Source organism: Oryctolagus cuniculus, chromosome 13 (genome assembly GCF_964237555.1).
Source record: "Oryctolagus cuniculus chromosome 13, mOryCun1.1, whole genome shotgun sequence".
NCBI lineage: Eukaryota > Metazoa > Chordata > Mammalia > Lagomorpha > Leporidae > Oryctolagus > Oryctolagus cuniculus.
In genome coordinates, this window is record NC_091444.1 from 62,173,723 (window position 1) to 62,750,438 (window position 576,716).

Here is a 576,716-nt window from a genome sequence, read left to right on the forward strand (position 1 = left end):
GGCATGGAAAGCCAAGACAATGTGGCAAAAAATGGCCTACAGGAAAGATCTCTGTGAGTGAGATCCCAGTGGAAAGAAGGGGCCATCAAAGAAGAAAGTACCTTTCTCTGAAGGGAGGAGAGAACTTCCACTTTGACTATGACCTTGTCTAAATAAGGTCAGAGTTTGTGAACTCAAGAGGCTTCCATAGCTTGGCAGCTCATGACAAGAGCCTGGGGTGATTACTGACATCATAAATAAGAGTGTCAATTGTTAAATCAACAACAGGAGTCACTGTGTACTTGCTCCTCATGTAGGACCTCTGTCCTTAATGTGTTATACTATGAGAATTAACGGTATAACTAGTACTCAAACAGTACTTTATACTTTGTGTTTCTGTGGGTGAAAACCATTGAAATATTTTCTTAGTATAGAGTTGATCTTCTGTATATAAAGATAATTAAAAATGAATCTTATTGAAGAATAGGATGGGAAAGGGAGTAGGAGATGGGATGGTTTGCGGGTGGGAGGATGGTTATGGGGGAAAGAACTGCTATTATCCAAAAGTTGTACTTTTGAAATTTATATTTATTAAATAAAAGTTTTCTATTAAATAAAAGTTTTCTATTAAAAAAAAGAAAATACTCCTCTGAAGCCACTCAGTGTGCATTTAGTCAGAAAGTGATTCTCCTGTAAAAGTCATTGTTTTTCCCTTGGAAAGCTTTATTTATTTAATAAAAATAATTTTCATAGGTACAGCTTTAGGAATATAGTGGTTCTTTTCCCCATATCCACCCTCCCACCCTTACTCCTGTCTGACATCTGCAGCTGGGACGAGAACCAGTGCCCATATGGGATGCCAGTGCTTCAGGCCAGGGAGTTAACCTGCTGTGCCACAGTACCACCCCCTACTTATCTTTATATACAGAAGACCAACTCTATACTAAGTAAAGATTTCAACAGTTTGTATCCAAATAGAGACACAAAGTATAAAGTACTATTTGAAGACTAGTTTTACCATTAATTCTCCTAGTACAATTCACTAAGGATAGAGGGTCCTATATGGGGAGTAAGTGCACTGTGACTCCTGTTGTTGATTTAACAATTGATACTCTTATTTATGATATCAGTGATCACTTGATGCTCTTGTCATGAGCAGCCAAGGCTATTGATGCCTTCTGAGTTCACAAATTCCATCAATATTTAGACAGGGCCATATGTAAAGTGGAAGTTCTCTCCTCCCTTCAGAGAAAAGCACCTCCTTATTTGATGGCCCCTTATTTCCACTGGGATCTCACTCACAGAGATCCTTTGTGGAGATCTTTTTTGCCACAGTGTCTTGGCTTTCCATGGCTGAAATGCTCTCATGGGATTTTCAGCCAGATTCAAATGTCTTAAAGGCTGATTCTGAGGTCAGAGCACTGTTTAGAGGGTTTTTCATTCTATGAGTCTGCTGTGTGGCCAGTTTCCCAGGTGGATCATTCTCTCCTTTTTAACTCTATCTGTTGTTATTACCAGACACTTGGTCTTATTTATGTGATCCCTTTGTCATTTATTCCTATATATATATGATCAGTTACACACTTAAAATGATTACTTTACCATGTAAGATGGCATTAGTACCACCCAGCTTAATGGTGTTTGGAGTCCCAAGGCCAGATTTTAGCTTTACTCTTAGGGGCTAGTCAGTGGGAATGTGTGCAAATTTGTACATGTCCTCTCTCTCTTATTCCCACTATTAGTTTTTATGGGATCTATTTTTAATTAGATTTAAATACCTATGAATAATTCTGTGTTAAGTAAAGAATTCAACCAATGGTATTAGTAAAAAAAGAAAATACTAAAAAAATAAAATAATGAATTGTTCCTCAACAGTCAAGATAAAGGTTGATCAAGTCATTGCTTTCCATTAGTGTCAATTTCACTTCTGCAGGTTTCCTTTTAGATGCTTTGTTGGTTGTCATAGATCAGGGAGAACATAAGATATTTGTCCCTTTGGGACTGGCTTATTTCACTAAACATTATGTTTTCCAGATTCATCCATTTTGTTGCAAATGACCAGATTTCATTTTTTGACTGCTGTGTAATATTCCATAGAGTACATATCCCATAATTTCTTTATCCAGTCTTCTGTTGATGGCATTTAGGTTGATTCCATGTCTTAGCTATTATGAATTGAGCTGTAATAAACATATGAGTATAGATCATTATTTATTGATTTCATTTCCCTTGGGTAAATTCCGAGGAGTGAGATGGCTGGGTCATATGATAGGTCTATATTCAGATTGTGAGGTTTCTCCATACTGTCTTCCAGAGTTGCTTTACCAGTTTACATTACCACCAATAGTGGATTAGTGTACCTTTTTCCCCACATCCTTGCTAGCATTTGTTGTTTGTTGAATTCTGTATGAAAGCCACTTTAACTGTGGATAGTTTGACTTCCTACTTCCCAGTTTGTATCCCTTTGATTTCTTTTTCTTAACAAATAGCTTTGGCTAAAACTTCCAGGACTATATTGAATAGCAGTGGTGAGAGTGGATATTCTTGTCTGGACCAGATATTTTATAGTATTCTGTAGATTCCTAACAGCATTTTTTAGTTTTCTAGTTTCCTCTTCTTGCTTTGGTTTGACTGTATAGTTTCCATTGCTTTGTCTTTTATTATTATTATTATTATTTATTTGACAGATAGAGTTAGACAGTGAGAGAGAGAGGTCTTCCTTCCATTGGTTCACCCCCCAAATTGCCGCAGCTATGCCAATCCGAACCCAGAAGCCAGGTGCTTCTTCCTGGTCTCCCATGTGGGTGCAGGGGCCCAAGCACTTGGGCCATCCTCCACTGCCTTCCTGGGCTACAGCAGAGAGCTTGACTGAAAGAAAAGCAGCCAGGATGAGAACCCGGTGCCCATATATGCTAGCGCCACAGGCAGAGAATTAACCAAGTGAGCCATGTTGCGAACCCCATGTCTTCTAAGTACGATATTCTTTCTTCTGCTTCACCGATTCTGTTGTTAAGGATTTCTACCGCATTTTGTATTTGTTCTATTGAGTTCATAATTTCATTTGATTTCTCTTTAAGGTCTCAATTTCATGTTCTATTGAATTCTTCATTTCATTTTGATTTCTCTTTAAGATCTTAATTTCACTGGAGAAATTTTCTTTCATGTCCTGTACAGATTTCAGTAGTCCGTATATTTGCTTCTGATTACTTCAATGTAATATTAATATAAATTTTTTGAATTCCATTTCTTGCATTTCTTTTTTTCTTTTTTTTATTAAACATTTATTTATTTACTTGAAAGTCAGAGTTACGCAGAGGCAGAAACAGAGTCAGAGGGAGGGGGAGGGGGAGGAGGGGGGGAGGGGGAGGGAGGGAGAGTTTTCCATTCACTGGTTCACTCCCCCAATTGGCTACCATGGCCAGAACTGAGCCAATCCAAAGCCAGGAGCCAGGAGCCACTAGCTTCCCCCAGGTCTCCCACCTGAGTGTAGGGGCCCAAGGACTTGGGCCATTTTCCACTGCTTTCCCAGTCCATAGCAGAGAGCTGGATTGGAAGTAGAGCAGCCAGGTCTCAAACCAGTGCTCATATGGGATGCTGGCGCTTAAGGCCAGGGCGTTAACCCACTGCGCTACATGCCAGGCCCCTTGCATTTCTTTTGTCTTATCATCTTCACAATCTTGTATTGAAGTCTCATGTATAATATTCGTCTACTCTGTCCCAAGGACCACACAAAGGATCTGTTCAGTCCTCAATGTAAGATCAGTTTCCCCAGCAATGTCTCTCGCCAGATAACCAGGAAACCCTGAGCATGTGGAGTCTCCCATTGTGACTGCTCAAATCCCAGCCACACGGTGAATCCTCCCACTCACCCTCAGGTTTTTTTCCCAGTCCGTGTTCAGAAGCCTCAGATAGACACAAGCTCCTATTCCCATGTTAGTTCTCCCCATTAGAGTTAGCAGTCTCCTCTCGGCTTCTTTTCTTTTCTTCTTTTTTTTTTTTTTTTTTTTTTTTGGACAGGCAGAGTGGGCAATGAGAGAGAGAGAGAGAGACAGAGAGAAAGGTCTTCCTTTTGCCGTTGGTTCACCCTCCAATGGCCGCCGTACCGGCGCACCATGCTGATCCGATGGCAGGAGCCAGGTACTTCTCCTGGTCTCCCATGCGGGTGCAGGGCCCAAGCACTTGGGCCATCCTCCACTGCACTCCCTGGCCACAGCAGAGAGCTGGCCTGGAAGAGGGGCAACCGGGACAGAATCCGGCACCCTGACCGGGACTAGAACCCGGTGTGCCAGCGCCACAAGGCGGAGGATTAGCCTATTGAGCCGTGGCGCCGGCCTCCTCTCAGCTTCTTGATAGGCATAGATACAGTTAACAGCTGCACCAGCTCGTCTTGTATGTCCAAAATGGCGCCCACTCTAACGGCTTTTCACAAGATGCCATTATAAAGTGATCAGGGCGAGAAATGTCCCATTCCGCCACCCCGCCCTTTTTTTCCTTCTCTAGTTTGGCTGGTATTTTATCCTCATGGGGCTCCAGTTTGGGTTCTGTGGGAAATCCCACAGGAGTCTCACAAAGAGTCATGGATCACCACTTACCTGGATAGGAGATGAACTGTGGAAACTCCACAGTAAAACATTGAGTTAGAAAGTTACCACTAGCCACAAAATAAATGTAAAGTGGAGTTATTCATAATAAGTCAGGAGCTGAGGCAATTCCTAACATCTTTTAGGGAGATGCTCCTAATCATACCAAGCAGACATCTCTGGTCCATCAGATAACAGTGTGCTAGGGGCAATACCTTCCTACCTACACTAACTGGACCATTCAAACACAAGTCAGGAACAGTATTGACTGGACTGTTCAAGCAAGGAGGAAACAGCATTGATTGGACAATAAGTCAGAGGATGGCAAACTGGATGGAGGACTGTCGGAAAATGAGGATAAAAAGGGGAGCCCTTGCACCGCTTTCCATCCTCTTGGGGATCATGGCCCGGTGTGTGTGAACCTCTGGATCTCCACACACCTGGAGCTGAAGAGGCAGCCCGTTACTCTGCACAGAGCAGGTAGCGGCACAAGCCAACAACGGACAAAGGGCCCAGTGCGTGTGAACCTCTGGATCTCTTCGCACTTGGAGCTGAAGAGTCAGCTTGCCAGCCCCCTTGCTAAGCGACACAAGGCAACTACTGGATCAAAAGCCGAGATGCCACCTCACCACCTTGCCTGGAGTCCTTGTCAGCCTGCTGCCAGAGTTGACCACAGAGCCGGACCAGGCCTCTCAGCAGGGGACCTCTCCAACTTCTCGCCTTGCCGTCTACCTGGGAACTGTGAGCCTACCGCCCAGAGTGACAGCCTTCCCATGACTTCCTGCCTGTAAGTGACTGATGCGAGATCCGTCTCTGCCGAGACATGGAGCGCTGGACCTTGAACACTGACACTCTTTTTCATGACCATGAGATGAAAAATCAGACACATGAAAAAATGCTCAGGATCCCTAGCCATCAGGGAAATTCAGATCAAAACCACAATGAGGTTTCACCTCACTCCGGTTAGATTGGCTTACATACAGAAATCAACCAACAACAGATGCTGGCGAGGATGTGGGGAAAAAGGGACACTAATCCACTGTTGGTGGGAATGCAAACTGGTAAAGCCACTATGGAAGACAGTTTGGAGAATCCTCAGAAACCTGAATGTAGCACTACCACAGGACCCAGCCATCCCACTCCTGGGAATTTACCCAAATGGAATTAAAGGGGAGAAAAAAAGAGCCATTTGCACCTCAATATTTGTTGCAGCTCAATTCACAATAGCTAAGACATGGAATCAACCTAATGTCCATCAACGGATGACTGGATAAAGAAACTATGGGATATGTACTCTATGGAACACTACACAGCAGTAAAAAACAATGAAATCCGGGCATTTACAACAAAATGGAGGAAGCTGGAAAACATCATGCTGAGTGAAATAAGCCAATCCAAAAGGGACAAATATCATATGTTCTCCCTGATCGATGGCAACTAAACAAACATCTAAAATGATTCCCATTGAAGTGAAATGGACACTATGAGAGACAATGACATGATCAGTCCTTGTCTAGACTGTTGAGGAACAACTTACTATTTTATTCCTTTTAGTATTGTTGTTGTTGTTGTTACTCTGTTTGTTCTACATAAGACCACTGGTTGAACTCTGTAATCAATGCACAATCATTCTTAGGCATTTAAAATTAACAGAAAAGTGATCTCTGTTAAACATAGGAGTGGGAATAAGAGAGGGAGGAGATATATAGGTTGGCACATGCTCACTCGGACTTACCTCCAATGGTAGAACTAGAAATGTGCCAGGGGATTTCAACTCAATCTTACCAAGGAGGCAGGTACCAATGCCAACGCACTTGGTAAAGTGATAAGTATAAATACACAACTGATCAAAAAGATAGGGTAAGTGTCAATGAGATTTCACAAATAAGACCAGTGTAAGCAACTAAAGAAGGATAGAATTAAAAGGGAGAGAATGATCCTGCGGGGAAAACAGGACACACAGCAGACTCATAGAATGGCAGCACTCCTGCCTCAGAATCAACCCTTGGGACATTCGGATCTGGCTAAAAGGTCCATGAGGGTCTCACAGGCATGGAAAGCCATTACACGGTGGCAAAAACCAATCTAAATGAAAGATTCTGGTGAACAAGACCCCAGCAGAAGGAACAGGCCATCAAGGAGAGAGGCGCCTTTCTCTGAAGGGAGGAAGGAACCTCCACTGTGATACGGCCTTGACTAAACAAATTCAGAGTCGGTGAACTCAAGGGGCTTCCATAGCCTAGACAGCTCATAGCAAGAGTCTCGGGTGATTGCTGACATCATAAATAAGAGTGCCAATTGTTAAATCAACAACGGGAGTCACTGGGTACATGCTCCCCACGTAGGATCTCTGTCCTTAATGTGTTTTACTATGAAACTTAAAGACAACACTACTAGTCGAACAGTACCCTATACCTTGTGCAGTTGTGTGAGTACAGCCTGTTGAAATCCTTGCTTAGTATATACTAAGTTGATCTTCAATATATGAAGGTAATTGAAAATGAAACTCGATGAAGGGCGGGATGGGAGAGGGAGTGGGAGAGGGGAGGGCCACGGGAGGGAGGGAGGTTGGTGGGGGGGAGCCACAACAATACAAAAGTTGCACTTTGTAAATTCACATTTATTAAATAAAAAATAACTATATAACAAACAAAAAAAAGAAAAAAAATAATGTTAGTAATATGTTATATAATATAACAATGCTTTGACCCTATGTTATGATGCCATGCAAGGTATCTGCAAATAATGCTGGAGACCTTGATGTACATATACTATTATAATTGTATAGCCCTCAAAATTACTTTAACACTGTATACTGTGATCTGTGGATTAATGAATTAGTTTAAGTAGTATTATTGACATTGATATTAATGGTAGTGATTCCAGTAGTCCTCTAGTCATTAAGGAAATAGTGTTACTCTGATAGTTAAGTGTTATTATAGTAAGTTAAGTAGAAGATAAGTAGTTATGTTAAGCTAAGTAGTTAAGCTAAGCTAAGTAGCTAAGTTAAGTAATTAAGTCATGATTAAGTAGTGGTGTTAAGTTTATTGTTAAGTGTATTAAATAGTATAGATTGATAAGTATATTGATACTGACAAATGTATTGACCTCAGTGAGCATGCTGATGAGTAGTGTGATAAAAAACCCCTGGTGTGTAAGCAATAAAATCTCTCATTGGAAAGATAGTCTTGTGTCCTGGTGTTCCTTTCTTCCTTGTGACTGACAAGTTGTACGTTGCACTTGCTACTGTCAAACTGCGTGACAGTAGGCGCTCGCAATAGCTTTTTGGGCTTTTTTTTTTTTTTTTTTTTTTTTGGCTCTTCCTGCAGCTTTTTTACCAGTGGCTTGGCCTGCTGCGGTGTAGTCTTGCCTCACTTTCCAATGCTGGTTTGTAGGTTCTCAGCTGCTGGAATCCCAAGCTGTAGGTGCCCACAACCTCCATGTAGGTCCACCATGTCCCTCTAATTTCAGTAGAGTTTCCTTTACCATTTTCTACTTAACTCTTCTCGGAGTCTACACTCACTCCACTTTTTAAAAACTATCTTCTCCTGGGCTAAAGCAGTAAGCTTCCTCCCTACTCCACCATCTTGGAAACAACCTTTCTTCCTTTCATAAATGAATGAATGAATGAATGAATATTTAAGAGGCAGGCAGAGAGAGAGGGAGGGATGGAACAGAGAGAGACAGAACACAAGAAAGAGCTAGCTAGCTCCCATCTGTTGTTTCATTCCCCAAATGTTTCCAGTGGCCAGAGCTGAGCCAATGCCTGGATCCAGGAACTCAATTCAGGTCCCCTACTTGGGTGATAAGCATGCAACTACTTCTTGTTTCACCTGCTGCCTCCTGGGGTATGTATTAGTAGGTTGGAATCAGAAGTAGAGCTGGCACTCAATCCCAGGCACTCTATATGGGATGCAGGTATCCCAACTGGTGTCCTCATTGCTAGCTCAAACACCCACCTCTCCCTGTAAAAGTCTTAGGAACGAAATGCTGACACTTAAGATTTACCTTCAAGAATCATGGGACATTTCACTACTCTTTCTTTGTTTTCAAGAGTGTCAAGTCAAGTTTATGCTTTTTAGGCATGATCTTGTCCATTTAAATGTCACTGTATAACTTCACAGTTCAGGCATTTTAACTGTTGATCAGGAAAGGGACTAATTCTTAGGATGGAAATAATATTCAAACCCATTGTCTGCTTTGTAGGCTGTGGATTGTTTCAAAAGAAAAATGAGTTATTTAGACATAGTATATTTTGTATTTAAGGACAAGCATAGCTAAATACTCGTTTATAACCAAATGAAAGAAACAGGACCTCAGATCCAGCTCAGCCATCCTTACATTCATTTATTTAACACAATCTTCTGCAACATGGGTGGCCCTCACTTATTTCCTTTTCCAAAATGCTCATGATCCATTTCTTGCATTTGAGTCTCTCATGTGCTCTATACAGTTTTGAAGTGTTAATTTTTTTTCAGGCTTAAATCCTCATCTTAGTTTTATGGTTAAGATTAGTATACTGGGCCAGCGCCACGGCTCACTAGGCTAATCCTCCGCCTTGCGGCACTGGCACACCGGGTTCTAGTCCCGGTTGGGGCGCCGGATTCTGTCCCGGTTGCCCCTCTTCCAGGCCAGCTCTCTGCTGTGGCCCGGGAGTGCAGTGGAGGATGGCCCAAGTACTTGGGCCCTGCACCCCATGGGAGACCAGAAGAAGCATCTGGCTCCTGCCTTTGGATCAGCGTGGTGTGGCGGCCATTGGAGGGTGAACCAATGGCAAAGGAAGACCTTTCTCTCTCTCTCTCTCTCACTGTCCACTCTGCCTGTCAAAAAAAAAAAAAAAAAAAGATTAGTATACTGTGGATTCTGTGTTTTCTAGGGTCCCCATGTACTGGGTAAACATTAAAGATATGCCTTTCAGAAACTCAAAAAAAATTAAGAATATGCTTCAGTGTTTATTTTCAATTTCTGTGTCCTTAAATTTAAGGCAAATAGAAATTGACATTTTGAGGGGTCAGTGCTGTAGCGCAGTGGCTTAAATCCCCCAAATTGCATCATTGGTATCCTATATGGGTGCCGGTTTGAGTCCCAGCTACTCTACTTCTGATCCAGTCCCCTGCTAGTGTGCCTGGGATAGCAGCAGAGGATTGCCCAAATCCTTGGGCCCCTATACCCACATGGGGGACCCAGAAGAAGCTCCTGGCTCCTGGATTCAGATCAGCTCAGCTCTGGCTGTTGTGGCCATTTGGGGAGTGAACCAGCAAATGGAGGACCACTCTCTCTGTGTACTCTCTCTGTGTCTCTAGTTCTCCCTGTAACTGTCTTTAAAATAAATCTTAAAAGAAAAAATTGACATCTTGAGATCTGATTATTATTTATAACCCTGTCTTTACTCTTGAGGAACAGTGGTTTTTTTAAATACAACTTGTTGAATTCTTTATTTTGTGGAGGTGATTGTGAAGTAAATTGGAAGTATGTCATTGTGAAAATTAAAAGAAAAATAAGAAGAGAAGAAATCAGGTGGGAGTGAGAGGATATAGGGTGGGAAGTATCATGTTCTTCAAACTGTATATATGAAATACATGAAATATACTCCCTTTATATAAATTTAAAAAAGAATAGCATACAACTGGATTTTGAAAAATCCAATAAGAAAATTTTATCTCTTCAATAGAGTAGATATTTGTTTAGTCTAGGATTAGGTTTAAGTAGAAAATTGTTTTGTCTATGAATTAATTCATCATCTTAACTACTGTTTTCTATTTGGCCTGTTCTGTGTTCCTTTCTCCCTCTATTCTTGCCTCCTAGAGAATTATTTTAAACTCATCCCTCATCCATTTTTTTAAATTATTGGATATATATATAATTTTATTATTCATCAACCCTTGAAATTATAATATTCATTCTTGACTTATTAAAATCTAAGCTAAATAAATACTTTTGTTCTGAACAAGATATAATGACCTGAAAGCAATTCAACTCCATTTACTTCTCACCTCCTCTTGTCGACCAATTTCCTCCCTCCCTTTCTCTCTCTCTCTCTAGATTTGTAGTTAAATAGCCATAGTAAATCAACGTTTATTCAATGATTTATTTGGCAGTGCCACCGTATTAACCTTTTGTGGTGATTTTCATTCATTCTTAAATCTGTGAGCTTGCATCTGGACTCATTTGCACCCTTAATGTTCTTGTTGGTATATGACAAAATCCTCAACTTTATTGGCCTGAAAATAATTTTTTGTCACCATCTCTTAGAGGAAACATTTTTCTGAGTAAGCAATTCAAAACTGGCAGTTATTTCTTTTAGCACCTTGACGTTATTATGCATTTATTGTCTTCTGTTCTGTTGTTTCTGTTGACAACTTAGCCGTCATTTTTGTTGTTGCTTCTTTGAGGGTAACGTGTGCTTTTTCCTCTGCTTTGATTTTGTCGTCTTTGGTAGTTAGATGTTGTCCTATGATGTACCCAGAAGCTGATTTCTTTACATTATCTTTTTTTTTTTTTTTTTTTTTTTTTTGACAGGCAGAGTGGACAAGTGAGAGAGAGAGACAGAAAGGTTTTCCTTTGCCGTTGGTTCATCCTCCAATGGCCACCGCGGCCGGCGCACTGCGGCCGGCGCACTGCGATGATCCAATAGCAGGGGCCAGGTACTTCTCCTGGTCTCCCATGGGGTGCAGGGCCCAAGCACTTGGGCCATCCTCCACTGCCTTCCCGGGCCACAGCAGAGAGCTGGCCTGGAAGAGGGGCAACCGGGACAGAATCCGGCACCCCGACTGGGACTAGAACCCGGTGTGCCAGCACCGCAAGGCGGAGGATTAGCCTAGTGAGCCTCTGCGCCAGCCTGCATTATCTTATTTGTGATTCATAAAAGTTCTTGGATTTATGAGTTCATATCTCACTAGTTTTTAAATAGATTTATTTATTTATTTGAAAGAGTTACAGAAAGAGGGAGAAACTGAGAGAGTCCTCTTTCATGCACTGGTTTATTATCCAGATTGCCACAATGGTAGGGGTTGGGCCAGGGCTGAAGTGAGAAGCCAGGAGCCTGGGACTTTATCTGGGTCTCCCACATTGGTGACAGGGACCCAGGTTCTTGGACCACCCTCCAAAGCTTTTCCCAAGCCATTAAGGAACTGGATTAGAAGTGGAGCAGTTGGGACTCAAATTGGCAGCCATGTGGGATGCTGTTGTCATAGATAGCGGTTTTACCTGCTATGCCACAACACCTGCCCCTTCAATAGTTTTTGAAAAATTTCAACCTTTGTATTTTCAAATGTGTAACTTCCCCATTCTTTCTCTCCTTATCTTCTTTGACTGAAATTATTTAAATGTTATCTTTTAATTAGAGCATGTATGTCTCTTTGTTCTGATATTTTCCCTATGTCTTTCCACTTACTCAGTATGAATATTTTTCTGACTTGATTTGCAGTTATTAGCTTTTCCTTCTCTGTTGTTAAACTTATCAATTGAGTTAATACATTCAGTTTCCATATTTTAAAGATTTATTTATTTATTTGAAAGGCACAATTACAGAGATGCAGAGGCACAGAGAGAGAGAGAGAGAGACAGACAGACAGACAGACAGACACTCCCCAGATGGCTACAATGGCTGGAGCTAGGCTGATCTGAAGCCAGGAGCTTATTCTGGGTCTCCCATGTAGGTTCAGGGCCCCAAACACTTGGGCCATCTTTGATTGCTTTCCCAGGCCATAGCAGAGAGCAGGATCGGAAGAAGAGCAGTTGGGACTTGAACCAGTGCCCATATGGGATGCTGGCACTGCAGGCAACGGCTTTACCTGTTACTCCACACTGCCAGCCCCTCAGTTTCCATTTTTAAAAAGATTTATTTATTTAATTTGAAAGAGAGAGAGAGAGAGAAAGAGAGAAAGAAAATAAATATGTCTCTTGCATCAGCTGGTTCACTTTCCAAATGGCCACAATGGCCAAGGCTGGGCAAGACCAAAGCCAGAAGCCGAGACCTTCTTCCAGGTCTCTCACATGGGTGTCAAGGGCCCAACATCTTCTCCTGCTTTCCCAAGCTGTTAGCTGGGAACTGGATCAGAAATGGGGCAGCCAAAAAATGAACTGGTGCCCAAATGGGGATGCCAGCACTGCAGATGGCAGCTTAATCTGTTATGCCAGCCCGAGTTTCCATTTTTTTTTAAATTCTAGAATTCAATTTGATTTTTTTTTACCCAGTTGTTTATGTTTTCTGCCAAAATTATCAATGTTGTATTTTAATTTATTCAACACATTAAGTGGATTTAAAGATTGTGAATGAGTTCTTCTTTGTCTGGATTACCTATAGGACTTCTATTTTTTTTTGTTTCTCTTATTTTGTGGGAACATTATTTTTCCCCTTGATATGCTTGGTAACTTTTTATTTTTCACAGGCAGAGTGGACAGTGAGAGAGAGAGAGAGAGAAAGGTCTTCCTTTACTGTTGGTTTACCCTCTAAAGGCTGCTGCGGCTCGCGCACTGCACTGATCCGAAGCCAGGAGCCAGGTGCCTCTCCTGGTCTCCCATGCGGGTGCAGGGCCCAAGCACTTGGGCCATCCTCCAATGCACTCCCGGGCCACAGCAGAGAGCTGGCCTGGAAGAGGGGCAACCAGGACAGAATCCGGTGCCCCGACTGGGACTAGAACCCTGTGTGCCAGCGCTGCAAGGTGGAGGATTAGCCTATTGAGCTGCGGTGCTGGCTGCTTGGTAACTTTTCATTGAATATAAAACATATTTAAAAATGAGAAAAATATGAGGCTCTGAATTTTATGTACGTCCAGAGAGAATATCTGTTTGCTTTTTGCAGGTGGCTAAGATGAGAACAATAGCAACTCCAACTCATTTTCATTCAATCAGGGATGCAGATGATGTTAAACTCTCTGGCTAGGCTTGTCTACTCCCAGTTCATCCTTACTCCTTGTGTATTATCTTTTCTCCTTCTCCAAATCCTGGAGGCTGATAATAACCTATCCTTTGTGGATATGGTTTCTAATATTATATTTTCAACCCTCGAATGTGTTAAAAGCTCTGCTCAGCAGCTGTGCTTCTGAAGCTAGCAGATGGCTGTGAGGAACAGTGGCTGCAAATTCTTGACTTCCCTCTTTAGGTTTTTCTCTATTATCTGTGGACCATGTAATTTTCCTTTTTGCCTTGGTATAGCTTTTATGTATTTAAACAAATGTGGTACTAAAATTTTCTCCCAGCTTTCTGGGTTGTTTACTGCAAATAGATTGATCAACATTACCTACTCCATCATCGCAGGAAAGAAAACACTCTTTAAGTCTTTAACACGATATTTTGCTTTATTTCTTTTCTCCTTAAACTCTATGTCTTGAGAAGGAAAACTATCATTCATTTTGGTATGCCCAGCACTCAGCAGAGAAGGAATATAATGCATGATTACTAAACATTTGTTGGCTAAATTAATAAGTGCATCTTTCTACTGGAATTTGTGATATTGAATATTAATTTTTTCATCATCTTCCAGTGTCACTCCTGCACAGTAGAAAATCAAGGGCATGGCAATGGGAATTGTCTGTTCTGGCTGTAGTCAAAGGGTTAGAACTTAGACCAACACACAAAAAATGTTTTCCTCAGAGAATGAGTATTTTATAAATGAGATGGTTTAGAACTGCATAGTGATGGTAAAATGTAGGTGAGTTTTAGTTTATTCTTAAATTCTCAACGTAAAAGATGCCCTCATTTTCTGCAGTATATGGTGGGCTGCTCTCACCTCCAACCCTAATCCTTGACCTATCACCTCTCATGACAATGGAGTCAGTGAGGACAGTCCCACTGAGTTTATGCAGAAGTATGTGCCCCTGTTGTGAGTGAGCCAGCTGGGTTTTGGCACATTTCTTTCTTCCTGCTTATCTTAAACCCTACACTGGAACCCTGTGGATACATATATCTGGACTGCATTATTTTTCTAATGTAACTTCTTTTAATACAGTGAAAAATTTAAAATCGTCTCCTGACTTTCAAATTTCTTCATCCAACTATCATAGATATAATCACTGTTATCATTTTGGTCTTTCACTGATGTCAGTTCTAGTATTTTCTCTTTGTACTTAAACAACAGAGATTTATCATTCATGGATTGGATTATTTTTAACCATACTCCTGCAGGACACCAGGGCAGGCAAATATTTGAAAACTATTGATTAGAAAATGGATCTAGACTCCATGTTTGAGTTTGCTTTTCATCTCAGATTTTAAGTTTTCTGGTGGGCAAGGACAAATATAATTCATTATCAGTAATAAATCTAGTATTAAAGAGAACTAGAACTCAAAATATATTCATTACATGAAGAGACTCTTCCCCAAGTGTTATTTAACATATAAAATAGAGTATAATTTGTTGTATTTTTATACTTTAAGACCAACGTGCATAGAAAAGAAAAATAAGTATTTTAGAGAACATATGACATCTTGTTGAAAGGTCTCCTTTCTGGGATAAAATTTTAAGAGAAACTGTTAAGATACAAGTAAAGATTATACTGCTTGTTCAAAGGGGAGGATAAAATCATAAAGAAATGAAAGGTTTTTATCTCATGAAGAAAACGATTAGTGAGAGTGAATCTCTGTAGTAAGAGGAAATACCACACATCAAGAGATGAGGTTATGAACTCAAACAGGCTCCTTATGTAGGAAGGCTTTTGACTTAGCTCAGTTGAGAACCCTCCTTTCTTTGGTTATGCTCTTATTTATCTGTTTTTTTTTTTTTTTTTTTTTTTTGAATGTGGGCAGAAACTGAAGTCTACCTAAACAGATATCTGGAACTCAGGACCACATTCAAGAAAGCTATTTGAATTTCTTACATTCGTGATTATTTTTTCCTTGCCTAAATATTAAGTCTGCTGGTTGGCATCCTTGAGTAAATTTTTAGAATATGTCTTTTTAAAATGATATTGACACCAAAAGTTAGGGTGGCCTGGCCTAGTTTCATTCATCCTTCTTCAGTCATCAGATCTTGGACTTATATTGCTAAAGCACGCCTTACTTTTTTGTCTGCATGGAATTCTTCCCACTGTATATGAACTCACCGATACATTTGTATTTTTGTAGTTAACTGTGTCAATCATTAATACCATCCCTACATATTTTGGATTTTCCATCATCCCAGAAATTCCAGTAGGATTATATTTCTTAGTATTAGACTGCGTGCGATCATGCTATCTTCAGGTCATTGTGGGTAGAAGTGACTTGTAGCTTCTTGATTAGAAAAGGAAAATTCAAGTGCTGATGTGAGGCTCTCCAGCAATCTCTTTCCCTGTGACCAGCAACATTTGCTCTGTCAGCTTAGGTTCCTCAGGGCCACAGCGAGCAGAACATTCCTGCTGATCCATGGGTCACTAAAATTTTGGGATTGCTAATTACTGTCTGTACTAGGGTTCCACTGCAGAAATAGAATGAACACACACACACACACACACACACACATCCTCAGTGATCAAAAGGAATTGATTTGTGATTATGGGGCTTCTAAGCAAATCTGAAGTCCATAGGGCAGCCCACCAGGAAAGGCAGGCTGCAACTCAGGCAGGAGCTGACGCTGTAGTCCATAGGTGGGATTTTGCTTTCACAGAAGCCTCTGCTCTGCTCGTTGGGCCTTTCAATGGAATGATTGAGGCCCACCCTGATTATCAAAGGGTAATCTTCCCTACATTACAAATAAACTGATTATAGACTTTGATTAGACATCCATATAATGTGTTCATAGCAGCCCTGAGTTTGGTGTATTGCTAATGGGACAATCCCTTAGCCAAATTGACACATACTGACCTTTACACTGTCATTTATTAATTAGGTTACCTCAATTACATGTATGTGCAACAACTCAGCAATATATCACTGTCAGCAGATTTTGACTCCTTTAATCTTCTATTTCATGCAACTTTTTATAAATATCTACAAGACTGGCTTAGTGACAAACTCCAAAATACAGAATTTTGTCTTCCACCCATAAATTAAATGGTATTTCATGGACTGTTTTCACTTTTGAATGAATGCCCATACTGGGCTACATGTGAAATAGAATAAAGCACTATTTACCTCTTGATATTACTGATACTACCCAAGTTAAGTTGAAAATGAAGCCAGGCTAAATGTATTCTGACTCCACCACCACTTCTTCCAATCTGTCCTGTGGCATCTTGTTCCTTTTCAGACCCCCAGGAATATTACTTCTGTCCTCTATAAATCTCTGTAAACAGCCACCTTAACCAAATATTCAGCAACATATCAGTACCTTTGCATTTATCAAATCAATCATTAGAATACTTCAAAACATTATACAAGCTTAGAATTCATCTGCTTTACTTCACTCAGTGTGTGTTCTATGTCTCATTTTCTCACATAGAAACATAATGCGCCGGGCCTTCAGAAGTTGTAATTTCTCTTCCAGCTCTAAAATCTGTATCTTTATCAGATAATCATATTCTACATTATTTTTATTTTCCACCTTCAGTGCTAGTAATTAATCTTTATGACTCCAGGATATTTGGTTACTATTGATTTGATAGTTAATATCTATGGAGTAGATCCACATTATTTAACATGGAGATATCCATGCCCATATGAGACTGTCTAACTCAAATGGCATATACTATGTTTCATTTCTTTCCTGTTTTACTTTGAAGTCACTTACAAATTCCAAGCCACTTGCTTTCAGTGTTAGTTAGGCCTTGACAAATTGCAAAAAACCAGCCACATTGTCAGGATATTTCAATTATTGTGATTTTTATTGATGTCAATACATAAGAAAGTATGGAAGATAGGAAAGCAACCCAGTAGCTACAAAGTCCAGACTCATTGTTCAGGAATCATTCATGTCTCCAGTAACCTAAAAGAAATGGTTAATCTCAGGGACTTTAATTATCTTGACTCAAAAAATTATTTTGCTGCTGTGACTGTTTCCATCTTGGCTGCTCTGTTATTCATTTACTTTTTGTTTCTCACTCCTTAAGGGAGGGCTTTGATGGGTGGGGTCAGCTAGCATGAAACAGGAAGACCACTTAACCTTTCCTGAGGCCCTTGTTTGGCCTGTAAATGAATTGCCTTTGTGCAATTGTGAGTGACTTACGTATTAACAGACATGATTTTGCTTGTGTAGGCCTGGTCTTTCCAGGAAAACTATGGAGCCACCCATGAAATATTGATAACATATGTATAGCTTTATTGCTAGGGACAAACTATTTCTCAATGACACTTTCCCAGTAAGGATTTTCAAAGTGCTCCTTTCTTATTAGCATGCAGTTTCTAAAGAAGCAGATAATCTCCATTAAAAGCAAGCATAACTAAAGAGTAAGCTCTGATTCGTGAGTGGTGTTGGATTTTCCGAGTTCTCTTTAAAAGAGCTTAATTTCCCACATATATTGGAAAGTCACATATAATTTCAACATTTTCAATCCTGGAAATTGAGGTCAGTTGTCCCAAGATCAGTTGTCTACCCAGGTGGGAACTCTATAAACTAGAAACCAAGTTTGTCTGTTTCTGTATCTTATAATGAGCTAAGAATGTCTCAGGTATTCCTTGGAATTTTCCATCCATGGGGAACAGTAGAATCCAGACAGGAATTCCAAGGCCAAAAGGAATGAGTTTGACAGCTAGATCTTCCAAGGGGACAGTTTTTTCCCTAAGTTTTCCCACATAATAAATAAATAAAATTAAAAAAAAAAGGAGGTACCTTTCTTTGAAGGGGAGGAGAGTTCTTCCACTTTGACCATGGCCTTGTCTAAATATGATCAGAGTCAGTGAACTCAGGGGGCTTCCATAGCCTTGGCAGCTCATGACAAGAGCCTAGGGTGATTACTGAGGCCATAAACAAGAGTGTCAATTTGTTAAGTCAACAACAGGAGTCACTGTGCACTCACTCCTCATGTAGGATCTCTGTCCTTAGTGTGCTGTACATTGTGATTTAATGCTATAACTTGTACTCAAACAGTATTTTTCACTTTATGTTTCTGTGTGGGAGCAAACTGTTGAAATCTTTACTTAAGGTATGCTAAACTGATCTTCTGTATATAAAGAGAATCGAAAATGAATCTTGATGTGAATGGAAGGGGAGAGGGAGTGGGAAAGGGGAGGGTTGTGGGTGGGAGGGACGTAATGGGGGGGGAAGCCATTGTAATCCATAAGCTGCACTTTGGAAATTTATATTCATTAAATAAAAGTTTAAAAAAAAGAGAAATAAATGACAATCTTCACTCTTACTGTCTCTCATCAAATTATTAGCCCAACAAAAACACAGAATCGTAGGATTTAGAAGCTGCTGATAAAATCAAGTTATGGATTATATTGACTACTGCAGATTCAGAAAGTCTACAAAGACTTTGCTAAGCTCTCAAATGATCATTTTTTAAAAAGTAAATTATACCTCTTACTCACCTTAAGCATGCACTATGCATATTCTTTCAAGGTATAACTTTGCCTCAAATCCAACTTTCCTAGAAAATTAGTAAAATTTTACCCTCGGTGGGTCTTCTGAAAGGCACTGTACTAAGCATTCCAAACTGTTTACCTTGAGTAAGTCCCCACTTTCGAGTGGCCAGATGGGAAGGGAATTTGTGCATTTGGATAAGTTGGTTAAGATGGCTGCCAAGGTGAGCTCCAAACCTGAGATTCAGTGTGGAGGTGTTGAAGACATCATGTGTATTTGATTATGGATTTAGGCAGAGAAAGAATAGCATTGTGGGCAAACAGAGGTAGCTGAACTCTGGTTCACAAATGTGTTTTCTATCCCAGGACCCACAGTGCAGTGTGGTTTCTACCACTGTTTCTTTTTTCACTAAACACAAGTACTTATTCACTCAATCAATATATATTAGGAGTAATTTTTAAATAGAGATAAGAATACTGTCACAAAGATGCGTCCTTTTGTGAATATACAAAATAATTGGCCTGGAGCTCACAGGGACTACTGCATTTTCCTTATTCTTTGTCAGAATATGGCTTGGTTATCAATGAGAGACTGGTTTGTATCTGAGATCAAGCTAAGGAGAAAAAGGAATGCCTCATTTCACAGTAGGAAAAAGCCATATAATACTTACTTCTGGAAAAACTGAGAACTTGGTTATACAAAAGTTTTGACAGTTTTAATAATCCCCCCAAATTCAGCCTGTGATCACATGCATTTTTTATAGCTATTTCCAGGAACAAGTTTATCCTATTTACATGAAGGAATATTAAAAATTCAAGATACCCTTTGTAACAGCATTAGAAGTTTAGTAAAAGAAAATGTATCCTTTCCTATTAAATCCCACCCTACTTTTTGTCAAAAAATACCAACAGAAGCATAAGAGATCAGCGAACTTTTAGAATTTTGTAAGGACAAGACTGATAATGGGTCAAAAATAAGAAAATTCAGTTTTTACAGTTTCAAGAAATTTCTAAAGAAACCTATTTAGTCTCCATTAAAACAAACAACTTCATAATTCAGCTAAAGATGGGAATTCTTTTGAGTGGGAAAGGTAGCTGTGAGCTGAAGTTGACTTCAGCACCATTAAAAAGCCTCCACAAAGTTTAGTCAATAAAGTAAAATTGGTAAATTGCTATTTGGTTAATAACATATAAAAAGAAAAGCAAAGGTGCTTGTTTATAGCAAATGACAAAATATTAAATATGAATAGATTTATCTAATCTACCATAGGCCATATGGCAGATACATTAATTTCTCCTTTAAACCATTTATAACAAAAGGCAGAAGGTCATTGGGAACAAGTATAGGAAAAAAAGAATTCATATTTTTCCATTATTTATAGGGATGAGTTTGAATAAGCAATTAGAAAGTACTTTCCATTGCAGGAGATGACTCTGCTCTAGTGCAAGTACAGGCAGTTTGAGACATTCGTAAATATTAAACACGATGGACTGAATTTTAGACATAGGAATGCACACAAATGGTCATACATGAGAAAACAAAAGGGGGAATTCTAGAGTAGAATTCGTGACACAGATGGGCCCTGGTTCTGATCTTATCAAGAAACTGTTAGTCTCTATATTTGTTTTCTCCTGGAATTTAGTTCAATAAAATTTTCTGAAATGGAACAATAACTTAGATTCAATAGAAGTCACTTGAGAATAGCTATAGGCTTGTGGGAAATGAGCTTTTGTCAGTTCCAAGTTTGTTGGGGCACTGTTAACAAACCAGGAATTGCATTAGCAAAACAAATTTTGCAAAGAGTAAGATCAACCATAAATGAGGTCTGACTCATCTCACTAAAATCCAAATCAGATGTGTGACAAACAATAGCACAGACTCAGCCCAAATGGGAAAAGTGGTGCCCAGAGCTATACAGCCTGGAAGTTTTTCTACCAACCTTTTGTTTCTTTGTTGAAGACATTAGTTTTCTTTCTGTATCCCACGGGATCTTGGAAGTTCACGAAACATCACTTTACAAGGCTCTTTAAAGACAGTGTACCTCACTTGTATAATTTTTCATGCATTAAAAGCATGGCATTTGCAGAACAGAGATATAATATCAGTATGTCATGTCCCACTTCTCTCCAATGGTTTGATAAGCTATGATTCAATTATTTGATATAGTAGTGGCTAGTGACAAGGCCATGAAGAACAAGAGTACTGATATTTGACAGTGCATATCAATGATTTGATTTAAGGGTGAAAAAAGCTATGTGGCTTGGGAAGAGAGAAGGCTGCATAAAAATGGTTGCTCGTATGTTTGCAACTGCCAGGCCTATCAGAAGTATTCCCATATAGTACATCACTGTTTAAAATCAACATGAGAATAAATAAGGCACTAGATAAAGTGTTAGCAACACAGAAATCCAAAATAGTTTCAAATTTTGTTTCCCTTTATTCCCTTGGGAAATAGTTCACGGCATGTTTATGGGGGAAAATAGAGGTTAGGAGCCACCTTCCTGCTGATAATTTTCGGTATGATCATTCCTCACAGGGCCTTAAAGGGGTTTTGTTTTATGTTCTTTTCCTCTTTAGAATTCCTGGGATATTTGGGAGTGGGAGGAATGGAACTTGGTCATCTATTTGCACAGTCTGAAAGAGAGGAAGGCCACCAGTAGGTGGTTAGATAAATCATCCAGATGGAAGAGAAAGTTCTATGGCATGAAATGTTCTTTTGCCAGACAAATACCCATTGATGACTCTGTCCAGCAGTCATTTCCTTGATCAGTACTGCCCCCATGGAGCAGTGACCTCGCACCTGCTGCCACCCAGGGTGCCCTGATGAGCTGGTTGGTTCTGTCAACAGGGCTCTGCCTCTGCTGGTGCATGCTAGAAACATGGTTCCTGGACCATGACAATGGTCATTTTGTGAAGGATGGCAAGCACTTTTCCCTACCACATGTGAAAGACAGTGCTAATGAATGGGCCCCTTAATACCAAGCGTATTACTTGTTCTATTACTATGGACAAATACATCAGACAAAACAAAGGATCAACTGCTTTTTCTCCCTTAAGGTGACCTTTTCAAATTCCACACAGATTGCTTTTGTTTGTCCATGGGTGAACTTGGTTTGTCTCCACTCTCTTTTCTTTCTTTTTAAAATCATCACCAAAGCCACCATTACTTTGCTGGGATGACTGGCAGGATAACAGCTCAAATAAGGATTGAGTTTATGGTAAATATTTATAGATTTCTAGGGGCTGGCAGTTATTGATGAAGAATTTCATTGAGAATTCCCCAGTCATAAAATCAGGCTATCTTTAAAAATAGCTTTGTTTCAGCTCTGTTGACTGACTAAATATCCAGTGAAACAATATTTGGAAACAAGAAAGTTACATGATCGCTGGATGACCAACCACAGGTCATCCAACATTAAGTGAACCAGCTGGTAAGATTCCTAGGCTCCTTCTTCACTGTTTAGGCATATTCACAACCAACTCTCTAGAAAGGAAAAAGAATGATTGAGATAGATTATCTTTTTTCTGAAAAATACATGTACAAGCTGTTTCTGAAAGAATGATTCCCTAACACAATGACTAATTTTGTGTTATTTATGCCAAAGTAACCCAGTAAAATGTCCCATTGAAATTATAACAATCCAGATTGCCACTAGGGTTTTTGTGTTGCTGTCTGTCTTCTGTCCACATTCATAATTAGAAGCTGTGGATCTGTTTTCCCTTCTGGGTTCTTGGACCTAGTGTTAAGTCTCTCAGTATACCACAAAGATTATTTCAAGAAAAAGAGTATACATTATAATGCTTAGCATTTATATAGGTTCTTTTGATTTCAAAACAAAGTTATAAATATTTCCTACCATGACAAATCCTTGCGAGGTAGGTATTACTGTCTCTACATTACCAATAAAAACCGGAGACCAAAGAGTGAGGGACTTGGAGCCAGTCAGGAGCCTCAGGGACAGGGCATCCTGGCCACCTGTTTTGGGCTCTGAACAGGACATACCTTTCTCTTGTCTCCCACAGTCTCTATTTATGTAGGTTATATATTGTATAGATATAAAACAACAACACACAATGACATTATAGAACAATAATCTAATATTTCTGTTTCTTAGTAAAATATGTTAAGCACAGTATTTAAATTGCATTTCTCTGAAAAGCATTTGGTATATTAAATAGCAGAAGGTATATTAAATAGCTCTATAAACATTTGCTGGCATACTCTTAACAGCATAATGATTCTAAAGAGATTAAAATCCACTGATACATACAGACCTTCCCTTTATAAATACCATAAACTAATCAAAAACATGAAAAACTACTTTATTCTCAAAATGCAGACTAATAGCTTGCTGGATATTAGCAGGTAACTACATAATTTTTCTGAACTTGAGAGAAAGGATACATATTGCTGGCTGTGGTTTGAAAAGACCTATTCGGTAGGGGGGAAATGCAGTTGAAAGTTGAAAAGACTGCTATTTCCACTTTGTATCCATTCTGAAGAATTCAGACATTATCAAAAGACGTTATCTCACTTGGAACTAATGGTGAGGTGAATATAGGGATGCTATGTTATAAGAACATTTTTTGAAAAGAGAAAATGATGTGAAAAAAACCCTCATGATATTGGAAGAAAATGAAAAAGGAAGTGAAAAGGGTATTGTTCAAGAGTGTTGAAGGCTGGCATGAGATGTAGGCTGGTCATGCTTAGCTGATTGTACAGGCCTTGGAGAAGGCTAACAAGGACACACTTGGTGTTATCAGCCTCTTCTCCAAGGCAAAATCCTCACCTTCCTTCGAAAACCAGTAGTTCTCAGCATGGTGTTAAAGCAAGCACTCACTTCATGCTAGGCTTCCTAAGAACTGACCAGGAAGGTCAGCAGAAAGGTCCTGAGACCAGCGAGGGCTAAGAAACATGAATCAAAGTTTTAAAATCTGTATGCATACATAAAAACTAACTTCTAAGCCAGGATGACATTCTCAGTCTAAAGTAACAAGTACAAAAGTCTTAAACGTAGTGCATACAGAGCTAAGATATTGTTAGATAGATATGACATGTTCAGAGAACATTTTTCATAAGTGTGCTTTTTCCCTAAAAAAAAGACATATTAAATTGTTTTTCGCTCCTCAAGTCCTGTAGGTATAAATATGAAATTCAGAGCTGTTAGGTCAGTTTGTTCACTCTCATTGTATGCTCAAGGGCTCCTTCCCACTTGTGTTGTAGCTGGCAGTTTTGTTGGAGGGGGGTTTGAGTTTGAACAAGCTTGAGCAGTTTGGCTGCTTAGTTGGCTGTAAGGTTTTGGCATAAGGGGAGTACCAGTCCCTTTCAAACACATCTTTAAGTTGCTTAATGATGCTTCTGTTGTTCCTCACATCTGCCTGGTTGATAACAAGGCCGGTGCCAGCATTCTGGGTAAAATCATTCCCAACCCAGTCAAAATTTCCTGCAAACAAAGAGACAACAGTGAGGAATTAGGCTCCACTGGGAATAATTTCAGTGTAATGAAATGCAGAGAAGATTCTATTTTAACAAAATCAAAACACCCAGGACTAATGACAGAGAGAGGCTGAATTGTGTTGACAGCTCTAGAAAAAAAATTCAAGAAGCCTTACATATGGCATATTAATATTTGCATAGTATTTTGGCATTTTCTTCAGCTTTGCTATAGTTGAAACTCAAAACAAGGAATCTGCTGTTCTTTTTTGTAAATGTTATTTCTTATTGACATTCACAAGACACACTAAATACAGCAACATTTAAAATATATAGGAATACACTTTAAAATCCTGTGAATAATTACTACCATCTGAAAGAGACAACATCTAATTCATATATACAAATGAGGGATTCTAATTATAAGCCCAAGAAGCTTTCACATCGAGGAAAAACTGAAGCTAGGGAAGAACACACCTTAACTCAGGACACAAACACTAAGAATCATTTCCCAGGCACAGGAGCAGGCCTCTTGACCCAAGAATCAGGGCAGCAGCTGTGAGCACAGGCTTTCCTGACTGATGTCTTGGTGTTGGCGGGTTTACTCAATTTCTAGGACTGCTATCACAAAGTAATCACAAATTGGGAGACTTAACTTATTCACAGTTCTGGAAACAAAGTTACACAGTGTGAGTGGGATGGGTTCCTTCTCATGACTATCTTTTTCCTCTCTTCCAATGTCTTCCCTCTGTGTATCTCAGTGTCCAATTTTTTCTTTTTCATAAGAGTATCAGGCCCATCCTAATAACTTCACATTAACTTTGTCTTTATCAAGACCCTATCTACAAATCAGGCCACATAATGACATACTCCAGATTAGGACCTCAACGTATAAGTTAGTTATTCATTCATTCATTCTCCAAATAAATTGTTTATTTAATGACTAAATTTCAGGCATTTAATAAGCAAAACTTTAGGAATACAGTGATTTTCCCTACCACACCCACCTTCCCAGGCATCCTCCTCTTCCCTCTTCCATTAGATCCATTTTCAATTTACTTTATAAACAGAAGGCTAACTCTATACTGAGTAAAGAGTTCAACAATTTGCATGAAATACAAACCAAAAAGAAGTAAAAAAAACCTGCTACTCAACTGTCCAGACAAGGGTTGTTCAAAGTCATTGCATCTCAAAGTTAATTTGACTTCTTTTTTTAGAAACTTAATTAACTTTAAAGAAACACCCAAGAATGATACCTCTTTTGCAAGCACTTAGACATAACTATAACTAATGAGACATAAAAATATCCTCCACTTAATACATTAAAAGAAAGTAAGTCCTTCAACAAGTTTTATCATTAATTAAGGCAGCACCTAAGTAAACAAGCAATGGAGTTGGCATAACTAAAACTTAGGAGGCATAAGAATATCCTGCACTTAATAAACTACACTGAAATAAATCTTTGAGAACAAGTTTTAATGTTAACTCTCATAATATAACTCTTTGAGGACAGAGGTCCTGCATGGGAAGTTAGTGCACAGTAACTCCTGTTAATTTAACAATTAACACTCTAATGTATGATGTCAGTGATCACCCAAGGCCCTTGACATGAGCTGCCAAGGCTATGGAAGCCTTCTGAATCCACTGACTCCTTCAGTATTTAGAGAAAAGTACATCCTTCTTTATGACCACTTCTTTACACTGAGGTCTCATGCAGAGAGATCCTTCATGTAGAACATTTTTTGCCACAGTGTCCTAGCTATCCAGGCCTGAAATGTTCTAAAAGGCTTTTCAATCAGACCAGAATGTCTTAAGGGCTGATTCTGAGGTAAGAGTGCTACTTAAAGTGATTGCCATTCTATGAGTAGGCTGTATGGACTCCTTTTTAATTCTATCTATTATTATCACCAGACACTTAATCCTATATATATGATCACTTTAATACTTAATCCTATACACATGATCACTTTAATACTTAATCCTATGCATACAATCACTTTAACACCTAAATTGGTATTTTTACCACCCAGCTTAAGGGAATTTGGGGTCCCATGGCAAATTTTTAAACTGTATCCTTAGAAATAAGTCTTCAGGAATGTATGCAGAACTATACAATTTACAGTTACAAACTTCATACACTTCATACAACTTAGGAACATGGTGATTATTCCCATGGTGCCCACCCTCCCACCTATACTCCCAACCTTTTCTTCCTCTCTTATTCCCACTTTTTTTTTTTACTAAGATCTACTTTCAATTAACTTCAGATTAACTATGTTAAGAGTTCAACAAATAGTATAAAAAATGTTCCTCAACAGTCAAGACAAGGGTTTTTCAAGTCATTTCTTGTCAAAGTGTCAATTTCACTTCTACAGATTGCCTTTTTAGGGGCTCTATTATCATAGATCAAGGAGACCATCTACTAATAAGATTCATCCATTTTGTTGCAAATGACCAGATTTTTTTTTTACTGATGTGTAGTATTCCATGATGTATATATCCTGTAAATTTCTTTATCCAGTCTGAAGTTGATGGGCATTTAGGTTGATTCCATGTCTTAGCCATAGTGAACTGAGTTGCAGTAAACATGCGGGTGCCTTGTGGTATGTCTTGAAATCTGATATTGTGATGCCTCTGGCTTTGTTATTGTTGTATAAGGTTGCTTTAGCAGGGTCAGTGCCATAGTGTAATCCGTTAATCCTCTGCCTGTGGTGCTAGCATCCCATATAGGCACCAGTTCTAGTCCCGGCTGCCCTTTTTTTTTTTTTTTTTTTTTGGACAGGCAGAGTGGGCAGTGAGAGAGAGAGAAAGGTCTTCCTTTGCTGTTGGTTCACCCTCCAATGGCTGCCGTGGCTGGTGCACTGCGCTGATCCGAAGGCAGGAGCCAGGTGCTTCTCCTGGTCTCCCATGGGGTGCAGGGCCCAAGCACTTGGGCCATCCTCCACTGCACTCCCGGGCCACAGCAGAGAGCTGGCCTGGAAGAGGGGCAACTGGGACAGAATCCGGCGCCCCGACTGGGACTAGAACCCAGTGTGCCGGCACCGCAAGGCGGAGGATTAGCCTAGTGAGCTGCGGCGCCAGCCTCCGGCTACCCTTCTTCCAGTCCAGCTCTCTGATATGGCCTGGTAAAGCAATAGAAGATGGCCCAAGACCTTGTGCCCCTGCACTCATGTGGGAGACCAGGAAGAAGTGCCTAGCTCCTGATCGGTACAGCTCTGGCAACTGCAGCCATTTGGGGAGTGAGCCAATGAAAGGAAGACCTTTCTCTCTGTCTCTCCCTCTGTCTGTAACTAACTCTCAAAATAAAGTCATAAAAAAGTTTGCTTTAGCTATTCGAGTTTTCCTGTGTTTCCATATGAATTTCAGCATCATCATCTATATGAGAAGAGTGTCCTTGGTATTTTGATTGGCATTACATTGAATCTGTAAATTGCTTTTGGAAGTATGGGCATTTTGATGATCTTGATTCTTACAATCCAGGAATATGGAAGATTTTTCCTTTTTTTGTATCTTTTTTTTAATGTTTTATGATTCTCAATGTAGAAATCTTTGCCATCCTTGGTTAAATTTATTCCAAGCATTTGACTTTTTTGTTAGCTATTGTGAATGGGACTTATCTTCAAAGTTCTTTCTAAGCTATGGCTTTGTCTGTGTATTCAAAGGTTGTTGATTGTTGTGTATTGACTTTATATCCTGCTACTTTACCAAACTCTTTCATGAGTTCCATTAGTTTCCTATTGGAGTCTTTTGAATCCCCTATATATAGAATCATGTCATCTGCAAATAGTGTGTTGTCAATTTTTACTTCTCAAAAAACCAGTTCTTTTTTGCTGCTCTTTTGTATTTTTTTCAATTATGCTTATTTATTCTCTAATTTTAATTATTTCTTCTCTTCTAGTCTTGGGTTTGGTTTGCTGTTTTTCTAGGTCCTTGAGATGCACTGATAGCTCACTTGGTATGTTTCCAATTTCTTGAAGTAACAATTGCTACAAACTTTCCTGTTAACATTGCTTTTTGCTGTATAAGTTTTGATGTTGTACTGCCATTTTATTCATTTCCAGAAATTCTATGATTTCTCCAATTACCCACTGTTCATTCAGAAGCATATTTTTCAGTCTCCATGTGTTTGTAGAGATTCCTGAATTGCTGATGCCCAGCTTCATTGCATTGTGGTATGAGAAGCTGCATGGTATGACTTCTAATTTTTTGAATTTGCTTAGACTTATTTTATGGCTTAGCATGTAGTCTATCCTATAGAAGTTCCATGCACTGATGAGAAGAATGTGTATTCTGCAGCTATATGATGGAAAGTTCTGTATATACCTGTTAGGTCTATAGTGTTGATTAACTCTGCTGTTTCCCTGTTGATTTTCTGTCTGGTTGATCTGTCCATTGCTCAAAGTGGGGTATTAAAATCCTATATTACTACTGTATTTGAGTCAATTCTCTCTTTAGATCCTGTAACATTTCTTTTAAATAGCCATGTGTCATGTAATTAGGTACATACATGTTTATAATAGTTACATCTTCCTGTTGATCCCTTAATCATTATTAACAGTTTTTTTGTGTTAAAGTCTTTTTTGTCTGATATTAGGATGGCTACTCCAGCTCTTTTTTGTTTTTTGTTGGCATGGAACATTTCCCTATTTTTTGACTTTCAGTCTGCATGCATCTTTGTTGGTGAGATGTATTTCTTGTAGGCAGCAAATAGATAGGTTTTGTTTTTTTAATTCATTCAGCCAGTCTGTGTCTTTTACCTGGAGAGTTGATGCTATTTGCATACAAGGTGACTACTGATAAGTAGCAACTTTGCTCTGCCATTTTCCCATAAATATTCCTATTTTTTAACCTTGGATTTCCTTTGTACTTTTATTGGGAGATTTTTTGCCTTCACCTTCCTTCATAGTGATATCCATGTTTCTGTGTTTGAGTGTAGCACATCCTTAAGAATCTTTTGCAAGACTGGCTGGGTAATGATAAATTATTTCAATTTCTGTTTATTATGGAAGGTCTTTATTTCACCTTTGTTCATAAATGAAGACTTTGCAGGCTACAGTATTCTGGATTACAGAAAAAAAGAGGCGCAGCAGGTTAAAGTCCTGGCTTGAAGCACTGGCATCTCATATAGGCTCCAGTTCTAGTCCCAGCTGCTCCACTTCCGATCCAGCTCTCCACTATTGCCTGGAAAGCAGAAGATGGCCCAAGTCCTTGGGCCCCTGCACCCACGTGGGAGACCTAGAGGAAGCTCCTAGCTCCTGCCTTCGGATCAGCTCAGCTCTGGCCGTTGCAGCCATTTGGGAAGTGAACCAGCGGATAGAAGACCTTTCTCTCTGTCTCTACCTCTCTGTGTAACTATTTCAAATAAATAAATCTTTTATAAAAAAAAAGACTTGGATATATCTCACCATTCTCTCCTATCCTGTAGAGTTTCTGATGAGAAATCTGCTGTGAGTCTAACTGCAGATCCTCTGTAAGTAATTTGGCATTTCTCTCATGCATATTTTAGAATCTTCTATTTATGTTTTACTGTGGTTTGATTACAAAGTTTCATGGCAAGGATCTTTTCTGGTCATGTCTATTAGGAGTTCTTTGTGCTTCCTGTACTTAGATGTCCCTTTCTTTCTCCAAACCAGGGAAGTTTTCTGCTATTATTTCACTAAACAGGCCTTCTAACCTTTCTCTCTGTCCATGCCTTCAGGAACTCCTAGGACCCATATGTTGGGTCATTTGATAGTAGCCTGTAGATCCCCAACAGAGCTTTTTATTTTTCTATTTTCTTTTTCTTGTGTTTGGTCTGATTGTATAATTTCCTGCACTTTGTCTTCTAATCTTCTAAGTCAGATAGCCTTTCTTCTGCTTTACTGATTCTGTTAGGGCTTTCCACTGCATTTTTATTTACTCTACTGAAATTTTCATTTCTCGTATTTCATTGATTTCCCTTTAAGATCTAAATTTCATAGGAGAAATCTTTCACGTGATGTATAGATTTCATTTGCTTCTGATTCTAATAATCCTATCATCAATATTTTTGAATTCTATTTATGGCATTTCTTCAATCTCTTCATCATCACAGTCTAGTATTGAAATATTGTGTTATGTGGGAGCGTCACATTGTCTTCCTTATTTTTATTTCTTGAATTGGTGTGTTTATTATTTGGTGTTTGTAGAGATTGTCATTGGTTTCTTCTATGTTTTTTCACTGTAGAAGCTTTTGTCTTTGGAGTATGCTTCTATGGATTAGTGAAGTATCTAATTTTTCAGTGCATACTGAGAGGCATGTGGTAGGTGTGGCCAGAGAGCTGTTCAGCGCTCCAGGGTGAAGGGAGTGTCCAAGGTGACACCTCCACTGGGTGTGGTAAATCTTTTTTTTTTCTTTTTTAAATCAGAGGCCAGGTTTCTTCTGCTCTGTTGGCATAGTTGGCTCACCTCCTCTCCTCAACAAGACCAATGCCTGGGTGCTAGCCCCAGTGGGTATAATCTTCATCAGCATTGCCACAGAACCACACAAAGGATCTTTGAAGTTCTCAGTGTAAACACAGATTCTGTAGCAATGTCTTGCACCAGGGAATCAAGGAGCCCTGAGTGTGTGTAGTCTCCTACAATGACAGCCCGAAGTCCCAGCACACAAGCCTCCCAAAGTCATGAGCGCCCAGCTCCCTGCCAGTTCTCCCCACCAGACTCTGGTGTCTCCACTTGGTCACTGGGCATGGATACGAACTGGCACAGCTCTTACGTATGTCCAAAATGGTGCCCACTCTATCGGCTTGTTACAGGATGCCATTGCAGGGTGATTGGGGAGAGAGAAATGTGCCCCCTTCCATTTTTTCTCAATTAGTTTGGCAGGTAAACTATCCCCACAGAGCTCTAAGCCTGATTCTCTCCAGGCTCTTCCTGCAGCTTATCACTGGTGGCTTGGGCTCTTGCAGACTGATCTTACCTCACTTTCCAAAGCTGGTGCAGAGGCTCCTGGTTGCTGGGGTCCTGTATTGTGCATCTGTGTGCACACATTGTTGTGCACACATAGTTCTACATATCCCTCTAATTTTCATATAGTTTCCTCTGCCATTTTCTCCCTAACTCTTCCCTGAGACTGCACTCTACTTTTTAAACTATCTTCTGCTAGGCTGTAACAGTAAGCTCCATCCCTACTCCACCATCTTAATCCCTCAAGTTGTTCCTCAACATATGGGTTTTAAGGGGACATGATTCAGCTATGTCAGGTATTCATTCTTGGACTTGCCCCAGAACAGGCTGATAATGTCTACTGCTATGCACATGTAGTCCATCTTCAAGATGGCAGCTAAGAAAGGACTGGACTACCCATAACTCTTACATGCGTCTCTGGTCTCTGGTATCCAACAAAGAGTGTTCCTGAGAGAGAGAACAATGGTTTCTCCCCTGAGGCCACACAACCATTTATTTCTATAATTTTTATTGTCATTTAATGTATACTTATTTACTGAGTGCTTAAAGTCTACAGGTACAATGTTAGGGGTTTTGAATATGAAATAAAATGACTGTCCCTGCCTTCAAGGAGTCCAGGAAGGAAATAAAACATACATGATAGTGTAAGAGATGGATTTACACAATGCCATGAGGGAAGGAGAGAAGGAATTTCTCTCTGGTTCAAAATGTAAGGAAAGGAGCATTCTACTGAGTAATCAGAGATACATAGAAATTTGATAGGAAAATGGAGAGCCACACCCTCAAGGGGAGGGTTACTTCCTGAGGACACACAATGTGGCTGGGATATTGAAACATGAAGGGGAGGAGTGAGGGATGAAGTTGGAATATATGAGACTTTGAGAGTAGAGAAAGTATCATTTGTTAAGTTCCTGCTATGAGCAAACCACTGTAGTTTGCGTTTGTGTCATTATTTCATATGGTTGGTAGGATTTACCTCCACCTTACAGATTAGGATTAGGAGGTCAAAGAGGTGAACACTAATCATGGAGGACTCAGATCTCAGACTCTATGAAGTAAATACAATACTATAAACCAAGATGTATTCTCACTGAACAATTCTGAGCAAGGTCAAGACTGAAAAAGTTATTTTATAAAGTACCACCAGCCCAAGTCTGTTCTAAGCTCCAAGTTTTGTTCTCTTTCAATAAGAGCTGGTTCCATAAAGGGAACTGAAGACTTTCTAAGTGTGTACCCTCTTGGCATATTGGAAAATGATTCCTTTGTCTCTCGTTCTATTCTTAAATTTATTTCTCACAGTTTAAGAATACCAAGTTATTAAGTCAGATTTGTCAGCACACAGAATGATCTCCCCCTATCACCTTCCTCTGCTAATAAACATCACAATGGTGTTGTCAGCAGCTTCACGAAAGGCATACATTTGGATGGATTTTTTTTTGCTATAAATTAGTGAATCATCTACCAAATAACACATAATATTTTCAGGTCTCTACACACTGTTTTTTTCCTTCAATGCATTGGATAGAGCCAAGGTCCAGCATCTTGTGATGCTTTCACATGCAAACACAGTAATTTCTACACCAGTGTGATCCAGTTTTTCCATATTTCACTTCCCAATGGTTTGGGCAAACATCAAAATCACATATATGCTTCAAAAACTTTTAATTGGGATGCAGCATCAGCATCCCCTTTCCCCCCAAAATGCATGTTGAGGCCCTAGTTGCCAGAGCTGTAGTATGTTTCAAAGGAACATTCCAGTGAGTGTGCAAGACCTTGTTGGGAAGCTATATGAGACTGCTGAGTGTGTTCATTCCCTACCATAGCCTCACCTCCCATCAGCCAAGTTTGAGGCACTTGACTCAAATATATTCTGGAGAATTCAAAAAGTCAGAGAGATAACACTTTTTGCAGATCCTTCTGTAAGTGTTGTGAAAATTTAATGGAGCCGTAATTCCATGACATGTCCAGTGTAAATTTTCTTAATTTTGTATTCCCAGCAAGTGTATGAGTGACAACTTGGGATTTCCAGAACATGCTGATAATTATTTAAAATATCACTGAATTTTCTCTTAGTAGTCTGAATTTATGTAAATGGAATTATAGTTTAGGTGGTTGATGTTGTGGGATTTGTTTTGCTAAAATGTTATGTGAAACATATACTCAGTTAAAGAAGTATTATGTACGGAAGATGAAGGAAAGGAGCAAGCAATCTTTACAATGAAACTAGATAGGGACAGTGGTTAGGAGCCTTTCAGATATTTTGTTTAACCATTGTTTATTTATCTGTAAAAGGAAAATAATAGCAATAACTCTTTGATAGTGGTATGGGGGTTAAAGAGATTAAATAACTTCCTACCATCCTCCAGCTTTTAACTCTCAATGCTGGAATTCACAGATGGTTTAAAGTGTGAGTGTAATCTAACAAAAAGCTAGAACTGCGTCTTTAAACTCTTCTGTTTCTGAAACCTGATCCATCTCTGCATTTCTCAATAACTGAATCGAAAGCTTTCCCTTTTTATTAAATGATTGAGGGTTTTGACACTCAGTTTAATAAAAGCTGATTTCATTCGATTAACTCCGACCTGTTAAACATGAGAAAATCCAAATAATCACATTTTGAGATACTGAGACAAACAACAGTAAATAATATTCTCAGATTCCAGAGAAACTAGAATGCCATTTTAAAATCACTTCTGTACTCAATGTTAATGTGATACTATAGCCATTAAAGATGAGAAAAGATGGAACATCTTCACATTGGGCTGGCAGGTAGTAACTCTCCAAATGGCTAACAGCAGTGGCTAGGTTCCCTGTATTCTAGTGCTAGCCTCTTCCCCCTAATGTCCGCATGGCCTGATCATTTCATATCTGTGGCTTCAACTTTAAACTGCAGATAACAGAAGCTGCCCTCCCTATTGACAATGCTGCTAAAATAATAAAAAGATAAATCAAGTACTGTACAAAGTTAAAAGGGTAAAGTTCTTATTCACTGAATTCGAGATTGAGAAATTAAGAAATTCCATATATCAGCATTTCAGAAGCATATATTTTCTGCTTTTTAGGGTGCCATTTCATGTGTGCTACACAGTAACCATACTGCTAATTTTGGATGGCATGTGCCTTCTTTTTATAGATAATTTAAACTCTTCCTATGAGCTATGACAAGTTAAGGCGTTGCCCTGAATTCACAGACATCATGGAATATTGGAACAGATTTGATACAAAAGTAAATAATTCCACCAATACATAATGGTTTCTGCTTCTGGAGCTGTATTACCTATAGAGTGGTAGCTGGCAATCATCAGGTGTTATCTATGTTCCAGGTACTTTGCATATATTATCACATTTAAATTTCATCCAATGAAGTAGAAATTATAAATTCCATTATGCAGATGAGGAAACTGAAATTTTAGAGTGCTCAAGTAAATTGTCCCAAAGTAAGACATTCAGGAAACTGCAGGGGTGGGCTCATTGCCTGGGTAATGTTATGTTACTGAAGGTCTCCAATGCTTGCCTCCCAGGACTCATAAAAGACTGGCATGGTTCTGTGGGCAAGGGAGTGAGCACCATGCTGGTTCCAGCACCAGGACTTTGTGAATCACTGACCTCCTCACCTATAAATGAGGACAGTAGCCCAAAGAATTTCTACAAAACATTGCTGAGAATGCATCTCCTATGGTTTCCTAGAATGAGTTAGGTCATAGAGGAGATGATGTTTGGCTAAAGAGCTCCTTTCCCTACTCCTCCTGTTGACTGACCTCCAGGTCTTCCCATCAGCCAAGGGTCTCAAGGCTCTGCTTTGACACTTACCAATATAAGCTGCTCCATCTGTCACCATGTATTTGTTGCGATTTAATTTAGGAAAGGTGTGATTCTTTTGTTCCTTTGCAGCACAAGCATTTTCTCTTTCCAGATCAAAAAATTTCTGTAAGAAAAAAAAAAGCAGGTGAATAAAGCATGTTTCTGGTCTTGTTCAAGAGTACAAAAGAGTGTATTATCCAAATATCAACAATAGACCTCCTACTGGGTTATTAAAAACCATAATCTTGTTGCTTTGTATAAAGGAAGCTACTTTTTTGTTCTTAAATGTATATAGGAACAAAAGAGAAAATTAGCATGCTCAACTAAGTCTCTAATCAACAGTTTTAAGCTACAAAATGGACAAAAAATTCAGTCTTTCAACAAGATGAGAGTCAGAAGCTTGTTTAATTCTCATTGTCCTATTCATTAGGGTGCACTGGCATTTACTGCGTGCCTCAGGGTGCTTTCTGCCAAGCATGCCAGTGAACTGAACGGATATTTTTACATGTTGCATAGTTTATATCAATGAATAGCTAAATAAATTGGGGATTTGCAAAGATCGAAAGAGATTTTGCCACCAGAACAAATCTTTTCTATCTAAACACTTAAGGGTACAAGCTCTTTTAATAGAACACTCAGCAAAAACCACAACTTCTATTAATCCTAACTTCAACTTTATAACCTCCAAAGTAGCATTTCAGTTCACCCAAGGCTAGGGATGGGGGATTCAAGAGTTGGATTGCTGAGAGCAAGAGTGGTCAGGCTGCGCTTCTAAACCTGCTAAGTGCTTAGATGAAGCTTCCAAAGTGAAGCTCATGGGTCTCCAATTACTGATTTCATGGGAAGCAACCAGTCAGTGGTGGAGGTCTCAGGTCTCCTCCATGTTGGAAAATGTTGAGCATTTTCAGAACTGCCTGGCATCTTTCCAGAATGAGTTGTGGCATCATACGTGTTCAAAGGAACAAAAAGAAGATATAATTTATATTTTTAAAAGTACAAAGTGTTCCAATTTGATTTCAGAAAGTACTGAGAGTTGGTCTTTACCTTCTTTCCAGGTTAGAGGAGGGACAATAAACTAGATGATCAGTAAGGAAACTGCTTGTCCCTAAATTCTGAATTTTAGTAAAACTTTTGAGATCCATGGTGCACAGACCAAAATCTACTACTGAAGACCTATCTATTCCTCAGCCAGAGGACCATTCTTTGAAGGCCACATTACCATGCTTATGGGGGAATGCTAGTTGATCCACCTTTATATCCTTACTTCTTGCCTTCTGAAAAACTGCATTGGTTTGTGGGCTCTTTAAATTGACTTACCCAGTAAATGCTTTTAAAATAGAGTTAAAACTTCATGAGGTTACAGGGCTAGTGAGGGTGTCATCACTCAAAAACAGCAGTCACATTATTTGGACATTCTCCTGTAACACATGTCCACATATTTGACTGTTTCCTTTACAAAAAGGTACTCCCTTATAGGGATGGGTATTTAGCTTAGCTGTTAGGATTCTGTTTAGAATGTCCACATCCCATGTTGGAATGCCTGGTTCAAATCCGGGGTTTGAGTCTTGGCTGGTCTACTCCTGATTCCAGTTTCCTACTAACCCACATTTGGGAAGCAGCAGGTGATGGCTCAAGTAGCTGAGTTCCTAGATTGAGGTCCTGGTTCCCAACTTTGGCCTGGCTCAGTGCCTGCCATTATGGGCATTTGAGGAGTGAATGAGCAGATAGGAGCTCTCTGTCTGCCTCTCAAATAAATAGATAGTAAATTTTTGAAAGAGGATTATAGAACTAATGTGGACTGGAAAAATAATAAAGTATACACCCTATATTAAGTCAAGGATGAAGTCACAGCCTGAGGCTGTTATGAGAATTCATTTGTTGAAGGAAGTCAAAAATGGTCCCAAAGAGGAAAAGCTGTTTTATCTGCGAGGTTAAAATGATAGCAAAAATTAGATCTTATTTATTGAGATTTTAGATATATGTTATGGATGACAACAAACACATTTCAAATGTGATTTGCTAATTTATGAAAAAATTAAAACTTGGTCAACTGGGATAATCTTGTGAGTTGCAGCCTCATTCTAGGACCCCCTAATGGATGCAAACCCACATCAATGCCAGAGAAAGTGTGTCCACTCCTCTAAGGACCAAGCTTCCCTGCCTGGTTCCCAAGCCATCTGCTTGTTCAGAGCCCAAGGCTCCTGAAGACTGGCCATATGCAATATTCCAACACCCACTTATCTTGGAAGAGCTCAACACCTATCTGTGTTCTAGATATTGGGACCGTAGCTTTCTTTTCCACCTTGCCTCTCCTAAAAAGAGATGGCCTGTGTTTTACAAAATGGGTAGCAGTGAGCTAACAATGCTTGATTTATTCAAAGAACATGACTCAAAGAGCTGAAGTTGATGAAGTACTATAGAGCTTAAAACAATGTATTCTGCTTTCCTTGCACTCTCTTGCAAATCTCCAATGAAGCCCTTTACATTTCATACTCTGGAGAGTTGTCAACTGTAGGGGCCTTAGTAGCAGGAGTACTGTGGTGTCAGGAAGCAGCGGGGGGGGGGGGGCAGTAGTAGGAACCCATTGACAGGATCTAAGGGAAACTGAGAAAGGAGATGGAGCAAGTACACCAGATTCAGTGCCCAAGGCCCAGACACTCTCCTCTTTACTGTCTCTAGACCTTGCAAGTCTGTTAGCAGTGCTCCTCTGACCTTACACATACTGACTTCTGGAGTGCATGACTTCACTGGGCTACACACTGGCAGAAAATGGCTAACTAGGCCTGGGACTCAGGCCTTGGTCTGGTATTTGCTCCCTGCTTCACTGGCTCATAGAATCTTTCTTCCCACTCTGCCTTTGGTTAGCTCCCTTTAACTTCATTTATTCATGCATTCACTCATTCAATTTGTTTCACACATTTCATGACAAACATCATGCTAGGCAGTGAGAATATGATAGTGAACTAGACACCTGGTTCCTTGTCTCATTTGAGTTTCCATGGAGCTTAGTAAACACTGTAATTATCTGAAAAACATGTTGTCCTTGAGCTGAAATAATCCTAGGCATTCTCTTGTCCACAGAAAGATACTGAAAACCCAGGATCAGTTCTCCTGTATCTCTGCCTGGCTTTCTGAGGCTGTACCAACTTCTCCTTTGATCCCCCAAATCTGCTGCAAATCAAAGCTGGGGCCTGGATCCAATAAATAAGCTAAGGGAAGGATTGGTTGATTTTTCAAGCAGAAATAAGAGACTAGATAGATCAGATGTTCACTATTCCAAAGAGCTGGGAAACTTGATTGTGCCTGGACAACTTTGAAAAATTCTTTTTGTAACCAAGGCTGATTAAGACTCAGTCCTGTAGCAAATCACAAATAATTGGTGTCATTATGCTTGGTATAATCTTCCCATTCAGGTCTGAGGGTACCACTGAGGTACCATGGGGGAGAGAGGAAGAGAGGGAGGGAGAATATGAATGAATATGGGTGAGAAAAGTTTGGGAATGACAAAGTATCTTCAAATAGTTTGTGGAAAATGTGTTGTGAAAAAACTGTGCATGATACCCCCCCCACTAAGATAAACTTTTAATTCCATTTTTCTATGAATGTTTTGAAGTACTCCATGTGTACATCAGAAACACTTGGACATGGCTATTACAACATGGAAATAGCTATAGGCAAGTAGATCAGAAGCCTACTAAGTTTCTCAGACAATTTTGTTGCAAAGATACTGTGAACTAGGATCAACTCCTTTAACTGTTCATGGCTTACCACTAGGGGACCCCCAATCTTTCCTTCTTTGAATGGCAGTGTTTTTTTGTTTTGTTTTGTTTTTGTTTTTGACAGAGTGGACAGTGAGAGAGAGAGACAGAGAGGAAGGTCTTCCTTTGCTGTTGGTTCACCCTCCAATGGCCGCCGCAGCCAGCACACTGCGCTGATCCGATGGCAGGAGCCAGGTGCTTCTCCTGGTCTCCCATGGGGTGCAGGACCCAAGCACTTGGGCCATCCTCCACTGCACTCCCTGGCCACAGCAGAGAGCTGGCCTGGAAGAGGGGCAACCGGGACAGAATCTGGCGCCCCGACCGGGACTAGAACCCTGTGTGCCAGCGCCGCAAGGCGGAGGATTAGCCTAGTGAGCCGCGGTGCCGGCCTGAATGGCAGTTTTAATTGTGTTCCCTGTTGTTTGAAAATGAGGTCCCCTTAACCAAGGTAGTGATATTTTGTGGGCATTGAGAGTTCCCTGCGTGGAAAGAACATAGAAATGCCACAAGAAGCAGAGCCCCATCACCTAGAGGGCTTACACATTTCTCAGGGCTCATTTCTTGAATGATAGCACAGAGAATTAGGAAAGACTGAGACTCAAAGGATTAATGGTTCTGAGTCCAGTGCAGAGGAGCAGAGGAAAGTCAAAGATGATCTACAGAGTTAACACATTTCCAGCAATACCAGGTCTCCTTTTCTGTATATGATTGTTGAAAAATTAAACTACCTTTTGAAGTATTTTTCATTCCCAAAGATTATTATCCTAGCTTGTACTAGAAGTTTACATGTCTGTGTATGCTTACAGTTTTCGTAGACATGCAAGGAGTATGAACTCTTTTATTCAATAGTACTTACAACATAATACTTACAACTTTCAAACTGCAGTTGGCTATTTCAGTGCAAATAGCTTTAAGAGAGGAAATAAAGTTAAATGTGAGGGGATCAGTTTTCTTCCAGAAGCTTATAAGGAGTCGAACTTTAACGCTTCGTAAAACTAATGCTTCTCTTATTTTTCCATCCAAGTCGGGCCAGTATGTCCTGAAGAAATAATATCCATGTAGATAAAAATAAAGAAAATATTTTATCTTTAGGAAAGAGATTCACAAGATGACAGATAACATTTTGTTACTCTGATCATTATTTTATTCTGTAATAGACAAGGGGATTTCAAAAGTTCATGCTACAAAAATTTTTTGGGTACAAAAATCTTGACATTTATGCAGTTTTTTTTACAATATGAATTTTCCATGAACTTTTAGAAGACCCCTTAAATAAGTAAACTTGCAAGGAAGGTTGAAAAACCATGTGTCTCTTGAGTTAGACATCAGAGATAATGCTTTACTGGCACTTGCCACAGCCTAAAATGAGATCTTCCATCACTAGAGTCTTGCATTGTGTGGGCTCCGTCTGTGTGGACAGACGGGCGACTACCATGAGTCACTCTCATCACATCTCCAACCTTACTCAGGAATCACTCCATATGAATCATCTTTCCAAAGGAACTCAGGACCCTTTCTCCTTCAGTCTCCAATGCCACTTAAGCCTCTCATCTTTAGTAACTGCCTCCCTCCCCAGCCCCTGCAATGAACTTGGTTCTGGTTATCTGAGCTTTTTCAGACTGTTCTCGGTGTTGTCTGTCCTGATCATGCCTCACATGACTCCACTGTCTCCCGCCTTTCCCACTGGACACTTGGAGTCCTCCGCCAGGCACACAGCTTCTCCTGTGGGCTCAGCCTCCTCCCAGAATCCTTAGCACTCTGCAGTAATCATAGCCTAAGGCCACAATTCTTTTTTTTTTTTTTTTTTTTAAACTTTTATTTAATGAATATAAATTTCCAAAGTACGACTTATGGATTACAATGGCTTTCCCCCCATACCGTCCCTCCCACCCACAACCCTCCCCTTTCCCACTCCCCTTCCCCTTCCATTCACATCAAGATTCATTTTCGATTATCTTAATATACAGAAGATCAGCTTAGTATACATTAAGTATGGATTTCAACAGTTTGCTCCCACACAGAAACATAAAGTGAAAAATAATAGATGATTTTTTAAAATGATGATGAAATCAGAGCAGACCTATTGTCATGTTTAATCCCAGTGAGAGTCAAGTTGGGAATTGATAATTTCTTTCTTTCTTTTTTTTTTTTTTTTTTTTTACAGAGGATCAGGTTAGTATGCATTAAGTAAGGATTTCAACAGTTTGCACCCCCATAGAAACACAAAGTGAAATATATTGTTTGAGTACTCCTTATAGCATTAAATCTCAATGTACAGCACATTAAGGATAGAGATCCTACATGAGGAGTAAGTGCACAGTGACTCCTGTTGTTGACTTTACCAATTGACACTCCTGTCTATGGCATCAGTAATCTCCCTATGCTCCAGTCATGAGTTTCCAAGGCTATGGAAGCCCTCTGAGTTCTCTGACTCTTATCTTGTTTAGACAAGGTCATAGTCAAAGTGGAGGTTCTCTCCTCCCTTCAGAGAAAGGTACCTCCTTCTTTGATGGCCTGTTCTTTCCACTGGGATCTCACTCGCAGAGATCTTTTGCCAGAGTGTCTTGGCTTTCCATGCCTGAAATACTCTCATGAACTTTTCAGCCAGCTCCGAATGCCTTTAGGGCTGATTCTGAGGCCAGAGTGCTATTTAGGACATCTGCCATTCTATGAGTCTGCTGAGATTCTCACTTCCCATGTTGGATCACTCTCCCCTTTATTTACTCCATCAGTTAGCGTTAGCAGGTACTAGACTTGTCTATGTGCTCCCTTTGACTCCCAGTCCCTTCACCATGACCAACTGTGAACTGAAACTGATCACCTGGAACAGTGAGATGGCATTGGTACATGCCACCTCGATGGGATTGAATTGGAATCCCCTGGTATGCTTCCAACTCCACCACTTGGGGCAAGTCAGCCTGAGCATGTCCCAAATTATACATCTCTTCCCTCTCCCATTCCCACCACCATGTTCAACAGGCATCACATTTCAGTTAATTTTCAACACTTAAGAATAACTGTGCATCAATTACAGATCTAAACCAGTCATATTAAGTAGAACAGACAAAAAAAACTACTAAGAGGGATAATGTATTTAGTTGTTCATTAACAGTCAGGGCTATGCTGATCAAGCCACCATTTCCCATAGTGTCCACCTCACTCCAACAGGTTTCCCTCTTGGTGTTCAGTCAGTCGTCACCGATCAGGGAGAACATATGGAATTTGTCCCTTTGGGACTGGCTTATTTCACTCAGCATGATGTGTTCCAGATTCCTCCATTTTGTTGCAAATGACTGGATTTCGTTGTTTCTTACTGCGGTATAGTATTCTAAAGAGTACATATCCCATAATTTCTTTATCCAGTCTATCGTTGATGGGCATTTAGGTTGGTTCCAGGTCTTAGCTATTGTGAATTGAGCTGCAATAAACATTAGGGTGCAGACTGCTTTTTTGTTTGCCAATTTAAATTCCTTTGGGTAAATTCCAAGGAGTGGGATGGCTGGGTCGAACGGTAGGGTTATCTTCAGGTTTCTGAGGAATCTCCAGACTGACTTCCATAGTGGCTTGACCAGTTTGCATTCCCACCAACAGTGGGTTAGTGTCCCTTTTTCCCCACATCCTCGCCAGCATCTGTTGTTGGTAGATTTCTGCATGTGAGCCATTCTAACCGGGGTGAGGTGAAACCTCATTGTGGTTTTGATTTGCATTTCCCTGATTGCTAATGACCTTGAACATTTTTTCATGTGCCTGTTGGCCATTTGGATTTGCTCTTTTGAAAAATGTCTATTGAGGTCCTTGGCCCATCTCTTAAGTGGGTTGTTGGTTTTGTTTTTGTGGAGTTTCTTGATCTCTTTGTAGATTCTGGTTATTAACCCTTTGTCTGTTGCATAGTTTGCAAATATTTTTTCCCATTCTGTCGGTTGTCTTTTCACTCTCCTGACTGTTTCTTTTGCAGTACAGAAACTTCTCAATTTGATGCAATCCCAATAGTTGATTTTGGCTTTGACTGCCTGTGCCTCCCGGGTCTTTTCCAGAAATTCTTTGCCTGTGCCAATATCTTGAAGGGTTTCTCCAATGTTCTCTAGTAACTTGATGGTGTCAGGTCGTAGATTTAGGTCTTTAATCCATGTGGAGTGGATTTTTGTGTAAGGTGTAAGGTAGGGGTCTTGCTTCATGATTCTGCATGTGGAAATCCAATTTTCCCAGCACCATTTATTGAATAGACTGTCCTTGCTCCAGGAATTAGTTTTAGATCCTTGATCAAATATAAGTTGGCTGTAGATGTTTGGGTTGATTTCTGGTATTTCAATTCTGTTCCATTGGTCTATCCATCTGTTTCTGTACCAGTACCATGCTGTTTTAATTACAACTGCCCTGTAGTATGTCCTGAAATCTGGTATTGTGATGCCTCCGGCTTTGTTTTTGTTGTACAAGATTGCTTTAGCTATTCGAGGTCTCTTGTGCCTCCATATAAATTTCAGCACCATTTTTTCCAGATCTGAGAAGAAGGTCTTCGGTATCTTGATTGGTATTGCATTGAATCTGTAAATTGCTTTTGGGAGAATGGACATTTTGATGATGTTGATTCTTCCAATCCATGAGCATGGAAGATTTTTCCATTTCTTGGTATCCTCTTCTATTTCTTTCTTTAAGGTTTTGTAATTTTCATCGTAGAGATCTTTAACATCCTTGGTTAAGTTTATTCCAAGGTATTTGATTGTTTTTGTAGCTATTGTGAATGGGATTGATCTTAGAAGTTCTTCCTCAGCCATGGCATTGTCTGTGTATACAAAGGCTGTTGATTTTTGTGCATTGATTTTATACCCTGCTACTTTGCCAAACTCTTCTATGAGTTCCAATAGTCTCTTAGTAGAGTTCTTTGGGTCCCCTAAATACAGAATCATGTCATCTGCAAAGAGGGATAGTTTGAGCTCTTCCTTCCCAATTTGTATCCCTTTAATTTCTTTTTCTTGCCTAATAGCTCTGGCTAGAACCTCCAGAACTATATTGAATAGCAGTGGTGAGAGTGGGCATCCCTGTCTGGTTCCAGATCTCAGTGGAAATGCTTCCAACTTTTCCCCATTCAATAGGATGTTGGCTGTGGGTTTTTCATAGATTGCTTTGATTGTATTGAGGAATGTTCCTTCCAAACCCAGTTTGCTTAGAGTTTTCATCATGAACGGGTGTTGTATTTTATCAAATGCTTTCTCGGCATCTATTGAGATAATCATATGGTTTTTCTTCTGCAGTCTATTAATGTGGTGTATCACATTGATTGTCTTGCGCACATTAAACCATCCCTGCATACCAGGGATGAATCCCACTTGGTCTGGGTGGATGATCTTTCTGATGTGTTGTTGCATTCTATTGGCGAGAATTTTATTGAGGATTTTTGCATCTATGTTCATCAGGGATATTGGTCTGTAATTCTCTTTCAGTGCTGTATCTTTTTCTGGCTTAGGAATTAAGGTGATGCTGGCTTCATAGAAAGAATTTGGGATGACTCCCTCTTCTTCGATTGTTCTGAATAGTTTGAGAAGAATTGGAGTTAGTTCTTCTTTAAACGTCTGGTAGAATTCAGCAGTGAATCCATCTGGTCCTGGGCTTTTCTTTGTTGGGAGGGCCTTTATTACTGTTTCAATTTCTGTCTCAGTTATGGGTCTGTTTAGGTTTTCGATGTCTTCCTGGTTCAATTTAGGCAGGTTGCATGTGTCCAGGAATCTATCCATTTCTGATAGGTTTCCCTGTTTGCTGGCATACAAGTCCTTGTAGTAATTTCTGATGATTCTTTTTATTTCTGTGGTGTCTGTTGTTACATTTCCTTTTTCATCTCTGATTTTATTGATTTGGGTCTTTTCTCTTCTTTTTTTAGTTAGTTGGGCCAATGGGGTGTCAATTTTGTTTATTTTTTCAAAAAACCAGCTCTTCGTTTGGCTGATTTTTTGTAATGTTTTTCTTGATTCAATCCTGTTGATTTCTTCTCTGATTTTAATTATTTCTCTTCTCCTACTAGATTTGGGTCTGATTTGCTGTAGGTTTTCTAGATCCTTGAGGTGAATGGAAAGCTCATCTATTTGGTGTCTTTCCAATTTCTTGATGTAGGCACCTATTGATATAAACTTTCCTCTTAACACTGCTTTTGCTGTGTCCCATAAGTTTTGGTATGTTGTGCTGTTATCCTCATTTACTTCCAGAAAGTTTTTGATTTCTCTTTTGATTTCTTCTATGACCCATTGTTGATTCAGGAGCATGTTGTTCAATCTCCATGTGTTTGTGTATGCTCTAGGGATTCCTGAGTTGGTAATTTCCAACTTCATTCCTTTATGGTCTGAGAAGCTGCATGGTATGATTCTAATTCTTTTGAATTTGCTGAGACTCGCTTTATGGCCTAGTATGTGGTCAATCCTAGAGAAGCTTCCATGTACTGCTGAGAAGAATGTAAAATCTTTAGCTGTAGGATTGAGAGTTCTGTATATATCTGTTAGATCCATTTGGGCTATAGTGTCGTTTAAATCTACTGTATCCTTGTTGATCTTCTGACCGGATGATCTGTCTATTTCTGAGAGTGGAGTATTGAAGTCCCCCAGTACTACTGTATTGGGGTCTAAGTCTCCCTTTAAGTCCGTTAATAAATCTTTTAGATAAACTGGTGCCCTGTAGTTAGGTGCATATACATTGATAATTGTTATATCTTCCTGTTGAATTGATCCCTTAATCATGATATAGTGTCCCTCTTTGTCTCTCTTAACAGTTTTTGTGGTAAAGTTTATGTTGTCCGATATTAAGATGGCTACGCCCGCTCTTTTTTCATTTCTGTTGGCATGGTATATCTTTTTCCAGCCTTTCACTTTCAGTCTGTATGGATCTTTGTTGGAAAGATGTGTTTCTTGTAAGCAGCAAATAGATGGGTTTTGTTCCTTAACCCAATCAGCCAATCTGTGTCTTTTAACTGGACAGTTCAGGCCATTCACGTTCAATGTGACTAATGATAAGTGGTAACTTTGCCCTGCCATTTGCCAAAGATAAGTTCTAATATATGCTTTGAATTCCCTGTGATCTTTTGCTGTGAGGTTTCCTTCCTTGGTTTCCTTCCTTTACCTTCTTTCATATTGATGACCGTGTTTCTGTGTTTCTGTGTGTAACACATCTTTAAGCATCTTTTGCAGGGCTGGACGAGTGGCAACAAATTCTTTCAATTTCTGTTTGCAATGAAAAGTCTTTATTTCACCTTCATTCACAAATGATAGCTTTGCAGGATATAATATTCTGGGCTGGCAGTTGTTCTCTCTTAGTACCTGGGCTATATCTCGCCATTCCCTCCTAGCTTGTAGAGTTTCTGATGAGAAGTCAGCTGTGAGTCTGATTGGAGATCCTCTGAGAGTAATCTGACGTTTCTCTCTTGCACATTTTAGGATCTTTTCTTTATGTTTCACTGTGGAGAGTTTAATTACAACGTGTCGTGGTGAGGATCTCTTTTGGTCGTGTTTATTAGGGGTTCTGTGGGCTTCCTGTACTAGGATTTCTCTGTCCTTCTCCAAACCTGGGAAATTTTCTGCTAATATCTCACTAAAAAGGCCTTCTAATCCTTTTTCCCTCTCCATGCCTTCAGGAACTCCTAGAACCCGAATGTTGGGTTTTTTAATAGCATCCTGAAGATTCCCGACAATATGTTTCAGATTTCTAATTTCCTCTTCTTTTCTTTGGTCTGACTGTATCCTTTCCTGTTCTCTGTCTTCTAAGTCCGATATTCTCTCTTCTGCTTCACCCATTCTGTTTGTAAGGCTCTCTATTGTGTTTTTCATTTGATCTATTGAATTCTTTACTTCAGTCACTATCACAGTTTCCTGTTGTACTAGTTGTTTCGTTTCATTTTGATTCCTCCTTAATATTTCATTTTCACGAGAGAGATTTTCTATCTTGTCCATTAAGGATTTGTGTAGTTCAAGAATTTGTTTTTGAGAACTTCTTAATGTTCTTATCAATTTTTTGAGATCTGCTTCTTGCATTTCTTCTATGTCATCATCTTCATAATCTTGAATTGGGGTGTCTTTTTCATTTGAGGGCGTCATGGTGACTTCCTTGTTTTTATTACCTCGGTTTTTGCGTTTGTTATTTGGCATATTGGAGATATTTGGTTTCTTCACTGTGGTGCTTTTTCTTGTTATACTATGACTCTAGATTAAGTGGACTATCTGTTTTTGATGGAGCCTTAGGGCTTGAGATGGGTGTGGCCTGAGAGCTCTGTTTGGTGTGCCAAAGGTGACACTCCCAGGTTAGGCGTGGTAAATCTCTCTCTCTCTCTCTTTTTTTTTTTTTTTTGATTCAAAAGGGAAGTAATTCCGCACAGCTGAACGAAGTTGGAGGTAGTTAGCAGGCAAATGATATACCCACAGGAGCCAGAGATTGGAAGCTCTTTCCCAAGATCCCCACAGGGAATCTGTTCGGCCCTCAGAGTGGGCTCAAATTCTCCTTCAGCCTCCCACTGGGTTGCCAAAGTTACGGAATTGTAGCGTCTCTGGAGAGTGCTCACGTGAATTCCGTGAGTTCTCTCCCCCACAGTCTCTTTTTTCACAGTCTCAGTTCAGTAGCACCACAAATTTACTAGCTCCTAATCTCCTGTTAATTCGCCCCGCCCAGAGTCAGGTTTTTCTGCTAGGCTCAGGGCCGGTGCAGACCTGAGGTCGCTCTGCTTATGACGTATGTCCAAGATGGCGCCTGCTCTTTGTCTTGCTCGCCCTTGAGAGGTGAGCGGAGAGAGAGAAACCCGTGTCCGTACTAGTCACCCTTTTTTCTCTCTCTCTCTCTCTTCCAGTTAGCCTTGTGAACTTCCCCCCCCCGGGGGTCGTTCCCTCTAGTCTCCTCTCTCCGCTTGCCTGCCGGTGTCTCGGGCTATTGAGGTTCGGCTCACCTCACGTTCCAGCGCTGGTGTGTTGAGTCTGCCGCTGATGTCCCGAACTGTGGGCTCCCACGCTCTCCACGCAGGTCCGCTGTGAGTCACGCGTTCCGGAAGAGTTTCTTGTGCTGTTTCCTCCCCTACTCTTCCTTGAACCTGCAGTATCTCCACTTTTATTAAACTATCTCTCCCCAGACTATCAGTGTGCTCCCTTCCTATTCCGCCATCTTCCGTTTCTTCCAGGCCACAATTCTTCTCAACTCCTGGCATATATCTTCCACCACAGTGTAGCCACTCGATTTACAATTGGGGGGACACCCTACGCTTCCCTTTCCCTAACAAAACAATCCCATTTCTAGAACTGTCACTTAATTTCTCACTATAAAAGAAAACAAGAAACCCTTTCCTGTCATAAGGTCTATGCCTTAAGTGACTCAACCTGCCCTCAGTCTCATTTGTCCCATTTGTCCACTTCCTGTTCCCTCATTGAAATCTTACCCCAATCCTGGGCCAATCCAATGCTTAGACTGATGATCTATTATTCTATTGACTATTCAAAACCTTACTCTGTCATAATCATTGCACTCCAAAGGTCTCCCCTTTGTATATGACCCTGGCTCCTACCCTCCATGTCCTCAATCTCTCAGTCACACTAAATCTGCTCTTTCATCTCTTGCAAGCTGCCAGCTCACCATCCCTCACCATGTGCCTGCTCCTTCTACTGATCACTTGAAGAATACTTGCCCCTCTACTTTCCTCTCACTTGTGGAAAAGCCTAAACCCTGGATCAGTGCTGTAATCCTCTTTGTCTATTTCTGTAAAGCTGAGGACTTCTGCGAAAAATCATCTCAAGCTTGTGCTCGAAATTGGTCTTTCTGCCTCCAGTCTTACAATGTCAAGTACATCCTCCAAGACCATGAAAGCACCCCATCTAAAAGCCAATATGGTCATCTTACTACCTTTGATTAAAAATGATGGAGGCTCTACAAAGTCGTAAGACCCCCTGGAGGTTAGGCCCCCAGGTCCTGTTCTGTGCCCCCTTTCCAATTTGATCCACCTTACCTTAGGCTCTATGATCAAGCTCGGAACCTGCCAGACTGCTTTTCTCCATTTTAACTTTGTTCATGCTGTTCTTTCTACATGGAGAGTCACCTTTCTCACCCTTTGCTAATTGATTCCTGAGTATTTTGAAGCATCATTCAGGTGGCATCTCCAATACGCTTCTTCTAATCCTGAAACTGTCAGAGATGCCCTTTCACTGAGCATCTGTAACATCCTGCACATACACATATTTCCATTCATAGCGCTATGTTCTAATAACCTATTCTGTGTCTGTCCATTCCTGTTCGATGGAGCTCTTGAAACATATACTTTAATATGTAATGCACAGTGCTCAATAAATATCTGTTGATTGAATACATAAGTCAATAATACCAATACAGTAGTTCTTATCCTTAAGGGATATGTTCCAAAGTCCCTAATATATGTCTGAAGCCAATGACAGCACCTAACTCTATATTACTACATTTGTTCCTTTACATACATATCTGTGATAATGTCTTATAATGCCTAATTTATAAACCAAACTTTAATGACAAAGGCTAATAAGATAAAGTAATTATAAGAATATGTTGTATTAAAGTTATTAAAGCATGAATTATTTGTTCCTGGAATTTTCCACTTCAGATTTTTGGAGCACAGTTGATGAATGGTCATTGCAACTGCAGAAGGGAAATTTGTAAGTGGTGATGGCAGGGGACCACTACGACTCAAAGACTAATCAGGCTGTAGTTTTATTAATTCTTCAGATATTTCTGGGTTTCCTTCTGAAATATATGTTTCATGTGACTGAAGAAATAAATAATGAACAACCCCAAACTGAGACCTAAATAATTAAGTGAATGGCTCAAAGAAAGAGAGCTTGATTGCTACTTCAGAAAAAAGTGAAATAGGGCTGATTTTTTTTTTAATGCAGGATTTGTTTAGTTATACACCATTGTTCCATTCATGTCCTACTACCTTGGAAAGCAGAAGTTAATTCTAAAACTCTTGCTGTACGCATAATAGTGTATTTTTACATGCTGTCAATCATTTCTAATTTTGGAGTGTGTGGACTTTTTCATTTGGCTATCTACAGTGTGTAGACTAAAAGTTAAATCTGTAAGATATTAATTAATTCCAGTAATACAATGAAATTTGGTAGTAGTTACATGTCTATTAAAGTTGAACTCACTCCTGAAAAGCTTTTCCAGGACTATTAGATAAGTCATCAGTTTGGTTTAAAAAATGTTCCATTCATAGAATTGAGAATTTAATTGTAACCTGGATGTTTGAACCATTAATATGTTCTGTTGATGACTTTTCATTTAGAAAACTAAATAAATTTACAGGTTTGAAATTTAAAGAATACAATAAAAGAGAGTCTCTTTGAGTGCATCTTAATGATAGACTAATAACCAAAATACAAAAAATAAAAATCCCCAGGTTGAGTTGTCACCAGTATTTAACATTATTTATCTTTTTTTTTCTTTTTTGACAGGCAGAGTGGACAGTGAGAGAGAGAGAGGACAGAGAGAAAGGTCTTCCTTTGCCATTGGTTCACCCTCCAATGGCCGCCGCGGCCGACGAACCGCGCTGATCCGAAGGCAGGAGCCAGGTGCTTCTCCTGGTCTCCCATGGGGTGCAGGGCCCAAGCACTTGGGCCATCCTCCATGCACTCCCGGGCCACAGCAGAGAGCTGGCCTGGAAGAGGAGCAACCAGGACAGAATCCGGCGCCCCGACCGGGACTAGAACCCCGTGTGCCGGCGCTGCAGGCGGAGGGTTAGCCTATTGAGCCACGGCACCAGCCTCATTTATCTTTAAATTTTAATTTCTAAGATATTTTAGATTCTTCATGATAACCCTTTTTTCCTTGACCATAAAAAAATATCAACTTTGTTCATGGAACTCCACGGAATAAGAGTTTTGCCAATCCTGAGGAATCATTGTCCCAGCCTTTATTCTTTTGAATATGAGAAAGACTCAGCAAAACCTCTTTTGTTTCAAAAGCTTCCTAACCTGAAGCTGAAGCCCAACACTAAACCTAATACCAAGCAAACAGCAAAATGAGAAAAATAAAAAAGGAGGGATAGAAAAACATAACTGTGTGGAGGAAAAATCCAGAAGTGCTCAAAGGATGCACAATATTTAGAGTGGAAAGCATGTTAACAGTGTGTATCTTGCAGCTTAAAAATGCTTTTCTACTGACTGTCATCAGAGGCAATCACTTTCTGGGAAAAACACTTTCTTTGCAATCCTACAGTCATTTGCATATAGAACTTGCATGTTATGCATATTTGGGGTTAGCAATATGGAAAATATTCAAGTAATATAGGGCACATTTAATTTTAAGCTCAGGAAATGGATCATTTTAAAATTGTGATTTTTTTTCCCAATTACAAAGTTCTCAAGTTTCACTCCCAGAAATATGCACTTTGAAAACTTTTCCTAGAATAAACTAATTATGCAAAACTTTGACAAGCACCCAATTCTTTGCATTCCCAGCAAGAAAGCAAAAGTGGGAATGCCTGGGCATGGCGATGATTTATGCATGTGATAATTTTGCAAGGAGTTTGTCATAGACTTTGCCTCTAAATTTATTCCATGTTGTCTGTATGCTTGAACAGTGATAAATTATTGGAAAAACATTTTTGGGATGATATCTTCATCACACAGAGGAATAGCTTGCCTGAGAACATATATTTTAAGTTACCTTCTCCTTGACATTGAGAAGACATTATGAGAATTTTGCATTTCATGAAGACTTTCAGGAATACAAGGAAGTGAGACCTGCTTCAGGGAAACTCCTTCAAAATGTCCTATTATAATATGCTCTTCAGGTCTACCTGTGTTAATAATTTTCAAATAATATTTAAAATAATTTTCAAATTTAGAGCCACCTTATTTTAAAAGTTACTCTCATGCTTTTGACTAAACTACTTAGATATTTTTCTGTAGGCTGAGACTGAAAGCAGACTTGCACAAGGGGAGACACATCAGGGGTAAGCTGCGAATGCACCCTAGGCAGATTTGAATGGTGTACTCAGTGTAGCCTGATTGCATCTTGATGTCTAGGCTGCTTTCATCTGCAGTCCTCAGTGTAGTGCCCAGCCCTGGAGAGGATGGGTGCTCACTGACCTCTTGGTGCTTGTACTGGAGATCGGCAGGTAGTCCATGACAGCAATGTACACGTATTGCTTGGCATCGTCTATCACACTGTAGATGGCATCTATGTCAAAGCTTCTGTTTTTAGGGCAAAAGAGTTTGGGAGAATTCTGTGAAGACACAAAAACCAAACTTTTAGAGTGTTAATTTTTTGCAGCTAGGATTTTCTTTGTTTCCTTAATGAGTTTTTGGCTTTTAACTAAATATTTTCAAATCTACCTTCCGATTCTCCATTGGAGTAGTCAAAGATATTTTCAGTCTTATCAAAGTTGAGGCATATAGAGATCAAGGTATGGTGGGATGGGCTTGAGTCTGTTTCTCTCTCTGGGTTTTTTTTTTTTAGAGATTCATTTATTTATTGGAAAGGTAGGTGAGAGATCTTCCATCTGCTGGGTCATCTCCACCAATGCCTGCAACACCCAAGGCTGAGCCAGGTTGAAGCCAGGAGCCAGGAACTTCATCTGGGTTTTCCTAGTGGGTGGCAGGAACCCAAGTATTTGGGTCATCATCCACTGCCTCCCAAGAGCATCAGAAGGAAGCTGGGTTAGGAGTACAGAGTAGCTGGGACCTGAACTGGGCATTCAAACATGGAATTGAAGTGGACTAAGCTGCCCCTCAAATTTTTTTTATAGAAAGACCACTGCTCCAGAGGAATATACACAAGGGCTATAATCAAGTCTCAAGATGGCAATTTCACTCACATATATTGCATTTTTTGTACTCTCTAAATTAGCTACAAATCAAACATATTTGTGTTGGATCCAGTTTATTTTGCCAAGCATAATGGTCTCCAGTTGCATCTACTTTGTAGCAAAAAAGACAGGATTTCATTACTTGTATGGATGAATAATATTTCATGATGTACCTACAACACATTTTTCTTTATTCTTCAGTTGATGGACATCTGAGTTGATTCCATATCATAGCTTTTATGAACTGAGCTGTGATAAATGTGGGGGTGCAGATTCCTCCTTTATGTGCTGATTTCATTTCCTTTGGATAAATTCCTAGGATTGGGATGGCTGGGTCATTTGGTAGATAAATATTAAGATTTTTGAGGAAATCTCCATACTGTTGTCTTTCTTTTATACAGGCATTTTCCAAAGAATGATACAAAGGCCAATGGACACATGAAAAAATGCTCAGGATCACTAACCAGCTGGGAAATGCAAATAAAAACACAATGTGGTTTCACCTCACCCAATTAGAATGGCTATCATCCAAAAATTAAAAAAAAAAAATAACCAAATGTTGGCCAGAATGTGGAGAAAAGGATGCACGAATACTTTGCTGGTGGGAATTTTGTTCTTCAAGTCTGTTTTAGGAGAGAAATCTTGGTTTCAATGCATACTTGTGATTCACTGAGGAGAACTTTAGTCTCAACATTCAATTCTGGTACACAAGTATACCCTGTGAGACATACCTGTTAATTTTCTCAGGTGTTAACATCTATACACTCATCTGTACACACCAAAGCCCAGAAGTCATTTCATTTGAAATGTGATATTGCCAAGAATGTCCTAGATGTAGAACTGTTATGGGCCAAAGAAATCAAACAGCAGTCAAAGCTTTGTGGGGAAGGGCACACAGTTTATTTATGCATGCCAGTTTGACTAGACTCCTGTCTCAGGAGTCAAGCCTCATCCTCTGACTTTCTCTACTTTCATACCCTAAATTTAGCAAGGCAGTACGAAGGCAGTTTCAGGGAGCACATTGTTATCTTAGGCTCTCGAGTCTAACAAATCACAACTGCAAGGTAAGATAGTTTGAGGATACAGGAACCAGGAAGAGTCAATGAAAACTTAAAGACAATTTGGGAGGCACACAACTATCTTATCTTATGTATCTGACTAGGCCTTTATGGCAGGTGGGGAACCAGTTTTTAAAGTCAGACCTGGTTGGCTTAGATCCATCTGGCCCTTTGATAACAAGTGGGAGGGAATGTGTAACATTCCCTCAAACTGGCTCCTTAATGGCAAGCAGGAAGGGGGCTGTAACAGAAGCTACAAAGTTTAGATTTCTTCCCTGAAATCTTTCACTGAGTCAAGAACATTTGAGAAAGAGTCATCAATAATCTACAGCAAAAACTGAGTTAAGATGCCCAAATTCATCAGCAGAGCCAGAGAAGAAGGATGTTCTGAAAGATGTAAGCCATGGCCGGCACCATGGCTCAATAGGCTAATCCTCTGCCTGTGGTGCCAGCACACTGGGTTCTAGTCCCAGTCGGGGTGCTGGATTCTGTGCTGGTTGCCCCTCTTCCAGGCCAGCTCTCTGCTGTGGCCCGGGAGTGCAGTGGAGGATGGCCCAAGTGCTTGGGCCCTGCACCCGCATAGGAGACCAGGAGAAGCACCTGGCTCCTGGTTTCGGATCGGCGCAGCACAGCGGCCATTGGGGGGTGAACCAATGGAAAAGGAAGACCTTTCTCTCTCTCTCTCTCTCTCTCTCTCTCACTGTCCACTCTGCCTGTCAAAAAAAAAAAAAAAATACATAAAAAAAGACGTAAGCCAAATGAAAGAGAAAAGAAGAAAATTATTCTTATGGTATTTTCATCATGTTGCTTGAGGTTTCCATCTTATAAAATACAGTATTTTTAGAAGTAGTTGTCATAGAAAGGAAAAGATGTAGTTCCAGTCCTAATTTGATAAAGCATACACTACATCAAGTGGAAGAGCATAAATAATGCTAGGGTGCTTAATATCACAAGGCTGAATAAGCAGGTTCTGGAACTGCCAGAAGTGAATGACATATGGGATAGGCAGAGCCATGTTCTGGAACAACTGCCCACACTGCACTGGTGGGAATTCCCATCCCAGCTTAGAGGTGAAGCTCCTGGCATGAATGCCCCCCCTAGTAAGAGCATTTTAGAGGATGCATACCCTCAGATGTCTTTATCCAGAAAGTTCTCTTGGAAAGTCATAAGCAACATACACTTCTGATCATTTAAATTATTTTTCTTTCAGAATGAGAACAAGTTTCTAAGTCTTAAAAAAAATCAAGGATAGTCCTACACTCTGTCCCCAGAACTCCACTTGTCACCGAGACAGCATGTGCTTGTTTGGCGTTTTCTTTGTTCTACCATCTTACTCCTTTCTATGACTTGGATATTAATTTGGATGTTAAATATCCCCCAAAGGCGGGAAGCCATTGTAACCCATGAGTCGTACTTTGGAAATTTATATTCATTAAATAAAAGATAAAAAAAAAAAAAATATCCCCCAAAGGCCCATGCGTTACTGACTTGGTCCTCAGCATCTTATGTTAGTGGTACTAGTAGGGTGGAAACTTGATTCAACTATGGTGTTCAGAGGTGGGGCCTCTGGAAGGTGATTGGATTAGATTGGGTTGTTAGGATAGAGTCCACAGGATTACAGCCTGGTGTATTTATAAGAGACTGCATAGACCTAGACAGGTATATTCCCTTTCTTTTGTCCAGGATGCTCTGCACCACCTCAGGACTCTCCAAGCAAGAATACCATACTAGAGGTAAAGCAACAGGGCCAGCCTAGTCTTGAACTGTGAACCTTCATGACTGAGCTAAATGACCCTTTTCTCTTTAATGAAGTATCTGAGGCAACCAGCTTTATAAAGTATAGTGATACTGATTAATATATTCCTGAATACTGTTTGCTTCATGCTGTATGCAGGCGCTTTATAATACCTTCCTAACTAATCCTAACTAATGCTTTCTCTCCACAGTATTTAACAAACACATGTCACTTTGATGAAATGACTCCTGGTCTCCTGAAATCCAGAGGGAAATATCCATGGCCTTGTAGCTTTGCTTCCCTTGTGAGCTGGCTAGCATACCACTTGCACCCTAAAACAGAAGCAATCACCATTCCATGGCTGTGCCCTTATTTTGTCTGCCACTGAACACATCTTCATGCTTGGCTCCCGGTTGATGTATTTCCCTATCTTTGACTGTCCAAGTCCTGTTCATTCTGTTCTCTAAGTTCCAGCTCCAGCCTTATCTCTACCATGAACCCTTTTATAACTAACCAGCTCCCACCTCTGTGTTTCCACACTGTTTCTTTTTCACCATGTTAATCATCTGTGGGTACACATGTCAATGGCACTGAGTACCTGCACACTGTTATGCAACCATTACCACCATCCGTCTCTGGGATTTATTTATGATTTTGAAGAACATATTCAACCACAATTATTTGCACTAGCCTCACAATCTCAGCTAGATTTTTAGTTTGTTGGGGGTTGAGTTTTATTCATTTTCCTGTATCTATTAAAAAACAAAATATTCAAATGATCTAACTTCCTGTACCTGTTAAGTTTGCTTCAAACAAGCTGCATGTTAATATAGAGAAGCTGAGGATCTGAGTTCTGTGCACAGCTCCTTATGCCAACTCTGAAATGTATCCCAACACCTACATAATTTTTTTTCAGTTAATTTCATCACATATTCCAAAACTGGATTTTGACATTGGGGAGGAATAAATTTAGGCAAAAGATGAGGCAGGTGTTGCAGTACAGTGGGTTAGGCCAATGCCTGCATATCAGAATGCCAGCTGTAGTCCTGACTACTCCACTTCAGATTCAGTTTTCTGCTAGTGCATGCTGGGAAGCAGCAGATGATGGCTCAATTGCTTGGACCCCTGCAACCCATGTAGAACACCCAGATGGAGTCTCTAGCTTCAGCCTGGCCAGCTCCTAACTATGTCAGGCATTTGGGGAGTGAACCAGTGGATAGAAGGTTGATCTCTCCCTGTTCTCCAACCCTCACTCTCCCTCTGGCTCTGCCTTTCAAGTATATGGGGAAAAAAATCAAATTTAGGCAAAAAGTTGATGGTGGCCTCTTTATATCAGCTATTCTATTCTGCTTGGCTACTGAGGCTATAATCTAGAAGTAAGAGCTTGGACTTTACAATTGGAGACATCGTAGCATGTCCCTTTCACTTTTTAAAGACTGTTTCCTAGTGAGGTTAATAACAGCACACTTTTCGCACTGCTTTGCCATGAGGCTCAAATGAAAGCATGGCCTGTTCTATAACTGTGCCCTCTTTATTTGCTTTCGCCCAGTCAGCAAATATTCCATGTGCCTGTCGTATTCCAGGTTGTGTTTCAGGCATGTGCTGTATATCAGGGATTAGGCAAAACCTTGGTTTTTGTGGACTTTCATTCAAGCTCATGTCATATGGCATTGCATTCATTGTCTGCATTTACAGCACTAGCTTGTGAGCTGTTTGCTATTCACATATTATGTGCTTAATAATATTTTGTGGATGAATGTAAAAGTGTTTTTCTAAAATTAGTTGATTAATGTTGAAGCTTCACTTGACCCTCAACATTTACTCCTATTTGGAGTTGGCTAATTGTAGGTATTTCCAAACATTTCCTTGCCTTATTGTTTTCCTATGCTCCCTTTTGACTAACACAATGCCTAGTATTTGGTAGGTGTTCCACGTGTTTATTAAGGAAATGCATGGTTACCTGTATCAGTCCCCTTGATACTTCCCTGTGTGTCCCACAGTCCTCTACCTAGATAGGCTAGGGTCTGAAAAATATCTGTTCAAGGTCAGATGAATAAAAGAAGACATAAACAACAATGTACAGCTCTGGCAGAGGAAGTTAACTAGTTCCAATTGTTTTTATAAAAGGTTGTTAAGTTTCCCTCTTAGCACTCCTCAGAAGATTTTCTGAACCTTGCATGGTGCAGTGGAAGGGATGGGAAAACATAGACCCTTTTGTATATTTTTAGCTTTGTCATAATCTTTTATGAATCAAAAGCTCTTGAGACGTCTCATGTCTAGGTTAATCTATGATTCTTAGATTAACAGGTGCCTTATACATGTGTATAACTTATTTGAAATACTTGATTTGTAAAGACTAAACCTGTTAAGATAGGTCTCTCATTCATTTCATAATAGCTTTCTGGCTTTGAGAAGTCCATATTGCAGTTCTAGAATATATATATATATATATATATATATATATATATATATGTGTGTGTGTGTGTGTGTGTGTGTGTGTGTGTGTGTTAAAATGTAGCTAAATATGAAAAGACAATCCCTAGAGTCAGAGAAAATATTTGCAAGTCCCTGATAAGGGACTTGTATCTCAATATGGAAATAACCCTTGCAACTCAACTTCTTGAAAATCCCTAATTTAAAAAGAGTTTGGTAGATAATTCTCTAAATAAGATACATAAATGGCTAATATGCATATGAAAACCACAGTAAAATTCCATTTCACATCCACTAAGAGATCTAAAATAAGACAGATATAATAAGTGTTGACAAAGATGTGGAGAAATAGGTACATTCATATATTACTGGTGAGATTATAAAACAGTGCAATTTGGTAAACAGTTCAGCAGTTTCTCAAAATGTTCAACGTATAGTAACAACACTAGCCAGTAATTCTACCCCTAAATAACTGAAGCCAGGTATTCAAATAAAAAGTTATACATGAATGCTCATAGTAGCACCATGCATAATAGCCCCAAAGAAATAACCAAATGTTCATCAACTAAATGCTGTTGCTATTCAATATAATCCTAAAAATATTAGCCAGAGCAATTAGACAAGAAAAAGAAATTGAAGGGATACAAATTGGAAAAGCAGGAAGCAAAATTATTCCTGACTGCAGATGACATGATTCTATATATAGGGGACCCAAAAGACTCCACTGAGAGACCGCTGGAATCATAAGATAGTTTGGTAAGATTGCAAAAATAGAAAAATGAAATTACATAAAGCCAAAAAGCTTCTTCACTGCAATAGAAACACTTAACAAAGTGAGGCAGCAACTGATTAAGGATTACTATCCAGAATCTGAAAAGAAGTTAGGAAACTCAAGAACAATAAAGTTAACATTTCAGTTAAGACATGGGCAAAGGATAGAACAGAAATTTTTCAAAAGAAGAAATTCAAATGGCCAACAGACATATGAAAAAATGCTCAGGATCACTAGCCATCAGGGAAATGCAAATAAATATTACAATGAGATTTCACCTCATCCCAATTAGAATGGCTCTCGTACAGAAATAAAAAAAAAAACTATAAATGTTGGCAAGGATGTGGAGAAAAAGGTTACTGAATCCACTGTTGGTTGGGATGTAAACTAGTACAGCCACTGGAGAAGACAGTATGGAAATCTGAAAACAGATCTACCAATGTCCCAGCCATCCCACTCCTGGGAATTTACCTAAATGAAATGAAATCTGCATTTGAATGAGTTAACTTATCTCCATGTTTATTGCTGCTTAATTCACAATAGCTAAGATATGGAATCTACCCAGAGGCCCATCAACCAATGACTGGATAAAGAACATGTGGTATGGAACACTATGGAATACTATCCACCTACGAAAAAGAGTGATCCTGTCTTTTGCAACAAAATGGATGCATCTGGAAACCACTGTACTTAGTGAAATAAGCTAGTTCCCAAAAGACAAATACCATATGTTTTTCCTGATCTGTGGTTACTAATATAGTATAAAAGATATAATGTATATTAGTGGAATTGACATTTTGAGAATTGATTTTTGTTTATAGCCCTTGTTCTCTACTGCTGTGGAACAGTGGTTTTTTTTTTCTTACATTTTGCTGAATTCATTACTTATTGGAGGGTTAATCTTAAGATTATAAAATAAACTTAATCTATGTCATTGTAAAAATTAAAAGAATAAGGAAGGAAGGAAGAGGGCAAGTGGGAGCATGCTCAGGGGAGAGGGTAATGTGGGAAGAATCACTATGCTCCGAAATCTGCTTATATGAAATAAGAAATTGTAAAAGAAATTAAAAATTTTATGGTATGTAAGGTGCTGAAGGAGTATAACATAACATTTTTCCATGGTAGCACTACATTCTATTGAAAGCCTGCTCCACTCAAGAAGTACATCCCAATATACTGATGAGTGAATGAGTGTAACAATAAACAACATGAAATTATAGTCTGTCAAGCACTTAGATCTATAAAAATAGACCTTTAACTCACCAGTCTTATCTTTGCAAGCAAATATGTTATCTTAAGAGTGCTACAAAAAGCCTGTAAGAGAAAAACTCAGCAAACTATCATTTCCAACTTCTGATCCCAATGGGCAATGTAAGACAATTAGAATTATTTGTCCTTATGTTACAGGAAATCACACAGTTAAATCCAACCAAATACCTATTTATGTTCCACAGGAAAATTATGACAATCTATAGGGGCTGGCGCTATGGCGTAGTGGTAAAGCAGCTGCCTGCAGTGCTGGCATCCCATATGGGTGCTGGTTCGAGTCCCGGCTGCTCCACTTCCTATCCAGCTCTCTGCTAATGGTCTGGGAAAGCAGTGGAAGATGGCCCAAGTTCTTGGGCCCCTGCACCCATGTGGGAGACCCAAAGAAGCTCCTGGCTTCAGATCAGCGCAGCTCCGGCCGTTGCGGGTATCTGGGGAGGGAACCTGTGGATGAAAGACCTCTCTTTCTGTCTCTACCTCTCTCTCTGTGTAATTCTGACTTTCAAGTAAACAAATAAATCTCCAAAAAAATATATATATACTAACTTAAGATTTATATTTAACTATGTTTAATTATCAATGATCTAACATCTAATTTGGGAGAGGCTTTTTCTTAAGGACTTTAAATATTCTTATCCACTTTAAATTTATTCTTGTGACTGTCAGCTTATGAACATACTCTATTTTACAATATTTTGTGACAAATTTATTGAATTTAAATGAATTTGCCTTGGTATTTGTTTGGTCATGCATTACTAAAGAAACTATATGCATTGTGAAACTTTCTATCAATATTACTTGTAATAAAAGCAACCCAATATTTATGGATGATTTCAGAGAGTACCAAGTATTGTTCTGGGAATAACAACAATGAAGAGTATTGTATATGATCCTCAAAGTCCTATAAAACAGTGGAAAGGGAGACCATAAACAAGTAGTTATGAAAATTGTGGGGAGCAACTCGGACTATACTGTTACTGGAATTAAGACTTATTCTATGCATCTGCTCTCCCACAATATGGCGCTGGGAGAGAAGAAAACAGATTCTGCACAGCTGCCTCCAGTTCAGCCAATAAACTGTAGGACTTGCTCTTGATTGGAGGAGAGCAGCGTACTCGGCGTGTGGGCAGCCGAGTTAGGATTGGCAGAGGAGGACTATAAAGGAGGAGAGAGACGGCATGCACCAGGAACATCTAAGGGGAACATCTAAGGGGAACACCTGTGCAGCCCCCGAGAGAGCCGGCCGGCAGTGTGCCGCTCCCCTGCGGAAGTGGGGAATGTGGCCAGGGGGAACCGCCCTTCCACGGAGGTGGAAGGGACAGTAGCCAACCCGGGAAGAACCAGCAGCAAACCCGGGGAGGGCCGAGCAGACGAAAGAACAATGCAGGGTCCTGTGTCGTTCCTCCATGAAGAGGGGGAGCGACATAATGGTGCCGTGACTCGGATAGGAAACCTAGGAGGGAAGAAACGGGAAGAAGTGGAAAATACTGGAGAGAGAGACTAGCAAACAGCCTAGGGAAAAGCCGGACGAAAAAGGTGCCGGAAGAAGCTATTGAAAGCCTAGGCATAGACTCAGATACGGACTACGGGGGGAAGTTGGGAGAAATCTCTAAGGTTGAAAGCGAAAGTGAAAGCTAGAACAAACAGACTCGGATGCGTACTGTGGGGAGAGGCCAGGAGAAATGAGGGAGGAGTATTGTTGGAGGAAAGCTTGGGGAAACATACCGGGTAGAGAAAAATGTTAGGGAAATTGAAGCCGCGGGGGGCAGGCCGAGGCGGAAACGAAAGCCACTTTGGGATTCTCAAGTTAGCCTGGGAATAGGGGGCAAAAAGTTAAAACCAGAAGCGGAAACGTAAGCCCGGTTGGGATCCGTCTGATTAGCCCGGGGAGCAAAGGACGGGAAGCCAAATCGTGGGGCGGAGACGTGAGCTGGGTTGAATTCGCCAGGTTAGCCCGGGGAACTTGGATTGAATACTAGTGGCGGAGACGCAAGCTACGCTGTGTGACTCGCAGAGGCTGCCGCGCGCAGACAGAGCGTGCGGGGCTCAAGTAGATAGGGAACGCGGGGCTAGTGAGAGACCGCGGAGTGTGCGCGCGAAGCCGAGCCGCGCAGAGCCGCGAAGCCGCGCAGATGAGAGAGGCGCGGGCTGAAGCGGCTCAGAGCCAGAAAGCCGCCGAGAAGCGGCCTCGGGGCGGGCGCCGGGAAGCCGCGGGGATAAGAGAAACAGAAGTTTAGAAGTAAAATGAGAAAAATAGGAATGCTGGAAGATAGAAGTAAAATGGGAGAAATAGGAATGCCCGGAGATAAAGAAATAGAGAAATAGAAAGGCCTCCCCACAATATGGCAATGAGAAAGCTTGGATTCGGTCTGCCTGATTAAGGCGGTAAGCACCAGCAGGCGGCTCGACCAGAGTATGAGCCACAGGTCACCGAAGACAGGCACGCATCAGCGCCTAAAAACCTCCTCACAACATGGCGAAGAGAGGACCCGGATTCGGTTTGCCTGATTGATAGGACTTGTAAGAACCTGTGGCAACTCTAGCAAGTAGAGCAGAGTGTGTGCCATGGGACACCAAAGACAGGCGCGTATCAACGCCAAAAAATAAAAAGAAAGGGGGATCTGTGGGGAGCAACTCGGACTATACTGTTACTGGAATTAAGACTTATTCTATGCATCTGCTCTCCCACAATATGGCGCTGGGAGAGGAGAAAACAGCTTCTGCACAGCTGCCTCCAGTTCAGCCAATAAACTGTAGGACTTGCTCCTGATTGGAGGAGAGCAGCGTACTCGGCGTGTGGGCAGCCGAGTTAGGATTGGCAGAGGAGGACTATAAAGGAGGAGAGAGACGGCATGCACCAGGAACATCTAAGGGGAACATCTAAGGGGAACACCTGTGCAGCCCCCGAGAGAGCCGGCCGGCGGTGTGCCGCTCCCCTGCGGAAGTGGGGAATGTGGCCAGGGGGAACCGCCCTTCCACGGAGGTGGAAGGGACAGTAGCCAACCCGGGAAGAACCAGCAGCAAACCCGGGGAGGGCCGAGCAGACGAAAGAACAGCGCAGGGTCCTGTGTCGTTCCTCCATGAAGAGGGGGAGCGACAAAAATGTGATAAAGTCTATTGCAGAGTTAAAAGCAAAAACTGTGACTGAATGATACTAGTTCTAATGGCAGAGGTTCTCTGACTTTCTAAAATGTCTGAACTAACTTCTACCTCTTCAAAAATGATGCCAAATCAATATATATATATATATCAAATCTAAAATCAGACAGGTTTGATATTACTAATAGTAAATAGAAAATAATAAAAAAGAAAAAGTGTTTCACCTTGATTCAAAGGCTCTGAAAAAAAATGCTTCAGACTCATTTTGTGGCAAACATTTACCAAAAGGCAGTTTCTGAATTTACCCTAGGGTATATCAAAGGCCTTGCATTTTAGTATGTTTTACTAAAGGCCCAAGGTACCTCTCTGTGGTAGATATGTTAACTTCAGAATCAACAAAAGAAAACTTTTTATAGGCAAGAATTTACTATATACAGTAGTCACATTCATTTATCCATCGATTGCCCACTTGTTCCTGCTGCATCTGGCTGAACAAGTGCCCTTGCTTGGGATGTCATGTTACCCAATAATCATCTGTATTAAAGGTTCCTTGGTAAATGTTCTATTATTGCTCATCCCAAAACTGGGAATACTACCTGGCATTTTTTTCTATTAGAGAGTTGTCTTGAGAAGCCATGAAGATTTATATTTGGAATAATTTTGTTAGTACAACATCCTATGCAATGTTACTTGTTACTATTCTTGACCTTCATCCACAGAAAATAAGAAAAACATTTTTTTTTGGCTCTATTTGATGAAATTCATTCATAGTCTATTTTCTGCTATTCACACTTCTGTGAATTTGATATTTAACACAACTTCAACTTCTTTTTTCCTCTAATGTTATTTTTCTAAAATTTCAGATTGTACTTTCATTTGAGAAGACAAAATCGATCCAATTCATCTTTGATAAAAATGCTCTTAAGTGACTAAGGGTTTTTGACATAAAAAGTACTAATATCAGTCAATGGATAAAACAGCAATGTTAAATTAGGAGCATGGTTTACAGAAGTTTCTCTGAGCATCAGGATCAGTTCAGAAGCTTGATTCAAATTTGACTCCAGAAGTCTCACCTTGGATGTAGTAGATGAGCTTGCATTGTCAATCTAAATTTTTTTTTTTTTTTGACAGGCAGAGTGGATAGTGAGAGAGACAGAGAGAAAGGTCTTCCTTTGCCGTTGGTTCACCCTCCAATGGCCGCCACAGCTGGCGCGCTACGGCCGGTGCACCATGCTGATCCCAAGGCAGGAGCCAGGTGCTTCTCCTGGTCTCCCATGGGGTGCAGGGCCCAAGCACCTGGGCCATCCTCCACTGCCTACCCAGGCCACAGCAGAGAGCTGGACTGGAAGAGGGGCAACCAGGACAGAATCCGGTGCCCCGATCAATCTAAATTTAAACAGACTGCCAAGCTGATTCTTAAATTCAAGGATTCAGGGCTATAGGCCCAGATATTCACATTGCTGCGACGTGTGGGCAGTGACATGGTGGCCTGGGGAGGTGAGGGATGTGGAATGGATATGAGCTAGAGGTTTTCAGTCTTTCCCTCCAGCCCCAGTCAAGCAAAGCTGCTCTGTTGCAGTGTATGCTTGGATTCTCTCATATGTGTCTCAGTGGGTTCTACTGCTAAAAACAAGTCTGAATATCATTGCTGTAAAACACCAAAAAGAGGCTACTAGATTCTGATGTCAGGACACCCGAGAGCTGATGTCTCTCTTGACACTTCCCATCTGATGGACTTCAAGCTGGTTGCAATGTCTTCATTTGTAACACAGTCACAGTCCTTTGCCTACCCTCCAGGATGATGGTAGGGGTCTAATGAGATAAAGTATCTGAAATTAAGAATGATTCTAAAAATTTCTTATTGTTATTATTAGGGACAGCAAATGATTAGCTTAAGAGCAAGGAACATTTTAACTCTTGGAAGTATGGGACACAGCCAATTTATCTGATTTGCTTTTGCCCAATACAACACCATACTGAAACATTCCAGCTTAAAACAAAGCCTTTGGAGGAAGAAGAGGAGAGAGAGGTCAAGCAACTCACCGACACAAATGCTTGGGATTTGGTCTCATTCAACTGAAGCTGCAATTTCTTTTCATTGTCGTAGACTCCATAGAGTCTCTTGGACCAGGTCTGAGGTACTCTGCTCTTGAATTTTAATGAACTATATAAAGCAAATATCCTTTGTAAATCTAGGACCAGACAGCTGCAGTTGTAGAAGATGACACCGAGTTCTTTCATCTGTGAAATTAAAATGGAAGGCATCAATGCTGCGTACTAGGTATTATATTCAGAGAAAAAAAGGACACCTAAGAACGTAGTAGCGGCCTCTTTTCTCCTTGCATTTGCCGTCACCCAGTAATACGCAGATATAGTCACATCATGGTACATAGAAGTAATCAGTTATAAAAACTTTTAGCTATTTCAAGAACTTTTGCTTGTCTTTTGCATTTGTACTCTTACAGATAATTCTCCATATCTACCTATAGTTTTCTCATTAACTCTTCGGATTTGTTTTCTTAGAACTAATCTCTGTATGAGTTGTTAGAACATGCAGCAAGAGAAAGGCTGAGTCTTAATTGCAGCATAGCAGAACCATTACAGTCATGGATTCAGGAATTGGGCTCCAGCTCCATGACTTTCCAGTTGTGTGACCTTGAACAACATACTGAAACTCTGGACCACAATGTCTTCCTCCATAAAACAGAAGTAATAATATTCCTTTCATATAGTGGATGCTTAGAACAGTGCCTATCAAATGACAGTTACTAAAAATACACTGGCAATCTTTATTCTTGAGGTTGATATAATAATAAGAATAAACGACACATAAATTCTTGCAACTTTTCTCAATGCATGGATGAGGAGAGCAAAGCTCTCACAGGTAAGAATATTTTCCCAAAGTTGGAAATTCAATTGGTAGTAAATGAAGAATTTGAACACAGGTTTTCTGATCCCTCATCAAATATACTTGGAAACATGGTTATACTGGCTTCATCTGAGTCCAGTATCATTTTGTAAAAATTCAGTCAGAAAAGAACATATAAATATGCATGCTTTATTGAGCTAAACATATGGTGAGGGGTTTGTCATGAAACCTTGGCTCTCTAAAGAACTGGAGTCCACTGATAATAAATTTCCCTCCTTTCCCTCCTTCCAGGGTTGCAGGACGGGTCACCCATGTCACCCCCAGGGTACCCAGTACCATGTGCTATGGAGATCTTTCCACAGCCATCTATACATATCTGTCACCATTTTATGAGCTGCTCAGCACACAGAATGAAGGGACCCAAGTTACCTACCATGGATAGATGTATTTCTATTTCTCTAAAGCAAAAAGCAAAGGCATTAGCATTCTTATACAAACAACTATCCTTCTGTACAACTGTGTCCTCACACGTATATTTGGCCCTCCATATCTGAATGTTGCATGTTGTAGAATCAACCAACAGAGGTCAAAATTATTTGGAGAAAAGTTATGCCTGTACTGAAAATTTGAAGACATTTTTCTTGTCATTATTTCCTATATAACATAGTAGACAACTGCCTACACAGCATTTACTATGTGTTAAGAATCAGAAGTAATCTAGAGGGGCTGGCGCTGTGGCATAGGGGGTAAAGCCACGGCCTGCAGTGCCACTATCCCATATGGGCGCCGGTTCAAGTTCCGGCTGCTCCACTTCTGATCCAGCTCTCTGCTATGGCCTGGGAAAGCAGTGGAAGATGGCCCGAGTCCTTGAGCCCCTGCACCCACGTGGGAGACCCAGAAGAAACTACTGGCTCCTAGCTTTGGATAGGCGCAGCTCCAGCCATTGCGGCCAATTGGGGAGTGAACCAGCAGATGGAAGACCTCCCTCTCTCTCTGACTCTCCTCTCTCTGTGTAACTCTGACTTTTAAATAAATAAATAAATCTTTTAAAGTAATCTAGAGATGATTTAGCTATGAGGGAGGTTATGTGTAGGTTCTGTATAAGTGCAATGCTGTTTTTTTTTTTTTTAAGATTTATTTATTTATTTGGAAGTCAGAGTTACACAGAGAGAGGAGAGGCAGAGAGAGAGAGAGGTCTTCCATCTGATAGTTCACTCCCCAACTGGTCACAACGGCCAGAGCTGTGCCGATCCAAAGTCAGAAGCCAGGAGCTTCCTCCAGTTCTCCCACGTGGGTGCAGGGGCTCAAGGACTTGGGCTATCTTGTACTGCTTTCCCAGGCCATAGCAGAGAGCTGGATTGGAAGTGGAGCAGCTGGGCCTTGAACCAGCGCCCTTATGGGATGCTGGCACTTCAGGCCAGGGCGTTAACCTGCTGTGCCACAGTTCTGGCCCCGCAATGCTGTTTTATGTAAAGGATTTGAGCATTTGTGGATTCGGGATCCTGGAACTAATCTCCAGGGATACTAACGAATGACTATGTATCTTTTTGACCTATGCATGTAGATTCCTAGACTTAGATGGACAAGCACCTTAGTGACAATTAAACTTAAAATACAAAAGGAAACAGATAGGAGGGTACATCATTTATGTGCAAAGGCACCAAGGTGAGGAGGGATATAGTCAGATCTGTGAGATCGAAAGTGAGCCAGAAAGAGGAAAGTGTGAATGTGTGTACATGCATGATTTGTTTGCTTGATGGTAGGACATAGACCTGAAGGGACAGGGACATCAGATCCCAGGGACATTTGTGCATAGATAAGAATTCTGACATTTATAATGAAGGTCATGGGGGAAGGGGGTGGGCAGGCATCAAAGGGAGGGCCACAATAAGGTTATGAATTGAAAGGGTTTTTTTGGCTATGGTGTAGATGAGGGCAGACAGGGCAGGACATTCAGCCTCCAAGCCTTGGCAGTGGCACAAGAGGAAACATGTTTTTATGTGCTTTTGAATCACAGTTATTCTAGAAACTGTCCAGAGTAACTGATAATGATGACCAATCTTATTCCAGGTTGAATATAGTACTGCCCACTGTCTACATAGCTCCTCCTGACAGGGTCTCATGTGTATCAAACTTGGCACCTAGACTTTATGCTTATGCACCTTTCTCCAGATTGAATCCATGCTGCCACCCTCTTCTCCAAGGAAACCTCTACCACTTCATTTCTTATCAAATTTCCTATCAGGTTAGCAATTATGTTTGGGATGTGAGTTCTGGTCTTTGGTTGTGGGTAAGTAGCTGTCCAACAGGACAAGGACCTATTGAATATATCTCAATGCCTGCTAAACGCAGGCAAGATACAGGTGCATGTCTGGGAGCTAATGATCTTCCATCCTTTCCTGGGGCCACTACCAGGAAGAAATATACAAATAAATAAAAGTGCTGAACCTGAGGCCAAGGATGTGAACTGAAGCCTAGGATCTTTCATCAGCCAGATGTCAGGCAAGGGGAAGCCATTCAGTTTCTCTGCACCTTCTTCTGAATCTGAGGTGATTGGCTATAAGGGTCTTCCAACTTGGCCATCCAAGAAAATATGCAAAGAGGCAGCTCCAGGACACAATTGCTTGCCTACTTTGCAACCCTTTCCACCTACAGACCTCCTTCCCCAACACTGTCCAGAGAACTTCTGGTGAGGCCAAAGTAACTTCGGCTGGCTGACAAGGTCATAGCAGAAGATCTATCTCAGCAAGGTGTGAGAAGGACAGCTATGGTCCTCTTGGTGGTTTTAGGTTTGTTGGGAACTACAGTTTGCATAAGAAAGCCGGAGCTTCCTAGTGGTCCCACTAATGACTGCTGTATTCCTAATTTTAGGGAAGAACACTTAGTCTCATAACCCACAAAATGTCCATTGCTTTGTAGAATTTTAATCAAGCAAAATGTTATTGTAGGAGAACGACTTAATGCTTTATGCAAGGTTGAGCTGTTTGTGAAAAAGAATTAAAAGATAACAGGCTCTCTGGTATATACTTCCCACTAGAATAAAGATAAATGTTAATAAAGCTTTAATTCACTATATGCTACAAATACTACAATGCTTAGGATGTCAAAACTATAGAACAGATCTAAGTGAACCTTAAATTTCTTTATTGTACTTATTTAAAGAATTAAAAAAAGAACTTCAAAGAGGGGATACATTTTTAAAAAGGGTCTGCTTTGAACTTGGGCTTCTAATAAAGAGTAGTTTAGGAAGGTACAATTCTAGCTTGTGTAGCCAGTTTCTACATAGTTCAGCAGCACTCGAGGTCTTAGCTTGTGTGGGCAGCCCGTTATCTCACACCTATGATTGTAACCCGTGTCTAAATATGCCCTTGAAAATCAAAGAAATTGTAATTTAAAAAAAATGGACAACAGACTTTTCATTGTAAGAAGAAAAAATTCATCGTGTGACATGATATAAAAATAAAGTCTGGTGCTCGAAAGCCAGAGCCATGCCATCATCCTTGCTGTATCTCTCATTTCTTCGAGCACCGACACCTCTCACACCTTGGGGTCCCAGGACTGGCTGGAGTGGTCTCTGGCAAACTTGTTCGTCAGAACCAGCTCCTTTCAGCTCTTAGGAGATTGCCAATGATTTGCCTAGATGTTAAAGTCAGATCAGGGAGGTTTACATCGTGACTCAGTTCCTTGCTTGCCCTTTGGGTAAATTAAATCTTAAATTTCAGTTATTCAAGGAGAAGAATATCTTTCTAAGGGTTGCTGTTAGGATTCAATAATCACAATTTTGTTAGCTAGCGTTGGTTTCTTACTTGGTATGTGTACTGGTTTGAGTACTGTCTCCCCCAAACTCACGTCCACTCAAGTTGTGAGCATAACCTTATTTCGAAGTGCGGTCTTTCCTGATGCAAGCAAGTTGAGATGAAGTCATTAGGGAAGGTCTTGAATCTGATATGATGTAAATCCATAGAAGAGGGAAATTTGGACACAGAGACACAGAGGAGATGATCACATGAAGTCAGAGGTTGGAATGACTCATCTACAAGCCAACAATGCCAAGGATTGCTGACAACTACATGAAACTAGGAAGAGGCAAAGAAAGGATCTCCCCCAGAGTCTTCAGAGAGCACAGTTCTGCCAATGCATCAATTTCAAATCTTAGCCTCCTACACTGGGAGAGAAATTTTTTTCCTTTGACGATCAAGTTCATGGCCATTTAATATGGCAGTCCTAGGAAACTGATCCAATATGTCTCCCCTAGTTTAATTTAAAAAAATTTATGTATCTATTTGAGAGGTAGAGTTACAAAGAGAATGAGACACAGAAAGAGTGGTCTTCTATCTGCTGGTTCATTTCCAAAATGGCTGCAATTCCCAAAGCTGAGCTGACTAGGAGCCAGGAGTTAGGCCACCTTCTACTGCTTTCCCAGGCCATAATCAGAAAGCTGGATCAGAAGAGGAGCAGCTGGGACACAAACCGGCAACCATATGGGATGCTGGTGGTGCAGGCAGAGGTTTAGCCTACTATACCACAGTGCCATCCCCAACCCTACTTTAATCTTGATACTAAATCAGGTAGAAACAATTTTTATCCTATTTCACATAGGAAGAGGTTGAAACTTTTTTTTTTTTTTTTTTTTGGGACAGGCAGAGTTAGACAGTGAGAGAGAGAGAGACAGAGAGAAAGGTCTTCCTTTTTCCGTTGGTTTACCCTCCAAATGACCGCTACAGCCAGCGTGCTGCACCGATCCAAAGCCAGGAGCCAGGTGCTTCTCCTGGTCTCCCATGCGGATGCAGGGCCCAAGCACTTGAGCCATCCTCCACTGCACTCTCGGGCCACAGCAGAGAGCTGGACTGGAAGAGGTGAAACAGACAGAATCCGGCACCCCAACTGGGACTAGAACCCGGGGTGTCGGTGCTGCAAATGGAGGATTAGCCAAGTGAGCCGCAGTGCCAGCCAGAAATTGAAACTTTTGACAGTCGTTTGCCCCGTGGTAAATGACATAGCTGGGATTTGAATTTTGGTATAACTCTGAAGCTTGTGTGTTTAATCACTATTCTATACTGTATTTAGCAAAGGCTAGTATACTATATATATATATCTTCAGAGACTTCAGAGATCTTCAGTATATATATATATAGTATATATATACTATACTATATATATATATATATATATATACTATTGTGTCTATTATTGATTCTGTGAAGCCTTTTATTTTTTAGCAAATCATTTCTTGCTTTGTCTACTACTTCACTTGGTACATCTCTCTGATCTAACATGTTTCATACTGTATAATTTTAAAAATTATCTGTCTTGGGGCCGGCGCCGTGGCTCAATAGGCTAATCCTCCACCTTGCGGCACCAGCACACTGAGTTTTAGTCCCAGTTGGGGCTCTGGATTCTGTCCCAGTTGCCCCTCTTCCAGGCCAGCTCTCTGCTGTGGCCCGGGAGTGCAGTGGAGGATGGCCCAAGTGCTTGGGTCCTGCACCCCTTGGGAGACCAGGAGAAACACCTGGCTCCTGCCATCGGATCAGCACGGTGCGCCGGCCGCAGCACCGCGGTGGCCATTGGAGGGTGAACCAATGGCAAAAAGGAAGACCTTTCTGTCTCTCTCTCTCTCTCTGTCTACTCTGCCTGTCAAAAAAAATTATCTGTTTTGGAACAGGCATTTACTTTATCAGTTATGATACCTACATCTCACATTGAACTACCTGAGTTCCATTCTCAGCTCTGGCTTTCTGCTAATGCAGAATCTGGGAGACAAGGTTTTAACTCAAGTAACTGGGTTCCTACCACTCTCATGGGAGATCTGGATTACATTCCTGGATGTTTGGGGAGTAAATCAGTGAATAGGGGCTCTTTGAAGGTTTGTAGCTCTCTCTGCTGAATGAATGAATGGAGTGAGTAAGTAAATAAATAAATAAAGTGTTCCAATAGTTAAGATGTCACTTGGGTTGCCCACATCCCATATTTGAGTATATCAATTTGATTCCTTCCTCCATTTGCAATCCAACTTCCTCTAATTTGCACCTTGGGAGGCTGAAGTAATATCTCAAATACCTGAGTCCCTTTCAGCCATGTTGGACCTGGACTGAGTTCCTGGCTCTTGCCTTTGGCCTGTTCCAACCATGGCTATTGCAGGCACCTGGGGAGTGAACCAGCAGATATAAGATCTTTTTCTGTCTAGCTCTCTCTACTTTTCAGATAAAATGAAAATAAATAAATATTTAAAAATGTTTCTGTTTCCTTTAAGTGACTCTATAGTCTCTGAAGATAGCAGCTATGTCAGGTTCATATTTCCAGGGCTGGGTCCACAGTAGTTTTTCTAAAACTTTCTATTGAATGGAAGTCTGGGTTTTGAAATGAATAATTGGTGGCTAGAGATAAAAATGAGCTCCCTTCTCAACCCAAGATGCCTAGTACCAGGCCAGCCTGATGCCTTCTGATCCTGAGCACCTGAATCTAACAACCCCTCTTTTGTGCCAGGGCCCTGGACCAGGAAAACTGGAGATGGCCACTAGAAGTCCATTGGGCCATGTCAGCCTTAGCAATGCACCTGAGAGACTTTCACAAGCATCGCCCTCAGTGACCAGTGTCAGTGACAGGTCTTGGATTGGCCAATGAGCTGACTGTTCTCTAAATATGCTTCCTGCTCCTACCAAATATGGGTGCAGGGCCTGACACAGGGCTGTCATTTGAATAGGAGACTGCCTTTAATAAGGCAACATTAGCCAGTGATCAGATGATTCCGAATAGAGCCAGAGCCATGAAAGTAGACATCTGGAAGGCAAACTCCTTGACAGTGATTCACTTTTATTAACTCAGGTCTTTGGGGGATCTTTTGCTTTCCACATCAGGTCTTTGGTGGTTCCAGGTTATTTTGCTCACACAAGGCAAGTGTGTATGTTTGGAAACCTCCTTTGAAAGCCTGGATAGGATTACAATGTTTCCCTAACCACAGCGTTCCTCAGGAATACTTGCTCCCTAACCGTCACGTGGAGGTTCTGCCTTCTGTGCTGTGGCTGGGGATAGATAAAGACAACAGCAGTGGTTATGGAGCAGAGCCTTTCCTGCTGCCACTCTGCTTACTCTCTCCTGCTTGCAGAATGATATTGCATAAAGAAGGCCCAGCACTGCTGCTAGATCCCCATATCTGAAGAACACAACTGCTCTTCAACAGGATAACAGGGCATATCAGGATTACTCTGGATAACTGCTGTTTTGAAATTGACAGCTGGCTCTCTCTGCCTCTCCTTCTCTCTCTGTAACTCTTTCAAAAATGTAAGTAAATCTTTAAAAGGGGTGGGGTGGCACTGTGGCATAGCGGGTAAAGCTGCCGCCTGCAGTGCCGGCATCCCATATGGGCGCGGGTTCGAGTCCAAGCTGCTCCACTTCCAATCTAGCTCTCCGCTATGGCCTGGGAAAACAGCAGAAGATGGCCCAAGTCCTTGGACCCCTACACCTACGTTGGAGACCCGAAAGACACTCCTGGCTTTGGATCAGCATAGTTTTGGCCATTGTAGCCAATTGGGGAGTGAACCAGCAGACGGAAGACCTCTTTCTCTCTCTACCTCTCTTTCTCTCTGTGGAACTCTGACTTTCAAATAAATAAATCAATCATAAAAAAATTTGACAGCTGGAAGGGTATTAAAGTGACAACTCTGAGAATTCCTCCCTGCAAAGGAGGGATAAGAAGCAAGAGAGAGACAGGACATAGCAAGTCATCTCCTGGAGCAGGCTCTGAGGATAAACTAACTCCACAATGGGCAAAGCACTTAACCTCCTCACTTCCTTCACTTGGAAATGGGTTTACATTACAAGATTGCCATAAAGAATTAGTGAAGGGGCTGGCATTGTGGCACAGTGAGTAAAGGTACCACCTACGACACTGACATCCAAATGGGCACCAATTCATGTCCTGGCTGCTCCACTTTGGATCCAGCTCCCTGCTGATGACCTGAGAAAATCAGCAGGAATGACCCAAGTGTTGGGGCTCCTGCTACCCACGTGGGAGACCTGGAAGAAGCTCTTGGCTTCAGCCTAGCCCTGCCCCAGTTTCAATGTATAAGGATCTTTACCCCAAATTCTCAGGGAGCGCAGGAATTAAGCAACGGCTGTCTGGCTCCTTACTCTGTGCTTTGCAATAGATACCTACTTTCTTACCATCTGATGTCAGTGATTGGCTTTCTGCAGGTTGGGCTAGCAGACCCAGTTTGGAGGGCCTAGAGCAACTCCTACAACTAGCTTGGGGTGTTCGGCAACATGGCTCTCCAGAAGTGTTAGCCCAAATAAACTGCCCGAAAAGTTAGGCTCCTTCAATTCATTATAGTAATTTAATGCTTTCTAGTGTGACATCTACATCTGAAATTGTATCCAGACTCACGTCATTTTCAAAGGTCTCCCAGAGGACTGTGCTCACTCTCTGCCCATCCTTAGTGCCTGCAATGGGGAAGATGGAGTTGATCCAGAAGGCCAAGCTGGCTGAGCTCCACAACACGGCCACCTGTATGAAGGCGGTGACTGAGCAAGGCACTGAGCTGGCCACTGAGGTGGAAAACCTGCTCTTGGTGGCCTGTAGGAACATGCTCAGGGGCCACGGGCCCATCTGGAGAGTCATCTCAAATATGGAACAGAAGACTGACATCTCCGACAAGAAGCTGCAGCTGATTAAAGACTACTGGGAGAAGGTAGAGTGGGAGCTGTGGTCCATGTGCACCATGGTCTTGGAATTGCTGGATAAATACTTGATAGCCAATGCAACTAATCTACAGAGTAAGGTCTTCTATCTGAGAATGAAGGGAGATTATATCCAGTACCTGGCTGAAGTTGCATGTGGTGATGATCGAAAACAAAGGATAGATAACTCCCAAAGAATCATTTGATATATGGAAGAAAGAGATGCAGCCCACACACCCAATCCACCGGCGGCTGGCTCTGAACTTCTCTGTATTTTACTATGAGATCTTTAATAATCCAGAGCTTGCCTGCACACTGGCTAAAATGGCTTTTGATGAAGCCATTGCAGAACTGGATACACTGAATGAAGACTCCTATAAAGACAGGACCCTCCTCATGCAGTTGCTTAGAGACAATTTAACATTATGGACATCAGATAGTGCAGGAGAAGCTTGTGATGCAGCAGTAGGGAAGGAAAACTAAATGGATACAGGTTGTCATTCTTCTTCCCACCAAGAAACCATTATATGTATCTTCATTCCTTACTCACTTTGGTTTCCTATAGCAAAGAACCCCATTCCTGCATATGGAATCTACTATTTATAGTCTCTTTTCCACACTGCAGCTTTGGGAAAACTCCATTCCTTGATTTGTGCTTGTCTTGGCCTTCCTGGTCTGCAGTGACTGGTGTATAAAAGTATTAATAGCTTAATTATATGTAAATATAAGTAATTTCCAAACATGTATATAGAGAACTAAAGATGTATCTGGTATTTAAGTAATCTGAATCAGTTGTAAGTGACTGTGTTTTGTATTACTGTGAAGATAGGAAAATATAGTTAATTACAATTTAGAGAATGTTCTACATAACTTCTTAATTTGCTTTACTCTTCTTCAGGGATTTTCTTTCAGCAAGAAACTTCTCCATGTTCTTAATGTATTCTTTTAAGTAGGAATCTCGAAGTATTACATTGTACAGAAAAGCATTTGACAGTTCTGGGCTTGGGAGAGGTCACAAATTGGAATGCCTCCCATATCTTGTATTACAGAGGTCACATATTGTTGACACTAGGAGTTTCCTTATTTACTCTTTGCTGATGTTTAACTTGACAGTTTCCCTCCCCTCAATAATTCACTTGTAGCTCCAAAAAGTCATATTCAGGTGCACATCAAATCCAGAGCTACACCAACAACCACATCTATAGACATATCTAGACCCATATCTACATCTGTAGCTATCTCCACAGCTATGTCTATATCCATATCCAAACGTATATCTACATCTATAGCTTTATCTATATCCATATCTACAGGCAGTTCTACATCTATATCCATATCTACTATCCAGAACAAAATCTACATCTATATCCATATCTAGAACTAAATTTTTCATCCATATTTATATCTACATCGAGATCCATACCTACATCTGCATTTGTATCTATATTCTTTTTTTTTTTTTGACAGGCAGAGTGGACAGAGAGAGAGAGAGACAGAGAGAAAGGTCTTCCTTTTGCCGTGGGTTCACCCTCCAATGGCCTCTGCGGCCGGCGCATCATGCTGATCTGAAGCCAGGAGCCAGGTGCTTCTCCTGATCTCCCATGGGGTGCAGGGCCCAAGTACTTGAGCCATCCTCCACTGCCCTTCCGGGCCACAGCAGAGTGCTGGACTGGAAGAGGGGCAACTGGGACTAGAACCTGATGTGCCGGCGCCGCAGGTGGAGGATTAGCCTACTGAGCCGTGGCGCCGGCTCTGTATCTATCTTCTTCCATGAATTAGGTACCAGGCCACGTTCTGAGGCTATAACAGAGAATATTCAAACCTCATGCCTTAAAGCACAGAATATAAAAGGAGTACAAACAAAAGTTATGGATTTATAACATAAGGTGATTTATGATCAAAAAGTGTGTTTTGAGGAAGAGAGTCTAGCTGTCATTTCATAGAGAAGGGTACCAAAGCTACAGTCACTGATCTTTTCCAAGGTATCTTTGCTAATTGATAGCAGAGTTCATATCTGAACCCAGGATGTTTTGACTCTCTAATCAGTTTCTTTTCACTGTTTCACCTGCCTTAGGCTATATGCACCCTAACTTCCTTGGAGAAGTTTCCCTTGCACTTTCTACTGCATCTGAGAAATACTTTGAAGAGGAGTTCACTTGCCTTCCCTGGAATACTTGTGCTATCAAACTGGGTGGCTGGAGCTAAAGGCTGGAGATAATTCACTAGAGGTGTTCCCAAGCATAAATGTGATGACTTGAACAGAATATTATCTTCAACAAAGGCATGAAAAGGCAGAAGAAAAAGCTGGAATTGAAACAGACTATGTCTAGGTTATCGTAGGCTTGGATTCTCATTGAAGTCAATGGCAATTTTCTTTTAAGACTCAGTACAAATCTCTCCACAGGATATGCCACAAATCTTGAGCAGATTCTCCTAGGAAATCCATGAGGATGTTTCGTGAAAGCCAAGTGAGACTTAACCATTGCTAAGGGACTAGGCTTGGAGACCAGAGTTTTATTATTATCATGGCTCTCCATCTCAATAGTGGTGTGGCTCTCAACAAGCACTGACACTTGCTTTTGTCACTGAGAAAAAGAAAAGCAGTTCCTGACATCTGAGACTGCCATGTGATTCTCACTTGGCCTTGATTTTCTAGGAACTGTCCTGGCACAGTTACGGACTCAGGTCCTGCTGTGTGAATCACAAACCATTTCACACAGCACTAACAGACAAGATATCACCCCTCGGTGATGATCTATGGTAGATCAAAATAAAAACAAGACCACTCTGTAATCATGACTGAACAGAGACAAAAATATGAATAGTGTTTAAGTCACATATTTGACCAAATATCTCCCCGTCTAATATGGGTGTCTGCTGCTCTTCTATAAACTAAACCTTGGTTTTTGCTTCATTCTTAAACCCCAATAGACAAGATTTATTAAGAAAGCCAATCCTTTGTCTCGACTGTTGAGGAAGATTTTTTCATACTATATGTTGAACTCTTTATACACATATGAGTAACTTTGTTAAGTAAAGTTAATTTGAAAATAGGGAGCTTCTAAGATGGCAAAGTAGGGAGGGAGCTTACTGCTCTAGTCTAGGAGAAGACAGTTTGAAAAAAGTGGAGAGAGTGCAGTCTCAGGGAAGAGTTGCAGAGGAAACTCCATGCAAATTAGAGGGACACAGTGGACCTACATAGAGAGTGTGGACACTCACTACTCAGGACTCCAGAAGCTGAGAGCCTACACATCAGCATTGGAGAGTAAGGTAAGACCAAACTGCAGCAGCCCAAGCCACTGTTGATAAAGCTGCAGGAAGAGCCTTGTGGGAAACTGGCTTGGAGCCCCATGGAGGATAGTGTACCTGCCAAACTAGAGGAGGAAAAGAAGAGGAGGGACACATTTCTGTCTTCCTGATCATCTTACAATGGCATTCTGTAACAAGCCAATAAAGCATGTGCCATTTTGGACGTATGTAACAGCTGTGCCACCTCTTGTCTGCGCAGAGCAACCGCTGTGCCAGCTCTTGTCTGAGCACAGCAACCACCTGAGTGGAAACTCCTGACTCTGGTAGGGAGAACTAACAGGGGGCTGAGTGCTTGTGACTGTGGTAGGCTTGTGTGCCGGGACTGTGAAAAAAAATTAAAAACAGGGTGTGTGGGAGGACTAATGGTGTGGCTAGGACTTTGGGCAGTCATTGTGGGAGACTCCACATGCTCAGGGCTTCCTGATTACCTAAAGGACATTGCTGGGGAATCTGAGCTTACACTGTGGTCTGCACAGATCCTTTGTGTGATCCTTGGGGCAGAGCAGATGAATATTATACCCACTGGGGCTAGCACTCAGATACTGGACTTCTTTGAGGAGAGGAGCTCAGCTGAGCAGAATAAACTTCTCTTCTGATTAAAAAAAAAAACTAAAAGATTTTATTGAACCAAACCTGAGTGTGTCAACTTAGACACACCTTTCACCCTGGAGAACTGAGCAGAGCTCTCTGGCCACACCCACGACACTTGCCTCTAGATAATCAGACACTCCACTTACCTACAAAGGCATAGAACAAGCAAAAAAAAAACAAAAAAAAAAAAACCATTGAAACCAATGAGTATCTCGACAAATGCCAAATAACAAATGTACCAATTCAAGAAACAAGAGTAAGGAAGACAACACGGTGCCCCCAAAAGAACACAACACTTCAGTAATGGATTGTGAAGATGATGAGATTGAAGAAATGCCAGATGGAATTCACAAAATTGATAAGATTACATACAAGTAATCAGAAGCAATTGCAGGAACTACTGAAATCCATACATGACATGAAAGAAAATTTCTGCCACAAAATTGAGAACTTGAAGAGAAATCAAAATGAAAATTTCAATAGAGCAAATAAAAAATGCAATGCAAAGCATTAACAACAGAATCAGTGAAGCTGATGAAAGAATATCTGACTTAGGCTGGCGCCGCGGCTCAACAGGCTAATCCTCCACCTGCGACACAGGACACCAGGTTCTAGTCCCAGTCGGGGTGCCGGTTTCTGTCCCACTTCCTCCTCTTCCAGTCTAGCTCTTTGTTATGGCCCGAGATTGCAGTGGAGGATGGCTCAAGTCCTTGGGCCCTGCACCCGCATGGGAGACCAGGAGAAGCACCTGGCTCCTGGCTTCGGATCAGCACAGTGCGCCAGCCGTGGCGCGCCGGCCACAGAGGCCATTGGAGGGTGAACCAACGGCAAAAGGAAGACCTTTCTCTCTGTCTCTCTCTCTCACTGTCCACTCTGCCTGTCAAAAAAAAAATAACATAAAAATAAGAATATCTGACTTCGAAGAAAAAGGAAAAGCACAGGAAATTATATAATCTGGCCAAAAATAAGAGGAGGAAATTAGAAAACTAAAATACACTGTTGGGAATCTACAAGATACTATCAAATGACCCAACATACAGGTTCTAGGGGTTTTTGAAGGCATGGAATGAAAGAAAGGACTGGAAGGCCTTCTTGGTGAAATAAAAACAGAAAGAAAGGGAAATCCAAGTACAGGAAGCACATAGAACTCCTAATAGACATGACCAGAAATGATCTTTACAATGACACATTGTAATAAAACCACAATAAAACATAAAGCAAAGATTTTTTTTAAAGATTTACTTATTTATTTGAAAGTCAGAGTTACACAGATAGAGAAGGAGAGGCAGAGAGAGAGAGAGAGAGAGAGAGAGAGAAAGAAGTCTTCCATCTGCTGGTTCACTCCCCAGATGGCCGCAATGACTGGAACTGTGCCAATCTGAAGCCAGGAGCCAGGAGCTTCTTCCAGGTCTCCCACGCGGGTGCAGGGGCCTAAAGACTTGGGCCATCTTCTACTGCTTTCCTAGGCCATAGCAGAGAGCTAGATCGGAAGTGAAGCAGCCAGGTCTCGAACCGGCGCCCATATGGGATGCCGGTGCTTCAGGCCAGGGCTTTAACCTGCTGCACCACAGCGCTGGCCCCAAAGGAAAGATTTTAAAATGTTCACTAGAGAAACACCAGATTACTTTCAGACGATCTCCAATTAGATTCAGCAAATTTTTCACCAGAAACCCTACAGGCTAGGCGAAAATGGTGAGAGGGAAAAAAATGTCAACCCAAAATATGGTACCTTGCAAAGCTCTCATTTAAGAAGGAAAGTGAAATAAAGACCTTCCATAACAAACAGAAATTGAAAGAACGTCACCACCCATTCAGCCCTGCAAAATCTGCTTAGGGATGTGCTGTACACAGAAATGCAGTCATCACTACAAAAGATAAAGGAAGAAAATCTAACAGTAAAAGTTCAAATGAAATTCAAAGTAAATATAGGGATATTTTTGGAAAAATGGCAGGGCAAAGCTGTTAGTTATCAATGGTCATCTTGAATGTAAATGGGCTCAACTCTTGTAACTCTCAGTTATATCACACAGGCTGGCTGAATGGATTAAAAAACAAAACCTATCTATTTGCTGCCTACAAGAAACACATCTAACCAACAAAGATGCACACAGACTGAAAGTCAAAATATAGAGATATTATACACCAACAGAAACTAAAAAAGAGCTGGAGTAACCGTCCTAATATGAGACAAAATAGGCTTTAACACAAAAACTATTAAAAGAGACAAAGACAGGCACTATATAATAATTAAGGGATCAATCCAACAGGAAGAAGGAACTATTCTAAACGTATATGCACCTAATTACAGGGTACCTGACTCTTTAAAAGAAATGTTAAGGGATCTAAATAGAGACATAGACTTCAATACAATAGTCATGGGGGACTTCAATACTCCACTTTGAGCAATGGACAGATCAAACAGACAGAAAACCAGCAAGGAAACAGCAGATTTAATCAACACTATAGACCAAATGACCCTAATAGATAGCTTGAGAACTTTTCATCCTACAGCTGCAGAATACAAATTCTTATCACCAGTTCATGGAACTTTTTCTAGGATTGACCACATACAATGCCATAAAGTAAGTCTCAGCAAATTCAAAATAATCAAAATCATACCATGCATCTTCTCGGAACACAATGGAATGAAGCTGGAAATCAGCAATTCAGGAATCTTTAGAAAAATGCAAGGAACAGTTTTGTTATTTTTGTTTTTCATTTTTTTCTCTTCATACTATTTGTTGAATTCTTACTTAACATAGAGTTGATCGTGTGTGTAGGAAGTCAATTGAGGATAGATCTTAGTAAAAAATAAGCATGGAGGGGCGGAGCCAAGATGGCGGAATAGTGAGGGCGCGCACCGATAGTCCGGGAAAATTTAGTTTAATAAAAGGGGAGTTACGGTAGCCTCAGAAAAAAGAACCAGGAAAATATTGCAGACAAAACTCTTCTGGATCCAGTGGGCGTGAATCGGAGGACCTACTGGGAGAACAAGGTTGCCCACCGCACGCGAAAGCGGAACCGCAGGACCGAGCCGCGGGACTGAGCCGCGGAAGCCGAGCCGAGGGACGGAGCTGCGCAAGCTGCAGGGTCTGCGCGCAAGTGCTCGAAGGGGAGTGCAACAGCGGGGAGACTTGGGAAGTCCAGGGCTCCGAGTCCACACATCGGCGCTGGAAGGGGAGCAGACCTGCGTGGAGAGCGTGGGAGCCCACAGTTCGGGACATCAGCGGCAGACTCAACACACCAGCGCTGGAACGCGAGGTGAGCCGAACCTCAATAACCCGAGACACCGGCAGGCAAGCGGAGAGAGGAGACTAGAGGGAACGACCCCCGGGGCGGGGGGGACTTCACCAAGCTAACTGGAAGAGAGAGAGAGGGAAAAAAAAAAAAGGTGACTGGTATGGACACGGGTTTCTCTCTCTCCGCTCACCTCTCAAGGGCGAGCAAGACAAAGAGCAGGCGCCATCTTGGACATACGTCATAAGCAGAGCGACCTCAGGTCTGCACCGGCCCTGAGCCTAGCAGTAAAACCTGACTCTGGGTGGGGCGAATTAACAGGAGATTAGGACTTAGTAAATTTATGGTGCTACTGAACTGAGACTGTGAAAAAAGAGACGGGGGGGGGGGGAGAGAACTCACGGAATTCACGTGAGCACTCTCCAGAGACGCTACAATTCCGTAACTTTGGCAACCCAGTGGGAGACTGAAGGAGAATTTGAGCCCACTCTAAGGGCCGAACAGATTCCCTGTGTAGTCCTTGGGAAAGAGCTTCTGATCTCTGGCTCCTGTGGGTATATCATTTGCCTGCTAACTACCTCCAACTTTGTTCAGCTGTGCAGAATAACTTCCCTGTTGAATCAAAAAAAAAAGAGAGAGAGAGAGAGAGGTTTACCACGCCTAACCTGGGAGTGTCACCTTTGGCACACCAAACAGAGCTCTCAGGCCACACCCATCTCAAGCCCTAAGGCTCCATCAAAAACAGATAGTCCACTTAATCTAGAGTCATAGTATAACAAGAAAAAGCACCACAGTGAAGAAACCAAATATCTCCAATATGACAAATAACAAACGCAAAAACCAAGGTAATAAAAACAAGGAAGTCACCATGAAGCCCTCAAATGAAAAAGACACCCCAATTCAAGATTATGAGGATGATGACATAGAAGAAATGCAAGAAGCAGATCTCAAAAAATTGATAAGAACATTAAGAAGTTCTCAAAAACAAATTCTTGAACTACAGAAATCCTTAATGGACAAGATAGAAAATCTCTCTCGTGAAAATGAAATATTAAGGAGGAATCAAAATGAAACGAAACAACTAGTACAACAGGAAACTGGGATAGTGACTGAAGTGAAGAATTCAATAGATCAAATGAAAAACACAATAGAGAGCCTTACAAACAGAATGGGAGAAGCAGAAGAGAGAATATCGGACTTAGAAGACAGAGAACAGGAAAGGATACAGTCAGACCAAAGAAAAGAAGAGGAAATTAGAAATCTGAAACATATTGTCGGGAATCTTCAGGATACTATTAAAAAACCCAACATTCGGGTTCTAGGAGTTCCTGAAGGCATGGAGAGGGAGAAAGGATTAGAAGGCCTTTTTAGTGAGATATTAGCAGAAAATTTCCCAGGTTTGGAGAAGGACAGAGAAATCCTAGTACAGGAAGCTCACAGAACCCCTAATAAACACGACCAAAAGAGACCCTCACCACGGCACGTTGTAATTAAACTCTCCACAGTGAAACATAAAGAAAAGATCCTAAAATGTGCAAGAGAGAAACGTCAGATTACTCTCAGAGGATCTCCAATCAGACTCACAGCTGACTTCTCATCAGAAACTCTACAAGCTAGGAGGGAATGGCAAGATACAGCCCAGGTACTAAGAGAGAACAACTGCCAGCCCAGAATATTATACCCTGCAAAGCTATCATTTGTGAATGAAGGTGAAATAAAGACTTTTCATAACAAACAGAAATTGAAAGAATTTGTTGCCACTCGTCCAGCCCTACAAAAGATGCTTAAAGATGTGTTACACACAGAAACAAAGAAACACAGTCATCAATATGAAAGAAGGTAAAGGAAGGAAACCAAGGAAGGAAAGCTCACAGCAAAAGATCACAGGGAATTCAAAGCATATATTAGAACTTATCTTTGGCAAATGGCAGGGCAAAGTTACCACTTATCATTAGTCACATTGAACGTGAATGGCCTGAACTGTCCAGTTAAAAGACACCGTTTGGCTGATTGGGTTAAAAAACAAAACCCATCTATTTGCTGCTTACAAGAAACACATCTTTCCAACAAAGATCCATACAGACTGAAAGTGAAAGGCTGGAAAAAGATATACCATGCCAACAGAAATGAAAAAAGAGCAGGCGTAGCCATCTTAATATCAGACACCATAAACTTTACCACAAAAACCATTAAGAGAGACAAAGAGGGACACTACATAATGATTAAGGGATCAATTCAACAGGAAGATATAACAATTATCAATGTATATGCACCTAACTACAGGGCACCGGTTTATCTAAAAGATTTGTTAACGGACTTAAAGGGAGACTTAGACCCCAATACAATAGTACTGGGGGACTTCAATACTCCACTCTCAGAAATAGACAGATCAATAGGACAGAAGATCAACAAGGATACAGTAGATTTAAACGACACTATAGCCCAAATGGATCTAACAGATATATACAGAACTTTCAATCCTACAGCTAAAGATTATACATTCTTCTCAGCGGTACATGGAACCTTCTCTAGGATTGACCACATACTAGGCCATAAAGCAAGTCTCAGCAAATTCAAAAGAATTAGAATCATACCATGCAGCTTCTCAGACCATAAAGGAATGAAGTTGGAAATGAACAACTCAGGAATCCCTAGAGCATACGCAAACACATGGAGATTGAACAACATGCTCCTGAATGAACAATGGGTCATAGAAGAAATCAAAAGAGAAATCAAAAACTTTCTGGAAGTAAATGAGGATAACAGCACAACATACCAAAACTTATGGGACGCAGCAAAAGCAGTGTTAAGAGGAAAGTTTATATCAATAGGTGCCTACATCAAGAAATTGGAAAGGCACCAAATAGATGAGCTTTCTATTCACCTCAAGGATCTAGAAAACCTACAGCAAACCAGACCCAAATCTAGTAGGAGAAGAGAAATAATTAAAATCAGAGAAGAAATCAACAGGATTGAATCAAGAAAAACATTACAAAAAATCAGCCAAACGAGGAGCTGGTTTTTTGAAAAAATAAACAAAATTGACACCCCATTGGCCCAACTAACTAAAAAAAGAAGAGAAAAGACCCAAATCAATAAAATCAGAGATGAAAAAGGAAATGTAACAACAGACACCACAGAAATAAAAAGAATCATCAGAAATTACTACAAGGACTTGTATGCCAGCAAACAGGGAAACCTACCAGAAATGGATAGATTCCTGGACACATGCAACCTACCTAAATTGAACCAGGAAGACATCGAAAACCTAAACAGACCCATAACTGAGACAGAAATTGAAACAGTAATAAAGGCCCTCCCAACAAAGAAAAGCCCAGGACCAGATGGATTCACTGCTGAATTCTACCAGACATTTAAAGAAGAACTAACTCCAATTCTTCTCAAACTATTCAGAACAATTGAAGAAGAGGGAATCCTCCCAAATTCTTTCTATGAAGCCAGCATCACCTTAATTCCTAAGCCGGGAAAAGATGCAGCACTGAAAGAGAATTACAGACCAATATCCCTGATGAACATAGATGCAAAAATCCTCAATAAAATTCTCGCCAATAGAATGCAACAACACATCAGAAAGATCATCCACCCAGACCAAGTGGGATTTATCCCTGGTATGCAGGGATGGTTTAATGTGCGCAAGACAATCAATGTGATACACCACATTAACAGACTGCAGAAGAAAAACCATATGATTCTCTCAATAGATGCCGAGAAAGCATTTGATAAAATACAACACCCGTTCATGATGAAAACTCTAAGCAAACTGGGTTTGGAAGGAACATTCCTCAATACAATCAAAGCAATCTATGAAAAACCCACAGCCAACATCCTATTGAATGGGGAAAAGTTGGAAGCATTTCCACTGAGATCTGGGACCAGACAGGGATGTCCACTCTCACCACTGCTATTCAATATAGTTCTGGAGGTTCTAGCCAGAGCTATTAGGCAAGAAAAAGAAATTAAAGGGATACAAATTGGGAAGGAAGAACTCAAACTATCCCTCTTTGCAGATGACATGATTCTTTATTTAGGGGACCCAAAGAACTCTACCAAGAGACTATTGGAACTCATAGAAGAGTTTGGCAAAGTAGCAGGGTATAAAATCAATGCACAAAAATCAACAGCCTTTGTATACACAGACAATGCCATGGCTGAGGAAGAAATTCTAAGATCAATCCCATTCACAATAGCTACAAAAACAATCAAATACCTTGGAATAAACTTAACCAAGGATGTTAAAGATCTCTACGATGAAAATTACAAAACCTTAAAGAAAGAAATAGAAGAGGATACCAAGAAATGGAAAAATCTGCCATGCTCATGGATTGGAAGAATCAATATCATCAAAATGTCCATTCTCCCAAAAGCAATTTATAGATTCAATGCAATACCAATCAAGATACCGAAGACCTTCTTCTCAGATCTGGAAAAATTGGTGCTGAAATTTATATGGAGGCACAAGAGACCTCGAATAGCTAAAGCAATCTTGTACAACAAAAACAAAGCCGGAGGCATCACAATACCAGATTTCAGGACATACTACAGGGCAGTTGTAATCAAAACAGCATGGTCCTGGTACAGAAACAGAAGGATAGACCAATGGAACAGAATTGAAATACCAGAAATCAACCCAAACATCTACAGCCAACTTATATTTGATCAAGGATCTAAAACTAATTCCTGGAGCAAGGACAGTCTATTCAATAAATGGTGCTGGGAAAATTGGATTTCCACGTGCAGAATCATGAAGCAAGACCCCTACCTTACACCTTACACAAAAATCCACTCAACATGGATTAAAGACCTAAATCTACGACCTGACACCATCAAGTTACTAGAGAACATTGGAGAAACCCTTCAAGATATTGGCACAGGCAAAGAGTTTCTGGAAAAGACCCGGGAGGCACAGGCAGTCAAAGCCAAAATTAACTATTGGGATTGCATCAAATTGAGAAGTTTCTGTACTGCAAAAGAAACAGTCAGGAGAGTGAAGAGACAACCGTCAGAATGGGAAAAAATATTTGCAAACTATGCAACAGATAAAGGGTTAATAACCAGAATCTACAAAGAGATCAAGAAACTCCACAAAAACAAAACCAACAACCCACTTAAGAGATGGGCCAAGGACCTCAATAGACATTTTTTTTTTTTTTTTTGACAGGCAGAGTGGACAGTGAGAGAGAGAGACAGAGAGAAAGGTCTTCCTTTGCCGTTGGTTCACCCTCCAATGGCCGCCGCGGCCGGCGCGCTGCGGCCGGCGCACCGCGCTGATCCGATGGCAGGAGCCAGGAGCCAGGTGCTTTTCCTGGTCTCCCATAGGGTGCAGGGCCCAAGCACCTGGGCCATCCTCCACTGCACTCCCTGGCCACAGCAGAGGGCTGGCCTGGAAGAGGGGCACCGGGACAGAATCCGGCGCCCCGACCGGGACTAGAACCCGGTGTGCCGGCGCCGCTAGGCGGAGGATTAGCCTAGTGAGCCGCGGCGCCGGCCAGACATTTTTCAAAAGAGGAAATCCAAATGGCCAACAGGCACATGAAAAAATGTTCAAGGTCATTAGCAATCAGAGAAATGCAAATCAAAACCACAATGAGGTTCCACCTCACCCCGGTTAGAATGGCTCACATACAGAAATCTACCAACAACAGATGCTGGCGAGGATGTGGGGAAAAAGGGACACTAACCCACTGTTGGTGGGAATGCAAACTGGTTAAGCCACTATGGAAATCAGTCTGGAGATTCCTCAGAAACCTGAAGATAACCCTACTGTTCGACCCAGCCATCCCACTCCTTGGAATTTACCCAAAGGAATTTAAATTGGCAAACAAAAAAGCAGTCTGCAGCCTAATGTTTATTGCAGCACAATTCACAATAGCTAAGACCTGGAACCAACCTAAATGCCCATCAACGGTAGACTGGATAAAGAAATTATGGGATATGTACTCTTTAGAATACTATACTGCAGTAAGAAACAACGAAATCCAGTCATTTGCAACAAAATGGAGGAATCTGGAACACATCATGCTGAGTGAAATAAGCCAGTCCCAAAGGGACAAATACCATATGTTCTCCCTGATCGGTGACAACTGACTGAACACCAAAATGGAAACTTGTTGAAGTGAAAGGGACACTATGAGAAACGGTGACTTGATCAGCATAGCCCTGACTGTTAATGAACAACTTAATACATTATCCCTCTTAGTAGTTTTTTTGTCTGTTCTACTTAATATGACTGATTCAATTCTGTAATTAATACACAGTTATTCTTAAGTGTTGAAAAGTAACTGAAATGTGATCCCTGTTAAACATAAGAGTAGGAATAAGAGAGGGAAGAGATATATAATTTGGGACATGCTCAAGCTGACTTGCCCCAAATGGTAGAGTTAGAAACATACCAGGGGACTCCAATTTAATCCCATCAAGGTGGCATGTACCAATGCCATCTCACTAGTCCAAGTGATCAATTTCAGTTCGCAATTGATCATAATGAAAGGACTAAGAGTCAAAGGGAGCACATAAGCAAGTCTAGTACCTGCTAACACTAACCGATAGAATAAATAAAGGGGAGAGTGATCCAACATGGGAAGTGAGATACTCAGCAGACTCATAGAATGGCAGATGCCCTAAATAGCACTCTGGCCTCAGAATCAGCCCTAAAGGCATTCGGATCTGGCTGAAAAGCCCATGAGAGTATTTCAGGCATGGAAAGCCAAGACACTCTGGCAAAAGATCTCTGTGAGTGAGATCTCAGTGGAAAGAACAGGTCTTCAAAGAAGGAGGTACCTTTCTCTGAAGGGAGGAGAGAACCTCCACTTTGACTATGACCTTGTCTAAACAAGATAAGAGTCGGAGAACTCAAGGGGCTTCCATAGCCTTGGAAACTCATGACTGGAGCATAGGGAGATTACTGATGCCATAGACAGGAGTGTCAATTGGTAAAGTCAACAACAGGAGTCACTGTGCACTTACTCCTCATGTAGGATCTCTGTCCTTAATGTGCTGTGCATTGAGATTTAATGCTATAATGAGTACTCAAATAATATATTTCACTTTGTGTTTCTATGGGGGTGCAAACTGTTGAAATCTTTACTTAATGCATACTAAACTGATCCTCTGTAAAAAAAAAAAAAAAAAAAAAAAAGAAAAGAAAAGAAAAGAAACTATCAACTCCCAACTTGACTCTCACTGGGATTAAACATGACAATAGGTCTGATCTGATTTCATCATCATTAAAAAAAATCATCTATTATTTTTCACTTTATGTTTCTGTGTGGGAGCAAACTGTTGAAATCCTTACTTAATGTATACTAAACTGATCTTCTGTATATTAAGATAATCGAAAATGAATCTTGATGTGAATGGAAGGGGAGAGGGAGTGGGAAAGGGGAGGGATGTGGGTGGGACGGTATGGGGGGGAAGCCATAGTAATCCATTATTCGTACTTTGGAAACGTATATTCATTAAATAAAAGTTAAAAAAAAATAAAAAAATAAAAAAATAAAAAAAAATAAGCATGGAGATAACAGAGGGAGGAGGAGATTTGTAACTGTAAAGCTGTATAGTTCTACATATATTCCTATGGATTTACTTCTAAGGGTACAGTTTAAAAAACTTGCCATGGGACCTTAAATCCTCTTAAGCTGGGTGGTAAAAATACCATTTTAAGTGCTAAAGTGATTTATTGATAGGGTTAAGTTTTAAAGTGATCATATAGATAGGAATGTTTGGTAATAATAATAGATAGAATTAAAAAGGAGAGAATGTTCCAACATTGCAGTCCACACAGCAGACTCATAGAATGACAATCACTTTAAGTAACACTCTGACCTCAGAATCAGCCCTTAAGGCTTCCTGGTCTGGCTGAAAAGCCTGAGAGAGCATTTCAGGCATGGAAAGCCAAGACACTGTGGCAAAAATGTTCTACATGAAAGATCTCTTGAGTAAACCCAGCAGAACGAAATGGCCATCAAAGAAGGATGTACTTTGCTCAAAAGGGAGGAAAGAACTTCCACTTTGCTTATGGCCTTGTCTAAGTACTGACAGAATCTGTGGACTCAAAAGGCTTCCATAGCCTAGGCAGCTCACATCAAGAGCCTGAGGTGGTCACTGACATTATACATAAGAGTGTTAATTGTTAAATTAACAACAGGAGTCATTGTGCACTAACTTCCCATGCAGGACCTCTGTCTTCAAAGAGTTATATTATAAGAGTTAACAGCAAAACTTCTTCTCAAAGATTTACTTTGTTTTAGTGTATTAAGTGGAGGATATTCCTATGTCTCATAAGTTATAGTTATGTCTAAGTGCTCACCAAAGATGTATCATTCTTGGGTTCTTCTTTAAATGTTAATTAAGTTTCTCAACATATATGCTTAAAAAAGTGAAATTAACTTGAAATGCAATGATTTTGAATATACCTGGTCTTGACTGTTGAGAAAGTTATTTTTCATACAATTTGTTAAACTCTTTACTTAATATAGTTAATCTTCTATGTATAAAGTTAATTGAAAATAGAAGTTAGTAAAAAAAAATAAGACTGGGAATAGGAGAGAGAAGAGGAAGAGCTTGGGAGTGTGGGTGGGAAGGCGGGTATGGTGGAAAGAATCACTATGTTCCTAAGTTGTATTTATGAAATGCATAATGTTTGTATTCCTTAAATAAAATGTTTCTTCAGAAAAAAAAATTTTTAAAAACTATAAAAAGATAGAAAAAAATCACAGCCTTGCCCGTGCTACCTACTGGTATCCAACCCTGAGCAAAGCCCTGCTTCCTTAGGCCTATCCCTAAATCACCTAACACAAGCCTGAATCCCATCCTGAAACCTGCTTACCGACATGCCTCACAGTTTGCATGGTGTGCATTCTTCTGCATCATAACAAGAAATCTTTTTAGCGTACAGATTCCTGATGGTCTCCAGCTGGAGGCTGACATCACCTTATCCCTAATGGCTACGTCATAGATTTGTGAGGACAGACAGGTCAGGGTGGCAGCACTGACACTTGATGTATGTTCACCATTAATTATTATTATATCGTAAGTCACATTTTAAATGGAAGTACGAAGTATTCAATATTTCAAAGTTAGCCAGGCAGCAGAGCAGGACATTTAGAGGAAATGAACACAGGCAATCATGGCCTCTGTGGACAGGAACAAAGAAGGACTGCGCTTAGGGAAGAGATTTCACCTTTTAGAATCTAAGTCCAAATAATTCTACAGAGGACTTTTCACTGATTTCTTATCTTTCAGCCCCTGTATCTGTGTTATATCTCATTCTAGAATGTATCCCATCATAAACTTTAATCTCAGTATCTGATGGGTCAAATCTTCAAAATCTAATGGGAAAAAAAGGAAACATAAAATGCTTACTTAATGGCACCACAATTATGAGGGATGTTGCCTCCTTTAGGTGTGGTAGGAAGAGCACTGATGAACATTCTCAGCATGGATTATGCCCCAGACACTCCTCCAGTTCCATTTACTACCATCAAGGTACAGGTGGGAACTGTCTCTTTGTGCACCCTGTCTTAATCGTATTCAACTAATGATATTCTTAATTACTCCAAACAGACTTCATGTTCCTTTTTCCCTGTTGTGAACTTTATTCTGCTGTCTCTGGCCTCCTGTTGTTTGGCTACCTTACAGCTTTAGAAGCTGAAGGCAATTGCAGAAGGCAAGCCTTGCCCTCTAGAGATGTAAAGAGAATTAAACTTCCTCTGAGTATCATCTTCTGAATCTCAGAGTGACTGAAGCCCATTTCTAGCTACAAATATTTGGTTCTGGCTATTATTGAAGGTGGAAAAAATGAAGCTGGCCTTTGTTTTGCAGATTTATCACTGAAGCAAAAATTCAGGACAGATTTAGGAACAAACCTTGCTAAAATGTTGGCAGTGGGGAAATAAAAACAGAGAGGTGGGCTTCTGACCTGTTTCCACATCTAGATTATCAAAGGAAAAGTCGATTATCAGATACACCTATTGTCATCTGAGCAATGAGACAAACCTTGCCTGCCAGAGATCAGGCACAGGCCCTGCCCAGCCCCATCCAGCCTCCATGGCAGGCCATATAGTCACTGAACATCCTGATGTGCTGCCCTGGCATTTCAGTTCAACCTTACAGTTGATTGCTGCAGTCTGAAATAAGTTAAACTAATTGACTGAATATCCCAGATGCTTGAATAAAATCATCTTGAAAAACCTGGAGGTTTATCAGCTAACGATTATTTGGAAGAAAATGTAGAAAAAAGAATCTCTTCCTAAGTAGGCATAGTGTTACAGATGAATTCATAGAGTCAAGAGAGGCTTGAGGCCTCAACCAACTGCAATATCCTGCCAAGAAGCTGTAAAATTACTTAAGACTTGATTTATATCAGTGACTCCATTCTGTTCCCTGCATTAGGACATGAAATGTGACAGACTCTTAAGATTGCTTGGGCTTCATGTGATCTTAGAGATGCTATCAACCTAGTGCATGGGGAAAAATAACAATAAAAGGACTACTCATTTATTATACTGCACTCTGTGTGCCACGTACTGTTCTAAATGCTTTACATGTCTGCATTTTAAACCCCACAATAACCCGTAGTACAGTTACGGAAACTGTGGTCCAGAGAGATGAGGAGTCTTGTGCAAATGCAGAACCAGCAAGCAAGGAAGCTGGGTTTCCTGATGCTCAGAGACAAATTTAATATTTAGTTTTCATGTAGAATTATTTATAACATTGAAGCTCATGGAAGATTAGATGTTCCCTAGTGAGAAGCATATATCCTACTGTTTATGTGTGTGTGCTGTTTTTTCTATGCAGGTGTTAGGTTTCAAAACAAAGGAAGAATTAGGGGCACTAGAAGAGAATGAAGATTCCAACACATAGGCCTAGTAATATTTGAAAAGAAAGAGAAGATAATTACCCTAATTTTATCATTATACATTGTATACATGTAAATTACATTATACCCCATAAATATGTACAAATATTACATGTCAATTAAAACAGATTTTAAAAGAGAACTAGGGAAAACGTAACAGAAAATTTTTCCCATTATTTTATGAAAATCAGTGTAAGGTGGTTATCAAAGGGAATGGGCTGAGTAAATTAACAGGAGATCTTTTTTAGCTAGGGCATAGAGGCAGAGTAAAAGGGAGACAGGTTTGGTTTTGTGGGATTTATTGGTGACGCAGAAGCCAGAGCAGGCGTGTGATGGATGCTCTTGTCAGGAGAATGGTGGGAGGAGAGGCATTACCATCATTCTTTGTTGTAATTCAGAATAATTAATACAAGTTAGCCTAACCACAGCTCAATTCATCATTTACAGATGTCTAGTTTGTGGTTTTCATGATTTTTATAGAAATGTGAACAAGTATTTCTTTAATTTTCCTGACAAAGACAAAAGAACCTGTAACTGTGAGCAACTAACATGCATACAGTTAGCTGCTGATTTATATTCTGAGTTACTGCTGGAAATTTAATTACTAGGAGCTCTAACTTGATTTGGTTTCTGCCCTCAAGGTGAAATTTTTATTCCTGGGAATAAAAAAATAAAAAAATTGAATATCAGAAGCTGAAAGACAGTCTCTTGTTCAGAAATGTACTTACTCTCCTGCCCCTTCACTACCACAGTGGGTGGCTGATACAACTTAACTTACTGATGTCTTATTTTTCACGTCTACCAAGTGGGAATAATAATGCTTGCTTGAAGGAACAATCGGCTTGAAGGGCAGATTGAAGAAACAGGAGAGAATGTAACTCTTGGAAGACAGCTAGCTCAACCTCATCAAAATTATGGACACTGAGGACCCCAATGGGAAAGTGACTTACAAGATCACAGAAGTCCTGGGTTCCATCACCCAATAAGTATATGCAAATAACATACATGGTTTATTTGTAGGATAGATGAAGAGCGTTGCTTTCTCTCTCTTGATCTTTATATATATATATATATATATATATATATATATATATATATATCTTTCAGAGAGAGACAGAGAGACAGAGAGAGAGACAGACAGGGAGGGAGGGAGGGAGAGAGAGGGAGGAAAGGAGGGAGGGAGGGAGAGGGCGAGAGGGAGGGAGGGAGGGAGAGAAAGCCATTCACTGGTGTAATCCCCAGTGCAATGATTCCATCAGGACCTAAACACAGGATCCAGGAACTCAACTCAGGCTTTACATGTTGGTAGCAGTAACCTAATTCCTTGAGCCATCACCCCTGCCTCCTAGGGTCTGCATTAGCAGGAATCTGGAGTCAAGAGACGGAGACTCCCTTCCTTTTCTTATTTTTACTGTAATCAATACTTCATTTTTACAAGAACCTAAAAACTCTCCAAAATATTCACTTGGCATCCCTGACTTCTGGTTATAAGGAATTCACAAAGCTATACCTTGGATTTATCTAGGATAAGGGAAAGCAATAGATAAAATCTTACAGAGTAACTGAAAATGTTAGTGGGAAGAATCTTAAATGAATGGGGCCCAAAAGTGGAATGGGATATAACAAATTGGAAACAGATTTCAGTTATTTTGGGGAGTGTTTTATCTGGCCTCTTTAGAAACTGAAATTTAAAAATTGAAAGTGGTCCCAAAATGTCACCATGACTCCTCCTGTCATTCCTGCCTTCTGTCTTCCTGTCTTCTTAGAGAACAATGAAGTTGAGATCATTTCAGTTGATTGTTTTTTGATCCCCTTATCGAACTCTTGCAAGGCTCCACTCTCTTTAGACAAAACATTGAACCAAATCTAAGTGACTATCTTCCTTTCAGGTTCATAAACTAAACATCTTACCCAACTTATGCACCAGGATGTTCACAGTAATGTGAATATTATCCATTTAGTTTCTTCTGATCCATGCAAAGAAAAAAGATTAAGAAAATTGGAATAGAGAAAATATTTTCCAAAAGAGAATTTAAAATGTGTAAATACTGTGCCACTTTTCTTTGCAACCCAGTCATCAAATACTGGGAGGAACAGGAAAGTAGATAGAAGCTAGCAAGTTTCCATTTGTAGTTTATGACTCAGAACATTTAGTCTTCAAAATCTACCTTGAGAGAGACCTTGAAATACAGAAATAAGCTGAAAATTTTCAGGGAAAAGGGAACACCTCTAGCACCAGAAACAATACATAAAAAATCCAGACCTGACCTGAAGAAGTTCCCTCTGCACTTCCTAGCTCATGTGCTTGGATCCCTGGGCACAAACCCCAGTAACGCCCTTGTATGGTTGTGAGAACTGAAAGTTTCATTTGTGCCTTGCAGACCCAGGACTGTTGATGTTGGTATTATAATCTTTGGAGTATCTCACACTCACTCATGGTATCTAAAGTGCTCTATCTCTATTGCTGTGCTTCATACAGGTGGCTCCAACACTGGGAGATCTGAGTGATGACCCCACTATATCCTGCAACACCAGGACTCCAACAATCATTACTAATTTCATCAAACACCCTGGAATCTACACAGTGGGACCTAGGGAAGAACTTGCTGGCTTTTCACCTCTCCAGAACCATATCTGCCAGTGAAAATCTCCTGTGCACCTTGTATTCACTTTGTAGGATTTTAGCATGGTTGATATCATATCGCTCAGTCCTGGCACTAGGACTGTTGGTGTTATAAGCCCTAGCACCAGTTGCACCTCCTGGCAGGACCCAAGGAAAGGCCCATCCATATCATACAATCCTAGAGCCACACCAGTGGTGCCATAGTCTCCAGAATCACTCAGTCTTGTCAGTGGGACAAAGGTGGAAATCCTTCTTTGTTTCCCTTAGCACCAAGAACAAGACCCTGACCGTAACAATCCCCAGTCTAACTGAAACAGAACTCTCTGGGCACTGAAGATACATACCCTAAGAAGCTCACATTCTTGTCATATTTACACTTCTAACCTTATGCACTGCAGCAGACTAGACCACTGTGTCACTTAGAGAAACAGTTGACACTGAAGCAAAAGGAATCATTTAGAGGCTCACCTACAACCAAAGTCAAAGAAACAAACCAGGTAATACCCTGCATTGCAGCTAGACCATAAATGCTTTCCCAATAATACATACTCCACAAAGAAGAAGGAACTATTACACCATATGCACAGACATCAGCACAGGGACACAGGAAACATGTGTAGCATGCCACCTCCAAAAGAGTGCAATAATTCTCCAGAATTAGATCCTGACTTGAAGGAAATCTATGAATTGTCAGAAATAGAATTCAAAATAATGACTGTAAGAAAACTCAATGTTATGCCAGAGAATACAGATGGGCAGCTTAAAGAAGTAAGGAAATCAATGAGTTACATGAACAGAAAATTCACCAAGGATATAGAAATCATAAAGAAGAACCAAACCCAATTTTAGAAATGAAATCTTCAATTAGTGAAATAAAAAATAAGATTGAGATGCTTAACAGAATAGATCGAGTGTAGGAAATAATTTCTGACATGGAAGACAAGATATCTGAAATTATCTCCCCCTACAAAAATATAAGGAGAAAATAACTTAAAATGAGTAAATTGTACATGATATATGGGGTACCATTAAACAATAAAATATTAATATTATAGGAATTCCTTAAGAAGAAAAGGAAAAGGACATTGAGAAACTGCTAAGTAAAATAATAGTTGAAAATTTCTTGTCTTGAAAGAGACATGGACATCCAGATACAGGAAGCTCAAAGAGCCCCAAGAAGACTCAACCAACAACAATCTTCTTTGAGGCATTTTGTAGTTAAATTGTTCAAAGATAAGGGCAAAGAGAAAATTCTAAAGACAGTAAGAGGAGAACATCAAATTACAAATAAAGGGAAAAAAAGCCGACTAGAAGCAGTCTGCTCAGTAGAAACTCTAGGCCACAAGAGAAAGGGGTGATATATTTAAGGTCTTTTGAAGAAATTTCAAACTAAGAATATTATACCCAGAAAAACTGACCTCTAGGAGTAAAGGAGAAATAAGGTATTTCCCAAATAAGCAAAAACTGAGAGAATTCAGTACTATCAAACCAGCCTTACAAAAAAAATTCTGAGGAGAGTCCTGCATTAGAAGTAAACATCATGAAAACACATGATACTGCCAAATTCACTAACAGAACAAGTGTTGAATCAACAAAATGACAGGTGTTTGTTCTGTCAATAATAACCTTGAATATAAATGGATTAAATTTCCCATCCAAAAGATTTAGGTTGGCAGAATGGATAAAAACCAAGACCCAACTATATGCAAACTACAAGACACTCACTTCATGAAGATACATTTAGACTGAAAGCCAAAGGCTCTGAAAAGATATACCAGGCACATGGAAACCGAAATGATGAGTAGCTAGCCTCATATCATATAAAGCACACTTTAAATAAACTGTAAAAAGACAAAGAACATTATATTTTGATAAAGGGATTGATTCAGCAAGAAGACATAGCAATCATAAATATATATGCATCCAACACAAAACCACCAAGGTATATACAACAAGTCCTAATAGACCGAAAGGGAAAGATGGACTCAAATACAATAATAGTGGAGGACTTCAACACTCCACTGTCAACGGACAGATCATCCAGATAGAAAATCAATGAAGATATGTCACAGTTAAACCATAATGGACCTAATAGATATCTGTAGCTATTCAACCAATAGCTACAAAATATACATTCTTATCAGCAGCACTTAGAACATTTTCTAGGAGAGACCACATAATAGGTCACAACTCAAGTCTTACTAAATTTAAAAAGATTGAAACCATACCATGTATGTTTTCATACTGCAAAGGAATAAAACTAGAAATTAACAACAACAACAATAGAACATTCACAAATACATGTGATTAAACAACATGCTAATGAATAATCAATGGGTCATTGAAAAAAAGAAAATAAAAAACTTTCTTGAAGTAAATGAAAATACAAAATGTCAAAACCGGTGGGATACACCAAACACAGTATTAAGAGGAAAGTATATAGATAGCATCAAGTGCTTACGTTAAAAAAAGAGAAATGTCTCAAATAATGACATAATGGTACATCTCAAAGACTTAGAAAAACAAGAAGGAACCAATCCCAATATCAGCAGGAGGCAAGAAAAAAAATAAGGATTAGAGTGGAAATAAATGCAATTGAAACTAAAATATACAAAAGATCAACAAAACAAAAAGTTGGTTGAGAAGATAAACAAAATACATAAACCTCTAGCCAGGCTAACAAAGAAACAGAGAAAAAACTCAAATATATAATATTAGAGGTGAAAAGGACACATTACAACCAAAACCATTGAAATACAAAGGATCATAAGAAACCACCATGATGATCTAGGCACTAATATACTGGAAAACCTTGAAGAAACAGATAAATTCCTGGGTACAAATAATCTCCCAAGATTAAACCAAGAAGATATAAAGAATCTAAACAGACCCACAAACAACAATGAGACTGAAGGAGTAATCAAAATTCTTAAATTAAGGAAATTCTGGAACCTTATGACTTTACTACTGAGTTCTACAAAACTTCCAAAGAGGAAGTAACTCCAATACTTTTCAAACTATTTCAAGATACTCTACAGAATGGATTTCTGTCAAAGTTTTTTATGATACACTCTGATACCAAAACTGAACAAAGACACACATGGAAAGAAAACTACAGACCTAAATGCTTAATGAACATAGATGCAAAAATTCTCAATAAAATACTAGCAAAACAAATCCAAGGCCACACCAAAAAATATCATACATCATGATCATGTGGGAACTATCCCAGGATACAATGGTGGTTCAACATCTGCAAATCAATGAATGTCATGACTCACATCAAAAGAATGAACAACAAAAATGAAATAGTCATCTCAGGAGATTTGTAGAAAGCATTTCATAAGATTCAACATCCCTTCATGATAAAAACTCTCCACACATTTGGTATAGAAGGAACATACCTCAAAATTATAAAGGCTATATATGACAAACAGCCAATATCATACTGAATATGAAAAAGCTGAAAGCATTTCCCCTCAGATTTGGATAAGACAAGGATGTTTACTTTCACCACTATTACTCAACATAGCTCTGGAAGTTTCAAAAAGAGCAGTTAGGGAGGAGAAAGAAATAATGGGCACCATAATTGAAAAGGAAAACCCCAAAATATCCATGTTTGCAGAGACATGATATTGTACATGGAGAAACAAATGCTCCACCAAAATGCTGTTAGAACTGATAAACCTGGGTGTAGCTTTATGGTGTAGGGGTAAAGCTGCTGTCTGCAATGCCAGCATTGCATATGGGCACCAGTTCATTCCCAGCTGCTCTACTTTAGATCCAGCTTCTTGCTAATGACCTTGGAAAAGCAGTGGAAGATGTCCCAAGTACCTGAGCCCCTGCCACCCACGTAGAAGACCAGATGAACTCCTCCCTAGCATTAGCCTGGCCTAGCCGTGAATGTTTGCAGCCATCTGGGGAGTGAACCAGTAGTTAGAAGATTGCTCTATGTCTCTCCTTCTCTGTAACTTTATCAAATAAATAAATAAATCTTTTTTTTTTAATGACAGGTAAACCCATTCAGTAAACTTGAATTTTGCAAAAATATAAACTTGGAAGATAGAAAGCATGTTTAAAAGCTATGATAAACTCATTGAAAGTGAAATCAAGAAGGAAATACCACTTATAATAGTCACAAAAATAACATATTTAGGAATAAATTTAAACAAAGATGTGCTCTACAATGAAATTATGCCATTGATGAAAGAAATCAGCAAGATCACAAAAGAAATGGAAAACTATTTATTGCTCAAAGATTGGAAGAATCAACACCATTAAAATGTCTTTAATTTCTAAAGCAACAGATTCAATGCAGTCCATATCAAAATACCAATGAAATTCTTTAAAGAATCAGAAAAAAACTATCCTAAAATTTATATGTAATCACAAAAGACCCAGAATATCCAAAGCTATCCTGGGGAAAAAAAACAAGCTGGAGGCATCACAATACCTAATTTCAAAGCATATAAACAGAAACATAGATAAATGGAACAGAAAAGAACACCCAGAAATTATTCCACTGATTTTTTTTTGTTTACTTAAGGTAAACACATTTCATGTATACAGATTTAGGAAAATAATGGTATTTTCAACCCTATCCTCCTTCCCATCCTTCCTCCTCCTTCCTCTTTTATTCCTTCTCTTAATTTTTATAGTTACCTATTTTCAGTCTACTGTTGCTGTGGATTCGTTCTGAGAGAAGTGCGGTGGGGGCAAGAGGTGCAGAGTCACCAAACAGACACCAGGAGTTGTGTGAAGTGGGCCAGAGGCGAGCAGCCCACAGACTTGTTTATTTCAGTTGGTACAGCAGCTTATATAGCCGAGGCAGCCAATCCGACTAAGGGGCAGTTTATGCCCTAACCAATCACAGCCTGTTGCCAGGCAGGCTCCTTTGCCAGGTGGGTTTTGAAGCCATTCCTGAGTAACTGATGCTCGCTTGCCAGCAGCCATCCTGGCATGGCCTTCTCATTCAACAACAGTCTACTTTATACTCAAAAGATAAACCCTGCACTAACTGAAAAGTTCAACAAATAGTAAGAAAAAATAAAACACTGTTCCTCAACAATAGAGAAAAGGGCTGTAAAGTTTCATCAGATTTCAAAATGTGAATTTCACTCCTATAATTACATTTTTTGTACTCTATAGTTACCACAGATCAAGGAAAATATATGGTATCTGTCTTTTGGGGACTGCCTTATTTCACTAAATATAATGGTTTCCCGTTGCCCAAAGGAAATTAAATCAGCATATGAGTTATGTGTACCTCATGTTTATTTCAACTCAATTCACAATAGCTAAGATATAGAATCCACACAGATGTCCATCAATTGATGACTGGATAAAGAAATTGTGGGGGGACAGTGCTGTGGCATAGCAGGTAAAGCTGCCACCTGCAGTGCCAGCATCTCAAATGGGGGCCAGTTCAAGTCCCGGCTGCTCCACTTCTGATACAGCTCTCTGCTATGGTCTGGAAAAGCAGAAGATGGCCTAAATCCTTGGGTCCCTGCACCCACGTGGGAGACACAGAGGTTCATGGCTCCTGGCTTTGGATCAGCACAGCTCTGGCTGTTGTGGCAGATTGGGGAGTGAACCCATGGATGGAAGACCTCTCTCTCTTTTTCTGCCTCTTCTACACTGTGTAACTCTTTCAAATAAATAAATATTTTAACAAATAGAGACTAGATTTGCTATATGATCCAGAAATCCCACTGCTGGATATACACCCAAAAGACACGAACACATTTTAACATAAAGATACCTGCACCATCATGCTAAAATATGAAATCAAGGTGACCATCATCAGATGAATGGATAAAGAAATGTGGTATGTGTAGATATACAATGGAATATTATCCAGGTATAAAAATGATGAAATTCTACCATTTGCATCAAAATGGATGCAACTGGAGGACATCATGTTGAATGAAATAAGCCAGACCTAGAAAGACAAATACCGTAAGTTCTTCCTTATATATGGGAGTTAAAATCAAAAAACAATTTAAAAAAATGCCTATGTGTATCAGTATTTCTATAAATATTGCTTTGTCAAGCTTTGTTTTATATGTTCATCTAACCAACTGTTAAGAATAATATACTACTATGGTTTTAATGATATGTGACTATTTTAAAATTTACTGCATGTGAGTGAAATTATTTTTTTCATTTGATGATGTTTTTATAGCCCTTGTCTGCTTAGACAGGGTCTTTTTGCTTTTTACTTGTTGCACTCTTTATTCAATAGACATATGAATATAATGTAAATTAAACATATGTTACCTAAAAATTAAGGAAGGAAGGAGAAGGGAAGGGAGTATTATACTCTTATAATTTTATTGAATCATACGATTATATTGAACCACTGAATCTGTTTTGTTTGTATATCACATTAGCATGAGAATTGTGTTGCAGTGATAATCATGCATTTGCTATGACCCTGAGAATCTAATATATTAATAAATCCCTTTTTAAAAAACTCTGGAAAATGCATATTATGAAAAAGCTATGCATGGATTTCAAAATTTGGGGCACCAAGAGAAAAATGAAAGAAAAGGGAATCCCAGAGCAATGTTTCACTTCTGCATGTCTCTCCTCACTTCTTCCTTCTTGAACATGGGCTTACAGGATGCCTTGTCAACAATTCCCTCAGAGCAGCTCCGCCTCCCCTCACTTATACTTCAGCCCTGGGGTAACAGGGCTTGGACTAACCTCCCCAAATGAAATGTTACATTCAGACTTCCAGCCCCATTTTTTCTCATCTCCTCACTGTCCCAGTAGCAATTATGAACATTTCTGTATGACTAAAGGCAACTGTACTTCTCCTCTGGTCTGGCGCACCACTGAGTGAGCCTACAACCCTGAGTGCAATTGCTGGCCAGTCAAGTTTATCTGCCTTAGTGGGAAGATCAAAAACTCAGGTTTGAATTGCAGCTTTACTGCTTTCTTGATTTTGTGCAAATTAATCTTTTGTGACTATACATGACAAATTCCTCAACCTTTTTATAAAGCGAGATGGTTATAATACTCATATGATTATTGTGATAATGAAACACACATGTATGTGTATATAAACATATATGTATATGTCTATACATGTATGTATATAATATTGGGACACTGCCTACCACATACCAGTTAAGAAGTGTTGGGTCTCATCATTGCCATTATCACAAACAACCACACATCAGAAGGAATTATGCTCAGATATAACAGCTGACTGTACACTTCTATCACAATACACTTACATCTCAGGAAAAGGCTCATGGAGAGGCAGTGACCTGCTACAACTTGCATATGAAAATTACAAATGCACTCGCCATGCTCTGCTGCTCCCTGACTCAACAGATTTCCCTTCCTGCCCTTCCTAATTTCAAGTAGGAAACTTGCCTGCCTACCTATTTTTCATTTTTCAGCTTATCACTATCGCATGCTAGTAAAATAGGAAACTCAGGAAGACTTTAATGCAGTTACAGGAAGAAAGATCCTGGAGGAGCAAAGTTATCCTTCTTTGTATTAGGAAGAGCTTCTGACATAAAAATAGATTGTAACTGTCAGAATCCAAGTCATACTTCATACTTGAACCTTAGTCCACAGGCTCCACAATGTAACTTTCTCCTCCTTGTCTCTATCATGACTTTGAGAACCAACTTCTCCATCTCCCAGGTTTCTTTCCTTGTCCAAAGGTAAGGGCTTCCACCTTTGTGGAAGTACTGAAAGCACAAATTCTATCTTCTACTTTTCTCCTGGCAGAAAGAGTGACTTCCAAGTGAGCCTGGAATGAATGCAGCATGCACAGCACAGCTTCCTCCTCTTATCAGAGCAGGCTGGTCTCCTGGCATTTCCCCCTGCCCTCTCTGAGGCATGTTTAAGAACAACACACAGACTTGCATTTGCTATGCCTGTAACTCCTGTAACTTGGGCAAGTTCAATTCTGGGGAAACTAGTAGGATGCCCAGCTGGACCACACATCTTAACATTTCCTGTTTTGCTTTCGTCAGTAATATGCTGATAGTTTGTGTTCAACATCTAAATGATTCCCACAGGTATTTCTAAAAAAAGGCCTGGAGCTCATCAGGATAAGAGAGGAGTGATATTTATAGGCTTCCCAGAATGAACTCCCACTTCTCACACTCTCAACCTCATTCTCCTATGACCATTCCCATGTATTGGAATCAGATATAAGAACTCCAAGCAATTTCCATTTTGCTTTCCATAAGTGACACATTCAGCTAGAATTTTAAAAAGGTGACATGGCTTTGTGTTATGTTATAACATAATATTAATTTACTGCTGTTTCTCATACATCTGTTGCATTATTCATTGTAGAGTTCACCGCTCCCACCCCCATTATTCTGCTTTGAACAGAGCAGTCACTTAAGGTGTTCTAACATTGTTGAAAACAACAATATCCCAAACTCAAAGAGAAAGCATGAGAAGGAGCCTGAAAATACAATTGGGAAAAACCAATTCCTTGTCGGATCCTTCAGTTAGTTCCTGTGGTTAACACACAAAGCACCCAGAGCACTACAGTGCTGAGGCTTTGATATCCTGTCTGTGTCCCTATGGTACACCTGATTCCTTTCGATACACTTCTAGACAACATCTCATTCAAGCTTGATCTGGGAATGCTAGAATAAATGTCAATAGCCAGAAATGGGAAAATTTGAAATCTGGGAAACACATCAAACAATTACCCACTGAAGGCATTAATGTATTCGCCAAGTGTTTGTAATCGATTTTTCAGCTCAGGCGGAAAAAGTCATCATGTTAAGCAGCATGGTTGAGGAGACTTTCCTGAAGGAGAGGGGAGGCAGCCCCACAGCTGCTTGGTAGTGTGCTGGTCAAAGGCTAACAGGGAACATGTCATTGAACTTGAACACGGTTAGGTGTGAAGGACTGTAAAAACCTACTGCCAATAATCTAATATTGCTTTTTCATCCTTATAACCAGCAAGAGAGCTACTCGAATTGTCAATATTCTTATATATAACATTTCTTTGCAATTTTCTGTTTTTTTTTTTTTAATATCTTGGTTCTAGCAGTTTGAATATGTTATGGCCAGTTTTTACTTGTTTAGTTTTTGCATTTATGATGCTTGATGTTCTTTCTCTAGGATTCTTAGATTTATAGTTTATGTCTATCATTAATTTCTCGAACATTCTTGGCTATTCAAAGGTATCTTCTGTCCTACTGTATCTCTTATCTCCTTCTGGTAATTCAAATACATTAGATGTTCAATTTTTTGAGCCTATTATTCTGTTTTTTAGGTCCTTTGAGTAATTTCTGTTTACCTATCTTCAAATACAATGATTTTTTTCTACAACTATGTCCAGTCTCTTAATAAGCCTGCTGATGGCATTCTTTATTCTCTAATTTCTAGCATTTCCATTTAATTCTCATTTCTCTTTCTTATTCTATTCTGCCTCTCTAATGAAATTAACAGCTGTTTTAGCATGTTGCCCAACTCTTCCACTAAAATCTTTATTATATTAATGATAATTTTTAAAGTTCCTTATCTGATTGTTTCAGTATTTTCTTTAATAACAGATCAGAGTGATTGCTTTCTCTGTTTTTCTCTTAATGTATGTGCCATAATTTTATTTTATTTTTTGTGAAGAAAGAAAGATATCTTGAGTAAGAGTACAGATTGTGGCAAATCATCTTTATGCTGATAGGTGACAGGCACATCTTTCTTTCTCCAAGGTGCTGGACATAGAATGGTTAAATCAATCTAGTGAGGATTTCACCTATTTTGGGATTTGTGGCTGCTATAATTACCATCAATAAACCAAGGGATTCAAACTCCACAAATATTTACCTTGTATATGGGGTGTATATGGGGACATGATTTTCTAGGAAGGTATTGTCAACGTCTACTCCACCCTTGGTTTAGGTCTCTAATTTTTTACTGTATCTCTGTGGTGGTTTCTCCATGTGTTTGTCCTTCTCCTAGCAAGAAAAATATTGACTTCTTGTAGGAAAGTCTTTGCTTTTGTAATTCAGTTTTAATATTAGACAGTAGTGACTGATATATAGTGACTGTGTGTGATTCTCTGAGGTGAGGCTTTTAAGTGATTCCCTTCCTACATCCAGTTGTAGGCCTATGCTCAGGAGGTATACTTTTCCTTACCACCCAGGGACAAAGGACTTTTTCAGTTCCCTTCCTCCAGTTTCAATGGGCTTTTACCAGTACCTTAAAGCCTTGACCTGGTAGTTCATTTTTTTTGTTTTTTGTTTTTTTTTTTTGTTGTTTTTTTTTGTTTCGTTTTTTTCCCCCTATGAAATAAATGGGAAACAAGGATCCTGATGAGGTTTCATGCCTTTTCTGCAGAAGCTATTGTTTTTTCAACCACAAGCTTATGGCAACAGAGAGGCTTTCTCAGAGATCTTGTCAATCATGGTGCTATTTCTCCTTGTGTTTGCATTCCACAGGGACTCTATTCTCTTGGAAGACAGTGTCTTTTTTTTTTTTTTTCAAAGTAATTCATCAAAAATTTCACCTCAATTCTCTTCCTCAGATGAGTAAGTGATTATGTCCTATCTTTTTGTCTGAATTTTTGGATAATTTTGTAGCTCTGCAACATTAACTCTATGATGTATTCAAGGAAAGTTATAAATTTATAAATTATCTGGTTTTCCTTTTTTTAAGGGCAGTGTTTTTTCTTGTGTATTCCATCCTAAGCAGAAGCTCCATGGGGTTTTAAAATCAGAAGTTTCCTTAGAAATAACTATTTGAAGGCTTTCTTTTTGAAGATCACACTCCCTACTCAGTGGTTACTGAGTTGTTCAGCATAGCATTCTTGAGCTAATAGGTACATGTTAGAAGAATGGAAGCAACCCATGGGTACTGAGATGCAGTTCAATAACTGGCAATGTGTCCATATAAGTGAATATACAATTAAGGCCTTCATAGTACCATAAATATGTGTTCACTGATACTACAAAATATTTTTTTCACTGTTAAAGTGCAAATAGCTAATTATAAAATACCAGATATAGCATGATTGCTTTTTATTGTAAGAAAAATGTAAACAATGGAAGTGCATGGGATTTATGGTATCTATTTTTAAAAAATGGTACAATATTTGTCATGTTTTAAATAAGAAAACACTTGAATATTTAATTTTGTACATTTTAGGTATATTTCTATTTACTGTTATTTAGAAGCAAGTGTGTCTTCCTGTGGACAATGATTGATAGGAACAGAAAAAAGAAAATGTTATTGAAGTGGTAGAATATGAGATGTCTTTTTTTTTTCAGTTTCCTACATTATAAAAATGAATGTAACTTTTGGAGGGGATAGTCACTGTGAGTAATTAAGATTCCTTCCTTAGAGTATATCCAAAGGTCCTGCATTGGATATGTAGGATGAGACCATCATGAACAATGCAGACAGAATTGTGCATGCTCAATCAGAACAGTTGATTCTTAGGAAGATCTCACCCTCCTTGTCTTCCTTTGCTCTCCTTGCTCATTTTCATGGTAAAGACCTCTTTGAGATATAATTTACATCAAGAAAGAAGAGACTATAGTTTTGGAGGAAGAGCAATTGGAGACATGTTTGGAGTCCATGATGATCTCTCAATCAAGACAAAGTACACTGAGGTACAACACATGGAAATGATGTATGCAGGCAGATAGGACAAAATCAATTAGATTTGTGAACTGGAAGACGATGTTCCCTGCATGGCCTCATGCCCCTTTCAGGCCCCACCTGCCAATCTGAATATGTAACCACTCCCCTTTGGAAGTGGATAAAAGGCTTGGACTACAGCAGGCCTGGCCCCTTGTTGCCCTCGTTGCCCCCGCACCTTCGGGTTGCATGGCCTGTTGGCCTGCTCTCTGCCTTTGCTCTGCTGCTGTGCTAAGCTACCTGTGGCTGCTCAAAACGATATGCTTGCTCCTAGCCTGTTCTCTACTTGGGATGGACCCAACTTAGCTTCTGGACCTCTCTCCTAAATAATGCCCTCATTTCCCCATGCATTCCTCTCATGGAATAAAATCCTTAAAAACTTACCATGTTGTCTGGTCTACTTGAACCAGTATTTGGAATTCTTCTCTGAATACATGGAAAGAATCCACAAGATATTAATATTGAAAACTATTAATAAGATGGCTGATGTCAGAGAGTTGGAGCTGCCATGACAAAGGAAAAGGAAATATTCTTGTTACAGTTTAGGCCATAAATCCTTGCAAACTGTACCTCTCAGGATAATATGCACAGCTGTTCAACCTTGGCAGCAAAACAAACATTGCCATGTTCTGCGTGTTTCAAGGGCCAGTTATTGCCTCCTTTGTTGGCAAAAATAAATATTTGCCATGGTTTTAAAAAATATATACAATGCACTGAATCAAGAATATGAGGACATTTATTCAACTAACAACTTGAGACTGAAAGTTAAATTCTCCTTTGAGTGGTACATAAAATTAAATTTCCTATTAAAATTTCTAAAGATTGACATCAGCGAATGAAAGAACTAGGAACGCTGGAAGCAGGAACCTTTGTGTTGTACTCAATAGGAAGGAGCATTTCTTTCTCCTCAGAAAACACTGGGTCCTTTTTTGCTGAGCCTTGTCACTACTGAAGTGCTTTTTCATTGCTGCACTTCATCAATCCTCTTCCCTTCCAAGGTACTAATTTGTCATCTGAAAAGCCACTAGGCAATGACTATAACCATTACCTAGGAAGCAGGTCAATATGGTTGTTGTCACTTGGTAACTGAGAAGCCTAACACACAAAGAAAACTGCCTAGCCCCAAATCCTCAGGAAGCCAGTGTCCTGTACTTATTTCTCAGGAATAGCTTGTTTGCTTTTCTGGGTTCTCTGTACAATTTGAATTTATTAAGAATTGTCCAGGGATAAGACTCTGGTGCTATGTTATCCAGAATGTTATTGCACTGCACATTTGTTTGAATATTTCTAGCACACATTTAGTTCTAGCTTGTCTTTTGGGATCAAGGTTGCAGTATTGAACAGCTACAAGGAGCTTTGTTCTGGCTCACTTAAAATAATAAGGCTTGAAAAATAGGTTTCTGCTAAATTATAAAGAGTAAACAGCTTAAGTCACATTGGAATCATGAAGCATGTACATTATTCTTAGGATAGAAATATTTGGTATGGAAGGGAGATGTGGCAGCATGGCCACAAAATACCTTCTAACCTAGCAAGATGAAGAAGGGGCATCTGCGGCCCCCATGCATGTTCTGAATGAAGAAAAAAGGTTTGTAGATTCAAAAGCTACACATTAGCAATAATTAATGTGACCCATCCCCAAAATAATAGAGACCCTGCAACTTTCTAACTCAGTCACTCCTAGTCCTGGTATCCAGTGATATTCATCAGATGTATTCGGGTTCTGGATGCCATAAACATTTTAGGATTATGCAAACAACAAAGAAATCCATAGGAATCCAAGCAAACAAAAGCAAAGGGGGAAGCACTTTTTTCAAGTCTTAGTTGTCACTAAGAAGACAGAAATCCTATGTGGACTTTATTTTAACTCAAAGAAAAGGGGAGGGGTTTGGAGGAGGGAGGGAAGAAGAACACCCAACGAACCTGTGAGAGAACTCCTTTCTTATAATTTTGAACCTGCACAATTTCATCAGTTACTCTCAGTGTGTACATAATGTGGAACCCATTCATTCTTTCTCCTAGCATTTTCCAGATCATTTTGATTCTCAAAAACTAGTGCTGGCTTGATTCTGCATTCTCCACACTCAGCAAAGGAGGGAGAAGAGAAAGTGAAAGAAGATGAAAGTAAGGAGGTGGAACAGAAGATGGCCAAAGAGCTGGAACAAAAGGGAGAGAACAGCATCAATTGTCTTCATTTGAAAACAAAATATCTTTTGCTCCATTACCTTTGGGAACACTAGTTGTAAACAAATTTCTTGCTATTTATATCAGTGATTTCATCCTTCAATTCCTTATGTTGCCAAAGTCTGAGGTTTCTTCAGGAGCTAATTTGAAAAACTATGTATCTACAGGGGATAAGTGTCTATTAATGGCATCATTATTTTTTAAAGAGGCATCTGGGTAATGTAAACCATGACCGTCTGAAAATAGAAAAGAAGAAATGCACAGTTACACGCAATTATGGAGACTACAGAAAAGCCATGTGTTTTTGGAAACCCCATTGGATATTGGAAACACAAGGGCATACATGTGGCACAGTGCTTAATTTGCTACTTGGGATGCCCACATTCCACTTCAGATTGCCTGGTGTGGGTCCTACTTGCTCTGCTTCTGATTCAGCTTCTTGCTACTGGACATCCTGGCTGACAGCATATGATGGCTCAAATACTTCAGTTCCTGCCACCCATGTGGGTGACCTGGATTGACTTCAGTCTCCTGGCCTTGGTCTGGCCCAGTCCTGGCTGTTGCAGGAACCTGGGAGTGAATTACCAGATGTCTGCCACTCTGTCTCTTTCTCTGTATCTCTGCCTTTAATATATAATTAAATGAAAAGAAACAAAACCCAAGTGAATATGGAGGAGGAAGTGAGCACTGACTAATGTGGCACATAAAAAATACCTGCATTCTTCAAGCAAAACTGTGAATGCCTCAAAGATGCTATTAAATTTTTCCATTGAGTTGTGAAATATTTTAAAATTTAAAAACTCTCTCCAGCATCATTCTTGAGGCATGAACACTCTCTAAATTAATTGATATCTTGCAAAATTGAGCAATGTTTGGATATTTCATTTGCAATGGAATTCAGGGCAGAAGAAACACACCAGCAGCAAAGAAAGGAAGTTTTAGAAATGTCTTTTTGGGGGCCTGTGTGGTGGTGCAGTAGGTTAATCCTCTGCCTGCAACACCGGCATCCCATATGGGTGCCGGTTCTAGTCCTGGCTGCTCCTCTTCCCATCCAGCTCTCTGCTACTGCCTGGGATAGCAGTGGAGGATGGCCCAAGTTCCCGGGCCCCTGCACCTGCATGGGAGACCAGGAAGAAGTTCCTGGCTCCTGGCTTTGGATTGGCGCAGCTCCGGCCATTGCGGCCATTTGGGGAATGAACCAATGGAAGGAAGACCTTTCTCTCTGTTTCACTTTCTCACTGTCTGTAAATCTACCTGTCAAATAAATAAATAAAATCTTTTAAAAAAATAAAAGAAATGTCTTTTTGGAAAACCCAAATTCAAATTCATTTGTTTTTAAATGTAAAAGTGGGGGCCATCATTGTGTGGCAGTAATTGCCTTCAATGCCAGCATTCCATATGGGTGCCAATTGGGAGTCCTGGTTGCTCAACTTCCCACCCAGCTCCCTGCTATTGAGATTGGGAAGGCAGTGGAAGATGACCCAAGTACTAGGGCCTCTGCCACTCATGTGGGAGACCTGAATGGAGTTCCAGGCTCCTGGGTTTGGCCTGGTCCCACTCAGGATATTGTGGCTATTTGGGGAGTGGACCTGTAGATGGAAGATAGATCTAACTCTGCCTTTCAAATAAATAAAACAAATATTTTTTTTAAAATGTAAAAGTGAATTAAGTACTCAGCGACTTATAAACTTATGTGACAGTTTTTCCTGGACTATCCATGCATGACCTCACTATTCCATCTGGAATCAACCTAAATACCCATCAACAGTAGACTGGATAAAGAAATTATGGGATATGCACCCTTTAGAATACTATAGAGGAGTCAAAAACAATGAAATCTGGTCATTTGCAACAAAATGGAGGAATCTGGAAAACATCATGCTGAGTGAAATAAGCCAGTCCCAAAGGCACAAATATCATATGTCCCTGATTGGTGACAACTAACCAAGCACCAAAAAGGAAACCTGTTGAAGTTAAATGGACACTATGAGAAATGGTGACTTGATCAGCTCTTGCCCTGACTGCTGATGAACAACTTAATATGTTATCCCTCTTAGTATTTTTTGTTCTACTTAATACTATTGGTTGAACTCTATAATTAATGCACAATTATCTTAAGTGTTGAACCTTAACTGAACAGTGATCCCTGTTAAATATAAGAGTGGGAATAAGAGAGGCAAGAGATGTACAATTTGGGACATGCTCAATCAGACTTGCCCCAAATAGTAGAGTTATAAACATGCCAGGGGATTCCAATTCAATCCCATCAAGGTGGCATGTACCAATGCCATCTCACTAGTCCAAGTGATCAATTTCTGTTCACAATTGATCACACTGATAGGTCAAAGAGTCAAAGGGATCACACAAACAAGAATAGTGTCTGTAAATACTAACTGATAGAATAAAAAAGGGAGAGATGGATCCAACATGGGAAGCGAGATACTCAGCAGACTCATAGAATGGCAGATGTCCTAAACAGCACTCTGGCCTCAGAATCAGCTCTTAAGGCATTTGGATCTGGCTGAAAACCCCATGAGACTATTTCAGGCATGGAAAGACAAGACACTCTGGTAAAAAAAAATGACCTAAATGAAAGATCTCTGTGAGTGAGATCCCAGTGGAAAGAACGGGCCATCAAAGAAGGAGGTACCTTTTTCTGAAGGGAGGAGAGAACTTCCACTTTGCCTATGACCTTGTCAAAATAAGATCAGAGTCGGTGAACTAAAAGGCCTCCATAGCCTTGGCAGCTCATGACAAGAGCCTAGGGTGATTTCTGACACCATAAATAAGAGTGTCAAGTGTTTTTTTTTTTTTTTTTTTTTTTTTTTTTTTTTTTTTTTTTTTGACAGGCAGAGTGGACAGTGAGAGAGAGACAGAGACAGAGAGTAAGGTCTTCCTTTGCCAGTGGTTCACCCTCCAATGGCCGTTGCGGCCTGCGCGCTGCGGCCGGCGCACCACGCTGATCCGAAGGCAGGAGCCAGGTGCTTCTCCTGGTCTCCCATGGGGTGCAGGGCCCAAGGAATTGGGCCATCCTCCACTGCCCTCCCTGGCCACAGCAGATAGCTGGCCTGGAAGAGGGGCAACCGGGACAGAATCCGGCGCCCTGACTGGGGCTAGAACCCAGTGTGCCGGCACCGCAAGGCGGAGGATTAGCTTAATGAGCCGCGGCGCCGGCCAAAGAGTCTCAATTGTTAAATCAACAACAGGAGTCACTGTGCACTTACTCCTCATGTAGGATCTCTGTCCTTAATGTGCTGTACAGTGTGATTTAATGTTATAACTAGTACTCAAACAGTATTTTACACTTTATGTTTCTGTGTGGGTGCAAACTGTTGAAAGCTTTACTTAATATATGCTAAATTGATCTTCTGTATACAAAGAGAATTGAAAATGAGTCTTGATGTCAATGGAAGGGGAGCGGGAGAGGGGAGAGTTGCAGGTGGGAGGAAAGTTATGTGGGGGGAAGCCACTGTAATCTATAAGCTGTACTTTGGAAATTTATATTCATTAAATAAAAGTTAAAAAAAAGCAAGTAAATGAGGAAAATGAAAAAAAAAACTTACGCAACAGATATGAATGTTTGACAGATGTGGACTTAAATGTTCCTCTCACTTGTACATTGGTTCAGAACTGTTTTCACTTTCAAAACCTTCATTGCACTGCTTATGGAAAGCTTTATCTGAGGTATGTGTCACTTGAACTTCCAATTATTTCTGCAACTTAGAATATAGCTGCTTAGCACCCCTATGGTTGACTTATACATGATTAATTTTCAGGTATTTAGATGTTACTTGTAAATATTTAAAGGTCCTTTTATTTTATGCATTCCCTGCTGTTCTAACTAAATGCAAATTCTATGTATATCCTTCCATGGACCACATGTCTGTTTCCCCACCTGCAGAACCAACCCAGCCTTCAGAGAAAATTTATCATCCTACAAAGGGCTCTTCCATTAGGAGGAGGAAAACTTTGAGAGGGGAGCTTTTACCAGGAGAGAAAGGTGTTTTCCAGTTGAAATAGCTTCTCACCTCTCTTTCCACTCTTCTCTTGCCTTACATTCCTTTCTCACAAGCAAAATACTCCGAGAGAGCACAGACCAGGGATCAATCTTTCACTTAAACAAGAACGCCCAATGAACATGGTCTGAACTGTGGCAGCCAAAGCTCTATAACAAACTATTTTCAGTCTTTCGAGGTTTCAACAATCTTTTGCAAGAGCACATCTTCTCCTGTATAAGTTTTAACTATTATTTATGGAAAATTAAGAAAAGCCTTTTCATTCCCTCAGTCTGACAAACAGGTTGTGTGTGCCTTAAAGCAAATAAGTGTCTGCCAGCTACTAGCTGGAAATTGGTGAACAATTTTTAGATCCTTACCTGACTAATGCATGCAATGAAGGAAAAGACAAAAGCTAATGTCTCTCTGAAACACACTTACCTATGTTCACTCTTGTGTCTGTACATATGTGCACATACTCAGACACTCAGACCCTAATGGGCTGTTGAATAGCACTAGTCTTTTTTTATTTTTATTTTTATTTTTTATTTTTTGACATGCAGAGTTAGATAGTGAGAGAGAGAGAGACAGAGAGAAAGGTCTTCCTTTGCCACTGGTTCACCCCCCAGAACGGCAGCTACGGCTGGTGCGCTACGTTGATCCGAAGCCAGGAGCCAGGTGCTTCCTCCTGGTCTCCCGTGCGGGTATAGGGCCCAAGCACTTGGGCCATCCTCCACTGCCTTCCCGGGCCACAGCAGAGAGCTGGACTGGAAGAGGGGCAACCGGGACAGAATCCGGCACCGCAACCGGGACTAGAACCTGGGGTGCCGGCACCACAGGCAGAGGATTAGCCTAGTGAGCTGCAGTGCCGGCCAGCACTAGTCTTTTCTCTTTAGCACAGAAGCAGCATTAAATTCTCATCCCCACACCATTTCCAAGATTCATAAAAGTAAGCATGTCAGGGAAAAAATGATTTTATTCAGTAAGTGATTTTGTGCATCTTTAGGTGCTAATGGGTTTTTGAAATTATTTTCAAATAGAGAAAATTAGCAAGGACTACTTAAGCAATTGAGTATACCTTACAAGAAGTTATTGACTAAATAAGTATTGACTAGTAAGAGTTATTTAGAGAGGGATCCAACGATGGGAATTCAGAAGAGTTCAACCTTCTTTAAAATCCATAGACTACTGATATATTTTTTGAGTTACTATTGCCAGGTAGGCCATGCTTACACGTCTCATTGAGTTTTGAATTGTACGTGTGACTATTATCAACAACATGGAAAGACCAAAGACTAAAATGTACTTTGGCTTTATGAATTAGAGTGAACTTTGATTACCCCTACTATAAAATGAAAGTCACTCTCTTGCTTTGTGGTAACCTTTTGAGAATAAGGGGCAAAATAGTAGACGTGTAGCTCATTGGTTACAGCAGGGTTCAGTAAGAGTGGCATTCACAATGACTAATACTAATTACTAATATTTATTCAACTTTTAATAACCGTTTGATCTCAGTAAATTAAAAAAAAACTGAAATCATACCATGTATCTTTCCTGACAACAATTGAATGAAGCTGAAAATTCACAAGAATCTCTAGGAAATATGCAAATACATGGATACTACATAATATGCTCCTGAATGAACAGTGAATCATAGAAGAAATGAAAAGGGAAGTAAAAAATTCCTGGAAATGAATGAATATGACAGTACAACTAATCAAAGCTATGGGATACAGCAAAAGCAGTGTTAAGAGGGAAGTATATAGCATTTAGTGTCTGCATCAAGATATTGGAAAGGCATCAACAAAATGAGCTATTATTGCATCTCAAGGACCTAGAAAAACAACAATAAACCAAATCCAAAATTAGTAGGAAGAAATAATTAAAATTAGAGAAGAAAATTGAAAGAACAAAACAACAAATACAAAAGATCAGTGAAACAAAGTGCTGCTTTTTTTTTTTTGAAAAAATAAAACTGAATCAGCATTGGCTGAAGTCAAAAACAAGAGGGAGAAGACCACAATCAATAAAATCAGAGCTGTAACAACAGATACCACAGATAAAAAAGAATAATCGGGAATTACTACAAATAGCTACATTCCAACAAACTGGAAAATCCAGAAGAAACAAATAGATTCCCAAACACAACAATCTTCTAAAATTGAGTAAAGATGGCATTGAAAACCTAAAAAGACCAATAATCAAGACACAGATTCAATCAGTAATAAAGACCCTCCCAAAAAAGAAGATCCCAGGATGGGTGCAATGGGATGGACCCACTGGATGGGTCTAGTGTTGAATTGTACCAGACCTTTAAAAAGAACTAATTCTAATTCTTCTCAAACTACTCAAAACAATTGAAAGGGAGGGAATCTCTGAAACTCCTTTTATGAGGCCACCATTACATTACATTTTCAGATTTTCAGAAATCTGAAAATAGATCCACCATATGACCCAGCCATCCCACTCCTGGGAATTTATCTAAATGAAATGAAATCAGCATGTCAAAGAGTGATCTGTACTACCAGGTTTATTGCAGCCAAATTCACAATAGCAAAGTTATGGAATCAACTCAGATGCCCATCAACCAATGACTGGATTAAAAAAAATTGATACACACACACTCACACATACATACACAGAGACACACACACATTATGGAATGCCCCTCAGCCATAAAAAAGAATGAAATTCTGTCTTTTGCAACAAAATGTATGCAAGTGGACATCATATATACTTAGTGAAATAAGCCAGTCTCAAAAAGACAAATACCACGTTTTCCCTGATCTGTGGTAACTAATAAAGTATAAAATAATGTAATGTATATAAGTAAAATTGACATTTTGAGAACTGATTATTGCTATAGCCTTTGCGTCTATTGATGAGGAACAGTGATTTTACCTTCTACTAGTTGAATTCTTTACTTAGTGGAGGGGTTAGTCTTATAAAATACACTGGAAGTATGTCATTGTAAAAATTAAAAGAATAGGGGCCGGCACTATGGCATAGTGGGTTAAAGCCCTGGCCTGAAGTATCGGCATCCCATCTGGATGCCTGTTCTAGTCTGGCTGCTCCTCTTCCGATCCAGCTTTCTGCTCTGGCCTGGGAAAGCAGTGGAAGATGGCTCAAGTCCTTGGGCCCCTGCACCCAACTGGGAGACCTGGAAGAAGCTCCTGGGTCCTGGCTTCGGCTCGGCTCAGCTCTAGCCATTGTGGCCATCTGGGGAGTGAACCAGCGGATGGATAACTCTCTCTCTGTCTCCACCTCTCTCTGTAACTCTTTCAAATAAATAAACTAAAACTTTAAAAAAATTAAAAGAATAATAAAGGAAGAAGGGGGCAGGGTGGGAGGGAGGGTAGGGTGAAATATCACTTCTCTCCTAATTATTTATCTTTATTATACATGGAATTCATTCACTTTATATAAATTAAAAAGAAAAAAAAAACTACTTGGATGTCTGCACCCCTATTAGAGTACTTGAGTTTGAGTCTCCATTCCATTCCTGATTCCAGTTTCCTGCTAAAGTACTTTCTGCTAATGTTTATGCTGGGAGGCAGCAGATGACGGCTCAAGTAGTTGGGTTCCTGCCACCCACATGGGAGTCCTAGGTTGGGGTCTTAACTCTGGCATTTGGCAAGTGAACCAGTTGATGGGGTTCTTCTTCTCTCTCCTCCCTTCCTTCCCCCACTTCCTTTTCTTTCTCCCTCTCTCTCAAATAAAATAATGTAAAGCATAAAAATTGCATTAAGCAAAGTATGGTTAACTTTTAGTTCACCAGTATTTCTGATATTGAATTGTAGGTTATGTATGTATAAATATTGATTGTGCACTTATGTATTGTTTTGTAAGTTGCATATTTCACATATATCTTGGAGATTTTTCCTTATTTATACAATTGTCTATAGTTAATCATTTTTGACAATTGAACAATAGTACATTCTGTACAATGGAACTTAGTTTCTGTAACATCTTACTTATATAGTAGTTTATAGTAGTTGTTTATGTAACAAGTTTTTTGTTTTATACTACTTTGAAGGGTATTGTACTGAATATCTATATCTTTGCATATGTATTTATTTTGTTAGAACAGACTCCTTAGGCTGAAACTGCTGGGTTAAAAACAAATGCATTAAGACCTTTTGATTTTGAAAGTATCTTCTGGAATGGTAACTCTTTCAACTCTTGTGAACACAGTATGAAAACATTTCTTTCCCCTACAACCTCTAATCATTAGAATCTTTGTGGGGTAGGTGCTGTGGCATAGCAGGTAAAGCCGCCGCCTGCACTGCTAGCATCTCCTATGGGCACTGGTTCGAGTCTTGGTTGCTCCACTTCCAATCTAGCCCTCTGCTATGGCCTGGGAGAGCAGCAGAAGATGGACCAAGTCCTTGAGCCCCTGCAACCATGTGGGAGACCCAGAAGTTTCAGGCTACTGGCTTCAGATTGGCCCAGCTCTGGCCATTGAGGCCATCTGGGGAGTGAATCAGCAGTTAGAAGACCTCTCTGTCTCTGCCTCTGTCTCTCTGTAACTCTGCCTTTCAAATAAATAAATAAATAAAATATAAAAAACCACAATAGAATCTTTGCTGATTTTGTAGGTGAAAATGGTACTGTTTTTCTGCTCTGAAATTTTAGGAACAAATGTCTTTCCCATGCAGAAAAAAATATGGCCCAATAAGTTCTAAGTAATTGACATACGTGATCTGTTCAGATCATCACAAGAATACTAAGAATCAGGTACTGGTTTTTCATCCCCATTTCACAGATGAGGCAACTAAAACACAGGGCAGTGCAGAAGCTTCCCCCAAATCACATATCCAGCAAATACATCCATGGACATGGATTTCCTGTGTGAGAGCAATCTTGCCTTGGAAACATTCAGTAAGTATTTATCCAATCACTGTTGAGGATCAAGAGGGAAAATCCACAGTTTATGTTGCTACACATAAATGGTGACTGTTTGCTTGAGGAAGGGTTGGTTGTTCTCTAGGCTGCACAACAAAACACACTGGGCAAGCATTTTTAAAATTTAGCATGCTAAGGCACAACCCCAAATCCACGGGGCCAGAACATTCAGCATTTACAGAAACAAACACCCAGTAACAATGATGTGATTCTTAATTAAACAGCTAGCCTTTTAATAATTGTATAGATGCTTCTTTATCCATGTTATTATCATGGATAAATGAAACACCCTTTAAAGAAAGCCTTTGGTTGAACTCAAAGAATATATGAATATTAATTGGATCAACAAATCAACTATGAACGTCTTTATAATACCAGGGAAATAGGAACATGTTACTGATGAAAATAAATTTCAAGTTTTCGTTTTTCACTTAATGAAGTTTTTTGCTGCATGTATAGTGCAGTAACTATGCCCTTATTTTAAAAGATGGGAAGAAAAGTGCTTCAAAGTTGCAATAACTCTACTGTCTATACAGAGGCAAGATGACAGAAATGATCAGCCAAAATGAGAAATGAGAGCTTGTGTCAAGTCCAAGGTTATAACAAGTAGACTATATAGAGTAGTAAGCTCTTATTAATTTTAAAACCCACAAATTTAAGATTATGACAGCTTATAGTATACTTTTGCCCTATTTATGACAGGAGAGGATTTCAAAGGTTTTGGGGGTAAATCTTTAACCTAGTTAAATACACCATTGTATTACTACTACTGGTGGTATACAAACCACACTGGTTAAAAATGAGTTATTAGCTAATTAAAGCAGCAATCTACTGCTGAACATCTGCTTGAAAGTTGCATCTAAAACTGGTTTAATGTGGTATATGCTATGTGCCCTTAAAATAATCAAGTAGCATTTCATTAAGCGTACTCTATACTTCATATTTCATTCATTCATGCAGAAGTTATCCATAATAGTTTTGAGTTAGTGAAGCGTTACAATGAACTTCTGGACCTCTACTACTTATGAAGCCAACGAAAGGGGACAAAGGAAGAGAGCCTAATGAATTTGAACACAACCTGAGAAATAAAAGACCTCAAACCATTCCAGTTTCCTCATTAACAATGTAGACAAAAATTGGAAGGACGTTCTTAACATAAACCAAGGCTCCCTGTCTTTTTCAACCATTAAATCCTCCAAAAACACAGAAAATAATTCCAACTAGATGATTTTAAGTTGGAGCAGTTCAGCCAAATTAGTTTCTTCTTTTCAGTTTAGGGACTCTTGAGAATTTCACAATTTTCCATAAAATCTATGAAAAAATATTCTTTTTAAAAGACAGAGCCTTCTCCTATGGGATCCATATTCTGGTGGCTAAATAGGCCTTCAGAGAACTCCAAAGCCCATTGGAGGGATTTCTATTGATCCCTTTTAATGACTGACCCCCAAAATGCTTGGGCAGCAAGTTACCATGCAACCTTCAAGACACCTACAAATCCGTCCAGAAGACTCTCCAGGGACCAGCGGGGAGAGTAGTTCTTAAGATTCATTCTCTGACACAGAGACTTAGACAGGATCTAAATGGCTACCAGCCATTTACCACTGAGCTGGTGCCCACCTCTATAAATAGGTGTTAATCAAATGTTTGCATGTAGATAAAATGGATTAGTAGAGGACAAGTGAATCTCCTTAGCATTTTGGGTGCTAATTAATGCTTTGAACAACAACTGTGGGCTAAATCTTATCCAGCATGTACAACTGTCTTCATCTAGTCTCTACACACTGACATGATTTTGTGACTCCTCATTTCATAGACCTGTCATATATGTTCATTATAAATCATAATTAACTCCACTCTTGTATAGTATTAGTGCCCTAGCTAGCCCACAGTCCAACTTCCAATAGCCACCTGGAGGCTGAGCACAAATGCTCCTATTTATCACAACTCCATAAGTCCTAACACCACTCTCAATTTTTTTTAAAGAAAGCAAGAGAGAGAGAGAGAGAGAGAGAGAGGGAGGGAGGGAGGGAGGGAGGGAAGGAGAGGGGGAGGAAGGGAGGGAGGAAGAGAGAGAGGGAGAGGGAGAGTTAGAGGGAGGGAGACAGGGAAGCAGGATCTCCTGTTTTCTGGTTCACTCCACAAATGCCTGCAATAGCTAAGGCTTGGCCAGGCCAAAGCCAGGAACTCAGAACTCAATCCGACTCTCCCAAGTGAATAGCAAGGTTCCAACTTCTTGAGCCTTCCCCTACTGTTTCCCAGGGTGCATACTGGTAGGAAGCTGAAATTTGGAGAGGAGTCAGGATATACACCCAGGTACTCAGAAGTGGGATGCCAGCATCCCAAGTAGCATCTTAACCTGTGCCACCTATGTTGCTTTTATCTATGAGACCCATCGTTGTGTCTTAGAGAGAGATGGAAGGGCATTCTAGGGCCATCTTTTTCTTCCTACACACTTTCTAATTACTACTTTGGTATTAAATTTCTCAATATTTTCAAGCATAGTTTTTTTCCAAGGAAGACAAGATGGTGTCATTTCAATGATTCTCTGTTTAGAGTAGGATATTTAAATTGTGCTGTCAGCTACAAATGCATTAGTTAGCACTCAATAACAACATTTTTACAGAAGCACAGACTGTTGCCAAAATTCTGAATCTGTTATTATAGAATGAAACAAAAATGATGACTTACTTTAGAAAAGAACTAAATCAGTTGCCACTAACTTCTTATGTGTAGAAAGGACATATTCTATAAAAGAAAAAAAAAATGGCTTCCTTGGAGTCTTCACTCCAGTGAGTCAAATATTCTGCTATGGGACGTTAAAGATCTTTACAATGAGAATTACAAAATCTTAAAGAAAGAAATAGAAGAGGATACCAAAATATGGAAAAATCTTCCATGCTCATGGATTGGAAGAATCAATATCATCAAAATGTCCATTCTCCCAAAAGCAATTTATAAATTCAATGTGATACCAATCAAAATACCAAAGACATTCTTCACAGATCTAGAAAAAATGATGCTGAAATTCATATGGAGATGCAAGAGACCTCGAATAGCTAAAGCAATCTTGCCCAACAAAAACAAAGCTGGATGCATCACAATACCAGATTTCAGGACATACTACAGGGCAGTTGTTATCAGAACAGCATGGTACTGGTACAGAAACAAATGGATAGACCAATGGAACACAATAGGAACACCAGAAATCAATCAACCCAAACATCTACAGCCAACTTATATTTGATTAAGGATCCAAAACCAATCCCTGGAGCAAGGACAGTCTATTCAATAAATGGTGCTGGGAAAATTGGATTTCCACGTGCAGAAGCATGAAGCAAGACGCCTACCTTACACCTTACACAAAAATCCACTCAACATGGATTAAAGACCTAAATCTATGACCTGACACCATCAAATTATTGGAGAGCATTGTAGAAACCCTGCAAGATATTGGCACCAGCAAAGACTTCTTGGAAAAGACCCTGGAGGCACAGGCAGTCAAAGCTAAAATTAACTATTGGGATTGTATCAAATTGAGAGGTTTCTGTACTACAAAAGTGACAGTCAGGAAAGTGAAGAGGCAACCGACAAAATGGGAAAAAATATTTGCAAACTATTCTACAGATAAAGGATTAATAACCAGAATCTACAAAGAGATCAAGAAACTCCACAACATCAAAACAAAAAACCCACTTGAGAGATGGGCCAAGGACCTCAATAGACATTTTTCATTAGAGGAAATCCAAATGGCCAACAGACACATGAAAAAAATGTTCAAGATAACTAGCAATCAAGGAAATGAAAATCAAAACCACAATGAGATTTCACCTCACCCCAGTTAGAATGGCTCACATACAGAAATCTATCAAAAACAGATGCTGGCAAGGATGTGGGAAAAAGGGACACTAACCCACTGTTGGTGGGAATGCAAACTGGTTAAGCCTCTATGGAAGTCAGTCTGGAGATTCCTCAGAAACCTGAATATAACCCTACCATACAACCCAGCCATCCCACTCCTTGGAATTTACCCAAAGGAAATTAAATTCGCAAAGAAAAGAGCTGTCTGAACCTTAATGTTTATTGCAGCTCAATTCACAATAGCTAAGACCTGGAACCAACCCAAATGCCCATCAACGGTAGACTGGATAAAGAAATTATGGGACATGTACTCTATAGAATACTATACAGCAGTCAAAAACAATGAAATCTGGTCATTTGCAACAAGATGGAGGAATCTGGAACACATCATGCTGAGTGAATTAAGCCAGTCCCAAAGGGACAAATATCATATGTTCTCCCTGATCAGTGACAACTAACTGAGCACCAAAGGGGAAACCTGTTGAAGTGAAAGGGACAGTATGAAAAAGTGACTTGATCAGCCCCTGCCCTGACTGCTGATGAACAACTTAATACTTTATCCCTTTTAGTATTTTCTTTTGTTCTACTTAATACTATTGGCTGAACTCTGTAATTAACACACATTTATTCTTAGGTGTTGAAATTTAACTGAAAAGTGATCCCTGTTAAATATAAGAGTGGGAATAAGAGAGGGAGGAGATGTACAATTTGGAACATGCTCAATCAGACTTGCCCCAAATAGTGGAGATAGAAATGTGCCAGGGGATTACAATACAAGCCCATCAAAGTTACATGTACCAGTGTCATCTCTCTAGTTCAAGTGATGAATTTCTGTTCACAATTGATCACAGTGATAGGTCTAAGAGTCAAAGGGATCACGTAAACAAGACTATTGTCTGCTATTACTAACTGATAGAATAAAAAAGGGAGAGAACAATCCAACATGGGAATTGGGATACACAGCAGACTCATAGAATGGCAGATGTCCTAAAGCACTCTGGCCTCAGAATCAGCCCTTAAGGCATTCGTATCTGCCTGAAGAGCCCATGAGAGTATTTTAGGCATAGAAAAAAAAAGAGGACCTAAATGAAAGATCTCTGTGAGTGAGATCCCAGTGGAAAGAACAGGGCCATCAAAGAAGGAGGTACCTTTCTCTGAAGGGAGGAGAGAATTTCCACTTTGACTATGACCTTGTCTAAATAAGATTGAAGTCAGCGAACTCAAGAGGCTTCCATAGCCTTGGCAACTCATGACTGGAGCCTAGGGAGATTTCTGACGCCACAAACAAGGGTGTCAAATTGTTAAGTCAACAACAGGAGTCACTGTGTACTTACTCCAGGAGTCACTGTGTACTTACTCCTCATGTGGGATCTCTGTCCTTAATGTGTTGTCCAATGTGAATTAATGCTATAACTAGTACTCAAACAGTATTTTACACTTTATGTTCTGTGTGGGTGCAAACTGATGAAATCTTTACTTAATATATACTAAATTGATCTTCTATATATAAAGATTATTGAAAATGAAAAAAGTAGAATTTTTACAATAACTTATGTTGTTCTCATTATATGTCTACTAGTAGCACTGCTGTAGAGACCATTATTTTATCCTCTGCCTCCAGAGTCCAAGATTGTTCTTGAAGCAGTGCCAATGAAAGCCTCTAAAGTACCAATGACCACTTTCTGAGTGTCTCCTTCAGGCTGTTTTTCACTTCATCTCTCAGCATACTTTTTTAAAATAAGTCAAGGTCAAATCTTCAATGGCACCACACTGTTTAGCAGATAAACCTCAAAATTTTAAGTTTGGCCTTTGAGGCCATCCATTGTATATCCAATCTGCTTTTCCAAAGCAGATTATGTATAATTATGTATAATTGCTTTCTTAAAGACAAAACTCAAAAACATTTGCTGTTTGATTAGTGACAATTCTGAAAAGTATTGGGAAGGTGGATTTCTAAACAGCCTTGTCTAAATTCTGCCTTTTCAGGCTAAATTATCAGACAGGGTTAATGTGAGGATTTAGTGACATTATATACAAAAATGTCTAGTGAGTTTTCATTCTCCTGCCTGTGGTTTAAGAAGATAAACGCAGGCCCAGTTTTGACATGTAAGAGGGCCTGGAAGCAGTAGCTCATCTCTGCAGCCTCTTCCATGGTTGCTCCCTGTAGGTCAGGAAGCCGTATACTTCTGGGAGTTAATGCAGTGGCCCCGGTGGCATGTAACTTGCAGCTACTTCATTATACAGGTTATACTCAACAAGTTGAACTCTTTGATGCTGTGTCATAGGTATCTGTAATGCATTCAATTTCAAAAATGGGTGCAATTTTAAATATTTTGAAAAACTGTTGTCTTTTTAAAAAATGCTCAGATTGTTATCATCTATATCTATATGGTCTCTAAGGCTCATTCTTATGTGTATCCTTATATTACATGCCATTTCTATTTTTGATCATCTTTGATTCCAAACTCAGAAAAAGTAAAGGGCTAGGGGCCGGTGCTGTGGCATAGTGTGTAAAGCCAACGCCTGCAGGGCCAGCATCCCATATGAGCACTGGTTCAAATCCCGACTGCTCCACTTTCTGATCCAGCTCTCTGCTGTGGCCTGGGCAAGCAGTAGAAGATGGCCCAAGTCCTTGGGCCCATGCTCCCATGTGGGAGACCTGAAGAAGCTCCTGGCTCTAGGCTCCGAATTGGCGCAGCTCCAGCCATTGCAGCCAATTGTGGAGTGAAACAGTGGATTCAAGACCTCTCTCTCTCTCTCTCTCTCTGCCTCTCCTTCTCTCTGTAACTCTGAATTTCAAATAAGTAAATCTTAAAAAAAAAAATCAAGGGCTAAATGAATGCACACCATAGTACCACCTAAAGGGAAGAGGTGGTAGACATTTTATTGTATTTTACTTTCACTGGGATAAGAAACAGTAAAAGGAAATATGAATATTAATATAATACCAAGTAGCTTTATCTTTAACTCAAGTATTCACTTCTTAGACATATGGATGTGTGCTACATAATAATGTTTCAGCAACAAACTGCGTATGTGGCAGTGGTTCCACAAAATTATAATGGAGCTGAAAAATTTAGATCACTTGGTGTTATCATGGCCACCATAAAATCAGGGCACAATGAATTAGTAACATGTTAGTGGTGATGCTGGTGCAAACAAACCTGCTGTGCTGACAGTGGTATAGAAATACAACAATTATGCACATTGTCTAATACTTCATAATAATCATAATGGTGATGTTGGTTTTTATATTTACCATACTATATCTTTTATCATTATTTTGGAGTATACTTAATTATAAAAAAAATTGCTATAAGACAATGTGCTGTATTGTTGCCAGCAGCAGCCTCATAAATCTCGTCATCTTGAGTCCATTGAGAGGCTATGTGAAGAGACTGTCCTATACCATCGAGGTTTGCATTAAGTACGTTCCATGATATTTACACAGTGAAACTGCCAGACGTTGCATTCCTTACCACATATTCCAATTGGTAAGCAATGCATGAATGCAATTTTTAATCTTCCCCTAATGAGGACAGTTCACGAAAAACTATAATATGCTTTGCTTTACAGTTTAAGGATTTTATTAACACATCATTCCTCATTAAATATTTTTAATATGATCAAATGGCTATTTAGTTGGACTAAATTCTAGGCAGAGGTTCCTGAACTTTCTTGTATCATAGCACCCTTAGTGTCTCAATAGTTACATGGCACCCCTAACCAAAAGAAACACCTAAAATTTGATTTCTTAAGTAGTTGGGTCCAAATGACTCCATATTTATTTATATCCTAACAACTCAATACCTGTTTGAAAAAGTTGTACACATAAGTTAAAAAAATTTTTTTTCATTCCTAATTAATCACAATTTCACACTAATTGGAGGTATGCTTCTGTTGTGTACTTCACAACTTCTCAAATTCTGGCATCAGATTATACTGTCTTTGTCTCCACAAGTATCTTTGCCCAGCATCTGTGTTTTATCATAATGACCACCAATAGCCTATCTTCACAAAGAACATTAAAATTATGAACTACCTCAAGACAGGAGCCTTTGGGGTGAGCAGGGCAACAGATTTCACTGTGTTTGCTTTTCACATTTAAAGTATTCTGCATCCAGCCCTCTGGGCAGAGCAGGATAGTCTTTCTAAGGCCACTGTCATGCACCATAGGATAGATAGCAAGAGGAAATACTCATATCCATCTTGACGCCCATATGTCAGCTTTGAAGTAGCTACAGAAGACAGAACTCCATCCATGTATCCTAAAAAGAATTATGGGTATTTCTCTCTTGAGGAGAGAATGTTAGGTAGGAAGTCAGAAATGAGCTTATGTGTGTGTGACAAAGGCCTAAGGAATTGACATTTAGGTCCAGCATCTGCACCTCAAAGTCATCCCGATAACCTTCCAGGTGCAGCCCAGTATCTGCACTTCAAACATCCTTCCCCTAAGGCAGGGCGATGCCAGCCAGGCTTCCTCTGTCTGATAACTCAGGGGGAAAAACTCAGAAAGGAATTTTTCATATTTATATCCAAAAAGTCCTTTGTTCCAGGAGGAGAAGAGGCTGGAAGGCAAGACCGATCCCCTTAAAAACCCTGGCCTCAGTCAGACTGCGTGCTTAGCCCTCTGCTTCTCTGCCGAGCTGCCCACTTGGCCTGCCCAGGTGTATTCTCCACTCAACCATGTAACCTCACTCTCCCCCAGCCTGAGAGACTGGGCACTCTCTCTGAAGTTCTGTCTGGAGAGGTGCCCATCCGTTCTTATGGATGTCCCTACCCTAATAAACCTTGCTATTTTGCTTTCCACTTAAAAAATAAATAAAATATCCTGCATTCCCTCTATGAATCTTCAGCAGTGTCTCAGAATATCTCAGTGCAGAGTTTGGGAACCACAGCTCTGAGTTTTCTTCTGACCCTGAGATATTAAGATTCAAAAGATTTTTAAATTTGAAGCTTGAAACTCTGTATAGTTTACTGTTGAGATTCAAGACCCACGGCATTGTTAGAGAAAGTCAAGAGCATCAGAAAAGGGAGAGACTTGCATCATAGGGCAGGAAGTATGGGAGACTTTGCTATTCTTCCTCTGGTCAGGAGAAGTGACAATCAGGAGAGGCCTTCTAAGTGTCCAAACTATGCGGTGGACCTCCAGAGCTCCCTCAGTGAGCTCAAGTACACTCTCCCCAGTTCCCAGTTTTTCTTCTGCAGCTTGTAGCAAGCTTGCTAAGCAAAGTAGCCTGAATGACTCACTTAGAATTACACTGCATGCAACAATGATTGAAGACTTGGGCAATGGTGACTTATTAAGACAGCTGGCTGCCTATGTTTATGTCATTTGGAGTCCACCTGAGAACACAAACATTTGTCCCAGTGTGTTCCTGAAATGAATGAGGCTATATCCCAACTGGCCTCATGTCATCAAAGCAGCCCAGCCCCATATTGCTCATAATAAATTTGCTTCATTTTCCAAAAGCAATGGGATCCTACAACAGGCTGGGGTGCTTCCAAAGCTAAGGAACTGGAGAGAGCAAGGAAGAAAGTGCCTGGGTAGAAGCAACTATCAACACATCTGACTAGAAAATTCTAAAATGGAATGACAGATGCATGTATTATTTGAGAAAATTATGAATATTAATAAAATTGTGTCTTACTATAATAATTTTGATTTAGGGAAGGAGGACCAAAAATAACTATAGCAATTTTCTAGATGGCCACAAACAAAATTATATTTTATTTTCAGATAGGAGAAGGGCAAGGATAAGACAGTACCACAGAGCTTGTCTAGGGCATAGGAGATTATAGAAGAGAAACTTTGTCAGGAAAGCATATCCATGATTTCCTTAAGGATCTCTTCAATCCCTCCATTGGAACTTTAAGGCGTCTTTGGGTCTTCCTTTTCATTTCTTAATGTAATTTATACTGGCTCTGTTATTGAAATAAAATAAAGAGTGAGGTTCTCTGTTTATTTTTTTTGGTCAGGTCGGCATTTTATATTTAACTTGAGAGTTTACAGTGTATCTTGGAAAGAATGAAAACGACTCACAGCATGGGTGCTGACATTCTTCCAGAAGACCCCAGACCCCTGTGGCTTCCTGTGGCCTACTGTGGAGCCAGCATCTGTCAACACAACTCAGAATGATTCCCATTAAAAAGGGGCATGGCTGCCATCCCAGTTCATTACCCACCTTATAACCAGAGCGTGGGGAAGCAGCAATGTGATCAGTCTTTTTGGCAGTTATCCTGAGACAGATAATTCAGATTAAAAAAATAAAATGGCAATTCACTTTTAATATATTGATGGGTCACAAACTATAGGAATTATTCTGTATTATTTTTAAAATAAAAAGCTGAGAAATAAAAAAAAAAAAACAGGGACAGCTGAAATAGAAGGCAAAAGAGAGGTAGCATGAAAAAGATGCAACATTTAATGAATTTTCAGAAGCAGAAGGGAAACCAGGTATTGAAATCTATTAAAGTCCTTTCTGTATTTTCTTATCTAATTTCACATAATCTTAACAAAAATAATGAAGTTTAGTCACAGACACACAAGAAATTTGAACTCATGGTTTTCCAACTCTAAAATTGAAATATTTTCTACATACTACTTCAAGTAAGCAAACAAGGAAATGAACAAACATCACTCACGTATTTTAAAAAAAGGTTTTACAGAGGAAGTGTCTTTGATGATGAAATATGAGGGAGAGATTGATACTTATACTCAATTTTTCATTAATATAAAAGTAACATGTGTATATTATTTTAGTGTCAAGGGTAATTAAAAATCAATCCTTAAGTTAATTCTTCAAGCACATTTACAATATGCTTGGTTGACTGGTTTCCCAGTGTTCAGGTACAACCCTTTCTTCCCAGCTAGGGACAGGGGGTTCCATGAGATGTAAGAGTACTAGGGGAACTCTCTTACCCAATAGAGTTGAACTTTCTGGTGAAATGGCTTTTCCCCTGCCTTTTCTGCCAGTGTTCTTACTGATGCTTGCTTCCTGGAACACAGATGCAAGAACTAAGGGGTTCTCGGTTACCTTTTGGCTATCACACAACAAACCTGAGGACTAAGGCAGAAAGACCCAAGGACCTCAACAGTACCATTGAGCCATGATGTCAGTCCTGCATGGTTTACTCATGGATTTCTGGTTGTATCAAACAACAAACTCTGACCTTTTTAAGTCAGTGATAGTTTTTGTTGTTGTCATTTTTAGGCAAACATATTCACAGCTGATGTTATACACTATTAATATTATACACAAAGATCCTTTGCATATAGAATTTTGAAACTTGCTCTCCTCTCTCCTTCCTTCTCCTCCTCTCTCCCCCTCTCCCCCATTCTCTCTCTCTCACTCTGACTTATTTCCAGAATAACACAGAGGGATCTTCAATTTCTTTTCCAAATGGCCACAAGGCAAAAAGCTTGGCCAGGAAGAAGCCAGGAGCCCAGAACTGCACTTGAGTCTCCAGTGGATGGTAGAGGCCCAAAGCAATTGGGCCATCCTCTGCTGCTTTCTGAGATGCATTAGCAGGGAACTGAATCAGAAGTGGAGGAAGTAGGACTTAAACTGACACTCTGATATGGGATGCCTGTCACAAGTAGTGGCCTAATTTCTATTCCACATACCAGCCCTTCATTAACTATTTCTAAAAGACATACTATTTAATGCTTAACACTGTATTTCACTAAATGCACATATCATAATTTATTGCACCACTCTCCTATTATATTCATAGGTTGCTCCTCTTTCTTTCCTTTTTAGTCATTCTAAATAAACCTTTGAACATATTTTACTGTTCATCTTTGAGTACATGAGTAAAAACGTTACCAGGTAGTATGAGAGAAGACAGCAGTGCATGTAAAGAGAGGAGTATGTGTAAAGACAGAGACACAGAGATGAGAAAAGCAAACCTTGCATTGGGAAGAGTCAGTAATGTGTTTGGCTGGTATAGGGGACTGTAAAAGTTACAGTTAGAAAGACAGGTAGGAGTGAAACCAAGGAGAGTTCTGAATATCAGGCTGAGGGGAGTCACTGGAAATTTCTGCACTGTGGAAGGGTCTGAGGGATTTAGGAACACAAATCTGTGTGTTCAGATCAGGATTAATGACAACAGGGAAAAACCAGAACAGGAAGATGTTAGTTCCAGGGTGGACTACTCAAGGCACTCTCTGACATACACTTTTTTTTTTTTGACAGGCAGAGTGGACAGAGAGAGAGAGAGAGAGAGAGAGAGAGAGAGAGAGAGAGAAAGGTCTTCTTTGCCGTTGGTTTACCCTCCAATGGCCGCCGCGGCTGGCACGCTGTGGCCAGCACACCACGCTAATCCGATGGCAGGAGCCTGGTGCTTCTCCTGGTCTCCCATGAGGTACAGGGCCCAAGCACTTGGGCCATCCTCCACTGCACTCCTGGGCCACAGCAGAGAGCTGGACTGGAAGAGGGGCAACTGGGACAGAATCCAGCGCCCTGACCGAGACTAGAACCTGGTGTGCTGGTGCTGCTAGGCAGAGGATTAGCCTGTTGAGCCATGGCGCCGGCCTGAAATACACTTTTTTTGTGAAAAGAGTTTGTGCAAAATGGAATGAAAAGATAAGTTTAAACTAAAAACAAAATTAAATGCAGTAGGTGTTTTTTATTATTTAAGATTTATTTTATTTGAAAGGTAGAGTTACAGAAAGAGGGAGAGACAGTAAGAGATCTTCAATCCATTGGTCTACTCCCCAAATGGCTTCAAAGGTTGGGACCAATCCAGGCCAGGAGCTTCAACTGGGTCTCCCATGTTGGGGCAGGGGCACAAGTACTTGGGCCATCCTCTGTTGCCTTCACAGGCTGTTAGCAAGAAGCTAGATCTGAAGTGGAGCAGCCATAACTCGAACTGGTGCCCATATGGGATGCCAGAGTTGCAGCTGGTGGCTTAACTCACTATACCACAATGCCAGCCCCCTTAAAGGGTATTTAAACTAGACATTAAGGTATCCATGGTTCATAGCAGAGTGCCTGCATTCATTTCCCAGCTCTGGCTCCTGACTCCAGCTTTCTGCTAATGAAGAACCTGAGAGACAGCAATGATGGCTCAAAGAATGGGATTCCTCTCATTAACGTGGGAGACCTGGATTGCTTTCCCAGATCCAGGCTTTGGTCCCAGCCTCAACCATCGCTATTTTGGGCATCTAGGGAATGAAAGAGCAGATGTGAAGTCTCTCACTCTCTGCCTCTCAAACAAATAAATAAATAAAAAGATAAGTTTATTTTGGTGTAAACATTTTTGAAATTGATGTATAGTTTTATTCTAATACACATTGTCCATGAACTTTTTGAAAAGGCTCAATGCATGGACCTTCATCAGTTCAATCCATGCATCTACAAGCAATTTATCTTTGATAAAGGAGCTCAAATCAATCCCTGGAGCAAGGACAGTCTCTTTAACAAAAGGTGCGAGGGAAACTTGATCTCTACATGCAGAAGGTTGAAACTAGATCTAAACCTTAAACCTTACACAAAAATCCACTCAAGGCCAGCGCCGCGGCTCACTAGGCTAATCCTCCGCCTTGCGGCGCCAGCACACGGGGTTCTAGTCCCGGTCGGGGCTCCGGATTCTGTCCCGGTTGCCCCTCTTCCAGGCCAGCTCTCTGCTGTGGCCAGGGAGTGCAGTGGAGGATGGCCCAAGGCCTTGGGCCCTGCACCCCATGGGAGACCAGGATAAATACCTGGCTCCTGCCATCGGATCAGCGTGGTGCGCCGGCCGCAGCACGCCAACCGTGGCGGCCATTGGAGGGTGAACCAATGGCAAAGGAAGACCTTTCTCTCTATCTCTCTCTCTCTCACTGTCCACTCTGCCTGTCAAAAAAATAAATTAAAAAAATAAAAAAAGAGAAAAAAATCCACTCAAAATGGATCAAAGACCTAAATCTATCACCTGATTCCATCAAATTACCAGAGAACATGAGAAGAAAGGGAAACTCTGCAAGACATTGACATAGGCAAAGACTTCTTGGAAAAAACCCCAGAACCACAGGCAGTCAAAGCCAAAATTGATAAATAGGATTATATCAAGCTGAGAAGCTTCTGCACTGTAAAAGAAACATAGCAAAGTGAAGAGGCAACTGACAGAATGGGAGAAAATATTTGCAAACCATGCAACTGTTAAAAGATTAACATCCAGAATCTACAAAGAGCTCAAGAAATTCAACATTAACAAAACAGTTAATAAAACAGTTAATAAAAGGGAAAGGGACTTCAACAAGCTTTTTTTTTTCAAGAGAGAGGAAATTTAAATGGCCAATAAATACTTAAGAAAATGCTCAGGATCACTAGCCATCAGGGAAATGCAAATCAAAACCATGATGAGGTTTCACTTCACTCCATTTAGAATGGCTCACATACAGAAATCAACAAATGACAAATGCTCATGAGGATGTGGCAAAAAAGGCACCCTGGTTCACTGTTGGTGGGAATGTAAACTGGTACAAGCACTGTGGAAGACATTATGGAGATACCTAGAATATGAAATATAGACCTACCATATGATCCTGCCATCCCACTTCTGAGAATTTACCAAACCCAAAGAAATCAGTATATAAAAGAGTTATCTCTATACCCCTGCCTTGTTCATTGCAGCAGAATTCACTATAGCTAAGCTATAAAATCAACCCAGATGTCCATTAACTGTTGACTAGTTAAAGAAATTATGGTATATATACACTATAGAGTACTACTCAGCTGTAAAAAAAAAAAAAAAAACCCAAATAAACAAACAAAAAAAACCCAAAAACCTGAAATCCTGTCTTTTGCACTAACATGGACACAACGGGAAACCATTATATTTAGTGAGATAAGCCAGTCCCCAAAAGACAGATACCATGTTTTCCCTGATCCAAAGTAACTAATAGAGCACCTGAAATGTAATGTATTGGAGTGAAATACACATTTTGAGATTCAATGATTATCTATAGCCCTTGTCTCTTCTATAGAAGAGCAGTGTTTTTTTCTTTTTCTCTCTTCATACTATTTATTAAAATCTTTTACTTAGTGTAAGGGTTAACTATACAATGATTAAGTAAACTGAAAATAGAGGTTTGTAAAAATGAAGAGTGGGAATGTGAGAGGGAGGAGGAAGGGTTGAAATATGGGCAGGAGGGAGGGTGTGTGTGTGTGTTGGGGGGAAGTGTCACTATGTTCCTAAATCTGTATATATGAAATACATGAAACTTATATAACTTAAATAATTTTTTTAAAAAAAGGAAATCAGTGGCTGGTTCTGTGGCATAGTAGGTTAATCCTCTGCCAGTGGTGCTGGCACCCTATATGGTAGCTGGTTCTAGTTCTGGCTGCTCCTCTTCTGATCTAGCTCTCTGCTATGGCCTGGGAAAGCAGTGGAAGATGCCCCAACTGTTAGGCAGGAAGTCAGAAATTTAGCTTCTGTGTGTGTGAGAAAGGCCTGAAGACTAGCACCTACTGGGGAAGCTCCAGAAGCCCAGCATTTTGCACTTCAAAGTCCTGCTCAGAGCCTGATAGCCTTCCAGGTGGCCCTAGCTCTTCCCCCAAGGAAAGCTCCCAAGAGAATTCTCATTCAGGACAAAAAGGGTTACCTGACCTGATATCATAGGGCACTAAAACCTTCACAAATACCCTAAAGGAAGCCCCTCTACTCTGCCCAGTGCCAGCAAAATTTTCACCCAACAAACCCTTCAGGTAGGACTCTCCATCCTTTGTCCTGGAGGAGAGGGGGATGTGAGTAAACAGACTCCCTTAAAAGCCTAGGGAGTCCAGACTGTGCTCTCGGCCCTCTGCTCCGCTGAGTTGCCCCCCTGACCTGCCCAGAAGTACTCTCTCCATTCAACCATGTAACCTCGCTCTCCCCCAGTCTGAGTGACTGCGCTCTATCTGTCCCTTCCATTCTGACAGATGTCCTTTCCCCAATAAAGCCTTATTGCTTCACTCTCTCACGTCTGAATTCCTTCTTGTGTGAAGACAAGAACCGCCCCATCACCAGCTTCCATGGCCTTTACTCTGGAGACACAACCACTTGGGCCCCTGCACTCACATGGGAGATCTGGAAGAAACTCCTGGCTCTTGGCTTCGGATCGGCTCAGCTCTGGCTATTGTGGCCATTTTGTTAGGCAGGAAGTCAGGTATGTGCTTATGTGCGTGTGACAAAGGCCTAAAGAGAAGAAGTCTATGTCCAGCATATGCATCTCAAAGTCATCCCAATAATGTTTTAGAGGCAGCCCAGTGTTCACATCCTGCTCTGCCCCCTCCTACCCCATAACCTGCCAAGTGGGGGTCCCCGCCCCTTTTGCCTGATAACCTTCCAGGTGCAGCCCAGCAACTCCCTGCCCTCCCTGCCCTTCCTCTAACGGCAGGGGTGGGGGAAGGGGGGAGATGGCGCCAGCCAGACTTCCCTCTGTCTGATAAACTCCTATCTGAGTTTTCTCCCTGAAGTTTTCTATTTACATCCATAAAGTCTTTTGTTGCAGGAGGAGATGTGTGAAGACAAAGACCCATCTCCTTAAAAACCCCTGGCCTCAACCGGATGGCGCATTCAGTCCTCTGCCTCTCTTCTGAGCTGCCCACCTGGCCTGGTCAGGTGTAATCTCTCCACTCTACCATGTAACCTCGCTTCCCCCCACCCCCACCCCAGTCCAAACGACTGGGTACTCTCTTTCAGGTTCTGTCTGGAGAGGTGCCCATCCGTTCCTATGGATGTCCCTTCCCTAATAAACATCGCTATTTTACTTGCCTCTACTCTCTCACGCCTGAATTCTTTCTTGCGCGAAGACATCTTGCCCTTCTCCGGTAACAATTTGAGAAGTGAACTAACAGGTGGGAGACCTTTCTCTCTGTCTCTCCCTCTCATTGTCTGTAACTCTACTTGTCAAATAAATAAATAAAATCTTTTTTAAAAAAAGTCAATGAACCTCTGTAAACTCCAGTTTCTTTAAAAAACAAAAAGAAATCAGTTGGATTCATGGGATGGGAAAAAGGAGGAAGGGAGGCACACAGCTCAAGAAGGGGATTGCAGTTTTGCGATGAAGTGGTTAAAGAACAAAGAGTCAATACACAGACAGTGAAGACAATTGGGTCAGGAGCTGTTAGGATAGAGAGGAAAGAAATTGCAGCAATGTTTAAGACAGAGATAAGGCTTTAACAGTAGAGGATGCAGAGGGTAGAAGTTTGTCTTCACAAATTGAATCTGGAGTTGGGAAAGAATTTGAACACAGAGATACTTATTTAAGACATCACTGATGTAGATTAGTTTTGAGGCAACATTGAAGGGAGAGAGAAGGCTCAAGACATAACCTGGGGAGCAGTGACAGGAGGACTGCTGGGCACTGCTGTCCACAGCTGGATGGTTCTGAAGCCTGGGGCCTGACAGAAGCCTTCAGAAGGCAATGTCTTGGCACCTACTGTGAATTGCTGTGTCAACTGTATCTGACTATTCTGATGTGGAGTTGTAGAAACAAATTTCAGCAGACTGAAGGTGCCAGTTTGAATTAGGAGAAGTTGTGAAGCGAGTACTGCTTTGCATATCTCAAGTGCATACAGATTCTGAAACTGGTTGTAGAGTATTTCCAAATGGAGATCTTGGTTAGACTGTTAAATTAAAAAAGAATGTACTTTAAAATAAAAAAAAAATCACTTGTGAAAATAATATTCTGTGCTGGGAAAGCAGCAAAAAAAATTAGATGTGACTATAGAAATTTAGAATTCTGTCTAGATTAGGGTAGAATGTTCATCAATCAATCAGAGTACTTATTGAGCACCTTCTGTATGCCACTGTTCTAGGTACTGGAGGCTATGCTTTTGGACAAGAGAAAGTCATTTAAGGAGTTTAATTCTAGAGGAGGAAGAATTAAACTGTAGCTGTTTGCTAGATGGCCATACACAAATCTTGTTGTATTTTCAGATAAGACAAGAATAATAGGAAGATAGCATCCCAAGGCTAGCCTGAGGCATAGAGAGATTATAGAGGCAAATGCATCCTCAAATAATCTAATCACACTCATGAACCCTCTAGGGTCTCTTAACTGCCCTAATTAGAGCCTTAATGGGCCTCTCTCTTCATTTTCTCCTGTACACTGCAAGGGCTGTATCACTGAAATAAAAGGAAATGGATAAGCCTTTTCCTATAGATGAGGAACACAGCAGTAAATGACTGCACAAGACAATTCAGGCACAGACACATATCGAGAAGATAAAATGAGGGAACATTACAGGGAATGACGGACTGAGCAACTGGGGAATCCAGAAGGCTGCTCTCAAGGGGAGGCACTAAGCACGGGACATAGGATGGACCCTACAGCTAGGAGAACAACATTAGCAGTAGCAAGGACAAATACTGGGCCCTGGCAAGTAGGGAGAGCTCGGGGGCACCACCCATCAGGAAGAAAGCCCATGTGGCAGGATCACAGTAAATGGGAAAGTTGTCAGGGAGGAGACTGAAGTCAAAGAGATCACAGTGGCCAGAAGCTGCAGGGACATGGTGTGCTGAAGTTCAACTCCAGACACAAATGCTGCCCCACTGTGAAGGCCTCTGTGACCTCCCTGGCATTTCATTCTTCACTGGGCTCTCTGGGACCTCATCTTCACTGCTGTTACTACACACACAGGTGCCCCACAGGCAGGCACCATGCTCCACTGAGGTGTGGGCTGGCAGCAAGCCACGTACCTCATAGCACAAACATTAACTCCACCTGCACCGAGGGAGACATTTCCAATTATTTAAAATTTAAAAGGCAAAAGATGGCCATTTCTGCTTGTGGTTCCAGAAGCCAGAGAAGGCTTTACTACAGGGAAGTCACATATCAACCGTGTTAATAGCTTAGGAATAAGACACCGTGGAACATTTTTCTCTGTTGGGTTTTCTCAGAGTGTACTCAGAGGCAGATCTGAAATGGCTTGGACGGATCTGGCTTAACCTGAAATTTGTAAACTCCCGAAGGAAGTGAAAAGGGGACAAGTGACAAAGCAAGGGGGAAATCCATGGGACAACAGATTTGAACACTGTGGACTAGCAACAGTGTAAGCAACACCCAATGATGCTGGCTAAGGGCTCTTCCCAATCAGCAGTCAGGGACCACTGTGCTAACTTTTCCCTTTAACTCACTCGCTCTTTCCAGTTAACACTAGGGAAATAAAACACCATTTGCCTAAATATTCTAGAAAGTCAAGGAGGGGTTTTGTTTTAGTTTATTCCTTTGTTTTTAAGGAGGAAAAAGGAGACACAGCTGTTGGAAAATGAACAAACTCTCAATGGGAGCGAGAAGGTTCAAGACAGATTAGGAAAGAGAAGAGAGAAAAAGGGTGATGGATTTAATGAGGAGAGAATGACAGCTTTAGGGGAAGAAGGTAGAGGGAGAAAGTGAGGTGTGAAAGCAAAGAGCCCTAGGGGAAATGAGACAGACTTCACAGAAACTACTGGAACGTCATGGTACCTTCCAGGAGGCAGACAGTGAAGGAACAATCAGCAAGGCTGTGTTCCTGGGAACCAGCTGCCCACCAGCCCGCTGAGGTGTGGATTTCATCTTAACACAAAGCTCACCTTGGAGCTCTAAATCTGTGTATTTGTCTGCCTGACATTTCCTCTTGGATTCTTATTTAAAAAATTTTTTTTTGACAGGCAGAGTTAGACAGTGAGAGAGATAGAGAGAAAGGTCTTTCTTTTCCATTGGTTCACCTCCCAAATGGCCACCACAGCCAGCAGGCTGCGTCGATCCGAAGCCAGGTGCTTCCTCCTGGACTCCCATGTGGGTGCAGGGCCCAAGCACTTGGGCCATCCTCCACTGCTCTCCCAGGCCACAGCAGAGAGCTGGACTGGAAGAAGAGCAAACAGGACACAATCCAGTGCCCCAACTGGGACTAGAACCCGGTGTGCCGGCGCCGCAGGAGGATTAGCCTAGTGAGCCGCGGTGCCAGTCTCCTCTTGGATTCTTTATGTGTATCCTAAAGTTAACAAGTCAAAACCTGTCTTATACCCAGCTTGTTCATCTGGGGATAACGTCTCCATCATGCGTGGTGGCTGCCTCTGCCAAGGCATGCAGGTTCAGCAGGTGCGGGGTAGGCTGCAAACCCATTCTCCTGCCCCATTCCCTGCGGGGAGGGTCTCCTCACTCCTCATACCTCATCCTCACTTGTGTCCCCTTCTCCACGCAGAGGCCAGAGTTAGCTCCTGGAAATGTGATTCAGATACTTCTTTACTCTGACATAAACTCTTCATTGTACTTCCAGTAAAAGCTCCAAGGCTGTCTTCAAGAGAGGAAACAAAATGAATACAGCCCTGCTGTGTCTGATCATAGCATGTTGAGCAGGAAAGTTCCTCTACAAGGTAGGCAAAGTTTCATCAGAAACTAGGCAAGTGAAGAAGGATGGCAGTTTCAACTCGAGGCTTTGGGACACAGTCAGAAATGGTTAGTGAAACATACAAGGGCAGCTGGGTGGGCTGCCTTTAGTCCTGAAGATGTTCAAGCCCTTCAGCAGGAAGGTGGGGCTAAGAGAAGAGCCCAAGACTCAAAAGGCGGTGGGATTCAGAAGATGAGGTGCTGGAGGTCTCGCAATGACTCTTCAGCATATCATGTTCGCTTATCACATGGGTCCTTTTTTTTTTAAACCTAGAAGCCTTTTATTTAAGGTATACAAATTTCATGTATTACATATATACAAATTTAGAAACATGGTGATTCTTCCCAACCTACCCTCCCTCCTGCCTGCATGTCCACCATTCTCCCTCCCCTCCCTCCTCCTCTCATTCCTATTTTATACAAAGATCTATTTACAATTAAATTTACACTCATAAGATTAACCCTACATTAAGTAAAGAGTTCAACAAATAGTATGAAAAAAACAAACACACCTGTTCCTCAACAGTCAAGACAAGGACTGTTCAAAATCATTGTATCTAAAAATGTAAATTTTACTCCTATAGATTATGTTAGGTACTCTATTATCACAGATCAGGCAAACATATGACATTTGTCTTTTGGGGACTGGCTTATTTCACTGAGTATGATGGTTTCCAGTTGCATACTTTTTGATGCAAACAGTAAGATTTCATTTTTTTACCACTATATAGTATTCTATGGTGTACATATAATTTCTTTATCCAGTCTTCAGTTGATGGACATCTGAGTTGATTCCATATCTTAGCTACTGTGAATTGAGCTGCAATAAACACGCAGGTACAGATCACTCTTTCAAATGCTGATTTTATTTCCTTTGGATAAATTCTCGAGAGTGGGATGGCTGGGTCATATGGTAGATCTGTATTCAGATTTCTGAGGTATCTCCATACTATCTTCCGCCATGTCTGTACCAGCTCACATGGGCCTTTTCTCAGCTCCAGCATATACCAACTTACAAAAATTCTCTGGGGTAAGCCTTTGGCCTAGTGGTTAAAGTACAGATTAAGGCACCAGTGTCTTGCCTTGGAAGTATCTGGATTTTATGCTTCGCTCCAGCTTCCTGTCAATGCAGACAGGAAGGCATCAGTGATGTCACAAATACTTGGGTGCCTGCCACCCATGTGGGATATCTGGATTGAATTCCTGGCCGCTGGCTTTGGCCTCAGCCCAGCCCCAGCTGCTCAGGCATTTAGGGAGTAGATCAACAGATGGAAGATCTTTCTGTGACTCTCAAACAAATCACAAGAAGAAATGTACTCTGGGTCTTCCACAGCCATTTATTCTTCCTGAAATCCTCTGTCCTCCACCCCTCCTCTTTCCTGATGCTTCTCATCGTTTAGGTCTCAGGGCCACATCCAGAGAAATCTTCAACTACCACAGCTATAAAATCAACCCCGATTCCTTGTTCCTCCCATTGCCATTTATCAATAATGCATTTTTTATTCCTCTCTTTATTCCTATCATTGGACTTGTCTGTGTGTGTGTTGTAGTCTGACTTCCCTCCAATCTATAAAATCACTGAAGGCAGGAGCTATTTTTTATTAGTTTAATTTTAGCTCCAATGTCTGGCATGGTCTAGATTAAGGGAGTACATTAACAGAAAGATAGAAATTATTTTTTACTGCTTCTCCCTTCTTGAAAATTTCCTAAAATATCCCATTGTTTGGGAAAAGATGGAACTCCAAAATAGGTGCTGGGGAATGAGACAAAGTCCCAGGGAAGAGGGTGACACAGCCAGGTCAATCTCCTTACTGACAGGCTCACTTTGCAAATATCACCCAGCCTGGTGCTGCTGCTGCATAGATTGACTGCTTTTGGGATTGGGACCAAATGAAGCATTTGCCTCATTGTTGATTCCTTGTAGATTACATGTCTGATGAACACATTAAGTCGTCAATCTAAGGATTCTTCTTTAGGGTGTCAGCTGTGTGAGCAATGCCATGGTCATCTTCCATCGAGAAGGTTGGAGCTGTCACCTAGGTTTAGACACTTCTTAGTACCACATATTTCAGCTGGCCATTTAGTTATTTCTAGATCTCAGCCCCATGTCTGTGATGCCAAGAGGACAATAAATACTGTGTTTTCTTTCACAAACCGTGGGAGGATCAGATAAATTCATGTGAAGGAAAAGTGTTTTATAAACTAAGTACAGGCAACTGACAGGAAAGATTATGCTTCCAAAGTCTTCATTGGCAGGATATTTGCTGTAAAAGCATTTTGCCCATAATTTGTCTTCAGAGATGCTAACAAGCTGTGGAACTACTTAGAGAAAAACAACACAAATCTCTTGAATATTTAACCAAGAAACAGCTCCTGTACTCATCTGCAGTGGGTTCTGCCCTCAGGGATACAAGCCATGCTCCATGGGCAATCTAGAGTATGGCACCACTAGACTGCCTCATGTTCCTGGCCTGGGGGCATTGCCCTGGGAAAGCAAGGCCCCAAGGACCCAGGGTGCTCACATTTCTGTTCTCTGAAAGCATGATGAGCACCTGATGCTCACACGTTTGTCAGAGCCTATGAGCATCATTTCTACAGAGCCTGTAAGGATGCATGTTCTACAACTTGGATCAATGGATGGGTGATTTGGAAGGCAGATTTGGGATTAACATGGAAGACGACAAATTCAGGAATAAGCTGCTTGGGCAGAGGTGAGACTCCTGCAGACACTCAGCCCTGCTGGGGGATGCTACATTTTCTTCCCCTTACCACTTCTGAGAGTTCAATGTGGGGTTCCTGGTCTAGAAGGCAAAGAGAGCTGAGCTCACCAGGGTGAATTTCTCTCTTCAGAAAATGTTCCAAGGCTTGAATCCCCTGTGCTGTTTCTCTGCTGGGTTTTAACCCATGAAACATGTCTTCCCTTTAGCAATCTCACGTTTTCCTTGGTGCTGGATATAAACGCAAGTGACACCAAGAAACTGACAATGCCAACTAAAAATAACTTGAAAATAAAAACATTCAAGCCTGCCATAAGTCTGGTGTTTCCCATCTGTTGTAGATGCAGTCTCCAAGACTGTCTGGCACCCAGTTTCAGAATGAGAGAAGGGTCCAGGGCCAGCTTCTCATTCCTTCCACGTCTGTTGCCTGAATCTCATGGAAGAGTCCATCTGGAGACCTCTGCCAGGAGGGGGACCTCAGGGACTCAGAGGAATCTGCTTTTCCCAGTCCCAAAAATGCCTCTGAGAAGATCATGTCATCTCATGATAAATTCTATCCTTTGCTCCAAGATTTAAGTTTAGAAATGGATAAATAAGGATCCAAAGGTAAGAGTTCAGCCATGGAACAAGGGATGCCAGGGCCTGAGAGAGGAGGAGCAGTAGAAATGTGTCTTATGTGAGGCAAGTGGACAGAAGTCAATTAAATGAGGGCCGGTCTTTGAGGTGCAGGATAATATGCCAGAGATTGTTGAAATGATCTGAGATATTTTTGCTGTTGTTTGGTGTGGGGTGATGGTAGGCAAAAGGCAAAAATGTCACCCAGACAGAACCAAGTCAATTCAAATTAATTTGACCCCCACACTAAAAAAAAATAGTTGAGGTGAATAAAACTGTTACATTTTTATTAGTAACTAAATCGAAATATTTCATGTTCATTTGAATACATGATGAAAACATGGCAAGGATTCGTATGAGATCTTGTCCTGTCAATAAATTACAGAGGGTCAGGAGCAGTGTCACAAGGAGTAGGAGGTTGGTCCCAAGTTGGATAACCAGTAGTGGGCTCTGGCAAGGGGTAGCATTATAGGAGCACCTATTACTTAGGAGGTCAGAAGATTACAAAGGTCTTTTTTTTTTAAATTACTTTTCCTTTTTAGTTTAAGAGCTTTTAATGAGGCTGGAAAATCCCAGGCTGGGTTTTTCATGAAGTCATTGGTCCATCTCTGGTAGAGCAAGAATTTACCCCTCCTCAGAGCACAGGTAGAGACTCAGACTCTCCTATAGCCAGATCTTTAGAGTGGAGAGGGGCTTCTTATAGGGTAGTGCCATGAGTCCCAACCCAGAGAGGACAACAAAGAGGGGAGCTCGGATCCAGCCCCATGCGCCAGGCCTGTGCGAGGAACTGTCAAGTGTTATCCTAGTTATTCCTCACAGCAAGCACATGAGGTAAGCATTCCCATTTTATAGACGAGGATCCAGTCTTAGAGAGGTCAATCAATTTGCCCATCATAAAGTCCACGTCTCAAAGCTAGGATGAAAATCCAAGTCTTCTGGCTTTCTCATTCTGCCACATTGTATTCTCCCTCTGATCCAGCCTCAGTCTCCCACAGAAAGTTCACTCTTAGCATCATGTGCTATGTTTTGTCCCTTCTCTCTGACTGTAGACACTCCAATCTTAACACCAGTTACTTGGGGTGCTCTTGGGTAGGGGTCAGCATAGGTTCCCCAATGCCCAGCCAGTCTCAGGCCATGTTCACTTTCCTAAAGGGAACCCCAGACTTAGTCGTCCCAAAAGACCCCAGGTTCATGCCCAGAAGAGCCTTCCTTGGGGTCTTGGCAGTATTAAGCTACGTAGTTACAGTGTGACTCCTGAAGAGCCAAAGTGACTCCATTTAAAGAAAATAAAATAAAAAGAAGCCTCTGTTTCCTGTAGCAGACCTGAGTCCTTGTAAAAGCAGGCATTCAGGCATTCTGGAGATCTCAAAGCTTACCAAGGACAGCTCAGCAGACCAAGGGCAGCTCAGTAGAGATTACCAAATGAGGTAACTCCCTGAACCCAAGCCAAACGGAGACATTCACCCCCCGCCCCGCCTCCCCGTTCAACTAAGAGCAACCCAGAACAGCCCCTTCCAATCACCAAAAGCCCTGTACTGTAAGCCCCCGCTGATGTAACCCTGTGGTTTTTTCCTTTGAAAATGCTCCCAAACAAAGGCCTGGGCTTTTCCTCTGACCTCCACTGCGTCGGCTGGTCAGACGAGGTCCCTGCTGCGGCTTGTACTTTTAAAATAAACCTTGCTTTTGTATTTCGGTGTGATTGGGTCACTGATAGCTTCTTGAGGATCTACTTATCTGGGCATAACAACTCCACATGTCCTCCTCTGGATTGTAGATGATACCTATGGGATCTGAAAACTGTAGTTGGCTCAACTTAGCACTGAGCTGAAGCTCCTCCTCCAGACACCCTTAGCCAAGCTTCCAGGGAAGGGCTGAGGTTCATCAGGGCACCTAGGGGTTCATGGAGAGATCCCAGCAGGAAAGCCTGGAGCAAGTCATGTTGCTGTTACCTGTTCTAGCTCCCCATCCTGTTTGCTCCAGTACTTTTTTGAGAGCGAGCGAGCACATGTGCTCCCATCTGCTGGTTCACTTCCCAGTGCCCCCAATAGCTGAGCTGGGTCTGGTTGAAGCCAAGAGGTATGAACTCAATTCAAGTCTTCCACTCAAGTGGTAGGAACTCAATTACTTGAGCCATCACTGTTGCCTCCCAGAGTCTGCATTAGCACAACGCTGGATTCAGGAGCCAGAACAGAAACCCAGGCATTTTAAGGTGACACACAAGTGTTGTAATTGTTAGGATAAATGCCTACCCCAACAAAAGTCTTTGATGAGCAGGATCAAAGTTCTAAATATTTCTTCTTGGGCAAATATCATAGTGTGACATACATATAAAACACACACATTGCACAACCCCTCAGATACCAAATGTTCTTTCATATATATTGAATTAAAATTGAATAAATGTCCAGTTATAGCTATGTTTCAACATATCTGCTTACTATAGGGGAATATTTTCAAACAATGTTTGGTATCTCCAAAGTAGGAAGAGAAAGCTCTGTGCTTCCTGTCTCTGCGCCTTGCTCCACAAATGATCACTGTGCAGTTTCCAGACTCATCTATGTGCATCTGTATGCATGCACAAACATGTGCTCCTAGGTATTGGGGGTTTTGTTTTCAGAAATGAGATGATATTGCACTCCTCCAAGGAGGCACGGGGGCTGATCTGACTCACAACACCCCAACTCAGAGTCTCGGGCTTCTTTTAGGAGATGTGGGACAAGAAGGAATAATGCTAAGACCAGGTAATGATCCATCCACCAACCTAGCTCAGGAGCTCAACTATACCCACCCCATTGTTGCAAAAGCTTCCCCATCATTTCCCCAACTCCAGTTTCAGTCTTTCCAATCCTTTTCCCCAAGGCTGTCTTTTTTTTTTTTTTTTTTTGCCTAAAATCTTTCAAGTTCATCCATGACCTTTAGACTAATTCCATGCTTCTTTGTATGACACCCAAGGCCCCAATTCTGTCTTCTCTCTCCACGCCTGCTGGCATCGCCTGTTCAGCTGCACAGGTGATGCCCTTTGCTCTGAACCAGCCTTGCCTCCTGACTTTGTGCAAAGCAAAACCTTTCTCACTTTTGTTCAGTCAGATCCTCTGCACAATTCTTTAAGCTCAGCTCAAGTATCTTCTTGAAGAACCCATGCCTGACTTTACCCTGGGTCTTTTGAATTACACTCTCTTCAAACTGTGTTATAATCATGTGCATGTTTGCCTGTTTTCTCAGTATAACTTGAGCTCTTTAAGGAAGAAAAACCAAGCTTCTGCATTATCATACCCCCAGGACTTTTTTGTGCCTAGAGCCTGGCACAAAGTAGATGCTAAACAAATCCTCGCTGAACAAGTAAATGGATGAACTGATTAAAGTAATAGGAAATTGACACTGGTTTACAGCAGGTCCAGTATGTTTTGGAGATATTTCCTGCTGAAATCTCTTAGCAGAAAAATACTGTACTGGACTTCTGAGAACTACATCGAAAATCATTTTAGAAGTGGCCAAGTCTAGCCCACAAATCTGAGTACAAATAAGCAGTTTATATCAGTGCCACGTGTTGAATTGCATGCAATGTTTTTGCAGCTTTCAAAGTCCTGAAACTCTTACAGAATTTTGGATAACCTGACTTCTGCAGTGAAAGTAATGCCCCAGGAAGCAGATCTTCCAACTGCAATTGATTTGTTTGCCTGATATTAAAAATTAGGTTTTCTGAGTAAAACCACAGCAACAACGACAAGAAAAGCCAAACAAAAGCCCTTGTCTGCTATTTGTGTGTTGAATCAGTAAAGAGAATATACTGCTTCCCAATAAGAAAAAGAAACTGACTTGAGATATCTGCTAATAAGACTGTCTCTAGTCACCTGTGAAAGGTGGCTAGTCTGAACTGAGATGTGCTGTGTGAAACACTCATGGGATTCAGAAAACTCATTATGAAAAAAAAAAAAGTAAAATGTCTCATTAGGTATTTTATATGGATGATGTTTTGAAATAATACTTAGGATACATTACATAAAATATCATTAAAATTATTTCACTTCTTTTTTGCATTTTTTGCATGGCTATGGAGAAATGTAAACTACATCATAGCTCACATTCATGGCTTGGAGCATATTTCTATTGGATGGAGGTGCTTCAGCATTGCAAATCACCCAGAGCTGACAGTAAACAGCTTTGCACACTAGACTTTCATGCCCTTTTGTGAACTACTCTCTATAATGTTTAAACCCATTCCTTATGTACTGAATGGGAAGTAGCAAGTGGGTGTAGACTTTTTCTTTGACCTAAAGGGTCAGTCACTGTCATTCTGAAGGCCTGGAGCACTTGGAGCGTGCTGTGAGGCATGAGGGGCTAGCAGATACTTACTTAAAGGTTCACCAATTCTGGAGTTCGAGAATTAGTGTGTTGGTTTCAGAAGTCAGAGTGGTTATACTTGCCCCGGGGACAGCTCTCATTTTTCTGGACTGTCACTGTTTTCTTCCTCTTTTACTGGTCATGAGCTTTGGTAAACCTATGAATAATCAGGCCTTGAATAGGGTCTGAGAGGGGCTTCAATAAGTACAAATAGTAGCTTTGAGGAGTCCTGGTCATGTGGGGTCTTTTTGGATCTTTTCAGTTTGGTTCTTTGTTGAATTCTAGTTTAAAAACACTGCTCCAATGTCTAGGTTCTGAAATTTCTGGATATTACTGTACATGGGATGTTACTTTATATGTGAATCACTGATTCAGCCAGTTAGAGAAACTACATGCTATAAGAAAATAAATGTTGCATAAACTAGAAGTTTCCATTCAATTCATAACTGTGTAGTTAACTTATTGAATATTCCAGCATGTTCTTCATCTAGCATCTAAGAGACTATCTCCTGATCTGTCCAATGATGGTTCTAAAGCTTGTCATGTGTATCTCAGAGCCTGTTGTGAAGTTTAAATGAAACAGTGTTCTTCAGAAATTTCTAAAAAGTATAAAATCCTTACTCAAAACCATGACCCTATTAACATGTGTTGGCTTCTCTTAATCTTGCTTTATCATGAAGCGAGATTTCTCCCACAAGTGTCTGAGAATGAAATCCAGACCCATCACTTCTAGAACAAACGTATCTAGCATTGCAGGCAACTCAGAAATGGAAGAGTATTTTTAGGTAGTTCTTAAGGTCCAAATATGGTACATTCAACTTTGATGAAAACAACACAGGCATAATTTAGCAATTTGTGGGTGGGGGTTAAGAAGGTCATATTAAAGTGGTGCAAAGCAACAGAGCTAATTTTCTACACACAGTTTGCTGAAGGAATTAAAGCTTCAGAAAGGCTTTTAAAAATATGACAGAATTGGTGTTGGTGAATTCAACAATAAAGGACTGAAGTGACAGCTAATTATAATAATAGATGCTTGAGCTGTAACACTTGAAGTATGCCGAATGATTTATGGGTCTAAGAGTAGTGTTCTTGCAAGTCATTGTATCAAGATAATGCACTCTAATTTTTTCCAATTAAACTATGAAAGCCATGAAGTAAGAAAAATGGGGCAATAAAATTCACCTAAGTGAATCTTTGTTAATATAGTTGTTAAAATAAATGCATTTCCTAGATCCCACTGAGCCCTCAAAGAAATCCAATGAAACATTTTTAATAAACATTTGTTGAAGGAAACAAAATTTGTGTGTAGGAATTCAACCAACTTTGCCATTAGAATTTTAGCTCATTTTTTAAAAACTTCGTTTAAAGTGGCATTTTTCTGCATTATCGTCATAATGAATAGCATATTCTTAGCCAGTTTGAGGACAATGTCAGGAGTATCAGTAAATTGGTGTGGACCAGCTTTTGGGGAAAGTCATTGCTCTGTCACCAAGCCCCACTTAAAGAATGAGTATCTGTGGCCAGGTTCTTGAGTGTGATGCATCTGTACTGCAAGTCAAGGTACAGTCAAGGTCAGTCAAGATCAGTGAAGGTCAGGAAGCAGAGGCGTCCTGATGCCTGCTGACTGTGCTGGCAGACTGTAAAAAATTGATGATGATGATGTTGCTGTTAGCTCAGATTTGGTAAGCTTACAACGTGTAAGCTTTAAGGAATACACCACACTGCCTTAATTCTTGCCATCTTTTCCTGCCCAGTAATATGGAAACATTTTTAGTACCCAGAAGAGTTACTGCGCTGAATCCCAGCCCATGCCTGTGATAGGGAACTAGCTTGCTAACAAATTCATGCTTACCTTGACACAACTCCTTTTTTTCACAATTTCTGATCTTTAATTCCAGTTTGCATAGGATACAGGAGAACAATGGGGTTATTGAACACACGCTTGTCAATTCATGCAATCATGCAATAAAATTGTCTGAGCATCTAATATGTGCCAGGCCTGGATTAGCTGCTGAGATTTCAGGTCATTAACCCATAGTTGGGTGACACTCCATTCTGGTTCCCCATAAGAGCTCCCAGAGACCTAGCAGGGATTCTAAAGTCAACCTGTGGGGAGGCAAACAGTGGGGATGTTCAAGAGAAGGGATTTTCTAACCCCTGAAAATTACAGGCAGAGAATAGTCAGACTGTATATATAAACAGAACTGTGGTTCACAACCTTCAACAACCAGCCCAGAAAGCCAACCTACTATCTTCAATAGTCATTCCAGGGAGTCAGACCATAGCCCTTATAGCAAACCAAACCATCCCAAATGGCCAGGACATAGTTAACAATTTCCAGTTTACAGCATTCTTCCCTCTGCTTCCAACAGAGGACCAGCCAGGGGAAAAATTTTCTTTTTTTTTTTCCCCACCACAAAGCATTCCCACACTTCTGCTTGCCTTTGAGTCTCTCCCAAGCTCAAATGACACTGGCTGACACCCATACTAATGTGAGCATGTTTGTTCTCATTTGAGTGGTCTTCATTTATTTCCACATCCCTGTTCAATTTCTTCTCTTTTATAAAAGATTTATTTATTTATCAGAGAGAGAGAATTATAGACAAAGAGAGGGAGAGACAGAGAGAGAGGTCTTCCATATGCTGGCTCACTTCCCCAAGTGGCTGCAACGGCTAGAGGTAGGCCGATCCGAAGCCAGGAGCTTCTTCCGAGTCCCCAACGTGGGTACAGGTGCCCAAGAACCTGGGCCATCTTCCACCACCTTCTCAGGCCATTAGCAGACAGCTAGATCAGAAGAGGAGCAGCTGAGACATGAACTGGCACCCATATGGGATGCCAGTGCTGCAGGCAGAAGCTTATCCTACTGCACCACAGTGCTGGTCCTCATTTTTTCTCTTTACCACTGGTCTGATGAATACTCAGAAATCTCCTTAAGTTGGGTTTCTAAACTCCAAGATTCTACTTGTATCCCTTAGATTTGTGCAATGTATACAGTCGGCCAATGTCTTCTGGGTATTACCCAGAACAGCAAGGTTTAGATACAGAATGGATGTAATATCTATAGAATGTAGAATGAAGCTCTATGGCAAGAAATTAAAGACCTCTTCAGAAATGCACACAGCACACCCTTGGATGCTGCTGTCTGCCTCACTGTACTGTTAACCAGATCATGTATTTGTGGGCAAACATGACATTTGCAAAATCTTTGCCAAAGACAATACATGCAAATCAGTATCTCTGATCTATTGACCTAGAGAACTCTTATCAAAGAAGGAAATAAATTTCCCTATCACATACTCTAATGGCTACAATGGACTGGGCAGTACCATGCTGTAATATATGGTGCTAGGTGCATTTTAGTATCTCATTTGGTGTCCTGAATAGTTGCTGGAGGAGAGCATTATTAACTCAATTGTAGAGACAAATAAATGGAAACTTAGAGAGGTGAAAGAACTTGCTCAGAGTTATACCACTTTAAGATGTAGGAAAAAAATCAATTTTAATCCTGACTCCACTTACCTCAGCGTTACATTGGCAAATACGCTTAGAAGCAGGCAATGAAAATAGTAAGACTGGCAAAACAGCAAACGTAGATTCAGCCTCTGCTTTCAGAAGTATGGAGTCAATAGAACTAGAAGCAAAAGCCCACAAATAGGCTACTTTAAAAATACTACTTAATTTTATTTATTTCAAAGGCAGAGAGTGACAGAGAAGGAGAGAGTTAGAAGAGAAATCTCCCATCCATTGGTTTACTCCTCAAATGCCCACAATAGCCAGGGCTGCACCAGGCCAAAGCCAGAAGCCAGGAACTCCATCCAGCTCTCTTCTGTGGGTGGCAAGGACCCCAAGTACTTGAGCCATCACCTCCCGAGGATGCTACTTTTGAAGTATCATATTTGATTTCTACGCATCATATTTTAAGACAGACTTAAAATAAATGGACTAGAAAGCTAGAAAAAAGTGACCAAGATCGAGATCTCAAGACATGCCATGCAAGGATATCTCAGACTACCACACGTTTTAGAACATATTCAGGAAGTAGTAGCTGAAGGGACGTATGAAGAAAAATTTTGAAAATAGATGTTTTACTTGGGAATGACCTACTTACTAAATCTCCTGTTAGGAAAGGCAAGTACAAGAGACCAAATGCGGCTCTTATTTTGTCATGTAATTACATAAATTGAGACTACAGCAAACAACAAGCTAAGTTTGCAAGAACGTCATGCCTGAGAGACTAGCAAAAAGGTTTCCCTATTTGTGTTTCTTATGAACAACATCGTTTGTCAAACTGTAATCTTAAAAATTGTACAAAATGTACAAGACTTAGTTATTAAAATGCAGTCTGCTAATACATATTTTATTAAAAATAGAGGCTTTCACCTCATTTATTTTTAAATGCATATGCAAACAAGAATGACCTTTCTGAGAAGCCTAAAGTAATCTTTTAAATCAATATGGGGAGAATTAATCATTTGTTTTCCCTCATTACACATTCCCTAAGGAATATTAATGATTCTCTGTTGTACTGGCAGCTGAATTGCCTTTACTTTGCTTCATTTTCATTTTTGGTTCTGGTATCTAGTTACCTGTGTTATCAATGCACCACTTCCCTAAGAGCTAAAACATGTCTTTCAAAACTAATCAGCTCTGAGGAAAACATCAGCCCAGATACAGCAAGAAACCAGATGACAGGATGGGCAATAACACAGTGAACTCCTCTTGCCCACAGACATGTACGCTGGGTCTTCAAAACTCTGTCTCAGCACTCTGATCTTTTAATTGAAAGAAAAAAGGACAAGGAGAGGGAATCGAAGACACTTTAAGCCTTGATGCTTTTTCCCATTGTTAACAACAGGCTACAACCTCAACCCACAGGAAGATTTGAAAGAAGTCACAGAGCTCTGTGAGGCATAGGGGGTGTGAATTGTGTTCATGTCCCTCTAAATGGTTACTGCAGATACAGCAGTTATGATCAGCAGCTTTAGGTTCAGTAAAGAACTATCATGATGAGGTGCTGAACTATTACATGACATGCCGCCATATTGGTCAATCTTTTTGCTGCTTCTCCATCTGCCTATTGGACACCAGGACTGCCCCTTTGTCCTGACAGTCTGCATTTCTGTTGACAGAATGGTCCTTCTCCAAGTGTGCCTAGCTCCAGATGCTGGAAACAATGTCCAGTCTGTGTTCCCTTTGGCTCACTCCTCACATCCCATCAGTCACAGTGACACAGCACTGCTGGTCTCCACGCCTCATCAACCTCCCAGTTCTCATAGCTACTATCCTCAGTACTACGGCTTCTCCAGAAAAGTAGACATAACACTGTCCCTTGCTCTACACAGGGGATTGGTTCCAGGAACTTCCCCCCACACCAAATCTAAGGATGCTCAATTCCCTTATATTAAGTGGTGTAGACTCACATATTATATATTCATTACATACATATATTTTATATTCATATACATACACATCCTCTGGTATAATTTATATCTCTAAATTGCTTATAATACCTAACACAATGTCTATGCAATATGAATAGCTATTGTGCTGTATTGTTCACAGAATAAGCAAGAATAAAGTTTGTATATGTTCAGAACAAACAATTTTTTCCCAAATTTTCTCTGTGGTTGGTTGAATTTGTAGATGGAGAACCCACAGAAACAGAGGGAACTGACCACACATACACACTCACACACGTACACACACAGGGTATATATGAGGGTTCTTCAAAAATTTTGTGAAAAAAGGAGTAAAAAGTACATTTATCTTGGTGCAAAAGTTTTTGAAATTCATGTGTAGTTTTTTCATAAAATATATTTTCCACAAACTTTTTGAAGTACTGTGTGTGGGGGTATACAGAGAGAGAAAGAGAAAGGTATTTATTTTAAGGAATTTTCTCACACACAACTGGGGCATTGGCAAGTCTGAAATCTATAGGACAGGCAGGAAGACTGCAAAGTCTGGCAGCGTTTCTATGCTGCAGTCCTTCATCTTTAGGACCCCTTCCCCCACTTTTTGTTCTTATGGCCTTCAACCTACTGGATGAAGCCATTAACACTCTAGAGAAAGATCTGCATCACATCTGGAAAACAGCTCCCTAGCAACCCCCAGCCCTATGTTTGATTAAACAACTGGGCCCCACTGTCTCACATGTTGACACACAGAACCTACCTTTACATGGCCATCATTCACTCCTTTAATAGTGGTCTGCTTCCTCTAGTCCCTGCTCCCTGTGCATTTTCTCTGGAATGGATCCAGTAGAGGCATGCACTGATCATAGATCTTCAGTGGTTACCTCTGGGCCTGCAGGACTGAACCACATCCTACCCTGGGCACCTGCATCTTTCCATTGCTTATCCTTGCCTTTCCCAGTTTTAGGTTCCAAGGCCTTCCATCTGGGACACTTCGTTCCTGCAAGAAGCTGCTCCTGGATCTTCTAACACCCCATACTTGCTCCCAATTTTGTGTCCTTGCTCACTCTGTTCCACGTATAAGATCTTTCTTCTTCACCTCATTCACACAGGTGTGCTCACCAGCTGAAATCCCCTTCTCACTGTGGCCTTTGCTCTTTAGTCTGCAGGAATTTTCCTCTTCCCAAGCCCTATGGGGTTGTCTGTGTATTTATTGTGATCTTCCCTAATTACATACCAAGGCTGCCTTCAAGGGCAGGGCTGCAAGTTCAGAAGGCTCTGTGTTTGGCTTCATGCTTTCCTGTTACCATGTTTAAATATTTTATAAATTTTTAAAAAGAGGCTTCATTTTTCATTTTTGCCTGGGTCCCCAAATTATTTCTCTAATGCTGTAGGGCACATGTCTTGCCTGGTCATGTTCACTTTAAATAATGATTGAAAATTGTGTTTGCAAACAGGACTACATAATTTTTATGGGTTTATGCCTTTTTTTTTTTTTCAGTTCTCTGAGTATAGTAAATGTGCAATAAGTAGCTGTTAATTATCTTTACCACATGAGACTAAGCCTTGATTTGCCAGTTGTCCAGTTTGTCGCTAAGGAAACAGAGCCCTACTATTACCAGCTATGGACTCGCATGCTGAGGCACACCAAGAGCTGGCTTATTTTAATATTTAACTTTCAGCTCTTTTCACAATATAGGTAGGCTAAGATTAAAATACACATTAACAGGATTTAAATAGGCCTGTTCTTATTCATTCTAATTACATTGAAGTACACTATTTAAAAATCTCCTCACCCTAGAGATGTCGGATTCTTGTGACCAATGAACATATGGAACCTGACCTTCAACTCCAGCCCAATGGTTCACTTGAGTGAGTTTGTTCAAAACATTATAAATGTAACTTTTTTGAAAAACATGTTTTTCACCTTTTCTTTCCCAAGCTTCTCTTTATTGTGTCACACCTCCAGAGCCCTATGGTTGGAAGACTGCTGTGCCTTTTGCTTTCAGCTTCATACACTGCTTAGTCTTTTGTTTGCTTTGTTAAGAGCTGTGTTGTTCATTCCCCCATGCTGTTTTTAGGAGCTATTGAGAGTCAAAAATCCAAGCCCATGTAGAAGGCCTGTGGTGGTTCACTTTCTTCCTGCAGGACTCCCTGTGGCCAAGAATTCCAGGGGGAGCACCTTATGGATTGGAGGATGCAAGGGGTATGAAGGCAATACACATTGATTTCCTAGTCTTTGAGTCACTTAGAGATCAAGTGTGTTTGCAGAAATCAAGTATTAAGCAACAGTGGGTGTCATTCCACTGCCACCATATCATCCCGGGTTTGCAACTGGAAAGGTATAAACATTAGTTGTTCTTAAAGTTAAAAAGGAGAGAGAGGAAACCTGTAAGTTATCAAAAAAGCCAATGATTCTTCCTATATAATTCATTTCAAAAATTACTGGAAGTGGGTTTAGCCTGGGATTAGGATACCCATGTCCCACATCAGAATGTTGGATTCAGTCCCTGGCTCCTGACTCCATTTTCATGCTACTTCAGACCTTGGGAAGCAGCAGTGATGGCTCAAGTAGCGGGGCCCCTGCCACTCACGTGGGAGACCTGGACTGAGGTCCCAGCTCCTAATTTCAGCTCCCAGCTGTCACAGGTATTAGTTGAGGGAACTAGCAGATGGAAGATCTTTCTCTCTACCCCTCTATTTCTGTTTGCCTTTCTTATAAATAAATAGAAACTCGCATTGTGGCACAGCAGGTTGAGCTGTGCCTACACTGCTAGTCTCCCATGAGGGCACCTGTTTGGGTCCATGCTGCTCTGCTTTCAATACAGCTCCCTGTTGGTGTGCCTGAGAAGGAAGCAGAGGATGGTCCAGGTGCTTGAGCCCAATAGCCATGTAGGAAAACCAGATGCATTTGCAGGCTCCTTGCTTTAGCCTGTGGCCATTTGGGGAGCAAACCAGCAAAAGAGCAGAAGAAAGTTTTAACACTACCTTTTAAATAAACAAATAACTCTTAAAAGCAAAACAGATAAATAAAAATTTAAAATAGTGACAGTGAAATAAGAGTGAGGGATTGCGAACTAGATGGCCTGGGCTTGAATTCTAGCATCACTACTTCCTGGAAGGTGACCTTGGATACATAACTGAGCTGTGTCTATTTAGCATATTTCTTTGTTAAATAAAGTGACAGTACTGTTTACAAGAAAGGTTGTTGTGAGTTTTGAATAATTTATAGTTCAGGCTCTTTACATGCTTAGAGGAATGACCAGTATAAAGACCTCGTTCACTGGAGCTGTTATTATTACCAGTTTTATCTTTTTTCCTACTTACCATAGATTTGAGACAACAATTGACAGCAAGGATTGTGGATTTCACTGGAAAATCTTACAAAATATAAACCTGATGACACTGGCTCAATCTGTCACTTGGAAAATATAATTCTTCGTGTAATTGTTAGCTTTGCATACAACTTTGCACAAAGTCACACCAAGTCTCACGTAATCGAGTACACTTGAAAGGCACATTAATTTAAGGTGGGTGACTAATAACACGATCCCAAATACTCAGGGCTGTGGCAAAGGGGCTCCCGATAGCAGATAGTATTAGTGCACAAGAGTGTTGAGGCAGAGAAGGGGGGGGTGCTGCCCCCAGAGAGGTCCTGAGGAGGCCAGCAGCTGACATACAGAGGCAGGGAAGCCGATAGGGTGCTAAATGTACACAAACAAGAGTTTTCAATCCTGCCTACTCCCTAGCTTATTTCTCCCTCCACCTCTATCAAAGATCTCTCTTTCGAGAGGAAAGCTGAGAAGCATGGTAAGAGAACAAGAATGAGGCTGGTTTCAGTTTTTAAGAGTTTGGTTTAGCAGCAGAAACATGAGATACTGGTGACTTTGGAATGATTTACATCTAAATCTTGGATTGCTGGAATTATATCTGAGTCCCAAATCACTAGTCTAAAACATCTAGACTCCACCTACTTAACTGTCAATCTAAGGAATATGAGAACCACCTCTAAATGCTTGAGTCTTACACAGATTAAAGAGTTTTTTTTTTCCCCAGTAGCAATGAGATCTGTTTTGTTTTTACTCCTACCTTATTAGGAAAGTAGAGAAATAACATCTATCTTTAGATTGTTATGACAAATGAAAAAAATCTATACAAAGCCATTAGCATCACACCTGACACACAAATTGCACATAAAGGAACAGCCTTTCAGCAGGTACAGAGTTCTTCTACTACATGTCCCAGTTTCCTGACCCCAGGGAATTTAACCCGCTATTAAATTCACAACAGACAGTAGAATGCAGATTTCCACAAAAGAAGCCCAAAAGGCTAAAATCATTGAAACCCTAGAGTCCCACCAACTTACCCGTTTTATTTAAGCCTGATGCTTTTCTCTAAGCAGCCCAGATCTCTCTTCCTCCAGGGCAAAGGGTGAGCAGGATTCTCCATCTGCCTTCACTTCAAGAAGATGATCAGAGTATGCAGCGCTTTTTCATGTTTTCTTATGTGAATTTACATTGGATCATGAATTAAGTTTATTTTGAATCCCTGCATTACATGTGCTACAGACCTAAGAAATAGCATGTTCATCCATCTAGGTTTTTAAAGCATGACCTTGTAAGTATATTGGGGCTAAAGGAGGGAAACCTAAAATATACACCGTGTTTATTCTTTCTCACTGTGTGGCTTAGCACCTGAGAACAAACAAGCAGGAGACCAGATCAGCTCCTAGACAGATGAGATGCCCCTTCAGCGTCATAATGAAGAGGTTATAACTCTTCAGTTCCTACTGAGAGAGACATTAAAGGAATCACAAGGGGCTGACTGGTTTTAGGAAAGGAGCCTTAGTGTTGTGAAATCCAGGAAGGGTTCCCAGTGTTTTCCCACTTCACTGATTGTTGTACACCTCTGGGATTTTTATATGAAGGGAAGCTAGGCACATCATCTTTGGATGTCATCCTGAAAATTTAACTTTGAGGAGTGTGAATTACATATCAACTTGCTCTAAAGAATGTGGGAGCAGCATTTGAATTACAAAAGCATGGAAGCAAAGGCAGGTTTTTTTAGTTCTGTTTTGTCCTTTCCCTTTTGTTAAAAGGACAAGGAAAAGTTTATCATTTTAACATTAAACAAAAGGGAGTCACTTAAACCTACACACTTAAAATTAATAAATGTTGAAGATTTTCTTTCCCTCAACTGTAGCACAGGTGGCTGAGCCCCAGTTTTGATGCTAACCGAACTTGGAATTTAGACAACGTGGAAAGATTACCTGTCCCAGAGACTGCCAGTCCAAACCGGCACTGCCGATATAAACGTGCTGTTTGTCCACAATCCAGAAGGAGGACTGCAGCCGGCCCTTGTTGTATGCGGTCATGTTCATGTATGTCACCTCGGCCCCTAGGAGTTCAAGGAGAGCCCGTCAGCCTATGCTTCAAGTTCCTGCACTGACAACCAGTCATCCAGCAGCAGCAAAACTCATTGCTTGTTATCAACCCACAATCAGGACAGCCAAATACTTAATTTAGGTTGATGCAAGGAGTAGCCTCAAGGCACTGATCTGTTCCCCAAAAGAAAAAATACAAAGGAGACAAGAAGAGATTTTCTCTAGTTGTGGAAGGGATTGTGTACACAGTGACAAGACCAGGACTTCTCAAGTCACTCAGATCTACATTACAGCCCTGGCTGTCATTTATCACATAGATGGTGAGGCAGGGGCACCATACTCTTTTTCTTTTGGAATCATCTTAAAATAATTTTGCCATCAATGAAAAGGTCAACTTTGTTTTGCATTTTAACTTTCTGAAAAAATTAGACCCATGCTTTTTCAACTTTTATTAATAAATATAAATTTCCAAAGTACAACTTTCAGATTCTAGTGGCTTTGTTCCCCCATAACCTTCCTCCCACCCCCAACCATCCCATCTCCCACTCCCTCTCCCACCCCATTCTTCATCAAGATTCATTTTTAATTATCTTTATATACAGAAGATGAACTTAGTATATACTAAGTAAAGATTTCAACAGATTGCACCCACACAGGAACACAAAGTATATAGTACTGTCTGAATAGTTTTGCCATTAATTCACATAGTACAACACCTTAAGGACAGAGATCCTACATGTGGAGTAGGTGCACAGTGAATCCCATTGTTGATTTGACAATTGATACTCTTATTTATGGTGTCAGAAATCACACAAGGCTCTTGTCATGAGTTGCCAAGGCTACGGAAGCCTCTTGAGTTCACAAACTCTGATCTTCTTTAGACAAGGCCATAGTAAAAGTGGAAGTTGTCTCCTCCCTTCAGAGAAAGGTACCTCCTTCTTTGATGGCCTGTTCTTTCCACTGGGATCTCACTTGCAGAGATCTTTCATTTAGGTCCTCTTTTTTTTTTGCCAGAGTGTGTTGGTTTTCCATGCCTAAAATATTCTCATGGGCTCTTCAGCCAGATCCAAATGCCTTAAGGCTGATTCTGAGACCAGAGTGCTATTTAGGGCATTTGCCATTCTATGAGTCTGCTGTGTATCCTGCTTCCCATGTCAGATCATTCTCTTCTTTTTAATTCTATCAATTATTATTTGCAGACATTGGACTTATTTATGTAATCACTTTGACACTTAATCCTATCTTTTTGATCAATTATGAACTCAAAACTGATCACTTTAACGAGTAAGATGGCATTGGTACATGTCATCTTGATGGGATTGAATTGGAATTCCCTGGTATGTTTCTAGCTCTACCATTAGGGGTAAGTCCGAGTCAGCATGTGCCGAATTGTACATCTCCTCCCTTTCTTATTCCCACTCTTATATTTAACAGGGATCACTGTTCAGTTAATTTTAAATGCCTAAGAATAAATGTGTACTAATTAAAGAGTTCTATCAGTGGTATTAAGTAGAACAAAAAAATACTAAAAGGAATAAAATAGTAAGTTGTTCCTCAACAGTCAGGACAAGGGCTGATCAAGTCATTGTTTCTCATATTGTCCATTTCACTTCAACCAATATCCTTTTAGGTGCTCAGTTAGTTGGCACTGATCAGGGAGAACATGTGATATTTGCCCCTGTGGGACTGGCTTAATTCACTCAGTATGATGTTTTCCAGATTCCTCCATTGTGTTGCAAATGACCAGATTTCATTTTTTACTGCTGTATAGTATTCTATAGAGTACATATCCTATAATTTCTTTATCCAGTCTACTGTTGAAGGGCATTTGCGTTGGTTCTAGGTCTTAGCTATTGTGAATTGAGCTGCAATAAATATTGAGGTGCAGACAGCTCTTTTATTTCCCACTTTATTTTCCTTTGGGTAAATTCCAAGGAGTGGGATGTCTGGGTCATGTGGTAGGGCTATATTCAGGTTTCTGAGCAACCTCCATCTGTCTTCCATAGTGGCTTTACCAGTTTGCATTCCCACCAACAGTGGATCAGTGTCACATTTTCCCCACATCCTCACCAGCATCTGTTGTTAGTTGATTTTTGTATGTAAGCCATTCTAACCAGGGTGAGCTGAAACCTCATTGTGGTTTTGACTTGCATTTCCCTGATGGCTAGTAATTCTGAACATTTTTTCATATATCTGTTGGCCATTTGGATTTCCTCTTTTGAAAAATGTCTATTTAGGGCTGGCGCCACGGCTCACTAGGTTAATCTTCCACCTGCAGCGCCAGCACCCCAGGTTCTAGTCCCAGCTGGGGCACTGGATTCTGTCCCGGTTGCTCCTCTTCCAGTCCAGCTCTCTGCTGCGACCTGGGAGTGCAGTGGAGGATAGCCCAGGTCCTTGGGCCCTACACCCGCATGGGCGACCAGGAGGAAGCAACTGGCTCCTGGCTTCGGATCGCCACAGCACACCGGCTATAGCGGCCACTTGGGGGGTGAACCAACGGAAAAAGGAAGACCTTTCTCTCTGTCTCTAATTCTGCCTGTCAAAAAAAGAAAAAAAAATAAAAAGAAAAAATGTCTATTTAGGTCCTTGGCCCATCTCTTAAGTGGGTTATTTGTATTGTTGTTGTGGAGTTTCTTGAGCTCTTTGTAGATTCTGGTTATCAAACCTTTATCGGTTGCATAATTTGCAAATATTTTTTTCCCATTCTGTCGGTTGCCTCTTTACTTTCCTATTTCTTTTGTAGCATAGAAACTTCTCAATTTGATGTAATCCCAATTGTTAATTCTGGCTTTGATTGCTTGTGCCTTTGGTGACCCATGCTTTCTATTCATTCCTTCCCCCCTTTACAGGCCTTTACTTCTTCAATCCCTCCTTCATTACTTAATAAGGATTTAATATTTTCTTGGCTTTGCAAAATCAGATAGTTCTTTATTCAAGAAATGATTATTCTGGCTTTACTGAAATGCAACCTTGAGTGGTTAACTGTGTCCCTCAGACCAATGCTAACTCTAAAAACACATTTGAAGAGCTGAATTTGACCAATTGTTTTCAGCATAATGTAGCAGAATCCTCTGTGAAGCCTTCATTATTGCTGCCTCAAATGCATTTACAAACCATCAAAAGCAGCATATAGTCCATTCACTGCAAGGTTATTTGAATAAATTTCTGTCCAAAGTCCATTCTCTTTAAAATGACAGACTTATATGCACATATTTAATGAACTAAACTGTTCTGTCTTCAGATATTTAATGTTAATGATGAGACTATATTCCAGTGGCACACTTCCTTCTCAGAACCTATATTCCCAGAGGAACATATAACACTGTATGCATAAGCATTCCCTTCAGGATATTAGGAAAGAGGGGAAGTGATTTATACCACGGACTTAACCTCTAAGTCTTATGACAATGAAGCTATGCATCCGGGCTCCTTGCGGCTATGGATGGGGGAAGATCCGAGGGGACAGGAGATTCAGGCAGATTTTCTGAGAGTAGAGCAGTTTCTTTCTCCTAGAAGTGACACATATAAGTTCCTCAGCCTCCAGCCTTTCCAGCAAAGTCACATCCAGGGAAGAGTTACAGATCCCAGAAGAGGAATTCTTAGCTATAGCAGAATCTGAATGCCTTAAGTGGCTGCTTACCATGGCCAATACGGAGACTGCAATCTGCATGGAAGCTGCAGTAGGTCCAAGGGACACAGCCAGATCTCCCACATGCAGGAGCAGAGCCCTTCTCTTTAACACACCAAAGTCACTTTCTAGGGTTTCCACAACAAAGCATCAATAACTGGTGTTTGAATGCAACAGAAACTCATTCTCTCCCAGTTCTGGAGATCTGAAGTCCAACTCAGGGTCTGGCAGGACCATACTTGCTCTGAAAGCTTATAGCAGACGCTCTCCCCCGCCCCCTCTGATGGTGGTCATCAACCTTTGGCATTCCTTGGCTTATGTAGCAACACTCCAAGATCTGCCTTTCTTGTCACTTGGGATCTTCTTCCTATGTCTCTGTTTTCTCTTAGGAAGATACTAATCCTGTTGGGTGGTGTCTACCTCACTGCAGTATGGCCACATCTTAACTACATCTGCATCAACTCTATTTTCAGGGAAGATCACACTCTGTGGTCCTAGGGGTCAGGTCTCACATGTCTTTCTGGGGAACACAATTCAACTGATACTGAGACTCAGGTCACATAACTAACTGGCCATGATTTCTACAGCAGGAAGCATGTTCTCTTCTTCTCTTCAAGGAAGAGAAGGAAGGTGATCTTGGTGTTTGCCTCAGGAACCACATTAAGCATGCACCTCCAGCCAAGCCTTCTTTTGCTTTACTTTTCTGCCTAGAAATAAAGTGAACCCTACGTGAAGCCACCAGACCCTCATCTTCTGGCCTGGGACACTGCTGAGACTTGGCTCCCTGACTGGTTGCTGCATTGCAAGAGATGGCTTATTAGTTCTGAGAGTGCCCATCTATTCTCATTCATGTCACTTGCAGTCCCAACCCTCTGCCCCCCTGAAGCACAGCTGAGACTATCTGAAGGACCCACTGTGGACCCTTATGGGACCCCTCTATCACACAATGCATATACATCACTCCAAAAGTACCAAGTTATTTCACTGCAATTTAGCCTACAGAGTTTTATTTCACAGGCCAAAGGTTTCATGTTGAGCTCCACTCAAATTCTGCAGCTATGTACTGAGGCCTGCTTAACAAAGGAAATGATTTGCCTTTGGCAAACCTTTACTTAGTCTCTAATATATACCAAAATGCCATGCTATGTGAAATCAGGGATAAGAGGCCTAACATGCTTGATTACAATTTAGGCACACTGAAGTGTTGTTTTAACCCATTCAGGCTGCTGTACCAGCATACCACAAACTGAGTAGCTCATCAACAATGTGTATTTATTTCTCACAGTTCCAAAGCTTGAGAAGTCTAAGATCAAGGCACTGGCAGAATCAGTGCCTGCTAAGTGACTACTTTCTGTTTCATAGATGGTAACTTCTTGTTGCATCATCACACAGCGGAATGGACAAGAGGTCTCTCTGGGGCTTCTTTTATAAAGGCACTGATGCCATTCATCAGGGCTCCGTCCCATCCCCCAGCACCATCACCTTAGGGGTCAGGATTTCAATCAATGAATTTTGGAGGGACACAAACATTCACGCTCCAGAAGGGTAATCTTTAAAATAATCAGAATCTGCTCCATTCCTGCTGTTTGGCCAGCAAGGAGGGCACTGGATATCAGAGAGATCAGGAGGAAGAGTTTCCATTGCTGCATCAGGGAACCCAAAGTGAAAGCTAAGAATACAAAGGACAGTGAATGTCATCACAGTTCCCTCTAGGGCCAGAGGTAACTGTAGAGAGGCCAGCAGCACTGAGTGCATAAATCTAGCAATACGTAGGAACCGTAACTCCCAGTACTATAGTAACTCTGCGGTACTCTGTGTGTCTAGCACCAAGAAAAGTATGTTACAACAGTACCATGTGGTATGCCTAATTTTCTCTGTTTTACAATAAACTATTGTACTTGGCATAAGCAAATCCACTAAACACATTTGATGATACATTTGAAAAAATATATTTCTGTATATGGTTTGTATAATATCATTTCCCCATTAAAATTTTTTTCTATCCTCCCTATATCCCTGAAGGAATATACTCTTATACTCTTATCTTAATTTATACTTGGGTAGAAATAGTTAATAACCTATAAACTATCCCTCAGTTTACTACTAGCATATTAATTAGTATTTTACTTAAGAAAACGCATAGCTACATGTACTTTCAGAACTGCTTTGCTGGTTGGTTTTAGAAATTATCCTCTTCTTGCTAGTTTTTAAATATATATGGATATTGGAGATGTTTAAAATCCAATCTTTTCTTACTATAAAATATATTTAAATATGAATGTCTTTAAGATACAACTTACTGCATGCATAATCTAAACTGGAGTATATTTCAAAGTGTTGTGTTGTAATTTCAATCTGTAAAGATGATTACACGCATTTATATGAAGTTGTTCCTTTAAATAGTATAGACTTAAAATATTATAAAATATATTTAAATCTGGTTTGATTCAAATAAATACATTCTTTTAAACAGTTTTGAAAAGTAAGTTATGTTGATAGTTGATGAACCTATTTTCATGTTAATGGATTTCATTGTACCAGGAGAAATATGTCAGCTTTTCCATGTGCAGCTCTGTGACCCACTGGGCAGAGTCCCCAGGATGTCAAGTGAGAGATGACAGCAGAGCGACATGACACTAGTGGATCGCTGGCTTATGGCTGTGTGCAACCACCACTGGTGGTGAGTCCACATCTTTGTAAATCTCATTTTCAGCCTGACACTCATTTTTTTTTAAACTAATGTTTAATGGGAGTTATTAGCAACTCCAAGCAATAATTTTAAATTCAAACATGATAAAGCAAGAGTATGTACTTGTTTCTATAATTGCTTTATAAAATACTTAAATCTTTAACAAAAAATCATGTATCTTAATCGGAAATGCTAATCTACAAATGTGCTGACTTGATGGTGTAACAGTCAGTCCTAACCAGTCATACTAACTGAGGTAAAGTGTAGATAACTCCAAGTTTTAGGATGTCAAGTGTTAAAAATCAGGAAATTCCAAATTACCCAATACAACTCCTTTGAGCTTTAACAGAAATGTTCCTTTGAAATTTAAGAGACTGCTCCTGTGTTTGGAGGGACTCTACTTTTTGTACTAAGATATTTTTATGGTAGTAGTCAAAATATTGTACTTTATGTAATGCTTTGTAAAGTCGATGGAAATAATGCACTGTTGTAATACAGGAAATGGAAACATTAAGAGATTTTATTAAAAATTTAAAGAAATGGGCAAAGAATTTGAACAGGCATTTTTCAAAAGAGGAAATTCAAATAGTCAATATACACATGAAAAAGATGCACAGAGGATTGCAAGATAGAGGAACAGGGAGGGAGCTTACTGCTCTAGTCTAGGGGAAGATAGTTTTTTAAAAAAAGTGAAGAGAGTGCAATCTCAGGGAAGAGTTAGGGAGAAAACAGCAGAGGAAACTCCATGCAAATTACAGGGGCACTGTGGATCTATGTGGAAGGTTTGGGCACACACCATTCAGGACCCTGGCAGCTGAGAGCCTCAACAGCAGCTTTGGAGAGTGAGGTTGAGACAGGACTGCAGCAGCCCAAGGCACTGGTGATAAAGCTGTGGAAGAGCCTGGTGTGAGTCCCGCCTGCAGTTGCATGGGTGACAGTGTACTTGCCAACCTGGAGGAAAACAAAGGGGGCACATTCCTCTCTCCCTGACCAGCCAGCACCAGCATCCTATAACCAGTGGAGAGGGGGCAGGCACCATTTTGGATATACACAATAGCTATGCCAGCTTGTGTCAATGCACCCAACAACCAGCTGAGAGGAGATGCCCGATTGCTGGAAGAATTGGTAGGGGCTGGGTGCTCTTGACTACGGGTGCCTTGTGTGCCAGGACTGTGAGACAGTGTCGCTGGATGGGAGGGTGCAGTTTTCTGGATTATTGGGCAGTCACTATGGGCAGCTCCACATGCTTGGGGCCGACCGATTCCCTAGTGAGTGTCATTGCTACAGGATCCATGCTCACACAGAGAACTGCGCAGATCCTTTGTATGGTTCTTATGGTAGTGCCAATGGATAATGTTCCTAGTAGGGCTAGCATGCAAGCATTGGTCTCCTTGGAGGAGAGGAGGTGAGAGTAAGACTATGCCAACAGAGCTGATTAAACCTCCACTCTGATTTAAAAAAAAAAGACTCAGAGCTCCTTGACCATACCCAGAACAGGCCTCTAGATAGTCAAGGAAAGAGCAGACAATCCACTAAGACACAGAGGTGTAGTTCAAAGATAGAAGCTATCAAAGAAAAAAAAAAAAAAACAAAACAAGTATCTCCACAAATACCTAAAAATAAACACAGCAATTCAAGAATAAGAATAAAGAAGACAACATGATGACCCCAAAAGAAAACAAAAACACTTTACACTAGAATGTGAAGATGGAGAGATTGAAGAAATGCCAGACGTGGAATTCAAAAAACTGATCATGGGATTACTTAGAGGTTTAGAGGTCATCAGAAGCAAATCCATGAATTAAAGAATTCCATTCATGACATGAATGAAAACTTTCCCCAAGAAACTGAGATTTTTAAAGAGAAATCAAAGTGAAATATTAGAAATAAAAATTCAATAGATTAAATAAAAATTGCAGTGGAAAGCCTTAACAACAGACTTGGTGAGGCAGAAGAGAGAATATCCAAGTTAGAAGACAAATCTCTGAAAATTTTACAGTCAGACCAAAAAAAAAAAAAAAGAAGAAGAAGAAATTAGAAAACTATAAAACAGAGCTGGATATGTATGGGATACTATCAAACAACCTAACAAACATATGGATCGTAGGAGTTCCTGAAGGTATGGAAGGAGAAAATGGATTAGAAGGCCTTTTCAGTGAAGTAATTACAGAAAACTTCCCTAATGTGGAGAAGGAAATGGATGACCAAGTACAGGGAGCACATAGAACTCAGTCTCTTCAGCAAATGGTGATGGAAAAACTGGATCTCCACATGCATAAATATGAAGCAAGACCCCTACCTTACACCTTACACAAAAATTCACTCAAAATGGATTAAAGAACTAAGTCTCTAACCCAGTACCACCAAACTGTTAGAGAACATTGCAGAAACCCTGCACAACGTTGGCACAGGCAAAGAGTTCTTTGAAAAGACCCTAGAGGCACAGACAATCAAAGCAAAAATTGATAAACGGGAGAAGTTTCTGCACTGCAAAAGAAACACTCAGGAAAACGAAGAAGCACTATTAGCAAACAATGCAACAAATAAAGGATTAATAAATAGAATACATAAAGAGCTCAAGAAACTCAACAGCAGCAAAACAACGCAGTTAAGAGATAGGCCAAGGACTTAAACAGACATTTTTCAAAAGAGGAAATTCAAGTGGTCATCAGACACATGAAAAAATGTTCAGCATCATTAACCGTCAGGGAAATATAAATCAAAGCCATAATGAAGTTTCACCTCACCCCGGTTAGAATGGCTTTGATTCGGAAATCAACAAACAACAAATGCTGGAGAGGATGTGGGGAAAAAGGTATCCTAATCTACTGGTGGTGGGAATGTAAACTAGTACAACTACTGTAGAAGAAAGTATGTAGGTGCCTCAGAAATCTGAATATAGATCTACCATATGACCCAGCCATCTCCCTCCTGGGAATTTACCAAAGGGAAATGAAATCAGCATATGGAAGAGTTATCTGAACCCCCATGTATATTGTAGCTCAATTCACAATAGCTAAGATATGGAATCAACCTATAAGTTCGTCAGCTGAAGACTGGATATAGAAATTATGGGATATGTATACCACGCAATACTACACAGCAATAAAAAACAATGAAACATGGTCATTTGCAACCAATTGGATGTAACAGGAAATCATCATACTTAGTGAAATAAGCCAGTCCCAGGAGGACAAATACCATACGTTCTCCTTGATGTGTGATAACTAATATAGCACCTAAAAGGTAATCTATGAAAGTGAAAGTGAAATTTATACTTCGAGATGTGATGACTTTGAATAGCCCTTGTCTTGAATATTGAAGAACAGTTTTTATTTAATACAATTTGTTGAACCCTTTACTTAGTTCTAATCTTATGTGTATGAAGTTAATTGAAAATAAATTTTAGTAAAAATAAGAATGGGAATAGGAAAGGAAGGAGGAAGAGTGTGAAAGTTCATGTCGGGGGGGCAGGTACAGTGGGAAGAGTCACTATGTTTCTAAAGTTGTATTTGTGAAACGCATTACGTTTGTATACCTTAAATAAAAGGATTCTGGGGAAAAAGAGAAAAGATGCTCAGGATCACTAGCTATCAGGGAAGTGCAAATAAAAATCACAATGAGGTTTCAACTCACCACAGTTATAATAGGTCTCATACAAAAATCAAAAGACAATAAATGCTGGCAAGTATGTGGGGGATAAGGTACCCTAATGCATTGTTGGTGGGAATGCAAAGTAGTACAGAAATTGTGCAAGACAGTATGGATCTTCCTGAGAAATCTGAAAATAGGTCTACCATATGACTCTGTAATCTCACTCCTGGTAATTTACTCAAATTAAATATAATCAACATATGAAAGAGTTATCTATACCACCACCATGTTTTTTGCAACTCAATTCACAATAGCGAAGACATGGAAGCAACCTAGATGTCTAACAACCTATGAGTGGATAAGAAAATGTGGTGTGTGTGTGTGGGTGTATGTATATGTATGTATACACACACACACAATGGAATACTATTCAGCCATAAAAATGAATGAAAGACTGTCTTTTGCAACAAAATGAATACAACTGGAAATCATTATACTTGGTGAAATAAAGCAGTCCCCAAAAAAGACAAATATCATATTTTCTCTGACTTATGGTAGCTGATAGACTATAAAAATGTAATGTATATGACTGAAATTGACATTTTGAGAACTGATTATTGTTTATCACCCTTCTGTCTACTGTTGAGGAATAGTGTATTTTCTTACTATTTGTTGAATTCTTTACTTAATCAAGGGTTAACCTTATTATTACAAAATAAACTGAAAGTATATCATTTTAAAAATTAAAGGAACAAATAAGAAAGGAAGGTGGAGGGAGGGAGGGAGCATTGGTGAGAGGGATGTTAGGGTGGGAAGTATCACTACACTCCTAAATTTGTATATATGACATAGATGAAATTTGTTCACCTTATATAAATTTATCTCTTCTACAATTCAGCAAAAAAAAGGTAGAGTACACGTGTCCCAGCCCACAAGTGCAATGAAGATTTATGATTTGTGCATATTTCTCCATACACATTCATATAAATTATGATATTCATAAAATTGTGTTTCAAATCCTTGCGTGTGATGTTTAATAACAGCTAATTTTAAAAGTTAAAATTTTAAATAAAAAAGTATAATGCCACAATGAATTGGAAAGTAATGTTCCTATATTGTAGAACTGAGTTAACTAGAGAGACACATGTTCTAAACTGGGTGCATTCTTAGGAGCTCTCTGCTAATTTACATTTCCATCAACAGTGTACAAAAGCTCTCTTTTCTCCACATCCTTACCATCTCCTATCTTTTGTCTTTTTTATAATAGCCAATCATTTTTAAAAAAAAAATATTTGGACTGGCGCTGTGGCTCACTTGGTTAATCCTCCGCCTGCGACACCAGCATCTCATATAGGGGCTGGGTTCTAGTCCCGACTGCCCCTCTTCCAGTCCAGCTCTCTGCTGTGGCCCGGGAGGGCAGTGGAGGATGGCCCAAGTGTTTGGGCTCCTGCACCCACATGGAAGAGCAGGAAGAAGCACCTGGCTCCTGGCTTTGGATCAGCACAGCACTGGCCGTGGCGGCCATTTGGGGAGTGAACCAATGGAAGGAAGACCTTTCTGTCTCTAACTCTGTCAAATAAATTAAAAAAAATATTTGAAATGTATAGTGAGACACACACACACACACACACAGATCTTCCATCCAATGGCTCATTCCCCAAGTGACTGGTACCGAGCCAACAGCCTGGAACTCCATCTGGGTCACCCACATGGGTGGCTGGGCCCCAAACACTCGGTCCATCTTTGGGTGATCTCCTGCATACATTAGCAGGTAGTTGGATTATTAGCAAGGCAGCAGAGACTATAACTGACAACCCAACATGGGATGACGATGCCAAAAGCGACAGTCCAATCCACTGCACTAGCCTCATAGTAACAGCAAATCTTACTGGAGTGAGGTGTCATCTCATTGTTAATTTCATTTGCATTTCCCTGGTGAGTAGTATTTTTGAGCATTTTCTCATGTACCTGTTGTCCATTTGCATGCCTTCCTTTGAGAAATATCTGTTTAAATCTATTACCCATGTATTCAATTGGATTGGGTTTTTTTTTTTTTTGGTTGTTGTTGCTATTTAGTTGTTTGAGTTCTTTATATATTTTGGTTATTCATCCCTTGTCAGATGTACAGCTGTCAAATATTTTCTCCCATTCCATAGGATGACTCTTCAGTCTGCTGATTTGTTGCCCACCTCAATGTCTTGAAATGTTTTCCCTATATTTTAATAAGTGTTGGTGTTAATTCTTCTTCAAATGTTTGGTAGAACTCAGCAGTGAAGCCGTGTGGTCTTAAGCTTTTCTTTCATGTGACTTTTCTTTAAATTACTGATTCAGTCTTGCTACTTATTACCTGTCTGTATATTCTATTTTTTTCACGTTCAACTTGCATAAGTTACATATATATATAAATCTATTGGATCTATTGTGCTACTGATGTCTTTCTGCATTATTTTCACTTGGTGTCTTTTTGAAGGATTTCTACATAATTTTGCATAACTTCTATCCTTTATCAAATCTTTTGAATATTGAATCATGGGGCCAGCATCATGGCATAGCAAGTAAAGCTGCTTTCTGCAATCCAGCATCCCATATGGGCACTGGTTTGTGTCCCTGTTGCTCCACTTCTGACCCAGCTCCCTGCTAATGTGCTTGATAAAGCAGTGGAAGATGGCCCAAATACTTGGACCCCTACACCTCAGGGAGTCCTAAAATTCCTGGCTCCTGGCTTTGGCCTGGCACAGCCCTGGCTGTTGTGGGCACTTGAAGAGTGAACCAGTAGACAGAAAATCAGTCAATCAATCAATCAATCTCTCTCTCTCTCTCTCCTATTTCTCCCTCTCTAACTCTGATTTGAAAATAAATAAAAGTCTTTAAAAAAAAAAACAATGATTTCTTTATTTCCTCATGGTCTCTTGAATTTTTATGTTCCTTTTGTTGCTGTTGTTTTTAAAGTCAGAGTTACAGAGAGATCTTCCTTCTGCTGGTACACTCCCCACATGGCAAAAATGGCAGGGAACTGGATCTGAAGTGGAGCAGCTGGGATCTGAACACCTACATGGGATGCCATGTAAGGTGGTAGCTTAACCCTCTACACCATGCTGCCAGACCCCTGCTGAATTTCTTTAAAACAGATATTTTGAAATCCTCATCTGAGCATTTGGAAATTTCCATTAATATATGGTCCATTTCTGGTACCTTATTTTGCTCTTTGATTGGGGTCATGATTCCCTGATGCTTTGTGCAGTATGATACCCTCTGCACATTAAAGGATTAGTTTTAGTAATCTGGCTTCTTTTATGTCTGTCCTAGAAATTCCTAGCAGTCTGTTTGGCTGCTGAAGTGGGCTGTGGTCTCTCTGCTGCTGAGGCTCACCTCCTGATGCTGCGCGATCAGCCACTGGTGACTCTGGCTGATGCATAAAATGGCTTAAGTAGGACCGAAGAACTTCACTGGGTACTGACATGGGTTCAGAGGCTCTGTCTGCAGGCAGCGGTGTGGATGAAGGGACCATTAGAATCTGCTCAATGCTGAGGGTTTTATCAGCTTGGTACCGAGTTCCAAAACAGTCCTATGATTCCTTGCTGTCTGTTCAGAATTTCAGGGTGACAGATACAGCCCCTCAGCTACTTATGCAGGTCAAGTGGGGTCACACCTGAGTCTCACATCCCTAGACCCGTACAGTGTTCAGAATGCATGCCAGGCCTGCAAAAGGCTGGTAGTGTTGTACACCAATACAATTCTCTCTCACCAGGGTGCACGTCTCCACCTGATATTGGGGCAAACCTAAAGGCTCTGTCCACAGGCACTGGCCTAGGGACAGAAACAGCGAGGATCTGCCCAGAATTGGGCTTTATCAACCTCCCACTGATTCCTAAGAGCCAGCCTTTTGGCCCCTTGCTTTCTGCTCAAGATTGGAGGAAGGTGATAAAGCAGACCCTGGGCCTCCCAAATTGACCCCAGGCTGATCACACCTGGTTTCTACTGTCCATGGGCCTAATAAAGTCCTAACCCAGCCATGGCTGGCGGTGACACATGCCAAAATGAATGTGACCCACGGAAGTGCAAGTGTGTACCTGACACCAGGCAAAGTCTACAAGTCCAATATGTCAGAACCAGCTGGGTAGCAGAGGCCTTTGGGCTTTTTTTGCGTGTTGGGTTTCAGTGTAGCAGGTCCATCTGTGACCTACAAGGTATGGTCCTAAGCTCCATCTCCAGCCTCTTCACATGGCTGGTGTTTTGCTTTCTGCCAGCCATTGGAAGAGGGGTAGAGGCCAGCTAGCCATGGAGGCTTCAAATATTCATTCCACAGGTAAGGATGTGGGGGCAGAGGCTGGCAGCCTCATTCCAACCAGATTTTGCAGTGAGCTTGGCACTGGAATTCATTTCACCCTCCCTCTCTCAGAATGTGTCTCTCCACACCACTGAGAGATTACTGAAGAATGGATAAAGAAATTCTGGTATATATACACTGTAGAATACTATGCAGCAGTGAAAAAAATGAAATCCTCTTGTTTGCAACAAAATATATGCAACTGGAAACCATTATACTTAGTGAAATAAGCCAGTCCCAGAAAGACAAAAACCATATATTCTGCCTGATCTGTGGTAACTAATAGAGCACTTAAATTGTCATCTATAGAAGTGTAATTGACTCTTTGAGATGTAATGATTTTGAACAGCCCTTGACTTGACTGCTGAAGAACAGTGTTGTTTTCTTCATCATACTATTTGTTAAATTCTTTACTTAGTGTAGGGTTAATCTTATGAATATAAAGTTAACTGAAAATTGATCTTTGTAAAAAGAATGGGAACAGGAAAGGAAGGAGGAAGAAGGGTGGTGTTGCTGGTGAGAGGGAGGGAAGAATGGGAAGAATCACTGTGTTCCTAAATTTGTATATATGAAATGCATGATGTTTGTATACCTTAAATAAAAGATTTCTAGGTAAAACACGTTATTTATTTCAAAAGAAGAATGACAGAAATATAAGGAGAGACACATAAAGAGAGGTATCTTCCAACCCCTGGTTCATTCTCCGAATGCCTAGAACAGCCAGGGTTGGGACAGGCTGACACTCCATCTGGGTCTCCCACACAGGTGGCAGAGACCCAAGTACATGAGTCATCATCTGCTTTACAGGCACATTAGCTGGAAGCTGGATCAGAAGTGGAGCAGCTGGGACTGGAATTCTAACATGGATGCCACTGAGCCATAATACGCACCCCTCCAGGGAACTTCTTTGAAAACAACTTTGCATGCATAGATTTCAGTTTTTTTCCCACCAAAATAAACTTATCTTTAACTTCTGGAGTACCCTTACATAAGCAACTCTAATAAGACAATGTCCTCATAAGAGAGAGAAATGGAGCAGTGGGGAGATCACGGCTTTCCCATCTTTTCTGACCAGTTCTTAAAATTTTGATTTCCTCTAAATGTTCAGAATAAATTACTTATTACTGAAGCTGGATTCAATAACATTTTCTTTCTTTATTAAGTCACTTTGATGGTATTAACCATATAATACTGTAGTTTATTTTGTGCACACATAATTTTAAAATTCCCACAATATTTAGATCTTTTTAAAATTTGACTAAAAAATTAGTTCTGGCCTAAAAATTTACCCAATTTTAGCAAAGAGACAGTTGCACAAGTTTTATCATTAAATGATTCAAATTCACAACATTTAAAATACACACCACAATGAAACAAAAGGAATAGGCTAGTGCATTGTGGTTAAAAGTGAAAAGTTACAACGTTCCACATTCTCAGTGGAACCACATGATGAAAATGAAAGTTTCTATCTCCAAGTTTATTTCCAGAATTTCACTTGTTCAAAGTTTATTATCAGCAGCTTTGGTAAGTTTTATGACATTTGTACATTCAAAAGTACATAGGTAATTTATAAATGAACTATAAAGCACCATATAAAATGGATACTGGTGAAATTCCCACCTTAACAACAACAGTCTTGCTAATATTATAAAGCTGTTGGGGTGTTTTAGTTTCACCCATCTCACCCCAAGAGGCACACAGCAATGTCTGGAGACATTTTTAGTTGCCACAGCTGTTGGTGAGGAGGAAGTGGAGTTAAGGGAGAAGCTGTTAACATTCAGTGGATAGAGGCTATGGATCCTGCTAGACAACCCACAAGGCACAGGATAACCACCCCCAATGCCCACCAACAAAGAACTATTCAACCCAAATGCTGATAATCCCAAAGGTAGAAACCCTACATTGTAGCTATTTGTATGTTTATGGCTCTTCTCATATCCCTTTCCTAGGAGTTCACATACCCCACTGTTTTGGTTCTAACATATTTTATATGCTTATATATATATGTATATAATCTATATCTCTTTTTAGAAAATGTATTCACTTATTTGAGGGGAAGAGAGACAGGAAGGCAGAGACAGTCAGAAAGAGAGAGGCTCCCATCTGCAGATTCACTCCACAAATGCCCTCAATGGCTGTGGCTGGGCGGGGCAGAGCCAGGGGCGGTGAGTTCAATTCAGAGTTCCCACTTGGGTGGCAGGGACCTACTACCTGAGCAATCACTGCTATCTTGCAAGGTGCACATTAGCAGGATGCTGGGATTGGGAGAGGAGCAGGACACAAACCTAAGAACTCTGATATGAAAGGTGAGCATCCCAACCGGTGTCTTAACCACTAGGCCAAACACCCACCCCTAAAACACATTTTATCATATGTGTATGTATCCTGAATTGTATGATATGAAGTGAGTTGATCACTAGCTTTTAAACTGATTACTAATGAACCTCAAGTATGCCGCAAAGGCAAACAAATCAGTATTAATGTAGACTTCTGGAAAAACTATCAGATTTCTCCTGAAAACAAGGTTTGCAGCAGAAATCCATCTTAATAATCAAACTCTTCTTCTGGATATATTAATATGTGCAAATGAGGAAAAAGTTCACGGCTAGTCTGTTCTTAGGAGCTTCAGTTTTTATTAACAAGTACATTTTAATCACGTTAATATTTTGGAATTCCTTGAAGACTAAAGAATACAAAAGTGTTAAACATCATCTGTCATGACTTATCTGTGCTTTAGAATCACTCAATAAATGAGAGGAAGAAAAATTTTAAGATCTTCAATTATGTGTTCCAGTTATGGAAAAAATTAATCTTAAGAGCACACTGCAGTTTTAGCTTTAACACATCTGTTCAGATACTGCTAAAACTATGTTGTGGAATTTGCGTGGGCTATGTTTGATACACTGTCTTTAATTTACAGATTTGGAGCCACAAGGGTAGTTTCTAGGAGCTGTCTCTTCCCTTCTGCCTTACTCATATTTTTCTTACAACTAAAATTTTCAGTTTCTAGGGAGATAGTGTGCTTTGATTACTATCTCCCGGTCTAACAGTTAGGCTATCTGTAGGAATGGCTGATTTCAGGAACCATCAGCATTAAAAATAATGTTATCCTTATAAAAAATAAACTTGCTTAAAAATAAGATTTGCCTAAATAACACTTCCTCAATTATGCTGAAAAAAAAATTCTACATTCAAAATGAATCAGGAAAAATGTTGTCTTCAGTGGCTCATTAGTTATGCTAAAACTGTTGGGGAGGTTGGCAGCCAGAGCACAAGCTTAAGACCAGGCTTCTCCCCCACCCCCCCACCAATCTGTTGAGGCCATGCCCCCTGGATAGGGAGTGGGACCAGGGGCACTTGCAAGGCTGCTGTGTTGGTGCCAGTGTGCATGGAAAGAAGGCAGCCTTTTAGACTCCAGGGCTGTGGCCAGGCCAGGGAGGATGGGGACGCAGCTTCATTCTTAGAAATTTTAAAAATCCCAGATAAAAATACAATTGAGGTAATTGACACAGGCTTGGTAGCACCAAAAACTGCAATAAGATCTAGCAACTCAAGTGAAGTGGTTTATTTATAACACAGTGAATATAAAGAGGAGGAAATGATGTTTAAAAGCTGATGCCTGAAAGAGTCTGGGGGAGCTAATGTCTCAAGTAAAGTCTCCAGAGGAGAAAAAAGGATCTCTCCAAAAGGAGAAAGAAAAAGGGGAAAATGACTACTGTAAACAAAACAAAACAAGAAATTAGGCATGAGGAAGACAGTCAAAATCCAAATCGCTAGAGGGAACCAAAAACAGAGAAGAAATTATAAGATCAATAATATAGCAACATTTCCAAGAACTAAGAAACAAGTTTCTAAATGAGAAAGCCCACCAACCCCTGGCAATAAATTTTAAAAAGGCACACACACATACCATGAGACATTTTTATAATAGCAGTAGAAAAACAAAAGAGATTCGAGAAGCTTTCAGAGAGAAAAGTGAACAAAAATGATAACCTAAAGGCTAATTGGAACTATACCTTATTTTAACAGCAATGAACACTAGAAAATACTGAGTAGAAATAAATTCATAAACTCAAAAAAATTTTTTCTCAAAGTAAAAATTGCTCCAGGAAATAGTCAAATTTTTAAATATATTTACAAATGGATAGGGGGTTATATTCATGTATAATTTAGGCATGGTATATATCTTATTACTGGGGCAAAGGTTACTCTAGATTTTATAAAGTATTTATCATTAACCTTTCCTCTCCTTGAATATATATAATTAAAAGGGAAAAATCATAAGTTCTTAATATTTTAAGGAGTTATATTCAAATTCCTTCAAACTAAAATTACTAAAACATACTAAAATTATTAAAAACAATACTTCCTTATATTTACATAGTACTATATAAATTATAAAGAGTGACAAAGATTCACAGGGAATTAGCTAGTTCTGTGGTTTGATGGCCTTGTCTCAGGGGAAAGGAGGGACCCTCCTGAGGCCCACAGTATCAAGTAGCTGAGATCCAAGGTCTTTATTCAAATTCAGGATTCTTCACACTTCTTGCTCAGGAACACACAGCAATCTGAATTATTCTGACACTCTATAGGGGTGCTACTCATATAAATGGAGATGCTTGAAATAGAAGAGACTGGTTTCCAATAAGGCCCCTATTCAACATTCTTCTTTAACACAGGGTAAAAGAAAATTATGAGGAAGGAAGGAAGGGAGGGGGAGGGGGAAGGAGAAAGGAAACAAGAGAGAGAGAGAGAAGGAGGGAGGGAAGGGAGATGAAAGGGAGTAGGAAGAAGAGGTGGAGAAGGAGGGAGGCAGGCAGAGAGGGAGCAACCTCCATGAAAGGGTGAGCTTTGTTAACTCCAACAAGTAGCACAGGGCTGGTACGTTTGGAGGAATAAATGAGTGAGTAAAAGTTTGTAATCACCTGTGTTTCTTATTATCCATGTGTAGGTCTCTCCTACAGCAAGAATCATTGGTCTGTGTGGGTCAGGGAGCCAAGTCCAGTAACGGGGGAAGCAGACAGGGGGGCTATAGTAAGAAGGTCTCAAGGGTCCAACCTAAGACCTCAAGATGTAGCTTTCTAGGAATTTTCTGGCACACACGGGTCTTCCCGCTCAGCTCCTGAAATGTACTTGCATCTGATGCATCCTGATTCGCCCTCACGTTTGTTCCTTTCTTAGCTGTCAATTCCATCCATAAATTTAAAGATAGGAAGGGAGAAAGTGCAGTACATGGAGAGGGGTGAGAGGAAGATTCCAGAAGAAAAATCTACAGAAGATGTTTCTAGTTAATCTCTAGTGTAGATTGGAGGGACCGAAAGCCAGATTTCCAGGTCTAAATCCTGTTTGTGCCACTTAGGGAGCTGAGTGGTTCTCGGTAGGTCAATTAGCTTCCCTTGACTCAGTTTTCTCCTCCAGGAAATGCAGATGATGTGAGAGGATATGTCATTCAGAGTTGTTGTGAACTATAACTGAGTTAATACATTGAAACACCTGTGTGAGAGAGTGCTCAGAAAAGTGAATCTCCTTGCAGGGTTCTTTGGTAGCTACTCTTCTCAGGTGTCATTTCCTGGTTAGCATTTGTCTTCCTTGCCAGCTTATAAGCCTCATGAGCTTGACAACAGGGGTTGATTAAGCCATACCCAGAGGCATTCAAAAACTCATGTCTGCTGAATGAATCTACAGGCCTCCATTAAACATGGCTTTCCTTCAAAATCACCAAGAAATCAAACTCACTTCACAACAACATGGCAAGTCAATCATGTCATTAAGAAAAAAATTCAAGTTTTAAAATTACATTTTTCATGATTAATGTTGCTGTACTCAGCAAAAAAAAAAAAAAAAAAAGAGTGAACAAATGAGAGAATTTGAAATGGGGAATGCCACCAGCTACAGACAGGAAGTGAAGGGAAAGGATATGAGAGCATTAGGGTTTTGGGAGAGGAAAACATGTGTATGTGTCTGTGTGTGTGTGTTATTAAGGAAAGTGGAGACACCATAGAAGAAGCAGGTTCCCCAGTGAATGAAAGAAAATTCTTCAGGTAGAGGATTGCTTGGGAAGCTAGAGCAGGAACCTGTCATCCTCCTCACTATTCCTGAAGCCACTGGTGTCAAACTTCCCTTTCATGAAGGGCTGTGGGGACCCAGACATCAATGCCCACACCTCCCAGGCAGGCAGGCTGTTCACAACACATCCTCCTGAAACATTTTAGGCCAGTTCCCTTTGTGGCTACCAGTGGTGAGAGTGGGAACAAATTCTTCAGGAAAGCCTAGGGCATCCCTGTTAAGGCTTGCATGGGATGCTACAGTTATACCAAGCTTCAGCTCTGCATCACTTTGACTTCCAACACACATTTCTCAAGCCCATGTACAAAGGGTTGTGGTAGAGATTCTGTTCTGTGTGCCTTTGTGGGTTGGGAGGCAGAGACCTCATGACTGCGATCCATGCCCTTATTTATATATATTTTTTTATTTTTTTGACAGGCAGAGTGGACAGTGAGAGAGAGAGACAGAGAGAAAGGTCTTCCTTTTGCCGTTGGTTCACCCTCCAATGGCCGCCGCGGCTGGCGCGCTGCAGCCGGCACACCGTGCTGATCCTTTTTGAAGGCAGGAGCCAGGTACTTCTCCTGGTCTCCCATGGGGTGCAGGGCCCAAGCACTTGGGCCATCCTCCACTGCACTCCTTGCACAAGCAGAGAGCTGGCCTGGAAGAGGGGCAACCGGGACAGAATCCGGCGCCCCAACTGGGACTAGAACCCGGTGTGCCAGCACTGCTAGGTGGAGGATTAGCCTAGTGAGCCGCGGCACCGGCCGATCCATGCCCTTATAAAAGAAGCCTGGGAGAAATCCCTAATCCTTTCTACCAAGCCAGGACTCAGCAAGAAGACAGCTGTCTATGAAGCTGGAAGTGAGTTTTCATCAGACAACTAACCTGCTGATGCCTTGATTTTGAACTTGCCCATTTCCAGAAAGGTGAGAAATGAACTTCTGTTATACATAAGCCACTCAATTTACAGTATATTGTTACAGAAGTCCAAAGGGACTCAGACAATATGTCAAAAGAAATGCTTCTGATGGCTTCCAATCTAAGCTTAAAACTCCCAGAAACTACAATCTATTCTGAAAATCTGAATAAATTCTATATTTTCACGTATTTCTTACTGGCTTAAAGTTTTATAAAACTTTTTCAAAGTCTAATTTGTCATTCTAAAATTTATATGTGTATCTGAAAGACAGACATACACCTTGTGCCTGTTGTTTCACTCCTCAAATGCCCACAACAGCTCAGCTGTGCCATGCAGAAGCCAGAAGCCAGAGAACTTTACCCAGTCTTCCCAGATAGGTGGCAGGGATCCAACTATTTGAGCCATATCCCGCTGCCTCCCAGGATCTGCATGGGTACCAAGCTGGAAGCTGGAGCAGAGCTGGGAGGAATCCAAGCACTCTGACATGGGATATGGGCTTCACAACCAGCATCGTAACTGTTGGGCCAAATGCCCAATGACAGGAATAGTCTCTCCCCAGTCCACAGCATGGATTACTTTTGCTTTTATGGGGGAAAAAAAGACATAGCTTAAAGGCTTTATACTTAGAAGTTAATAAAATTTAAATACTATTCAGAGATTCAAAGGGAGGTTTGCATCAAAGGAAATCCTTTGTTCTACAACAAAACAGTTTTTGAACAGAACTTTCATGTGCTATATTATCACAAAGGTATACTACCCTGGGAAAATAAAACATCACCTGTTTATACCAATGTGGGTTTACCACGAGTAGATGGAGAGGGAAGGTTTGTCTGACCTAAGCTACACATAGGTCCTAGAATTCCTCTTTTTTTTTTTTTTTTAAAGATTTGCTTATTTGAAAGGAAGAATTATATATGGAGAGGAAGAGGCAGAGGGAGAGAATCGTGCATTTGCTGGTTCACTCCCCAAATGGCCATAATAGCCAGAGCTGGGCCACGCCCAAGCCAGGAGCTTCTTCCAGGTCTCCCACATGGGTGCAGGGGCCCATGCACTTGGGCCATCTTCCACTGCTTTCCCAGGTACTTTAGCAGGGAGCTGGATCGGAAGCGGAGCAGCCGAGATAGGAACAGATGCCCAGATGGGTTGCCGGTGTCACAAGCAGTGGCTTTATAAGCTAAACCATAATGCCAGCCCCAGAATTCCTCTATTTTAAACTCTCATTTGAAAACTGTAATCATAGCTGTGAAATATATGAAGAAAGAATTTGGATCACAACTAGCTGAACCTTAAATTTTATAGCTTTAATACCTCACTTTACAAATGGAGACAGGCATTTGGCGTAGTGGTTAAGATCCTGGTTAAGGTGCCCATGTCTCATACTGTCGTGCTGGGATTCGAGTCCCTGCTCCTGACTCAGCTTCCTGCAAAGGCAGATCAATCAGCTGGAAGGGGGTGGAAATGTGTGTTTTTGTTGGAATCAAGTTTCTTTTATATCATGCAAATAAAAAAAGTTGTTCTGTGGTTTCTATCTCCTGGTTGGACACAGACTGGTGCACTTCATATTCAGAAGCTAAAGGAAACCCAGACAGTGAGGCTTCCATGAAGTAATCCATTAGTAAGGAAATGCTAGCCATGTCCAGGGAAAAATCACAAAAGAAACATCAGGTCCTAACAAGGAAGAATCCTGAAAATAATAAAGCATCTAATGCCAGAAGCCTCTCAGAATCAAGGCTATAGGATTTGTGTCATGAAATAGTTCCCATACTCCCTTCCTGTATTTCATGGATTCTCTGCCTCCTATTGTCCCTTCAGCCTGCTTAACTGTAGGCTATGGTGGCATCTTGCAGATGGACTGAGGGCCAAGAATATGTCCCTTGTTTGAAGGGAAGTGGTGGTCCTTTCTGAAGAGTGACAGACCTCCAAGGTACTATGGTGAGGTGTTCAAGACATGCTACCACTGAATCAAGGAATTTTATGATTCAGCAAAAGAATGAGAAGGCTTTAAACAAAGATGTGAATGTTGGAGAATTAACTGTTGGGAACATTTTGTTTAAGAAACCAACATCTGAGGAATCCACCTTGTGATTTCCCTGGAGAAATAACATTTTTTTTTAAGTCACAGAAGCCTCCTATTAAAAATAAATCCTTGTGACATGATAAAGTGCACAAGCTGAATGACAAAGCTATATCTGAGTCAGCAGCACCTTTGGATGCATGGGGGACCAGGCGGGGACCTGAGAGACAGAGAGAGAGGTGTTGTAGCAAGCTCTTGTCAACACTGATGGAAGGGTACTTTGAGGGTTCTGCTCCGACCATGAGCTTAACTCACTAGGGGGAGGCTTGCAGCAATGCCAGCTCAGGTGGTCATGTGCAGCTGCCTCAGGGCAGAGATCTGCTTACGCTGCAGTCATGTCAGCTACTGGATTCCGTACTATGTCACAAAGCAGATTTTAATGGTTCAAAGCCCAAAAAAGTCTGAGAAACAATTATTCTATCCTTCTTTGTGTGACAGTTATTCTTGTGTCTTATATTTATCCCACTCTATCATAAACTTGAAAATACTGATTTGCGCTTTGTTTACCTGAAATCCTCTTGGGTCTGGCACCACACACAGAACCTTTGTGGGCTAGGGAATACTGTTTGAGAAATAACAAAACAGCAACTGTATCACTTCTTCTGTGTCTGCCATTCACTGTGGGTCCTCAGGAAGAAATGCAGTCCCTGTTGTGGACTGAATTACGGGGATGACTGGACAGCTGTGACTCAGAAGAGTCTCTGAAAACTTCAGTCTTCAATTAGTTGTTAAGTTTTTTTCTTGTATTTACCTGTATTTTGCTACTTTGTCTCCTCACAAAATGCAAGTTTCTAAAGAATCTGTTAATATAACACATTTCATTTTGTCACCATCAGCATTATCAAAGACAATTCTTAGAAGATCTTTTCCTTGTCTGTGTGGCTAAGGAAATGTGCTGTATTTACTTCTGGCCATTCTGACTGACTTACAAGCGACTACATAAGTCCAAATATCAAGTGAGTAAAGAAACCCCTCTTCATGTCTCTCTCAGAACCTCCACATACAACATACAAGATCAACTAATTGATTTGAGTTTCAGATTCTGATAAAATGGAGAAAGTTTTAGTCATCCAATCTATAAAACTATACTCACTAACCTATCCTCTTGGGCAAGTCATATACTCTCTAAGAGCCTCATCTGCAAAAAGCAAACAATAATAGAACAGTCTTCTTAAAGCTCTTGAGAAAATGAAAGGGGGTAATAATGAGTACCTAATACTCTACAAATATTAGCTACTATTATTGCTATTAGTATCATAGTTGGGGAATTATAAAGTGTGGTTGGGCAAAATTTGTCTGATGAGGGACTGCCAGCAGGGAGCTGCCTGTCTTGTTCATGGCCATATAAAGGGATGGGAATAAGAAAGTTTCCTCTGCTTGGCTCTTAGATTTCTCTACCTGGAACCAACATTCACTCCACTATTTGCAGCTGTCAGCATCTTCAGGATTTCAGTTGTTAGTTGTCAAGCCCGTATCTCATGCTGCACATGGCAAGTAGCCAGAACTCTTCTATCTTTGGAAATGTTTCTTCCCCATCTCTCAGATCTCTGCACTGGCTTAGTGTTGTTTCGGCAGCTTCATCTATTCCCTAGACAGACCAAGGAATAGCTATCTTCCTCCTGGCATGGAGCCAGCTGAACCTCAAGGTTTCACCTGCTCAGCACCTCTACTATTTGGTTTAATTTTCCATCCAAACTAACCCCCACCCCCCAAACATTTTTTCCTCCGAATATTATTAATGATTTATAGTATTTAGTTCTTTCAACAGCTGTGCTTGAAAGACACAGTCTGGGTGGCTAATGCTTGTGAATCATTTAAAGTAAATGTAATGACCTTAGAATGGAGTTGACATTTTTAAAGCAATTTTGATGCTCTTCTTTTTAGGTTTGGTAAGGTAGGCTTATGAATTTCTCTCCACCTCCCTCCCCTCAAAAGATACAGGGCTCTTTTACTGAAGGTAAAAATGTGAGGAAGGTCTGCTCAGGGAGTCTGAAGTCCTAAGACACAGGAAATGGAAAATCTCTAGCCCAAGGATAAAACGTAACCCAGAAAAACAAAAGAATGTTCAAGGTTACAGTGGAGACAGCAGGACATAAAGGGCTGGCTGATGAAGACAGAAGGCAGGAAATTAATTAAAACAACTTTGCCTTCTTTTCTCATCCTAGATGCTGACTCTTCATCTGAGGCACCTGGCTGCCTTTGTTAGGTTCTATTTCAGCTTAATAAAAGACAGAATAAGAATCAATCTAGGAGGAAAACTGAGATAGTTATAAAAGGTGTAATTAGAGTACGGTAAATGGTAAATGGAATATAAATTCAGAGAAATATGATTGACAGTGGTACTACTTTAATGACTAATTTGCATTTGATCTCATTAAAAGGGAAAAGAAAAAAAGGATTTGAAGGCTAGTACTTTAGAATGACCCAGGATTGGCCAGTGCCGCAGCTCACTTGGCTAATCCCCCGCCTATGGCTCCTGCACCTCGGGTTCTAGTCCTGGTTGGGGCGCCGGATTCTGTCCCAGTTGCTCCTCTTCCAGTCCAGCTCTCTGCTGTGGCCCGAGAAGGCAGTGGAGGATGGCCCAAGTGCTTGGGCCCTGCACCCGCATGGGAGACCAGGAGGAAGCACCTGGCTCCTGCCTTCGGATTGGCGCAGCACACCAGCCGTAGTGGCCATTTGGGGAATGAACCAAGGGAGGGAAGACCTTTCTCTCTGTCTTTCTCACTAACTCTGCCTGTCAAAAAAAAAAAAAAAAAAAAAGACCCAGGATTTACAGCCCCACAAAATGTTAAATTTCACTAAACTGTTCTACAAAAATGTTTAGTTTCCTTTTGAAGCTGCTGGTCAGACCCAACCACACTGTTTGAAGCACTTAATCTTGGCATCAGTAAAGCATTCCCACAGATGTCTTAACCTCTAGACCTACCTCTGATGGGTAGAAAATCCCTAAGAGTTACAAATCTTCAAAAAGTCCTGACTATGTATTCAATTCAAACACCTAAAAATTAAGGAGCACAAATAAAACATCTGAACACAATGTTCTTTTCTTACACCAACTGTCATTTCCAGCTGATGAATGACCTTTATCAAGTCTTACCAGAAGGAAACTTTTAGGTAACTTTCTAGACTTGACAACATGATTATATGGGCATGCACAAATGACAAATATGGCGAATTGCTAAAATCTGTGTTGATTATGGTAAGCAAATTGTCTGGAGTTAAATGGAAACTCTGAAGCTTAAAAACACACAACACTACTATTTCAAATTTCACAGAAAGGTTTCTTTTGGTATTATGCACAACAAAAGGAAATTAGTAAATTTTTAGTCTGCAGACCATATCCACAGAGGAATATTAGAGAAAAATTCAATTATTACATAACAATACTTCTTGAAAAACAAAATTCTAGCTGAATTTCTAATCAGACTGAGTATCACATGCAACTTAAGACCTTAATTAACCTCATATTACTCCCAAAATGTTATTGAGTTATTCTATAACCATAAATTAAATTATATGAAACTCCATTCAGCTTATGAACAAGTTCTGTCAATGCTGATTATGTTAGGAGCCTCAAAATTATTACAAGTATAGCACCATGCTGTTGCTTTTCTAACAACATATATGGCACTCCTGTTTTTCAAACTTGAACCACTATAATTTAACTGGTATAGATTAGGAAAAGAAAAAAGAAATATTTTAGAGAAGGTTAATGAAAAAGATAAGCTCAAATTACACTCCAGGAAAATAAAACCAGAATAAAGGTGTTACTGAAGCTTTGTCAATACTGCCCTTCCCAAAGTGAAGTTATGAACAACTTTGACTCAGTCGTAATTACAGGAAATTCACTCCAGGGACAGAGCAGCATAGACTTCGTTTGCACTAGTTGGCATTTGCCTTCTCATCAGCTTTGCTTTGTGAGCAATTAGATTCATTCATCAGTCTCTTTGTTGAGTATAACAGCCTCAAATCAAGCTGGGGACTTGGTGGTGCAAGCTCCTCGGGGAGAGCCAAAGTCTGGCTCGCTGGGAAAGCACAGACCCATTCCCAAGCCTGTCAGGATGAGTTAGAGCCCATCTCTGCACACCTCCTCCTCAGAACCACATGAAAGATTTAGTCTCTGTTGGTAGTTTTAACTCATTCTCATCCAATATTTATGTGTTGGCATTTTCAGCTGAGAAGTCCTCAGGAGACGAGGAAATCTCTCTGAGACAGAAGGGAGTGGGGACGTGGAGTTGTCTTTACGCCACACACCCCCTAGTGCAGACACGGCAGGACTCAGCACCGCAGCCCCTGAACATACAGACTGTGTTTGTGGAGCAAACAGGACTTCCCTCCTTCCTGTCTTGTCTTCACAGCATTTCCCCTTTCATAAGATATGCCCCCCACTTTTTGAAAAATGTTTTATTACAGTACCTGTCATGTGTCAGGTGCTGTGTTAAACACTTTCTATGAATTATTTCATTGGCCTTCAGAACACCCCGATGCAACAGCTACTGTTATTAGGCCAATGCAGAAGACAGAAGACTGAAGTTTTCAGAGATTAAATAACTCGCAGTGGTCACACAAGTGGTACAGCGAGGGACATATTCCCACTTTCCAGTCTGAACTTTTGTCTTACACCTCAGGCTTGTATGGAAAAGACACCACACACACACACACACACACACAGGAAGCAGAACCAAATCACTCATATTCTCATTGTTCAAAGGGAACCTCTACTAACACTTGGGTAGATCTTTCACATATACAAAAGTAGATTATCCTTAAACAAAAATGAAACAAAACTAGATTCTGCTTTATAGACTATTGCTTTCTACTTAGCAACAGAATCTGAACATTTCCCCACAACGTGATTTTTGGAGGCTGGTGGGAATATTCCACCATGCAAAATGTTCACACTGTTTAATTTTAGGAACTATGCATTCAGTGTACATCTTTGTGCATAATATATGTGAACCTAGCACTGAGCAGCTGCCGTAGCAACCTGAGGGCAATGGGCCTGGAGAATGAGGGGCTGGCTGCAGTGGGTTCTCAGCCCAGTTGAGTCCACCCTCTGCTGAGGTCATGACCATCCAAGGTACGAACCTCAGTATGACTCATAGCAAGCAACTCTGGTCTGGTTGTTTTTATCATGGTGCTAAAGCTATTATTAAAGCTCATATTGAACTATTTTTATCTTTGGTTTTATATTTTTCAAATTAATTTATTTGAATGTCAGAGTTATATATAGAGGAGGAGATATGGAGAGAGAACTTTCATTTGTTGGTTTACTTCCCAGATGACTGCAACAGCCAGGCCAGGGCTGAGCCAGAAGCCAGGACTTCATCCAGGTCTCCCACATGGGTGACAGGGACCCGAACACTTGGGCCATCTTCTGCTGCTTTTTTCAAGCCATTAGCAGGGAGCTGGATGGGAAGCGGAGCAGCCAGGACATGAATTGGTGCCCATATGGGATGCTGACATAGCTTTACTCACTATGCCACAATGCTGGCCTCTGGTTCAATCTAGTTATTATGCAGTTACTTTACATTTATTAGTTATTTTACATTTTGTTCCACTTTTACTTTGAATGTACCCTTTCCTCAGGAGGAACTATGTCTGATTTATTAGTTTAATAATTCTACAATATAAGGTTATCTTCACACTCCCTTGAATATGATGATTTGAATGTGTTCCCTCCAAATATGGTATTGAAACTCAAAGGTCAACCTGATAGTAGTAACAGGTTGTGCCTTTAAGAGGTGATCAGGCCATGAGGGCCCCTCCCTCATGAATGGGGTTAAGTACTTTGATCAGGGACTTGAAGGAAGAAGTAGGTCCTCTCTTTCCTCCTCTACCTTCTCCCATGGGATAACAGGGTTTAAAAGTCCCCCACCCCCAGGTACCAGCACCTTGATGTTTCACATCCCAGCTTCAAAAATGGTTAGAAATGGATTTCCTCTTCTGCATAAATGATCTCCTTTCACATAGTCTGTTATAGAAGTACAAAATGGACTAACACACCTTCAAACCCTCTTTCAAAGAGAGCTGGGAGAAAGTCAGCAGAAAACTACAGGGAGGCCAGTCAACCATTAATCTTCTTCAAGTTTTGCTGAGAAGGAAATCACGTGATGCCTCTGCCTGCGTCTGGGTTAATTAGCCAGAGGGATGAATGGAGAACTTGGAACCTCAACAAAGCAAGGACACATGCTCTTCTACGAATGACTCCCTACCCCATGCTCCAGCTGAGCAAAAGACCATGTGGAAAAGCACATTCAATTAACTCCCCTTATTAACAGGAACTTATTAAAAGAACAGAAACACATACCAAAGTAGTTTGAATACAGAAACTCTTAAAATGACATTTTCAATGCCATTTTCAAATGGCATTTTTTGTAATCTCCTCTTAAAATGGTATTTTTTATTAGGAGAAAGAAACTATGAAAAAATAAGAATTATATAGGATTTTATACTTTAAAATGATAGTTCTATTATTTAATTCACATAGTATTTGAGAATCATCTCACATTTTAAGTATAGGAAATGCCTTCTTAGTACAGCTCTCTTAGTACAAAAATATTGTCCCTTCACTAGCCTTTAGGTGTTTATTAAGTCAGATAAAATTGTTCAACTCAAATATTTCTTGATTTTAGACTTAACAATATTCTAGGTTACCTAATTTATAAATATCAAGACTCTGATATCTGGGAAATCTGAAAGGTGGCCTATGGGATGCCCCCCACTCACAGCTTGAGCTGTTCACCTAACAAACATTTATTTATTACCCACATGAGCCAGACGTCAAGTCCTAATGCTTCCTTCTTTGCGAGTAAAGCCTAGAAGTACAAACGAGTATTACAGTGTGGGGAATACTCAGAGAGAGGAAGCCCTGGGTAAGTGCACACTGACTGACTAGGAGCCCAGGGCTCAGCCTGAAGAATGTCAGAGGCTTTTTAGGGAGACCCTGATGATGGGACTGGAAGATCTCTGGGCTGCTCTTTGAAGGGTGTCTTTTTTATGATGACCAATCCTATCTCACACTTAGGCTATTATTTACTTAATTATATTTAAATGAACTTAATTTTTATTTAAAGATTATTTGTATGTGTGTATATATGAAAGAGAGAGAGCGCAAGCGAGTGCTATCTGCTGGTTCACTCCACAAACATCTACAATAGCCTGGCTGAAGCCAAGAGCCAGGGATACAATCCAGGTGTCTGACATGGGTGACAGGAACCCAATTATTTAACACATCACCACTGCCCCCGACAGTCTTCATTTGCAGGAAGCTGGAAGTAGGAGCTAGAGCTGGCAATGGGACCCAAGATACTCCGCTGTGGGATGCAGGTGTTTTAACCACTAAGTTAAATGCTTACTCTCTGATTCATTATTTTATTTAGTTTTATACTAACTATTAATATTCATAAACCAATGTCTGCTGTACCAGTGCTTTTTATTCTAAAACATATAAAATAATGCATTCAAATGAAAAATTCAGCAATACCTAAACTCAGTTTATGCATACCCAATGGCATAGGTGCTCTACATTAGAATGTTATTTCTAAAGGTCACAGCAAGGAAAAGATGAGGCAGTTTCCTCGGTTTTAGGAATATCATTCTTTTTTTTTTTTTTTTTGCCCAAAACAGAATACAACTTTTATATTACTGAACTTTATGTACAAAATCATTTGATTTCAAATAAACATTTAATGTAAAAACAAACGTTAAGAGATCTATCATTCCTGAGAACAGAGTGTTAAGTTGGACTGGTGTCAGGAAGAATTGTTAGGATACAATTTGCAATCATTCATGAGAGAAACAATAAAGGCCTCAGTCAAAGTGACTGGGAGGGAGAATTACCTCCAGAGATTTAACAATTGTACAATTATGAGAACTGCAGACTTGATTTTACAGGTTAGAGAAAAATAGGAGCCAAGGAAAATTCTAGGTTTCATATGAGACATGTGTAAGGACTGTCATGTCATAGAACTTGAAGAAGTGCTTTGAGGGCAGTGTGGTATAAGAATCCTGGATAGGCCAGCCCTCTGCTGTGGCCAGGGAGTGCAGTGGAGGATGGCCCAGGTGCTTGGGCCCTGCACCCCATGGGAGACCAGGAAAAGCACCTGGCTCCTGCCATCGGATCAGCGCGGTGCGCTGGCCGCAGCGCGCTGGCCGCGGCAGCCATTGGAGGGTGAACCAACGGCAAAGGAAGACCTTTCTCTCTGTCTCTCTCTCTCTCTCACTGTCCACTCTGCCTGTAAAAAAAAAAAAAAAAAAAAAAAAAAGAATCCTGGATAAATTTGAGTCTAGGGTTCAGACCAAACAATGTGTGGTATTACAGGTGATGAATGACACCATAGAAAGGAGAGTAGGAAAGTGAATAGAAGAGAAGGAGAGGGAAGAAGAAAAGAGAATAAACCATTGATTAGGGAAAAGATAGAGTACTCTAAATCAGCAGACTGAGAAAGCGGGGCCAGAGACACAGAAAAGAAATCGAGAGCGGACATTGTCAAAGGAAATCGCAGAACAAACAGCTCCAAGGAAAAGAGCAGTGCATGGTATTCAATGCTGCCAAATGGTCATGCGATTCAAGGTCTGAAATAGCCCCATGGAGCCTCACACACACAAGTCTCCGGCGACTTTGACAAGGTAGACTCAGGGGAGTTAGGGAAGAAGCCAGCAAAATGGCAAGACAGGAGGGGCAGCAGCCTGAGGGATGTTGCTAATTTCATCTTCCCTTTGCCCTAGTTGACTTGAGTATGTCCGCATGTTGGAGGGAGACAGCTATTTACAAAGCAGAGTGTAGCTCTCTTAATGAGAGGGGACTATTGAATGAAATCCTTGAGAAAAGGGGCAGATTGGCTTAGCAGTTAAGCTGCCACTTGGGACACTGCATATCAGAGTACGTGGGTTCTAGTCCCAGCTCTGCTCTCCATTCCAAAAAGACTTAGCAGAGCTCCGAGGACTGGAATACTAGTTGATGAAAAGGGGAAGTTGGAATCATCAGGTATAAGAGAGGGACAGGAGAAAGTTCAAAAAGTAAAAGAAAAAAAAAAAACACAATGTGGAAAGGAGAAAGACATAGAAATAAAGGGGTATTGTGAAGGTTCCTGCTGAGCAATCTGCTGGAAACAGAAATGGAGATGTGCATCTTAACCCACACTAATATACAGCACTGACTGAAAAATAAAAAAGAAGTGCGATTAGGATATCCATCTGCAAGACAGGGGCACAGGGTCACAGAAGCGATCTCACTCACTCATGCATATGGTGAATATTGTCTCCAAGCAGGACAGGAACTACTCAAAGAGTAGAAACCAGAGAGGAAAATCTCTGAACTCCTTCAGATCACAGATGTCAGAAGGTCCCACAAAGGGACCTGAGCAGTAAGCCAGTTGGTAAGGCTGAGGATCACCAGGCAGGAGGGCTTTCAGGGAGGTTATCACTTATTCCTTTATTTCTATCTGTGCCTTTGATTCTGTGCACCTATTATTAAAAAAGAACTTCCTCCCCAGATTCCAGCAATCCCAGAATAGAGATGCATAATAGCCATTGCTGCACTAAACAGACATAATTCTATAATGTATATAAATTCCTTGAAGATGTCATGCATGTCAAGGTTTCTAGACATTAGGATAAAAATAAGGGGTGGGAGTTGCGGCACAGTGGGTTAAGCTACCACTGGCTGCCTACATATAATAATTCATTGCCTGGGAATGAGTCCCACCTCTGCTTCAGGGGCAACTCCCTGTTAATGCACTTGAGAGGCAGTAGGTAATATGTCAAGTACTAGGATCCCTGCCACCCACAGGGGAGACACAGATGGAATTCCAGGCTCTGAAGTTTGGCATGGTCCAGCCCCAGTTGTTGTGGCCACTTGGAGAGTGAATCAGCAGATGGAAGATCAATATCTCGCTCGCTCGCTCCCACTCTGCCTTTCAAATAAATAAACATGAGTAAATAGAAAATTTTAAGAGTATCAAAATAAAGCATCTAGCTCAATTTCTATGTTTTAGAGCATGTGGATTGGGGTAACTATATTATCTCTATCAGGTGAAACCTTTAGGAAGGTTTAAACACATTGAAATGTTGTCCTAAACTGGGAGGCTCTTAGAAGAGAGATGGAAAACTTAAGTCATTCGGATCTGGCTGAAGAGCCCATGAGAGTATTTGAGGCATGGAAAGCCAAGACACTCTGGCAAAAAATAAAACAAACAAACAACAAAAAAAAACAAATGAAAGATCTCTGCAAGTGAGATCCCAGTGGAAAGAATGGGCCATCAAAGGAGGAGGTAACTTTCTCTGAAGGGAGGTGAAAACTTCCACTTTGACTATGACCCTGTCTAAATAAGATCGGAGTCGGCAAACTCAAAAGGCTTCCATAGCCTTGGTAACTCATGACAAGAGTCTCGGGTGATTACTGATGCCATAAACAAGAGTGTCAATTTGTTAAGTCAACAACAGGAGTCACTGTGCACTTACTCCTCATGTAGGATCTCTGTCCTTAATGTGCTGTACAGTGTGATTTAATGCTATAACTAGTACTCAAACAGTACTTTACACTTTGTGTTTCTGTGTGGGTGCAAACTGTTGAAATCTTTACTTAATGTATACTAAATTGATCTTCTGTATATAAAGAGAATTGAAAATGAATCTTGATGTGAATGGAATGGGAGAGGGAGCAGGAGATGGGAAGGTTTCGGGTGGGAGGGGAGTTATGGGGGGGGAAGCCATTGTAATCCATAAGCTGTACTTTGGAAATTTATATTTACTAAATAAAAGTTAAAAAAAAAAAAAAAAGAAAACATGAATGGAGCAGTACTGGTGTCTTCAGCTTGACAAGCCCCACCCCAAACTGGAGGCAGGAAGAGTTATTGCCTAATCGTAAAGGCAAGTGAACTTGCACATTTCAAAAATGTTTGGTAACATATGGTTAGAACTGAGGCCTTCCTTTCATAAGTAAATCACAGGACTTGCCATGTGCTGTAGGGGCAGAAACCAATACACTCTGGACTAAGAGGTGCTGAACAAACACCAGAAAAACACACCTGGGTAAATCAAGACAATGGCTGTAGTCAAAGCCGTTTATTAACAGTTCATCATGCACTAGGCACCTGCACTTGGTTTCTTTTTAAATTTTTATTTATTTTCATTTTATTTGTGAGAAAGAGCGAGAGTGAGAGGTATCTTCCACTGCTGGTTCCTTCCTCAATGCCTGCAACAGCCAGGACTGGGCCAGGTTGAAGCTAGGAGCCAAGAGCTCAATATGGGTCTCCCACATGGGTGGAAGGTACCAAGTACCAGAGCCATCATTGCTGCCTCCCAAGGCTGCATTAGAAGGAAGCTGCACCAGGAGCAGAAGAGCCAGGGCTTGAACCAGGCATTCCCATATGACATACAGACAAACCAAGCAGCAGCTTAACCTCTGTGCCAAATATCTATCCAAGATGCTTTTATCTACATTATCTAATTTAATTCTCATAGCTCTGAGGGAGGTCAATATTATTTCATTTTACTGAAAAGGACACTAAGGCTCAGAGAAGTAAGAAACTTGCCTAAAGTTGCATCACAGAAAAGACAGAAATGAGTGCTTGTCTATGACACATAATTATGCTAATTATAATTAAAGCTTTATGTGTCCAAACAGGCCAAGTAACTTTTTTTTTTGCCAAATATTTTGGTATGCTACGAAGAAAAGTTGGACACAGAATTCCTTGAAATGAATTTTGACTTCTGTGAACAAAACCAAGACACCAGCCTTCAAGCACTCAAGCATGAGTCCAATTGGCATTCACTCTGAGAAGATGTGAACGAAAGCAAAGTCTGATGGAAAAAACATGCCTGGGTGACAGCAAGGACACCTCAGCTTTTGTCTGTGCCATTATCAGAGCAGGTTCCATAGGAGGCAGCCTCATCAGCTTCCTGTCCACAGTTTTCCACTCTGTGACAGCTATTAGGACAGTCTTTCATAGGGACAACAAAAGACTCTGAAATCATCAGGTTCCTTTTCAAGGGCAGGCTTTTAGATGGTGAAAATGAAAGCTAGAATAATGCAAAGCTTACTATAGGAAAAGAATTAAAATATATTGATTGATGCTACATGAAATTAACACGCCCAAGTAGAATTAGAATTAGGAATAATTATAAATCAGTAAGACCTACATAAAATATAAAGCTTCAAGAAGCATAAAAGTCAAATTAGACTCCATTGATTTGGAGTAAGCAGTTCAAAAATTACCTTGTGAAATCTACAGGCCAAAATTGGGGCAGATTGCATTAAAATTTGCACATGCTCAGATCTAGGAATATATTTTCCTGTTAGGTGTTGTTAATCCTAATCCATGAACATGAAAACAAAACATGGCTTACCAATGATGAATAAGTATAGCTTTTTTTGTACTGAAATCAGCAATAACAAGAATCTTGCTTAGAATCTGACAAAGGAACAGAGCATCTTCCTTGGTTTTACTAGTGCAGCCAAAAGAAGACCAAACAGAATAATTAAAAACTGGAAGGTCATCAAGAAGAATGCAAGGGCTTTCATTTTAAATATTAAAATTAGGACTTAAATGAACCAAGTTAGTCACAAGTAAGTGCCAATTAAATGCCTAGTGTTCATTCCATGCTTTGTGAATTCACAAACCAAATGAACTCAAGATGCCCAGCCAGTACTAATTAGGAGCCTGTGCTGTGGGTTATTCACCAACATGGGTAGGGTTCTGCCTAATTAGCTCACTTGCATGGCCTACACTGCTAATGAAGGCAAGTCCCAAGTGTCAGTTTTACTGAAACCAAAAACAGTCTGAGACCTTCAAGCAGTGCATTCATGACTCTGGTCACAAAGGAAGCCAGTGAAGGGTGATACAGGGGCTGAGCACAGCCACAGCAGCGGAGAGTTCCCAGCAAGGGCATGTTTTGCTTGGTCTCCGCAAGCAAAAGGTGAAAAATGAAGCAATGTGGGTAAAAAGTAAACTAGAACTTGGCCAGCGCCGTGGCTCAATAGGCTAATCCTCTGCCTTGCGGCGCCGGCACACCAGGTTCTAGTCCCGGTTGCCCCTCTTCCAGGCCAGCTCTCTGCTATGGCCCAGGAGTGCAGTGGAGCATGGCCTAAGTGCTTGGGCCCTGCACCCCACGGAAGACCAGGAGAAGCACCTGGCTCCTGCCTTGGGATCAGCGCGGTGCGCTGGCTGCAGCGGCCATTGGAAGGTGAACCAATGGCAAAAAGGAAGACCTGTCTCTCTCTCTCTCTCACTGTCCACTCTGCCTGTCAAAAAAAAAAAAAAAAAAAAAAAGTAAACTAGAACTTTTTTTATTTGCTGTAAGTACCTGATTTCCTCCAATTGCTCTAGACAATCTACCACCTGAGTCATCTTCTCTTTAATGCATTGCTGTCACTTCGATCCTCTAAAGCAAAGGACATATTTGCCCACAGTAAGGGAACTGAGAGATCCCAATGGTCTTTTGGGAGGCTTTTATTATCACAGAGCTGCAAGGTGACTCATTAGCAGAATTTTTAAATCTCACAGGGAGAAGACTGGAACCCTTCTTTTTCTTTCTCCATGCCCCTACCCTGCAACAGTCAGTATGTCCTATGAAATTCTTGTGTTGAATTTTCATCTTCACTACACTAGTATTAAGACAGGCGGCTTTGGGGAAGCGATGAAGTCTTCAGTGGATTGGGGTCTTACAGAGGGGCTGGAGGAACCCAGGTTACACTTTTGCCCCTGGCTCTCATTGGCCATGTGCGAACATGGTATTCCTTCCATGGGCAGGAGGTGGCAACAAGGAAGCAGAGACCAGGCCCTTATAAAGCAGTGTAAGAACTTTGACCTTTTCATGCCCTGTTACGTTTACGCTGAGTGTTTTATATCCCAACCTCGCATGACTGCCTCCTCTCTCTGCATTTGGATTGCAAATTGCAGTGAACCTGGAAATATGATTTCTGACATCATCTCTGTGTACCTTAGGAGATTCTCTTCTCCAGTGTATTTCAGGATTCTGATTGTATTATGCTGCTTTCCAGTAGATGCTGCATATAAAAAATTCATTTGCATAAATGGCTTTCCATTTCAGGTGATACAGAAGTTTCTTTCTGTGTTTATTATTTGAATAGAAACACTTCCTATCTCTCAATGTGTTAGCCATCAAGGGTTCTGTTAAAAATACCCCTGTGTTTTTTAAAAACAAGAACAGCCTGACATGCACTGAATATGGTCACTATGCTACAAATAAGACCTGTTGTAATAGGTCTGGTCTAGAATCTATCCCTCTCAGTGTGGTATTAGAAATGGTCAGCTTTAATTTGTTAGAGTTGATGGTTCAAAATTGAGTTTTCTAATTTATAGCTGAGTATTTTAAAGGAACCCTTATTAGCATATGTCATCCTGCCCCAAACCCTTAGGATTCACTTTGTAACACTTCTGACACTGGGGTGAATATTCTGAGTGCTCTGGAGCAGGAGGCAGGTTGTGACAGTTGTCACTGCACGCCTGGCAGCATGTCAGGGCTCTGAGAGTTTCTTGATATTCAGTTAACAAATCAGTTAAGGATCTTTGGAGAGAGGTGGAGGAGACCTGGCTCCTGTCTGAATAGCATTCTTTGACATCCTCTAGTAAATGTCAAAAACAAGCAAAATGAAGCTCTGATTAAAGGAAAGGAGAAGATAGTGGGGCATTGTGTCTCATGAAGTTCCACAGCACCATCAAGAGTGTTGAATGAAAAACACGGCCATCAACAACCGATGGAAAATGTAGTTCAGAAAAGCTGGACTTTGTGTAGATGTTTCAGGAATCCCTTGGTCAATTTATTCCACTTTATCAGGCTTCTCTAACAAACTGAACTGCCTCCCGTCTTCTTTGAAGCTCAGCCTGTTGGCACAGGACAGATGTTCAGGGACGGCTTGTTGAATAAATAATAATGAATAAAGGAAAAGAAGATGGTAAGACCAATCAAGGAAACAAGACAAAGGCTAAAAGGGAAACATCATGGGTAAGGTGTACAGGTAGACTTTGAGGATGGCACTGTGGCACAGTGGGTGGAACTGCCGCATGCAGTGCTGGCATCCCATATGGGCGCTGGTTCAAGTCCCAGCTGCTCCACTTCCAATCCAGCTCTCAGCTGCGGCCTGGGAAAGCAGTGGAAGATGGCCCAAGTCATTGGAGCACTGCACTGCATGGGAGAGCCAGAGGAGGTTCCTGGCCCCTGGCTTTTTGGACTGGTGCAGCTCTTCCCATTGTGGCCACTTGGGGAGTGAACCAACAGAGGGAAGACACCTCTTTCCTCTCTCTCCCTCTCTGCCTCTCCTCTGTGTAATTTTGCCTTTCAAATAAATTTTAAAAATCTTAAAAAAAAAAGAGCCAGCACCGCGGCTCACTAGGCTAATCCTCCACCTTGCGGCGCCGGCACACCGGGTTCTAATCCCGGTCGGGGCGCCAGATTCTGTCCCGGTTGCCCTTCTTCCAGGCCAGCTCTCTGCTATGGCCCAGGAGTGAAGTGGAGGATGGCCCAGGTCCTTGGGCCCTACACCTGCATGGGAGACCAGGAGAAGCACCTGGCTCCTGGCTTCGGATCAGCGCGATGCACCGGCCACAGCATGCCGGCCACGGCGGCCATTGGAGGGTGAACCAACGGCAAAAAGGAAGACCTTTCTCTCTCGCACTGTCCACTCTGCCTGTCAAAAAAAAAAAGGGGGGGGGGAGGGACAGCACTGTGGCATAGCAGATAAAGCCACCACCTGCAGAGCCAGCATCCCATATGGGCCCCAGTTCGAGTCCCAGGTGCTCCACTTCCAATCCAGCTCTCTGCTATGGCCTGGGAAAGCAGCAAAAGATGGCTCAAGTCCTTGGGCCCCTGCACCAGCATAGGAGGCCTGGAAGAAGCTCCTGGCTTCGGATCGGCACCACTCCTGCCGTTGCAGCCATCTGGGGAGTGAACTAGTGGATGCAAGATTGTCTCTCTTTCTCTCTGCCTCTCCTTCTCTTTGTGTAATTCTGACTTTCAAATAAATAAATAAATAAATCTCTTTAAAATTTATTTTTAAAATGTGGACTTTGTTTAGACAAGGTCATAGTCAAAGTGGAGGTTCTCTCCTCCCTTCAGAGAAAGGTACCTCCTTCTTTGAAGACCTGTTCTTTCCACTGGGATCTCACTCACAGAGATCTTTTGCCAGAGTGTCGTGGCTTTCCGTGCCTGAAATACTCTCATGGGCTTTTCAGCCAGATCCGAATGCCTTTAGGGCTGATTCTGAGGCCAGAGTGCTATTTAGGACATCTGCCATTCTATGAGTCTGCTGAGTATCTCACTTCCCATGTTGGATCACTCTCCCCTTTATTTATTCTATCGGTTAGTGTTAGCAGGTACTAGACTTGTTTATGTGCTCCCTTTGACTCTTAGTCCTTTCATTATGATCAATTGTGAACTGAAATTGATCACTTGGAGTAGTGAGATGGCATTGGTACATGCCACCTTGATGGGATTGAATTGGAATCCCCTGGTATGTTTCTAACTCTACCATTTGGGGCAAGTCAGCTTGAGCATGTCCCAAATTATACATCTCTTCCCTCTCTTATTCCCACTCTTATGTTTAACAGGGATCACATTTCAGTTAATTTTCAACACTTAAGAATAACTGTGTATTAATTACAGAACTAAACCAGTCATATTAAGTAGAACAGATAAAAAAACTACTAAGAGGGATAATGTATTAAGTTGTTCATTAACAGTCGGAGAACTCAGAGGGCTTCCATAGCCTTGGAAACTAATGACTGGAGCATAGGGAGATTACTGATGCCATAGACAGGAGTGTCAATTTGTAAAGTCAACAACAGGAGTCACTGTGTACTTACTCCTCATGTAGGATCTCTGTCCTTAATGTGCTGTGCATTGAGATTTAATGCTATAACAAGTACTCAAACAATATATTTCACTTTGTGTTTCTATGTGGGTGCAAACTGTTGAAATCTTTACTTAATGCATACTAAACTGATCCTCTGTAAAAAAAAAAAAAAAAAAAAAAGAAATTATCAATTCCCAACTTGACTCTCACTGGGATTAAACATGACAATAGGTCTGCTCTGATTTCATCATCATTTAAAAAAAATCATCTATTATTTTTCACTTTATGTTTCTGTGTGTGAGCAAACTGTTGAAATCCTTACTTAATGTATACTAAGCTGATCTTCTGTATATTAAGATAATCGAAAATGAATCTTGATGTGAATGGAAGGGGAGAGGGAGTGGGAAAGGGGAGGGTTGTGGGTGGGAGGGACGGTATGGGGGGGAAGCCATTGTAATCCATAAATCATACTTTGGAAATTTATATTCATTAAATAAAAGTTAAAAAAAATAAAATAAAATAGAAAAAAAAATGTGGACTTTGAAGGATGAAAACATACTTACAAATTGACAAAGAGGAAAGGGAGTATTCCAGACACAGGGAAACACATATTCCAGGAGACAGAGCCCAGAAACAGAATGTTATATTTGGGAAATCATAGCTGGCTTTCAAATATTTGGAACATCATTGACAGTAAATAGTGTGGATCAGAATGAAGAGGGAACCTGAGTGTTTTTAAATGCTTTTTCTAAGGAACGTGGACATCACATTTAGGCCACTGATTCTAAATTGTTTATACTTTATTATACTAGTCATTCTATGAAAGGATTATTATCCAGCCATGAATAAATAAAAGTTTGGTTTTTCCCAAAAGAATTGTATATTTTCTGACTTCACATTTTTTTTTAAATTTTTGATAGACTACTGGGGCCTTAAATACTAGTCATATTATAGAAAATACATAGAATTACTATGTTTTTACAGACAAAAATAATTCTTAATTATACGCTTTATTGCAACAACAACTCTAAAATGCAAAAACAGGTATTATTGATAAATAATATAACTAACATATTTAATCAGAAACTAAAATGTTATTAGTAGTATAAGATATTCAATAATACCACTGTGACGTTACCTGTGCCAGGTTTGGCGAGGAGTGAGGTATACAGGCATTTACTGGGCGGTGTGAACTGGAGAGCAAGACTTGAAAGAATTGTCACCATTACTCTTAGTGAGCCAAATGGGGGCAGCAGATGGAACACCCTCCTTGAAAATGGATAGGATGAAGGAAGCAGAGAATTTCAACAACAACACTACATCTTATTTAGCTTGACTTTAAGGCCTACCACCCAAGATCACACATTAGCTGATTGAAAATCATTTCAATATTTCTACTTTCAGCTCTGATGAAATGGTTTTTAGAGTAACTCTCTGGATGAGACTACCATAAGAGCCGATAAATGCAAACACAAAAATGTAAAGCTGCAAAAAGGCATTAAGAAGTCTCAAGATTTGTAATGCAAATCTATTTCTACAAACTAAAATTACAAAGTAATATTCTATGAATTTCAAATGGCTGAAATCTTAGAGTACATTTTGTGACCAAAGTAAAAATATTAAAACAGAACAATCCCCCAAATGTTGATCAAATATTGATCCAAATGGAAATCAAGGATGGATTTTCACGTAGCCCACGGTTCAAAGCAGAAATTGCCGTAGAAATCAGAATATTTTCTTACACTAAAAATAAGTTAGAAATTTATGTCATAGTAACAGGTTAAGAGATGCAGCTAAACTAGTACTAAGAGGGAATATTGTAACCTCCCATTTCAAGAAGAGAGTGAGTCAATATTTTCTATGTTTACCTACAGAGTGAATAAAACTAACAAAAATTTAAGCAGTTTTGTGACAGAGTACTGAAATTTAAAACAAGATCCAAGAATAATTAAAGAAATTTTATCTTCATCTTGCTATCAAACATAAAAATTAAGTCCAGACCTAAACAAACTGAAATCTGAAAGATAAAATAATATAGCATACAGAAGAAATGAAACTATTATCATGGCCTTATAATGACAAATATCTTTTATACAGGATGCAATAGGCACAAAAATAAATAATAAATCAGATTTTATTAAAATTAAGAACTTCTATTTATCTAGAAACTTAATTAGAACAGTTAAAAGACAAGTCTCACATGGGAGATGTGATATATATATATACATATATATACACACACATATACATGACAAAGGATTCAAATTCAGAATATTAATAATGGTCCAATAAGACAAAAAACATAAAATACCAATGGTCAAAATACTTGAATGGCCACCTTACCAAAGAGGATATGGTAAATACACATAAAATACACTCAACATCAAGAACATCATGAGGAGCTGTCAGGGAAATGAAAACTAAAGGGACAATATGATACAAAGTCACCAGAACAGCCAAACATACACAAAAAAAGAGTGCCAAATTCTGTGAGGGTATGAGTCAAATCCAAAATGCAAAGTTCATATATTGCTTACGGAAGCCTGTATGATACAGCCTATGTGATGTCAGCAATTCTAGCCCTGGGTACACAGGCAACATAAATTTTTATATGAAAACAGCAAAATGGCATGCAGAAGAACACTTAATAGGAAATTCCAAGATGGTGGAATAGGAAGGGAGCTTCCTGCTCTAGGTTAGGAGACGACAGTTTTGTTTTGTTTTGCTTTTAAAGGTACAGGGAGAGTGCAATCTCAAGCAAGAGAGAGAGAGAAAACTGCAGTGGAAATTCAACAGAAGGAAGCCATGTGGATCTATGTGGAGGGTGTGGACACACAGCAGAAGCACAGACACAACTCCGGACCCTAGCAGCTGAGAGTCTGAGTGCCAGCTTTGGAGACTGAGGCGAGACCAGGCTGCAACAAAGACACTGGTAATGCAGCTGTCAGGCGAGCCTGGTGTGAGCTCGGCCTAGAACCCTGTAGAGGACAGGGTATCTTGACAATCTAGAGGAAAGAAAGGGGTGCCATTTTGAACATATGTAACAGCTGTGCCAGCTCATGTCTGCATGTCCAGCAACCAGCTGAGAGGAGATGCCAGAGTCTGGCTGGGAAAATTGATGGGGGCTTGATACCCATGTAGGATTGTGAGATACTCCCAGTCTCCCAACACATCATGGGCTCTGGGCTCAAACTGCCTTGGCATAGCGCCCATGGGCAGCTGGCTCTGGGAGCATCTCCACTTCTCTGTGGATACGACAGACTAGCTGGGTAGAGTGGATCATTGGCATCCCATGACTGTGGAATCCTGTTGTGCTGAGGCTGTGGGAACACTGGGACTGTATGACAGGGTGCAGGGTGTAGCTTGGTCTCTGCACAGTCACTGTGAGCAGCTCCACATGCACAGAGCTCCCTGACAGCCTGGGGTGGGTTATTACAACAAGATCCGAGCTCACACTGAGGACCACACAGATTTTTTTGTGTGGTTCTTATGGCAGCACAGATGAATATTGCACCCACTAGGTCTAGTGCCAGGGCATTGGTCGCCTTGGAGGAGAACTAATTTCAATTCTTTTTACAAGCTATTCAAAACAATTGAAATGGAGGGAATCCTCCCAAACTCCTTCTATGAAGTCAGCATCACCTTAATTTCTAAGCCATAAAAAGATAACAGAGAAACAGAACTATTGACCAATTTCCTTGATGAACATGGACACAAAAATCCTCAACAAAATATTAGCCAATCTAATCCAACAACACATCAGAAAGATCAACCACCTAGACCAAATGGGATTTATCCCTGGTATGCAGGGATGGTTCAATCTTTGCAAATCAATCAATGTGAAACATCACATTAGCTAATTGAGGAAAAGAACTATGTGATTATCTCAATAGATGCACAGAAAGCATTTGATAAGATACAAAAACCTTTCATGGTGAAAACCGTAAGCCAATTGGGTATTGCCATTCATTGCATATACGATACTCATCAGGCACACTCACACACATACATGATTTAGGTGGTGGTGTTAGTTGGTAATAAATACTTTGTAGATCTCTTTATTAGTGTGTGGAGATCAGACGATGGGAGTGGATGGTGATATGGCTTGAATCAAGTATTAAAGACCTGCAATAGGGCAGTGGATATCTTGCGTGATACCTAAGAGTGAGCAAGATGGAGGGGCAGATGTAAAGAGTGAAGGTTGGAGTTTGGTTTCTGACATGAGTGACTGGGCAGATAGCTATTCAGGGAAAGGGACAGCTGTTGCTGCTGTTGTTGGGGAGAGGAAGAAAACAAGCTAAGTCCATACATCATGCTGAGATGTTCATGGAGCGCACTGGTGGAGATGCACCATAGGTGAAATTAGGGACACCGGTTAGTAAAACTCTTCTTTAATTCCTCTGGATTTAAAGATGGCAATTGGTATTCCAAAGCATCCTAACTTGAAGCCACATTTTGAGATCTGGGAACAAGGTTTGCCTTTCTGACACCTGGATCAAGGAGAAACAGGAGATCTGGAACGTCACCCAGCCACAAAGGGCTCTGTGGCCCTGAGCTAACTACCTCATATCTCTAGCCTGCTGAGCCCTTGCTGGATCTACATCTTCACTAAATGCTTACCAACTACTGGGAGGCTCCACTTTTACCATTTTTCACATTGCATTCCATTAGCTTCAATATTCAGTAATTCTCTCAAGTTTTACTGCTACTTATTTTTTGTGTATTATTTTTAGATAAAACTTCTGGAATTTTAGTAAAAAGCTATAATTTCCCCTAAAAATTTAAATGACAATGTAAATAAGCTTAAATACCTTAAGCCAGGTATTCAAACACAGACCTAAAAGAGTGCCATAAAATATTATTTATAAACAGCACTGCTGTCAGGGCCAGTGCTGTGGCTTAGTATGCTAAACCTCCACCTGTGGTGCCAGCATCCCATACAGGTACTGGTTCCTATCTCAGCTGCTCCTCTTCCAATCCAGCTCTCTGCTATGGCCTGGAAAAGCAGTGGAAGATGGCCCAAATGCTTGGCCCCTGAACCCACGTGGGGAGACCTGGAAGAAGCTCCTGGCTCCAGATAGGCCCAGCTCCAGCTGCTGCAGCCATTTGGGGAGTGAACCAGTGGATTGAAGATCTTTCTCTCTGCCTTTCCCTCACTCGGTCTATAAATCTACCTCTCAAATAAATAAGTAAAATCTTTAAAAATAAACACTGTTATCATTTAATACATTTATTCCAAAGGATGAGACTAGATAAATGTAATAACTGTATTGTAAAGGTTTCTATACTTGTGTATACAGTTCATATTATGTGTATTACTAAAAGCCAGATAAGCCTACTATAGATAAATAGGAAATAGCAATGTGAAATGAAAGACCTGTTTACTGCTCTACTAAAGGAAAGGAAAAATCATTTGATTTCTAATTTTAGTAAGAACTCTTATTATCAACAGATTAAGGTGTAGTAGTATATAGGTATTTATGTGATTGCATTGTGCGAGCTTAGAAATGTAAATACTTCCTTTTCTCTATCAATGACTATAACTAAGCTTTAATTCACTGTTCATAATAGAAATGCAAACCAGGATTTTACCCTTAAATTTAAAAGCTAGAGTATATTATCTGTTTAGAGTAAACAAATATGCAGCAACACCTAATAAAGTCTACTATGTCCTTTAATACCCCCTAGTTTTAAGTTTTGGTTGAGTTCACAAGATTGATCATGGACTATTGCTCATAGATTTACAGTCAATAAATAATATAATTCTCAGGTTCCCTACCTTATTCCTAACTCATCTGCCTTTTCAAATCAAACTCAAAGCAGATGTAAGAAGGCTCCATGAAAAAAATCACTTGCAAATATAGTCACCTTCAGTTGACTACAGTAATGTATTCTTGAAAATATGCTGGATAATGAATTCTCAGGTAGTAGGAACCCAGTTTCACATTTTTAAACGGGAAAAATAAAAATACATATTTAAGCCCTGGGGACTGTATTTACCAATCCTCTGAAGCAGGCATTTTCTGGCTTTTCTAAAAACACTGTGCTGTAAGAGTTTTCAGACCCACTGTTAGCTCCTAAGTTTTCTCTACTTCCCTATGTGTAGAAAACAATGTTCTGCGGGGTGATGGATACGTGTGTGGCCAAGCGTATGTCTTCTACATGATTACGTCTTTCAATACACTTTGTCACTTCCAACTTTTCTTCTTCAATAGGAAAAACAACTAGGACTTCCTCACTTGCTTCATAGTCTCTCCTATTTGTAGAAGGTATTTTCACTTAATAATATAGGCAAGATGAGAAGAAAAAGGCACAGTATGTTTAAACAACAAAAACATGAGATGTAGTCATCAGGTAAAGCGCCAAAGCTCAATGAGGCCAATGTCTGGACCCTCTCTTCCATTCAAAGCTTCTACATTTCACTAGTTCGCACGTGCCTACCCTTGTTACAGCCTTCCAGTTCAGATAGTAAATTCCAGGTAAACATTTGTATAAGTCATTAAAAACTATTTGGAAGTGAGAATTCAGTTCAGTTGGAGAAGATTATGCCAAAATCAAAGTTATTTCATGGGGTGATCATTTAGGGTAGCAGTTAAAATACCACTTGGGGATGCCTTCATTCCATATCACAGCACTTGTGTTTAAGTCTAGGTTGCACTTCTGATTCAGCTTCCCGCTGATGTGTACCCTGTTAGGCAGCAGGTGATGGCTCAGGTATTTGCGTTTCTGCCACACATGGGAGTTCCCAGTACTTGGCTTCAACCTGGCCCAGCCCTGGTTGTTGTGGGCATCTGAGGAGTGAGCCAGGGGACAGAAGACATCTCTGTTTCTGTTTGTCTCTTTGTTCGCCTTTCAAGTAAATATACATCAGTAAAAGTTTTTTTAAAACAAGTTATTTTGGAATTATTCTCTATATTAAACAGATTATGACATAAACAGCAAAATGGCAATATAAATGAAATTCGTCTGTGGAGTTACCTTAAAATTTGTGAGTCAGGCTGTATTAAATAGACTCCTAGACCTGCCTATATTGTTTCAAAAAATACATAGCATGAGGAGGATTTTTTGGGGGAGAAAGATAAAAATAGAAATCCACTGTTTGCTAAGATCCAGCTGTTACTCAAATCATATCACTTAAACATTGAGAGGAAAAATTTTTCTTTCTAGTTAATTGTCATTTTCTGGTTAGGTTACTTTGCAAAAACTAATATGCAAAAATACTAGTTTTAAAATCCCAGTAGCACTAATTAATTAGTTCCTTAATTTAAAAGCTATAATTGAGCTATTTTTCAAAGGAGAAATAAGAAGTGTACCAAGTAAAATGTGGTATTATCTTAAGTAAAATTAAAGGTATTTTAATAGAATGCCCGTTGATAAAGTAGCATATTAACCTTGGTCTTACCCTTTAATTTCAAGGCTTCTAATACCTTTGAGTCAGCTGTTACATCACTTACTAGCTTGATTTCAATATCTTGAGAGGTCAATTGTAGCAACTTTTCAAAAAGACGCTGACCCTGGGAAAAATATTCAGAAACAAAGAAAATCAGAAATACTGACTTACAATGTATACCATTTTAAACAATTGTAAGTAAACTCATTAAAACTTAAAGCATGCATTCACACTTTAAAAGGTAAGTACTTCCATAACTGATACTCAAGATTCATAAACTTCTTTCCAAAGTGTTTATATAGAATAGATGCATTAACTATTCTGCCTTGTACTGCACGGTTCAGCAATCACAATAATAAATTCAAAGCTATAATGCAAATCCACCCCTTTATTCTTACAGCTATAGTTATCTACACATGAAGAGGCAGTGGAGAATATTAAACAGTTGCATTTGGGTCCAAAGAGATCTGGATTCCAGCTGGTTTTCCAATTTACAAGCTATGTTTCTTAATCTTACTAATCTTCCATTTCTTCCTCTGTAAAACACACATTAATATTTCCTTCATGAGGCTTTTGTGAGATTAAAGGAGTTAACAGTAACTATCCTTTGAGCACTAGCTATTAAAGGGGGAATTAAGATTACTAATCAGTGATTTACCTGACTTTATCTTGTTTAAACTTCTCTTACTGAATTTGACCAACATTCTGCCTAAAAATATCTGAAATAAAATATAAAGGTTTTCCATACAAAATTTTAACAAGTATATGATTTTTAGAGCTTTAGTCTTCTGGATTCTCCGATTAATGGAAGTCCCTAGTCACTACATTATGCCACAGGAGTGGATTGGAAAGTCAGCAGATTTATTCTCCTCTGTGATTTTTTATGAACTCTCTCTCCCTATAAAAGGGAACTAGTCTTCTTTCATTGATTTTCCAGTTCTTTGCTACTGGGCCATAAACACAAACGCCTGTAGGGACCAGACTGCCCATTACGCTTTGTTCTCAAAGGCACAGAAGAGGCAAAGTCTCATTTTACTTTGATAAGAAGAAACTATTGGCATTTACTATACAGAAAGGATGTGGTGGGGCCTGTGCTGTGGCACAATGGTTTAAAGCCCTGGCCTGCAGCACTGGCATCCCATATGCATGCCTGTCCTGGCTGCTCTACTGATCCAGCTTCTGATCCCTGTTCATGTGCCTGGGGAAGCAGTGGAAGGTGTCCCAACTCCTTGGGCCCCCGTGTCCACGTGGTAGACCTGGAAGAAGCTCCTGGCTCTTGGCTTTGGATTGGCTCAGCTCCGGCCATTGCAGCTATTTTGGGAGTGAACCAGCAGATGGAAGACACTCTCCCACTCCCCCCCTCCCCCTCAAATAAATAAATCTTTAAAAAGAAAAAGAAATGATGTGGTAAATAGGAAGACACAGCAGAGGAAATGTGAATGCAAAGCAGTGACTCCTGAAATTCAGTTTTAGAAAAGAGAAACATTAAAAGTCAAGACTCCAAGGCTTTGGAGTATGAGGAGGAGGGGGCTGGTGTGCCTGTAGCAGGGTGACAGCCAACAGCAGCCAGGAGGTCTGGCCTGATCCAAGTGTGCTGTGACCTGGAGCTGTCTGGCACTGTCAGAGGTCCACAGCCCCTGAGAGCTGGAGGATGGAGTAGCAGTTACCCCCATGTTAAGCATGGAGACTTCCTTTTAGTTGCACTAAGTGCAGAAATAAAGGTTGCCCAAACCAGAACTCCTCAACAGCAACGCAATCACTCGTGTCCACCCAATCCTGGAGGCGGCCTCACCCTATGTCAGATACTCCTGTGTGGTATGTTGAACGAATCATACAGTTATACAATTCTGCTAAAAGGAGAGTGAAGGAAGGGAGAGAAGGGGATGCCCATCTACAGTGCCTATGTAACTTATGAATCCAGGCAGACGTGAGGGCTTGGATAGTAAGAGACTCAGACTCATGATGCTAGAGAAAATCCACGTGACAGGGCTTTGGAGCTCTTCACAGACAGACACCTTCATGTTCAGCTTCAGCCCTTCTCCCAGAATGCACTATGCTGCCGTCACACGCTGTGGAAGGCCTGGGGATGTCTGCATGGCCTAGAATGCTACAGCCCAGACTTGTGTCCATCACATGTTCTCAGAAGTCTGCATTTTCCCCTCTCACAGAGAAATACTTGATGTGTTTCCTGAGACCCCGTGGTTCATGGGGCAGTATTTTAAAAACAACTTCATTTACATTTGCTCTTAGTTTACAGACTATGTTTAATACATATGAAACACTAGACATCATCTAACTCTGCATTCCTGCCTCTGCGTCAATTACGGACTTGTACTGCATTAGTTTGTGAAATTTAAAACAAAGAAGAGCAGAACTCTCAAACATGAATGAAAATAGAAACTTCGAGACCTACAGAAACTGGCAGACTATTGTTCTTTTTTTTATTTTTTAGTGTGTTCTGATTACTTACACTAAACAATCCTAAAACTCTAATTCCAGTGCTCACTGTGATGAACCTGGGCTTGGGCAGAACTTCTGTGCTTGGGCTTGAGGTTGAACTTCTATTAAATCTCCTGTTTTCACCATGTTATCTCCCTAATCATTTTTGCGAAGACGTTTAAAATGCAGTAACTTCCAAAGGTATTAAACACTTGCTCTATGTAGAGATCAGCAGCTAGGTTTAGTGCTTTCTAAATTAAATTCACTCATCATTTTTTCAATAAAGGAATAACAAAAGCCTCTTGGCTTTTATACGTCAGCAATTTGAAATCTTGCTCTTCCTGATGAAAAATGTTAACCAGTATTTCAAACTTAAATAAATCATCTCAAAGATAGTGGCTCAGGCATGCTGACCTACTTTAAGCTAATTCTTTCTTTTTTGATGAAGTCCGTAAAAACCTTATGATGGACTGAAGAGTCCCAGGGAGGAAGCTATAGGCCAGGAGGCAGAGATGCAGCTTCGGGCCTTGGAGCTTTTCAGGAGGCTGTTTAACATAGGAGGCACTTTTGATCCCATAGGGGAGAAAACAGACCATTTCTTCTACTGCTGGAGGTTCACATTTGGGCTCATAAACCCAATGGATAAAAGACAAATTAACAGAAGTCCCGAGTTTTAATTACCTACATATACACGTGTGCATGGGAGCCTCAGAAAGAAGTGAAACTGAAGGTTTTTTTTTTTAAGATGTATGTATTTACTTTGAAAGGCAGAGTTACAGAGAGGTAGAGAGGTAGAGAGAGAGAAGTAGAGAGAGAGAGAGGTGTAGAGAGAGAGGTGTAGAGAGAGAGAGAGGTCTTCCATTCGCTGGTTCATTTCCCAAATGGCAGCAATGGCCAGAGCTGGGCCAATCTGAAGCCAGGAGCTTCTTCCACGTCACTCACATAGGTGCAGGGGCCCAAGGACTTGGGCCATCCTCTACTGCTTTCCCAGGCCATTGCAGAGAGCTGGAATGAAAGTGGAGCAGCTGGAATTTGAACTGGAGCTCATATGTGATGCCAGTGCTTCAGGCATGTGACTTTACCCTCTATGCCACAATGCTGGCCCCCTTGTATATCATCTTAGGAAAATAGTTAAAAGGGGGTTTGGAGACTCTGGGCAGGAAAACCAACTAATGGGATATGAGGGGAAGAAACACTGGGTACATGGGATATCTTGTTATGCAGACAAGAGCCTCTTGGTGGTAGAGTTGTCTCCAGAAGTAGCTCTTCTGAGTATGGAGAAACATTTTGCAAGGGCAAATTCCACTATAAATGTAAACTTCCTTTACAACAGGGGAAATTATACTCTATTTTTATTCAGTTAGGGAATTAAAGAGTATTTTCTGTATCTATTGTTTATCAATTGCCTTTGCCTCAAAATAATCTATATGTCAAAGGGATATGCTTTGGGGGTAGCATACTGCATATCATTCAATGCTAAGAGAGTAGGGCTCTGATCCTGTCAACCCAAAAGAACCACTGGAAACACTAAAATGCCCAAATATAATGTGAAGGGGAAACATAAAAAAATCAAAGAGAAATAAGAAAATCAGACTTGATAGAATTAATTCTGAGGATTATGTCAAATATAATGTTGTTTTTCAAGCTTGCTTTAGTAGTTTATCTCTTTGTTCAAATGAGAACTTAAACATATCTTGAATCAGTCTCTGTTCTCTTGTATATAATCTCCAGAAATCCATATAACACAGTTAGACACCATTAAATTTAAGCTTTCATCATTCTAAATGCCGTAGGATGTAGAACCCTCAGAATACTGGGATGTCATGCAAACTGAGAAAGTCATAGCTGAAGAATACTTTAGAGATCAATAGTCTGCCGTGCTCCAAATTTTTTTTAAAAAAGACCCTGAAGCCCAAGAAAATTAAGTATTGTACACATGGTCACATGTGGCAAAGGCAGGCCTTGAACCTAAATCTCTTGATTCAGTGTAGTTCTCTTCACATGACCATTTTGTTATAGTAACATTGGAAAATAAAGTGGAATTCCAGAAAAAAGATACCCCAACTCGCTCCCATCACTCCTTTAAGTTCCAGCTGGGGTTTATTTGACTCCCCCAAGCCAAGCAGTGCTGGGGCTGCAAGCACTTAATTACCAGCAGAGCTGGGTTCTGGAAAGTCCAGGGGCCTGCAGAATCATTACAAACCCAAGGCTAATGTCCCAGCACTGCCTGCTTTCTAAGAGGCAAGGCAGGAGTTGAGGCTGCTCCAAAGGCCTGGGACTGGAGTCTGCTCTTAGACTAGTAAATGATCTATGTAAATCTTCATTCACCTGAACAGACAAAGCCCTCAGTAATCTGAGAAAGTCAATCAACATTTGTAAAGCGACCTAACAAGAGGAGAAAAGATGCTTGACAAATGGGCATGGGATGATAGAGGCTACTGGATAAGACAGGAACTACACACAAAACACAAAGTAAGCTCTCAAGGATGGTCAAGGTGGCTGTTACTAATGCCCTGTGATAGCCAAACAAATTAAGGGTGTACTTAAAGAATAGTATGGCCATGGTTGAGTCCCAAATCACTCGCATGAAGTCCAAATGGAAGAAGCATTTCAAAACACACACACGGAGCCAGCACTGTGGCTCACTTGGTTAATCCTCCTCCTGCGGTGCTGGCATCCCATATGGGCACCTGGTTCTAGTACCAGTTGCTCCTCTTTCAGTCTAGCTCTCTGTTGTGGCCCGGGAGGGCAGTGGAGGATGGCCCCAGTACCTGGGCCCTGCACCCTCATGGGAGACTGGGAGGAAGCACCTGGCTCCTGGCTTCAGATTGGCACAGCGTGCCGGCCATCATGGCCACACTGGGGGGGTGAACCAATGGAAGCAAGACCTTTCTCTCTGTCTCTCTCATTTTCTATAACTCTACCTGTCAAACACACACACACACACACACACACACACACAGAAGCACACAAAGAGGTGAATATAAGAGGAATAGGAAGAGAAATGACTGATATATTGAGAAGATATAACATGCTGCAAATGAGCTTATTAAAAGAGAAAAAGAAATAAGGAAAAAGTCCACTGATAGTTGAAAGCAATTGTCCGGTTGACAAAAGATGTAAATCTACAAGTTGATAATCAATAATGAAGGTAGAACTGAAGTAGAAAGACACCTACAGGCATCCTTTGTAAAATTACTGGACCTCAGAAAAAGGAGGAATTCTTACAAACTTCTGAACAAAAAGGTGGTGATGGGAGTCACTAATCAAGGAAAATGGATTGGACAGACTGACATGTGCCTCACATCTGTGATACTAAGCTGGCCCACAATAGGCCAAGACTGCAGCACAAGAATCTTGCCCCTACTCAAGGACTTCTGTCACAGTGAACAAAAAAATATTCAAAGATATCTATAGGTTTAGAAACTAGATTGCCTCTTTAACCCATAGGAAGAATATAGTCAAGAAAGAACTCTAACCAAAGAGCGAGTGAACTGAACATCATCAAAAAAGACAAAGGGGAGAAGACACAAGTAATGAGCAATATATGTATATTGTATGTGTATATGTCTAAGTGTTTTATATACTTGCTAAACAGAAGAGACATAATACAGGAGAAGCTATACTGAGAATCGGTGACTTGCATTCTCATAGTGGTGAGGCTGCCCAAAAGAGGCTAAGAGTTGATTCTTGGGTAGAGGTGAAAGGATGTTACTCTTTTTATGACCAAAACAGCCTACACATGCAGAACGCACATGGTGTGTGTGTGTATTTTTTTTTTTTTACAGGCAGAGTTAGACAGTGAGAGAGAGAGAGAGAGAGAGAGAGAGAGACACACAAAGGTCTTCCTTCCTTTGGTTCACCCCCTAAATGGCCGCTCCGGCCAGCGCACTGCGCTGATCCGAAGCCAGGAGCCAGGTGCTTCTCCTGGTCTCCCATGCTGGTGCAGGGCCCAAGCACTTAGGCCATCCTCCACTGCCTTGCCGGGCCACAGCAGAGAGCAGGAATGGAAGAGGAGCAACTGGGACAGGATCCGGCGCCCCAACCGGGAATAGAACCCCGGGATGCCGATGCTACAGGTGGAGAATTAACGAAGTGAGCCGCGGCGCCAGCCCACACAGTATATTTGTAATACTGAAATTTTATGGGGGAGGGGTAGGATTAAGGAAAAAAGTATTTAAAAAGGTTATACCTGAGTAAGGAGAGATTAACAAAAAGGTTGAGGAACACTGATCTACAATGAACAGGATAAGCAATCTCTGTAAAAATGAGAGTAAGATTGAAGGAGACCTTAAAATACTACATGGGAAAAGGTAAGTCAAGATTATGCACACAATTCATGGAGATGAAAGCTATAACGTCAGATGTACAAAATAGCACAGCAGCTGAAAATACAAAGCACATATTAATAGAAATGCAGTTAAAACATTACTATAATATTTCAGACTACATCTCTACAAATTAGCATACACAAGAAAATAAATGAGGATACATGGAAAGTAAATGCTATCAGTGAGCTTGTTATATGCATACATTTATGCATGTATCAGTATACACCTCAAACTGCCTCAAAAATTTTATCTTTGAATATTTACAAAAAGTCTCTCCTACAACTGTCATTAGGGAAGTCTGAACAAAATTTATAATGAGATATTATATGGACTTCATTCTCAACTCACAATCTAATAGAGTGAGAAGCAGGCCATTAATGTGCAACTTGTAAAACAAATCTTACCTTCTCAGAAACTGAAAAATTCTCAGTTTATCTTTAAAGAGAAAAATAATAGCAAATATGTGTATTAAGAAAGCCATGAACAACAAAAGGAAGACCTTTCTCTCTCTCTCACTGTCCACTCTCTCAAAAATAAAATAAAAAAAAAAAAGAAAGCCATGAAGGGGCCGACACCATGGCACACTAGGTTAATCCTCCACCTGTGGCACTGGCATCCCATATGGGCACTGGTTCTAGTCCTGCTGCTCCTCTTCCAATCCAGCTCTCTGCTATGGCCTGGGAAAGCAGTAGAAGATGGCCCGAGTGCTTGGGCCCCTGCACCTGTGTGACCAGGAAGACGCTCCTGGCTCCTGGCTTCGGATCGGCGCAGCGCTGGCCGTAGCAACCATTTGAGGAGTGAACCAAAGGAAGGAAGACCTTTCTCTCTGTCTCTCTGTCTCTCTGTCTGTAACTCTACCTCTCAAATAAATAAATAAAATCTAAAAAAAGAAGAAAAAAGAAAGCCATGAAGGTAAATATCTCATAGCAAAACCATGAAATGAAGCACTACCTGGTTTCAGAGAGAAGTCTGTAAACACAAATGTTGGGTGGGAGGGAAGTTATGGTGGGGGGGGGGAGCCATTGTAATCCATAAACTGTACTTTGGAAATTTATATTTACTAAATAAAAGTTAAAAAAAACAAATGTCTACAATATCATAAACAAATTAAAATCACCATAATCATATCAATACAGTAAAGGATGGATAAATAGAAAAGGGAACTTATTATAAGATCTGAAAATGATATGAAAAAGTTTTAATCAATAACAAAAATGATATTTTAATTCAGTTTGAAAAGAAAAAAGTTTGATTTGGGACAAGAGAAAGGATCCTATTAGTAAATAACATATAAAAATATGTTCAAGGTAAGAATGAACTAAAATGTTCAAGGATGTCCAGTCAACTACATGTACTGTTTTGGAGTAGGAAAAACATTAATCAAACCATAAAAGGTTAAATAATGGCCTCCAAAGATCTGGAACCTCTCGATGTCACCTTATTTGGACCCGAGATTTTTGCAGATGTGACTTAATATTTTGTGATGGGGGATTATCCTGTGTTATCTGAGGACAGTCCTAAATGCAATCACAAGGGCACCTAGGTGACAGAACAAGAAGATCTGACACAGCCGGAGGAGAAGGCAATGTGAAGAGGGAGCAGAGTGAGATTTGAAGATGCTGACCCTCAAGACTGGAGTTCACAGCAGCAAGCGAGGAATGCTGGCAGAAGCTGGAAGAGGCCAGGGAAAGATTCTCTCCAATAGCTTCTGGAAGAAGCAATGCTCTTTTGACCCCTTGGATTTCACCCACTTTTGACCTCTAGCACTATGGAAAAATAAATTTCTGTTGCTTAAAGCTCAAAGTCTGTAATGGCTTATTAAGGTGGTCACAGAAAATGAATACCTAACATAGATAGGTCAAAGCACTAAATGATAATACCAGCATAGAAAATTATAAAACTTAAAAATTACAGAGATTCCACAAAACTAATGATACACAAAAAACTGGAATAGTTGGATGCAAATGGGAAATGAAGAATAGCTATATTCTATAAAAATAGTAAAAATTAACATGATAAGGCCAACAGCTCAATAAAATGTGGGGAAAGTATGAGACTTAGAAAAGCAAGCCTGGACACTGTATGTAGACAAGGAAAGCTCAAAGCAGAGCTACAAAGAGGTCTCTCCTTGTACTCACAGAAACTACAACAAAACATTCGCGTGCCAACATTTCCTCTTGTTAGCAATTTGGGAAAAACATATTCTGACATATTGTTTGTTTCCACCCAGGACACCCAGAAATTCATCCCAAAGAAGTGAGTGAGTGAGTGTAGGATTGTATGAGAATGGAAAAATACAGAATGGTAAATCTTGAACACTTTATCATATTTATGTACATATATGAAAATTAGTATCCTTCAAAAACTTCATGGAAAGTGGATTAAAAAATAAGCTTATTTGGTGAAAAATTTTTTGAAATTCATGCATTTGAGGGATCTTTAAAATATCCATGGAAAATACACATTATGAAAAAAACTATGTGTGGGTTTTAAATTTTTTAGCAGCAAAATAAACTTATCTTTTAATTCCATTTTCCATGAGCCTTTTGAAGTATCCTCATATATATGCACATATAAATAAAGTTTAGATCAAAATGAAAATGGAAATATGAATAGTTAAATGTATTAAACATCTCCTGATACAGTCAAGAGAAACATTTAGGATTTATTTTAAATCTTAGTGTTCTTTTAAAGCAATATATATGCCTTGATTTTTAAAAAATGCACAACTTAAGAGACAAGGCCATATATAAATGGATCCCTTCAGACTCAGTTTATTAGTTTAATTAATCAGCTAGTTCACTTTGCTATAAGCTTGATATATACTTATCTACATTTTAATGAAATTTTAATGAAATTTTCAGTTTTTAGGATACATAAAGTTTGCCAAGGATATAAACATTAATATATTATTTACTTGTGTTTGCTAGTGTCAACTTTTATTCTCAAATGCCCTAGGACACGGGGAAGAATCTTTTTAAAAAATTCATTCAACCAATAGTATTAAGTAGAACAACATGGTATGATAGAGGCATTTACAAATGTAAATCTAAACATTTACAAATGTTTATCCCTTTTAGTATTTTTTTGTTCTACTTAATATTATTGGTTGAACTCTGTAATTAATACACAATTATTCTTAGGTGTTTAAATTTAACTGAAAAGTGATCACTGTTAAATATTAGAGTGGGAATAAGAGAAGGAGGAGATGTACAATTTGGGACATGCTCAAGCTGACTTGCCCCAAATGGTAGAGTTAGAAATGTGCCAGGGGATTCCAATTCAATCCCATCAAGGTGGCATGTACCAATGCCATCTCACTAGTCCAGGTGATCAGTTTCAGTTCACAATTGATCATAATGATAGGTCTAAGAGTCAAAGGGATCACATAAACAAGAATAGTGTCTGCTAATACTAACTGATAGAATAAAAAAGGGAGAGAACGATCCAACATGGGAAGTGGGATACACAGCAGACTCATAGAATGGCAGATGTCCTAAACAGCACTCTGGCCTCAGAATCAGCCCTTAAGGCATGCGGATCTTGCTGAGGAGCCCATGAGAATATTTTAGGCATGGAAAGCCAAGACGCTCTGGAAAAAACAACAACAACAACAAAAAACCCTAAATGAAAGATCTCTGCGAGTGAGATCCCAGTGGAAAGAACAGGTCTTCAAAGAAGAAGGTACCTTTCTCTGAAGGGAGGAGTGAACTTCCACTTTGACTATGACCTTGTCTAAATAAGATTGATTTCCGCCATTTCAAAAGGCTTCCATAGCCTTGGCAACTCATGACAAGGGACTAGGGAGATTACTGATGCCATAAACAAGAGTGTCAATTTGTTAAGTCAACAACAGGAGTCACTGTGCACCTACTCCTCATGTAGGATCTCTGTCCTTAATGTGTTGTTCAATGTGAATTAATGCTATAACTAGTACTGAAACAGCATTTTACACTTTATGTTCTGTGTGGGTGCAAACTGTTGAAATCTTAATATATACTAAACTGATCTTCTGTATATAAAGATAATTGAAAATGAATCTTGATGTGACTGGAATGGGAGAGGGAGCGGGAGTTGGGAGGGTTGTGGGTGGGAGGGAAGTTATGGGGGGGAAAAGCCATTGTAATCCATAAGCTGTACTTTGGAAATTTATATTTATTAAATAAAAGTTTAAAATATTCATTCAATACATTTACTGGTTGCCTTCTATACGTCAGGGAACTCAGAAATTGCTGAAGGTAGCAGACAAATAGCAGATGATGAATAAGTAAATACAGCCATCATGGCAAATTCCAGGATGGAGGAAGTACAGTTCTACGGGAAAACATAGCAGGACACTAAGAACCCAGCTGAAGGCACTCAGGGTAACTCCTCCACAGGAAAGAAGCAAAGAATGAAGGTTCTAGGCAGTCACTTGTGACAAAGTCCAGAAAGCAAGCAGGAGTTGAGGCTGGACAGGTAAGCAAGAGGCACACCTTCAGGGGTTCTGTGAGGCAGGGTAAAGAGTCTGGAACTTACCCAGAAGCTGTTAAGGACCCTCTGAAGCACTTTACACAGGCAAGGAAACCGTCACATTTTGTTCCAAAACAGAAGTCGCAGTGTACATCGCAAGGTGATTCACACATGGTTTGGCAAGGGATAATGTGGGCTGAGATAGAGAAGTGTCACTGGCAGTGAAAACAACTGGAAGGTCTCCAGGTTTTTATGAGCTAGCACGGTGAAGTACTGCAAGATTTAAGCTGGGGCTTCAGAGAGAGAGAGTGGGGATAGCAGCCAGGTCCCGCCGCCTTCAGGACGCATTAGCTGAAATAGGCAGTTTCCTTCCTGAAGCCAGAAGACGTGACCACTTCAAGTCTGAGGTCATGCATCCGTGGGAGCTTCAGGAGCTCAGACAACGTCCAGGCCCAGCTCAAGAATACTCACCCACCTGACGCTACCAGACAGTATCTGCTGTGGAAGGATGCATGCACGCGGCTCGTCCATTCATTACTACCAGGCTCCATCCCATGACAGGACTTAATTATTCCGAACAGTTCATCATCAAGGTTTTGTCTAATGATGGTTATCTCAATTATGCACCCTGTGGGCATGAACATAGCCATCCCTGTCAGGGGCAGATGAAGAGGGATGAATAAAGTCATCATGCCAATAATGTCCTATCGGGAGCAGCCTGTTCATAACAGGACCCTTGCGGCTGGAATCCTACAGCAGGCAGAAAGTAGCTTTGGGGCTACAAAGGACAGGCAGACATTATTTTGGCACTGTCACTTAGTAGTGTCGAAGACTGGCATTGCAGGCCTATATCATTCCTTTCTCCAGGGGAAAGGGGGGGGGGTGACTGGGGCAATAAAAGAGCACCAGTGCATGCCAGATACTCCACCCTTTTTGTTTCACAATCAAATGTTCCTCACAGTGGTGGCGGGGTTTCAAACCTCCCTCTGCAGACTCTAGCACCCCCAGAGATGACAATATTTTACATGCTCCCTGAAAACCCCAGGGTCTGAGGAAGCAACTCTGACATGGCGGTCCTCTAAGTCTACTTCTGAGAACTGATCCTGAGCAAATGAAAAAAAAAAAAGATTTATCCCTGGGGCCGACATTGGGGTGCAATGGGCTAAGCTGCCACTTGTGACGCTGGCCTCATATCCAGGGTGCCGGTTTGAGTCCTTGCTCCCCAACTTCTGATCTAGCTTCCTGCTAATGTACCTGGAAAGGCAGAGAAGGATGGCCAGGTAGTCGGGCCCCTGCTGGGCTGCTGCCACCCTTGTGGGAGTTCAGGATACAGTTTCTGGCTACTGGCTTCCGCCTGTCTCATCTCTGGCTGTTGCAACCATTTGGGGTGCAAGCCAGCAGACAGATGGAAGATCTCTTTCCCTCTGTACCTCCTTCTCTCTCATTCTTTACACTGTTTCAAATAAGTAAACAAATCTTTAAAACATATCTTTCACAAAGCTATTTACTGAAGCAGCACTTATTACAAAAAAGAAAAGAGAAGTAACTTTAATATGAAATAATAGAGGAAAATGGTTATATAGATTGAATGTCACTTATCTGAAATGCTTGGGACCAGAAGTGCTTCAGATTTCAGATTTTTAGAACTTTGGAATACTTGCATACATAAAGATATCTTAGAGATATGTCCTAAGTTTAGACAAGAAATTCATTTATATTCATAAACAATGTATACACAGAGCCTTAAGGCAATTTTATATAGTATTTTAAATATTTTTTCACATGAAACAAAGTTTCATGATGTAGAATTTTCTAGTTGTAGTGTCATGTCCCTGCTCAAAAAGTTTCAAATTTTGGAACATTTTGGATTTTGGATTTTTGGGTTAGAAATGCTCAACCAGTACAATCTGATGAGTCCATTACATTACATATAAATGATGCAGCCTACTAGAAAATGTTAGCAGTGTTTCTAATAAAATGGGAAGGTACTTATGCTGTGATGTCAAATTCCAAATTATGATATAAATTTCTTAATATGTACAAAATTACACATAAAACATCCACCTGTCAAAAACTGTTTTTGTTAATGGTCATATGGACGTTTCAGTCTCCTTCCCATTTCTCTGTAGTTTCCAAATGTTTTATAGCAATGGACTATTACTATTGTAATGAGAAAAATATATCTACTCTTCTACTTAAAGTATCAAAAAGACAAATGACATAGGGGAAATAGAAAATGCAGAGATGCAGCACCAGGAGAAAACAAGTGTCCAGGCAAATAAAACTCAGATAAGACAACCTTAAAGAAAGTCATTATTTATTCCAAATAATTGGAAGGAGCATCTTTAGGTTCATGATTTATTCATGTCTCTGTGATTAGATTTAAAAAGAATCAGAGGCTAAACCCTTGCTAATGATAGTACTTATAACTTTATATAAGAATAATGATTGCCCTGGGAAATATATTGGAAAACAAGCAAGAGCATCATCAGGATTGCTCAACAGATGGGGAAATGGAAGCATGGAGAAGCCGCAGAATATTCCAGGAAAGAGGGGGTTGGACAAGGTCCAGAATCCACAGGAGCCTGCGAGCTCTGGGAAGCAGCCAGGGGCGGAGCAAACCTACAGGAGTCTACTCACTGGCAGCTCTTTCCTTGCTGTTCTGCTATTTCAGATCCTTATAAATGGCTTTTCCTGTCTCTCTCACTGTATTTTGAGCTGTCTGGGTATAGGAACCATTGCTTATTTGATATTCTATCCCCAGCAAATAGCACAGTACATGTTTGTTCAACAAAGGCATATTCAAAGTTATTTTGTCGCCACATTAGCAATGTGAGAATACTAATTTATAAACAAGTATTTGCTGAGTGTGGATTTTTTTAGCGCTGGCAAAAGATGCTATTTTGAAACAAGGTATTTTCCTTCCATCCATGAAGTTATACTAGTTCTATGCTGACATGGCACTAGCAGTTCTACTGAAATCACGTTTAGCCTGCGGATGAAATGGTTATAGAGTCATCTTCTGTTTCAAATTGCCAAGCAATCATTGTGCTCCCTCTCTTCTGGCCACCTGCTAGATAATACATTCACAGGAATAAACACAACCCTGACCCCTGTATCCAAAAACCCATGCAATATTCAAATGTAAGCTACTACCCATTTACATCATCACTGACAGAACAACTGCAACAAACAGGATTCAATTCAAACAGGCAAAATTAGGTTAACAAAAGTTGGGGAAGGAACCAATCCTGCCCTGTCTTGAAACTTATGAAAACAAAGCTAATTAAACTGAATTGTTTGAGCAGTGATTCTCTATCCTGGATGCCCACTGGAAGTCATTTTTAAAAAGTGCCAAAGCCTGGGACCCCATCTAAATATTCTAATTTAACTGATCTGAGGAGCATATTGTAAAAACTCCTGAGGTGCAGTCATGGTAGGATATGACCAGATTGACATAAGAGGGCAAAGATTCTACCTTAAAAATATTCCCCATTTTCTTTTTCTTTCTTTCACCCAAACCCTGAAGAAAAATTTGAATTTATAACTAGATAGAATTACCTTAACATCTTTTCATAAAAGCTGAAGTCTCAACAGATAGTTGGATGTTATTACTTCTCTAAGATTACATAATCTCTCTACAAAAAGAGTTAATGTCCACTAACTTTGAAAGTAATGTCTTATGTTGGAACAAAAAAAAAATAAAAATGAAACCTGCAATTACCTTTTATGAGCTCCATATATTTATGGTTTCACAAAATATTACCTCCTCATGTTCATGAAGCAATCAAGTGTGATAGGCATATTTTACCCATTTTATGGATGAGGACATGAAGAAACAAAGGGGTTATGACATTTGCTCAATGTAAACACATCTACTAAACCATTAAAATGTATTTAATGCCAACCACCAGATTCTTTGAACTCTAGTATGTGTCTCTTGAATAACACTACGAATTTGCCTTTTTAAATATGTAAAACTAGGCTCTAAGAATTGAATGTAAACAAAATAACCAATTCTCAACTAAGCCAGCTAACAGAGCACATGTGTATCCTAAGTATGCTTTCATTAACTTATACATGTTTTATTTTTCCCCATATCTTCATTTTTGAAAAGCCAAAGCAAGTTGTAGAAAGTCTGCCGTGATATAGTAGATACGGGTACAACCCCAGCAACAACATCAAATCCAAGAATATCAGGCATGTTTTCCTTTTTTTTTTTTTTTTTTGACAGGCAGAATGGACAGTGAGAGAGACAGAGAGAAAGGTCTTCCTTTTGCCGTTGGTTCACCCTCCAATGGCTGCTGATCCGATGGCAGGAGCCAGGTGCTTCTCCTGGTCTCCCATGGGGTGCAGGGCCCAAGCACTTGGGCTATCCTCCACTGCACTCCCTGGCCACAGCAGAGAGCTGGCCTGGAAGAGGGGCAACCGGGACAGAATCTGGTGCCCTGACCTGGACTAGAACCTGGTGTGCTGGCGCCACAGGGTGGAGGATTAGCCTAGCGAGCCACGGCACCGGCCCAGACATGTTTTCAATGTAGTACCAGAATAGCCTGCTCTCCCTGACTGCCTCACTCCAACCTGTTAATTATAATACGCTCAAAGAATTTCACTTAAAGGATTTATCTCCACTACCAAGTATGCTCATCTTTCTTCAAAATGGAAAAAAATGTTTTCCTTTAATGAAATATTTTATTATCAGACCATGAATTTTATCAGACTATCACGTGGGAGTAAAATTGTCAAAAGCTGGACTCTCCTGCATCCCAGTCATATCACTATGTTTCCAGTCACATCACTATGTTGCAAAGTAGATGCCGAATGCATATGATGAGCGAGTGAAGAATCTCTTTCAAAAGTCCTGAGGGAGGGCGGACACACCTAGGACAGAAAGGAGGGGCAAGAAAGGAAGAGAGGCCAGAGAGAGTCAATGAAGCTGGGCAATCAACATGGTGGTGACTAGAGTGAAGGTGCTTGTGTACACTGACCCAAAGAGGATTCCACCAAACCATGGGCTTCTGGACAGGTGAGAGGTGCTAGGGGCCTATACTTAAAGTGATTATACTAGAAAATGTTAATAATGCCATTTATGAACAAATGTAAAGATGGCTATGGAACATGACAAGTTTTACAATTTTTATGAAATGGAAATCCTTGCACGCTGTTTAGGTTAACCTACATTGATAGGGTCAGTTAGGAAAAATACCACAAGAAGCAATGAAGGTGCTACAAGATAGTGCCTGGAGGCATATACTACCTATGGAAGCTGCTGTCTCAATCACAATAGTATGATATGTTCTATCAAGTTCAGAATGAGAGCTCTGATGTTGCTGGGTTAATTGAGTCTTCAGGTTAAACCAAAAACAACCAAGAGAACTGTCAACAAAATAAGTGACTACAGATATGATAAGACAACATTACTTCCTGTGTATTTAAGACATCAGCTATCCAGAGGGATGGATATATGTGCACATATCTACTATAGAATATATACATATATATATGATGTATACAATGGGGTGGTAGGTTATTTTCTATTACACGACACTGTATAAGATCAAGTATGTCACAATCTAAGCAGACAACTTTGCACAACAGTTACTGATTAGGAATTTCAGGAGAAAATGAGAAATACAAAAGGTATTCTTAAACTTGTAGAATTCTGGAAAATGTGGTATTTCTGAGTAGTGAGGGAGTAGTTAGTCCTACCATAGCTTTACCAAAGTTGAAGTGGCCACCTGCTTCACCAAGGAAAGAGCCAGATGCTTCTCAAAGGATGTGTTATCCAGGAACTGCTTGAGCTGGCAGGTAAGGGCAAGAGGGTGGGTGCACGCGTGTACACGCATGTATGCTCAAAGGTTTGCAATTAATAAACCAGAAGCCAGATTTCCAACTATTATGATAATTTGCCTAATCCATCTTTTCTATTTAGAGTCTCAGATTTATAGAAATTATAATCCGCTTTTAAATTTTTAAAAATTTATTTTCATTTGAAAGGTAGAGAATGGGAAAGACAGACACGAAAAGAAATCTTCCGCACAGTGGTTCACTCCCGGGATGCCCACAGCAGTCAGCTGGGGCCAAACTTAAAGTCAGAGTCCCAGAACTCCATCTGGGTCTCCCACATGTGTGGCAGAAAACTGTGTATTTGAGCCATCTATTCCTGCCTCCCAATGTGCATATTAGCAAAAAGACAGAATCAGAAGTGGAGCTGGGTCTCAAATGCAGGCACTCTGATAGGAGATACACAAATCCCAAGTTACATCTTAATCACTGTGCCTAAAACCTTCTCCCCATAATCCACTGTTAATTATACATGATAATTATCCCAGTTTCTAGTACAATGTAATAGAATTAAACTGACTTGAACTAGAGATGTAGTGTGTATATAAAGACAATGTGAATTATATATTTATGAGACTAGTAAACGCACAGGTACTAAAATCATCAAATATCAGCCTATACTCTTTACATATATTAACTAATTTAATCTATACAACAAGCTATGAGGTAGGTTTCCTGATTTTGCTGATGAGAAAATTGAGGAGGGAGAGTTCAGGAGCTTGCTGAAGGTTACCAGCTATTAAGTAGGTAAAAAGAACTCTAAGCTGCTCTCCTGGCTCATTTCTATTATCTAAGACCTGCTGACCGCTCACTGTGTAAAGACAGGATCCAAACCTGTACTTTCCAAAATGACCTCTTGGGTTGCTGAGTGTTCACACATGCCACTAAGAAACAAAATCTGCTCAATTTTTTTAGAAATATAATTTTTCAAAATCAATCATCTGAAATGTATCATCCACTGGCAATCATCACTCACTGGTGGACCTTATTGATTTCACATAAACACATCTCTTGAAGGTTCAGTTGTTACAGCTCATTGATTATTGTATTTGGTTCCTTACCGTGAACTCAAGGAATGGGAATTTTTTACCCAATGAATTAGGTGGCTCTCATGTGAAATATATTTCCTGGCTTTTCCTGAATAGTCTTGATTTCATAAATTCCCATCATTTTATCCCATAAATTATCAGTCAAAATGTCCTAGAAATTTCAGTATTTCATGCTCTCAACTCATCTTGTACACAGAAAGAGAAAAAAATCTCCAGTTCTAAAATAATGTTACCATGGAACTAGCCCTTTTCACTGCTGTGATTCAGAGCTGGGGCACTGTCCAGTTTCCTTATCATGGAAGGAAACCATCAGGGATTAATGACACCTAGTGAGAGGCAGAAAAGACAAAACGCGTTTTACAGGGCAAGAATCAAAACAGCAACCTCTTGGAAGCACAGATAAAAAAAAAAAACACATTTTTAATCAATGTGTCTGTTTCTATGCAAATGAAAAACGAAAAGCAGGCATTCATCATCCCTGTTAATAATACCTGTCATTCACTCTTACAAAACTGCTATCTACCCAGTGAATTCACAGGTACCATGGGCCCTATTTCTTTGGGTCTGCTTTCTGCTCAGCTCAGCCTGCCTGCCAATGACTACACATTTCTTTGTGTATTTTGCTGACTGCTGTATTATAATAAACAGATGGGCTGCTTTTTGGTTATCTTTCCTGCTTATCTGTATGCTATTTAGGGTTCCATTTAGGACTTGTCAGGCTCTGTTGGTTTAGAAGTAAATGTCATGTTTTACAATTCTCCCCCAAACAAAAATTACTGCCTTTCAAACCTAGATATTAGTGGAAAATAAACTGTGACTTTGAGTCAATTTTTATTATACATATTTGTTAATGATGGTATTTAGTACCAGAATGTCTTAAAGAAAATTCAAATTAGGTTCATTTGCATAATCAGTATATAAATTATTTTTCCTAGAATTTTGTATATTTGTATCTACAATAAGCCATTCAGTGAATATATCCCACTATTGATAAGATCTTGATAAAAACAAAAGTGGGGTGGGTATTGCTACTTGTGGGTTAAGCCTTTGGTTGCAATGCTGGCATACCATATGGAAGTGCTCATTTTGAGTCCAAGATACTGTTTCTAATCCAGATCTGTGTTAATGTGCCTGAGAAGCAGCAGATGACGACTAAAGCACTTAGTCCTCTGACACATAAGTGGGAGACTCATATGGACTTTCTGGCTCTTGCCTTCAGCTTGGCCCAGCACTGGCTATTGAAGGCAATTGGAGAGTGAACCAGCAGATGGAAGATCCGTTGAGAGACTGACGCTGTGGCTCGGTAGGTTAATCTTCTGCCTGCGGTGCTGGCATCCCATATGGGTACTGGTTCTAGTCCTGGCTGCTCCTTTTCCGATCCAGCTCTCTGGTAGGGCCTGGGAAAGCAGTGGAAGATGGCCCAAGTGCTTGGGCCCCTGCACCTGTGTGGGAGACTCTGAAGAAGCTCCTGGCTTCGGATCCATGCAGCTCTGGCCCTTGAGGCCATTTGGGAAGTGAACCAGAGGATAGAAGACTTTTCTCTCTGTCTCTCCCTCTCACTGTGACTCTATCTTTCAAATAAATAATTAAAATCTGAAAAAAACAATCTGTTGGACCTTCTCTCCCTCCCCCACTCCATTCTACCTTTCAAATAAATGAACATGAAATCATGCTTATAGGTTCACAGACTGGCTGTGCAAAGTTTGAAGTGTTGGGTACAATCTTGAATTTCCTTCTCCACTTGAAAAATCAAAAGCAGGTAAATTTTTAAATCAAATTGGGTTTTCAGCCAGTGCCTTCTTTTCTTAGACAGGTGTAAAACTCGGCCTCAAAGAAAAAGGATACAGAGGTCCTTGAGCTACATATGAACAGAAAAGTTGGCAGTAAGGACCTATTTTATTTTCATTCCTGATCATTGCATAGTAATTTTCCCACTTGCACAGTGAGGGGGAAGAAAAAAAGGGAGCCAGGCTTTTTAAAAATAATCGTTAAAAGCCCAAGAGATGTGATACTTAGAGAAGTTCCCTTGGAGGTTTTAATGCTAAACTCTGTTGTGTAAATGCTTTAGGGGTTGAAGAAGGAGGATGGCGGAAAGGTGAAAGGCTGCAAATCAGGCACCCAAACAGCTCTACTCTGCAGGCACTAGCTCTCTCCTTAAAGACCATGGTCCAAGCCTGGTCCTTGGCTGGTAGGGACCAATTGATGGTATCCTGCAGGGTCCCCCAACAGGCCAGTGAAGGAGGAGAGCATTCACTATCTTGGTGAAGTTGGAAATCCCCTACTCTATTGTTCTCAACTTAGCACCTTTTAATTGTTCTCGGTTCTCCACAGGGCAGGGTCACAGATAGGTGGGTGTGGAGAGAACTGATCATATGATCAGTCTTAAAGCCTCCTGGAATCCATTTAATGTCCAAAGCAGATAAAAACTCTCAATCCTTTATTTTAAGTACAGATCTTTGCCTTATGAAGAAGCAAGGTAAAAATAGGTTGAAAACTGTAGAAAACCCAACTGATTTTAAACTGTAAGGGGGATTTATACTGTTAAAGGAGTGACAGGCAGATGGGTAAGGGATGGGATTGGGGGCAGTAAAACTCTACCAGATGACATCAGATCAAACTGGCTCTCTTTCTAAGGGGCTGTGTATGGGTTCAACAATTGCCTGGTCATTGGCAGAAGGTGGAAAATTCCATTTGTTAGCCATAAACCGGTTATTAGAGAATGACATGAATTAAGTGAGCTTCCAAGTGTTATTGTCACTGTACATCAACAACATCCATCTTAATTCACTCTCAAGTCATGCAATGGACAAAGATTTTCTCCTTAACCAAACCCTAGCCAGACTCCTCTGAGCCCTCTTCTCAACTCTGCCTCAAACTTTGCCTATGAAAACTGCAGAGTCAACAGAGATCAGACATGAGTTCATATACCAGATCCCACTGCCATGCCATTAAAGCTACTCAGCGAAAAAAAAAATTTTTTTTTGAAGAAAATTCAAATCCAGCATTCCTGTGGCACAGAAGACAGATAATCAGGTCATCAAGTCCAAGTGTAAATTTGAATCTTTCCATTGTGTGTTTAACACACATGGCTCTTAATGGCTTTTCAGTGGTGCACTTGAGGTGGAAGGAAGCTGTCACTGACCTGAGCTCATAAAACAGAGATTCCAGGGGCCTGGGCTAAGTAACTGCACGATTCTCTAAGTAACATTTTACAGTTCTGTCCCATTCAGTGGCTATGTTCTGGTCTTATCTGGAATGAAGGAAACTCAACCTATCTTTTGCTTACATGATCAAAACTGCTATAGCATATTGTTCCCAAAGTCAGCTGCTCACAATTCCTTCCATTTGAATAGAAGTGTCCTACTCCTAAAATCCTTTGGCCTTCTCTTGAACCTGGTCTAACCTTTGACATGCTTTGATTAACACTGTGACAAAGATAGTGTTCTGGAAGTCAAGACCTTAAGGTTTTTAGTTTTCACTTTCCACCTCTTGGGATCCTGCTGTCCTAAACAAATCTCAGGTTAGATTATTGAGTGATGAGTGTCTACCTGGGGAGAATGAGACTTGGCCAACTCTCATAATCCAGATCCGAGTGCCTGGGTTCAAATCCAAGCTCATTTTCTGACTCCAGCTTCCTGCTAATGCAGACCCTGGAAGGCAGCAGATGGTGACTCAGGCTCTTGTGTTCCTGCTGCCCCATGGGAGCCCTGGTTCCTTTTGCTTTGGTCCCAGTCTAAGGTCATTGAGGGCTTTTGGATAAGAAATCACCAAACAAGAGCTGTGTCTCTATCTCTTTTCCCTGAAGAAGGAGAAAGAGAAGGAGGAGGAGGAGGAGAGAAGGGCAGGAGTAGAAGGAAGAAAAAAGGAGGAGAGAGAAGGAAGGAGGAATAATAAGAGGAAGAAGAAGAAATGTCTTTTGGAGCCTTGAAAGAAAGCCTCTGAATCATGTAATTGCAGACTGTTTGGCAACACTACCTCCTGCCATAAAGCAGAATAAAAAAATAATTTATGTGTCTTTCTAGAGATATTTTCAGGCAGATTATGCAACTTTTCATGTATATGATAAGGTGTAAAAAATAACATAAAAGTAAGATGACCCAAAGAAATATTTATCCTGCTAGCAGAATTTAAAGGAAAATGTGGAGATTCTAAGACAGCCTCTCCAGTCAGCAAAAATATTCTCAAAGTAAGAAGTTGCTTCAGGTGGTAGCCGCCACAGAGACTCTCTCAATTAGACAAAAGAGCTCCATATTGTCCATAATTTTTAAATTTTCTGTGTATTAATGTTTCTGGCTAAGGAGTGGTTGCTTCTCTCTAGGTCAATTTTTTTTCAAGATTTTATTTATTTATTTATTTATTTATTTATTTATTTATTTATTTTAGAGGTAGAGTTATAGACAGAGAGAGAAACGGAGAGAAAGGTCTTCCATTCGCTGGCTCACTCCCCAAATGGCCACAATAACTGGAGCTGAGACAATCCAAAGCCAGGAGCCAAAGTTTCTTCCAGATCTCTCACATGGGTGCAGGGGCCCAAGCACTTGGGCTATCTTCCATTGCTATCCCTGGCCATAGCAGAGAGCTGGATCGGAAGAGGAACAGCTGGGACATGAATTGGCACCCATATGGGATGCCATCGCCACAGGTGGAGGCTTAGCCCAGTACACCACAATGCAACCCCAATTTTTTATCTTTATTAATTTGAGAGGGAGAAAGGGAGTGAGAGAGAGCAAATAAGCACACTCCCATCTGCTGGTTCACTCCCCAGATGCCCACAATAGCTAGGGCTGAGCTGGGAGTCTAGAACTCAATCCAGATCTCTCATGTAAACGGCAGGGATCCAATTACTTGAGCCATCACTGCTGCCTGCCAGGATCTGCATCAGTGGGAAGGTGGAACTGAGTAGCCCAGGCTGAAATTGGTAGTGGAAACAGAGCTTGAACCAAGGCTCTCGGATTTGGAATGTGGGTGTCCCATGCCTGGTCTGAACCACTAGGTCAAATGCCTGTCCCAAGGACAGCCAATTCTGAGAAGTCACAGCAAGGAACATGCCTTTGATGTACAAACTAACAGGTGCAAAGGCAGGAAAAGGTTCAAAATGGAAACAGGTTTCAATTCTACCAGCAGGAAGTAGTCTAAGAAAGTAAGTCCAAAGTAAATGCAGGGTATTTCTGAGAGGACTGCCACAGAAGGGAGAGCAAAGAGCATCTGAGAACAACAGATTAGGGAAGCACTCAGAAGGAGCAGAGTTACCTTCTACTACAGGTACACTGCATTTCCCAGAGTCAAGAAACAGGTGACACACGCTAGACTGTATTCAGAATCCCCATGGAGTAACGACTAATACATATCCTCATTTCCTCCTTTTTGAACGAAAATATCTATAGTCGCCTTACCCTTTTCTCACAATTATACGTTTGGATAATGTGTTTGGGCCCATTTGGAAGCTCACATGCTTCCAAATCAAAAGAAACTCACATAAGGAGACTCACCCAAATCCAGACCTAACACAAATAGATTCTAATCTTTGAGTCTTTGATGTAATAAAATTCAACTTTTGCTAGATGAGGTGAGTGTATTTTGCATTTGAAAGAGCCAGAGAATAGACTATGGTATATCATTTCCAAGATGATTATTGTTTTTTAACTGTTTTGTGCTAATACATTACACAACAATATATACCCTAAAGAGCTGCTTAAAATGAATGGGGAAAACTGGAAAACACAATTGGTAAGCATATTAAATTCATCTTCAGCACAGCCTTTGTGGTTTTTGTTTGGTTTTATTTTTGGTAACTTTGGACTTCAAAATAGTTTAACTGAATAACAGATTTCCAAGTACCAATGAGGTAATGATTAATGCCAACACATTTTGTACTTAGACAAAACTGATCTTATTCTGAACCCATACAGACATTAAAGCATAGGCCAATGATCACATACTTGGCTATGATAGCTCAATGCAAACTATCATGGTTGCACCAATAAAAAGAAAAATTTGCTAAAAATTATGTGTCATTGCTTATATCCAGAGCATTTCAGTCAAAAATAATTTAGATATTTAGTCAGTTTCCTATAGGTTGTTCTCTCTGTTAAGCACATTTCTTTTTCCTATTCACCAAAATATGACAGATCGAGAATAAATAATTATCCTTGGAAATTTGCCACCACTATTTAAAAAAGTTAGCTTTGCAGCCTAAATATGAGTTATAACACAAATTAACCAAATGAAAACTTCAACAAGTAGTTACAGAACTAGAACTCTAAACATGAAAGCTGCAAAAAACAGAATAGTGGGCCATGCCATTGATAGAAACTATGATGTGAATGGCACGCCCTGAAGCTGTACAACACAGCAACACTGTAGAGAGTACTTTCACTGAGCCAAAACGAAACATGATTTTACCCTTGGAAACCTTCTGTTTTAGAAGGATACTTCACAATGGCTCATAAACGCAATGATATACATGTACTCTGGGTTTGGGCAGACTTAAAAAGATGAACTTGACCTTGAGAAGTGGAGGACAAGGATACTGAAGAGTGTAGGATGCACGTAACTGAAATCATCACACACACAGAGGATGCAGCTTACCTGACATGCTGATGGATGAGTGTGGTTGAGATCCCAATGGGAAGATACTATGTCAACAGACTTTTTGGCCATGTTGAGTAAGTTCATCCAGCCTTGGAAAAGTGATAAGTGAAATGGTGCATTTTCTGAATAGTTAAGGCCTTCAGGAATATTTTCCACCAGGGCAATTCTTAGAAAAGATTTTTGAAAAAAACAAACAAACAAAATGTAGTCAAATTTGAAGCCATGGATCTTTCTTAATGCATGCATACAGATATCATAAAAATGCTATTTACTCTTTCTGGATGTATACGTCTCTAACTTAGATTTTTCCACCAGAAGCCTCTTACTTTTATCTTGTGCTAATCTAATGTGCTCTTAGAGCTTATACTTTGTTTTTCCATAGGGAGCATTTGTATTTCAGAAGATCATGGTATATATCTCAAATGTTCAGTTCCAAACCAGCCCTGAAAAAACATTCAGAGATTCTTATGCGAGCATCTTCTAGTAAGATACTTCTTGGATAACACTTGCATTACTGCAACAGCAGGATTCTACTTCTGCAAACTACTTGAGACTGTAAATTAAGCTTTGCTTATTTCCAGTTTCTACTATAATGTTGGGCAAATCCTGAAACTAAATCAATGTCATTAGTATTGCTTAACACCTGAACGTATGTTTCCCAGCCTAAGAGGTAAACTGACACCGAGAAGAAAGTTATAAAATCTGCCTTTTGCAGGATTTTACTAAAGTTGTAAAGTAAGTATGTATAAAATGATGTAATAATCAAGTTTATTTAACCAAGCCATAAATTAACTGTAATCAGCAATATCCTAGTTAGTCCATTTTGCCATTTTATACATTTTTATATCTTGACATTGTATCCACTGCAACTAGCTCTCCTTCATACAGCTGCTAAAGATGCTTTTTTCATGTCTAGCTGGTGATATACAAGTTCTTTTTATAGGAAGGAAGAAGTGTCCAGTTTAATAAAGGTATGGTATCCTGCAATTCATGCTAGAAAAACCCCAAATTCTTGAGTAGATACCTGGTAAGTGCCACCAGCTCAGGTTGTTTTAATCATAGTTGGATGCTCAGAGCCAGATACAGAGTTAGGGGCTCAGTAAACATGTAGAGAATGAATTTCAGCACTTCAATAAAATGATTCTAAAAATCTATTAAGTATACACTTGTTTCATTTGGCCAATGTTAGAAAGAAAAACAATACTATTAAGAAAATGCTTTTGTGTATTTGATGAACCTAGAGTACTAGAGCAGAATGGTTCAGTATGTGGCCTAGAGACCTTAAAATCTGGGATCCAATCTCCCTTCCACCTACCTGTAAATTTAATTAACGCTTGCTGATTGTTTACAAAAATAGGACAAAATATTACATGCAACACATAAATGGCTATACTAACTATCCCTAGTCCTTAGAACCTTATAATCTAGCAAGAGAGCCTGTCTCCCATGTGCTGACTCAACAAGAAAAGTAGACTATAATAAGTGATGAAGTAAGAGTAAGAAGTTTAATTAAATGGATAATGTATGCCTAAAGTACTGTCTGAACACTAGCAAGAAGGAAAAGTGAATTGTGGTTGAGGAGACCTGGAACTGGAGCAAGCTAGACTCGAAATGAGTCTTCAAAGACCGAATCTGTTATGAGTGACCTGGAACTGATGGCTACTCTAGGTAGAGGCAGGGGTTTGTCAATAATAATGTTTCTGAATAGTTGAGAGTCAGCTAAGCCAATGAAACAAGACAAAGGCATCATGGCAGAACTTTGTGGTGGTGGTGAAAACTAGTGAAGTCCATATCAACCACACTGAGGGAGTTATGATTAAGAGTTTGGACTTGGGGCAGGGGCAGGTACTGTGACTCGGTGGGATAAGCCTCCAGCTGCAGTACTGGCATCCCATATGGGTACCAGTTTGAGTCCTGACTGCCACACTTTTTTTTTTTTTAAAGATTTACTTATTTGAAAGGCAGACTTACAGAGAGGCAGAGGCAGTGTCAGAGAAAGAGAGCGAGCAAGAGCGAGTGAGCGAGAGAGCTATCTTCGATCCACTGGTTCACTACTCAGATGGCTACACTTCTTTCAGGGGTCTCACATGAGTGCAGAGGTCCAAGCACTTGGACCTTCTTCTACTACTCTCCCAGGCCATAGCAGAGAGGTGGATCAGAAGTGGAGCAGCAGGGTCTTGAACTGGTGCGCATATGGGATGCCAGCATGGCAGGCAACAGCTTTACCTGCTATGTCACAGTGCTGGCCCCTGCTCCACTTCTGATCCAGCTCTCTGCTAATGTGCCTGGGAAAACAGCAGAGGATTCCACAGAACTTGAACCTCTTCCTCCATGAGAGAGACCTGAATGAAGGTCCTAGCTCCTGGCTTCAACCTGGTCATTGCAGTCATTTGGGAAATAAACCAGTGGATAGAAGATCTCTCTCCATCTCTCCCTGATTTTCAGATAAATATTTAAAAAGAGTTAGGAGTTGCTTTGAGAGTTAGGAGTTGCTTTAAGAGTTTTAAGTTTGACACCTATATGATATTGGAATGGAGAAAAGGGGGATTAGAAGATGACAAATCCATAGAGAGTAGAGGTTTATGCACAAGTTCAGGAAATAAAAACAGGACATCCAAGTTAAGTCAATGAGAATAAAAACAGGCACGTGACAGACACTTTAGAAACCAAATCTTAAAACAACTTAAGTAATCTTAGTTGTCTGATGAGTCTAAGCAGAAGGAAAAAGAGAAACAGATAGTTAATGTAGACTCCCAGATTTTCTTGTAGAGTCACCATCCCTTCACTTTACTGGGTTCTAGAACCACCCCCAGAGGTATCCTCACTTGGACTGTTGCATTTCTCCAAACCATTTTTCATATACTTGGATTAATCTTTTGAAAATGCAAACTACTCTGCCTGCTGCCAGTTACACTTCCTGTGGATTTCCCCACTGCCTTTAGGATTATGACTTCCGTCCTACTCCATCATGGACAAAAAGTATGTACCAGTCTGGCTTGTCTCTCTGCAGCTTCTCTGGATTCAAATGCTCTCTTTGAATTTTACACCATAGCTACACTTAACATCTTTTACTCCAGTCCCTGCTATCCTCTCTAGATTGTGAATTTCATATGCATCCGACTAATTCTGATCCTTCCCCTCCCCACTGAGCTCTTTACCAACCTTCAAAATTCCAATTCAAATACCATCTCCTCTGATAGGCTTGCCTGTTGCCCCCAAACTAGGCTAGATACTCTTATTATTATCTCCCCTTTCATCCTACACATCCCTCTTGAAATTACTTGTTCAAGGCTGATGCTCCTTGACAGATTATATGGTATGTGAAGGCGGGTACTTGCTCCATTGATCTGGGATTATTTCTTAGAGTCTAACACAGTCAGTGTCCAGAGATTATCCACGAAGTTTCAACTAGAAAGAGGGTGGTGAGAGATAGAGACCATTAAAACTAACAAGGAACATGGAAAAGGATGTAAACTGAGGACTGGAAGAGATTATTAATGGAGAAAAGATAAAGAACAAAACAGCCCAAAGTCTAATATGGAAGAAATGTCTAGATGTTTCTGATTGGCAAAGTGCAAAACAGATAAGAAGATTCATTGGGGACCATTACAGATACAGGAAGATAAGAGAGGCAAGGAGAAAGCTGTGTCTAGGAGACCAAGGTGAGGGCATGTTGAAAGACAGAGTGGATCATTTTATCTAATTGAAAACCTTCAAAGGCAACAGAGGGTGAATTTAGATACTTTAATTCTGGCCACACTTAAAGTCTTATTATATATGCTAATAGAAGCTAGACACAGCATAAACAAACAATCCAAGACCATCAGCAGCTAGGCCTTCCATATAACCAATGACTGTATTTAAAACAATCCAACAAACAAAAGAGCATCTCCCCAACGAAATGAAACCAAACCAAAACACAGAAACTGTCAGCAAATATAATTAACTGGTTTTAATTTTACTTTAATACAAAAGACATTGATAAAGAACAGAGGCGGGCCAGCGCCATGGCTCAGTTGGCTATTCCTCTGTCTGCGGTGCCGGCATCCCATATGGGTGCCAGTTCTAGTCCCGGTTGCTCCTCTTCCAGTCCAGCTCTCTGCTGTGGCCCAGGAGGGCAGTGGAGGATGGCCCAAGTGCTTGGGCCTCTGCACCTGCATGGGAGACCATGCTCCTGGCTTCTGATCATCACAGCGCCGGCCATAGCAGCCATTTGGGGAGTGAACCAATGGAAGGAAGACCTTTCTCTCTCACCAACTCTATCAAATAAATAAATAAATAAATATTTAAAAAAAGAACAGAGGAGCTTCAAGAAGTTAACCAAATATGTGAAATGAAGGATGTAGAATAGCTCTAATTACAGCTGGCTCTGTGCCACACGTTTTTTCAGTGTCTAGTTGGCTTGCACTAGACACATAAGTAAGTCAGGATTCTCAGTCTCTTTTGGAAATCTTTTTTCTTAAAGATTTATTTTATTTATTTGAAAGGAGAGCTAGAGAGAGAGGAGAGACAGACAGATCTTCTATCCAATGGCCTCAAAGGCTTGGGGTGGGCCAGACAGAAGCCAGGGGCCAGGGACTCCATCCAGGTCTCCTACATGGGTACAGGGGTCTAAACAATTGGGTCACCTTCCACTGCTTTCCCAAGCACATTGGCAGGGAGCTGGACTAGAAATGAAAGAGCCAGGACTCCAATCAGTGCTTATATGGGATGTGGGCACTGCAGGCAGTGGCTGAACTCACTGTTCCACAATGCCAGCCCCTCTTTTGTAAATTACTAGAGCAGATTTTTTTTAACATTTTATTTATTTTTTTAAGAGGTAGAATTAGAGTCAGTGAGAGGGAGAGACAGAGAAAGGTCTTCCATCCAATGGTTCACTCCCCAAATGGCCCAACGGCCAGAGCTGCGCCCGAAACTAGGAGCCAGGTGCCTCCTCCGGGTCTTCCTTGTGGATGCAGTGGCCCAAAGATTTGGGCCATCTTCTACTGTCTTCCCAGGCCACAGCAAAGAGCTGGACTGGAAGAGGAGCAATTGGGACTAGAACCGGTGCCCATATGGGATGCTGGTGCCACAGGGGGAGGATTAACCTACTGCGCCACAGCAGTGACCCCATAGAGCAGATGTTCTTAACCTTGGACCAATGGGCAGAATTCAGGAGTAGTATGAACTCAGATTTTACATCTTTATTTTTCCTAACCTCCACTTAAAAGCTATCATTCCCTTCAGTGATGAACAGCTGCAACAGACCACAGAAATATTAGCAGCACCTGTCATTTTGTCTCCAGTAAGAATTTCCTACCATGGAAAGTCTTTATCACTACTTTGAAACTGTGGTAGTGAGTAGATCTTATTATTTCACAAATTTATAGCACAGGATATATATTATCATATCACAAATATCTTAATACTTAGATAATTTTAACATTATTTCCTTTATGATCCTTTGTATTTTAAATTATGCCTTAAATATTATTCAGGGAGGGATTCATAGGCTTCATCAGACTGTGAAGGAGGTACATGGAGTGAGAAGAGTTAACAAGTTCTCAACAACTGTATAATAAAATAATATTCTTCTTTTATTTTACACACTTTCTTAGGAGATTTTTTGTTTTCTTAGTGACTGAAACAGACACATGGGTAAGATTATTAAGAGAAATTTTCAAGTAGAAGAGAACTGGGTCAAACCCATATCTGGGAAATATCTAATCATTTCTGATGGGTAGAGAAAGTGGGCCATGAAGAGAGAACAACAAAGAAAGCAGATGAACTGAAAAGGAGAGTCAAGTTTCCTGGAAGCCAAGGAAGAAGACCAAGTTCATTATTAATATTATTTGACATTTACTAAATATCAAAATACATTATGTTTTTATACCAATAATAGAAACAGAGTTGGTACTCAAGGCCAGAGTTCTGTTATTGTTTTGGGTCAGGAATTCCAATGTAGGGGGTTGGGGGGAGGAATCTCCAGAGTAACTGCCCTGCTTACCTTCTCTCTTTTTCCCTCTCTCATTCTACCCAGAGACCTACACTGCTCCTTTGGTGGCACAGGGTTTGCTTCCTATGCCCTGTTAGAAAACAGCTCTAGAAACCAGCTTTGAAATGACTTATTTTTGTGACCTATCATTTTATTTCCTTTAACAGCCAACAGCTGGCTACCCTCCAGGGGCCGGTGTAATTAGCATGCCTGTAGAACTTATTTACGTGCCATCACAGCCCCAGATGTACACCTACTTCTCAAGCTAAGAAACTCAGACCACATTAAAATCCACCTTTAGGCAAATCCCTAGAATGCCTGCTAACCTTCTCTAAGAGCACTTTGCCCAGGGGCTATAGCACTATTTCTGACACCCGGTAACAAGGGAAAAAGCTGAATATACAAAATATACAGCAAAAATCTTTTTATGCCTCTTTTCATGGTTCTTCAAGATAAACTGTGAATGATTCCAGCTATAGGTCCAGGGAGCTTAGATGGAATAAATATTTTTACAGTTTTTTTCCATTATTGATAGATTAAAAAATAGAATTCTGTTCATATTAATAGTATGCATTTATTCTACAAATATGTGTTCATAAAAATTTCTTTGAATCCAGGAAAAATTGTTCCTTCTCAAAGAAATATTGTAGCTCCCATTAATAAACCACTAAGAAATGAAATCCATGCATTTGCCAGCTTTAGTAAGTATTTTCTGTGTGTGTGTGTCTTTTTAAATATAAGAATTTATCAAATATATCAGCACACTTGATTTTGGTAATATTGTAGAGAAATATTTAAAAGGAAAGGATTTTCAATAGCAGCCTGAACAGCTCTGCCAGTTGCGAGCTGTGTGACCTTCAACAAATTACTAACCTCTATAAACCTGTTTCCATTTCTAAAGTGAAAAAAGGTTATTACAAAAATTAGAATCTATGTGAAGTGCTTTGCTCAGTAACTCCTTCATATTAAGCAGTAATTAAAAGACACTTATTCTTTTTTAAAAATGACACACAGTTTGAAAGCTTATAATTAAAATAATTTCTCCACGTTTTCAAATTGATATAACAGTTACTAAATGATTCTGCCTTCACATGGCTGAAAGGTCTTTGATGAATTGGAACCTCCAGGACTTTTTCAAAGTGAGTGTCAGCATTCTTTCATTGTCTGATGCAATGGGTCAGGTACCAGGATGTCATCTGCAGAGGTGTTTGGCAGGCAGTTCCCTGGCATTGATTCCCTAGATCTTGGTTCTCTGATGGCACTGATTGACAGCGCGGGACAGATGGCACCAGCTCATCGATACAGTTAGATATGCACTCAGAGTCCAGTGATCACTTTTTATACCCAATTGTGGGCCCTGTTACATTTAAAACCCAGGCTAGAGGGCTAACCTTTCCAAGGAGATACTGGAATGCATGATATTGAACTTGATGACTTGCTATCTATTTGGCAGATTCAGCGACCTCCTCTGGACATGGAAAGAGGTGATACAGAGCTAGTGAGTTTGCTTTAATTCAGCTGAGATAAATATTTTATTTTTTGAGGATTTGGATCAGGGTGAGTTTACTTGTGAAAAATAGCAAAAAGCATACTAGCAATGTCTGACTGGGAAACAGTATCCTGATAATTCTTGATCTGAGGTAGGAAGGACTGTAGTTATCTATTAACATAATTAGGGATTCACACTAGCAAATTTGTTTTGAAAAACTTCCAATCAACAGAAAAGCTGCAAGAATAGAGTGAATATATTCATGCAAGAATAAGTATTGTGAAGGTACGCGCGCACACACACACACAAATTTTGAGCCAAACCATTTAAGTTCTAGACATTATGACAGTTAACTGCTGAATCTCCAGCATGCATTTCTAAGGTATCCATTGTTCTAACCAAAACACAATCATTACACAAGAAACTTGACATTAATATGGTCTTATTATCTAATGTTAAAATTTATCCACTTTTTCCAAGAATGTACTCTATTCTTGTTTTTTGTTTTGTGGATCCAAGATCCATTTAATGTTCACTTATTGTATTTAGTTTTCCTCTTTAGTCTTCTGTATTGTAGAAAAATCCCCTAGACTATATCCTTCCTTGTTGTTGATGTTTTAGAATATCCTAGCAGAGGTGTTTTGCCAAATATTGCTGAGTTCAGATTTCCCTGTTACCTCATGATTAGATTTAACTTAAATAGTTGGCAGAAATACTACATAGGTAATGTGTCTTTTAAAGGGTATCCTATCAAGTGGCACATGATGAAATTTGTCTACTCTTGAACGTCATGCAGTCTAGCTTTGGTTAAGGAGCTATCTGCCAGATTTCTCCATTGAACAGTACCATTTTTTCCTGCTATAATTAATTAACTGGTCACAAGGCACCTTTAGAAGGTGATAATGCTGCTCCCAAACATATCACCCAGTGATTTAGCACCCATCCATTTATGATTTTTAACTGAATCTATTGGTTGCAAATTGGCAGTTTCATAATCATTACTCAGTTGTTAGTAGTCTGCTGTAAAGGTAAGAAAAAAGATGCTTCCCTTTTTCCCATCTCATTTTTATGATTTCTTAAAATTTTGTTTTATTAGCCTGGGTCCCTGGGTTCCCATTTTTTAATTTAAAGTGTTATAATTTATTGCTGTCATTACTCACTGTGATGTTCAAATTATTGCAAATATTGCCAATGGAAGAAGCCCTGTAAATTACATCTTGGTTTTTTTGATTTATTCTTTCAATGTTTTAATACTTTCTTAAATGTTGGCACCAGATGTTTCATTTTTATTAACTTTTAAATTGACTTTCAAAGGCAGCAACAGCAGAAAACACCATGGTCCCTGTGAATTGTAGCAGAGCCTCCTTCTCTAAATCTACATGATTTAGGCAGTTGAAAACTTCATTAATTCTAGGCCTATAATTATATTGATTGCATTAAGAGTAATTACTTTTTTGGGAGTACAGCAATAGAAGATATATTATAATTGTAGCTATTATCCTTTGTATATCATAGTTTAAAAGTACTTTCACAGATATTATTACATCACCATCAATAAGCAATCCTATGAAACAGGTATGATTTCTGTTTTGGAGGTGGGCAGAGCAAGGCAAGGTACCATGCAGCCAGATTGGCTAAGAGCCAGATTGGAATTCAGGCTTTTCTGAGCTTATGTGCGTTAGACAACTCTAGATTTGCTCCTAGACTTATCCTGGGGGTTCATCACAAGCACATGTTGGACCTTTAGAGGGTAATGGCAGAGTGATGTTAGAGAACAGGGCTTGCTGCCCTAGAAGGAAAGGTCAGCTTGGTCTGGGATCCTGATCTTGTACAGGGGAGAGAGGAAGGCAGCAAGGACAGCTCCTACCTTGTATCCTTCACTCCATACGCCCTTCTGCCAACCCACACAAAGAAATTGACAGTTTCAGGAAGGCATAGCTGTCTTTGGCTTAGTATTTCCAAATACTGATCCAGAAAGGAAGAAAGAGTCTGAGAAGAAAGCTCACAAAGCAGGAAGACAAAATAGGAAGAATAAAATAGAACTTAGCACTCCTACCTTTAGATAGTTTACCAATACAATGTGAACAAAGAATAGGGGACTCAAGCCCTGACAGTGTCTTCAAAGAGCTAGAACAAGGATGAGCACTTAGCCTAAGGTTCAGATGCCTGTTAAGAGTCATCTATCCTGGCTCCTGCCATCGGATCAGCGCGGTGCGCCGGCCGCAGCGCGCCGGCCGCGGCGGCCATTGGAGGGTGAACCAACAGCAAAAGGAAGACCTTTCTCTCTGTCTCTCTCACTGTCCACTCTGCCTGTCAAAAAAAAAAAAAAAAAGTCATCTATCCCACGGCTGGTGCCGCAGCTCACTTGGCTAATCCTCCGCCTGCGATGCCGGCACCCAGGGTTCCAGTCCTGGTTGGGGTGCCAGATTCTGTCCCAGTTGCTCCTCTTCCAGTCCAGCTCTCTGCCGTGGCCCGGGAAGCCAGTGGAGGACCCTGCACCCGCAAGGGAAACCACCGGCCATTTTGGGGGTGAACCAACAGAAGGAAGACCTTACCTTAGCTATCTGTCTCTCTCTCCTCTAACTCTGCCTTTCAAAAAAAAAAAAAAAAGAGAGAGAGTCCTCCATCCCATCTCAGAGTACCTGAGTTTGATTACTGGTTCTAGTTCCTGACTCTGGCTTCCTAATAATGCAAACCTGGCAGTGGTGATGGATTAAGTAACTGAGTTCCTGACATCCATGAGGGAGACCTGGACTGAGTTTGTGGGCATTTGCGGAGTGAACCAGGGATAACCGCACATACTCTCTCCCTGTCTCTGCCTGCCACCCTCACTCTCACTCTCTGTGTGTGTGTGTGCTCTCAAATACAAAATAATAAAAAGTGGAAGCAGATGACTAGAAAAATGATTAAAATTTACAATGTATACTAGACAAAGGGATTTGCTTTAAAGGCAGTTATTACCACTTGACAGCTAGCAAAATAGCAACTATGCAATTGAATATTTTGAAAGATGTCAAGGAAACTTACTGGCTAAGTTAATATGTACAATAATTTTCAGAAGTATTTTCTGTCATTATTCTCATTTTATGGATGAAGAAACTGAGGTACTAGGAACTTAGGTAACTTGCCCACATGGTAAGTGATGCAGCCTAGATTTAAGCCCAGCATTCTAACTACAGAGTTTATCCTGTCTCAATACACTCCATTGCTTTTTTCAACTTTCAAAGCAAAATACATAGGCAGAGATGCAAAATTCCATTTTTCTCCCGAGTCCTCAATACATGTTCAGTGAATCAGGTCTATGAACACCTTAGCACAGGATATCAATGAGAGTGAATTCTTGACTCACTGGCAGGGTCACTTTCTATTAAGATTTATCCTCTTACTGTCAAGTTCATTTTTACAAAAAGACACAATTATACTTCAATTGTATTCTTTGAATAAAAGCTCAGGATATCATTTCTCCATTGATTCTGGATTACTTATTCATTCCCCATCAACTGTTACTTATGGAGAGCCAAATCTGTGGTGATTCCGTTCCAAGTGCTGAAAGGTACCCAGGCAAAGCACCTGCTGCTGTAGGGTTTCCATTGTATGAGGGAGGGCACAGGCATTAAGTAAACACACAGAAATAAACAGGATGACATGATAGACCTGTAGAGGAGGGCTGCTTTTTCCAATCAACAGCCAGCAAAGTCCTCTCTCAGGCTACAACACTGAAATGAAATGTGAAGCATACTGAGGCAGATTGTTCTGGAGAGAAAAGAAAGAGTAGACAATGACTCACAGCAGGAAGAAGGTTGGGGTTGGAAGACCAACAGGGATTTCAGGGTGGTGAGATCTAGGGAGTCGTGTAGAGAGGAATGGGAGAAAAAGTCAATCAGGTGGCCCAAGAGCAGAACCCACAGACCTCGTGACCGTGGTGCACGATGGAGATTTACATGATATGATGGGACGACACAAAATGGATTTGGTCAGGTGAGGGATGGTGGCATGATCTGATTTACCCTTTACAAGGATTATCCCTGACTTCCTCAGAAATCAGTTGAGAAGTACAAGAGTCACAGCTGAAGACCCCTATATTAGTCTAGGATGTAGGTGGAGGATGTTGGTGGCTTGAATCACAGGATGGTTGCTGGAAAGAGAAAAGTATAAAGATGTGGAATGTATCTGCAGTTAAGGCAGATAAGAAAATGAGTACTGTTGGGGAATTCCTTTCTATGCTCAATCATTGTTCCACACTAGTCATGTTTCTTTGAGAGGGATCTTATATGTGATTCTACTCTTTGTTTCTTCCTATTTCAAATCTCAGCAATCCTCAGAATTTGAAGTCCTATTAACAAATTCCAACATTTGGAAATTCCATTTTTTGCCTACTACGGGCCATGCCAGATTGACATTTACTCTACTAACATTGGCTAAATGAGAAGCTGACTGGTGACCAGTGATGACCTTGACACCTTGTTTGGAGTAAATTCTTCATGTCAAAGCATGATTCCTGAAAACCTTGAAAGAAACAAGATCTGGGAAGAAACCTCAGGGAAGCATAATAGTTTCTTGTTTAGGAAAGTTGTAAATAACTGACACTATTTCCAGAACCAAAAAGATGAGGTTCAAAAAACAAGGAAAGTGTCAACTAAGTGGCCCAGTTGGAGTACAACAATTGTACATCACAAGCTGTCTCATGAGCTGTCTACAGTGGGCCCACTCCCCTGTGGGCTGTAGCTAGTCAGCACCAAAGACAATTTGGGTTGTTATATTTCAAGTGCACCAAGGGCGATGAGCATCATCTGGCAGAACATGTGCCATTTCCAGGGGTTTAAAATAGTTTTTCTAAATGCATCATTTCACAGTCTGATTATGGCTTGAGTTTTTCAGAGTTGATACACTAAAGGAGATGAAAAAATTCTGTCATAAGTGAATCTTGCTGGGTGATCAAATAAATTCTAGATGTTGATCCACTTTCAGATCCCCAGGGGCACACAAGCCTACATAGAAATATTTCCTTTAATGTAATAAATTAATTTCTATATACTTTCCATGTTTATAGAATTTTAATTATTAAATCTAAATTTGAATGTACTCTCAGATTTCAAGCTCCACCGTTATTTTTCCAATAAAAAATATTTGAGGGAAAACTTCAAATGATATTTCAGTGAAATATCTTCATCAAGCATTTCTGTAAAAACAAACTTTTCATAAATAATGAACATAACTTGGACTTAAATCTATTAATTGATTTAAGATTCAAGAAAACTTCTTTATAAGAAATATTACATTCACAGATTAAGAAAATTCAAATAGTACAGACAATTCCTCCATGTAAACTAAACTCAATCCTGATTCCAGTTCCCTGCCCAACGGTCAACTGCAGTGACACTTGCTATTTTCTCCAACTGAGGTATTCCTTTCATACACATTCATAAACTCATCCATTGTGTATTTGGATATCCCCTACATATACCTTCATTAACTTCTGTCCTTTCTGTTCCGATTTTTTTTTCAAAGCACACAGGATAATTTATGAAGGTGTTCCTGTCCTTCATTTATCCATCTCAAAGCAGACAGGACTTCAGGAGAGGGTGAGTCCAGAATACAATGACTGCCCATAAGCCACTTCCCTTGATGTATTTTGTTTCCCCAAATCCTGAGCTATGGAAGAGATGATGCTGGGTGTCCCTGAGTACAAGAGGACAGAGGGTTACTTTTAAGAAGCACCAAGAGAAAGGAGAGATTCTCCTTAACTGGAGATGTCCATGATCCCTGACACGGAATATTCCCTGTGGTTCCCATGGAACATCCTTTGGCTGAAACTGGCTCATTCTGGCAAGGATCAGAAACTGAAGAGGAAGTAAGAAATGATGGGTGCCAACCAGTGCCATTTTTAATGTAATCTATGTCCATCATGAAACAAAAAGATCCCACTCAAGATATATATCACATTGAGATGGAATGTGAATTTGTTAAAACACACACATTTATGCACATAAAAGTATTTAGGTACAGACTGAAAACAGGAAATCCATGTAAAATTTAACTCAACCCACGAAACCCTCAATACAGCATCTGCATGCCCACTCTGTTGCAAGGAAGTGGCATTTTCCATCGATTTTTGATACAAAAATTACATTAAGTTTCCCGGAGGAAGAATTGAAGAAATGAAGACATGTGTGTCTTGGGATTAGCTGCCACTTGCTCTTTTCTCCCTAACAGTTTATAGGGCAGAGTTGCACTCAATGGCTTATTAGCTGGTTAGAGCTGAAATGTCCCTGGAAATCTCTGGGTGCTAATGGGGCTTATGTCTAGATACAGAATATTAAATTAAGTCCTCCTATGTCTTAACTCTGTTAGCAGTAATGCAGCTCCATCAGCTTCTAGTTTGCATAACTAATCTGTTCCTGTCAAAAGGGTGCTACTGCTGAACTTCAAAAGAGGCAAAATTAGGATATGGGTAAAATCATCAACATTATAAATTATTCCTGGAAAAATGTACACAAATACCTATATAGTTATTGTTTAAATAGAGAAAAATTATGAAAATGGTGGTGGTGACAATATGATAATATACACTCAGTGTTCTCATGAACCAAGCACTTTGCAGAAATAATCATAATACCTTTGACACAGATGTTAGTATCCCTGCTTTTAGGATGAAGACAAGAACACTCAGGCAATAGTGTCATGTGATGAGCCCAGAGTTACAAAGTTAGTGGCAAAGCCAATTTTCAGATTTTGTTCTTCCTGGTACCAAAATCTCCCTCACTCAACTCATCCCCCTCAGGAGCTTCTTGTTTATGCAGATATGACTCTGTTAGAACAAGAGTGCAACACCAGCCCTGGTGCAGAATGAATAAGGATAAGAGTGAGTGTCCCAACACTGTTGAACACTTCCCAGCCAGGATCTTCTCCCTTGCTCTCCTTTTGTATAGAATGCAATAGAGGTTGTCAGCATTGCCTCTATCAATAATTGTCTATACTCCATTAAAACATTGATAGATGTTTAATCATGAAAGGACCATATTAATTAGCCAAATCTAGCTTCAATTTTCTCCAGCAGCTGTTATCAACTCTTCAAAACAGTGTTCAATGCTCTAAGGGGTATAATTTCTCTACTTGATGCCTTGATGGATTTTGATATATTTCATAACTCATGAACTCTATTATACAACATGATAGAGTTATTAGGTACTATAGACACAAGAAAAATTAACATCCAAGTGCTTTCTATGAATTTTCTTATAAATATGTAAATATTTTACATAATGAGCAATAAACTTTCATTCACATTCACATTATAATTAACTTTTTAATTTAAGTAGCATCCTAGAAGCTATAAATTTGGGCTCCTGATTCACTTCCAATCACCTCCTAATTTATATTTGCTCTCATTATAAGTAGTCTATGAAAATCTTCAATCTTGCAGTTCTCTAATCTTGGCAGTTTAAAAATTCATAAGACATAATTAGAATCTGTGTAGGAGACATTGGGTTTAATAAAAGGAACACTGAACTAGGAGTCATAGGAAGTTGATTCCAGACCAAAGTTTGTCTCCAACTCAAATTATTCTTTGAAAATAGAACAAAATAACAATCCTAACTCACCTATAAAATGATGAGGGTATGAGAGGCATTCTTTAAGCTTCAGTCCAGCAATAGCATTGCAAATCATATAATTTTAAACTCATAAATCTTAAATGCACTAAACATACTACAAATCAAATTATATACATATATATGTGTGTGTGTGTGTAAGCAGACACATATGGGTATACAGAATTATTTGTATACACTATCAGAAATGACCTACTCATACAATTAAACCACTGTTGAATGTAAGCAATATCCTTCTAGTCAAATGAGAAAAAAATTCAACTCTAAACATCTTGATTTTAGACTATCACTACTAGGAATCACCCAGCTAATCATGTTTAAGTATTTAAAACCCTTTTAACATAGTTGTTAGTCTTTACCCAATAGAGGAATAATAATACCCTATTCACTCAAGTTTAGGAAAATAAAGGAATGGTTCTCATTCCCTCTTACTTAATCTGGAGCACCACTCTCAAATTCAAACATGGCTGACATTTGCTTCCCTATTTGTCACTTTGGTGTTAGGAGAAGTGTTTTGGGAAGGGAGGGTAAGAGGAGGAAGAAAGAGATGGTTACTCTAAAGCAAGAATAAACTATGAAACAAACAAACAAAAAAAACTTAAGAGAAATCAGAGAATTGTTCTTTCCATGAGCAGGGAAACATTTAGCAAATGCAAACTTCAACTGAGGGAACTGACACATTAAGGAAGAAGAGTCTACAGAGAATATGTAGACTTTTTCATCATAATTCATCTTTCTATCGGAAATACCCTCCTTCTCCCATTCCCTTCCAGGATTCCTTAATCAGAATTCAATCATTCATTTCTGGTCAAGTTCAGGGATAAAAATAGATAGTTCCAAGGCTTTTATAATTGTTAAACATGAATATTCTGAGTATGCTCTTATCTGAGTAGAATAAATAATTTATTGTGTGTTATTCTTAGAGTATGGAAAAGTATTTCACCTGCAGGAGGTCAAAAAGAACACCTTGCTATAATAAAAGGCAGAATATGCCTTGCAAAGTTTGAATCATGATATGAACTCACTCAATAATTCTTTCAGTATCCACTCTTAAATGCCAAAACTTAATTGGATAGAGGAGATTTTTTTTTTTTTTTCAGAAAAAAAATTACCCTTAGCAGGGGCTTTAAATGAAAAGTATTCACATGTGGCTGGGACACAAGTCAGCAACACCAATTGCACCAAGATGGTATCAAGATTTAGAGACTTCATCACAAGCAGCACTTCAGCCCAGACTAATGTTCCCTAAATATACGCGCTGTGAGCAGCTAGTCCATGATTTTGGCACCTCTCCCTTTCTTTTACATGCCGTGGACAGGCATGTGTGACTCCTTTCTCTTGGCTATCTTCCCAGAGAGGCCAGTGGGATTCTTTCACTTCTCTTTCAGCATACGTAATGGAACTAAATCTTCCTGAACATAATGGGCAGTAATAGTGCCTTTAAAAACAATTGTCACACCTCTTCCTTAGCTCCCCTATAACACAAATAATAATGATTGAGCCTTGGCAGGGGAGTTTTCTTTTTCCCACTTGCATTAAATCTGTGGTCAGAACACTTAGCTTCTATGCATTAAGATAAGTAAAGGGAAGTGGATACCGTTCTGGTATTGAGGGAAGAATAATCTGCAGCTGGAATAATAGGATCAAGGAAATATCATGAATCTGTGCTTTAGGTAGAGTCCCTAATACCGAGAATGACTGAAAAAGATGGCATATTTGCAACCTCAATCCCTAATTTTATAGGGAAAGACCAAGACAAAGAACTCAATGTTTTTCAGAGTAGCAGGTCACCATGTAATAGGGCTAGGTCGGGTTTGAGTTCAGACTTCCAGAATTGTAATCCCATTGTCTTTATTTACTGAACTGATCCACAATCCTTTGTTTTGAAACTCTATGGTCACGAGCCATGAGTATTTATAATGCACACACTATATGTGTGTGTAAATATTATACATATATATATATATATAAAACCTCAGTAGACTCTGAACAATACCCTATAGTTAAACACATTAGTATTTTTACAGTGAAACATGAATATATACACTAAGTCAAATCAATAAAGATCTAGAGTAGGCATTTGTTAGTTTAGGTGAGATTTTGCCACCACAAATGATTAAAACTGTCAGGGTGGGCAGTGCTGAGGTACAGGTTAATCCTCCACCTGTGGTGCCAGCATCCCAAATGGGCGCTGGTTCTATTATTGGCTGCTCCTCTTATTCAGCTCTCTGTTGTGGCCTGAGAAAGCTGTAGAAGATGGCCCAAACACTTGGGCTCCTGAACCCCCATGGGAGACCTGGAAGAAGCTTCTGGCTTTGGATTGGTTGTTGCAGCCATTTGGGTAGTGAACCAATGGATGGAAGACTTTTCTCTCTGTCACGCCCTCTGTCTGTAATTGTACATAAATAAGTAAAATTAAAAAAAAAAAAGTGTGTGTGTGTGTATGTGTGTTCAGAGTCTTTTGGATTTTTAGGATTTCAGATAGTATATTTTGATTTGATGTAACTATACTACTTCCTTTATAGGAAAAAGGAGGAAATTTTTCAAGCACTTTAAAACAGTACATTCATTATTGTTTGATGAGGAAGGGAAGTTCAAATATAGATAAGCCTTATCAAAAGACAGATTGCTGCATCCCAATACCACAGTTTCTGATTCAGGAGACCCGAGGTGGACCTGAGAATTTTCATTTCTACCTGTCTCCAGATGATGTTGACACTGCTGGTTCACTTTGAGAACTACTGTTTAAGAGTATTAGCCTTGGTGGGTTTGAATTCAGTTCACTTTTCTCAAGTATTTAATTTCAGATAAATTATATAATGCATATACAAATGGGCAATAGACACATTAAAAATGCTCAGGATCACTCCCCATCAGGGAAATGCAAATAAAAAATACAATGAGGTTTCACCTCATCCCAGGTAGAATGACTATCATCCAAAAATCAAAAAATAACAAATCCTGGCAAGAATGTGGAGAAAAAGTTACCCTAATACACTACTAGTGTAATGATTCCGGAAGACAGTATGAAGATTCTATAGAAATCCAAAATAAGATCTACCATATGACCACCCAATCCACTCTTGGGAACATACCCAAAAGAAACGAAATCAGCATATAAAATAGTTATTAGGCCCCTACGGTTGAAACACTTCAATTACAATACCTAAGATATGGAATCATCCGGATGCCCATCAACTGATAACTGGATAAAGACAATGTGGTATTTGTACATGATAGAATTCTACTCATATATAAAAAACACTGAAATCCTATTGTTTACAACAAAATGGATGCAACTGGAGACCATTATGCTTAGTGAAATAAACCATATGTGGTAGCTGATATATAGAGTATAAAAAATAAAAACTTATGTATAAATCAAATTGACATCTTAGGATTTTATTATTGTTATAGCCCTTGTCAGCAATGTACCTTGCAGAACAGCAGTCTCTCTACTTTGTACTTATTGAATACTTTTAGTGGAGCATTAAGACTGCTATTATAATATAAATTAAAAATGTGTTATCACAAAACTTAAAAAAAGGAAGGAAGTAGGAGGGATAAAGGGAGTGAAGTATCATTATATTCCTAGAATTGTATCTGAACTACTTGAAATCTGTTCTTTTATTAACAAAAGTTAATAAAAATATCCAGTACAGATTTTGCACACAGTAAAATCACTGTGTTCCCATATAGTGAAATCTGAATAATTTTTGGCCATTATGATTGTAATAAATACTGTACAACAGTAGACTGTACATCAAATTCCTATCCCTACAATCCTGGAAAACATCACTATGACTGGAAGAGAGTTGGTTTAATTGTGCTTTAATCACAAACCCTTCCTTCCCCCAAAACTCCACACGAAATAAATGGTCTAATCTATGCCCATCTTCCTATGCACTACTATCAGTATCCATTATCCGCAAGAGGTCTATGTTATTGAACATATGAGGCAGATTTTTCACTCTTAGGTTTTATATTTTCCTAAATCATGATTGTTCACAACTTTTAAGAGCAGTTTCCAGTCCTATCACCTAAGTTCTAAAGAAACTTTCTCCTGTGGCAGTGTGAGAAAGCTTCACACACACTTAGTTTTATCTTTTCTTATGACATTTATTTATTTGAAAGTCAGATTTAGACAGAGGAGAGACAGAGACAAGAAAGCAAGCAAGCAAGAGAGACTGATTCATTGGTTGATTGCATCTACTGGTTCACTCCCAAAATGGCCAGAGCTGATCCAAAGCCAGGAGACAGGAGCTCCATCTGGGTCTCTCATGTGGGTATATGGGCTCCAGAACTTTGACCATCTTCTACTACTTATCCAGCATATTAGCAGGGGGCTGAATCAGAAGTGAAACAGCCAGGACTCAAACTAGCACCCATATAGGACATTGGCACTGCAGACACTAACCTACTATGCCACAGTGCTTGTCCTTGAAAGTCTTATCTTTAATACAGACTTGGTCAGGCTTAATTTTAACATACCCATGCCTAATAAAACAATATAAAAGTCATCTTTAGGTTGAAGTTTTGTGTATAATACTTCTCAAATAATTCATGTCCTTTGATGATTCCCTCATTTTCCACATTTTGGTCAAATCCTAACTTTTCTGCTTTTCCAAGAGTTAGTATATTGCCTTACTTTTTGCTGATCTGCCACTTGGATGAATAGATACAACAACTTTTTTTGAAAAATTTATTAACTGTCTTCATAAAGACCAGGGTTCTTTGGTCTTGTACTGGCAAAGACACTGCCAATCCAGAGAGCTACAGTGCATGCAACAGCATCAGCCCTTGCAGGGTTCACATTTTCCATATACTTAATGGTCACTCAGGGACTAAGAAGCAACCAGAAAGAGATCCCAGGAAAGTTAGCTTGTGGCAAACGCTACTACTTATTGCTCAAAGGACTCCTACTCCAGCGGCACTAACCTTGGTGAATTGATGAATTTCAGGTTAGGATTTAAGATTTTCAGGTTCATAAACCTGATTTGGCCAGTGCATTGAGTCGGAATAGAATGCCTTCCAATGTGGATCTACATTTTAGTCAGGTACAAAGAGACACAAGCCAGATGACATTTTCTTTATCCATCATAGTCTAGAATGAAAAAGTAGGTTTCAACAGCACATGTTCTGTTAACTTTTTAAAAGATATATTTATTTGAAAGGCAGAACCAGAGACAGAGACAGAGAGAGACAGAGAGAGCGAATGAATGAATGAATGAGTGAATGAATATCTTCTTTTATAGGCTGGTTCACTCCCCAAATGGCCCCAACAGCCAGGATGACTCATGCTAAAGTCAGGAGCCAGGAACTCCATCCTGGTTTCCCATATGTGTGGCAGGGGCTCAAGTATGTGAGCCATCTTCCACCCCCTTCCCAGGTGCATTAGCAGGAAACTGGACCAGAAGAACAGCAGAGATTCAAGCTGGTGCCCCACAAAGGGGCATGGCATAGAACAAGTGTCAGTTTAACTTGCTACATCACAGTATTGGTCTCATTTTTCTCCCTATTGACAAGCCACTTGGAAGCTCAACAATCCAATGCATCATGTAAGAATGGAGTCAGGAAAAAGAAAGATCATTGGTTTTCAAAAGTGTTTCTTATCTAAGAGGGCTTGAATCATTTCACCATTAAGGAATCAACTCGCCAAGGCGGCTCTAGATTCTTAGAGGACAATTTCCCTTCTTACTACTTTGTGACTCTTCTTATAGCATACTGACTCCATTCCTTGTCTTGTCTTAGTGTTCCTCCAAAAAAGATAGCATTTCCTGATTGAAAGTCTAATCACATAATAGCACTCATTTTCTGAAAACACACCAAGACCAGCTTGCCTAGATGTTTAAGAATCTCTCAACTGTTCAGTTTATATAGTCACAAATAAATCTCTTGGCTCCTCCCATAGGTGGCTCCTAAATTTTATTATTTTACTGATTTAAATCTGATTACAAGTTTTTCTAAGTTAGGAAACTGATTTTATTAGTTCTATTATTTGCCAAAACTGCATTTTTAAACATAATAATTTAACAAATGAACACAGTAAGTTTTCTCTGCAACCTAAAATGCTTCTTAGTTTCTATAAATTAAATGCAAGCCAAAATAATATACAGCAGGCTAAGTATTGTCCTTATTGTGTTCCTGCATAAGCTGGTGGCAGTCTACCTCCTAAAGAATTTGTATATTCCAACTCACAGCCAGTCTTGCTGCCAGGGATGGTGCTTTTGTCCTACACATGACCATATCTTTAGTTACTGAAGTTGAGACTTTACACTGCCAGCTTTCTCAGAGAAAACTGCTGTAAGGGAGGTTGTCACCAAAACTCAACTAGTTAGTAGAAGCCAGGTTAATTCAAATTATATTGGAAAAAATGACATTTTCATTTGTCTCTGGAAATAAGGAGTTTCACTTTCAATAAATAATATTAGAAAAGATAGTTGCCTAAATTTATAAGAGATTGTAAATTTCTTGGTAGATGTTTACTTCGAATCAATAAACATGCACTGAATACCAATAATGAGTTAAGAACTACACTAGATGTTGGGGAAACACAGATGAAAATTGCAGTTCTACACTTCAGGCATGCTTGCTTATCTGGCCTGGGGAAAGACTTCAACATTCCTTGTAGCTCTAGGCTTCAGTGCTTCTATCACTGAATAATGAACTTACCGCATGGTCATTTAACTTTCTGATACTCTCTACTGCTTTGAGAACGAGTTACTACGGCATAAAGTGTAGGCTTTGGATTCAGAGGAACCTGCTCCGAGACTACTAACCTTGAGGAAATTAGTGAGACAAAGATGTATCAGTACTCTGAAAACAGGACTTCAACAAACACTTATGTTTAGGGTTGAAGCAAGAGTTACAACCAATGACTAAGAGCTTGAGTTCTGAAGTCACGTGGATCTGGGCTTGAATTCTGCTTCAATCATTTTTCACTAGGATGACTCTTGGTATGGTATTTTCACTCCTCTATGCCTATCTTCTTGTATGTAAAACTGGGGAAAGAATCACTCCATAGGATTGATGTAATGAGTAAGTTGCATAATGGATGTGCCTAGCACATAGTAATCATATAGTAAATACCAGCTGTCATTATTAAGCATTAAATAATTTACTATATTTTAAAGACATAGTGTACTTCATTAGTGTCTATTATTTTGGACAATAAATTCCAACAATCAAATTTTGTTTTCAATATAGTTCAATTTCAATATAGTTCAATCCTACTGGGGAGCTGGGTCCCTCAAGAAACTCTTCTACTGCTGAAAATCACCAAACTGACACTCATGGCTTTGGGTGGAAACAAGGGGATGATCTCTTGCAGTGGGAAGAAGCTTAAGAGAGATGACTTGGAAGCTCCTTTAGCTTTTCTCATTTTTGATTTGCATTTATGTCTTGTTAGAAAGGTTTCTATTATTGAGGTTGGCATTGTAGTGTAGCGGGTTAAGCTGCTGAGATGCTGACATCCCACATGGGTGCCAGTTCTTGTAGATGGCAGCCCCACTTCCAATTCAGAGCCCTGCTAATGTACCTGGGAAAGCAGTGGAAGTTGAACCAGGTGCCTAGAATCCTGCCACCCACATGGGAGACCCAGAAGCCGTGCCTGGCTTCAGTCTGTCCCCATCCTGGCCTCTATGGCCATTTAGGGTATGAAGCAGTAAATGGACCCCCTCTAACCCTCTCTCCCCTCTCCTCCTCCCTCCCTTCCTGTCAAATAAATAAAATAAATCTAAAACAAAGCACAGAGAGAGGGAGCAGGAAGGGGGAGAGATGGGTATCTTCCCTCTGCTGGTACACTCCTCACATGGCTGAAATGGCCAGGGCTGGGACAGCCTGAAGCCCAAAGGCTGAAGCCAGGAGCCAGGAGTATTTTCTAGGCCTCCCACGTGGGTGCAGGGTCTCAAGCACTTAGGCAATCTTCTGCTGCTTTCCCAGGAATATTAGCAGGGAATTGGATCCTAAGTGTAGCTTCCAGGACTTGAACTGGAGCCCATATAGGACACCAGCATTGCAGGCAGTGGCTTTGCTTGCTGTGCTGCATAGTCAGATCCAAATAAAGTTTTTTTTGTTTTTTTTTAAAGAGCAGGGCTTCTATTATCAACATTGAAGTAAAAAATTTAATTATTTTATTTAAATCATTTCATAAATATTTCATATATGAACTGTCACTGTTTTTTATAAAGGAATCTTAATGGGAAAATATGCAACAATATGTCAAGTACTTTTTCTCTGTAAGTCCATCTTCCTTCCTATTTTTCTGGTTCTACTAATTATGCAGAGAAGCTCAAATCAAAACCAATGATGAACTGTGGTTTTGTTTTAAAACTTTTATATCCTATTACTTTTTCAACCTTGTGAAGCAAGAGCCATGTTCTGTGTTAGCTCTGCTTCTGGTGATATTATTATGAACTGGGTCAGGAGGCAGTTAAAAAAGAAATAGGTCCATAACTAGGAATCTCATTTAAAAAAAAAAAAAACCTGGCCATGTTCCGTATTCAAAATAAACTCTATTCTCTATTCCAGGACAATCATGAGATTTCTGAGAAAAGTGTCAAAGAAATGTTCCGTAAGAGGAAGAAGGGCCGAGGGACTGACAAGCTGACAACATCATCCACTTCCATGGAGGATTAGTGAAAATATCCTGCCCTTCTTTCTCAACGCCTCCGAATATTATCATTCAGGGAGCACAGTCTGGAAGACCTGACCAAGGAGGCATAAGAAATGCTGTGCTTACGCCGGTGCCTTTAGTTGCAGTGTTAGGGTGGGGAGCGAGCTCTGGAATGGGGGTGCTGCAAGATTCTGGAAAAGTGGATTGCCCGAGAAGAGAAACACAAAAACGGAGTCATGTTGGCACAAAAGAAAGGCATGTCTAGGGACTGTGAGTGAGGCAGGGTAGTGTTCAGATCAAGTTTAAAAGCACTCATTTGCCAAGAAGAAAGAGGCACCAGGGAAGTGGTCTGAAAAATGCATTCTGTGCATGCTGGTAGCTTGAGTCCTACCTTGTTTCTCTCCTGAGAGGGAAGGTCAGCCTTACAATTTTTCAGACTCCTTTGTAATCACACCTGACAAATGGGAACCAGTGTGTTCAAACCCAGAAAGAAAGAGTTCCTCGACAAGCTAGCCCCAGGCTTTGGGAGGGCAAGGCTTTTAGTATTCTGTGCTTTGGCTTACAGGGAACCATTCTGTACAAGGTCAATCTCCAGAATTTAAAACAGTTTAGGGTGGTAGGGATAGCAATATTTTTTTCCCAAGTAAATTCTCAAGGGGAAATCACAGGTGACTCTTGTAGTTGGGGGCTGGAGGATACGCCAGCTGGAGAGCTAGGTGAGGACAAACAGTGGCTGCCTATGCCACTGATGATACTGCAGGAGGGAGAACCTTGTGCACCACACTGAATTTACGTCTGGCCTGGAGCCCTAGTGAAAAAAATCCAGTGAAGGAAAAGCACATTTATTTCTCTCCACCCCCAAGGGCACCTGGTGACTTGCAGGGAGAGGCTCTATCTTGACACTAGTAGAGGCTGTGGTGGCTCACATGTGTGCAGGGCCAGGGAATATTACCAGAGGGAAATATCCATGTCTCTGATTTTGAGTTTGCCTGGGGACATTGACAGGGGGTTGGGCACCCACTTAAGACTGTGAGGTGCCCTGATCCTTTCAACCTATTATTGGGTCTAGGACTCAAAAGTGCCAAGGAAAAGCACCCACAGGAAGCTGACTCTGGCAACATCTATTCTCTCTCCATGGATAGGGCAGGTTTGCAGGGCTGAGAGGGAATCCTCTGCACCCCACGACTATGGGAACTTTGGGTGCTACGACTGTGGGAATTCCATGACTGCATGAAGGGTGTGGGGTAGAGCTGATTCTCTGGGAAATCACTTTGTCTGGAGTCAGAGGCTCAGAGCTCCCTGACTGCTTGGCATGGGTCATTGCAGAGGGTTCATGACCACATCGAGGTCAGCACAAATCCTTTGCGTGGATCACGTGCCAGCACATATGAGGGCTGTACCCACTGTGGGCTAACCCTAGACATTAATCACCTCGGAAGAAAGGGGGTGACGGTATGATCAGGCCATGATCACACCTCTTACCCCTGCTGACAATGGAGATCTGCCATATGCAACTTGGCATCACCTTGGATTCTTGCCTCACCCTGTAACACAGATATGAGCTCCCTGGCCACACCCAGCACATATGTCTGTGTAGTCACTGAAGGTGCAGATACTTCACTAAGACACAGAGGCACAGTTCTAAGGAAAAACCCATCAAATCATAAAACCAACAAGTGTTTCCACAAATACCTAAAAATAAATGCAGAAATATATGAAAAAAGAAAAACAAGAATGACAACATGACTCTTCCAAAGGAACAAAAAAACAGTGTTTGAGATTTAGGGGATAGTATCAAATCACCCAACATATGGGTCTTAACGGTCCCTGACGGTGTAGAAAGGGAGAATGGATAATGCCTTTTTGGTGAAATAATAACTGAGAACTTGCTTAATTTGGAGAAAGAAAGGAACATTCAAGTACAAAAACCACACAGAGCTCCTAATAGACATGACCAGAAAAGATCTTCACCATGACATATTGAACTCAAACTTTCAAAAGTAAAACAAAGAAAAAGTTCTAAAATGTGCACAAGAGAAATACCAGATTATCTTCAGAGGACCTCCAATTAGACTCACAGCCTGTTTCTCATGAGGAAACATATAAGCCAGGAGAGAATGGAGATACATAGTCCAAATTTTTTTTTTAAAGATTTTATTTATTTATTTGAGAGGTAGAGTTACAGACAGTGAAAGGGAGAGACAGAGAAAGGTCTTCTGTCCGTTGGTCCACTCCTCAGTTGGCTGCAATTGCTGGAGCTGCACTGATCTGAAGCCAGGAGCCAGGTGCTTCTTCCTGGTCTCCCATATGGGTGCAGGGGCCTAAGGACTTGGGGCCATCTTCTACTGCTTTCCCAGGCCACAGCAGAGAGCTGGATTGGAAGAGGAGCAGCCAGGACTAGAATCAGCACCCATATGGGATGCCAGTGTCACAGGCAGAGGATTAACCTACTGCGCCACAGCGCTGGCTCCATCCACATTTTAAAAGAAAAATACCATCAATCTAGAAAATTGTACCCTGAAAAGCTCTCATTTATGAATGAATTTGAAGTAAAGATCATCCATGACAAACAGAAACTGATTTTGTCACCACTCATCCAGCATTACAAATGATGCTTAAGGATGTGCTACACACAGAAACACAGAAAGGTAGTCATCATTATGAAAGAATGTGAAGGCAGAAAAGCTAGTAAAAGTACAAAGGAAATCCAAAGCAAACAATAGAAATATGTAAGGGAAAACGGTAGGGCCATGTCTTTACTTATCAATAGTAACCTTCAACAATAATGGCCTAAAACGTCTAATTAAAAGATACAGACTGGCTAAAAGGAGTGATAAACAAGACCCACCTATTTGCTGCCTATAAGAAACACACTTCAACAACAAAATTACATGCAGACTAAAAGTGAAGAGATAGAAAAAAATATTCCATTCTAATGAAAAGCAAAAGCAAACAGATGTAGCCATCTTAAATCAGATGAAATAGACCTTAACACCAAAATTGCTAAAAGAGAAAAAGGCAGTAGGCAATGAATAAGAGATCAATTCAACAGGCAGTTGTGATTATAGTAATCATATATACACTCAATGACACAGTGCCTGGCTAATTAAAACAACTGTTAATGCATCTAAAGGGAGAAACAGACTGCAGCACAATAGTAATGGGGGACCTAATACCCCACTTTCATCAATGGATATATAAGACAGAAAATCAACAAAGAAACCACACAGCTGATCTACACTATGAACCAAATGGATCTGATATCTACAGAACATTTCACTGAACAGAAGAATACACATTCTTTTCATCAATGCATGAAACTTTCTCTAAAATATACCAAATGCTATACTATAATGCAAGCTTCAGCAAATTAAAAAACTGAAATCATACTATGTATTATTTCTAACCACAATGAAGCAGCAAGTTAACAAGAATCTTTACGAAATACACAAACACATGGAGACTGAACAACATGTTGCTGAAAGAATAGCAGGTCATAGAAAAAAATCAAAAAGGAAATAAATTCCTGTAAACAATTGAAGATGACAATACAACATATCAAGATTTATGGTATTCAGCAAGAGAAAAGTTTATTGCACTTAGCGCCCACATTAAGATATTGGAAAGTCATCAAATAAATGAGCTATCAATGCATCTCAAGGACCTATAAAAACAATAATAAACCAAACTCAAAATTAGTAGGAGGGAAGAAAGAATTAAAATTAGAGAAGAAATTAACAAAATTGAAACAAAAAAACCCACAAAAGATCAGTAAAATTAACAGCTGGTTTCTTGAAAAAATAAACAAAATTGATATACCACTGGCCCAACTAACTTAATCAATAAAATCAGAAATGAAAAAGGAGATAAAACAATGGATACCACAGAAATAAAAAATCAATAGGAATTACTACAAACAGCTATATGTCAACAAATTAGAAAATTTAGAAGAAATGGATAGAATCCTAGACACATATGATCTACCAAAATTGAGTCATAAAGTTGAAGAAAACCTATACAAACCAATGACCAAGACAAATACTGAAACCTAAAGACCCTCCCAACAAACAAAAGTGCAGGACTGGATGGCTTCAATGCTGAATCCTATCAGACTTTTAAAGAAAAACTAACTTCTATTCTTCTCAAACTACTTAAAGCAATTTAAAGGAAGGGAATCCTCTCATACTCTTCATAGGAAGACTGCATCACCTTAATGTTAAAACCATAAGAAGATACAACAAAGATAACTATAGACTAATATCCATGACAAAAATCCTCAACAAAATGCGAGCTAACTGAATCCAACAACACAACAGAAATATCATTCACCCAAAGCAAGGGATATATCTCTGGTATTCAGGGACGATGGTTCAACATATGCAAATCAACCAGTGTGATATATCACATTAACAAGTTAAAGAATAAAAACCATATGATTATCTCATTAGATGCCAAGAAAGCATTTGATAAAATACAACATTCTTTCATGGTAAGAACCTTAGGCAAATTGGGTATAGAAGGAATATTCCTCAATACAATCAAAGCAGTATGGAACAAACCCACAGCCAGCACCATCTTGAATTGGGAAAAGTTGGAAGTATTTCTAAGACCCGGAACCAAACATGGATATCCACTTTCACTATTTCTATCCAATATAGTTCTGGAAGTTTTAACCACAGCCATTAGGCAAGAAAAAGAAATTAAAGGGATATAAATTGGAAAGGAGGATGTGAAATCATCCCTATTTGCAGATGACATGATTCTACTACATGGGGAACCAAAAGACCACACTAACTCATAAAAGACTTTGTTAAAGTTTCAGGATATAAAACTAACACACAAAAATCAATAGCTCTCATTTACAATGTCATGGCTGAAAAAGAATTGTAAGATCAGTCTCATTCACAATAGCTAGGAGTATATTTCAATACCTTGCAATAACCAACCATGGAGGTGAAATATCTCTACAATGAAAATTATAAATCATTAAAGAAATAGATAAAAAAAAAAAAAACAAAATATTCTCCATGTTCATTGATTTCAAGAATATCATCAGGAGTCGGTGCTGTGGCTCACGTGGTTAATCCTCCACCTGTGGCACTGGCATCCCATATGGGTGCTGGGTTCTAGTCCTGGTTGCTCCTCTTCCAGTCCAGCTCTCTGCTGTGGCCCAGTAGGGCAGTGGAGGATGGCCCAAGTGCTTGGGCCCCTGCACCCACATGAGAGACCAGGAAGAAACACCTGGCTCCTGGATTTGGATTGGCACAGCACTGGCCGTAGCGGCCATTTGGGGAGTGAACCAACAGAAGGAAGACGTTTTTGTTTCCCTCTCTATAACTCTACCTGTCGGCTGGCACCGCAGCTCAATAGGCTAATCCTCCGCCTGCGGCGCCGGCACACCAGGTTCTAGTCCTGGTCAGGGAGCCGGATTCTGTCCCAGTTGCCCCTCTTCCAGGCCAGCTCTCTGCTATGGCCCGGGAGTGCAGTGGAGGATGGCCCAAGTGCTTGGGTCCCTGCACCCGCATGGGAGACCAGGAGAAGCACCTGGTTCCTGGCTTCAGATCAGCGCAATGCGCCGGCCACAGCGTGACAGCCACAGTGGCCATTGGAGGGTGAACCAATGGCAAAGGAAGACCTTTCTCTCTGTCTCTCTCTCACTGTCCATTCTGCCTGTCAAAAAATAAAAAATAACTGTCAAAAAAAAAAAAACAAAAAACAAAAAAGAATATCAAAATGTCCATACTACCAACAGAATTTTACAGATTCAATATGCTTCCAATCAAAATATAAATGAAATTATTCTCAGGTTTAGAAAAAATGATGCTAAAATTCATATAGATACAAAAGAGATCCCAGGTAGTTAAAACTACTTTAACCAACAAAAACAAAGCTAGGGACATCACAATTTCAGATACCAGGACATACAACAGGAAAATTATAATCAATATAGTCTGGTACCAGCAGAAAAATAGACTTGCAGACCGACGGAGCAGAATGGAAACCCCAGAAATCCATCCACACATCTATAACCAACTAATCCTTGAAAAAGGATTTAAAATCAATCCTTGGAGACAGGTCAGTCTCTTCAACAAATGTTGCTGGGAAAATTGGATCTCCACATGCAGACATTTGAAACAAGACCCGTACCTTACATCTTATACAAAAATCAACTCAAAATGGATCAAAGATATATCTAGTAATTCCATCAAATTACTAGAGAAGAATATTAAAGAAACTCGGCAAGACATTAGCACAGGCAAAGACTTCTTGGAAAAGATCCCAGAAGCTCAGGCAATAAAAGTAAAACATTACAAAGATTCCAGGGGACAATCTTCAAGATCACCAGAGTTCCTAGATTTTTATGATAAATTCTACCCTCATTATGAATGCAAGTTGGAGGACATCTTAACTTTGGAGCAATGATTATATGCCAGGCTCTAAGCCTTATATATTTGAATGAAAGTATCTCATTTAATGTACGTGTTTGTTACTCTGCCATGACCACACTGTCCAGCTGCCACTCTATGGTCATACCACCCACACTCCTAATGCTCCTCTTGCTGGAACCCTCTGCCTCCATATTCCCAGCGCCTTCAAGTCTTTGTCCAGTGTTTCCCAATTCTGGGAAATTTGCCTGAGTACTTAATGATATCACAAGCCCTTCCTTCTCCATGTTTACCTATGCTTTCATTTGCATGTTTCTTCTTTTCACAAAATTTATCACTAACTTTATCTCTCTGTTGAGGTTGTTTGCAATCTTGCCCACTTGACTCTAAGCTCTACTGGGTTGTCTGTTTATGTCTCTCTGTCCCACTGAACAATGCCTGGAATTTAGTAAGTAATCTATAACTACTTGTTGAGTGAAAAAAAAAAAGATTTGGTAATATTACAGTAGACTATTAGTGTTTTTTAATTAACAAAGCTATTTGTTTACTAAAAAGAAGAAAAAAGAGATGAAGGAGGAAACTGAAAAATAGGGAAAAGAAAAATCTTTAGTTGACCATTGACAATATCGCTATGATCATGGAACTGTAGTTTTTTTTTTTTTTTTTTTTTTTTTTTAACTTCTTGCAAATATAAAGGCCACATATGTGGCTTGCAAAGTTGGGGAGGCTGAATAACAGATTCAGGTATCTCCATTGCTCTCCCGTGTTATTACTGCTCTTCTGTAGTTTCCAAATGCAGCACCTGGTAGCCACCTCCCTCAACTGCTCAACAGGAATCTGACATTCCAAAGGCTAATGGTGTACCTTTAAAATAGACATCCATTCCCAGATTCGCCCTCCAATATGCATATGAGATGTCTTACTGCCTCAGAGTTAATATACTTCTTGAATATTTATAAGGAGTTATTTTGATAATAATGGGAGCATAACAGATGGCTCTGGTTCCTTTTGTTGGCAATATCTACAGTCTTCCTTGAATTCCCCTAGGTGTGTTGCAACTGCTTTCTCCATTCAGAATTGTGCACAAACGCCTATAAACTCTAAAATCCTTACTCAGCGGAAAAGTGCATTAAAATATTTATTGTTGCTCTCAGTGTAAAAGTAGAAAAAATTTACATTTCTACCAGATATCCACTCTTCTGGCACTAAAACCTTTAAATGGACTCGGTATACAGGATAGATATAGGATCAGAGACTCCCAGATGGTCAAAAGATGGTTACAGCAAGTTAAGAAGCAGCAGACAAGGCAAAGATGACTTTGTGAATAAAGAAATCAAGTTGACAAATGTAGTGTGCTCCAGGCAGGATACTGAGATCATTATATTTTCAACAAAGAGAGTAAGCACATCCCTGCAGAGTCACATCTCTGCAGTCAAGCATTAAAATCTTTATCTTCACCAGATGCATAAAATGCAAAATAAAATTTTTGAGACAGAAGAAGAACATCCTCTTCTTCACAACAAGCTATTTTTCTGTGAATGCACTCTAAATGGCAGCCTTTCACCACTGGTTTTAGGAAAATGAGTTGGTTAAAATGTAAAAAAAGCTGTCACTCCAAATCCAACATATAAATAAATCCTAATACTGTCATATCAAGTAAGTAAAAAGTCGAATGGTTTCATTATCATGATCAAAAGTGGTACAGCTGTCCCTCAGTATTCTGGGGAGATTCATTCCAGCATCTCCCTCAGATACCAAATTCTGTGGATGCTGAAGTCTCTTATATAAAACTGTGAATTATACATAACCTGCACACATCCCCTTGTATACTTCAAACCAACTCTAGATTATTCATAATACTTAGTGCATCATAGTTACTGAACTGTATTGTTCAGGGGAAAAAAATCTGTACAAGTTCAGTACAGATGGAAGGTACTTTTTTTTTTTTAATATTCTTGATACGTGATTGGTTGAATCCACAGATGCAGAACCCGTGGATATGGATGGCCCGGTGTAGTACATTTCCATTAAAAAACTAATTTGCATGCTAAGCAAAACCAATTGCAATTACCCTTTGCTGAAAACAAAGTGAATTTGTGGAGCACCCACTTGGAGCTGATGAAATGTTTATTGAGGACAGAGCTAAAACTCTAGAAATACCTCATAAGCCCAAAATTTAGTTGATGATTTTCCAGGCACCTCTATATTCTGAATATACTCAATTTACACACTAAACTGTTCTAACCATTCAAACAGGGTTTCAAGCGATGGCCTGGGGTGACTTCTTAGCTAAGGACATTTTGGTCTACATGTTTTGTTTTTTTCAACTGAATTTTAATACTTGCATGTTCACAAGCATGGATTCTTGTCCTCTGCAACTGCCTGCTGTTACTGTAGCTCACACATTTCCTGTGACCTGGAACTATCAGGGTGGCATAGAGAGCAATGGGCAGAAAAAAAAATCCATGAACCTATACGTTGGGGAGGTGTATTTCCTCTTCAGGCAATCATGCAGCCCTCAGAATTTACTGAGACCTCTTCTGAAACTACCTTGAGAACCAACTAAACGTAAAAATATCTTTATATTACAGTCACACAGCATTTCTGATCAGAAATAAAATTACTCATATTATTCATACCTTACTTTTAAAAAATGCTTGCTGGAAATGACCTTTACCCATTTCTGAAAGTTAAAACTGTATGCTAAACATCAGCAAACAAAACTAAGCCTGCTGTAGTTCAAGATTATTCTTGTCATGGGTGGAAACTTAGAAGGTGGAAAGGTGGGGTACTGGATTCCTGGCTCAGCAGATCTCTCAGTTCCTGTGTAAGTTACCGGACTTCTGTCAGCCTACTCAAGGTATAAAAAGTATCACTGATTTAAAATTTCTGACATACACTGAAGCTAGTTAAACACTAGCTCCTTCCTCATTCCTTCTTGTGGTCTGGGGAGAAACAAAACTGAACTAACTATTGTCCGCTTACAACTTTGTACTCTTGGGAAAAAAAAACCCTGAAGTTGCTTATATGAGATTTTTTTTCTCCCACTTTCTAGCTTAGGTTTTCAAAAATAGGAATGTATTTAGCTCATTTGATATAATTATTTTTGAATAAACAATAGAGCCATCTTGACAATATAAGTTAGACTTCTTTAATGTTAGTATCTAGTGTTCTATCCTTGAAATACAATGAGTTATAATTCTTTGTATTAGCATCAGACCAGCACAATATACTTAACAGCCCCTTGGTATTTCCTAGTAGTTTTACTTCATTTTTAAAAATCCATTTGTTTATCTACTTGAAAGGGAAAGGAACAAAGAGACAGAGATCTCCCATCTGGTGATGTACTCTCTAAATGCCCACAATAAACAGGGCTGGACCAGGCTGAAGACAGGATCCTGGAATTCCATCTGGGTCTCCCATGTGGTTGGCAGAGGCCCAAGCACTTGAGCCATCTATCTGCTACATCCCAAGATGCAATGGCAGGAAACTATATCAGAAAAGATGTCATGGGGACTTGAACTAGCACCCCAAGCGGAGGCTTAACCTGCTGTGCCAAATGGCAAGCCCATGTTAACAGTTTCAATTGGAGCTAACTCAAAGTAATAAAGCTCAAGGCAGGGGCTTTAAAAAATGCTGACCCTTGAAATAGTTACAATAAGACTACCCATGTCAGATTTAATAGGAGACAAAGGGATCATCCTTAAAATACAAAGTGGTGAGTTTTAGCATGTGGTAGAACTGTCATGAGGAATATCAGGCATTCAGCACACTTGGGATTCTTGTTTTGGAGTGTGAATTCTTATACCCCAAAATATTCTTACTCCAGAAAAAGAATACCTTCCCTCATATTAAAATTACATCATTGGGGGGGGGCGGAGCTGGTGTTGTGGCGTAGTAAGTTAAGCCACCATCTTCGGCATCAGTAACCCATATGGGTGCCAATTTGAGTTCTAGCTGCTCTACTTCTGATCCAACTCCCTGCTAATATGCCTAACAGCCCATTTGGGGAGTGAACCAGCAGATGGAAGATATCACCTCTTTCTGCAACTTTTATTAAAAATCATTTAAAAATTACATCATGGAGTAAAGATATAACCGGAAAGGTAATCATTAGTAACTAAGTAAAGAGGAAATTGTTAGGAGTGAGTGTTGGTTTCTGTACTCAGAACTACCAGGACTCTCCAGAGGACACAACTTTTTCTAGATTCCCAACTACATACGGAGAGGAAGGTGAAAGGAGCAGTTGAGCCACCTGGGGGGTAGTTCCTACTACCTCAAGACACACAGGATATGAATTAGATTCCCTTTACTCTGAAAATGGATTCCTGCCTGGACAAGGCTCATAACAGTATATGGAACTGAAGCTGACCCAGATTGACAAACAGCTCATTATAGCTCATGGTAATACATTAGCAAGTTGAATGACACACATACCAGGCACCATTATAGGAAATATGAAACCATTTCAGGAGTAAAAAAGAGCAGTAGCTGGATTCCAGGAAATCTCTCATCTCATTCCCAGAAATAAAAACATGAATATTCTTCCCTCTTATTACAATGTACATCCCCGTTGATTAAACGACACATATATTGTTAACCACAGTTCAGAGGCGGGGTCACTTCCATTCAATTAGGTCCCACTCTGTGGAGTGTGTGTCTTTGCTTTCTCAGTGGAACACTTGCTGCTTGCTATTCACTATTCTCTGACCCACTCCTGAATCCTCTCTTGAAGCAAAGTCAAAGACCTGGGTACCAGGCAGCCCTTGCTGCCTGTATGGAACCAACATGAATTCTGTATAAAACAGCTCTTCCAAACCAGAAACTTCAAAGTATTCTTCCCATTCAAAAAGTAGTAAACAACCAATTTCTGCCTCTGGGGCTTCATCACATATTTCAAGTCAGGGTACAAAGCCAAATATAGCGTTTCTCCAGGGTCAATCCATCCAACTACCACAGCCAAAAGAACCCAGCATTGGTGAGAGGGTGTTACTGCTTTAAATCAATGTTCAGTCTGACTTGACTTCACTGTAAGCCACTGAACATCTCTTGTTTTGTATCCTTGAGAAATAAAAAATCCTCTCTGCATTCTTTCTACTTCCTTTATTTTTTTTTTAATTTCCCCCACTAGATTTTTTTTCCTCAAAAACATTTGTTTGGTGTTGACATAGAGATGAGTGATGAGATCTCCTCTTAGCTTCCTTCTGGCCTCTGGAAGATGACACCTCATCCACACCTCAGGCTTCTTCCTGAAGCTCTTCTCAACAATGCAGCATTAAGTTCTGGACATCTACACTCAGGACCCACAGGCACCGCCTTGTTCACAACAGAACTGCATTCTCTAGTTATACTTTGACACAAGTAGTTATCCAAATGTGAACCTAACAGAACAGGTGTTCAACCTAGTAGTTCACCTGCACCACATGGGTGCAGAGGTCCAAAGATTTTGGCTGCCATCTGCTGCTCTCCCAGGCACATCATCAGGGAGCTGGTTGAGAACTGGAGCAGCCAGGATTCAAACCAGAGCCCACATGGGATGCCGATGCTAAAGGCAGGGGCTTTAACCCAATGTGCCATAGTGCCAGCCCCTGGTGTGGTATATTCTACTTGTGGCATCATGTTGGTATTCAAAAAGTTTCACATTTTGGAACATTTCAAATTTTTGAACTTGGGGTGCTCAACCTGTATTTTAAAACCCATTTATGGAAGAAAAACCTCAGTCTAAGATGAAACAGCTACTAAGTCCTGGGTTTGAGATCCAATGTTTATCTGACTCCAAAATCTACGCCACTGTGAGGTTCCCACTACTAAATCTCCATTTACTTATCCAGTGGTTCCCACGCCTTAAGTTGCAATAATTTTAAGGAGTTTTTGTTGTTGTTGTTGCTGAATGCAAACCCACAGATTCTACAGGACTTCATTCAAACTCAGAGACTACTCTACCAAGAACCCTAACCAGGTATCTGGACAGATGCTTTGAGAACTGGCTTTTTCAATACCTATATAATTATTGATACATTTCCCCCTGAAAAGCAAACAGAATAATATCCACTCTTCTTAACTGCTTAATGGCTTCCAGTTGGTTTTGAAATAAAGTCCAAATTTCCAACCCCCATGGATGGCACCTTCACCTGATGGTCACTTGCATTCAGTCATATGGAAACAAATGCTTGCTCTTTTGGACTAAAGTCATGCTTTTCCTATTGTTACGATTTTGCACACTGTTGTCTATATTTGGAAAAGGCTGGGGTTGTTTAAGTCTGGTCACCTGCTCTGTCACTGGCCTGGAGGTAGCAGCTCCTTTCTGTGTTTCCCTAACACTAAGGCTATCTCTTGCCTTTTAATTTTTACTCAGCAGTGTACTTGTTTACTGTGCCACCTCTTGCATACTCTTGGTGGTAGGAACTGATAACTCTCTTTGTATTATCACTTTTATCATTCTCCTTTTCTTTAAGATTTACTTATTTATTTGAAAGTCAGAGTTACACAGAGACAGAGAGAGGGAGAGGTCTTTCTTCCGATGGTTCACTCCCCAATTGGCCGCAATGGCCATAGCTGCGCCAATCTGAAGCCAGGAGCCAGGAGCTTCTTCCAGGTCTCTCACATGGGTGCAGGGGCCCAAAGGCTTGGGCTATCTTCTACTGCTTTTCCAGGCCATAGTAGAGAGTTGGATTGGAAGTGGAGCAGCCGGGACTAGAACCGGCGCCCATATGGGATGCCGGCGCTTAAGGCCAAGGTGTTAACCTGCTGCACCACAGCGCTGGCCCCCATCACTCTCCTTAAGCAAAGTAGTCCTTATTTTAAAAAGCCCTATTAAATTTGACAGATTGAAAAAAAGAATGAATCAAATGAACTTAGACAAATAATCTTAAAAGCTTAAAAATTCTGTGGATATATTTAGGCATTTCTTCATGCATGTTAATGAAATGGATCATTAAATATTTCAATGTTTTGGCCTTTCATAGACCTACATATGTTAAATAAAGGGATTTTGGAGGTCATCTTTGATGATCCTGTTATAGGGATGAGAAAACGCAAATGTAAACTGGGAACGTTAAGTGACTTAACCAGCTTTACTTGGGAGGGTCACAGGAGACCTGAAAGCTTTTCTCTCCCTGGTCTCTCTCTCTTTGCCTTAACACTTGTTTTCTTCTTTTATCCTAGTTCAATATTTATTTGAACACCCACACTGTCTGGTGCACTACTAGGCCAGACATATTAACTTAGTACAGCATTCCTCCATTCCTCCTGGCATCAGCACTCAATACACTCTAGCACTCTGCTAGCTGCCAGAAATGCAAACATTGACACAGAGTTGTCGAACCCAGCAAGAGTATAGTCTAGAACAGAAGACAATTCGCAGTAATTAAGGTATAGCACCTCACATCTTTACATTTCTGGCCATACTAAAATACAAGGTCATCCTTTGACATGAACCAAGATCCTGTACCCCAGGGGTATGCATTATGACATAATGGGGTAAGCCACTCTCAGGACATCCACATCCCATACCAGAATGCCAGTTCCAGTGCTGGCTATTTCAGCTTCTCATGGGAGTTTCCTGCTAACGTCCCTGAGAAGAAACAGATGAAAGCCCAAGCATTTTGCCACCTACATGGGAGACTCAAATGGAATCCTTAGACTCCTGGCTTTGGCCTGGCCCAGCCCCAGCTGTTGCAGGCTTCTGGAAAATGAGGAGGCAAATGGAAGATCTCATTCACTCATTCATTCTCTGTCATTCTGTCTTTCAAGTAAGTAGATATTTTATTGGAAATCAACACTGTACTCCATGAAATCCTTGAGACTAATCCTGGAATGAAAATTTGATGGTGACATATACAAAAAATAAGTATCATTGCTCCATCTTTTATCAAAGTTGTAACAGTGAATTTTTTTCAACCAGAAAAAATATACACACCTGAGGAGGATTGCCCAATTTTGTCTATCATGAAAATGCCAACACAACAAAATCACTAAAAACTGACTTCTGAAGGAAACTTTTAATAACACCTGACTCCCAAGAGAAAATAAAAAACTGAGGCCTTTGAGAGCATAATTACTAATGCCTGAACCTGAAATCAGACACAGCAGATACCAAACAATGTAATCAATTTTTAATATCACATTTGCAAGCTATATTTATTCACACATAGATTTAGTATGTTTTGAATTATTTAAAATATCACTTGACTCAGCTTTCATTAATCTGAAACCACAGTCCCAACTTGACACTCACCCATCTAAGACTATTTTGAGGAAGAGTTGACATTTGATGCTAATATTCTTGGAACTCTAAAATTCCCTCTGTCCAACATTCCTAATTTATTACAACAGGAGGGGTGAGGGTGAGAAACTCTTAGCTATGCCTGGTTTTTCTGATAACAATGCAAAAGAAAAGACACCTAAACTCAAAGATTCCCTGATGTAGCATAGCTCAGCTCAACATTATGGACTTTAACACAGAAGCTCATAGTTCACACCTCTAATAGGAATGCACAACAACTCTAAGACACTAGTTTTGTAAAGTAAACCTCCATTGGAGACTTGTTAAATTACTAGCAACATTGATACTAAAGGGTCACCACTAGAGGGCAACTCTGGGTAGTGCCGTAGCACTTAGAACAGCGACCTGACAGGGATCATCAAGGTGGTCATGGGTGAACATTCCCATTAGAATGGTGAAACCACAGAGATGGAGGCAGGGAGGAAGGCTGTGCTAGCACAGAAGGCAACAGATACGAAGGAGCTGAGGCCTGGGAGAGCTTGGTGATTTTAGTGCCAAGGAAGCCATTTTGGACAACTCCATCATTGGAAGGAAGTTGGTAAAGGAGGGGATGTCAAGAGAGAGAGCAGAGGAGGCTTGCAGGGAGCTTGAATTCCATGTGTTGCACAACTTTATGCATAACAAACCAGAGGAACTCCTCCAAGATCTCGAAGAAGAAAGTGAACTTGCATTTCATTTAGAAAACAATGTCCTACACCTCAAGCCTTCCAAGGAATTTTGGGCTTAAAACAAGGGCAGGGTGCAGCCACCTGCAGTTCCAGCACCCCATATGGGTGCCAGGTCAAGTCCCAGCTCCTCCACTTACAATCCAGCTCTCTGGTATGGCCTGGGAAAGCAGAAGATGGCTCAAGTCCTTGGGCCCCTGCAACCAAATGGGAGACCTGGAAGAAGCTCCTGGCTTCAGATTTGCCCAGCTCCAGCCATTGTGGCAATTTGGGGAGTGAACTAGTCGATGGAAGTCTTCTCTGTCTCTGCCTTTCTGTAACTCTGCCTTTGAAATAAATAAATAAATCTTTTAAAAAATAAGTGCAATACAAGGATTTATACCTTAAAGGCTTTGCAAAATTCAGAAACAGACTTTTTTGTGTAGTAAAATCAATAGGTACATATCACCAGTCAGAAATGTAGTCAATGGCCGGCTCCGCAGCTCACTAGGCTAATCCTCCGCCTAGCGGCGCCAGCACACCAGGTTCTAGTCCCGGTCGGGGCGCCGGATTCTGTCCCGGTTGCCCCTCTTCCAGGCCAGCTCTCTGCTGTGGCCAGGGAGTGCAGTGGAGGATGGCCCAGGTGCTTGGGCCCTGCACCCCATGGGAGACCAGGAAAAGCACCTGGCTCCTGGCTCCTGCCATCGGATCAGCACGGTGCGCCGGCCGCGGCGGCCATTGGAGGGTGAACCAACGGCAAAAGGAAGACCTTTCTTTCTGTCTTCTCTTTCACTGTCCACTCTGCCTGTCAAAAAAAAAAAAAAAAAATGTAGTCGATGAAACAGTCTCTCTCCTCTGGTGGTAGTCTTAGGGCAAGCATGCTGAGAACTCAGAACCATAGTCTCTTGGAAGGAGGAGGACAGGAATGGACCAGACCCTGATTAGGGCAAAGTTTTAGGTGGGGACATCCAGAGAGAAGCCCAGTGTTGTGGATCAAGTCACAGTATTATGTGGGCAGGTTTTATGAGGGGTTGTAGTGATTCAATTGACACCCCAACCTAGAGATTTAGCTCTAGACTCATTACTTGAACTGAATACCAGGATATGTACAGTGACTGAATAATGTGATTATCAAATGAAAATATAACAGCTGACTCTAACTTCAGTTAATAGTAAACAGCATCACTGAGAATTGCATGATAAAGACAAGCAAACATCTGCATAATAGCTAAGGAACTAAATATCCCAGTCTGCAATATTTCCAAAAGAGTGATCAAAATAAAGTGCTTCATTTATAACAAGGGACAGGCCTGGCCCATCTTATATAGCTAATGTCACAATTATTGAAGGATTGCGATCATAGTGAAAGTTCACTTTATAGGATGCACACAACAATCAATTTTCAATGTTCCGTGAAAGTAAAACATTAGTAACTACTGATGCATCCTTCCCACAATTTGATATTTCTAACTTAATGGAGAAGAAAAGCCCCAAGATGTCATTATACTGCTCCAATTCATTAGATTTGCTCCATGTTATGGCGTCCTTATTTTGTTACTATTGTTATGGTTATTTTATTGGTATCAGATAGTTTTCTATGTTTTAGTGGACCCCCTATCAAGCCACACTTCTAATGTATGAAAATGACATGAACAGGCAAGTCACAGATGAAGAAGCATGGCTCAAAAGTATGTAGAAAGATTTTTAACATTACTTGTAATTAAAAACACAATATTTTTATTTTATCCAATTAGCAAAGATAAAATAATTTGATAATACATAATTTGGCAAGAATGGAGAAAAAGGTACTCACCTATTTTAAAGATACAAACTCTTTGGGATATGATTTGTACCATCTATCCAAGCTTAACATATATCTACCCTTTGACCTAGCAATTTGATTCTACAACATATAGCTAAATGTGTTTAAATAAGAACTACCTTGTGGCCTAGTTTATTACAATAACAACAAAACTCCCATTGAACTTAAATGTCCTCAAATCAATGAAGGACTTGTTAAATTAAATTCTATTTATACAATGACTACCATGAAGCCAGGGGTACATCTTAATATGTAAAGATGTCCAGGGAAAAATTTCTGCAATGAACAAAATCATTTCTATTTCTTCCCATTTGTGAGAAAAAAAATGGATGGATATCTAAAGTTCCATAATATAGCAAGATGATATAAATAAACTTAATACATACATCAATACACATGTATAAAGCCCTATTTCCTAAAGGATTTCCCTTACCTCTGGGTAAGGGAACTGCAGATCCGCAATAGGAGAGGGATCCTGTTTCAGTTTAAAATTGTATTGTTTATGTGTTCATCATCTGTATACATTAGCTTTTCAACTGCATACACAGTTACTTGTTTAAAAAGGCAGGGATCAAATGGAATAACTTGGAGATATGGGTATAATAAAATAAAGTCGGATGAACTAAATCTTAGGTGATGAATTTTATAGGTTAAACTTGAGAGATTTCTAAACAACATGTTTTTCCCTTTTATTCAAGTAAGTTACACTCTTTAATACTTTAATTCTTTTTATAAAACTGTATGGAATATGTACTCTTATTGTCACCTACCTCTGAAACAAGACAATTTGGGGCCAAAATTGTGGAGTAGCAAGTAAAGCCACTGTCTATGATGCCAGCATTCCATACAGGAGCCCATTTGTATTCCGGTTGTTCAAATTCCAGTCCAGCTCTTTGCTAGTGGCTTTAAAAAAGCAGTGGAAGATGACCCAAGCATGTGGGCCCTACCACCCATGTCGGAGTACTGGACGAAGCTCCTCCCTCCTGGCTTTTATCTGGCTCGGTCCTAGCTTTTGCAGGCACTTGGGGAGTAAGTCAGCAGATGGAAGACCTCTGTCTCTCCCTCTAACTCTGGTTTTCAAATAAATAAATCTCTCTTTTTAAGACAGTGTAGATGACCGAGTTTGCATACAGATGGACAAACTGAGACACACTCAGGTCTCTCAGGTGCCAAGATCTGACATGCTCTTCGCTGTGGCTCACTGCTACACCTTGATCTCGGCTGCCCAGGATGAGCCAACGTCCCAAAGCTTCTCAGTGGGTAGTTAGAGGTCTAACAAACTACAATTTTTAATTTTGTAAAACATGAGTCTGTGGCTCATATCAAAAAGTGACACTTCTGCACTGGATACTACCAGTTTTTGTGAGTGTGACTCAAAAATGAGATGAATATTGATATAAAACCTTTTTTTTTTTTTTAAAGATTGTTTGTTTGAGAGGTAGAGTTACAGAGAGAAAGGTCTTCCATCCACTGGTTCACTCCCCAAATGGCTGCAATGGATAGAGCTGGGCTGATCCAAAGCAAGGAGTTTCTTCCAGGTCCCCCATGTAGGTGCAGGGGCCCAAAGACTTGAACCATCTTCCACTGCTTTCCCAGGCCATAGTACAGAGCTGGATTGGAAGAGGAGCAGCCGGGACTCAAACTAGTGCCCATATACAACAGGTGTGCCACAGGCGAGGCCTAGCCCACCACATCACAGAGCCAGCCTGCAACACTTCACTTTCTAAACCACTGCCCAATCTTCTGCACACATGTTATCTTACTTTTGTCTCATAATACCATAGAAAGAAAATTAGCATCAATATATAAATGAGAATATCAAGCCTAAGCTTGAAGGGACAGATGTGAGATCAACCCTGAGCTTTCTGAAGCTGTTTTATGTTCCAAACACATCACTACATCAAGTGTGAGTCATTTCTGAAAACCAGCTTTGGACTGACAGTGGAGGTTTCTTTGAAGGCTCTTTTATTGCTTACAGCCATGTCTTTCAGATTCACAGTTCAAAGTTTCTAATCTGAAACATAACCCCACTCAAACACTGCATTCCAAATTTGCAAGCTGTTCTAAATTTCAACTTGCACAGTTTTGGAAGTTGAATTCGTTAACAGATTTTTTTGTTGTTGTTGTTAAATTTCATCTCTCTCAATATAGTCTTTGTTATTATGGCAATTACTTTAGCTGAAAGCCTTGATTAAAAAGAGTTTCCAATTTCAGGTCTATAAGCAAAATATAAAAACATTCATCAGATGCATCAATCTAGGTTTTGTTTTCATTTTTCTCTCCACTTCACCACTTTGGACAATATCCTTTTTGTCTCAGGTGAAGGGTTGAGCTCTTTTCTGTATGAGGAGAATAATTCTGCAAGGAGGGCTTCTCAGCAAGGTGGCCAAAATAGACTCTCTGCCAAAAAGCCAGCAGTACATTCTGTCCCCAGCATTATTCCTGAAGATCAGATATGGCTGTGCCCATAAAGCTTCAATGAACTTTTTGAAAAATATGTCCCATGTTCAAATAATCTTTTTGGAGAACTAACCTGGCAACAGGAAATGTCAACATCATTAATCATATATTAAGTTTCATTAAAATCAAAACTTTGAAATAATTAGCTTCTGCTGCTTCCCCAAATAGTAATTATAGACCATTAGGAAGTGTCATGCTCTCAGATTTCCGCCTTTAAAAATTAAATGCTAAAGATAAAACATTATTTTAAAAATAATCTTTGAGATTGTAGCTGTGGGAATATACACAGTACTTTCTGTGGACTGGGGCCAATCAAATCTCTCATAATTCAGGAAATTTGAATTCTGTTGGACTCAATGTTGAATGAAAATGTTAGTGTGTGCAATTTCACATGAAAGTAGAGTCCAAAGGCATAAAAATGCTTGTAGTTTAGTGTGTTTGGGGACTTCTCATTGCATTCATTTAAAATTAATCTTTTATTTTTATTCCCAATAATTGTTAAAAGTGATTTATCCAATGCTAGTTTGAAAGAAAATGATAATATCAGATATTTATACTTCATTTTGGTAGTTTCTCAGCAAGTTTTCTTTATCAACCTTATTTCCAAATGAGCCTTTAGTAATACAATCTAAACTTTAGCTTCTTCCCTCTCATCACCCCTAGATATTGCCCCCAAAATAAATTCTACTAGGGAAGAATAATAACTTGTTCTAACTAATACATATCATTTCAAAGAATAGTATTATTTTTGTAATAGCTTGCTTTACATGGCAATTATTACCCACTAAAAAAGGGTAGCTACTTAGTGATATATGAGATGTTGTTTAAGACACAAAGAAAGAAAAGGAGATGAGTTCTTTATTCTTCGAGATTGTTAATCCAGTTGGGGAAACAATGAAAGAACCAAAACACTGATAACACCAACATGGCTAAAACTGTCATTACGGAAACAGGATCACATTTTTGAAAAAGGGCAGAGGATGAAAAAGCCAAGCAGACTGAGGTTGCACAGCCCAAGCTTCTAGAAGACACTTTACAAGAGTAGATACACAGGAGAGGAGGAGAGCAGTGTGCAGTGTTTGTTCCTCTCCACTATCAACCTTTCCCACTCCACTGGCAACCCTTGAGACTCTGCTGAAACATTAAGCTCTTGCCTCAACAAGCTCAAAACATGTAAGCTCTGCTCTTTTCACATGGACAGTCTTATTTGCTTCCAAAGGAGTAAGTGTGTATGTAGAGGGGTTTGCTTTGAGAAGGGCAATGGGACATCTCCCCCTGAGACATAAGTTGGAGAAGCAAGTACAAATGAAGACACGTTAGGGATTCTAAGTTGGAAAGAAAGCCAAAGATGTATTAAGTGAATGTCATCTTCTCAACTGAAGTAACTCCTACACAGAAACTCAGGGGTAGCTTGGCTAAAGTGGTAGGAAAGAAGGAGGAATTGACAACTGGGGAGAGATACGAGAGAGCCATTAAGAGGTAGATCTGTTGGCTCACTTGCTAAATGCAGTAGATTAAACCTAAGTGTGGGCTGGCACCGTAGCTCACTTGGCTAATCCTCCACCTGCGGCGCCGGTACCCCAGGTTCTAGTCCCGGTTGGGGCGGAGCCGGGTACTAGTCCCAGTTGCTCCTCTTCCAGTACAGCTCTGTGGTGTAGCTGTTTAAGCTGCTGCCTGCAATGCCAGCATCCCATATGGGCACCAGTTTGAGTCCTGGCTGCTCCTCTTCCAGTCTAGCTCTCTGCTATGGCCTAGGAAGACCGTGGAAGATGGCCCAAGTCCTTGGGCCCCTGCATCCTCCTGTGAGACCTGGTAGAAACTCCAGGCTCTTGGCTTCAGATGGGCCCAGTTTCAGCCATTGTAGACATTTGGGGAATGAACCAGGGGATGGAAGACCTCTCCCTCTCCCTCTCTCTCTCTCCCTCCCTCCCTCTCTCCTCTCTCTCCCTCCCTCCCCCCGCCATTTCTCTCTCCTTCTCTCTCTCCCCACTTTCTCTCCCCCCCTTCTCTCATCCACTCTCTCTACCTCTGTAACTCTGCCTTTCAAATAAATAATTAAAAAAAAAAAACAGAAGAGTATCTTATAAACAGAGAAGCTATGAAGAGTTACCAGAATTTAGTTACTGATTGAGATAGGAAGAATAACCAGACCCAACTTCCGGTTGTGAGAGTTAAAAGTACAAATCCAGCTAGCTTTCTCAAAGTGAAAAGTAATACGTTCAAGTCTTTTTCATTTAAAGCTACCAATACCTGGAAATACTGGTTGAAAAATCAAGATATTTTGTCTTAAGGAAGTTGTTATGGGTTGATCTCCATAGAATTATTTGCCAGGTGTTAGAGTTTGCATTTAAGGTATTCAGCATTTTTCATTACAAGATGAGGTGACAGAGACACAGTGTTTCCCCTCAATAAATGAATCATTTTCCCTCCTCCAAGGAATGTTTACATGTGAAGTGTGACAGTACTAGCAGATGATATAGTAATCTATCACTGTATTTCTTTCCAAAGTCTAAGTACAATTTTTCTCCCAGATTCAGATTAGGAAATAAATACATTTATAGAATATCTTTATAACAGGAAGGAATAAAATATAAAATGTGGATTTTTTTCTCATACGCTCTGTATTTAATACTTGTTGCCTAGTAACCAGACTATAATGTATCATGGGTTAAAAAAGTCAATTGTCTTTTTATGATATTTCCTGTGTGAGACCATTCAGTCTGAAGGTAAAATATCCAGGATAGAAATTCACATATACATTATCAGGTTGCTGTTCATTTTAAGCCAGAAAAGTAAGGCTCAGACACTAATGCTCTCCACAGGGAACACTTACAATTTAAATTCATTATGAGCTCCAATTCATAATTACTGTTGAAACTCGGTGGTCTCACTTCAGCTTGGCAGCAATTCATAAAGGAGACCTGTAGCTATCTTCCCCTCTGGGTACCTCTCCCTCTCCCTCTCTCTCTTTTTTCACACACACACACACACACACACACACACACACACACACACACCACCCCTGGCCTAAGAAAAATAAACATAGCAGCTCAGGCAAGAGTTGAATGAAGAGAGGTATGGTATAACCATGCTGGGATGAGTCTGCCCATTGGAAATGATGCCAGGGAAACACTATTGGTGTCACTGAAGAGATTTCATTCATCATAGTTAAACTGTTGTCATTTCTAGATGAAGCCCAAACTGCACTGAACTGGGACAGATTGAGGAGGCCCATGTCTTCTCCAAGACATGCTTACAATTTTTTCTTTTTGAAAGGCAGAGTTAGTGTGAGAGACAGAGAGAAAGGTCTTCCTTCTGTTGGTTCACTCCCCTAATAGCCGCCACAGCCGGGGGGGGGGGGGGGGGGGGGCGGGGGCTGCGCTGATCTGAAGCCAGGAGCCGGATGCTTCCTCCTGGTCTCCCTTGCAGGTACAGGGACCCAAGCACTTGGGCCATCCTCCACTGCCCTCCCGGGCCACAGCAGAAAGCTGGACTGGAAGAGGAGCAACCGAGACTAGAACCCAGGGTGCCGGCGCCATAGGCAGAGGATTAGCCTAGTGAGCCACAGTGCCGGCCCTAAAAATTTAATCTCTTACTCAAATTTGGAAATTTTCTCGAGGTGAAATGGACTATCAAAAATCCTATTTGATATAACAACTAGAAATGTTCTTTGTTCATTGGAATATACATTTTTGCCAGGTTCATCAGGGAATAAACCAAACCCTCGTCTATAGAAGTTCTCAGAAATGACCCCTATGTATAGAATACGACCAAATAGTAAAGTGAATTAAACCATTGGTCAAATTCATTGCCTTGACTTAAAAGCAAGCATGTCAGGGTCGTGCTGTAGCTTGAGTCAAGGGGAAGGCAGATGATAAGGTATGTTTAGGGTATTCATCTCTTTCCTATCCAGGACCCTCCTTGACTCTTGCCCACCCCCTAAAAGAGAAGTTTTGTTTGTTACCTCTTACCGACATTTATTTTGACAATTTTTTTCTGAGAGTCCATCTTCATCCTCTCCCACAATGTCCACGGCTGAAAATATCAATGCAACTAGGATGGCGAAGCAGCAGACCAAGGCAAAGATCACGATGCACTTCTGCTGGGACTAGAGGAGAGAAAAAAGAGGAGGAAAAGTAAGTGGCACTGCTGTCACTTAGGAAACTCAAGATCTGACAACTTTTTAAAATTCCATGAAGAATCCTTAGGGATATAATTACTTTTATCCCTGTTAGAGGAAGACTGCTCTCTGGATAAAAATACTCAGACCTTCATGCTTACTCTCAATACAGCCATCAAAACCCTCTGAATTACACTAGAACCTGTTTAATAATTCAAGCGCAGCACCCAGACTTTTGAACAAGTTGCTTCCTCTCCTTTCTAATCAAAGGCAATCGAGAAAAGATCATTTGAAGACTTACTATTTCACACTGAAAATGAAACACAGATGCTGGCATCATAGATTAGGCAACCGACACAGTTCATTTTGAAACATTTTAAGGCACAACCAACATTCCTTCTCTTGATAGGATTTTCACCTAGAAACGCAACCCAAAGGTCTAGGTGACCTACGCCACTCATCTCCTTATCTTTGGGCTAATGGGTTATAATTTAAGACACCTCTGTCTCTAGGGGCTCATGGCTACAAGTGACTGAAGACGGAGCCATGATGACTGGGCAGAAGCCATGACCACAGGGAAAAATAATTTTACCTGCTTTTTTTCCCACTATGGTCTGAGCTCTCTTGCCCTTCCAATGTGTGAGGATGCAGCAAAAAGCTGCTTTCTGTGAACTAGGAAGTGGGCGCCTACCAGAACTGAATCTATCATTGCCTCAAACTGGATTTGCTGGCCTTTGGAACCCTGAGAAATAAATAGGTTGTTTATAAGCTGCTTAGTTTATGCTATTTTGTTGTAGTAAACTTAACAGACTAAGACACCCTCTTCTAGATAAACTAGGATGAGGACAGAACAAAAGCAATTTTTAAAAGTTCATGTCTCAGGGGCCAACGCTGTAGTGAGTAAACCTGCTGCCGGCAGCACTGGCATCCCATATGGGCACCAGTTCAAGTTCCGGCTACTCTGCTTCTCATCCAGCTCTCTGCTATGGCCTGAGAAAGCAACAGAAGATGGTTCAAGTCCTTGAGCCCCTGCACCCAAATGTGAGACCTGGAAGAAGCTCCTGGCTTCAAATTGGTGTAGCTCCAGCCATTGCAGCCAATTGGGGAGTGAAGCAGCGGATGGAAGATCTCTCTCTCTGCCTCTCCCTCCCCCTCTCTGCCTGTCTCTGCCTCTCTCTCTCTCTGCCTCTATGTAGCTCTTTCAAATAAATAAATATTTAAAATAAAAGTCCATGTGTCACTTTTATTTTATCCCATTTGTTATTTTATTTGAGAGGAAGAGCTCTCAACTGCTGTTTCACTCCCCAGATGCCCACAACAGTGATGCACAAAGCCAGGAGCTGAGATTTCAATGCAGGTCAGGTCTCACAGAAGGATGACAGGAACTCAACTAGTTGGGACATCACCAGTACCTCCCAGGGTCTGCACTAGCAGGAAGCTGGAGTCAGGAACTGAAGCCAGGTATGGAATCCAGGTACTCTGATACAGGATGCAGGTACCTTATCTGCTAGGCTAAATGCCTTTCTACTTTCTAAGTAATGCTATCAGGGATACAGAAAGATAAGCGTGCTCTTTGCCCAGGCAGCAAGTGTTATCCCTTAGTGATGGAATAAATATATGCACATACATGTGTGTGCATGTTTGTGCACTCCTACACATGCAAACACACATACTTGAGAGTGAGTTGATAAAACCAGCTGAGCTCACTCTTACCACCCTCCTGTTCTTTATCACTATGGTCACTTCATCTTCAAGGAATTCAAGGAACCTTCCCAACTCAGACTCCAGTTGACCAAGAGGCAGCCTCACATTAAAAATTACTGAGGAAGGTCCAGTCAGTTAGGAAGTAACAGCATTTCTGTAACCAGGCACAATCAGCCCAAGTCAGTGTTGCTTTCGTATCCTCTAATCCTCACTGAGGCCTTCGGTACTATTCCAACCTTGTTCCAACTCCACTTGCCTGTCAGCATGCTCTTCCCTTACTCTGCAGTCAAAGACAAAGAAGGTGAAAGCAAAGGAAGCCATAACCACTGTTCTTTCATCACCTTTAAGACATGGGTTATATTTTATTCTTTTTATCTCCAAGCAACCAGCACAGTGCCTGGTAAACAGAAGATGCTCAATAAATCACTGTTCTGCACATAAATAAAGAGTGAATGAATGAATGGAATGAAAATGAGAGCTGCATATTTCCAAGGATCCAGAGTCACATGAAATATTTCTAATTATTCGGATGTGACCTTCCTGAAAATGGGTTTGCTGTTATATTTTTGGTGATTGTAGATTTCGCAACTCATTCTTTACTGGACACAGAGGCAAATTCGGGAGCTACCTTCTGCAACCATCTGTAACTCAGCAGACACATCATACATTTGTCTTGCCTTCTGGTTTCCTATTGATCCTCTTTTTCTCACTAATTTTATGACTAATCAGCAGCATAGTGATCTGATTGAGGGCTCAGGCTTCAGAATCCGGATTCTGCCACTGCTGCTATGCTCTTGAGCAAGTTATTCAGTCTCGTGTTTCAGCTTCCTTATGTGTAAAATGGAGATAATAACAACTTGGTAAAGTACTTAGAAGAGTGCCTGAAAGACAGATAGAACTAAATCAAACTAAATAGTGTTTGCTATTGTTAGTACATTATTGTATTTTGAATAGTTCTGTAAGGTGCCTTGAATAGTTGGAGAAACAAGATGAACACATGAACAGCAACAAGAACAAAAAACAGTAAGTATGTGTTAAGACAGACAGAATAACACACAAAATAGGACAGTTAAAAGAGAGATGTTACACAGAAATTTTCTACTATAAATTTAAAAAAAAAACTGTTCTAAACCCAGTATCAGAATGGCATTTCTCCATTTCTCTCAAGTTTCAGCATGCATCAAAATCCCCTAAAGGGCTTGTTAAGATATACATTGCTGGGCATCCTACTTCTAGAGTGTCTAATTCACATGATCTCTCTATGGTGATGCACAAAGATATACATTTGTAATAAATTCCAAAAACTTTTCTATGCGGCTGATCTAGGGCCACAGTTGTAGAATATGGACCCTAAATTACTGCAGTCTCCCCTTATCCATGGGAGATATGTTTCAAAACCTCAGTAGATGCCTGAAACCATATACAGTACCAAACTTATATATACATTTTCTCCTATCCATGAATACCTCTGATAAAGTTTCATTTGTAAATCAAGCTCAGTTACAGTAACAACAATAACAATCACAAAAGAGGGCAATTATAAAAATTCACAATAGAAGTCTTGTGAATGTTGTCTCTCTGAAAATACCTTATTCACTCTTGTGCTGGTGTGAGAAGACACCAAGGTGAATGACAAGGTTACGGTGATGTAGTGTTGGGATCCTGTGTAGGGTTAATTGAACACAAACACTATGACACCGTGATAGTCAATCTAATGGCCAAGACATCTACTGAGTGACTAACAGGTGGGCAGCATATACAGAGTGGATGTGCCAGACAAAGGGATGATTCACATCCCCAGGCAGGACAGGGTGAGACGATGTGAGATTTCATCACACTGCTCAGAATGGCACACAATTTAAAACTTGTAAATTGTTTATTTCTGAAATTTTCCACTTAATAGTTTTGAACTTCAGTTGATAGCAAGTAATTCAAACAGTGCAAAGCTATACAGTAGATAAGGAGGCACTGCCGTATCATCCCTAGTAAATCCTGCTTGACATTCTTCATCCTTGGGACTCAGGTGGCATGCACATTTTCAAACATTAAAGAGATCACTATAAAAACACCCTAACAAAAATATAAATAAAAATGTAAATATAAATATATAAATCTTTTAAGCTTCTTTGGAGGGGGTTCAAAATGTTTTTTAAGTTTTTATTTATGTATTTGAAAGGTAGAATGACAGAGAAAGAAGGAGAGACAGAGAGAGAGAGATCCTGCATCTGCTGGTTCACTCCCCAAATGCCTGGAATAGCCAGGGCTGGGCCAGGTCAAATCCAGGAGTCAGGAACTCCATGCTCCTCTAAGTGGGTGGCAGAAGCCCAACTGCTGGAGCCATCACCCACTGCTTCCCACGGTATGCACGAGGAGGAAGTTAGATTTGAAGTGGAGGCTAGACTTGATCCCAGGCACTCCCATACAGGATAAGGGTGTCCTAAACAGCAGCTGCTGTGCCACAACATCTACCTCCTAAAAATAATTTAACAGTGATTTATTAAAATATTTTTTACATTTTCTACTTTGAATGTATTTTTTCCTGGCAATTCTGATTACTTGCATAATCAGGAAATGTTTGCTGTTAAATGTTTTTAAAGATTTATTAATTATTTGAAAGTCGAGAGAGAGAGAGAACATACTTCTATACTTTGGCTCATTCTCCAAATGGCTTCAACAGCCAGGGCTGAGCCAGGTCAACAATAGGAGCCAGGAGCCTCCTCCGGGCCTCCTATATTAGTGCAGGGGCCCAAACACTTGGGCCATCCTCTATTGCTTTCCCAGGCACATGAGCAGGAAGCTGAATCAGAAGAGGAGCAGCTGGGACTTGAACTGGTATCCATACAGGATGCTGGCCCTGCAGCTGGCAGCTTAACCCTCTGCACCACAGTGCCAGACCAATGTTAAATATTTTTTAAAAATATACATAATATAGGGGCTGGTGCTGTGTTGTAGCAGGTAAAGCCACTGCCTGCAGTGCCTGCGTCCCATACAGGCACTGGTTCAAGTCCCAGCTGCTCCACTTCCGATCTAGCTCTCTATTACAGCCTGGGAAAGCTGCAGAATATGGCCCAAGTCCTGGGCCCCTGCAGCCATGTGGGAAGACCTGGAAGAAGTTACTGGCTCCTGGCTTCAGATTGGTGCAGCTCTGCCCATTGTGGCCAATTGGGGATGAACAGCAGATGGAAGACTCTCTCTCTCTCTGCCTCTCCTTCTCTGTGTAACTCTGACTTTCAAATAAATGAATCTTTTAAAAAACCATATTATATATAAAAGATCACTCATAAGTCTACTCAGATGTAACTGTCATTAACTTTTGTTCCATTTCTTTACTATACCATTTCTACCTAATAATCTGATAAAATTGCATCACTCTCTATATAAGATTTTATGTTCTGTTTTTTCACTTGATCACATTTAATGCCAGTAAATGTTCTTTTAAAAGAAATTTTGAATTTTTGCATGATACTCCATTACATGGATGTGGCATTGTCTCCTTTATTCCAAGTTTTTTAAATTAAATTTACTTATTTTACAACAGATTAAACATCTGTTGTATTTTATTTTCTTAAGAAATTATAAAGAGAAATAAGAAAAAAATTTAGAGAGATTTAAACTAACATAATGACATTCACGTAACTAAGTGCAGAAGAGACTCTAACCCAGGACATCATATTAAAAATTACCTAATAAAGAATCCTTAGGGAGGCAACTTGAATATATCCTATCAGGTACATCACAAGCACTTAATGGCTGAATTTTAGTAAAACTAACGCTCAGACTATGTATATATTTGTTTGCCTTTATTCTGAATATTTTGATAAAGCAGTAAATGACACCACTGGCTACTCTGTGTGCTACTGGAAGCACTATTATGCAAAAACAGACACATTTCTATTAGCTTCTATTCATTTAATTCTATGAATTAAATTCTACTAAAAATAATAACTAGAATTTTCATTTTAATTTGTTAAAGAAGTGCAGACTCTGATATTCATTTTTAAATGTCTCTTTGGAAAAACGTACTGCCACAGTATAAGGTCATATTACTACTTTCTTTATTCTCATATAATTTCCATCTCATCAAAAGGGAAAGATTCTGTTCAAATGATAGCATCAGAGCCTCATAAATGAGACCTAACTTCAGGTTACTAGGAGACTTATTCATTTTCAAATTAACAGATTATTTCAGAAATAAATTTGAACTACATTTTCTATTTTCCTTGAATTGAATGGAGGGAAGTAAAGTTTTAAGGAGAACCCATAAACCCGATTACAACCTAAAGCAGTTCAATGTATTAAGGGCAAACAAAATTTGAATTGCTATTATCTAGTGTCAGTCAAGGAATACTTTCCACCTCTGTTTACATGCAAACTGAAAAGAATGACTCTCTTGGTCAAGAAGTAAATTTAATTATGATAACATTTGAAACATTTGAATGTCATATCCTTCCTGAATACATTTTACCTCAAATATAGAAATAGAGATGTGTGACCTCTACCTAGGGAAACAGAATTAAACTTGAAAGTTAGAAGAACTACACAAGGGTACTTCAAAAAGTTTGTGTAGGGACAGGTGCTTTGCTTGGTAGTTGGGATGCCTGTACCCTGTATCAGTGAGCATGGGTTTGAGTCCCAACTCTGTTTTTGATTCCAGCTTCCTGATAACGAGCACCCTGGGAAGCAGTGGTGGTATCTCTGGTGGATGGATCACTGCCATACATGTGGGAGACGTGGATTGAGTTTCTAGCTCCCAGTTGGTATAGAAATTTGGGGAGCGAACCAGCAGATGGATACTCCTCAGGCTGTCTTTGTCTCGGTCCGCCTGTTAAATAAATAAGAAGTTTAGAAGTTTATGTAAGTGAATGAAAAGATGTTACTTTAGAATAAAAAAAGTTTTTAAATGTAGTTTTTTCCTAATATGTATTTTCCATGAACTCTTTGAAGTCCCCTCCTATATTCCAACCTGGGTTTTTATGTAACAAGCTCTTTTTTTTTTTTTTTTTTTTTGGACAGAGTGGACAGTGAGAGAGAGAGAGAGACAGAGAGAAAGGTCTTCCTTTGCCGTTGGTTCACCCTCCAATGGCCGCCGCTGGCACGCGGCAGCTGGCACACCGCGCTGATCCAATGGCAGGAGCCAGGTGGTTATCCTCGTCTCCCATGGGGTGCAGGGCCCAAGGAATTGGGCCATCCTCCACTGCACTCCCGGGCCACAGCAGAGAGCTGGCCTGGAAGAGGGGCAACCGGGACAGAATCCGGTGCCCCGACCGGGACTAGAACCCGGTGTGCTGGTGCCACAAGGCGGAGGATTAGCCTAGTGAGCCACGGCGCCGGCTAACAAGCTCTTAAAAGGTAAAATGCAGATGTATAAAAAGTAACAAAAATTAAAATGATTCATATCTTTTGTCATTTTGTTTATCATACTAAATTTTTTTAAAAACAAAATCATGGCTAAATCCTAAAACTAACACACTTTATATGCACAGTTCTTCATACTTTTCAACCTGGAAGTTCTGATGCAGTTATTTTTTCACAGATGACACGATGTACAAACTAGGGTTCAGAGATATTTTCATGAGCTGACCAAGGTGATCCATCCAGTTGAAAAAAGTTTTGGTATTATATCAGGTCTCTAAATCTTAAATCTCTGGATTTGATTTATAGATTCACACTTTTCCCATTATGGTTTTTAAAAATCTCTTCATTTACTATTTAATCTCAACTATGGTATCATCATCCTCATCATCATCATCATCATCGTTTGGGCTAATGAATTCCCACAGTTATCCATTAGTAGAACATTAGATTGAATACTTGGCCCTGAGCTCTGGAAATATGGCATTCGTGGGTCTCTAATTTTTGTATGCTTCTAGATACAATCCTATCTTGAGTTCTTAGGCACGTTTTCAGGGAAAACAGGTCAACGAAAGAACCAAGCAATCACCTCTGGTGACTTACCAAGCTCCTCAATAATGGCTACAGCATGAAACTATGTCAGAAATGGCTACACCATGGAACTTTGCCAGGAAATCTAGACTATAAACTACACAAGAACTTTTTTCCGGGAATCCTTATAGAATAATCACTTCATTTCCCATATATACGTTTGTGTTCCTCAAGGTTCCATCTTGGGATTTTTCTCTCCTTACTGTATCCCTTCCTTGCTTCCTTGAGGGATTCTTACCTAGGCTTCATTGGCTGTTTCTAACAGTAATTCCCAAATGCAAACCATCAACTCAGGGTACACTGCTGATAATCCATACTGGAAAGGAGAATCCTAGAAAAATCCTCTGGAATTGACACCAATCCCTATAATGTAAAGGCAGGGCCTGGCTTTTTGTCTGTTTCCCTCAACCCAAGGTGTTCTTTATCAAAAGGAATTCACTGATTTGAGGTATTGACACAGCTGTCCCAACAAAGCTCTACCAACTCAAGAAGTCATTTTCTTCTCCAACAGGTAAACACTTGCTGGTCAGTATTGCCCATAGCGGTTGTTTAGGGGTGTTCCAGGTCCAGGCAGGGAAATTCCAGATCTGGAGCATAAAGAGAAGACTCGCATAGAATACCCTCCCGGACCAACTGGAGCCCATCTGGCCATCATAAATTCTCTAAAGAGCACTGCATTAGTGACCAATCAAAGGAATGTCACAAGCACCACTGACCAATCAGGAACTTGGACACAAGCTGACAACATACCATTCAGCCCCAATTTCAATCCAGGAGAACCTCAACCTCTAACGTCCCTGGGAGCCTCAGAATCAAGCAGTAGCTGGCCAGCTCCTTGTTCTGAGCTTTGCAATAAACACCTACTTTCTTCCATCACTCTGTCAGCACATTGCTTTCTGCCTGTCTGGCGAGGGGACCCAGTTTGGGGGTTCTGTAGCAATACCTCCAGTTAGTTTGGGGTGTTGTTCAGGAACAGATTGATCCAAATAAGGATGCAGTTCCACTTTACCCAACTAAATACTTCCTTTGCCTTGCTTCCACAATCACTCTTAAAAAACCTCCCCCCCCCATTTACCTTCAGTACAGCCCAAACCTCCTGCATTCCGGAGCTGGCTGACTCATGAATCACTGCTTGCTCAAGCAAGCTTTTCAATATTTAATGTGCTCAGTTAGTTGTCACCGATCAGGGAGAACATATGATATTTGTCCCTTTGGGACTGCTTATTTCACTCAGCATGACGTTTTCAAGATTCCTCCATTTTGTTGCAAATGACCGGGTTTCATTTTTTTTAACTGCTGTATAGTATTCTATAGAGTATATATCCCATAATTTTTTTTCTTTATTTTTTAACTTTTATTTAATGAATATAAATTTCCAAAGTACGACTTATGGATTACAATGGCTTTCTCCCCCCCCCCACTCGCAACCCTCCCCTTTCCCACTCCCTCTCCCCTTCCATTCACATCAAGATTCATTTTCAATTCTCTTTATATACAGAAGATCAGTTTAGCATATATTAAGTAAAGATTTCAACAGTTTGCACCCACGTAGGAACACAAAGTGAAAAATACTGTTTGAGTACTAGTTATAGCATTAATCAACAATGTACAGCACATTAAGGACAGAGATCCTACACGAGGAGTAAGTGCACAGTGACTCCTGTTGTTGACTTTACAAATTGACACTCCTGTTTATGGCATCAGTAATCTCCCTATGCTCCAGTCATGAGTTTCCAAGGCTATGGAAGCCTTTTGAGTTCACTGACTCTGATCATATTTAGACAAGGTCATAGTCAAAGTGGAGGTTCTCTCCTCCCTTCAGAGAAAGGTACCTCCTTCTTTGAAGACCTGTTCTTTCCACTGGGATCTCACTCACAGAGATCTTTTGCCAGAGTGTCTTGGCTTTCCATGCCTGAAATACTCTCATGGGCTTTTCAGCCAGATCGGAATGCCTTTAGGGCCGATTCTGAGGCCAGAGTGCTGTTTAGGACATCCGCCATTCTATGAGTCTGCTGTGTATCTCGCTTCCCATGTTGGATCATTCTCTCCCTTTTTTATTCTCTCGTTTAGTATTTTCAGACACTAGTCTTGTTTATGTGATCCCTTTGACTCTTAGCCTATCATTATGATCAACTGTGAACAGAAATTGATCACCAGGACTAGCGAGATGGCATTGGTACATGCCACCTTGATGGCATATCCCATAATTTCTTTATCCATTCTTCTGTTGACGGGCATTTAGGTTGATTCTATGTCTTCGGGCCAACAAAGAAGGCAGTACCTTTCTCTGAAGGGAGGTGAGAACTTCCACTTTGAATATGGCCTTGTCTAAATAAGATCGGAGTTGGTGAACTCAAGAGGCTTCCATGGCCTTGGCAGCTCATGAAAAGAGCCTTGGGTGATTACTGATGTCATAAATAAGAATGTTAATTGTTAAATCAACAGGAGTCACTGTGCACCTGCCCCCTCTGTAGGACCTCTGCCCTTAGTGTGTTATACTATGCAAATTAACGGTAAAACTACTACTCAGACAGTACTCTATACTTTGTGTGTCTTTGTGGGTACAGTCTGTTGAAATCTTTACTTAGTATATACTAAGTTGATCTTCTGTATATGAAGATAATTGAAAATGAATCATGATGAAGAATGGGATGGGAGAGGGAGTGGGAGATGGGATGGTTGCTGGTGGGAAAGAGGTTATGGGGGGGAAAGCTGCTATAATTCAAAAGTTGTACTTTGGAAATTTATATTTATTAAATAAAAGTTGAAAAGAAAAAAATATTTAATTTGCCCCTGTTCATCTTTCAACAGTTCTAACATGTATGGGAGAAATCTCAAGAGGAACAGAAAACAGCATCAATCCTGGGAAGCCAATATCCATCAGATCAATGTCCCTAATGAAAGAACAGAAAGAATATGGGACTATAAATAAAAACTTTAATAGCTAAAAATTTGCATCTTTCAAATAAGGGTGGGAGCTTAGCAATAACTAAGATTGACAACTGTACCTGGCAGGGGTTGGGCAAATAAGCATTAAATAAAAATGCAAACTAGCTGACTTTTTGGATGGCAATTTGACAGTTGTTATCAGAATTTTAAGTGCACATATTTTTGACATCTAAATTTCACTTCCCAAAAGATAATTTTACAGGATTGTTTACACATGTGCACAAATTTAAAATGCAAAATGTTCACATGATTATTTGTAAAAAACTGGAAATATTTCAATTTGATATAGAAAAAATATAGTAACCATATGGAATATTATGTAGCCATTAAAATAGATATGTATGTTTATAAGTGAATAGAGAAATCTTTAATGGAATCACACAAAACTATTATGGTGGTTATCCATCAGAAAGATTTTTTGAGATCAGATGGGTTACAATGCTAAAGGTATCCACAGTTCATTATGCATTTTTTCTGTATTATTTGTCTATTTTTTATTATCTGACTCTAAAGTATCTCTGATAGCAATGAGGAAGAGGTTCCCTAATTTTGGACTACTTCTATCCCAGGACACATTATTGCTACATTTTCTTTAGATATGACTCAGCATCAAGCCACTAACCCTGGGTAGTATTCTGTTTACATAAAGTCCCTCAAATTATTAATCAAAGGACAGAACTCCAACTCATGTTTCACAAATTGCACAGGACACCTGGAGATTCCCAGAGTTTTGGAACATAGGGAACACTCAGAGACTGTCCACTTCAACTCTCATCTTACACATTTCTGGGTAAGAAAACTGTCAGGAGCAGGACATGGGAGACCTGGCCGCACACTCTTTTTTTCTGCCAATGCTTACTAAGTTGAAGGACACACAAGAAAGCAAACGAAACAGCAGAGTTTGCAAAAACCAAATGGTACACAAGAGGCACTTCAGGGACAGTCTGTGACTCAAAGGCAAGCACATTTGGCACACTTTGGTGGAGCTGGGTCTGGGAGGACACTCAGGACATAACCGAACCTCTTTAATCCCTTGTTTCCTACACCTGCAGTCACAGGTAGCCTTAGGCAAATATATATATATATATTTAACTCAATTTAAAAATACTTTGTGAACACCTAACACATGTTACACACTGCACTAATCTGGCAATTCAGAAATATAGCCCCCTTTTTTAAGAACGTCGTTGCCCTTAAGGGGATTAGTCATATTTTCTTATAACAAAATACCAGATGCAGCCTAATTCTATAAAGAAAAAGGTTTATTTTGGCTCATGGTTCTAGAGGTTCACAGTTCAAGAGTTGGTGATCCCATTGGTTAGGCCTCTGGCAATGATGTTCCTGCTGGCATGAGTCCTAAGGTGTATCATTGGCAACAGAAAGTGTCTTTTGTCTCTATCAATCTGTATGCTCTCTTTATAAAGTCACCAGGGTTCAGTCATGAATGTTCCTCCTTAATGATCTAATCTAGCCCTAATCAGTCCCTAAAGGCCTCACCACTTAACACCATAATTGGATCAAATTTCCACCCTCTAAGTATCATTGACTTATGATTTTAGCCTTAACATCTTGTATGAGTTCAGGAGCCCAATCATAAACAAAGCTATGGGGGGGGGGGGAGGGAAGGAGGGAGTGTGTGTGTGTGTGTGTGTGTGTGTGCGCACGCGTGTGCGTATTGCAGAAAGGATGGATGTGCCATTCCAATGGTACAGAGGGCTGAACTGAAAGGTGGTACTGGCAGGTGTGATTGTGACCTGTTTCACAACAGAGCTCCACTTATACAAGCCAATTCTGATAATCCCCACCCATCACCGCCTGGCAGCCCTACACATCAAGTACTACAACAGGAATAAGGAATTTCCTCCATGCTCACCATAAAGTGAAATGACTTATTCTGAGTATCAGTGAGTAACAATACTCAGTTCATGTCAGTATGCAGCTGTCATTATTTAACACCAAAATGCTGTATTTTCACGTTCTCTGTCTCCCTCCCATCCATTGTATGTAAAGTTGAATAACAACAATCAAAAATGACAAGAAATAGCCAGCATGCCTTTAACAAGCTGGGGGCCATTTTGGTAACCTGCATTCTACATTGTACTATGAACAAGCTGGGAAAAAAACTTTGAATATTTCAGTGCATCAAAGTAAGTCCAAATCTTTTAATTTACTATGATAGAAGATTTGTTCTAAGGTCAGTTTACTACGATTATTTTGTTTCTTTTTCTAATTAGTTTCCTGGTCACTGCAAACAAAGATATTTCACCCAGTGAAGGGGAGAAAATATCACTGTAAATCCATAAGCTGTACTTTGGAAATTTATATTCACTAAATAAAAGTTAAAAAAAAAAAACCTATAGGCAAATCATATTAAGCTGTAATACAGATTTAAAACTTTGCTCTCATCCTACCATCATGACCACAACTTCTAATTTTTATACTCCTGTATTTTACCCTGTTTATATCAACCACTAGGTTCTTGTCTGTGAGTCTCCATTTTAATTGTTAATGTTAAGATATTAGTAGTATGTTTCCTTTTTGCCTTTCTACATTACGTAATCTTAGTTTCTGCTCTGTTCCTTATCCCTCATACCTGGAAAGTTAGGAAAAAAAAATTAAGCAATATTTAAGATAATTAAAATACAAAGAAAGTCCAAATTGATTTTGGCTATACCAATAAAATAAGAAAAGAAAAATGCATCTTTGGCACTCCAAGTATTCAGTTTCCCTCTTATTTTAGCAAACACACACATACAATCCTCAGTCCCCTTGAATAACAGCGCCATTTTTCTCTGCTCAGATACGTCCTAGCTACCTAAAGTTCACTGCTTCCTGAGACATCACTAACTACTGGAGTATCCTACTACACTGGGAAGGCATGTGGTGAACAGGAGCATATTGAATACTTGTGATGAAATTTTCCCCTCTTAACCTTGGCCCTAGCTCCTGTCGGGCTCTCTCTCCTGCCCACCTCATCCCTATCTCCCTCAATTGTTGTCTATTTTCAGACTTCCTTTTCTCCCTTACCCCTCACTGCTCCCTACACCCACCACTATTCCTGCTCTCTTTCAAACATCCCCGGGGCACCTCCCCACTTCTAATCTTTCCTGGATTCAATGCTTCCCACTGATTTACAATCCCCAGCTGAACTTGTGTTGGCTTTTCCCCTACAGAACACTCCATCAGTCTGCTTTGGTTGCAAGTGGCCTACAAAAATACAAATGACAACATCCTGAGGCAATGGAAAAGAAATGCAATTTTACAATCTAGTTCAAGGAGGTCCATAGCAGTTGAAGGAGGAAAGGCAGAGGTTAAATATTTTCATGGGTACTTTAACAGATCTAGAGAATCTTGTCTAATTAACATCTCAGTGGGAATAAAATGCAGCCTGCTCAGTGCTCTTCCATATGCCAACATCCCCTTTCTCTTCACCATTGCTTTATTTATTAGCCTCCTTTGTCAAAGACTCAGGCAAATGCCCACCACAAGCCACACACAGGGCACAGCCATGTCCAGGCATCAGCAGTATGGATCTGTGCAAGCGCTGTTTTGTGGATCTAGATAGTCTGAGGATATCTGAACAAGGTACCATGCTGAGCCCCACAGCAGTCACCTTCCACTAGAAGACTGCCTGCTTATGATGGCTGCAGGGTGAGAGAAAGCTGAGCTGAGCTGCTGTCAGGCTTCTCATCAATCTTCCTTTGGCTGAGTCATTAACAGCATTAATAGCAATTGCTCTTCCATTCTTCACGCTCCCTACCTAGGCATATTTATCACTCCCTCTGAAGCAGAGCCAACAACCTTCTAGAATGCCTAAATCACAAAATAAATAGAAAAAGAGTAAGTGTGGTTTATGTGTTCCCTCTTCTTCCTTGCCTCCCAGCCATGACCTCCCAATTTCCCTATTTATCAGAGAGGCTGACTGCCACTTCATCAGGAAGATCTCACCTACAGGGACAATATTAACAGCCCCTACTTAGGGCTTTCTCCTTTACAGAGAGGTATCTGCATACCTGTCTGCCCTTCCCTGCCCTAATCTCTGATGACCTCCCTCTTTGGTCAATGTCCCTGTGCTGCCTGACCATCAGCCTGGTCCTATTGAGCACTCCTGGCCTCTCCCCTTCCAGATCTGCAGACAGTGGAAACAGGTTAGAGGTTTGATTAGGGCTATGAATGGGCTAAGAACGGTGCCATTTTGAAGCCTATACCTCAGGTGCACGGTGCAGCCACCTGTGTCGTCCGCCTATGTCTAACAATACCCCATTCTTCTCTTGGTGACGTGGGTCCCAGCTTTTACAGCTATGCTATCTAGGTTTCTTTATTATTTTTTATTTTTTATCTTTTGACAGGCAGAGTGGACAGTGAGAGAGAGAAACAGAGAGAAAGGTCTTCCTTTGCCCTTGGTTCACCCTCCAATGGCCGCCGCGGCCGGCGCGCTGCGGCCGGTGCACCGCGCTGATCCGACGGCAGGAGCCAGGTGCTTATCCTGGTCTCCCATGGGGTGCAGGGCCCAAGGACTTGGGCCATCCTCCACTGCACTCCTGGACCACAGCAGAGAGCTGGCCTGGAAGAGGGGCAACCGGGACAGAATCCGGCGACCCGACCGGGACTAGAGCCCGGTGTGCCGGCGCCACAAGGCGGAGGATTAGCCTAGTGAGCCGCGGCGCCGGCTGCTATCTAGGTTTCTAAAAAGTTTGAAAAGTACCTCTCACTCTACACAGACAGCAAATCAGAGACTTTATAACTGCTTGCCTCCCAGAGGAGAGTTTAATTCTTTCACAGTCAACACAGCTTCTTCCCACCAAATCATCTGAAAATCACCACCTTGCCATTCAGTCAACAGAACAGAATTTTATATTCTTGACAGGGGCTTAACCTCAGTCCCAGGACAACCTCACATAGGAGGCCTGATAACTCAGACATGGGCAGCTCCTGGGAAAAAGAAAAAAGCAAGATAAATAGACCAATAAACTCAAAAACAGACCAAAAGAACCATATAAAACTTAAAAGTGAGCAAAATATGTGGATGGACATTTCTCCAAAGGAAATGCATCACTGATCAATAAGCATGTGAAAAGATAGTCAACATTGCTTTAGGGAAATGCAAACCCAAACTTCAATGAGCTATTTCACAGCCATCAGGATGGCCAGCATCAGATAATTAGAAAAGAGCAAGTGTTGGTGAGGATGTGGAGAAACTGGAGCTTTCTGCATTTCTGGTGGTCTAGGATGGTATGGCGAATATAGTGTGACAGTACCACAGTTTCCCAAAAAAAAAAAAAATTTAAAAATAGAATTACCTATGATCTAGCAGTTCTATTTCTTGGTTTAAGAATGGAAAACACGGAATCAAAGAGAGATTTGTAGATCAATTATGACAGCAGCATTTTTCACAACAGCCAAAAGACAGAAACAACTCAAACCAGCAAAGGGACAGAATATGGTATATGCATACAACGAAATATTATTCATCCTTAAAAGGGGAGGCAATTCTGACACATGTCAAAGCAATGAATTAACCATGAAAACATTACACCACGTGGGAAAAAAAAACAACACAAAAAGACAAATGTTGTGTGACTCCACTTTGAAGTATTTAGAGCAAATTACTGAGATAGAACAGTGGTTATTGGGGGTTAGACTAGGGAGGAATTGGGAGCAGTTGCTTAACGGGTATAGAATCTCAGATCTGCAGGACAAAAAGACTTCAGTGAACACATGGTGGTGAGGGTAGCACAACATGAATGTATTTAATACCACTGGACTGCACACTTAATGGTTAAAATGGTAAATTTTATGTCATGCATATTTCACCAAAATTAAATTAAAAATGAAAACCACTAACAGTAACTGGTGAATTTGGACTTTACCAGCTTTGTCTCCATACCGAGGCTTCTCCTTAAAGATTCCTACATCTTCCTCAAGTTCCTGTATCCCTCTCATCCCATTCTCTGGTCTCACATACTTCAGAACATTTCCTCCACATCCCAAGAAGTCAGCATTTACCAATCTCAAATGGCACTTCTTGCCGCTTCTACCTGGAAGACTAACAGCTATTTGTTAGTCCAGGAGTGCAGCAAGAAATAGGATTCCACTCTTGTAAGCATGCCCAGCATCTTGTGTGGCATTCTGTATGTAGTAGACATTGAGGTCACTCATGTGCACAAGGTTATGTTCCCAGGAGAAATCTGTGCCCTGACCTAAAACCTACCAACTGCTCTTCAGAGGGCTCCCAGGCTCAAATACACTGGGAATCTCCAGGTATGTGGTATTTAGCCATTTCCTTTGCATATACCTGGTGTCCACTCCCTCTCAAATTTCAGCCTATGCCCTAATGTCAAGGGATTGTGTAGATAAAACTATGTGTGCAAGTTTGGGACAAAACTAGTCACTGCAAAAATATGAAATTCTGAGTAAGGAGTGAAAAATATGTTCCAAGGAAAGAACAATATGTGAATCTCAAAATGGACTTTGAGCACACGAGCATCCAGGAAAAGCATATTATGGACATAGCATCAAGAGCAGGGTTACCTCTCTTCATTTCTTTGCTTTTGTTTTCTAGTTTTTCATAAATCAAATTAAGTGGGGCTGGCAACGTAATGCAGCCAGTGCCTACAGTGCAGAAAGCTCACAGAAAGGGGCTGGTGCTGTTGCACAGAGGGTTGAGCCACCATCTGCAGTGCTGCCATCCCATACGGGTGCTTGTTCAAGTCTCAGCTGCTTCACTTCCAATCCAGCTCCCTGATCATGTGCCTGAGAAGGCAGCAGAGGATGGCCCAAGTACTTGTGCCCCAGCACCCATGTGGGAGACTTGTATGAAGCTCCTGGCTTCAGCCTGGCTCAGCTCTGGCTGTTGCAGCCATTTGGGAAGTGAACCCATCGATGGAAGATCTCTCTCCCTCTCCCTCCCTCCCTCCCTCCCTCCCTCCCTCCCTCTTCCCCTTTTTCAAGTAAATAAATCTTAGGGAAAAAATTTCACAGAAATGCATATTATGAAACTATGGGTATATTTCAAAAGGTTTATACCAAAATAAACATCTTTTACACTCATTTTTAAAAAGATTCATTAATTTGAAAAGCAAGGCAACAGAGAGGGAAAGAGGTTTTCCATCCACTAATTACTCTCCAAATGCCCACAACATCCATTTTTGATGTGCCAGGCTGAGGCCAGGAGCCTGGAACTCCATGTGGGTCTCCCTTATCGCTGGCAGGGGCCCAAGTACTTCTCAGGTGCATTAGTCAGGAATTGGATCAGAAGCAGAGCAGCTGGCATTGCATGTGGCAACTTAAGCCACTGTGCCACAAGTGGACCCCTCCATGAACTCTGAAGTATGCTTGCACATGAGACAACTGAGGAATCGCCCATTTACATTGGGTAAATCCTTGAGGCCTTGGAAGTAATGTGTTCTTTTCTGCCTTTGGAATATTTCAGAGGAAAGGTTATCCCTTATAACAAACATGCATTCTTATTGAACTTGAATGCAAATCCAGCAGAGCTAGCTCACTGAATCACAACCGAGAAGAAATATTCTTAGACAATACTTCAAGTGTTCTTATAGCTCTTCTCTCATCTGGAAAAGTTCTCTTCCTTCTCTGCATTGTCCTATCATCAGTCCACTCCAACCCATGCATTAGTTTCATTCAAGTCCTAAACTGCTTATTAAAGCCCAGATAATTTTTGAATAAATCTGATCTTTAGCGCATCACACTTAAACATATTGATTCTTTTTCAAACCTTATATCTGTGTTCAAAATACACTGGAGATCATCCATTGGGAAATCTTCGCAATATAACCCCTGTGATTCCTTCTACTATCTGATATTTGATAATGTTTTCCAATCAAATCATTGTGACAAGCCTTTCCACCATCACTCCAGCGACTCAACTCCTACTTCTTTGGAGAAGGTGCGTTCTGTATCTCTATGGCTTTCTGTTATTTCCAGGATAAATTATATGCTATGACCTTGTGATATGCATCAAGTACTTATTTTTGTGCAAATGTCTGCTCCTCTGTTGACTTCCAGGTACATATGAATTAAATAATAATGTTCCCCTGAGGGCTACACAACAATCAAATCCTACCTCCAGCCAAGGTTCATTGCATTCCCTGGATTCTCACAAAAAGAGAATAAAGAACTAAAAAGAATGAGAATGAACAAGTTGTGTGTGCTGCCAAAAGTGTCAAACAGTAAGCCCAGATATCCTGGGGGATTCTGAAGATGGAGTGAAAAATATGTGTAGTTTTTCTGTGCTGTAAAATTATTTCAGAATGCACTCAGAATTTGCTTTCATTAGTTACTGTAAGGTGACAGAGATTGCTGCCTTGAAAGAATTTGTTATTTGCAGTCCCCAAAAGGGAGCATGCCTTGGCAGTAGGGGCCAAACAAGGAAGAACCCGGGTTGGTCAGGAGGCAGAAGGAAAAAAGGAGTCAAAGACTATTATGGTTTCCATGGAAGCAAGTGGGTAAGGCAGGGTAGGCAAAGTTGAGCAAGTTTAGGATTGGATAGTTTGAATAACTGTAGCATGTTCTAGGCCATGGAGTGAGGTTTAGTTGTCTGGTATCTGGCCTTAAGGAATTTCAGAGTAGGAAAAATATTGGCTAGTTTGGATTAGACAAAGAAGGGAGGCAGAGATATGGGTTTTGCCTTGGTTGGTTTGTATATGAAAGGCATGTCTGTAAGCAAATTGTTTGCTATCTCTAGAAATTAGTCCTGGGAGAGGCAGAGCCCCTAACACATCAAAGCAACATTAAGAACATCAAAAAACAGGGTTAACACAACAATGTAATAACTTATCTACCAACTCCAGCCCAGAAATAGCATAAACCAAACGAAAGTAATCAGTCTTAGACCACAGTGACTGTTTATAGCCTGTGAACCCAACACACACACACACACACACACACATGCGCCCATGAACGCACACACCCCACAAAACCTATGCAAGGATGTTTTGATCTCAATGAAACCAAAACCTTTCTCTTATTAACATGCAAAGCTACACTGCAGTTGAAATACAATTGATGTGGGCCGGCGCCACGGCTCACTAGGCTAATCCTCCGCCTTGCGGCGCCGGCACACCGGGTTCTAGTCCCGGTCGGGGCGCCGGATTCTGTCCCAGTTGCTCCTCTTCCAGGCCACCTCTCTGCTGTGGCCAGGGAGTGCAGTGGAGGATGACCCAAGTACTTGGGCCCTGCACCCCATGGGAGACCAGGAGAAGTACCTGGCTCCTGCCATCAGATCAGCGCGGTGCGCTGGCCATGGTGTGCCGGCCGCAGCACGCCGGCCGTGGCAGCCATTGGAGGGTGAACCAACCGCAAAGGAAGACCTTTCTCTCCGTCTCTCTCTCTCTCACTGTCCACTCTGCCTGTCAAAAAAAAAAAAAAAAAAAGAAAGAAAGAAAAAAGAAAAGAAAACAAAGAAATACAATTGACGTGGAATGTTGTAATTCTCTATGCCACATTTATGAGGAAATGGCCAAGGCCAGGGGTTTGAATTCTATATTATCTTGTTAAATAGGACATTCTTTATTATCCTATATACTCTTCTTAACATTGACTGATGTATTAAAAAACAAAAGATGGTGTTTTCCTTTATGATACTATGTTGGAAAATTATATTTAAAATTAATGTTTTTCTAAAACTGACCTTAAATCTGCTAGGCTGGAGCTGGCACTGTGGCACAGCATGTAAAGCTGCTGCCTGTAGCACTGGCATTCCATATGGGCTCCAGTTCAAGTCCCGTCTGCTGCATTTCCAATCCAGCTCCCTGCTAATGTATCTGGGAAAGCAACAGCAGATGTCCCAATTACTTGATCCTTTGCACCCACGTGGGAGATCCTGATGAAGTTTCTGGCTCCTAGCTTTGGTCTGGCCCAGCCCCAGCTGTTGCCACCATTTGGGGAGTGAACCAGCAGATGGAAGATCTTTTTTTTTTTTTTTTTTTTTTGACAGGCAGAGTTAGAGAGAGAGACAGAAAGGTCTTCCTTTTGTTGGTTCACCCCCCAAATGGCCACTACGGCCGGCGCTGTGCCAAGCTGAAGCCAGGAACCAGGTGCTTTCTCCTTGTCTCCCATGGGGGTGCAGGGCCCAAGCACTTGGGCCATCCTCCACTGCACTCCCAGGCCACGGCAGAGAGCTGGACTGGAAGAGGAGCAACCGAGACAGAATCCGGCGCCCTGACTGGGACTAGAACCCGAGGAGCCAGCGCCACAGGCGGAGGATTAGCCTAGTGAGCCACCACGCCGGCCAGATCTCTCTCTCTCCTTCTCTCTCTCTATATATAAATCTTTCAAATAAAAAATTTTTAACTTTTAATAAATATAAATTTCCAAAGTATAACTTTTGGATTATAGTGCTCTTCCCCCATAACCCGCCCCTACCTGCAACCATCACATCTGCCATTCCAAGTCCCTCTCCCATCCCATTCTTCATCAAGATTCACTTTCAATTATCTTTATATACAGAAGATCAACTTAGTATATACTAAGTAAAGATCAAATAAACTCTTTAAAAAAAAAAAAAGCCTCTTAGACTACCTTTGGCCACTGGAGGCTGGAAATGTGCCTGTGGCAGCCATGAGACAGAAATGGTTATTCACTGGGAACAATGTCTCTTCCCAAGCCCAGGTCTGGTAAACAGTTCTAACAATGGAAACCAAATCTTTGAATACCACTACCCACCATTTCATAATAAGCTTGAAGTCCCTGGTAAAAACTGGTCTTAACAAAAAGCAATGAATATATATGGGTACACTTCAGTTCTCCAAGATAATAAATAATTAAGCCACACATAATGAAATATTTGACATAGATATATTTTGGGGTGAAAGTTCTGCATTAGCCTGATTGCCTAATGATTAAAATGTAGGAGTGAATAAAATTCCTTCAGAAAGGGGCTAGCATTGTAGCACAGCAGATAAAGCTACCACCTGTGATGCCAGCATCCCATATGGGCACTAGTTCAAGACCTGGCTTCTCCACTTCTGATCCAGCTCACTGATAATGCACCTGGGAAAGTAGAAGAAGATGGCCCAACTGCTTGGGCCCCTGAACCAACATGGGGGACTTGTAGGAAGCTCCTGGCTCCTGGCTTTGGCTTGGTCTAGCCCCTGCCATTGCAGCCATCTGGGGAGTGAACTAGCCAATGGAAGAACCCTCTCTCCATTTATCCCTCTTTCTCTGACTTTAGAATAAATAAAATAAATCCTTTTAAAAAATGCATTCAGGAAACATTTATTCAGAGTCTACCAATTTCCGACACAATTCTAGGCCAAAGAGATTTAATAGCAAACATGACATGTATGGTCTCTACTCTTACAGCTTTCATTATAAAAGAAGAGATAAACAATAACTGAATAAGGAAGTAGACAAGCAGAATAATGTCTGAAATTGGTATATGTGCAGCTCAAGTGAGCACATGTCTGAAATTGGAAATGCCATGTGTATGTGTGTATATACATGTAACATATCTAAAAGTCTGGTGTAATGGTGAGTAGAGATTAGGCCTTTTTGTCAGGACAATTAAGGAGGTCTACTTGAAGTTAACACTTGGGGCTGGCGCTGTGGTTAGTGGGTAAAGCTGCCGCTTGCAGTGCCAGCATCCCATATGGGCGCCAGTCCGAGTTCCGGCTACTCCTCTTCCGATCCAGCTCTCTCCTATGGCCTAAGAAAGTAGTAAAAGATGATCCAAGTCCTTGGGCCCCTGCACCTCTGTGGGAGACCTGGAAGAAGCTCCTGGCTTTGGATCGGTGCAGCTCTGGCCATTTCGGCCAATTGCGGAGTGAACCAGCGGATGGAAGACCCCTCTCTTTCTCTCTGCCTCTCCTGCTCTTTCTGTGTAACTCTTTCAAGTAAATAAATAAATCTAAAAAAAAAAAAATTAACACTTTAGTTGCAAAATGGACCAGCTAATTAAGTCACGTTGGAAAGGAAAGTAATAATGAGAACAGCAAGGACAAAGGACTTCAGATGAAATCCAGGAGATAATAAGCAGGAAACTGCAGATTACAAGAGCCTTCTATGCTATAGCTAATGATAAAACATTTTATCCTTAGAGGGAAAAAGAAAAAAACAGAAGAATTTAAGGTAGGCTGTTGGCATGATGTAATTGACCTTGTTTTACTCTGCCATATGTGAACAGGTTGCAGACTTGGTGTCTCACTGCCCTTAAATACTTCAATGACTGCATCTGCAAAGCAAGAACACTCTCCCACATAGCCATAGGACACACAGTAACACAACTAGTTGTCAGAAACTTAACTCTGCTATAATATTATCACAGAACACACACGCCCCTTTCAAATGTCACCAAAGTACACAAATGAGTCTAGTCTGGGAACAGGCTCATCCCAAAATGACACATCTCTTCAGTCTCATTCAATCCAGAACAACTTCCTCAGGCCTCCCTTGACCTTCACAACATTGCTACATAACATTCTAGCATTCAGTAGAATGTCCCCACCCCCTTCCCCCTTTGGCTTTTTCTGATGTTCCCTCAATCAGCAGACCCACGTTATGCACTTCAGGTAGGAATCAGGTAAGTGATGCTGAGGTCTTTACTTCCTATTGGGAAGTACCCAATTTTTATTTGCCCCAACTCGGGATGTTCATTTGATCACTCGATTAAGATGATCTCCATCAGATTTCTCCTCTACAGAGTCACAACTTCCTCACTGCAGCTAAGAAACATTTTGAGTGACATACAATGCAACTATGAAAACACTGCTCTTCAGCAACACTAGTTTCAGCATCTGTTCATAACTCCTGTGTGAATCAATTACTACTACTATGGTTGCCAAAGGGTAGTTTTCTAAGATCATCATTCTTTCCACATTTATTGGTTGGCATTTTAACATAAGGAAGAGTTTTCTCCTTTATTCTCACCTATTTACTTACATATGTTAGTACAGGCCCCTAGATTCCTATTCTGTTTCTGTATCATAAGATGCCATTTGACTATCCATTCTGATGCTTCAATTTCACCTCCACACTGGATTCCTTCTCCTCCTGACATGTATCCATTAGATACTTTACTTTATGGTACAACAAAATGTTTCAGGTACATCTTGTACTATCGCTGCCTAAACCCTAAAATTAGTCTTCCCTCTAAGTATTCCTGCTTACTTTCAGTGGAGAATACATATCAGAAACCAATATTTTACTAAAAATGCAGCGTTAATGTTATTAGAATGTGATTTCTCCCAGAGCCTCTTAGTGCATAATGCTAGGAAATAAACACATTCCTATATTTTTGTCATCTATTTCTAAATATTAAAAATCCTAACTTCATTCTAATGTCTCAAATTCTAATTCATCTCCTGGGTTCACTTATACCTCCCCTCACCTGCCTTCACTGACAATAAGCAATCAACCTCAGCATCTTTAATCAATTAACACACCTGTCCAGTTTCCCTGGATGTAACCAATCCCCAATCCCAATCCCAATCCACCACTGCTCCCCTCAAACAGCATCCATGCTTAGCTGTAACTTTAACAAATATTAGGGAAGAGAAAGAGGAATGCTGTTGACACTTTTCAAAATGATTTGTCTGCTGGTGTAAAATGAATTTTAAGAAGAAATACTGGAGTCGGAAAGAACAGCTGGGAGGCCACCTCTTCACCAAATTAGATGACAGATTACTTAAAAGATAAGTGGAAGAGTCCAAAATATGTGTTGGAGTTAGAGCTGTATGTTCGGCTGAAGGGGCATGGGGTTTGAGGGGCAAGGAGGAATGCAGGATGATAGGAAGGGTTTGACTGTGTGACTGGGATGGTGAAGACTTTGACAAAGAAAAGCAAATGAGGACCAAGTGAGGTGAAAGCATTTGCTTCAGGAATGTCTATTTCCTGAGCCATTACATCAATGGATTTTATGATTCTGCTTTCCAATTTGTAGAATGTACGTTTGCATTCATATTATCTTTACGGTCTTCCCAGGGACCCCAAGAGCTATATTTTGCAATTTTTATTTTGAATTTATTTATGTTAATATCCAGTGGGCAATGCCAAACTGGCAGCTGGGTAGTAATGTCAGCATTGAAGATGACATTCAATATCACAAGACTAAAAGAGACTGCCAAGATAAAGAATAAAGATATCAAAAAAGGAGAAGTATTTCTAATTTAAAATGTTTTAGTTAATAATACACTTGTTTGATACTATCTTTATATTGAAATAGATGGAAAGCATCCCAAGAAAATAAGAGTTTTAATTGTATGTTTCATCAAAATAAATATTGGCTCTCATTAATCACATTCAAATAGACTATACTTCCTCTGTAAAATTACTTCAAGCCCTGGTAAATTTTTAGCAAAATATTTGCAGGTGTAGAATCATTTCTTTTAGGTCTGAAGTGAGAGCTTTCAGGACAGAATTAGCTTCTTCATAGAAGTTTTGATTTGCGGGATCAACTACTGTCAGCTGTTCACCAAATGTGGGTCTAGCACCTCTCCCCCTTACGCTTCCCTTTCCTCTCCTGCTTCACACCTGCCTAAAGGGAATCAGCAATTCTTTCTCAGAAAGTCCCACATCTTTTACCTTTGATTAAATTTTTCCTTCATTAATTCAAATTCTAACATTTGAAACTTAGCTATCTTTAAGAGTTTCCTCTATGTCATCATTTAAAATATGAAAACTCTTTCCCCCTTTTTTTCCATTTATTTTTTCCTTTTTTTTAATTTAATTTTGACCAAATTTTATTCTTATAAATTTCTGTGGCTTTTAAAAAAAGATTGTTTATTTGAAAGGTAGAGTTACAGAGAGGCAAGAGAGAGGGGCCCGAGAGGGGTCCGAGAGGGGCCCGAGAGGGGGGCGAGAGGGGGGCGAGAGGGGGGCGAGAGGGGGGCGAGAGGGGGGCGAGAGCTTCCATCTGCTAGTTCACTACCCAAATGACCACAATGGCCAGGGTTGGACCAGGCTGAAGCCAAGAGCTTCTTCCAGGTTTTCTACATGGATGACAGGGGCCCAAGCACTTGGACCATCTTCCACTGCTTTCCCAGGCCATTAGCAGGGAGCTGGATTGGAAGTGGAGTTCCTGGGACATGAACCAGTGTCTATATGGGATGCCAACATGGCAGATGGCAGCTTAACCTGCTTTGTTACAATACTGGCCCCTGTCCTTGCATTTCCTGTTTAATGCTTTTTAAAATTAGAGGCAAAATGAAGCCTTTAAAATTTTGTAATGATTTTTTATTTGAAAGAGCAACAGAGACAGAGGCATAGATGGAGAGAGAGAGAAAAAAAAAGAGAGGGAAGAGAGGAAGAGGGAGGGAAGGAGAGAGGGAGGAAGAAGAGGAAGGGGAAGAGAAGGGAAAAGGAAAAAGCAGAAAGGGAAGAAGGATGGATCTTCCAGCCACTTGTTCACTCACCAAATGCCCATAAGCAACTGCAGCTGTACCAAACCTGAGTACTTCCAGGTGAAGCCAGGAGCCAGGAACTCCATCTTGGTCTCTCACACGGGTAGCGGGGACACAAGAACTGGCCCATCTTCGGTGCCTCTCAGGGTGCACATTAACAAGAAGCTGGATCAATGATGTGCTGGGATTTGAACCCAGTATTCAGATATGGGATAGGGCTTTCCCAAGCAGTGCCTTTTTTTTTTTTTTTTTAAGATATATTTGAGGGGCCGGTGCCGTGGCTCACTAGGTTAATCCTCTGCCTGCAGCACCGGCATCCCATATGGGAACTGGTTCTAGTCCTGGTTGCTCCTCCTCCAATCCAGCTCTCTGCTGTGGCTGGGAGGACAGTGGAGGATGGCCCAAGTGCTTGGGCCCCTGCACCTGCGTGGGAGACCAGAAGGAAGCACCTGGCTCCTGGCTTTGGATAGGCGCAGCGCCAGCCGTGGTGGCCATTTGAGGGGTGAACCAACTGAGGAAAGACCTTTCTCTCTCTCTATCTGTCAAATAAAAAAGGATTTATTTGAGAGGTAGAGTTACAGAGAAATGGATATAGAGAGAGGTCTTCTAGCCATTGGTTCATTCCCTAACTGGTTGCAGCAACTGGATCTAGGCTGGTCTGAAACCAGGAGCTTCTTCCAGGTCTCCCACATGAGTGCAGGGCCCCAAACACTTGGGCCATCTTCCACTGCTTCCCCAGGTCATAAGCAGGGAGCTGGATTGGAAGTGGAGCAGCAGGGACATGAATGGGTGCCCAAATGGGATGCCAGTACTGCAGGCAGAGGGTTAAGCTACAATGCCGCAGTGCCGGGCCCCCAAGCAGTGTCTTAACCTATTGTGCCTAATGCCAGTCCATATTTTTTTGTTCTTGTTATTCAGAAGCTTCTTAAGCTTTTGTCTAGTTTTATTTTTTCAGCAGAAGCTGTGTCAATTTCCATAAACACAAAATCTTCAAATTACATTCGCTTCAGTTGTAGCAATTTGGGCATCCTTAGGAGGGCAAAATCTCACGACGAGCAGAAAAATCAAGACGCTTTAATTTGAAGATGAGGCTACAATCACCCTTTGCATAATCTTCAAGAGACAACAAAACACATTTTCATTCACTTTTCAAACACACCTCTGCCCACCAGGGCCACAGATCACTGTGGCTTTGGAAAAGACCTAGGCATTTTTCTGAGATTTCTTATAAATGCTGGATTTATTTGCTTCTTTGTTAAAATGCAAGGGAACTGATGCATGACTCCTCCTGGAGAAAGGAAACCCCAGAGCTGGCTTGTATTGTCACAGGGCACTGAGCAGTGACAGGGGTGCACTGCAACAGCATCTGCATCACCAGTGGAATCTGCTGCAAAACCCAGTTTGCTTCAGGAATGGCACCATCCTGAGCCACTGCGTTCATGTGTATTAAAATCCCAGTTTGTCCATTCCATGTTACTTCTCTCTCTTTCCAGGTACTCCAGTGTCTCACCACAATATTACAAGTCACAGGTACTTAATGATAACCAGATGATTTTTCTGGCTCTGAGTTTGAGGAGATGTACCAGTAAGTCACATTCCTTCCTCCAATACATACCACTTTATAATGATGAAAACTTGCATGTGGCTGGGAGGTTCTGGGTTCTGTTGGCTGCCACCCCTTCTCAGAGACATCTACAACGGAGCCTTGATTTTCTCTTTAAGGATCCCAAGGGGCTGGAGAAAGATTTCTGTCCTCTGTTTTGACAAAATATCTTGGATGGTATTTACATCCATTTCAAATTTCATATTCAAAAGTCTCTCTGCTTCATCAAAACCAGAACATCAAAGGATTTTATCCACAGGCTAAACCCAATTCCTCTGTCTTCCTTCAGAATGTGGCCTCCAAGGGGCTCGAAATTGCCATGATGTTGCATCCTATTAACCCTCCAATGCCCTCTCCAGCATTACTGCCTCCAATACAATCTAAGCAAACTGTGGTTTCCTGTCTGTATTTGAATAGCCAGTTCTCTTGTCAGAGTGACAATCTGAGCTTTAACTTCTTTTTACAGAGGGGGAAGATAGAAAAAGAAATAAAAGTTCCATTCACTGGTTCACTACCCAGATGGCCACAATGGCAGAAGCTGGACTGGACCAGGCTGAAGCCAAGAGCCTGGAACTCCATCCTGGTTTCACATGTGGGTAGCAGGTACCTGAGTACCTGGGCCATCTTTCACTGCTTTCCCAGTCCCATCAGCAGGGAGCTAGATTGGAAGCAGAGCAGCCAGAACTGGAACTGGTGGTGTGCAGTTGGTGGTCCCACCACTGCACCACGCTAGCCCCTGAATTTTGATTGACATCCTTTTTCTTCTTAAACTAACCTCAGGATGGAAATAAAAATTGTGTTATGTTGACATAGGAATACTCCCTTGATGAATCTGCCTTAAAGATATACACCCACCCCCACATAAAAAAAATACAGGCTGATGGTTGTTCACTAGGGATTCTCTGAGTACTAAAATATGGGGGGGGGGGTATCCATCAGTAGGGCACTGATGGAAAAAACAATGATGCACTCACACATTACTCATTTGCAGTTGGAAGGAAATGTTTCTCTGTACTGATATGGAGAGATTTCCAGCATACATTATAATGTTAAAAAAAAAGAAAAAAAGCCATGACTGGGCCAGCATTGTGGCACAATGGGTAGAGTCACTACCTATGATGCCAGAATCCCATCTGGGCCCCCGTTAGTATCCCGGCTGCTCCAATTCCAATTCAAATCCCTACTAATGTGCCTGGGAAAGAAGTGGAAGATGTTCCAAATATTTAGGTCCCTCCCACAAATGTGGAAGATACAAGAGAGTTCCTGGCTCCCGGCTTCAGGCTGACACAGCCCCAGTAGTTGATGCCATTTGGGGAGTGAGCAAGCAGATGGAAGATTCTCTGTCTCTGTTTCTTTTCTCTGTAATACTGCCTTTCAAATAAATAAAGAAATCTTAAACTGCATGAGTCAAATATTTCATATAATATACCCACCTTTGATATATGAAAAGGGAAACATAGGCATAATATTGCACAATAATTTTGATGCTACTATGCATACCATAAGAGAAAGCAAACAAAGTTATGTGTAAATTAGATTAATAAGATTTAGGTATAAGAGAAAAGTAGAAAACAAAATGAAAGAAGAAATATCATTTTACTAAATTGTTAATTTGAGGTGAGAATATTAAACACTAGTGTTTTAACAATAATATACTCTCTGGTTTTGTCTAATGAATAGACCTGCAACAAATGCACCTTACCGATCCTGAGACAAGTAGCTAATTCCAAGTCTGAGGTGGGAAAAAATACAAGGTGAGTTTGTGGAGTATTTTTGTGCCAACAAACAAGCTATCAACAAGCAATAGGGCATATCAAAAGGATGCGAGAGCCAGTTTACAGAAGTTTCTGTCAAATTTGGAGCATTTCAGCATCAGAAGAATAGTAACTATAAGTTACCTTAAAATATTAGATAATTGGGAAATGCACAAGTCTAGTGGTAATTAGAAAAAAAGGGGAGGGTTGAACAATGGGTACAAAATTAGAGATGGTAGGAATAGATTGTGGTACGCTACTGCACAGTAGGGTGACTATCTGAATTAGCAATAATATCCCTACCACACTGCAAAATATCTCTAAGAGAGGAATTTGAACTTTCTCACAATGATCAATGTTTGAAGTGACAGATACACTAACTACTCAGATTTGACCATTAACACTGTACACATATGTCAAGACACCATACTCGACTCTATAAATATGTAGAGTATGTCAATTAAATACTGAGGAAAAACAGCGGAAGAGAAAAATACTATACTTCCATCATTAGATATGTTTCTTTGATTCTCTATTCTGAAAATTAAAAGAAGCATTGACACCCCCCCCCCCTTTTCAAGGGGAATAAGTTTATTCCCAAATGATGAGGAAAACTCCTAAAATGAACATAGAAGAAATACTAGAACTAGAAAATGACAGTCAATGATGTATTTTCATGGTGAAAAGTATTTCATTGGTTTCCCAGGGCTCTATAACAAAGGATCATGGACAGAGTGGCTGAAACCACAGACATGTATTGTTTCACAGCTTTGGGAGCCAGAAGCCTGCAGTCCGGGTACCAGCCCGGTTGGTTCCATCTTCCCTCCATGCATTTCTGTCTCTGTTTCCAAATTTCCCACTTTTATAAGGATGCCACTCATACTGGATCAGGGTCCAACCTCATGATTTCATCTTAACCTGATTACCTCTGTAAAAATCCTTTCTCCAAATAAAGTCACATTCTGAGGCACTGAGGGTTAAGACTTTTGTTGGTGGGGAGAAGGGGACACACAATTCAATCCAAGACAATCATCTTAGAGGTTACCATCTCATTTTAAAGAGAAAAATCACATCACACTTCTACAATAGAAAGAGTTGGTGGCCACAGGTATAGCTAAGTGGGGCAACCCGAGCTCAGGTACCTTGTGAGATGACAAACTGCCATGTACACGGGACGACCTGGAGTGTCTGCCACTCAAACATATCCAACCTGAACACAATCCAGCCTCAGAACTGGACTTCAATTCCCAACAAGGGAAATGGCATTCATGTCATCATGAAGTCATACGCAAACTCAGAAGATGAGGTATTCTACACATATCCAACCTGCAGCAGTCAGTGTCATGAGAATGTAGCTATCAGAACGTCTCTAGAACATAAAAGGCTGGAAAGCACACTGATAAGATGCAATGCATAGATGCTCCTGACTGAATTTTGGCCAGAAAATTTGTAGATAATTGAGATTTGAATATAAACTACATATTGGATAAGTGGCATATGTGCTTCCTGATCTAGAGGTATGGTATTAGGTTGTAGAGAGGCATTCCCTTAGTTTTAGGGGAATTACAGCAAGTGTTGTGTTGTCTGCAATACATTTCTGATGATGCTAGCTAAACTGATTTACTGGGAGATATTGTTTAAACAAATTCTTACTCTAAAAATTGATAATAACAATAATAGTAAGCATTTACCCTGATTTCTAGAAGAGATAGTATCCTCATAGAAGATGTGTAAATGTTAGCAATTATTGAACTTCAATGGTGAATATATGAATATTCATTTTACTAGTTTTGAAAAATTTTACAATAAAGATACAATTTAAAAGCTACCTAATTAAATAGTGATATGATATGCTATGGAGAAGACTTAATATCATTCTTATCACTGTTCCATGTCTTAGATGCAATTACATTATAATCAAAATCTCAGCAGGGTTGTATGTGTGCATAATTTGTAAACTAATTCTTAATTCTATATGTAAATTTTGTAAGGCCCAGAAATAGTCAAAATTTTCTGAAGAATATTAACAATATGAACTTTTCTCTACTACTTAACAAGACTTGACTGCTAATAAGGTGAGAGTGATTAAAACGATAAGGGATTAATGTAGGGGCATGCAATTATACCAATGGAGCAGAACTGAAAGTCTAGGCTGGTGCCATGGCTCAATAGGCTAATCCTCCACCTGCGACGCTGGCACCCTGGTTTTTAGTCCCGGTTGGGGTGCCAGATTCTGTCCCGGTCATTCCTCTTCCTGTCCAGCTCTCTGCTGTGGCCCAGGAGTGCAGTGGAGGATGGCCCAAGTCCTTGGGCCCTGCGCCCGCATGGGAGACCAGGATAAGTACCTGGCTCCTGCCATGGGATCAGCGCGGTGCACCGGCTGCAGCGGCCGTTGTGGGGTGAACCAACAGAAAAGGAAGACCTCTCTGTCTCACTGTCCACTCTGTCAAAAAAAAAAGTCTAAAAGCACAGAACTCAGGACAGTGGCTGCATCTCAAGGTAGATGAGGATGAGGGTGGGAAAGGGTGAACAGATGTGATGGGAGAGACACCTACAAGGGTTTCTAGAAATGTTCTATTTCATAAGTTAATTAATATTACAAGTGGTTAATTCTTTAAAAATACACGTGTCACTTTCATGTAAGATATAAATATCAAGAAAACATGTGGAATGCAGTGACAAATCAAAATTAATGAATTAAGAGGCAGAATAGAATATGGAAAATTCTCTCAGAAAACGTTATCAAGAAAAACACAGTATAAAGACTATAACTGGTGGAAACTTAAAGGGTAGGGTTTTCTTTTCTTATTTTCTAGTGTACTTATTCACTGTCATAAAAGACCCCCAGGAAGGAAACTATTGATGATCCAGGAAAGAAAAAGCAACAAGAGCAGCCGGCGCTGCGGCTCACTAGGCTAATCCTCCGCCTTGCGGCGCCGGCACACCGGGTTCTAGTCCCGGTCGGGGTGCTGGATTCTGTCCCGGTTGCCCCTCTTCCATGCCAGCTCTCTGCTGTGGCCTGGGAGTGCAGTGGAGGATGGCCCAAGTACTTGGGCCCTGTACCCGCATGGGAGACCAGGATAAGTACCTGGCTCCTGGCTCCTGCCATGGGATCAGCGCGGTGCGCCGGCCGCAGCGGCCATTGGAGGGTGAACCAACGGCAAAGGAAGACCTTTCTCTCTGTCTCTCTCACTGTCCACTCTGTCAAAAAAAAAAAAAAAAAAAAAAAAAAGCAACAAGGGCAAGAGTGGAGCTGCTGCAAAAACAAGCAGCAGGGGAATCACAGCACAGCACAGGGTCACCTGGATTAGATCAGGAAATTTCCAGAAAGACAAAAAAATATTGTCATAGAAACAAAAAATGTTTCCGGTGTAACATTACAAACAGGAACACTCTGGCTTGATGGCTTCCCTCTTGAAGGCACAGAGGAAACCATATTGTGAGGAGGCAGAAAGAGCAGCAGGTAAGAAAAGGCCCCTTCTTCAGAGCAGCCAAGTCAGTACTTTAGGAAAGTGCGGCAGGTTCAGTGCCTCTAAATGAGCACCTATTTGAAATGTGTGGTCATGAACTTGAAATCACAGAAGGTCAACATAACTAATATTTTCTCCAGCTACTTGATCTCAGAAGATCACAATGTTTTTGTCTGGTTTAGAAAACTGTCAGGGATGCAACTCTAAGGTCAGAAGAAGGACTCAGGGGTGGACCTGGTAGGCACAGAGGACTAACAGGTGGTAATGGATAGTTAAATAGAGTAGTGGATGGAGATCCATGTGGGATAGAAGAATTACTGAGGTGCTGTAAAAAAGGGATGATTGCAAAGGGAACTGTCATGCATATTCACAGTAAGGTGCACAGCTAATATAAAATCTAACGTGTAATTGTGGAAATTCGTTACTGAGACAGAATGGAGGAAATGACTATTAAAAATCATTGAGATGGGCCGGCGCAGCGGCTCAATAGGTTAATCCTCTGCCTGCGGCACCAGCACCCAGGGTTCTAGTCTCAGTTGCAGCGCTGGATTCTGTCCCGGTTGCTCCTCTTCCAGGCCAGCTCTCTGCTGTGGCCTGGGAAGGCAGTGGAGAATGGCCCAAGTGCTTGGGCCCTGCACCCCATGGGAGACCAGGAGAAGCACCTGGCTCCTGCCTTCGGCTCAGCGTGGTGAGCCGGCCCGCAGTGGCCATTGCGGGGTGAACCAACTGAAAAGGAAGACCTTTCTCTCTCTGTCTATTCTGCCTGTCAAAAAAAACAAAAACAAAAAAAAAAAACAAAAAAACAAACAAACAAACAAACAAAAAAAACAAACAAAAAACAAAAAATCATTGAGAAGCTAAGGTATTGGATGGGACCTCCACACTGACATTGGTATCATTAGCAATAGTAGTAACATGAGTCTGAAAAAGAGGAAATGATAGGAAACTGCAAGCCAGTTTATTGTTTGTAAATAATATTCTAACCTTGTAAGTAAATAAACATACTAAGTATAGAAATATAATTATTCACAAATTTTAAATGCCAGCTCCCTGGTGTACATGTTACTTGGCTAATTTTCTAATTAATAAAAAGAGCACTTGCAATTTAATAACATCTTATAATTGCTTGTACTCTCAGAGGTTTTAGCCATCTACAACAACCGTTTGCATAAGCTCAGCCATCAATATAATAAATGTGTATATCTTTTGCAAAGATTTCTATTTAGATGTTATTTATGATGCTACTAGGAAACACATAATATCTAAAACAATGTCTAATAAAATCCACAAGAGTGATGAATATCTCACTGTGCTAGGGGGAAAAAAATCTCTTCAATATTCTTTGAGGGAAAGAAGTATCTCTGATTTTCTGAGCTGGGTCTCAGCAGCAGAACAAGCAATAAATATGCCACTAAGACTTTCTATGTCCTTCCTTGGGCAAGATAAAACGATATAGGAAGGGCCTAACTGGCTGGAACAATAGACATTCATTCAGAAATCTCTCTACAGTGAATGCTTCAAGGAGATTAATAAATGGTGGGACCCTAATCTACTTAAGCAGCCCTTTAATAGCTCCAACAAGCAGGCAAGCATGGATTCATGCAGAATTCGCTAAAGCTGGACAAAGGCTACCCCCCCCCCCTTTTTTTTTTTTACAGGCAGAGTTAGACAGTGAGAGAGAGACAGAGAGAAAGGTCTTCCTTTTCCGTTGGTTCACCCTCCAATGGCTGCTGCGCCAATCTGAAGCCAGGAACCAGGTGCTTCCTCTTGGTCTCCCATGTGGGTGCAGGGCCCAGGCAATTGGGCCATCCTCCACTGCCTTCCCGGGCCACAGCAGAGAGCTGCACTGGAAGAGGAGCAACCAGGACAGAACCCAGCACCCCAACTGGGACTAGAACCTGGGGTGCAGGCGTCGCAGGCGGAGGATTAGCCCAGTGAGCCACGGCGCCGGCCTACCCTTTTTTATGAGCTGAAAAACCCATGTAATCTCTCCTTCAGGACAAAGCTGGATTCCACAGGACTCTCAGACTACACTGTATACGACTGCTCCAACATACAAACGGTTTGAGGTACTCTGAGCAATAATGGTACGAATTATCAAAGGTCCTGCCTACAGTAATCAGTACAGCAATGACAGCCCCCAATCAAGTAAAAAACCAACAAACCAACCTTGGAGTGGTAGTACTGAGGCTGGCATTAGGCAGGAAGAAAGGGAATCGAATGAAATCCTCAATGTGTCCTTGTTTTCAGTTTGAACATTTTTTCCCCTCTCATCCAATTCTTAGACTCATTCTTTATATCTTCTTTATTCTAGTGGCAAATAACAGACTACATTTTTAAAATGTTCCATGAGCAAAACAGCGCAAGACATCAGCTACTTGATGCCAAGGTCAAAATGACCCTCGTATTATTGTTTATTCCAATTAGTGAAAGGTTGAAATTCTGAAATGCTGAAAATAGAGATGATGTGTACTCAGCTGAGTGATAAAGTGACAGAATATCTGGTTCCATATTGACACTTTCACAGTGAAAATATAATATTTCATTATGCAGTCTGCCACAAAAATCAATCCTCAATGTGCCTGAGTTAGACTAGAAGGAGATGATGCCTTTCCTAACAAGATATAATCTCAATTCTTCATGTAGAAGACCCTGGAAAATGACAGAGGAGATGTGGCAGCAACTGACGTGACAAAGAATAAAGCTAGTTGCTATGGTGGTCACTCCGATTCCAGCTATAGGATACGTGTTGCAGTATTTGTGCTGAGATTCACGGAAGGTCTTGGACAGTAATTTTTGTTTGTTTTTACAGTTTATTATGGGGTTTATTGTGAGAGGGTGCTCATTAGTTTAGTATCACTATAATGCAGTGAAGAACCAATAGGACAAATGGGGAATTTTTTTTTTAAATACCTGATTTTGAAAAATAAGGAAAATTTTCAAACATGGAAGGTATTAAACTTAGAGGAGTGATAAAAGGAAAGTATTTTCTAGTGAATTCAGTTTGTAAAAGAGAGACATCAAGAAGAAAAGTTTCCATTCTTTTCATCTTTTATCACACAAATTAAGGCAGTCAATCACCAAAAAGCAATTCAACCAAATCAAAGTTTCCACAAGATTCTACAATACCTACTGCATATCTAGTTACCATAGAAACAGGACATCCACCTTATGAAAGGGGAAGCTTAATGTGAATAAAACAAATAGCAATCAGGTGAAGGGGTGTGCATGATCTACTTAGCTCTGCCTTGGGAAATGTTTGGGGAGCAGCTAGAAAGGAATACCCCTTACTGTCAGAGAACAATGCCATGCAAGGGAATACTAAGACATACCACAGGTAAACACCAGCCTCAGGCTTGTGACAGCTTCCTGATTGTACTGTGGCTTCTCCTACTGCCCCAGCAAAAGCTCTGTTTGTGATGAGAATCCACGACATCCTACCTGGTCCATGGTAGCATCAGAGGTGCTGGTCAGACCAGGTGGGACAAGGTAGATGACCTCTCTCTTGTGCCTCATGGGTTCAGAACACCTGAGGCAGCCTGCACTTAAGTGGCTCATTCTGTCCTGATCGTCTACTTGGAGGGCTAGAGGCCCAAGGCAGGTAGAAGGGAGGACAGGAAGGCAGGGAATGAAACTGGAAGTCACCTTGGATTTTTGGTAGTTAAGAATTCTGCCAGAAAAGTTTGAAAAGACAAATTTTGGGATATTTTGCTTCTGTTTCCTCTAGTTAATGATATTTAAATGAAGAAATTAAATGTATGTTGTACAGAGTGATAAAATGTGTTGAACAGAAATAATCCCAAAATAAAACATTTTTACTGATGTGTGTTTTCATTTATATAAATCTAAATTAAATTCTAAAAGTCTGATTTGTTCGGAAGCCATTAGACTTCATTGCGTTCAACATGGTATTTATGTACTAATCCTTATTCTCTTCCCCTATATGAATTTGTTTTCTGCCTGCTTTTGTTAGCATGAACTCATGTTACTAAAACTTAACTGCAGGGGCCGATGCTGTGGCTCACTTGGCTAATCCTCTGCCTGCGGCACTGGCATTCCATATGGGCGCTGGGTTCTAGTCCCGGTTGCTCCTCTTCCAGTCCAGCTCTCTGCTGTGGCATGGGAAGGTAGTGAAGGATGGCCCAAGTGCTTGGGCGCCTGCACCGGCATGGGAGACCAGGAAGAAGCACCTGGCTCCTGGCTTCGGATCGGCGTAGCTATGGCAGTAGCAGCCATTTGGGGGGTGAACCAACGGAAGGAAGACCTCTCTCTCTATCTCTATCTGTCAAAAAAAAAAAAAAAATAGAAGCACTGGATTTCAAGATTTAAAAAAAAAAATTAACTGTAGACATAATGAATAGATACTTGGCATTTTCCTGAAGAATCATTAAAGAATTAGGAACCAAGATGAAGAGACAAATGCAAGAGTCAACAGACAGAAACTACACCATAGGTCAGCAATAACGTGCTAACTGGGAAAGGCTTAGAGGGCTGGGAAAGAAAGGGAGAGGCGGCATTTGAAACTTCAGGGAACCGAGACTTCAGAAATCTTCACATTTTTGTAGACACAGCATGTAACAGATCAAGTAGAAGCCACACAAATCTGTATAATTTAAAGGCTTGCAGTTGGCCAAAATTCAAATGGAAGACCTATGGAGATGATGAGCCTCCTTACTGGTAAGCATCAAGCTGAGGGAGGTAACAGCATTGAGGGAAGCCATATGTAAAAAGATGAGTTGAGCAAGAGGTCAAATGACAGCATCCTGAAACTCCTAGGAGTTGCAGGTCTGGTTGAGCACTTTCCTTTCTCTCAAATTTCTATCAATAATTAATTCACAAGCTGGAGAGCACCAGGACTTTGCATGATATTTATTTACATTCTTCACAGGCTTAGTGCTGTGTTCCCCACATAGTAGGGGATCAATAAATACTGCTTAATTGATTGAGAAAGGCTATAATAAGTGTCACTCTACTGGAGGTTTTCTCAGCATGAGAGAATTTACGTGAAAAGGAATAATGAAATTGCCTGCATTCAACACAAACATTATCAAATCCAATTTGTTCTTGAAAAAGATGTTGGCACTCACTCTTACATGTCTTTGAAATGCTTCCAAATTAAATGCATTCTGGACAAAAACATATCACACAAGAGAACGCCAGATACGTAAAATTAGCTGAGCCTGTTCAGTCTCTCATAGAAGTAGCAGTGGTGCTTCTAGAGAATAAAGCCATATTTTGCCTCAAAAGCATTTTAAATGATTTTTCTTGATTATTAACTGGTACCTCTGAGTCTTGCATGGAGGGCAATGAAGGTTAAATATAAGAAAAATACTAGTGCATTAATATAGTTTGTACAGTATATACCGAATGCCCAATGATTCTGGCTTAGTGAAACAAAAAATGAACAAACTCCTGGTACCTGTTTCTGATGAAAACTAAACTTTTCCAAAGGCCTCAACATGGAGACAGTGAATGCATAACCCCAGCCTCAAGGATCGTATACTGTATATACAGAGACTTAAATTCAGTTTTAACTACATTTATCTTGTGCCTACTTAGTCTTTTTATATATTTATATACACAAGTCTCATGCCATCCCACCAGCTGAATCCTATTATTACTATACTTTCTAGATAAGGAGCTTGACCATTGCAGCAGCAGTGTTATAGCATTGAACTAAAGCACAGGTTCTCTGATTCCACATCCCAATAGCCAGAATGGTCTCTGTAACCACAAACAGGATCATATCCAACCCCATTCTCTCCCCAGACCAGGAATCAACACAGATTTCCTTCCTATGGCCCAGCCCCTGTTGACTCCCAAGCCCTAGAGCCTACCAAGTTTTCTCACCTCAGAGCTCCCAGCCACTGGCGGATGTGATGCGATGTGATGTGATTTGATTTGATGTGACGTGACGTCATCTAGACCGTATGTGACTTCTTCAGGCCCTCCACACACCATGTTCCCACTGTCCTTCATTCTGTCCTTTGAGACCTTTCTCTGTCATCATTCTGATTTCTGCTCCAATACCACCTCCTAGGAGAAACCACTCTGGACAATCCTATCCTTTTGGATGATGTGCCTGCTGTCTGATTTGCTGTGTTTCATCATACCCACTGATGCTATCAGTTCTTGTATTGTCTCTTCCACCCCATCCTTGTGCTTGTGGGTCTCCTGAGGACGAGAGACCCTGTATGTCATGTTCAGCTCTGCATGCCCAAAGGCTAGAGGAGTTCCCGGTGCACATTAGGGATCACTACACATTTTTTGAATAAATAAATGAATCTGAATTCATGTATGTTCTAAAGTCAAGAGAGGAGCTGACACTGTGGCGTAGTGGTTAAGTCTCCACCTGAGGTGACAGTATCCAAGTGAGCTCTGGTGCTAGTCCTGGCTGCTCCAATTCCAATCCAGCCTTCTGCTAATGGCCTGGGCAAGCAGTGGAAAATGGTCCAAGTGCTTGGGCCCCTGCACCTGTGTGGGAGACCGGGAAGAGGCTCCTGGCTCCGGATCAGCTCAGCTATGGATGTTGCAGCCATTTGGGGAGTGAGCCAGTGGATGGATGACCTCTGTCTTTCCCTCTCTGTCTATAACTTTACCTCTCAAATAAATATAAAAAAATAAAAATAAATAAAGTCAAAGGAAAGAACATACTTGTTTTCCACAAGGAATATTCTCCAGCACCAGCTTCAGCCTATATTATATTTCTGTTGTTCTCTAATACTTTTATACTCTTCTTAACCATCAGTGTTGCTGTGAAAATGACTAAAAGATTTCAAGTCTATTCATGCTGAGAGAATGGTATGGAATACATTCCATGTACAAGGTTAGTCAATTATGTTTGTGACAGAACTGGAAGATGCAATTTATATAAACTAGAGAATGAACGGAACAAACAAGAGGTTTCATAGTTCTAGAGCTCCCTTATTAAAAAACAGGAAAAAAACAAATAAGACATATTTTTGCACAAATCTTCACTGCACTGACCTTTATTACATTAATCATAAACTTTCCAAAAGGCATTTTTCTTTAGGAATTTTTATGCCTTGTAAAATGGTGGAAAAAATAGTTATAAGGAAAATGATTACAGATGTCATGGTAGCTCTTTCTATATAATACAAAAGGAAAAGAAATCATTTTAAATATAATTAAAATATATGGTTGTCAACTTTATGGAACATTTACCAATTTATTGGAAGCTTTGTGGTATTAACTTATTATTTAGCAGACTGTAATTATATATATGTTTTAGTTGTATTATTCTACAAAATATTAATGTGTCTATCAAAGACAGGTTTTTATTTACTATGTCCACATGAGATAATCCATTCCCATAAACCAGTACAAGTTCTTTAATGCCTAAGCTCATTTTTTCTCCTTACAATATGAGAGCATTCAAGCAGACATTCCCATTAAAAGTGAAAAACAGCTCCACATATAGTAAGCAATGAATATAAGGAAGGTGGGAAATGGTGAGGGTGAATATAATTCCTGCTGCATGAAGTAACAAAGCTATGCTGATTAGTAAATGTAAGTAGAGCTCTTTATGTACAAAAATGATGCCAAGAGTTACAAGCAGTTCACTGTGGTAATGAATTACATGATGATGAATAAAAACAGGAGAAAGAATTAAAGTTTCCTTTTTCCTACTACTTCTATAATGGTATCTTTTAGAAACTTCTATTTTTGTGATGATCTATTTTTGTCCTTTATTCTATCACTACGATGGATTTTTAAAAAATTCTTTAATATAGAGAACAGATTTTATGTATGCCGCAGGTACAGTTCCAAGAAGAAAACCACAATTCCCTCACTACCCTGCTCCCTCCACAATCCCCCTCCTACCTCCCCACTCTTTATTGGTTTTGCCAAAGACATAATTATAATCTACTCTATTCCACATGCTTAATTCAATGCTAATCATATTATTCAACAAGTAAAATATAGGAAGAATTCAGTTCCACAGGATTATAAACACAGAAAATGACAATCATATCCTAAAGTTACTATTTCAATCCCATGAATTTTTTTTTTGGTATTCTATATTAGTTGCCACTTCTCTATCAACTTCTTGAATGCTTTTTTCATACTTTTCAAGGTTCTGTTCAAATGCTTTATCTCAGTGTTTCTCAAGTTGGGCAACTGTACTCACCAGAGGATATTTGGCAATGTCTGAAGCATTTTAGTTGTCAAGACTGGTAGAAGAAATCACTGGCATATAGTGGGTGAAGGCCAGGACTATTGTTAGATGTCCTAAAACGCACAGGACAGCCCCAAGAACAAAGGAGAATATGGCTCAAAGGGTTGATCATATGGAGGTGGCTCTTCTATATTCAGTCCTGTTTGTCACTCCCAACTCACTGCTACTTCATCCCAACAACCTTTCCTCCAGTCCCATGCAATTCTTAGGTTGCACCATATAAATTGCCAGTGTTCAACAATTTCAACCTAAAAATCCTTCAATTTTACAATTTTTTTCATATCATTCAACAAAGTTTAGTTTCTTGAGTACAACTGCATTTCTCCTGACTGAAATGCATCCCTTTTTACTGCTTTCTCCTGCTCATCTTCCAGATACAGATTGAGTTCCACTTTCCCAATAGCCCTACAATAAGTTGCCAATATGACATGCAAGACCACTCTGTTCTCCCATGGTGACCTCTCCTCCTTCATCGTACTCTCCCAGACAGCCAACATCAGGTCAGAACACTAAGCGACTCACTGCCAGGGTGTCATGTCCCAGTTGATGCTGTCAACCCAGGTCCCAGCACAGGACTTGGCATCTGGAAACCTCTCCATGAATTACAGTATACAGAATGACTCATTAAGGGGCTGGCACTGTGGCACAGCAGGTAAAGCTACCACCAGCAGTGCTGCCATCCCACATGCACACTGGCTTGAGTCTAAGCTGCTCCTCTTCTGATCCAGCTCTCTGCTGTGGCCTGCGACAGCCACAGAAGATGGCCCAAGTGCTTGGGCCCCTGCATGCACATGAGAGACCCAGAAGAAACACTTGGATTTGAGCTAGTCTAACCCTGGTCACTGCAGCCATTTGGGGAGTGAACCAGCAGATGGCTAACCTCTCTTTCTCTCCCTCTGCATCTCTGTAGCTCTTTCAAGTAAATAAATCTTAAAAAAAAGGAAGGATGAATCATTCAACAACCTCATTTCTCCCCATTGCTCCCAACTGGCAGAGCTGTTAGCAGAGCTACTCTTAGTCACTATGAAATGTCTCCCAGCATAATTGTAATAAAGAAAAATCATCAATACCTCCCAAGGTGAATGAAAAATGTACTTCACATATACAATCAATGATTTTGTGAATCCCCAGATGCTGATCCAACACTGGGCATTGTGTTAAGTAGGCTAAAACCAACCACTTGTGTTCCAGTTTTCTTGCTGAGTGCCAACGAAGCTTTGGATACAAAACAAAACAAAACCAACTTTTAAAATCTGGGAGAGGTACAGAGAAACCAACACATGCACTCAAGTTTATACTGGAATCAAAGACTACATATTATTGTGCCGCTTGTGTTTTCACTTACTAGGTCCTTGAGATCCTTTTACATCAGTACACAAGGCTGTTTTTATTTTACTTGCTTGACTATTTCAGTGTAACATGGATCTCCTAGTTTCTTTTAATGAGTAAGACATGTAAAAGCCAACATTCTCCAGGAACTAACTTATATTGCAAGTTTATTAAAACACAACCTTGTGTAGTTTTCCTCTTTTTACTGGAAGAGAAACAATGTACCCAGACGAAGGACTGATTTAGTGGAATCATCCACTTCCTGGTTCCAAAGAAGGCAGAACAAATGATGATTTAACTTCTGAAGTCAAGATAGTTTTCCTAACAGAGAAAGACGTTGCTCTCCTTTGAAATTTTGGAGAAAATGTCTCTCAACCTAAGCATATGTGGGCAAAACTACACACATGGCTCTAGACACAGTGTTGTCACTATTGGCTTATTGGCCTTGGATAAGGTACAGCCTTCCTGTTTGCTCAGCTGTTGTTTATCTTATCAGTTCTCTTACGTATCAAGTACAATAAATATCATGAAGAAATGTTGAATCTTATACAAATTTGAGAAATCGAATTAGATGATTCTAGAGGTTTATTTCATTTCAGATGATAGCAAGCCTTCGTTAAAACAAAGAAAAAAAAGGCAAGTATTTCTTACATTCTCATTTATCACATAAGGAAAACTGCCCAACTTGCTTCATTGGCACAAGCAAAGACTGAAAGCAAAAGTATTTTCAGAACACATGGTTCAGTACCTGAGGGACCTACTATAGGAACTGGCAACTGAGAATTATCTGATACTTTAAGAACCATCCCAGAAAGTCCACAGGGAATCTACAACTGCATAACTGGCTCTACTTGGACAGATCCCAGAAAAAAAAGCCTGATCACTTTCTAGAATACATCATTTCCAACTCTCCAGAGATACTGTTTTGTGCCTCATTCTACCATACTGCAAAGAGGGGAGAGGGGACCACAACTAACTGACCTACTTGGGGGTGGGGGAAGGGAAAGGAATTCAGAAAATTGAGAGTTTTAAACACTGTTAGTCCAAAGTGCAATTTCATATTTTTTTAACTCATGAAGGGGAGTCAAATCAATGTCACTTAAATATGAGGGTAGTTAAAAAGTTCATGGAAAATTAAATTAAAAGCTGAGTTTATTTTTGTGCAAAAAATTTGAAACCCATGCAAAATTTTTCCATAATATATATTTTCATGAACATTTTGAAGGTCCTTTATATGTATAAATTTCAATTTGGGGCACCAGAATAATTTTTTTGAAAAAGCAAGCACCAATAAATTATAAAATCTGATTCCAATGACTGAAATGCTGCAGATGATTGCTAAGGAGCTGGGCCAAGGAGGATCACTCTCTTCTTTGATGCCCAGATTGTACAATCCTATGGTGTAATTCTTGGGTTGGCAAACCCTGCGGATCAGAAGATGGAAATCACAAAAACAGGGTTCAATTGTTTCACACTGTTTCATTATGTAGCCAATGCTAATTTTACCAGGAATCCAAAAGATCAACTATTTTCAAAAGACTGTGGAGGTATACAAATTACTCCAATGTAGCAATGAGACAGACCAGAGTTTTGTAAGACAAAATAATGATCCAAGGTGACTTTAATAAGAGAAATTGATTATAATTAACAGAATCATAAAATGAGAAACTTGCTATGGTTTGGACATTAGTTTGGGTGTCCAACAAAGTCTTACGTTCGTGGTACTAAGAGACCAGACACTTAACTCAATCAAGGTGTTTACAGGTGGGGGCCTCATGAAATAATCATGGGGGCTTTACAAAGAGAGACATAGATGCCAAGTGCTCCCTCTTGTCATGTGATGTTCTGCCAGCAAGAATGCCAGTAACAGATGCCAAACCAGCAGGACCTGTCTGATCACAGTGAACCTCCAAAACAATAGTGGAAATAACCCTCCTTTCCTTCATAAGCAGCCTTTGTCTGGCATTTTTCTATAGTACCAAGAGGCTCCCAAATTGCTTCAAATATTAAGATACTTGAGCACATACTCCAACTCTAACAGATAAATGGTCTCTGTCTATAGTATTCTTGAGACAGGACTGCCATGTCAGTCTTTTTTTAAATTTTAGCACTGTGCTTTAATGAGAGTTTAAATTTCAACCCCTAATGTGTAGCATAAATTCTGTATGAGTTATGGCTTATTTTAGAAATTTTATAGTATAATTTTGACCATCTGTAATATTTTCATTGAATTTTTACTGAGATAATTATAGATTCAGATAAACTTGCAAAAATTATTACACAAACATTCCTCATTTACTCTGCAGTTTCTCCCACTAGCAACATCTTACAAATTTATAGCATAAAATTGCAACAAAAATACTAACACAATACAATCCAACTGTGTTCAGATTTTCCCAATTTTACTTGTACTTATTGTGTGTGTGTGTGTATTACACCTTCTTCAATTCATGTATTCAACACAACAGTCAAGATATTAAACAGTCCCAATATTCACATTTCACAACTACGTAACTGGGGGCAGGTGTTTAAACAGTTAACATTTTGCTTGTGATGTCCACATCTCAGCTCTGCACTCAATTTCAATGTCTGATACTGTATACTATGGGAGGCAGATGATGGCTCAAATTCTTGCATCCTTGCTACCATGTGGGAAACCTGGATTGAGTTCATGACTTTGGCCTGGCCCAACCCTGGCTATTGCAGATATTTGTGGAGTGAACCAGCATTAGATGATCTCTCTCTCTCCGCCTTTCAAAATAACTAAATATATGAATAAAAATTTTAAAACTACATAAATGATATCATATCATATATAACCCACCCCTTTTGGGATTAGCTTTCTTCTCAGAATAATTCCTTCAAGTTTTTCAAGGTTGTTTCTGTTTATAGCTAAGTAGGTTTTTTTTTATTCTATGGTGTGAATGCACCACAATTTCTGTAGCTACTCACCTGCTAGACTGACTGCACTTTTTATCACAAATGAAGCTTCTGTTAACATTTGTATACAGACTTGTGTGTGAACATAAGTCTTCATTTCTTTGTGATAAAGGCCCTGGCATGTAATTGCTGAATCATTAGGCAACAGCATGGTTAATTTCATAAGAAACCATGAAACTGTTGTCTGAAGGGGCTGTACCATTTCATATTCCCATCGGCAATGCAGGAGCAATTCAGTTTATTTGCATCTTCTCCATTATGTGATGGTTTTACTATTTTTCAACTCTATTTATTTTGGCCATGTATGTGTAATGACTTCTCATTGGGGTTTCTGCCTTGTCTTTTCAGAAATCTTAAATGATCCAAACATTATAGGCTCCAAAAGAAACATTCTGTGAACTTTGTATGAGGCTGTCCTCAGTAACATCCCTGCACCGGCCCCATTTCTAATTTCCAGAGCCCAGTGCCCTCTCTTTGCACCAACCCCTTTCACCCCATTTCATAAATGCTGAGATTGGCTTTCTCAGTTATTTCCATTAATTCTCCAAAATTTTTTCTGGCCAGTGCCGCGGCTCACTTGGCTAATCCTCCACCTGCAGTGCCAGCACTCCGGGTTCCAGTCCCGGTTGGGGTGCTGGATTCTGTCCTGGTTGCACCTCTTTCAGTTCAGTTCTCTGTTGTGGCCTAGGAAGGCAGTAGAGGATGGCCCAAGTGCTTGGGCCCTGCACCTTCATGGGAGACCAGGAGGAAGCACCAGGCTCCTGGCTTTGGATCGGCGCAGAGCGCCGGCCATAGCAGCCATTTGGCGGGTGAACCAATGGAAGGAAGACCTTTCTGTCTCTCTCTCAATGTCTAACTCTGCCTGTCAAAAAAAAAGTTTTGTGATTATGATATTTCTTTGTTTAAAGATTTATTTTAAAAGTACAGTTACAATGACAGAGTGAGAGAGATCTTCAATCTGTTGGTTCACTGCCCAAACAGCTATAATAGCTAAGACTGTGCCAGGTTTAAGCCAGGAACACCAGCTGGGCCTCCCACCTGGGCAGTAGGGGCCCAAGCACTTGAACCATCCTCTGCTGCTTTCTCAGGTGCATGAGCAGAGAGCCGAATCTGAAGTGGAGCAGTGAGGACTTGAACTGGCACTCATATGTGATGCCAGTGTTGTAGGTAGCAGCTTAACCTACTGCACCACAATACTGGCCCCAATCTTTTTCTTTCAGTCATTGACTTATATTTCTTGAGGTCCTATTACACATGACAGTCTCAATAAGAATGAATTAAATAAAGGTCCCTTCTCACAATGATCTAATGGACAAACAATCCTCTACATTGTATAACAGAGTATCATTTATAGAGATGTAAAATGAGCAATGACTACTATTGGCTCTCGTGCATTGAGGACCAACTTTATCATTTACAAAGATTTAGTGGGTTCCCATTCACAAGACTTGTAATCAAAGGAAGGATAGATGCACCAACATGTAATTTGAGTACAACATAAGGATATGAGGCAGGATTGGAGATGTGAAGTTGGGAATGGGGCTGAAGCCAGGAGGGGGAAAACTGTAGAAAAAAGAAAGGATGCCTTCAGATGGAGTGGTGGGATGAAGCTGACATCCTGGGTTGAGGGATCAGCAGAGCCCAAGGAGGGGACAGGGGACATGAAACGATCTGAAGCAATCGGCAATACTGGATAACACCCAAGTGGTGTGGGATTTCTGAAGTCTAATTCATTAGGGACAGTGCAGATAATGAAGCAGGAAAGGGAGCAGGAAGGCATCATCCAACTTGTTAAGGAACCTGGATTTTGTCCTGCAGAATAGCAGGGTATCCAATGGAAGAAGGGCAAGTCAGGTTGCTGCTTTTTTTTTTTTTTAGTCTTTTTGTTTATTTGACAGGTATAGTTATAGACAGTGAGAGAGACAGAGAGAAAGGTCTTCCCTCCGTTGGTTCACTCCCCAAATGGCCACTACGGCCAGCGCTGTGTTGATCCGAAGCCAGGAGCTTCCTCCTGGTCTCCCATGTGGGTGCAGGTGCCCAAGCAGTTGGGCCATCCTCCACTGCCCTCCCGGGCCACAGCAGAGAGCTGGACTGGAAGAGGAGCAACCGGGACTAGAACCAGGAGCCCATATGGGATACCAGCGCTGCAGGCACAGGATTATCCTAGTGTGCCATGGTGTCGGCCCCCCAGGTTGCTGCTTTAAATAGTTCCCTCTGGTAGTAGAGAAGGGGAATCCAGCAGAGAGATTGCAAGGAGAAGTGTCAGGAGAAAGCTATTAAAATTGTTCAGCAGAGGTGTTTTTAGGGTGGAAACTACAGTACTGGTACTCAAGAAGGCAAGGGAAAGATTGAGAAATTAGGAGACACAAATTACGGCTATGTTCTGATGATATTAAGAATGAGAAATGAAGAGTGAGGAACCACAACTGACAATCATATATGACTTGGGAAATGCAAAACTTCAACTGTTTAATTGCTTAAAAGTTGCAGGAAAAGAAGAAACAGATTATAGAAGGAAAAGTTTGGGGTCATTAAATCTAAAGGGCAATGTGACTCTAACCTTTACTCCTATGGAAAAGGACCAGATCGAGGATTGCAGTCACATCTTCCTCCACTTTTTATGTGGAAGCATAAATAATATAGGTCAGATATGTGAATGATTTTCTAGTTAATAAGTATGAGAAAGGACTGTTAAATTACAAATGCAAATTCCAGACAATAAGGACTGGATCTCAAATCAGCTAAGAGAGGAGAAAGACTAGTAAGTAGCACTCCAGTAGCAGGCAAGGCACATGAGAAGAATTATTTTATTTAGAAGATATAGCAGGATAAATTTAAAGCATATAAAATATTTAATATTTTTAAAAATTTTAGTAACATTTAATAAATATACATATCTATGGAGTACAGTGTGGTATTCTGACACCTGTATACAGCATGCACTGATCCAATCAGGGCAGTCAGTGTGCTTCTATTGTCTTACCACTTCATGTTTACAGGCTTGGAGCGCTTCTCTTCTAGTTTTTTTTTTTTTTAAATATAAAATGATTTGTGAACTATAGTCACTCTGTCGATCAAAGGTTTTGATGTAAATAAATTAACCATAAAAAACTGGAAGAAAATACATGAACACCTTTATAATCTGGAATACAAAAACCACTTTTCTAACTATGACTCAAAATCCAGAGGTATAGGCAAATGATAGAAATATTTAATTACGTAAAACACTAAAGACATAATGCTTGCAAAAAAAGCATCAGAAGCAAAGTTTTACCAAATAGACATATTGGGGGAAACATATGTGCCTTGTATCACAAAAAAAGGGTTAATAAAATGGAAAAGGAGGAACTGGTATCGTGTTTGGTTAAGATGTCCACTTCCCACATTAGAATGCCTGGATTCAATTCCTCACTCTAGCACCTTAGCTTGAACTTAACACCAATATAGACCTGGGAGGCAGCAGTGATGGTCCAAGTAACTGGGTTTCTGCCACCCACGTGGGAGCCCTGGATTGGGTTTCCAGATCGAGGCTTTGGTCCCCACAAGTGGACACTTGGAGAATGAACTAGTGTGTGGGAGTTTTCTGTCTCCCAAATTTTTAAAAAAGATTCATTTATTTGAAAGGCAGAATTATACAGAGAGAGGAGAGACAAAGAGACACACATCTTCCATCCACTGGTTCATCCCCAAATGGCTGCACTGCTGGTGCTGGGCCAAGTTTAAGTCAGGAGTCTAGAACTCCATCTAGGTCTCCCGTGTGGGTGACAAGGGCCCAGGTATCTGGGCCATGTATAGCAGCTTTTCCAGGTATATCAGCAGGAAGCTGGATCACAAGTAGAGCAGCCAGGCCTCAACTGGTGCTTATATGGGATGCCAGCATCAAAGGCAGTGGCTCAACCCACTGTGCCGTGATGTCAACCCTCATACAAATTTTCAGAAGATAATTTTCAAAAAAAAGAAAAAGACTTATAACACTATAAAAAATTAGTTGAAAAAATATAGTTTATAGAGAAATACAAAAGCCTCTTAAACATTGTAAATAAAAAAGTTCAGCCTCACTTAAATAAGATTCGTATTAGAAATACATTGAAGTACAGTTTTTTCAGTGAAGTGATTGGCAAAAATCCAGGTTTGACAATATCTAACCAGTATGTATACACATTTAGCCTCTCACTCATTAATCTAAGAGAGTTTATACCAACTATTCACTGGGTTTATGTATAGAGCAATACACACACACACACACACACACACACACACACTAAAGGACTCAGGGAAACACTGAGCATTGGTTGAATGACTTATGGAAGAGCCAAACCATGAATGCACACAGATCTTGATCAAAAGTACCAACCAGGGGAAGGATAAAGATGGTGGAATATGGAGGGAGCTAACTGCTGTAGTCTAGGAGAAGATAGTTTTAAAGTGGAAAGAGTGCAGTCTCAGGGAAGAATTAGGGAGAAAACGGCAGAGGAAATGCCACACAATTTAGAGGGACATGGTGGACCTACGTGGAGGCTGTGGACACACATAACTCAGGACCCCAGCAGCCAAGAGCCTCAGCACCACGTCTGGAGAATAAGGTGAGACCAGATGGCAGCAGCCCAAGCTACTGTCAATAAAGCTGCAGGAAGAGCCTAGAGAGAATCCAGCTTGGAGCCCTCTGGGGAATAGCATATCTGCCAAACTAGAGGAGAAAAGGGGGAGGGGCACGTTTTTCTCTCCCTGATCACCATACAATGGCATCCTGTAACAAGCCGATAGGGAGCTGATACCATTTTGCACATAGGTAACAACTGCACCACCTCGGGTCAGCGCCCAGCAACCAGCCAAGGGGAGACTCCAGAGTCTGGTGGAAAGAACTGACAGGGGGCTGGGTGCTCCTGACTGTGGGAGGCTTGTGTGCTGGAACTGTGAAAACACTAAGGCTGTGTGGGAGGACACAGGGCAGTCCTGCTGGAACTCTGGGCAGTCACTGTGGGAGGCTCCATATGCTCAGGGCTCCATGGTTTCCTGATGAGGGACATCGCTGGGGAATCTGTGCTTACACTGAGGACTGCACAGATTCTTTGTGTGGTTCTTGTGGCAGAAGAGATGAATATTATACCCACTGGGGCTAGCACCCAGACACTAGTCTCTTCTGAGGAGAGGAAGTGAACTGAGTCTATGCCAACAGAGTAGAATAAATCTCCCCATTTGATTAAAAAAAATTACCATGCCCAATCTGGGTGTGTTACCATAGACACACCCTTCACCCTGGAAAACTAAACAGAGCTCCCTGGACACAACCCACCATACACCTCTAGCTATTCACTGAAAGCAGACACTCTACTAATCTGCAAAGCCATAGTACAAAGATAATAGCCACCACAGTAGAAAAAAAGGAGACGAAACCAACAAGTATCTCCACAAATGCCGAATAACAAATGCACCAATTCAAGAAACAAGAATAAGGAAGACAAAATGATGCCCTAAAAAGAACACAGTACCTCAATACTAGATTGTGACTATGAAGATATTGAAGAAATGCAAAAATGGAATTTAAAAAATTGATCATAGAATTCCTTCTGAAGTAATCAGAAGCAAATGCATGAACTAATGAAATCCATGCTGACATGAAAAAAATTTCTCCCACGGAATTGAGATCTTAAAGAGAAAGCAAAATGAAATCTTGGAAAGGAAGTACTCAACAGAACACATAAAAAATGTAATGGAAAGCCTTAACAGAACCGGTGAAACAGAAGATGAATATCTGACTTAGAAATTGCAGGAAATTATACAGGCAGACAAAAAACAAGAGGAAATTAGAAAACTAAAAAACACTGCTGGGAATCTACAGGAGAGAGGATTAGAAGGCTTTTTAGTGAAATAATAACATAAAACTTCCCTAATTTGGATAAAGAAAGGGACATTCAAGTACAGGAAGCATATAGAATTCCTAATAGACATGACCAGAAAAGATCTTCACCACGACATATTGTAATCAAATTCTCCACAGTAAAACATAAAGAAAAGATTCTAAAATGTACAAAGGGGAAATGCCAGATTTCTTTCAGAGGATCTCTAAGTAGACTCACTGTGGACTTCTCATCAGAAACCCTATAGGCTAGGAGAGAATACAGAGAGATATTCCAAGTTTTAAGAGAAAAAAATGTTAACCCAGAATACTTATTCTGCAAAGCTCTCATTTATGAATGAAGATGAAATAAACATCATCCATAATAAACAGAAACTGAATTTGTCACCACCCATCTAGCCTTGCAAAAGATGCTTAAAGATATGCTGCACTCAGAAACACAGAAACATGGTCATCACTATGAAAGAAGGTGAAGGAAGAAAATCTCCCAGTAAAAGGAAATCCAAAGTAAAAATTAGGATTTTATGGAAAAAAGGCAAGGCAAAGTCATTACTTATCAATTGTCACCCTGAAAGTAAATGGCCTCAACACTCCAGTTAAAAGACACAGACTGGCTGAAAGGATTAAAAACCAAAACCCATCTATTTCCTGATTGCATGAAACACATCTTACCAGAAAGATGCACACAGACTGACAGGATGGAAAAATATACTCCATACTAACAGAAGCCAAAAAAGAGCTGGTGTAGCCATCTTAATATCAGACATAAAAGTGCACTATGTAATGACTAAGGGAGCAATTCCACAGGAAGATGTCAATAAATGTCAATAATGTACATGCACCTAATTATTGGGCACCTGGCTAAAAGAGATGTCAAGGGATCTAAAGGGAGACATAGACTCCAGTACAATAGTAATGGGGTATTTCAATACTGCACTTTCAGCAAAGCAAAGATCAACCAGACAGAAAATCAGCAAGGAAACAGAGTTATTCGACACTAAAGATCAAATGGACCTAACAGATATCTTGAAAACTTTTCATCATATAGTTGCAGAATACACATTCTCACCAATGAATAGAACTTTCCCTAGGACTGACCACAAGCAAGGCCATAAAGCAAGTCACACCAAATTAAAAAAATTCAAGCTATCATATGATGTACCTCTTGGACCACAGTGGAATGAAGCTGAAAATAATCAACTCAGGAATCTATAGAACACATGCAAACGCATGGAGATGGAACAACATGCTCCTGAATGAACAGTGGGTCATTGAAAAAATCAAAACACAAATTTTAAAATTACTGGAAACCAATGAAGAATACAACATATCAAAACTTATGGGATACAGCAAAAGTGGTGTTAAGAGGAAAGTTTATAGAAATGGGTGCCTACATTAAGAAATTGGAAAGGCACCAAATAAATGAGCTACTGATGCATCTCGAGGATCTAGAAAAGTGGGAAATGAAACTCAAAACTAGTAGGAGAAAAGAAACAGTTAAATTTAGAGAAGAAATCAACAAAATTGAAACGAACAAAACCCCAAAAGAGCAACAAAATGAAGAGCTGGTTTTTTGAAAAAATAAAATTGACACACTATTTGGCCCAAATAACCAAAAAAAGGAGAGAGAAACCTAAATAAAATTAGAGATGAAAAAGGAAATGTAACAGCAGATACCACAGAAATAAAAATAATCCAAAATTTCTACAAAGAGGTGTATGCCAGTAAACGAAACCTAAAAGAAATGGATAGATTCCTAGATATATACAACCTACCTAAATTGAGCCTTGATGACATAGAAATCCTAAACAGAAGCATAACAAAGAAATAGAATCAGTAATAAAGACCCTCCCAACAAAGAAAAACCCAAGACCAGAGGGCTTCAGTGCTGAATTCTAGCAGACAATTAAAGAAGAACTAACTCTAGTTCTTCAAGTTATTCAAAACAATTGAAGGGAGGGAATCATCCCAAATACTTTCTATCTAGCCAGCATCACCTTAATTCCTAAACCTGACAAAGATTCAACAAAGAAAGATAACTACAAAAATTTCCCTGATGAACACAGATACAAAAATTTTCAATCAAATTCTAGCCAATCAAATTCAACAATATATCAGAAAGCTCATTCATCCAGACCAGGTGGGATTTTTCCCTGGTAAGCAGGGATGGTTCAACACTCATAAATCAAACTATGTGATACATCACACTAACAAACTGAAGAATAAAACCATATGATTATCTTAATAGATGCAGAGAAAGCATTTGATAAAATACAACACCCTTTCATGATGAAAACTCTAAGCAAATTGGTTATAGAAGGAACATTTCACAACACAATCAAGCAAATCTAGGACAAACTCATGGCCAGTGTCCTATTGAATGGGAAAAAGTTGGGAGCATTCTCACTGATTGCTATTCAATATAGTCCTGGAAGTTTTAACCAGGGTCATTAGGCAAGAAAAAGAAATCAAAGGTAAACAAATTGGGAACGAGGAAATCAAACGATCCCTAATTGCAGATAACATGATTTTATATTTAGGGGATCCAAAAGACTCCACTAAGAGAATATTGGAACTCATAGAAGAGTTTGGTAAAGTGGCAGCATATAAAATCAATACACAAAAATCAACAGACTTTGTATACACAGATAGTGTCACAGGTGAGAAAGAACTTCTAAGATCAATCTCATTCACAATAGCTACAGAAAAAAACAAATACCTTGGATAAATTTAACCAAGGATGTAAATGATCTCTATGATGAGAATTACAAAATATTAAATAAAGAAATAGAATAAGATACAAAAAATGCAAAAAAAATCTTGCATGTTCATGGATTGGAAGAATCAATATCATCAAAATATCCATACTTCTGAAAGATTCAATGTGATATCAATCAAAATACCAAAGATATTCTTCTCAGATATAGAAAAAATGATGCTGAAATTCACATGGAAACACAGAGACCCTGAATAGCTAATGCAATCTTATACAACAAAAACAAAGCCGAAGGCATCATAATAAAAGATTTCAAGACATACTACAGGACAGTTATCATCAAAACAGCCTGGAACTGGTACAAAAACAGATGGATAGACCAACAGAACAGAATAGAAACACGAGAAAAAAAATCCAAGCATGAACCACCAGCTTATTTTTTGACAAAGGTGCTAAAACCAGTTCCTGGAGCAAGGACAGTCTATTCAACAAATAATGCTGGGAAAATTGGATTTCCACCTCAAATAGCTAAAGCAATCTTAGGCAACAAAACACACCCAGAGGCATAACAATACCAGATTTCAAAACATACTACAGGGCAACCATATTCAAAACAGCCTGGTACTGGGACAAAAACAGATGGATAGACCAATGGAACAGAATAGAAACACCAGAAATCAATCCAAACATCTACTACCAACTTATATTTGATCAAGAAGCAAAAACCAAATCCTGGTGCAAGGACAGTCTCTTTAACAAATAGTGCTGGGGAAACTGGATCTTCATGTGTTGAAGTGTAAAACTAGGCACATACCTTATCTTACACAAGAACCTACGCAAAATAGATAAAAGACATAAATCTATGACCCAATACCATCAAATTACTAGAGAACAATGGGGAAACCCTGCAAGACATTGGCATATTCAAAGAATTCTTGGCAAAGGCTCCAGGGGCACAGGCAATCAAAGCTAAAACTGACAAATGGATCACATCTAGCTGAGAAGCTTGTACACTGCAAAAGAAACACTCAGCAAAGTGAAGAGATAAATGACAGAATGGGAGAAAATATTTGCAACTATGCAACTGATAAAGGTTTAACATTCAGAAATTATAAACAGCTCAAGAAATTCAACAACAAACCCACCCAGTGAAGAAATGGGCAAAAGACTTAAACAGGTATTTTTCAAAAGTGAAATCCAAATGGCCAACAGACACTTGAGAAAATGCTCAGGATCATTAGCCATCAGGGAAATGCAAATCAAAACCATGATGAGGTTTTACCTCACTCAAATTAGAATGACTCCCATACAGAAATCACAGACGACAAATGCTGGTGACGATGTGGGGAAAATGGTACCCTCACCCACTGTTGGTGCGGATATAAACTGGTGTAGCCTCTGTGGAAGACAGTATGAAGATACCTTGGAAATCTGAATATCGACCTAACATATGACCCAGCCATCCCACTTCTGAAAATTTACCCAAACCAAAAGAAATCAGTCTATGAAAGGGTTATCTGTACCTCCATGTTCACTGCAGCAGAATTCACAAGAGCTAAGATAGGGAATCAACCCAGACGTGCATTAAGTGTGGACCGGATAAAGAAATTATGGTATATATACACTACGGAGTACTACTCAGCTTTAAAAAGAAAATGAAATCCCGTCTGTTGCAACAAGATGGATGCAACTGAAAGCCATTATACTTAGTGAAATAAGCCAGTCCCAAAAAGACGATGGTTTCCACATCCAGGGTAACTAATAAAGTACCTGAAATGTAATATATTGGAGTGAAATACACATTGAGATTCGATGATTGCTTACAGCCCTTGTCTCTTCTGTTGAGGAACAGTGTTTTTTATTTCTTCATACTATTTGTTGAACTCTTTTACTTAGTGTAAATTTAACTATATGATCATTAAGTAAACTGAAAATAGATCTCTGTAAAAATCAAGAGTGGGAATGTGAAAGAGGAGGAGGAAGAGTTGGAGTATCAGTGGGAGGGGGATTATGGAGGAAGTGTCACTAGGTTTCTAATATGAAATACATGAAACTTGTGTAACTTAAGTAAACTTTTTTATAAAAGAAAATATTACTAAGGAGAAAGAACTCAATAACAACCTCAAATAGCAAGTTTGGAAATGAAATCTTTAGTAAGTGAAATAAAAAATAAGCTTCAAAGTTTTAACAGTACAGTAGACCAAGTGGAAGAAAGAATTTCTGACCTCGAGGACAAGAATTTTGAAATAACCCAATCAGACAAAAATAAAGACAAAAGAATTTTAAAAAATATAGTATATGTGAAATATGAGATACAGTTAAATGACCAAATATTCATATTATAAGTAGTCCTGAAGGAGAAGAAAAGGAAAAAGGCATTGAGTACTTGCTGAATGAAATCATAGCTGAAAATTTCCCCAGGTCTTGAAAGACATATAGACATCCAGATACAAGAAGCTCAAAGAATCCCAAGCTGACTCAACCAAGGTCTTCTCCAAGAAATATCATTGTCAAATTGTCAAAAGTTAAAGACAAGGAAAATATCCTAAAGCCAGTAATAAAAAGGTGTCAAGTTATGTATAAAGGAAAACCAATTAGATTAATATCAGACTTCTCAGCAGAAAACCTACAGAGCAGAAGAGTGTGGGATGAAATATTCACAGTTTTAAAAGAAACTTCAAATCAAGAATATTATATCCTTCTTCATGGGTAAGAAGAATCAGTATCATTAAAATGCCCATATTGGCCGGCGCCACAGCTCACTAGGCTAATCCTCCGCCTGTGGCGGCAGCACCCCGGGTTCTAGTCCCGGTTGGGGCACCGGGTCTGTCCCAGTTGCTCCTCTTCCTGTCCAGCTCTCTGCTGTGGCCCAGGAGGGCAGTGGAGGATGGCCCAACTGTGTGGGCCCTGCACCTGCATGGGAGACCAGGAGGAAGCACCTGGCTCCTGGCTTTGGATCGGCACAGCCCACTGGCCGTAGCAGCCATTTGGGGAGTGAACCAACGGAAAAGGAAGACCTAACTCTGCCTGTCCAAAAAAAGAAAAAAAAAAAAAAAGGATAAAATGCCCATACTACCTAAAGCAATCTATATTCAAGGCAATCCCTATCAAAATACCAATGACATTCTTTACAGAACTTGAACAATCTTAAAGTTCATATACAGAAACAAAAGACCCAGAATAGACAAAGCAATTCTGAGCAAGAAAAATCAAGCTGGAGGTATCTCAACCAACTTCAAAGCACAATACAAAGCTTTAGTACTTAAAACAGAATGGCACTGGTATTTAAAAAAAAAAAAGATACATAGCTCAATGGAACACAACAGAGAGCCCAGAAATTAATCCACATGCATACAGCCAACTGATTTTTGACAAAAGTGCTCAGGCTGTACAGTGGTGTTGGAGTAAAGATACTCTTCCACAAATGGTGCTGCCAAACTGGATTTATAGATGAAGAATAATGAAATTAGATCCATACCTCACACAATATACAAAAATCAAGTCAAGATGGATCAAAGACTTTAAGGTCTGAGACTACGAAGTTGCTGGAAGAAAATGTAGAGGAAACACTTCAAGATACTGGTGTAGGATATGACTTCTTGGATAAGACCCTAAAGCATAGGCCACAAAAGCAAAACTAAATAAATGTGACTATTCAAACTCAGAAGCTTATGTACAAAGGAAATGATCAATACAGTGAAGAGACATCCAACAGAATGAAAAAAAATTTTTCAAACCACCTATCTGACAAAGGATTAATACCCCAAATATATCAGCAAGTTAAAAACTCAACAATGGGGGCTGACACTGTGGCATAGTTGGTAAAACTGCTCCCTGAAGTGCCAGCATCCCATATGGGTACCAGTTCGAGTCCCAGCTCCTCTTCTAATGCAGCTTTCTGATACAGCCTGGAAAGCAGTGGAAGAAGGCCCAAGTTTTTGTGCAAGTCCTGTACCCACATGGGAGACCCGGAGGAGTTTCCTGGCTTTAGATCGGTGCAGCTCTGGGCGTTGCAACCACTGCGGGAGCAAACCATCAGATGAAAGACCTGCGCCTCTCTAACTCTGCTTTTCAAACAGATAAATATTTTTTAAAAAAGCAACAAAACAAGAAATCCAGTTGAAAAATGGGAAACACTTTAATAGACAATTCTAAAAAGAATACAAATGGCCAACAAATATATGAAAAAACGCTTAACATTACTACCCATCAGAAAAATGCAAATCAAAACCAAAATCAGATATCACCTCACTCCTGTCACAATGGCTAATATCCAAAACACAGAGTAACAAAAGCTGACAAGGATGTGGACAAAGGGGAACACTTATATACTATTTGTGGGAATGTAAATTAGTGCAGCTACTGTGGAAAACAGTGGAGATTTCTTAAAAGAAATAGAGTTGCCATATGATCCAGCAATCCCACCACTGGGTATATACCCAAAAGACTGGAACATACCATATCAAAGAGATATCTGCACCATATGTTCATAGCAGCACTGTTCACAACAGCCAAAATTTGTAACTGACCAAGGTGTCCATCATCATATGAATGTAGAAAATGTGGTACATATACATAGTGGAATATTATGTAGCTATATAAAAGAATGAAATTCTTCCATCTGCAGCAAAATGGATACAATTGAAGGACATCATGTTGAGTGAAACAAGGCAGGCCCATAAAGACAAATACTGCATGTTCTACCCTATATATGTAGGACCTAAACATTAAAAAAAAATGTCTGTGTCTAAATAAAATTTTGCAGGACTTTGTTTTAAACCTTTGTGAAACCAGTGGTTAAGTATATTATGCTATTACAGTTCTAATGATCTGTGATTTAAAATTTATTGTGCATGGGTGAAATGTTCATTTTTCCATTTGATTATTGTTTGTAGTTGTTGTCTGTATTCCCACTAAACTATGCCTTTTTGATTTTTATTTGTTAAATTTCTTATTTGATGAAGTATTAAGCCTTTTATTATAATGTAAATTTAAAACTTATCTCAAAACAAAAAAAAGGGAGAAGGAAGGAGGGCAGGTAGGAGACAGGAGAGGGAGGAAGGGAGCATCATGTTCTTCGAATTGTATCTACAAAGCACATTGAATCTGTTAAAACTAGTTAAAACTTAAAATTAAAAATAAAATAAACCAAAACAAATGAACCTGAATGTGTATACATTTGCATGACTGTACCAAGAAGAGTTACTTCAACTTTTGTTAAAAAACTGCATTTTGTTGTAAGTGTATGGTGCAGCACGTAAGCTGCGGTTTGTAATCCTCATATCCCATTTTGGACTGCCAGGGTGCTCCGCTGCTTCCAATCCAGCTTCGTGCTAACGTTCAAGTACTTGGGCCCCTGCCACTCCTTGGGAGACCAGCCTGGCCCACTCTGGGTGTTGCAGATACCCTGGGAATGACTCAGCAGATAGAAGATCTTTTTCTTTCTCTATGTTCTCTCTCTCTGTAACTCTGCCTTTCAAATAAGTAATTTTTTTTAAAAAAATGAGGTAAGTTTATTCTAGTGAAAAAAATTTTATGAAAGACATATACATGGATTTCAAAACACATTTTCAACAAACTTAAAAAATCTCATGAAGGCATTCTATCACAAAATAGTCGATATAAAACTGAGTTGGGGAAAGCTGAAAGCTGTCTTGTTTCAAATCTGAAACAAGGCAAGGATGGCCACTTTTACTACCTTCATTCATTAAAGTATTTGAAATATTAGCAAGAGAAATTAGGGAGGTGAAGAAATAAGGGCATCAAAATTGGAAGAGGGAAAATAAAAATATCCATATTTGCAGATGGCATGATGTTGTACATGGCAAACCCTAAACACTCCACCAAAAGCTATCACAACTGATACACCAATTCAGTAAAGTTGCAGTTACAAAAATAAACATACACAAAACAGTGCCTTTTTATATGCCAACGATGAATTTGCCAAAAGAGAAATCAAAGAAATATCATACATGATAGCCACCAAAAAATCTAATATTTAGAAATAAATGTAAACAAAGCAGCAAAAGATCACTACAAGGAAAATTATCAGACATTGATGAAAGAAATCAAGTACACCCAAAAATTGGAAAGACATTCCTTGCTCATGGATTGGAAGCATCAATATCATCAAATTTGTCTACAACACCTAAGGGAATCCACAGATTCAATGCATTCCCTATCAAAATACCAATGACATTTTTTATACAATTAGAACACACAACCCTAAAATTCATTTGGAATCAGAAAAGGTGCAGAATAGCCAAAGCAACCTGAGGGGAGGAAAAAGAAATCAAATTGGAAGCTACTTAATACTATTGGCTGAACTCTTTAATTAACACACAATTATTCTTAGATGTTTAAATTTAACTGAAAAGTTATCCCTGTTAAATAAAAGAGTGGGAGTAAGAGAGGGAGGAAATGTACAGTTTGGCACATGCTCAATCAGATTTCCCCCAAATGCTAGAGTTAGAAACGTGCCTGGGGGGTCCAATTCAATCCCATCATGGTGGCATGTACCAATGCCATCTCACTAGTCAAAGTGATCAATTTTTAGTTCAGATCATAATGATAGGATTAAGAGTCAAAGGGATCACATAAACAAGACTAGTGTCTGCTAATACTAACTGATGGAATTAAGGAGAATGATCCAACATGGGAAGTGGAATACACAGCAGACTCACAGAATGGCAGTTTTTCCTAAACAGCACTCTGGCCTCAGAATCAGCCCTTAAGGCATTCGGATTTGGCTAAAAAGCCCATGAGAGTATTTCAGGCATGGAAAGCCAAGACACTCTGGCAAAAAAAAAAAAAAAAAAAAAAAAAAACACACAACAACAACAGCAAACAAACCAACCAACCAACCTAAATGAAAGATCTCTGAGATTCCAGTAAAATGAACGGGCCATCAAAGAAGGAAGTACCTTTCTCTGAAGGGAGGAGAGAACTTCCACTTTGAATATGACCTTGTCTAAGTAAGATCGGAGTTGGTGAACTCAAAAGGCTTCCATAGCCTTGGCAACTCATGACAAGAGCCTAGGGTGATTACTGACACCATAAACAAGAGTGTCAGTTGTTAAATCAACAATAGGAGTCACTGTGCACTTATTCCCCATGTAGGATCTCTGTCCTTAATGTGTTGTACAATGTGAATTAATGCTATAACTAGGACTCAAACAATACTTTATACTTTGTGTTTCTGTGTGAGTGCAAACTGTTGAAATCTTTACTTAGTATATACTAAGTTGATCTTCTGTATACAAAGATAATTGAAAATGAATCTTGATGGCAGAGGGAGTGGGAGATGGGAGGGCTGTGGGTGGGAGGGAAGTTATGGGGTGGGGGGAGCCACTGTAATCCAAAAGCTGTACTTTAGAAATTTATATTTATTAAAAGTTAAAAAAAATTGGAAGCCTCACAATACCTGACTTCAAAACAAAACACAAAGCTCTAATAATTAAAACAGTATGGAACTGGCATATATACTGACACACAGACCAATGGAACAGACTAGAGAGCCCAGAAACTAACCCACATAATACTGCTGACAAAAGTGCCCAGATCATACATTGGAATAAGGGTAATCTCCTCAATAAATGGTGCTGGTGAAACTGGGTGTATATATGTACAGGGATGAAATCAGATCCCTATCTCTCATTTTATATATATAACCTCAAGATGGATCAAAGACCTAAATTTAAGACCTGAAGCTATTAAGTTACTAAAAGAAAATGTAGAGGAAACACTTCAGGACATTGGTACAGGTGATGACTTCTTGGCTAAGACCCCCAAAGCACAGACAACAAAAACAAAACTAGACAATGGGATTATATCAAACTCAGAAGCTTCTGCACATCAAAGAAAACAATCAATAGGGTGAAGAGACATCTGACAGAATGGTAAATCACGTGCAAGCATCTAATCTGACAAAGGATTAATATCCAAAATGTATTAGCAACTCAAAAATCAACAACAAAAATCAATCCAGTTAAGAATGGGCAAAGCACCTGAATGGACAGTTCTAAAAAATACAAATGGACAACGAATATATGAAAAAAATGCTCAATATCACTAGCTATCAGGAAAATACAAACCAAAACAACAGTGAGATATTATCCCACCCTTATCATAATGGTTATTATCAACAAATGCTGGTGAGGATGTAAAAAAATCTTGTATGTACAATTGCAAAATATTTTTGCACCGAAATAAACTTATAATTCCACTTACTGAAGTACTCATATGCGTGGAGTTGAAAAACATTGACTATGTAATACCCTCATGATATTTGCATTGTTGCTGGGAACCGAGATTCTCAGTATGGGAGAAAAAAAGAAAATACTAAGAAAAGTGTGAAGAAAATTGGATTGACTATGTGTTGATACACATAAGAGCTATATTATGGATTTTCTAGGGTTTTATTATATTGTTCTATTTACTTTCTTACATGTTTGAAAGTGTCCATATAAAATGTTTACAAAGAAAAGAGAGGACCACTAATCGAGAAAGTATAATTGCCTGTAGGTATCTTAACAAAAGGATCTGGGTATGTTATTTAACCGAATGTTAATAATCTAATCCTTTCATAGGAAGGCTAAAAGAAGATTAAGATCTCTTGGGTTTGCAAGACCATAATCAGTATTTTTGAAACTGCAAGAATTCAGCTAATTCAGCTAACAGCATGATCCTAACAGGATAGCAAAATGAATATAATTTTCCTTTAGGGAAAAGTTACCTATCTTTTGTTAGAGAGAGCAAATCCTTGGCTTCCTTGTCATTGTTTGAAAAAGCTATTTTACTTACATTAATGGCCTATCTTACTGTATCACAAAAACTAATAACATGCAATGATTCTTTAGCTGGAGATACTTTCACATATTTATACAAGGTAATTTACATCTTATACAACTGGAAACAAGTCAATTAATTGTTTTTTAGTCAGATCCTTAAGTGGCTTCTTAATAAGCTACAGTTCTGATTGCCAAGAAAACAAACATCCCCAGCCAAATTAAACAAATCCACTTAAAAAACAAAACAACATCAACAACAAAACTATTGGGTAAAAACAAAAATTCTCATTTGAACAAAAACACTGATTTAGTTGATTTCCCTGTTTACTTATTTGATATACAGTTGACTGTTTTTTTTTTCTTTGACAAGCAGAGTGGACAGTGAGAGACCAAGAGAAGGGTCTTCCTTTACTGATGGTTCACCCTCCAATGGCCGCTGCGGCCGGTGCACCACGCTGATCTGAAGCCAGGAGCCAGGTGCTTCTCCTGGTCTCCCATGCAGGTGCGGGGCCCAAGAACTTGGGTCATCCTCCACTGCACTCCCGGGCCACAGCACGGAGCTGGACTGGAAGAGGAGAAACCGGGACAGAATCCGGCACCCCGACCGGGAGTAGAACCTGGGGTGCCAGCACTACACGCAGAGGATTAGCCTAGTGAGCTGCGGCACCGGCCTACAGTTGACTCTCAAAGTCAAAAACTCAGCCTGTTAATAGATGCTAATGTTGATACAGTGTAATACTCACCTATATTCTTTCTTTCATTCAATAACATGCATTACAGCCCCTGTTTCTAAGTCAAACATGGACACACAGCCAATATACAGAAATCTCTGCCTCCATAATAATGTCAAATTCATATTTCAGATGATTATAAACATAACCACAAAGAGTGGCAATGTTGTATTATTTTTATAAATATTCTTATTTTATTTTTATCTGAAAGATGGAGAGAGAGCAAAGAGAGAGAGAGAGATCTTCTATCTGTTGACTCACTCCCCAAATGCCCACAAGACTTGAGGCTCAGCCAGGCAGAAGTCGGGAGCCAGGAACTTCATTTAGGTCTTCAATATGGGTGGCAAGGACTCAAGTACGTAAGCCATCACTGTTGTCTCCCGGGATGTACATTATCAGGAATCTGGATTGGAAACAGGGGCAGAACTCAATTCCAGTCCCATATAAAGGATGCAGGCCTCCCAAACAGTTGCTTAACTTGATGCACCCCAGGAGAACTGGTGTGGGGAAACTCACTAAGAGGTAGACATGTGTAAAGACCTAAAGCAGGTGAGGAAGTTAGCCACTGGAAAAGAATATTCTAGGCAGAGAGGAGAACTAGTTATAGGTCCTGGAGTTGGACTACACTGGCACTTTTGTGCATGTGTGCATGATGGGATGAGGTGGGACAGCAAGGGGGAGAGTAGCAGGAGGCAAAGAGGCCACAATCAGCACTTTCCTTTACTCAGAGTGAAACGGGAAAACCAGCACTAAGCACGAAAGGATCCAATGTAGTTCTCACTCTAAAGTACTCTCTGCCTGCTCTCTCCAGGTAGAGAGAAGCAGTAACAGAAAGCTTCTGCCACAACCCAGGGAGGAAGGAGAATGTAGTTTACACTAGCACGCAGCACAGAAGCAGTGAGAAATGGTCAGATTCTGAAGGTATTTTGAGAGTCGTTCCCACAGTATTGATTGACAGACTTTGATCTTTCTCCCAAAGCACAGATCTAAGTAGGAATAAATCTAGAATTGACTAGAATTTGACACACAGCTGGACTAGAGTTTCCATGGGTTGGGAATTACTGCAGGAAAACCTAACTTGGGGGAAGAAGATTGGCAGTTTTGATCTGGATGTATTGGGATTTGGATGTCCATTAGAAATTCAAACTGAGACCGGTGCTGCAGCTCACTTGGCTAATCCTCTGCCTGTGGCACCAGTACCCTGCGTTCTAGTCCCAGTTGGGGCACCAGATTCTGTCCCGGTTGCCCCTCTTCCAGTCTAGCTCTCTGCTGTGGCCTGGGAGTGCAGTGGAGGATGGCCCAACTGCGTGGGCCCTGCACCCACATAGGAGACCAGGAGGAAGCACCTGGCTCCTGGCTTCGGTTCCGTGCAGTGCGCAGGCAGTAGCGCACCAGCTGTAGCGGCCATTTGGGGGGTGAACCAATGGAAAAAGGAAGACCTTTCTTTAACTCTGCCTGCCAAAAAAAAAAAAAAAATTCAAACTGAATCTCAAACAGATAGGCAGTTGAACAGGAGTCTGAAGTTCAAGGGTGAGGTCTAAGCTAGAGACAGAAACATCATGGTTGTCCATGTGTGTATGATATTCACAGAGAAAAGTCTGGGTAGCATCAGCTACAAAAGTGCCCTATGGAGCAAATCAATATTTAGATGTCAACAATATGAGGTAGAATCTGCAAAGGAGACCACAAAAAAAGGAGAAAAGGGAGGGATTTTGAAAGCTCAAGAAAGTGCTGCTGGGAAGAGAGGGTGACTCCCGTATCACATTCAGATGCTGCTGGTGCATTTAGTGAAACAGCAACTGATGCCTCTGTGGCCTCTCTTGCACACGATCTCTTTACACAATTTCATTGCCAAATTCAACACGAAGCTCTTTCTACATTCACACTACACTGAATCCTGCAGTCTGCCCTATACACTAGCACCTCTGCTACGTCTCAATCCATGGCCATTGACTGAGGCTCCAATGAAGGTGTTTTCTTGATTCCAGAGTCATTTGGCAAGAGAACTAAATTGGAATAATACTTTCCAAGTAAAAAGGATTCATTGTAATCTACATATTATCTGACTAAGAAGCAGGGTTTTGGTTGCTTGAGCCAGGAGCCCCCATTCTTCCAAGTGAGAGAGACTTCAAACAGACATGAAGTCACAAAGTAGAGATAAAGCTAAGCAATCTGTACTGTTACCTCCTAAAGTCCTTCTTAGATACAGGAAAAAGAATACACCTCCAGCAGTGTTTGGTTCATAGCCAGGTATGGGAATGGGTGAATGGAGTATTCTCATCGCCTGTGGGACCTTTCTCATACCACAAGGAAAGCAAGTCCTTCCCTCAATGGGTGGCAGATGCGAAATTCATGATAATGAATAGTCACAGATTTTTAGTTTCATGTTGTCCCAGGAATAAAGCCATTTAATGGTGCAAGCAAATTTTTATTACAGTCTGGAATTCAGAGCTTGAATTTCTCAAGCACAAGTAGTTCATGAGTTCTGTAAAAAAGAGTGAAAAGCCAACCACACTTTTCCACCTCAAATGGAACTGCTCAACCGACACCGCTGCATTAGAATCTACATCACCAGCTTTAAATCCAAGACTTGTAAGTCACAGTTACCTTAAGGGATGCTCTTCTGACAAATCCAAGTCTCATATCAAAAGTGGCATTTGCTTAGCAAGCTCTAGGCTCAGAAATAAGATTGTTTCAAGGACTCTCGCAAAACTTATTACACTGGGGGCCCCTCTTAGAAGCACTGTCTTTTAGTGCTTCCTAGTTTCAAATAATACAGCTTGTGTGGAGCATTGACAAGGAGCCAGGCACCATTTCAAATCTCATTATCTACTGATCATGATCTCAGGAGTACTCACAAGGCCTTTATGAGGTGGATATATCATACGCATGGAGAAAACAAGGATTAAAAAGAGTAAGGGGCTTGTCGAAGCTCTGGCAGTCACTAAGCACCAGAGTCAAGGCCAGAACCCAGGCACTGGATCCAGAGCCCTTAGCTCAGCCACCTGCTTCTACTGGGTTCTTTTGCTGCAGGTCAGTGCTTCATTCCTCAAGTCCCAAAATCTAAAACCAGGTTATACAGGAACTGTGATGTTACACAGCTTCCTACTCCCATATTTCTCTAGAGACTAGAAATATCTTTCTGCATACACATCTAACAATGCACCCAGAAGTTAACTTCTATGCCCACTCCTTATGATGTAACTGTAAGAGAACTTTAATACTTTTTATCTTTTCCTCTCTTCCATGGATTTAACTAGTTCAGCACTTGCAGGTCTCTAATTTCCCTATCTTTAATTTGTCTTTCCTGGGCCCATTGATGACCCCAACTTCAGCTCACACTTCAACCTGCCAGTCAGTGCTTCCCAAAGCTCCCCACTGAGATGAGTGCAGGCACGCATGTCTCAGTGGTAGGAGCAGTTCATCTGCAACAGACCCTCAGATCTACGAAAATGCCATGCACATCCATTTTGCATTCGCTAATATTCACTTACTTGAGCCTTAAGAAGGATGTTTTAAATAACTGAATTTTAAGCCGATGAAAACAGGCACTATATCTTTGTTCTTCACTGTATTGTCCATGCTTGGACGCTTCTTAAAGATGTACTGAATAAATAATTGATGCCCCAGGTCTGTTACTATGAGACTGCAGATGAGAGTGCAGCCCCCACTGGGACGTGGCCCTCTCATAGCAGACAGAATTGGAGCAGAGGTGGCCAGCAGAAAGTTTGTAATCACGATGAACACTTCTGCTCAGAAGTGGGGAATGGCACACACCACTGAGCCATTTGCCTGAGCAAGTCAAAGAGCCAGGGCCGACAGTGAGATGACACAGGGGTTCACTGGGCAGGGAGTGAAAAGATGTGAACAGTCCATGCAGTCCCTGGCATTCTATATAAATCTAAGCTAGGAAGAATTCAGGAACCTTCTAGATGCCAGAAGTCTGGAGCAGAGTCCCAGGGATTAAATCCTGATTGCTACTGATTTAGAGTTACTCATCACAAGTTTCCTCAGAGGAGATCTGTATGTAATTTTGTTGTGGATGATGCTGCTTTCAGTATATTTAAATATATTTTGAATGCATTAAAGAAGCTCAACTTTAAAGAAATCAAGAAAAATCTGACGAAACTATCCTCATGAAATGCAAATATTTTCTTCTGTAATATGTATTTAACAACCTGTGTCTGAGAAATACCATATTTTCCTATGTCAAGGCATACCTGTCTTATGTAAAAACATACAATAGCATCCAACTTAAACAAAAGGAAGCAATAGGATTGGGTCAACCGATATCACCCTCAGGCTCTCAGAAATACTCTAATTAAAGCTGGTTCCAGAAGGTCCTCATTTCTCAGTCTTTCCTTCCTAAATATTTTTATGAGCAAGTCTGTCCCTTTCTGCTAGAGATATTCAGTTTAAATGCAAGACACCCGTCTTGTCCCAGATAAATGAAAAGCATTAAATATATATATATATATATGCACTTTCCTGACAGGTTTACCGTGCGAAGGGAGGGCAGGAGGGGAAGAGCATGCACAGAAAGAGAACATGTGCTGCCATGCAAACTGCCAGATTCCTGACAAGGCGGGCTTGGCCGCTGCACCCCAGTTATCAGAAAGCTGCCTCCTGCCCCATGCTGCCTTTCCAGTTCATCTTCCTGAAAGAGGGCAGAGAAAATGTAACTCACGACTCCACGCAAGAGGAGTTAAAATATTTTTTATTAAAAGTAGATAAGCATAGAAAATTATTAGAAGGTGAATTTTCTAGTATTGGCAAGATTTCAGTGTCTGATTTAAATATATATATGTACATATATATATATATATTTGTGTATGTGTGTAGATAATTTACATATCACATACTCTACTGGTTCCCAAATTGCAACCACAGTACTTAACTGGGTAAGTATTGAGAAATTTACATAGAAAATTTACTTAGAAAAAAGTGAGTTGAATTTTTCCCCAAATTATCTCATACTCTTGGAAATGATTTTTGCAATGACTGATAACAGTAGCATCTGGATGCCTGACATTCACAAAACAGGACTAGAACACAACACAGTCTGGGAGCACAATGTTGGTTACAGAAGATCCATATAGAAAACTATCCCAATTTCTGCCTTCCTGTGCTCAGCATCACAGGCAAAAAGCAGCAAAAGCTGGAATGCCTGCCCACCCTGAGGTGACAATCTAAGCAGGTAGATAGAACATTTTTTTTTACAAATTAATAACCAAAATCATTTGTAGAAAGCTAAAGTTTGCAGCAACAAGAAAACTAGAAGAGCAAAAAGATCCAACTGTGCATGACAGACAATAAATGTAATCACATCAGAAAAATGAGAAACAAAAAAAGTATTATAGAGAAGGAAAGCCTTGAGCTGAGCTGGAAGGTGCAATGGGACTCATAGATGGAAGTGGGGGTGAGGTGGGGCAAAGGGCAGGGCCTGTCATATGGGAGGAGAGGAAACCATGGCAAAGTCCTTGACTGATTAGACACTCTGCATCTCCTTCATACTCAGACACTTGAAGACTAACTGGTGACCCTGGGCAAGTCACTTACATTATTTTATTCTCAATTTCTTCAGCTACAAAACAGGAATAAACTCATCAACCATCTCACCAGCAGATCCACCTGGAGCATGTTTTTGCTAAACTTCTTACCAGAAACTGGCTCCAAGAGAGGGACATGGTCATGTTCACTGCTCCTCCTCTACTGCCTACCAGAGCACAGAGCACAAAACAGGATTTCAACAAAGGGAGGTGAAAGGCTGCTGGAAAAATGCCAAGGGAAATGGTTTATTCTTCTACTTCCACTGTTGTCTGCTGAAATCTTTTATTCAGGTGGTTTAAGTAGCCCACCCTTGGATGGAGTTAATGCCAGACAACTAATTATACCACATAACTTTACATACAGAAAACAGAAAAGAAATAAATATAACAGTAATAACACTCTCAAACCAGAGGCCATACTGAACAAGAGGTTCATGAGCATGAAGACAGGTGTTTATACTTCCCTCTGGGCAATTACTGCCAGTATCCAAGTCCTGTCTCTACTCTGAATTACAGATATAACTTCCAAATGTTTCCAGAACATTCCTTCTTGCCACTTCAAATTCACTATGTGTAAATATGAGTTCATTATCCTACCTCTTCCCCCTCCCAAATTAATTCCAAATTTGTCTGCTCACAGAAAAAAAAAATATATATCAGAATGACCTTTGACCTGCCTCTACTTGGTACTTCAAATCCACTGGAAGATCAGTGCTATTCATTTGACCTGAGAACTTTCTGTCAAGCTGGGCCCTCTCTCAGACTCACTGCAATTGCCTTAGTTAAGAGGTCAGAATTTACCTGCTAACTACTTTTCAAAAGTTGTAAACATCTTGCTCCACGGTATCTATAGAACAGTTCATCAACTTTTTTTCTTTTATTTCTCAGAACAGTATTTATTTATTGAGAAAACTTGATGAATTGAATGCAAAAACAACTACTGAACATTACTCCTTGATTTCCCTGTCTCAGGAGTTAATCAAATCTCTGAATTTCTAACTACATGTGTAATATTAATTTTTAATATATCTCTATGATAATTTCAAGAAATCCTGAAGGTTTTATCATGGTGTTTATTGGATATCATCCCTTAAAAGAAAAGAGCCCATTGTAGTATTACAATAATAAAAACTCCTTTGTCGGGGGCCGGGGCTGTGGCGCAGCGGGTTAATGCCCTGGCCTGAAGCACCAACATCCCATATGGGTGCCAGTTCAAGACCCGGCTGGCTTCACTTCCAATCCAGCTCTCTGCTATAGCCTGGGATAGCAGAAGATGGCCCATGTCCTTGGGCCCCTGCACCTATGTAGGAGACCCAGAAGAAGCTCCTGGCTCCTGGCTCCGAATCAGCACAGCTCTGACCATTGCGGCCAATTGGGGAATGAACCAGCAGATGAAAGATCTCTCTCTCTGTAACTCTTGACTTTCAAATAAATAAATAAATCTTAAAAAAAAAAAACCCTCTTTTGTATAGAATCAAATTGATAAAATGTGGCCCCAAAATTTAACTATTATCACTAGACAACCCTTTAGAGTTACTTACTAATTATTATATCTGCCAATAAACCTAAGTGTAGGTGAATCACAAGCACATCAAAGATTCTCCTTCACAGCCCACACAATATATTTTCCTTATCTTACTTGATTATGATCTAATTTGCTATATAGTTTCACCTCTAGGAAATAAAAAATATTGATAATATAAAATGAACCATTGTGCCAAGTGTTTTGATAATAAGAAAAGCAATTTATTGTTTCTAAGCATTAATGCATGCCTCATTTTCACTGCATTTATCTATGCAAAGGGAACAGATATCATGTGCTTCAGACATTCCGTTTTAACAGCATAATGATACTTCGCACAATACCCCAACACTGCTCATTTTCTTATTTTTCTGAAAGTATGTAAATGTGAAAAATAAGAAAAGACATCTCTTTTTTGATCTATGCCAACTATAGGAATAAAAACTTCACCAAATAAAATACTTTCCCAGTATTTTAAAGTAACTCTAAATGTGAGGCAAATATCTTCGATTTCAAACTTAGGTACTCTAATGAAAATAATGACAGCAAAAAGCACATTTTTATAGCTTCCCTCAATCTGTTCTTAGATTACTGGAGTAGAAAATCACTCAAAGACTCTACTTCCTAAGGAGGACACAGTTAGGCTGTGTTTCCCAGCCCTCCTGGTGGTTACTTACAGCCATATGCCTGATTTCCAGCCAACAGAATGTGAGAAGAGTTAACTGATGTGCACCACCACCAGCCTAGCCAGTAAGAATGTCCCATGCTCATCCATCCAGTTATTTCACCTTCCCTTGGTGTGACCTGAAGATCTACAACTTGAAGGCACAGATTAAAGGAGACAGGGCAAGAAAATGGAAGGAGCCTCAGGCTTTATACAGAGGAAAAGCCACTTATCAATCAGGAACACTCATTTTGATCTTTAGTTGAGCCAGAAATAAGCTTCTGTGTACACTCATAAGTATCTTGTGGTTTAATTTTTACAACAGGGGTCGGCGCCATGGTACAGTAGCGCTGGCATGGACGCCTGCAGCGCTGGCATCCCATATGGGCGCCGGTTCCAGTCCCAGCTGCTGCTCTTCCAATCCAGCTCTCTGCTATGGCCCGGGAAAGCAGTGGAAGATGGCCCAAGTATTTGGGCCTCTGCACCCATATGGGAGACCACGAAGAAGCTCCTGACTCCTGGCTTCAGATTGGTGCAACTCCAGCCATTGTGGCTATTTGGGGAGTGAACCAATGGAGGGAAGACTTTTCTCTGTCTCTTCCTTTCACTGTCTGTAACTCTACCTATCAAATAAATAAAATCTTTAAAAAAGTTTTTACAACAGCTAGAAATACCCAAATGGACACAAAATTATGAGCTACAATTGTCATTATTCTGTATATTAAGGCATTCATTTGGAGGGACCCATGGTCCTATAGAGTTTCCAGGGTGACCTTCAGGGGATATCATCATTAGTAACATTGTTAGAAAGAACCGAATTATTAAGATCACTAAAAAATGCTGTCACCTGGGTCCATTTCTTTATACACTGACCAAGGAACAGCACCATGTCTTTTAAGCTATCCCAACTATTTTGTGTCATATCCATTAACAAACATAGAAATCACTTATAGGTTCATTCCACAGTGGTTAAATAACTACTTTCATACTGCACAAACTCTAGGAAAAAGGAAAAGCAGAGGATGGCAGATGGGGATTTGAGTTCATCTCAATATTTTTGAACTGGCAGGTCTTAAACTCTTGGAAATTTGACAAAGTGGAAATCCCAACCCCCTATGGAAAGCTAACTGCTTTCTTTTTAACATATTTATTCTTAGACTATTCTGTGCAACATTTTGGAGCAGACTGATTAACTGACAAACTTGTTTCATCTTGTCTGCTAGAACCAACAGGCAGCACAGAGCCTTTGAAAGGTTTGCCTTTAATTGGCACAGCACACTGGAAATGGATGTGCCATGGCAAAGGCAGCTTTTTTTCTGTTCTTCCCTCCACCCCATTTCAATAACCAGACATCATTAACCAGCTTTCTTCCATGTTCTTGATGTTTCTCTAATTTAAACAGCAAAAACTATGAGCTGTAAGGATGGCACCATCAAGGAGGAAAACAGTTACAGGCAGACTGAAATAGAGCAGAATCCCACATGAACTTCCTAGAGAGAGCCAAAAGGATGCAAGCTTCTCCCAGAACATTTTCAGAAACTCTGAATACCTTCTGGTAGTTTGATTCCATTCAGCAAGGCACACTGAATTCTAACAGACTGTCAGGGAACAGCAGAGTGCCACCAAAGCCTCCTCTAAGTAACCATTATGGATTAAGCTGCCATCTGCAGCGCCAACATGCCACATGGGCACTGGTTGGAGTCCTGGCTGCTCCACTTCTATTCAGCTCCCAGCTAGTGCACCTGGGAAGGTAATGGAGGATGGCTCGTGTGCTTGGGCCCCTGCACCCACATGGGAGACCCAGAAAAAGCCCTGAGCTCCTGATTTTGGCTTGGCCCAGCCCTGGCTGTTGCAGCCATTTGGGGGAATGAACCAGCAGATGGAAGATGCCCCCTCTTCCTCTAATTCTTCCAAATAAATCTTAAAAAAGGAAACCACTTAGATACTCTTATACAGTGAACAACTAAAATAAATGGAAATGCACTTTTCTGAAACCTGATGGATGACAAATATGAAAGCCAAAATCACTTCCTATTTTGCCTTTGACTGCCTTGGCTTATAAACCAATTGCAGAGTCTCACAATTTTGTTACACGTGAGGAAATATTTATTCTCTGGCTAGAAAAACATCAACTAACTCTTCCAACATTGATTCTAAAACTAAGCTTATTTTACTACATACAGAGCTGCCAGTGAACAGTGGTTAGAAAAATGGATTGGAGATTTAGTCCTAATGTAGAAACTCTTTAACCTAGTTAACCAGACAATGCTATCTGTGCAAAATGTCAGCTTATCTTTAAAATTCAGAAGCACAACACATGGCCTCAATTAGCCCAGCTTTCAGCTGCATGTGGTCTATTCATCGGATATTATATTTAACCTAAGCAGCTGCTTCCATAACCCTAAACTTCCCATCTTACATTTCCCCAGTACTTTATAAGCTCATACAATGATTCTGCACTGAAAACAGCCACCCCCAAAGAAGCCTTGTAGAACAAACTTAATTGTACTAAATATATAGTTAGAAGAGGAAGTAGGAGGAGGAAAAGGAACAGGAGAAGGAAAATTTATGATATCAGCAATGCTGGTAAAAACAGGTGGAGAAATGTTTTAGTATGACAAAAGAAATGACAGAACTGTTCGTTTAGTTGGGGTCAGGGCCATACTCCTTGGTGATGGACATGGAGGCTTCCAGGGAAGGGTTGTCAGCTCTGACTTGGGCACCGACTGTCAGCCTTCTCTGAAGCTGGACGCGGCCCTGCCAGGCTAGATGACCTTCCATGGTCCCTTCAAGCCTTATGATGCCATGGTTCTATAAACAGCAAGCTACCACTCAGAGGTGAATGGCTGCAAAAAAGTCTTTCAATGAGAATCAAATGTCACAGTTAATATTAAAATGAAAAGGAAAACTTGATCTTGGAAAAGTTCAGATACCTCCAAGCCAACCAGAATTTCCTTGGATGTTGACCCAACTTCAAAGTCTGCCAAAGTAGTTTCACTTCAGTTTGGCAGAAAACTTTTGCATTTAACTATGGGGTAAGAAAAGCAGCATTCCAGAAATAATTTAACCCACAGAAAACCAAATCAATAGCCTAAGTTTAACTGCAAAGATTGCAAACAATGGAAAATTCTTCATGCATGCATCAACATGGCTCCAGATATCAATAACAATTCAGGAAAATTATATGAAATATTCTAATTGGTTTTCTAATTATCATTTTTATTTCTTATCATGAGTATATTCCCAATGGCATCTAAATCATTGTTTCCTTTCCATATTCAAGACTAATCACTACTTCTGCATGTTTAAATTACCATAAAGTAGAAATGTGAATTCAAGAATTAAAATGTTCAATGACTCATTCCTCCTCTACCCAAGTAACAGTTATAGATGCAATAAACTATAAAGAAATATTTATGATCTGAACACAATTTTTTCCCAGAGAAAATTTAGAATTCATTTTTAGTAGTACCTTTTTTAAGTCATCGAAAGCCCCACCATCTCTAACACACAAAGCTACACAAAGTGATGGTTCTCCACTCACTTGCTGGACCACAGAAAGCTTTATCTAGGCTTTAGGCCAGGATGCCTAGACATTATTTTAGTAGCTCTTTGCCTCATTAGAATTCATAAGTCTCTTAGGAGCCAGGAATCCAGAAACAACCCTGGAATCCCCTGTGGTCCCCTCAGTATCCAGCATGAACATCAGGCTCTGCACATGGCAAACCTAGTGACTTAGTTCAAGGCACCATAATAAAATACCATACTGGGCCGCTTAAACAATAGAAATATACTTCTCACACTTTCAGAGTCTGGAGAGTACTGGAGCAGAGTGCTGGCTGATGTCCCTGTTCCTGGCTTACAGAGGACTATCTTCTCAATGTGTCCTCACACAGCAGGCAGACAGCTCTGCTCTCCTTCCTCTTGGGAGCTCACTAATCCCCTACTCTCATTTAAACCTAATTATCTCTCAAAGGGCACATCTCCAAATACCATTATGCTGGGGTCAGTCTCAATCTATGAATTTGGATAGGGGAAACACAACCATTCAGGCCACTGCACCCAGAAATGACCAATCACCCAGGCACTTGCCATAAACCCCCATTCCTACTCTTTGGGGCTCATGGGTTTCTCTGCATAAGCTATCTGTCCCTTTCTGTAATGGTGTCCCTGGCTTACACAGCTCAGTACCCAATGCCCTGTATTCCTCCTCCTCTGCTTGATTCCCAGACCCCTACTTGGTGGTTGTCACTCACTGGCACATGTCCAACTTGCTTGCTCAGAGTTCTGAGTGTGGTGTCGAGTTCCCCATCATCATGTTGCCATCCGTCTGGGGTCTTAGATGAACTCTGTACAAGCCTGGAGCTGTCAGTACTGTGCCCACTTCTGCCCCCCCCCCCCCCCCGGTGTCTCCAGGGGGAGCCTCTGAACTTGGGTCTCTGCTTGTTTCTCCCCACCAGGTCTGTCTCGGGGGCAGGCAATGTCCCGGAACCTCGTATCTCCTCTGGCCTCATCTTCCCTCAAGCTGACCACAAGACTTGTGTCCAAATAATGAGTAAATTTTATCTGTCTCAAAAGAAATAATTTGGCTGGCGCCATGGCTCACTAGACTAATCCTCTGCCTGCAGCACTGGCACTCCAGGTTCTAGTCCTGGTTGGGGTGCCAGTTCTGTCCCAGTTGCTCCTCTTCCAGTCCAGCTCTCTGCTGAGGCCCGGGAGGGCAGTGGAGGATGGCCCAAGTGCTCGGGCCCCTGCACCTGCATGGGAGACCGGGAGGAGATACCCGGCTCCTGGCTTCAGATTGGCGCAGTGTGCTGGCCATAGCAGCCATTTAGGGAGTGAACCAATGGAAGGAAGACCTTTCTCCCCTCTTTCTCTAACTCTGCCTGTTTAAAAAAAAAATTTAAAAAATCGTGGTGAAATATACACAATATGAAGCCCAGCTTATGCATTTTAAAGCATACAGTATAGTGGTATTAAAGAATGTTTCCACCATGGTTGCCATCTTACAAAACTGTAACTTTATTTGCATTAAAAATAATTCCCCATTTCTACAGTTTTGATTTAAAATTTGCTGTATAAAACAAGGCTGAGAGAAGCCAGAGTTTGAAGAACACAAATCTTTGCTAAGTATTTTTGTATATTCTATTTTAAAAGAGAAATGAGGCCACCTTGGCTGATCCTTTCCAGGAAATTAAGAAGTTCCACATGGTAATTAGATATTCCATCCACGTCACCCCACCAAGGTTCTTCCTATTTCACTCTCACTTGGATGTTGAATACTGAAATTCGCAGTGCGTGGGGCACCTGCTCATGATACACCATAATCCTGCTGTATTTCCTGCCTGGTTTATTTACACGTGTTGTGTTTCAGCTACTTTAAGAGGAAATAAACACAAGAGGAAGAGCAGTAACATTCATCAAGTCTGTCACTTGCCTAAGAAACAGATTTAACTGTCAGCAGAGCAATAGAAATTTAGATCACATATATAAGAGTCACACGTCTGATTATTTTGGAGATAGCCTTTATCCCGCCACCTGTATTAACACTTGTTCTCATGGCTGAAGAGACCCAGAGATCTTAAGTACTCCATTTTCATTTTGTGCCAGTAAAAACTGTACCTCTAAGTCATAACTTAATTAGGAGAGCTGCCAGTCAGAAGGCTCAGGGAAGCTCTCTGTTCCACTGGTTGCTTTGGTTCACTTAAGGCTCAGTAATCCCAGCTTCAGAGGTAAATCAACGGCAGTCACAGCAGTTCTGCCAGCGATTGTGAGAAACCACCCGTGCTGTCACCCGTAAGCTAAAGTGGAAGAAGCCAGTGTTGCCAGCAACATGGAACACTGGAAGTGGCAGGAGTGGAAGGGACCACAGAGTGGCTTCTCTAATTAGCACTGTATCTTGTCTAATAAATATTGTTTATAGGTTTATTTACTTGAAAGACAGTTTGAGTGAGAAAGAGAGAGAAGAGAAAGAGGAGAGAGAAAAGAGGGAAAAGGAAAGAGAAAGAGAGAGAGAGAGAGAGAGAGAGAGAGAGAAGAGGGATAGAGAGAAAGATCTTCCATCTACTGATTCACACACTGAATGTCTGCAATGGCAGGGGCTAGGCCCAGGCCAAAGCCAAGAGCTAGGAACTCCAATCCAGTTCTCTCTCATGGGTCCAGGGGCCATCTTCTGCTGCTTTTCTAGGCTCATTAGTAGGGAGGTAGGGAGCTGCATCAGGAGGGGAGCAGCTGGGACTGGAACCAGTGACCATATGGGATGCTGTTGCAGGTGGCGGCTTACTCCACTATGCCATAATTCTGGCCCCCTGATAAGCCCATTTACTGTACAGAATTAACTAAGGAGAACTACAGTGTTTGCTTTATAATATTTCTGTCTGTTTCATGCTTTTCATCTGGATATTAGACTCCAGGGATTACTGGAAGGACAGGAGGAAGGAAACGGACTAGTGCTGATGGGAAATTCTAATACCACGGGTATACATTAGAGGGAAGTTATTCATTTCCATTGGAAACCAAAGGAAAAAAAAATAGTTTACTTTAAGGGAAAGCCACAGTGGAAGCTGACGATTTAGGGGATTCCTTGTGAAGCTGCAGGGTACACATCACAATATAGAAGAAACCTTTTGGATGCCTAAGCCCTTGCTGGGTGCTCACAAATGGAGTTTGCTTCTGTAGAAATCTATCCTCCAAAGTTGAAGCTTAAGGTCACCAGTAGATTTCTGAGAACTTTATCCACAAGACATGCAGGTTTAAGTATGACCACAAAGGAGCAAATGGAATTCTCCTCATTTTCCAAGGCAAGTCGAGGAAAATTGCCCTGGCAAAAAGCCTGGCAGGCTATGCAGCATTTGCTGTCACAGGAGTGAGCACCACTACAAAGGCAGGAATGGAACAGGGCTGACAAAGGCCAGCCTCCAGGGCCTTCTTTCCCATTTTCCACAATAGGTTTGTGATTCAGAAAACCCAAGTGGAAAACCACAGAGGAAAAGCCACGGAAGGGGGGAAAAAAAAAGCCAAAGCAACAAAAGGCAGACTCTAACAGGAGAATGTGGTCATTCAACATGAGACTGTGATACAGAGCTTGAATTTTTCAAATTGGAAATTACACTCTAACGGCTGCCAACTTGACACAGTGCCTATCTCGTCCCCATGTCAAAATTCCTGTGGCAGATGGCAAGGCGCAAATCGACCCAAAAATGTCAGTCCTTTTTTCTTATAATAAACAGAGGCTATCAAACAGACTCAAAACACAGGGGAAAGAAAGCCAAAAGAAACAGCGCTCTTCACTGCAGGAGTGGCACAGTACACACTGTGGCCCTGAAATTCCGATTCTTCCCCAAGAAAATACAGCTGATGCTCAAAAGAGGAGGTTAATGTAAATTTTTCTCCAACTCATTTAGTTGGTTTGTTTCTGGGGAAGATGTTATATGTATGACTACACAGTAAAAGGTAGATGTCTCAACCTCTCACCCTTGAGAGTTCCCCTTTCCGGAAGCAGCCACTCTCAGCATGTTTTTGAGAGTCCCTAGAGATACCTCCATGTGCATGCTGCCCCCCCATTTTTATGCAAATACTACAATCTAAATATATTGTTCTGCACTTTACTTTTTTCACTTAAAATATTAAGGATGCTGCTTATCTACTGATTCCTTCCTTTACCCATTCGTTCAAGAAATATTTATGCCGCATAGGCTTGAACAATGTGCCATGTCTAAAAATCAGGGTCTTCATCACTTTTTTTCTTTCTCCCCCTGCCTTACTTTTCTCACTTGGGTAAACAGCCCCTCACCCCTTTCAGAAGCTCAGAATTGAGGTCTTCCTTGGCTGGTCTTTTCATCTCCTCACGTGAGCTGTTAGGAAATGTGGATACACTGCGTGTGCAGAGTAGAAAAGAGGAGCCAAGGGAGAGATGACTTCTAACATGAGCTATGGAAAAGACTGAGTGACCATTTACTGAAACAGGCAAAGTAAGGCTGAGAAATGGCAGATGAGCAAGATACTGATTTCAGACATGGCGCTTCAGACAGGCCCAGCAGACCTGCAAGTGGAGGCCATGGGACATGCGAGTGTGGAGGTAAAGGAGATGCTAAGGAGAACAATGCAGATCCGGGAGTTTCAGCACACAGATGCTGTCTCGAGACCTGTGTCAATCATAAATATGGTCTGTTCATACATATATCATACATACAATCTACTCAGACTTGCCTTGCTCTTCTTTAACAGCTGCACAACTTCTTTACACTGAAGTTTCTCAACTGCATTGAGGAAAAGTCGGAAGATGTAGTCAACTTAATCTTTGTTACTCAGGATTCCGTACTTGCAAATTCTCCTGCTTGCTACAATTTATTAATTTTGTTACCCCCAAATTAATACTTGTAAGGCTTTTGCAGTCTATGGGTAGTGTGGTGAACATTTTGAAACCCCGATGCATGTGTTCCCAGCTAAGGTCAAATAAGTTGACATTCTGCCTTCTTGTTTCAGCTCATGTACTATAAAGAAGTGCCCATTTTGCAATCTATTTAGCACCATACTGTTTACATTTTTATACTATCTGTTGGTGATTTTCTAGTTTAAAATGGCCCTCAGGGATAGTATTGAAGGGCTGTCTAGAATTCTTAAGTATAGGAAGACTGTGATATACCTTTACAGAGAAAATTTTTGTGTCAAGTAAGCTTTGTTCAGGCATGAGTTATAGTGTTGTTGGCTGCGAAATCAGTATTAATGGATCAACTATCTATATATATATAAAAACATAATGTGTCTATATATAGAAACATACAAAAAAAGGTCATATATTAACTGGTTGAAGAAAAATTGTGACTAGAGCTTTGCAGGAACCCAATTCTGCATTTCTGAAAGGAGAAATGGGTCAACATTCACTAATTCACTGCTCATGATGACTTTATAGAACATAACTGCTGCCAATGAGACTAACTTTATTTTGATTTTAGTTATTTTTCACCCTTGACATCAGAAACCTAACATTGATGTTACAGAAATCATCTACTATTACTCTATGCCTTATAGAACCTCAAGGAAACAAACCAAGAAATAGGAGGCTGTGAGTTATTTAAAAAAGTAATAGAGAAAGGAAAAAACTCTACCAACAGGTACAATGATCTGCAGACACTGAACTGTCAAAACACGTCACTGACTGACAATTCTCAAAACCCATTAGACTATCTGAGAGCATTCCTGGTCAGAAAGGCATCCTTGTGTCTTACCCAAAACCCCCAAAGCAGTTAAAACTCCTATCCACTCTTTCTGTTCATGGCCATAATGGAAATCTGATCTCTAGCTCCTGCCCTAATGCTTCTTCATATACTCAAACACATGTTAAACCACTCTTTGTTCTTCTATCCCCTAAGTAAAATAATCCTATTTACTTCAACATTTCTATCTGGGGTCTTATTTTCCATCCTCTAATCATCTGAATGCTATTTGTTCTGCTTTGAAACATGGACAACCGTGTCATCATTTTGGTCCTCATAAAGGATCCATTCAGAAATGCAATTTCCATCCTGTTGCTTCCAGAGCCCATATGCAAGTTATAAATGTTTCACTGGTGGGATCATCTCATATTAAGATCTCCATTAGCAACTCTTTTACTATGCAGCTGGTCTCCTGATCTTCTTAAGGATTCACATTTTTTAAATAAAAAAGGTATCTTTACAATAAAATTACATTGATTATAAAGACAATAGCTCAAGTGCACAGATGGAGTAAGCTTTTTATCCAAATGAAAATAAAAACCAGAAAGTAAAACTAAATGCAATCAACCTATGAATGCAAGCTCATTATAAAGAGATCTGATGTTTAATGGCCTAAGTTTTAAGAATCTGCCCACCTGGAGGATTTGGAGAGTTAAGTAAAAACTTAGGTACCATGTTCCTAAGTCCTAACTGGCAGAGTATTTTGTTATTGCCTTAATGTTCAACTTTTGAAAAGGATGTTTCATAGCTCGGACCATCAGGAGGTTACATCACTCCTACACAACACCATATGGCCAAATATTTCTATTATATTTAATAGCTATTCTAAGAAGGTTTCTAAAATAGAGCCTAGGAATTTAAAAGAACAAATGAAAAAAGACTCCTTGAGTTATAAAACTAAACTATTAACAAATACATGATTAGAGCAGGAGAGAAAAGGTTATCCAGGGCACTAAACCCAGGAGTCCTGAAATTCATTGAATCCCTTTGCTAGAAAGTTGCATGTGACCTCAGTTTAGTCATTGAACCTTCTGAGATCTAAGTATCTGCATAAATGAATGTACCTGATGATCTTGAAAACTTGCCATGGGACTCCATATCCTATTTAGCTGGGTGGCACTAATCCCATCTTATGTGATAAAGTGATCATATAAAGTATAGAATTAATCATATAGATAGGAACAAAAGTCAAAGGGATTTAAATAAGACCAAGTATCTGGTAATAACAATAGAATTACAAAGGGAAGTCCCAACATGGGAAGCAGTCCACATAGCAGACTCATAGAAGGACAAACACCCTAAACAGCACTCTGGCCTTAGAATCAGCTCCTAAGGCATTCGGATCTGACTGAAAATATCATGAAAGCATTTCAGGCATGGAAAGCCAAAACTTACTGGCAAAAACTCACTCTGTGAGTTGAGACCCCAGTGGAAAGAAAGGGCCAAAGAAGGATGTACTTTCCTCTGAAAGGAGCAGAGAACTTCCATTTTGCATATGGCCCTGTCTAAAAATCGATGGAGTTTGTGGACTCAAAAGGCTTCCATAGCCTTGGCAGCTCATGTTAAGAGCCTCAGGTGGTCACTGATGTCAAAAATAAGGGTGTTAATTGTTAAATCAACAACAGGAGTCACTGTGCACTTGCTCCCCATGTTGGACCTCTGTCCTTAATGAGGCATACTATGAAAAATAATGGTAAAACTAGTCTCCAAACTGTACTTCATACTTCGTGTGTCTGTGTGGGTGCAAATAGTTGAAATCTCTACTTAGTATAGAGCTGGTCTTCTGTATATAAAGTCAATTAAAAACAAATCTTAATGGAAAATGGAATTTGAGAGGGAATAGGAGGTGGGATGGGAGTAGGGGTGGGAAGGCAGGAATGGGGGGGGGGGATAAACACTATATCCCTAAAAGCTATACATATGAAATTTATATTCATTAAATAAAAACCTTCAAAAAATCTTAATAAAAAATTTTGTACTTAAATAAGTATGATTAGTTGGAGAAAAGCTCAGTAACAACACAAATCACATAACCTCAACTGGGGAAGATATTGTACTATAATCATGTATCCTACATATGCCACTCCATAGGGCCTACCAAGTAACCAGCAGAACCTAAGATACCCAAAGCCTGGAGATAGGCTTACTTCAATAAGTGTTGTATCATTTTTCAACAATTCAAATACATCATTCCAGCACTAACTCTCCAACACTACCTTGGTATCCTACAATTCAACTCAATTCTGATGAATATAGTTAGCACAGATCCCTCAAGTTACCTTCAAGTTGTCCTCAAAGGTAAAGTCCTTCAATTCTGGCACTACCTGGTATTACTGCAGAGCCCACACCCAAAACTGTCTCCTTCCAAGGTACCAGCCATATATTGGGTCTCTGGGTGCCTGCACTTCAGCTCAGTCAAATATTAACCAAGTTCCCTTCAACTTCTCCCTCATTAAGTTTCAAGAATTCTCTGGAATAGCTCACAGAACTCAGGAAAATCACTATATTTACAATTACTATATAAAGGATACAACTCAGTAAAAGCAGAATGGAAGAGAAGTATAGGACAATGTATGGAACAGTTCATTATAAGTAACAGAGACACTCCTATTATTCCAGAAATTTCAAGACTTTTAGGAAATTCTGTCAGGAACCAGAGACAAAGACAAAATATTTATACTTTGAGGGGCAGCCTTTTGTCTTAGCAGTTGAGACCCTGCTTGAGAAGCTCACATACCTCATCCCACATCTGAGTACCTAGGTTCAAGTCCTGGCTCTGCTTCTGATTCCAACTTCCTGCTATTGCTGGCCCTGGGAGGCAGCAGGAGATGGCTCAAGTGCGGGGGTCCCTGCCACCTACATAGGAGACCCAGATTGAGTTCTAGGTTACTGGCTTCAGCCCCAGCTGTTATAAGCACTTGGGGAGTGATCTAGCAAAAGGAAGATCAATTTCCTCTTTTTCAAATAAATACATAAAAATTGTTTTAAAATTGTCTTCTATTAAAACAAGGAGATTCAGAATTCTATCTTCATGGCCAATCCTCAAGCCATGAGAACACAAAGCAACTACGTCATCCCCACACATGCAGAAATCTTCCCTATGCCCCTCTCGGATGTGACAAAGAAGGACACTGGAGAAAATTTCTTTGCATCACCTTCTGGGTGGCTAGAAGTTGAGAGGATGAGATTTTATGACGATGGCACCCACCCTCCTGCCAAACAAGTGGCTCAGAATTGGAAGTCCTAGAGTCACTCATTCTCATCATTTACTCTCCTTTCTCTGAACTGGAAGAATCTCGCTCATTTATAAATATCTATGGAAGTACCAATTATGTGGTAGTATTTATGAAACAGTTTGAATTTTCAGGATGCTAACTCAGTTAATTCTCATTTTGCCTGCTATAGCTATGAAGAAACTGAGGCAAGAAAAGTTAAGTAATTTGTCCAAGCACAAACTACATGATTAACAGAGCCAGGATTCAAACCTGGAGTCCACATGCCAACCACTGTGCTACCGGGTAAGCTCTGGATTCCCTGATAAAAGCTGTTATCCCGGAGGAGCACTGAGCTTTGCTCTACTGTAAAACTGTACTAGAGTCTCCTCCTCCCATACTTTTACACTCTAGGAGTTTAAAATTTATTCCATTGGTTGCTAAATAGTGTAGAGGGTTACAAGAGTTTTGGTGCACTCATAGGCATCCTTGGTTATCGTGCCTGATATTAACAAGGAACTTTTTAAAGACCTCAAGCTTTCCTCTGGGTACAGTGGATATACTTGGTCCAACTGGGGAGAAGGTGTCAACATGTATGATTGCTGAGATATCAGCTACATTAGACTAAGTGTAAGTGTAGAGTGGCGTGCATGAGAAAGAGCTGTGTTAATGCTGGTCTCAGGGTGGAAGGCGGGCAGTTATGTTGCCCTTTGCATTTGTGTTGATGCAGCCCCTTCTCACTCTTCCCACTGCCTACATCAAGAGCAAGCTACCCGGTGCTGGCACTGTGGCATAGCAGGTAAAGCCTCCACCTACAGTGCTGGCATCCCAGTTCAAGTCCCGGATGCTCCACTTCCTACCCAGCTCTCTGCTATGGTCTGGGAAATCAGTAGAAAATGGCCTAAGTCCTTGGACTCCTGCACCCATGTGGAAGACCTACAGGAAGCTCCTGGCTCCTGGCTTCCGAATGGTACAGCTCTGGCCATTGCAGCCATCTGGGGAGTAAACCAGTGGATTGAAGATCCCCTCCCTGCCCCCTGCCTCTCTAAAACTCTGCCTTTCAAACAAATAAGTAAATAATTTAAAAAAAAAAAAAAGCTATTTCCTGGACAAAGCCGATTGAATTATGGTATACAACAAAGAGAAAGGATAGGGGGTATATTCCAATACTCACTTTGGGGATTTGGAATCAGGGCACAGACACTCCAGTCATGGAGGTTAGGCTGCTTTGTGGGAGTGTCCAGTCAGGGATGTTCTTGTGTATTGACATATAAACGGATTAACAGTGAGTAGAGCCTTCAGAGATAAACAAGAGAATGGAGTAAATATCAAGAAGCAGAAATGTGGTTGGTGGGGGGAGGGGGAAGCTGACTGATTTCAAGAGGTCTCCCCAGGGCCAATTACACCGTCACAGGAGGCATGGCCTTACTTTCTTAAGGGGTTTTAGGATGCCATGGTTGCTTATAATAAAATTTCATTCAACTTCAGTAAGCTTGAGTATATTTAAGTGCCCTGTATTTTTTTTAAAAAGTATGTGAATACCATTCTAACTTATAGTACAGGTTAAGTTTATAATTTCAACAAAAACTCAGAAGTCCTGGTGCTACCATATTTTGAGGGATATTAAGACAAAAAAGAAATCCTTCCTCTTCAACTTCTACTTAACAAGTTGTCATTCAAATTGAAAAATAACATCTGCCAACTTTGATGACATTCCTTGCATGGATGGATGGACAGATGGACAGATATCTTCCATCACTCAATGATATTTTTCCAGTTTTGTAAAGGCATCAAAAGGAACAACATCAGTATAAAATCAACCACATTTACTGAGCACAAATCACCTTTGCCTTTGAGATATTTAAATTAACACAGCCAATTTATGCTAAATGATAGTTTTCAACTCATCAGAACACGGTCCTTGAAATTTTTTGGAACTTTAGAAATTTCTTATCATACTTAGAAGTAATGGGAATAGGCTTAGAGGGGGCATCAGGAGTTGCTCAAAGTTTCCATGATTTTCCTACATCCTCCTTTAATCGACAGTTATTTTCCTACTTTCAGAATAATCGATAATTCTTATGTAATTAAGACTTACTCTTTGTGTGTGTGTTTTTTTTTTAACTTTTATTTAATGAATATACATTTCCAAAGTACAGCTTATGGATTACAGTGGCTTTTCCCCCACATAACTTCCCTCCCATCCGCAACCCTCCCAACTCCCGCTCCCTCTCCCCTTCCATTCACATCAAGATTCATTTTCGATTCTCTTTATATACAGAAGATCAGGTTAGTATATATTAAGTAAAGCTTTCAACAGTTTCCTCCCTCACAAAAACACAAAGTGAAAAATACTGTTTGAGTACTTGTTATAGCATTAAATCTCAATGTACAGCACATTAAGGACAGAGATCGTACATGAGGAGTAAGTGCACAGTGACTCCTGTTGTTGACTTTACAAATTGAGACTCCTGTTTATGGCATCAGTAATCTCCCTATGCTCCAGTCATGAGTTTCCAAGGCTATGGAAGCCTTTTGAGTTCTCCGACTCTTATCTTATTTAGACAAGGTCATAGTCAAAGTGGAAGTTCTCTCCTCCCTTCAGAGAAAGGTACCTCCTTCTTTGATGGCCTGTTCTTTCCACTGGGATCTCACTCATGAAGATCTTTCATTTAGGTCATTCTTTTTTGACAGAGTATAAGACTTACTCTTTATTCAAATCCAGTTTATAGGCAGCTGCTCCTCTCCAACATGATGAATTTATCACTGTGACCTTCCTTCATAGCATTTATCTCAGTAACAAGCTTAATTTGTTTATATGTTCATCATTCCCCTCACCTAGCATAATGCCTAAAATCTAATAAGAACTTGATAAAATTTATCTCACGGCTCACTACTCTAACCAATACACCAAAATGTAGGGTGGCTCAAACACAAGCAAAGTTTTTTTTCTTGTTCATGTAAAGTCCAAGCCCATTGCATGCAAGTAAGGAGAAAGAGGCTTTGGTCAACAGGTTGGTTCTGAGACTAAAGCTCATGAGAGCCCTGCCATCTTCAACATGTGGCTGCAAAGTAACACTTCCCATGAGCACTCAGCTAGCAAAAAGGGAAAAACATGGAGGCACAAGCATGGGAAGTGTTTCTGGGTAGGCTTGGAAGCACCCACATCACTTGTGTCCATACCCAACTGGCCCGACCTCAACTATATAACCGTATGGAATAGCTAGGACAGAAGAAATATGTAGATTAGTTGTGTGTCCAGGAAAAAGTGAAAAGTGTGTAGCTGTTATCAGTGAGCAATTCACAAACATCTGTCAAAGAACAGGTAAAAGTGAGAGAAGCAAGACAGGCAGGCAGGCTTTTCCTGTCACAGAAAGATGTTGCCCCTTCCCATGCAAATAGCTGCTCCTGCTGACCATCCAACCGGCTATGGAGCACACTTTTTTCTCAAGCTCCACAGTTGCCTAGAATAAGGTGATGCCTGCAATAAATGCTACACACATTTGGAGGAACAAAACAAAATCCTTTTGTTTCACAAGTATTAACAGAAAGAAAGAAGGGGATGCTGTAAACCAGAGACATCTGCAAGTGCTCCACTGACCAAGGTTCACTCTGAGAACTCCAAATCACAGTTAGGTCCTATGTACCCATTAGGTACTGAGCCCAGTGCTGGGTGTTTCTGCAAGGATTTCAGTCCTCTACATATCACTGTGAGGAACAACTGAGCTAAATAAGCAATAGTTTCAGATTATAGTTCACTTTGAGATCACACAGGCAAATCCGAACTATTTCAAGATGCCTTCTAAAAAGTTTTTATTTTTAAAGGATTTATTTATTTGAAAAAGAAACAGAGGGAATGAAAAATCTTCTAACTGCTGGTTCACTCCTCAGATGGCTTTAACAGCCAGTGAGGGATCAGGCTGATGCCAGGAACTCCATCCTGGATTCCGATATGGTTGGCAGGGGCCTAAGTATCTGCGGCCTTCCCAGGCATATTAGCAGGAAGATGGATAGGAAGTGGAGCAGCTGGGTCTCGAATTAGCACTCTGGTATGGCATAGCAGTACTGCCAAGTGGAAGCTTAGCCCGCTACACAACACCAGTAACCTCTTTATTTTTAAAAAATTTGGTTTTAGTCAGTGGCATGATTTTAAAGAAAACTTAATATAAATTTCAAAAGTACAACTTCTAGATTATAGCAGTTTTCTCCCCCATAACCACCCTCCCATCCACAAACCATCCCATCTCCTTCTCCTTCTCCCATCCCATTCTTAAGATTCATTTTTAATTATCTTTACATACAGAAGGTCAACTTAGTATATACTAAGTAAAGATTTCAACAGTTTGCACCCACACAGAAACACAAAGTGTAAAGTACTGTTTGAAGACTATCTTTACCATTATTTCCCATAATATAACACATCAAGGACAGAGATCCTACATAGGGAGCAAGTGAACAGTGACTCCTGTTGTTGATTTAACAACTAACACTCTTATTTATGACGTCAGTGATCACCCCAGGCTCTTGTCATGAGCTGCCAAGGCTTTGGAAGCCTCTTGAGTTCATAAACTCCGATCTTATTTAGACAAGGCCATAGCCAAAGTGGAAGTTCTCTCCTCCCTTCAGAGAAAGGTACCTCCTTCTTTGATGGCCCGTTCTTTCCATCAGTAGCATGATTTTAAGTCATCCTGATGAAAGGGAATGAGGTTTGGTTTTGCCAAGCATCTAGAATCTTTAAAATGGGTCACTGGTCACAAGAATTAGTTGGGACCTGCCAACTACATTGTTCTGAGTGGGCTGGAATGGCACTCCAGCATGCCAGGTGGAACAGACCTCTCCCCATCTGAGCGACATTCCCAAACCATCAATGTTGATGTAGAATGATTAAAGATGGAACATCAGATGCATGAGGCTGATCTATATTGTAGACCTGATCGGTACAAACCAAAAGACACTTATCAATGTCTATATTTAGTCAATCACAATAGAGGCCAAGTGTACCATTTGAACACTGAAGTTGGATTGGGAATCCTTGCCCTTTAAGGTGGCCCAGCTTCAGAAACAGATTTTTAGCTTCCAGGGGTCTGAGATACCAACTTGCTGAACTCAGTCACATGCTTCTCCTCAACGTCCCAGCCTGCTTCTCAGTTTACAGATTAAACACAATCCAAATGCTAAACATAGAACATTACATTCTGGGGCCGGTGCTGCAGCATAGTAGGTTAAGCCGCTGCCTGCAATGCCAGCATCCCATATGGGTGCTGATTTGAGTCCCGGCTGCTCCACTTCTGATCCAGCTCCATGCTAATGTGCCTGGGAAAGCAGCAGAGAATGGCTCAAGTCCTTGGGCTCCTGAACCCATGTGGGAGACATGGAAGCTGCTCCTGGCTTCAGATCAGTTCAGCTCCAGTTGTTGTGCCCATTTGGGAAGTGACCCAATGGATGGAAGATTTCTCTCCCTCTCTGCCTCTTTTCCATTATTCTACTTAAGATTTCTGAAATCATGATAAAGGGCCCACATGGTGGCACAGTGGATTAAGCTATCTTCTATAACTTTGGAATCCCATATCCGAGTGCCAGTTAAAGTCTGGGCAGCTCTGCTTCTTATCCAGCTCCCTGCTAACGTGCTTGGGAAAGCAGCAGCGAAAGACCCAAGGGTTTGGGTCCCTGTCACCCACATAGGAGACCAAGATGGAATCCCAGGCTCCTGGCTTCAGCTGGCCCCACCTGGCTATTCCACCCCTGCCTTCCAAATAAATCTTTTTTTAAAAGTGAATAATGGTAATTTGTCCCCCTGATGTTACATAAATAAAATACTAAAAGAATTGCACTGGGCAATTGCTTAAACTTGTTTGTCTAAGGTTGCCCATTCAGCATTACAAATAATGATTTTGAGGAAAAACTGAAAAAACACCCATGTACATTAAAATGATGATGTAGAGCTCTATTTATTGGCATGGAATTAAGGTCATCATAAATTAAGTGCAAAAAATCAGGAATAAAAACCCTACATAATGTTAATATATTGTTCTTCTAGCAAATATTTAATATGCCATGTTCTGGCCATCAAGATGATAAAAAGCAACATGGTTCCTACCTACAGGATTTTACGGTCTGTTGAGGCCATTGACATTAATCAAATAATAGTAGGAATAATTTATAAGTGATTAATATTATGAAGTACAGTGTAAGATACTGTGAGTATATGAGAAATATTCAAAAAACTCAGAAAATACAGAGAATGAAAAACTTGCATCGGTTTTTACAAATTTTTGGATCAAAGTAAACTTATATTTGAATTCCATTTTTCCATTAGCCTTTAGAAATACTCTCATATGAAGACAACTTACTGCCATCAGTAAAAATTGTGTGTCTCTGTGAGTGTGCTGTGTATAAATGTATATATGTATACAATGAAATAAGGCTAGAATTATATATAAGTGAGACCAATAGTTATTAGCCTTGAGTGACATAATCTTTCCTCTTTTCAGCATCTCATAAATCTTCTCCAATCACCATGTGTTTCTTTGGTAATCATAAACAAAAAACCTTTTAAAAAATTAATTTGGTTCACTAAGCTTATCTTAGTTTCCTCACTTGCATGCCGGGCTCCTTTTAGATCTGCAGTTATCAATTCCTTTCCATCTTCCTTTAAGGTAAACTCAAATGTTCATTCCTTGACTTCACAGCCATAAGGACACATTACCATGCTGTGAAGTCATAGAAACAGAAAGCTCTGGGAGAAAAGCAGTCAGACAGACACACTGTTCCCAAGGGACACAATGCACCAACCATGGCAGGGCAGCCACTGGGCTCCCCTAACACCAAGGCCCAAGGGAGCTGACAACATACTTGGCAACACTTTATAAAATTCATTTTCTGCCAATGTTGAAGCATCAGTTATATCACAGTATGCAAGTCCTCAAGAGGCTATTAAATACTTTCTGATTAAACTTATTCCTTATAAAGGTCCACAGAAAATGAACTTGAGACACATTTTAATGTTTAATTTTTCACTGCTACTTACAGCTTCTCCAGCACTTTTATGGCTCAGTCGTAAGGTTTCTATAAAGCAAGAAGGAAGAACCCTGCTGCCACTTCTTGCTGACAACTGAGAAATCTTCTGCTAGGAGCAAGATCTCTTCCCTACTAGGGGCAAAAAGTATCACACTGACCCTGCCCCCAGTGATTTGAAAGATGCCCTGATCACAGCTCATCCTAAAATATTCCAAGGGCTTATTGAAGCCATCACAGATCCTTTAAAAACATGTTTATATCTTAAAGTAGGGGGCTGGTGCAGCAGCTAGCACATTGCCTGGGATGTCCACATCCCACATGGGAGCACCTGTTTCGAGTCCCACTCCTACAAGTCCAATTCAGCTTCCAGCTGATGTGCACTCTGGGAGACTGCAGATAATGACTCTAGCACTTGGGTCCCTGTTACCCAGAAAGGAGACCTGCATGGACTTCTGAACTCCTGGCTTTGGCCTGGCCCAGCCCTAGCCAATGTTGCAGGCATTTGGGGAATGAATCAGCTGATGGAAGATCTCTCTGCATTTCAAATAAAAGATTTTAAAATGTTTATACTTTAAATATACTTTAAAAGTAATACTACTCACTGCCATAAAGAACATTTTTTTTTAAAGATTTACTTAAAAGAGTTACACACGAGAGAGAAGGAGAGACAGAGACAGAGACAGAGACAGAGACAGAGAGAGAGAGAGAGAGAGAGAGGTCTTCCATCTGATGGTTCACTCCCCAGATGGCCGCAACCACCAGAGTGTGCTGATCCAAAGCCAGGAGCCAGGAGCTTCTTTCTGGTTTCCCATGCAGGTGCAGGGCCCAAGGATTTGGGCCATCTTCTACTGCTTTCCCAGGCCAGAGCAGAAAGCTGGATCAGAAGTGGAGCAGCCAGGATACAAATTGGTACCCATATCGATGCCAGCACTGCAGGCGGCAGCTTTACCCACTTCACCACAGTGTCAGCCCCAAGAATGTTGTTTAAATAAAGAAAGAAAAAAAAGTGTTCTACAATGTTCTCTGAATTCCACACCTGCTAGTAGTGTAGTGAGCATATTCTTCCAAGTATAGTGATCCATCAATGCAATTTTACATACATGGAGTTATTTTTTAAAAATAATGAAAAAAGAATATCTAAAGCTTAAACTTCAGTGGATCTCGATTTAGGGGTTATAAATCAGGCTCACATTGCCACACAATGGCTGTAGGGATCCAGTGATGTTCTATTCTTTCAACTTGGTGCTAATTACAGCATTGTGTTATTTTTGTGAACTCAGTTTTTATGTGGTCTTTACATTTTTTGAAGCTTAAAAATCCCTGATTAAATAAATCACCACTTGGGGCTGGCACTGTGGTGTAGTGGGTAAAGCTGCACCTGAAGTGCCTGCATCAATATGGGTGCCAGTGTGTATCCTGGCTGCTCCACTTCCAATCCAGCTCTCTGCTCTGGCCTGGGAAAGCAGTAGAAGATGGCCCAAGTCCTTGGGCCCCTGCACCCACGTGGGAGACCTGGAAGAAGCTCCTGGCTCCTGGCTTCAGATTGGCTCAGCTCTGGCCGTTGTAGCCAACTGGGGAGTAAAACAGCGGATGGAAGACCTCTCTTTCTCTCTCTTCCTCTTCTCTGTGTAACTGACTTTCAAATAAATAAATCTTTAAAAAATAAATAATTCATCACTACAAACAAATGAAGAAGCAAAGAGAAGAAATAACCCTAGAAACAGTAAAGTCCATTTCTATACAATATTTAATTTCCAGTGTCTTAAAAATTAACCTATCATTTGTGAATTTGCTTTCACATAAATTTAATAAGCAGGGCTACTAAGTCCCAGATTGTCAAAATGGATATTCATTTTTCTTTAATGGTACAACCTAAGTTCTTTAAAACAAAACAAAACTGGGACAGGCTGAAGCCAGAAGACAGGAACTCCATCCAGGTATCCCACATAGGTAGCAGTAACCCAAGTACATGGGCCATAATCTGCTGTCTTCCTAGGCACATTAGCAAGAAGTTGGAAGCTGGATCAGAAGCAGAGTACCCAGCAAAGAGTCTCCATGCCAAATAAATAAAAACAGAGGAAGCCTCAAGAATAGTTACAAACTGCAATACTCATACACCTGTCCTTGCTTTGCCAAGCACCTGAGCAGAGGAAACAACTTCGCTATGAACTGCTTAAGCAGCCATGGTGTCCAGTAGATACATCCACGGATAAAACAGTAGTTACAACAGGGAGATTTAACTATATATATATATATATATACACACACACACACACACACACACACACACCTTATCAGGGATTTAAACGATCTCTTAAAACACATTGACATGTCTTATTATATTTTGATGTTATATATTATATTTTGATGTTACCATTAAAACTAAAATAAGCACAATAAGAAATTAATCCAAGTATTTTTGCAACACAAGCTATGAATTTAAACATTCCAAATCTAAGAATCAAAATGCCAAATTTCTCCTTGTACATATTTCTTCTAATTAGGACCACATCAGAGAAGTTGAAACTGGTACTAGATTCCAGGGAGTTAGGGCACTTCCTAGAGCCAAGAAGCAGTTGCTCAGAGCCGAGTCCTCAGGGGTCCAGACAAGAGCCGAGTCCTCAGGGGTCTTAACAAGAAGATTATCCACCTACCAGACCGCTAAATCCAAAAAGTGAGATGAGGAGATAGCAGTGAAGTATAAAAGGACAAGAGCCGTGGCATAGTATGATAATCCTCCACCTACAGGGCCAGCATCCCATATGGGCACCAGTTTGAGTTCTGACTGCTCCATTTCCGATCCAGCTCTCTGCTAATGGCCTGTGAAACAGTGGAAGATGTCCCACATGCGTGGGCTCCTGCACCCACATGGGAGATCTGGAAAAAACTCCTGGCTTTGGCCTGGCCCAACTGTAGCCATTGCAGCCATTTTAGAGTGAACCAGCAGATGGAAGACCTCTCTGTCTCTTCCCCTGTAACTCTGCCTCTCAAATAAATAAATAAATCTTTTAAAAAACAGAAATGAGGTATAAAGACAAACACCAATAGGAAACCTATCAATGCCTATGTATGAGGAGTGCTGAAGCAAGGAAAAGCTAAGGGACAGTGAACTTCGACTATATAATAAGCTCACACTGAGGTACCTAAAGAGGCTGTGATCCTTGTGTTCTGGAAATCCTAGAGGGCACTTAAAGTTATACTCATGATTAAGAACACAAACCATAGCATTTCTCTTGCAGTCCTCCAAGTATCTCTCCAGAGAGTTCATCCATCACAAACTCAGTTTGAGGACATCCAGCTAATTAGTTTCTTTACTCGAGGCCTTCCATTTATCATTTTGATTTTACAATCAATGTTAGGCTTCATTAGCAACCACTTCAATTGCATTTTCTCCAACATCCCCTTTATAGTTGCTCTTGTTTCTTCTCACAAAATGGGACCTGTGTAGGATCCAAGAGGCTGACCAAGAGGATGAAAATTTAAACTGAGGGACCAACACTGTGGTGTAGTGGGTAAAGCCACTGCCTGCAGTGCCAGCATCCCATATGTGCGCCAGTTCAAGTCCCTGCTGCTTCATTTCTAATACAGTTCTCTGCTATGGCCTTGGTAAGCAGAAGAAGATGGCCCAAGTCCTTAGGCCCCTGTATGCATCCCTCAAATGGCTGCAACAGCCAGAGCTGCGCCAATCCAAAGCCAGGAGCCAGGAGCTTCCTCCAGGTCTCCAACATGGGTACAAGGTTGCAAGAATTTAGGCCATCTTCTACTGCTTTCCCAGGCCAGAGCAGAAAGCTGGATCAGAAGTAGAGCAGCTGGGACTCAAACCAGCGCACATATGGGATGCCGGCACTGCAGGCAGCAGCTTTACCCACCACGCCACAGCACCAGCCCCAATATGAATATATTTCATACAACCTCTTCTGATCCTCCAGATCTACCTTCTTCTCCTAGGGGACATAATCACAAGTCATTTCATATCTTGAGCCAATATGTTTTTCCCAGAACATAGTACATTTTCAGTATTTCTAAATACCTCATTGGACTTTGACTAACAAGTTATAGAACTCAAGTAACATAATTATATAGTTAACACATTATATAGATAATATATATATGTTATCTATATATTAAAGATATATAGCCTATCTCTAAATATGAGTTGCATAGCCTATTAGTCACAGTCCAAAAGATAACATATGTAGATATGTTACATATCTGACATATACAGTATGTGCACACATTATATTGATACCCAGACCTTTTCTTCCTTAATTTACTCCTTCAATTACTCATTCAGTAACACAAAAAATCTACTATATGTGAGGCACTTCTGCGTTCTAAATGCTCATTCCCAATACAAAAGTATTGGGATAATTATGATAAAGTTCTGGGGGTTATACTCCCATGAATGTGATTAGCTCCCTGTGAAACATACTCCAGAGAGCCAGCCCCTTTCTGCCAAGTCAAGGCATAGCAAGAGGATGCCATCCACGAAGTTTAGAGTGACCCTCACCGGACATCAACGTGTCTGAGCCTTAATCTTGAATCCTAAGAAATTAAAGCCTGCTGTTGCCCTGTCTGGTGTATTTTGTCACAGCATCCCAAGACAGTCACCACCCAGGTAATGCAGGAATTAGAGTAAGAGGACTTTTTCTCCTTTTTCTCTAGCTAGTTGTTTCCAATGCCAGAGTCTTTGCTTTTGCCTTTCATGTTTCACACTCAGGCAAGGTGAATGCCTCCTTCATGTCATCTCCTGCCTTGGTTTCTCCATTTTCTCTCCAGCATTCTCATTGAAATCCTTAAACATCTTGTACCTAAATATTCTCAAAAGCTTCCTTCTAATCTTTCTCCCTGTCAGGGTCCCCAGACTAATTAAAAAACCTACTTTACACAAATATATTGTTCTAATCCTCTAAAATACTCAAGGGATGCAAGAATCATTTCCATTTTTCAGATAAGAAGGCTAACAGTTAAAGAGGTTTTTTTTGAAATATACTGTCCAAAACCATACAACTAGTATTGAAGTCAACACAGAAATTTAACCCCAAATCTGAGCAAATTTAAACCCTTTCTATAACGTTAGATTACTTCCCAGTTAGCTGTTCAAAGGAGAATGGCTGGAGTGGGATTGAAAAGTACTGGATTGTGGAGTTGGTACACAAATGACAGGAAACTAGAACCGGGAAGGAAGAACAGAGGAAAAGAGACATGGTGAAGACTGGGTGTTTGGAGGCCAGGTTCTTGGAGGTTCCTGTTACTTATGGCCAAGTGGTTGTCTAGGCCTGGTTCCTCTAGGTTACATCTTGCAAGGCTGCAGGATGGGTTGTTTAAGCAGCAAGGACTATGCTGCACTGCAGCCAGTCTGCATGTGTCCCCACCCTGATACCCCACCCTCTTACTAGCCCTGTGTCCTTTGGATAGCACTTTACTGTTGTGTGCTTTACCTTGGTACAACAGGCTAATTATGTTAAAAATACCTACTTAAAAACAAGGATGAGAATCAATGAAGTGTTTCAATATTTAGCATGGAGATTATATCCTTGGTATTTGTAAAACATTTGAGAACACCCACAATTTTCCTTGTTTTCAAATAACTAAGTCATTTGCAATTACATAGTATGAATTTAATTATTTGTATTTCCTTTAAATTTGTAAGTAAAGCAAACACAAACAGAGGCCAAGCCCCAGGAGGGCTGCCTTTTTTAGTATAACTCCCCAGAAGCTCTGACATGGGCCTGATTCTAATGAGGTCAAGGAGAGTATTTTAAACACAGTTGAGTGTCTTTTCTTTTGGATAAGTAAAATAACTTAGCACATTTGCATGATGAGAAACATGATTGGTTTCCTTTTCATCATGTAAGAGACTTAATGGAAATTTAATCTATAGATTCACTCCCCTTCCAATCAAAAACTAGTGTTTTTCAAACCACTGATCTTTTAAGAGTTCTCACTGAAATGAAAGGTGAAATAGGGCTCCTTTTGCAGAATCTAGCTGGTTAGGACGTCTTTCCTATATAAAGGTGTTCCCAGGTTAGTGCCTGCTGTTAAGAGTTCATTTAGACCAAAACTTTATTTTAATGGATATTTGGGTGCTTTTTTTTTTTTTTTTTTTCCAATTCTCTAAAGAGGAATTAATCAACATAATCAGAGGCTAGTCTGGAAGCAAACACCTTGCAGTCACTCTCCTAGCACCCATAGCGGCCTCCCCTCAGTGGCAAAGGAAAGCTAGTTCTCTTAGAGATCTAAGCATCAAGGTGGACAATGGCATTTCCATGAGCTCAGCCTCTGGCCTGCTCCCTCCTTGCCCCCTGGGTCACTGCACAAAGTTGCCACAAGGTCCACGCTTGGGCCCACACTCCAAGTACCCATGCTGGCAGGGGACTCACGGGGCATTTCAGCCAGGTCCTTGGTAATCCTTAAGGGAATGTTCTCAGGTTAATGAAGAGAAGAATTGTTGTGCTCCAGAGTTCAGGCAGAACATTCCAAAGCACTGAGAGTCCCATTTAAACCTCATGCTGGATATGCCCACTTTGTCACTCATCCTGCTCCTCGAGGAGAAACAGGCAAGCAGCTTCTGGCTTCTTCTCGACCAGTCAAAAGAGCTACCAAGATGGCCAACAGGTGCAGAGGACACTGAGCAAAGGGCAAGTCTTGCCTTTGCAGCTTTATTTCTACGGCCCATTTGCTTAGGAGCAATCGAGGTTTGAAGAGTTGAGAGCAGGAAGTGAAATGAAATAGCCTCACAAATCTGGCTCCCACTGGACTCACTTCTAAAAATTCCCACACTCCCTTCATCACCATTCTCTTCACTCATCTGGATTAGAAATGGAACGATCATTCCCCACATATCAGCTGTGCAGCCAAGTAACTGTATTTCAGGCATTTGCTCTATATAGTAATAGGTTTTCTTTTCTTCTAAATGTTATGTAATATAATTACTCATGTCCCTATATCCCTTAATTCTTTAAAGAACAGGTGCTTCATGTTCAATTCTCTCTCACCTCCCCTCTCCCTGCTTGTGTCAAGCATGAGTGACAGGAAGCACTTGGAAAAGGCGCATGGACAGCAGAGCCTACGCCAGAGAGGACACTGCCATTTCCATGGTACATTTTAAAGCCTTATCCAAAGCCTCAATGTTTAAACACGAAGGTGCATCGCCTCTGGCAGTGTTTTCATTTACAGGAATGAATCAAACAAACTTCCTCCAAAGTCACATAAAACTTGCTTTTAAAGCATGGGCTCCTGTTGTCCCTGCCTGTGTATGGTAGTTTTAAAAGGAAAGGAGATCACTCAGAAGTTTGCAAAGGAGATCACTCAGAAGTTTGCTCTAGTAACATTTAATGCCTCCAGTAACAGTGACACTCAGATGTGACAAGTTGCTAGTGAGAAAAGAAAGCTGCTTTAGTACAAATGGGTTTAGGTCCCCACCTGCAAATATGGAGTAAAACAGGCACTGATGGCTCTGAACAAGTCTCACAGAAATTACATTCGTTTCAGAGCCAACAGTGTACTTCAGAGAGGACAGAAATCAAGGCTTACGTTTGAGGTCACCATGGGACCATCCTCCCCTGGCAAAGCCCAGCAAACAGCCCTTATTAATTACAAGGCACCATTACTCTGGACACGAGAGGCATCATTTTTCAAAAAATCAGTGTGCTCCACTGACAAGGGTGCTCCTGTCCACCTAGTGAAACACTGACAGCGCCCAGAGCTCAAGTCTCACACTTCCAACAGCCATTTTCACCAGCAGGGGCTAAGCATTCCTTCCCAGGTAACAAATGAGGTCTGCACAAAACTCCGGAGTTTCTTACCATTGTGATGCAATCTTTCCTCCCTGCAGAGTCCAGCAGCCAGGAGCTCTTGCTGTGCCGCTGCCCACAGCGGCTGGAGCCTTTGGAGGCAGAGAAGGCTTCATGTGGTGCAAATGTATCGCCACTGATTATGTTTCAGTCCCTCAATTGCTGGCCTCGATGCTCTGGAAATCGGCCAAGCCAAGCGCAAAGAGAAAGGGCTGCAGCTCACAATTTCAGAATTTCCGCTAGAATGTGCTCTCACCAACAGGCACCACTCACTCAGCATTTTAGCAAATCCAGAGGATTGCTATGTTCAATCATGTTTCTTCCTTTTAAACTGACCTGAGTTGTGTTGCTCGCAGAATGAAACAACCGCAAGATCTCAGGCTGACCAACAGAAGACAGGCACCATGCCCAGATCCACATACCTCCTACCTGAGCAGAAACGGCTACTATCCCAACCTGGGGAAAGGAGAATCCCGAGACAGAGAAGAGGGGAAACTGCTGCTGAGCACTCCAGGATTTAAAGCAACTCGGGCATCATTGGGTATTTGTAAACTCTAGACTAAATCACAGTAAAGTGGCACTGTCAAGCTGTACAGGTGCGAAGAAAAGCATTTTGTGCACCATGTTGTTTATGGATAACATACAGCCTTATCTTGAAGAATAAGTTTGAAGGTCTTCAAACACGGGACCCTGGTTTCTCAAATGCCTTAAATCTCACCCATGCTGCCCAAACCTATTCCTCTCTTGGACTCTTTGCTTGTCCTATGCTTTGACCATAGTGCACGGCTTCAAGGATTCAATCCCACAACCAGCAAGCACACAGCAGCGGCTGAACTGCACCCAAAGCTCTGGACACAACTCTTTAGAATAATAAATGGCACACATGAGCAAAAGCATCTACTGATTGCCAGACTGTTTACCTGCCTTTCTTTCCCTGCTTGCAAATGCCAGTAGGGTGGTTCCCATGCTGATTTTGTTCACTTCTGCATGCCCGGTCAGCCCTCTGAATCCACAGGTTTCACATCCCCAGATTCAACCAATCACAAATGGAAAATACCTTTTAACAAACAAAAACAAATTGTGTTTCTATTGAACATGGACAAACTTTTGCTCCAGTTACTATTCACTAAAAAAAATATAGTATGACTATTTCCATAGCATGTACATTGCATTTGGTTTTATAAGTGACCTAGACTTGATTTCAAGTTTTCAGGACAGGGAGCAGCCATTTAGCCCAGCAGTTAGGATGCCGGCATTACACATCAGAGTACCCAGGTCTGACGTCCAGTTTCACGCCAATGCAAATCCTGTGAGGCAGCAGTGATGGCTCAAGTACTTGGGTTCCTGTCACCAATGCAGGAGACCTGGATTATGTTCCAAGCTTCTGAATTTGGTCTGGCCTAACCCATCCCCATTGTAAGCATTGGGAGGAGTGAACAAGTGGATGGGGGCTCTCTCTGCCTCTCAAATAACTTTAAAATGTTTACGTTTACAGGAGTTCAAGGCAATATGCAAACACTATGCCATTTTTATAGGGAAGTTAAGCATCTGCAGACCTTGCTCATCATGGGGAGTTTTGGAACTCAGACACCAAAAGATGACCTTATTCCACTGTAAGATAATTACTAGCTGAATTAATTCTTATTTCCTATGATTGTTAGAAATGTTGGCAGAATCCCACAAACTGGTGAAATCCCTTTTGCTCAGAGCCTATTGTGGTGTGGGCTTGTTTTGGGTTCCTTTCATGACTGCTTCTCCTCTTTCCAACAACCAGAAGTTCACATGCCCTCATATAGGCCTAAGAAAGAGCCGGAATAACTTCCAGCAAAGCCAAACACCTGCTCCAGTACAAATCCAACTCAAATAATAAAATGTCGGTGATGGCCAAGGATTAAGCTTAGATAACATCAATAAGTAGCTGTGAATCAGAGTCCAAGAAAATTAGCCATTTCCTTCCTTGTAGACATTGGTCTTTGAAAACAGAGAAGCAGACGTGCAAGGCAAACCAGGTGTCCAGGTGGGACAACATCTGGCCAAGATGTACTCGCATATAGGTTTCAGATACTTCACGTAATTCTGTAAAGGGCTGCTCAGATATTTGGCACCTAGCTGGCATGTGCCAACACTAATTTGGGATGTCAGTTCATGATCCTATCCCCTAGGTCCTTTCTTCAGGCACACACTCAATGGCACATGTCCCCTAGACTGTACCCAGTTATTCTTCTCAAACGGAATGAGGTGGAAATATACCTAGTGCAGTGTGACCTGAGTGGACCACTGTGGCTCCACTGCTACTCAGCCTGAAGGTGCAGAGTTCTAAAGGCACAGGTGCCCCTCATGCCTAAGTCAGTAGGCAAGTCCCTACTGAAGAAACAGCACTAGGCCTGCCCCTGAAGACTGGGCTGTGGCCCCACTGCTTAGTCCACTGATGGGTAGGACAACCACTGAGTAGCCTTAAGCTGCTCTTCCAATAGGCTCTAAAGCAAAATGGAAAATAAATACCAGTTTCTTCCAAACAAAACAAAAAACAGAAGAGAAAGAAGTATTGCATCCTGACCAGGAATAAAATCTTATCCACTGTTTTCTCCTGATTTACTTTTTAAGGTACAAGGTTAGTCTTTCCCTCCACAAGAAGATGCCCTTGGTAGTTTCGACCCACAGCGATTTCTCCACCCTGCAACTGGATCTCTGTATCAGTTATTTAATCATATATGATTTTCTGGCTCTCCTTGGATGCTCTTGGCTTTTATATTTTTGTTTTTAGGTATATCTTACCATTTATCCAGAACATAAACATGTGACTCCTGCATAAATTTCTTTTAAAAAATTTTTTAATCTTGAAACGTCATTTTATTAGAAAGACAGACAGAAACAGAGATCTCCCCATCTACTGGTTCATTCTTCCAATGCCTCCTCCAATAGCCAGGGCTGGGCCAGGTCAAAACCAGGAGCCCAGAATTCAATCTTAGTTTCCCAAATGGTGGTAGGGACCCAACCTAGTGGGCCATCACCTTTGCATAAGAATCCCGCATGGCATCTTACTCACTGAAAGATAAAATTAACTACTCACCATGGCATTTTAGTCCTTTGTGAAGGCACACCTTTCACTTCCCCTATCACTGCCACTGCAAGTACCTTCCGCTCAAGTCACCAAGAAGCCTTTGCAGCACCAGAAAATCACTGTGCTCACTCCTGCTGCTGGGCCTTTGCACACAAAGCACTCTTTCAGGAATGCACTTGGTACTTTCCCCAGTGGGGCCTCCTGCTCAATCCCCCATGTCTGTCATCTCCCCTGAGCCTTCCCAAAGGACTGGGTAGCAAGCTCAGGGCTGGAGGCGAGTTCATTATTGATGGGCATGCCCCTTATGTCTGTGTCAAAGCCAACCCTCCCCTAACCATGCACACACCTAATCAGATTCAGAATTTGTTTCTTCTTCAATGAGAAATGCTTGTACTTTATCAGCTTCTTTTCCTAAAAAATGATTTTTTTCTCAAGTAAATTAACCCAGTAGAAAGAGGGGGCTATGTAGAAGAATTTGAGTGATTATTTGTCTGTTGACCAATTCAGGACACTACAGATGTAAAAAGTTGTTGGACACTAAGCATTAATCAAAATTGTTAGACTTCTCAGCCCGATTTCTCAGAACACATCAAATCATCAAATCCCAGGCCCTTGTTGATACCCAGTAAGATACCACTAGTAAAAAATTTAGGGATTTCTGGGGAAAGAAGTGGAAGGAATATTGGAATTTTCTGTAAAATAAATGCTTGTACATTTTCATTAATAAAAATGTATCCATACAAAAAGTCTGTTTTCCTCTGCACCCATCAGAACCCATCCTTCTACATGGCCCTAAGCTAAAACGTCCAGACACAGCAACACAGTGTCTGAGATGAAGGGAACAAAAAGCCCAATTGGGAGCCACTCTACACCTTTTGAGTGTGGAAGGGTACCAGGAGATCCTTTTACAAATGCGCTACAGTTTGTATGATTATGTCCCCCTCAAAATCCATGAATGGCAACCTAATCCCCCAATATGACAACATTAACAGGTGGGGACTTTGGGAGATGACAAGATCAGGAGAACAAAGACCTTGGCAATGGGATGAATGCCCCTAGAAAAGAGGCCCAAGGGAGGGTCTCTGCACTTTGCAACATGCAAGTGCACAAGGAGAAGATGCCATCTACAAAGTCGAGAATGAGCCCTCACTGGACACCAAATTTGCCAGTACCTTGATTTTGGACTTCTCAGCCCCCAGAATTCTGAGTAATAAATTTCTGTTGCATATACACCAGCCAATTTATAGTATTTTTGTTACAACAGCCAGAAAAATTCAAGACAAAATGCATGTTAATAGCACCTGCTTCAGTGTTTTCTTATAACAAAATCTTTATTTAATGAAGTCTTTCTTATACCTTTAAAAGATATTTATAATACTTTGGAGAAGCTCAAGACATTATCATCTGCCTCCACAGAGTGCCCGTTATTCACATAATCAATACTTGTACTTCTAAATGTTGGTCCTACATTAGCACACTGTTTGTGGAACATTACAAAGAGGAAGTCACAAGAGATTGGAAACACACTATGGTTAGTGTGAATCCCATTCCTTGCTAACCACAAGGGCTTTGTGTACAACAATCCAGAGGAAACAAAGAAAAGCAGACTTCTAATTATTGCATGGAAGCAGAATGACACAAGCCACCCCCACATCCATTTACCCAAAAAGAACAGAGGAAGGCATTGAGCACTGCATATTTCCCCCTGGTTCTCCCATCTCCAGTTTGAACCCCAAATCCCATCCTCTTGTATATGCTTCCATATTTTGCTCTACAAGGAAGAAGTTAGCCTTACCTACCCTTGCCTAGCCCCATATATGCAGCCAGTTCAGGCAGCAAGGCTGAGAGAGCTCAGCATAGCCCTGTGATTATAGATTCCCTCAGAAATAGCACAGGCAAGATGGTGCTTTCAAATTTAATCTCAAGCACACCTACTCAAAGAATCATCAAGCATGTAGGAATGCCTTTAATTTCTAATAGTGTTTCTAAGATTTCTCCTTTAATAGACTTAAATTGATGTTGGCAGAGGGAAAATTAGGTCAAGGCACTCAGAAAACAAACCATCACTTCCTAAAACCTTCCCAAGAGTGCCAAGCATTTGTATATACTTGAAAAGTTACACAGGGTAAAACATATTTCAGCAGAAAAATACTAACATTTATTTCAATTATGGCTTTATGATATGCAAAATCAAACAGGATAGCTTCTAACAATGACACATAGCTACAATAGAGAGGAAATGAAGGAATCAGCAGTAAAATAGGAGAGCCTTTAGGTGGGATATTGGCAATCACTTATCCAACAGAGGGCTTTGCAAGTTCTAAAACATCTGGCAGGAAGAACGGAGTCTCCTAGGCAATCATGTATTACACAGAGGACCGAGGAGATGCTCTGCATCTTTGCAGTTTATCCTTTCGGGTTCTGTCCCCAGAACTATCTATGTCATCTTCCACGGTCACAGATTCTGTACTTTCCTGTTCTTTTGTTTCACCACAAGAGGGAGCCACAGCACAAAAAGGGTACAGTTCATCTTTCTCCACTTGGTAACAAAATGACTTATTACCAGTTACAGTACTGTTTCGAATGCCTCCCACCAAAAAAGAATAAATTGATTGTTCAAAGTAATCTTCAGAAGCATCAAAAAGTCCTCTAACAAACTAAGTTTTTCATGTATGTGTGTGTGTGTGTGTGTGTGTATACATACAGTGTGATCATTATGCTTTTTATTTATCTTAATGCCAGGATTTATCAATTATTTGAAAGGATTTATTTAGATGAGGATAATCCAGATACACATTCTAAGTGTTAAGATACTTGACTTTTTAACTAATGACTTTAATCACGTGGAACTCATTCAATTGATTTTTACATGGATTTAAAGCATCCTATAATTTATCTTCCATACTCCACTTCTTCTGTCATAAATGACTGCCCTGAGTAGCAAGAGTCTTGTGAGGCATTTTGCTGAAGGAGATCTAGTGATGGTGAACCAGCAGCTTAATGAAGTGAACTCTCCTTATTAACCTTTAGCCAAAACCACATCTGTACCCATTCCCTGTATCAGCTCTTAAACACTTTTTAAAAGCAGCAGCCAACTTCAGTTCTAATTTGCCTCTGAAGAATTCAACACAAGCCCATTTGGAAAAATGATTATCCCTCAATTTGTAGGCAATCAGACAGGTGCTTACACATCATGTCCCAAAAGACATCAGTCAGATCATAGCACTAGTCCCAGAGGGGAGCTTTACACCCAAATCAGGAGCTCACACTCTGTGGGCAATTCTACAAAGTTGTATAAGGTGTCCAAGTCAGTCAAATGCAGCCACAGCCACGAGGAACAAGGGTGAACCCTGCCATAGGATCAACGGCAGTGTCCTAAAGAAGGCCCTTAAGCTTTAATTATATAAAGCTCTATTCTGTCCAGACATGCATTGAGGTCATTGTGGTACAGAGGGGAGTTGGAGCAGGGACAAAACAGCCAGCTCTCCTCCTACCCGCACAAGCTGGATACACCAGAGCAGAGCACCAGGAGTTCAGGAATTCTGAATTTGAAGCTGGTCTTTCAGGCCATTCTGGGGCAGTATCTCATAGGTAGGAGACAGGAGGATAGAACATATTTTATTAAAGAACATCAACTTGCTGTGTAAGTTTCATGCAGGGCCTGCGCTGTGGCACAGCGGGTTAATACCCTAACCTGAAGCACAGGCATCCCATACGGGTGCCAGTTTGAGACCTGGCTGTTCCTCTTCCGATCCAGCTCTTTGCTCTGGCCTGGGAAAGCAGTAGAGGATGGCCCAAGTCCTTGGGCCCCTGCACCTGCGTGGAAGACCTGGAGGAAGCTCCTGGATTCCGACCAACGCAGCTCCGGCCATTGCAGCCAATTGGGGAGTGAACCATCTGATGAAAGACTTCCTTCCTTCCTCCCTCCCTCCCTCCCTCTCTCTGCCTCTCCTCTGTGTAACTCTTTCAAATAAATAAGTCTTTAAAAAATAAGTTTCATGCTTTTAGACATATAAAATTTTGTCTTGACCCCAACCAGGTGGGATTTGGTTTCCTTCTCTCCTTACTCTACTTTCTGGTCAAAGATTTATGTGGGTTTGGTTTCACTCAGTAATTTGTGGCTTAATTTCTGTGGGGATGAGAATTATGCAGAGACCTGAAGGTAAAGCTTGGTAGCTGCCAGCTCTACGTGGCTATTTAAATTTAAATTAATTCCTAAGAAATAAGCTTTAAAACCTAGTTCCTTCAACACACTAGCTGCATCTCCAATGTTCAACAATCCCATGTAGCCTGCAGCTCCTCCATCACTGCAGAACATTCTAGTGGATGGAGCTGCCCTAAAGGACTCTAAACAGAGGAGATACAAAATGGGGAGGACTGTATATCAAATGCACAAGTCAGCAAGGAAGTCTGCCCATTTGAAGTTACAATCAGCAACATTCTTGATTGTTATTAGGTATTGTAAATGGAATCATTTCTTTGGTGATGGTGTACATCATAGATTTCAAAGCGATTACATGTGAGGTGAATATTTGATTTGGTTTCTGTCGTGTTGTAAACATGGAATTAGTTTCCAATATTAAAAAATGAGGCCTGATGAAATATAGCTTCATGGTTTTGCTTGAAAAATCAGAAGATCTGGCGACTCTGGGACTGTATTCCCACACTGAACACAGACCTGGAGCCAGGAGCTGCTCTCTTTTCAGAAGTGGAGTACTCTCTAGTTTAACCAAGTTCCTACCACCCACTGCCTGCAGGACAGGCTCCCTGTTTCAATTCCTCCTCATGTGCACCTTAATGGGAAAAATTGCAAAAGAAGATATCTGTAATAAACTGTCATTAAAGATACATAGGACACTTTTACTTATCCTTTCTCTGAATGAACAAATCCCATCACAACTTACCCAAACAGTATTCTCTGATCTATAGAAAATGGATTAGTAAATTACAAAATAAGGTTAAATATCATAATTTCCCATAGGTCTATGGTCAACATACTAGGCTTTCAAGCTGATGAAAGAGCCCTTCCTGTCTCCTCAATGCTGCGTGCCCAGACATGAACACACCACACCACACCCACACCCACACACACACTCTGGCAGCTCTTTCTGCATAAACAAGATATCCCACTTCTAAATAAGATTTTAAGTAACAATAGAAAATTACCCCAATCACACATAAGTCTCTTCATTCAAAAATCTACTCTTATGTCCATAAATGGTACCAACTTAAATTTGAGTTCCATCAATAAAGCAGTGACTTTACCTGTCCTGGTTAGTACCAGCATGGAGCGGGTGTTCAGTTCTCCATAAATATTTGTTAACTGTACTAGAGAACAGAACCTTTCCTTAGAAATGCTAAGCCTCTGCCGCATTCCCCTTGATCTCAGCCTGACATAATGATATTTCTATTAATTTATTCAACAGTTACTGAAAGCCTTTTATGTACTGCTTCTCTGTTGTATTGTAGCAGGCAGCAGTTCTTTTGCTAAGTTATAGGTCATGTGTTTAGGAAGGGACCTGCAACCATGTGAGAAGAATTTGATTGTAAATACTTCATTGTCATTTTTAAAGTTACAAACACACAAAACAATACTGTAATTTGTGCATTAGTGTCTATGCCTCCTCTGTCCCTGTATCTCCCTGCCTAACAGATATGACTCCTGCCTGGGGTACTGCTTTCCTGGGAGCTATTGCAGACTAAAGCTGTGTTTTGTCCTTCAGACCTCGTATCATGGGATGAGAGCTCTGCAAAGATGCCCTCCATGCCCCTCACTGCCACTTTAAGGCCACTCTCCCTTCCATCCCCCAAACCCCTTAGCATTGCATCTGCTGTCCTTAGACCAGACCATCCACTACTCCTCAGGGTCATCATTCTTCACTTACCTCTAGCTCAATTCTCTTCTTTCTTTTCCTATCATTGTCTCCAACACTATTGGATCATAATCTCAAAATTTCATCAAATAGGTAGAAGATCTTTCACATTATGAGGTCTCATTTCCTTCATAATCTTACCCTCCACCCTGCCTCAGCCACTCACTCCCATGTATTTTAACTAGCTGCAAACTCTCCCTCATCTCAAGTTCCTGCATCACACTCTTTGCCCAGAAACTTCTATATTGTCCCCTAAGTCTCTCTGGATCTCTGACTTCAACCATTTTCCCCCATTAGGATAGGCAAAGCACGGATCATAGTACCTGAGTCAGTATATCTTAGCCCTTGATGTTCTCTTTTCCCTTACCCAGCTTAAATTCAAAACCAATCAGTGTAACTAAAGGGCATGTTGTCCATTCCCCACCCAGTTTCCTCCCTTTAGTTGAGTGCCTTGGTGCAGGACCAGACTCAATCTCCCCTAGACTCCTTGCAAAGCAACTAGCAAAACAGATAAGCTGCACAGAGCAGCTTGTGAAACATAAGAGGAAAGTTCCCAGAGGCTTCAAAGAGCCCCCTACTCCCTGCTTTCTGCCAGCTGCAAGTCTTCTACCTCCCCGCTAGTAGTGCCAAATTCCCTCCTTAACCAGATAAAATCCCAGCTCTAAGCGTGTCCTGTGCACAGTCTCTTCACAAAAAATATTGAAGCAAAGAGGGACAGCAGTCTAAAGTATCCTGTCTCTGTTGAGGTCGGTTCCATCTCCCTTCTGTCTCATCCCTGGGGGTGCGAAAGGCCAGAATCCCGAGAGATTCCAAACCTAACAGTGAGCACTCCCTTGCACATGGCCTTCTGTTTCCCTGTCCTCCTGCTTTGTTGTGTTTGCTTGTCCTACAGCCCTTCCTACCTCCCCTTCTTCACTCACATCTGCGCAATTAAGTGTGGCTGGAGAAAAGCAAACTTCAAATTTATGCTTGCGTCACAAGTACCACAAGGCTCCCAAGTAACCTCCCCCTAATCTCTAGTGTTTGCATTCATCCCACCCCAGGAAGGGCTGTCTCACACTTCTGCACCTCCCCAAACTTCCTTCCCCTTCACTCTCAGCTTATGGCCACTCTTCTTACTGCAGTTACATGGACCTTGCTGCCTTATCCTCCAACTTCTCAGCATCTGGATCTATAGAATCCACCTTCCTGTTTACTGCCAAGAATGAACTAGCCACACTCCCACCTACAGGCACATCCTCTCCTAGTACAGTGTATCTCATCCAGAGTACTCTCATTAGCATGCCAAATACTATTATTTCTCCCATAGGGGGAAAGAAAAAAAAAAAAAAACAGGAAAAGGTCTTCTCTACTCCTCATTTTTCCTGGCAGCCACTATCTCATTTTTCACTTTCCTCTAAAACACAATTTGTAAAGCATGTCCACACTGACTACCTCCACTGCCACCACTCCATCAACACTGCTCTCATTAAGGCTGTCCACGGCCTCTACATCACCAAATCTAATGCCGGGTTCTCAGTTGTAATCATGATGGAACTTTGAGAGGCTTTCAAATAGCCAATCATTCCTCTTCCTTGACAGATTTTTCATTTGGCCTTTCAGCAAAACTCTTGTTTCTCTACCTTACTGGCCATTCCTTAGTACATCTCATGTTTCCCTTCTCCTATATCCAACCTCTTAGTTTTCAAGGGCCTTCAGGCTGCATCCTGGTTTTCTCATCTATCAACACCCCTAATCCAATGGATTTAAATAGCAACTAGTCCCAATGACTCCGAAGTTATATTTCTAGCCATAACCTCCTTTTCTAACTCCAATCTCATCTCTGCTATTTGTACATCTCAAATTAAACCTGACAAAAGCAGACAAATATCATCCCATCCTCTCCTGTTGTACCAACAGGTTCCCCTATCTCAGGTATGGCTACTCTACTATTGTAGACCAAAAACTCTGAAATCACTCTCAAGGGTGGCTATACTAAAATTTTAAATCATAATGGAAGATAATAAGCATTGGCAAGAACGTGCAGAAATCAGAGTCCTCATACATTGCTGGAGAAAATGTAAAATGATGCATTTACATTTATGGAAAATTTTCCAGCTCCTCAAAAAATTACACAATTCCACTCCTAGGCATACACCCAAAAGAACTTAAATATCCAAATACTTGGACAAGAACACTCATAGCAATATTATAACAGCCAAGGCGGAATCAATTCAAATGTGCATAAATAGATGGATGAATAAATGCAATGCAGTGTGTATCCATTGGCCATATAGAACAATGGAGCTCTAATGCATGCTGCAACACAGACATACTTTGAAGACAGACACAAAAGGCTCCATGTTGTACGAGTCCATGTACATGACATGTCCAGAACAGGTAAATCCACTGAAATGGAAACTAGATGAATGGCTGCCAGAGACTATTTAATGGGTATAGGGCTTCCCTTGGGGAGGATGAACGTGTTTTGAAACTTGATGGAGGCGATAGCAGCACATTATGGATGTACTATATATCACGAAATTGAACACTTTAAAACATTCATTTTATGAGTATAAAGGAAGCTGAGAATAGATCTTTGTAAAAATTAATGGAAATAAGGGGAGAAAGAAAGGTGGGAGTGTGGGTGGGAGGGAAGGTAAGGTGGGGTGGGAGAAATCACTATGTTCTCAGCTTATGCCCCCCCCCTTTCGTACTGTTGCCTCCCTATACTGGATTCTCAACACAGCATCCAGGCAAATCACGTCATTTGCCCACCTGAAACCTGTAATGAGACACACATGCAGCACAACAGTTGCACTTGGAACACTTGCATCGCATACAAGTGTGTCTAGTCTGAGTCCCAGCTACTAGGCTTCTGATCCAGCTTCCTGCTAATGCGCACCATGGGAGGCAGCAAATGATGGTTGAAGTGCTTATGTCCCTGCTACCCATGTGGGAGACCTGGATGGGGTTCTTGGACCCTGGCTTTGACCTGACTCAGCACAGGCTGTCACAGACATTCAGTAAGTGAACCAGCAGATTGAAGATATCTGTCTCTCCTCCCAGCTATTCTGCTTTTCATCCAGCTTCCTGCTAATATACCTGGGAAGAAAATAGGAGCTGTTCCAAGTGCTTAGGTCCCTGTTACCCATGTGGGACGCCCGAATGGAGCTAGCTGCTGGCTACAGCCTGCCCAGATTTGGCCATTGTGGTCATTTGCAGAGTGAATCAATAGATGGAAAATCACTCTCCCCACCCCGCTTTGTTGCTGTGCCTGTCAAGAAAATAAAATGTCTGAGAGACAGAGAGAGAATGATTTAAGAACTTGGCTCATCCTTAAATTTAAGAACTTGGCTAGTTCTTAAATTTGTTCTGGAATTTTACCCAAATTTTACAATGTCAAAGAGGCTTATCCTGACCCCCATTTTATACTGAAAACTATGCACCCACGTACATGATGCTGATTTCCCTTACATTACTCAGATTGTACTTTTTCACATAGCACTTGCTTTTCTAAAGTAATATGCAATTGCAAGAATGTATTACTTGTCTCCCTTGGTTAGGATGGATGCTCTGTGAAGGAGAAATAATTTTGTCTGCTTTGTTTCCTGATGTACCACCCCATGTGTGCAGACCAGTGCCTGGCACATAAGATTTTGAGTAACACACACTGCCTTGAAGTAAATACACCTCCAAAGTACAAAAAATGAATTATAAATTACTAATAGTGGTGGAACATGAGAAAGAGGCATGTAATTAAGAATAGGTTCAAGAAACCTCATCTAATGCCACTTGGGATGCCCACATCCCACATCAGAGTCCTGGATTCAAATCCTTGCTCTGCTGTCAATTCCATTTGCCTACTAACCTGCATCCTGGAAAGCAGAAATAGATGGCTCAAGAGATTTAGTTCCTGCCACCCACAAAGGAGAGCTAGATTGATCTCATCTTCAATCTGACTCAGTTCTGGCCACATTGGTCATGTGAGAACCGAACCAGTAGATAAGAGCTTTTTCTTTCTGTCTCTAAAATATGTCAACAAATAAAATTTAAAATAAAATTTAACTGAATACTATTGAATACTATTGAGCCCTTAAAAAAAAAAAAAGGATTTTGTCATTTGCAACAATGAACCTGGAAGAAATAAGCCAGGCACAGAAAGACAAATCTGGCATGATCTCATTTATAAGGGGACTCTAAAAGTCAAACTCATGGAAATAGAGAGTAGAATGGAGGGTTACCGGGGGCTGAGAGGAGAGATGTTGTTGAAAAGGTACAGCATTTAATTTAGAAAAAATAAGGACTATGGAGCCCAGTGGTGACTATAATTAACAATAGTGTTATTATTATATTATCATACTTAAAGAATAGATTTTAAATGTTCTCATTACAAAAAATGAGAAGCATGTAAAGTGATGGAGGAATAATTAGCTTGTAAACATGCCAAAATATAAATAACACATTGTATTTCATAAAATATAGCTAACATTTACTACAAATAAAGTTTTAGGGGTAGGCACTGTGCCACAGATTAAGCTACCATTTGGTTGCCCTCATACTATTTTATCAGAGTGCTGGTTTGAGTCTCAGCTGCTCTGCTTAAGATCCAGCTTCCTGTTAGTGCCCCCCTGAAAATCAGAAGATGGCTCAAGTGCTTGGGTCCCTGCCATCTATATGGGAGACAGTATAGAGCTTGTAGATCTTGGTTTCAGCCTGGCCCATCCCTGGCTGCTAGGGATATTCTGGGGAGTGAATCAGTGGATGGAAGATATCTCTCCCTCAGAGTCTCTACCGTTCTGCCTGTAAATAAGCATTTTTTAAATAAAATAATTTTAGAAATAAAATTAAATACATATATATGTATGCATATGTATTTCTAAGGGACTTGATCTGTACCTGGAATATGTTGTTTCAGTTCAAAAAATGACCAAGAATCTTCAGTAACACAGAACATTAACACTTGTCAATTCTGGAAGTCCTGGAGGTACTAGTTATAGTATTCGGTGTACTTTTTTCACTGCTTTAAAGTCTCAAATTTTTTACAGATAAGGCTTTCTTAGTGAAAAATTCTTTTACTTTTCAAAACAGAATGAAAGTTGTCTTTTTAGAATTCCTCTAACAACCTCCTTTTTAGATCAAATATAGCCATTTGGCAATTTGCTCTATCCATCTCATATCACTGCAGAAGGGAACCAGCAGAGCTACAAGCACAGAAACATGCTCTTCTCCATTAAATTGACCTTCCTGACGGTCCAAGTTGCAACGAAGCTGGCAAAGTCCTTGAAGTTCCCTCTGTGGCCCACCAGGTGGTGTACACACACAGCCATCCATCACTGCTATAGAACCCAGGCTCCCACGCATCCCCATAAAACACCTTTCTCAAAAATGTCCTCAGATGGAGAGTTTAAAAGCTTTTCAGTTTATCCGTGACTTAGGCATCCATGCCCGAGTTAGAGCTCGGTACAAAGTTCCTCTCTCGAGGCTCAGCTGCAGTTCCCTTCCCAGCCACATTCCAGTATCTCTCAGAATCTACAATTTCTAGGCAGAAGTAAAACTATTTATTTTGGAAAATGAAATTCTGTATATACTCATTTCCTTTTCAAAGATTTCACAGCAAAACAAAAGTTGTATTGCCAAGAGCTATAAAATGAGAGAGGAAATGAAAATCTGTTATTTTCATAACAAGGTCTTTTAACTGAGCCAAAGTATTTTCAGTTCCAAAACAACTCACGTTCCCAAATGGTAGAGTTTTCACAGTGATTTACAGATTTGAGGAATTTGTTGTGGACTCTAACCTAACAAAATGCTGAACACAGTCATTTTTAAGCTGTGTCGGGAGCTACTGGTCAGCTTTCTAGTACTGTAATTAGATCAATACCCCTACATACGTGCTGTATGTAATGTGCTCATGATATGTTGCTCAGGTAAGTAGCTAATCCTTATTTTACCATTGAAAAGGGATGTGAGCCTGTTGTAGAAAAAAGAAATTTAAAATGAAAAACATGAGAGCTGTATACTTTCCACCCCACTCTGTCTCACTCCTAAAATTACATTATTGACTCCTTAAATTATTGTAAAGAGTTCTACACAAGTATCCATCACCCTTTAAGGGCATTTAATTTTTTTTTTCATATATTGAATTTTTACAAGACCCCCATTATACATATTGTTCAGCAACATTCCACTGTTTACTTAATAGGTCTAAAGTACAATATCTCATGTTAATTCACACACACACACTTCAAAAAGTTCAAGGAAAATGGAATTAAAATAATTATCAAAAATTTGAAACCCACAGTTTTTCTATAATATGCATTTCCATGACTTTTTTGAATATCTCCGTGTGTGTGTGCTAGTGTGTGCTCATTCCCTTTAGTGATTGAATGGAATTTGAGAATAATAAAATAGTCTCCTCCTATGCTTGAGTGATCCATTCCAAGACCCTCACTGGATGCCTGGAACTGTACAGCATCAAACATTGTTTATTATACTACACATACAGATGTGTGATAAAGTTTGATGTGTAAGTTAGGCACAGTAAGAGATTAAAAATAGAGCAATTATAACAGTATGTTGTTAGAGAAGTTATTTAAGTTGTTTTAAAATTATGAACTATTTCCAGAATTTTCCATTTAGTTGATCATGAGTAACAAACTACAGAAAGCAAAACTGTAGATAAGGGGAAACTACTGTGCTTCCATAATTCATACTGTGTCCCAAGCTTCAAGAACTTTATGTATTTTAACCCAATCATTATTCAAAAAACCCTATAGGGGAAGCACAATTTATTATACCACTTCCAGATGAAAAAACTGAGGCACAGAGATAACTTTTTCAACGTCACAGAACTAATTAGAGGTGGTACTGTGATTCAAACTCAGGAAATCTGGCTTGAAAACCGCCACGTCTGACTATACTATTACTTGACAATCTCCCTGGAAATGAGACTTTTGGATTGTGTGTTTACTATTTTAAACAGTGTCACAATAGATATGTTTTAATATTTCTCAAAGTTGCATTTCTAGAAGTAAAATTGCTCGTCTAGGCATTCATAAATTTGGTAAGGGATCAAGCTTTTGGCCTTGTAGTTAAGACACTGGTTGGGATGCCCACATACCATAACATAGTGCCTGTTTCAGGCTCCAGCTCTATACCCAGCTCCAGCTCCTGTTCATATACATCCTGGGAGGCAGCAGTTGATGGCTTATTTAGCTTAGTCCCTGCCATCCACATGGAAGACCCGCTTTGAATTGTTTCTAATAGTGATAATAATGAATATTATTCAGTACTAAGAGACATACCCCCCATTGCAGATAATGCCAAATTGACCTACAGAAAGCTATAAATGCTTTGCCTATAACTGATCCTAGATGTTATCAATAATTTCTTTCTTGGTAAGCTGATAGACATGAGAATATGATCTGTCTTTAGCTTGCACATCTCTAATCACTTGTGAGTTTGAGTAGAATTTTAACTGTTAACTGCCCACTTGTATTTATTGGACTCTGAATTTCACATATGGCCCATTGCTCTATTGAGTTGTCTTATGGATTTGTAGTTCTTAACCCTATGGGCTTTGATACCCATTGAGTATACATGGATCCCTGCTAGAATCCAACCAGTGCTTGGAACTGTGGCTGAGCAATCAAAACAGATTCCTGTGAAGGTCAAGAAGCAAAGGGCTGAGAACAGGAAATCAGTTGCTTCCCCAAAGCAAAATCACCAGCAAAGTATAAAGATAAAGCTTATCTGAGGCTGTAACTTATGATCTGCCCACCTAAAGCCATTTCCCTTTACAGTAAATGTTATTTGGATCCAACATAATACATCAGAAAAAGCTAACCAAAATGCTGTAGAGAACACCAAAAAATGGCTACAGAATCACATTGGCCTGAGTTTGAATCTTGGAGCCATCAGTCATTTAGCTGGATGGCTTTGGGCAAGTTAACTTCTCCCACCTTCAAACCTCTACAGAAAAAGAATCATAAAATCTATCATATAACATTACAAAATTTATGTCTGTAAGCATCTCTCAGACTTGATCACATAGTAGGTGGCTAATGATTAGTTTTGAATATTACTATCACTATTAAAAATAATACTTGTGGGGCCGGCGCCATGGCTCACTTGGTTAATCATCTGCCTGCAGCGCTGGCATCCCATATGAGCGCCGGGTTCTAGTCCCGGTTGTCCTCTTCCAGTCTAAGTACACTGAACTTCAAAAGCTCAGAAAAAGGAAAACACTGCTGCTTTGTTCATGGAAAGGCAGGTGTTCATACTTAAATTAGACATGTGTTCATAAAGCAGAAAATGGAAAAATAGAGCCCGTGCTCATTTCCACTGCTTGGGCCTCAGCGGAATCCTGGGTCTTGATCAACTGAAGATGTATGTGCTCAATAACCATACAGTTTCAAAGACATTTTCAGATGGTGATGCATAAGGAACACATTGTATTTGCTAGAATGCCTTTGGATGTGTCTGAATGACCAGGCATCTGGTTCAACATCAAGGTGAGCTGACAAAGCAGAAAGTGAGGAGTCTGAAGATGAATCCCAGAAGTATCCTACAGTGTCTCTGCAGCCAAATGCTGGGCAAGATCTGCTTACATCTTTCTGTGCATTTGCAAGGCTGTTGGAAGAAAAACACATAACTGTTTTCAGCTGTGTGAACCTGAAGTCACAGTATGATCCTCTCTACTTGCTACTCTCAGTTCAGACTGGTTTAGTCTATTAAATGTAACAGTGTCTTTGGCTTGAATAGAATTTATCAGGAACTTTATTCGCTCAAGCAACTAAACCTCTGAGGTTTTAGGGAAACAAAAGTAAAACTTAAATAAACTATACATGTATCTATAAAGATTTATATATAAATATATAAACACATATATATATACACACACACACACACTTAGGTATTTGAAAGGCAGAGCGACAGCAATGGAGAGATAGAGAAGAGAGATCTTCTATCCACTTAGTTTACTCCCACAATATGGCTACAATAGCTGATTTCCAACATGGATAATGGGAACCCAAGTACTTGGATCATCAGCTTCTGCCTCCCAGGCACATCGGTGTGAAGCTGTCAAACAGGCACTGGATTTGGGTGGCAAGCATCCCAGCTGGCAACTTAACCCACTGCACAAAGTCTGCCCCAATATACATTTTAAATCTAAAACATTTTATTTCTCAGTTACCAGTCATCACTTTACCAAATGCATGTGTTCCAAACATGTATGGGTAACATTATGAAGTCCATCACACAAACAACTTTGAAGTCTGCAAGCTCAAGTGTGACTACTTTTTAAACAAAACAAACCATCAGAGTTTAAGAATATATTTTAAAGAAATTCAAAGAAGGGAAGGAATATTCCATTCCACATGTTATTAGTTTCCAAGTCCAACATATAATTTTTCTGGGTTAAAAACTACCAGGAAAGTAGAGGGATTTAAAACAAGTGGACAGAAGTAGAATTCAGAAGACAACAGAAACTGTATTCTGGTCTTTGACTCAATACAAATTTTGAGCACATCCTTGGATAAGATGCAACCTCTAGATTTTGGTTCAATTTCCAAATGAGAATGGCATTTATTCCCTTCAACAGGACCGAGTAAAAATAATGCAGATGATATGTAGGAAGTACAAAGAATGTAAAGGTAGATCCATGTTGCACAGCCTGGTTTTAATACTAAAGCTATTAAGAAAAAGAAACATTGCTTTGTATTTCTGGTATTAAATAACAATGTACACATATTCTATAACATATCATGGGGTCTATTGAAAAAGATAAAAAGTTTTTCTTCCCAAAGGTAAAATAACCTTGCAGACTGCAGGAAGGGTTGTTACTAAATGTTATAGATTAGCTCTAGTAATTAGGATACCAGCAAGAATGTGCATAATCTTCCTGAGATCATCAAGGGGGTGGGAAAAGGAGGCTGCTTGTGTGCATTAAAAAGATTTACTCGGCTAATACAAGCCAGTATTGTATCAAAGTGCTGAGAAACAGCACCATAAAATAGTAAGAACTTGAAAAATAACTATAGAAACTAATGAATGCTATTTGGTTTTTTAAAAATGAGTTTCAACTACTGGGGATCATTCCATTTCCCAAGAAAATAATTTTAAGGAGTGTAATTACCTGTAAATCTGTTGAGTTTCAAATACAAATAAACCTAGTACCAAATGGGCTGTTAAGCCATGTGATGGTAGTTTTATTACTCAGGCAATAGAGAATTAATTCCAAGAAGACATTTTTCTAGAATTAGCACATGAAAGAAAAGCAAATCTGAGCTGAATCAACAAGAGATGCAAGCTTCACTGCCTCCCTCGAGTGCCAGTGGTCACCTCCACCTGGTTTCCTACAGATTCTGTGGCCAATATGGAAGAGAGCTCATTGCCATTCCCAAAGCCATCCCTCTTCTGTTTTCTGTGTTCAGCTGGCAGCACCATGACCCAAGTCAGAAACCTGGATTACTCCCTGTCACTGCCCCATATTCACTTGCCAAGTCCCTCTAAAATTACTTCTTAATGCTTCAATTGTATTCCTTTCTCAATTTGCACTGCCACATTTTAATTTCCCTTATCATAATCCCTCATCTAAAATATTACAATAAAGCCTCCCTCAACTAGTCTCCCTGTCATTTTCTCCTATAACCACCTCCACTTCATCACAAAAGCTATCTTCCAAGTACAGAAACTGGTTAGGTCACCGCTTTGCTTTAAATCCCTTGGTGAAAGCACAGCGTACATCTTGATCTGATGCTTCCTTTCTCTGCAGTCATCACTTCTGCTGCCTCTCATCTTTCATGTGTATCCAGAAATATGGCTGTTCTCCAAATACATCGAGTTGCCACAGTATCCATTAGACACATTCCTAATCATCTTTGAAGACCAAGACCAGAAATCACCCTCTCTGAAGTCTTCTCTGCCTGTTCTATATTGATAGCTACTCCTCTTTGCTACCTCTGTACCTTGCTCAGAGGTCTCTTGCTGTGTCGAATATACTGCATTTTAAATATGTACTTATATGTGTATTGTCTTGTTATCTATCAGCTCAGAGGCAGAGCTGTTTGTTATTTCTGTCCCTCATGTATTATATAGTATCTGATAAAAATAGTGCCAAATACTGAATTTAAAAACCTGAGCCACTAAGCAGACAGAAGGGCAAGCTATATCCCTTCAGTATCAGTTAAGAGATTGACCCTTAAATATAAGCAACAGGGATGCATACAAGTACACACACACACACACACACACACGAAAAAGGAAGAGAGAATCTCCTGTGCAAGACAGCACACATCTTTGGGAGAGAATAAACCAAACAGGGCAAAGATGCTGAATACAGTGTCACGCTCTCAATTGTGTTCTCAAAGAAAAAAACATGTTGAACTTTCAATCCCCATACCTTGGAATGTGACCATATTTGGAGACAAATATCTTTAAAGATATGACTAACTTAAAAGACGACATTATGGGGGTGGGGGAATGTAATCCCATGACTGGTGAGGATGAGACACCAAACGAGTGTGTACCCAGAGGGACCACAGTGTGAAGAGGCGGAAGGGCGGGGCCATGGGGTGAGGACATTCGCAAGGCTAGGAGACAGGTTTGGAATCCTTTCCTGTCAGCCCTTAAGACAAATTAACTTCCTGATTGATCTTGGAGTTAAGTTCCAGGATTCCTGTATTCGAGCTCACAGTAAGGAAGGACTAACATTAGGATTAGCTGACTTTAAAGTTATTCAAGTCCTGACATTCTATCATTTAAAAAAAATCTTCTTAGAAGGTTTTATTAGAGACAGTACAAAGATCTACCATTAAGAGCTCAAAACACTTCCCCAAATGACTAATATTTCAAGTTATAAATCATCTCACAAACCATAGAATGGCAAAGATCAAAGCCAAACCAAAGCTAGAATTCAGATACTTCTGTTGCCTGTGCTGGTCTCCTCTATTACAGAATTATTCTCCTTTGGTCAACACGAAAGTTGAAGGACATCCTGAGAAGAATTCACAGTTGTCCTCTGTCGGGATTCACATGTACAGCAGGTGTGTGAACTTGGTATCATGTATATGGGAGGAGCAACAGAAGAAATGTGCTATGGAGGATGTGGGGAATCCCTGAGAAAGACATTTAAGTCAAGGCCAAACAGGAAGAGATACTTCAAGGTGGTGGTGACCGGAGTCCCACAAACATGGTACTCCACACTAAATATGCTCATGTTACAGGAAGAGCAAGACAAGCGTAAAGTCTGTAAAGCTGCCGTTCTATTTTCTGTGCAAATTTTGGACCTGGCAACATGGCACAGGACCACTCTAAGACAAATATCACAGAAATTAACTTCCATAATATTGAAGTATATTATACATCAATATGACACGAAATACTGTGTTATACTCAGAGTTGAGGTAGAATGGGAGGGAAGAGTGGCAGCTCGAAGGTAAGAGGTTTGTATGAGGGAAGAGACCAAGAAGCAGAGGGTTAAGACAGTCCAGGCTGAGGAATGGTGTGAACACAGCATTAACCGGTGGTCAAGAGCTTGGCAAGTGGCAATTTGAGGCAAGGCTTGGACCAGTTTTGATACAAGCAATGAGTGCAACTGGAGCAAGGGGTGGCCCAAGTGGCACACTAAGGTAAGTGGAGCAGACGGATAGAAGTGTAAATTCAACCTTGGAACAATCTAGTCCAGAAGCATGTGAGCTGGACCATGAGAGGACAGTCCATTAGAGATAAGAGGAGCAGTGGAATGTGGTCTGAGTTCCCTGTTATACAGGGGGACAGCACAATGTTCTGCATATTGAGTTTTAAACACAAAAGGTATCCTTAATGGTATCCACAGATGGCGAGTCTGGAAACATTTACTATGCAAAAACTCTACATTAACAATATGTTCTTTAAAGCACATTTCAAAGCTTACACTTACAAAGCAACCCTGTGGAATGCCATTAAATCTGGGCACATTGCCAAATGGGACATGAAAGACAAGAATGGGTCTGGAGATAGTCAAGGGCAGCCAAAGCATTCCCACTAATCACCACTGACAGGATCTCGAGAAGCCTCTGACCCCCCAGTCCCAGATTCCCAGAGGAAGGACACGTTGTCAGAAGGCTTTCAGAAGCTTGCTGTGTTCTATTGTTATTTGGAGAAATTCAGGAGAACTCTTGGTGGCTGGCTTAGTTCAGGGAATTCAAAGCAGGCAGGAATAGAAACAAGATTGAGACCTTGGTCCCTAGTCCTGCCACTGTCATTAGCCAGCCACTTGGTCTTAATTCCTACCTCTTTGCATCTCAGTTTCTTTTACAATACAGCAATATAGATATCTAACTTACTGACCTCCTTGGAATGGGACAATCAACTGAGACAGTATTTCTTCAAAGGGGTCAAGCATGTATGTATGTGTGTATATATATCTATTCTCTCTCTCTCTCTCTCTCTCTCACACACACACACACACACACACACTCACTTACTCTTGGTTATTTACCCAGTTTGACAACCTCCTAAGTCGCATTGGCTTATGGGACATGAAGTGAATATTATGTTCCAAGTTCTACAAGGCTTGGGGCAGATATAGTGTACTGTAATCCATTGTTCTCATGGAGAAGCTCATGAGAAAACTATACTCCAATGAGAGAATTACTATATCAGAGATGAAGTATCAACAATATAAAAAGTTTGCTATAGCAACAGTTAAATGAATAAATAACCTAAGAGTCTGATAATGAAGGATAATAGATTATAGAATATTCTTATGACAGAATATTAAATGCCCATTAAATGGAGGTTTTTATGAAGCTTTTAATGATATTCAGAAATGTTAATAACTGTTGTGTTTAATGAACAAGCAGCATGCAAAACAGGATATGTGAATAAAACAAACTCTAATAAAATTAATCTCAGAAGACTATCAGCGGGCTCCCAGGAAAGAGTTAGGAAACTGTACAAAATATGTGAGCTATATTTTCAGACACTGGACTGGAGGCTGCACGGAAAATGATGCAGGTTGTACAATAGGCACAAAACCTATTAGATGCAAACAAGTAAACTGTGTTTATTTGCAGATGACGAAGTGGTCTATATAGAAAATCCTAAGAAATCTAAGAAAAAAAAAGGCAACTAAAACTACTAAGTAAGTTAAGCAAGGTCATGTCATACAAAATTAATATACATAGATGAATTGTATTCATCTGTGCCAACAGTGAAAAAGTGGTAAACACTATTAAAAGTACAATAGTATACTTTTGAAGAATACATGATTAAGGACAGATTTAACAAGATATGTTTATTGTAAACAAAAATATTGAAAAGGCATGTAAATAAATGGAGAAATATACTATATCCACAGATTGAAGGATAGATATTAAGATTTCAATTCTCCCAATGTTGATCTGTATATTTAATGCAATCCTTATCAACATCTCAGCAAACTTATTATCAAAATTGACAAGCCGATTCTAAAATAATATACAAAATAAGAGGCCCAGTGGTGTGGCATAGCAGGTAAAACAACTGCCTCCTGGCATACCATATGAGTGCCTGTTTGTGTCCAGGTTGCTCCACTTCCAATCCAGCTCCCTGCTAACATGCCTGGGAAGGCAGTGCAAAATGGCCCAACTCTTTGGACCCCTGTACCCATGTGGGAGACACAGATGAATTTCCAGTCTCCTGGCTTCAGCCTGGTTCATCCCTGTCTATTGCAGTTATCTGGGGAGAGAACCAGCAGATAAAAGATTGGTCAATCAATATCTATCTCTCTCTTTCCCTCCCCCCCACCCCGCCCCTTCTCTCTGTAACTGCCTTTCAAAATAAAAATGTTAGACATAAACACACATGCACATACAAAGACCTATAATAGCTGAAACAGCTTTGACAAAAATCACACAATTGATTTCAAGACTTACTATAATACTGCAGCAATCAAGACAGTGTGGTATTGGCATACAGATAGCTCACAGATCAACAGAACAGAGATGCTGAACTAGGTCAACATAAATAGATCAATATGATCCACTGATATAACAGTGCCAAGAAAATTCATTGATGGTTTGGAATAAATGGATATGAATGTGGAGGAAAGAAATGAACTTTGATCCCTATTTCACACCATACACAAGAATTAGCTTGAAATGAATTACAGACAAATCTATGAACTAAGGTTCTAAAATTCCTGGAAGAAAACACTGAAGATAATCTTTGCAATTTGGCATAGGCAAATATTTTTAAAAAGAAAACTTTGCTTTAAGATTTATTAATTTGAAAGGTAGAGTGAAAGAGACAGAGAGATCCTCCATCTGCTGGTTCACTCCCCAAATGGCCACAATGGCTAGAGCTGGGCCAACCTGAAGACAGGATCCAGGAGCTTCTCCCAGGTGTACTAATTGGGTCATCCTCCATTGCTTTCCCAAGTTCATTAGCAGGGAGCTAGATTGGAAGTGGAGCATCCAGGACTCAAACCCACACCCATATGGGATGCCAGAGCCACAGGAGGCTTTACCTGCTACACCAGAGCACCAGCCCCAGGCAAAGATTTCTTAATGAGGAAATAAATCGTACTAGCCATAAAAGAAAAATTCGGACATCATTAAAATTGAAAACATCTGCTCTATAAAGATATCATTGAGAAAATAAATATGCATACTAAAGAACTGCGGGAAATGTGTACTATATGTAGCTGACAAAATTTTATATCTAAATATAGAAAAATCCCTCAAAATTAATGAAATGGATCCTTAAAAACTGCAAAGTATCTAAAGTAGATACATGAACAGTCAATAACCACATAAAAAGCTTAATATCATTAATCATTATGCAAATGCAAATTAAAACCACAATGACAAGACAGGTGTTTGGTACACTGGTTAAGCTAACCACCTGAGATGCTCGTTTCTCATATCAGAGTACCTGGGTTCAAGTCCTGGCCACACTATCCATTCCAGCTTCCTGGTAATGAGCAACCTGGGAGGCAGCAGGTGATGGTCCAAGTAGTTAGGTCAGGGTCTTCCATATGAAAGACCTGAATCAAGTTCCTGGCTTTAAGCTGGGCAGTCATGGTTGTTGTAGGCATTTGGGAAGTGAACCAGCAGACAGGGGAAGAGAATTCACTCACTCTCTGCCTTGTGAATATAAATAATACACTCTTATTATTTACTGTCATCTATTTTCAATTCACTTTATACACATGATTAACTATGCTAAATAAAGAGTTCAAACAGTATGAAGAACAGAAAAACAACAAAACTTACTCAACAGTCAAGATGAGCTGTTCAAATCACTGCTTCTCAAAAGTATCAATTTCACTTGTACAGATTTCCTTTTAGGTGCTCTATTATCACAGATCAGGGAGAACTTATGGTATTTGTATTGATGGTTTATTTCATTAAGTATGATGCTTTCCATTATATATATTTTATTGCAAATGATCAGATTTTTTTACTGCTGTGTATTATTCCATAAAGTACCTATAGATCTCAGTAAAAAATAAGAGTGGGAATGAGAGAGGGAAGATGAAGTTTGTAACTGTAAAGCTGTATAGTTCTGCATACTTTTTTTTTTTTTGACAGGCAGTGTGGACAGAGAGAGAGAGAGAGAGAGAGAGAGAGAGAGAAAGGTCTTCCTTTTGCCATTGGTTCACCCTCCAACGGCCGCTGCGGCCGGCGCACTGCACAGATCCGATGGCAGGAGCCAGGAGCTTTTCCTGGTCTCCCATGGGGTGCAGGGCCCAAGCACTTGGGCCATCCTCCACTGCACTCCCTGGCCACAGCAGAGGGCTGACCTGGAAGAGGGGCAACCGGGACAGAATCCGGCGCCCCAACCGGGACTAGAACCCGGTGTGCCGGCGCCGCTAGGCGGAGGATTAGCCTAGTGAGCCGCGGCGCCGGCCTTGCATACATTTCTATGGAATAACTTCTAAGGGTTCAATTTAAAAACTTGCCATGGGACCCCAAATCCCATTAAGCTAGGTGGTAAAAATACCATTGTGTTAAAGTGACCATATTAAGTGTTAAAGTGATCATATAGATAGGATTAAGTGTTAAAGGGTTCATATAAATAAAATCAAGTGTCTGGTAATAATAATCAATATAATTTAAAAGGAGAGAATGATGCAACATGGGAAGCGGTCCACACAGCAGACTCAGAATGACAATTGCTCTAAAAAACACTCTGACCTCATCATCAGCCCTTAAGACATCCTGGTCTGGCTGAAAAGCCCATGAGAGCATTTCAGGCATGGAATGCCAAGATACTGTGGCAAAAAAAAAAAAAAAAAGAAAAAGAAAAAGAAAAAAACATCCTACATGAAGGATCTCTGAGTGAGACTCTAATGGAAAGAAGTGGTCATCAAAAAAGGATGTACTTCTCTCTGAAGGAAGGAGAGAATTTCCACTTTGCTTATGGCCTTGTCTAAATACTGACTGAGGTTGTGGATTCAAAAGGTTTCCATAGGCTTGGCAGCTCATGTCAAGAGCCTTGGGTGATCACTGACATTATAGATAAGAGTGTTAATTGTTAAATTAACAACAGGAGTCACTGTGCACTTAGTTATGCAGAACTTCCATCCTCAAAGAGTTGTATTAGGAGAGTTAACTGTAAAACTTCTCAGGTTTGTGTGTGTGTGTGTACAAATTGTTGAAATTTTTAATTAGTACAGAGTTGGTCTTCTGTGTATAAAGTTAATTAAAAATGAATCTTAATGGAGAATAGGACTGGGAATGAGAGAGGGAGAAAGTGGTGGGGTGGGTGTGGGAGGGCAGGTATCATGGTAAAAATCACTATCAGAAATCACTTTGAGAAAAAATAAAAATGAAATTAATAAAACAAATACAATATTCTTTGAAAAACCACAATGAGGTATAACTAAACACACATTAGAACGTTTAAAAAGGATTAAAGCTGACTACAGAAATGTTGTAGAGAAAACAACTTTAACACTGAGAGTGGGGTATCTAGAATGTTACAGCACTTTGAAAAACAATTTGGTAGTTTATTTTGATGAAAATCAAAGTTGAATTAGTATATAATGCAGCCATGCTAACCCCAGGTATTTACCTATGAAAAAGTAAAATATATGTTCAATGAAGACTTCTACATGGATGTCCATAGTGGCTTTACTCACAATCGCCAAAAAGCAATGGGAATGTCTATTAATAGATAAGTGATAAGTAGAATGCGGTACCTAATATTTCTTAGCAATAAAAGGAATAACTCCACATGCAAAAAAAAAAAAAAAAAAAAACAACTAAGAACCTAGACAAATTTTACATCTTTTCACAAAAATTAACTCAAAATAGATCACAAACCTAAACATAAGATGAAACTATAAAACTTCTAGAAGATAACATGAGAAAACAGGTAACCTTGGTTTGGCAATGAGTTTTAGATCCAACAGTAAAGGTACAAGCCATGAAAGAAGTCATTGACAGGCCAGCGCCGAGGCCGCGGCTAATCCTCCGCCTGCGGCACCGGCACCCGGGGTTCCAGTCCTGGTTGCCCCTCTTCCAGGCCAGCTCTCTGCTGTGGCCAGGGAGTGCAGTGGAGGATGGCCCAAGTACTTGGGCCCTGCACCCCATGGGAGACCAGGAAAAGCACCTGGCTCCTGGCTTCGGATCAGCGCAATGCGCCAGCCGCAGTGCACCGGCCGCAGCGGCCATTGGAGGGTGAACCAACGGCAAAAGGAAGACCTTTCTCTCTCTCACTGTCCACTCTGCCTGTCAAAAAAAAAAAAAAAGTCATTGGCAAGTTAAAAGGAAGTCTGTCCTATGAAATGACATTACCAAGAGAATGAAAAGACAAGTCACAGCCTGGGAAAACATCTTTATAAAGCACAGAGCTGATGAAGGACTGGAATTCAAAATGTAGAGGGAACTCTTACAACTGAACAATAAGAAAACCAACAACCCAAATAAAAATGGGCAAAGGACCTTGACACCTCAAAGACGATTTGAAGATAGCAAATATACAAAAATATGTTCAACATCATATGATATCAAGGAACAGCAAATTAAAACAGTAGCGAAATACCAATACAGTCATTAGAACTAAAATCCAAAACACTGACAATACCAAATGCTCAGAAGATGTGGAGCTATAGGAACTCTCACCATTGCTGATAGGAATACAAAAGTAGCACAATCACATGGTGAGACATTTTAGCAATTTGTTTCAAAACCAAGCTTTCTCTTACCAAGTGATCCAGCGATTATACACTCCTGGGAATTAATCCAAATGAGCTGAAAACTTCGTCATACACAAAAAGTTGCACATAGATGTTTACAGAAGTTTATTTATAACTGCCAAAACTTGGAAGCAACCAGGATGTCCTTCAATAGAGGAATGAATAAACAAACTGGTATGCCCACCCATTTATTCAGTGATAAAGAAATGAGCTATCAGGCTACAGAAAGACAAGGAGGCTCTTTAACACGTTACTAAGTGAGAAAAACCAATCTGAAGAGACAATAGATTATTCTAACTACTGTGCATTCTGGAAAAGGTTAAACTACAGAGAATAAAGGGATTGTCTAAGGCTCAGGGGAGGGAGGAATGAATAGGTGAAACACCTGGATGTTTAGGGAGTGCAGCTCCTGTGAAGGATCCTATAACCATGACTCTGTCAAAACCCAGAGGATATACAACAGAGTGAGTCAACCTTGATGTCAACTATGGACTTTAACAAATAAGAAACTCCATATTGACATATCTGCAATAACAAATACAACACACTAATTCAAGATGCTAAAAATAGGGGAAATTGTGCAGGGGAGAAGTGACAAAATTTGGAACTTTCTGTGTTTTCTGCTCAATTTTTCTGCGAATCTAAAACCACAATACAAAACAGCCTACTAAGAAAAAAATTTAATAGTACTGATAAAAGTTTGAAAAGATACTTAAAGTGATAGTAAGAATATGACACCAATCAAATACTTGGGAAAATAAACCTAAGAAACAAAAGGAATAAACAAATGACATGTGCAACAATACAGACCAATTTCAAAAACTGCTATGCTGAGTGAAAGACACAACAGAGTGCATGCTATTATGTTTCCATTTATTCAAAGTCCTAGAGCTGGCAAGAGTAATCTCCCATGTGCTTCCCCTGTGCATGGCAACCATGAAGTCAGTGAGTACTGGGCCCAGGAGTGAGGAACACGGCTCAGCCAGGCAGGACTTCTCCCGGTGATTTCACACTACATGCTTCCAGAAGTTAGCTTCTTACCTCGAGGCTTTTATGTATTAATTTGTAGTAAGCCACAGATTGAACACCAGCCAGCTGCTTCATGGCTCTTTGGAGAGCCCTGCATTGCTAAAGTACGTACAATAAACCAAAAACCATTTTCTCCGTGTTGCAAGCATCTCTGTCCACGTGAGTTCTCTTTCAGTCTTTTAACAAATTGAAGTCTACATTTCAAAAACAGAATTATTTACCCTTGAACTGCTTCAGTTTTGTTTCATGACGTTTTTCTTCTATTTAACTGATATTAAAGGTTCCGCATCTGTTGCATCCAACAGCTCAAGTACTGCATAAACTATTTCTAAAAAAGTCACCACCAAGTCTACATAGGGATGCCTCAGCTTTCAGCAATGTTCTCTCTAGAAACCACATCTGCATTACAGGATTTTCTCACTGTTCATTTCCTCTTTCACCTTGGAAATATCAATATCCTTCAACCCATTTGGTACCCCCCAAGAACAGTGCTTCCCAAACTGCACTGTGCCTTCAAATCACCTTAAAATCCTAACTGCAAACCCAGATCCAATAAATTGGGAGGGTTCACATGACATCCATATTTCTAACAAGAGCCCCTTTGGTGAGGCTCATGCTGCCTCTTGGGGACATGTACCGAATATCCACACTCAGCAAGTTTCTTGCACACAAGACTTAATTTTTCCTACATCTACCCCCTTCAGATATGTGTTTATCTTGACCTTGACAAAGACATTGTTAGATTCACCTGAGCTGAATTACATTCCTACAGCCCACTGGAAATCTTGCATGCTTAAAACTGCCTGGCATCTTCCTCAACATTCTTTTTCATATTCTCAGCATGCTTACATACAGTACCTTCCTTCCCTGTATTAGACCTTTCATATCCACTCACTGATCTGTTTAGGTATTTTTAGGGCTTTCCTCTGAGTTATTAATCATGATTCCAGAAGAGAAAATTGAAATACCTTCCTCTCGTACATAATTTATAAATAGATGGATACGAGGGAAGGTACTTCATAAAGCTCATAGTAACACGGAATTAAAAGATAAGTTGACTTTGATTCAAAAAAAATTCTGCAGGCCATGCAGTTTTTCCTTAATAAGCATTTTTCATGAGCTTTTTGAAGACTTCTCATATATACAACTTAGAAAAACCACTTGAAGGAATGAAGAAAAATAAACTTATCTTTAATTCTAAATTTCCATGAACTTTTTAAAAAAGATTTTTTAAAAAAATGTTTGAAAGGGAGAGGGACAGAGAGAGCAGGATAGAGATCTTCCACTCACTGCTTCACTCTCAAAATGGTCACAATGGCCAGGCCTGTGCCAGGTGAAAGCCAGGAGCCTGGAACTCCAACTGAGTTTCCCATATAGGTAGCAGGGGCTCCGTCACTTGGCCCAGGCACATTAACAAGGAGCTGGATCAGAAGTGGAACAGCTGGAACTTGAGTTGGCCTCTGATATGGGATGCCAGCATCACAGGTAGTGGCTTAACCCACTGCACCAGGACACAGGGCCCACCAGGAAATTTTTGAAGCTCCTTCTCAGATACACAGGTATGTAAACAATGAAAAGCTGCATGCATGTTCAGATACACATATCTGCTTAAGAAAATACAAAGACAAACCTTTACAAGGCAAATGAGTATAGGCTAGCACAATCAGATTCAAAATCCAATTCCATAAAATAGAAGAGAAGAATCAGATATGCATTGTATCTAAATACTTCAGAAACTTAAAACCATTCTGTAAATTGGGCTCTATTCCATCAAGAAAATTTTCCAGATAGCCCACTGTTTTTATCTTGAACTTAACTTTCTCTAGTCTCATTCACTAGTATTATGATGCCTCATTCTTTCCCATGGAACTTCAGGGTTTTTTATGTCCTCATGCTATGGCACTGTGTTCTCTGCTTTAAAAACAGAAGTCAGGTTATCCTTTGATCCTTCCCTGGTGTTTACAACACTCTGTCTCTGTGGCATTATTGGAGTAAGTTGTCATACATACAGTATTATTAAAACATGGACCATGGCTGGAAGCCAGGTGACCCCAAGGCCCAACCACCAGTGTTAGCTCCACCCCCACCCTAAAGGGATTCACTGCTCCTACTTCCCTGCCCCCCACCAGCAAAGGTTTAGCAGGACCTGTTCCTGAACAGGTGGTTCTCTGTCTCACCCTCTGTCTTTTGATCTCTTATGATCTCCTTCTCTCTTTTCCTTCTTTGCCCCTTCCCTCCCATATGTCTAGTTTCCCCCAGTAAACCCTTTCCATAAAAAAAAATAAAATAAAAAACCACACAATACACCTTGGTTCATGGGGCCAGTGTTGTGGTATAGCAGGTTAAGCCGCCACCTGCCATGCTGGCTTCCCATATAAGTGCCCATTTGAGACCCTTCTGCTTCACTAAAGATCCAGCTAATGCACCTGGGAAAGCAGTGGAGGATGGCCCAAGGTTTGGGCCCCTGCATTCATATGTGGGACCCAAATGAAGCTCCTGGCTCCTCACTTGGGCCTGGCCCAGCCTCACCGATTGTCGCCATTTGGGGAGTTAATCAGTGGATAGAAGATCTCTCTCTCCTCTCTCTCTGCAACTCTGCCTTTCAAGTAATTAAAATATAAATCTTAAAATGGTTCATTACACCATCCTCTCTGAACCCCATTCTTGTAGCCCTGCAAAGAAAATCTGAAAGACCTTTGAGCCCAACTCTAGATATTTATCATAGGCCTGAAATGCACAATCCATCTCTTGGCTAGCCACCATCATTTTTATCTGTGGCAGTGACATATCAAACTGAACACGTCTACTTTTTATTATCTTCATGATCTAGCAATTTCCAATATACCACATAGTTTTTCTTTTTAATATTTATGTATTTATTTGAGAGGCAGAGTTGGAGAGAGAAAGAGATGGAGAGACAGTTCTTCCATCTGATGGGTTCACTCTCCAAATGGGGTCATACTCCGCTGCTTTCCCAGGCACCTTAAGTAGGGAGCTGGATTGGAAGTGGAGCAGCTGGGACTCAAACCAGCACCCATATGGGATGCCAGCACCACTGGCTATGTCAACACCAACCTCCATAAGTAGTTTCTTATGAGGGTGTTCACTAACAGTGCATACAGCCAAAGTCTTATGAATAATCCCTACTCTCTTCTGATGGTTTGTCTCTCTTCCCTAGCGACCAACATAGAGCATGCTATGTTACACTGTATACATTATTGCTACAGTATCACACAGAACACAAATTTCACATCTCTGAGGAGTTTGCAAGGCAACCTACAAGTTCACTGCAGGTCTCCATTCAGGTTGCTACAACAGAATACCACAGATTTTGGGGCTGGGGGGCTTAAACAGAAAACATTTACATCTTCATTTTGGGAGACTGCGAAGTCCACGATCAAGACACCAGGCAGCTAGTATCTGGTGTGGGCTCTCTTCCTGGTTTGCAGATAGCAATCCTCTCCTTGTATCCTCATATGGCTCAGAGAGAAACCATCTCTCTTATGTTTCTTCTTACAAGGACACCCATTGCATTTGTGAGGGCACTATCCTTAAACCTAATCACCTCCCAAAGGCCCTGTCTCTTAGTCTTGTCATTCTGGGATACGTGACAAACATTCATCCTGTAACACTATGTTTTAAATACATGAGAGGCCGGCACTGCGGCTCACTAGGCTAATCCTCCGCGTTGCGGCGCCGGCACACCGGGTTCTAGTCCCAGTCGGGGCGCCAGATTCTGTCCCGGTTGCCCCTCTTCCAGGCCAGCTCTCTGCTGTGGCCAGGGAGTGCAGTGGAGGATGGCCAAGTCCTTGGGCCCTGCACACCATGGGAGACCAGGATAAGTACCTGGCTCCTGCCATCGGATCAGCGCGGTGCGCTGGCCGCAGCGCGCCGGCTGCGGCGGCCATTGGAGGATGAACCAACAGCAAAAGGAAGACCTTTCTGTCTCTCACTGTCCACTCTGCCTGTCAAAAAAATAAATACATGAGAAAATAAAAGGAACAAACCTGACAAACTTCTAGCTCATGCTAACTAGAAATGTTTTTATTACCTTAGAACTTACCATCAACCTTAAAAGTTATCAATTGTCCTAAATTCTATTCCAAATGTCTAACTTGTCCAGTTACCATTACTGTCGTACACATTGGGATCCTGGTCACATACCACACTATTTTTTTGTTTAACAATTCCTCCTCCTTGCCCCCCTCCCTTTTTTGCATAAGACACAGAAAGTTCCCAAATGCCCACAATGGGGAGTTTCACTCCCCAAATGCCCACAATGAGGAGAGCCAGGTGAGGCTGAAGTCAGAAGCTGGGAACTCAAGCCAGATCTCCCAGGTGGGTGGCAGGAACCCAACTACTTGAGTCATCACCGCTGCATCTGAGGAAGTGCATTAGCAGGAATCTGGAGTCAGAAGCCCAAGCCAGGAATCAAATCCAGGTGCTCTAATAGAGGATGTGGGCATCCTGACCACTAGGCTAAGCACCTGCTCTTGACACTCTTCTTGAAATAAAAGGAAGCATCCATTTATGGGCCTGACCAGGGAAAAGGAAAAGTGGAGAAACCCTACAGGCCTAAAGGGGTGGGCTCACACTTTTCCTGAAGTTCACATCCAATGTCACAGTACAGAGGACACAGCAAACCCCAGTTCAGTCCATGTGTGAGCAGGCAACGGTCAGGAGAGAACAGAGGCACAGGGTCACGGTCCTAGGCCATTCTAAGGGTTGTGGGATGGGCAGACTCAGAACAAATAGAAATCTTGGGCAAGGAGGACTGGTAGAAGCCAGGTATAGGCAGTCAGCCCCCCACCCCCATCTGCAAAGCTGCAGCTGCCACATGGCTACCATGTTAGCTGGAGACAGGCAGTCTGAGAAAGCCAACTCAGGAATCTGCCAGGATGGGCCCTGAGGGGCCTAGAGCTCAGAGCCTCATGCACACACTCCATCTGGGGTCTCCATCACAGGTCTGTTACAAACTATGAATGCTCAGCTGCCTCTAATGAAAGGGAAGGAACTCCTGGTTGCACTGCCAGGCAGCGCCCCAGTCCCAGGGGGCCACACCTAGGAATAACTTGCTGGCACAGAGTCTGTAATGCAACACATTCCAAATAATACCTTCTACTGCTGCCTTTATTTGAAAGGCACAGTTACACAAAAGAGATGCACACAGAGAAAGAGAATCTTTCATCTGCTGGTTCACTCCCCAAATGACTGCAATGGCCCAATCTGGGCCAGGCTGAACCCAGGAGCTAGGGGCTTCTTCTGCGCTTCCTGTGTTTGCAGGTGCCCAAGTACTTAGGCCATCTTCCGCTGCTTTCCCAGGCATATGGGCAGGGAGCTGGATCACAAGTGGAGCAGCCTGGACTCAAACTGGTGTCCATATGGGCTGCCAGCATTGCAGGTGGCAGCCTTACTTGCTTGGCCACAGTGCTGGCTCCTACTGCTGCCTTCTTAACACTGTTGTCTGAAGAAGTCTCCTCTTGTAGATAAACTCTGCCAATGAAGAATTAAGCAATGAGTTCTTCGACATTAAAATGTGGTCCTGGAGAGTGGGCCTATGTATCTCAGAAAATTCCCTCTCTGACCTTTCTGTCTCTAATAGCTACACCTGTGTGTGCATCATGTGCACCCCCACTTTTCTCCCTCCCCGCCTCCACCCTAAGGCTGCGTGTGTCCTCTCCAGCTTCTTTTCCTTCCCAGTTCTAACTTTGGGCCACATGGCCCCCACATCCCTTTTCACAGGCTATACAGCCTGCTATTTCCACCCTGGGCCCTATGGAGCCCCTGCTTTGTACACCACACGCTATCAGGCGTGTGACAGCTCCTATTTAGATGTTCCACAGAGCCACCTGAACTGCCCGCCACACACAGGTCTGCAGCAGACTCCTCCGATTTCAGGTAGCAGGCTTTTAGCAGGTGGTTGATAGTTTCTGGGGCCACAAGCCTCCCATCACTTTTGCTGTCCCTTCTCTAGGCTCCAAGTCCATCCCTATCACACGGCTCACTTGTGGCTCACCATGTGCATCCTGACCCTCCCGTCTCCATATCCCCAGCCAGGTCTCCCTCTGTACAGGCATTACAGAACAGAAATGGCTGTGGCGTGCAGCTGTCTGTTGCACATACCCCAAACCCCAGCCAAGGCTCACTTGGTGTTCCAAAAGGACCATCAACCATCCCAAACTCATTTCTGACTCTCTCAATTACAGAATCTCAATAACTGAAAAAGGAACATAGCTCGCCATCACCAATTATTCCTTTAATAGGGCTTCTTCCATTATCTCTTTCTCATTGTCACCATTTTTCTCTCTGCAAACCTTCCGTCTATCAGACGTCTATCAGGTCTCTGATTTACAATGGTTCCACTTAAGATTTTCCAACTTTAGAATGGTAAACCAGCAACATACATTCAGGGAAAATGTTCTTCGGATTCTGAATTTTGATCTTTTCCCAGGTTAGTGATTGTGTGGTATGATGACCATGTGATGCCGCCTCAGCTCCAATTGCAAAGGAAACACCCATTATTCTACAGTATTCCCTGTTGCCAAGCCAGGATAAGCCATAGGCTGGGTGAATTCAATGTATGTTCGACTTACAATATTTTCAATCACAATGAGTTCAATGATGAAGCCCAGCATTAAGTAAGGAGCATCAAGATTTGAAAAATCAGCCAACACAACTGTAAATTTCCTTCATTTTTTAGCAATTATGTGTATATGACACAAACTGCCCTTCCTTTTTTTTTTTTAATCCTTCTGCTGTTTTATCATTCCTCATACTCACTCCTCCTGAGTTGTGATTTACCTCACAGCTCTGCCAAGTCTGACACAAGACGGTCTCAGGGTGAAGAGCTCTCTTGCCAGCCCATCCTTGCCACACTGCTATCCGAGTTGCTCGTGCACTCTTGCTTTGTCCTGTCAGTTCCCTCTCCCTCAATGCTAAGCAGACAGCCCTCTTCTGAGGAGGAGAGCCACAGTCCTAAGAGGCAGCAGGCAACAGTGCTTTCATCCCATTGCATTTACAGAATACTCACACTCACCAACACATCCCTTAACCAAGGCTAGCATTCCCGCCATGACTGAAATCCAGACTCAGGAGAAAATGAGATGAACGGGATGCTGCCTCTCATCTCTGGAAGCAGGAAGCAAATCTCCCCATTATCTAATTTCCAAGTCCCTCTGCAGTCACCCTCATCCAGTCCCTGGCTGGGAATCTGGCAGATGCTCGAGATGCTAGTTCACCAGTGTCCAGTGCCCACAGGCAAGGTGGAGGCCTCAGCTATAGAGACATCAGTTACCCCAGCAGGGGGGCGATGGATTTTTTTTTTTCCAGGCAGAGCAAGAGAAAAGTTCGAGAAAAATATTAATTCCTCTCAAGTTCATAAATAAAAACAGCAGTGAAAATGCAAGCTATAAGCAGTATCCCAGGGAAAAACACAAGCGAAGACATAGCAACTCTTCTAAAATTAGTAGAGAAATAATATGTTCAATATTACTCAGCTGTTATGTCTATTTTAGAATGTCTTTAACATAACTTTGTTACCGACATATTAGTGTTCAAGGAGAATTGCTGAATGAATAAGTGGGTGAAGAATTAAAATGGGGAAAAAATGGGGATGTGAACAAGAGAAAAGACCTGGAGAGAAAATGTAAGCAGTTGGATTTCAAATCCTAGCAATCATTGGTTAAAAATCCTATACAACCTCATCTGAGGCTATTCTAATTGTGGCATAAGAGGAGACTGACTTAAAGCAACAGTGTTTTGATTATTTATTCAAATGTTAGAAACTACCAAAGCACCAAATATGTCATTTATAATTGGACCCCTAGGGTAACCTAATGTGTTATTATAAAATGTAGATGAAATACTAGCATGAGGTCTTCACCTTCCACATTTTTTCATGTTTTCTATTTAATTATGTAACCATAGCGCCCCTATTAGCTTTTGGCATTAAACTGGTGTAATCTAAATAATGAAGAAATTATTACCCGGACTTCAATGTTCCCTTTTGTTTCTGTAATGAGCACTGGCAGGAAAAGCTTTTTTTCTTTAGTGTTTCTGCTGCATAGTCAGGGACACTTCTCAGACCACAAAATCTCAGAACACCAGATTACAGTCCAACCAGAAAATTTTTGCAATGGGGAAAAAAAACCAGAAAACTAAAATGAGCTTAATTTTTTAAAAACTGCATAAGGGAGATAAAGCCGGGGGTGGGGTAGAGGGAGAATCTGTCTTGCTTGAATTTTCGCTCTTAAGATGGAAAGCAGCTTTGAAGAAAATAATACTCCATACAGCTACTCTTGAGAAATTCAGTTTCAACTTCAGTAGGCCCAGATTGACACTCCTTTCAATAATTTTTTTAAATGGAGGATTTTGCTATTTAATGTCATATAAGGTAAAGATTTAATAGCTTCTACTGCAGTCTTATCAAACATCACTTGATTATGTTCCTACTGGCAGTTTTTAAAAAAGTATTTCTGGATAGATTCATGGTCTTTCCACTTCAGACTTTGAGAGACTACTTCTACGAGAAGACTAATGAAACAGCAGTATAAAAATCACTAAAATGGTCATTTTGATTTTCTTCATTTTTCCCTCCCTCACACATATCAAACTAATCTACAAAATTGGTGCTTTTAGGGATTTCTAAAAAATCAAAGTGTTAAAAGCACTGAAAGATTGTGAGTCCTCCAATATCTTCCTACAGTGCCATCGGATGTCAGTTGGTCATGTGGCTGTCCAGAGCAAGGCCTAAACGTGTCAGCCTCTCTTGTAGCTTGGTGTGGCATGAGACTTGGTTTAGAATTAAGGACAGATGGGTATGAAATGGTACAAGTACTAGGATATGTTTTAAAGGGGTTGGTAGGGTGGATATGCCTTCTCACTCCTTCTCCACCCTGCAGCTAGGAACCTGGACTGACTCTGAAAAGATTCACATACTTCAGAAGCCACAGAAGACACCTGGAGACGTCATTCAAGCCCATCAGCTGCCATCATCTGGACTTCATGTAAGACAGAAATGAAGCCCTTTCTTCATAAGCCATTGTTTTGGGAACACTGCTCCTTTCAGCCAAAACTAAACATGTCACAGAGGCAACTGAGCTGGGACCAAGACCAGACCTAAGAATTTCACAAAATCCGGTGTTGTTTCAGTTCCCCCAGACAATCTTACCAACATAATTGGGATATATTTTTAAAAGTATAATGCCTTGGTATTTTACTATAATTGAATCAGAACTCATTTTTTTCTTGCTGACATTCTTGCTAATAAATGAGAAAATGACATTTTAGATGCAAAGTAGCAGACTAAAAAGATATTTCACCATAAACATTTATGGGTCACACCCTTTGTGAGTGTACAGGTAGTGTACAGGGATGGAATGCAAGAGGCCACACAAGAACACAACTGTGTTCTCCACAGTGTGGCTATTTAACCATGAGAAAGACAGCTTTATGCCTCCTTGACATTGTTGAAGAAATGAATTGGGATAACATACTCAAGTACCTATCATTGCACTTGGTACCTAAGAAGTGCTCAGAAAATGTAACTCTGCTTCCTTTACACATATTTTTATGTACCTACTCATTCAAGAATCATTTATAAAGTACCTACATCTATGTGTCACAGGCACTATGCCAAGTACTGACAAAGGAAGTAAATAAATCAAAAAGGACAGGGAGATGGGCATTGTGATACAGGGGTTAAGCCACCACTTCAGACATCTGCATCCCCCTATCAGAATTTGCTTACAGTACCAGCTCCCATGCATAGGATCCAGCTTTCTGCTACTGTGCACCACTTCAGGCAACAGATGATGGTTCAAGTGCTTGGATTTCTGCCACCCGTAAGGGAGACCCAGATGGAGTTTCTGGCTGCTGGCCTCAGCCTGGCCCAATCCTGGGTATTGCAGCCACTTGGAGAGTGAACCAGTGGAATGAAAGATCTGTCTCTCACTCTCGCTTATGTATTTGTGTGTGTGTGTGTGTGTATGTGTGTGTGTGTTTGTCACTTTGCCTTTCAAATAAATATACACTTAAAACAAAAACATGATTAATGCTTTCACAGGGCTTTCATGAAAGATGACAAATGAATATAGGAGTAGAATAAAGGTACTTTGAAAGAATAGTTTAATTTTTTTTCAAGATGTATTTATTTGAAAGTCAAGTGAGAGAAGGACAGAGGGACACAGAGAGAAATTGATTCCACCCACTGATTCAATCCCCAGAAGGCTGCAATGGCTGAGGCTGGACCAGTCTGAAACCAGGAGCTTCATCTGCATCTCCCACATAAGGGGCAAGGCCCCAAGCACATGGGCCATCTCCCACTGCATTTCTCAGGCCATTATTGGGGAGCTGGATAAGAAGTGGAGCAGCCAGGACATGAACCTGTTCCCATGGACAACACTGGCATCACAGTCCGTGGATTAACCCTCCACACCACAATACTGGTCCCAAATAGCTGGGTTTTCTAAAATATTTTTGAAATTTCTTGGAGCCAGTACTCAACCCAGGCACTCAAATGTTGGATGTAAGTGATCACAGTGGCATCTTAAGCACTGCACCAAATATCCACACCTCTTCTATTAAAATTAACCCTACTCTAATGGTACCTGTGGGGAGCAGCCCAGACTGGACTGAGTTACTGGAATTAAGACTTATTCTATGCATCTGCTCTCCCACAATATGGCGCTGGGAGAGAAGTAAACAGCTTCCGCACAGCTGCCTCCAGTTCAACCAATAAACTGTAGGACTTGCTCCTGATTGGAGGAGAGCAGCGTACTCGGCGTGTGGGCAGCCGAGTTGGGATTGGCAGAGGAGGACTATAAAGGAGGAGAGAGACGGCATGCACCAGGAACATCTAAGGGGAACATCTAGCTGAAGGAACACCTGTGCAGCCCCCGAGAGAGCCGGCCGGCGGTGTGCCGCTCCCCTGCGGAAGTGGGGAATGTGGCCAGGGGGAACTGCCCTTCCACGGAGGTGGAAGGGATAGTAGCCAACCCGGGAAGAACCAGCAGCAAACCCGGGGAGGGCCGAGCAGACAGAAAGAACAGCGCAGGGTCCTGTGTCGCTCCTCCACGAAAACGGGGAGCGACAGTACCTTCGTAGACAGGCTTTCTACTAGGAGCCTGATTAAAACAGTTCCCACTTCCCACAGCTGCTCCCTGCTTCATTTTCTTCATTGTACTCACAATGTAAAAAAAAAAAATCACAATACATATCACCATATGTGCATAGTGTTACTACCTATTCCCTCACTGGAATCAAAACACAACCACTAAATTTGTCTTGTCCACTGCAGTACATCCTATGGCCAAAAACTCTGCCTAGCACAGAGTAGGTATCAGTCAATGTTTGTTGAATAAATGAAAGATGAAATGTTGTGATGACCATTCTCAAATAAAATGTGTAGGCATAGAGAGCCATTTCCTTAAAATAAATTCATAAAGAAAAAAATGGTAGCCCAAAGAGCATTAATGGTATTAACTCATTGGATGTATGCTGCCAAATTAGACATAAGGGCTTTACAATTTACTTTTCCCAAAAGAGGAAGGGCTCATATCTCTATTCTCACTAGCATTTGGTAGTATGTTTAAATGCTAAAAATTTTACTATTAATTTTTATCTATTTGTTTTAAACAATGGCCCATTTAGATGTAGTTATTGCTCATTAATGTTGGAGAGAAGATGATTAAGGGAATATCTTGGACATAGTTTGTTGTTCTTCTCAGTCTTTCTGTGCAACAAGTAGGTTTAATGGAGAAACAAAAATTTTAAGAATAACTGAAGAAAAAGACAACTAAATAGATCCATAATGACTAAATGTCATATTTGCAGAATGACAGAGATGGAAGGTTAGGTACAACAATAGGAGTCACACCCACATACCATCTAGACTAATAGTAATTAATGTTTTTAAGTCAATTCACTTTTTTAGAAAACTTAAGAACATTTACGTGAAAAGGAAATTTTCTATCAGCACTGTACAATAAAGCCTAGTATTCCTAGCTTGGTCCCTGCCTGGCCCCATCTTTCTATAGGGGATATAGGTGGTAAGACAGTTGCTGAAGACTAACTAGCAAAGATCTCATGTTCACTCAATAGACAGGATTCAAAGACCATTGAAGAAGGAATCACGTACTCATTAGGGAATCCAAAATTGGCCACATCATGCCTGTACCTCCTAAATTCTCACTCATCAGTAGTGCCTTAGTGAATCTCAGACCAACAAACCTGAGCAGACAGCAAAGCAACTGGACAGAACTGCATCTGAGCACAGTGCACATTTCTTCTCATACTGAGTCAGAAATAACTATTATGTAATATACAATAATTATAATATTAAACTCAGTGCCTTCCAGGTGACCTTCACTTCTCCCTTCTTTGCCACATTGGCTGCTCCGTCTACTTTCAGACAGACCTCTGCCTGTTTCACCAACACAGATACAGTAAGTTCTTTACTATAAATGTTAACAAAGAATTAAAATATATACATTTGTTTTGGAAGCAAGTATCTCTCATTAGAATTCACAGATATGAAAGGCTAAGGAACAAGCAAGGAAAAACCCAAATAGTGCTTCTTTTAAGCTTCAGAACACATTATGTGGCTGGGAGAATAAATAAGCAAGATTTACTTTCCTCTTATTGGTTCAACATAAAATGGAGATATATTAACTTTGTAGATATACAAACAGAGGGCAGAATTTAAGCCTGAAAGTAGTCTAAGATGCTAAGCCACAGTTTAGTTATTAATCTCATTTATTCATGACTGTAGCTACCACTCATATGCTAATGACTCGCAGGTCTACATCTGCAACCCTGATGTCTCTCTGAATTTCCAGCAACACCTAACTCTATTGGATATTTCTGTCTCAATATCTCACAAGAACCTCAAATTTAGCATATTCAGAAAAGCACATCATCTTTCCCTTCAAACTCCATGATTACCCTTGGATTTATAATGTTGGTGACCACCATCTAGGAAGTTAGCAAAGAGAGGAAACTAAGTGACCTAGGGCTTAGTCCTCTTGATTACTTCCCATAACAAACTAGCAAACAAGCATATACGATGCCTCTGTTAAAGAATTTATTTCTGTGGTGTAGCAGGTAAAGCCGCTGTCTGCAGTGCCAACATCCCATATGGCTACCAGTTCGAGTCCTGGCTGCTCCTCTTCTGATCGCACTCTCTGCTATGGCCAGGAAAAGCAGTAGGGGATGGCCCAAGTCCTTGGGCCCCTGGACGCACGTGGGAGACCCGGAAGAAGTTCCCGACTCCTGGCTTTGGATCAGCACAGCTCTGGCCATTGCAGCCAATTGGGAAATGAACCATCAGATGGAAGACCTCTGTCTCCCTCTGCCTCTCCTCTCTCTGTGTAACTCTTTCAAATAAATAAATCATTTAAAAAAAAAAATTTAGGGGCCGGCACTGTGCACAGCGGGTTAATGCCCTGGCCTAATGAAGTGCCGGCATCCCATGTGGGCACCAGTTCGAGATCCGGCTGCTCCTCTTCCGATCGAGCTCTCTGCTATGGCCTGGGATAGCAGAAGATGGCCCAAATCGTTGGGCCCCTGCACCCACGTGGGAGACCTGGAAGAAGCTCCTGGCTCCGGATTGGTGCAGCTCCAGGTGTTGCAGCCAATTGGGGAGTGAATCAATGGATGGAAGACTTGTCTCTCTCTGCCTCCGTCTCTCTGTGTAACTCTGACTTTGAAATAAATAAATCTTTACAAAAAGAGAATTTATGTAACACTGTTTTAATCATCTCTTACTTATGCAGAATAGTAACAGAATAGAATTATACAATCAAATACCTATTCTGATTAATGGTTCCCAAGACTACTAATTTTCAAATAATTAAGTATAGCAAAGCATACAACATTGTTAAATATAAAATCATTTCTTGCACTTCTTTAACAAGCCTCTGAACAATTACCAATAATCAGTTAAATCATACATATCTAGTTTTGTGGATGCTTGTGTATACACACATGGGCACCTCTGTATCTCTTGACTTCTGCAAACAAATTTAAGATGGAAACCTATAGAAAATGTAGGACAAAGGGCTACGTGACAGTCTTATTCTTCACCCAATAACCACCCTTCTCCACTCCCTTCCACCGCCTGTATTGAGAAGGCGCTCTGAGTTTTAATCAAGGATAAGAAAGTAGAGAGCAGTCCAGTCTTAAGATGACATTTTTTATTTTCTTTGCCAAAAACTGGCTTAGAAATAGCTCCGTGGAACTAGCCAATGAGACCTGAGGGAAAAGTCCATAGAAAAGAACTTTGGAGAAACATTTCCACACTATCAAAAAGTGATATAATGTCAGGTATTCTATTCTGGCCCTGGAAGTTTTTTTTTTTTTTTAAACGAAGATATGACATGTGGAACTTCGATGTCATTTTAGCACCTGAGAAAGAATCTAAAGGCTGGGGTGCAGAGAGGGAACATGCAAAGGAGCAGGGGATCTTAACCATGTTCAGTTGCCGAATTAACCAATTCTCCCATTTTTATGCATGCTAATAAACTTCCTTACTACTTAATCCATTCTGACATGGGTACTAGTGAAAGCTGAGCTCATTTTAAGTGACAAAGACTAAATGAGCTTTAAATGTTTTCTAGTTTGTGTTTTAATATTACAAAACATATGCTTGTCATTCCTTTTCTTATAGAAGAACAATACACAGAATAATTTTTACATGTTCTAGCCCTTTCAGTTACAGACAGGCAAATGTGTCCGTAAGGAGGAGAACAGGAAGGGCCAATTGACTTAACAAGCAGAGGAACTGCATGTTAGGTGCCTCTCCAAATGTTTTGTTCTAACCACTCTACAGTTTTGTTGAAAGCAGCTAGTTGATTTGTCTTCAAAGTAAAAAAAAAAAAAGGGGGGGGGGCGGCAAATACAGGTGTCAACCAGCAATGTTCAAGGTCCAAATCCTCTAAAGGCTGGAGATTCCAACTCCTAAGACTCTAGGATATACAGGCCCCACATGGGCACTACCACCTTTGAACAAAGCCAGGACAGTTCTTCAATTCATTTTCAGACTAAGCAAACTGAATCTTTAATCACAGAGCAATTATCAACACGTTGTTCCTTTGCAATCACTACTTCCACCCATGAAAGCATTTCTTACATTGTGACATCTAAAAATAAACTCCAAAGTCTCCCCCAAACAAATGTATGCTTAAGTTTTATTTATGTCATATATAGAATACATCTCAGAGATTTATAGCTATAAAATGAAACATGATTTTCCACATGGATTTCTTTTTAAACTAGTTTTTCCAGTTATTCAGAATTTCAAAAAGTTTCTTAAAAATCATAACCCCCGAAATGTAGAATAACATGTGATCTAAGATTTGGGATGTTAACACTACTATGAAATTGATGTCTTGAAGCTACTGCCTCTAAAAACTATCGAGCAAATCAGTAGTTTTCATTCTGTGCTAATGATGACAGAACAATCAGAAAATGGGTTTAGGTCTAACAAGAAGGCCTAACTAGGCAAAAGGAGGGGATTTATAAATAAGGACACATTTATTTTTGTTAATATTGACATATTACAATTGTATATATTCATGGGATATACATCCAAGTTTACTACAGCATTTTTCATAAAAGCTAAGCTATTGAATCAAATGTCCATCACCTAAAGAATGGATAAATAAAAAAAGCATGCATTTCTAAGGTAGGCTGTGATGGGAACACTTTCTTGCGTTATTATTTTAATGGATTCCACAGACATCATGCCAGGTTCTAACATCATCATCTCATTGGCACTTAAGTTCCATATAAAGGAGACCCACCCTTTGAGCTGTGAATTAAAAATAGCATCATCAGATCAAGATGAAAGACAAGGGCAGACTTCCAGGTGCCCAAGGAGCTTGGAGGTGATGGGCTCAGGTATTCTCACTGCAGTTATGCTGCCCAATCACGTCCACCTCAAGATCAACCAGACTACTCAGAAATCATTATCTTCCTCACCCTTCTGCCACCAGCATCACTAGCCAGAAGGATGGTGTAATAAAAGCAATACAAACACAAATGTAAGAATTGAAAATGAATAGTAGGAAAGAGGCTTTCATAAAGAACAGAAAGTAAAAAGCAAATAGCACTTCCTGGAGACAATACCTAAGTTTCCATTTTTTCCCCTCAGGAAATTAGTAAGAGTGTTGTCACCATTCATAAAAAGCAGGAAAATTCTGATACACATTAGAATCATTTGTTCAACATGGAAGGCACATTTAGAATTTTAACACTGGAAGAAAGCTTTGCTGCATCAATGGTTCTTTGGCACTTAATAATCCTCTACTACTCACTGTATGCAGGATAAACAAATTTTGATGAAGATGAAGCCAATGCATATCTTAGCAATGTATAGCTAAGAAATTAAATCTAAGTTGCATCCCTAGGTATAAAGACTACTGGGCTGTAATTTTCTGTCACTGAACTTGCTGCCCATGAAGATGTCATTCAAGAAAGATGAACAATTCAGATAAAAGCAAGGTGGAGGGGGGCTCAGGATTAAATCCATGCAGACTCAGCTAAATTGAGGCCTGCTAGGGAGAGATTAAGAGCTGCAGCATGAGAAATAATGATTTTCCTGGGAAGGAAATTCACCCCCAAATGGAGAACAGGACATCAGGATATGCCCCAGACTCTGGAGGAGACATGCAATCTCTATGCCTTGATTTCACATTTAAGTTCTGATGCCCCAAAGTGATAGAGTTCTAAGAAGAAATAGGGGGCTCAATAACAGGAAAGGTGATTTTCACAGGCAATCTCAGAAGCGCTGGATGCATACGCCAGTTCTACTTTGAAAGCAAGTGGTCAGCATGAGGCACGCTACTGAGTGGGAAGAGATTCTTCCTGATTTAGCAGAGTGACTGGCTTTCATGCATTGGCACAGTTCAGCTTCCAAGAGGTAGGTACAGTAAATTAGCCAGTGTCAGCCTCAGCATAGCATCTGCAAATGCCCTTGACAGCAGAACAGCATCACAGAAACAAAGGTGATCACAATGAGAGCCACCGTCCTCAGTAGCAGTGGGGGCCATGCCAAGGATGGAAGATCACCCAGCAGCTTTAGAAACAGCAGGAAGTGGTGCCCTTGGCAAGGACACCACTTCCCAGACATGAGAGGCTATCTCTGGGGCTCATTATCTCTCCTAGCCATTTAAGCTATTCAGAAGAGAGATCTTCAGCAATGCTAATGTCTAGAAATTCTTTTGATCCCTGATCACTACAAATCTAGACACTCAAAAAAATGTTTCTGGTTAAGAAGAGCTGAGTATTAGTAGGCCTTTGGCATTTGTGGATTTAAGATACTTGGTCTAAAATTTTAACAAGCAGCCCTGAAATTTAGCATAATAGAATAATTTACAAAGTTTCAAGCCACAGATCTGAATCATGGGTGCTGTGCAGAAGAGTCTATGGCTGGCTGGCCATGCTTATATTGTCCTCCATATGTCAATGGGACTTTGTCACAATGTCCAACTCTTTTCAGGAAGATACTATACTGAGATGACTGTTCCTTATTAGAATGACAATCTTTTCACTATAGGAATGGTGACAGTCAATAATATGTTTAATTATCCATGTGGATATGTATACTTTGTTGACTACCCTGAGGTAAAGGAGTAAATGTTAATGCAAGGATTAATCTGTGAACCTAATATTCATATCCTACTCAAACTGGACAACTAATCTTGGAATTACATGGGGCAAAGATTATATTAAGTCACTTTCTCCTTTTATCCTTTTAACAAGTCTGTCAGATAAAACAACACAATTCCAAATCTATTGTGCTATAAGAAATGTCTTTATGGATTAGCGACAAAAATAATGGCTCAATAGTTTACCCTACAGCCAATTTATCTGTTGTGTTTTCATTAGAAACATACAAGCAAGAGACAGAATAGGCGGCAGGCTATGTATTAACCTACTTATTTTAGTAGGAATTAAATTTAATGAATGTTATAGGAATTACTAGTCTCTCTCCAGGAAAGACATTAAGTTTTTTTTCTATAATTTTATCAATGAAGATTGAATTAATCCATTTTTTAATGATGGTCAATAATTCTATTCACATAATTTGTCACCAATAGATTTCCAAGATAAAGAAATACGTTTATTCTCAAAAAACTTCTGGACCAAATGAAAATAGTCAAGTGTATCATTTAAAGCTCCTCATCAGAAACCTAGGTCCTTTAACATGGGGAAGAAGAGATAAGTCTTCCTTAAAAATGATACATTCAGCCACTTTCTAAACCAGGAGTTGAACATGGGGATCTGGGACTTAATGTTGCACTTTGAAAAATCAGATTGTGGAAAGGGAAAATTAGTAAGTTTATGGTAGAGAAACCTGGTGAGTGCTAATTTAACCAAATAATCAAGAACAACATCATCAGTAATTTATGAGGCTAGCTAACTAGCATGTATGCTTTGATGAAACAAGAACCAACCCTGTGGGTTCTTTCCAAAAATCCACCATCCTAATCATACAAAAATCAGGCAACTCTAAAATTAGGAATATTCCCCAAACTTCACCAGGATGCTTAGGACAAGGTCATAAAGAACTAGGAAAGCCCGAGAAGCTGTCACAGATCAGAGGTGACTAAGACAACAGGACAACTAAACATAATATAGTACCCTGGATGGGATCCTGGAACAGAAAAAGGACACTAATTTAAAAACTGGTGAAATTCAAATAAAGTCTGGAGCTGAGATGTTAGTACTGGGGGACACTAAAATTGGCTGAGGAGTGCAGGAAATGCTTGTATTATCTTGTAATTTTTCTATAAATCTAGATATTCTGGAACAAAAGTTTATTTTTTTAAAAATCTGTCAGGAATCTTATAGTTCAGGCTTTAAGTACTGAGTGCACATTGTCACAGACTAAATCAAGAAGATTAAGGGAATGAAAGAGGCTTGAAAACATTCAGATTAGGAAGTCTTAGTAGGAGGTATTTAATGATCAAGACTGTTAGGTCTTTAAGGGGGGATTTTTGGCAGTTTTGACACATTCCCTGCTATAGAGTATCTCAAAGTCTCTGATCAAGTGTGTGCAGGGCAGGAGCTAAATAACCAGCAGATTTAGGCAGTATGTCATACCAAAGTACTTCAGGAAATAATGTTCTTTTCTTGACTGATTGAAACAAAGGTACAGGGAAATTAAAACAAAAGGCTCACCATAAATAAACTAGATGTTGGACTAAAGTGCCTGTGAAACCTCCATTTCTCCAGAATTTTAAAAAATAATCAATGGACTCTCAACCTATGGGATGGTTTAGATAGTCTTGTCTGCTATATTCTCCACCTGACAACTAGAGCACTGGGAATGCCTTTTTGGTAGTTTATCATGATGCTTCTGATTTTTCTCTGAATTTGTTGCATTTCACACCTATAACATGTATTTTGCAAGTAGCATAGGTCACCTTATTCCTTCTCTTGTATGTAAGTTCTGCCTCACTGAACACATTCAAAATCATTCACTTTTTCTTTCAATAGTCAAATTAATGAACATTGTGTGTCTACCAGGCACTATGCTAAGAATTAAGAGTACAGTGTCAGGAAAATGAAACATTGTCTTCTTCCCTTAGTGGAAAGCTTGAAGACAACAATCAGGCAATTAAAAAAAAAATAAAAGTTGTGTTAACATGCTATAACAGATGCCTGTCTATGATGTCATAGGATCACAGAAGAGGGACATCCAACCAGGCTTTATGTTTAGAGATGTTGACACATCAATTGAGTCCCAAAGGACAACTAAGTCATAAATAAAGGCCCAATCATAGACATTTGAATTTTAAAAAGCCTGATGCTCAGCTCATTGTAGAAGCAATTATTAGAATCTTTGCTAATTACAACTATAATTGTGAATTAAAACAATAGCAATGGCTTGAGTTCAAAATACAAAGATGAATAAGCAGAATTTCAACTCTCAAAGGGATTTCCAAATATTCCTTGTTCTACATCGATCACACCAATCACCATTTCTGGCATATCCATGACACTCAATATCTGCTGGTGGATAAGCTCGTTCATATTCCCCACAACCAATGCAGCCCCAGTCTTGTGAACTCATTTCATAATACTTCTTGCATTGGTGCTTCATCATTTTTTCATACTTCCATCATCTTCGTGTAACTTCCTTGGCAATTCCCACAGGAACCACTAAGCGACTTTCCATGGCTCTCCCAAATTCTATGTTCTTATTCTTCAACACTGCATGCCACTATCAGTTGTACTGAAATCTGGACTTCCCAAATAAAGTGCCAATTCTAATGTCCCCCTTTTGCTTAAATAATAAAGCTCAGCATCTCCAAAGTCCTTAGGCCCCCTAATCTACCAATGCAGATGTTTTTACACTCAATCCCCCTCTTAAACAGTATCCTTTTTCTTGCCCAGATGCTGCTCAAAAGTTTTGGTTCATGCCAGTCCTACAACCAGCAGGTCTACTTCCTAAGCTCTTGCATCCAGAACAAACCATCACCAAGTGAATCCTGCCACCTTCTCTGTACCAGGAGAGATTTAAGGTCTCTGTACCAAGGAGACTACAATTCACTAAGCAACTGCAACTACAGGGAGCTCAATATGAATTTATTAAAGAGTAAACTAGTAGAGGAGCTGGCCGTTCAATTATAACACAGTGGAATATGTGCAACAGGATGACAAGGAAGGCTATCTAAAGTAGATGGCAAGGGGAGAAGAAAAGACCCAGGAGCCATAGGGGGATAAAGAAAGTGACAGAGGGAGTCATGGCCCAAGGCTTATGGAGTAGAAAGAGTAAGATAGAGAAACAGATTCCAAGAAGCCAGAGATAAGCAATAAATGTAATGAATGTACATGTTACTCTAAGCTATCATTGAGATATGACATAAAGTATGCAAATCTTAAGCATAGAGTTTCGTAAAGGTTTACTCTGTAACCATCAGCTAAAAAATGAGATGGAACACATGGTTTCCCAGAAGCCCCCAACTGCCCTTTTTACCTTTAAGAAAATCACTAAGTTCTAGCTCTCTAACTTAGTTCTATTTTTTCACATAAGTGGAATCATTTATCTGTCTTTGACTCAATACTATGTCTGAAAGAATCATACACATTATTGCATGCATATGCAGTAGAGAAATATGTGTAATCTCTTATAACTGCTTAGTATATTATAATATATTGTCCATTCAACTACAGTTGGGTATTAGGCATGCATCCTATGGGAGCTACTAAATACAGTGCTTCAATAAACATCTGCATATATGTTTTGGTGTATATAAACACATTTGTTTAATATACACATAGAACCTAAATTGTTGGTAAGATACATGTTTCCATTTAGTAGATACTATCGACGATTTTCTAGAGAGGCTTTGTGAATTATAGTTCTAACAGAAGCTATGAAAGCCATGAATGTTTCTCATTTTCATCAACACTTTGGTCACTCATTTTAACTTCAACTATTCTGGTGGCTGGACTGTCCGCTTTTGTCTAACTTATGATTCCTTGATAACAGCATCAGGTTCCTTGTCGTGCATGAAAATGCCACTTGAATATTCGCTTTTGTGAAGTTCTTGTTTAACTATCTTACATACTTCTCTGTTGGGATATGTTTTACTTATTGATTTGTAGGTGCGCTTCAAAGTTTCTAAATAAAAACTCAGTAGAAGTGGTATCCTTTGTGACTTGCTTTCACCCTCTAAATGGAAACTTTTATAGACAAAAGACACTTAGTTTTTAGATAGTCTATTTTAAACTATGTACTACAATTTGTCTTTTATATTTAAAATTATTTTAAATAAAAGTCATAATATAGTCTAGTCTATTAATCTTATTAAATTGAGATTATCAGGGCCAGCGCTGTGGTGTAGCAGGTAAAGCTGCAGCCTAGAGTACCAACATCCCATATGGGTGCCGGTTCAAGACCTGGCTGCTCCTCTTCCAATCTAGCTCCCTGCTATGGCCTGGAAAAGCAGTAGAAGGTAGCCCAAGTCCTTGGGCCCCCACACCAGTGTGAGACCTGGAAGCAGCTCCTGGCTTCTGGTTCTGGATTGGTGCAGCTCCAGTCATTGTGGCCATTTGGGAAGTGAACCAATGGATGGAAGACCCCCCCGCCCCTCTCTAACTCTTTCAAATATAAAAATCTTAAAAAAAAACTGATTAGAATTTTCCTAGTCCAAGCTGATTTATATTATTTTCATGAAGTCTTATTTTACTTTCTGAATCACAATTAAAATTTTTTATAGATGTAAAAGTAAAATCAAGATCCACTTTTTATATATACAACTGACCTAGCACTTCTTTCTTTAAAGACTATCTTTTTCTCACTGCACTTCAGTGTTGTATTTGTCATAAGTCAAGTACCTAAATACACACAGATCCACCTTTGCACTTCCTAGCTTGTTAATTGATCTATCCTTACATCAATACCACACTTTTACTATACTTGTTTTATAATAAATTTTGAGATCTGAAAGCAGTCTTTTAGGTCTGCTCTTCTTCAGCATTGTCTTGGTTATACTTGGCACTTTGCATCTTTATATTTTATAGAACCATTTCTCAATATATAAATTTGAGGTTTTTTTTTTAAGATTTATTTGAAAGTCAGAGTTACAGAGAGGAGAGGCAAAAAGAGAGGCAGAGAGAGAGAGAGAGAGTGTGTGAGAGAGAGAGAGAGAGAGAGAGAGAGAGAGAGAGTCTTTCATCCGCTGGTTCACTTCCCAAATGACTGCAATGGCCAGAGCTGACCTGATCCAAAGCCAGGAGCTTCTTCCAGGTCTCCTATGTGGGTACAGAGGCCCAAGCACTTGGGCCATCTTCTAACGCTTTCCCTAGCCACAGCAGAGAGCTGGATCAGAAGTGGAGCACCCAGGACTTGAACCAATGCCCACATAGGATACCGGCACTGCAGGCAGAAGTTTTACCTGCTACACCACAGTGCTGGCCCCTACATATTTGGATATTAACTGAAATTGTACCTGCTCTATACATAAATCTAGGGATGGGTTAAACAGGTCTTTACCAACTTTTATTAGCTTTATTCCTAAGTATCTGGTATTATCATACTAATATAACTGGTATTGGCTCTTAGGTTTTTTTGAGTTTTATATAACTCATTGTATCCAATGACTTCAATAAATATGGTGACACTATTAAGTATATCTATTTTTGATTTTCAGATGTATACAATCATATCTTCTAATACTGATAATGTTAATACTTCCTTTAATTCAGATTTTTTTGCCTATTGCATACAATGCTGAACAGAAGTGATGTTAGTAGACATCTGTTTTTAATATCTACATAGATGATTTTAATATTTCACCATTAACTGATTATTTTTAAGGAAATCCCTTATCAGAATAAAAGTTTATTTTTGGTTTGTTAAGAATTTTATCATGTTGAGTGCAAATTTCAAATGATGTTTCTTCATCTAAGGTAATCAGGTTTGTTTTTCTGTTAATATAATAAATTACATAAGTTGATTTTCAAATTTTGTTTCAACTTTGCTGGGGTAAACTCAACTTTGCTATGTCACCTTTTCATTATGTGTAACAGTATTCACTACTTATTTTAACTGTATTATATCCTTGTCTAAATAATGTGCCCCTTACAGGCAGGACTCTTATTCTGTTTTGCATTCTGTGTTGCTCATAACACTGGATCCATATTGTAACTATTTATGAAACTGCAAATATCTTGAAGATATCCTATTCTCCTTTTTGTGTATTCTCCACTCACTGGAATACCGATTATATCAAGTAAAAGCTTACTGAATTAAAGCTCTCTCAGTCTCCTCCTTCATAAACACCTATTAACTGATAAAAAGATGTATCAACCAGCAAACTTAAGTTTCATCTTTTCAACTTCTCATGCTATTGCTGGGTCAGACTCAAACATTTATTGGTAGAAATACAAAAATAGCTCAAGTCTGGGAAACACTACGTTCACAGGAATCACTGTCTACTTTGGAGACTAAAGAATGTATTTGTCAACCAGTGCCCAAAATATCCAGTCTTGTGTCACCAGCTAGGTAGTTCAGATTGGGTCCTCTTCATGTATCAGGCAGCAATGAGATTTTTCAACAAAGTGAAGTCTACTTGGGAATGTTTGTGCCCCTCATTAAATCTTTCCAAGGGCTAGATTTGTGATTTTAGAAACTTGGCCCATTTTCCCCCATGTTTCCATGAAAAATTAAAGTGTTATTAAAAGGTTCTATCTGTTAGCCACAGTTTACCATTTTAACTCAATATTTCTGTTGCACCCTACACTCAAGATTGTCTAGAATTCACACTTGCATAGACTATCAGGAAATGTAATGTCCCCAATGTATACAATGTAGGCACCATTTCTGATGTCAGATCTAGCCACAGACTCCATCCACCTAATGATGCCATCTATCAGTCAAATCAGTATCAGAACTTACATCTTTGCCATATCCCAGGCAAGTTAAAGCAGAACTGTTACATGCATAGGTTTAAGTCTGAGACAGGTACAAAAGTCCGACAAGAAAAGTAAAAATTTCTAGAGAAATTGGCATGTGACTATTACATGGCAGAAGAGCAGAAAAAGAAACCTTAAGCCCAGTCATCTTGATCCTGTCAAGTTAAATATACTAAGTATGTCACAGACTATGATTATGTTAAAAAAATCAATAAGCCACATTCAACAGAATTCAAAAAATACCGAAGATTCTTCAGAAGAAACCAATGTCAACCCACAGTAAGAGAAGTCCTTTGGTATATTAGTGTACGTTTGCTTCATAGTGACCAATACAATAATGGACACAGCACTAAAATCCAGATATGCACGGACATCTAAACCTTCATCTCTTGATTGATCAGCTAGACAAGCAAAGAACACAGCCTCAGCCTCAAGTTTGGTTTGTTTACCTATAATCCTAGTAAATGTTAACATTCTTAAGCTTTGCCAGGCTGTGTCTGCTTATCTGCTTGATTTTTAGTGGAACATTTTAGAGATTCATTCCCTTAGGTTGAACTTTGTCTTTCGGTGTTTTGCTGATCTGCTCTGTGGGGTATAGTACGTTCACGGATCTGCTCTGTGGGACATAAATGGCATTACATAATATGAGCCAGACCACTGTGACCAAGTTTTCTTCAATCCATTTATTCCTTGCTTATCATGTGAATAATTCATACCAAGAGGCAAGTGTGCACTTGGCATTTATTTATTCTTCACTGGTAGCATAAACTCTATTAAAAGTTGATGTAAATTCACACTTCAAGAAGAACATCTTTAAATTTGAGGCATTTACCAAACAAAGACATTATACCAGCTCATTGCAAGTGTGAACCTTAAGGTTTCTGTTCTTTTATTCTTTACTGACTCTTCTGCTTTCTTTTGCAAGTTTAAAATTGCTTGTCTGAGCCACCTTGCAGATATATGAAATATTGGTTGACTTAATTCCACCAGCACAAGCTGGGAAAGAAAGCACAGGCTGAGAATGGGGCAAGGAGCTGTTCTCTGCTGGCAAGGTCCAGCACACAGAATAAGTACCAGAAGACTCAGCTCAGAAAGGCCAGGCAGGAAGCAAACAAGGTCCCCTGGGCAAGAAGAGTCAGATTCCACAGAGACTGGATTGAAAACCAGACAAAGGGACAGCGTAACAGGCCAAGACACTGAGCTGGACTTGCTGGCCAAAGGATCCACGCACTGAAGGCCTAGGACTATAATGCAGGTAACTGTTGGGTGGAAACTGGTGACAAAGCTGAGTGTAGAAGCCCTCTGGGTGGAGTGCTAGGTTTCAGCCAGAGAACCAGGCAGCACCTGAGAAGTAATCACACCTGTTAGGCATTTAACAAAGGCCAAACACTCCATTTAATGCTTTATGTACTGGGTTAGTTCTAATCAGCATTTGTGAATTCTTTCTTCCTTCTGAGCCTTGGCCACCTCTCTTCTCCAGCCCTTTTGCAGTGAGCCTTGGCCATGAACCTTTGGCCAATAAATGTGTCAAATGGACACATTATTCCTAGTGGAAGCATTGAGAGCCATTCTGAGTCACCAACATCCCTGAAGCTGCCTGGGTAATCATGCAAACAAGTATCAGGAGGGAGTCTCCCTCAGAAAAGCAACAAAGACAAGGTGAGTCCACAGCCAACATGCACAGATGAGAAACATCAGGGAAAAATATAATTTTGTGGTGTTGAGCCCCTGGCAACTGGCAACAGTCTGTCTGTAATATAGACGTAGATGGTCTCATTTAATCAACCCAGCAAGCCTGTGACTCCTTTAAGGATCATCCTGCTGACTGTAAGTCCTTTGGCTAAGATCACAAAGTTAATATGAAATGGAGTCAAAAATCTAAATCCAGGTCTATCTAACCAGTGACCCTGGTTACTTTAGCAAGAGCCAACTAAGTAGGGAAGAAAAGGTATATCCATCTCCATTAAAAACAAACAAATGACCAAAAAGGAAACTTCCACCTATTTAACTGGCACAAAACCCAGATCCTGAGCCAAGAAGCCTCTGCATTTCTTCCCCATCGCAAAGGAAAAGTTCAAAAAGGGCACCAAGCACCAAAGGACACTGAACTAATGCCATGCTGTCCTCTAGCACAGCCAACCCCTATTAAATGATAAAGTGGCAAAGGGCTGAGAGAGCAAGGGCAGCTCAGGGGTCCAGGGAGTGCCCCCTTGTTCCTCTTCCTTGTTAGACTATAATTCTTCACTCTTTCTTTAGAATGAAAGTGAATATAGGACCCTACAGAGACTACTACTTCAAAAGCCACACCTTCTGAAGCTATGGACATGATGTGGAAGAACAGAAAGGAACAGACCCTAAGAATCAAAGAGCATTCTTTGCATCAAAAAAGACAGCACTCCCTGTGGGGCCAAGAATGTTACTTTTTTCTTGATTTTTCTAAGTGGTGTTGCAAAATTCATGGTACAGAACACAACTTCCTTGTGGCTTCTATTGGTGACATGAGAATAAAAGATCCTCCCACATAAATGTAGTTCTCAATAGGTGTTCGTACAGATCAACCAATGACAGGAGCCAGTTCCTGTCATTCTTTTCTCCAATCTGGAGGTTAGTCCTATAGCCTTTACACCAGAAAAGGACAGAGAAACTACTCTCGTTTTTAGTGAAGAGGGTGGAAATAGATTCTTTAACTGTCATTTTACATCACGTTATTGACTTTCAGATGAAGCCATGCCTCTGAAGTCTGGACAGAGTCCACACACTGCCACATTTCATCTCAGGGAATTCCATTATTGTGATGACTGAAGATGAGTGTCATTTGAAGTCATAACTTATTTATTCCCTTAATTCGTAGACTGCCTTTTAAACTACCAGCAAAATAACTGAGTAGGCTGTTTTCAGGCATATGATTTCCATCATAATTACTAATTCATTTTTTCTAGATAATAAAAACAGTGGTCATCCATTTGATCAGACAGATCAGAAGGGTGTTTAAGCCACCATATATATCACCTTTGAATTTCTAGGACACATTCATCCTAATCCATGCAACTTCTGCATCAGAAGGCATCACATAAGTTTCAATGTTGCCTATAATGAAGTCAACATTACATTTTCAGGTCTTCTATAGCAAGAATGTACCAGAGTACATTTGTTAGATTTTAAATCTCAAATACCATATCAGAATTTACAATCAAACTGCCTGAAACATCCCAGCATACGAAATATGATATAGATTATAAGTACTAGATGCTTGAATTCACATAAAATTACGTTTTATATGATCTTAATACTTTCAAAGCATTTTCATAAAAATCCATTGAAAATGTCTGCTGATATTTCCAAGGAGCAAGAGAATATCACCAATAAATGCATTTGAAGCAAAGCTCCCTTTCTGGTTGAAAGTGGGCATAGAGGAAAACATCAGAATAGACTATGCATGTCATGTAAAATATAGTTGAGAAAGCAAAACAAATGCTATGCAGATTTAAATAACAAATGAGGTGATTGATTTTTTTTTTTTTTAATGAATGCAGTGCTCTCTTTGGGAGCATGTGAGTGAAGGAGAAAGCACAGATGTTCTCCTGCTCTGAAGCAACCAGATTTTTTCTTCGGCCTCTCAACCCCTGGAGCACCTAGCATCCTACACTCCTGTAGAAAGATAAGGCTGCCATGGCTCACATGGTAGACTGGATACTTTCAATGAAAACCAAGAAGTGAGAAAGCATTTAAGTGAAATATGTGCAGCATCTGTGACTCAAGAAGACAGTCATAAAGTCTGCACTATTGATTTTCAGGAGAATAAAGGAAATAGATCAGCTAAAGGTGCGAGCTGCAAATGAGCACACATTCAAAGTGGGGAAAATACTGAAGATATCGCCTACCATCATGTTAAGGCTAGACCATTTTTCCTGGTACCCAGATTAACATCAAGAGCCAAATTACAGCAAGATACTATTTGCTCCCTTTAACATTACCAGTGCTTCCACTAATTCTGGAGCATGCACTTTCTAAAAGTATGTGTTGCCTTTTGGAAAACTTGCCATCCTGGAAACCTCTTTCAGCTACTTCTCGGGTCTTAAGGAGCCGAGACATGCTTCGGATATTAGCAAATGGCTCACTACGCACAAGCCAGAGCTTGCTATACAACTTAAAGCTTTAAATTGCGCTTTCAATGACTTAATAAGACTAAGTTAAAAAAAAAAAAAAGGCGCAGCGAACCTTCATTTCACATCCTAGTAGAGAAATAACCCTTTGAAAGCTTTTTGCTGGGAAGCCTATTGGTGCTGCAAAGCCCAGGAGAGGCGCTGGGGGATGGGAGGGGTGGGGAGGCAGATGAGATTCAGGTGCAGTGGTTGGTGACCCTAGAGTTCCAGGAGTCTGCTGTGTTATCACTGCGTTGTGACCCGAATGTAAGGAAACCTCATTCCACTAACACTCCCTTTGGGCTGTGCAGCGCTGCGGGAAGAAACAGCATCTTCTCCGCAGCTAAGTTGTGCTGCACTCTCGACCTGATTCTCTTAGGTTCATCCTAACACCCGGTTGAAGAAGATGCTGACGGGTTACATTTGAAACTGTGGAGCCGCTAGGGCGCCTTTTCAGGAGGACTTTTTTCTTCCAGAACGGCAAGTCTTAGGGGCTCAACCCCAGCACCAGCACCGCCTCGCAAGCAGCCGCACCTGGGAGGAACAGGGGTCCGGCTCCTCCACAGGTCCCACGCCCCAGGGCGGCCGGTGTCCACGGAACAGAACGATCCGCTCCCTCTTTTCCCTCTCTTTGCAACGCGAAAATTTTTCCCTACTTGGGCTCTAGCAGAGAGGATCGCCAACTGCTCATCGCAGCGGACACGCAGTAGAAAACTCGAGTTTGTGCGCGAACCCAGACTGGGTGGCTAGCTACAACTTTGTGGTTTCCATAATCTGTTAGTTTCCGGACTCAATAACCAGCCACTCCTCAACACACTAGCAAATGGCCCTCTAAATATCCTGCTGCTATGCAACACCGGCTTCCTCGGAACCACGCTCACGGCACTTCCACACTTCTTGATCATCCCGCACAGGTACCCCAGGAACGCAGTGCAAATAAACCCCACAGCGGGTGTGCAGGGGCCAGGTGGTGCCTGAGCGGGAACCCCCCCCCCCCCTTCTCCGCAGGCTGGGCAGTGAGGCAAGAAAGTGCAGGAGAAGATGCCCGCGGCCGGGACAAGGGACCCACATGCTCGCGCCCTGCACCCGGCCCCTGCGCTCCACGCGCTCGGGGAGGGGCGCGAGCGGCAGGTGCGGGGCTGAGAACCCAGGGAGCGAGCAGCCCTTACGTGTTCCAGCTTGTCTTTCCTCCGAAGCCAGACGCTGGCGCTGTAGTCCTGCTGCTTGACGCTGCTGTAGAAGTTCGCGCCCACTCGGGTCAGGCTCGGCGAGGGCTCCTTGGGGCGGCTTTTGAGCCTCATCTGCTCGAAGCCCTCGTGGGGGGAGGCCGAGAGCCACTCGTGCTGCCGGATCTCCATCCTGACATGACCAGGCGGCGGCCGGAGCGCAGCGGGCTCGGGACGCGCGCCGGGGGAGCCGGGCGCGGGGGGCGAGCGGGAGGCCCCAGGCAGGCGCTGCAGGAGGAACCGGCGAAGGAGCGAGCCGGCACGGGGAGCGCGCTGCCGGGCGGGAGGAGAGGGGCCGGGCGGGGGAGCGCGCGGGGGGACCCGCGGGAGGCAGGGGGAGGAGCAGCCTGCTCCGGGGTAGGGCCGGCGGCTGCGGTCCGGAGCGGAGGTTCTGCTGGCGCCACCGACTGGGGCCCGAGGTCGGCCCGGGGCGGCGGCAGCAGCGGCGGCTGCCGCGGCAGCGGGGGTGGGTGCGGTGGGAGGGGCCGCCGCCCGTTGGCGCAGTGAGGAGCCGCGGCCGCCGCCGCGGGCTGCGAGCCCGGCCGCGCCCCTCCCGCCGCGCCCAAGACCCCGCTGCGGACGCGCCTCTCCCCTGCCCGCTACCAATCTCCCTGGCTCCTATGCACTGGAAAGCCAGGCAGCCGGTGCAGAAGGGGGCGCCTCGTCCCTCCAGCTTTGCGAGCGCGGGGCGGGCTCGGGCGACAAATACTCGGGGAACCGCCCCCGCCCCGCGGCTCCCGGGCCCCGCCCCCGCCTAGCTCGGCTCCTCTTCCTGAAAGTTCACTAACTTCCACCTGGGGGCTTTTTCGTGTCGCCCAGGGCACTCAGAACAGACTGCCAGGTAACCCCCAGAAAATGGCCACGCGGACCTGTGATTTCCCCTGGCGGTTCACAGTACTTTGAGGATGCAACGCTGCAAATCCTCTGGGCTGAAGGAGCAGAGCAGGCGGGCGAGCTGGACCCAGGGCAGCCCGGCCCGCAGTGTCCACGCTGACCATGCCCCACGCGCTCCCCAGCCGCTCCAAGTGGCTTGCACCTGTGCTCATTTGACTTTGGTCATTGAGTGTGCATGACCTGCAGTTGTTTCTTTTCCCAGGTTCTAAGCCCCTGGGGTCAGATTTTACTCCTCCAGGCTGTTTTTTTTTTTTTTTTTTTTTTTTTTTTTTTTTTTTTTTTTTGTACGTTGGCTCCCAGGTCTAAAACAGTTAAGCCTGGTGATTATTAACAATGAGATGGCCTGTTGATAATTAAATCTTAAACCTCATTGTCTTTTTGCTCTCTTTGGAGTTAGCATCTCAAGACGTTTTCTGGTTTTATCCGAAAGGTAGGCAACTAGCGTTAAGGCTTTTGTTAGGTGGGCATAGAAGCTTGAAAAGCAATCCTGGAAACCACTGTACTTAGTGAAATGAACCTGTCCCCAAAAAGACGAATACCATGTTTTCCTTAATCTGTCGTAACTATTGGAGTACCTAAAAGGTATATATAGATTTATAGGAGTGAAAATGGCACTTTAAGATTCGATGATTGTTTACAGCCCTTGTCTCCACTGTTGAGGAACAGTGTTTTCTTTTTTCTTCATAGTTTTTATTGAACTCTACTTAGTATAGGGCCAACCTTATGGTTATAAAGTAAATCAAAAATAGATCTTTGTCAAAATTAAGAGTGGTAATGGGGGGGGGGCAGTTTGGAAGTATCACTAAGTCCCTGAATCTGTATATAGGAGATACATGAAAATCGTATACCTTAATTTAAAAAAAAAATTAAAAATAGCAATACCAGGTATGCTTCCAGGAGCCACCTAGGGTCACTTGAACTCGCCAGCCATTGGCAGACTGGTCCCTGATTGTGCTGTTTGAATGATGGTTTTAGAGAAAGAAATTCCAGAGTTGGAATTTGACAAACTTTCCTGAGGACAAAGGTTGTGTCTCCTCTTTTCAGAGTCTCTATGTGAAAAGTGGTATTGTAAAAATGTTAGCTGAAATAAAATCCTGCAAATAACTAAACACAAAACACAAGTTTTTCAGTTCTGTTAGGCTGGTTTTCATAAGAGCTGAATTGGTTTGTCTAATACTTGGCTATGCCCTGATCTATGGATTATCACTAAGTACCCTGGGTATTTTGCAAGGTGAATATTATTATTCCCATTTTTCAAGCAAGGAAACTGAGGCTCCAGCAGAAATTACACTTTACTGAACCAGGCTTAAAAGACTGTGAACATCATTCATTTCATCCTATAGTGTCTCCCACTACTTACAATTACAATTTGCTCTATTATGCCTTGCCTCTCTGTTTTAAGTGTTACAATTAAGCCTTCACAGCTTTTGCCTGTTTTTAATATGAATACACAATTTAAATAAGCATACACAGTACAAAGTCTCCTATGATACTGGTGTTGGGTAAAGCCTACTGCCTTTCCTCAAAGCATATCTCCTCTTTTGCTCTACCAGATTATATGGTGGGAATGTGATGCATCCAAGCCTTGATATGTAACCAACATCCAAATCAGAATAATGATAGCATGGCCACCTCTAGAAGAATTTAAACAAGTCATGTCCATATCGACCAGGTTTTCATAATGAATTTTTTTAAGCAGTACAGGAAAATGCACTATACTAACTATTGCCACCCCCAGGTTTTAAAGAGGCTACATTGGTAGCATATATGTTATAATAGCAAACTGCATTGTAATTAACCATAGTGTTTATTATGATCAAAAATATCAGGCAAAGCATACTTTTTTTTATACTTATCCTACTTAGTATGTAGTACTAGACCCAATAAATTCAAATAAGACAATTTTTTTCTACCCGCGTTCACTGTTTATGTAATATGAAACTTGGTTATTGACCTTCAAGAGAATGTTTGCTGTAAAATTGAATCAAATTTTTCAATCTGTTGCATGGAACCAAAAGTAGTATTTCTGAACACGGCCAATTATATGTTAATGTTGCACCAAATTATTATTGAAATGTATAAAGTAATTGAATTTATAAATTACCCCCCATAGCACTTTTCTCCTAGGCATTTTCATAGCCCTGTGTTGTTGTGAATAGACCACAGATGCTAGGCATCTCCTGCTGGCCCATGGCTTCCTCAGAGCTGAGATCATGCTGATCCTATATTGTCCTAATTAGGACACATAATGAACAGCCAATAAACCATAGTAAATAAATGAAAGAACAGGTCCTAACACTTCACAATTCGTATTGGCTTAGTTATCTTCAAGAGTACTACAGTTGACATTTAAATATCTAGATTTTAGTTATATCTCCTTTAATTACTAGTTGTGATTTTCTGGGTTTTTATTAAATTTCTATAGGCTTCAGGTTTATCTAATAAGTTAGGAATAATTATAATAATAAGTTAGGAATCATCAAATGATTACAATAGGAATAAAATCATATCATACATGAGGAAATACTGTATAAAATATAGGGTGTTATGTTATTCCTAGAATGTTCTTTGTATTCTTGTAATGATAAGTTATGCTTTCCTTCATCCATTATATCACTTAATTAATCTTGATTGCTCATAGTTATAGAAATTGTACTCAGACACAAATTTGCATCTCATTAATGTTTATAATATAAGTATATTGCCATTGGTATTTTATACAATTCCTTCAGACTTTATTGAATACTCAGGCAAAACATATATAATCTATCAACATCTATTTATTTCAAACCAAAACTTGACAGGTGTCATTGACCAGGAATTACTAATATTATCTGAATTAGGCATTTTGCATGAGCATTGGAAGTGTAAAATATCACTGTTATAAAGCCTTAATAAAATATTTCCAGTTACCTGCTGAAACTTTTTTTCTGACAGGCAGAGTTAGACAGTGAGAGAGAGAGAGACAGAGAGAAAGGTCTTCCTTCCGTTGGTTCACCCCCCAAATGGCCGCTACGGCAGGCGCGCTGCATGATCCAAAGCTAGGAGCCAGGTGCTTCCTACTGGTCTCTCATGTGGGTGCAGGGCCCAAGCACTTGGGCCATCCTCCACTGCCTTCCCAGGCCACAGCAGAGAGCTGGGCTGGAAGAGGAGCGATCGAGACAGAACTGGCGCCCCAACCAGGACTAGAACCCAGGGTGCCAGCACCACAGGCGGAGGATTAGCCTAGTGAGGCATGGCACCGGCCACCTGCTGAAACTTTCAACCTTATGTTTTATGCTCATGCAAAGTGCCTAATTCAGACCATATTGATATTTCTTGGTTACTGACCTTCTATAACAGTAGTATCTTACATTTCTATATTATTCACATTTTTTGCATGTTTTTATGCCCTTATCACATTACTGCCTGGAAAAACTATCTGAAAATAGCTTTGGTGCTTGTTTCCAGCTCCATTTATGAAAAGAAGCTCATGGAAGTGAGTGACCTGCTCAAAGCCATGTTTCAGAAGGCTCACAGCATGCGGTCTCCAAGCCAGGTGCACTGACTCTAAACAAAAAACTTTTGTTTTTTACCATGTCAAATCCAAAGCTCTCAAATGACTATATCTTAGTACTTGCATGTTTTATTTTTCACATGTGTACTTTACATAGTATTACTAATTTTTATCAAATATTTACCAAATTTTACCAAAGGTGTATTACTAATGAATAAAACATTTCAATTAGACCTTCCCTGAAAGAATGTATTATGTCCTCCCAAATTACCTTACACTACACAAGACCACATTAAGGACTGGTGTTGTAGCACAGCGGGTTATGCCACCATTACTCTCTGAAAAATGTCTGTTACGTACATTATTTTCTTTAGCCAAGTAGATTTATTGATTAGTGTCGCTCCCCCTCTTCGTGGAGGAACGACACAGGACCCTGCGCTGTTCTTTCGTCTGCTCGGCCCTCCCCGGGTTTGCTGCTGGTTCTTCCCGGGTTGGCTACCGTCCCTTCCACCTCCGTGGAAGGGCGGTTCCCCCTGCCACATTCCCCACTTCCGCGGGGGAGCGGCACACCGCCGGCCGGCTCTCTCGGGGGCTGCACAGGTGTTCCCTCAGGTGTTCCCTCAGGTGTTCCCTCAGGTGTTCCCCTTAGATGTTCCTGGTGCATGTTGTCTCTCTGCTCCTTTATAGTCCTCCTCTGCCAATCCTAACTCGGCTGCCCACACGCCGAGTACGCTGCTCTCCTCCAATCAGGAGCAGGATCAGCTCCTGGAGGTCATCACTCAAGTTGGCAAGAGGCAGCTGCGTAGAAGCTGTTTTCTTCTCTCCCAGCGCCATATTGTGGGAGAGCAGATGCATAGAATAAGTCTTAATTCCAGTAACTCAGTCCAGTCCGGGTTGCTCCCCACAATTAGTTATGATAAGTGTTTTAAATGTTAAATTATTAATAAAATGAATTTATCTGTCTACAAACTTATTTTAGACTACCAATTTTTATTTTTTGAGTAGCTCTTCTGTGCCACTTATTATGTTGGCTGGTGGTCAAAGGCATTCTCACAAAAATCTCTTCAATATAGCTCCAATGTGTCTTTGTTTCCTATTGTTACAATAGAACACTACAGACTGAGTAATTTGTGAAGAAAAAAAGGTCTCTTAGCTTAGGCTCTGGAGGCTGGGAAGTCATGGGCAAACCAGCAGTGCCTGGCAAGGGACTTCGTGCTGTGTCATAACCTAGCAGAAGTGAAAAGTCGAGCAACTGCATGCAAAAGAGATAGTATGCAAGACTCATTTGCTGTTGCAACAAACTGCTCTTGCAATAACAGGTCCACTGCTACAATAGTAACATGAAGCCATTCACCTCTCATTAGACTCCCAGCACCACAATATTGGGGATCAAGTTTCCTGCATGTGAATTTGGTGAACACATGCAAACCACAGCACCACGTTACAAATGAGAAAACAGACCCAGAAAGACTCACTTGCCCAACAGACACAAAGATCAAGAGGCGACACTATGGCTGAAATTCTGGATGACCCAGCCCTAAATGCCTTTTCACAACACCAAACTGCCTGACCTTGGTTGGGTTTTGGGTGCCTCCAATTGGCTGTGAACCCCACAATTACCTGGACAGAATTGAGGAATAGTGGAAGGGGTTAACTGGACCCGAGGATGAGACCCTCATAGTTTACACTGTGTCACAAAGGTTTCTATCTACACAAGGACATCCAAATCAAATGGCATTGGAGTATTTCTGAGGATTAGAAACCCTGCTTCTAGTGCCACCTCAGTTGGTGACTAAGCCACAGTGGAGACTCAATCAAGGTGCTTTGCCTAATTGAATCTGTCAAGTTGCTCTGGGTTGGTCAAAAGTTTGCCTTTGCAATGAAGTAGTGGACAGATCCATTGTATATAGACAATGACCATACTGTCTAAAAAGCAAATAAGTAAAACATATAGCTGAAATGGCTAACTGTTTAGATTACTAAATTAAGAGCTTCTGATAGGAAAGAAAACAATATTCTGGCTCACGGTGTAGATTTATTAATCAGATGATTACTTGAACTGTCACTTCATTTGGCCTTTGTACTCACAGCCTTGAAACTATAATGAAATAATTGTGAAGTATTAATTGAATAAATATTTTAAAATAACTAATAGGTGTCTAAGTTCTACTTTATTTATTTGATATGCTCTTTTTGTTACCTCTCGTGGTACCCAATGTAAAAGATGTCCAAGTCAAAGGGGGAAAATCTGATAATGTAATTCACACTCCTACCCATATTCTTGACACTGATATCAAACCTTGACTTAAGTGATGTGAGAATAAAGTGTATTTAATACATTTGGACACCCAAAAAAATGGTCATTAACTGTAACCATTAGTGGTCATGCTTTTCTTTAACTTTTTGTTCTTTTTAAAGAATCTATTATTGTTATTGGAAGCAACAATATGGAATTAGGCAATGTCATAAAGCTATTTGAATACTGCTAACATCTCCCATTTGTTCACTCATGCTAAAGAGGAATCTGCTAACTCCCTAGAACTTCAATGTAGCAAACAATTTTTCTACAGTAAATCACATAAACAACTATAAGCCAATGTGCACCATCTCAGTGCTTGTCCAAGTTCACCGTTGATAGCTTCTGCACATTACATAGTACTAATGAAGGCTGGATGTAGATGTGACAAGCTCATTTCCCAACCATGAAATTCAGAAAGCTCAGAGTTCATTTTTATGCTCAGTTGCTGGGACTTTCTTCTTAGGTTTTCTAGGCCCTCCTGATTGTGCAGTCCTAGTTCTTTACTGTTGTCCTAGTGATTTAAAAATGTAGGCAGAATATAAATAATAGATGAAGAAATAGTTAATCTGTCATGAACCGAGACTTCCTAACAACTTGTCAACCTGATGGATTGGTTTCAAGTTATTAAAACTATCAAACTGATATACAAACTTAGAAGCAGCATATTAAATATCTTTCATGTTGCTCTTTTAACCTTTCTCCTCCAATTATGTTCAAGCCATTCCTGTTCTTCCCCAAAGCACTTAATTTTAGCAACTTATATCTACTAGGCTGTGGAGACACCAATAAATAAAATCAAACAAGATTAAAAATTATTTCAGAAGTGCGCATTTGAGCTAGAGTTAAGACACCAGTTGGGATGCCTGCATCTCATATCAGAGTGCTAGGGTTCATTTTCTGGTTCTGTTCTCTATTCCAGCTTCCTACTCATGTACAACCTGCGAGACAGTGGGTTATGGTTCAAGTGCTTAGGATCCTGACACCCACATGGGAGACAAGTTGAGTATCTGGCTCCCAGCATTTGCCTGTACCAGATCCATCCTTTGCAAGGCATTTGGGGAGTGAGTCAGCAGATGAGAGATCTAGCTAGCTAGCTAGCATCTCTATTTGTAGCTCTGTCTCCCTGTCTCTCAAATAAGTAAGATTTTTTTTAAAAATATATTTAAACTTGACATAGTGGGAGAAGCAGGCAAGCAAATCCTGTGATATAGCTACAGGTGTAGAGGAACCAACTTTGGGTATAGAATGAACTGGGGGTAATATACAGAAGACAATTACTTAAATGAAGATACAATTCCAAAAAGAAAATAAGGCTATACATTTAGATATTAGCAAAGAGACAGAGTTTGACTTTACTAACTTGAAACTCAAAATTTTAACTTGAGAATCACTTGTGGAGTTTCCAGTGTATACTTAGATTTTGCTAAGCATCACTAGGAGTCATAATTCTCAGAAAATTTATAAATAGACAATTGGTAATATGAAACCACAAACAACATAAGATTATGATCAAATGTTGAAGATTAATGGAAAAGCAAATGCTAACCCTATAGTTGCTAAATGAGACAGAATTTGATGATGTTGAAAAATATACATTCTCAGAATTTGGAGCATTTTATGTGGAAGGCAGATCCAAGAGACTGGGAAAAAAATAAGTAGGACATTGGTTATTAGAGTTGGTTATGTGAACGAAGCACAGGCCTTCATTCCAAAAAAAGACACTAATTTACTTGATGTAGCTTAGGTATCACTGTGGAAGAAGATATACGCTCCAACATCTTGCACAAAAACAGCCAGCTCGCCTGATATTCCTCTAGATTTGGGATTATAACTTACTATTAACCATGCTTCAGAATGCTAAAATAATGAAGTCTTCAATTTATTATGAGTAGGTACATGAGGAACATATTATATTCGACATTGTGGTAAAAGTGCAGGCAATTTCTCCTCCTTTAATTCTGTTACTCAATTGCTCATGTATTTGAGTGTCATAGATACATAAACTGAAATTCTGATATAATAAGTCATCTGTACACTCAAGATTATTCCTTCTTTTGTTTTTGTTTTTAGTTTTAACTATTAAGAAGACTTAACAAGTAAAAAGGCAAAAAAGAACCTTGTTTATCAGGAATATATATCATTTTACCCATATACAGTAAATATACAGTAATATAATAACAGGTCATTAAAGTTATTATAGTATAATATTCTTAACCATTCATTTCACAAAGGTATAAAATGAAGTACAAAACTGTATTTGCTACAATGCAGATATGGACATTTCTTCCCTTTTTTGTTTGTTTTTTAAAATTTTAGTTCCCACATATAAGGGAGAACATGTAGTATTTGTCTTTCTGGGTTTGGCTTATTTCACTCAACATGATATCCTCCAGTTGTGTCCATTTTGCTTTAAATGGTAGACTTTCACTATTTTTATAACTGAATAATATTTCATTGTGTCTATATAACACATTTTCTTTATCCATTCATGTGATGATGGACACCTTGGTTGATTCCAAATTTTGGCTATTGTGAACAGTGCTGCTATAAACATGGTGGTACAGGTATCTCTTTGATAATATTGCTTTCAAGTCTTTTGGCTATATACTCAGTAATGGGAATGCTAGATCATATGGCAGGTCTATTTTTTGTTTTTAAAGAAATCTCCACACTGTTTTCCACAGTAACTGCACTAATTTACATTCTCACCAACAGTGTATAAGTGTTCACATTCGTTCACATCCTCATCAGCATTTGTTCCTCTCTTTGTTTTGGATTTTAGCCATTCTGACAGGGGTGAGGTGATATCTCATTGTGGTTTTCATTTGCATTTCTCTGATGGCTAGTGATATTGAGCATTTTTTCATATATTGGTTGGCGATTTTTATTCTTCTTTTGAGAACTATCTATTAAATTTTTCTCCATTTCTCAACTGAATTGCTTGGTTTTTTTCTTGTTGAGATTTTTAATTTGCTGATATATTTGGGATACTAATCATTTGTCAGACAGGTGCCTTGAAAATATTTTTTTCTCATTCTATTGGCTCTTTCTTTATTCTATTGATTGTTTTCTTTGCTGTGCAATAGCTTCTGCATTTGATATAGTCCCATTTGCTTAGTTTTGCTTTTGTTACCTGTGCTTTGGGGATTTTGTCCAAAAAGTCATACTCTCCACCAATGTCTTGGAGTGTTTACCCTTTCAGTAACTTCAGTCTCAAGTCTTAAATTTAGGTCTTTGATTCATCTTGAGTTTACTTCTATATATGGTGAGAGGTACAGATCTAATTTCATTTCTACATATACACATCCAGATATATACATGCCAGCACCATTTATTGAAAAGATTATCCGAGCCGGCGCCGTGGCTCAATAGGCTAATCCTCCACCTTGCGGCGCCGGCACACCGGGTTCTAGTCCCGGTTGGGGCGCCGGATTCTGTCCCGGTTGCCCCTCTTCCAGGCCAGCTCTCTGCTATGGCCAGGGAGTGCAGTGGAGGATGGCCCAGGTGCTTGGGCCCTGCACCCCATGGGAGACCAGGAAAAGCACCTGGCTCCTGGCTCCTGCCAGGATCAGCGCGGTGCGCCGGCTGCAGCGGCGGCCATTGGAGGGTGAACCAACGGCAAAGGAAGACCTTTCTCTCTCTGTCTCTCTCTCTCACTGTCCACTCTGCCTGTCAAAAAAAAAAAAAAAAAAAAAAAAAAAAAAAAAAAAAAGAAAAGATTATCCTAAATCTACAGTATGGTCTGAGAACTTTTGTCCAAAATCAGTTGGCTGTATGTATATGGGTTAATTTCTGAGCTCTCTATTCCATTACATTGATCCATGCATTGGTTTTTATGTCAGTATCAACCTGTTTAAATTATTACAGCTTTGTAGTATGCTTTGAAATCAGGTATTGTGATGCCTCCAGATTGGTTTTCCTTACTCAGCATCTCTTTGACTATTCAGGATCTTTTGTGATTCCATATGAATTTTAGGATTGTTTTTTCCAACTCTGTAAAGAATGCCATTGGTATGTTGATAGGAATTGCATTGAATCTATAAATCACTCAAGGTAGTATAGACATTTTGATGATATTAACTCTTCTGACCTATGAGCAAGGAATATCTTTCCATTTTTTGTGTCCTTGATGATTTCTTTCATTCATGTTTGATAATTTTCATTGTAGAGATCTTTCACTTCTTCAGTTAAATTTATTCCTAATTATTTAATTTTTTGTGGCTATTGTAAATGGAATTTCTTTCTTGATTTCTCTTTCTGTGAGTTCATTATTAACATATAAAAAGCTAGTATTTTTATATGTTTATTTTGTAAACTGCAACTTTACTGAATTGATTTATTAATTCTAAAAGCTTTTTGGTGGAGTGTTTAGGTTTTTCCCTATACAACATAATGTCATCTGCAAACACAGATAATTTGACTTCCTCTTTTCCAATTTTGATGCTTTTTATTTCTTTCTCCTCCCTAATTGCTCTTGCTAAATCTTCCATTACTATATTAAAAATGAGCAGCAAAGGTGGGTATCCTTGTCTTGTTTCAGATCTGAGGGGAAATGCTTTCAAGCTTTTCTCTATTCGATATGATATTGGCTATTAGTTTTTCATATATAACCTTTATAAATTTGAGAAATGTTCATTCTATACCTAATTTCTGGAGGGTTTTTATCATGAGAGAGTGTTGAATATTATCACATATTTTCTCTGCATCTTTTGAGATGACCATGTGGTTTTTGTTCTTCATTCTATTGATGAGATTTATGTTTATTGATTTGTGAATGTTGAATCACCCTTCCATTTCTGGGATGATTATTCCAAAGTATTTAACTTGAATTTTATTAACATAAATTGAATTATTATAAATTTATTTGCTAAAATCTATCATTACCCGCTGAAAACGTGTACTTGCTAGATTTTTTAAAAAGACTTAATTTTCTGAATTGCAGACTAACAGAAAGAGGGAAAGATACACACACACACACATACACACACAGAGAGATCTTCATTGTCTGTTTCACCAACCAAATGGCTGCAACAGCTAGAGTTGAACCAAGCTGAAGCCAGGAGCCAGGAACTCTATCTGGGTCTCCCACATGGGTGACAAGGGCCCAAGTGCTTTGTGCCATCTTCTGCTGCCTTCTCATGCACATTAACAAGGAGCTAGATCCGAATTGGAGCAGCTGGGACTCAAACTAGTGATCCAATATGGGGATGCTGGTGTTATAGGATTAACTCACTGAATCACAATGCAGACCCCTATTCCTAGATTTTTGATAGAATGTCAATGCCAATGTATATGCCATGAGATGAAGACAATCTAAATTTGTAGGCTTCCAAGAAAAGAGCTCTCTGATTTATACTTGTCAGAAATTATTAAGTTCACTTGCAAATGATGGATAGGAGAGATTGTAAATTCTAATAGAAGATCTATAGTGAAAGGAGGGCAGGAAACCCCAATGGAATATGACCAAGTTAGAACTACAAAATCTGTCCAAGGGGATCCCTTGGTGTGTAGAAGAGACAGGAGATTCACATACCTCCAGACCAAGGACTCAGATGGGAAAGAGAGGGGTTGGGAAATGAGTCCATAGAATCTTCAGATCTCAACCTGTTCAGATACCAGCAACCACATAAAAATCTGCAAACCAACTGCAGGAGAAAAACTGATTTTCTTGATAGGTAAGTCTTGTAAGTTGAACAAATTGTCATGAAACTGTTTAGAAAAAGCTATGATAGCAACACACCAACTGAAGTTGTAAAGAATCATTGCCCCCATTTACAATTCTGTTATGGGAAATAATTATCTTTTTTATTTATCTTCTTAGACTCTGAGAGTGAGAAGAGACACAGAACCTGGCCTGAGATATCACTTTGTACATTTACTGTTCCAAGAGATCCTTGTCTGGGAATAAACTATAGAAATTACTCAGGCGAAGAACAAATCTGGATGCCTGCTCCTGTGCTAATAACTGTGTGTACTTTTTCATTTAATACTTTCAGTGATTCGCTATCATCTCTGTTTCATATTTTAGAAACTGCAGCTTCAAGTGTCTGAGTGAAATACTCAAGGTCACATACTCTGAGTAAATGACAGAACTTGGAACTGAACCCAATTCCTTAAAAACCAAATTTCTTAAAATGTATGCTACTATAATCAGTTCATGAAATAGAGAACAGCTTTTCACTTTCTTACTGTTAACTGGTTCTTTCCTACTCATGAAGGATGCATCTGGCCTGTTTCATAGTTTATTCTGGCCACTTACTCTGTATTTGAAAAGTCCAGTCTAAGAATTGCTTGCAACTGGACGGTCTTGTTCCCACCTCCAACTGCAAGGTCTTCAGGCTTAGAAACCTGCAATGGGAGAGGAACTTGGCTTAATCCCCCACTACCTCTCCTTCACTGCTGCTTATGGCCTCTGATATCAGGTACAGGAGGAGGACTGTTTCAGGTTGGATTTCCCTGGAAGCAGGCTTGGAGATGGAGATGAATGTGCAAGAAATGCTTGGGGATCAAGACCTGCCAAATGGATGAGGCAAAGGGAGAAGTCCAGCAAAGGCTATACTCAGGACCTAATGGAAAGCTCTGGGGTTGGCTGGCCCTTCAGAGTTGTCCTGAGAATTCACCTGGACCTCATACTGATTAGGCACTGGCTGTGCTGCTCCCCTAGAAAGAGCTGTGATGGTGGATATGGAAGTTCCCCTACAGTGAAACAATCTCCGAAAGAAAGCTGAAAGACAAGGCCTTTCCTCAAAGCTCCTAAAAGCTGGGGGAGGGGATCTCTATTGTTCACCTTAGCATCTGCCACGGGGATGGAAGGCGTGGGGAAAGAGAAAAACTTTTCTTTGACCAGATGGTTTTCTGGCCCTGATGTTCTTGCAGTGTAACACAAACCGAAGGCATGGTTTTTTTTTGTTTTGTTTTGTTTTTTGCCTCTCAAGGGGTTATTTTGAGGTCCTTAGGAAATCTTCCCATCAATAAGCCTCTCTCTCTTCTGCAGTTCTTATGCTGCTGGCATCCACTCATGCTAGCTGTTTATAATCTTCCTCTCGGTAGCCCCCAGTTCTGGTTCCTCAGGCCCATCCCTCTGCTGGATCACTTTACCCACCAGACTCCTTGGGTGAATTCCTCCATGATGACCAATGCCTAAACCCTCTACCATCTAGCCAGTAAGATAGGACATTTTTCTTTGTTACTCTAACTCTGAATGCACAGACCTTTTGAGTGTAACCCTGGCTTTTTGTTCTCCTGGAGACAGACCTGATCTCTCATCTGTAGACTTTCCCAGGAACCCATTTGTTACTAGCTCCGGTGTTCCCCACACTTCAAGTATCACTAGTTAAGTGTGGGGAGCAACTCGGACTAGACTAAGTTACTCGAATTAAGACTTATTCTATGCATCTGCTCTCCCACAATATGGCGCTGGGAGAGAAGTAAATAGCTTCTACGCAGCTGCCTCTCGCCAACTTGAGTGATGACCTCCAGGAGCTGATCCTGCTCCTGATTGGAGGAGAGCAGCGTACTCGGCATGTGGGTAGCAGAGTTGGGATTGGTGGAAGAGGACTATAAAGGAGGAGAGAGACAACATGCACCAGGAACATCTAAGGGGAACATTTATCTGAAGGAACACCTGTGCAGCCCCCGAGAGAGCCGGCCAGCGGTGTGCCGCTCCCCCGCGGAAGTGGGGAAAGTGGCAGGGGGAACCGCCCTTCCACGGAGGTGGAAGGGTCGGTAGCCAACCCGGGAAGAACCAGCAGCAAACCCGGGGAGGGCCGAGCAGACGAAAGAACAGCGCAGGGTCCTGTGTTGTTCCTCCGTGAAGAGGGGGAGCGACAGTTAAGTTCCCAAATTAGTCCTCTGGAAGACCCCTTGGTAGGAAATGGACAGAGACAACATCCTGCCCTTGACAAATCTTTCCCATGTTATCTCTTTAGCCTCTCAATGCTTTTTCTGCCTTTTCTGGTTTAGTTTGGAAGTAGGTGATGGGCTATTATTGGAAGAACAACTTTAGAAATAGATGGTGACCAGAGTGGCACTCCAGAGGACTTGGCATATATGACATTATCCTCTAATGAGGTCTTTGTTGACATTCTGAGATTTTAAGGTGACCTTTAGATGCAGTCATATTAGACCATCTCTCACACTTACCTGCCTGCACTGCATTGAAAACCTCTGTGGTTCTAATGAAGGGAAGGAGTGTTGAAAGATCAGCCCTGGGTTAATCCTCCGCCTGTGGTGCTGACATCCCATATGGGCACCAGTTCTAGTCCCAGTTACTCCTCTTCCAGTCAAGCTCTCTGCTGTGGCCCGGGAAGGCAGTGGAGGATGGCCCAACTGCTTGGGCCCTGCACCCGCAGGGAGACCAGGAGGAAGTACCTGGCTCCTGGCTTTGGATCGGCGCAGCTCCCGCCGTAGCGGCCACTTGGGGAGTGAACCAACAGAAGGAAGACCTTTCTCTCTGTCTCTCTCACTTTCTGTAATTCTACCTGTCAAATAAATAAATAAAATCTTTAAAAAAATAGAAAGAAAGATCAGACCTGACATACTGCACATTCCACCCCATCGAGACCCATCAGGTGGTGAAAAAAGGGAGGGAGGAAAGAAGGAGAGGAGCCAAGTATACATGCATCATAAGCAGGGAAAGTTGATTCCCAACAGTCAGATTTTCTCTCAACTGCTATCCTTGCCAAGGCTGATGTTATATGCCATAACCAATAGGCTCTTGCCAAAATAGTAACTGATGGGACATGATTCATATACCCATGCTGAATATATTCCATCCATACGATGCTATCACTTATTAGATTTAGACAGACCACAGCTGTCAAAGACCGCCCAGAATTGCTTGTCTACTTAAAACACAGGGCTGACAGAAGTTCCTGCAAACATCGTAATCCAGCTATCTTCTGGCCTTGAGTACTGGCTTTGGGAGTCAACCTCTATCTAATCTTTATGTATCCCTAATAGTTTTACATTTTTTCCTTATTAACTCAAGGCTAGAAGAAAATATATCAGTGTCTATTTTTCTAACAAACCACATCTAAATGTTCTAATAATTTTTTCAGCTTGATGAAATCATAGGTTTGGCCTTTGTATGAGTACACAAATATGTGTACAATCACATCTGCTTCTTCTGTAAGTCAGGCTACATTCTCCTTCAGTGTCTCTTCTTGGAATGTAGCTGGTGGTCTTCCCATCTTCTTATTTTAAATATACAAGGAACACATGCCAGCTTTTCATCACTATAACTAAAATATAAAATACCTAAGAGAAACTACTTACAAATGAAGAAGTTTATTACAGCTCACAGTTTTGAAGATTCACAATCCAAGATTAGGTGGCCCTATTGGTTTAGCATCTGATAAGGGTGGTAGATAGCAGAAGGCATGAAAAGGAAAGATTACATGGTGATCTAGGAGGGAGATGGAGAGAGAAGAAACACCATCATCAATGTGGTCTCTCCTCATAAAGCATGCATGATTCAAGCATGGGGCTCCACTTCAGCAACTTAATCCTATCTAATCACTTCCCAAAGGCTCTACTTTCACTCACCATGATTGGATCAAGCTTCTTCCCTCTTAAGTGCCATTAACTTATGAATTGGGGATTAAAATGATTGCATGAGTTTGGGGAACAAATTAAGTTTAAATTACTCCTGAACAATTTTAGATTTTTGGCCAGGAATTGCTTGATCCTAGACACCTTGTGATAACACATGGTAAAGTTGGAAACCATAGCCCTTCAGACATATCCTGAGTGGCAGCAAAGACAGAGAGCTCTTCTATTCTGGAATAAAGTGATCAGGGATTCACATAGGATGAGTATTACATAATCCTGCACGTTGAATATACCTACCATCTTATACATTCAAAATAATGTGCCCTTTATTTTTATACTTTGCAAAAGAGCCTGACCAACCTCCCCAGGCAAGGATATTTAAGTTTTCTTTTCGTCTGATGATTTGCCCCCGTGCTCAAGTCCTGCCTTCCCTTATGCATTTTGGGAACAGTTGAAATCTGCTCTGTACTTTTCTTAGCTGTGATAGCCAATGTTCACAAGGTTACACAGTTCATACGAGAGTGAAATCAACACCATAACTACACAGACACATAATCTTGAAAAACACTAGTGGGAGTGTCAATTGAACTGGTAGTGGTGAAAATGACTTTGAATACCAAGTGTCCATTAATATCACCAAGAAGTATCTATGTTTTGTAGTTTCTATTAAATTGTAATAGCTCCCCTGGGACCTAGCAAAGACTCAATTCAATTTTCACTCTGTGAATCAGTGTGTCAAGAATACCTAAGGCATTACCCTTGGCCTTCTGCCATAAGCAGATGTAAAGTCAACAAGGATATGAGGCAACATCTTCTATATATAAGCAGAGAAAGGTTTTCAAATGAAGTTCAAAGAATGGGACTGGGAATGGGAGAGGGAGCATGGGGTGGGGTGGGAGTGGGGGTGAGAGGGCGGGTATGATGGGAAGAATCACTATGTTCCTAAAGTTGAACTTATGAGATTTGTACTCATTAAATAAATGGTTTCTTGGGGAAAAAAAGGCAAAAAAAAGAAGTTCAAGATATATTGTATTATGATCACTGTTAGAAATAGTGTTGATAATGACAAACATTGGAATAGTACTCTATATTTTAAAATAAATTTTACCTATCACTCCATAATGCATAATTGGGCCCCTCCAAAAGTATGCTAGAAATTCTTCCTCCTCAAAACCAAAAAAATAACTTATTGGGGAAAGTCGTAGGAACAACTGTGTCTACATATACCACTGAACAAAATCTGACTCTCCACTGACCCCATCCTACTGAGAATTCCACATGTTACAAATAATGCAAACCTGAACAGGGGAACCCATTTTCATCATATTGTATTTTTTCTTTCATCAAGGGAAGTATTCTTTGCCTAGACTGAAGCTTTCTTTCGTTGTGTCAGCCTTGGTTATAAAGTACAGATATTTTTGTTGATCCATTCATTCCCTTGGCCAACAGAAAGTAATAAATGTAAAGGTGAGGAAAAGATACATGTAACCTTCTTGGATTAACATATTCATAAGGTTAAAAACAATTAGGTAGTTTACAATTGCCAAATACTCTCAGTTATCACAAAATAATGTCAAAGAGCAAATGTAATCATAAGTAGTGATTACTCTCAAATAATAACTACACCTGAGAATTCACAGAAAAGCAGGCCCTATCTCCTGCCTGCTCCTCTAATACAATAGAGAAGCAGAGGAAATCTTTCTGTGGTCCCAGGGAGTCAGATTAGACTGTTTTATCCTTTGGGCACCTTTTTATTAATTTATTTGGGAACTAAATTTTTACTAAATAGGATACTCTGTGTAGTGTCCCAAGAATATAATCTACTTTAAAGCATTGGAAGGCATTGCCAAAGAAAGTTTCGGAATTTCTCCTCTGGCTTTATCTTAAGTGCTCCACTTATTACTATATTTCTTCAAATTCTGAACCTACCAAGAGAGAAAGAACAGCAAACATCACCTTTTGCACTCTACCAAAGGAAGGATTTTAGTTTGTTTGTTTCCATGGAGTACAATGAAGCTATCTAAAACAAGAATGTACTATATAACTGCAAGGGAAATGGCAATTATATTTCTATGCTTATAGAGGTGGCAGTGGGAGATACAGGATTATGAACTTTGCTACCTCAGAAGGCAATCAAGAATTGAGTTGTGTGCTATTACCATCCTAAAAGAGACCAGGTTCCTTACGAAGTTTTGTTGCTGGGGCATTGTGCCACCTCCTTGCTCCCAGGAGATGGTTTTGCACTGGCACAGTGCTCTTTCTGTCTCACACCACACTTTGTGTGTTTTCAGAGCTAAGTAACGAGAGAAAACCGTCATTGTGGGAGCTAACATGCTGAAACCAAGGGAAGTGAAAATTCTCAGCTGATGATGGTAGAACCTGCAGTATTTCTATTTTAAATAGCTGCAGAAATCATGACTCAATGTGAAGATACACTAGTGCTGTACTCATGTATTCTGTTTGCTATAGAAGGTAAAACATACAGAAAGAGGAGGAAGAAAGGAAAAAGTGAGAGGAGCAGATGGAATTTCATGATTAATATAATACGATGCACATTGTTACACTGACCAAAGGGAGTAGTAGATTTTGCTTCTACTTCCTATAAATAGCTCTGGGGATGAGGTTGACTGTTTGAGGGTAAAACAAGATGGAAAAAAAGAAAAAAACCATATGCTTGGACAAGCTTATCATTTTGATACTCAGTATCTGTTAGTGTCTTCTCTCCCTCACCTCACCTGTTTTTTGTATTATTAGAACTATCAGGGAATCCATGGATTCTATCTCAAGACTTCCATTATCCCCTTCAAGCCCCAATGATTGAAATAATTTTAAAGCTCTTGTTTCTTTTGGTGTATAAATCATTTTCTTCTATTTGCTTCTGCCTGTCGTCCTATTCCTATTTCCAGGCCTTTGGGTGTAGCAGTTTGAACTCCACCAGCAGACCATCTAGGGAAAAAGAGATGAAATTATTTTAAGATTCAAGAAAAATATTGTAGCAAAAATACTTCAAATGGAATTCCCTACTATATTATATTACTTCCATCCCAGAGTCTCCCTCGGGCTACAAATGACACCTAAGAAATTATAACCATTTACCAAGAGAGGCTATATGAAGCATCTAATTTTGTGACTTACCAAGAAAGCACTGAGCCATGTGTGAATACAGGCAATGTGAAGTCAGCTTTAAGTGGCAGCATTTATTTTTAGAGTCAATCATAATGTTATGGTTTACTTGGCTAGGAAATACATATTCAATATTCAGTACATACTAATTATGATGATATCATGGTACATAATTCATTTATCTTAGTTTGAATGTAGCCAAGTCAGGACTCAGTTATGAAGAATTAGAGTTCCAACTCTAAGGATAAGTTTTATTTGTAGAATCTTATTTACTTAATTTGGGACATAGGTTGAGCATCACTTCTCTGAAACGCTAGAGATCAGAGGGGTTTCTGATTCCAGGCTTTCTCAGATTTCACAATATTTGCATATACATATGGAAATCTCTTGGAGATGGCGCCCAAGTCTAAATACAAAATTAGTTCACATTTTATGTACACCTATACACATAGCCTGACGGTAATTTTACGCAATTTTTAATTATTTTATTTTTATGTAATTGTAAGGCAGAAAGACAGAGACAGATAAGAAAAAAAGCTTCTATCTGCTGATTCACTCCTCTGGAAGCTAGGAGGCCAGAATTCAATCTGGGTCTCCCACATGGGTGGCAGAGACCCAAATATTTGACCTATCACCTGCTGCCTTCCACAGTGCATAGTACCAGGAAGCTGGAACTGGGAACAGAACCAGGACTCAAATACAGGCACCCTGACACAGGACATGGGCATCCCAAGTAGCAGCCTAACTGCCATGCCACATACTAGCCCATTTTGTAAATTTTTTAGTTCACTGAGGTTTTTACTGTGAACCATCACATGAGGTCAGCTATAGGACATTCTGCCTGTGGCATCAAGTTTTTGCTCAAAAAGTTTCAGATTTTGGAGAATTTCAGATTTTAGATTTCTGTAATAGGAATGTTCAATCTGTATTGATTTTGCCCTTTGGGAATCAGGTGCCTACAGCCTTGTGAAAGCTGGTTGTGCACATTTCTTCATGATTCCATATTCACTGCCTTCAGATTGATAACTTTTGATCACCAATGATGGGAGTACTTACATCATGGAAAAAAGCAAATGCTACAAAACAAGACTTCCCTCCATCCTTCCCAGGGCCACTTGTTAAACATTCACCAGACATCCTACACAGAGAGGAAGAAAGAAGAGATAAACGTGGCTCATTTTCCTACTTCATTACAATGCAACAGTCCTATTTCATCACAATATTAATTCATGTTTTGCATAGTTGTGGATGAAAACCAACATGTTGTTTATCTGGCTAAAATATGTGCTCCTCATAAAAATGAACAAAACAAATACTCTCTGAGATATTATCCTGTTGAAAATGGTACTAAGTTGCTAGACATTTCCTTGCCTGTCACTTTGCAAGGAAATCAGTAAAAGTGAGGCAAAAACGTAAGAGCTGCAACCTGGGCTACCTTTGCTTCCCGAGAGCTGAACTTGGGCACCACACAGTGAGTTTGCCATCACTGTGTATGCACAAGATACCTTGACCCCACATCACCACATTACACTAGAGAGCCATGCTATTGGTACCTTGGTTTTCATCACAACCTTTTTCTGTTAAAATAAGCTTTGCCGATGTATCCTGATAACACATATCACAGTGACAGGCCTCAGCAGTGCTCTTGGACTCCCATCTCCCTTCTTTCTTACATGAAAAGCTGAAGGCATTTAGGAATGATAGAGACCAAAGATCAGATCCCTGGGATGGAACGGCAAAAATTGATAAATCAGAATTTAACAGTGCTTTAACAGTTCTCTAGAAACAAAATAACATACAGATGAATTTGGCTTCCAAGACGGAAACAAGTCACCCTTGAAGGGACAGACTAGGAAAATTGGGGCAGATGACAGTCTGGAAGCCACGGGGAGACCAGCAATCCATGTTTATTTGTCTGGGAAGCAGTTTGCAGTAAAGGAAAACCTGATGTCGTACATGCATTCTGTCTGAAGCTCAACAAGGCTCCACCCTTTAAATCCTACAGGAAACAAGTGCAAACTGTGTCTTCACACATGGCTTTCAAAACACATCTCTGGCTCAGTTATCATTAGTCATGGAGGTAGTTTGGGACTTCTTTTAAATGCTAAAACAAAAGGGTTTTTTGGTTGGTTTGCTTGTTTTTCGATTTTGCCAAGCTGAGCCTTGAAATCCAAGGACAATGAAATGGCTCTCATTTATTCTCCTCCTTTATATAAAACCTGCATTTCTGCACATTTTCTCAACTGTCTACTTGTGTTGTTGTTGGCTACTTGTTGTGTGTTGTACTTCGCATACACTATCTTGAGAAGATCCACACTCCTAGCTATGTGTATGGAAGGAGGATGCTATGTCTTACTCATTTGTTACCCCCAGTTACACTGATACAGGGCTCTCTTGGGGAGCTGCAAGTGGAGTTAATTTAATCATCTTTTTGCTTTTGGAGATGTTTCTCCATGCATCGTTAGATTAAAAATATACTAAGAACATGGAACTAGAGTGGGGTTCATGTTTATATAGAATTCAAGAAAATCATTTTGCTCTAGATCTCAGAACTAGAAATCTTTAGTTTTCAAAGGAGAGACTTTCTGTGATTAGTTTATTATATGCATTATATACTTTATTATATTCTATTTGACGTACAGTTGATTCTCTGTAAATGTTCATCACCTTCCATTCCCCTGGTGGCCTTAGATTATTCACCTGAACTTGCTCTCTGACCTTCGATGTTCTCTGAGCCACTTTACCTACATGCATCCACAAGAAGTCTGTGAAGAAGACAGAAGAAGACACTGTACACACATGGACTGCACACCAACCCCCAACACCACTGCCACCACCACTTGTTCATGACTAGTCACTAACCTGTCCAGGCCTCCATTTCTTCCTCTAACGAGGTTAAATCAGAGTGGCTACAAGGATTAACATAGATGACATAGGTAAAAGCCTTATCCCTTCTGTGCAAGTGGTCCAGATACGAACATCTCTTCCAGGCGTTTCCTTGTCTCCTTACCCTGGTCTTTCAGAGAGAAGAAGGGGATGAGGTGAGCGATGGGGTAGGAAAATAGAAAGCACTCAAAGTTTGAACCCAAAATATTTTTTATGTTCATGTTCCGTGTACCTTTACTGTTCCCAGAGGCTCCTCTGCCTCAGAATTTGCTTCTTCTCCTGTCCTCTAACTAGCATGTTCCCCACATCCCTCCACAAGCACATACCAACCAGGTCACTCCACCCAGTTCCGTCCCATCCTCAAAGTTTTCTGAGGTTTAAAATTACCTCTGCCATCTTTCCAGGAAAACTCTTTCATCTACCTCTGGCCATCTTCAAACCTGTATCCGTCATACAGCTCTCTCAGCTAAGGTCCAGTCTCTATAGGCTCATGGTTCAGCCTGGGGGATAGGTGTACCTGGAGACATAGCCAACAGACGCCACTTTGTGTCGACTTGGGTGGTCCACTGTAACTCATTAGGTGTCTCCTTTAGAAGTAATGCCACTGAATAGAAGGCAAAGGGAGACAGCCTTCGCTTCAGTTTAAGGGAGAGCTTTCCACATTATAAGATTTTTTTTGAGAGGAAACACAGTTCCCCAACACTGACATTATTCACACTAAGGTTGAGTGATCACTGCTGTATGGATTTAAACACTGGCAGAAGGATTCAATGAGATGATGTCATGACTATTAGAATTCCATTTTATTTTGCAAGGGTGATTATCACAATACAGTCCAAAAATTTTAGACGAAAGTGAATCTGTCTCACACACAATGTTCTTCATCTGCCTTTTGCTCTCCTTTTGCAGATTGAATCAATGTACAATTAAAAAAAAAAGGTTACCCAGTGAAATTGGACTTTCCAGTTTCATTTTCAAAAAGAACACTGCAGAACAATCAAGGAAAACTCAGAGATTAACTGCAGTTCTTCATTTAGTTAATCCTCTCTATCATGAGAAAACACTTCCTTTGGAGACTGAGCAAGGACATTTGTTAATAAAACTTTGCTTTGCATGTTCCTGTTGTGTAAGTCCATTGCTGTAGGCCACCTTGATTTGAATGACAGGAATCTGCCAACATTGTGAATGTACCCAATAAACTGGAACACTCTTACCTTGGATAAAATAGAGATTCTAATACTGAGTCTATATTTGAAATAAGGCTGGTCTCCTAGGAATGGCATAGATACTTTATTACAATGTCTTCCGTTTAAAATCCATCTTTCATTTGACACTTGAATCTTTATTCCCAGGTCTTCTACAATTTTCATGCAAAATATGATTCAGCAATATTCACTGAATATTTGCTAGGCACAAGTCACTATGGTAGGCCTTGGGGGAAAGAAAAAACAAGAAATAAGAAATTGAATAAGACGTGGTTCCTACCTCAAGGAATTTAAATTCTACTGGGGGAGGAACTAATGGCTAATACTGTCAGTTAGATTTCTGAGTTATTCTTATCGATTTAACATTTTAACTAAGAGCTATGAAGAACAGCATATTGAAGGAAAAATTTGTAAGGGAGGAGACTAGGAGAAAAGCACCAGATGCTAATGGTTGTTGTGTTAGGGCATTCAGATGCCTTCACTAATTTTTCTTTTATTTTTCTACACTTTCTTCAGTAAGATTATAATTATTTCATAATGAATGGAAATACATGTTAATTAAAAAATTCTCCTAGAGTACTTTTTGCTCCCTAAAACAAAATTATCATGTTTTTAGTATAACAATTGATTGAAAACAGTATCAGAATGAATGGAATTCATGAAAGTAGTGGTTCTGTAGCTCTAAGCATGAATAAATTCTTATATGAATATGGTGGATGCATACAAAACACACACTCACGTACTCATTTGACATACAACTATGTATATGCAGCTGCATACATACGTATCACATATATTCATTTCCAACTCTAGTATGTTCATGGAGTGATGATGTGTGTTTTGGTTTTCTGTTCCTTGGGATTTTTCACTATTTGCACTCTTTATTATTATTTACGACACTTATTATAATTATTAGAAAGGCAGAAAGTGACTAACTACCCACGTCCACTTTTACAAATGCTATCAGCTGTGGGGGAAGAGTAAGGAAGCCTTGACAGGTGAGCTCTAGCTCTGATTTCAGATCCCAACTCACTGCTCCTTACTTCTCCCTCTCCATGAGAATATGGGAGTTTCTAGGCCTCCTGCCTGAGTAGTCTATGGAGAAATAAAGGACTCAGTCATTTTCTTGCTGATCTCAGTAAACAGTTGCTTAAGAATAAAGAGAAAAAAGTGAGAAGTACTTTTGATTTCTCTTGACTTTAGAGAAAGCATTTGGAAATCTAGTCCATGACTGCTTCCAGCCCCTTGTAGACAAAGATACAGACATCCACATCTTCCAATTCCAAATGCCATGATTGTTCACTGTTATCTGAACCTCCATCACTGTCAGCCTGGTCTGCCTACTACATAGAGGATGTTTCCATGGCACAGTCACACCGAAGGCTGGGTACAGACAAATAATAGCCACTACAAGTAACTATTTGTTAAGGATACATTATGACCAAAGTCCTACTGCCATCATCTTATTTAAAATTCAGGAGAATCTGCCAAGCTAGCTATTATTTGTTTTATAGACATAGAGACTGAGGTTTTGAGACCTAAGTAACCTGCCCAAGGACAGCTAGTTAATAAGGGCACAGATCAGAATACCGGTCTGACACTGTGTTACCTGCCAGCAGAACCAAGGACAGACCAATCCATGGATAAAAAAAATGATACCAGAATCGGTTAGACTTAGGGCTTAAGATGGATTCTGCAGAAGTTGGATCTGATTTGTCCTTTGCCAGAAGACCTTTACCTCAACAAGGAGATAAATCTAATCCTGCAGCAGCTCTGACGATGTTTTATCAGTACAAAGAGAGAAGGGAGGGAGGCTTGGAGGAAGGGGATAACATTGCAAAATTTTAACTTTGGATGGACTAGAACAAAAACTTCAATTTTCAATAGAAATAATAGAAGGGTCTAGCCAGATCTTTGCATAAAGTTACCAAAGGCCGTTTTGAGAGCCATCCCAACCCATATGCTAGCGTGTAAACATTTACTTTTTCTCCAGGGACCCCCAAATCCAAGTCTTCTGGCTTTGGTACACCCTAGTCCTTGTCTTTAATGTGCATTAGAACCCACTAAAACCAAGACTGTTGTAAATATCAAAGCAGAAAGATAGCTGATATAAATTTATCTTGAAATTTTAAGGGTAAAGAAGGGCATAGAAGAATGAAATCTGAGGAATTTGAAAACAGGAAGGACAAATATCTCCAATGACTTATGAAATGATGAACTCCAATAATATATGCCTTCTCAGGGTTAAGGGATGTTGTGGTTTGCAACAAACACAGAGGCAAAGCTTTATAGGGAAACTCAGTAGGGAGTCACAGGGTCCTTACAATGAACACTGCCCCTCTCCCTACGAAGGTAATGTGTGGAGGTTGCATCTCCAGTAACTGATTGGTCACCATTAGATGATGAGCTAGACTTGTGTGCCCAATTCCTTTGGGTCTCACTTCACGACCACTAGATTCCCCTAAAATGCAAGAGACACTCCAGATGACTGAATTTCTTTAAGTCATCCTATTCTGCAGTCAGGGTCCTTCTTCCTGCTGACCAAATCACTGAAGTATTTAAGTTGACTCAAGGTCTGCAGAAAATAGAATTTCTGGAATATGACACATCAGAAAGGACTAAGAATGAAAACCTTATCCCAGTGCTGGAAAAGAAGGTAGATGGCCTTCCATATATGGAATATCTCTAGGTTTATTTCTGTTAAAACGAATTTGGGCTGGTGCCGTGGCTCACTAGGCTAATCCTCACTAGGCTAATCCTCCGCCGGCACCACGGGTTCAAGTCCCAGTCGGGGCGCCAGATTCTGTCCCGGTTGCCCCTCTTCCAGGCCAGCTCTCTGCTGTGGCCTGGGAGTGCAGTGGAGGATGGCCCAAGTGCTTGGGCCCTGCACCTGCATGGGAGACCAGGAGAAGCACCTGACTTCTGGCTTCAGATCAGCACGGTGCGCCAGCCGCAGCGGCCATTGGATGATGAACCAATGGAAAAGGAAGACCTTTCTCTCTGTCTCTCTCTCTCAATGTCCACTCTGCCTGTCAAAAAGAAAATTGTTAGCCTATAAATTGAAATGACCAAAGAAGGAGACTTTCTTTTATCTTATCCTTTCACACCTTCTTGAGCATATTGGTAAAAACAATGAAATTAGTCAGGTCCTTAATGTCATGGTGAAAGATTTGCAACCTCACTCAGCATTCTGATTATTCTCTTTATCCTACAACTGAAAAGAACCTGTGCCTCATTATCTATTCAGTGGGCAACAAGAAGGCATAAATAAATGTTTCATTTCCATTCCTGTCAATTTAACATTGGTAAATATAAATTTCACCCTGAACCAGAAAGTTAATAGTCAATGAATATATTATAATTTGTAGAGGTAATCACTGTGGAAAAATCACAAAGATATTTACCTTTGAAGTTTAATTTTGACTAAGAAGTAAAAATCCATTGTTTACAGGTGAAACGTTATGTTGGCCTTAGATTATTTTTCTTTAACGTTTAACAATGTATTTATTTGAAAGGTAGAGAAACAGAAATGGAGACCAACAGATAAATGTCCCATTGGCTGGTTCACTTCTCAAATGTCCGCAAGATCTGGGGATGGGCCAGACCAAAGCTGGGGGCAAGAAACCTCAATGTAGGTCTTTGAAATGTGGATGGCAGGAACCCAGTTCTTGAACAATCACCACTACTTCCCAGGTCCTCATTAGTGGACAGCTGGAGTCAATACCAGGTACTCCAATCTGGGAACTGGGATTCTTCACCGGCATCCAGACTACTACAGTAAATGACTACAACTACAATTCTTTTTGTTAACTTGCATAATGTGCAGTACATACAGAAGACTATATAAAATGTGCATGCATATTTAAAGAATACAAAAGCAAACACTCACATTAACTGCCATCCTTGTTACAAAACAGAACATTATGAGTTTATATTTTCCAGACAGATTGTATCACCTTCCCCCATTCCAAGGTGAGTATCCTGATTTCTATGACCATCATTCCTCTACTTTATAGTGTTATCTGCATCTATTGTCCTTAAATAAGTATCATTTATTCTTGTTGATTTATAAACTTTGAAATCAGTTTGTATTTTTCTGTGATTTCTTTATTCATTGATGAATTCGTGAAATTCATCTATAATCAGTATTGATGCAGTTTCTTCATTTTTTCTTTCAAAATTCATTTATTTATTTTTTATTTGAAAGAGTTAGAGAGAGGGGGGGAGACAGGAGAGAGAAAACTTCCATACACTGGCTCGCTCCCCAGGTGGATGCAATAGCCAAGGCAGAGCCAGGCTGAAGGCAGGAGCCAGGAGCTTCTTGCAGATCTCCCAGGTGAGTGCAGGGGACCAAGCACTTGCACCACCCTCCATTGCTTTTCCTAGGCCATTAGCAGGGAGCTGGATGGGAAGTGGAGAAGCCAGGACATGAACTGGCACTCATATAGAATGCTGGCATTGCAGTGGAGAGCTTTACCTGTTATGCCACAACACCCACTCTCCCCATTTTCACCTGTATAACATGCCATGGTATATCACAACTCATTTTCTCAGCCCCCTGAAGTATATGATTGCCTCTTTTCAGTTTGCATCTATTTAATAAGACAAAAGGAAACATAAACTAAGAAGCCAGGAAGTAGTGAAATTAATTAGTCAGAAGGTGGGTAGGAAGTGGCTGTAGGTAAAAGGAAAAAGAATTCTTCAAGTAAACATTTTGAAACATTTATTTTCATGAATGTTACGATATTATATATTCAATATCTTTTAAAAAATCAACACTGAATAAAATAATATACTGAAATTTTATGTTAACAGAAACAAATAAACCTAACCATCAATCTGTAGTACTCAGAGGGAACCATTAGTCCAAATACATTTTAAGCCAATATTCTAAGTAAAATACCCACTGATGGTGTATTTTAAGTACAAAAATAACTATACTAAAATACCTATTGGCCTTTTAGTTTTGTGATGTATGTTTGAGGGCACATTAAACATTGTCTTCCATTATAAAACCATAACATGCTTATTTGTGACAGTCAATAGTGCTAAAATTTTGTTTTTAGGGCCGGTGCTGTGGCATAGCAAGTAAAGCCGCCACTTGCAGTGCTGGCATCCCATATGAGTGCCGATTGGAGTCTTGGCTGCTCCTCTTCCAATCCAGCTCTCTGCTATGGCCTGGGAAAGCAGTGGAAGATGGCCCAAGTCCTTGGGACCCTGCGCCCATGTAGGAGACCTGTAGGAAACCCCTGGTGCCTGGCTTCAGGTTGGCCCAGCTCCAGCTGTTGGGGCAACTGGGGAGTGAACCAGCAGATAGAAGACTTCTCTCTCTCTTTTTCTCTCTCTGCCTCTGCCTCTCTGTAACTCAGCCTTTCAAATAAATAAATAAATAAATCTTTAAAAAATTGTTTTTATCAAGACACATCTTTTATACATTTATCCATGACTACTTCATACTCTTGATGACAGTACAAGTTCCCTTTCTTTTCTAAGATTTATTTGTTTGAAAGGCAGAGAGAAGTAAAGAAGAGGGAGTGTCAGGAGCCCAGAACTGTCTCCCACATGGGTGCAGGAGCCCAAGCAATTGGACCACCTTCCATTGCCTTCCCTGACCATTGCAGAGAGTTGGATCACATGCTCATATGCAATGACATGTAGACCTAGGGGTCTGATGGGGCCATCTGCCTTTGTGTCCCAGAGAGGTGAAGAAGCCAGGATGTGAGGAGAAAAAGGATGGGAAAGGGATGCACTGGACAGAGGAGGAGGAAGAGAGTATCTGTTTATTCTCCTCTTCTAGAGGTCTCTGAGGTCTGACTCTTTCATATTTTTTTGTCCTTTAAAATTGTTTATTTTGTGCATTTATAATTTTTTAATTTTAAATTTTTTATTTATATAAGGTGAACAAATCTCATGTATTTCATATGCACATATTGAAGAGCATGATACTACCCACCATACCCTCCCTCCCATCCATTCTTCCAGTCTCACTTGTCCTCCCTTTCTGATTTTTCTTTTTTTTTTTTAGAACTTTTTTTTAACTTTTATTTAATGAATATAAATTTCCAAAGTACGGCTTATGGATTACAATGGCTTCCCCCCCATATTGTCTCTCCCACCCGCATCCCTCCCCTCTAAACTATGGGAATTGAGGAGCTTCCAGTTGCTGAACACATTGAGATGCTGGTAGGGTCGTGTGTCCAGATAGAATGTATTTTCCATGCCCAACCTTCCACAACTTGCCCTGCATTTCTCTTCTATTTGGCTATCCCTGCATTGCATTCTTTATAATAATCCAATAACAGTAGATAAAGTACTTTTCTGAGTTCTGTGAGCCATTCTAGAAAATTATCAAAACTCAAAAGAAGGGGTTTTAGGAACCTCAGGTTTACAGCCAAGTCAAACAGAAGTGTGTGTACCTTATCTTGGGCATTTGTTACTTACAACTGGCATCTAGGATAGGGACACTGAATTCTGACGTGAACTATTCAGAATAGAGACTTGAACAGTGAGACACTCTGTTGGTGTTTAGAAAGAGCTACATGCTGGTGTGCAAAACACATGCATACACACACACACACAGTATCAGAAGCACTGTGAATAAAAACAGCTCAGGCAGCCAGGCCCCACCAATTTCTACATATACCAACTGCTGGGTTTGGATTCCCAGGCTATGAGAAGAATCCCCTCCCTTTCTTGCTAGAGTAAGAGTTGTGCATGGTCCCACTTTATCTTTGGTAGGAAAGAATGACATATATTCTATTCTTGGTATCAAAGCTGCTGAAATTTCAGGTTCACAAACTCCAGAGACTTACATAATACTCAAGATGGAAGTAATCTTAGGAGCTACCTAGGTTGGGAGAAAAGAAAACAGGAGCTCAGGGAGGAGGGAATTTCAGGTGGAACCAGGGTGCTGCCTGTGAAGTTGGTATTTGAATTTGCCTATAATTTGAACTTAGAGCTACCGGATTTGCTAGTGGATTGTATGAGTCATTAGAAAAAACAAATTCAAATGAATTCAAGGATTTTGGCTTTAAAAACTAAGAAAGTAGAGGTAGCATATCTTAGGTAGCACAGCTTATGAGTGAATTAATTGAAAACAGAAAGACAAGACTCAGGTCCTGTGACTGCCAGGTTACTGATATTGTTTCAGCCTAAAGAGTTTATAAAAAGAGTCAACAGCAAAGCCAGCATCCAGGGTACTGGTTCAAGTCTCAACTGCTCCATTTCTAACCCAGCTTCCTAGTACTACAACTAGGAAGGTAGCAGAAGGAGAGCCAGGAGCTTGGGCACCAGCCACATGTGGGAGACCAAAATGCGTTTCCTGGATTCTGGCTTTCCTCTGACCCAGAACTGGCTGCTGTGGCCATTTAGTGAGGGAATCAGTGAATGGGAGATCTATTTCCCTTTCCCTGTCTCTCCATCTCTCTCTGTTGCTCTGCCTTTCAAATAAATAAATAAATACATCTTTTTAAAGCAGAAAAGTTAACAATGTGTTTATATATAAGGAATTTTTATCATCCACATTTTTATGAGATTTGTTATGTTTATTTTCATCTTCATAATACTTTGTAAGAACAAAGGCATAGTTTTATTTTAAATTCTGGCACAAGTCTCCAGCTACCAATTATTCTTAGGCTAATTTTTACAATAGAACTTGAACAGATCTCAGAATAGTGTGTGGCTATTACTTTATGGATAATGCAGCATTTGCTGAGAATAACTGGTGCTACTGTCAGTTCCTATGTGTCTTGAAGCAGACACGGGAGGATTGAAAGATATGGAAAGCAGAGCTCTAATGTAAAAGGCCACCTTAGAGAGAACCAAAGGCAGGGGAGGCAAACGGGTACTCACAAGCAAGTCTGGCATAACTCATGTGTGTGCCTCAGATCATAGTTACTAACTTCTAGGAAAAGATAGTCAATGAGAAGAACATGAGAAATATTTCCCCCAAATGATGCCATGACATCTCAAAGCTCTGTGATCTTTAACAGGAATGATGTAGGACTTAATCACATAACACAACAGCAACAGTGAAAAAGCCCAAGTGGGATGCTAGCTGTCTTGTTCATTCATTTAGTAATAGTATTGAGCACCTAGTATATACCTGGCATGGTTCTAGACACTAGTATTACAGTGAGGAACAGAATAGATAAACTTCTTGCTGTAAATGAATGTATTTTACAGGGTCAGGGGGAGGTAAGACAGCCAATAAATGACTGGGTAGACCATATGTCACAAAGAGATAAGAGCCAGGAAGAACAATAAAGCAGGGAAAAAGGTAGAGTGAGTGAGTATGGAGTTCAGGAGTGTTTCTATTTGCATAGAAAAATCAGTAAAGATTACTCTAATAAAATGGTATGTCATCAAAGATTGAAAGGAAGTTGAGGACAAATATGAGAGTATCTGGTAAGAAGTGTTCTAAAGAGAAGAAAATAATAAGAGCAAGACTTGAAGAATGAGTACACTTGAGTGTGAAGAATAGCAAGGAGGGCCTGTACCTGGAACAGAATGGGTGATAGGGAAAATGTGGTGGGTGGGGGCAGGAATAAATAAGGTCCTTTAAGCTATTGGCAGCCTTTAGTTTTTACTTTGGGAGAAGTCATTGAAGATTTCTCAGTGGAGCAATTGGATGATTTGATTGAGAGCTTAACAATTTCTCCACTGCTATGTTGAGAATAATATGAACCAGGAATTTAAGGTGTTTGTAGAGAAGATGGAAGCAGGGAAACCGGTCTGAAAGCTATTGCAATAGTCCAGGGAAGAGGGGATGGTGGATTGAACCAGGATGATACCAGGGAAGTTCGTATTTGGAATCCTGGCAATAATTTGAAGATAGACCCACAGGATTTGCTATTGGGTTATAGGTAAATTATTAAGGAAATTCCAGGATTTTGAGCTAAACAACTGAAAGAATGAAGCTGTCATTTACTTTTTGGAAAGATTATGCAGAAAGAGCAGGTGAAAAAAAGAAAAACAGAAGTTTTATTTGAATAGGCCAAATTTAAGATGCATATTATATATTAGAATGCCATGTTAAGTAGATGGCTGGGTATAGAAATCTGGAGTTCAAGAACATGTCTGGGCTCAAAATTTAAAACAAATAGTCATCTACATAAAACTGCAATTTAAAATCATGAGGTTTGATGAGAACACTAGAGGAGTAGAAATAAATACAAAAGAGGTGTGACACTGGGGCACTCTAGTAATTAGAAACTAGGAAGAGCAGGAGGAATTCATACACACACACACACACACACACAAGCCTCCATGTAGGAATAAAGGAAAACAGAAAGTGATGTTCCAGGATTCAAGTTAAGGAAGTATTTAAAGAAGTATGAGATCAACTATGTTAGATGGTCAAATAGGTAAATAATATGAGAACCAAGAATTGACCCACTGGGGGCTGGCATGGTGTAGCAGGTAAAGCCGTGGCCTGTGATGCTGGCATCTCATATGAGCACTGGTTCGTGTCCTGGCTGCTCCACTTCTGACCCTGCTCCCTGCTTATGGCCTGGGAAAAGCAGTAGAAGATGGCCCAAATGCTTGGACCCCTGCTACCCACATGGGAGACCCAGATGAAGCTCCTGGCTTTAGCCTGGCCCAGCACTGGCCATTGTGGCCATCTTGTGGGTAGTGAACCAGTGGATGGAAGATATCTCTCTCTGTCTCTTCCTCTTTGTTACTCTGACTTTCAACATAAAAAAAATTTTTTTTTAAAAAGAGTCTACCCATTGGGTTTAGCAACACAAAAGATGTTTCCACTAACTACTTAAAATGAAAGAAAGCTTCACTGGAGTGTGTTCAAGAAAAGAAAGGATGAAAGAGGTTCCACCTCCAGTGCAAAAAGATATGAGAGACCTTTGTTCCCATGGTAACAACAAGAAAAATGTGCAAAAGTGATAATCATTTTTATATAGTCCTAGAAAAGAAGTTTTGAGGCAAGGAAGCCCTGATTAATTGAATTCCAAAGAGAAACTGCCATTCAAAGAAGGTCAAAGAACCATGTTGGCTTCCATACCTGGTTTGTGCAAACAGAACAGCAGGTCTACCACAAAGAGAAAAGAAACTTGGCAGAAGCAAGAAAAAGTCAGCGTAGGCTGGTGGGACAGATTGGAATCTTTAATAGTCTCAAATGGAAAAATAAAAGCAAAACAATAGCTTGCCTGACAATCCCTAACCCTCATCCCCTACGGGGCCATGACTTTTGCAGAGAAAACAGCAGTGCAAGAGGACCTACAGAGAGAAGTCGTGTAGCGCAGCCATTCTCATCCTGTTGATTCCAGAACCTTGCTGGGGTTGAATCCAACAAAGAATAAAAAGTATCTACAGCTGTTGCCCAATCCTCTCACAACTCAAATAATGACAAAATTGAAAAGGCACTTGTATTATGTGGGAGATTGGAGATTCAGTTTATCCAGATAATTCAATTATATTAAGTCTATGGTACATCTCTCTGTGTTGCTTTCTTTCAAGTAAATAAAAATAGAAAAAATAAAAAATAGGAGGATATATGTGTAACACAAGGGCAGGCAACTGTTTCCTAGAAAAAATACAAAAATTACTAACTATAAAAGAAAAAAATTTGATTGCTCAAAATTAAAATTTAAAATTTTTGATCAACAAAAGGCACCATAAAGCAAGAAAGTACTGAAAACAGAGTCCGAGAGAAAATATTTGCAATACATGTATCTGGCAACAGACTTATATTCAGGATATATACATATGCTGTATATTAAAAGCACTACTTTTGTTGGTATAATTCAAATACGGTCCTCAAGATTCCCATCTCCTGGGTACATGAGTATAAACAGATCCTACCAATGTAATTTCTTTGGTTATGTTATGATATGTAGCAAAGGAGAAGAGATTTTGCAGATTAAGTTAAAGCCAAACATTAAATTAGTTAACAATATTTTAAATAACTATTTAGTTAATAATTAGAGTTGATTCTAACCAAAAGGGAGAGTATATCATGAGTGGTCAGCATTTAAAAAGAGATTCAGGGGGCCTGCGCCAAGGCATAGCTGGTAAAGCTGCCACCTGCAATGCCGGCATCCCATATAGATGCCAATTTGAGACCTGGATGCTCCACCTCCAACCTTGCTCTCTGCTATGGCCTGGGAAGCAGTGGAGGATGGCCCAATTCCTTGGGCTCCTGCACCTGCATGGGAGACCCGGAGGAAACTCCTGGCTCCTGGCTTCGGATTAGCGCAGCTCTGACCATTGCAGCCAATTAGGGAGTGAATCAGCAGATGGAAGACCTCTCTCTCTCTCTCTCTCTCTCTCTCTCTCTCTCTCTGCCTCTCCTTCTCTCTCTGTGTAACTCTGACTTTCAAATAAATAAATAAATATGATCTTTAAAAAAGAGATTCAGAACAGGAGATAGTCTCTTCCGTTGGCTGTGAAGAAACATGCCATCACAGTCTGAACTATCTAGAGAGAGGGACAGCTTCTAGGAGCCACCACCACAAAAACTACATTATGCTGACAACCTGAATGAACTTGGAAGAGACACTGAGCTCCAGAGAAACCAAACCCAGCCATCCCCTTGATTGTAGGCCTGTGAGACCCTGAGCAGAGAACATAGCTCAGTTACCATCCCCAAGTTCCTGACCCACAGAAACTGTGAGATAATAAATGTACTTTTGAAGATGCTACATTTGTGGTCATTTATTACACATTACTGAAAAATTAGTATGCCTTATAATTCAATAATAAAGCAACACAATTTTTAAAATAATCAGCAACAGATTTAAAGATTCTTCACAAAAGCCATAAAATAAGCCTATGAGAATATCATTGAGTGTCAGGGAAATGTCGATTAGGACAATGATTAGACACCATTTCACATTCACACAACACCAAATTTAGTAAAAATTTTAAAAAGGACATTAACTGGAAATGGTCTAATCACTTTGGAAAATGATTTGATGTCTTCTGATGGGGTCAGATATACATCTATTGTTCTGTCAGACAACTCCATTCTGAGATACATTTATAATAGAGAAATGAGCAACATATGTTTACTGTAATTTTCATCAATTGCACACAAATGTTCACTGAAGGCTTATTTGGAATAGTGAAAATCTGGAAACAATCCAAATGCTCACCAACAAGAGAATGGATAAAAAATTATGAAGTAAATAATAATCACCAATATCAATTTACATAATAGTGATGCATGCAACAGTGTGGATGAATCTCAACACACTATATTGGGCAGAAAAGCAAGCTACAGAAGAATTCATACTGTGTAATTTCTTATATGTAAACTCAATGGCAGGTGGAACAAATCTATGGTCATAGAAATCAGAATCATGGTTGCCCCTCAGGGAGGAATGGAATGAATCACTAGAGAATTTTTGGAGAAGGTAGGAAATGTACTGTATCTCGCTTGGGCTACATAAGTAAACACATTTAACAAAATGTTTACCTTTAGTTAAATTATACTTTCATCTTTAGAAGTGTTAATGAATGAGATATTAGATAATAAGGAATTAGAATCAATGAGTACCAAAAATTGGTGGAATTCTGATGTGGAAAAAAACCAAGGAAGTAAGAACATGGCTGGGGCATGATACATGGAGACTAGTGAAGACTTTTTAAAACATTATTTATAGTCCAACATGTTCCTGTGCTGATGCAATGCTCCAGTACAGAGGAGAAAACTAATAGTGGAGAAGAGATAGGGGAGGTTAGCTGGGACGAAAAGGGGATCTAACGTCCATATGGAAAGGTTGGCATTAGAAGCATAGTTCATCTAAAATATAAGCAGGAGAGGCCGAAATTACAGTACAGAATCTGGCATAGAATGAAAGTGGGGAGAAGAGCTGAGGGTGTTTGCTAATCTAGAGTTTCAACAATCACTGCTTAATTAGAAGAGTAAAATCATCCTTGCCTGGCTTTCCTCACAAGCTTGTAATGAGGAATTAATGAGACCAAGCCTGTGAAATAATAGAGCCTATGAAAATGATAAAGCTTGCTACCAACATTATAATTACTAATGATACTTGCCCTGGAGTAGAGTGGATTGCCTTTGAGGTCACGGTCTCTATCGTGGGTTGTTTATGGCTCAAGGGTCCCTGTGATCAATGGGGGTTGGACAAGGTTTCCTGTACAATGTGTTATGAGTCAAAGTTAACAAAAGCAAGTCTTAAATGGTAAAATGATGGCGTAGTGGGGCTGCTATTCTTCCTGCAAGGCCTTATTTCAAGTAGCCCTATACATGGCTAGTAGATTTCAGGTTAACTATAGCCACAGAATGAACACAGGCTTTGGAGTCACCCATTCCTAATTGGAATCATGGTTCTGTCATTTATAAATGTGTGAATTTGGGGGCCGGCGCCATGGCTCACTTGGTTAATCCTCCGCCTGCAGCGCCGGCATCCCATATGGGCACCGGGTTCTAGTCCCGGTTGCTCCTCTTCCAGTCCAGCTCTCTGCTGTAGCTTGGGAAGGCATTGGAGGACAGCCCAAGTGCTTGGGCTCCTGCACCCACATGGGAGACCGGGAAGAAGCTCCTGGCTCCTGGATTCGGATCAGCACAGCGCCAGCCATAGTGGCCATTTGGGGAGTGAACCAGTGGAAGGAAGACTTCTCTCTCTCTCTCTCTCTCTCTCTCTCTCTCTCATTGTCTATATCTCTACTTGTCAAATAAAAAAAAAGTGTGAATTTGAAGGAAATCATTTCTAAAGCCACAGCATAAATAAATGATTAAAATAATACAAATATATGTAAATAAAACCAGAAGATAAATAGACCTCCTGGTGTCGCTATAGGATTAGATGGTATATAATGTTTACAAAGCATCCAGATAAGGGTATGGCTCATGTAGAGTCAGTACAGTTCTGTCTTCATGATGGTTATGATGGCAATTACGTTAAAAGAAGGGGTAGGATTGAGGGAGGAAGAGATGTTCTTGTGGCAAATGAATGATTCAGTCTTTTGTAATAAATTTTAGGAAAACAATTTATTGTTTGGTAAAATATCATCTTTGCTGGAAAAATATTGACAAATACTTACAATTTCCCATCCTCAGATGATCTTCCCCATGCACAATCATACTCAGCCAGAAAACTACACTGACAGACACTTTTCAAAGTCCAACACTAAAAGGAACTTATTAAAATATGCCTCTCTGCTCTGTGAAGGAAGCAAATTCTGGGTATGACCTCAGACATAAATATCTTTCAACAATTCTTATTTATAATAAGTGACTATATCAATATTTGCCTGAAGATAATTTTAACCTTCCTTGACTTGGAAAAAAAGGAGAGAAGCAAAATTAGTCAATGCTTAATGTAATTAGGTATGAGAGTACTATAAAAAGTTTTTTGAGAAATGGAATAAAAGGATGTTCTTTTGTTGCAAAAGAATTTTGAAATGCATGCATAATTTTATATAATATCTATTTTCTCTGAAATTTGTGAAGATCCTCATATGTTAAAGATGAGATGAGGGGAATATAGGAAAGAAATATTATTAATAAACTCTGTTACTAAACCAGTTTCTATTGGCCCTAGCGTTGCTCTAAGCCAGAAGTCTGCAAGCATTTTTTTTTCTGAAAAGAGCCAGGTAGCAAATATTTTAGGCTTTATGAGCCCCTTTTAACCTACAACACAGCCACTCACCTCTGTTTTGTAGCATGAAAGCAGCCATAGACAATATGAAATGAATGAATATGGATTTATTCCAATAAAACTTGATTTATGAAACAGGTGACAAGTCATAGTGTGTCAACCCAGGGTGGTCCAAGCTCCATGGGTAGCAACCAGGGTCAGGGTCAGAGATCATTTTCACAATATGAAACTTAGATGAAGATGAGGGAAATTAGCATTTATTAGGAGTCAACTATGTATCTGGAACTTTCAAGTCCACACTGTCTCTGAACTGGCATTACTATTCTGAAAAAGGAGATGCCATTCATGAGGAAATCAGTCAAATGACTTCTTCAAAGCACCCGCTCATTCTTTTTCTTCTCTCTCTCTCTTTTTTTTTTTTTTTTTTTTTTTTTTTTTTTTTGACAGGCAGAGTTAGACAGTGAAAGAGAGAGAGACAGAGAGAAAGGTCTTCCTTCCATTGTTTCACCCCCAAAATGGCTGCTACGGCTGGCGCTGTGCTGATCTGAAGCCAGGAACCAGGTTCTTCCTTCTGGTCCCCCATGCAGGTGCAGGGCCCAAGCACTTGAGCCATCCTCCACTGCCTTCCTGGGCCACAGCAGAGAGCTGGACTGGAAGAGGAGCAACCAGGACAGAATCCAGCACCCCAACCGGGACAAGAACCTGAGGTGTCAGCTGCGCAGGCGGAGGATTAGCCTAGTGAGCTGCAGCGCCGGCCAACACCCGCTAATTCTTGCCATCACTCTAAAATAGGGGATCCACGAGCATAATTCTTTAAAGTCTGAGTGGTTATATAAGAATAAGGGATACTTCTCTTCTTCCCTGGACTCTTGCCAGGAGGGGGCTTGCTGTAGCCCTGTGCCTCCAGGGCGTGTGGCCTTCAGGCCACATGCTCTAGGCTTCCTGGCCTAGGTGCTCCTCCAAGTGGCTGGTTCCTGGTGCTCAGTATGAACCCAGATTTACCTCTCTCCTCTCTTAATAAAGCTCTCACTCTCCTATGCATCTTTCGCACTAAATAAAGATTTAAATGTACCATGCTGCCTTGTTTATCTGTGCTGGTATTTAGAATTCTTCTCTAAATATTAGGCAAGAACCCTCTCAGGCTTATTAATATTGGGGATTTATTAGTAAGCATATGGTGAAATTGTATGGCACCCCAAATTCCAGTAGCATAGGTGGTACCCCAGATGGCACTTCTGGGGAACTCTAAAATGCCACATTTTTGTGTAAATTTTAGGGGATCATTTCTGATTTCATATGGCAACCATCAAGGGATATAAAATGTGAAATTTTTTAAAAATTTATTTATTTATTATTATTTTTTTTGACAGGCAGAGTGGATAGTGAGAGAGAGAGACAGAGAGAAAGGTCTTCCTTTGCCCTTGGTTCACCCTCCAATGGCTGCCGTGGCTGGCGCTCTGTGGCCAGCGCACCGCGCTGATCCGATGGCAGGAGCCAGGTGCTTCTCCTGGTCTCCCATGGGGTGCAGGGCCCAAGGACTTGGGCCATCCTCCACTGTACTCCCAGGCCACAGCAGAGAGCTGGCCTGGAAGAGGAGCAACCGGGACAGAATCCGGCGCCCCGACAGGGACTAGAACCCGGTGTGCCAGCGCCGCAAGGCGGAGGATTAGCCTAGTGAGCTGCGGCACCGGCCCGTGAAATTTTTTTTTTTAACTTTTATTTAATGAATATAAATTTCCAAAGTACAGAATATGGATTACAATGGCTTCCCCCCCATAACGTCCCTCCAACCCGCAACCCTCCCCTTTCCCACTCCCTCTCCCCTTCCATTCACATCAAGATTCATTTTCGATTCTCTTTATATACAGAAGATCAGTTTAGCATACATTAAGTAAAGATTTCAACAGTTTGCTCCCACACAGAAACATAAAGTGAAAAATACTGTTTGAGTACTAGTTATAGCATTAAATCTCAATGTACAGCACACTAAGGACAAAGATCCTACATGAGGAGTAAGTGCACAGTGACTCCTGTTGTTGACTTAACAAATTGACACTCTTGTTTATGGCCTCAGTAATCACCCTAGGCTCTTGTCATGAGCTGCCAAGGCTATGGAAGCCCCCTGAGTTCACTGACTGATCATTTTTAGACAAGGCCATGGTCAAAGTGGAAGTTGTCTCCTCCCTTCAGAGAAAGGTACCTCCTTCTTTGATGACCTGTTCTTTCCACTGGGATCTCACTCACAGAGATCTTTCATTTAGGTTTTTTTTCCCCCAGAGTGTCTTGTCTTTCCATGCCTGAAATACTCTCATGGGCATTTCAGCCGGATCCGCATGCCTTAAGGGCTGATTATGAGGCCAGAGTGCTGTTAGGACATTTGCCATTCTATGGGTCTGCTGTGTATCTCACTTCCCATGTTGGATCATTCTCTCCCATTTTTATTCTATCAGCTAGTATTTGCAGACACTATTCTTGTTTCTGTGATCCCTTTGTTTCTTAGTCCTATCATTACGATCAATTGTGAACAGAAATTGATCACTGGGACTAGTGAGATGGCATTGGTACATGCCACCTCGATGGGATTGAATTCAAATCCCCTGGTATGTTTCTAACTCTACTGTTTGAGGTAAGTCAGCTTGAGCTGAAATTTTTAAGAAGGGATTTATAATTTTTAAGAAGGGATTTATAATTTTCAAGAAGGGACTGATTGTTAAGAAATTTTAAAACTAGACAGCATGGTGAGAGCGGACTTCCTATGGCTTCTGATCCTATCTCTCTGCCGGCACCCTCTCTTCCATCTGGGTTGGTGCTTTCCCTGGGTGCTCAGCCATGGGAACGCAGGACTCCAAAGCACCTGCCCTGGTGGGTTGCTCTCAGGAACTTCGCTGGGGAAGGGCATGTCTTTTTCTTCAGCCCTGGTGCTGGCTGCATGACAGGGATAAGATGGCCAGACTGGCGGTACGAAGTGGCCCAGATCTGGGTGCTATGGGCACCCTGGATCTGGCCTCCCAGTTTCGGGTCCGCTGAAGGGCGACCCACAGGGAGCTGCTCTTCCACCCGCGTGTTGAGCTAGCCCCCTCACCCCCTGGAGTGTAAAGGCAGCAGCCATAACATGCTCAAAGCAAGCTGAGGTGGGTGCAGGGAGAGGAGCCTAGGTGGTAGTCGACCATGTGGCCGGAGCCACCCTGCCCTGGGGGAGAAGAGCAGCTCACTCAAGCAAAAGACAAGCAGGTTTTTTTTTTCCTTCTTTCTCTTTTCTTTCGCTGGTAGCTTTCAAAAAGGAAGGCATGGTTTGTTTTTTTTTTTTTTTTTTTTTTCACAATTTCTGGTTTTAAGGACTTAGGTGGTGTTACTAGCGCAATGAAATAAGAGAGATAAAAGATTTACATGAAGGAAAAACTCCCAAGGATTCTAAATTGGTTGTAGTGTATTTCAAAGATAATTTATGTGCTTTTCTAAGGTTAAATTTTTAACTAGTATCAGCAGCTAAAAAAGTTCTAAAACAATTCTCCTTGTACCTGGGCTTTATCATACAAGCTTTCAACTGCTAATTTCGAATTGGAGAACTGGTCTGGTTGTTTATAAACGTGTTAGCATCACGGAGGAGGAGCCTCAATCATGGAGGACATTCTACTTCCTGTCGTGGAGGGTTGGACTTCTGCCCCAAGATGGTAGCCTGATTAATAGAGCAATGTATATTAAATCATGGTTGTTTTTTTTTTGGTTTTTTTTTTTGTTGTTTTTGGCAGACAGAGTAGACAGTGAGAGAGAGAGACAGAGAGAAAGGTCTTCCTTTTTGCCGTTGGTTCACCCTCCAATGGCCGCCACGGCCAGCGCGCTGCGGCCAGTGCACCGTGCTGATCCGATGGCAGGAGCCAGGTACTTATCCTGGTCTCCCATGGGGTGCAGGGCCCAAGGACTTGGGCCATCCTCCACTGCACTCCCTGGCCACAGCAGAGAGCTGGCCTGGAAGAGGGGCAACCGGGACAGAATCCGGGGCCCCGACCGGGACTAGAACCCAGTGTGCCGGCGCCGCAAGGCGGAGGATTAGCCTAGTGAGCTGCGGCGCCAGCCTAAATCATGTTTTTTTAATTTATTATTTTTGCCTTTGGAGTGGATCCCAGTTATTCTTTTTTTTTCCATCTCTGGAGCAGCATTAAACCATATTTTTAAATTTTCGTTTCCATAGTGGATGCCCCTCATTCCGGTTTCTTTTCTTCACCTCTGTAACTGCATTAAATCTTTTTTTTTTTTTTTTTAATTTTCGCCTCTAGAGTGGATACCCCTCATTTCACTTTGTTGTTTTCATTTCCGGAGCAGATTCTAACAGTCTGAAATGGCATTTCTCAGACTGGGTGGTTTATATTCCCTTGGTATGATATATATGCATTAAGCTCTATAATAGGCATAGTAGCACTGAGATGTCAGATTATTGGTTAAGATAGATGATCAGAGATATAGCTGGGCCAAAAGCTTAGCCCTATTTACCTCCTGTCTCCCCAAGTTACAAAGTAATTTAACTATGGGTAGTTCTACATCTGCTCCTTTGGAGACTCCCTGAAAGATCTACACTTAATAATCGGGAGACCCTTCAACTAGATGGGATTAAGGAATTATAGCTAATACAATGTGTCCATGTAAAATGCTTAAGGATAATTAAGCTCGTGAAGAGCTGTGTCTGTTTTTATTTTCTCAGGTCCTACGGAGAGAATGTAAAGCTGTATAGCTCTGCATGCATTCTTATGGACTTCTAAGGGTACAGTTTAAAATATGCTATGGTATCGCAAACCCCCTTGGGCTAGATCATAATGGTAACATCTTAAATTTTAAAGTGATCATATAAGTGGGATTAAGTGTTAAAGTGATTGTGTCAATAGGATTAAGTGTTTACTACTAATAATCAAGTTAAACAGGAGTAAATGCTCCAAAATGGAAAGGAGTCTGTACAGCAGACTCATAGAGTGGCAATCACTTTAAGTAGCACTCAGTGACCTCAAAATCAGCCCTAAAGGCATTCTGGTCTGGCTAGAAAAGCCCATAAGAGCATTTCAGGTGTGGAAAGCCAGGACGCTTGTGCAAAGGCCTCCCTACATGTAGAACCTCCGTGGGTGAGACCCCAGTGGAGAAGAGTGGCCATCAGAGAACAGAGAAGGATGTACTTTTCTCTGGAGGGAGGGGAGAACTTTCACTTTGCGTATGGCCCTGTCTGAATACTGATGGAGTTTGCAGAACTCAGAAGGCTTCCATGGCCTAGGCAGCTCATGTCAAGAGCCTCGGGTGATCACTGACGTCACAAGTAAGAGTGTTAATTGTTAAATTAACAACAGGAGTCACTGTGCACTAACTTCCCATGTAGGACTTCTGTTCTCAAAAGAGCTACAGTATTAACTTTAACGGCAAAACTTAATCCCAAAGATTTGCTTTGTTCTATTGTGATATTATGCATCATAAGTTCTAGTTATGCCTAAGTGTCAGACTCCATTGCCTGTATTCCTAGGTATTTCTTTAAAATTTATTAAGTGCCTCAAATGTAAAATCTTGGATACATGTCTCTCTGAAATGTCTATCTCGTATATTTTAACATAGGGTCAGATATTAAAAGGCAGCCGAGGATATTTCTGAGAATGGCAAAATTCCGTGGACTTTGGATTCCAAGATTTGGATTCTAGGCTTTTGCGTATAGCTTTAAAGACGCCCTGATGCAGACTCCGTACTGAAAAGGGTAGCTGCAAAAGCTGTTCCAGAGAACTAAGGAGCTTCTAACTAAAGCTCCGGTATTGGGAATCGCTGATGACAGGATTCTATGGAATTTGGATTGCGAACTTTTGTGTATAGCTTTAAAGAGGCCCTGATGCAGTCTCCGTCTGAAAAGTGTAGCTACAAAAGTTGTTATGGATTCCAGGATTTGGATTCTAAGCCTTGTGTTTGCTTAAAAGCCTCTGAAACAGACACTGTGCTGGACAGGGGAGCTGCAAAGGTGTTCCAAGGAATCAAGGAGTTTTTGACAAAAACTCCAACATTAGAAATTCCTGAGCAAGCCATTCAAAGATCCTCTTCAGATCAGCTTCAGCGTAAATTAAAGGGACCTTACCTGGTGCTATTGAGCACAACTACCTCTGTGAAATTAGGATTAAACTTCTACTTCTTAAGTCTTCACAGGTGAATGCGAAAGACATGCCTAACTGCTCCTATAAGCCAATCAGAAACCTTAAGTACTTCAAAGCAAAAAGGATAAGTTAAGCTTTTGCCTTTGTCTCCTTAAGGCAAACATGCTGCAGCTGCCTTTCTTAATTATCTCTGGGAACTGTTATTGAGGATAAAGCTACCTAATGATTTCTTCCATTATAATTCTCTATACTCAAGCTAAATGGGTTTATAATCTAAATAAGGATAGCCTATCGCTACCCACTATCTGCGAATCTGTAAGATATGTTGTTTTCATCTAAAGGGGCACCCCACTTATAATTGGTTTTGTTCCAGTTTTGCTTATCCTAATTAACAACTTACATATTTCAGAACTCGACTTCTGGGAATAACTGACTATGCAGGGGACACAGATGTTGCCAATGACCAAGACTGCTCCAGCTCACAAAGCGAATTTGTTAGATAGGATAGGCAGAGACATCCAGACCCTGGATAGGCAGGGCCTGCACTACGCCCCTCATAAGCAGGAAGCAGTTACAGAAGAGATGATTCAACATCCATCATCTTCCCTTAGGATAAAGGGATGGAGTCTCTGAGGGGGGAATGAAGTAGGCAGCCATACAGGTTGATTAGGTTTGTGAGCTGGAAGACCACGCCTTTGCCACACCCCTGTGTGACCTCATCCCCTTACCTGGCCACACCTGGGTGCCCACCAGCCAATCAGGTTAATTAACCACTCCCCTTTGGAAGTGGGTTAAAAGCCTGGGACACAGTGTGTCGGCCCTGCTCTTCTTCCCTGGCCTCTTGCCAGGAGGGGACTTGGTGTAGCCCTGCGCCTCCAGGGCGTGTGGCCTTCAGGCCACGTGCTCTAGGCTTCCTGGCCTAGGTGCTCCTAGGTTGGTTCCTGGTGCTCAGTATGAACCCAGATTTACCTCTCTCTCTCTCTTAATAAAGCTCTCACTCTCCTATGCATCTTTTGCACTAAATAAAGCTTCAAATGTAAAAAAAAAAAAAAAAAAGAACAAGGGATACAAAAAGTGACAATAACTCAATTCTACTCCCAGAGAAATTTTGTAGTGAAGTTGTTATTTAAAAAAAAAAAAAGATGGAGCAGGATCATGTTACTATATGGGCAATGTGTACACTCAAGAGTGCCACCTCCCAGGGCAGTCACCATTGATCTGTGCCAATGGAAGGTAAGGAGGGACAACTCTGGGCATAACCAAGAGGCCCACGGAGGATGGTTAGTATTTCCACATTCCCTAGTAGCACTGCTGCTCACTCAAGAGCAACATCATCTCTGTGTTTCAGTTCTTGGCACTTGTTTCTCAGCTTCATTTTTCTCTATGAAAAGAAGCCAGTGTCTGTATCAGCTATTTTCTTCATATTTCCAGTGGTCCCCAGCTCCCTTTCATGGTCTCTTCTTTACTCTGAAAGAACCCTGGGATTTTGACCCCTGCAAGCTAATCCACCACCCCCAGTAAGAAAAGAATTGCCAATGCCCAAGTTTACATTGAAGTCCATAGGACACCTCAACAGTCACCACTATTTTAAGTTGCATTTGTTAAACTATAGATCTCAGCAAACATGCAAGAAATAATGTGGAAGTTCTAGAACTATTAGAGTGAAAGTGTAGAATTTGAGGAGAAAATATAGGCTCCTGAATGAACAATGCCAACTTCCTTTAGATCTTGGGGATTTTATAGTGTCAGGACAGTAATGAAAAAGGAAAGGGTAGATGAAAAATGAATAGTTCTTCAAAACACGCTATATATGATAAACACATACAATCTTAATCTATAAAATAAAATATGTGAAGGAAGGAAGGGAGGGAGGAGGGGAGGAAGGAGGGTGGAAGAAAGGAAGGAAGGAGAGAAAGAAAACAGAAAAGGAAAAAGAAAGGAAAGGAAGAAAAAAAAATGAATAGCTCTTTGTATCCTGAGCTCAATTTCTCCTGAGGAGTATGGGTTGGAGGGTGGCAACTGGTCAGCCACAGTGCAGGAGCTATAAATGTGGAAGACTCCACAGTACCTTCTGACACCTGATTTAACCTGGGTCTAACCAAAGGCTCCTCCCTCTGAGGCCTCTTGCCCAAAATGAGGATCTGGGCTGATTCAGATGGTTCCTTCCAAGCTTAAGTTCTTCTGCTCCTGCCCAAGTATAAGATGGGCCACCACCCTAACCTTCACTGCTCCACAGTTTTCACGGCATGCAGGTATTCAGAGCACGGGCAATGTGCAGACAGAAGACTCATCCTCTTTTGTTGTTGTCCCTTAATTTCTCATCATGCCTGACAAAGGCTGTAGTGACAGCAACTTTCCTGGATTGGAGGTCTCAGCCAAGAAGCTGTGGTTGTGTGCAGGAGGAGCAGAGCACAGGAGAGGGGGACAACTTAATACCCAGACATTGCACATGGGGAAATTTTCTCAGATACCCTATTTCACTCTGGGAATTTCTCTCTGACCAGATTTACTCCTCAGTCTCTGGTCTATTGCCAGGCTGCTGGAACACTGCAGACCCTATCTCTCTTGCAACATTCCTCATAGGCTTATCTCTGAAAGTATGATTGGGTTTGTCAGAGCCAGCCTCAGTGGTCCTGAATCTCACTGTTCAGAGGTCGAAATCCATAACTGAGCCAGTAGAGATGAGCACATTGATCAAAGGTGAAAGTATAGATAAAACTAAGTCATCACATATGATCCCTCTAGAGTATTACGAAATATAGTAATGGTGAGTGAAGGATTAGTCTGGCAAAAAGTCACCTGCTCTTGTACAAATGAAAGTCCAAAAAATTCAGACTTCAATTTCTGAGCATGGACATCATACAAGTGGAAAGTCTATTAAGCAGGAAGATCTACAATAGACAATGGGGGTGTTGAAATGTTCCCTGAAATGATTGGTTTGACCATACTGTGCCTCCAACCAGACATGATTATGCCCACAGACTTCATGGTGAGAAGCAATTTGTCGAGGATTGAAGTTCACCGCTTAGAATGATTAATGTGTGACCCACTTACAGGAAAAACAATCCTTCTCAGGTTCTTAACTTCCTTTGTACTTGTAATCAAGTGCTGAACATGTGGGAGTGTTACCAGGAGTCTATGGCGTTCAGAGTAGGTGACCTTGATTTCTACATTTAAGAAAAATAAACCTCTCTTGCCATCAAATGGAATCTAGGTTTCCAGGATCCTGATTACCAAATTCAAATCACACCCCCTACTTTACTAACATTATGAGGTCTAAGAGGATAGCTCAGATTTTCCCACAAGAAATGATATTATTATTTTTTGCACAAGAAGGATACTAAGGCTCCAGGGTAAAGATACATGTAAAGTTTTCCGAAGATTTATGGCACTCACTACATTCTGCATTACGAGCGATCACTTGTATATAAATCTGGTGAAAAAATTTCTGTCTTTGTTGACAAACACATCCCTTGAGGCATGGGCCACAGGAAAGCAATGCCCCACTTGCGGAGTGCCCATCAATTGTGCTGCCAGTCTTGGCATTTGAAGACCCAGAACTAATTAATTCTACCATGAGAGTACACAGAACAAATAAAGGCTAAAATTAATCAGAATGTGACCAGATTTTCAATCAGGCAGCAACAGGACTTGACAAGGATGTAAGTGCTATTGTTAAGTCACATCAAACCTACAGGCAACTTAAGTGGAATTTAGAGAAACCAGAAGCTTGGAGAGGGGCCCTGACATTCAGAATGATATGTCTACCATCATTTCAGCCAAGATTTTTCAGTGAAAAAGAAAATCTTTGAAAGTGTGGGGATAGCTTTTGTCCCCTAATTATTACAAACATCTAATGTTATAATCTTTGAAAGTTATATTTAAGGCTGAGCACTGCGCGGCTCAGTAGGCTAATCCTCCGCCTTGTGGCGCTGGCACGCCGGGTTCTAGTCCCGGTCGGGGTGCCAGATTCTGTCCTGGTTGCCCCTCTTCCAGGCCAGCTCTCTGCTGGGGCCAGGGAGTGCAGTGGAGGATGGCCCAAGTGCTTGGGCCCTGCACCCCATGGGAGACCAGGAGAAGCACCTGGCTCCTGCCATCAGATCAGCGCGGTGCGCCGGCCGCAGCGTGCCGGCCGCGGCGGCCATTGCAGGGTGAACCAATGGCAAAGGAAGACCTTTCTCTCTCTCTCTCTCACTGTCCACTCTGTCAAAAAAAAAAAAAAAAAAAAAAAAAAAGAAAGAAAGAAAGAAAGTTATATTTAGTGGGATTTATTTCTGAAGTTCAAACCCATCATACTTCAGGAGAAATGGTAAGAGGTACAAAAAGTACCTAACAACATCTGTTTTGAAGGCCGAGACTGCTGGTCTCCTCTGCCCTTGAAGTTTGGTGCCTCTACACAGAGGCACTTAATGCATGAACATGGAATAAATGAACTGATTCAAGGACTTCGTAAATCAGAGAACGGCTCCTTAAGAATAGAACATTTTGTTAGGTTCTACAGATAAGCTATCAGCTCATTAGAATAGCACACGCTGGAGTGGATGAAAAATGTTAAGTCCTAGTTTAAAGGAGGATAAGCAGAGCTAACACATTGGGGTACTTAGACACACCAGTCTTGACAGCCAGATTTTTTCAATGCTGAACATGAGACAGTTTTGCTACTTTTTTCCTGCTCTCCTCCTCTGGTTGGGATGCAGTGGTCAGGGCAAAGCGCCTCCTCCTGCTGTTCCCAGCTGATGATTGAACTCATCAGGACACCCAGCCTGGAGAAGAAGGAGGGTTGATTTTAGCTTGACTCTACCCAAAGATTCTGCTGAACCTTCCTTAGTAGAGAAGTCTAGGACACTTCTGTCCCTGCCTTTCTTACACTCTCTCCCTCACTTGAGATCAGACTCTGTCACAGGTATGACAGTTCTCCAGGGTTCTCTGACACTGTTCCTTTGATCCTTCCCGTGTGTTCCCCTAATAAATCAGGCATGTTTAATCCCATCTTGACATCTGGACTCAGACACAGGCTGAAGGGAAAACTTTCTGAGTAGTGTAGCTGGCATAGCATATGAGTGTTTTCTCTGAACTAGGTAAAATTAAGATACTTGGGGGTCAGCACTGTGGCTTAGTTGGCTAAGCCTCCACCTGCAGTGCAAACATCCCATATGGGCTCCTGTCCCAGCTGCTCCTCTTCCAATCCAGCTATGGCCTGGGTCGACAGTAGAAGATGGCCCAAGTTTTTTGGGACCCTGCACCCTTGTGAGAGATCTGGAAGAAGCTCCTGGCTCCTAGCTTCGGATCGGCTCAGCTCTGTCAATTGTGGACATTTGGGGAGTGATCCAGTGGATGGAAGATCTTTTTCTCTGTCTCTCCCTCTCTGTGTCTGTAACTCTATTTCTCAAATAAGTAAGTAAAATCTTGTAAAAAATTTAAGACCTTTGGGGTGTCCCTGATTCTTCCTCGCCATGTCTTCTCACAAGACCTTCAGAATCAAGAGGTTCCTGGCCAAAAAACAAAAACAAAACCGCCCCATTCCGCAATGGATTCGGATGAAAACTGGTAATAAAATCAGGTATAACTCCAAGAGGAGACATTGGAGAAGAACCAAGCTGGGTCTATAAGGAATTGCACTTGAATGGCGTGCTCATTTCTTCTGTCTCAATGTCACAACGTCACTATCACCACATCAAGTTGAAGATGTCACCATCATCTGGACAGCTGGACATGTTTGATTAGGGCTGTGACCAGTGGGCTGGTTCAGTAATAAATATGTGATCCCTTTTGAAAAAAAAAAAATTTAAGACCTTTGGACCCTTAAGCTCTGAGATAAAGAAAGACCTATTACTTCTAGGGAAAGATAGTAATAATATAATAATATGTGTAATGTATCTATAAGAGGTGGAAATCAATTAAATTTACCTAAAGGATAATGTTTGAGTACCCACATCTGAAACAAAAAAGATGATAGATCATTGAAAATTAACATTCATTATGCTTTGTATCCAACACTGTGATAAAGTTATGAAAATACTCAAAACTATCTCACTTGACCCTCCTAGCTCCTACGATGTACTATTACCATCACCCCATATTTATAGGTGAGGAAATTGAAACAGAGATAAGTTAAATGGCTTGCCCAGAGTCATACACAGCCTGAAACTTTGGTTTCAGTGATATCAACTCCAGAAGTTGTACATTGAACTGCTCCTCTCTCCAGCCCCTTGTTTTATGATTATCTGTGTCAAGACTGGTAAGTGCATATTTGAACAACCCTACAACAGCAAATCTTGAATTTATTTATTTATTTATTTATTTGACAGGCAGAGTGGACAGTGAGAGAGACAGAAAGGTCTTCCTTTGCCATTGGTTCACCCTCCAATGGCCGCCGCGGCCGGCGCACCGCGCTGATCCGATGGCAGGAGCCAGGTACTTATCCTGGTCTCCCATGGGGTGCAGGGCCCAAGCACTTGGGCCATCCTCCACTGCACTCCTGGGCCACAGCAGAGAGCTGGCCTGGAAGAGGGGCAACCAGGACAGAATCTGGGGCCCGACCGGGACTAGAACCCGGTGTGCCCGCGCCGCAAAGTGGAAGATTAGCCTGGTGAGCCGCAGTGCCGGCCTCAAATCTTGAATTTCTTAACCAGTTCCAATTTCCTGACTGGCACCAGTCATATGAGTGATGAAAATCAAAATAATTCTTCCTAAAACATTGAGGAATATTATCTCTCAAGTACTTGGGTCTCTGCTTCCCACATGGAAGAACCAGATAGAGTTCTGGGCTCCTGGTTTTGACCTGGCCTATCCCTGGCTATTGTGAACATATGGGAAGTGAACTAGTGAATGGAAGATCTCTCTTTCTCTTTCTCTATCTATTTCTATCTCTGTCTCTTTCAAATAAAATGAAAAGAAAAAGGGAAAGAAACTACTTATTTACAAAAAGGCAGGAGAGGTCTCTCTGCCTTTCCCTGTTTGCCTGTTGGCAGGACAAAGTTCATACAGATAAAAAGTCTTTTTTCCTGCTTAAATCCAGAGATATAAATCCTTCCTTGCTGCCCCTTGTGAGTCCAGATATGGCATCAGAGGATGCCATAGGAATCTGGGGGCAGATTTCACTACCCTTCCATAGTTTTCCAACCTTGGAAGCCTGAATCTTCTTATTTCACTGTCTTGTCATTCTAAGATTTATTGCCCTTTGTTAAAATATACTTAAAACAGATCCCAAGCCACTGCTATGAGAGTTAATTTTCAGAGAGAGTTGCTTCTTTCTCATGGGACAGACATGACATGCGTCATCAAAATTGCCTATTTTTCTTATGTTAATCTGCCTTTTGTTAATAGAAATATCTCCCTGCTAAGAACCTGTATGGATTGAGAAAAAAATTATGTTTTGTTCCCTTTCAATGACCTTAGTTCTGCCTTTCATGATTTATTTCAATGTTAAGCTTGGAAAGAATGAACTCCATGGGGATTCTGCTGCCAGGAGCACAGAGGATTCCAGGGCAGTGCTAACCCCACTTAACGGCTGAGTGTGCGTATTCATAAGTGCCTGTAGTACTGGCTTGCAGCATGTGAGAAAACTCTCCAGGTACCACATCTCAAATACAAAACACAAGCCAAAGAAGGACTGAATAGAATTTCATTTATAATCAAAATGGCTTTGGAATCAACGGCTTTGGATGTGGGAGGAGATTCTAGATGCTGAAGTCTGGGCAAAGAGTATGCAGAAGAAATGACCAGAACAGAGGCCCTGAGGGGAAGGCTGCCTTTGCTGTCTACTCTCCAGTCTGAACAAGCAGACAATGTGAGTCGGATCATCTCTCTCTTCAGTTCACAACCTGCAGGTGCTGTGCATCCCGTGTACAAGAACACCTGAATTCCTTTCTATAGCCAGCAAGATTCTACCTTATCTTGTCTGTGGCAGCCTGCCCTCTCCCTCCCTGCAGCATTCGCTGTAGCCACCCAGGAGAGCATGCTCTCCCATTCTCAGCTTCCATTCTGTGGTGGCCCCCACAGCTGCTCAGCAGGAGGCTGTCAGCTGAGTGCCATTCCCTTCAACAGCTTCTGTCTTGCATAGGTTCCAGGAACCCACTTTCAGGCTATCAGAATAGCCTAGGCTGAATTAATCAAAGCTCAGATCCAGGGCAGGCACTTCACTCTCATCTCTGTCTTTCAGACATCAAACATATTCTCTCAGTGAGTGCTCTTATACATTAAATTTCCCTGAAATAAAATGGTTTTATGATTATCAAAAATATAGATTGTTGATAATTTTCAAGAAATTAATTTGCATCTTTCTTTTACATTTATACTACCTGGCTTCAGGGTAACATTAGGCTGACTAATAGAGTCTACTAGGAGGAGAAATTAAAAATGAAAATATAATATTTTACATTTACTTACATGTTTATGGATTCAAGGAGTCTTCACTCTTTCCAAGGGATTTGAGTTTGTATTTGGTATTATTTCTATTCAAGCTAAGAAATTTTAGCATTCATTTAATTTTATCTAATCTTTACTTAATCTTTATTTTAAAAAATAAACTAGAATTTTTATAGTAGTCTTAAGTTTAATGAAGAATTAAAGAATTAAAAGAATTAAAGAATTAGAAAAAACCCTGCACAAATACAGGGGTTTTCATGCCTTCTCCTCCATTTCTCCTATTATTAACTTCTTACATTACTTGCTCAATAGTTTTTTTTTTTGGTTTATAAATCAATATTGATGCATATTAACTAAAATCCATAGTTTACATTAGTATCCATCCATGAGATTTTACTTCCTATGAGTTTTGACAAATAAATAATATCACATACCTACTACACATAGAATCATGTAGAATAGTTACACTACCCTACACATCCCCTTTGTTCTACTTAGTCATCCTTCTCTCCACCCTTGAGAAATCATGGCAACCACTGATCTTTTCAATGTTCCCAGTTTATCTTTCTCCAGAGAGTCAGACAGTTGGAATCCTATAGTGTGATGATCATTTTTTTTATTAAAAATATTTATTTATTTATTTGAAAGACAGAGTTACACAGAGAGAGGAGAGGCAGAGAGAGAGAAAAGTCTTCCATCTGATGGTTCACTCCCCAGATGGCCGCAACAGCTGGACCTACTCCGATCCGAAGCCAGGAGCCAGGAGCTTCCTCCAGGTCTCCCAAGTGGATGCATGGACCCAAGGACTTGGGCCATCCTCTACTGCTTTCCCAGGCCACAGCAGAGAGCTGGATCAAAAGAGGAGCAGCCAGGACTAGAACCGGCTCCCATATGGGATGCAGGCACTTCAGGCCAGGGCATTAACCCACTGTGCCACAGTGCCGGCCTCATGATGATCAACCTTATGTATTAACTTGACTAGGCCACACAGTGTCTAGATTCTTAGTTATAATATTCCAAGTATTTCTGTGAGGGTGTTTCTAGATAAGATTAGCATTTGAGTCAGGAGACTGAGTAAAGTGAATGAGTGTCATCCAGTTTGTTGAAGGCTTGAATGCAGCAAAAAGGCTAAGTAAAGAGTGGCTGGCACTCTCTGGCCCACTGTCTACAAGCTGGGACATCAATGGACTCCTTTGTTCAGATTCACACTGGAACGTACACCTTCGGCTGTCCTGGGTCTCTAGCTTGCCAACTGCAGATCTTTAAAATTTCAGACTGCATGATCATGTGAGCCAATTCCCTAAAATAAATCTCTCCTTATCCTTCTGTCTCTCTTTCTCTCTCTCTCTCATACACACACACACACCCTATTGCTCTCTTTCTCTGGAGAACTCTGACTAATGTATACAATATAAAATCCATTCATATTACCTTCTTTCACTTAGCAATATGCATTTAAGTTTCCTTCATTGCTCTATTGCTCATTCTTTTTGTTTCTAAATAAGATTCCATTGTATGCACGTACCACCATTTATCCTTTTACTTGTAGAAAAGTATCTTGGCTGCCTCCATGTTGTAGCAATTATGAATAAGACTGCTTGTACATGATTTTTTGTGTAAATCTCAGTTTTCAGCTTGATTGGGTAAATATCAAGGAGTTGGATTGTTAGATCTATGGTCAATGTGTGCTTGGATTTGTAACAGTCCTTGAAACTGTCTTTCAAAGTGTCGTTGTCATTGTCATTTCTAGCAGCAATGGTCACTGTAGTTTTTAAAGATATTTTTCGATGTAGAATACTGAATGGACATTTTTTTCTTTGCCTGTAAAGATGCCATCCCCCTGTTTTCTGCCTTCCATTTTTTTTCTAATTAGAATTTACTGTGGTTTTTTTGGGCTGCTCTCAAGACAATCTCTTATCTTTAGTTTCTAGCAGTTGGTCCATCATATGCCTACATGTGTTTCTTTTTATTTATCCCACCTAGATAAAGTTCTCCTGTAATTCAATGATAGAAAAGAATATTTAAAAATCTTCATAGTCAATTATTTTAGGTGAGTGAGCTTATATAAAACATTTAGGGGCTGGCATTGTAGAGCAATGGATTAGGCCACCAATGCAACACTGGCAACCCATGTGAGTGCCAGTTTCAATCCCAGCTGAACTGCCCCACTGTTTATTCAGCTTCTTGCTACTGCATCTGGGGAAGCAGCAGAAGATAGCCCGAGTATTAGGGCCCCTACCACCCACAGGGGAGATACCTAAATGGAGTTTCAGCCTCCTGGCTTCAGCCAGATTCAGCCTTGGCTGTTGCAGCCATTTGGAGGGAGGAATCAGCAGATGGAGGGTCTCTCTCTCTTTCTTTCCCTCTCTCTCCTTCTCCTTCTCTCTGTAACTCTGTGCTTCAAACAAATAAAAAAATCTTTTAAAAAATTTAGAACCATGCTTGTTACATGGTTCTAGCTATTAGTAAGATATGTTTTTATGTTATTTGTGAAAATAAGCAAAAATAATTTGTTAACTTATGTATTTTATACTGTCACTAGATGATATTTATTATATAATTATATATATATTTTTAAAGATTTGTTTATTTATTTGAAAGTCAGAGTTACACACAGAGAGAAGGAGAGGCACAGAGAGAGAGAGAGAAAGGTCTTCCATCTGCTGGTTCACTCCCCAATTGGCTGCAATGGCCAGAGCTGCGCTTGTCCAAAGCCAGGAGTTTCTTCTGGGTCTCCCAGGTGGGTGCAGTGGCCCAAGGACTTGGGCCATCTTCTACTGCTTTCCTAGGCCATAGCAGAGAGATATGGATTGGAAATGGAGCAGCTGGGACGCGAACTGGTGCCTATATAGGATGCTGGCACTGCCGGTGGCGACTTTACCCTCTACGCTACAGTGCAGGCCCCATAATTACATTTCTTTTATTTTATTTATTTATTTATTTATTTATTTATTTATTTATTTATTTTTGACAGGCAGAGTGGGCAGAGAGAGAGAGAGACAGAGAGAGAGGTCTTCCTTTTGCCGTTGGTTCACCCTCCAATGGCCGCCGTGGCCGGCGCGCTGCGGCCAGCACACCGCGCTGATCCGATGGCAGGAGCCAGGTGCTTCTCCTGGTCTCCCATGGGGTGCAGGGCCAAGGACTTGGGTCATCCTCCACTGCACTCCTGGGCCACAGCAGAGAGCTGGCCTGGAAGAGGGGAAACCGGGACAGAATCCGGCACCCCGATCGGGACTAGAACCCGGCATGCCGGCGCCGCAAGGTGGAGGATTAGCCTAGTGAGCCGCTGCGCCAGTCCCCCATAATTATATTTCAATAAAACATTGTTCCTCAAAGCAAAGATAAACTATAGTTAAGCATTATCTATAATTACCCCAAATTTCAAATTAAATGAATCTAGATTGATATGGAATTTTCTCTACACTAACTCCCCAAAGACAGAGATGCAAATATTATGGTTACTAAAGACTTAAACTAATAACCTCAAAAGAGAAGGGTTAAAGGCAAAATTGTTTCTTCCCCACGAGAGGCTGCTAGCATTCTTTGAAATAGAAAATACAGTGACTTTGCTGTGCGTTGTAAAACACTTTAAAGTTAGGTTACAGGAAACACTGTAAAGAAAGAATGTCTCTTTGGTTTGCTTGTTAAAGACATGGGCTTCCTGATGATGTCTCCTGAAATAATATTCTTTTATCCAGAATGATAGTTTATTCTTAGAAAACACCTAATTTATATTATTTTCCCAGCTTACAGAGCTTACAGCTTACAGCTTACAAAAATCAGTAGGATAATCATCTCTATATTATTTACAAACTTAGCAAGTCCACAAGAGCATTCTAAACTCAACACATCCATTAATGGCAGACCACGGCATTACAAACATAATCTTTCGGGCCAAATCCTTTAGAATTCTACACCATACTACCATCTTGAATCACAAATGGCTAACTTCACAGTATGAAATGAATCCCCAGTAACAAAGCTGCAAACACTGGAATCCAATAGATTGAGCTTTAACTGAAATCTTAAGCTCTAGGAGGAGTTTTAGAGACAATAGTTGAGAGTTCCTGGTGTAGAGAAAACAGCAGCAGCATGCAACAGCAAAGAACGCACAGTTTCATGCAAGTACCTAGATCCACAGAAAGAAGAAAGTTAACAGGAGAGATGGGCTGTAAGGCAGACTACAGAAGGCAGAAACCACGGGGAAGAGGCATCACAGAAGAAATGCCAAGAGTACGAAAGACTCCTCTAGGAAGGAAATAGAAACACCTAAGATAAAAGAATCATCACAAACAGTAGCTACAGGGACTACATTAACAAACAAACATTTAACCTGCCTCTTTTATAAGCACTTCTTATCTGTTACTTCCCAGTACACTCTGAAGTCAGTATGGATATTGATCTTAATGTGCAGAGGAGAAAACTAGACACAGAGGGATTGAATTACAAGCTCCAGATCCCATCGCTTATAAGAGATGATGCCAAGCTTAGACGAAGTCTGACTGAGTCTGGAATCAACTCCTTAGAGAGTGTGCAATAGCATGCTGCTAGTGGGATAGCTGGAAACTAAGCACATCCCAGAGTATGACTGTAAAACCATGGGAGGCCTTAAAGAAGAGAGCAATGTAGATAGGATGCAGGAGAGCAAAACACTAGGTACAGAGATATAGCATCAATTCTCTGATATTTTGGTTCCTATGGAAAGAGACTAGAAAAAGCAAATGGCAGAAGAGTAATTTCTAATCTAACTGAAGTGTCTTCAGTAAAGACATTTCAAAGTTTGCTAAGAGTGTGGTTACTTCTCTCAAACAACTCCATTTTAATGTAAATTTGCAGTGAAAAAAAAACTTGTCAGATATTATCTGAATATAACATTTAATATGTGTACATTGCTTTTACTCTCTTCAGAAAGGCTTTGCACACAAAATGTCCTTTGGCTCTTGAAAATTCTGTGATGTTATTGATGCTTCAAATTTTTGAGAAGTATAGCTGTCTTTTTGTTTTAATGTTTATTTTATTTTCACTTTCTTTGAAAGGAAGAAAGATAAAGAGATACAGATCTTCCACCTGCTGATTCACTCCCCCAAATGCTCACAACAAACAGCACTGGGATGGTAGAAGCCAGGAGCCTGGAATTCACTGGTGGAAGGATTTGAGCCATCACTTCTGCCTCCAAAGGTATGCATTAGCAAGACGCTGGATCAGAAGTGGAGTAGCCTAGTCTTGAACCAGACACTCTGATGTGGGATGTGAGCATCACAAGTGGTGTCTCAAATGGTGTGCCAAATTCCCACCCCCAAAATATTCATCTTAATGAGGTACAAGTCTGTGAAAGAAAAAGCATGAGCCAGATATTGGACAGATTTTGGTTTGCATTGTGGGCAAATCCTGACAATTAGGTATGACACTAGGCAAGCTACTAAAAGTACATGAACCTTAATTTTCCATACACAAAATGAGGTGATAATTTTCAGTTTGGAAATTTTTATGCTTCTTGTTAAAATTAAGTGAAATAGTTATATTAAAGTACCTGAAACAAAGTATGCATTCAATAGCTAGTAGACACTATTTTAACAAGAATCCTTGTCTTCACGTGATTAAATTCTGACCCAAACTGTTTACTATGTTAGAGGACACCAATGAATATTGAATGACTAAATTGTAGGAACAGCAGGGATACAGTTGAAGGTTAAAAACTGCAATGAGCTATATGAAATCAGCAAGGAGAACCCTTTTATCTTTTCTCCTACTTTTTCTCTGGGTGTCATTTTCATCCTTTCTTATTACAGATCATGTTTCTTCAGACAGAGGGAAATGCAGTCTCTGATAGTTACCAAGTTCTACATCCTCTGCCACAGGACAGAATTAGGACTTAGTTCTCCTGGGTTCTGATGTAGAATCAAGCCCTATTTCTCACTCCCCATACCCACTCCTCCGTAGCCAGAGGGCAGGCATCCTGTAAGGGCATGACAGCCACATATGGTAACGGACTAGGAGAGCAGCAATAGGAGGGTACAAGTGCCCAGGAGAAAGGGATGATGAGAATGTGATCTCAAGGCATCCAAGGTCATAGACACAGTGTTAGATATGGAACTTAAACTCAGACTCCAAGTCAACAATTTTCTACTATATCAATTTTAACACACTGATGAAAGCCACTAGCCATCTGGCCAGTGGGGTGAGTGCAGACAGGGATGCTTTCATTTATGGGTCTTCCTAGGTACCCTACTTCCTCACTGGGAAGAGGAAGTAGAGTTGTCTACTTCTAGTAATGCAGACTCTAGTAGCATTAAAGCAATGACAAGTATACCTTCAGAGTAGGACAAGTGAGCTTCTACTCTGCTTCAATAACCTGATCAGGGCATGGCTCTGGAAGCAGCCTGCAGATAGAGACTGAGGGCTGGGGGCATTCATGGCTCAACAGCAAGTGTTAACTGCTCAGCCCACTGGGTGGAACTGGTCTGCTCCAGGACCCATGTTCTGTAACAGATGGGATCTTTAATGATACATTTTCTATTTCAGCATGAAAACATTGATGTATTCACATTTCTGAGGTCAGGAGTCCTTTTGTAATTGTTGCTGTCTTTTGAGTTTTTGATGAAGCTTACAAAAATACAAAGACCAATTTAGCTTGCCATAATTTTGGAAGTTTTATTTTTGGGCAACCAAAGAATCATGATGGAACAAGCAAAATTGTTCCTTAAACTTGTCTGAAAAATTCATCCCAAATGTACAGGCCATGGAATCTTTCTCCAGACACTATTTTACAATCCTACTGGGAGAAGCCCTTTCCTAATACGCCATAGTAAACCTCACATACCCTAGAGGGGTGAAGAGAAAACTAACAGGAGAGATGGCTTATTGCTGCAACCTTCAATCTTTGTTTTAGGAAATGTTGGGTGCTGAGTATCTTTAATTGGGTTGCTATAACAGATTAGTATAGGTGGGATGGCTTAAACAGCAGTTAATTATTTCTCATAATTCTAGGGTTTGGGAAGTCCAACATAAAAGATTCAACAGATCCAATGTCTGGTGAACCATGCTGTCTCTTCTGATCAGGGCACCAATCCCATCACAAGGGTTCCAACCTCATGACCTAATTACCTCTACAAAGACTCCACATCACACTGAAGAGTAGGATTTCAACATCTGAATTTCAGGGGACACAAACTTTCACTCCCATAATAGTGGACAACTGGTATCTCTGCCTGCCCACAAACCAAAGAACTCAAGGTTATTTCAGCTACTTGGCATTTAGATTCTTCTTCTATATCCATCAACACAAGATGCAAATAATTCTCTACATCAATGAGGGAGAAGGAAAAAGCATATTGAACAGTCAGAGCATTCAAGCTATTTGTGGGTGGTTCATAGTTGAGAATATGCAGTTCAGAGAGTTTTAACAGGGTTGAATCTCAATGCAACTGTAACTCCAGACCTTTAGGGTTTGATGAGGAGCACAATGTGTTGCCCCATTCCAATGTAACAAGTTAAACTAATTTTACCAGGATACAAATGTTAGGACAAGTGCTCACCATGCATTGCCTTTAATCTCATACTAATCTAGAATATAGCAAGAACAATCATTAAATAAAAAATAAAAGCTCCTGTGTAGTAGCATTTCAGTTTCTAAAAGTATCACAATAGGCCTTGAATGACCTTTGTGAAAGCATTATTTTATCTATAGTTAAATAAAGGACTATTCTACTGCATGGTGATTCAGCTTGGAAACAGTGCTGTTTGGTAGATGCTGAGTTAATATAAGTCAATTGCTTGAGTGTGCAAAGATTGATAAGCCTTCTCTCAAAATTAGGGTAAGTAAGGTGTCAGGAGCTGTACATTAGCACAATTCTTTGTAAAGTCTTGATTTGGCCTAAGATATTGGATGCAATTCTCTAGACTTTTGAAATTCTCTATAAATCATATTTTGGAAAGTTTCAGAGTTAGTATGTTCTGTGTGACTAAAAGGAAAGATTGCAGAACCTTAACAAAATAAGGTTCATCGTCACAATTGACTAACCTTGATCATTAACTCTGTGCTGTGCTATTTATTTTAATTGACACACAAAAATTAAATGTACTTATCTGATGCTTCAATACATCTATATTATGTAAGTCAGGGTAAACATGTATCTCCTCAAACATTTAACATTTCTTTGTGGCAAAAGCCATTAAAATCCTCTCTACTTGGTTTTTTTAGACAAATATACTACATTATAATAATCTTTAGTCACACTGCTGTACAGGGAAACACAGAACTTATTTTTCTTATGTAATGTAGTACCCATTGATTAAGCATATCCAACTCTTCATCCCCCTTACTCTCCTCAGCTCCTTCTCCCCTCTCTTCTACTCTCAACACTATGAGATGAACCTTTTTAAAATTTCACATAAGAATGATACCATTTGGTATTTGTCTTTCTGTGTCTAGCTTATTTCACCCAACATAATAACCTCCAGTTTTATCCGTGCTGTCACAGAGGACACTAGTTCATCCTTTTAATGGCTTAATAGTATGTCATTGAGTATATAGCCACATTTTGTTTGCCTTTCATTTTCCACTTCTTGGCTATTGTGAATAGTGCTGCAATAAACATGGGAATACAAATGTTTATTCAGCATACTGATTTCATTTCCTTTGGGTATGTACCAAGCCGTGGGATTTCATTGCAAGTTCTTGCTTTTTAACTTTATTGGCATTCCACATTAAACCCGAAGTACTGAGTCCAACCCCACAGTAATATCTAGCTCTGTGCACCATTCTTCCCTCTAAAAGATGTGACATACAACAAAGCCCACTCTGGAAAAATGTAGATGATCTTCCTCATCATCCACAGCACATTTCTCTCTAATCTGAATCTCTAAAAGGGGCAAATGAGTTGGGACCTTGGTCTGTTTCTGTCAAAAAACCACATTCTACTGAAAATAGTACTCTGGGGTCTCAGACTATTCCAGAACCTTTACAAGACATCCAGAAACTTTGAGAGAAATTGAGTATATGTTGTAGTTGCAGGTCTGGCTGCATATAATGCCAATGAAAAGTCCCATCTGCAGTATATTGTTCCCACAACACCACATTGTGATCTTCTGAAGGAAGTCAAGTCCAGCTTACTTTCCTGGCTCTGACCTTTCAGTCATGTGACTTTGAGCAAAAAGCACTTTCCAATATAGTGAGAACAGCAATAGAACCCACATCAAAGAGTTTCTTTAAGAATGAAATAAAATGCAGGGGTTGGCGCTGTGGCGCAGCAGGTTAGTCCTCTGCTTGCGGCATCGGCATCCCATATGGGCACTGATTCTAGCCCCGACTGCTCCTCTTCCCATCCAGTTCTCTGCTATGGCCTGGGAAGGCAGTGGAAGATGGCCCATGTCCTAGGGCCCCTGCACCCACATGGGAGATCGAGAGGAGACTCCTGGGTTGTGGCTTCAGATCGGCACAGCTCCGGCCATTGCAGCCATTTGGGGAGTGGACCAGTGGACGGAAGACCTTTCTCTCTCTCCCTCTCTCTCTCTCTCTGTAACTCTACCTCTCAAATAAATAAATGAAATCTTTTTTTTTTTTTTGGACAGGCAGAGTTAGACAGTGAGAGAGAGAGAGAGAGACAGAAAGAAAGGTCTTCCTTCCATTGGTTCATCCCCAAAATGGCAGCTACAGCCGGTGCGCTGCACCGATCCAAAGCCAGGAGCCAGGTGCTTCCTCCTGGTCTCCCGTGTGGGTGCAGGGCCCAAGCACTTGGGCCATCCTCCACTGCCTTCCCAGGCCACAGTAGAGAGCTGGCCTGGAAGAGGAGCAACCGGGACAGAATCCAGCGCCCCAACTAGAACCCGGGGTGCCAGCGCTGCAGGCGGAGGATTAGCCTAGTGAGCCACAGTGCTGGCCAATAAATAAAATCTTTAAAAAAAAAAAGAAATAAAATGCAATGTTTTTAAAATGCTGGTACAGGCTAGACATAGTAAGAGCTCAATAAATGGTGAGAATTCTTTTCCTTTAAGAGAAGCCAAATCCACTGGCTAGTGTTTTTGTCATGGCTTACAACAAATCTGAGAGATCCTCTTTAAGATCCTAAAATAGACAAGCTCTGTACCTTATTTTTTTCTCCTGAAGTTTGATCCAGGGGAAAAAATAACAGACATCAAAGGGACTCTTCATATCTAAGGAAACTGTGTGGAGAACATAAACTGATAGCTTGTTAACTGGTGAAATATGTCTGTCCCTGATTAGAAAGCTTGAAAGTGAATTTTACCTTGACTGCTCCTTATTGTGCTCAGGGGAAGCGTGTTCCTCAGGTGAACATATTGGTGAATCAGAATCTGCCAGTTCATTTTATTCTCAGCTCTTTGGAATTCCAAAAACAAACTTCTTCTAGGAAAACTTCCAGTATAATTCTCAGAACTTCCTGAACAACCAAATAGCCCCTGGGACTGTGTGTGTCCTGTTTATCTAGCTCTTTAACCTATATCATCCTTAAAAGTAAGCATGAGAATTTGTCTGGCTTAATTTCACTTTTTTAAAAGTCAATTTAATCTTTGATGCCAGGAGTCTCAAGAAGTAAAGTACGTGATACCAGCATTTTGACACATCTGGCATACATCACTTTTTAACTTCAGCAAAGGAAAAAATTATTTATAATATGAAAGCTGCATTTCAATATATTAAATATTGAGAAGTTTTGGGAAATACACTTGTGTATGTCTTTCACGTTTGGTTGTGCATCTGTAGCACTGACTCCTATACGTACAGAACATAATTTCCTAAAGAAACTGGTTTATAGAACGATATGTATTATCTTGGTGTCAGTTATAGTAAGAAATGTGTAAGCTTCTTTACTCCTGTGAAGCCTAGTAAATGAAAACTCATGCTTCCATCTGTACTATTTCATGATCCAGTGAAAAAAATAGAGACAGAGTAGAAAGTGATTAAGTGTAGTTTCTGACAAAACTGTTGCAATATTTGAAGGTACTAATTCCATCTAGGTCTTCAGGGACATTATATAATAAGATGCAAATGTCCTTCTAGAAGGGTTGCCACCTCAGAAGGCACCCCTTGAGTTGTGCTGGCCACAAGAGCCTCCTGCTGTCTCACCCATTTCTGAATGACAAGATAAATGGGGAATGTACCCACCGTTCTAATACAGGACTCAGAGAGCCAGAGCATTAAACTGTTGTAGCTTCTGCATCTTCTTAACACTCAGGAAACAAGAGTGAACACAAGGACACACTTGCAGGGAAACATGCTACTACTCATTGTCCTCACAGACCAACAGAGTCAATCATTACAAAAGGTAGCTCCACATCAATTCTGCCTGTATGAATGTTCTCACTGAAAGACTAATTTGCACTTAGAACCCTATTGCAAGGGAGTCTGGGGAGTGGAACTCTTAGCTGTTCAATTGACTGTAACCAGCATGAGTGTAGAATAGAGGTAGAATGAGTTAATTCAGAATATCCAGTATTCCATTTATGACAGGTGGGTAATAAGTCTTTTCCCTATTAAACTGTGCACATATCTCTGGTGTAGCACTAATATTCATATTTATGTGCTTACAGGATTGTGTATATATATATATATATATATCCTCTGAAAAATTTACTTATGTTTCTCGTACTTGGTACATGGCAGAGACCAAACAAATGTCCGTGAAATGTATAAAAGAATGAGTACATTATCTCTTCTAGGCTTGGCTTCAAAATAAAGGGATATGTCTTATTCGCTTTGCTATACTCAGTCCCCAGCAGCTGGATCTAGTCTATATTTGGGAAGTAAAGAAAGTGATGTAACTGCATATAAAATATATGACTTATTAATACTATATCCAGTTGTAATGCCATCCTAAACCTTCTAGATGAAGACTGAAGACTACCATTTCTTTGAGCAGATTCATCTTTACAATCTTATTTTATGTAATTTCTACTACCACGTGCTCCCCTATAATCAATGATTACTGTATTCTAAGCATATTTCAAAGAGATTTTTACATATTTATCCTCAACCTGTGAGGTAACACTAATATTGACTAGTCTCTCATATACAGTGACCTGGAAAACAAAATATTCAGTTTAATGAAATATAAACATCCATGTAGCCACAGGCAAGACCAAGAAATAAATAATTCTCAGTACCATAGAAGCGCCATCTCTCTACACATCATTCCCAATAACTCTATATAAAACTATTCTCCCACTACTCATGCTTATCCTTCAAATTTTTATCTCTGATTTATATTCCTTAACTGATATTTTAGCTTTAACTTTAATTTTGAGCTTTTTTTATAAATAGAATCACACGCTATAAAGTCTTTTGTATTTAGTTATTTTTAATTATTATTCTTAAATATTATACATGTGAGAGTTACCGCATTTCTGTTGGTGGCTTCAAATTGTTCATTTCATTGCATGTAACATCCCATATTGTTAATATTTGCAAGTTACTTACACAAGTTACTTTTTAAAATATGATTTTTAAAATTTATTTGAAAGGCAGAGAGACAGGAACAGACAAGAGGTCTCCCATCTGCTGGTTCATTCCCCACATGACCTCATACTGGAGTTCAGCCAGGCCAAAGAAGGGTCCAAGGACTCAGTCCAGATCTCCCGTGTGGATGTCAGAAACCCAACTACTTGAGCCATCAACTGCTGCCTCCAAGAGTATGGATTAGCAGGAAACTGGAACTGAGAGCAGAGCTGGGACTCAAATGCAGAATCTCTGATGCAGGCTGCAGGCATTTCAAGCAGCAGCTTAACTGCTGTGCCAAATACTTCCACAAACCTATCCTACTCTTGAAGAACACTTGGAAGGTTTCTGTTTGAGCATATTATAGATGGTGTTTCTAAGCACATCCTTTCATGTTTTTCTGGGAACTAGTGGTGTGCTCCTAAGTTGCCAACAACTGATTCTCTAGGGAGAAAAACTCTGGTTTTGTAATTGTGTGTTTACATGATGTGATGTCTCCCACACAGCTGATTTGAAGCTACTAACGTGAAGTCACTACATGTAGAGTTGGGAATGTATATATACAAACAGCTCTCCTGTGCTGCACACCATTCAGCACACCATTGTCTGGGGGCATACATGCACTCATTTCTGTTTGGTGTATATTAAAGACTAAATTTCTATATCAAGTATGTTCAACTAACATACCATGTCATATAATTTCCAGTTACTGTACCCATTAACCTTCCAGCAGAGTGTGGTAGTTCCAGTTATTCCACGTCTTTCCCAACAATGTGTATTTAAATAATTTTTAAGCATTTCTGTTATAGTGATTTTAATTCATAGTTCCCTGATATTAACAAGGTTGGTATCTTACCATATGGTTGTTGGACATTTGAATACCCTCTTTTATGAAGTTCCATTCAAATCTCTGTCTAACCTCAGAATGAGATGTCTGACTTTTCTTGATTTCTAGTTACTTCTGTGTTCAAATGTGTTCAGGATACTAGGAAAGGTTTGAACATGGTTTGTCCTCTCTGAAACTCATGTTGAAATGTGTCCTTGCAGCAGTGTTGGGAGGTGGGGTGTGGAGGGAACAGTTTGGGTCATGGAAGCAGAGCCCTCCTGACCATATTCATGATTTTCTCTTGGTGATGGGTTAGCTGTTCTGGGAATTTGCTTCTCCCATTCTGTCTGCCAAACACCTGCTTCCCTTTCTGTTTTCTGTCATGATTCATGGTAGCTGGTGGTCTTTTCCTCATGTGGCTGCTGGATCTTGGACTTTACAGCCTCTGTCACCCTGAGCCAAAATAAATCAAATCTTTTCCTTCTAAATGATCCAGTGGTTTTCTATTAGAGCAACAGAAAACAGACTAAGGCAGGTACATATATTGTAAATATTTTCTATTACTCAGTGGGCTTTCATCTCTCTTGTGATGACTTTTGATTTACAGAAGTACTTGATTTTTAATATATTCCATCATATTTAGTGCCTTTTGTTTAAAAATTATCTCCATATTATGACATCCTAAAGATACCCATGCATTGTTCTCTAAAATATATTTTTTAAAAAAAGATTTATTTATTTATTTATTTTTATTTATTTGACAGGTAGAGTTATAGACAGTGAGAGACAGAGAGAAAGGTCTTCCTTCTGTTGGTTCACTTTCCAAATGGCAGCCATGGACAGTGTTGCGCCAGTTCGAAGCCAGGAGCCAGGTGCTTCTCCCTGGTCTCTCATGTGGGTACAGGGGCCCAAGCACCTGGGCCATCCTCTACTGCCCTCCCGGGCCACAGCAGAGAGCTGGAAAAGGAGCAACCGGGACTAGAACTGGCGCCCATATGGGATGGGCAGAGCATTAACCAAGTGAGCCACGGCAGTGGCCCCAAGATTTCCTTATTTATTTGAAAGGCAGAGTCACAGAAAAGCAGAGGCAGAGAGAGTTCTCCATCCACTGGTTTACTCCCCAAATGGTCACAATGATCTGATCTGATTCGAAGCCAAGAGCCAGGAGCCTCTCCTGGGCCTCCCAAGCAGATACAGGGACTCAAGGACTTGGGCCATCATCCGCTGCTTTTCCAGGCTTCAGCATAGAGCTGGATCAGAAGTGGAGTAGCTGGGACCTGAACCAGTGCCCACGTGGGATGCTGGCACCGCAGGCGGTGGCCCCACCCACCACACCACAGCACCAGCCCCATATGCTCTAAAATTTCTATGGTCTTACTTTTCACACTCAGATCTGGAATTGGTTTTGTGAAATAGAGATCTATGTGGATATTTTATTTTTCCAGCATGACTTACAAAAGAGTGATTTTTCTCCCAACTCTTCTCCTATACCATATTTGTCCCAAATTAAGTGTCAATATGTAAAGGAATCAGTTTTGGGGTCTTCTACTCTGTAATAGTATTTTATTTATCTGTCTCTACAACAATAATAGATTGGCCAATTTACTTTTAATAAATATTACTATCTGATAGAACAACTTTTCTCAAATTTTTGTTCCTTGTGTGTGTGACATATTGTACTGGATATGAATACCAGAACATCACAGAACAGTGGTTTTAGTGATGGGTACTAGTGTTTTGTTTCTGATCTTAAAGGGGAAATATTTTCTTTTTTTTTTATTTTATTTATTTATTTATTTTTTTTTGACAGGCAGAGTGGACAGTGAGAGAGAGAGACAGAGAGAAAGGTCTTCCTTTGCCGTTGGTTCACCCTCCAATGGCTGCCGCGGCCAGCGCGCTGCGGCCGGCGCACCGCGCTGACCCGATGGCAGGAGCCAGGAGCCAGGTGCTTTTCCTGGTCTCCCATGGGGTGCAGGGCCCAAGGACCTGGGCCATCCTCCACTGCACTCCCTGGCCACAGCAGAGGGCTGGCCTGGAAGAGGGGCAACCGGGACAGAATCCGGCGCCCCGACAGGGACTAGAACCCGGTGTGCCGGCGCCGCTAGGCGGAGGATTAGCCTAGTCAGCCGCGGCGCCGGCCCAAGGGGAAATATTTTCAACATCACCATTAATGTTAATAGTTAGTGTAAATTTCTTATAGATACATTTTACCAAATAAGGAAACTTTTCATGTATTCTTAGTTTAAGAGTAGGAATTCTTGTCAAAAATTGAATTTTGTCATTTTCTCTGCATTGATGAGAAAATCATATAATTTTCCTCCTTTATTCTATCAATATAAAGAATTACATTGATTAAATGTCAAGCTAATACACATTGATGGAATTAACACAACTTAGTCATGATTTATCCCCCATATAAGCTGCTAAATTATGCTTGCTTATTTTTAATTTATTCATGAATAAAATTTTGCATGAATTTGTTTAGAATTCTTATAACATTCTTGCTGAGCTTTAGAATCAAAATTATCCTGGCTCCAAAATATGAATTTGGAAATGTTCCCTTTTTTATTTTCTTGGATAAATTGTATGCTATCAATATTGTTTGATCCTTAGATGTTTGGCAGAATTCCCTAGTGAAATTATCTGAGCCAACCTTTAACTATAGATTAAATGTCTTTAATCATCATAGAGATACATAGATTTTCCATTTCCTTTTATTTCACTTTTGCTAAATGGATGCTTTTATATTAGTATTTGTTACTTTTACTGAGACTTTCAAATGCACCAGCATAAAGTTGTTCATAATTATCCTCTTGCCATTTCATAATGACTACAGTATCTAACTATAGTTATATCTTCCAGATTGACAATTATTTCTCCTGCCGCCATTTTGAAGATTTTATCTCATTATCTTCTGGCTTCAGTTTCTTTAGTTGAGAAGTTAAGAAACTTTCTATTTTTAAGGCATTTTGACTCTTTTATCTGAATGCTTTTAATATTTCCTCTTTGATTCTGCTTTACATCAGTTTTCCTAATTTAAAAATAGTTTGTGTATATACATGTGTATCTTGTTTGAGGGTTATTTGGCCTTTTATTATTTAATATTTTTACTTATTATTTTTTAAGAAACATTTTATTTAATGAGTACAAATTTCATAAGTACAACTTTAGGAATGCAGAGATTCTTCCCACCATACCCACCCTCCCACCACCACTACCACCCCACCTCCTCTTCCCTCTCCCATACTTCATTAAGATTCATTTCCAATTAACTTTATACAAAGAAGACCAACTCTATACTTAGTGAAGATCTCAACAATTTGCACACATACACACAAAATATAAAAACTGTTTGAGAACAAATTTTACAGTTAATTTTCTAGTACAACTCATTGAGTACAGAGGTCTGGCATGAGAAGTAAAGAGTGACTCCTGTGTTAATTTAACAATTAGCACTCTAATACAGGACATCAGTGATCATCAGAGGCTCTTGATATGAGCTGCCAAGACTATAGAAGCCTTTTGAGTTCACAATCTGTCAGTATTTAGACAATGCCATAAGGAAAGTGGAAATTCTCTCCTCCCTTCAGAGGAAAGTACCTCTTTCTTTGATGGCCCCTTCTTTACACTGGGGTCTCACTCACCAAGATCCTTAATGTAGGACATTTTTTTTGCCACAATTTCTTGGCTTTCTATGACTGAAATGCTCTCAAGGGCTTTTCAGCCAGACCAGAATGCCTTAAGGGCTGATTCTGAGGTCAGAGTGCTTTTTATAACAATCATCATTCTGTGAATCTGCAATGTGGGCTGCTTCCCATGTGGGAACATTCTCTCCTTTTTAATTCTATGTCATTATTACAAGAAACTTGGTCTTATTTATATGATCCTTTGAACACTTAATCCTAACTATATGTTCACTTTAACACTTAATATGATTACTTTAACACTTAAGATAGCATTAGTATCACCCAGCTCAATGGGATTTGGAGTTCCATGGCAAGTTTTTAGCTATAACCTTAGAAGTGAGTCTATAGGAATGTATGCAGAACTATACAGCTCCTCCCTCTCTTATTCCCACTCTTAGTTTTTACTGGTATCTATTTTCACTTGACTTTATATACATATGTTTAATTATATATTAAGTAAAGAGTTCAATTAAGAAGGAGGAGAGAGGGGCCGGTGCCGTGGCTCACTTGGTTAATCTTCCACCTGTGGCATCGGCATCCATATGGGCGCCAATTCTAGTCCCAGTTGTTCCTCTTCCAGTCCAGCTCTCTGCTGTGGCCCAGGAAGGCAGTGGAGGATGGCCCAAGTGCTTGGGCTCTGCACCCGCATGGGAGACCAGGGGGAAGCACATGGCTCCTGGCTTCAGATCAGTGCAGCACCGGCCGTAGCAGCCATTTGTGGGGTGAACCAATGGAATGAAGACCTTTCTCTCTGTCTCTCTCTCTCTGTCTATAACTCTACCTGTCAAATAAATAAAAAAAAGGAGGAAAAAAAATTAACTGTTCCTCAACTGTAAAGCCAAGGGCTGTTCAAGTCAATCCTTCTCAAAGTGTCAGTTTCACTTTTACAGGTTTCCTCTTAGGTGTTCTGTTTGTTATAGATCAGGGAGCACATGTATTTGTCCCTTTGGGACTGGCTTATTTCACTGAGTGTGATGTTTTCCAGATTCATCCATTTTGGTGCAAATGGCTGTATTTCATTTTTATTTTGCTGCTGTGTAGTATTCCATAGAGTACATATCCCACAATTTTTTATCCAGTTTCAGCTGATGGACATTTAAGTTGATTCCAAGTCTTAGCTATTGTGAATTGAGCTGCAATAATCACGGGGTGCAGATAACTCTTTTATTTGCTGATTATATTTTTTTGCTGATTATATTTCCCTTGGGTAAATTCCCAGGAGTGAGATGGCTGGGTCATATGGTATGTCTATATTCAGATTTCTGAGATATCTCCATACTGTCTTCCATAGAGGCTTTACCAGTTTACATTCCCACCAACCAAGGATTAGGGTATATTTTCCCCACATCCTCTAGCATTTATGGTTTGTAGATTTCTGTATGAAAGCCATTCTAACTGGCATGAGGTGAAGCCTCATTGTGGTTTTGATTTGCATTTCTCTGATAGTTAGTGACCCTGAGCATTTTTTCATGTGTCTTGTCCACTTGGACTTCCTCTTTATAAAAATGTCTGTTTAAGGCCTTTACCTACTTCATGACTGGGTTGTTTGTTTTGTTGTTGTGGAGTTTCTTGATCACTTTATATGTTCTGTTTATTAATCCTTTATCAGTTGCATAGTTTGCAAATAATTTCTCCCATTCTGGCAGTTGCCTCTTCACTTTCCTGAGTGTTTCTTTTACAGTACAGATGCTTCTCAATTTGATTTAATCCCATTTGTTGATTTTGGCTTTGACTGCCTGTGCCTCAGGAGCTCTTTGCCTGTGCCAGTTTCTCGTGTGGTTTCCCCATTATTCTCTAGAAATTGGATGGTATCAAGTCATAGATTAAGGCCTTTAATAAATGTTGAATATGTTTTTGTGTAAGGTAAGGATCCTGCTTCATACTTCTGCATGTGGAAAGCCAGTTTTCCCAGCATCACTTGTTGAAGAGACTGTCTTTGATCCAGGGATTGGTTTTACCTCCTTGGTCAATATAAGTTTGTTGTAGATGCTTAGAATGGTTTCTGGCATTTCTATTCTGTTCCATTGGTCTATCCATCTGTTTTTGTACCTGTACCAGGCTGTTTTGATTCTAACTGCCTTGTTGTATGTCTTGAAATCTGGTACTGTGAGGCCTCTGGCTTTGTTTTTGTTGTATTAATTTGCTTTACCTATATGAGATCTTCGCTGTTTCCAAATGAATTTCAGAATATTTTTTTCTAGATCTCTGAGGAGTGTCCTTGATATTTTGACTGGTATCACATTGAATCTATAAGAATGAACATTTTGATGATATTTATTCTTCCAACCCATGAACATTGAAATTTTTTCCATTTTTGGTATCTTCTAATTCTATCTAATGTTTTATAATTCTCATCATAGAGATCTTTGACATCCTTGGTTAAATTTATTCCAAGTTATTTAATTTTTTGTAGCTATTGTCAATGGGAGTGATCTGAGAAGTTCTTTCTCAGCTGTGCCATTGTCTGTGTATACAAAGGTTGTTGTTGTTTTTTTTTTGTATTGATTTTATATCCTGCTACTTTACCAAACTCATCTATGAGTTCCAATAGTCTCTTGGTATGGTCATTTGGATTTCCTACATATAGAATCATATCATCTGCAAATAGGGATAATTTGACTTCTGCCATCCCAATTTGTATCCCTTTGATTTCTTTTTTGGGCTAATGGATCTGGCTAAAACTTTTAAAGCTTTATTGAATAGCAATGGTGAGAATTAGCATCCTTGTCTGGTTCCAGATCTTAGTGGAAATTTTTCCAACTTTTCCCAATTCAGTAGAACACTGGCCATGGGTTTGTGATAAATTGCCTTGATTGTGTTGAGGATTTTTCCTTCTAAACCCAATTTGCTTAGAGTTTTCATCATTAAAGGGTGTTGTATTTTGCCAAATGCTTTCTCTGCATATTTTGAGACAATCCTATGGTTTTTGTTCTTCAGTTTGATAATATGATGTATCATATTGATTGATGTGTGAATGTTGGACAATCCTTGCATACCAGGGATAAATCCCACTTGGTCTGGGTGAATGATCTTTCTGATGTGTTGTTGAATTTAAATGGCTAGAATTTTTTTTGAAGATTTTTGCATCTTTATTCATCAGGGAAATTGGTCTATAGTTCTCTTTCTCTGTTGTGTCTTTTCCAGGTTTAAGAATTATGAAGATGCTGGCTTCATGGAAAAAATTTGTGAGGATTCCCTGCCGTTTGTTTTAAATAACTTGAGAAGAATTGTAGTTAGTTCTTCTTTAAATATCTGGAAGAATTCAGCAGTGAAGCCATCTGGTCCTGGGCTTTTCTTTGTTGGGAGGGCCTTTATTATTGATTCAATTTCCATCTTGGTAATGGATCTGTGTAAGTTTTCTATGTCTTCATGGCTCCATTTTGTAGGTTTAAAAATCCAGGAATCTATCCATTTCTTCTAGATTCCCCAGTTTGTTGGAATACAGCTCTTTGTAGTAGTTTCTGATGATTCTTGTTATTTCTGTGGTGCCTGGTGTTATATTTCCTTTTTCATCTCTAATTTTATTGATTTGGGTCTTCTCTCTCTTCTTTTTTTGGTTAGTTGGGTCAATAGTATATCAATTTTATTTTTTTCAAAAATCCAGCTCTTTGTTTTGTTGATTTTTTGTATTTTTTGTTTCATTTTGTTGATTTCTCTAATTTTAATGATTTCTCTTCTCCTACTGGTTTTGGGTTTGGTTTGCTGTTGTTTTTCTAGATCCTTGAGGTGTATTGATAGTTCAATTATTTGGTGCCTTTCCCATTTCTTGATGTAGGCACCAATTGCTATAAACTTTCCTCTTAAAACTGCTTTTGCTGTATCCCTTAGTTTTGATATGCTGTATTTCACCTTATTTATTTTCAGCAATTTTTTTTATTTCTCTTTTGACTTCTTCTATGACCCACTGCTCATTCAGGTGTGTGTTATTCAGTCTCCATGTGTTTGAGCATGTTCTGGAGATTCCTGAGTTGCAGATTTCCAGCTCCATTGCATTGTTGTCTGAGAAGATGCAAAAAAATTTTGATTTTTTTGAATTTGTTGAAACTTGCTTTACGGCCTAGCATGTAGTCAATTCTAGAGAAAGTTCCATGCACGGGTGAGAAAAATGTGTATTCTGTGGATATAGGGTGGATGGCTCGGTAGATATTTGCTAGGTCTATTTGGTCTATAGTGTTGATTAACTCTGTTTCCTTATTGATTTTCTGTCTGGTTGATCTGTCCATTGCTGAAAGTGGGGTATTGCAGTCCCCCATTACTATTGTATTTGAGTCTATATCTCCCTTTAAATCTTTTAACATTTCTTTTAGATAGCCTGGTGTGCTGTAATTCAGTGCATATATATTTATGAGTCATATCTTCCTGTTGAATTGATTCTTTAATCATTATATAGTGTCCTTCTTTGTCTTTTTAAATAATTTTTGTGTTAAAGTATATTTTGTCTGATATTAGGATGGCCATACCAGTGCTTTTTTTTTTGGTTTTTGTTAAATGGTTTATCTTTTTCCTCCCTTTTAATTTCAGTCTTCTAGGCAGCAAATAGATGGCTTTTCTTTTTTTAATCCATTCAACCAATCTGTATCTTTTAACTGGGCTGTTGAGATCATTTACATTCAGAGTGACTATTGTTCAGTCCTGACTTTGACCTGTCATGTTTCCTTAAGCAGTTCTAATTTTGTGTTTTGGGTTTCTCTTGTATTTTTGCTGGGTCATTTTCTGCATTCACCTTCTTACATAGTGATGTTCCTCTTTCTGTGTTTCTGTGTGTAGCATATCCTTGAGCATCTTTTGTAGGGTTCAGCGAGTAGTAAAAAATTCTTTCAATTTCTGTTTATTTTGGAGATCTTTTTTCTCCTTCATTCATAAATGAGGGCTTTGCAGGGTACAGTATTCTGGGTTGACAGTTGTTTTTTCTTAGGACTTGGAATACATCTCACCATTCTTTTCTTGCCTGTAGAGTTTCTGATGAGAAAATCTGCAGTGAGTCTAATTAGATTTCCTCTGAATGTGATTTGGCATTTCCCTCATGCACATTTTAAGATCTTTTCTTTATGTTTTACTGTGGAGAGTTGTACTACAATGTGTAGGGGGTGTGGTGAGGTGGCTCCCCAATTGATGAGTGTGTGCATGGGAGGCAAAAGTGGCTGTCCTCTGCTTATGTTCAAAAATGTAAACAAACAAAATATTTTCTCCTGGCCAGCTGCAGGTCCAGTTTGGGGGTGCACAACCTCTCTGTTTGTTCCTCTATACCTTCTCCTTTTTACTGCATGGAACTTCAAATGCAGTTCGCCAAGCTCCCCCTCCCTGTGCTGTCTGCAGCTCCATGGATCCACGATTTCCCATCTAAGGTAGTTCACTGGGAGCTGGTGGCAGCATCCCCTTTCTGTGCTTCCACTGTGCCTCTGCTGCTTCTCTTTCCTATTTGCTGCTTCATCATAGACCTGCACAGTTTCCGTTGGTCTTCTGGGCTTCCAGTCATGAATACCCCCATGGCTCTATCTCCAGCATGTATCCTTTCTCCTTTTTAACTATTTATTTTGCCTTACATGACTCGGATTGTCCTGTTGCTATACTGCCATCTTGAGACCCTCTCATTTAATATATTTTTAAAAACCTTTCAAATAGTGTCTTTGCTCCATTCTTTGTTATATTTCCTTTCAGAAAGTATTTTTTTATTTTTTTTTTATTTTGTGCCAGGCAGAGTTAGACAGTGAGAGAGAGAGACAGAGAGTTATAGACAGAGAGAGACAGAGAGAGAAAGGTCCCTCCCTCCATTGGTTCACTACCCTAATGGCTGCCACGACCGGCGCTGTGCTGATCCTAAGCCAGGAGCTGGGTACCTCCTCTAGGTCTCCCACATGGGTGCAGGGACCCAAGCACTTGGGCCATCCTCCGCTGCCCTCCCGGGCCACAGCAGAGAGCTGGACTGGAAGAGGAGCAATCTGGACTAGTACTTGTGTCCCAACCAGGACTAGAACCCGGGGTGCCAGCACCACAGGCAGAGCATTAGCCAAATGAGCCATGGCGTCAGTCCAGAAAGTATTGTTTTATAATTTTATATTATTTATATTATTTATATATTATGTTATATATATTAGACCATCATCATTCTGTTTCATCTATTTTTCTTAGAGGTGTGTGTGTGTGTTAAATTTTCTTGTCTTCCTGAACATTTTCTTTTACCAATTTTCTGCTGATTACATTTCTATTCAGCTATGTACAACATGCCGTTGCAGCCATTCATCACATTTTTCATTTCACTTACCATATTTTTTAATTCTCTTTTTATTTTTTTAATTCTAAGGGTCCTATTTAATTATTTTCAAATCTAGATTGAATTGTTTTTAGTTCTTGGATAAAATATTTTTCCTAGATAATAACATATTAAATATATTTAAAATATGTGAAATATGGTTACAATATATAGAATTCCAGTGGTTCTTTTTTCTAGCATTTATGTGTGTGTGTTTTAGTGTGCTTGGTTATGTTTTGTACCCCAGGTATAATAATGGAATTTTATTTATAGGAAAAATTTAAAGACTAGGATAAATGTTTTCTCCTCAAGCGAGGATTTTGTTTTTCTTCTTCTATGCCCTTTGGGGTCATCAGTAATCCAGGATCACATCCTTCCAGTTTTAGAATTGAGGTGATTCATGTTTGGACTTCAGCTCATGGAAATGCTGGTTTACTTAGAGTTCAGGTAGTTTGTCTAAATTACCTAGTCTGCTATGACTAGAAGAGGAAGTATGAGAGTGATCTTTCTAAAGCATAATTATGGACACTTTACTTCCTCTTTGTATCTTTTTCATGGCTTCACTTGGCATTTAGAATAAAATCTAAATTTTTCTCATGGTAAGAAATAACTGCATGGTCAGGCCACAAACTTTTTCAACCTCATTACTGTTTTTTTTTTTTTTTTCAGTTTGATATAGAAAAAGCATCTTTTTATTTCCACAGCAAGCCAAGCGTTCTCCTTCCTCTACTTAGAATACTCACCCCTGGCTCACTGAATTGCTTATTCTAACTATTTTGGTTTATGAATGATGACTTCCTCAGATTAGTCAAGGGAAGATCAGACCCAACAAAATTAGCTTGTCCAATACCAACCTATTATTCTCTCTAACTCTGTGTACTTCCTTGCTAACACTTACCAGAATCTAGAGTTACCAGTTATTATTTTTGCTTACTTTTTCTCTCTTACCACTAAAATGTACACTTTTGACCTGGGACCATTTCTGTAGTCGTTATGATTCCTTACATAACACAAACTAATTTTTCAGTAAACAGAGGTGCAAGGAAGGAAGATTGTATTAAGTGGAAGATTGTATTAAGTGCTTGGGAATAATGTTGGAAGTAGAAGTCAGCACTTGTAGTAATAACAGCATTGTGGTATCTGAAAAATGGTTATATGGCAGTGATAAGTTGTTAGAGTCATATAGACAGAGTTTGGACAGGCAGAGTTAGACAGTGAAAGAGAGAGAGAGACAGAGAGAAAGGTCTTCCTTCCATTAGTTCACCAACCAAATGGTCGCTCAGCTGGCGCGCTGCACCAATCCAAAGACAGGAGCCAGGTGCTTCCTCCTGGTCTCCCATGCGGATGCAGGGCCCAAGCACTTGGGCCATCCTTCACTGCCTCCCCGGGCCACAGCAGAGAGCTGGACTGGAAGAGGAGCAACCAGGACAGAATCCGACACCCAGACCGGGACTAGAACCTGGGGTGCTGGCACCACAGGCGGAGGATTAGCCAAGTAAGCCGAAGCGCCGGCCCAGAGTTTGAATCTAGCTCTGACACCTACTAGTTATGTAATTTTGGAGAAGTTAATTGACTTCCCTGTGATTAAATTTCTTCATCTTTAGAGGAATAATAGCCAATTTTTATCTCTTTTTTTTTTTTTTTGACAGGCAGAGTGGACAGTGAGAGAGAGAGAGACAGAGAGAAAGGTCTTCCTTTGCCGTTGGTTCACTCTCCAATGGCCGCCGTGGCTGGCGCGCTGCGGCCGGCAATTTTTATCTCTTAACCAAATCTTGAGGTTAAAATATTCTGGATTCAGATTTTTTCATATTTTTTTTAACTTTTATTTAATGAATATAAATTTCCAAAGTACGATTTATGGATTACAATGGATTCCCCCCCATACCGTCCTTCCCACCCACAACCCTCCCCTTTCCCACTCCCTCTCCCCTTCCATTCACATCAAGATTCATTTTTGATTATCTTAATATACAGAAGATCAGCTTAGTATACGTTAAGTAAGGATTTCAACAGTTTGCTCCCACACAGAAACATAAAGTGAAAAATGAATGATTTTTTTTTAAATGATGATGAAATCAGATCAGACCTATTGCCATGTTTAATCCCAGTGAGAGTCAAGTTTGGAGTTGATAATTTCTTTTCTTTTTTTTAACAGAGGATCAGTTTAGTATGCATTAAGTAAGGATTTCAACAGTTTGCACCCCCATAGAAACACAAAGTGAAATATATTGTTTGAGTACTCATTATAGCATTCAATCTCAATGCACAGCACATTAAGGACAGAGATCCTACATGAGGAGTAAGTGCACAGTGACTCCTGTTGTTGACTTTACCAATTGACACTCCTGTCTATGGCATCAGTAATCTCCCTATGCTCCAGTCATGAGTTTCCAAGGCTATGGAAGCCCTCTGAGTTCTCCGACTCTTATCTTGTTTAGACAAGGTCATAGTCAAAGTGGAGGTTCTCTCCTCCCTTCAGAGAAAGGTACCTCCTTCTTTGAAGACCTGTTCTTTCCACTGGGATCTCCCTCGCAGAGATCTTTTGCCAGAGTGTCTTGGCTTTCCATGCCTGAAATACTCTCATGGGCTTTTCAGCCAGATCCGAATGCCTTTAGGGCTGATTCTGAGGCCAGAGTGCTATTTAGGACATCTGCCATTCTATGAGTCTGCTGAGTATCTCACTTCCCATGTTGGATCACTCTCCCCTTTATTTATTCTATCGGTTAGTGTTAGCAGGTACTAGACATGTTTATGTGCTCCCTTTGACTCTTAGTCCTTTCATTATGATCAATTGTGAACTGAAATTGATCACTTGGAGTAGTGAGATGGCATTGGTACATGCCACCTTGATGGGATTAAATTGGAGTCCCCTGGTATGTTTCTAACTCTACCATTTGGGGCAAGTCAGCTTGAGCATGTCCCAAATTATACATCTCTTCCCTCTCTTATTCCCACTCTTATGTTTAACAGGGATCACATTTCAGTTAATTTTCAACACTTAAGAATAACTGTGTATTAATTACAGAATTAAACCAGTCATATTAAGTAGAACAGACAAAAAAACTACTAAGAGGGATAATGTCTTAAGTTGTTCATTAACAGTCAGGGCTATGCTGATCAAGTCACCGTTTCCCATAGTGTCCATTTCACTTCAACAGGTTTCCTTTTTGGTGTTCAGTCAGTTGTCACCGATCAGGGAGAACATATGGTATTTGTCCCTTTGGGACTGGCTTATTTCACTCAGCATGATGTGTTCCAGATTCCTCCATTTTGTTGCAAATGACTGGATTTCATTGTTTCTTACTGCGGTATAGTATTCTAAAGAGTACGTATCCCATAATTTCTTTATCCAGTTTACCGTTGATGGGCATTTAGGTTGGTTCCAGGCCTTAGCTATTGTGAATTGAGCTGCAATAAACATTAGGGTGCAGACCGCTTTTTTGTTTGCCAATTTAAATTCCTTTGGGTAAATTCCAAGGAGTGGGATGGCTTGGTCGAACAGTAGGGTTATCTTCAGGTTTCTGAGGAATCTCCAGACTGACTTCCATAGTGGCTTGACCAGTTTGCATTCCCACCAACAGTGGGTTAGTGTCCCTTTTTCCCCACATCCTCGCCAGCATCTGTTGGTAGATTTCTGCATGTGAGCCATTCTAACCGGGGTGAGGTGAAACCTCATTGTGGTTTTGATTTGCATTTCCCTGATTGCTAATGACCTTGAACATTTTTTCATGTGCCTGTTGGCCATTTGGATTTCCTCTTTTGAAAAATGTCTATTGAGGTCCTTGGCCCATCTCTTAAGTGGGTTGTTGGTTTTGTTTTAATCAACCCAAACATCTACAGCCAACTCATATTTGATCAAGGATCTAAAACTAATTCCTGGAGCAAGGACAGTCTATTCAATAAATGGTGCTGGGAAAATTGGATTTCCACGTGCAGAATCATGAAGCAAGACCCCTACCTTACACCTTACACAAAAATCCACTCAACATGGATTAAAGACCTAAATCTACGACCTGACACCATCAAGTTACTAGAGAACATTGGAGAAACCCTTCAAGATATTGGCACAGGCAAAGAATTTCTGGAAAAGACCCGGGAGGCACAGGCAGTCAAAGCCAAAATCAACTATTGGGATTGCATCAAATTGAGAAGTTTCTGTACTGCAAAAGAAACGGTCAGGAGAGTGAAGAGACAACTGACAGAGTGGGAAAAAATATTTGCAAACTATGCAACAGATAAAGGGTTAATAACCAGAATCTACAAAGAGATCAAGAAACTCCACAAAAACAAAACCAACAACCCACTTAAGAGATTTTTTCGTATTTTAAAAAGAAGTGTGGGGCCAGCAATATGGCCTGGCATCCCATATGGGCACTGGTTTGAGTCCCAGCTTGCTCCACTTCCAACCCAGCTCTCTGCTATGGCCTAGGAAAGCCCCAGAAGATGGCCCAAGTCCTTGGGCCCCTGCACCCACATAGGAGACTCTGAAGAAACTCCTGGCTCCTGGCTTCGGATCAGTGAAGCTCCAGCCATTGTGGACATCTGGGGAGTGAACCAGTGGATGGAAGACTTCTCTCTCTCTCTCTCTCTCTCTCTCACCCTCTCTCTCTGCCTCAGCCTCTCTGCAACTCTGCCTTTCAAATAAAATAAATAAATCTTTTTAAAAAAGAATGTAGTATCTATGCCATATATTTAATAATAATCCCACTAGTGTCAAGAGCAGTTTCTCTAGTCAATTACATTCACATTTTTACAATGAAACATACCAATATTAACCTTAATGGGAATGGTTAGATTGTAAGTGAACTTGTGTAAGTTCAGCACAGATTTTACTACCCAAACTGTAACATTTGATTTTCAAAGATAATCCTTAGAAACTGCAAAAATGTACATTGATTATTGAATTTTAGAAAAGAGAAATAATACTAGTGATTATTTTTATACATTTTCCAATTTTTTTTTGACAGGCAGAGTGGACAGTGAGAGAGAGAGACAGAGAGAAAGGTCTTCCTTTTTGCCATTGGTTCACCCTCCAATGGCTGCCGCGGCTGGTGCGCTGTGGCCGGCACATCGTGCTGTTCTGAAGCCAGGAGCCAGGTGCTTCTCCTGGTCTCCCATGGGGTGCAGGGCCCAAGGACTTGGGCCATCCTCCACTGCCTTCGCAGGCCATAGCAGAGAGCTGGACTGGAAGAGGGGCAACCGGGACAGAATCCAACGCCCCGACCGGGACTAGAACTTGGTGTGCCGGCACCGCAAGGCGGAGGATTAGCCTATTGAGCCACGGCGCCGGCCACATTTTCCAATTTTAATATGAAGAAAATGAAGGCTAAGACATATCAGACAACTTTTCCAAAATAATATTAACCAGTTTGTAGCAATGAGGGAGGCTGACCTTCTGTTACGTGTCCTCTCTGTCATACTGTGACACAAAAATGATAAGATCATTTTATTTCAGGTTGGAAGAGGACAAGATGATATTTCATGTGGTCCCTTCCAATATTTAAGTTGTTCAATGTGGGCTTGTTAGAGCTTCTAAACAGATGGAGGGATCAAGAGAAGGAACATTAGAAAGAGTTGCATCAAATGTACTTACAAGATTACAAATATGCAAATAAGATGAGAAATAAATAGGAATTAGACTGTGAAACTTTTTAATGAATACCAAATGCTTCAACTTCATCATTAATTGCACTGTAAAAAATATGATGAATAATAGGAAAGTTAGCATTGCTAAATGGGAATATCTGCAGAGTTGTATGGACACTCCCCTTTTCAAAATGGGGAAAAAAATCTTCAGTTATTCCTTATCTCATATAACAAAGTGTATTCCGAAAAATACGTGCAATTGAAAGTCATATACTTTGGCTGTTGAAAATCAAGTCATTATTACTAATGGTATATCAAATACTATACCATATTTATTCAGTTGATATACTAAAGTTGGGGCCGGCACTATGGCATAGTGGGTAAATCTGCCTCCTGTAATCCTGGCATCCCATACAGGTTCTGGTTTGTATCTCAGCTGTTCCACTTCTGATCCAGCTCCTTGCCAATGGCCTGGGAAAAGCAGCAGAGGATGGCCTTGGTGCTTGGGACCCAGCTACCCACGTGGGAGACCTGGAAGAACCTCTTGGTTCCTGGTTTCAACCTGTCCCAGCCAGCTTGTGCAATCTGGGGAGTGAACCATTGAAGGGAAATGAACCAGAGGAGAAGATCTCTCTCTCTCTCTCTAACTCTCTCTCTGTAACTCTGACTTTCAAATAAATAAATAAGTCTTAAAAAATATCTAAAGTTATTTACAGGGAAAGTTAGCATATGCTTTTGTTAAAACAGGGGTGCATTTTCATTTACCTATAAAAGTTTCAGAATCTACCGATTCTACAGGAAAACATTTTAAAGGTACACCTGAAATAATGTTTAATGGCACCAATATAGCATGGTAACCTCGTAAAAAGTATTGCGGTCATGGAATGATTGACATTTAAATGCCACATGGACTGCCAATATGTTTTCTCTTGGATCATTCACAGGCATAAAATTCTCTGAAGGCAAAGTTTCAGGTGATAGTGATGGAACTGTCTGCAAGAGCTATTCATGGGAAGACACTGGAAAAAAGAAGGAGTAGCAGAGTTATAAAACGACATCATAATTACAGAAGAAAAATGAATACAAATCTCAGTCTACAGGTATGCATTTTTCCTTTTGTAATAATCCAAGAGACTTGCCAAAGGCCTCTGAGCATAAGTACCATGTCTATTTGCTGGCATGGAAGGTTAGTTGCTCAGAACATAAAGTTTCACATTTTTGCTGGAGACATATTTTCAGTCTCCCCAGGGAGCTATAGGAATTTAAAACTGGGTGAAGGGGAGATTCATCATTTCTAAGCAATTTGACTCATTCAGTAAACCTAATCTAAGTCCAATTCCTTTCTTTCCTTAATAGAATTCCATTTTGTTATTATGAAAAAAAATCAGAGAAGCATAAAATGAGGATAAGTATTGTCTACATTTTTGTGATCTTCCAGATTTTCCTATGAATATATTTGTGATTGTCAAAATAATAATCATTTCATATACAGAGTCTTGAGGCCTCTTATTTAGAATCATGACATAAATGCCCTTCCATACTGGTATTTTTATACATAATTGAATTTCTAAAAGAAGAAAATAGTGATTTCTAGAATCAGCCATGTGCTAAGTACTTGATGTTTACTTTCTAAACTTAATCTTCATAATAAACATATAAAGTTGATGTCATTATTACTTTTATAGCTGAAGAAATCAAAGTCCAGCTTAAGTAATATATGCAAGTATACATTTATAGAAAGTGAGGAACAAAGAATTTTAAACCTGGGCACTCTTACTCCAAGAGTTTATGCCCTGAATCACATCATTTAGATTTTCCTTTGTATGCATAATATACCCTATATTTAACCTTCTCTTATTGTCAGACCTCTAAGTTGTTTCTTTTCCTTTCTTTTCCTTTCTCCCTCCCTCCCTCTTTCCCTCCTTCCTTTCCGTGTCATAGTAGGAACAGTTCTGATAAGCATCTAAGAAAACCTTGTTACATAACCTCAAAGATTAAATGGCTCAACTTAGCAACCAATCACCAAACACCCAGGATTTGTTGTCTCCCAAATCCTGACCCTTTTCAGTTCAGCAAAAACAGTTTATGGACAAGCTCTGGTCAATGGGCTGTGAGGAGATATGACCCCATCACATTGTGGGTGAGGCATAGAATTCTGTCTAAACTCTCCATACGCTCTCCTTCTGCCTGGTGAACTTTGGGTATTGAGATGGTGGCACCACACACATGAATCCCTCCTCCCCCTGAGACCCTGAGAGACTGAGAGTTCCGCATGCCCAGCCCTCATTTGTCTGTCTAGAACCTGGAGCTTGAATAACAAGACAAAACCTTCCTCCTGTTAAGTAAGTGTGCTATTAGGTTGAAACCATTACCACAAGGAATGGTTTTTTATAATAATAGTTTATTATAATATAATATCTAGCAAAAATTATACCCATTTGCCATCCATCTTAGTCTCCTAATCTTAGGAATTATTAGGGATAAAAAAGGAAAAGAAGGAAGGGAGAGAGGGAGGGAAGGAGGAAGGAAGGAAAGAATGGAGGGAGGAAGGGAGGGAGGGAGGAAAGGAAGGAGGGAGGGAGGGAGAAATGAAAACAAGATATCTTGACTTTGGAATTATATTCTTGCAATATTTGTGTTTCTTTGCTTGTCTTTTTGCTCCTTCATGCATACATGAATACATTTTCCTGGTTCAGAGAGATATTAAAGCAGTTTCCTAGGCTCAGACATTGACATCTAGGTAGCATCAGGCTAGAGCTATAAGAAGTAGATGGTATCCTGCGTTATTTTTATCTTTTTTTTTTTTTTTTTTTTTTTTTTTTAAGGAATTGAGTTAAAATCCTCTAGTGGACACAAGAAATCTAGGCAGACTGTGGGTTTTGGTTTTACTTCTTATGGATTCAGCATATTGTATCTTAGTTTCCTCAAGGGATTTGGCTTCATTTGCATTTGAGAGAGAGAGAGAGAGCAAATTTGCAAGATCACTTTCCCTCCTTCCCTTTGGGTAAATAGAGCCAGTGCAGTTCTTGCCAACCTTCTGAAAGATGAAGGGCTTTTCATGTTTCTCTCAAGGTCTCACTAAATAGGGCATCTGAAGAAATGAGAGTCTGAACCGACAACCACCTACTAACCCGCGTGCATGTCTGTGGACATTTTTCAGTGAATTCCTGCTTTCAGGATGACATTTGCACCCTAGCACCCACGCCTCAGCCTTGTGCCACATTCAGCGGCGACCTGTGACCGGCACACAGAATTGGAAAAGTTGCTGGTATGATGAGAATGCCTAATGTGCTGAGAACAGCCTGATGTGGCAGAAGCCAGCTCTGACAAATCAAAACTCAACTCTGCCGTGCACAGTGACGTGGAAAGTTTTTGAAGAGGGAATCTCTGCTTTACGCAGTTAGCAGCTGGGGTGTGATCGCAATGCATAATGAGCAGGCAGCAGCTGAACTGAGAATGATGCCTGCTGCTCTGTGGCCTGCACTGTTGTTCATCGTTTCCTGGGCAAAGCTGATAGCTGAACAGGGAGCCCAGCTGGTAGCCACAAGGCAATAATCAATATGCAGAATGTAAGCAATAGGGCTGCCTTGATGCATTTGTAATAAGCAGGCGCTGCAGTATCTAACACTGGCCATAGAAATGTAGAAATGGGGTTGAGTGGAAGAGGGAAATCCACTCCTCTAGAGAAGACTGGAGGAGGGGCCATCTGCAGAGAACCGGGCAAGAGACATTTCTAAAGAGAAGCTTCATTGGCAGGGAAGACTTTGGTGACCTAATCACAAGAAGGTTTACTTTTGTGTGTGTGAAGACAGAAACACTGTTAGGAAAAAATGTGTCTTCTGTCCCTGCCATATTTCTTGCCAAATTAGTGTTCTGCCTATACAAGAGGAAGAACAGGACTGGTATTTGTTGTACGGGTCCAGGGCCATTCCAAGGTTTGAAGCCCAACGGATGAAAAGACCATCCAAGGAGGTGGGGAAATCAGGAAGGAGGCATTGGTAATGAGCACCTTTTCAGATGTGTCAACCTTAAACCTGTCATTGGGCATTCCAGTGAAGACGTTGATTAAAGGTATACCATTAAAGCGAGGGGGTGTTACATGTCCCAGTCCTCTGACCATAGCTTCGTCTTTTTGGTTCTTATCCTGAAGCCGCCTAGGAACTCTTACCAAGGATTGTCTCATTTGCATCCAAAGGACTTTCTTATCACTCAGGATGTTCTGGGCCAGGAACAGGGAATAATTTTTAATCTAGCATTCAAGGTTATAAGAGTTTTGCAACAGAGGCATTTTCTTACTAGGTTCACCTTAAAAATCTTGTCTCAGCCTGTCTGTTCAAGACTTGGTCCTAGTCAGAGAGACTTGTTTTCATCAGAACACTCACAAACACCGTGGGATACGAACTAGACCAGCCACACAGTAATTTGCAGCACAAACTTTTCTTTTTCTGTTGGGATTCTTGCACCTTCCATCTGGGTACCATCTTACATTATCAGAATACCTGGAAAACTGACATAGCAACCGACAGATTGCTTTGTGAGCATGAAACTGGAGCAAAGGAAATGGATAGCTTTGAGGAATACTCTGCCTCTGGTGAGACTCTGAGCACGGCCTCTGTTCCATGACATTGCATTTCCCCAGGGCCTGGAAGATTGTGTATCCAGGGTTTATTGTCTTTTTTTCCTAGGTGGTGCTAAGTGGACATGGCCAGCATTAGGCTTTTGAACTTTGCTTTTCTGTACTGACCAGCCATACCTTCTGTTCATGTACTCTTTCTCCAAACAAGGTAATTTTATTATTAGTTTCTTTCGAAGAAACAGCAGTCATGGCTGGCACCATGGCTCACTTGGCTAATCCTCCACCTGTGACACCAGCATGTCAGGTTCTAGTCCCAGTTGGGGTACTGGGTACTAGTCGCAGTTGCTCCTCTTCCAGTCTAGCTCTCTGCCGTGGCCCGGGAGGGCAACGGAGGATGGCCCAAGTGCTTGGGTCCCTGCACCCGCATAGGAGACTGGGAGGAAGTACCCAGCTCCTGGCTTTGGATCGGCGCAGCGCTGGCTGTAGCGGCCATTAGGGGAGTGAACCAAAGAAGGAAGACCTTTCTCTCTGTCCCTCTCTCACTGTCTATAACTCTCTCTCTTTCTCTCTCTCTCTCACTGTCCAACTCTGCCTGACACAAAAAAGAAAGAAAGAAAGAAAGAAAGAAAGAAAGAAAGAAAGAAAGAAAGAAAGAAAGAAAGAAAGAAAGAGCAGTCATGTCTCACTGTATTCTTGAAGCTTTGCACGCTCCTAAGTTCTTAACTACATATTTAAAATTTTTGAAATTCACCTGTAGCTATCTAAGCATGTCCCATTTCCTCTATCTGTGGGCTTTACTGCTTTAACTCACAGTGGCTCAACCATTTCCAAGTTAATAGTAATAGCCACTGGGAGTAGGTGTTCAGCCTAGCAGTTAGGAAACCACTTGGGATACTTGTATCCCTTATCAGTTCAGTTCCTAGCCTGACTAATCTAATTAAATATGCAAAATATATCAATAAAAGCAAACATACATGTAGATATTCAGCATAATTAATGAAGATAGAAGTACAAAATAAAACCACAATGAATTATAAAAACAGCAGCTAGAACAGGATGTTCTTTAAAAATTTTATATATTCTTGCCTATGATCCAGCAATTCCACTCCTATTAACCCAAAGGAAATGAAGGGGCAGATATTGGGCATAGTAGTTCAAATGCTGCTTAGGGTGCCTTGTATTCTATATTGGCATGTTTGGTTTTGAGCCCTGGCTCCATTCCCAATTCCAGCTTCCTGGTAATGCACACCATAGGAGGTAGCAGGGGATGGCTCAAGTAATTGGGTTCCTGCCCTCCACATAGGAGACCCAGATTGAGTTCTCAGATGCCAGCTTCAGCCTGGCCCAACCCAAGTGTTGCAGGCATTTGACGAGAACCAGTGTCTGGCAGCTCTCCCCTTCTCTCCATCTGTCTGTCTCTCTGCCTATCAAATAACATAAATAAAATTTTTAAAAATAATAATAACTGTTTGTTGAGATTCTTCCATGCCCCTGTTTTTTCGGTTAGACTCTCTGTTGCAAGGAGCAGATATGTACACAGATTAGCTCAAGAAAAGAGGGGACTAAGGGGGTGAAGAAACATTGTAGATAAAGGATGGGAGAGCTGCTTGGAAGATAAAGAATGCAATTAAAGTTTGACTCACAGCCTCATAGAGGCTACTGTATTCTCTGGCAAAATTTTGCTGATCTTCTGTCAAGTATCCCTCCATTAAAAGAACTCAAATAGTTTCAAATGTTCTTTCTATTCTTTTCTTCTTGCTGTCCCTGGCTTCTATTTTGTATAACTTTTCTCATGATCATAGCTGTTTCTTATTCATAATTGAAATTTGTCACATACTCTCATGGTCTGGACTGTATTTCTCAGTTTTGTTATTTCACTGCTGACAGTTAATTCTCTTAGTATTTTCCCTATTCAGATTTCTAAAAGCAAGCACTTGATTGGTCTAACTCATTCTTCTTAGTCATGTTTCTTTTTACACCAAATTAATTCATGGCCACCTTAAATCTGATGTCGTTCACAATCCAATGAGCTACAGCTGATGAGGAGATTTCTGTAAGACATGTATAAACTTGGCTGCTTAAAAGTCATTCACTAGGCCGGTGCTGCGGCTCACTTGGCTAATCCTCCGCCTGCGGCGCCAGCACCCCAGGTTCTAGTCCCGGTCGGGCGCTGGATTCTGTCCCGGTTGCCCCTCTTCCAGTCCAGCTCTCTGCTATGGCCCGGGAAGGCAGTGGAGGATGGCCCAGGTCCTTGGGCCCTGCACCCGCATGGGAGACCAGGAGGAAGCACCTGGCTCCTGTCTTCGGATCGGTGCAGCACGCCGGCCATAGCTGCCATTTGGGTGGTGAATCAACGGAAGGAAGACCTTTCTCTCTGTCTCTCTCTCACTGTCCACTCTGCCTGTCAAAAAAAAAAAAAAAAAAAGCCATTCATCTATAGGGACAAGCAATCATTTTCCTTAGCAAACAGGAAACATGATTGGTCAACTTATTTAATTATCTTGGTAAATTACATACATTAATTCACTTAATTCTCTGAATCAATATATGGGATAAATACATCCATTCTTTATAGAAAAAGAAAGTTAAACTTAATAAAACTAACTCCTGTATCATACAGTTTGAAAGTGGAAAAAAATACTCCAGTAGAGACTATTATGATTTAAATGTCTCCCACAGCCCATGGTTTAGTACCTAAGATTTTGGGGGATAGAGATGTTATCCTATATGAGTAAGTACAAGATATTCCCATGGCCTTTTTTATTTATAGATATGAAATATAATTAGCAAGTTTGTAGAATCACAAAAATATCTAACAGTAAAACATTCAATAACATTTAGTATTTTTGTAGATTCATTTTGGATTTCTATTTTTTTATTTCATATCTGGGAGCCATTAGATACAATCAATACCATGCTCATAAAATTATGATTAACCATTTATATTTTCTATAATTATGTATGATTTTTCTAAAAATGACATAAAGCTCACAATTTTAGGTAAATAACGACAATGATGAAGCACTAACGAATGCATATCTAGACTTTGACCACACTAAGACTGCATTCTACCTCAACAGGTAACATTTTCTAAGAGCTTTTTTTTTTTTTTTTTTTTTTTTGACAGGCAGAGTGGATAGTGAGAGAGAGAGACAGGGAGAAAGGTAAGAGCTTTCTAAGTACCAGTCACTGTTGCAAGTGTGTTAAATAGAGAATCTCAAATCTTCACAACATGATGAAATAGATACAATTATTTCCCCATTTTATAGATTAAAAACTGAAATGCAATAAGAAACACATAAAATGACCTTTTGTTAATGACAGTCAGACTTACGAATCCAGACTATACTGGCTAAATTTGATCCTATACATTTATTACAGACAATAATGATTGAGAAGAACATCTCAAACTTGTCTCATTTTCTATGGAAGGCAAGGCAATACCAACATTTGCCTGTCTGTTTTGATTCAAGGAGAGCAATTTTGATTACATATTACAGGTAACTTTATGGCTATAAAACTTGGGCTAAATGGAATCACTCAAAAAGCTTTCTACGTATATTTTTTCCACATGTTCTCCTTTACATCCAAAATCTCCCATTCTCCTCCTTCTCAAAACCTTTAGCTAATTTTTTTTTCAAAAGGGTTTTAATTTACTTCATATGTTTCTGGGTCTACTTCTGAAATCCTAAGCAAATTCTGCTGCCCAGGACAGACAGATATTGTTCAGAAATCAGGAAGAGGTTGTGACTTGCACAAGAGTATCACAGCTACTGAAGGGCAGAAGCCACATAAGACTTTGGTGGGAAGGGATTCCCATTCTCTTTCCTCATTCATGTTCCTCATGGCTAGGACTTGCAACATATACCAGTGTCATCTGTAATCAGAAATAGCAGTCAACCCCATCTTTATTGATCACTTATAAAGTATTTAACAATGAAGAAGTATTTGAAAGCAAACACAAATAACTAGAATCCTGGAAAAGAAATGTCCCATTCCAGAAAATCCAGCAGACAGAGGGAAAGGCTGTCTTGTCCCAGATAGACAAGGGAAGAGGTGAGCTGAGTGTCTCGCCTTTCTCTTGCACCTTGGTTGTGTCTCTGTCATACCCTTGTTGCTGCCTACCTTAAAGATAAATTGATTGAGTACATGTCTATCCTCCTCACCAGATCGTGAGCTCATCAAGGTCAGTGTCCATGTGCCGAGACAGTTTATGTTTTTAGTAAATGTTTTCTGAATATTTAGCATTTCCCCTTAATGTATAGGTGAAAAAAACAAAAAATGGAGAGAGTAGTCTTACTTATGGCTACTCAAGAGTCAATAAATCACTCTGTAGGCACTCTACACACTCTCTGTGCATCCTTCTTCTACATGTCCAGCTTCCATAGTTTTAATCTCTCCCCAAGGAGCTGATTTCAAAGGCATCACAACTTGTTGGACACTTTCCTAGGTGTCTGTCTTCTCTGGCTCCTGATCTACACATTACTGCACTTGAAACTTAATCACTGTCTCCCATGTGGATGTCAGGAAACCAACTACTTGAGCCATCACCTGCTGCTCCCAGAGGAAGATTGAGTCACAAGCCAAGGACTGTTACTGAATCCAATAGGGGATGTTGACATTCTAACTAGTGTCTGAACTGCTAGGATAAAACCCTGATCCTGCCGTTTCAGTTTTTGTTGCTTGACTTATGTTGTTGACCTGTTAGGAGTCACTCCATCTTCCATTTCTTTTCCACATTCCCTTTCACAATCTTTCCCCTAAAATGCATGGGGCAGATGCCAAAAAGAAGGTGGTCCTGGCTGGGGTCAGCCTAGGTAGAATTTTAGAGAGCATTATATTTTCAGTATGTCATGTGTTGAGATAATTCATCTAGTCTTCTTCCTCATTTTACCAATAAAAGAGTTTAAGCTCAGGTGGTTCAAATGACCCACCCTAAATCACAGAAATGTATCACGAAGGAAGAGATCAATCCAGTATCTTTATTACCCATTCAGTTGCTTATTGCTGTAGAATACTTGATAGGGGAAGGAAAATGAACGGTAAATACACCAGTATTATTGCCATTTCAAGGTCTACCACAGAGCAGCAGACAGAGGTTAAGAATACTTTGTTTGCATAAAGACAATATCCCTTTTGAATCTGGAGTGTTAACAAAGATGAAGGTTTATTTGCTATAATTTTTTTGGCATTTCATTTCTGAGTATCCTAAAATGTAGAAAACAGCAGGATTAATTTTCCATCATGATAAGAAGCTTTCATACACAGAATTAATTGGTCAGCATTTTGCTCCTGAGGTTTCACAGTATGATTGTTTCCATTTTATAGCTTTTGGAACCTTGGGTTCAATAATGGTATTAATAAATGCTCTGCAGGACTTCGCAGAGCTAGCTACACATCCCTGAAGCTGTACTCTGATAGAGGAGTTTAGTTAATATAAATTCAAGGAATAGACAGTTGAGCAGAAAAACCAAGTCTCAGACCATGACAGTGTCATCCAGGAGGTTAGTTACTAGACATATCGGATGCAAAATGCTCTTAACTTTGATATATTACAGGAGCATTTTATTTCCATGTACTTTACTGTTTCACTGTGTTGGAGTAGATAGACCAGTAAATGTATTTTCACTTTGCTAGAAATTAAATATCTGATCAAATTTAAATGGTTTGATTCTTTTTCATTGTATTCCTTTTTTTTTTTTTTTTATTTTGACAGGCAGAGTGGATAGTGAGAGAGAGAGAGAGAGAGAGAAAGAAAGGTCTTCCTTTTCCATTGGTTCATCCCCCAGTGGCCGCTGCGGCCGGGCCGGCGCACTGCAGCTGGTGCACCCCGCTGATCCAAAGCCAGGAGCCAGGTGCTTCTCCTGGTCTCCCATGCTGGTGCAGGGCCCAGGGACTTGGGCCATCCTCCACTGCCTTCCTGGGCCACAGCAGAGAGCTGGACAGGAAGAGGAGCAACCAGGACAGAATCCGGCACCCCGGCGCCACAGGCAGAGGATTAGCCTATTGAGCCACGGCGCTGGCCTCATTGTATTCTAAAGTTACCTCCCTAACTGGGAGAATTGCTCTTCAGACTGTGTGCAACTTATTTTCATAGGCCATTTGCACAACCTGGAGGTGAGAGTTAGTAGGAGAGGGGAATGTGGGGAGCCAAATGGGTGGGACTTGGGACTCCAACTTATGCTTCAGCCAGAGAAGTTGTAGGTGGGTTTCCCTCCCTCCATCCTTCTTTTCCTTCCTTCCTTCCTTCCTTCCTTCCTTCCTTCCTTCCTTCCTTCCTTCCTATATTCTTTCCTTCTTTTCTTCCCTCCTTCCCTCCTTCTTCCTGTTTTAGCCTGCACAGTCAGCAATAACAAAATACCATAGCCTGGGTGGCTTACAAGCAATAGGAATTTATTACTCCCAGTTCTGGAGGCTGGAAGTCTGAGATCAGGATGCCAGAATAATAGTGTTTCATAAGGCCCTCTTCTAGAAGCAGCTCCACTGCAGTCTCACTTGGCCAAGAGCAGATGTCTCCTTCCTCCCTTGCACCTTTCTTCCTTCCTTCCTTTGCTCCATTTTCCCAAATTCTGACAAAGGCAGCCTTTTAATAAAGGAGTTTCACTTTTAAAAATAGAGTTCAACAGAATCAACCCTTAAGGCTTCCTGGTCTGGCTGAAAGGCCTGTGAGAGCATTTCAGGCATGGAAAACCAGAACTCTGTGGCAAAAAATATCCTACACAAAAGATCTCTGTGAGACCTCAGTGGAAAGAAGGGGCCATCAGGCCGGTGCCGTGGCTCACTAGGCTAATCCTCCACTTGCGGCACCGGCACACCGGGTTCTAGTCCTGGTTGCTTCTCTTCCAGTCCAGCTCTCTGCTGTGGCCCGGGAGTGCAGTGGAGGATGGCCCAAGTCCTTAGATCCTGCACCAGCATGGGAGACCAGGAGAAGCACCTGGCTCCTGGCTTCAGATCAGCGCGGTGCACCAGCCACAGTGCACCAGCTGGAGCGTCCACTAGGGAGTGAACCAATGGAAAAGAAAGACCTTTCTCTCTGTCTTTGTCTCTGATTGTCCACTCTGCCTGTCAGGAAAAAAAAATAAGAAGAAGGGGCCATCAAGGAAGAATGTACTTTTCTCTGAAGGGAGGAGTGAACTTCCACTTTGCATATGCCTGTGTCCAAATACTGATGGAGTCTATGGTCACAAAAGGCTTCCATAGCCTTGGCAGCTCATGACAAGAGCCTCGGGTGATCACTGACATCATAAATAAGAGTGCCAATTGTTAAAGGAACAACAGAAGTCACTGTGCACTTACTCCCCATGTAGGACTTTCATCCTTAATGAGTTGTACTATGAGAATTAACTGCAAATCTTGTTCTCAAACTGTACTCTATATGTTGTGTGTGGGGTGCAAACTGTTGAAATCTGTGCTTAACATGGAGTTGGTCCTCAGTATATATATAAAAATCAAACTAAAAATGAACAATAATGAAATAGGGGATGGGAGAGGGAGAGGAAGGTGGGATGGGAGTCGGGGTGGGAGAGTGGGTGTGGGAGAAAGAACCATAATATTCCTAAAGTTGTACATATAAAAATGCATTCATTAAGTAAAAACTTTAAAAAGAATAGAGTTTAAATATAGTCCAGAGACATGCGAGATTATATATCTAGTATTTTAAATTAGTTTTGTTGAAGTATGATTTACAAATAAAACATACCATTTAAATTGTACAATAAACTTTGGCAAAAAAAGTCCAATAAACTTTGGCAAATATATGGAATTGTGTAACCACTGTCACAATCAAGGCAGTCTACTGACTTAGATGTCTGTTTTTGTTTTCACATAACATTACATGCTGTTCTGGATCATCTACGTAGTTGGGTGGATTCCTAGTTCACTAATTTGATTATTGAATAGAGATCATCTATATGACACCACAGTGTATCAATCCTTTTTTCTATTAAAGGATAACTGGGTTCTTTTCATTTTTTATGTGTCACAAATAAACATATGCTGAACATTCTCATGCATTATCTTTGTGTGGATTTTTTTTTTTTTGACAGGCAGAGTGGATAGTGAGAGAGAGAGACAGAGAGAAATGTCTTCCTTTTGCAGTTGGTTCACCCTCCAATGGCCGCCATGGCTGGTGCGCTGCGGCCGGCGCACCGCGCTGATCCGAAGGCAGGAACCAGGTGCTTCTCCTGGTTTCCCATGGGGTGCAGGGCCCAAGCACTTGGCCCATCCTCCACTGCCTTCCTGGGGCACAGCAGAGAGCTGGTCTGGAAGAGGGGCAATCGGGACAGAATCTGGCACCCCGACCAGGACTAGAACCCAGTGTGCCAGCACCGCTATGTGGAGGATTAGCCTAGTGAGCCACGGCGCCGGCCGGTTACATGTTTTCATTTTTTTAAAATGGTTTTGTTACATCTTTCACCACTTCTAATTATTTTACTGTCTTTCACCACTTCCAATTATTTTTCAAAATTTTTGTTTGTTTTATTTTTATTTTTATTTTTATTTTTATTTTAAAGGCAAAGAAAGGGAAGGAGGGAGGAGAAGGGAAGATACGGGAAGGGGGAGGAGGGAAAGAAATTTCCCATCTGTTTGACTCACTGCCCAAATATCCTCAACAGCTGGGCTGGGCCAGGCTGAAGCTAGGATCCAGAAGCACAATCTGGGTCTCCCAATTGACAAAAAAGATGAACTAGTTGATTTCACCTGCATCCTCCCAGGGTGTATACTAGGAGGAAGCTGGAACCGGGAGTATTGCCAGAACTCGAACCCAAGCACTCTGATACAGGATGGAGATACACCAAGCAGTGTCATAACTACTATGCCAAATGCCCGCCCCTTAATTTCTTTTGAGTAAATAGGACTAGAATTGCCAGATCATAGATAAGTGGATATCTAAATATTAAAGAAGCTGTTTTTCAAAGTAGTTTTTCTGTAGCTCAATGTGGTTTTAATTAGCATTTCCAACTTGATCAATGATATTGACCATTTCTTTGTGTTTCCATATGCCTTCAGAAAGTGTATATTGAGGGGCCGGCACTGTGGCATAGCAAGTAAAGCTGCTGCCTGCAGTGCCAGCATCCCATATAGGTGTCGGTTCGAGTACTGGCTGCTCCACTTCTGATCCAGCTTTCTGCTATAGCCTGGGAAAGCAGTAGAAGATGGCCCAAGTCCTTGGGCCTCTGCATCCACGTGGGAGACCCCGAGGAAGCTCCTGGCTCCTGGCTTCAGATCAGCACATCTCCTGCCGTTGCGGCCAATTGGGGAGGAACCAAAGGATGGAAGACCTCTCTCTCTCTCACTCTCTCTGCCTCTCCTTCTCTCTCTATGTAACTGTGACTTTCAAATAAATAAATAATAATTCTTAAAAAAGGAATTGTATATTGATATAATTTGTTTAATTGGATTATTTAAGTTATTATTGATGTTAGGAGCTGACAATTATTTGTATTGTGAATATTTTCATCTTTTCTTTAGATTGTCTTTTCATTTTCTTAACTGTCTTTTCAAGAGAAGTTTTCAAATTTATAAAGTTCAATATATTATTCTTTTCTCTTTTATGGTCCATACTTCTGTGTCCTCTAAGAAAACTTTACCTAACCTAAAGTCACAAAAACTTTATATTGTTAGCTTATACATTTAGATCTGTGACCTCTTTTTAGATTAGTTTTTCTATATAGAATAAGGGTTAAGATTCTTTTTCCATATACATCCAGTTTTTCCAACTCAATTTCGCTCTCCCATTGAGTTACCTTGACATCTCTGTCTGAAATCAATTAACTTCTATATGAAGATCTTCTCATCTTTTCCTCTGATCCATACATCTACTCGTAAATAAGCAAAGATAGTATTTTTTTTGAGCATCACTTGAGCATCATGAGGGGTTAACTTTACTATAGCAAAGTCAAGTTGATACTTGAAGTCTATCCATTGCCTTTGGATGGGTCTTTTCTATGTACTACCCAGGATGAGGAGCTACCTTTTCTATTCATAGATATGGGGCTTCCATTGATAGATGTAGTACATGGCTAGTAGGTAGCAGATATCATTTCCTAATGAGCTACTGAACCTCATTCACATCACTGTGTCTGCTCCCCATTCAGTGACCTAGTACACCTGTAAGCTATTCCCCAAAAGATTGCAGAATACTGAGGGAAGTAGTATTTGGGAGGGAAGGCCTCCCATTTTTCTCCTCTCCCTTTTAAATGGCCAATTCATTCTGCTTATAGGATAAACAATAAGTATTTATTGACATGTTCCTGTTGGCATTTTTAAAGTGTAATATTAATTCTTTGTACCTTTGTGACTATTAGTGTCCTAAATGTTATAATCCATTTTAATTGTTTTCTTCCATGATGATAATGATGACAAATAATGATGATGCCAATGAAGAAGCCAGGGTAGGATAATCAGAATTCCTAGGCCATGTTCTTCCCAGTTTCTACCAATAGTGAGCACGGACTGCGGTTAACTGCACTGATGTCACAACTATTTAGAATAATTCTCTTAGCAAGAACTGCTATACAAAAGGTATAAGGTTGGCTAGAGATTTTCTCCACTTGATTCTTCCACTGCTGTCAGTTTACAGCATCCACCATTTTACTCAAAGTGGAACAGTGAACAATATGCCTTGAGTAGTAAATCATAATTTAAATTGAAGGTGAAATTATGCCTTTACTTGGTGGTTATGTTCTCTGCCATCCACAACAACCCCTCCACCTTTACACACACACACACACACACACACACACATTAATATTAAATAAATACTTCTCTCATGGGAAGAAGGATTGAATCATACTTATTATCTACCACCCATGCTCAGACATATTTTTTGTGATTATGCACAGCAAAACACAATCCACATTAGCTAGTGAGGTAGAGATGGAAAGGCATTATTCCTCATCCTCTTTTGCTTGCTGCTATATGACCCCAGAGCAAATCAGCATATATTTTTACAAGCTTATTGTCACTTAACATTAAAATTTGGAGAATCTGTTCAATGTTACTTCACAGACTGAAAGGTAGTATACACTGCAATCTATCTGAGCGTGGGAAGCCAATTGCTTTGGTCCAGCTAACTCAGGAGTAAATAAATTTGCCTACTGCAAATGACATGAAATATTAAACACATGATTTGAGTGGGTTTTTGTAGGTTATATGTGAGTGGGGGGGCAGTATGGAGGGAGGTTGCTTCTTTTGTTTCTAAGGCATATCCTTTGCAGCCCCAGCAAATAACACATCTAACGAACAGAACCAGACTAATGGGAATAAATATTGCCCTTGACTCCCTCCAGTCGAGTTCCTGCTACCTGGTGTTTTGTTTTAAGAAATGTTGAAGGGCAGCTGCTATTGTTTTCAGGCTGAATAAACTGTAGTCAAACTAACTCTCTCTGGCTAAAATTCTACCAGAGGCCCTGTTCTTGCCTCTAAACTCCTGGATGCAACTGTCCTCTTCTATTTTATAGGCCCACATCCCCATCATCGTGCCATGTTTGGCTTTACTTATTCAACATTTTCCCTGCCTCAAAAGAGCATTTTGACATTTCTTGTCCCAGCTGCATCAAATCTTCTCCTAGGGACCTGCTGCATTACTGGCTAATTAATTTGATGAAGTAATGGAAGAGAGGTATTAACTGCTGGGATGACCTAAATTAACCTTCTCAGGTGATGTGCATTTTTACAAGATGCGTGTTGCTTTTAGAAGTGAAAAACATGCACTTCAAAATGTGTTTCTGGTTGGGGAAGCATGAGTTTTCATCAGAGAAACTTTCTACCATCTGTCACACACTACTGGGTAGATCAATTTAAGATCTACTATTCAAGGCCAATTGTTCACCATTCCCCTTTGAGTAAAATGGTGCAGCCTACCTGTGCAGCCAGGTGAAAGGTGTCTTGGAGTAGGTTACCACCTGAACTTTATAGCCAGGCCACAGACCACAGTCTTAAATGAAGCTATTGTTTTGAAAAATATGCATTGTCATCCCCAGAGGGGGAATGACAGAGGTGGATGGAGAGGCACAAATCCATCATCAATGAGAGAAAACAAAACTGAAGCACCGATTCTGCTGTAAACAAGTTACTGGCGAGCTCTTCATGTATAAGCAGGCCTCTTCACTGAGTGTTGGCAAGGAAAGAGGGGAAGTGATAAAGATGTCAAACGGTAGCTGCAAAACATGTCAAGATAAGCGATGCTGAAGAGAAAAGTATCACTGTGCTCACACTGCCAACCTGCTCTTTCTAGAAAGCACTGTTTGCATCGGTAATGCGTTACAGCATGATACAAACATTATGGCCCTGAAGCCCTTCTTCAGGACACTGTGAAAGTGATCAAAGAGCTCTGTTTGGCAGCAAAGAACTTTATTATCAAGAAAATAAAGAAAAGGTATAGAAAGAAGATGAAAAGGTAGACTATTAAGAAGTAACATTATTGGGCCGGCACCGCGGCTCACTAGGCTAATCCTCCGCCTGCGGTGCTGGCATCACAGGTTCTAGTCCTGGTTGCTCCTCTTCCAGTCCAGCTCTCTGCTGTGGCCCGGGAAGGCAGTGGAGGATGGCCCAAGTGCCTGGGCCCTGCACCCACATGGGAGACCAGGAGGAAGCACCTGGCTCCTGGCTTCAGATCAGCGCGGTGCACCGGCCATAGTGGCCATTTGAGGGGGTGAACCAACAGAAGGAAGACCTTTATCTCTCTCTCACTGTCTAACTCTGCCTGTCAAAAAAAAAAGGTAACATTATTTTTTCCACAAATATAGTTCAAGTCACTTACCCCAAAACACTACTACAAATGTCAAAATATTTCTACTCTGTTTTCTCTTATAGTCTGTAAAACCTCACAATTTTCAGACATCTTATCAGACAGTGAAACAGGTTCACCTGCACTGATGCTTTTAAGATGAGAGACAGTGGCTGGCGCCACGGCTCAATAGGCTAATCCTCCGCTTGCGGCGCTGGCACACCAGGTTCTAGTCCCGGTCGGTGCGCTGGAATCTGTCCAGGTTGCTCGTCTTCCAGTCCAGCTCTCTGCTGTGGCCTGGGAGTGCAGTGAAGAATGGCCCAAGTGGTTGGGTCCCTGCACCTGCATGGAGACCAGGAGAGGCACCTGGCTGTTGACTTCAGATTGGCACGGTGCGCCGGCCGGAGCAGCCATTGCAGGGTGAACCAACGGAAAAGGAAGACCTTTCTCTCTGTCTCTCTGTCACTGTCCACTCTGCCTGTCCAAAAAAAAAAGATAAGAGACAGAAAAATTAGTTAACACAGGCATCATCTGTCTGAGGCCCAAGTGGATAGGATGCAGGGATTTATCACATGGATCAATGGATCATAGGCATGGAGTGGAAGAAGACAGTTCTGACTGCTGGGGAGGGCTGGGCATAAACAATGATTTCTAACACTTTGGGGTGAGTATTGTAATACAGACTGTAATACAGACTGGTAGAGCATGAGTGGGTATATGGCAGAGCCAGGAACCCTGTAGGAAAAGGACATGAGAACCTCAGTGACCAAGCCAGCTGGACATGCTATCCTTGCAGAGCATTACATAATGGCAAGAACTCCTTCTATTCAACTTTATTTTTTTAAAGATTTATTTGAAAGATAGAGTTACAGACAGAGGTAGAAACAGACAGAGGGAGGTCTTCCATCTGCTGGTTTACTCCTGAAATGGCTGCAATGGCCGAAGCTGAGCCAACCCAAAGCCAGAAGCCACGTGCTTCTTCCAGGTCTCCCACATGGGTGCAGGGGCCCAAGGACTTGGGCCATCCTCTGCTACTTTCCCAGGCCATAAGAGAGCTGGATCGGAAGTGGAGCAGCTGAAACTTGAACAGGCACCCATATGGGATGCCAGTACTGCAGGCCAGGGCTTTAACCCTCTGAGCCACAGCACCGGCTCCTCTATTCAGCTTTAAAAAATTCATTTGGAACATTGAGAGGGAGACCAATGCAAATTGGCTAAACATCACTAGTACCTGATTGTCTATTGGTTAACTGAGAAGAGTTACATAATTAAATAAACTAACTTATTTTACTTATACCATCTCTTATTTATAATAGGATAAAATACATAATAATAGTAATTTGTAAGTCCTCTTTCTCAGAACTTATGTTTCCATATGTGTAGCCCTGGGATTATGCTTTTCTTTAAAGCCTTCCAGCCAAGTAAAAGAATGAAACACTAGAACTGATGAGTAGAAGTTACAAAGAACAGCAAGTTTTTGTCCCAGGATAAGAAGGAAATGTCCACATACTGGGTTCTCTACATTAGAATGGATGGACTCTCCAGGAAATGAGTATCCCTTAATTAGGCACGCCCAAAACATGTAGAAGGAGTTCTCCTCTGGTAGGTGGGAGTTTGAATTCCATGATTTTTAAATAGCTTTGAAAATCCTTAAAAATCTCACTTCTAAGTTTATGTTTCTGGTCTAGCCTAGATTCCATAGAAAATGAAGCCTGAAGCAAACTTGAACTTGCTAAGTTTTTATTAGAAGATGTATTTCCAGAGTAGCCAGTGTTAGGGAAAATGGAATGCCATACAAGAAAGAGGAAAAAGCAAGTTCAAGGTGGTACACTACCCAACTGGCCATAACATAACATAAAACACAGCTAGCACTTGACCATGGGTTAGCTTCCAGACAGGCAAGGCAGAAATACCATGCCTCTTTTCACTCTGATGCAAAATAGAAGGAAAAAGAGGTTATTTGATGCCTTCTTCCCATCTCTTCCTTCTTACTGTTCACAGTTTACCCTGCCTCATGGGGTATTGACCCTTTTCCATTTCTACATTGTGTTGCCTCACACTTTGGGATACTTGCTAAGAAATAGTCCCTGAGGCTGGTATTGTGGTTTATGGATGAAAGTCACCGCCTGTGATGCCAGCATCCCATATGGGCACTGGTTTATGTCCCAGCTGCTCCATTTCCAATCCAGCTCCCTGCTAATGGCCTGGAAAAAGCAGTGGAAGATGGCCCAAGTGTTTGGGCCCCTACCACCCACATAGGAGACCTGGATGAAGCTCCTGGCTCCTGACTTTGGCCTGATCCAGTGCTGGCTGTTGCCATCTGGAAAGTGAACCAGTGGATAGAAAATCTCAATCTCTCTCTCTCTCTCTCTCTCTCTCTCTCTCTCTCTCCCTCTCAACTTTCAAAATAAATAAATCTTCAAAAAGAAGTACTTATGTCCTAAACCTTGCAGTGTGGCTCTTTATCAGAGGTTTTGGGGGAGCTACAGTCTGTCTGGTCAAGCGAGGTCATGTGAAATGGAGACTTTGCCCCTCTTGATCCACATCTCTAGGGGAAGTTGAAAAAATATGAGGTGTCAGGAGACTAAGCCAGGGAGCAACACAGGAACCATCCTAAACACATGGTCAAGGCTTGAGACCAGTGGAGCCAAGCAAACCTGGGGAGGCATCTGTGCTGGGCCCAGAAATGTATCCTATTCACATCAACACCTGTTTCCAACAAAGACTCTCTCCAGAGCATGAACCTTTTATTCAACAGTAAAACTTAGGCAATATGTTGTGGGAGCTGAAATGAGAAAAACAAAGAGTGAATTAACCAACCACAGAGAAAGAACTGCTGAGTCGAAGCACACAAATAGAAAATGACACAAATAGAAAAAGATTTTTAAGAAAGTATGTTTTGGAAGTATGGCCTTATCTGAATCTTTTTTCTTCATTCTTGCTTCTCCCACAAATGTCGAGTTGATGTGATTCCATGGGAAATGCATTTTTCATGCACTGGGGTGGTTGTAACCTTTAGTTCCTAGAGTTGGAGGGCAGAACTCCAACGCCTCCACCAAGGAGGCTGACTGTGATTCTGGGATAGCAGCATGAGATCTGCATGCCTGGGGCACGCAGGGACTTCAGAGGCCTTTTTAAAGTGCTGTTTATGGTGCTGTTTGCAGGTTTATGGGGGGCAGGCAGGCTTTGGCTAATGTTTTACTTTCTCACAGTTTTTAAGTCTTAGGGTCTCCTGTGCTTCACTGTTGAGTGATGGTTCTGTTTTCTGGCAGATGCAGAATTAAATTCCATAGCCCAAACAGAAAACTGGCTGTAAGGAAGGAACACAACAAATAACTGAGTATTTAATATAGAGAAAGAATCACAGAGTAAAAGCATTCTGTTGCAGGAATCTGGCTTTTACAGTCCTACCTCCTATTAACCCTTGAACCCAATGGCATTTAATTCTCCTCACTAGAGATTGAAACAATCTCTCAAAGTCATGTAGAACCTTCAAATGCAGACTCCCAGGCCATTCCTAGTACTTATCTATTTCACCTCTCTGTTGTCTTCATAGCTTTGACCAGTATCTTCTACTTCAAATGTGGTTTCTCTCCTTTGGACGTCTCCTCTCTTCCCAGATTCTTCTTTTCCCCCTTTGTGCCCTTCAACAATCTCTGAAGCTTGTTTTCCTTCCTCCAATGGCTTTTCAAGGGTTCATTCTCCAGACACTGTCCATTGCTAACTGTTCCTCACCCATGGTCATGGCTTCAGTGACCAGTCACCTACTCATGACTCTCTAATTTGCATTTCTATCCCAGCCTTCTCTCCTGAACTCTGAACATTTATTTAACTTTATTTACTGAACATTATCTCTTGGTTGGCCCATTAGGTATCTCAATCTTAAGATGTATCAAGCTTAACTCTGTGTCTTTCCTCCCACATGTTCCCTCTTTTGCCTTGTCCAGTTAAGTAAGTGACATCAAAACCCACCCAGTTGCCTTCAAAACCTGAGGGTCATCTGAGAATCTCCTCTATCTTTCACAAACTCTCTGGCCTGAGAGACAATGAAATCACCTCCCCCTCTCCTTGCCTCTTACCACTGATGCTCTAATACAGGCTCTCATCACTCCCACATCTATCAGGAGCAGTCTAGACTTGGCCTGATCCACAGGAGGTGTGGTGGAGGAACTCTCAAGTATAAACCACCAGGTGTTTCTCCTTAGCATGAAGGGGTTAGTGCTGGTATCCTCAGATCACTCCATCATGGGCTGTGGATTGCCCAAGATGTTGGTGTGGGGGAAGGAATAACTTTTCAGGCCAAAGGGCACCTGCTAGTCAAGGACAATTCTTCAAAGAAGAGAAGTAATTGTAAGCTTTTAGCAGCCAACATGTAAACCAGTTGGAGAAACTAAGTATCGGTCTAGCAAAGGGGAGATAGGCATGCCCCAAAGCAGCTTCTGCACCATGTGTAAAGACCTATTTTAGCTCTCCATTCAAGTAGAAATAACCATTAAGCTTGGCCCTTCTCTCCTTGAGCCTCGCCAGACTTATTTCTTGTTTGTTTCTTCCCTTTACCTGCCATCACATTTGAATTGTCCCAATCGGCTGAAGTTCCTATCTTCATATCCTCGTTCTTTTTGCTCTTGCTATTTCCTCTGCACAATCTTCTTTCATGCTCACCTGAAAAACTCCAGCTCAAGTGTCACACTTGGAAAACTGTTATTGAAATTCCTAGGCAGAATTAATTACTCCTATGTCTAGTTGCCATTGCATTTTATACAATGCCCCCATTCTAACAACTTTGAATTGTAGATATTTGCTGGATTGCTTGTTTCTTCACTGAGGACAAGAATTCACTTTATCTGAGGACAAGAATTATGTGTCTCACAATCGTTGAACCCCAAAGACATAGCAAAAAGTCTATTCCTTTTTAAGAACTCCATATATGTTGAATTAAATGGCAAACCTGTGTTCTTTATGTAGGCAATAATCAGTGTATCTTTGAGGTGTATAACAACTTACAGTCTTCAACTCTAAGGCAGTTGTTGACTTAATTGTGCTTTAGCTTATTCTCATGGATTTCTTTGATCGTCACAACGTTTATTGCCCTTTTATTACATCCCTACATCTTTTGTTGTTTTTACTTGACAAATACATAAAATAGACAAAGTCCAGGTTCTGTGAAAAAGGCTCAACGCCTTGTTGAATATTGACTATGTGAATCCAGAATACAAACCAAAAATAGCTGATCAAAGCAAAGAGTGTCATTTCTGAAAGTCACAACTCTCAGAGGTAACACTGAATGAAGGGAAAATGTAATGAAATCTCCCTTTAATTCTGTGGTTTGGGCAGAGTCAAAGTGTGAAAACAATAGCTCTTTTCTGTATGGTAATTTTCACTTATCTATCCCTACTTTTTGCATTATTCATCTTAACTTACATATAATAAAATCCTTCATTTCTAAGTCTAGTGTTTGTACTAGTCATGTAGCCACTATCCCTTTCCTTGGTCACTACCCCCAGTCAGCCTCAGTCTTCCTTTTTTAGTATTTTATATAAATGCAATGTAATCTATAGTGTTCAGCTTATTTCACTTAGCACAATGATTTTAAATTCACTCATATTGCTTTGTGCTTATTATTCCTCTATTGTATTAATATCCCATACTATTTGTTCATCCAGTTGGTAGATATTTGGCTATTTCCATTTTTTTTTGCTGTTATGAACAATGGTGACATTCATCATCTATTTGTGAACATATAAATTTCATTTTCTCTTGGAATGAAATTGCTTAGATTTACCTTTGTAATATAATGCCAAATGATTTTCCAGAGTTGTTATATCATTTTACATTCCCAATAGAACTGTATGAAAGTTTTAGTTATACTGCATCTTCTCCAACACTTATCATAGTCAGTTTTTTTTTTTTAATTTTGATCATTCTAGTAAGGGGATAGTGGTAACTTGGTGGTTTTAATTTGCATGTCTCTGATAACTAATAATGATATTCATTTGCTTAATGTCTATATTTGTCAAGATTACCCAGAGAAATAGAACCAATAGGCAATTTTCACATATGTGTGTATGTCCACAGGTGCAGGGGTAGATTTATTATAAGAAATTTCTGGGGCCAGTGCTGTGGCACAGAAGGTTAATCCTCTGCCTGCAGTACTAGCATCCCATATGGGCACCAGTTCTAGTCCTTGTTGCTCTTCTTCTGATCCAGCTCTCTGCTATGGCCTGGGAAAGTGGTGAAGGATGGTCCAAATGCTTGAACCCCTGCACCCATATGGGAGACCTGGAGGAAGCTCCTGGCTCCTGGCTTCAGATTGGCTCAGCTCCAGCAGTTGCAGCCATCTGCGGAGTGAACCAGTGGATGGAAGACCTTTCTCTCTGTCTCTCCCTCTCATTGTCTGTAACTCTACCTCTCAAATAAATTTTTTAAAAAAGGAAATTACTGATGTCACAAGATCTGTAATTGGAAAGCTGGAGGCCAAGGAGAGCTGGTGGTATAGTCCAAAGGCTTGAGAACTGGGAAGCTGATGATGTAAAATCTAGTCCAAATCTGAAAACCAGGGAGGACAGCTGCATAAGTTCCTTGAAGGTAGACCAAAGCCTCAGCTCAGCAGTCAGGCAGGAAGAATTTCCTCATCCTCATCCTCATCCTTATCTTCATCCTCAATCTCATCCTCTTCCTCTTCGTCATCCCCTCTGTTCTATGTAGGCCTTCAACTGATTGGGTGAGCCCTATGGGCTTCACGGAGGGTGAACTGCTGTTCTCAGTCTACTGATTCAAATGTTATATCATATCTAGAAACACCTTCATAGACCCACTCAGAATAATGAGTGACCAAGGGTCTAGGTGCCCTGTGACAGTGCCAAATTGATACAGTTAGCTCTCACCATGGCTATTCACATATCTCCTCTTTTGAAGCATATGGTCCAATGTTTTCTCTAGTTTTTGTCAGAGTTGGGGGGGGGTTGCTTATCTTCTAATTCAGTATTTTGAAAATATATTCTGGACAAAAATCTTTTATCAACTATCTATACTACAAAAATTCTTAGCTTTAAGTCATTTTTTGGCTCAGTTTGTTTCGTGATTTTGTAAAAGATTTATTTTTATTTTATTTGAAAGACAGAGTCACAGAGAGAGAGAGAGGAGGAGAGACAGAGAGATCTTCCACCCATTGATTCACTCCTCAAATGGCCACTATGGCCAGGGCTGAGTCAGGCTGAAGCCAGGAGCCAGGAGCCAGGAGCTTCTTCCAGGTCTATCACATGGTGCAGGGACCCAAGCATTTAGGCCATCTTCTGCTGCTTTTCCCAGGCCATTAGCAGGGAGCTGGATGGGAAGTGGAGTAGCTGTGACTTGAATACCTGCCCATATGGGATGTCGGCACCACAGACAGTGGCTTAGCCTTCTATGCCACAGTGCCTAATTGTTTCATGACATTTGTGTAATGCTTAATAAAACGTTATTTCATCCAATGTCACAAATATTTTCTCCTATGTTTTATTCTAAAAATGTTACAGTTTTTGTTCAATGACAAACCTCTTTTATGGTCATGTTCAGTTATCTACTCCCAGCTTTTAAGTGTAGTGACATTTAGAGGTGCCTAATATGATCAAAGCCACATGTTATAGACATAAAGGAAATAATTCATCATTTGTTTTATGTTTACAAAACTTATTAAAAGGTATATAAATTAAGATCAAACTTTTGGAAACAGAGGCTAGAAAAACACAACAAAATGCAATGGTGTTCATCTCTGGGAGAATTATGAGTAATATTTATTTTCTTTTTCTTGTATTCTAATTTTTTCAAAGGAGTATATATATATATAATTTGTATATTTAAAATACTGTTACTATGCATAAGTAGCAATAAATAATAAATAGTAATAAATAGAGGATGGACATTTACAGAATTCAGCTCATTTCTTGTTATGTTTCATTTGGTAAATTCAAGGAATAATAATTGTCTATGTAGCTGTAGTTTTCATCTTTTTTTATTTTTATTTTTTGACAGGCAGAGTGGACAGTGAGAGAGAGAGAGAGAGGAAGGTCTTCCTTTTTCCGTTTGTTCACCCAACAATGGCTACTGCGGCCGGCATGTTGCAGCTGGCACACTGTGCTGATCTGAAGCCAGGAGCCAGGTGCTTCCTCCTGGTCTCCCATGCGGGTGCAGGGCCCAAGGACTTAGGCCATCCTCCACTGCCTTCCCGGGCCACAGCAGAGAGATGGACAGGAAGAGGAGCGACCAGGACAGAATCCAGCACCCAGACCGGGACTAGAACCTGGTGTGCTGGCGTCGCAGGCAGAAGATTAGCCTATTGAGCCGTGGCGCTGGCCTTGTAGTTTTCATCTTAATATATTCATTTCTTTAACATGCCAACAGCTACTAGAGAGCATCCATTTGCATTTTATTCAGATATCTAAAAAATCTTTTGAGTTTATTTTTAATGTGAAATTTTTGTTCAAGTCATTATATCCTAGAGGAGAAAAATAAGGAGATTCCATTTCCTTGATTCTATCTTTAACTTGCCTTTCTGCCTTTATTCGACTTGTCTCCATGAAAGTAGGAAAGGTCAGGGAAAGTGGATAAGGTTGTGTCTACGGCTGCGATAATTCAAGTTATCTAGCAAAAAGCCACCCAGCAGTGGAATAAGCTCTACTATCTTTTTGAGTTTCCTTCTCTGGGTGTAGGCTTAAGGAGATAATTGAGGCAATGAGTATCCTTAAACACTTGGTTTATCTACTCTACAACCACACCTGCAGGAATAACAACAGAATTCCAGTGCTAGGTAGTCTCCTCATCTAGTAGCTGAATGCAATTGTTTTTATTTACAATTCAAGACAAACCTTCATGGTCATATCTTCCTACAACTGCATGCATTTGTCCAAACCTTTCTCCAATGTCCACTTGGCTAGCACAAACTCCCTAAGTATTATTTTCCTCATTTTCATGCAGCATTTCTCTTTATAGTAGTAATATAAGTATCAGATGCTACATCTGTGGTGCCTGCAGAGTATAGTCTCAAAGGGGAAATCACCCCGCACTGCTTGAACCCTAATTCTACTTTGAGGTCCCAGGCAGGTAATCACTCTAAGACATCTATCTTATCTTTTCCCCTTCTCCCAATATCCTTACTGAATTAAAATCTAGTCCTACCAAGTAAACCTAGTACACTCTCTGATTTAACAATTGTCCAATCTGATCAGTGTTAAACAATGCTTTCTAGAGAGAAGCAGATAGAAGCTGTGGATTAAGATTAGCCACCTTATCAAGTAACTTTGTAACAGATAGCTATGGGTCTATGAGGCTCCTCCCATTCTGATGGCTTGAAGAGAGAAGGACCATAGATTCCTTTATAGAAAACAGGTGTTGGTCCCTTCTACCTCTCAGTTCCAGTTCACTGGGTTGTTCTACCATAACCTGGTCATGGTTCTTCCAAAACACATACATAGGCAATTGATAATGTTCCACTTTGAGTTCATTCATCCAGTAGCATTTACCATCACTTATTATGAAACGAACCCTAATTATCTAATATGCACATTAAAAAGTTCATAGCAAATATTCATCAAATCAAGAAATTACTATTTCTTTCTGTTCTGCTCTACTTCTTTAAGTGTTTATAAGCAGAACTCATTAAGATTTCTGGAAGTTGTTTATCATCTGCCTCTTTGGAACTATTGTTTTGCTTCTGTAGATTTAAGCTACTTTGTAAAAGTATACAAAAGCTTTCCATGAGCAAATCTAGCTGTCTATGCTGTCCTTGTCCTTAGAGTCAGCAGTTACCATATGGTTGCTCTGACTGCTAAATGGCTACCCACTGACCACATCATTCCACCCCCTTCACTGACTCTGCTTCTATTTTCTCCAGAGATATTACACCATTTGAACACACTGATCATTTAATTTACTTATTATATCACTTTTATCATTTTCCTTAAAATGTAAGTTTCATAAGGGCAGGAACCATTGTTTTGTTCATGAATATAGGCCAAATATCTAGAACAATTCTGGGGCCGGTGCCATGGCACACTAGGTTAATCCTCCGCCTGCAGTGCCAGCATCCCATATGGGCACTGGGTTCTAGTCCTGATTGCTCCTCTTCCAGTCCAGTTCTCTGCTGTGGCCCAGGAAGGCAGTGGAGGATGGCCCAAGTGCTTGGGCCCCTGCGCCTGCATGAGAGACCAGGAAGAAGCACCTGGTTCCTGGCTTTGGATCCGCGCAGTTCCAGCCATAGCAGTCACTGGGGAGTGAACCAACGGAAGGAAGACCTTTCTCTCTGTTTCTCCCTCTCACTGTAACTCTACCTGTCAAATAAATAAATAAAAATCTTTCTTTTAAAAAAATAGAACAATCCTGGTATGTATAAGGCATGTGGTGAAAGCTTATTCAATGAAAAAATTTGGTGATTCTAGGCTATCAGGAAGTCTTTGCTTCTACAGTATCTATACTTTGCTTTCTACAATATCTATACCGCAAAGGTGGCACAGTGTTTGAAATTCCACATGTGTATACACACATACACTATCAGGAACAACATTCATCTCTCTATTCAGTGATTATTTTTCTGATTATTCACTATGCCCTAGCACTATGCTCAATATACTGGGAATGCAGAAGTCTGACACTCATCCCAGTCCAAATGCAGGCTTCTACTACCAACGCGGTATCAAGCCCTCCAGAGAAATATGCAAAGTGCTTCACAGAGGTTCCCAGCTGGTGGCAACAGTTTCCTCCACCTTCAGGGAGGCTGGGGTTCTTGGCAGGAGGTAATTCTCTATCCCTGACTGTGTAGTTTTTTTTTTTTTTTTACTCTTTTTTTTTTTTTTTTTATTCTGAGACTGTGTACTTCTAAAAACAGAAGGAGGGGTAAATTGCACCTTCTATCCAGTCATTTGTTCACCTACTCATTAACCTACACTGGATTTCTTCTGTGTGCCAGGCATTTGCTAAATCCTGGGCCTATGGCAGTGAACAAGAATGACAGATCTTGCTTCAGGTCACAGTTACTTAAGAAGTTGGATACTAAGCAAGAAATTATTTCTCTTAAATCCTCATAGAGGATTATAAATAAAGATACATACAGAAAAGACTCCGACTTTAATCTAACCTGGAGGTAGATTCGTCCTAATGAATGATGTTTTCAAGAGTAGCCCAGGAAACAGTACAGTTTTTCACTTGAGCCCTAGATTTTACTGGAATAATGCATAGACAGATGTTTAGTAGTTTTTGAGTTGTCTTTTGTAGTTGGGTTGCTTTTTCATGGCTATGGGTGTGGTGGTTGTTTCTGTTAGGTTTTGCTTTGTTACATCAGATTCCATGACAAGTACCATGAGACCCAAAGAATCTTCCTCCCACCGCCAAACTTATGTTTTTATCTTCCCTTATCTCCTGCCTTTAAATTAGTGCGGCCCAGCAGAACATCTTCCAGCTAGAAACCAAGACTTGCTTGGTGGGGTGAAGCAGGAGAGCCATTTGGCTCATGCTTCACACTCATTAAGGCCTTTATATTTCGACATTGGCCAATATTTTAAAAATAAAAATCTATAATGATCTCTTCCAAATAGCATTTACATTGCATTAATTTTTATTAAAAACTATTAGTTTGTTAAATATACATTTAAAATACATTATTTTCATAATGTTATTTTGGATTTTTTGTTTTTTTTGTAATTTCTTGAGAGTGGAAACAGTCCAGACCCGCCCTGGGCATCTGAGAGGCTCTGCAGACGCCCAGTGTAAATGCTCTGAGGCCCAACCTTGTTGCCTCAGTTATCTGTGTCTTTCACCTGCTCTTGTTTGCCTTACTCTTCACTTCTTACCCTGGCTCCAGATCTTCACTTGACTTCCCATTTCCATTCCCTCAGTGGACTAGACAACAGGTCAGGCTCTCTGCTTTGGCCCCTCAGTGTTGCTTAAGTCATAGACTGAACTTATTCTCAGCCTTTCTGTAATTCTCATCCACATAGTGCTGTTACTCCAGAAGCCTCTGCAAGGATTTTCTTCTACTCCTCTCCTCCACCTACCTCCCACATAGCTGGACATTCTTACATCAAACTTAGTTACCAAATATGCCCGTTGCCATGGCAACACAAATGCTGTGGTGGTTTCACCTGGGAAACATGGTGCTTGGGGAAGAAATGCCAGCCTTTGTGTGAAGAGTTTATTGATAGGACTGAGGGATTTGAGGTCACCCTTCAGTACCAAGTTCACCTGCCATGTTCCACATGAGCCTTTTGGGACAATTTGTTCTGCTTAAGGGAACTTTGAGAATATCCCATATAACTTCTAGATATTGCAGTGTAGCTTTGAATCTAAATTAAATGTTAGCTCTTAAAATGTGTATGTGGAGCTAGAAAGGTACCATGTTCTACTAAGTACATTAGCATTAGTTCTCTAATAATGTGTAAAAAATGATCTCAACATTTAGAGATTTAAAAGACAAAAGCATTGTCTCTTAGTTTCTGTAGATCAGGAATTTGAGAGTGTCTTACTTAGCTGGCTGGTCTGGGCTCAGGTTTTCCAGACCAGATATCAGCCGGGGTTGCAGTCTTCTGAAGGCTGGAGTGGAATTGGCTCTGCTTCCAAGGTGGCTCACTTACATGACTGGCAAAGTAGTGGTAACTTCTGGTAGGAGGCTCAGAACCTTCATCATGCAGACCTCTCCGGGGCTGCCGGCATGTCTTCACAGGATGCTGGCTCACATCCCCAGGTATGTGTTTCAAAAGAGTGCAAGAGGGAAGGTTTAATGCCCCTGAAGGCACATTTTGTCAGTACTGAAATACCCTACTGATAACACAGGTCAGCCCTATTCATTGTGGAAGGAGACTAGACAGGGTAGTGAACATGTGGAGACAGCACCACTGAGGCCACATTAGAGTCTAGTTATCCTAAAAGAAGAGGCATGAGGAATTACAGTCTAGCAACTGGTTTTAGGATCTTCTGGATGAAATATAGGAAATGAATTTTTCATAACTTGTGATGACACTTGGCACAAAGATCTGAGCTCCTCCACATTTAAAGCCCAGACGATTGCTGCAGGCCACTGTGCTGCACACACAGGAAGACCCAAATGAATCAAAGGTGTTCTGGTATATTGAGCTCCTCAGCTCTTACAGCAGTTGAACAGGGCCTGAGATAGATGGAGCAAGTGGGCAAAAATCATTTTCTGTGTTCTGTAACTATATGCAAACAATAGGTAAATGGATGTAGGTATTTATTCATAAAATATATATCCCTTATTTTCAAGAAAGTTCCCTGTCCAAGGTGCTAAAAGGAGTACCAGCACCCTGTTGGATGGAAAGTCCCTAAGCTCAAGGAAGTTCTAGTGGGCACTGTTAAATGTATGTCCACTAAATCAATTTGTCAAAAGTTCTGTTTATACTTAAGAGTCTTCCCCATGTCTATGTTATCAGTACTTGAAGATGTGTACTTCAATCTTTTACTATGGTAACAGATTTATCTACTTTTTATTTCTAGTGCTAATCATTTTCCCTTTGTACATATTAAGGCTATATTATTTGGTGCTATAAATTTAAAACTATTGTATCTTTACCCTAAATTAAAACTTTACCTTCATAAAGAAAAAAATTTATCAGCAGGAACATTCTTTGACTTCAGTTTTGGCTTTACCAATTCTTTAGTGTATATCTTATCTTTTCCTATATTTTTACATTTAATTTTTTGGATTGTATCTTTTTTTCAGAATTGTCTCTTGTAAACAACATATTGTTGGATTTTATTATGTTATTCTTTGTTTTAAAATACTGTCTGTCAGTGGTAAACTTTAACTCAACATTTTGTTTACTTGTTCATTATATTTAATAAAAATCCACTTGGATACATTTTACCAATGTATTTCATATTTTCTATTTCTTCCATCTGTTCAGTGTTCCTTTAACTGTTCTTTCTGCCTTTTTTGGATTGACTAAGTATATTTCTTAAGCAATTTTTACTTCCACTAGTTTGCAAGTTTTGTTCTGTTTCTATTCTTTGGATAGTTACCTTGGAAATTAAAAGATGCTTACCTAATTTATGCAATCTAATATTAATCTAGATCTGTCCTCCTCAATGGTAATACAAATGCATAAGAACATTTTTATTCTTTTTGATTTTTTCTCAACTTGCATATTTTAATATGCAATATTCTTAACCTATCTTGTTTTGTTATGGTGTTTTAACCTCATTAAACAATATGACTAGTGTTTTATACAGATCACAGGAAGGTAGAAGACTGAATCCAGGCAAATTCTGAAGAACCTCCTATTTCCCCTTCTCCTTCTTCATTTGTCCCGAGGGTTACTTTATCTGTAGTCTGAGGTTTGAGCTGTGGCTGTGAGTTGGTTTAGGTCTGATTTGCCTTTACCCTTAGGGGATCCAATCTCTATGTCTTTTGTGAGTCCTGGGCTTTCACTTCTGACTTCACCCTGCGTGGCTCAGAAACTATGTCTCCCATTTGCTGCATCAGCAAATGAATGCAGGGCATGTACAACTTTCACCAAAGTACATGTTCAATATTCTACTTACTTCTCAGTTTTAAGTCTTCATGCAAAAGTTAGTTATCCTGCAGGTTCTCCTCAGTCTTTTAAACTTCAAAATGATAATCACCTTAAGATATTGAAAACTGTTATATGAAATTATATACAATTGTTTTTAGAAGAAGGATTAATTCAAATTATCCATTATTACTGAATCTGAAACCAGAATAAGTGTTGCACTTAGATTCAAAATTTATAAGTAAATACTGTATTTTTAATGAGAAAAATAAGTTAATAATAATGAGTATTTGTATATGCCAGTGCCATGAGTTTTATATGTACTAATTTATCTGGTTCTCACAATGTAAAATAATACCCAGCATGTATTATGCATTCAGTAAATATTAAATAGTTATTTTTACATTCACTTCTTTGCTGCAAGTTTTTTTTCACAACTCCAGCCCTCCAGTGGCATGTAATTGCTGTCCAAGGTCCTGTTCCTCCAGAGCTTGCTAGGAGTTTTTTTTTTTTTAATTGTTTATATATACCCCAAAAAACAGAGTAAGTAGGCAAAGAAGGAAGGCTGTGAATGTAAAGATTTACAGAGACAAGACACAGCATTAGACTTCAACCACTTTGATCATCAGTCATATACAAAATGCTATACTGTTATTGCATAGTTACTTAATATGTTGGCCTCCAAATAAGAACTTTTCCTTGTTATAAGGTCTTTGACATCTTTGCCTCTAAAGGATGATTTGGGGATTTGTGTATTATATTGTTTCACTAGCTCACAGTAAAAAAAATCTCATTCTTTGTGATGCCTTTCCAAAGAAGGAAGACTCCATCATTGGTGTTTTTCCTTTCTTCATGTGAAGAACAAATACAACAGATCATTAGATTATAATTTGGATTTTCTCACTTCTATTTTTAACATAAATTCTTGCAAGCATCTTGAAACTTAATTTAAGAAGGCACATCAAAAATCATTAAGAAAACACAACCTTGACTCCAATTCTGTTTGTTTAAGCTAAATCTCAATGTCACTTTAACAGACTTGGACTGTAAATAGTTTAAGTTCTGGTGCCAAGAAACAATTATCTGCAGCGAGCAAAAACTAAATGATTTTATGCAGAATGAATCATGCAGGGATTTTTAAAGCTCAGCAGGCAAATTGGCTCAGATGAGATGTAAGACTATTTCTTGATTAGAGATGAAGCCACCAACTTAGGGTGGCTGCTTTTAGGGACTGAAGGAGACACAAATCAAACAAAACTTAATGTGGAATTCCCCCAGATTCCATCATGATGCAGGGATTCTAAATACTTCTCTGAATGGTCTGAAAATAAACATTAAGTTAAATCCAAGCAGTAGATATTTATTCTGGATTTATAAATTTCAGAAGTCCAGTAAGCTTGGAGGCTTCACTTTTCCTTGATTTTCATCACCTTTCTGGGTAAGAATTCTATATAATGTGATTTTTTTAGATTTAGAGAGTGCACTCAGTTAATAAATTTCTGACAAAACACTATATACTCATAAACATATGGCACAATGTTTTATAAATAAGTTTGTTATTGACATCTCCATAGAATTCACTGACTGTAAAGAAACTCACTAACCCAGAGAAATAGCTTCAAAGACCAGGAATAAAGAATGGAAAGAAATTCCTAAATATATTTGTCTGATAATTTTCAAATAATAAAAGCCTATTGGGGCTGGCACTGTGGCGCAGGGAGTTAAAGCTCTGGCCTGAAGCACCAGCATCCCATATCGGTGCTGGTTCTAGTCCCAGCTAGCTCCTCTTCTGATCCAGCTCTCTGCTATGGCCTGGGATAACAGTGGAAGATGGCCCAAGTCCTTGGGCCCCTGAACCCTTGTGGGAGCCCAGAAGAAGCTCCTGGCTCCTGGCTTCAGGTTGGTGCAGCTCCGGCCATTGTGGCCATGTGGGGAGTGAATAAGTGGATGGAAGACCTCTCTCTGTGTCTCTACCTCTCTCTGTAACTCTGTCTTTCAAATAAATAAAATAAATCTTTAAAAAAACTATTTATGACTTGATGAGGATCCATGTAACATTGCATTTAAGCCATGGCACAATCAGTGGAAAACCACAAATTTTTTTTTCTTTCATTATATGCCCTTCATGTTTCATTCCACACTTTGAAACTTCCAGTTCACTAGTCTGGATGAGATGACACTAACAATATTCAGGCATGCTATACATAAAATAACAACTTTGTAGTTCAAGTTTTTGCTTAATAATTGCACTACTACTGCTTAAGATGTTCCATAATAACTTGCATCTGTGATTTTAAGTTTATTGTACTCATGTATTTATTTAGAAACTGATGTAAACTATGACTGTTCTCCCAGGAAATTCTCTCTTGTATCATCATACAAATCTACCTATTCATACACAATTTTCACAAACTTTTAGGAGGTTCTCAGCTCTCTGTGAAGCTCAGCTGGATTTACCAGAAACCTGAATCTAAAGTTGAGAGCATTTGTCATAAAACTGCTCTGAGAAACCACAGGGTTGTTAGTCTTCAGTTTCAGGACATAGGACAGTAAAGCAACAGATTTCAAATAAATATGTATTTAACTGAGATAAGGAACCAAACCATTGATCATAACCACTGAAATCAACCACACTGGAAATTGAGGTGGTCAGCAAGCTCTCAACTTTATCCAGTCAATGATTGATCTGAGGACCTGGCAGAACACATTAATTTATCTTTCTACCCCCACTCCATTGCAGTCTCTAACAGAGGACTGAAGAAGAATCAAATTAAATAACACTTACAGGTAAAATTTAAGTTCTATTATAATGAAGGGATTCCAAGCACTTCTGTTTATGGTCTAAGACTAAATATCAAAAATTACTTTCACACACATATGCATGTATTGGCTTCTCTTATTTATTTATTTATTTGGTTTTTGTACTCTGCCTGTCTTACACTGACTCTCCAGTTGAAACCTAGCTGATGAAACCTAGCAACTATAATGTGACACTTTCATGACCTATTTCCATAGCAAACTGGCAACATATGGTGATAGAAAACATTGCTTTCAGCATATTCCTTAAAAGTGCTCAAGACTACTACTCATGGCTAATTAAGATAGCATCTAGTTAATCAATGCATATTATTGCAAGACCTTTTCATTTTTTTGATCCAGTTTGTTAACTCTATATTTATATATATATATATATTTATATTTATATAACTCTCAGTGAATGTGTTTTTTGAATTCTGAAACCTATGTCATTTGACTCATATTTTCCTCTCAAGAAGAGAACATTAATTTAAGATGGGGATATTATGTCCAGTGTTTCTGTTTTTTGTATGGCTCTTAAACATGGCTACAACCAGTTCCCAGGAAGAGCTCTACAGCCCTATGGTGTCATCACTTGTGGTTCTACCATAGAGCCATGGATGTTTTCTACTAACATTTTTCCAAGGAGCAAAAATTGGCACTGGCATTCTCCTCGTCCACACAACTGCTCTAGCAGCAGGCCAGTCTGTTCCTCTGTGTAGAGGAGCCTGGTGGAATTTGCTGACATAACACCTAAAATTTGGTTATCTAGTTGAGCAGGAACTTACTGTAACTTATCCACATATACTTACATTGAGAAATAAAGCACTACCCCCATCTTGCATCACTCTGCCCACCCTTTCTCTAAGTTTATTTAGTGAGAGATTGGGCAGGCCAACAGGACTAGTTATGAGCCTGGGACTTCATCTAGGTCTCCCAGTGGGTGGCAGGGAGCCAAGTACTTGAGCCATCACCTTCTGCCTTCTCAGGCACATAAGCAGGACACTGAATCTAAAGCAGGGTAGCAGGCACTTGATCTGGCTCTTTGAGATGGAATGTGGACCTCTTATGCGATGACTTTACCTGCTGGATCACAACACCAGCTCCTGTCACTTTTTTTCAAATGAAACTACCTTTTATTACCCAGAAGATATGTGTTCACATAAGTGAAACACTCCTCCTTTCCATTCTTTTGTTTCCAAAGGAGGTGGTTGACTGTGACACAGAATAGTGATGAGAGTGACAGGAAGATGCTACCCATCAGATAAACTGGTCTCCAACCTTGCCTGGAGGTGGAAATCTCCACACAAACACACGCACGCACACACACACACACACACACACCCTAGAAGGCAGGGCAGACACCCGATCACCTGTAGCTTTTATTTGGCCCTAAAGGAGCAATTCCTTTTTTTCCTGCTGTTAATATTTATATTTTTTCCCTTAAAGTAGTCCTGGCTGAAAGACGTAAACTAGTATTTAGTTAAAATAGGTGTTTTCCAGTTATGAAGAAAAATGTCTGGGCTTCATTTCCATTCTACTCTTTGCAAATCATGAGACATAGGGCAATTTACTTAACACTGAAACTTCAACTTTCTCATCTGTGAAAATCCAGTTATAAGATTTCTGTGAAAACTTTCTGAGATTATTGCATAGACAGCCCAGGCACAGTGCTTAGCACACATATCATTCAAGGATGAGCTTCACCATGGCAAGATTAGAATCTTATAACAAAATTTCAGATGAGATTAACAAACAAGCCCGGATTGGTGAATTCCTTGACCTTAGAACACAGAGATTCTTTGGACTCTTCTAAATGTCTAACTAAATGCCATTTATGCCCAAGAAATGCTAAAACTTAGTATAATCTAATCCATTTTTTACAGTTGAGAAATAGATAATGAGGTAGAGAAAAATTCTTCTCTTGACTTCATCATTGTTTCCCATGTGTGGTACTCATGGTGTTAAATGATGAGTGATGGAATAGAATTTCTTGACTCTCTCAGAGAGAGAGAAGTTTTTTTTTTTTGTTTGTTTGTTTGTTTGTTTGTTTTTGACAGGCAGAGTGGACAGTGAGAGAGAGAGACAGAGAGAAAGGTCTTCCTTTTACCATTGGTTCACCCTCCAATGGCCGCCGTGGCCGGCGCGCTGCGGCCAGCCCATCGCGCTGTTCCGAAGCCAGGAGCCAGGTGCTTCTCCTGGTCTCCCATGCGGGTGCAGGGCCCAAGGACTTGGGCCATCCTCTACTGCCTTCCCGGGCCACAGCAGAGAGCTGGCCTGGAAGAGGAGCAACCGGGACTAGAACCTGGTGTGCCGGCGCTGCAGGCGGAGAATTAGCCTATTGAGCCGCAGCGCCGGCCAGAGAGAAGTTTAATAGCAAATGAATTGAACCCAAAGGAATGATTAGTTTCATTGCCAATTAATATCTTCTGAGCACCCTGTGGTTTGATTTACACATGAAAAGTAAATTGGAGTCATCATTAAAATAACTCTAATCAAAGAATATTTTTTAGCATAATTAAGATAGCATTTTTGTGACTGTGATTAATCTAGTGTTAGATTATGAAATGAGGGTGACTCTCATGTACCTCCCCTAATTTAATCCATTTTTGGCAACTTGAAAAATCCTGGAAGAACATTAAAGATTAATTAATGAATGTTTACATACTTAAACATACAGGCTGATGTTCATGATAGAAAAGAACAATTAGAAAGCTTACTTTTTGAGTACTGTGTATATGTGTGATATCAAGACAAATCAGTTGTGTCCTTATTAACTGTAAATGATAATGTACTTGGACTTCCATCATTTTTTGTACTAAATTCCTATTATTAATTACCCCTTTAAATATTTTCATTGAGAATGGAGGCAATGGATGCATTTGCTTATATAAATACCTTTGTTAATTTTCTAAGGACAAATACAAATTAAAAGTAAGAGGCTTAATTCTCCTTGTTAAAAACAAAAGATTTTCCTTCCCTCCTTTTTCTTAGGGCACCTAATTTTAGATACATGTAACTGTATTTCCTACTCTCTCTGAAATGTATATATGCATATATATATATATATATATATGTTGTCTTTTAGAAGACTAGATAGACTGCTCATCAGCTTTATGACACAGAAATGTCTTTCTCAAGGACTTGAGGCATTTTTTCAGAAAGGAAACACTGCAGGAGCTAGCACCCCTATCTCCTGGTTCCTGTGAGAGGACAGGAGCCGAACTTCAGTGAGCCTCTTGCCCCAGTTTACAACACTACTTTCTGTGATAAAGGTATGAGGAATTTGACTTATGAATCCTGTTCTAAATTCTGGTTTTTAAGAATGTGTTTATGTTATTTTTCGGAAGAGTCCTTTGAAAATTGATTATTCTTCCAGTATTCTGGTCTATGCCACTTATTCACATTTTTACGTGAAAAATATAAGCATTTATACTTATATATCACTTAAGTTAATTTCCTATAAAATATAGATAAAGGCCTAATTTGATTTAATTTCCTGTCATATCACGTGAGTGTCAGTTTACCTCCCAAGGCAATTGTGCTGATCATTTTTGCAAGGCTGGGCAGTGTGAAAGAGGTGTCAGTGAGCAGTCATAATGAGAATAGGAGGAGCATTTCACATTTAACACTATCCCCCTGCTCCCAGCAACACTAAGAAGTAAATGCTATTGTTATCTCATTTTTTTGACAGGATTACCCAAGGCAATACAGGTTAAGTACGGGAGCTGAACCCAGGCAGGCTGTATTCATGTCAAAATGTATGTAGTTGTGTGTGTGCATATGTGAGTACCCAATTTAGACTGGATCCTCTTTAAAGCAAAAAAAAAAAAAAAAAAAAAAAAAAAAAAAAAAAAAACCCAAAAACCTCATAGAGTTGAAAAACTATTATCATTAGCTATAAAGACATAACAAGTGAGTCACTTTGGAGAAAAGCAAAATCTTAAATGATGGTAGTTAGGCTATAAGAAATGGCTGAAAGTATATTTAGGATAAATATGCCATAAAACAATGTGCATGTATTTTCACATGCCAGATACATTGTCGAACACAAGAACTTCTCTGTAGGCTCGACTTCTTGCTTTGATTAAGCCCATCCTCCAGCACAAACAAAAGCGTGACCTTTCAGGAAACTCCCACAGACCTATTCGTACCCCAGACACCGTGCCAACATTTCTTCCTGCTTTCCTGTAAAGATCTCTCTGAATGTCATAACCTTAGATGGAGGGACCTGGGGGTTACTTTTGTTCGGTGCTTTACCCCATGTATCAACGTGACCACCACAAAATGTGCTAGATAGAGAGTCACATGGAGACTCTTTTGGTTAATTCCCATATAAACTGACTTGCCAGCAGTGTAATCCTAACAAATATTACATGTGTCACAGTTTCTACATATTCATGTATATTTTGATGGTAAAAACAAAATTTAATTTGCACAGCACTAAAATGGTACTTAATTTAGGTGCTGCCATTGTGGCTCAGTGGGTTAAGCTGCCTGTAATGCCAGTAATCTATATCTAAGTGCCAGTTTGAGTCCTCTCTGCTCTGCTTCCAATCCGGCTCCATGCTATGTATCTGGGAAGTAGTGGATAATGGCCAAAGTATTTGAGACCCTGTCTTCCAATTGGACCTCCTGGCTCCTGGTTTTGGCCTGGCGCAGCCTCAGCTTGGCCTGGCCCCAGCCATTGCAGCCATTTGGGAGTAAATCAGTGTATACAAGATCTCTCTCTCTCTCTCTCCCTCTCTCTCCTCACCCCCGTGTGTGTGTGTGTGTGTGTGTGTGTGTGTTTGTGTCTTTTTGTCTCTGTCACTATGCCTTTCAAATAAATAAATAATCTTTACAAATAATGCTTAATTCATCCCAGTCATGACTCCCATATTTCTGTGTTTCTATCAGCATGCTCTCAGCCTTGTGTTAAGCTTCAGTGCTCAAGATCTTGCAGTATGGCAACCCATTGTCAGTGTAACTTCTCTGTATACTTCTAGCCAAAAAGATTCCTCTTAAAAATCACCTCTGTGACTTTACCTTCCCCCAGATTGAAAATTTTTTGCTTATTATATTCTAGATACTACACATCTAGTACCTGAACATCTCAAGGTAGTCAATTTTTTTTTTTTTTTTTTTGACAGGCAGAGTGGACAGTGAGAGAGAGAGACGGAGAGAAAGGTCTTCCTTTGCCGGTGGTTCGCCCTCCAATGGCTGCCGCGGCCGGCGCACTGCGCTGATTTGATGGCAGGAGCCAGGTACTTATCCTGGTCTCCCATGGGGTGCAGGGCCCAAGCACTTGGGCCATCCTCCACTGCACTCCCTGGCCACAGCAGAGAGCTGGCCTGGAAGAGGGGCAACCAGGACAGAATCCGGCGCCCTGACCGGGACTAGAATCTGGTGTGCCGGCACTGCAAGGCGGAGGATTAGCCTAGTGAGCCGCGGCGCCGGCCAAGGTAGTCAAATTTTAACACACAGAAATCACTGAATTTTCTACATATTGATTCCTTTAATATCAATATTTAGGTATTAAATTCATCTAAGACTTCTATACCACTGGTCTTCCATATATTTCTTTTTTTAAAGATTTATTTGAAAGACAGAGTTACAGAGAGAGGTAGAGAGAGAGAGAGGTCTTCCATCTGCTGGTTCACTCCCGAGATGGTCGCAATGGCCAGAGTTGTGCCAAACTGAAGCCAGGAGCCAGGAGCTTCCTCTGGGTCTTCCATGCAGGTGCAGGGGCCCAGGGACTTGGGTCATCTTCTACTGCTATTCTAGGCCATAGCAGAGAGCTGGTTCAGAAGAGGAGCAGTGGGACTAGAACCAGTGCCCATATGGGATGCTGGTGCTTCAGGTCAGGGCTTTAACCCGCTGTGCCACAGCACTGCCCCCCCCATACATTTCTTGTTTCAAACATATTTTTTTTTTCTTTACAAAGGTTGGGGGTATGAAGAGAAAGGAAGAGAGAGGGAGAAAGAGGAGAGGAGAGGTATCTCTAATCTGGTGATTCACTCCCCAAATGCCCAGGTGCCTGGAATTCAATCCAGGTCTCCTACCTGAGTGTTAGGGACCCAAGTACTTGAACCATCACCTTCTGCCTCTTAAGAAGCACATAAACAGGAAGCTAGAATTAGGAGTGTAATCAGGATTCATGTGCACATATTTTAGCTACTGTGGTAGAGGCAGTGGGAGTGGGCTAACAGAGATGAAAAGCCACACTAAAGTTTGAGTACTTTCCAGGTTGGATGGATGTCTGTGTGACAGGCAGAGAACCAGGAACAGACTCAGGATAGAATTAGCATCTGGATTCAGTGATAATTTGGAAATAACCCACAAATGAATGTCATTAGGAGTTGCTCAGTTCAACTTTATGGAGCCGTGGGCCACAGCTTTGACTCTAATAAGATATTTTACAATCGAAAGTTAGGGAGGAAGAGAGGAAGAAAAAAAGTGATTTTAGGAATGATCTTCAGACGTTTATGTGAAGAGAAAAAATTCATGAGATGAGCAAAGAAAACAGAATAATCAAGGCAAGAAAGAAAAATTTGTGTTTAGAAATCCCGGGGACCGGCACTCTGGCATGGCGGGTAAAGCAGTGCCAGCATCCCATATGGGCGCTGGTGGAGACTTGGCTGCTCCGCTTTCAATCAGGCGCTCTGCAATGGCCTGGGAAAGTAGTAGAAGATGCTCCAAGAGCGTGGGCCCCTGCACCCCGTGGGAGACTCATAAAAAGCTCCTGGCTCCTGGCTTTGGATCGCTCCAGCTCCAGCCATTGCAGTCAATTGGGGAGTGAACCAGCAGATGGAAGACCTCTCTCTCTCTCTCTCCTTCCACCTCTCTGCAACTCTGCCTTTAAAATAAATAAATAAATAAATCTTTAAAAAAAAAACCAACAACAACAAAAAGAAAAACTAATGACTTCCACACTTACAGAAAGTATGAGAAACACACACACACATGCACACACACACAAAGAAATTCTAGGTTTTGGGTCCCAAATGGTCGTTCTACACACTTACTGCTGTGCCAAAGGAGAAAGAGGAACTCTGACGGCTTTCAGAGCAGCAAGTGACCCACTAAAGGGTTCCAAATGTCTTGCATCTGGTTTCCTATCTTTATCTTTTGGAGTCCCAGGGCATTTTCTGTTTGCCTGCTAGAAACTTCAAGGGACTGTGCAGCTATCCTGCTTCCAAGTTCTTCCAGAACAGATTTACAGGTTGCCGATGGTTTCCAAATGGAGCCACAAGGTTCCTTAACAAATCCTTCCAATAAACAGTTGAATATCTATAAAGTGCTCATTTAACATGGCCTGTGGACAAGGCATGCTTGCATCTGTTCCACTTAAATTACTGGGCCCTCACAAGATAGGCAACCCTTAAATTGTCTTGGCTTGACATTCCTGTGTCTGTTTCTGTGGAAATAGTATTTGTGTTATAACCAATCATATTTACAGCAGAGTTATTAGGAAGCATTGGACACTGGGCTCTCAATATGCTCTGGCAACCTTTCATCACTCGCTGTCCAGCCCCTACCTCCAATTCTGCACTCTCCAAGTTCATCAACTTTTCAAGCCTCTTATCTCTTCTAGCACCAACCCTGCAGTGCACCTCTGGCAAAATCTCTCATCCTTTTTTCCTATGTTTGAGAGAAATTTCAGGTTCTTCGGTGTGAATGCTTCTAATTTTCTATCTCACTTCTCAGGAATTTCTGACTGACTGTTGCCTTATCTTGTCTCCTCCTTACTCCCTCAATGTGCTATGCCATTTGATATGATGGATTGAACTTCATCCATTCCATCCCTTCCCAGACATAGAATACCTTTGTCTTCTTCATCTGTCAGTATGACTCCCATTCATTTTTCAAAAACCAATTTGAGTAAGCAATGATGATCTACCACACAAAATGTGTGACACCATCGTGGACAGTCATTCTTCCTTTAAGTTATTTGTTCTACATCATTAAACACAGAATCTACTATCTTAGCTGAAGAGAATTGGAAGTAAAATAAGAGTTAAGTGGTTCTGTAGATTCTAGATTATTTATTAGCAGTTTATTCATCTAACAGTGAGTCTTCTTCCCCCACACTTGGTTTTATCTTAATGTTATGACTACTTCAGATTTTCAGCTTTTATTGTTGATTTCAGTTGATTTGGGGCTTTGTCATTTACGATACTTCAAAATCTGTCTTATTCATTGGGTCACATAACCTTTATACTGTCTTTATAGCTGTCTTTTTACAACAGAGTACCACTGGGAATAGCCAGTCTGAGATCCTTTGATGGCCTTTTGATAGTCAAAAGTACGCTTGTAAAATAGCTTCCCATTCTTTGCAGGTCACGCTCCCTTTCAGAAATTTTGCTCATGGAATGAAAACTGCCATTGTTCTAAATAGTTTTGATGTCTGCATCCCAATATCTAGATATATGTCTGATTATCAACATCTAGTGTTCACAACCCATTGTAGGATGACTTCAGAGATATTTTGCCTAAAGTATATATTCTTTGCTTCCAAATTACTGGTAGTTTTGATGAATGAAAGGGAAGTTAAGTATTGAATGGAAGCCTATTTACCATCTTCTGTAAATGGAGAGGTGAAATTGTGACCAGGATCATTAAAGAATTTGTAATCAGATGCTTGGTCTTTCATGGGACTGATGATCAAAGTAGTTGAAGTCTAATGCTGTGTTTTGTCTCTGTAAATCTTTACATTCACAGCCTTCCTTCTTTGCCTATTTACTCTGGTTGGGTGTATCGTATGTTTCCTTTTCAGTATCTTTTCTGTGTTTCATCTTCACTCGCGTGTCCTCTGGATTATCCATTCATTGATTTCACATCATACAACAGAGCAATTACTGTGGAGCAGGCTGGCACTACTCTGGGAGTGATATGTATTTTCTGTTTAAGAACATTCTCTCCTTCTAGAAAGGAATTTTTCAAGCCCATGAGAGTTTCACAGGCATGGAAAGCCAAGACACTGTGGCAAAAAAACAAACAAACAAACAAAAAAAAAAAACAAACCTAAATGAAAGATGTCTGTGAATGAGATTCCAGTGGAGAGAACAGGCCATCAAAGAAGGAGGTACCTTTCTCTGAAGAGAGGAGAGAACTTCCACCTTGACTATGGCCTTGTCTAAATAAGGTCAGAGTTTGTGAACTCAAGAGGCTTCCATAGCCTTGGCAGCTCATGACAAGAGCCTTGGGTGATTACTGGCGTCATAAACAAGAGTGTCAATTGTTAAATCAACAACAGGAGTCATTGTGCAGTTTCTCCCCATGTAGGATCTCTGTCCTTAATGTGTTGTACTATGTGAATTAACGGTAAAACTACTACTTAAACAGTACTCTATACTTTGTGTTGGTGCATTCTGTTGAAATCTTTACTTAGTATATACTAAGTTGATCTTCTGTATATAAAGATAATTGAAAATTAATTTTGATGAAGAATGGAATGGGAGAGAGAGAGGGAGGTGGGATGGTTGTGGGTAGGAGGGAGGTTATGGGGGGAAAAGCCACTATAATCCAAAAGTTGTAAATTTACATTTATTAAATAAAAGTTGAAAAAAGGAAAGAAAGGAATTTTTCATTCAACAAATACTTAGAATCCTTATTAAAAGCTAGACAATTTTCTTAGTTCTGGGATCTTCTCATTCCTTCCCTTTCATAAATAGGTTTGCCCAGAAAAAAATGTCTATGTAGCAGTTTATGTTTCAGGCATATATTCCATCTCAGCAACACTTAAGGATATGTATAAGGTGATCATATTATGCATTCCTTGCAGTGTAACCATATTGAAATAAGATATACTTAAAAGTAATTAAATGATATTTCTTTACATAATAAATATGTTAGGGGCTGGCATTGTGGCTTAGCAGGTAAAGCTGCTGCCTGCTGTGCTAGCATCCCATATGGGCGCCAGTTCATGTCCTGGCTGCTCCATTTCTCATCCAGCCTCTGCTATGGCCTGGGGAAGCAGTAGAAAATGGCCTAGGTCCTTGGGCTCCTGCACCCATGTGGAAGACCTGGAGGAGGGTCCTGGCTCCTGGCTTTGGATCAGTGCAGCTCCAGCCATTTAAGCCAACTGGGGAGTGAACCAGTGGGTGGAGGACCTCTCTCTTTCTCTGCCTCTCCTTCTCTCTGTGTGTAACTTTGACTTTCAAATAAATAAATAAATCCTTTTTTTTTTTTTTTTTTTTTTTTTGGACAGGCAGAGTTAGACAATCAGAGAGAGAGAGACAGAGAGAAAGGTCTTCCTTTTCTGTTGGTTCACACCCCAAAATGGCTGCTACGGCTGGCGCACTGCACCTATCCAAAGCCAGGAGCCAAGTGCTTCCTTCCTAGTCTCCCATACAGGTACAGGGCCCAAGCACTTGGGCCATCCTCCACTGCACTCGCGGGCCACAGCAGAGAGCTGGACTGGAAGAGGAGCAACCAGGACTAGAACCCAGTGCCCCAACTGGGACTAGAACCCGGGGTGCCGGTGCTGCAGGTGGAGGATTAGCCAAGTGAACAGCGGCGGTGGCCTAAATAAATCTTTAACAAAAATAAATACATTAACAATTTCCAACACCAAAGAATAAAACTTTCTTTGAATACGTGATACTTCTGTATCTTCTTATATTATGATTTTGTCTCAAAATTTTTCTCCTTTTCTCTAAAAATTATTTTCAGAGGTTTTTCATTTTTCTTAAATTATTGTTAGTGCTGGGCTTACTGTTACAAGTATTTGTTACTTAAGTCTCAAGCCCTTAACTAGTGCTACGGTTCTTAGTGGTGTTCACAATGCATATCTACCAAACTGCTCTGAGAACAGATATTTGGATATACCTCTTGACCACCTTAAATATTGGGTTGGGTGTTGTCAACACTTCTAGCCTAGACTATGGTTGGTTGGAAGTTTTACTTTTAGAAAAGAGTATTTAATTGCTAATACAAGGCCCCACAAACCTCTTTTTCTCATTGTCATAGCAACAGTAATATTTGAGATGATTGGTCCTCTGAGTACATTAGTCCTCGGATGAGAAGAAAGAAGTAGAATTCCCTGCAAACCTTCAATGAACATGAACCATGAGAGAATGAAATAACCCAAAATAAAATAAAACTTTGGAAACTGTTTGTTACCACAGCACAGTTTAACTCATCCTGATACTATGGGAATACTCATTCTGGCATAGAGTTATGGAACTGGAAATGAAATGTTGGCTGGTATACAGGCAAATAAGCACAGAGCCTGTGTTCATTACATTATAATAATATATTATAGCAATATAGTATAATCAGAGACATTAATTTAAGTGAATGAAAAGAAAATGTCTTGAGTTTCCAACATAGAACTTTAGGTCATTGAGGATATCTCCTGTGTTTCATCTATCATTGTTTTCTTACAGTAAACACCAGAAGTGATTTTGGCAAAACCACGATGAGGTTTCACTTCACTCCAATTAGAACGACTCTCATACAGAAATCAACAAATAACCAATACTTGAGAGGATGTGGGGGAAAAGGTACCCTGGGAAAAGATACGAATGTAAACTGGTGCAGCCACTGTGGAAGACAGCATAGAGATACCTCAGAAATCTGAATACAGACCTACCATAAGATCCAGCCATTCCACTACTGGGAATTTACCCAAACCAAAATGAATCAGCATATGAAAGAGTTATCTGTATCCCCATGTTCATTGCAGCACAATTCACAATAGCAAATATATAGAATCAACCCAGATGTCCATCAACTGCTGACTGGATAAAGAAAGTATGGTGTATACACACTATGGACTGCTATTCAGCTGTATAAAAAAGAAATGAAACCCTGTCTTATATAACAAAATGAAGACAACTAGAAGCCATTATACTTACTGAAATAGTCCCAAAAGGACAGATACCATATGTTTTCCTTGATCCAAAGTAACTAATAGAGTACCTAAAGTGCAATGTCTTGGAGTGAAATGGACATTCTGAGATTGGGTGATTGTTTATAGTCCTTGTCTCTTCTGTCGAGGAACAGTGGTTTTTTTTCTTCATGCTATTTGTTGAACTCTTTTACTTAGTATAGGGTTAACTTTATAATCATTAAATAAACTGAAAGTAAGTCTTTGTAAAATTAAGAGTGGGGATGGTAGAGGAAGGAGGAAGAAGTCTTGGAATGGGGCAAAAGGGAAGGGAAGGTGGGAAGTAGCACTATGTCCCTAAATCTGTATATATGAAATACATGACACTTCTATAACAAATAAAATTTTAAAAATAGAACTAAAAGAAGAAGTGATTTTGAAAGCTGATGAATCTTGGCAATGTTTTTGTAACACCTCAAACTTTAATAAGATTTCAATTATTAAACGGCATGTCATAGGGCTGAGTTTAAGGTTATGTTTCACTCTGTGCATTGCCAAATCAGAAGATTTTTGTATCAATATGCTGAACTCGATAACATAAATGAGAAATATCCACTGAGAAAAGCCCTCCAAATCTTCAGAAGAAGACTCTATTCTTTTTCAGTATTTTCCATGTTATTTGACATTTTAGCCAAAAGCACATTGTGATATTTTGACATATTGAGGATTACATATAAATATGTATATGTATATCTATATATATATATATATATATATATATGTTATATATATTTGGTTTTTATTCCTTGCCCTGGCACAGAGCTTCTGAAATCTTTGAAATCTCATGATTCATAGAAGTGTCTTATTATGATTTAATGCTATAACTAGTACTCAAACAGTATTTTTCACTTTGTGTTTCTATGTGGGTGCAAACTGTTGAAATCTTTACTTAATATATACTAAATTGATATTCTGTATATAAAGAGAATTGAAAATGAATCTTAATGTGAATGGAAGGGAAGAGGGAGCGGGAAAAGGGAGGGTTGCGGGTGGGAGGGAAGTTATGGGGGGGAAAGCCATTGTAATCCATAAGCTGTACTTTGTAAATTTATATTCATTAAATAAAAGTTAAAAACAAAAAAATAAAGTGTTTAACAATTTAAAAAATAAATAAAATGAAATTAAAAAAAGTGTCTTATTATCCACAACAGGCCCTTTCCAGCTACACTTGAACTTATGTTAAAGTGAGGGTCCTTAGAAAGCTTCAGAATGCCAAAGGAACCATTCAGTGAGAGGGTTGGGGCTTTCAGGCTCACTCCTCTGCCCTCCAATGAAGGAATGGTGGTAAGCTGATCCTCAATGGCCAATGATTTAGTCAATTATGGCTTCATAATGGAACTTCCATTAAAAACCACATAGAATTGGATTTAGAGAGATTCCACATTGGTAGACACATCCAGAACCCCCTGAAAAGACATGAAAAGCTCGACACCCACACCTAGTCCCTTGTCTTATACACTTTCCACTGGGACATTCCTGAGTGGTATCCTTTATAATAAACTTGTAATAGCAGCTATAATGCAGTCCTGGATTTGTTCTGTGAGCTGTTATAGCAAATTGTTGAACATAAAGAGAGGGTTGTGGGAAGTCCCAATTTGTAGCTAATTTGTCCCAAGTGCCGATGACCTGTGCTTGCATTTTGATCTGAAGTAGTATAGTCCTATGGGACTGAGTTCTTTAACTTGAGGAAATCTGATGCACACGTGAAATCTTCAAGTAGTGGGATAGTTAGCATCAGAATTGAGCTGAACTGTTGTACACACAGTTGGAGTTCAGCAAGTTGGAGAGTCGGTTGTAGGTATGGGAAAAAACCCGCCTATATGGTGTTAGAAGTGTTGTGAATAAAACCAGATTCTAGGGGTAGTACCCATTATATTTTTTGGAATTGACATTTTATCTTCAGAAGTTTCATTTATAAGCATGTGTTTGTGAGGCCAGAATAAAAGATGTAACCTTGTTCTCCCTTAACTTCTACACACAAAGCTCGGACAAACTCTACTCTGTATTCTGTTGTCCATAACATCTATCTTCCAAAGGCATGGAAAATTTAGGGAATTTATACTGAATTCCATTTAAAAATTATTTTTCTTTATATAAAACTTTTCTTTAAAGGGCTAATAAAGTCTTTTATGAGCCATAATTATACATACTAAAAATAATAAAAACAACTCAGACTGATATTTAAAGATGTGTTCTCTTGATATAAATAAATTTTTTAAAATGTTTCCAATGGGACACAAATACCATAGCAATTAGACACTAACATCTAGTTAGAAACCACTAAAATAGGGTCTTCAACAGAATAAGATTATTTCAGTACATTTTCTTTGTTTCTGTGTCTTCTTATAGTCCACTTCTTACATTGAATTTTATTTTTAGTGAAATATAGTTTAATTTGAGAATCTTTAATATTTGTTCTCTAGGATAAAAATAAGATTTTAAACTGAAAAAAGGTATAAAGCACTTAATAAGTTTAACTGACATATAACTATTTAGTGTATTGATTCTTTTTCTAAACATGAGGCTCTAGCCATATCATAACTCCCTATCTTAAAGGTAGAATCTTTTATAAAACTATCTGTAGTTCACGCTTTTCTGTCCCAAAACCCCAGAGACAGTATCTTGCAGCATTTGGCTCTCTTTCTGGGAGAAGAAATTATAAGTACTTCCAGATTCCAATCAAACGTTATCTTTAAAGTCCTTAGAATCATCTCTGAGCAATCTCTCTGACCATCCTATATAGTCCCATTCCTCCAGCAAGAACAAGGATAGAAGAAACTCATTTTAGAGTGATTCGTCTAATATGTGCCCTTTATCATTGGCCAATTTGGATCCTGCTGATTGGAGTCACTGAGGGAGCAACCTCCCCCTGCACTTGCTCCCCAGGTATGGGTTCACAATTACCTTTCATTGGAACTGACAACATATGAAGTCTCAGTCCAAATGTCAGATTGAATTCCATAATTACCTGACAAAGGAGGGGTGAGTGTCTATCTCACTCATTGATTTCTGCATAGCACTCAAGTTTGATGACAATGACATTGAATTGGAGCTCTGGTATTCAATTTCTTGCTAAGCCATAGAAATAAACTAAAATTATAAAAAACCAACTTCTTCTAGACACAGAGTAATTATTAGAAAAAGATGTAGCATGTGGGTTGAGACAGGTGGGGGCTTGCTTATAATGAAAGGAATGGGTGATACGTTGGAGGGCACCACCTCTGCTGCACAGCTTTCATACTGTCTAGCATGCTTGGTCTGGGTGCATGGCCAAATTGGGTGAGAGCTGGACACATTTATATCCATCTGCCCATCACTATACAACTTTTCAGATTTCCCTATGCACAAGAAGAATGCTTAAACATTTTCTGCAAACGTGATATGGGAAGATAATAGGAGTTTGCTCATCAGAACAGTTTGTGACTATGTTTTCCAATCAGTGATTTCCCTGACAGTTTCTAAATTGCTCCAGGTTTCTCCTCTCCCATTTATTTCTAGCTTTTGGATGTTTACTGATTCAGTAGTATTGCCTATAATTTGTCTTAAGAGTCCTGGAACTAAAAGAAGATCTTAGGTTTTAGAGATTTCTAATCACTGGTTTGGTTATCTGAGACAAGTTACTAAAATAGCATAACATTAGTATTTTCATCTGTAAAATGAGGGTAACTGGTTTGACCTGTCCTCTCAGAGCTGTTGAACCAATGTTACATGATAACTTTATAATATACCTTCAATAGAATAGTTTCTCTGTGCATAAATAAAAGTCATTATACGACCGACGCTGCGGCTCAATAGGCTAATCCTCCGCCTGCGGCACCGGCACCCAGGGTTCTAGTCCCGGTCAGGGGGCCGGATTCTGTCCCAGTTGCTCCTCTTCCAGTCCAGCTCTCTGCTGTGGCCTGGGAAGGCAGTGGAGGATGACCCAAGTCCTTGAGCCCTGCACCCTCATGGGAGACCAGGAGAAGCACCTGGCTCCTGGCTTCGGATCAGCGTGATGCGCTGGCCACAGAGGCCATTGGAGGGTGAACCAACGGAAAAAGGAAGACCTTTCTCTCTCTCTCTCTCTCATTGTCCACTGTGTCTGTCAAAAAAAAAAGTCATTATACAAAAGATAATATGGATATGACTTGGCCAAATTATTTGTCCTTGATGATACATGCATTTCAATAATTTATGCATTTAGTAACAAATGTTAGATGAGTTCCTACCGTGTGCCAGTCCATGTATTAAATACTTAAGGAGATTAAACCTTTAGAAGACATACTTTCTATAATAAAACTAGATATTTTCAAAAGATTTATTAATTTATTTGAAAGTCAGAATTACAAACAGATAAAGGGAGCGACAGAGAGGGAGAGATCCTCCATCCACTGGTTAACTCTCCAAATGGCTACAATGGCCAGGGCTGGACCAGACTGAAGCCAGGAGTCAGGAGCTCCATCCAGGTCTCCCAAGTGGGTGCAGGGGACCAAGCACTTGGGCCATTCTCCACCATACTACTAGATACAACAGTAGGGAGCTGGCTCAGAAGTGGAACAGCCAGGACTGGAACTAGCACCCATATGGGATGCCACCACTGCAGATGGTGGCCCTACTGCTACACCACAGTGCCAAACCAAGAATATATTTATAAAATGCCCAAACAAGTCAATAAAAGACTTCGTGAGCATAATTTTATTCAGAATGTTGGGAAGAGATAGTATAGGAGACCAAAATACTAAGTGATCCCATCCAAAATACATATACTGAGGAATCAATTCATATTTGATATGCAGTATAGGCAGCAATGATGTAGCCCTGTCTGTTATGCCTAATAAAGCTGTGCTTGAATTTCAACACCTGAGGCCATATTAAAATTTTTGTGCCAGAGGTTACTAGAGGGAATTTGAACTTTGGTAGATAATTTAAAATATACTTTTTTCCCCATCCCTTTATCCACAAATACAAAATCAGTTTACAGCAAATTATTGTTGGAAATTATATATGAATTAGTTGCATAATCATTCTAATCTAAACATATTCTTACATTGAGAGCTACCCTAGAAATAAAATATAAATATTCGAGTTTGAGAAGAGTCAATAACAATAAATAAAAATCCCATCAAATCTCAATTTGATGATGTGTTAAATTTGTTTTGATAAGTGATATCTGTTATAAATCCATGCATATGCAGGGTCTTCAAAAAGTTCATGAAAAATGTATATGATAGGAGCCGGTGCCATGACTCACTTGGCTAATCCTCTGCCTGCGGCGCTGGCATCCCATCTGGGCACCAGGTTCTAGTCCCGGCTGCTCCTCTTCTAGTCCAGCTCTCTGCTGTGGCCCGGGAAGGCAGTGGAGGATGGCCCAAGTGCTTGGGCGCCTGCACCCGCATGGGAGACCAGGAGGAAGCACCTGGCTCCTGGATTCGGATTGGCATACCTCCGGCTGTAGTGGCCATTTTGGGGGTGAACCAACAGAAGGAAGATCTTTCTCTCTGTCTCTCTCTCTCTCACTGTCTAACTCCATCAGGCAAATAAATTTTAAAAAAAGTATATGATAAAAACTACACAGATGTCAAAACTTTTGAGCCAAAATAAACTTAACTGCATTTCATTTTTCCACAAATGTTCTGAAGTACCCTCATATTTGTTCAATGAATTAGCAAAGGACACTTAGGTTTTCTGTACCATGATACTCACGCTCAGCCCAACCCCCAACCCATGTCTGGAACCTAAGGAAAATAAAATAGCTGTAGGTAGAAACTCAAAAGGCAATTTTCAACCAAGATTTCATTTCTCTCAAAACTCTGTAAGATGCTGGGATGCAAAATGGTATTGTTTAGGTATAAATCTGACAGCTTGGACACAAAAAACGGAGACAATTCATTTCCATTCACTTCATCTAACACTGTAATTTTGGAATCTCCTAGACTTCATGGCATCTACATGAGCAATGCTAGTGTCATTATAGTGGCAGAAGTTACAGTGAATATGTGATGCACAACAGAGGCTACTATTCCAGCTCAAGTCCTTGGAAAGGGAAACAGAGAACTGACAACAATCAGAGCTGATGCTTACTGAGTCTTATTATGTAGCAGATACTGTTCACACAGCTTTTACATTAATTATCCCATTGATTCCCCACATAAAAAACATGAGAGATTATGTTATTCCCTCACAGATGAGATATGATTATTGAATAGCAAGGACTAACCAAAGAAACAAAATACAAGTGGATAGAATTAGAGGAGAGTCAGAGACCACCTTGATATATTTGCCTACATCAGCCTTGCCTTGACACAATTCCTCTTCCCCATCTGAGCCATAGAAGCTGAGAGGACTCTGATTCATGCCTTATTCTGGATCCCTGAATAAATAAGGCTGAGGAAAGCACCTACCAGGGAGGGAATTAGAAAGATTTGGATTGGGGAAAGTGGATAAAAAGGAGCATAATGAAGAAAGAAGGACTGTAAAAGATGATTTCCATGTAGATCCAGGCGCACATTCATGGCAGAGTTGAAAGCTAACTTGAGGGTATGGGAATGACAATGGCAACTTCTCACCACCATTGCTATGGTCTGAGTGTGATTTGGTCTTTGAAATATTGCAGGGTTTTACTTCCCAAGGTCTTCTGGAAAAGGAAGGAAACTTAAACCAATTGTGGTATTTAGAGTCAGGGTCCTTGGTTAAGTTATTAGATTGAATTATGTCATTGTAGTGAAGTGGCCATGGTAGAAGGCTGGCTGCTCTATAATGAGAAAGAGACATGGAGATGGACAGCCCTGATGCTTGTCATATGATGCTCTGTGTCACCTCAGACTCTACCAGCAAGAATGTCATCACCAAAGACTGAACCAAGGCATTCTGCCTGATCTTGGATTTTCAAGAATCATAAACCAAAATATACCTCTTTCCTCTCTAATGCCTCACTCATAGTAATGAAAAGGTAGTCTATAGTCCATCGACTAGAGGAATGGCTTCTCTGACATGTTCTGTATGTCTTTAATTTCTGGCCAGAAAGGGGTAGATGGCACTCCAACCTGAAAAGACACACACACACAGCAGCAGCAGCAAGCCAACTCGTCAGTGGAACTTGTTTTTCTGGTCTCCTGTTCTTTAATCTCCAAAGCCACTGTGAACCACAGATAAAGCTTCTGTGTGTGTAAGGTGACATTTCACTGTTTAAGCCAGTTTTAGGCAGGTTTCCAGGACTACTTCAACTGTCTCTTCTCTGGGCTTTGGGAAGAAACTTCTACTTTAAGCAATTCTAGGTAGAATTCCATTCTGTCTTCATATTGTATTTATTTATATTCACTACTATTTTTCTCCAAGCAATATAACCAATACATCATAATCCTTTAGAAATCTGGTGGGAAATGCATCATCTGGTTGGCATATTTCTATTATAATTCAATTAAAATTCTAAAAATAACTTTAAGGAGATATCTGAAATCACAACCTCAAGTCTTACAAAGTGACAGATAATGAAGATTTATGGTGCTGATGTATCTCACAGAGTGAATGATCCTGTACCCTTACAGTTAAAGGGATTTGCAGTGTTTTTCCTCTGTATTTGTATACTTCTCTGGCTTTAGAGGGATATTCTTCCTTTTATTTGTACACATTCCTCCCATCTACCTATAATTAAATTCTGCTTCAATGGTTCTTTAGAAGGTACTAAGTTATAATTAGATTGGATTAAGAAGTTCTGGTATCCTATTGCATGATAGGCAAAAAAAAGAAAAAGCAGAAGAAAGGATTATGAATGTTTCTGCCATAAAAATGATGAATATCTGAAGATACAGAATACATTTATCCTAGTTGGACATTATATAATGTATACATATAACAAACATCACATGGTACTCCAAAAATATGTATAATTTTATATGTCAGTTAAAAATTTCTAAAATTTTTAAAAAACAGATTGTCCTGTACTGTACTTCAGATGCCCACAGTAATAAAGGTAGATGCACTCAATTACCAACCATAGGGACACATTTTGCTGTTTACAATTTGCTTTTTTTTTACTTTTATTTAGTAAATATAAATTTCCAAAGTACAGTTTATGGATTACAATGGCTTTCCCCCCCATAATTTCCCTCCCACCCGCAACCCTCCCCTTTCCCTCTCCCTCTCCCATTCCATTCACATCAAGATTAATTTTCAATTATCTTTATATATAGAAGATCAATTTAGTATATATTAAGTAAAGATTTCAACAGTTTGCACCCACACAGAACATAAAGTGTAAAATACTGTTTGAGTACTAGTTATAGTATTAATTCACATTGAACAACACATTAAGGACAGAGATCCTACATGAGGAGTAAGTGCACAGTGACTCCGGTTGTTGACTTACAGATTGACACTCTTGTTTATGGCGTCAGTAATCTCCCTAGGCTCTTGTCATGAGTTGCCAAGGCTATGGAAACCTTTTGAGTTCGTGGACATTGATCTTATTTAGACAAGGTCATAGTCAAAGTGGAAGTTCACTCCTCCCTTCAGAGAAAGGTACCTCCTTCTTTGATGGCCCATTCTTTCTCCTGAGATCTCACTTGTAGAGATCTTTCATTTAGGTGTTTTTTTTTTTTTTTTTTTTTTTTTTTTTTTTTTTTTTTTTTTTTGCCAGAGTGTCTTGGCTTTCCATGCTTCCAATTTCAACTTCAAGCTCATGCACTTCTTGGGAGACAGCAGATGGTGCTTCAAGTACTTGAGACCCTGCCCCCATGTGGGAGACATGGGCAGAATTCTGGGCTCCTGGCTCCACCCAGCCCCAGCCCCAGCCCTAGAGTTTTCAGGCATCTGGTAAGTAAATTAATGGATAGCATATCCATGTCTGTCTGTCTCTGACTTTCAAATAAAATGAAAATAAATAATAATTTAAAAAAACTTCTGTTCACTTGTTACTTCTTAAATAATATTATCTAACTCTTCATTCGCAACATAGTTTCACACACAGCTACTGTCTATGTTTTATACTATCATAACTTTCAATGCCTACTTCTGATCACTCATTTCTCAAGTATGGTACATACTATCCCAGGAACACGTAGTGGTAGGCCAAGTAGTAGCCCAAAGTAGTGGATCATCACACAGAATACCTTCCTTCAGTGTCAATTTTACTTGAAGATTTAGGAAACTTCTTTTCTTAAAAAATTTATTGGGGCCAGCACTGTGGCACAGTAGGTTAATCCTTTGCCTACAGAGCCGGCATCCCATATGGGCACTAGTTCTAGTCCCAGCTGCTCCTCTTCCAGTCCAGCTCTCTGCTGTGGCCTGGGAAAGCAGTAGAGGATGGCTCAAGTGCTTGGGCCCCTGCACCCATATGGGAGACCTGGAAGAAGCTCCTAGCTCCTGGCTTCAGATTGGCACAGCTCCAGCAATTGCAGTCATTTGGGGCGTGAGTCAGCGGACAGAAGACCTTTCTCTCTCTCTCTCCCTCTCTCTGTCTGAACTCTACCTCTCAAATAAATAAATAAAATTTAAAAAAACTCTTACATTTTTGTGCACATATATTAAAAACATATTAGTGGAATTCTGATTTTTTCATGTTGCCCTACCTTAAACTGGGCTTGGTTATGTTTCGATATTAATATCAATGGAATAGCCTGCAAAGCTGGCTTCAAATTCTTTTATTCCCAATATCCACATATTTGTGATGTGACTTTGTAGATTTCACTTCAAGCTAGAGTATTCTTCTTCCCTCTCTTGGGTATGGAAGGACTCTAATATTTGTAAAATGTGATACTAGCACAGGATTGAAAAGTATTGTGCATTGATTGGGCTTTGGCTTCTGGAAAGAAATCCAGGCTATCCTGCTGGAGAAGGAAAGGCCATGTGAAAAACTGGGGCACCACCAACGATGGGCCATAAGCCTCAATCAATCTGCCAGCTGACCGAACACATGAGTATCCTAGGAGAGATCAATCAAGACTGAGTTATAAGAAGAACCTTCCAGCTGAGCCCAACCCAGATGACTGACCTACAGAATCTTGAGTCAAATCAATTAAATGGCTTTAACTTTAAAAAAATTTTTTTATTTATTCAAAAGGCAGAGCTGAGAGAGAAAGAGAGAAAGAGAGAGAGAGAGAGAAATAGATCATCATCCACTGGTTTATTCTCCAAATGGCCACAAGAGCCAGGGCTGAAACAGGCCAAAACCAAGAGCCTGGAACTCTAATCGGGTATCCCATGGGTGGCAGGGACCCAAGAACTTGAGCCATATTCTGTTGCTTTCCCAGGCACATTATCAGGGAACTGGATTGGAAGCAAAGCAACCAGGAATTGAACCAGCACTTCGATATGGGATGCCATTATAACACACTGTGGCTTAATCCACTACATCACATGCTGATCCACATTTAGAATGATTTATCACTCAACAAAAACTAACTGGGATGGTGAATAAGAGAGGAGAAAAGATTAAGGAGTAAAACCATATTTTATTTTTATTTAGAACAAATGACTGGAAAGTTTGGTCCTTCAGAGTTATCAGAAAATCCAATGTTATTGTCTCCAGTGTTATTGTTCATCCCTCTGGCTCCTCCATATTATCAAACATGTTGTGTGATTTCTGCATGAAATCATTACTATTGTTGAGGTATTTTCAAATCATTCATGTGGAACTTTAGAGACAATCAGGAGAATGTTTGCAATTAAAAAGAATCAAGTCTTGGCCAGGAACAATATGTAAAACACAATTGAACAAGTTCATTAAAAATGACTCGAGACTTCCTGCAAAGTCAGTTTTGGACAGACTTTGCAGAGTCAGACGATGAAAAAGAGGAAAAAATGATGAGGTTACATGACTAGGTTAAGCTACTTTTAGACTCAAAAATTAGTAATAAGGTAGAAAGTACTCTCAAGGCTTCCAATGATCTATTTCCTTCTTCTCCAAAAATATGTGTATAAAACTGGTTAGAAAACAAATCAATCTAGTTGATTATAATACATTTGAAGGAGCACATAGGCGTAATGAGCTGATCCATTTATTGGTCTCTGTTCTGTAATGGTTTTTATTGAAGTATTTGTGTATGTTCAATGAGGTGGTCAAAAAGACAAATTTTGTATGGGAATATTACATTGAATAATTATGTTGTAGCTGAACTGTAATATAATAAAAAGTAATATAATAATATAATAATATGTAGCAGTGACTGCTTAACTTGGACAATAGGAGTTATCTGTCCTAGGAACAGGCAATAAGGGGATGAATTTTCTGTGCAAAATTTAAAAACAGTCACAAAGCCAGTAAAATTAGGTCTCCTTTGATTATATCCACACATTCTAGAAATTCTAGTTGGTTTCAGTGTTAATATATTCTGCTCTTATGGGCAAAGACATTCCTTTGGTACCCCTACCACCTCAGCTGCCAGGTATCCTTTTGCAATACAAATTAATTCTGTCTTTGCTGAAAGAAGGCCCTTTCACAATTCATGTGCTCAGTTTCATTGCTTTCTTTCCTCATGAAAAATAAATTACAACAAAGGGGAAACTTGAAAAAGATGAATGAGTTAATTGTCAACCATCAAAATCAAGGATAACTCACAAAGATATATTACTCATAAAAATCCTGAAGGAAATTGCTACTTATAGGCATATAGGTATAGGCATATAGGTAGGTGGGCCTAGACTTTAGAACTATCTTGGCATTAAGTCAGAGAAATTAATTTCCTGGATCAGTGCCAGCCCCCCCTTCAATTTAGTTCAATCTTCGGATAATAATAGACCTGGTATAACAGTATTTTTGACTATGCGCCAAAAAGAGGAATAATGTTTTTCCATAATGGCACTTTAAATTTATATTATATTATTACACAGACCTCAAAATCCTCATGAATTTCAAAAAAAAGTGTGAAATGTTAAAAATTTTGTTTTCACAGAGGGTGAAAATTTTAAGCTATACCTCTACTCACGTCTACAGTTCAGGGATATTTTGGTGAAAACTAGAGTTGTGTTTTTCCACCCTAAACTTTACCCTGTTGCGCTATATATATATATATATATATATACATACATATATATATAATATATATATATCCTTCATATGAATTCCTTCAAGGACAGGGACTAATACATCTTTGTATAACAGGCTATCTGCTATGTGCAGATATCATGCTATGTGCATGATTGCCTGTTCATCCCTAGCCGATATTAGGGCCATAGCCCTACCCTTAATTCTTGTTCAAAGAGGACTATAATCAGTCATGTTTGATATGCACAACTGCTCCCTATCATCGCACTCTCTCCACATATGTACATCTATCTATATTCTGTATGCACATATTTCCATATATAACACATATATACTATATTTGCATATTTGCTATATATATCAGTGTTCTTCAAAAAGTTTGTGGAAGGAGTTGGCTCCGTGGCGCAGTAGGTTCATCCTCCACCTGCAGCACCAGCATCCCATATGGGCGCCAGTTCTAGTCTCAGCTGCTACTCTTCCAATCCAGCTCTCTGCTATGGCCTGGGAAAGCAGAAGAAGATGGCTCAAGTGCTTGGGCCCCTGCACCCTTGTGGGAGGCCAGGAAGAGGCACCTGGCTCCTGGCTTCGGATCAGCTCAGCTCCAGCCACTGCGGCCATTTAGGGAGTGAACCAATGGAAGGAAGACCTTTCTCTCTGTCTCTTGCTCTCGTTGTCTGTAACTACCTGTCAAATGGATGAATAAAATCTTAAAAAAAATTTTGTAGAAAATGGAGCAGGAATTTAGCTTAACAACTAAGATGCTACATCCCTCATTTGTGTGGCTTTGTTGTATTCCTGCCTCAGGATTCTGACTCCAACTTCTCACCAATGAGGATGCTGAGAGGCAGCAGTGTTGGTTCAGGTAACTGGGTTTCAGCCACTCACATGGGAAAATTGGACTGCATTATCAGATCCTGACTCTGCTTGGAGATCAGCCATAGCTATTGGGGGCATTTGGGGAGTGGGCCATCTCTCTATCTTCAGTCTCTCCCTCTACCTCTCTTACCTTCAATCTATCTCTCTCTCACTCTCCCCCTGCCTCTCAAATAAATACTTTTTTTTAACTTTTATTTAATGAATATAAATTTCCAAAGTACAGCTGATGGATTACAATGGCTTCCCCCCGCCATAACTTCCCTCCCACCCGCAACCCTCCCCTTTCCCGCTCCCTCTCCCATTCCATTCACATCAAGATTCATTTTCGTTTCTCTTTATATACAGTTTAGCATACATTAAGTAAATATTTCAACAGTTTGCACCCACACAGAACACAAAGTGAAAAATACTGTTTGAGTACTAGTTATAGCATTAAACACAATGTACAGCACATTAAGGACAGAGATCCTACATGAGGAGTAAGTGACTCCGGTTGCTGACTTAACAAATTGACACTCTTGTTTATGGCATCAGTAATCACCCTAGGCTCTTGTCATGAGTTGCCAAGGCTATGGAAGCCTTTTGAGTTCACTGACTCTGATCATATTTAGACAAGGTTGTAGTCAAAGTAGAAGTTCTCTCCTCCCTTCAGAGAAAGGTACCTCCTTCTTTGATGACCTGTTCTTTCCACTGGGATCTCACTCGCGGAGATCTTTCATTTAGGTGTTGTGTTTTTTTTGTTTTTTTTTTTTTTTTTTTTTTGCCAGAGTCTTTTGGCTTTCCATGGCTGAAATACTCTCATGGGCTTTTCAGCCAGATCCGCATGCCTTAAGGGCTGATTCTGAGGCCAGAGTGCTGTTTGGGACGTCTGCCATTCTACAGGTCTGCTGTGTATCTCACTTCCCATGTTGGATCGTTCTCTCCCTTTTTTATTCTATCAGCTAGTATTTGCAGACACTATTCTTGTTTATGTGCTTCCTTTGGCTCTTAGTCCTATCATTATGATCAATTGTGAACAGAAATTGATCACTGGGACTAGTGAGATGGCATTGGTACATGCCACCTTGATGGGATTGAATTGGAATCCCCTGGTATGTTTCTAACTCTACCATTTGAGGTAAGTTAGCTTGAGCATGTCCCGAATTGCACATCTCTTCCCTCTCTTATTCCCACTCTTATATTTAACAGCGATCACTTTTCAGTTAAGTTTCAACACTTAAGAATAACTGTGTATTGATTACAGTATTCAACCAAAAGTATTAAGTAGAACAAACAAACAAACAAAAATACTAAGAGGTATAACATATTAAGTTGCTCATCAACAGTCAGGGTGAGGGCTGATCAAGTCACCGTTTCTCCTAGTGTTCATTTCACTTTAACAGGTTTCCTTTTTGGTGCTCAGTTCGTTGTCACCAATCAGGGAGAACATATAATATTTGTCCCTTTGGGATTGGCTTATTTCACTCAGCATAATGTTTTCCAAATTCCTAACAGGGATCACTTTTCAGTTAAAATTTAAACACCTAAGAATAATTGTGTGTTAATTACAGAGTTCAACCAATAGTACTAGAACAAAACAAAACAAAAAAATACTAAAATGGATAAAGTATTACATTGTACATCGATAGTCAGGACAAGAGCTGATCAAGTCACTGTTTCTCATAGTGTCCATTTCACTTCAATAAGTTTCCCCTTTGGTGCTCAGTTAGTTGTCGCCAATCAGGGAGAACATATGATATACCTTTTTTTAAGTGTGTAAAAAACTGACTTAGAAAATCAGTTTATTTTGATGTAAAAACAATTTGAAATCTGTGCATATGAGAGATTTCCAAAAAGTTCACCAAAGATGAAATTATGAAAAAAGCTATGTATGGATTCTTTTAAAGTGGTTGCATGAAAATAAATTCAGCATTTAAGTCTACTTCTCCATGAACTTTACAAAACACCCCCACATTTGTACATACAGATATACTTAAATATTATATGCATATCCATGTAAGTTTCAAAAATAAAGGTTATACCACTTGTGAGCCATTAGCACATTGTAAAGTTTTTTTGGGATAGAATTTTCTTAACTAATTTAAATAACACTGCATGATAAGATTGTTAGCTGTGAGGAGGCTTTCTGTGGACTGACTCTTCAACATGTGCTCTAAATCTTTTCTAATATGGTTTGAATATGGTTGTTCCCATCTAAACTTAGGTTGAGTCTTAATTCCTCATTGTGGCAGTGTTGGGAGGTGGGACCCAGTGGGGACTATTTGGGCTGTGGGGGCAGAGTCCTCATGAATGGATTCATGCTTTCACATGGGAAAGGGCTAAGGTGTCTGGGTCCCGCCTTCTTTTCTCTGTGCAAGTGCCCTCTTGCCCTCATGCTTTTCCTCCATGGGTGAGCTCTCCTGAGCTGTCAAGTAGACGCGGTCACCTGGCCTTGGACTTTAGCCTCTAGAACTGTGAACTAAATAAACCACTTTTCTTTTTCAATTACTCAGTCTCAAGTGTTCTGTTATAGCAACAGAAAACCCCTCTGGAGCACTGACATGAGACAGAACTACAAACTCCAAGTTCCCTATAAGCTAGGGCTCCAGGTGTGACTGATTTCATTGGACACAGTGCCTATGTGAGGATTGACCTGGAGGGGATATACACTATGAGTGGGGCTTTCAATCAGCTGGCACAAGTTGTGCTGGAGACAGTGTGGTTTTGCTGTCTGAACTGGAAGCAGTAGCTTC

General features: G+C 40.3%; 2 protein-coding genes and 1 pseudogene across 9 annotated transcripts; 2 read left to right on the forward strand and 1 right to left on the reverse strand.

Annotated features, from left to right (window-relative positions):
• Window positions 1-18,645: 18,645 nt before the first annotated feature.
• PLD5 (phospholipase D family member 5) lies at window positions 18,646-434,030 on the reverse strand. 8 transcript variants are annotated; one of them, XM_051820761.2, is made up of 10 exons: window positions 433,317-434,030; window positions 276,002-276,138; window positions 228,745-228,913; window positions 204,054-204,165; window positions 156,446-156,573; window positions 65,049-65,246; window positions 51,924-52,060; window positions 39,724-39,892; window positions 35,105-35,219; window positions 18,646-24,380 (listed from the first exon to the last, which is right to left on the reverse strand). In XM_051820761.2, the coding sequence occupies exons 1-10, from the start codon at window positions 433,503-433,505 to the stop codon at window positions 24,121-24,123; spliced, it is 1,614 nt and encodes a 537-aa protein (XP_051676721.1). In that variant the 5' UTR covers window positions 433,506-434,030; the 3' UTR covers window positions 18,646-24,120. The 8 variants fall into 8 exon arrangements, with proteins under 8 accessions (XP_051676721.1, XP_069911691.1, XP_069911690.1 ...); XM_070055590.1 differs by having other exon boundaries at window positions 275,995-276,138; XM_070055589.1 differs by lacking the exon at window positions 433,317-434,030 and adding an exon at window positions 374,479-375,302 and having other exon boundaries at window positions 275,995-276,138.
• Window positions 74,165-75,030, forward strand: LOC100343669 (14-3-3 protein theta pseudogene; annotated as a pseudogene).
• Window positions 434,031-482,943: 48,913 nt separating the features above from the next.
• On the forward strand, window positions 482,944-483,298 carry LOC108178831 (large ribosomal subunit protein eL39). Its single transcript, XM_017350349.3, has one exon. The coding sequence runs from the start codon at window positions 482,968-482,970 to the stop codon at window positions 483,121-483,123; it is 156 nt and encodes a 51-aa protein (XP_017205838.1). The 5' UTR covers window positions 482,944-482,967; the 3' UTR covers window positions 483,124-483,298.
• Window positions 483,299-576,716: the final 93,418 nt, after the last annotated feature.

Excerpts from the sequence above, each read along its gene's own strand:
- PLD5 (XM_051820761.2), bottom strand. The coding sequence starts at position 433,505 with ATGGAGATCCGGCAGCACGAGTGGCTCTCGGCCTCCCCCCACGAGGGC. Across the intron at positions 228,914-276,001 it reads AATTGTCAAAATAAATGTCG|AATTGCCCTGGTGGAAAATA; the intron begins GTAAGAGGTAAC and ends ATCTTTTCTAAG. Across the intron at positions 156,574-204,053 it reads AGAAGCCTTGAAATTAAAGG|GGGCCGAGGTGACATACATG; the intron begins GTAAGACCAAGG and ends TTGAACTCCTAG.
- LOC108178831 (XM_017350349.3), top strand. The coding sequence starts at position 482,968 with ATGTCTTCTCACAAGACCTTCAGAATCAAGAGGTTCCTGGCCAAAAAA.